We start from the raw sequence: 420,304 nt of genomic DNA on the forward strand, positions 1-420,304 counted from the left end.
AATACATGTCTATCCACACACACGTCCCCGGATTAATCCCAGCCAGTCTCCTGTGTTCCTATTGCAGAAGTACGCTTATATTATGTTCCAGTATGAATATGTTTGTATATTTATTATTAAAATACTTACCGTTCCGCCTTTTGAAGTAGATGGACAAATGATTTAGGAGCAGAAATAGACTAGAAACAAAATTAATGCAAATAATGTGTTGATTTTTTTTTTTAGCTTGATTAGCCAAGCCAATGGAAAATTCTAGAAAACGTATACAATTATTTTAACTGTCATAGGCTGGCAATTGTAATTGACATGATTTGTACGAGATGCAGTGTAATAACTGAATATATTAAAAAAAAATCTCATGGCTTGATTACCAGGAGAACATTACTAGTGCCACAATATTATTAACAACACAATTATCATGGCATCCCTAGGACACGCTCTTAGCACTTCAATGCATTAGCGAACCTTTGCTAACGAAGAAAAAATTAAAGTACGGCAAATTTCAAAGCACCAGTTGTACCCAATATCATTAAAAATTTATAAAACTTCCCCTGAACATGACAAGTGTTTGGTTTAAATGAAGATCAGCCATAAGAAGGAGCAGAAATCTTGTTATTCTTTGTCTCCTTCTCTCCCTCTTTCTCCCAGACCTCCCCCAACCACCACCACCTCAATCCAGCTGAAATATGTAACCATTACAGAGTGACAGTTTGACACACAATGACCTGTCAGAACATTCATCTCTCAATGTTTTATTTTAGTGAGGAGCCAAACTGCAGAAAAAATAAGCAAGTTGTTTCAAGGCTTGGAATGAGATCAAACATTTCTGGCATCCCCACTTACCAGACCTTTGATTTACAATGGATCTGTCAGAGGCTGATTAGAGAGTGTGTGTTTAAAAACCTATAGATGTTCCACAATTGCACGAGCTCTCCCCGTCCCCTCGCAGAGAGCGTTTCTGCTCTTTGTTTGAAGGCAGAGAATAAGCCAGGTTAGAGCGCAGAACCCTCCACCTCGCCAGTGGAAAACACCCCATGCAAAACCCCAGGCAGCCGCAATTAAATCTTTTAGGTAGGTTCTCTACTAAAAGAAAGCTGTAGCTCGCCGCACTCTAATATTCGTTATGCCAATTCCTATTACCTCTTCCTTCCAGGCCTAAAGTTATAATAGTCTGCAGAGAAAATATACCGAGGAACTGCTGCAATCTCCACGTATTTTCAATAACCTGCACAGGCGAAATGCAGCTAAAAATTACTCAGACAAAAAAGTGCAGGTGGCTAAAATATTCCCACTCTGTAACATTTTTTGCTCATAATTGCAACTGGGGGGAAAAAACGCTAGAAATATATTGTTTCTATTTGTACCTAGAAGAGTTGCAGAAAGAGCAGCAGGGTTTGTGCCTGGCATTAGAATGTGTAATTCCTTAATACTATATTGTGGCATATGGTTCATTGTAGCAAATTATGAATACATGTGTTTGGAGAGCTTTGGTAGTAAATTTGGGCTTTGTACATCTACTACAATGCCCAAATCTGACAAATGTAATTTATGTAATATTAAGTTAATACAGTATTATGAAATTAGCTCACTGTAGTAAAGCTGTAATTTTTAAATGAAAGACAACACGATGAAATGAAAACAAAATAAACATTAGCATTTTGTGAAAGGTAGAACAAATCTTCCAAAAGTCTTCTTTGTAATTTATTACAAAGCGGTGTTTATGACTTCCAGTATATTTAAAACATGGCATCCTCTAACGGCGCAGTACAGCTCCACCGCTGATCAGAACGATGCCAATCTTTCAGCCTCTCTCGGGCAATGCTCTCAATTAATTTAAGAGAGACTTTTGAATGAACGCTGCCTCTGACTAAGGCGGCAGCAGGTCACAACTCTGCGATTTGGTCCCCATGATGCTCCTTACAAATTCAGCACCATGTTTGCTCCACGTGGAAAATTCTCACCAAGTCGATAAGGCTCCAGGAATAGAGGCTATTACTCTGCACATGAGACTATTTAAGACATTAAATTGTATTTTTCACATCCATAGATGTTAACAGGAAGAGGGAAAGTGATAAAAGCATTACAGTGTGAACTCCTTAGCTTTAGACAATTGCATATGTTCAAATGTGCAATTTTGTGCTTCTAGTTAAAAGACCAGAAGTCAAAAATAAAATTAAAAAATTAAACAAATTAAAAAATAATAGAGAAAAAAGTATTAAGGTCATCCCACAAGAACATGAAGCGATGCACCGTTTCTGATTTCAACTTTTTGAGGAAAAACAGGAGCATAAAAAAAGTCTATTACTATTTTAAGGCTACAGAGAATTTGTGTAACACCCGCTCTTTAAAAAGACAGAACGTGGTACACTTCTGGAAGGTCAGAATAACAGAAATCATCATCCCAAAACAAAAAGTCCTTTGTCGCACTCAATGCCTCAATATTCATATTTAATTTTTTCATTAGTTTTGGTTGTTGTTGTTATCTCCAAACACAGAATCCAATTGTCAGGATTTCTGAGATTTTACATGTCCTAAAAGGTAAAACACCCTCTCTCAAAGTGGGGATTGCCACTAGGACATGCACGATACCATACGCCCCGGCACTGGGATCGGCACTCTTTCTTGTTACAGTTACTAAAACCTAACAGTTATGGCCCAGAAAAAAAGCAACAGCAGAATATAGTGGCTTCACATATTTGTGAAGTTCACCTTTCAGCCAACAATGATACGTCACAGATGAAAATGTATGACCTTTCCTCCATGTAAGTGAAAGCCATGTTATACACTACTGAATACTGCTGCCATCCTAGAAATTTGCTATTGGTATTTATCATTCTGCCACCTTATTTCATATTCTCTGAGATACGGAGAAAACTCTTATCTGAGCAATCAGTGAAATGTTAGAATTACATTAACAGGTTAAATGTATGAATGAATCGTGAAATATCAATTAGCAGAAAATGCCAAAAAAATTCCTACACAAGACGCCAGGTAGGAAATGCAGACAACGTGCATGCCTGTACACCAGGTACAACTGCCTTGAGCTCCTTAGCATCTCATAGGATTCCTAATTTTGCATTTCTAATAAGGCACTTAAAATCTGTAATTTGCATATCATAAATTACATAACTCAAGTATAGGAGTTGGCACACTTTAACGCTGGAAAACCTACACGGCTGACCTCTGTGAATAGCCTTAATTTTAGATGCTAACAAACACGGCTTTGCCACTTTCATTAGGAAAGTGAAGCGCACCAAATAATTAAACTTAGAAAGGGCAAACTTCAGACATGAGCTCTCAGCTGTGGAAGCCCAGAAGACAACGACAGCTCCTGTGTTAGAGGTGCAGTGTCCACACACCTTTGAGCCTGCAGCTGACACCACAGAGGTTTTGGCTAAAAGTAGTAAACAGAGAAGCATTTCACTTTTGGGGTCAATTTCTCTACTCACGAAGCTGAAAGTCAGGGAGCAAAGGAAGACCAGAACTTGACTTTCACACAGCGGTGCCTAACCACAAATTCAGACTATGGATTAACTTGATTATCTCCTCTTAGACACACCAAAAAAAGAGACCTCTACCAACCTGGATTTTGATAGATTACCCGGAATATGTTGATTTCCTGGAGCGAGACTGAGATCCAGTACCAGAGCACAAGGCCTTTGGCAAGTGAGCTTAGGTCCTTCTAATGAATCGGGGAAATCTGAAGACAGTGACAGGTGCTTTAGGACTACAAAGAAGTTCCACAAACACTAACTACAGCAATTTTATGTGCTCACACCCCGTGTGTGCCTCTCCACCCAGTAACTTTTGAATCCACCGGCCTGTTTCAACAAAGTGGACAGACGTTGAAAAGCTCAAAGCTAATCAAGTTCCTACTCATTTTTGAGTAGCATGGCATACCCACAGATAGAAGAGAAATCCTTTTACTGACCTTAGTAACACCTTCAGAATGACCTTATACCTTATCAGGTATCAAAGAACCTGCAGGAAAGAGTAACTAAAAATGGAAAAAGCTAGAGGACATCCACCTTCAGGACATCCACACTGAGTGATCATAAGATATAAAATCCATGGCAAACCAGATGTCAATGATTTCTACGTATTTCAACATGTGCAAAAGCTACTTAAAAATAACACACCTCAAAGCATAGCGGAAAGGAGACGAGCAGAGTCAATATCCCTGATTCGGTTACTGGAGGGCATTTGACCATCCACAGTTTGTATACTTAATAAAGGTTGTGAAACTTAATAAACTTCCCGGCATTACTCAGCTCCACCGGCATGCATCTATATTACATTGCCTCAACCATCTACGTGAGGCATTCCAGATGGATTTTCCTTGTATTCAGGCTGCCTGCATTTACAATAAAAAAGCATGTCTTGTATATTATTGAACCATCGTCTCACACACATAAACGAATGTATATTTATACCCACATAACATCTAACTCTGCTGCTTCAGTCAGTGACAGACTGTACAAAAATTAGCATTGTCAATTACTAATTATAGCATGCCTACAGACACAGTTGTGAAAGTGCAGCAAGCTAACAGGCTTGATAATTTCACAGAATTACACCTTTTATCTATTCTATCACATTTGAGTGTTTATACTTTTATCTATTACTGTAAATACAGTAAATCAAGATCAACAGACAACCTTTTGTAAGCCAGATTTAAGGACATACTGTTTGGACCCATTATTGCTCTAAGAACACGTCCTCCTAATTCTGTCTTTATAAAATCAGTTGAATATAAACAAATTAACTTCCTATGCATGTTGCTTCTGAGTGAATTACTTTTCATTTTTAGAGTGGTTTTCCATCACTACGAACCTTTTCCTTTCCCTTATGCACCAGCAAACATACTGATACAATTTAAAGGTCATGTTCTTTTCAAACTGACAGGGCCCTCCAAAATTTTGACGAGTCCCTCCAAGAATCACACCATACAAACGGAAAGGAATTAAGTAAAGCATCACTTGATGTAGGCTCAATCATGTGAACTGATTAGAAAATGTAACCATGGAGAGAGGTGATTCAAAGTGTGACGGACAACCTTTCAAAGAAAGGAGATGTCATGTTGATAATAATAAGCAAGTACCTGACATTGAAGGAGGGGGTGAACACAGAGGGTCAATAAAGATATAATTGCCTTCAGCTACTAAAAAAAACCGGTCAAAACCCCCTATCTCTCCTCTAACTTTTGTTTCTTCAAACCAAGATAAATATTTAAAATGATCAGAGCATTTCCTCTTTGTAGTTCAAGTTAAGTCGTAGCCAAAAAATACTGGAAAACGTATTAATAACATTTCAGTTGCTCAGCTCATTCTTTCCCCCAGTAAAAAGGATACCTTAAAGTTCAAAGCCAAAGATATAGAGTTTGCCTTAAAGGTTATATTGATACATATTGATCTGCATTACAAGTTAGATCATATTTAAGAAAACAGCACTGGCTTTGGATTGTAATGCCCACATCACTCAAAGAAATGATACAAGCAGAAAGTAAACACGTCCATTTGAAAGATGTCACTTATCAGGAAGGTTATCAGTTCTCCTTTATACATTTTAAACAGAGCAAGTTTAAGTATTTCCAGGAAACGCAGTCCAAGCTGGAGTATGATAAAAAGATTTGTCCATAAAATAAAAGCAACAGCCACCTTGCATTATCATCAATAGATGAATCTGTAGCCCAAAACAGTACCCAAACCCTCCGCCCCGTTTAAGCAATGCAGAGTTTAGCTAAACTAAAGAAATGGGTAAAAAGTAAATGAAAAGTATTACATTCCTGTGTTGGCTTTGGCAGGAAACAATATTTAACCCACTTTTAAAATACTTATTTCTTTCATAGTTCTCTAACTGCTCCTCTTTCTTTTTCCATCAGTTGCAGCGATTTATCGCACACAAAACAGTTCCTACATGCAAGGAACTATTATGGTAACAATCTGAAAACATTACATCCAAGATCATTTTAAATGATAAGACCTGTCTTCTCTCGTCTATATTAAAACGTATATAATGCATATGAATAAATGGAATCTTAAACTGATTTAGATACTATATTCTTATTGGTGTCAAAGAGGTCAGTGAACACATTTAGTGTTTTAGCCAACCATGGATTGAAGATTATAATTACTCAAAAAGTAGATATGGAGTCTTTCTCCTGTAGCACAAACCTGGCCCAGATTTGTGCCAGGTAGGGCATCTTAAATGGTTTTGGCAAAATAAATCAGCGGTACAACTGAAGTTCTTACTGGACAAATGCCCATTTCATCAAGAATGTAATAAACCATGGCAGCCATGACAAACTTTGACGCTATTTGCTTGACACAGTGCCTGTTCAAGGCTTGTCCATGTGTTGCAGATTGAAAGCTCCAGGACACAGCCAAGGTGACACCCCAGTCATACAATCTACTGCCTGTCTTGGAGAGAAACAAGGTTTTACTGCAATCTAGGTCTTTTGCAATTGCTCCCTGGTCTGCTGGCTAATGAGGTCAGACAGGACTGTCCATTCTAGACATATTCTTTTTAGGGTATCATCTCTCCAAGAGACATTCCATGAGGACGTACTCTTAAATGTGCCATCAAAGCAAATTATAATGATAGAATTTATTAACATTTTTTATGAGGCAGAAATCATACTTCTAAGGCAACGTGAAATAAAAATGAGATTAAATAGCAAACGAATTTCTGAAATTATGTAGTAGATGCTTATGCTATTGGAAAGCTTTCATTATTCACAAAGAGAAAGCTAAACTTAAGACTTGACGATACCATGGACTAGGGATCTTAACCAGATCTCCCTTATTCAGCAATTGACAGCCGCCCCACGTAAAGTGAGGGAGTGAGCGTGCCTCAGCATTCACCTATAGATGAGGGGACTGTCTTTCCTTCTTTGTTTTCTTTTACTCTCATAGACCTCTTAACAGTCTTTCCAAAAGGGAAACCTGAAGCCGAGATCATTTAAATGCATAAGTGCATAGCACGGTGTAAATCAACATTTCTGTTGAGGAGTCAACAACCTTCCTCCCTTCAAGTCCTCAAATTGCACGATGGGTGGAACACCAAAGATACTCACCCATCAGCATTATCGGCCTACACCAGCCAACTCCATGCTTAAATGAAGATACAGGCACAACCTGCAGCAGACACCGCTTCAGTAGGGGAGCTTAGAAGCGATGTTGAAAAGAGAAGAGATAAAAAGGAGCAAGTTAGTGAAGAATGGACTTGGGTTTTACAATGTGAATAAATGAAAAAAACCAGAAAGAAATCACACGCATTAATATTTGCCAGTTGTGTCAGAGAGGCATAATGGGCAAAAGCTGTAATAACTAATTGCTCAACCTCTGTTCAGACACATCAGCAGTCATAGGCTATCCCTATACTAACATTTCAGTCCAGAACAGTGGTACACATTCTCCCTTATTTATTCCCCTCTTACTGTAGTTGGCTTGGTTCGCAAAACAGTTTTGATGACCTGATTCCAGATTCCTTTTGGAGAGAGGACAAAAAAAATAGCAGCGGCAGCTCCATCACAGATGTGTGCCAGATGTGCTCCATCTTTCAGTGGAAATAAAAGATCAAACCAACAGTTGTTTTTTTCTGTCATCTCTAAATACGTGCATGGTGGGGACATTTAGGTTCCAGTGACCATCCAAAATGTAGTCTAAACTAAAAAAAAAAAACTCAACATTTACTTACTGTAGGTTTAAAGCCTCAGAACAAATCAGTCTGACAAGGAATTAAAACCTAAAAAAAATTTGATTAGCTGATCCATGTAGACAGTGCCTCAGAAAACCTCAGGTGAAATGGAGATTTCCACCTCTGTTGGAGAAAAGTGACGGACTTTCAGACATTCTTGCTTGAGCACATGCTCTACGACAAAGCCACTTGGAACATAAGACCCTGTTTTCAAATTACACGTGAGAAGAATTAGTTCCTCACAGAAGATTAAATTCCAATGCAAATGGAAGGAGATCAAGCCATCCCATCACTGGCTGATGTTCCCTGCAAAGAGAGAATGAGAAGGACATAATGCAAAATAGAGGCCAAGTATTTTAGGGAGAAGACATAAAAGCAAAACCCAGGGGTTGCAAAATCCACATGAACTAAACCCATGACTCAAATTAGTATAATTGAAAACCATTAAGCTCAGCTCTGTTCAAGTAAAAATTAACTTTATAGAGACTATCATCATAAACTATTGCTTCATCAGGAAAATACATCATAGTTATATTTTATAACTTTTATCCTCTCTTCCATGTAGCTGCTATAAGGGAGTTACACTGAGAACTGGATCTTTCCAAAGTTGTTAACAAGACACATTCCTTTTGGTTCATGGCTACTATTATGAGAGTTTCTGTCTTATGTCAGTATTTTTGACATGTGCTGGAGAAAGAACATCTTGGCTCAAAAAATATCGGACCATCGTTTTATGAGAACGAGACTTTCTAGACCACAGAAGCAGTTAGATTTACTACTGACAACAGAGAGGTAACGATAACCTACCCTTATATAGCCGGAGCCTTAAATACTGTAAACTCAATTAGCAATACTTTTATCTTCACTCAAAACAGATACATCGAAAAGTGCAGATTGAGGGCTTTTCTCATATAGCTCTGACCACAAGGATAAATACTGCCTTGAGTTAGCAGCATAATTTTTAGCCCTCTAATTTTTCATCCAGTTCAAGTTCTTTGATTCCGAGAGTTCATATTCCGAGCAGCAAGAGCACTCATTTATGAACACAACGCAGGCAAACGTGCATTTGTTGGAGATGAAAGGCATGAGAGTTGCCCATAATTCTGCAACAAATAAACTTTTCCTTTGGTTTATGCTCCAACATACCCTTCCATTTGAATAGTTTTGATAAAGACCTGTTACTCCCTTTTCTTTCACTATACACACTGTGGATACGTTAAATAAACACTTTTATACGTACCCGTCATGGAGAAATATCACACACAACAAAGCAGACCTTGTGAAATAGCATTTCACTGATCTGTTATGTCTTTCTGAACCCTTCCTAAGAACTATAAGTCTCTAATCCCAGCATATAGCCATATATATTCCTGTTCCAAGAAACGTCCCTCAAAAAACAGCAAACAAATATAAACACACAGGTAAGGAAGGTTTCAGTAGTAATGTGTACCTTACTTTATTTCTTTTACTTTATTTTGTTACACCTAAAAGTGTTATTTTAATAATAGGCAATTTACAAATACACACAGAATGTGAAGAGGTCTTCAAAACACATTAGAGAAATAGATCATGTAGTCTAAGCCAAAAATATACATCATCTTTTTGTATTAGAGCTTTTTACATCTTCACCAGGTCTCCGTGATTTACTGGTATAAAAGAACACACCCAGCTATCCTCTAGTTACAACAACATCGACAACATAAGAATAGAGGGAGCAGTAAAGTTTGAAACTATAACAAGTGCAGTAGAAAAAAATTTGAGTTAACATGGTATGTACAATGAACTGTTGTACTTTCAAACTTACCTGTATGTTTGGAACAAAGACAGAAATCAAGTAAATTAAAAACCTGTTGGGTTTACGCACTTCTGTCCACGTTTGTCAATTGTTTTTCAACGGCAAGTATTTTAAAACAGTGGGTATGAACTCTGCTAGCAGAAAAGAACAGCCTGTTTTGGTGAAATAAAATTGACATTTAATTTACTCCTGTAAATTTAAGTCATTCGTTCATTGCTCTCATGTGTTGACAGATAAGATTCCTTTAATGTTCTTTTGCAAAACAATAAATACAGCATAGTTAAATTTCAGATAGGAAAACATTATGCTTTGTCTTGACAGCACCACAGTTAGGCATAAAGTTATAATGTTCAAATAATCTTTTCTGAGATTCTGCACCATAAAACACGCACATGTGTATCTGTCATCTGATTTTTCCTGAAATCACAAATAGATGGATGCATATTCCGATTCTTCACCTACAGATCCGAATTTCTCTCTCTCCCTTTCCATGTCATAAATGCATACAGATCTATCGGATTAAATAGAAAGATATTACTTCAGCCCAGGTGAAAACTGGCGCTAACCACAGAGGTTTGTCGTTGAGTAGCTTTGTGTATTTGTTTTTAAATAAAAGCATCAGTCCAATGAAATGGTTTCAAGAAACCTAAATTCACTGTTCACAGTGTAATTACTACTTTTCATCTTACTAACAGTGATGATCTAGGAGTTATTCCTTCAGTACTAAGGAAACAGATGCATCCATCACACTTCATGTACATGAAGTAAATCACGTTCAGTTCCAAAACCTCATATGCATACACATCTATTTATTTTGTGCATAAAAGAGGCAAAGTATCCATTGTTCCTTGTTTAGCCCAAGAGATTAAAACTTTCACATTCCATAACCAATGCAGTTAATCTCTACATTCTCGAACACTAATTGTCTAATATCTGAGCCTTAGGAAGATCTGTCTTGAAATAAAATTGCGTATTAAACAAAGAACTTGTGTGATGAGAATAAATTCACCAGTGTGGAAGCCACAAAGAAAACTCCAGCTAGTTTAGCAAATAATAAGATCCAATATAAAGTTCAGACTTCTCAGCAAATGTTCTCATGATTCATACGAAGGTCTCTTTCCAGCCGCGTACGCTCTTTTTTTAATTGTTAATAGATTATTAAAATTCTGTCATACAAACCAGAATATCTGCTTTTTTAACCACAGAAAACGAACAGGGCAAGCTCCCATGCAGACAGAACACTGTATCAAACTGACGTGCAAAGAGGCAGCCACCCTCACAACAGCCGCACAAGTACAGATTAATTTTATGGTGTGTTATTAGGACGGATACCTCAGCGTGGTCGTGATGCCCTCGTCACTATGGACTCCTCTATTCCGAAAGCTATTGTGCTCACAGCAGATGTGATTGAAACCTCTGCAGACTTTCAAGCAAAAGGAGCAAGGGGTGCTTCTCAGTCATCATTGTACACCGCCAAGGGGCTCAAAAACCATGGCCAGCATTAAAGAGGGAAAAACCCATGCAGGGGGTCAAAAAACACCCCTGGTCACTGCAGAGCAGACAGAATGTTTTAGCTTAACTACAGTACAGTGCCTTTTTTCTCTACAATCAGTAGTCCTAAAAGGTGCCATCGCAAAAAGAGAGTGTTCTTAAACGGCAAGGGCAGAATTGCATTTGGAGAAAGCCACAAGAAGCAAGCACAGGGAGAGGAACACGCACCACATCAAAGGAATTTGTTCCATCTGAACACAAGGGGAAAGCAGTGTAACTATCCTAACCTTTTGGGAGGAGAAGCCTTAAGGGGATATTTCTCTTCTGGATGAGATGTTTTGAGTTATAATGAGGCCCTTGGGTTGCCCGATCTGTAGCAGCCATCAGGCGGGCACAGCGTTTTCTATGCAATTCCACAGACAAGTGCATGCATTGTGTATCTAAACCGGGAACTTGGCTATGCTGTCTGATAACGTGGGCTGTTGACTCAGTCTCTCAGAGTTACAGAAAGCCACAAACAAGTTGAGCAGGACTAGGTATTCCGTCAGCATTCCTTGACCTCTACCTCTTCTAACCAAAACCTATATCCCACACTCAGAGCCAGCAAGTGAAAGCAATCAGATTGCCTGAAAGAAAACACTATCTTCAGAAACCATGTTTGTGTCCAAAGTCTAAACCAAACTCTTCATGATCCAAATAGTCTGCAAGCATAAACCAAAGAGCTGAAAAACACAAACTTTTATGTGTAGAAGTCAATGGGTTGGTTAGCTAAAAGAGAAAGGAGCCAGCTAACTTATCCCCAGGGCTCCTATAACTCACTTCCAACAGCCAGAGTACACTACAAGGCAATTTCCTCCCTCTGTTTAACCAAGATTCCCCTAAAAGATAATATTATTGCTAGTTTGAGATTCCTTAAACATATTGTGTTGCCACTAAAATATCACATAGTAAGAGTTACTGCAGAAAATTTTATATTTTAAGCTAGTGCCAAAGGAACTTGGAGTCTGAACGCTAATCACCTACAGTTTAAGAAATAATAAACAAAGTATTTTTGAAAAATAGAAAAAATCATCTCTATTTGATCCCTGCTCAGCATTTAAAGACCAGACCAAGAGGGAAGAATGAAGAAGAAACTTGAAGTGTAGAGAAATTGGCAGTTCTGTATCTCTAACTCACTTTGCATATGTTTTCTACTAATCAACACCATCTCAAAATGCTAATATTAAACAGAAAATACAGTCCGATCCTTCAGATCCAAACTCTCTTCAATGACATTACAATTTTAATGATCAACATTTCCACCACAGATCACAAAGGCTCAAATCATCAACTTCTTCATTTGGCAAAACCCAATGTAAATCACACGTTAACCCTTAAACCGCAAGCTAGGACTGCTACAATTGCATAGCAGCAGTTCTACGATTCAGCCGTATTGTTTGGACAATATCTTCTCCTTTTAGCTGCTAAATCATCATCTGAAAATGCAACAACCTCAATTAAATTAGACTACAAAGCATACAAAACATAGGCTAATGACTGAATTTGAAATACGTGTGCCTTGAAGCACTGTATCATAACTCGGACTTGCTTTCATTGTGTCCAAATGTGTGAGCACCAATAAATGCAGACTCTACTTTGCTAGACAGGTGGAATCCTCAGCTCTCCTCTTTCTTTGATTGGATCTTTTCTACTTCAAAGCTGGCGTACTGCAAAACTTTGTTGCAAAGTCGATGCAGACTAACTTCATCTCAGAGTGACCTGATAACTACAGCAGCTCTGAGCTCCTTAAGACATCGATCATGTCTACATCCATGTTGGTACAATACCCATGGTAACAGGGCACTGTCAAAGTCTGGGGACTCTGGGCAATATTGTAACATAAATATTAAATAATAATAAAGCTCTGTCAAATCAGTGATCTGTGAACTAAGCAGATTCATGTGATAATATCTTATAGCTCAAAGGCAGCCCTCAGCAGCCATCATAAAACCTCTATGGTCTAAAAAGTACTTAAACGGTGATTTATACAAAAGTCATAAAATTATTAGGAATTACATGTATTCAAAATTGGTATATACACCAAAAATTACATTTGTGCTACAGCCAAGAGACTTCAAGGGCCTCTTTCAACAATCTCTATATCAAATTCTAAAAATGTGCAGAGATGCATACATGCACGCAGAGAACATCAAGTAACCCATTGTTAGCAAAACTTTGAAATAGGTTGACAGAATTAGAAAAACACTTTACATTAACAGAGAAATACAACTATCAATTAGTTTCAAACAGTAAGAGTCTCACCTGAAGCTTCTCAAAGTAGGGCTTTAATTGATTTTCCAGTTCATCCATTCCTAGCCAATAATGTCACCGCTTTCACCCATGCCGTAAGAGCCACACCGTGCATTGGCATCAATGTTTATTTCTGGGGAAAATGCAAGATAAACTGACTGACTGCTCAGGAGGGTAACAGAAGATAAGGAGAAGTCAAAAAGAAAAGTGCAAAGTTAAATGCAGAAAAACACGTTTGGGCATCTCATTAATGAAAGGGGGGAGAGGGAGAGAGGGAGTGGAAAAAAATACCAAAATTTAAAACAAAAACCCGCTATACATCAGTCACTCCTTTGGCTACAATGACAAGTGTTGCATATTTACATGGAAGACCTACCACAAAACAAGTTAAAACACATATTCACTAAAATATTCAAAAGCGCTGTTATCCCTTTATAAGATAAAGCCAATTACGATTAAACCTGCTGTGTATTTATTTTCATCCTACTGTAGTTAAACGTAGACAATCTAAAGCCTTAGAGCAGGAGGATGGGTGCTTCACAGTAAACGAAGAAAGGTGTATCTCTCATTCTCCCTGATATAAACTCTAGAAGTGGGTATGACATGGAGAATAATATTCCCTTTATACAAAAGGATTCCTACACACAATAAAACCCCCACTTTTTAAAAACTACATGCTTACCAAAGGCATATGTGTAACCTTCTTATGCTCAGCTATAGGTAAAAGACTCAACCCGTTTCCAATCTAAAACTCACGAATTAAGCACGTGAAAACTCTCATAATTAATGAAAAGAATAAACTAAGTTCTAATTAGCCTAAAATACGAGTAACTCACCTGAGTGATTAAAAGAAGGCTAAAGGCAAACTTAAAAATGAAACACTGAAATCCCAGATTTTACAAAAGCAATAGACTAAATATCATCTATCTGAAAGAGATAAAAAACGAAGCCTTAAGTGCTTTAGAGGTTTTATCTGGAGATGGAGAGTAACAGCAGCCTCTCTAAAACATGTTCTGAAGTATGCTCTGAAAAAGCAGGGGATGCTAAAAGTCTTATTTCAGAAGAGGCAGCTCCTCTATTTCATGGGTTTTCTCTATCATCATTAGGTATCTTTTATTTTTTCCTTATTGCTGAAAATAAAAAGTTACTTCTGTTGACATTAAAAGCGTGATTTTACAAACTATTTAGTGCACTCTAAGGATACTGTTAAAAGATGTTGGCATGTTGATGTGAGCAGTACAAAGGTCAGTGATTTGGAGGCTCTTTCAGACAATTTGCCAGGATTTTGGCATTTTGTAAGCACACATAGGACAGCTCTCCAGCAAGCTGACCTTGACAGTGAATTGGATAAATAAACCTTCAATTTACCCCCTCCAGCTCGATGCTCGCCCAGCTGATCCCTCTGGAGCCTTCACCTGTCCATATCGTTCAACTGCCTGCAACTTCCAGCTGACGAACATCCGCGGCTTTACAGGTTCTGTGACAAACACCATCTAACAGATAAGGCTTCTGAAAAGTCAAAGTCAATAGTGTTTCCATTGAAAATTTAATGCTGCTTCCATCTTTACCCATCATTCTTCCTACTGTTGCACGTATCCCAGGAGGCCCTTCAAGCAAAAGCACTACTCCATAACAGGTAATGACGTGGCATTTAATGATACTGTCCAAAGTGATCCAAGCCCACGGAAAGTAATGTGCACTCATGTACCAGATAAGCACGGCTGAATGTACTAGAACAGCAGTATCTTTCACGGCACTGTCACGAGATACAATGTGACATATGCTCTGCCATTGTACCTGGCTTTCCCTTTTACTTCACCATCAGAGGAAAAGAGCATTTCCAGATACAGAGCACCAAAGTGTTAAGGGAATTCAGTAAAAGGTAGGACAGCAACATATCCGTAATTAAGTATTCACAGCCTCTTTAATACTTCAGTGCTCTTGGATTCCCTACTAAAATCTGTGAATTATACCTCATTGAAGAATGTCCTTAATCGACTCTGACATGTTTTATTGGAGGCAGAAAAAATGTTTCAGTATGATAGATAAGGTTAAAAACGTTACTACTCTGATCATTTACTCTAGTGCCTTGCAAAAAACTCCAAAGCCAAAAACCATTTACATCATTCATCTGATGCAACGGAGAAAAGAAGGCATTATCTGACAGCCCATTTTAGCTGATGGGACAAAGCGCACGGTTTCAATTTTCTGACAAAGTTACGTTGTTTATGTAGATAAGAAAAAAAAAAAAACAACTGCAACATTTCTACCGCTTGCCATAAGGATCTGAAATTTCAGTTAAACAGCGAAGTACCTGGAGACCACGCAGAGCAGAGCACGACAAACAAAAATCATTTTTATGGTTTCAAACCAAATAATACATTACATGTTTTCTTCTCTAATAGCAGCACGGAGTCTCGAGGCAGCCCCAGAACGTCGCAGCAAGGCACAGCGTGACATCTCTATGCCTGCGCGAGAGCACTTCTCTCGCTGCAGCGTTACCTAGGAGGAAATTTAATGAAAACTACTGAAATACTTTTAAGTAAACATTTTAACCACGTTTTTCATGTGTTAATTTTGATACTCTCCAGATATCAGTGGCTCCTGCTTACAGTACTAACTGCAAAAGAGACGAACAGCAATCTCACGCATATTCAACTTCTATTACGAGCTTTATTAGGGCGATCCACAGCTATGCAGGGATGTTAGTGAAGACAAGAAATTGCTTAAACTCATTGGCAGTAACTTCTCCATGGACAGACACGACGCTGACAGGAAAGGATGCTTATTAAACTATATTCCTCAGGACATAGCAAATAACTTGTGCATTCAAAACCTATATGGACAGGCTATATAAAAGACACGTGTTTTAGGAGTCTCTTTTTACTTTTCCACCATCAAAAATGCATCTTCTGTTTGGTCATACCAGTAAAGCAAAATTACTACAAGTAATTTTATTTACTACATAATTTACTAAATTACCATTTCAACACAAATTAGGAAGAAACAGAGTTCATTATAAAAGTGAAGTAACCCCATTTCAGTTCATTTTACTGCTCATACACCTAAAAGTAAGCACGCGCTGAAGGAACTGGCTCAATTACCTCAGGTTTTGTGGTACACAGTTAAATTACTGAGACATCTCTGAGCTGCTCCATTACCCATTAGAAACCCAACTGAAAACTTAGGAGTAATTGGCTAAAACCCTAATTCTACAGCATGGACAAGGCTTCAAATTAGAACCAGATGTTGGATTTTATTCTTTAAACAACAGATCTAAGGGCAGAGAAAGATCCATCTTCCAAGCCTACTTCTGCCTGCAGACAATATGACCCATCTTAATGAGGCTGCTGAATGCTTTATGAGCAATTCCATCCACTAGTTACTATATTCTGGCACCAATATTGAAATATTCATTCTAAATCTTGTCATTAGGACGGCATTGCATTCTGCCAAATTTCCAGTGCCAATTCTTATTGTGATCGAGTGCCTCTCCAGAACCAAACAGATAGAGCAAAGGTCCACCTACGCATCCTGTAACATCACCTGCTCATTAAGCTCCCTGTTCCCATGGACACTGTTTGGGAAAGAAACACTGAGAAAACAGGTTTCCATATCTCAGTCATATCCATGCTACCCACTGCTGCCATCAGCTACCTATATCTCTGTTTATATGGTTAATCACTAACATAATTCCTACTGAACGGAAAAGTCCTTCCTCCAAGAAACAGGGAGGGGGAAGAAGAGACAAGGAGAATGGAAGATATTTCAAAATTTTAAGCAAAAAGTATGGCCACCTACTCAGCAGAATGTAAAAAAATAAAAATACAGATAAAAACTCCAACACAGAAAAATATGTGATATAAAAATATGTTTGTATGTCACACCAGGGACTGTCAGTCAAAAAACTGTGCCTCTGTTCTTCTGTAACGCATTACCACACACAACTGGGAACAGGGGAAAAACATGGAAAAAGGCTATCTTCTGAAAAATTCTTTTAAGAATATATGTCAACCTGAGGAATAAAAAAAAAAGCCTTCCAACTTTACTTTTTTCTTTTATAATGTGTAGGCTTTAGAGGGCCAATTGTCCCCCACGAGAACAAGGGCCCTCTGTCTGTTGGGCCATGGGAAGACATCAGGGACTATAACTTACCACACACACTCCAAAGCAGCTGCGGAGAAGAGACAGGGAAGCAGGGTCATAACTTTAGCTTTTCTCCTCTGGAAAGACCTGTGGAGTTAAAAGTAAGATGGTATTTACTACAAAAATACAAAACCTTTACCCTACAGCTAAAAGAATCAAGTGTAAGGACAGGGAGTCCGAGAGTCACAATTGACGATCTGGCGCTACCTACCAAATCTTAGTCAAGCACAGCATAACGTTACAATTAACCCAAAAATATTTCACTTAGAATGGGTATATTCTTGATGAATGAAGCTTTACATATGCAATTTCTCACCACAGAAATTAACACACCATCACTGCCCATATATCACAGCCGTGCAAACAGAGGTTCACTCTTCTGTGCCTCAGTTTTTTGAATCCTGCTTTCATTGCCTTTGAAATTATTTATTATATTGTTTTTGCAGCATAATAATTCCTTTTCTTTTACAGGGCTTAGGAGGAGGAAAGGAGAAGGAAAGAAAGAAAATCTAGTTTCCTTGTTATTAATTTTCAGCTTGCTTTTTTTCCTTATTTATTTTAAACGAAGATGTTTTATTTCCCAGGCAGTACACACGCCCTGCTCTATGGAGTGTGAGGTGCAATTGCTGCCCTAGCTCTGTGTGTGGCTGTGGCCTTAGAAGTCAGGGATAAAAGAAACAAAACATTTTTTTAAAAATTCTTAAGTGAAAAATCCATTTGATTTCTTTTTGTTTATTGCTGCATTACTTAGGTAATTGCTTGAGTTGAGTCAGACTGACGGCAGGGCTCTGGACCCTCTGACTCCAATCCTTTTGCTTTATTTATTAGTCTCGCTTATTAAAAGAATGTCTTGGCTTATATGACGGGTACTATTCAAGCAAAAGTTAAATCACTTATACTTGAAATCTAAGTCACTGGCTGACAAAAAAACCCATGCTAAGCGTTCATAAAGATGCTCTAAACCACATGAAAATCACAAACTCAGCCTAAAAAAAAAAAAATCAGACAGTCCAAAAAGGCCTGTGGAGATCTGCAAAGCATTTACCTGAAACAAAGCCATGGTAGCTTGCAGGTCAGAGTCAGCCTGCACAGAAAACGTAGCATCGGCATGTATAAAACTTGGCTGCGCTTGAGCAGATGACATGCACATGACTTAATTCATTCAGCAAAACCTAAGTATAATTCAGCATAGCCTCTGGCTCTCAGAATGACCCCAGATCTGCTGTTTCAAACAGCACTGGCTTTCCGGTACTTTCTAAAATTATTGATAGAAATCAACCTCCCAAGGTCTCCTGTTTTGTGAAAGCAGAGAGATGTTTAGCTGTTTGGAACCTCAAACTCCACTGACATCCTCTTCTAAAACTCCCAGACTGGGTAGCAACAGAATTTTCATAAAACTATTCAGTTACAAAGAAGGTAAGCTACAAAAGCAGTCATGAGCTTTCCAATTTCAACTGGTTTTTAAAATTTCATTGATGTTTAAAACGTGATGGCCCAGGACAGAACCAAATACACAGACTAATAAAGAAATTTACGCATCTAAAACTTAACCCTGTCATGCACGTCTGTTCTTTTCACCCCTAATATACAACATAGTTGTTCCAATAAGCTATTTGCTATCCCCAGTATCTTCAAAGACACGAAGGACTTGTGGTTAGACCCATGTGCTGAAAGACAAGACTTCTGGTCAACATTCCTGGATCGATAAGTCATTTTTGTACTGTCTGGTTTCTAACATAACTTCTTCACTCTGACTCATCCCACAACCCTGTCCCGTAGCAGAGTTACCCTCACCCTTGGTGCAAAGTGAGCTGCATTCCTTTAATCCATTAGGGATATCTTTAGTGGGTTTGGGAGGGGTTTTTTTCCAGCCTATTAGTTTTTGTGCTAGTACTGCTCTGGTTGCCTTTAGCAACACACTGTTTTTGGTGTACAACTTCTCTATTTGCTTGAGGCCACAACAGTACCAGTGTTCTATGTCATATTCCATTTTGTCTCAGACAGCCTTTGAACTCACTTGAAATAAATGTGGTCTATTGCCACTGACAATTGTGAATGTTAATCCATATGTTGTGTAAAACATGATCCAACCTTGATGGCTCAAGCTAGTCAACTAAATGTTTATTGCGAAAGCTTGAATGGGAGCCCAAGTTAAAGGCTTCATGAGCTCCAGTATCAAACAGTGGTGTGGTTTATCAATGTAACACCCCCTCTGTTACTTCAGGGCTTACCAGCCAGAGCTGCCAGGAGGCCATCCAAAAGTTCTTCCACAGCTCTTCTGCTTCATTATTGAAGCGTTCAGTATTAATCACACCCTTGGTTTCACTTCCATTCTTTGTTAACAACCAACAAATATCTCTCTTAAAGCAAGTCTCTCAAACTACGTTTTCAAGCCTCGCAGTATTAATATTCTTATCTCTCAGAATTACATTTTCCCCACCACGCTCATTTCCACTTGGACTGAGTGGCGTAACATTTTCTAGTCTGCTCTTAGCCTCCAGCCCAGCTGTAGTTCCTCAGTACCACCAACTCTCCGTCAGTTGCCTGCTCTCGTTTGGCTTCTCTTGCTGTCATTTCACACCCGATTGCCTTTTCTGTAAGTCATCACATACTCTGTATTCTTCTGCTGTAGTTTTTTTTGCTTCCTCTACATTTTAGAATAATCACAATGGAGCATCAGCCCTCATTGTCCTCTAAACCCATTTTGTACCCTGAAATTATATATATATATTGTCCATGATACTTGCAAGGTTCCTCCAACCATGATGAGTGGCTTCGAGTACATCGTTACCTGACAACCTGAAGCCAACATCATAAGAGGGACGCACAAAACTGTTTCAATTACCGGACAAAGGACTCCACCTTCCTAAAAACTACTTCATCATGCAGCTCATTGTTATTAGAAGCACACTGCAAATTTCTGAGCACTGTCTTGGAACTCCAACTGCCATCATTTCATCTCACAGTAAAATAGAAGTAGAAATAGTGTTGTTACTGGTTTACATCATTAGTACAAACAAGCACACATTGTTCAGTCAAAATGCTGCATCCATCTTTTCAAGTTTGGCAATATAAATTCAAGGTCATTAATCCATAATTAAATGCACAAGTTAAGATAGCTTGACTTTAAAGACATGGAATATTACCGCTCCAGGTGCAAAATGTGTCTGAACAAGCAAAGTATCAACTGCTCAGATATCACCAGAGTAGAAACAAACTGTTTCCTTTCCCAGGTGTGGCCATTTCCATCCAAAATGCACATACAGAGCATTACATCCTCCTGTAGGAGCTCCACTCTGGAAAAGGCAGCTTTGAAAAGGAGCTTCGAGGGCTTTACTTCCAAAAGAAAATGGGAAAATAAAAAGTAAATAAATTAATAAAATTCGTGCACACTCCTGCAGAACCGTAAAATGAATTCCGACCAGTAAAAAGTATCCCAGAACAGCCAGCTCTGTACAAATGCTTAATTTATAGGAGAAATAAGCCCTCATCTCCAGATAAGCCCTTAAAAGAACACAGCTGAAGATTTGCAGTCATAGCGATACAGGTGAAAATTGATCCAAAACCCCTCCTTTCTCTATGTAAGTCTATAAATAGTTATGTTACACTTCTTAGAGGTGAATGTGCGTTAATGTCAGAGAGGTCGGGACTATTACTTGCATATTGCAGAATTTCACGAGGGGGTTATAGCACCGTTACAAACATGCATCAAGGGGAAAAAAAAGTGCATTTCAATAAAAACGCATTAGCTAAAACCACTAGTAATTATTACATCCAAAATATTTTATGTTTATACCAAAAAGCGATTTTAAATTTGACTCATTCACTGCTAATTTTCTCCTCTGTGACAGCACTCAAATTTCTCTTCAAAATTACACGCACTGCCTGAGTTATCACAGCCTGGTTTTTATTTCAATGCTACAATAACACAGATAATAGTTATCTTAGCAGAAAGATAAAGAGATTACTGAATTCTAAACCTTAGATGGAAACAAATTTCTTACTTTAAACTGTGTCACCCTCGCTCCACAGAAAGAGTGATTATTATCTGCAAGGGGAGAAAAAGTATAGCCCTCAAGAAGGAAGCCTTTCATAACTCCCCCATTTTTCACGGGCAAGTATAATTACAGTTTTGCATAACCATCTAATGAGAGGAAGTCCTTTCTTGCAGTGTTAATAAAGGACCTCGCAGAACATGTTAACAAAGCAATGGCACTCTATGTAGGTAATGTCATTGTGTAATTAGCATGCTCATAAGATGACTTAAGATTACAGTTTATCTGAATCTAATAACTGCCTATCAGCCGCTTTACCGTTCTGTCTTTTTCAATACATCTTTCCTCATGAATGGTTCGAGTATCCACCCGCTCAGCACAGAATCACACAGGGAATAAAACAAGCCCCTAACGGAACGGAAACAAAGATTGAGTTTGAGAGCAATGAAATGAATGAACATTTGAACATAGTTCAAAACCAGATTTTCACACAACTCAACGTATACGTGGGGACACAGTATCACAAATACCCGTCTCTGCTACTAATTTCCACGTTCTACACAATTTGAAAAGGCGTGAGGAATGCTGCTGGAAATTATCCTGCCCTCTAAACATGTGATACGAAAGTGGAGCCTGGGTAAGAACTGAACAGTCCTCTGAGCCACTTAGCAGACTTTTCACAAGGAACTACCTTCAGGTGGAACACACAGATTCAGTGCTCACCAGCAGCCAGTATCGAGTACTGCCACTTCGAGAAGTGGCTGCTTCTCCTCCTCACTTGTTCCTTCCATACCTGTAAGTTCATTCGCAGACACAGAATAGAATTTAGCAGAACCTGACAGCACAGCTGAGCTAGAATCCCTTTCCCAGTTTCCCGTTCTACAATGTAGAACTCCAAAAGCTGCAATAAATAAATAATCAGAAGTTGTACAAGGACTTGGCTTGGAACATTGTAACGTTGATTCATCCACCCCCATCTATAAATTCTCCTTCTGTCTCTTTCTTTAAGATTCAAGAAAGCCAGCCAAGCAGAAGAAAAAGTAGAAGATGAGAGACAGTGGTTAAGTTTTGGTTTGCTATATTAGAATCACACAACAGAATCATAGAGCAGTTTGGGTTGGAAGGAACCTTAAAGATCAACCAGTTCCAACACATCCTACTAGATCAGGCTTCTTCAGAACGCGTGCACACAGCACTATATACTTCCCAACTGAAAAACCATTACAAAAAAATAAGAAATGGTACATAAAGCTTTTCCTATTCTTTTTTTTTTTTTAAAAAAAAAAAAAAAGTATCTCCCTGAAGTAGTAACTGTAAAACAAATTAAGACATTTCCAAGTATTTGCTAACCTACTTACAGGCATCATTGCTCCCTTGGGCCTTTGTAGCCTCACACCTTCCTTAACGGACTAGCTGAATAGGTAAATGGGTTATATCAGGCCAGGAAATCAATGTGTATACTGTGTTCTCAGCCACAGATGAGCTTGTCGAAGCCATTTTATTATAGCTCGAGGAGCGGTATTGATCTGACTGTTAACTACTCTGAGGTGGCCAGCAATCCAATGAAGATGCGTCCTGCCGTCCATCCAAATGCTTTCTCCCCTCAATAGTTCTAACAGAGTTAAGTGTTTGCAGATTGAATTAATTTAATGTTTGCTTAATCAAAACTGACTATGCTGGGGCCTAAATTCTATTAATTACTAAAGGGATCACGCTAATGCTGTAACGTCACGTTAGGCTGGGAAGGGCCTTATTTTACTATGATAACGGGGAATAAGAGTCATAGGGAGAACGTGGGGATAGGTTAAGAGTTATTTAATTAAAATATCTACCTTTTTATTTCACATTCTCCAAAAATAGTTCAGATTTCTCTTTTTTTTTTTCTGAAAACACATTATTGATAGGCAGCAGAATTTGCCTTTAGTGAACTGATAAGCCCAGCGAGTTAACTACTGTACCTGAAAAAGAGGAAGAAAAAAAGTCGTCAACAACACCTAAATTTATTTCTGCAACCATAAAAAGGTGTTCTGTTGAACAGAGTCAGACACATCTCCTCTCCTTTATTTCTTATTTTATGTAGCCTTAAGGTTTGGATAGTTGATTTTCTTAAAGACAGACGGAAATACTTCCTTGTTAATAGGAAAAAAGTTTCCCAGTTTTTCCACACACAACAGCAATGGCCTACAAGTAAAATAAGCATTGTTTGACACGAGTCCAACTAAAATTTTTTCATTATTATTATCTAAGCATCAGCCAGCGTGCATGCTGCGTTCAGAAGGCTGATGGAACATTTACCAGGGATGCACAAGTCAGGTATTTAGGTAATATTTCCCTGGGAAAAGCTTAACAAACAAGGACAACAGCACAGTGTTTCTCGATCAGATGTGCATTCCAAAATGCTGTATTTCATGGAGGGTCGATCTCCAGTATGAGTTATAGGGGTTTTTTTCATATTTTTTTTCCCCCCAAAAGAAGACAGTTCATGCAGCACCTTTGCACGCTGCATATTCTTAAGATAATTTTGATGCTAAATTCTGTCTTCATTTCCAAAACCAGGTGAATTTGCCTTTTTGTCCTTTCATCTACAGATGACAAGAGTAAGTTTTGTATGAAGCAAAATAATGTTGGTTTGATTCATACAGCTGTATGCTTACAACACATACACGGAGTGTCAGACAACAACCAGTAGCCAACCACACAGATCCTCTACATAGGAAACATATGGCCTGGAACAATAATGTTATTTCAAATAGAATAACAGCCTGTGCTCTCTTACACCCCAATGTACTATTTCAGTTACAATATCAAATACATTTCTGATAACTACTTTAGGTGAATAGTTTAGATCTCTGTCACGGGCACACAGATCACAGCAAAACAATTATAAGAAAGAAAAAACCTCTTCTGTCTGCCGCTTGTGGTCTTCATTATTATTATTTTAAGGGAATGGCAGTCTACACTTCAAGAGTTTCCAAGCTAAGTTTTAAAATGAGCAGAGAAGCTTCCTGCAATCATATTAATCCAATTAATTTATTCCATCAAAAAATAGAAACATTACTCTAAGAAATGTTGTTCAGTAAGTAAGAAAGAAGATGGAGTCAAACTTTTTTTACATATCAGGAGCCTATAGCAACTCTTCAGGTGCAGGAAAAAATGGTATTATTAAAATGAAGCAGCAGATACATTCAATCCAAAGCAACAGCTCAGGGCAGGGGGGGAAATTAAAATAAATAAACACAACACTAACCTTTCACATCCCATCTACCTCTGCTAGCTTACAACAATGACCTGGAATGGAAAGAGTCAAAAGACCCCTCTACCTGTGCCACTACAACTGCATTTATCCAAAGAAAACATTCCAAATAAAAAGCAACAGCAGATCCCAGGCAACAGTTTTCCATGACAGATCGAAAGCAAAGAGGCAAACGGCTCAAAACACGTGCAGGCAGCAGTCAACATCTGTTTCTCTAGTCAAGGAGGGACATAAACTGCACACTGTGAATTTAGAAATTGCTTTTTTCCCCCCCATCTTTGAGGCAACACCAGCAAGAGTTCTGCTGAAAAGATTTTGGTATAGTTATTATCACTGTATTTCACAGGAATTGAACCATGAATTCAAAACTACATGGATGCTAAACGCTGGGTAAAGCGTTTCAAGAGTGAACTGTATTCACACATAAACCAATGGAAAAGGATTCACCTTTAAGTCATATTTTTAAAGGATGCTTTTGGAGTTGTTGAACATTCTTCTGCATCAAAGCTTTATTACAGGTTGTGAAGCAGAAAAATTTAACACATAGGCACAGACAATTTAAAATAAAGTATAAGGAAAAAAAAAAAACAAGAGTGCCAAGCAAACAACCAACCTGCAAAATAAGGCTGCACCAGGCAAAAACAACCGGGAGAATTAATTTTCTGACATCCTGCAGAAAATCTTAGTCTATATATAGAACCCAATCGCTGCCCTCCCCACTTTGCCTATTACGAGAATTACTGATGTGGACAGCGAGATGGTCCTTCAAGGACAGGATCCTTTTGAATTTACAACCCATTATCTTATCAAATGCCATGAGTGAGGTAGAGGAGACGCAAGCAAACCCTGGGGATGTTACAGGAATTATAACTGATGACTGAAGGTGCTAAAAATGCTAAGATACATTTCGTGGCTACTGTAAGCATTTGTACTGTAGTTAACTTCCAGCTCATATATTTATTTAATGCAAGTCAAAATTCTCATTTGACTTCTCCGTTAAGAATATTCCTTTTGCTACATTTTCCATTGAAGTGTAATGTCTGAAATCTGCATTTCATGTCAGAGGTGGCTGATCTACACAGGGAGCAGTGATACCCAGGATAATGAAATATTGTTTTTACAAGCCATACCTCTGCACAGCACCAAGATCATTCTGGGTTAAAACACCAATAAAATGAAAAATTCTCATTACAATTGATTCAAACATGTCAAAATGCATTTTACTTTAATCAAACTACCCTGCCCTCCACTTTTCAAACATCTCTAAAACATAAATTATATCTTAGATTACAGAAAGAAACAAAACTGGCTGCTTAAACCATAATCACGACAAATTGCAGCATTGACATCTCTGAATTAAAATTGCAGGAGGATTCGCATTTAGGTTGTTTTAACCATTATCTACAGTCATTTGACATATTATAGGATCAGAATAATTTTAAGATGAATATAATATTCTTCCCCATGTATTTCATTAGCGAGGATCATTGGGATAAAAACAGAGCTCTGGTTTTGAAGTCCACAGACTTGCCAGAGAGAGCTGTTAAGAGTTCAGTGTTTGTGGCATAACAAGACATGAATGACAGCGTTCTCTCCCATTTCTCAAGAGTGCAGCTTTGTCATCTACCACTGTGATCCCCACAAAGAAAAATCCAGATGTCTGCAAATTAAAGGAGAGCTGGGTGACATTCTGCTGTTAATGCTCAGCATACATAAATCACTGTAATAAGAGAAGATTGTTATATTAACCTTTGTCACGCAATTTTCTTTTTCTCTGTAAGAAATAGGAAAAACAACAAATTAGGTGGCACAATAATTCTATTTTAAAGCAGAACAGTGTAGACAACTTTTATCCCCCTGCCAGTCACATGATTCCCACTTACGTGGAATTTTATATGTGCCCCAGAAGAAGTTAATAGTATGTACACATACCTCACTTCAGTTGCTATATTGCCAGAAAGACAGAAAACATCTCTCCAAATAAATCATAATTTTAGAGGAATAGATACTGGAAAACAGGGAACCGTGAAATTTAACCTTTGCCCTACCAAAAATCCATCTTACAGTCACTGAAAAGGTTTACTTCCCTCCCTCAGTTATCACATGTGGAAAATGGGGCATTAAAAATTCCATATCTTATGCATGAATATACAATCTCTGTGGTTAGGCATAACCTCAGTTGCTTCAATGTACAAATGTAATATTGTCTCATGAGGGAGCCGGGAGGGTGGGGACCTTGACCTCAGTGGTACCACAGTAAAGAGTTAATCTATTCTGAACAGACCTGGTAATTCTGTAGGACTCTGGTGTATAAAGCCTATATACAAAGGCCATTTACTTAAAAAACATTCAATTCTAATAAACATATATATATAGATATATAGATATATAGATATAAAATAAATAGGTGGTCAAATTAGCAGCCTTAACTCAAGGGGATGCTGTCATCTGAGATGTCCTGTCATCCCAGGCCATCTCCTGGTTTGGTTCTAAAGGAAAATGGGTCTCATGTAGGTCCTATGCAACATCAGCCCAATTTCTCAGCACATATATACACAAATATAGGGGAGAAAGGGAACAGACAGCAGATGGACTGTTTTGTTGCAATTTTCATCACTATCTCACAACCTTTTTTTTTTTTAAGAACATGATATATAAGTGCTGTGTGAATAAAGGGGTTGAAGACTGAGCTTTCGGGGCCTGAAAAATTCCTTTCACAATTAAATGGCTTGAAAGGAGGACTCAGGCAGGTTTTGACCATTCCTGCAGTAGGCAGGAGAATAATTAGAATACTTAAGTCCAGTTAAACAGAAAACTGTAATCATTTGGAATTATTTTTCCATTACTTCGGTAAAATCATACATCACATCACAAAGTACTTTTAAGACAAAATAAATATCTTAAAAGCCACCTAACCTATTCCTCACAGCATAGTGCCAGATAGGCAAAGCCAATGTCTTCTCAACAACAATCTAACAATACGGGCAGTTGCTCTAACCTAGCGCATATTCCCCACCTTGCTTCCTCTTAATCCCCATTTCTTTGATTTTACTACTTCAACTGCGTACCAACCCTGCCTCCTGGTCCCACAAAGTCATTGCAAAAGTGTCCCAGTATGTACCACAATGCAGCTATAAGCAAACCTGTTAAAATTACACTTTCTGATATCTTTTCATTGAATTTCAAAATACTCGCCTCCATTTCTAGAGGTGGTGAAGAGTAAGTGGAAAAACATCTCAATTCTTTTGAACTGACCAGTAATAAGTCATCTTCAGAGGACTGGTCATATTCTTTTCAGGAAGGAATAGAAGCATATGTTTCTCTCTTTAATTTAAACTAAATGTTACTGATACTATGGGATAATATTGGGTCGAAACTTGGGTTATAATTCCAAAAACTTCAAAAATCAATAAAAACTAAGATTTTCTGTTAGATTTTTCAAGAATGTTTAACTCTATTGAGAACGTGACAAGCTTCAAAACGCTTACTGATGCGGGTTAACAAGTCGTAATAAACAGCCTCCATGCAATCCTACATGACCTGTACCAGAATACCTAAAATCGTAAACAGATTCAAGCCTGGCACCTGATCAGTTAATAGTTAAAGGAATGGAAAAGGAACCCTGAAAACTTCTTCACTTTACTTCTCGTGACAGAAACATCCAGAAATCCCAGTATAATTTCAGACAACTAGACAAAGAGTTGCCGCCTTCAGTATGTTTGGAAGCAATTTCACATTCCAAAGGAAATACAGGCTATAATTGAGGACAACATCAAATATTACTGGGATGCCATACAAATTCCACAGCAGAAAGGATGAGAAAAGTATCGTGAACGTATTCCCATACTGCAAATGTTGAAGGACTGCTGTGCACTACTGAAGCAGTGTTTCTGTTGTGTCTCCCATACCGAATTCCCCAACTCCTGCAGCATGTGCCCAGTTCCAAGTGCAAAAATCTTCCCTAAAGCCAGAGTTCACACTCCTACAGATAAACCACTGCCCGAGCCATTATTGCATCCAGAAACGATAAAAATTGCACTGTTTATGTAATAATGACAATGGACCACTTTGATCCACTCCATTCACAGATTTTTGCGAATTCTCTGCCAAATAAATTCAAAGGCAATCACTTCAAGAAACTCAAAGGGTATGTTTGAGAGCCCACTACACACCATGAAGTACAGATTTTACAAAAATAGTACGAATAAGGAGCCAAGACTAAACTTCCAGGTTTACCTTGAAGGGTACTTTCCATATGGATGGTAAAAATTGATAGGCAGCTGCAATACAACAGGCAGCAGTGACAGTGCGCAAGCTTCCAATCCTGGCTTTCACTTACATGAAGATAAACGTAAACACATGGGATACATCTGCTCAAACACACTGGACTTATTCTTTACGTTATTTTTACTGCCTCCTTGTTGAAAAAAGCCGTACAGTTTTTTGCATATCTTCAAACTACCTGATACATATTCTCCTGAAGTCAAGTTATCTTTTTTAAGTATGACTTGCAGGAATTTTTTCCCAAATCGTCTCTGAAGGAAGCATAATGTACTTTTTGTTTTCTTGAAAAGGGAACTTTACAGGGGAAAACAAGAACGAAAATAGCAAAACAGTATTCTTGTGTGATCCTCTTATTTTATAACTGCAGCCAGAAACGCCTGCTCCTACCCTGTCCCTCTGGAGCCAGAAGAGCAAGGGGTAGTTGTGCAGCAACTCCACCTGAGCAGGCGTTCTCAACACCAACCAGTCATTAATGGCATTCTCAGCGAGTTTTGCTTTCCACCTTACAGTGGTGGTAAGTATCAAGGCTGGGTTTTTAGAAGTACTAGAGGTTTTACCCATCTATCTTTCTTACTTCTGCGCTCTGTCACACAAAAATCTAAGCACTTCTCTTCATCCAGCTGTGGAATCCTTCAGCAGAACAAGGGATGCATTCATCAACACATAAAGACTGGGTTTGCACACCATTAAATTTCAGCGTGTAAGAAGTTTTTCGCCACTAAATCATGTTCTCTAACCAGAACAAAAAGCAGACCTTTAAATTCTGAGCCCATCGTCACCAACAGTCTCATTGACTTTGAGGCTCCCAATATTTCCATTCATGCTTTCATCTGCATTTCTGCAACTTGAGGAGTAAAACGGTCTTCAATCAAGGAATAACAAGGAATCCCAGCAAAAAAAAAAAAAAGGTATTTGACCAAGAAAAAGTTTACCTGTTATCCCTTCTTTATTGATCTGTTAAGAAATAATTGACAAAAATCAGTTTGCAATTTGCAGTTGCATTATTTCACTGTTATTGTTAACCCAGAGAGCTCCTCAGCTGCGCTCTCAGCTCACAAGCTCACTACATGTCTGGAGCTTAGCTTGCAAAAGATTGGTCTTATAAAACTGCAGACAGAGACAATAGTACTCAGGAGATGAAAGCAGCCCTTGCAATCCCCACCATCACATTTTTTATAACATTTTTATCATTTTCATCACCACAACCTCTTTAAAAAGAAAACATTTCAGTTCTAAGGGCACTTGGCACTAACTGGAAATATTCTTCCTGAAATACACAATATAGTCCCAGAGGATGTTGTTTTTCTTGTCTGTCACTGCCGTACACATCACTGCTTTGGAGTAAAGTTGTAAATAACGAAGATGAGTAAGAAAGGAAGTTTAAGAAGGGGTTGAAATAAAAGAAAGACTACGGGAACACAACCAAACCACCAAACTCCATTATACTTGACTGCAGCCATGCTTCTTCGTGACTTCACCACAAAGCAGAGGTTGGAGGAAGTCAAGAGAACTGCAGCAGTTTGCATTATTCAAAATAACATTAATTTACATATCAGATCCTTATCTGATATTTACATATCAGATTTTAGTCCAGCCATTAAAACGGCACATTCTATCAGATGGCAGCATAGACATTTCCGCACAATTCCCTATACATTCGGTAAAGGAGAACTGCCCTGCATAATATACCATGAAATTCCCAATAAAAATTAAAAAGCCTTTTTTTTTTCCCTGTGCTGCATATTAATTTATAGCATTGAGACAATAGTATCAGCCGTCCATTTAAGATATTTTAGCTCAGTTTACAGTTTTATCCTCAAAACTCTTTCTTTTAAATATCTCAAACATGTATATACTGTGTTCTGAAGAGCTTTCACGGAGAATGTTTATTAGTCACTTTGATCTAATTCATCACAAAAGAAACCGTCCTAAAGTACATAATGTTCTTTTAAGTGACACATGTTGAAGCTGTTAACGTACTTTTAACCCGTGCTTTCAAGGACCTGAACCCATCCTTACATCGTTCAAAACTTAATGAAAAGAATACTGTCAATATCAATGTCAAAGAAACTTGTCACCCTCGGAACGAGCGCCTCAGTTGATTTTTCAAACCGTGCCAAACTTTGGAAGGGCTCTTTCACTTTATAAATCAACTAGCAGCTTAGAATATCCTGGCAGCACCTTCAAGGAACGAATCAAAATGACAGGGAAAGAGGGGATAACAATCAAAGCTTGACTGAATACAGGTGTTTGAGTTTACAGAGGAACCACAAATGCCTGGATCTTTGACAGCTGTTGATGTTATCAGTTATGTGGAGCTATTATTGGCTCCGGTCTTTGGGGCTGTAAGGCCTTTCCCTTAGCAACATCTCTGTGGCTGATAACATTTGGCTGAACTTTCAGATCTTAACCTCCCTTCTGACTTTTTGCAGTCAAACCCGCCTAAACTGATCAGAGGAAGAGACACGCAGTGGGAAGACAAGTAAAATATTATTGACTGGACTGTTTCATGTCTATTAGGAAGAAAGAGCAAGGGAGGGGAGAGCTTTCCAACTTGACAGGCTTCAAGATAATCAGGGAGGGAATCAAGGCAACAGAGTAACCCTTAGAAAAGTAAGAAAGCAATGGCTTATGAGAGGTCATTGTTCTCTACGAGGAACAAACACAGGGTGGTATTTTATGAGGCTCCAATTTGAGTTTGCCCATTTTTTAGTACTTGCATTCCTTAGTGTTGCCACTTAAAAGACCTAAAAGCAATTTTATGGTACACAAAACAACATTATCACTACTTAAGTTTTCAGTTTTACTCAAAGCATACACAGATGAGTAAATTGTTGAGATTCTCAGCAGATCAAACTGTGCTTTTGAGCGTTTTTGACACATTTTTTTTAATTCTGATTCAGTGCTGGTTACCAGTGTTTTCCTGGGCAGACTTTCTCCTGTTCCACCAGCATAAACCAGGCAAAACCACAGTCCATTAATATGTCCACACTATTTACTGAAGTCATTCCTCTGGAAATGGCAATTTTTTGAAAGGCAGTGCCATGCACACTGTATCCCTATCACAGCCCCACAAACTATCCAGAACTCTTTGATTCTCTTATGCAAAGGCCAGGAAGCTCTCTGTACATCTGTGCATGTGTTACAACCCATCAAACACCACTCCACGTCTGACTGACGCTCACCATCTCCAGATCGATAAAATCCTAGGCCAATCAATTAGAAACTTAACAGATTGGGTTCTCAGATCTCCTCAAACAACAAAAAAAGCAACCCCAGAAACTTTCAGAGTCATGAGAAATCGTGTTTTGAACCTAATACTCCAAATGATCTTGTTCATCAGTTGAGCGGCACTTGCGTAATGACCATGACTTGTGAGTAGGAGTTCAGCACGTGTATTCTTTACAATACCCTTCTACTTCCCATTATAAATTGTACATCCAGACAACTCACAACAGACTCTTTTCTTTTTAGGACTTTCACAGTGAGTGTCTCTCGATAAGTAACTCACCCACTTTATGGTAAAAATGTTGATCTTTAATTGTGTATTATACTTGCTTTCTGCCAAACACCACTGTAAATCCCACAGGAATACCGGGCTGAACACAACACAGGTTGTTGTTGTGCCATAAAACACAGCAGAGGTGAAATACAGATGACAGTATCAATAATATTTAAACAGTTACGAGGAAAAGATGTAACAGAAGAAGATATTGCCAAAAATTAAAAAGGGACTTGGTAATTATGCTGTGTAATTCTTGGTATTTTCAAAAATAATATCCTTTTGATTAGTGGCTTAGAAACCAAACAGAGCTGTTAAGAAGGAGTATCAATCCAAAATACGAACCCAGAGGTGTGGGCTCTGCATTTATAGATCTGCCCAGCTACACAGGAATTATCAGATGCACTGTGATCTATATCAGAATACCAACATTACACTTAATTTTATGAATAAAAATCAAGATGTAATAAATCCAGTTTACCTTTTTAAAGTAATTTAAGAACTTATATAGTAGTGGAGTTTAAGTTTATAATTCTATTTTTAAAAAACGTGTTCAGCCATGAAGATGTTGCCATTTTAACCATCAAGAAAAGGTCACATCGGCATTCAGGATACAACTTAACTATTCCTTTTCATGCTTTGACTCTGAATCTTTGCATCTGCACTTACTTGGAGGTAACTGCTAGAATCATAATCATATATTTAAATTAGTCACTAGGAAAAAAATAGAATGTTTTGAAAGAAAATTATAAGGGAATTTTTCAAGAATTCCTAATATTCCTTAGACTTCTTTTTTATATCTGCCTTATATTGCCAACACTGAGAAAGAACAGACTCTCAAGAAGCCATTCAGGGCGATGCACGTTTATAGATGTTGTAAGCACCAAGCCAAAAACTAATATGGGATGAGTGGCCAATCACCCAAATGAATGATCAAATTAATTATCAAATTTTGAATACCAGACAAAAAAATACCAAATAATCCGCATATTAAAATATTCAGTCTGGACCCCAGCTCAATAATAATCAATGGAAATAGCTCATACGGTCACAAGTTATTTACTGAAAATTAGAAAGAAGAAAAAAACCAAAAAGAACAATTGCTCTCAAATGCCTCTTAGAATAATAAAATGACAGTAAAGCCAAGAAATTTATGGTAAACAATATCATATATTGGCCCAAATTCCATACCTCTGTAGCATAAGGATTGAGAGAATTCTCAGCTCACTTTCCTGTCTTTCCCCGCTCCTGAAATTAGCCTGCACCGGGATTTTCCAATTTACACGCTACCTGCAGTAGCTTTTTATAGGTCACTCACCAGCAGCACAACCCAACGTTGACAAACTGCCTGTGTCCCCCAACTCCAACCTGTGTTAAGACAACAGCACTTTTTCCAAGCCTTTAAAGCTGTGGAACAGAGTGCAAGGACTGCAGCAGAAGATGCAGCAGGGGGATGCTTTCGTCAAAGAATGAAAGGCACGCGGTACACGGTTAAATCAGATCTTTTTCATTAGTTTGGCTACCTTCATTTTAGTCTTTGAAACTTTAAACTTTGCAGTTAAGCAGCTAATTCAGTAAATGGTAGAATTTGGGGAAAAAAAGTGGGTTTATCTCTAGAAACAGGAATTACAACACTTATCTGTGGTTCTCAAGAAACTACAGAACTAGCACTGTTAGCATTGTGTTATCATTGTGATAAAGTTCAATCAAAATAAGAGCTCATACGTAATAAATGTCAACGTATCTTGCAGTATTTGTTATCAAGAACTCTTTAACAGACAAATATCAATGAAAAAAATCAAAGTTTTTTTTAGGTTGGAAATGCAATGTTATGATGCATATACTTTTCTTGCTGCTTGGAAAAAATAATCCATATTTATGTGAGTAGTGTGAAATTTATGACGTCCATTTTCCCAATATTCTTCGGCATTACTGATTCTTTGAATGCTGAATATTTTCTTTCACATCTTAAGAAAGGATTTATAACCCATCTGAATGACTAAAATGCCTGAAGAAAACAAAGTTTTCAAGGTAAAGATGCACACACTTCGTCCCTGGCTGCTCCTCTGATGTTTTCTCCCCCCGTGCTCTTCAAAAATAACTGTGGTCTTTCTGCATGCTCTCAGTCCGACAACTACAGCATCACCACCTGCTTTACCAATGAGCACCTAACATACTGGCACCTCAAAATTCTTAGAATGAGAAGAATAAAGACAGTATTTTTTTTAACACTAATGAAAAAGCCAAAGAAATTATTCCATTCTTCTGTTGCATTTTCACCTCAGATGATGCTGGAAAAAGTTAAGCAATAGAGGAGAAGAATGGCATAGAAACATTACTTTTCTGTTACTGCTTTATTCAACTTATTATTTGTAATGAAAAATGGCTGAAAGTTACAATTGAATTTGCAAAACTCTCACGCTTTCAAAATTAAATATTCCACCATTTTACATAGATAACAGAAACACCTTTTTTTCCTTACAGAAGGTAAGGTGACAAGCTATTGGTGCTGCCCTTGATGGTGTCTGTGATAGTAGACTAATCTGTACCATCAGTTAAAGTGATTGCCATTAAAATCTTTATAAGCAATTAGCATTACTGCTTGAGTTCCAGTATTTCCTCCACTTTGCAGAAAGCAGGGAAAGCCAGCAGTCTAGTGAATGCCAGTGGCTTTAAATGGAATATCAATTACAGAAAAACGTAAACAGTGCAATGGCAAAACACTGTACACACGCACATCACCGAGTTAATGGATAGGAAATCTGTACCAGAGGAAAAGATTGGGCTATTGTATTTTAGGAGGAAATTTTCTTCTCCAACGTTATTACTCATTCCACTTCTACAATGGACATTTTCTCTATTCATTTTTCACACCTCATGAAAGCTTGCACTGAGTTCCCAAAGCTATGGTCATCAAATGTATGCAAAATAAAGCCAAATAAATTCACCCTGCTATACACATACTAACCAGGTCTTATGATTTTAAACCTTTGTGTACTGCAGGTGTAGCCCTCACACGTGTGCAAAAGCACTAGCTAGGTCTTACTCCTAAAAGAGAAAATGTCACACTGGGTTTAAGGTGATGATTCTCCACTATCATGTGCCAAAAAACTCCTCTAGTTATTATTGCAAGCTATTGGCATCTTATTTAAAACTATGTTTTAAATTGTACTCCTTTGTCAAAACTATGGATTTCCCATGAGTTTGCCTTCCTCAGAGGGAAAATTTCATCTTTTTTCCATATTCTACACGCTGTGGAAGATACGTACACACACACCTTGTGGTTATTCCATATTTCAGAATTCCAGACAGTATTAAAACATTGCCTTTTATAACGAGAGAAAGGAAGCATACAATTCTCAGTTGATTTTATACAGAAATCCAAGCTACAGAATGCAGTGCTTGAGTAGTAGAAAATAGGGCTCTTTGGATCTATTGCTTTATTTATAGGCGCACGATGACATTCAAGTGCAGACTCTGAGCTCCTAATGCATTGAAGGCCTTCACTCTGTGGTCCTTCATGTATGCCAAAGTTCAGGTCACTTGACTGTAACTTTGCTTCAGAAGGAAGATCCACGTAAAACATTCTTTATGTAATTGATAACAAATTGTATTTACAAAGGATTCCATTTTATTCAGAAAAGTATGTTACTCATTATTTAAAGCTACAGTCGGCACTTATTCTGAAATGATATCCAATTCTACACTCTTCTGTCCCCCAGACTTTACACCCACTTACGAAGATCTTAACACAGCCATGCAATCATCTGGCTAACATCACCCTCCGGAGAGAAACGAGGTCCTCTCTAACCCTTTAGCTGCTATAAAAGACAGAGAAGTTAAATGCACAGACAAAAAAAAAATTTGTCTCAATTTCATACTTCTGCAAAATGGTAATTTTGTACTTAAAATGTACAAGACAGATGTTCAGAAATACAGGCTGAAAGCCTAAATTATATTTGGTCATAATTTATGTAGTACAGTCCCAAAGAGATACAAAAAAGGCAGAGCATAATTTATCTGTTGGAATCAGAGATAGCTTTACTAAAGCTCCCATTTATTCTATCCCCTATAGCCTTAACCAGCCTTTGTCCTTAGGGCGCGTTCTGTTTAAGCTTTCGTATTGCTGTTTGATCACATACAGCTGCCTATAATTTCTCTATCATGTGAGGCAAATGCAGCTTCACAAAATTACCATCTCCATGATATGAAACACTAGATTTCTACCATCCAAAGTATTTATGGGAAGACAAAATTATTTGCACGTAAAAATGTCTGTCAGAGGAACATACACTTTAATTTTGAGCATATTAGAAGATAAGGTACCCAAGGCTTTGACAGTGGTTTCACTATAACGAACCTAAACAGAGAAACAGGATGCGATGAAAAGAGAGGGCACAGTTCCCTTCATGGAAATTTAAGCGTGTCACAGAAGTCGATGGGATTAAGCAGTGTTTATGCCAAAGCTGAATTTATGTTCATTTTTAAAATATAGTATTTCATTCAAGGAAGTACAAAAGTTTAAAAACGAAAAACATAATCTAAGTTTGATTTGGCATACGTAGGAAAAACCTGCGCTTATTCTGTCAGGCAATAGTTTTCTAAATATACTTTCACATAGCAAATTAGGTCAAAAATTACATCAGAAACATCCACGTCAATTAGAAAAAAAACCTTATAGCTGTAGTACTTCAGTCTTGACCTCCTCCTTACTCTGTTGGAACTGGTCAGGACTCCTACATATCCTCCAGGCAAATAAGACATCTTCACGTTGCAGAAGCAGTATTTTTTCAATATCTGAGATTGGTTTTACCTGGTTCGATTTGAACCAATCTTTTAGTACGCTAACAAACACAATGCTGTTGGTAGAGCTGACAGTGCCCACCTTGGAGTGAGACAAACTCTGGATGCGATGACCTGGGCTCATTAAATATTTCCATGGTTCTTTTAACCATTAGTACTGCTATCATAAATATTCAAATGTTGACAATATATTTTTCACAATAAACACTGTTCAATTGTAGATTGGCTAAATTCCAATTAGAATGCTTCCGTTTTGCCTTACAAATATCCCCCGAAGAACACAATACTCCTCTCTCTTTCCTTTAATTGAGAGCTTTCTTCTCTACTCTTTTATACTGCGTTTACAATTTACTACTGAAAGGGTTGCACTTAAACGGTCTTATTTATCAGAGATTAATCTAAAACAAAAAGCAGAGATCTGCACCTGACTCTGGAAAACTTCTGTGGAGTCAGAACGCACATCTAACATGAACCAGTAGCTCAGAAGCACCCCAGGATTTGGTTCAGTCACTAATCAAGACACCTCCACTTAATACTTAAAATGATAAGCCATATTCTTCACAACATTTGAGGGAGAGTGTGGGCTGACAGGCAGGTACTTCGCAAATTGTTTTGTTTAGGGGAGGATGTATTTTCACTAAAAAACAAACACAGTTAATTTCATCTTAAATTGTGAAATCACCACCATTTGGCACGTTTAAGCAAAAGGATGAAAGCAAACTAGGAAATGTCAAATTTGTGGTTCAAAATAGTTAAAAAGACCCAAAGTATTTTTCTGAGGTTCATTCACACAAGGACCCCTTCAAACACAGCCCCGCACCGAAGCGGACTGGACAGGAGATGGCTGCACCTGCCTGGCAGACAAACGCCGCTCCATCTTCCCTGAAAGAAGACCTCTGCTTTTCCCAGGCTCTCTGCGGGACACCACGTCACAGTGAATTTTTCACCTACTCCTGGCTGGATTCTGAAGACTACAAATATCTCTCCCAGACTCCCGTTAATTCCTAAACCGGAAATGCTTTACTTTCCTGCCACTGACACAGTCAGAACCGAGCAGCGTTGAAAGGATCCTCGTAACCTACACATGCTGAAGTGGAAAAAAAACCCAAGGCAGGTCCGGATAAAAACCCATCTCACCATGCCACCTGTCTTCACTTTTGATTGTTGCAGATACAGTAAAAGAACAAACTTTTTCTTATATGTTTAGTAATTACAGGATTGTTTACAGATGGATTCTGAGCGTAACATCCTATGGAACATTCCAATAAAGCAATAAACACACAATAAACCTGCAGCTCGTAGGAACAAGACATAGATTTCAAGGATTGCCACATATACAGGCGTATCAAAACCAGTTAGTACTATCATCAAAAATCTTTTCTCACGGCAAAGTAACTACTTTCGATGGAAAAATTCACTGCAAAGTAATTTAGCTGTAATCAGAATTACAAATCTGAGGACTGTAACAGAATTAGATTAGGAATCACCTCTGTTTCATTACAAACTATGTTACACACAATATGTCATATATGTTCATGTCTCTATAGAATCGGAAAATGCCACATTGGGCTGATAGTTTCCATCGATGTCTGCCACTGAAATCCTGAAGTCTGTGTGTGTCTGGCATTCCTGACATAACCAACAACGAACAAATGCAGAATATGAATTCTACTAGAGGTAACATTTTCCCTTTGAAGAAACATGCTTTAGGTTTTAGTAATTTTCTTTTTGTGGCAACAATTTAGGGGCACAAAGAGAAGCACAGGTTGTGGGGGTTGTCCTTAAAGTGATGACCTCTAATAGAGTTCAGCTGTTTTTCAGAGAATGAAAATGTATCTGGAAAGTGTTTATGGATTTTCAAAGAACCAGCTGAAATGCCACTAATCTTTAAGAAAAAATACCTTTGGTTTCAAAAATGTCATTCTTTGGTCATATATAACTGCTACACATTAATACTAGGTCGGTTTCAGCAACCAGTGGAAAAAGAAATCCAGATTTAGTAACTATCGAGATTTAGTTAATAAGCTTCTGAAAACAGAATTCCAGGTTTCATGAGAAAATCAGAAGAAGAAATGAAAAGAGCTAGACAACCTTTAGTCTTTAATATCAGAATTTAGGAGGGGCGGATACATCCCACTAGACCTGCAGAACATAAAACACTACAGAAGAACCACCCAGAGAACCACACAGATTTCAGATCATGAACTTGTCCCAGTTTGAACCTGTGCAAAGCTGTAAAAAAAGCTTGGACCAGATGAAAGTTGGCAGCTTCTGTATGGTAGGACAACGATACGATTTCCTCAATCTGAAAGCAGGAAGTTATTCAAGTCACTGCAGCTTTTCAACTCAGCCTCTTCTCTTCGTAAGTGGGCATCATGTGTTTCCTTAGAATAACACCTTCCGTGCCTGTCACAACTCAGTGGGGCTGCTCAGCGCACGGTGCAACGTTCACCAGGCTGGGAGAGGAGCCTGAAGTTAAAGCAGCTCCTTATGCCTACAGAAACACAAGAAACCTAAGACACCTCAAAATAAAGAGGGCATTTCCCCAACTCCAAGTCTGCGCTTGTTTAAGAAGTATAACAGAGCACGCTTGACACCAGTCTTCACAGAGGAGTTTCAATCAGCATTTGTATTATTTTCAGCATTAATGATAGTTTCAGGTTTTGAGGGGATATTCTTTTTAATAATTTTATTTGTTCAGCATCAACTTTTCTTCATTTTAAGCTGTTTCCACTCAGCATTAAATATTAAATGGAAACAGGACAGAGTCATCTGAGCACTGATATAACTCCGGCTCCTCCAAAGCCACAGCAGAATTCTCAAATTTCCCCAATTAACATGAGTGAAAAACCACAACGATCAGGGTTTGGTTTTTTAAATTATTTTTCTTTCGTGGGGTTGGGGGGAGCTAAATTTAAAAAAAAAGAAAAAAATTCAGGATCCATTAAGCACCTGCGTTCTCCATGTCCTTATCTTACAAACATTGTGAATACAACAAAATACACTAAGAAGAAATAATATCAACACCAGAAACAAATATCTGTAGATCAACATCAAATTTTTCCAACTCTTTCCTTATCCTGTTACTAAAGGAAAAAATAAATATTAGTAGTTATTAAGTAAAAATCCTACAAACCAAGAGTTGACACCGATCCTTGGTTGGATGGGGCCTTGGGCAGCCTGACCGAGTGAGAGGGTCTCAGAACCAGGCGATCTTTAAGGTCCCTTCCAACCCACACTATTCTATGATCTTTGCATTCAAAGATGTTTGTGGTAGGGAAATTAAACAGAAAGCTCCCTTCATTTGACTAAGCTACGGAGTGGATTTTCCCTAGTACTGGGACTACAGGTCCTCCATCCCAGAGGTTTGCTTCAACTGACTTTTCATTTAAAAGCTCTCCTGCAAAACCTGCCATTTAGCATTGAACACTTCCAGCAGTGGTGCACTGAGAAAAGAAAAAGTTTACAAGGAAGTTTATGAAACACGGAAAAGTTGTTGTACCTATGCCAATCACAGACTCAAAAGTACAAAAGCTGCTATTGAGAACATTCGGAATACTGCGACAATGAGAGAGCAAGAGCTCAAAACGAGAGCTAAAGCACTGAAGAGATGAGTGCAGAGGTCTTGCAGACTACAAAACTTTTCCAGAGCAACGTTAAAATATGTAGAAATAGATAACATGTGAACAGTTGGTGACTCACAACCACACAGCAAATACAGATCCCATTGCTGAAGACAGCGTAAAAAAATACCAGCAATGCTGAACACTAACCTGGCTGGGAACACGCACACGACTGCCAGGTTGGTAGTAATTCAAGCTCTACCTCACAACTCATGCATTAGTGACTAAACAAAGCAAAATGTTAATATCCAGCAGATACCAAATCATAGCAAATATAGTGAAAATTCAAGGGAAAGAGGTTCTCTCAAAGGCCATTTATCTGTTTGGTATTGTGCCCCCTTTACAAAGTGGAACTAAGAAACATAAGTAGGGAAATCTCCAGATTACATCATCTAAAACTTAATTTTATTGACATAAACATCCTTTTATTTTCAGATTTAAAACCTATTTTCTAAACATCCCATGGAATTACCTTCTTTTGCCTCAAGAAACAATACAAATAAATCAATAAGTAAGCTATGTCCACCCTTAAGACCTTCTACTGTTTATTCATTTTAATCAAATTTCCCGTATCTTTTGACTTTCTATCCTTCATTGCCTTCAGCTATGCACTGCAGCTACTGATGACACCCAAATGTTAATTTTGTTCAAATCCAAACACAAAATAGAAGAGCCCATTTTAAAAGACTACTTTGCAAACATCACACTTAAAATGAAAGAACTGAATTAGACTATAGAATAGGAAAAAAATAAATTCGTTTAAGTGGATCCCTGTGCTGGCTCTGTCAAATTATCTTCACCCTCTTCAGGACTGAAATGGTGATTTCTCTCTTTGAAATTTTAAGAGCTGCATATTCTACTAAAACACATGTAGGAAGAACTTTTAAAATAAACCAATTGTGAGGCATCCAAAGAATCACGACAGCAAACTTCACTCAGTCATTAAGGGTAATCCCCGCGACAGCAGAGACACAGCAGCTGTGCAGCAGTTAATGATGCTTTTTGTTCTGGTTTTGTCATTTTTAATATTTATTTTACTACATTTCCCTTCTATATTTCAAATATATATACATATATATATGCTAAAACTGTAAATAGCCATTCTGTTCTAGAAACGAAGTAACACACTTATGTTACGTTATGTCTCAAACGAACTATTCAGTTTGCAATAAAATCATGGGTTTTACTTTTAGATCTATGACCACTAACACTTCCTGGCCACTAATCAAAATACAGTATTTTGTTCATCACTTGACCAGAGATCTCCTGCAGGTTCTTGCTGCTTTTGTCAGATTTGCAGCAATGTAAAAAGTCTTGGAAAACGTGCTACAAAAGCATAAAAGCACATAAACAACTCAGGAAGTACAGCAAGGCTGAGCTTCTAAACAGTCTCCTCTAGCTCATGCCTTGGAAGCATTGCATTAATGCAAGGTAAAAAATGAGTTCTAGTGTGCCCACTTCCACCTGGGACAAAACAAAGTTTCCCCAGAGGTCATCTTACAAACTGCTATGGTTTAATCTGATCAAATGCAGTTCAGTATCAAGCAAGGGCTGGACACCTCTGCGGAACGCCTCTCACACTCACCATAAGCAAATGTGTTATTCTGAGGAGCGTCTCACCACCTCATGTCTTCTACACTGCTGACCAATTGTACTTGCTGGATAACTGATATACTGACCTTTCCTTGTTGAAGAAGAGCATATATATTAAAAAAAAGAAGCCTTTTCCAAAAACTTTTGGTTTTTTCAACAAAGGGATTCACAGAGAACATACTCGTTCTTTCAAAATACATGTGCAGCCCCCCCCCAACTGTGTCTCGAACAACATTAAAAGGTATTGACAGAGCAATAATTTCTCTCAAAGTGTCAACTACTCTCATATTTGTGTATTCCTGATGGCTCAAGGCCCTAAATCTTTATCCTTTTCTTTCGAAATAGCAAAGCAATGGCAACTTCTACCAGCAACCGCAACAGTGAAGCTACTGTGGTTTACCATCCATTCACCTTTTCAAGTTGGTAAAAAGATCAAGAAAGTCCACATATGATTTCATTTCAAACTCACTCTCTAATATCGTCACAAAGCATCAAGGCATTATCAAGAAGAAAAAGCTTTCTTGCACGTCACTAATGTAATGTACATTTACCATAACTGAGAATGTGATCATCATAAATTAAGTACCAGCAATCATGACCATCTTTTTAATAAGTTTTGACTAATGCCAGTTTCCAAAACAGTCTTCACGCAAAGCCAATGGTTGACTGCATCGTTGGATATGTGAGAAGAGAAATCACAACTTTTCGCAAGGGGCGAAAAAAATTACATGGATATTTAGAACTGATCTTGAAACACCAGACCCATTTCATATGGCTTCTCACAGCCTACCTTTTAACCCTGAACGCGTTAACTATCAGTTCCTCCTCTGGAGACTTGAAGATCTAGGGTTAACAGCCTTCTATTTTAAAAATTCATTGAGGTACAAACAAATGGTATTGCTTCCAATGCATATGCATCGCAACAAGCCAAGGGAAAAAAAAAAACATTACCCCCTACAGGATCCTTGGCAATTAACTCCAGCTATGTCAGCAATTTTTTGAAAAATCTCCTAAACATGAGGAAATCTCATCTTCACCGTGTGAAAGACAAAGCTACTGCAGTGACTCTTCCATGCATTACAATGTGTGTGTCTTACTTCTTAACCAAGCCGCTAATCACGCAAATTATTGCAACTAATTACATCTGAAGGTCTAATTAATTCTTTCAGTACCACATCATTTAGTACGCATTCACAACACAGCACCTGTTTTGAAAATCCTTGCAGTTAATTTGTTTATAAACAAACACTATTTGCATAAAATGTTTAATGAATGGTTTAACAGTTAGTACAATACTCCAGCTTTGTCTTAGTAGATTTGAGGTCATCGAAGGCCACAATAAATTAATTTTAAACTATACAAATTAATTTAAATAGTATGTGTGAATTTCTCATTAATAAAGAAAACATTTCTAACATGTTAATTAATATTTCTGTAACAGGCCAATTACTGTCTCTACAAGTGCATCTTACAGTCAAACCCAAAAGATTTTAGAGGGTTCTACTTTAGTGGAGTAAAATATTCCAACTCACATGTCTATGGGACACACGTACAAGTCACAGTGGCATTCAGAACTTACTTTCAGGTGTCAGATAACTTCCATTATTATTCAAGATATTAGCATACTTCAATGTTTTTATCAAGCATTTTAAAAACGATGAAAGACTGACAGCCTGTATATCACCTCTGTATGGAACAAAAGTAAAACCAAGTGATTTAACTGTACTTTCTCTTTATTATCTCTTTATGCTGGATGATGCCTCTTCCTTGCTTTAAAAAGAAGTAATAACATTTTCTGTCATTGAATGTTCCCTAATAATAAGCATTCTGATTAGAGGATTAAAGGTTGCATACTGTGTTCTGACTATGAAGTGTTATAATTCCCCATATACAATAAGATGTCAACCTGTTTCATGTAGAAGCTAAAAGAGAACATAATTTCCTACTATCAAACATATTCTTCACATGAACTATCATTGAAATATGTTTATTGTCCCAAAGTTTGTTTCTGATTTGCAAGCATTTTCACATTTGATAAGCACCTGCTGTAAATTTACATTCACTCATGAACCACTCCTATGATAGGAACCTAAGAATTGTAAAATATATTTATATCCTTCCCCTTGCGTAGTGTTGCCCCTTAACGCATGTTTTGATGAATTCACATCATTGTACTACACTGCGCTCTGTGCTACAGTTTCTGTTTCGATAAGGCAAATAATGAGCAAAGGACCTAAAACCAGCGCTCCTTTCCTATTGAACGGGAAATTTACTGTGCCTGTAACCACATACCCACCTTACCCAGCCACTCACTCAGGGAGACCAGTATCCTGTATTTGCTTCCAAAACCACTCTAGTATGGATAATCTAATCTTTTCACAACACAGTTTGCTATTTCCAAAATAGGGATTTGGCAACAAGTTTCAAAAGAAAAAACTGGAAGCGTGAGCAAGGATATCACAGAGTATGGAGCAGCTATGGATACATCAGTCTGAAAATATAAAACATACTGGGTTATTGACCTAACATTGGCTACTCAAGAATAGCCCTAATTCATTTCAGCATTATGGATTTCAGGATGGGGGGACGACATCGGGCACACAGATGCTTTCACTTTTCTTATTCTTTAACAAGTTTCCTAATGTGCAGCTATCGTACAATGAGAGTTCCAAAGACGTGACTAAAAGACAGCATTTCTCTCAGTTTCTAAGAAACACAACATACTCAGCACATTGACACGAACATCCACTATTATTCACAGACCAAAACATCTTCGCCAGATCTGAATTTAAAGTGATGCAAACCAGTGAAGTCAAAAGAGCAAGAAGTTATACCAAAGAGAATCCAACCTATGTGATTGATGTTCTGCTAAGTGCTTCTTAGTCCTATCCATTCTCTCCTCATGTCTCAAATTATACAACGTAGACTTTGATTCAATTTAGCGTGAGTTGGTTTTTGAGAAAGACCCATCAAACACACCAAGTGAAACATCAGTTTGACATGTACGAATTCACTAAGAAACAATCTGAAGCTTTTGTTTTCCTATTGTGCATTTCTGTCCCTTTACAGTGCAACAGTTATGATTCACAGAAGCGTTTCTTCTTTCCATGAAAACAAATTATATGAATTTCCTTTAAAAAAATCATTAACAAAACTTGTTAACACTCTTCACCATATGCAAAATCCCTTCCATTTCAGATCTCATTCCCAGAAGACAAGAGCCTCTTGATAATAACACCAGTATTGTAATTAATTGAATCTACAATCTTTACATCCCATTCACATAACTCTAAGACAGAGAAAGCACGCAATCTGCGCACAACTATTGACAAACTAGTGAAGAGAAATAAACTTGCCATCTTAAAGAGTTGAAGGGGGGGTGTTTGCTAATTAAAAACACTAATTTTGCCTACAAGGCTTGATTATATTCTGTTCTATTGTTGTAAGAGTTAAAGAACCTTGAAGATTTGATATAAACAAGACAGAACTTTAAAGTCAAAGATAAGTTGCTCAGGCAGCTGCTGAAGAAAACAAGGCCACAGCTAAACTACAAACAGTGACGGTGCTGTGTCTAACTTAGTAAGTTATTTGAAACGTCCCATGCACCGGTGTCCAAACTATTCCAAACAAACTACCCTTCTTTTTCTCCTTTCCCTCAGCAAAGGTGATGCTGAACTCCTGAGTTGGCTCTCCTAACATTAAGGATCACCAGCATTTCACAAATAAAGGAGATCACCATGTGAAAAATTATCTTTTAAAATGGAGTTTAATTTGCATATAAGGAACAGGAGATTTATGACGAGCAACACAGCGCAGCACTGCATCTGCCTAGTATCAGTCGTAATTTAGATTGTTTGTGACCGATCTTAAATTCTAAAGCATGGAGAAGATGAAGTGCTCTGTTGCTGTGTTATTGTCAGGAGTCTAAGACTTACCAGAGATTTATTAGTAATCTTATCACAAACATGTCTCAAGTTTTTGCTTTTAATATGTGCCAAGCTCCTCTGAGGAATTTTCCTCACTGCAATTATATTTCTCAATGCATGCTTTCTGAAGCTTAGTTGATTTCCTTCCCAAAATAAAGCGACCTATCATTACACTACAGTAGCTCTGCTACATTTTTCCTCTGCTACTTAATAATCAATGTATTCATCATTAAAATCTAAGCCCTGAAGCAATGGTTTTTAGCATATTCTAATGACTAGCGACTTGCAAATTACATTGACCTTTCATGTACATTCTGTAAGCACCTTGTTCTAATGTGTACTGTATTTATAGTTTGCCAATACAAACTAGCCAAAGATTGGATAATTACTGTAATCTATTAGCTCGATTGCTTTCCCTGCTCATTTGTAGCATGTGCCATATAGACCATTTTCAAAAGCTGGCCTATCTTTCATCTCTCGCGAGCCCAGAAAGTAAGAAATACTTCATCTTCACAATATATACACTTACTAATATATGAAGAACACCCCATCTCAGCTGAAGGATATTTCAGGAATAAAGAATCTTCTTTACTATTAGTGTCACAACGCTATTTGTGACTGACAAAAAACACAGCTCACCGAGTGTAAACTTTACTTGAAGAATGTCAGGCCAAGTTCCATTTTCTACCCATTACCCTGACTTCCAAACAGCATTTAATAGGAACTGCTTGCTTCTTTTCTTAGAAAGAAAGATAAAAAGGCGCTTTTCCTAAAGCAGAGAACTTTTTTAATAAGCTATAAGTAAATATTTCACAGAAAGCTTGAAATACTTTTTAATAAAAGCACACAGTTGCGACTTAAGAAAGATAAGAAATACTACATTCGAGTATTAGCTCAAGTCTCTTTCTGTTCTTTCTGTTGACAGTCTATTTCAAGACAGTTATGGATAGATAACATTACAGACACTGGTAATTAAAACAACACTAATTTTGTCTCAGTGGCTGCGCTTTGTTGTTTGAAATCATCTATCATGGCCTTCATGCTTCACACAATGAGAAGACATTTGTCTAGTCACATTCTGCTTGGTCAACACTTTTGCTGCTATCCCAGCATACCTGGATGCTACTGCACTGTTAAAGAGGCACTGCTTTTTTATTATTCCAAAAAGACCTTATTACATAAACTGTTTTAAATGTTTAAAAGAAATCCATTATTTTGGGTTACTTTTTTTTGCAAAGATTACTTTAACATCTTTCCTTTAAAAGGGTTTAAGAGAAAAAACACCACTCACACTCACATTTGAACTGAGACAGCATTGGTTCAGCGCACAGATCTCTACCCAGCACACGAAAAAAGAAAGATATATTGATGTATCAACATACATTCTGAAACAAAGTAGATGCTTGAAATGCCTGGCCCCATATACTACTAATTATTTTGCATGCATTAGTTTAATTGATTTACGAGCACTAAATTTTTCTTCAAAGTACTTCTTAATACTAAAATAAATAATATTTAAGAATATTAAAAACTACAGCATGCAGATGCTTTACATTCTGACCATAAAAAAATAAAAAGGCAAAGACTCATATTTCATTAGGGAGGATGAAGGAATCAGATATTATTTTCAGATTAAACTTGAAGAGCAGCAACAAAGTAAACCAAAGCACTTAAGACTGATTTGAAAGGGTTGTTACTGACTGACAGAAACAAGGCAAACAGGCAAGATCGTTTAACTGGAAACTGAATTCAGCAGGGCCACAAAACAAAGAATTGCTGTTCTGCTGAACGGGGCGGATGTCACCGAACTACAGAAGGTAAGAACCAGCCCTGCCCTGCAAACTCAAATGTGGATGAACCGGCGCGCAGTTACGCTGCTGTCGTTGCCCAATTGCAGAAAGAAACATCAGAAACGGAATCCTCTAGAAGTTATTCATACATAAACTCAATGTTTTCTACCTCTTAAAGGGTTTTCTTAAATTAAAGGGGAATATCATAGTGGCCCACGTATACTTTAGAACATGAGGGGAAATCACAGCCACCACCTGATTCTGGCTGCTCTCTCCAGGATGGTGTCATAAATAGAGACGCGATCAGACAGGGCTTCAGCTTTACACGGAAAGGAACCCTACTCCGATGCTGGAACGGTGGTGTAATCAAAAAGAGAACTTTATCATAGCTCTATACATAACTCTATACATAACTCTATACATAAGAAGCAGTTTTAAAACAGAAAAAGAATCGTTAATTTGCAATTCACAGCCTTTTCAATGAAGCCTAAAACAGTCAAAACTTGGCATCTCTTCTGCCTTTAACGCAACTAAAGTGGTCACAGCCTGAGACATCTGAAATTCTTGTCAGAAGTTACGCGAGCACTGACTGCAGTAACGTTAAGAGAGAAAACACACGAGCACTTGACAGGGAAAAACAGGATAGCAACTAAGTCAGAAAACATTAGCAAAATACATGTTTATTTGCATGTGCTAATGAGTTTCCCTCAAATCTCATAGAGCTCAAACAACCTGCCACCCACAGGGAAGGAGCAGCAGCCCCTCAGGATTTCGGTTTCTATGGCTTCGTTACAGGAAGGTTTTGCCGGCAACAAGTGGCTCCTTGAGCTACAGAGGCAGTAGGTGTGGGGGGAGCCCAGAGAGACTTTGCCCCGAGACTGAAGAGAGGAGAAATCCCGGCCCCTCAGCTTCACAGGGAGCACTGATTTAGCTCATTCTGACTTCACTTCTTTAGTACACTGGGAATTCTTCAAAGGGACTGGTATTACATTTTTATTGCATGTTACTGGATTTTAATTGAAGTGGAATTTATAGGAAGGCCCTACAAAGCCAGTGGCACACGAAGCACTGTAAAAGTAGGAAATGCGCCGCTAACTTAATACTACAAACTTTCTCATTTAGTCTCATTTTCGGATACCAGCAAAGCAACCGGAGCGAACTCTATCAACAATACTTTAAAGACACAAGTGAAACAAAGTAAATAATTCAAAGCCAGCCATAACAACCCTATTTTTTTCTGCATAGCCATTTAAGATCAGTATTCAAGAGCCAAATATTATCAGTGGGCAAACTGCACGAGATATGCTAAGCTGAGACCGCGCAGCGCCTGAGTCCCAGTAACTATTTCTGCAAAAAGTGAAGAAGCACAAATCTTTTTGTTTTCCATAACTCATTAGCATAAATTTACTTTTTGCCTTAAGAGGTGGCTGTAACGCGTGTTAAAACACACAGTGCAATTTTAACTCCATAATAATACGAGAGAAATACTGTGTTAGTATAAAGTGCAAAAATATGCAGTTAAATTCTTTGAACAGAGACAACAGCACAGCACTGCTCAAAAGCACCACCCAAAGGTAGAAGTGATGTAAAGACATTTACTGAATTGTCCTCTTTTTTTTCTTTTTTTTTTTTTAACCATTAATTTCAGCAAAACCTGAATGTAAAAAATGAGAGCGTGGTGAAAGCTGACAGAGGCTCTTGATGGAAGTGACTGATTTCCAGAGCTGCACCTGTAGGAAATTGATGATAATGCTGTCTAAACCATTCATTATGATTTGGAACTTTGCACAAATGAACCCTAGATTTATAAATTTGCTAGACGTGTGTTGTAGATAATATGACAAACTACTGTTTTCAACTGGAAATTCCTTTGACCTAATTTTATAAAAAATCATGCAAAACTGGGGAAGGTAATTTATTTCTAAAGCCTTCTGAATAAGCTGAAGTTGTATTTTTGGAACAGTATGCACATAAATGAAATATTTTCACTGGGAAAATTCAGCTATCAACTGTATTCACAAATTTCCTTTATTAAAATTATAGAGGTAAAGGATAAGACTTTTTCATGGTACTAATAATTAGCTGCTGCTTAAACAAAGAACATCTCTCATTCTGCTAATCATACCTGGAATATTTCTTCGGCTGAAATAAACAACTTAGCATTTAAAAAAATATATAAGCATAAACTTGAGTATAAACTATGTGATGCTAATCATGAACCACTAATATATTTTGATGGAGTTATCATTTTAACAGCCTATTAGCCAGATACTTTAAATGCGAGGAATTTGATGCATTCTCGTTCAAAATAGTGCATTACACTAAAAAAAAAAATGAATATATTAATCTTTTAACTTTTGCAAAAAGAGTCTAGATACGAAGAAGGATAACATTGCTATATATCTTCCCAATTTAAGTAGATTAATTTGCTGGGGTGATAGTTTTGCCCTTGTTACCGATGTTCACTGCTCACAAAGAAAAGTTGCAAAATTACGAAGAAAGAGACGCGCTGAAACCCCATGGCACTGGAACACAGAGCGGGCAGTAGCAATCTTCAGAAAGGACAGCCCTTGGCACAGCACACGGATCCTTCACCTGCAGTCATACTTACAGAAGTACCTTCAATATAAACATTTCCCTTACTAGAGTTACCTTTGTCTACGAAAGTAATTAGAACCAAAAACACGCAGAACGGTTATTTATTAACGCAGAAAGGCTGCAGCACCGAATTTGCTCTTCAGGCTTCTGTTGCAAGACTACAAAAATAACCCAATCTACAAACCTCCATCACCAAAGAAACAAGACTTGTAGTAATTCTGTTCTTGTACATGTGCCCACACTGTGATTTTACCACCAACTGGATAATTTCTTCTTGTTTCTTATTCCTCTTTGTGGAGGATGCTAGGGAAATAACGAGTTATTAGCATAGACAAAGCACTGAATACCAAAATTGGGGTTTCACAAATGTATTGTGACATTAAATCACACTTCAGCCTGGAACATGCACCGAGTTCTGTTAAATCCACAAAGGATTCTCCAAGCATGTTCCTTTCTTCTTTAAGCTTCAACATACTTCTGCAAAGCAGACTTACGTAAGGGTTTTAAAGAATATTTGCAATAGTGCAATAGACAGTCCAGGTATTTCATTTTTTACCAGCGCTGCAAAATGGGAATAGACTTTTTTTGTTAACATTAAAAAATTAGCTTCAATTTTCCCATTTTGGATTCTTTTGGAGTTTTTGAGACCAGTTGCTCTTACTTGCCCTCTCCCTTTCTGACCGACTCTCTCGAATCCACAAGCTTTTCATTAGAAGTCGGCCCAAATAGGAACCATGCATCCAACTTGACGATGCTGATTCAAACCTACTTTGATTCCAGACTTCCATGAGGAATGCTTTCAGTACTCCTGTAGGATTTGACTAACAACTTCTGACAAACTCAAAGATTCAGCATCTGGGAGTTCATTACCTACACCAACAGAGGAGCAGAAGCAGGAGCTGAATGTAACACCCTTGTTTTTATCTCTGAAAGAAACGCTCAGGCATGTCTAGCAGAAATAATTGAGACAGGAGATCATAATGCCAGAATGTATGAGCAGATGAGTTAAAAAGATTATCTGGGCTCCCACATGACTCCCACTGTGATGGACCTTAGACAGTGGGGAGAACATACAGGTATCCTGTTCCTTAGTACAGGAGAAGTGTCTGCTGTGGCATCTCAGTCTTTGCCTTTTCAAATACATCAGTGTTGGCACTTGACACTGGTACAGGTCCTACAGTGTTCAACTTGGGGATCAGTGATTATTGCTCAGATCTTCTTCACTCACTCATTTGCTCTTAACAAGTTTGAGGAATAAGGAGACCCAAGGGAGAAACATCCACGCCAATTACAGACACGTGAAAACTTACGAGATACTTGATGAGAATTATTAAAGATAATATGGGTAGCAGACATATTCTATGTAAAAAAAAAAAGTCAGGAAAAAAAATTTAACTCCATAAGCAAAAGAAACTTTAAATCGTTATTCTCTAACTGGGACATCATATTATTATTATATCATTGTAAAATGAAATGGGTGGGTAGCAGATTTCACCCTCAGAACATTTCCATCACCAATATACAACATGGTGCTGGGAGAAGGTTATATCATCAGCTCTATAACTGGTAAGGAAAGTGGGTTTCAGACTTGTGGTTGTGTTATCATCCACACATCTACACCTGCAAGAACGCTGGTAGAAAGGAAGAACTCCAAATGGGCTTTTAATGATGAGAATCCACCAAGGGCCTCAATACTCCAATGACTTTACCAGCCCTGTCAGCCTTAGAACAGAGCTCATTTACACACCTACATTCCATCAATAAAAGAAACACAAAGTATAAATGGTGAAGAGACAGAAAGGAGGAGAAAAGAAACAGAAGGGAAGTCACACCCCAGAATATTCAGAAAAAGAATAATTTTGGAAGAGCTGACGCTCACGCATTCATGGCCCACGTACTTGGGGCAGGCAAGAACCAAGAAAATTCCATGAAACCAAGCACAAAAGACTTCATGAGGCTGAGCCGGGATGCTAAAAAGTAACACCTTCAAACTGACCTAGATCTCTCTCACTTTTCATTCAAGTTTTTATTCATCACTATTTCAAAACTATTTTTTCCATTAATTGCTCTTGCAAACCGGGGCTGTTCCAGCTTACAAAACAAATTTCAGAAAATAAGATTATTATGTAGTTTAAACTATGTAAATTGTTTTTCATTTATACTGATGTTTTTTAAAATACAATTAAACCACATATTTGGCCAAGCAGACATAGTATTTTTTGCTCTCGAGATCTGTAAACATGACCAAAACTAAATATGAGGCTAAAAATGTCTTCTCTGTTGGTAATTATTAAATCCCTTTTGCATAATTTAAAAATTGCAAAACTTAAAATATCATTAAATAGATCAAAATTGCAGAGGCTATATAAGCAAACAAATAAGATCAGAATAGAGTGGTATTGCAACTGTACGCACCTCACGTTATCAGAAAGTTTTCACACGTTCACAATATTTTCCCTTATTTGTTGACATTAAATCACTTTAAGAGGAGAGAAGTGGAAGGGGTGTAGAAAGGATTACTACCATCATCTATATGTTCAAATGTAGCAACGTGCCAACAGTCTCCATTCATCTGTTCAAGACCCGGATGGAAAACCATGACCCTTCCAAACCTGCCACGACTTCCACAGAGGTTAAAGGACTCAAGATTCCTGGTTTATTTCCAACTGCAAGTTGCAAAACCCACTGGCTCTCCTTGAACTAAAAGCTGCAGGTCTGCCCTTTTCTCCTCTGTACTTTCAACATAATAGGTATTATTACCCATAACTTTTTATTTAAAAGAATTGTGCAGCCAGGAAAATGAATGAATTTAATTATCAATGCAGTGTGAAAAAAATCATTAGAGCAAGAGCCTGGAACACTACGTATTAACAATAAACAAAGGCTATTAAAAACAGTTTTTAAAAGTGTCATTCTTCCTTCAGTTCTTAAAATGTAAATAATACAAACACAGTAACAAGAGAACCGTATGTAAACATCTGTAGTTATTGGCAAAAGATCACCCCAAGAAAATGCTAAATGACTGACTGGATCATTTAACTTTAAATCTATACTTTATGTGGCAATGTGGAGAGGTCATTTGATTGCTATGCATAAAAAATTTAGAATTCTAATATGATCTAAAAGTTTCACCTTCATAAGACAAAATTTTCATTATAAAATTGTATTTAATGGTATTCATACATAACTGCCACCTCAGTTCTGCAATATTATATTTCTATAGGCTGCCAACTACGCAGTATAGAAACGACTAAAAAAAGTAGAACTTTTTTTACTTTTTACTTAACAAATCCTCCAGTTTCCTTCACGGCTGTGTAATGGAAATGTGTGGCCTCTTACACACAAACTGCACTTTGTAGCACAAAAGAATTTCATCAGCAAGGAATCAGCATTTTGCAGCTCTGTTTCCTGGGCAAAAAGGCATTCTCAGCCTTCCACCTCGGGTTCCATTCTCCGCGTGTGGACGTTTGCAGAGGCACGATTACACCTTTGAGGATTTGGGAGGAGATTTTTGGATTTTCATGGTATGATTTCACATCAATTAATGAACAATTTGGGCCAGTTTTTTTACCTCCCCAGCAGCAAGCAAAGCTTCCTAAGTACTCAAGGGAACAATTTAGACCAAAAGTTGTGGCTACTGAAAAATCAGGTTATCAAAAGGAAAATGAACATTAAATACATTCTGTTGTTGTGAGAAAGCAGGCTAAACTCCTAACTTTGGATATACAAGAGCAGTTTGGACTAGTTTACAAATGTGCTTCCAGACATGATCTGGCCTTGCTGATAAAACTTTAATTTACTTAAGTCCTGGCTTAGAACTGCTTTTCTAAGTATAATTATTTACTTCATTACTTGGTTAAAAAAAAATGTACTGGCAAAATAGTTCTCTGCCCGTTCTTTAATTCCGAAAAAAAAAAATGCTGTTAGATAGCAGAAGCACAGAGCCACTGGAACAACTGGTTGTTAATTGGGTTGGGAAGGAACTGTTGTAAGTTGAGCTGAATAAAGTGATACTGATGGATAGGAAACAGCTACGGAAGAGAATAAGTAAGGGTAGAGAAAGTTGCGTAGAACATAATGGTCAGTTTTGATTTTCTTATGTGTAAGCAGCCTTGAAACAAGCATGATTTCAAAATTGCAATATTTATGCTGAAGTCCTAACAACAAAACATTGATATAGCACATAAAAAAACCCAAATGGAAAATCACAGAGTTTATAAAATGACTTACTATATTAACTTCATTAGTAGCTATTTAAGATGGGGTTTCTTTTTTGTGGAGATGCCCTTCGTAATGAACTCATACAACGCTCTGTAATGCTTCCCAGCCTTAGGCTTTATTCTGCGAGACATTTCAGACTATTTAACTTTACTACTGGGAATACTCCCTATTGATTTCAAAGGGATTACTTGTGGAAGTAACTATAAGCAGAAGTATTTGCGGTAGTGGAGTCTCGGACATCTTTTCCCACCCTTTTCCCCTGGAGAAATCAGAAGGGAATCTGGATTTGGAGAGACATTACTCTAGAGGGCTAAGAAGTTACAAAGAAAAAAATTTTAAGTGAACCCTGCTGCTTGCGGAGAAGTCATCCTAAGCATAGGGCTGGAAACCATCCCCAGATCCTTAACGAGGGAAGGAGGAAACAGTAAACAGATTAGAAAGACACAGGTTAGTAGAAAATAAATGCACCAGATTTACCCATGTTGGTCAGCAGTGAAACTATTGAAGGGTTTAAGTTAACACCATTAATGACATTCATGCCAATCAAAACTTGGGCATCTCATTTAACAGACTGCACAGGTCTCCTCTATGGTCAAAGGAGAAAAATGTCCTCCCGAGAGGACAATTAGGAGCAACAAAGTCAGTGTCTAGAGCTTGGTAGTGGAGCTACTCCAGAAAGATGTCAACAGAGCCTTCCCATTCCCAGGTCCTAAAAGGAACGGAGGAAATTCCTACGTTCCAGCCTGGCGGAGAAGGATGTCTGGGGCATCCTGCAGAGCAAACTCTGCCCTGTCTATTCCCCAGCTGTTTCATAAATACCAAACTCACCTGTGGCACCTCTCCAGAGAAACTGCTGGAGCCCACATTATGACAGCTGGTGCCCAGTTCCTGCACAAATGAACCTCTTGAGGTTACCAGCAGCAAACTTGCTTTGTCATTTACAGGTGACTGTGCTGTCCACAGCGATTCATGAAAACACCACCTGGGAATATAATGGAGATCAGCCCGAGCCACAGCCACCACCTCACCTACTTCCATCATTATTTTCCACTTAATCATTCGGAGTCGGAACAAAATATTTTATTCCCAGTTGGTTTCAGACTTTGAAGCTTTGAGCATGGATGTGTAAATTATGCTAAAAAAAGAACCAGATAGTGACAGTAGGAGCAGACCAAGAGTCAGATTACACAGGTTCTATTTGCATTCTTGTATGGACTCACTGTGCAGTCCTCAGCATGGGGCAACTTTCCAGGAGAAATAGTCTGCTCGCTCTCCTAATCAACAATACATAGCAACAACATAGCAACAACGCTACGAAACCATCTTGCGAAGCATTTGAGATCGTTGGATGGAGGGCATTTATCAAAGCATTTTTTTCTGATATTAACTCGGAGAAAATTAGTAGAATAAAGATGATCCTTTTCCTTGCCCACTTGCAGCACTGATTACAGAAAAGATGCACTTCATACGCCACAGTTTGAATCAATAGTGGAGCAGCAAAGAACCACTGAAGAAAACGTTTTGGAGGAACATCATTTGCTTTTCATGATTTTATACGTAATGCTACGAAATTGTAGTTCAATCTTCATATTTGCAAGTGAATAACCTCTGTCTGAAAGTACAATTCATACGTGTGCTGAAAAGAAAACGTCTCTCTTCAGTATTCCAACTACTAAGCAAGCAGATGGCTCAATCTAAATGACCATGTAAAAGAGAGGAATAAAGACCAACACAGATCAATATCCTCCCCATGATTCCTGCATTCCAATAAATACTAAACCATCGGGAGCAACAGTAGAGGGAAAAAGAGCATTAAAATATCATTTTGGGAAAAACAATAAATAGGTTGGATCAATCCAAAAACAAACAAGCAGTAGATTTAATAAAAGGAATGTAAAGAAACAACAAACCAGCTTTACTCTGAACATCATTGCCTGTGGGGTTTTTGTATGTAAATAAACTACCATAAACCTCTATGCATCACACACAGGTGCAATAGTGAGAAACACATCAAAAAAAAAGAAAAAATAATACTTCCACATAAACAAAACCTATATTTCTCTGCTTGGGTGGCTTGGGGGTTTTAGTGGGCTTTTCCTCTTGTTGGTTTTGGGGTGGTGATATCAGTGCAATTAAAGAAAGTAAAAAAATAATTTCTCCTTTTTTTACATAGGCACTACATACTCTTTTAGGAAGACTCCAGTGTGTCAAAAAGACAAAGAAATGCCAGCTAGTAATCAGATCAGCGCTCGCTCAACAATGGGGAGAAGAGCCCAGGCCAGCAGCTTTCCAATACTCAACAGCAGTCTTCCTCGCTGTAAGCACACCTTCTGCAGGAAGCCAGTCAGCCTCCGGCACGAGTTCTTTGGGGTGCAGCTGCACAGTTCAGTTTCTCAAGGTGCAGGTGGAGTGTAGCGCCAATCATGGTTTACTAACTTGGCTTATAAAATTCAGATATGACAAAGCTTTGGAGTTCACCAAATCTTCCTTACAGGCAGCCTCTTTGACTGCTTTTAATCCGAAATTCAGAGACTTCAAAAGCTGACCACAGTAAACTGACCTGAAGCCTGAGAAGAACTTATAGCTGAACTGTATTTGCTAGAAAGAAATCTCATGCTTCTAATTTTGTGCCAGCAGTTCATACACTATGTATAATATTTAAACATGCTCTAATTCTTATGTGTCAAAACAATCATGTTCATTAATATTTCCATTGCGCCTGCACTACTTTCGATGTATAATTTTATAAGAACCATTCCCCAGCTACTTAGTACTCGTCAAGGAACTCAAAAGAAATGGGAATCAAAATTTGCAACCTCTATATCCAAATTATATATTGATATAAAGTGTTTAACTAAACCTGTTCAGAGACCTGAAGTAGGCAGAAAAAACCCCACCATTTTATTAATGTAAGGAAATAATCTAAGAAGCATGTAAAACAGCACTAATCTTTGTCCATCATGGAGAGAAGCCACCTGTCTCAAGATTCCTTCCCCCTCCCCTCAGAAACATAATTCCCACCCCACTACAGGAAAAAAAAGTGGCTTCTAACTATTTCAAGCAAGGAAAGGAGAAAGTGTGTAAGCTTTCCACTCACTTCACTGAAATCTCTCTCAGTCTCTGTTCTCGACAGGTATGTTAAATTGGAGATATTCAGGTAGAAAACCCAACAGAGTAACTCTGAGAACAGAAAAATATATGCAGGACAACTTGGTAAGAGTTTGACAGCCGATTCCTAAGGGATTCATCAGCTCTACTTACAACTTCTTTAAATTAGCCAACAATACATCTCTCCAGACTCATTACATTTATCTGAGAGAGGTTAAGTACCATTCCTCTTTACATCTTCAACAGTAAACATTACGGTTAAGGAATGATGATAAGTTGGAGTAAAATCTGTACCATTTCAGCTAGATTTGTGAACAGGTGTTAGAACAAGCCCATCAACAGAGGAAGCAAGTGAAAAGGTTTACCCCAACACCAGGGGGGGTTTAAACACGAGCTGTAGATCTTGCGGGTCCTGTAGAAAAGAAGTTAAACAGTACACAAAGAACCTTGGCATTCCTAAGGCAAAGCCTGGGAGCTCTGCAGTCGGAATTTTCACTAAGGAAAAAGTATGAGTTTATATACTCGGTACCAGTGAACAGCAATGGAACAACAGTATTGTTGGACTGAAGGTTGGAGAAGCTACAACAGAACAGCAGATTGGGGGATTTCCAGGGGAGCTTCATACCCAACTGGGGACCTCTGCTGCAAACACCTCCACAGCCTAGAAGGAAAATTACACTCTGGAAAACAAGTGATTTATTTAGTCTCCTGTGAAACACTGGATGATTTTAGGTTTTTGCTGTTTTTTTTCCCTGGGCTTCTAGCTGTTGGTTGTCAAGATCTGTGGAATCAAACGCTAACTAGTCTCCCTCTCCCACCCTTGACATTTAAACAGACAAGCCAAAACCCATAAAAGATAGACATAACAGCTGATAAATGGTTTACCACTGCAAAGTGTAACACACTGAAACTTCTCAGTGCTGGCCTGGCTGTCACATTCCTAAATAAACAGAAAACAAACAGAGGAAAAAGAAAAAAGGGGGGAAAAAAAAAAAAAGAGTTGAGGGTGCCACACGCTACTTTCTCTCTATTTCTGCCACTTTCTCCAGTGGGAAGCACTACCAACCGGTGCATTACGATATAGGCTCCTGAGGCAGCTTAAGGAGGAGGATTACCAGGACGATTTCTGTTTCTAGGAAGTTTTATGCTTGTTCTTTCTCTCCGGTGGGTTTCAATTGTTCTTTCTTTAGTCTAAAACTGAAACCCATCCAGATTGAGAGCATATTTTTTTTCTATGGATAGGAAAAAAGCAATTGAGGCATGACCTTCACTTGGTGGGTTTGTTACACATATTCCAGGTGGCTCTGATCATATTTCACTACCCTGGAAGTGATTGTGATGTCCAGAACACTGAATTATGTCATTAATTAAGGAATCGGCCAGGAGGTAGCTGATTATAAGGGAGAGAGAATCTGTACTTACACAAAACTATTTTCATAATCAGTGATGATAGAAAGAAAAACAAAGAAAAATTATCTTGTGCTTAATGCAAGTGCCCTGGTACACTGCTTTAAAAGATTATTCTGTATGTAGAGGATGCTATTAAGCTTCAATGATCAGCCAAAAGTAAAGCATAGGTTTTAATAGCCTTGCCTTAGCCTGAAAAAAGAGACGCAAGGTTTTGTTTTGGACTGCAAACTTTATAATTTCTTTCAAAGTACATAAGAGAACAAGGTAAGATAAGTGCCACAATCCATTTAAATTCTCTTTTATTAATGTTGATTTTACCTGAAACAGAATGCGCAGCACGCCAGAGCAAGAACACCATTTACCAGAGTATCAGAGATTAGTTCATTAATGGGTTCAAGCAACTGGCCATGCAACAGCATAACATTAGAGGCTAAGGGATTTCCCTCTGTAAGCACTGCAACTGAGCATTTGCAAATCATCTCAAGATGCATGTCAAAGCCAGAGATGACAGTGCTAAAGAAATACATTTTTCATTTATTCTCCTAGTAATACACACTACTGAATATGTTACAGTGCAGACAACAAGAGAGACTTAGTTTTTAACTAGTTTGGCAAGCCAGAACATACATAATTTACAGTGTGGCTTTTCTTCACACAATTCAAACAAGACTTCACTGAACAAGATTTGGTGAAATGATGGTTTTGCCAAATTCTCTACAGTCTCATACTTAGATTTTCAAAGAGGGGCCCCAATTTCTTCCTTATCTATATATAAAAAAAAACAATCAAACTCACTTATGTTAAGCAACGAGAAAAAACTGCATTGACTCATTAAACATTTTCATAGCTTTGTTTTCATTCTAACTCATTTTCTCTCAGGAAGTGCTTATTCTTCCTTCTACATTCTCAAGCAACCAAACCAAAGTAATATTCATTCATTTTTAAATACTGACTTATTGACTATGCTTTTAGACTGTTTTCATTCCTTCAGTCCCACCACTACAACTATAACCTGACTACAACTCTATGAAGAGGAGAGTAGAATAGTAAAGGGAACTCTGGATTTCTCCCTTCAGCATCACTCATTGTCAATATATAGCTGCTCCCTCACATAAAGAAAAAGTTAAATTTAAATCATAATTGATGGCAATTATAAGCGCACCCTGAAGAGATCTCATACAGGACATACGTATAAGGCATTTTTCCATACTTATCCACAATAAAGCATTTTATCATGTTCACCAAGTTAAGAATAAACTTGCACATTAACAAAAAAGAACCATGATTACTATATCACTAAATTCTACAGAACACACAGGCATTCTTTCAGCTGACAAGTACACCTTTTTTCCTCATAGCAAGGGACTCAAGGACTTCACTGGGAATCATGACACACTTCTTGTAGTATTTATTCTTAACAAGATTACACTAATCAAGCTTAAATTAACATTTATTCTGCGTATAGCCGCAGAATTAGCGTGCACGTACACACGCAGGCTGGTGAAAGCATTACTGATCCAAGGAATAACGCGCATGTAGTAGAATGCTCTTACCATTAAGAAATCTGGTATCGAGAACTCAGCAAATGTGCCAGGAGATAAAAGTCACCATATTACCGCGGTCTGCTTCAGGGACAAATAAAGTATGCTATTATCTCATATTCTATGGAATACACAGAACTACAAACAGAAGTGTTTCAATTCAATACAATATGAAAAAATTCAAAATAAAATGAAAAGTGTCTGAAAACAAACGAACAAAATTATACAGCAGAGTTGTTAATTATGATTATTTATGATCGTTCAGAACTGGCATCCTTATTATAGTTTTCCTTCCAAATTTCTCTAAGCCGCATCGCTCCATAGCAACTCAAGGATCTACACAAATGGCTTCACAGCAGTTTAGGGCTCTCAAAGGTGTCTTGCTCAAGCCTGATGTATTCAAAAATTTAAAGTAGGCAATTTAAGACAAACATCTCTCATCGAGCATCATCAGGTTCGTAAACAAAATATTCGTAGGCGCTGAACAGGTCTCCCCCGTGAGCGACTGGCTCGCCACTACTCCTAAAAACAATCGCCAAACTCATAAGAACAAACCATTCAGTCCATTGCTACCTGCTACACTGAATATTTCATCAGAAATGACAAGACTTGTTCCTTCTCCCTCCCTCCCAACCCCACTTTTCTATTTGCTCACTTGACAACTTGTCACTGCCACATCACTGCCACGCTGGCTGTCCTTGAAACCTGACCTCTGCAGCTTTTTGCGCCCAGTGGTCATGCCGTCCCTGTCTCTCTCCAACCATTTCTGACAGGAGACATGCTGATCTCAACAGCGAGTCCTGGCACCTGAGACACACTGGGATTACACAGGTAAATCAGGGTATTCCGTGTTGTCTCCTAGCTAACAACAGAGGGAAAAACATGACATCTTGAACAACAGATCTTACATTCGCATATTCAAAAGATTCATCATGCTTTTACAAGCAGATGGGCAAGATTGCTTCCCTTTGCTCTGAGAGGGCAAATCATACATCGAAAATCAAACAAAGTAAAAATCAGGAGACGTTATTTTGGTTTTAATTTAAACAGAATTAAAGGGTTGGTTATTGATGAAAAGACTAGATAAAACAATGGCTTAACAATAAAGTAGGTGAACAGAAAGGCTTGTTCACCAATCTAAAACAGTTTCAATTACATCTTTTATTAGACGCATCTCCATTTATTTAGCTTTGATGTGAATCATGTGTGCCTAATAAAGTGTATGATTTGATTCCACAATGGAACAATCTACTTAAAAGTAGGTATATTTGCACAGAAAGGTAAGGCTTCCCTTTAAAATGGCATGTTTTTAACTTCTCTTGAAATGTCTGTGTAGAGAAGAACCTGAAGTATTTTGACTGAAATAAATGCTTTCATGGAAAACAGTGAACCCTGGAGATTATGCCGATTCTTGAAGAACTTCATACTGTTTTAAGCAGGTGACAGTAATGTCATCGCTTGAGCTTTTTGCCTTCCACACTTGCACAACAAAAAAAAAAAAGAAGTAGTTTTACATTGGACAGAAAAGCTCAGAGCTACCCATGCAGATAGCACCTCAGCACAGCCTACAATTAACGTACCTCGAGATCAGGGCCACTACTGCTACCTTACAGCCAAGGCTGCCTTTTACTAAGAAAAAAGCATAGTCAATACCGTATCCAAAAAGAGAAACGGTTTGCATTTAATATATTTCCCTTGCAAGAACTACAAACACTTTCCACTGCTACCTACAGCACAACCAAACTGGACCAGGCAATTTGGGTACTGCCTGCACATCAGCACTGACAATTATCCCACAGGATATGACCCAGTATAAATCATAGGAGTAAATTTTAGGAGAAAGATGATGCCCATGAGGAGAGCATTTAAATACATCTTTCTGTGCATTTACAGTTTTCTATCTCTGTCATCTTCTACCATTAGCAAACAGCAAAATGCTATGAGTGTATTTTACAATGTTCTCAGGGAATGCACTGTTAAAGGAGAAGTGATCAACTTCCTGAGCTAGAAGGAGTTCACAGCAAGTGAGGACAGTCTAAAAAGGGCCTCTGCGTACTCATGCTCAGGGAAGTTTTTTGAAAACAGATAACACCTACTGCAACCTGCTCCAACAGAAAAATAATTTCAAAAAGCCATGAAAAGCTGTATTCTTTCCAAGTGTAGTTACCTGTCCAATAATCAGGATCCCTTTGACTACATCCACAGAATGTGAACAGTGAGAGAATGTGGAGATTAACAGAATTTGGAGAGTAACAGGATTTAACTCCTCCTTGAAATCCCCAGATGCAACTGAATTATCGGTGCAATGTCACTTAGCGACACTTAAGACAGTCGTGCTTGAAAACATATGTAAGCAAGTAACAGAAACGATAGCACTTTGCTTTAAGAGAAATTTATGACATTTGCCACTTCTGTTCTCCAAGCCCATCTGTCTGTCAGGGTGTTCTCTGAGCAAACACAACCCAACGCGGTCTTCGCAGCATATCATCTTCTGCAGGTCTGAGAAAACATACGTGCACTTCTAAAGTTCATATGCTTGTAAATACTCAAGTAGGATTTGTAACTGCTCAGCTCATGCGCCACTCTGTTGTACGGACCAGGATGCAAACTCCAGGCTTCTGGTACAGCACAAAGCCCGTTTCTTACCACTTGAATCTGCAAATTACAGGAGCAGAGACATACGTAATATGTAAATAAAACCAAAGGAAGCTAAAGGCTCTGAAGAAAAGTAGGGAACAATCAGTCCTTTAGACCCAAGAACACTTGACTTGTTTAAAATTGGATTTCCAGAAGTCACTGTCCAAAAAACAAGTACAATTTATGCCTCAAAATATGGAAACAAAAAGGATATGGCTAAAATCAGAGTCTTAGAAATAGCACTGCCTCTGCCAAAGCAGCTGTGGTGGATTCTGTTTGGCAGGAACATGACCACAGGTTAATAAACCCACACTAAAACCAAAACAACAACAACAGAAAAGCCACCACTCACACCTTTAAACAAAGGCAGAGAAAGATAAATACCACAAAAAAATCCCAGCAAACTGTGAAGTTAATGTGCCTGTTTATAACAGATTTAACTGGAACACTGACCCAGACCATTAGCCATGAAAGAAGAATTATTCATTAGAGCTAAAATTCCAAAGCAGTATCATTAGGCTTCACAGCTTTAGATCCTTCTTGTGCTTCAGGAATACATATCAACATTAAATAAAAGGGAAAATAACGTGGATTTTCCAAACAGAATTCAAAAAACAGAAAGAAAAGTGACTAGAGAACATTCAGCAAACGTGTTTGGGGAGTTGATGATAAGGTTCTCAAAGTAGGATTCCTGAATATCTCGGTCTCGGCTCGCAGCACACACTGCTCCGTTTCTCTTTGTTTCCATAATAAACTTAAGTTTGTTCAGCTTTAATTAGTGTTTAGCATATTGAACGCTGATCCCAGATCATACCCTTCCCTTGCCTTTACAAATGTTCATGTCTTTTGCAGCAGATCATAAAGTTCAAGGGCATAAGTAGATGTACTGTAATTCAGCCATATGATTCATATGAATTCTGCTTTGCTTAACACACTCAGGAAGCCCTCCCTTCCCCAAGAGAAAAAGAGTTCAATTCATAAAATACTAATAGCCCCATTATGCACGCTCAGAGGCTGAGCTGCACCAAGGAGTCGGGAATGGCAGAGCTGGATCTGGATAAAAACAGTGACATGATTAAAAGTCCAGCTTCAGGAATACCATGACATCAGAGTAACTACTCGCATGCGGAAAATACACAGCCTGTATAGTTCTCATATTTCCAAACGGAGTACACAACATTGGTGCTCAACCACACCAGCCTGCGCCTGCGTGCATCAAGTCAGCTTTGACCTGATCCATTCATCTCCGTTTTGAAGCTTACTGCTCCGGAGGTCCCCATAACAGCAGAACACATGGCGTAGTCTTAAGGGCCATGATAAAGCAGCAGCAACTACAGAAAATAGCGTCTGAGCCGTTAACCATTGTTTGGTGCTGCTATAGGGGTACGGCAGCAAAGCCCAGGTACAAAACCTAAACCCTTTTGCAGTGAAGAGGCAAGATAAACAGCGTAGGCTGTGCTGGTTATCCAGTCAATTACTACTCTACTGCTAGCTTTCTACACGCCTTTGTGCAGAAATTGCATGCTGGTTTATATATCACAGCTCCACATTCCAAAATCTATGCATACATGGGTTTGGGTAACGATCGTATCCTCTCAGAACGCAGGCTGTGAGTTTTACATGAGTTATTTTCGGTGCAGCACACAGCCACAGAGCGATGCTGCAGTAAAGACATGCTACCCAGATACCAACCGTCTTGCTCTGCCTCGGCAGTGGTGTATCTCGTGCTAACCATCACCCTGCACCGCAACCACGCTGCCCCGTCACTCGCAAAGTTTCGCCCCCATTCCCTGGGGAATGAGGAAAAGGGTTTGGTGCTAAAGCGCTTCTCGGATTCTTATAGTTGATTATTCACATTGTGGGTATTTGCAACGCGTGCAGCACTGTGTGCGCCTTTCCTACTTGTGGTAGCAAGAGACCTCACGACAACACCTCGTGCAAACATCCATGGGATACGACCCCAGGTGCCCCGTCAGCCAGCATACAGGGAATTAAAGCTGTGGGAGGTCAGGGAGAACTGTTGGGGACAGTTATTGCATGTGTGTTTGGAGCTGGGTATGGCGTTTGGAGAAGAGAAAAAGATTCTCAAAACACTGCTACTTTAAATGAGAACCAGGTTCCTCTCCGGAAAAGGATTCTCAGAGTCCATACACCTCGAAAAACATACTTTTGGACACGACCCAAAGCACACCTAAGACAATGGGAAAATCTACATAAACTGAAACCAATCACCATTCAGTGAAACCTGTTTGCAAAGAGACAGAAAAATGCTTCTGGTCATGGAGAATTTGTAGTTATAGACCAACTTCCTTGACCAGCTTCAAGAATAGTGGTGAAAGTGGAATGATATTGTTTACCACCAGGAATTACTCAAGTATTGTTCCCTAGCATTATAAATGTACATTTTAGCTAGTTTTTGTTCTTGTAGCAAAACTTTATTCTTTATGTTTAGCAATCCAGAAAGAAGGAATTTCATTTTAGATTGTTATCTCTATGTAGATTTTTCATAATGCATAAAATGCAAAGAATCTAAGAAAAAATATATGCAGCAATTTATTTCTTGCACTTTTTACCCATGACTGAATTATTATTTCTAATAGATAAACAATCACGAGATGTTTTTAATAATACTAAATTTAATTTGTCTATTGTAACTCAATCCATTGTCGCAACCTATTAAAAAAAAATCTGTACTGAAGTCTGCATGTAAATGACCGCATTAAAAGGATAAGTACGTGACAACTTGGAATGTTCAAATTCTAAACTAAAATGTGTGCATATGTCTGTACGCTCATTTTCACCATTTCCCACCAAATGTAAAATTAACCAGAAGATACATCTGCACCGACTTTAATTATTTCATTTTATGTTGATCAGTAGCTAAGAATACTTCACTATAGAGATTTATCACATTAATTAGCTTGGAAATTACTCATAGTAATTAAGTATATTGTTCTTAAACTCTTTAGAGATTATTGAAATACTTTTGCTGCTACTTAAAGGAAACAAATATCCAGTGAAAGCCTTTTCGAGGAGGAAAAGCTTGTCTATTAATGATCTTCTAATTCTACGCTGTCCTTCCCTTCCATTCATCCTGCCCTGGATGGACTTTGTACAGTCTTCTAGAAGCCTAACATGACTAAAAAAATTGCTAAAGCCTTCATAGATGTTCAGCTATGACTTACAGCTTGTCATGCTCTCCCAGTGATCTTGGAACAACTGTTGTTTATGCTTGTAGCAATCCCAAAGTAGCACACGGTACTCCTGTAACTCCATCTCTTTGTCACCAACGCTGCAAGTCTATAGGATTTCTACAAAGGTCTGCTGAGTGTCGTGGAGGAACTCAAGGCTGGGTGGTCCCACAGGATAAAACACTCAAAAACAGAAACTTATATTTGCCTGGTTTATTATCAAATATGAGAGGGAGGCATGACTGAACCAAGAAAATCTTTTGGAAGCTGTAAAATCCAACAGTACTGGCTATCAGCATGGAGTGTGCGACCTCCCGCTTTCTGTTACTTTTATTTTTAAGCAAACAGCACAGCTTAGATTTCTCCAGCTTGACATCCCATTGGGCTGGTGCGTCATGTCCCTTTTTGTCAGCCTGTCACGTCACACAGTGTAACGTGGCATTTCTGTGTAACGGACTGAGACACGTCATGCCAATGACATGTCAAGCTTGTGAATTTCAAAAAGACACAGTTCAATGAAAAACATGGGTTTCTAACTGCCCTGGAGGTTTTAAACCTTAAGAAAAATAAAAAAAGGCTTTTCTTCTCCAGTGATTTTGCCACTGAAAAGCACATGTTTTTTGGTGTTACCCATGTGTAGAAGCAGGTAGCAGGTATCTGAATATTTGGACATCTTTATTAACTGAAACTTAAATTGCTGCTACACTCAGATAATTAGGAAGGCCCAAAGCATACAGGCATTCACTGAGCTGATATTGTTGTTTATCTCCAGTAGAATACATACACAGTGATAGAACTTTTGCCATTTAATGATAAACTAAGTCTAAATATTAGCTTTCCATAATTTGAAATATCATGATTCATCCCTAATATTTTTAACGCATATGTACGCTCCTGATGGTTACAATAGCATATTATGGGCTGTTAAGATACCAGACAAGCAGGACACAGTGTTAGGCTTGCCTGGTCTCTGCGCTGGTTTTAGATCCAAGACCAGGACCTGTCTGCAACACTAAGTACCTTCTGACTGGTTTCAAGGCGTGCATTGTGATTCTGTGATTCTGTGATTGTTGACACAGCTTTAACATAGGATAACACCTTTCTCCCATCACTAGTGCTACTCCTTATTCTCTACGCTTCCCAGATGCTTAAAGAAAGCAGTAACTTTATGCTACACCCAAAAATGCTTTTACTTCGTTAGCAATTATTTTGTGCCCAATTTGTAGGAAGGAGGAAATTGAGAGCTTAAAATAAGAAACTATCATGCCAATAACTCACTAACAAATGGCTGGTGGCTTTTAAACAGCGTTTTTGCTGATTTAAAATGCACCAATGCTTTCTCCGATGGGCTGCTTCCAAGTCACACGGACATAACACAAGACCATCATCGACAACTGAACGAAGAACTGGGAAGCCAGTAATAACACTTGCAGAAAACCAGTTAAATATGCTCCTTGTCAGATACCCATCTTAATAGGTAAAACTAGATTTGGTGTGAATTGAGGTGTAAGTTAACACCATTCCTAGGTTGGAGAGCACAGAAGGGAATTGATCCAATCCAAATAAATAAAACCAGATGCATGATGTACACTCACCACCTGCGCTGCTCTTCACCTGCACAGGCAGCAGAACTTCTCCTACTTCTACACATTCAAACAGGTTGAAATATAAACAGGCAAACACGCCACGCAAGGGTAAGAACATCTTACACTCCTTTGAAAATTGCCTTTCTAGTATGAGTATCAGTTTTGTTGCAGGTTCTTCATAGCATAAGGCGAAACAACACATCTGCTTTGACACTCTTGCCTCGCACAGAGAAAGAAGAGGCCTTGCTTCATCCCCACCCCAGTTTCCTAAGTGACTGCACTCAAAGAGATTTCAACCTTTCATCAAATGTCATGGGATTTTTCCAAGCCACGGACTTGCTTTTACAAGCCTCAGCTCAATTCAATTCTCAACCATGGTTCATAAGACCTGCGGCCTTTCTTTGGTCATAAAGTACTTGAAAGTGGCTTTTTTTTCTTTGGTGTTCAGATGGATGAAGTGATTTTAGTATGACAGAAGCACAAATACAACTCTAAACCAGAAAAACCTCAGTCTGCTTCTTACAATTGAGAAACTATTAAACTTCCCTCCTTTCCTCCCCAAAATGCCAATTTGTATATAAAAACAACCTCCAGGACTTAGACCTTGGGTGGCAGTTTTAAGTCTAAAATCAATTTTTGAGTTATAAACCCTCTGAAAATAGAGGTTTATAATGGAACCACTGACAGACCCTTAACTACAGCGGCGCTAGCGGGCACCACTATAATATACGAATAAAACTAAATTACATCACTTGTCATCATTAAGAAAAATTTTCATCTCAGTTCTTCATTTGAGAAGCACTATAGTTAATGAATGATTACTGAGCCATGACACCTAAATGACTAAAATATAGGAATTATACTGAGGTCAACTCAAGTATTTTTTAAACCATGAAATTAAGGGATCTATTCGCTTTGGTATAGGATACCAGTCCTGGCTATTATGCTCCCTTGCAACACTGACTTTGAGCATAAGGGAATGGTATGTATTTCTATACTTGAGATTAAGGTCCCATGCAAATTTAAGAATTGAACACATGATCACCCAAGAGTGACAAAGTATGGGATTCTTTCCTACGTTCATACATGTTTCCTTCAAGTACCTGTTTTCTTTATGCTCTTCTGCATGTAACTAACTTGAAAATGAAGAATATTTTATGGCAATAGAAGGCAGAATCTTGTTCTTTGAAAAAAGATATTTAATTATTCAACAGAAAGTCCAGGAACTTAAATTTAGTGACCTGCATTTAAGTGTACCAGATGCTTTTAGCCAAGCCACTTAAAAAGAAAGACATTTTAAGGAGAGCTGACAGTACCGTACCATTGTGCAATGCTGACAGTGCCTAACCACATCTCTCACTGTGTGATCCCGAATTAACAGTGAAAATCCTTACTTTCCATGTGGTTAGATACTTTAAAAGTAAATAGAAAGAACAAACTGTAAAAAAAATTACCAAGAAATGTAAAAATTACGTGGTGTTCTTAATTTGAAGCTATTTAATAGTTCCTTTTAACTAGGAAAATAGAGATGGCCATGAGAGGCAGGATGATTTTGATTGCTTATACAATAAAAAGAAATCAAAAGGAGCAGGGAAAAATGTAAACAATGAAAAAGGAGACAATTTCATCACTGCCATCCAAAGATTGCAACTCTGTGCAGCTACTCTGCTCATGTCCTCACAGCACTGGGTCCGAGCACTGCTGCTCCTGAAGATTTGTCTAACACTTGAAAGCACGCCAGAACTATGACAAAAGTATGCAGTGCCTATGATTGTAACAAGCATCTGACATACAGGGGATGTGTTTTCTTTAGGGATATATCGTAACTCCTGCTACTTAGTCCCTGTACCCACGTTTACCTCATGGTTCCAGGTAAATAAAGATGACCGTAACTTCAGGTTCTCAAAAGCAACCAGCACAAGCAATATTAGCAGCAATTTTATTATTTTAACTTCAATTATTATTGTTTCCCAGCACTGAAAACTCTTCCTAGGTTTTGAAGATGAAAGTTTAAGTAGAAGTGAAGGCTACCAAATTGAAAACGATGAATGTAGACTGCACATTAATTGTCACTGAGCTCGTTTGCTCATGCTGGTCACATGGCTAATGACAGTCATAGATGTTGATGGAGTCCGACCTGTTCTAAAAAGCTGGCATTTTAAAAAAAAACAGGCATAGGCTGTGTCTGCAGTCTGTGGAAAAATAAAAGGAGAGAGAGGGGCTTCTGACAGCTCAAGCAGAGGAGGAAAATTAGAAAGGAAAGCCAGCACCACTACCATATGGGCTCCTAGCTCGTCAGGACAGCTGGCAAGAAACATTGCTCTGCTCTTATTTACTTCCAGGGCTGTGATACATTTCTTTATATGGCTATCAATAGCACTGAATGATTAATGCTAATGATTTATGTTAATTTCATTATAAGCTTTATTTGTTGCCCACTGTTGAATTAAGCCTCTCAAATCATCCTTTTCTACAATGCTAAAGATTCCTAAAATGCAGAGCTAAACGCAGCATCTGATCATTAAAACATTAATACACCTGGTTCACCTGGACACCAGGAAAACAAAAAAGAAGCTGTTTAAGATGATTCTGCCCGACTTTGCACTTGAGCACACGTTATAAGACATTTGAGAGAAAAGAAAGAGTAAGCATATGTCCTCCAATAATAATTGAGGTTTTTGTCCTAAGTGCTAGAAATTGGAAGTGTCCAGGGAAAGACCCAAATCCTTGCCCAAAGTTCCATTAGCTTTGGATATTCTTGTCACCACACATCTCCCATTAAACTTCCCAGTTTTTTCAAAAGAAGGCAAGTTTTGTGGGACAATGGAAGTGATTTCTCTTGGAGGATCTTGTCTGAAGCACTGTATAGAGACACCGATATCAAAAATGGCTAAAATGACAGTTATGACCTCTGAATCGTATCAGCTACAAACCCATAGGAGACAATTAACGTACATTGTTCTCACAGGCTACGATTACAAAACTTTAGAAAAACATATGAACTTTCATAAACTTTAATTTTTTTGTTTTCCCTCTTGAAATCTACTTGCTGCTTTAAAAATACAAGATATAGGTTTTGTTCCGAAAAGGAAATATTCTATTTGTTGCTCCTGCTTTTTATGATGGAACTACAGTTCTACCAGTTGGCCTGGGCTATACAGCTAACAAATGTCAAAACGTATGGACCAAGCCATTTATCACATAATCTACTCTCTGAATAGATAGGCACTATCAGCAATCTGGTATTGATCTGTACAGGCTACTGCTATTGTTCATCTGAGCATCCAGAATGCCAGCAAGAATTAATGAAAGAAACAAAACAATGCATACCAAGCACACAGCACACAACTTTTTTCTTTTCTTTTTTTTTTCTCTGTAAGTTTGGTAGAATTTATGTAGTTATCAGAAAAACATTACTCTGAACAAAATACACAGGATGAAAAAAATCACCTCTCAGGCATTAACTTCTACAGACTTTCAGTATATTTACTTCTAGATTACTGTAACCTACTTGCAATTGAGACCTAGCACAATAAATTCCTTGTGGTCTTCCACTAGCGGAACTGTAACCTACCTGCAATTGAGACCAAGCTGGCACCTTCATCAAAACTCCATTTCAGGGCATGTTTAATGTCTCGGATATTTCAAATTGCATCTGGCTGAATCTTGGCATACATCTTGTCAGTCCAGATGCATGGGGTTTGTTTGGTTGTTTTTTTACAGAAAATCATATAAATTGGTTGCGACATTCAGGAGTTCCATTGTGACTAAAAATATCAAATGTTGGGATTTGGGGAACACTTTCTTTCCAAGGCAAACACATTTTTTCGCATTCCTTTTTGAATTTTACCTATGTGCTTTCTCCCACGCTGCTTTCCAGAAGCTCTGCAAAGATCCACAGGTCCACCACACCATTCACCTTCAAGTTCCTCTTTAAAACCCTCTTCTAAGGAGATGCTATTTGATGTACTAAGTTTTGATTTAAATTACTGAGACTTCAGGAATCAATCCACAAAACAAAGATTTAGAGATAGCTTTTACTGCCATTTTTTCTTCATTGGCCTCTGTGCAAGCAGCACAGTAGGGAGATGTGATGGGAAAGCAAAGAAACCATGATCAGACCTAGAGTTAACAATCTTACCTAGCGGATCTCCTCCTTCCCAGCTACCACAACAAAGCGTAGCACACGAAAAAAAAAATCTATTTTTTTAGCAGTACTCAGAAATTAAGGCTGAGGTGTCCCAAACCTCAGCCTCTTTTAATCAAAATTCATCTTTCATCTCCAAGACCAGTGATTCCTACACTCCTCACTGCTCCACCACTCAGATTTCTAAGTGTATTTATTAAGTTAGCATCGCAGGAACCTTACCACAGAGGAAGAGGGGGGAGAAGTACAAAAGGGCCACAGAGAAGCAAGAGGAAGCAGCACAGCAAACATGCCTGGACTCAAAATCATCGTTCTGGACACTCTCAATACATCTAGACTGGATGATGTTCTTTTCTGAGGTCCTACTCAAGCAAACAAGATCATAACAGCATTGATCTTCTTGACACTTTTATATTAAAGAATCCGTCATGCTGTTATTGTATACAAACGTTCCTCACCAAGAGCTATGTTTGACAAGCTCAATTCCCCCATGCACATCCATGTTTGGGAAACAGCCGGGTGTTCACAAGCCCTCTCCTGCGAATTGAAGGGTAAGAAATAAACCACAATACGATATTACTATTGACGTGGTTGCTGCCAGCACAGTGTTCCGAGGTTTATGCATTAGAGAAATGTTTCCTGTTAATTAACTACTGGAGACTCATGAGTTGCAGGTTTTACCCAAGTTCTTTTTTAAAGATCTTACCAATTTTCTGTGATTAGCATTAAACTTAAGTATGTCAGCATTTCCATTATGAGCCACATTCTCAGGGGTTTATTAAATTATTGGAAAAAAATTATTCTGAGGTAAAACTCGATACTTAGGGGTAAATTTTCAAAGTGCAGCACGCAGCTTTAGCTCCTGATCTCTGAGCAAAGTCAATAAGAAGCTGTAGAGCTGCACCCCTAGTCAATGCTTTGAAATTTTACTTCAAAGTCTCACCCCAGGAACAAATTCTGTCACATACATACACAAAAATCAATTTGACCTCTTTAAATCTGAAGAATGCCTACTATTCATGCACTGTAACCGCTTCCCATAAAGATTTTCACTGTTGCCCAAATCTGCCCAGCCAATCATAAGCAACAGCTTTTGGGAAAGAGAAGAAGGATTAAAGAGAAGATAAATACTGTATCTATAAGGCTAGAAGATTTATTGTTAACCAGAAGCAAAACCAGAGTAAATACATACAGCCATGTTCCAGCCAGCTCTACATAAAAAAAAAAAAGTAGTGCATTTGTTCATGCATCAACATCACTATAGTAAACTGAACTTATTAAACACAACATCAATAATCAAGAAAGATGACTTTTCTCTGTTGCCAAGAACCAGGTAAGTGACTCAAAACCAGTAAAATGGTAGACATTTTATACTGAAAGGTTTGAAGGGGAATATGTTGAATATAAAGATGACTGGTGTTGTGGCATTGAAGAAAAAACATAATTTTTCATTGATGTAAGGCAGCAGAGCTGGAAAGAACACAAATACAACAGTAGATCCATTAACCACATGACAAGAAACAGTGTTCACATCGACTTACTAAACTGTTTTTGATTCTTTAGTACCAACACGCAGAAAGATCCTTACATTATGTTGCCAAGGAGAACCTAGAATGCATTTATTTCATAATGTAGCTCTCTTCCATTATCATAATAGAGCCATCATAGTTGTTGCAAACACTGTATGGCCTCAAACACCTAAATACAGCCGTTAAATTGGACATTTTTTAAGAGGAGGACATTTTAAGCCTCCCTAGAGATTTGCGTTGCCTGGCAAACTCTCAGCAGGAACCATCTATTACTGCAAAACCTTGCTTACATGTGAGCGAGGAGGAAATGATCTCATCTAACAAAGGGAACTTATTTGGAATCATGACCAGAGAATGGAGGCTGCTTCAAGGCCATTAAATCTAACACCATACGCCAACACAGAACCTCGGGCGGAGTTAGGCTCAGCTGATGAGCCTGAAGGAGCTTGTAGTATTCATTCTTGGCAAGAAATTGCTCTCTTCTGTGGTGGTAAATTATATCTTAAACTATTTTTATCTTTAAGCCCTATCTCACCTGCTCCCAGTGCTTGATCTTTGTGCACAGAGAGGCCAAGATCGCACTGCAGAAGAGAGAAAAAAGATGGTAGAGGAAAAAAGATGGTACAGAAAACAAGAGACTTGAGTCAAAGCTCTATAAAACATTCCTCTCTCTAAATACAAAGGGTGCAAAGGACATTTTTTAATCACTGTCTTGCTTATTGAAAACAGTGACAAGTTAGAGACAGGCAGACCCTTTCTTCTTTAGGATGAAAATCTAGACTAACCCCTCTATGTCCTATGCTTTAACATCCATGCTTATACCAAGTCTTTATTTTAATGTTTTGTTAACAGTATCAATAGTATCAATACACTGATTACACAGCTAAATATCATACAGTGCTATCCTGCCAATTGCCTCCTAACCTGAAGGAGCTCAGAACGACTAAGCAAGAGTTAAATCTATTTCATATCCATGTAACATCAAGTATGATTTATTTCATGAAGCTTTGTTTATGTATGTAATGTAACCAAGGAGCACAGACATCTTTGTTTGGCCCATCTCTTTATATCAAGAGAGCTTTTAGACAATTAAAAATATTTGTGGTGGATTAAAATATGGCACTGCATTAATCTGCATTCCAGCTTCTCAGCAAGTATTGTCATTTTACTCTTGGCTACATTTTAGGATTCATAAAACCTGATAATCAATTCTCCTCTGAATGAGCAATAAAAAAATATCCTAATTTCACATAAACAGTATTTGCACCAGTGTGGTTTGCACTGAACTGTATAACCAACATCAAAATATCTCTTGGTGTAATTTGCATGAGTAATTAAATATGAAAGGTGTGCCTTGGCAAATTATATTTATTGTATGCAGTTCACAAATAACTATATTCACGCTAACCGGTCAACAGTCCAACATTGCAATATGTGCTCGGAGAAGTGGTAGATTAGTTAACCAGCAACGCTAATGAGGGTAACTTGATAAAGCAGGATATCTGACCAGGAACAGGTTTTATTTCCTTAAGAACGGAGTATTATTTTAGAATTTCTTAAGTTTTTTCCCTTGCCATCAACATTATCTCCATCCCAAGGGATGGTACTTTGATACACACACGCACACTACAGGTTCTTCTGCAGCTTTATAGCCTAATTAAATAAAAAGACCTTTTCATTTGCGACCGCACAGGTTTTATGCCACCTCTCACCAGCTGCTTCCTAGTAACTCAGCTGCACGCTCTGGATCAGCACCTTCACCACCAGCTTCCTACGAACAGGAGCAGAGACATCCTCGCAGGCCTCTGAGCTGCAAAGCACCACGCTGTATTAAGACAGCGTTATCTTATTTGCCATTAACATAAATATGCCCAAAAGCAGCACATAAAAATTATACACACATTCCCCAGTGTCCATACGCAGTGCCTACCCGAAAAAACACTAATATCATCGCTTCAAAAATAGTACTGGTGTCATAGAACATATATTTAAAACTCACCGTGTGTATATTTTTAGATTAAAATGACTTGTTATGACAACATCTGGAGCACAACTCCCTACCTAGCTGCGTTACAAACACCACGCTGATATTATACAGTCGGTCTCGGGAACGGAATTCAAACACTGATCCTAAACCACAGCTGAAGGAGGGAGCAGCTGCTCTCGGCAGCCCTTCACGAGGGAAAAGCAGACGCTGCCAGCTCTGCCTCGCACTGATTCCTTACCCCTGTGCCGGACCAGCAGCAGCAACAGGGGACGGGCTGCAGTGGTGGCAGGTAATTCCCATTAAAAAAACAAACAGTACAGAGCTGTGGCACAACATAAACCACATAAGAGAGTTTTGTGGTCATGATTTACTACCAGATGAAAGAGGTGAAGCAAGAAACTTAAAGACCCTCCGAATTTAATGGGTGCATTGGATGAAGCGTGCGTTCAAGTTTATCCAGCCCTGCAAGTGCTCCACCAGCAATCCAATCTTCAGTGTGGGGATACACAGACCAGCTTCGTTTTCTGGAGCCAGAGATGCTCTATCCATCTTTTCTGGGATTGCTAGAAACCAGTTCCTGACCCAGGATAAAGGAAGACTTGTGGAGGCAGGGTATCCTCTACTTCCGATGTTCTAAGAAACAAAGTTATACACGTAATATAGGAAGAAGAAATATTTCTTTACTGGTGCTTTTAGGTAGCGTACCGGTAGTTTAATACAAAGGACACAGAAAGAATGCAGTCACCTGCAAACAGAAACGTCTGCTGCTTGACAACTTCTTGGTCTGCAGAAAGAGCAGCAGAAATGGAAGAGAAAACTGCACACACGGGGGAAATAAAAAAAAAGAAAGGAAGAAAGAAAAGTGCACATAAATAATCAAGCTGTTAACTCTCAAGAGGACACCAGACAGATCTTGTTGAAGGCAGGAAAGCTTCACTGAGGTTTTCCAAATAACCAACAAGGTTTCAATTCCTTCACGATCTACGTCCTCAAAATAAATGGAAAAAATAGCAGGGTTTATACTCAGTCTCTTTTAGCTATGGCCTAAGAACGGATCAGGGGTAATCTCCATATCTGACAAAAAACAGTCTAATTTCATAACTAGAATTTTACAAAATGCAACCTAGCTTCAAACGTGTTTTAGAAGCTACTGTTCGGAAATCCAGGAGGTCTGTATGGCTGCCACCAGACAACGCTCTTCCAACTAAACCCCTGCTTTGCTGCATGGACAATCTGCAATCCTACACAATACACAGAAACTCCTTATGCACTTCTTTCTACTTTCAGTTATCATTTATCAGTGCCTCTCCCCCAAATAATACCCTTTTTATGGAGCAATGACATGTTAATTCCATTATCACCTTGCCAGCACTCTCAGGCACGATTCTAATCATCTTCCACAACCTGCCAGTGAGCCAAGTAAATTGATAACATGCAATATTGGAAACATTTTCAGAGTATTATGAGGATTTATTTTGGAAAAGAAGATGATCAACTTCTGAGTGTCTGCAAAAAACACCTTTGTTACTTATTCCATAATGAAAGACAAAACACAACACAACATGACAGTGGAAGAGCATTTAGAAGTTGCATAACCATAAAGCTGAAGGATCAAGTATGAAAATGTCTTCTAATAAAAATTAACGAGCATGCTCCTAAATTGACTCCTCCTAAGTTGACCCAACTGTCAGGACAGGGCAGTATATTCGGAGGTCTGACTCAGCATTTGTTCATCTCCACTTCATATGGGCCTCACACAAACCCAACTGAATGTGATGCAAGCGCAAAAAAAATTTCACACCTGTAGAAATTACATGGGGACGTGTTGAAAGGTCAGTCCATGAGGGGTTGAGAAGATTCTATACTTCTCAGGACACAGTATACCAAATTATATCCCTTTTCTTGCATTCTGCAGGCCGCCTTTCACCTTTTATTTTCTTAGAACATTTATTAACATCATTTACAGTTTAATAAAACATGGTCTTTGTTCTAATATAAATATGCTATTAACAGCTTTTTATTTTTTGATTGATCAAATCTTGTTTCAGCGATTAGAAGTTGCCTGTACTACACAGGTTTGTCTTAGATTTGTTATAGCCCAGGTTATAACAGCTTCTTGTACTGTGTTTCAATTCACAGTTCTTGATGCTGTCTCATGAGCCTCCCTAAGGTTCTCCTCTTTCTAATCACCCCCCCAGAGGCACTTCAGAAGCCAACCTGGGCGATTATAGGCATTGCTGTTGTAATTTGCTAAATTGTAAGTGCTTTTCCTTCGTCATCAGTTTCAATTGAGTGAAGTTGCCCAACTGTAATGGAAGTTGCACGCAGAAGTATAGTTGGAAATTTAATTTGCATGCAAATCTGCCCACGTGCCATCTCTTATTGTGAAGTGTTAATGTAGTCACACAGTGCTGCACTCGTGGATTATCAGGATTTTTCAGCTAGGCACTGTGACTATGACCACTTGAACATACCACCCTACGCTGCCCCCACAAACATTCTTATTTAGGTTCATCAATTACAAATGTGCACTCAACACAGATGTGTATTCAAAAGTGCACATGGTTTTGTATGTGCTCTTACATTCAGTACAACCAACAGCAACTAAAAAATTAAATCATTACAGTTGTGTGCGCAAAAAGTACATGCTTTAAATATTAACATTTTACTACAAATACCCTTCTACTTCTTGGGCCTCCGTTCCCTTGGTTCATCCCAGTCAAATAACATAGAAAATAAATCACTGGCTAAACTTTTTGGTGAGGTCTGTCCTGAGGCTTTATACCCTCCTCTTGGAAGGAGTCTTCCCCACACCATCCCCTTAATCTCCCTTCATTCCCACAGACGCGCACACAGGCAGCTGGCACACAGACCAACACTGACTACTCCACGCTAAATCAACAAATGCCCATCATTATCACCTACCAAGTTTCCCGTCTGATTTATTGTATGTAAGAAGCTGTAGGTAATTAAAGCGTACCACTGTGTGTGACAAATGGTCACCACATGATGTGTGTGAAACTAGAACGTGTACATATCTCTCCTCCTCGGTTCTTAGGCTTAACACAACACCAAGAGCTGACTTGCTGCTTCTTTTTATTCCAGATTCTACACTTGCAACATCCTGGGTCTGATGAGTTTTATTTGTATTTTTAATGCAGCACCAGTAAACACTGCCAGTCCTTCTAAGAAAATAACGAACTATGTATAAATTCTTATTCGTGAGTAAAGGAAATTCTCACTTTGAGACAAGTTTGTGTTTGTACCTAGAAAGTAATTGTCTTCCATTTTCACTAATACAAAACAAGCGTATTCCGCACTCAGGCACGCTGGCACTGTACAACGTGCACACTGATCTCCTGCACATGGACATTCACTTCTTTCAACACCTGACTGCAAAAAAGCCCAAGCTGGAAAGAATCGCATGCTTCAGAGGTTTAGCAACTCTGTAGGTGACGGTTGAATCTAATTAGTTCGTGCTCCCAGTTCGCTATGAGTTCCCACCGGACCCTCTGCAGAATTTGGGTACACGGCCTTCACAAACAGCAAACAATCCTATTTTCTTTATGCCAACCACCAAAAAACCAAGAAATGCACAACAAAACAAAGGATAATCAACATGTTTCAGAAAGAACAAAGCTTTAGACCCAAGATCCCTTACCTTAACAGAAAGGAAAAGGCTTGCTTTAATGAACGAACAACTATATTGCAAACATTTCATACCTTTTCAAAAGCTGAGTATTAAGAAGGGAAATAGGGTCACTGCTGACAAAATACGTACACCAGTTCTTGAACTATAGGGTAGAAAAGCGTTTATGTGGTTCATTATTCGTTACAGAAGGAAGGCATTTTTAGTATTTGGGTTACATACAAGAGAAATACATTTTCAGAAATTATTTGCACATTTTGTGTTTTCTTGGAATTACAAAGATGTAACAAAGCACTCAAATGTGTTTGGGGTTGTTGGGATTTTTTTTTTCTTTTCAGTTTACCAAGAAAATTTACAGACTCATTCATTAAATCACAGGATACAAGAGACTGGAAATGGAATAGGTCACAAAAGGTCAAGTATTATTTTTATTTATAACCCCAGCACTGTCCCGGGAGTAGCTCTGAATTATATGTGAAACAGTCCAGTAATGAGTGTTATCACTTAATTTGGCACTCTTATTTGAAATTCCCTTCAAAGCCTCTCTGTGTGTTCAAATAGCCCAAAACGTCCTCAAAATATATTATTACCAATGTAATAAGCAATTTCAGAACAAAAGAAAACTGTACTTTGGTGTCTCGATTAGTACAAACTTCTCAAAATAAATTTTTGGAGTGCCGGAAAAGAGAAAAATCAGTAAATACTCCAGCTTCCACAAGGAGATGCAAGGCAAGATGTTTACATTTTACAACTCGGACTTACAGCTAAGGGGATTTGCAAGACTAAAGAAACATCGTGCATCTTTGGTTTTCTAACGTACTTATTTCATTGAATGCACACAGTCGGAAAAAATATTAAAAGAAATTAAAGACCGCAAATTCTACTCCACACCTGCTCCTTGTTTCATAGCAACTTGCACTGCTGGAAAGAAAGTTACGTGCACGGTTTTTACCTGCCTGACCTCCAACTACATCAACAGCAGAACTTCAGTTGCAGAGATGCAGCTGATCAAAGACGCCAACACAACAATCTCTGAGGCTCTTGTATTAGTATTCATTTTAAAAGTGCTTATTCAAAACAAGCCCGTACATCCCCAGCGCATCGTTACGTCAGGCACTGAGTTCACTAACTCTGAGGAATTATTCCACACCTGCTTTCAGCAGAGGTCACTTCTCTCAAAGGCGGTTAAGAGCAACACATGTAGATTGTGAACGTGTAGATTGACTTCAACTCCTTTGGACACAGGAAGAAATACAGCCATAGGCAGCACGCCTGAAACAATTGATAAATTATTAGGAGAGAGAGTAAAAATTGTCTTTCGCTATAATCTACCAGTGAACATAGTGTTTAAATTCTTCACCTTCTGGATGTGTGTGACTGTCTCCAAACCCGGAGCTACCCAAACCGTGAGGCAGTTTCAGCCTTGCCAGTGCAGCCACTCCTGCTTTCCACCAGGTGAGCGGCTTTTAACAGAGTTTAATTATGAAGAAGTGAAAGCCTCCTCCAGCCCGAGGCCGGGCGCAGGCACTGCACACAGGCTACGTCAGGCTGTGTCCGTGCTTTGGACTAGATTTACATTGTTCCTTTTTATAACATACACACACACATCTTTTAAAGCAAAAGCTCCGCAGTGCGCTGCTCGCTCTGCCTAACAAGGCTTTACTTCTGCTGCTGCCACGATTAACTGGTTTCAAAGGCCTGAAATTACCTGCAAACAGTTCGTTCACAGATGGCACCAAGCAACAAAAACAAAACTTTCAAAATGCTTTGTTTTGTTAACACCTCCTTGAAAAAAAAAAAAAAATCAGAATTTCTTTAGTAAACCACAATTTAGGATTTGTCCTATTAAAACACTAATTCAGACACGAGCTCTCTGCATAAAACAAAATATCCACACATTAGCTACGGTTCCAGAACATCTCAGGATTTGGTGTCAGCAGGAACTCAACATAAAAACGAGCTTTCCCTCTCCTAGAGGAAAACGGCCATGCCTGCCTTCCAGAGCAGAGCTCTGAGATGTATCTGCTGCTCTACCGCAGCAGTAACTGCCAAGCACCTTCCATCTACGGTTCAAGCAAAACGCTTCCGAGCAGCTCCCCATCCCTTCCGCGGGTGTCAACACCTGCCACAGCCTCTTCCATTTCCTTCCCGTACATTTTATCTGCGCTTTTATCTTTGCCTCCCTTTATTTGGCTTTATCCATTTTCGACAATAGCGACTAGCACGGTAGAACAGCATTATATAAGCTTTTTACAGTGCCATGTTTTGCTTTACAGAGTGAGCATAAATGAGGAAACACTAAGTTAAACTCTGACAGACGATGCTGGATGTATCAGCCTGGCCTATAAATAAGCACTGATCACCTCCATTTTATTGAACTCATTTTCCAGGCAAGCAAAGACCACAAGATTCCCCTGCAAATTTTCCCTTTACACTCTCCAGCAGTGCTGCTAGTGTCAGCCGCGACAGATTTATAGCCTATTCATTCATGGGAACAAAAACCCTGCCAGGGCTGGTCATGCAACACGCAGTAGCAGTTAGTTCAGAAGATAACAGCTGCAATACCTCACCTCCTTATTCAGCACTCTATAGCACACACTACTTGGGAGATAATAAATGCTTCTTGTTTGTATTTCTTGAGTAATATCAGAGGAAAGGGTCCGCATTACAACAGTATGAAGTGGCACTGCGACACAGGGGGATTAATCAGTGGTTTTGTTGTATTTATTCCTTCTCTGGCTTTATGGTTTTATAACTGACATTAAAAAGTTACTCTGGACTCGTTTTATGCACTGCGACTTCCAGAGATGGTCAAATATTTTAATTTTGAATTGAGTGCCCGTTCAATTTAAAGGTTATTTTGAATTATTTTGCATTCTGAGGTCTTCATATAGGTAGTGCTTTAACACCACGGGACGACCCCCGTCAGGATTAACCAGTTCTTTTCCCTTACGCTCAAAGTCAAAATTGTGCTTATTCTGAAGTGATCGAACTATGATGTTACCAGATTCCTTTTCACTACTTTGAAAAAGCAAACTGAAACGCACAGCGCTTTTGTAACCATTCCTTAGTGGCAGTAAGACACAGTCTCAGTGAAAAGACGCCAGACTAAGGTAAGAACTGCTCTTATGGAGCTGCTGCTCACAGCCACCCATTTTGGAAGAGATGCTCTTACGTTTGGGTTAAATGCTGAATTTTTAAGGTATGCGCTGCTGCCTCACCGCAGACAATCTGAACCTCCAATCTAAACCTGCAGCAGCCTGCTCCCATCGATAGTACCTGATGATATCGCACCAAACTCTAATCACAGGCATCATGGGCTAAGATCAATACCCACTTATGTGCAACAAACGCGTATTTTCATGGTCCTTTTGAAGGAGATACTGCATTGTCATGAAAATCACAAATTGACAGAAGTTAATTTTGGTTTTTATCTTTTTTCCCAACTCTCTCCACTACAAAATAATGTCCAAATAAAATCCTAAAATGAACCACTAATTATGTTAAAATGAAATTTTTCTAAGTATTTCTTAAGTTTAATCAGCCTTCAGCACAATGTTCACAATATTAGTGAAGCATTTCAACAGGTTGTCCAGGGAAGTGGTGGAGTCACTGGAGGTGTTCAAAAAGCGCATAGATGTGGTACTTCAGGACATGGTTTAGTCAACACAGTTGGGTTGGGCTGAGAGATAGACTTGATGATGTTAGAGGTCTTTTCCAACCTTAACAATTCTATGATTCAGCTTTTGCAGAGGTTGAGGAGATCAGATCTTCTAATCCCAGAGAGAATTTTGCAACCTCAGTCTTCTTTCAGAAACATCATGCCCGAAATTAAACACACCGGAGTTATTTTTGTGCTTTCACTAGAAGAAAATTTAGAGCAATTTCTAAAATGCTGGTGTAGAGAATAAACGTTCAGCATCTTGAATTTCTTATGAACTTACATTGAAGTCATCATCCATCCACTGTCCTAAGTTATGGTTAAAGTGTCCATTTTCAGTTTGATCAAATGTACCCATATACCATGGTATATAGAAGAGCAGATTTACTGTAAAGGTGGAAAATATGGGAATGCTCAAAACCATGCTCCAAAAAAAACCATTAATTAGTCAAATTTGAAAATTCACCTCTCTACCAATCTCACCCCCCTTTAGCAGAGCAGAATATTCAACAGTCTTACTAACGGGACCAGAGGTCCGGGTTGGAATCCTGGCTGCAGCACCTGAGATTCCAACTGCAAATACAAATGTTTGGGAACAAAAAGATGCTCAGACCACAACAGCAATGCAACCCCCTGAAAACACTTCTGCATAACCTCTTCCAAGCCAAACACAGGCTCCAAGGTGCTCAGATAGACTTCCAAAATTAACTCTGTCTGAATCTTCTACTTTGGTCCCTTTCATAGAAAGTATGGAATGTATAGAAAATACAACATCTGTTACTATAACTACAGTCTTTGCTAATCAATCAGGTTTTATTGTGTGGCCTCTGGCTCAGCTCATAATGCTGGAAAAGGAGCTAGAGCAGCAGGTGAAAATTTTGCCAAGTTGATAATCCTTGATAACTGGAAGTAACACAGAGGGGGGAAACCCAGCGCCACCAAACCCAACCTCCCGACCCCCCAGTACGGGGGTTCCCAGTACCTGTGTTGTTCCTGGTGAGTGCAGAGGAAAGGGAATGGGAAACATTTCCTGTATTGAATGTGGGGGGGAAGAGCATAGGAAAGTAACCACTCGAATGATTCATCCTTGCTTTGTCCTATCCTGGCAATATAAATCTAAATATATAGAGAGATATTTAATTGTACAATATTTATAAAGAAGCTTTTATGAAGCAGCCCTATTTGATCTGCTGGAAATTAGCCACCCCCTGCTGTAAAAAAATGGATTTTTCCCACTCAACATAGAAATACATTCATTCTTATAATTGTTCTTTTCTTTCAAATCACCTAATATAACAAATGCTAGCAGACATTATAGTTCATCTGCTAAGCAGTCTCTTTACGAGTTGAGGCTTCAATGCTTTAATGGGGAAATTGCCCGATTTAAGTAAATCATGTCACCTCCACCCAAGTAATCATATTTGTTGCAGACTTCTGCTGACCTCATCTCTACAGTAAAAACAAAAACACATTTATATTTTCTGCCTGAGATATTTGGTTCAAATTATTCACAAATAGGTTGTAATGAAAACTAATTTTAGCCTACTCCAAAGATACTATTTAAGGTCTCTGTTGATATTGTTTACGGATACATAATTATTGCTTACTGTCATTTAAATGGAGACAGCATCTTTTGGCAGAAAGAGAATAACTTGTGAGATCATTTCTGTACAGGTAACAACATTTTGAAAACGTTACTTTCAGGGAAAAGAATTGAAAAGCTAAATAGCTAAACAACAGCTAAATTGATGAATTTCCTATGATAAGAGGTTTCAATGGGTTTTTTGTGTATATTGATGACATGGATCTGCTGCAGCAAGTCCAGGGGAGGCCACAAAGATGATTCAAGGGCTGGAGCATCTCCCACAGGAGGAGAGGTTGAAGGTTGGCCTCGTTCAGTCTGAAGAAGAGAAAGTCTCTGCAGAGACCTTAGAGCAGCTTCCAGTGCCAAAAGGGGCTACAGGAAAGATGTGGAGGGGCTCTTGATCAGGGAGTGCAGAGATAGGATGAGAAGAATGGTTTTAAGCTGCAAAAGGGGAGATACAGATGAAATATTAGGAAAAAAAAATTTTTGTGGGGAGGCCCTGGCCCAGGTTGCCCCATCCCCGGAGTGGTTCCAGGCCAGGTTGGATGAGGCTTGGAGCAGCCTGGTCCAGCGGGAGGTGTACCTGCCCATGGCAGAGGGTGGGACTGGATGGGTTTGAGGTTCCTTTCAACCCAAACCATTCTGATTCATACAAAAAAAATCCTTCAGAAGTGACACTCGTAGACCTGAGGGCTTTCTTTCCACTACACGGAGAAAATTATGGATTGTAATTCATGCTTTCCTTCCAAATCAGGTAATCTTTATTTCCTATGTTTCAAAACCTGAGAATCCTTCAAACAATTCCATCTGGTTTTACCATTTCACAGGCACACTGGCATACGTTTTTTTTTTAACTTGACAGAAAAAATATATATCTGCTTTAAGAAACTTATAAGGCAACATTTACATATCACAACTTGCAAATTTAAGGTGAAAGGGTGATATATAACCTCCCAGGTCGTTCAGGAAGGCTTCCCTTATTTAATCTCTTCCTTGGCTAAAAGGATGAAGTTTTATCACACATACTTCTACTGGATACTATTTCTTCTCACTAAGAATATTCAATGAAAGAAAAAGGAAAAATAAAAAAGAGCAATTAAGCAAAACTCAACATTTTGCTTTAGCTTCACATCCTTTGTGCAGGGCTCTCTCCATTACAATTCCCTTTCATCCACTCACAAGAAGACTGGCTTGTGCCGAGTTGTTCCAGAAAAAGCAAAAGAGAAGAGAGTGTGGGAAAGCTTCCATAGGCAGTAAGCATAAAGGCGATAACAGAAGCAATATAAAGGTGATAATTGACCTCGGCGCTCAGTCTAGCCTAATATTCTGTCTCTTCTATTTGCCTTTACAGATTATTTAACGTTTAGAAAAGTTCCTAGTAGGTCACAACATATCATATTAGAAAAACCTATTCGTAAGTATTTCGTTATCTTACACTGAAGAAAGTTTCAAAACATTCCTTTGAAGCTTAGAGTAACAACTCTAGATCCTCATTACCCGCTCACACCTCCAATACACTAAAACTGCAGTCTCACACGACTTCTGGCAAAGCATTCTCATGCTTCTAAACATACGACTAATAAACTTCTTTCACTCCTAATTTAATACTATTTTCCAATGTCACTGAATGCCCTGTGTTCCAGAACTCTGAACACCAGTGGCTCATTCACTCAGTACCTAAAACAAACCGAAGCCAAACACTTTTTCATTGTTTTTTCCCCAGATTCATACAACTTCACATTAACACAGTCATGTACCTTTTTTTCCTCCTACTGTTAATTAAAAAAAAAAATGTTAGAACTACACTTACTATTGAAAAAATTACCCATTTCTCACAAAGATATTGATTATTTAATTATTTCACAGAATAACATCTAAAGGAATGTTCATAAAACTAATAATGATCCATTAAATCTGATCTGATTAACATGCAATAGCTTCACTACCCAATACGTGAAGCGGATAGTTAAAAATTGAATAGGAAGTGCACAAAGAGTAGAAGGTGGTGTATTGGGCAATATATTCAAGGCCTTCAAATGCCTCAGAGCAGAAAGTGGACAAAATACTGCTCAGATAGCTCAAGCTGTACCAGCATTTACAGATTTACATGAAATCACAAAAAAACCCCACGTTTGAGTTTTAAATTTTCTCTAGTTTTCAGACTAATCAAGTAGTTTCTTTCCAACTCAGTTATATTTTCCCAAAAATAAGATTTTCTTTTCCATGTTATAAAATTTGTCTTCTTTTGTGTATCTAGAGACTATTATTTTCAGTTTGAAGAACTGATCTTTTTATACGTTGATGTCAGAAAGATGACAGGTTAAATTTATCTAAACACTTGACCTTTAATAATTAGCTTTCCCACAAATACTTATTTACCTCTGCTGAAATCACCGTTATTAAAAAAAAAAAATCCTTTTATTTAAGACTTCTTTTTACATAAGCAGTAACCAGCAACCTATGGCCTTGCTGGTTAGAACTTACAATATCACATCCTTTTCCTTCTGACCTTATATTTCAGAATACAGTCTTCAAAAATCTAAGAGATGACAACATACAAAACTACGACAGAAATCTTACTGATATCTGTCAGGTGCAAGTAATAAGGTGTCCTCTGCAACAAGTCTTCAAACAATCATTCTGTCCTATACAAACCATGATGGCTACAGTGGGACGAGCTGAGGTTAACTATACTGTAAATGTGTGGCTTTACAGGATGCTAATTAGAAAGCAGGTGAGCAGAGAGGATGCACGACAACGCAGAGCTGGAGGGACAAAGGGTATGAGTTCTAACTGCCGGATAACAGCCCTGAGCCTCCTTTCATAGAGCTGAGTCTTTTATACCTATGTAATAGCCTTGGCTGAACGAAGGCCTCATATTGCAGCGTGAGAGGTACTCAAAACTCTGTTTTAAAATTCGTATACCCTCAAAAGGAAGCAGAGACCTTGTTTTCAAAATTATTTCTATGCCTTCCAACTAGAAGGCTCTTAATGTTATTAAGTTTACCTCATTTATCTGAAATCATCTTCTCTGAAGTTCTTTTGCTATCTATTTTCAGCACTTTTTCCCGTCTTCCCCGTTTCTTGAGTTGTCTACATCTTCCCTTTCACAATACATTCATGTAAAGATGACAGTGAAACTCTTCTGCTCACCACAGGAGGTTGTTACTGACAATTATAATTAGCGTGCTATCACAATCACTGAAGGAAAGAACATGCTACAGCCCCACCATGGGTTGTTGCCTCTTCAATTTCTTATACTATTGTTCTTGAGATCTTGTTAAAATTATACTTAATGACTGCTGTTTAGATTCGTTTATCATGAAACCTTATACACACAGGTTATTCACCCATTTAGTTTGCCATCTAACTTCTATCATACCTTCTTCATTAACTGCCTATTAAGAGGAGTTTTGCTGGCTAAAAACTCCGAGTCCTTACACCAGTGTATCTTTATTACATAAATATATATATCACATCTAGGGGGTTTGCTAATTTACACCAGAAGAGCACAGTCTGTGTTTTCCTCGCTGTTTTTCTTCTCAATGTTTTCAGGATATTGGTTGATCAATTGTCTTCCGATCAATACCGAGATTAAACAGAATCACACACTTCACCAATAGGTGTTTATTCCAGTGCTGAACAGGCCAACTATTCACTTTTAAATATTTTCAGTTTTACTGGTTAGAATTAAATTAAAGGGAACACTCACAACTTATTATATATGCACTTTTCGAGCTGTTTTGCACATGTTTTGGAGAGAACTGTGCACTATTGCTTCTGAGTTGTCCTATCAACAGTCATTCTGCTACCCACAACATAACTCGGACACAAGCTCCGCTCCAGTCAGTGTTACTGAGTAACCAACGGAAGCAGAGGGCAGCGCAGAATTCCAGGGCGATTCTCACTCACGTACACACACTTTCACTGATGCTGGCAGTATCCACGGCCAGGGCAAAGGTCTCTGGAAAAGTGGGGTTTCAGTGCCCCACATCTCCAAGAAATAATCCACTAAGTGAATGAAGAATACCTTCACTAAGTACTAATCTTGCTTTGCTACCCTCTCCCTTCACATTTTGTACACACAGAAGGCAAACAAAACGAAACTCTCCCCAACCAAACATACTGGACTGCTGCCTTGTAATATTTTTGCGACTAGAAGCATAACAGTGTCTATTTTATTGATAAAATATGTTTTGTTTTCTTCACATTGTATATCAAAAGTTCACAGGTACTGAACGCTACATAACCACAGCCAGAAATACATTTCTAGGCATAGCAGCTTTCCAGGCACGTACCTTCTTCCATCCATACACGCACCAGACCTCCATGTGCTGAACCCTTTTTTGAGCAGATGACAACATGTTCACACAAGGAGCTCTGCTACGCACTGATATCAACGTAGGGTTTCTCAGAGTAAGCACTTACTCCAGGGATTCAAATATACTGAATAGATTATTATCATAAAGGGACTGTACCCACCCATCAAAGATAACGTGTTTAGCACAGTGTTGTTTATAAATACATATATAAACACACAGAGGGGAGATTTCTCTAGCTTTGCACAGGCAACAGTACCTTTTTCTCACCAGAATGTGGGCAGAGAGGTCCTGCGTGGTGCATTCTCTCACGTGGCTGCCTCTGACCTTCACAGGTGAAAATGAACGCCCCATTACCCACACCTTCAAACACCTCAAAAACAACGTGTCAGAATGTGACCCACACTAAATGGTGTTTCTGAATTAAATTTTATCTCAGCATAGAGGCAAACTGCCTAAAAACCATCCCTTCTTCCTGAGGGCGCCACAGCCAACACCCTAAAAGCTACAGCATCTGCATGATTTGTTTCCGATGCCACCGTAGGCTCCTGGGAGAGGCAGGGCAAGGGGCATACTTTGACTCTTCATACACCACGATGAAGAAAATCAATTTCGATGCCCAAGGGAAGAAATTACTGCTAGAGAAGGTCACTCGCCACTACAAGTTGTTCCATTATCATGTAGTCTTGGAAGGGATGCTACAAAAATTAGCTAACTGTGGAGTATGAGCTGGGAAGCTATAAATAACCTGAGGTAATATAAAAGGAATATAAAGGAGCTAAACTTTAAAGCAGGCAAGATTTGCTCGTGCATATGTGTTCTGATACATAGTTCGGGTAATATGTTCTTTGTCTGATGCTGAAGGACAATAATCTGTACCTCTTGCACATACAAGAAATTGTTGATGTAGCACAAAGATTCACATCAAGTTGGGATTGCTGCCAAGGGAGGGTGGGACAATTCACTGATGAAAATGATGATATCATCAATCACAATATTCCAAGAATATGCCTTTCTTCAGAAATCAGGATGTTCAAAGGAATGACTTAATACATGCAGAAAATTTTTAGGGGCCAAGGCTGAACTTCAGCTGAAGGAACACTCAGTCTATCCCAGCCTCAGTCGTGGGTAAGTGACTGCAAGCGAGAAGAAATTGGTAGAGAAGCAACACCAAAAGAACAGTAAGACATGGGTAGTTTCATTCATGCCCTATTTCACAGACGCGCTCAAGCGACCTAAGGAAAGCACACTCCGGGATGGACATAGCCACCACCCTCATTGGGAAGAAGGTAAATATTCAAAGTAACTACCAGCATAAAAGTGTGAACCTTAACAAGGATTTATAGACACTAATTCCCTATAAAAGACAGGATTAAGCATGGAAAGCAAAACAGCAAAATGAGACTGTAATTAGCTGGCAAACTGTTAACCCACCCATATACAACACAACACTCAGTATTGACACAGATGTCACAAATATATTATTGACTGGTACTTCATGCTTTTTTTTCCTTAAAGCCTCAGTTGCTGCATAAGGTGATCCTAGGGGGAAAAAACCCCAAACATAACATACTTATTTTCATAGTCACATTTTAAAGTCGTTGTCTCTGAACTCTGGTGCAGAGAAATCAATACTCCAAATTCACCTTAATTCCGAATAGAAGAGAAACTAGTTTTGAGGCCTTGCTTGTGAGAGATGAATACCTGGTAAAATTGAAAATCCTAAATAAAGATTTGAATTTTAAGTAAAACCAAAGACAAATAACTAGCGCAGCAGAAAGACAAAATAAGAACAATGAAAAGGAAAATAAAAACTCTCTGATGCCAATGTTAAAAAAGGCAAAACAAGCAAAAAAAATCCTGAAGACACAGTGTGCACTTAAGCAACTTTTTCCTGCTGAAATATTCTCCTGATGTCTGTAGCACTTACACAGACACCAGCTCTTTTAAGGGGGCTTCTTATAGTACATTTGAACTTTCCGTGGCTTCACAGCCTCAAGTACACAGAAACTGAATCCCAACATCACACCCACAGTGATGAGAGAACAGACGTAAAAGGACCTCAGGTGCTCTCTCGACCCTTAGGAGCAGGGAACAAGGCCCTGGGAAATCCTGGATCAGAGCTTGGAAGCAGCTGGAGAAATGCAGGGGAGTCAGCTGGAGAGAAGGGTACATTAGGAAACTGAGCAGTCTTAGCAGGCAAAATGCACCTTTGATTAAAATTTTTACTTTGATTTTCACTGTTTTGCATCATTTAATTATGGCAACACCCTCAGCGACAACGTACAGATTTCTTTTCGAGCAACAGATTTTGAGCATAAGAACAGAGATAAACTAGGACTTGTTTTGAATGTCTTTCAGACACTAACAGGTTAAAAACAATCATCTATACTACCCTCTCACAGGTTAATTCATGCATAGAGGACAGAATAATCTATTCATTTGCTTTCATACAGCAAATTAATAGACCAAGCAGCAAGAGGTGCTTGCATCTTTCTGGAGCCAGCAGGTTGTTTGGTGCAAAGCATACATTCCTCTGGAGAAACTGCTCAGATCGAAGGCACACAACACAAAATCCCGTGTGGTCTTCCGCCATTTCCTAATATTTCCTAGTACTGCCAAGCTTCCATGGCAGCATGTACATAATAAAAATACATCTTTTCTAGTTTTGCTACCAGTTGAGTTCACCATAGCCTCTCCTCCGGACCCTCCACAAAAGCAAGGAAAGATCAAGTCGCGTATGTCACTGGCTTGAAACTTCCCGACGAATTCAGCTTCCTCCTCTACAACACAAGACAAACTGGTAGGTTAGATTTCAACCTATTCTCCCAACGTGAGAAGCCATCCCCAGATGCACTTTTAGCACAGGCAACCCATTCTCAAAGGATTCACACCCTGGCTTTCAATTGTTAAAAAGCTGTTAGACAGGTACAAAAACATACCTGCCAATCCCACGTGCTTTCTCCCAAAATTACAGGAGACAAACCATCTAAAACATGTATTGAGCCCACCTTAATTTTCAGTCCCATGAGATTTCCATATGACAAACACCGCCAAAGCACGTAACCGTAGCTATTTGAGGAGACTCCTGAACAGTGTATTTAGTTTAAATGAAGCGAGGTAACCCCATCTTGGTGCCCCTCATCATTATTTAGAACACTAAATACAATATTTGCAGGTGGAAAAAATAATTTAATTAAATGCATACCTAAATTAAACACATACCTTGTCTGGCAGTTATCTCCATGTTAGAGATGGGTTTGGTGAATTTACTTTCAACGCAATCCAAACTGCCTCTCTCATTTTTGACAGTTTTTGTTCATGCTGGTTGCTGCACTCATGCAATTCCTCACTTTCTGCTCACTTTAAACACATAAGAGCAAAAACTCCTTGTTCTATGCCAGAGGCTCCTGAAGCACCGCTTTTTCTCCGGGGCTTAGCACCACTATGTTTTGCATTTACTTCGGGTGCTCAGGTGTGACCCTAACAGACTGCACCTACAGCAACAGAGTGAAAGCAAGCAGAGCCACAAATCTAACAGCCTTGGGTGCTCTCCCACCACACCCTGGCATTCTGGCAATGGTTGCCAAAGCTCTAGTAATGATATTTTGGCTTTTTTCCGCTAATCTTATGCTTATTTTGGTATCATTCACACTCTGATACATCAGACAACATGCTGCGACCCCTTATAGTCTTCAAGCAGCAAAGGAAACTCGACTGCTCTAACACCGCAAATAGATAAGCCACTCATCTAAAGCTTGTGTCACGCAACGCCCCTTCAATGCAGTCAAGCCCAATTCAAGCGACTTCAGATCCATAAAAGCCTCTAGAGGCTACTGCACTCCTCCGCAAGAACTCCAGGCTGACAACTACAAAGCCAGGCTCTACACCTACCTCTGTTCGAGGTAAACAGCGCGTATTTGCTTCTGTGGGCACTGAAGCTTTTCACCATGACTCTGACAAACAAAAAACAAAAGCTATTATCCGAAAAACATCACTGCTACTCTTATATGTGAAAAGCAGGGGCAAAATATTTTTTTTTATACAGAATATAATGCGTTAATTCTAAATACTGGGATACCACTGTGCCATACTTCCTTTTAAAGAAAGTCTTGTATTGCATTCATTTGGGAATTTTAGGATTTTTTTTTATTTAGCATCATATCAGTTAAAAATATGCAGTATTTTTGTGAGATTAGTAATAGCTACAAGTTACTTCAAAAAAGAGACCATCACACATAGTAGAGTAATTTTATAGAGCTATCTTATTCAATTCCAGTAGTATCTCAACAGACTATTTAGCTACAAACCACCATTTGAATTTTCTGATGTGAATCTAAGAAGATATCCTGGTTTCACCTGGCATGGAGTTAATTTTCTTCCCCACAGCTGCTATGTTCTTGATTTAACATGAGAATAAACGTTGATAACATATACTCTCACTATGAAATAAGATATTATCTTCAGGCAGCTTATCTTTTCGTATATATGCAGATGCTTGACCAAACTGAAATTACAACTTACAATTCCTTCTCATTATACTCCCCAATGGGTTTTGTGTTTTGAGACCTACAGGCAGCAAAAACAGACCTACAGACACAGGCACACCTACTAAAATTTCTGGTAGTTCAGCACTCTCAGACTGAAACAGAACATCCTAAAGGACAGGGTTTGGTCCATGTGCGGTCTCCCCTCTAAAAGGATAAAGCCCATCTTGTCATCCGGTATATAGTTTTGTAAGATATAACTCAGTTTTGTTGTTCTTGACAAGTGTTGTGAACAAGGGGGGGGGGGGAGATGTCAAACAGCCTGACTTTTAATTCACTTATATGGTGAAACAAAGTAGAGAGAAAAGATGCAGAAGTCGTAGGTAAGGAGATGGAGGGATAATATATTTGATAAAGCACAAACTGAGCATATTCCAGACTGAATGCAGAGAAATTTCAGCTTAGATCATGGCCAGGTACACCCCGGGGAACGCAGCCCAAACTGTGTAAGAAGTTACTCTCTGGAACAATGACGTTAGACTACATCTACTTTTTATCTACTTAAGCCTTGCTACGCTGTCAGACTGTTCATTTTCTAAGCAAAGATTAATCACAGTTTAGATGTACTTGGTTCCACCACAGCAGTACAGCTCTATACTCAGAACTGTATTTAAAGCACGAATACTAGTGATATTAAAAGGTAAGTTTTGTCTTTAATCATAATTAGCAGAGGTTGCGCCTTATGTCACCAGGTACTACTTCTCATCTGCTGCACAGCCCCGGAAAGAAACAGCAGTCCTGTGTTACAACAGCCACTGAACAGCCTTTCCAAGCAGAGTTTCCAGGACAGCTCACACTACAGTGAATATATATATTTGGACATCAGAAAATTAAACCTGTAGGCAAACACTGTGTAAGGCATCATTAGAGCCATTTCCCTCCACGCCTGCAAAAGCGGGTTGCATGTTCCTCTTTTCCTTTCAAAGTTCGAGCAGCGCTGATGTTTTTCTCCAATGTATTCATGTGAACAAGATATTTCATCTCACAGATTTTACCCCAGTTCGGTCTATGCACATTTTAAATAAATTAAGATGAAATAAATCCATTTTATTGTATTACTTTGTGCCACCTCTATGAAATAACGCTCATCTTTGTATTTTGCAAGGGATGTTGACATGCCTGAAAATGGTGCATGAAGTATAATCTTTGAGAACTGCACTGCTAGAAAAATAAATCTAAGCCTATGTTTCAAACTCAGAATGGCACCACTTTTGATTGAAATGCCTCAGAAACATCCATTCCAATACAGCTATGCTGTAAAACTCATACAATTGATCACCAGTGCCGCAGTAACAAAACCAGTGACTAGTAGCTTTGCTTTCTAAACATCTGTTCATCTCTTGCAAGCATAAAACATTCCCACAAAATACATCATGTACAACCCTCCCACCTCAGAAGGGAGAACTGCAAACTGCAAACAGGAGGAAAATTCAAGTTACAAAGAAGGGCTCACACAAATCACAAACCGAAATGAAGTTCAATGTCTGTTAATAGCAAAAAACTTTTTGCAGAAGAATTTCATTCATCATAGGTCTTGATTAAGTCTGAGGTGTGGCATCCCTAACAAAATAGTGGTATTTCTTCTCTGGTTTCTTGCCTGCGTTCCTAGATCCAGGCAAAGATGCAAGCTAATGGGAGTCCTATGAGGACAAGGAAAAAAAAGCGAGGTATTGTAAAACAGTAAAACTGCTTCCTGCGGTGTCAAAAACGAACATTTAATGAAGAAAAGTAGATGTGATCAGCTGAGAAAGGAGTCAACTTTAAAGTCTCATTCTAAAATCAATTCTGAGCCATCTCTAGAATTTGATTAAGTGGCAGGACACTCCATGCCATGCAGACAAAAAAAACCCTTACATTACGAATATGAAAATAGGAAAAAGAAAGATAAGAAGTGATACATAGGCAAACTGGTCTCTCCAGAGTTACCACAATCAAAGCCCTTAAAGCTGGCTTTCTTCTAATAATTTCCTTCAAGCTAAAAGCCAACAGCTGGCTGTTTTCGAATCCTAAAGCCTCTCTTAAGGGTGTCATACTCATCATGTACTTCCCCAGAGTCAAGACAGACAACTGCCTATACGCCCTACACATATCAGGTGACTGACAAGGTCAGAGACTGTAAGACATTCCAAGCATTGATGTCCACTCACTTTCTTACTGTAGCTGCTGTGGTCAGTTCCTGACAACATACCTCTTAGTTTGGGGTTTGTTTGCTTTCTAAAATACATTTATTATTGACTTGAACACCAACTGTTCGAATTTAAATTACAGTTCAAGTTGGCATTATATTACATCCTGACCTACGCCAGGACAGAGGTTTACTATTAAGTTCAACAAGGCTGTAATCGCAACCTTTTGTCCTCTAGATTAACCCTACAGAGAACTATCAGATACCTACAATAAGGTCAGAGGATTTTTCCAGTAGCACCTAGTTAGCTAAGTATCGTGATAATTACACGTTGATAGCCAATGACATGCATACTTGTAAGAATCTAAATTTGAAGTCCTATCCCATCTTGTGAGTTTAAAAAGCCAGTAAAACTTCATAAACCAGTTGGACACTTTTCAGAACTTCCATGGCGAACACTTTGCTTATTATCTGTGATGTGCACTGGAACCCAAATGTACCACCTGCAGCACTTCTATTTACTGCTTTATATTTATATGGCAAATTTCAACTCTTTTATTACATAGCAGCCTTGCAAAGTATATTATCATATTTCATTATCTAACACGTACGCAAATGTGTCTTACAAACAATACTCTATTATTATAATGAATTCTGAATGTCTAGTATAAAATAGTCAACATTATAAAATAATGTAAAAGTAACCACACAATCAAATGTCTACTACAAAGGAATGGAGTTTAACACTCACACTTCCATTCTAAAGTTTGTCACTGAGAGCTTAATATGTTTCTATGAAAAAGTGCTGCCATTCTCTCGTTAGACTTTATTACCCAGGGAGGAGTAGCAATCCACAGACGCAGAGGTGGTCCAATTAAGTTTTATATTTGAACAATGGATCCAAATACTTGTGATTCCAAAAAACCATAGAAAGACTATGTTTTCGGAGAAGCATTAAATATTTGGTTTTCACAGAATCACTAGGTTGGGAAAGATCTCCAGGATCATCGAGTCCAACCACTTTCCTTCAGTTTCTTTTCAGATTTTTAGAAGTTACACACAAAAGGACAGCAAAAATGCTAAAGTTATATTGACTTAATGTTATATGCTTGGGGCTTTGTGATGTGTTTTAAAATCTTTGGACACAGGGCAGAAATGCTGATTATCACAATCTGCTATTCTAAAAATTATCCAAAAGCTTGTGGAACACAGACATAAAATACTAAGTTACTGATGAAAACGACTTTCCTACACAGAATTAAAATGTAAGCTTACAATTTAGTTTAGAAGAAGTTTCCATCTGTCCCTTTAGGCTATCAAATCAGTCCTTCAGATCCGACTCTCACTAAACTGTTAAACATTCTAATCTAAATAGCCGCACTGTTGCCTTTCCCCAGTATTTCCTCCCATTTACTCCAGGATGAGCCAGGCTAGATCTTTTCATTTTGTCTCCTCCCACTTGGACTTGGAGTCATCACCATTTACAAGACTAACAGCAATTTGCATTCAAAAGCAGTCACCAGTTATTATGGTCCTGGTATTTATTTGTGGAAAATAAATAAATGAAGGAAAAAATATATACAAAACAGACTGACATCACATACTCCTATAATACAGAGCGCTCAGCCCGTACCGTTTGAGTGACATCCAGTATATAGGCCACAGTTCTACAGCTGAGAGTCACGCACAAAATAAGAAAAGGACAAGTATGATATGAATGGAACCAATGGAAGAAAGATACAATTATTTGAGTGAGATGGAGAAAGATACTCACAAGAAATCTGTCCCGAATGAATTGTGAAATAATATTTCAAATCTACATTTTATCAGGAAAAAAAAACCCTGAAGTATTTATTCCAGGATAATGAATTTCTTGAGAGAGACTATTTTATTAATAATGGATGTTCAGATGGAATCAGATACAGTAGGTGGAAATAACACAGAATCATGTCTTGTCAAATGTGTGATTAATTTTGCACTACAGGTATTGATTTGACAGAACACCTTTTTTTTACCTGTTCATAGCCATTTAAGCATAATGGACTTCTTTATTATCCAACTGTTATTCCTTTGTTTAAGATTTTCATCTGAAAGCACTTTGATGCATTTAAAACTAGTTACCAGTTCTCTGGATCTTTATATGTGCATTATGTCCTAAGTTTACTCCTCCTCTTTTCAAGTCTATTAGTGTCAATTAGGCTTGCAGAGACACACAAGGCTGACAGGCAAACTTCGATAAAACACTAGGGCTGATCAGCCAAACAAAGACAACATTACAGCATTTATTTCCAATAAATGATTGCATTTAATAAACATTTCCTTGAATTTTTACTCTTTTTTGTACCATACTAGTGCATATAATTACTTTAATGTCATAAAACTACCATCCATTGTGATGTACACATCACTTAAATATCATTAATAGTTTGCATATGCTGATGAGTTAAAGAAATGGTTGGACTTCGGGATAAACCAAACCTTTTAGACCACAGACAATTAAGCAGCATTTCAACACACAGAAGAAGAGCACGAAGCTGTTACAGACTGGGCAGTAGAAAATTATTTGGTAGCATTTTGCACTCTACACACTTCAATCATTGAAAAGAAATTCCATTTTCATCTCTCTGCTCTCACTGTTTTTCTGAAATTAAAAGTAAAAAATTCTAAGACCGTTTCTCCTATTTTTACTACAGTTACACGTCCTCTTACTTGACAAATAAACTCATCCATTTCTGTAAGAGCATGATGGAACATATCTGTTATTCAATTTGGTTCTACCAACTCACAGTTATCTCTCAGATGAACAATTTCTTTCCACCTTTCAAAACAAAACAATCATAAAACCAAGAAAAGTATTTGTAAAAATGCTGAAATCTGATCGTGAATGTATGAAGCGCTGTAGGTAATCAGTAACCAGGTAACTAATAACAAGTAACTGCAGCTACTACGTGTATGGAAATACAGCAGAGTGGATGGGAATTCCAGATGTAAAATACTGCCTTTGAAAGACAAACTTCAAAATAACATTTATTTATGAATAGGAATCTAAAAAATCCTTTATGTGAAAGATAACTTAAAATAATTTGTTTTGAAAACAAGTAATCAGCTCTAAAACCTTTGCAGCCAGTTTTAAAATACATGATTTTTACAATTCACCTTTTTTCCTTGCACTCTATGATGATGAAAAAAAAAGAAAATTTCGATACACCACTGTAAGCATCTGGCACTGCTACAGCTCTGAATTTAAAGCACCAAAACAGCATTACTTTGAGTAACTTGTTGCCTTGCTGTACTCCCTGGTCTTTCAGCATCTTCTGTCACACAGTCATTTGCTGACATAACTGAAAAAACACCCCCTCGTACAGTTACAAATATTTGAAATAAGAGATAAGAACTTTTAAACGCTCAGCGGGCAGTTTTGAGCTGTGTTCCAGTCACGGGGTGGCATTTCTTTGGTGTTACATTTACTTTGCAGTATTTTATTTTTCCAAGCTGGAATATATCTTCTGGTCAATTGCCCATAAATAAAATTAAGGGATCTAAACAGAGGAAGAAAAGTGCCAAGTCTTAAATAAATGCAACAACAAAGCATGTTTGCCGTTGCACAAAGATGATCTTTTTTGCAACAATCAGGTCAGCGGATGCACTGCAGTAAATGAGAGGTTTAGGTGCATAAGGATACGGGATTGTAAGTGCCAACTATAGCACATCCAGCTATCCTTGATTGATATTAACAAAAAAGGATTCCTCAGAATTCTTTGAGATAACAAACCTTTAACCAAATTAGATTTGATCTCTACCACAATTCAGACTATAGCTTTTCTTTTCCAACCCTCATTCAAATTTTAGCCTTATTTAAGCTTTAAATACGACCGTTACCAGCAGCGTGTTTACATTAACAGCTTACCATATTATCGTTCAGTAACTGAAATTTGTCTTGAAATTCTAAAATTAAACATAAAACAGTTAAACAGAGGGAGATTACAAAGAGAACGGAGTTTACCACTTTATTAAAATCGTGATTGTTCACATAAAGACTCAACCAGGTCACATATTAATAATTATCACTGACAATCTTTAACATCAGACTAAACCCACAAGTGAAGCAATATTACATCTCTCTCTCTCATTTATCTTTACTGCTTATGGCCCCTCTGTGGTCAGCATGCTGTGAGCTTCGTGGACATTTAATTATGAACACATCATAAATGTGGCTGACAAGGCAGAAGCTGGGTTCAGATGCTCCTGGGATGAAGGAAACATCGTTGAAACCACTTAGACTTGCAGTACTTTCATTCTGTTACAATAAACAGCGTTCTGAGTTACCATATACACACGGAATATAAAGCTCCCTCCCTTTCTCATTACAGATTTTCATTTCATCAAATGTTACAGTATCTCTGGGTGAAAATACAATAATGCATTGTCCGTGACCCTTTAAAAATAAACTATTTCCCTTTCACCAGTCGAATTGTAACAGTGCATCATCAGCGCAATAAGGGCCAAACGCTGGATTTTTCTAGCAGTGTCATATAGAAAAGGGATAGAAACACAACACTCGGGCAATAACATGAGGAAGTGTTTAGGCTGTGCCACGGAACAGGACAGATGCCTCAGAGAGCTCAGGAAAAAGAAGGGAAGCGCCCAACAGCGCATACAATTTTCACTATGAGTACCCATATATTACTCCTCTCTTTAAATTCCCAGTATCAGTGAGATAGCGATCAGTCCGGCCTCATGTTTTTTGGTTTTTTTTTTTTTACAGCAAAGGCCATAACTGTGGTACATTATCACAGATCTTAATGCAAAAAACAACCACACACTCCCAGGAACTTGCCCAGACCAACAGCTCCCACAGACAACACGTTTGAAATAAAATTCTAGACAAATGAAATAAAACTATGACATCAGAATAATATGAACATTTGCTCTTGAGAACACAGAGCACAGCATGCAGATCTGGTATAAACCACACAGAGAGGAAATTCAGAGTAACCAGCTAAACTACCGTGCTGCCAACACTGGCAGACAACAAGTTCAAGATCAGAATCAGGACAATGCTCTTGCAGAAAAAAAAATTGGTTACGACAGATTCTGACTCAAATTTCACCTCCTCATAAAAGCTGCTCTCTACCACCCTCTCCACACCAGCTTTGCTTATGGTTTTGTCTTTCAAGGCAATGAAAATCCCTGTAGCAAATAAGGGAGAGCATCTCGATTGTACGGAGATTCTGAAAACATCATTGTTACAAAACGCTCTGAATACACATCATTTATAAGCTTTACAAACAAGCACCCTATTTTAATAAAGCAGCCTCTATTGTCCACAAAGCTGTCAAAAGCGACACAAAGATGTTACCTCTAAGCTGATTTTTGTGGTGGAATAATATTCATAATGCTAAGAATTAACATTTGAACAAAGAGTAAATCTTGCAAGCTACCCTGATGCTTAAGCACCCAGGTAAAAATAAACGTGCATGCAAAGAACTAACCCGTGTCATGTTTCAAAGCAACTGTCCTCCGCAGTGCTGAGGTACATATTTCTATACCTCCCCAACAGACTAGAAATAGAAAAGACAAAGCATATAATAAAGCCAAGCACAATGAAAGAGCTCTGAAGAGAGAGCTGAAAAGTAGCTATCATGTTGGCAGATAAATTCTACACACAATTATTCATTCCTAGCCTCTTGACATGTAGATTAATGAGTTTGATAACCCAGGCTTCTAAGAAGTAGATTCAACTCTGTTTCACTAGCTTTCTTCTCCTCTTCTAACTACAAACACCACTTTGGTCTATTGAGGCAAAAAAAACAAATCGATACATTTGCACTGGTCATCAACATTTTTGCAATTGAAGTCCTATGTCAAAAATATGATCTCTGCTGTGGGACACGGCTCTTTACTGGCCCTGGCAAGGATTCACAGGGGCTCATGTGATCACTGGAGGGAGGAGTTGTGGCTTCAGCTGCCACTGCTTCCACCCCAAGTTTAAAGTCATATAGTAGCCAAGGCAAAAAAAAAAAAAGGAAACGGCCACAACAGCTATTCTCGGAGTTACAATGACCCCGTACTCACTGCAATGTGTTCTGTACATAAAATTTTCTATTCCTTCCCCGAGGCCAAATGACCTTTTGTCGACACTTTGGTTAATGTTCACTGATCAAAGCGGATTTTAAAGCGGGTGCTGTATCAGATTCCAGCCACGCCGACCTTACGAGGGGCTGCGTCTGCCTTAGACCAGCACACAGGGATGCTCGCTCTACGTGGGGGGACAGGGGGAAGGAGGAAAAAAACAGTTAATGATTTACAGATTTATTCTTTGTTATGGCAAGCCTTCCGCAGTGGAAGTGGTTTATTCTTGATTGGTGAGCAGCTTTAAGTCCCTTTTTTCATCTCAAATATTATGAGTTCAAATTCTCTCGAGTAATAATGGTCATATGCAGCTGCTTAGGATTTATCAGGAGGCTTAAGGGATAGGGGGCATTTGCTTGAGGTTCCCCTGTTTTCCTGCTTAACGACAAGGTGAAAAGTAGGTTTTGGCTCTTAAGAAAAACCTGTGTTGCAAAATTACTAAGATATTGCTTAGATAACCACAATTTCAGAACCCTGTCTAGTGTGATTATAACATTTTTCTTGTTATCTGCAACTGGAAAAGAAATCAAGATTACAGCGCGCATTGAATGTGTGCTTACGAGCTCACCCTGGGGGAGGAGAGGGTTGCAGCAACCCCTAAACTAGAGAGGCTATCCCAGACTGGTGACAACCAACAGCAACAACATTCCACAGCATCCAAGCATAGTTCACTCGCTCAGGAAAGGAACAGTATCTTTCATAGCCTGCAACAGATTTTTGTGCTGCAAACACCCCAACAGGTACTAGTTTCTTCATTTTTTTCCCCTCTTCTCGTGGGATCTGAGCAAGCAATCAACATGTTCGAGCACTTTTGTGCCAATCAACATGCAAGATGACTTTTTTTTACCTACACCTGAAAGCAGGTTGGATAACTGGATTTTATCCATTATTCTCTCTACCTTGTTTTTTCATTCAGGAAGAACTAAGTTGCAGTTGCGAATTTTTTTTTTTTTTTTTTTTTTAATATGACTAAACCCAATTGCTTAAATTTAAAAGGTATTTGTCCTGGATTTTGTGTTTGTTTGGTTGCTTTGGTTGTGATTGTGATGTAGATTTCCTAAGAGAAGAGTTGCCTTACTGTAGGATGAGCTATGTGGCACTCCCAGGGTGAAAGACATGCTTCAGTAATAGCTTGCATTTTATCTACAAGTTTTATGATCCTGTAGCGTGAGGCACACCCCTTCACATATCCCAACTGTAAATCTACTGCATGAGAGGTTATTTAGAGATACAAATTACCGTTATGCACAATCCCCTTTGTAATCAAATATATCTTCAGTTTAGTGTTCACTTTAGAGAGGTCTCATTCCTTTGATGCTCTTAAAGCCAACCTACTGAAACAAGCCCTGGAAAGAAAGGGCTATTCTTCAAAGTAAATCATAAGGAGGGAAGGTTTTTCTGAAAGATCTTAGAAATAGCTCGTGCTGCTGCTCCCAAACATGAATTTTCAGAAATAGTCACACTAAGTCAACCCTGTATGTATCTAATAAATGAGCAACTGTCACGCACACCTGTCCTTCCCACTACAACAACTAAGGATCTGTATGCATCCAGAGTATCTCATCTCCAGGCACCTAATCTTCAAGGACAGACGTTGCTATAGACTGAGAGGAGAGGAAGCAAAAAGGACCAAATACGAGGCTACAATTCTTCAAAAAAAAAAAAAAATCATTTTTTTCTGCACCTCCACAAACCCCGACTCAACTCGGTTTAGGTTCATCACAATAATTTAAGCGTAAACCAGTTATTCAACAGCATTAGGTCACAATCTACAGTTACGGGTACGCCAAATAAAGGAAGATAAGCAAAACAAGAACTTTACTACCACTGAAATGTCAACAACACTGAAATTCCCAAACCCAAGCAAAGAGCCAGTGCAGAACAGCAGCTCACCACATTTGCACTCATGGCTTTCAGACAGCTATCAACAAGTAAACACAGTCTACAAGACAAATATTGCTTTGGAAACCTACAAGTCATTAGAAACTATTAACCCATTCAGTGGAGATATACAAATCGTGGGGGTTTTCTCAGGAAAAATTTATACACAAGATTTTTAACCAGGAATTAAATTGTATCATGGATCAGCTCCATAGTTTCATTGGGATTAACAACTAATTAAGGAGTTAGGTAGGAGCGATTTCTGCTCAAATACGTCAGGCATCCTTTTTCCTGATGTTGTGAAAATAAATGGAGGTGCTCAGTGCCAATGAAAAGCACAGAGAATTCTCATTTGATTGGAATGGTGTTTGGAAGGCTGGTACCGTATTGACAGACGCAAAAGACACTCAGTGACTGCAGAAGCAGAGCAGTCTTCTGAATTATCCAGATGTAAATGCAAGCTGGCTCAAGAACCCGAGTAATTTGTAAATCAGTGGTCAGACTGTTACGTGCATATCTCTTAATCCAGTCAAAGAAAAAAAGAGCATATTAGTCTCACCTTGAGAGCTTAGCTCTTCATGTATACAGACCTGTGCTTTTATTTCAACAACATCCTGGGGCTCAAGACCTGATAAATCCTCTTTGTGCAGTAGCTCTTACATTGATAGACACTGGAACTGAACAACAGAAATTATTTTTGCAGCCAAATTGATATGCAGGTGCACATCTGAGCACATTTATCTCTAATTATCTGTTCTTGGGCACAATACAAGCAGTCAGTGCAGAAAATATGCAGGTATTTATTTTATTCTTGCTCTGAAATTTGTTTAATGTGTGCAAAAATGAAGTTGAAAGAGAAGGACCTGAGCCTCAAGCCCACTTAAAACACACCCTAAAGTGACTTGCCCATGTCAATTTTAGAAGTGGCATTCAGGAAAGACAGGAAAGGAGCAAAAGCATCTGCTTACAGGACTACCAGAAACACCAAGACTGGCTGCCAGAGAGCAGCAACATAACTTCAACCTATTTCACTAGAGCCACTCAACTTTTTTGGCAGATACACATTGCCATGCCCCTTCTGGAGATACAACGCAAGGTCTTGGATATGCGCATGTGGTAACATATGGAGTAAGCCTATTATTTTAGAAGCAAATGTGGCATAAACTTTGAAATCCCTCACTATTCTGAAGCTGTAAGTCTAGACGAAGAAATCTACATCATCAGCACTTTGAGGGAGGTACCGTAAGCCGTATGCAGTTTAGGACGTACATCTCTCTGATTAAATAATTCTGTATTGTTATTAAAAAGGATTTATATTTTTTCCCCCCCCCAAGATGGATTTGTTTTGCAGTTTTCCTGAAAATTTCACTTTTTGCCACCTTCCAGTAGGCAGACTGCCAAGGACTTGCCAGCGTAGGGATCTTTCCACTATAGCAATTTCAGCGGTGGGCACGTACGTCATGGCTAAATTAGCTATTGCCATACAGCAGAGATCCTCAAGGTCGCTTGAACCAAGGGCACAGAACATCCTGGCTCCTGCAGAGCTCTGGGGGATCGCAGATTTCGGAACCTGAAAAGAAGTCTGTGTGTTGCTCTGCCACCCAGGCCAGGAGCAGAACCCAAACCCTCATTCCGTAACATCCCACCGTATTCATCGCTGTAACATACAGCCTCTCACGAAGCCCTTTGGATGAAAGGCACAGACAAGCGCTGCTTCCCCCCAGCAGCCTAACAGAAAGCAAACGAGAGACAGCCCAGTTCCCGAGCAACAGATCGAATGCCGGAATACTTCTAGAATAAGGTGGATTAGTGCCACGTGCAGCACAGATCCGAGGGATCTGCTCATCTAAGAGCCGCACCACAGACAAGGTTACTGTGAGCTGGTGCTGAGGTAACGCACTCCAAGTAGAATGTACCTCTGCTCCTGCACTCCACCCAGTTTCAAACTGCTCCAAGTTCAGGCTTGAAAAAACTGTACCAATACCGAAGAAATAACGTATTTTACTTAAAGTACCAATCCTGACGACGCAGGAGCGACTGCTCCTCTCCACCCACCCCCAGACTCCCAGCATTAATATGAGACTGGCTTGAGGGTTTGAGCAGTAACTGCTGCAAAACAAGTTCTGATTGGTTGATTCAGAAATTGGGATTCTGGGCAGTGTTTTATAAAAGGATAATGTATCTTTAAGCCTAGGTGCCCTTCAGGGAAATGTATTGGATAAATGTCTTCTGAAAAGCCTGTAAATATTCCATCGCCTCACTGTCATTACTACCATGAAATGATAATGAAGCATGAAAGAAATATAATTCCATATTCAGATGACAGCATTAGCCTTCATAAGCAAACTGAAATATTTATTAGTAAAATGTTCGGTATCTACGCCTGTAATCTAAAAAAAAGGACAAAAATGTTTTATAATAAAAAAGAGATTGAATGCAGAGGTAAAATCTGGTTGGCTGATTTTATTGCTTATTATTAAATCCAGGCAAAACAATTATTTTTTTCTTTTCATTAGTAAGGCACCCAAATTAAAACTATGCCCTCAGGCTGTGAGGTTTACAGTAGTGATTAAAAACAAGAAATTGTGATGCATGGGGTTTTTGACAATGGCATAATCAAATTCATTCATATTGTTCAATCTTTCACTGACAAATATTTTTACAGTGAACTATACCAAACAAAGAAGCGCATACAAGTACTATCAATACAGTGAAATTAGGAAGACTCCTTATTATTGCAGTAGAGAACAGATACAATGTTTCTATAATCTTGAATACAAACATTATAGTGTAGTTAATTAGGGTAATTATTGCCTAAATTGTGTTTAATTGTTTTTTCCTGAATAGGATTTCTGAAAGGAGCCTTTTGGATTTCTACAAGGCACAGGAGCGAGCGCTGCGCAGGCTAAGTATTTAGATGCGATTTCATAAGTTTGATTGTATTTCCTATAAGTCAGAAAATACCTGGTGCAGGAGGCAGGGACAGAGATAAACAGGAGCCACGCGCCTTGACCTCGGTTTCACCTTATTGAAAAAGAGGCGTAAAACAGTCATTTAGTGCAGGCGCATCACGGAGCACTCGCACACGCCAAGAACATTCCTTTTCAAAAAAAGGGTCTTTGAAGTGAATGAAAAATTAGAAATTCAAGTGACCGCGATCAATTCCGAAACACTGCACAAAATTAATTACAGTTTTGCATCAGAAGCAAGAATGCAGATTTCAGACAGTCGGTGTCATTTATCTCAGGCGGTACAATATACAAGGCGATTAAAAAGCCAAATCTGTTCCCACCCCCGAAGTCTAAGGCCTATCAGAGGCTGAGGAGTACAAATGATTAACTCCAAATTATTCAAGGGATTGTACAGACGCCTCAACTTGAATGAAATTTGCAGCAAGTCACAGGAGCTACAGAGGGACAGATTTGCTGCTCTTTATCAAAATCTAGGCTGACTATCGCTGACAGAATCCAGATAAATTGTGTAGTAGTCTTGCAGTGGCTGTGGAAAGCTTGCGCTGCAAAATCCAAATCTCTAATTTCTATCTGTTTTTAATTGCTTGACTTAAATTTGCATTTTTATACAATTGGCTTAAAGGATTTATTCAGTTCTTTAGGCTACTCTAATAAAACCAGGTCCCATTTTGCACCGTGTCTCGGAACCCTACTTCCATTAAATAACCATGCTGGATTACAAAAATATTTACTGTAGCAGAAAAAGATTCCTTTTTATGTCATGTTCAGAATTAGCTAAAGAATACATGTGTCAGGAAGCTCATTTTAAACTCGCCTGTGAAAACACACCTTGAAAGAACAGGATGGCACAACAAAGAAAAGTGGGTGGAAAAAAGCATTTATTCAACATATCAAGTTTCCTTAATTTTTTTTTTTCCCTGATTTATCCTGCGTGGACCAAAGAGTAGGTGCACATAGAAAAACAAAGTCAGAAGCCACCAAATATACAACATGCTGTTAACTAAGAGGAGCTCCAGCAGCGAGAAACCAAACCCCCTCCACTGTAGAACCATTCAGTACAGAGCACCAGGAAAAGGGTCAGAAAGCAAGAGTGACATCACTTCCACGGCTCCGTGTTCACAGCAAACCCCAAGGGAGAAACCCTTCTATAGTTATTCTACTGTAACACCTACAAGCAGGATGAGGACAATCAATACTTCTGCTGCAAGATCCAGAGAAACTTTATTTCATTGCTCTCACTAATGTCCTCTGCAAACCTCCCGAGGGAAAGCAATGTTGCTTCTTCCTAAAAAAAATAAAACTAATAAAATGCTGGAAGCTACTGCTTAAAAGGCAAATTTAGGGAAGGCTGGCAAAACTGTGTCAGACTGACAGAGTCAAAAGTCAGAGTAACAGAGAACAAGCAGTCATTTCTTGTAGCTAGCAGACTAGAAAACAGCTGGACTACAACAGGTTACGGACAACTGTCAAGGCGTTACTTGATCAGAAATGGCCACACGCATCCTCATGATTTACTGTTACTAAGCTAACCTTTCCTAACACTGCATTTTATCTCTGAGATATGAGAACAACTACTTCTTAACACTGGAAAAGGAAAACAAAGGCTGACAGACTTTCTGTAACTCCCAACTGCTTATACTACATGTTCACATCAAGTACTGAGGGAGGAAGGAACCCACTGATCCACCGGCCTGTGCCTCCTCCAGCTTTGCAGATCACACAATACCAGCAGCCACGCACACTTGAATTTTTCAAGATGCATACAAAAAATCAAAACTCAGAATGCATCTTACATACAATTCAAGCTTCCTTGTGTCTTCTAACAATCCCACTATTACTTTTTTGGCACCCTTTCCTTCTATGACCATGATTTTATAAGGTAATTTATATAAATCTTCTGTAAGATTACAGATAAAAATTCCATTTAACTGTTGAGTGCATCTTATACGAGTTCCACAATGATACATAATTTCCTAGCAACAAATTTCATATTCACCTTTGGATGTTAGAGTGAAGGAAGACCTCCAAGGTTTTTGCAAAAGTCTTCATAAAAAATACATTTTTATTTTTCCTTCTTTCAGAGGTTTTGAATTTTATTTTTTTTTCTAAGAATTAATATCCGGATTTCATTTCCAGCTAAAGGCAGTTTTTCTAAAGCACCCCTCCCTTTTCATGTTTCTCATCTTCAACTCCTTCGAGTGGCTACACTGTCAAATATTAGAAGTAGAGAGATCTGTTTGGTGAAGCAGAATTCCCTAAAGCTGATTCCTGCCAACGTGAGTCAGCGTCCACTGCAGTCCATACATTTTTGTCAGCTAGACAATGCTGCTATAATCTGTGTCCATTTTACAGGATTTAATTTAACTGAAATGTCAAACCAGCATTCCTATCTCACAGAGGGTTCATTTTCAAATAAACAAATGAATACTTCCCTTCAGCCGTTATTTGGCTGCTCCTCTCCACCGAGCACATCCCACATGGTGTGCACCAACGGGCTTCCAAGCCGGCTGCTCTAAAGGATCAACTGATGTTATATTACAACTTTATGTTCAGCAAAAACCGGTCTAGAAACAAGGTACAAACTTGCAAAAATACTTCAGCACTGGGGGCTCCACCTCTCCGGCAGCTCCATGCTCTGCCCGCTCCTGGCGCATCAAAGCACACAGAGCTACAAAGCAGGTCTAAGCAGTCAATATTTGCATCACCTCTCACAACAGTCTCATTGACTCCACTGGCATCATTCCTACGGCAAAGAGATTGCCTCTATCATTAAATATATATACTTTCTAATTTAAAAAGAATAGAAATTATTTTAATGTACTAATTAGAAAGCCTTAATTAAAAGTCCGTAAGACCTTACATATTTCAAAAATAAAGTAACTGTCTACTTACAGCTATATACATTTATTCACTAACAAAAGTAGCAAAATTAAAGTTGGATTAAGGTAGAACCTTTCACTGTTAGAAAATATAAATATCCTAGGGTACCAATATAAAAACTTATTTAATGGCAAAAGAAGAGAAGCGTTGAAGTAGAGGATGCTCACAAAGTGCTTTAAACAACACACTATCAAAAATATTAAGGCTGATCTGCACTAATACCTTCTATCATTGCAGTGACTGTTAATCCAGGTGGTAATTCAAGTCAAAGCAAAGTCGCAAGGTTAACAGCAGACTTTTACTTGTTCCTTTCAGGAACATGTTCAGTTACGTTTTCCTAACTGCTGAAAACCAAGAGACTAATCATAAAGGGTTTGGTGCTTTTACCAGCATTTTAGCAGCTTTGTCCCAGATATGCCAAACCAAATATTCCAAATTTCTAACCAAAGTTGACAGATAGTCAATTTGACCAAATTAGTTTGTTCCACTCAACAGCTTATTCAAAGTTATCGGTACAGTAGTACTTAGGAGCATGAGCTACTTCAGACTGCAAAAAAACCCCCTCGGATCTACCCATATTTGTTTCCACAAGCATACCAAGAATATCTACACCCACTGATATAAAAAACAAACTATTACCATAATAAACCCCAAAAGACTAAATACCACATGTAATATCCACCAAAGGAGGAGGAAGAATAGAGCAAGTGTCTGCCAAAAGTGGTGATGTCACACACAACTTAGCAATTATGCCATCCTGAGGAAGAAATGCTTGGTGTAACCCCCTATGCCATGGCATCCCCCAATACAGAGAAAACACTTCAAGAAGAGTTTTTAAACAGTTTTCTTTCCAGGACACCCTCTCCGACTGCAGTCTTTTTAAGCTCATGTTTCCCTGACTGAGAATTGAGAGCAGGTCACTGTTTAGCACAAAAGGTTCAATTAAGCTGAACCAAAGAGATCTGAAATCACATCTCGGTCCTAAACATTTAAGCAACGGTAAGGGAGAAAAATGAGTGGTGCCTTCCCCCCAGATCAGAAGCTAGAGGTGCTGCACCCCCGTATTGGATGTCTCGATTATATTCTGGGCACATTTCTTATTAGAACGTGATTCTTCCCTGTCCCAGACACAAATCCAGAGACTGCTTTTTAGCAAATCTTAACTTTACAATACAAAGACCAAGGCATAATGCAAAGCAGAAATCAAACCCATTTTTTTTTCTTAACTACACGAACTACTGTACTCATCGAACCTGGCTTAGCTATCCACGCAAGATATTCTGTATTCTGAACTGCCTTTCCTGTGACCTCCGAGAGGGGAGATTTCACAGCAGCAATCCAATTCAAAAGTGATGAAAGCCTGAATAAGCCAGTGAAGGCAACAAGCAGAAGTTATAGCTCTATCTCTAAGAAGACAAACACTGCTTGTCAATGCCGTCTAAGTACTCAATATCACACATGGAACCCACAGAAGCCCAGGATTGCAAACTGATTTGTGTCCCCAAGTTGCACGTCTACACAGCACAGGGCAGCAGAGGAAGAGCTACGAAACCAGAAGACCTAATATGGGTACAGAAATACTGTGGCTCTCTTAGCCTAAAACTCCACTTGTATCAATTAGACCAAGCAAGACGTAAAATAAACATCAGGAATGTGAGATAGTGATGAATCTAGCAGTTTCCAGGTGTCTCATTCAATAGTAGCATGGCTGTCTCCGTAGGGCACCACACTGTGCCGCATCAGTGTAAAATAATCACCAGTTAATAAAGAAAGGTACAACCTTTGCCACAGTTTCTACCTGCTTCAATTTTAGGTAGGCTGAGTTTCAGCTCCCTGCTAACTCTCTCCTGACAGCTTTGTTCCCAGTTATTTGAATATGGCTATGCATAACAAAAGAGAGTCACAGGAGATTTTAATTCATTTAAAAAGCAAATAGCTGCTGCTCTTTCCCTCCTCTCCTGCCCTTCAGTCTCTTCCTCTTCCTCCTTTCTCCCTCTTCCTCACTCTGCTTTAGAGAGAAAGGCTTTCATCAAATCAACTTATTACAAGAAATGGGAAATATACCGAGAGGTCCTGGGACTGTTCACTCGAAACAGCCCTTTTTAGATTGTAATGGGCTATTTATAAGTGTCATGCTTTACTGATGCAAACTCACCACTGTAAGTTTCAGTTGCTTATTATACCCTGTTGAAAAATAATGACTCCCTGAGCTGCTTAGCAATCAAATTTAGAGCCTGGCCTACCGCGTTCTTTTTTTCATTAGAAGAAACTAACCTAAAGTTCTCGGGAACCTGTCCTCATTGCACTGACTTAAAAAAGAATTTGAAACCCCTTGTTCTATAATTGCAAACGTCCTAAAAGTCTACAAGTTTAAGATAGGTTATTCTAGAGCATACAAGGCAAAAATAACAAACCACGACTGTTGTTCTAATTAGCAAGAAGGACCAATCTTCCCAGTAATTTGAGATGAAGAGCGTATGTCGTACACAGCACCTGACACTTTCAGAAATTACCTATGCAGCGCACACCTCTGCGGTCTACTTTTGTGTATCTCTGTGGTATAATACCGAGTATAGGGAAATGCTTTATAAAAATGAAAATGCAATTGTCTGACCAATAAAAGGTATTCCTGTATGTAATCCCAGTAATAGATTTTTAAACCCTCACCACTGCTGCAATATTATGTATTCATAGTTATTATCTTGTCCACTTCCAAATCCTGGAAGGCTAGATTGTTTAAAGATTTGTTAGCTGTGAACTACTTTAAAAAGCAAAGTATTATACTCGGAGCTAATTGAAAAATAGCATTTTATCAGATTCTCCTTTGATATTATCTTGTAATGATTGCACTTCAGGTACTCACAATACTTCAATAAATAGTGAAATTAAAAATATAACATCTTTAGGGCTTTTCAGAGAATGTGGCTGCTAACAATTTATACTGCTTTTTTTTTGACCATTATTTTCTTATATTTCCCACAATGCTTCACATCAGAAGCAAACAGAAACTGAATGATTACCCCAAAGTGTGCTAGATGAACTGGAAAAAGTCTATTCAAACAAAGCTCATTAGTTTTGATACCTCCAGGGCTATGACAAATTAAGCGGCTGGTGAATATGCTTGCAGACAAAAGGATGATGCAAAATCTAGGGTTGGTGCTAGGCATTGTGTCAATAAATTCTACTGAAAAAGGTAAAAATTACAATTGAAGCTAAAATGGAATCCCTTTAAGGAACGTGTAGAGAATAGATCATCCCTTTTCTTAAATACATTTATGAATGATTGAGCTATAAATAATCAAGGGATTGCTTACTTTGAGGGAACATTCTGATGGGTCAGTCCTGGCCTCTGAGAATTTTTACTAACTCTTGAGTAAAAAGCATACAGTTAATTTAGGCAGAGTCTCTAAATCACTTTGCCATACTGAACATGTAACTGTGCCACAACCACCATGAGCTGGTACCATTTATTAATACCCACTCCTGAACTGAAAGTGGCCACCATCAAGATTCCAACTGCACCTTTGGAACTAACCCAGCAACAAAAATGCACAAATACCTATGAATGAAATCACCACATGGATTTAGCCCCTCTCCTAGTGAGCAGGCGCCTATGCTACACCCCATCACAACCAGAAGCCCAGTTGAGCAGCTCGAAGACAGGAAGAACAAATCCACTCCTCTATCATGATGCAACTCTACAGTGTCATCACCAAGCCCTTCTGATGAGCTGATGTTTTTCTGCTCTTTGTGGCGCCACTGCCGTATGTGTCCCGAGGCCAAGTGAAGAATTTGAATGACAGCACTAAAACACGATCCTTCAAAGGCACCACAAGCTTCCTCCCGCTGCCTCTCAGCTTCCATTGGTTTTAATCAGGACAGGACTGGAACTTTTCTAAGAAGTTATAATTAATTCCTAGTATTTGCTCTTTAATCACCAAAACATTTTCTGATGCAAACCTTGTTCCTCTCATGTACTTGTTTGTTACTCCCAGTCATGATTACTGAACTATTATATGGGTGATGTCCCATGAAATTGTGCAGCCACTTACGTACTTAATTGTGCTGATCACATGACCCACCTGCTCTTACACAGCTACATCATATTTGCCCTAAATACCAAAAGTTGAACATGTTTAACGTAGTTGGGATCTGACCTACAACAGAAACCACATTTCTACGTGTTGCAGTCAGCAAGTCATTTCCTCAGAACAGCCCATACCTTCAAATTCCTACAGAATACAAGATGGAAGCAGGACTCGCCTCCCGATACGCCACCAGGAATTCAACGTCAGTTCACAGCCCAACTAATCCAGGTTGCCACTGAAAGAAGATTATTGCTTTTGAAGTTCACCTTCCCTTCTGATAAAGCCTAATTTTGCAAGCTTTCAGAGGACATTACAGAACTCCCTTTCATATCTGATGCCTAATCGAGAAGTATATTTGACCAAACAGGCCAATTTTCCTCTCCATAAACTCAATGAGACCTGTTAGCACTAGGCAAAGAAAATAATCTCTGTACACTGCTGTTGGGTATTTTAAATCCACCACAAATTTTGAATATGTCTTTGAAATTCTTTTAAAATGCATTATCAATTCTTTTAAGTTAAAATTGACTGAAAATACTACTGATCTAAATTCTAATCAGAAATATTTAAGATAGAGCAAAATACACAATCCTATTTTCTCTGAGGTCTTAGTTCTTGCAAGAACATGTCTGTATCTCCATATTTAAGTTCAATTTTGTTACTTCAAGTCAGTTTAAAAAGATATTTCCTTAGATAGTGTAGTTTTTAATAGGCAGCTCACTAGATTAAGAGGCTGACCACTCAGCATAACATATGAAGCAACATAAGTTACTTGGGAAGAAAAACCCTTATATTTCACACTTCCTTTAGTCAGAAATATTTGTTAATTAACTACTTCAGGAGCAAAATATTACATACATGGACTTCTAGAAGGGGAGGAGAGGAACAGAAACCATGCCTTTACCTTGATTTTTAGTTCTACCTAGAATGAGAAGCCAAGAACTTTGGATGCAGACGTTCAATAAAATTCTCCAAAAACGTATGTTGTAAGAAACAATCTAGAGAGGTCTGGATTTATGGTTTGCTGTTCTGCAACACATACTCTCAGTACAAGTATATAATAACATGTTCTCTTCCACACTCAAAGTGATTGTCTTCCCTCACTCATAAGCAATCTGGACTCTCAGAGGCGGGCTGGGTTCTATTTCCTGTGCATCTTTTCACCACTACTAGAGGGTTTCCAGTCCACCATCAGCCTCTTATCTATACAATGTCAAAATCTTCAAAATACACCCAATCTTGTACATATCACCTGCCTGTGGTTCGAGGGAGGGTGGGGGGTGTTGCAGGGCAGTTAAATTGTGCAAAAACAATAAAACATTTTTTATTTGAAACATTTACCACTATCCTGAATAGCGGAAACGTAGTTCTTCATTCACTCTTAATGTAAAAACATGGTTTACCATTTGCACATACTTGTGATGTCAAGGGATGGTCCATTCAAATTTTTGTTCAATTAAGTATGTTAAAGCAATTCTCACGGTCCACAAGAGCTACAATCAACTGCGAGATGCATCTGTTGTGTACCTAGTCTTAGCTGACTAAATAAACTGCCGAAATACATATATAAACTCAGTTGTTAATCTTGACAACTTCCAGACCACAGAAGTTGGGAAGTTCAACGATTGCAGCTCTTAATTCTGCATCACCTTACCCAGGAAACCGCATTGCAATAGCTTCATTCTAATCTTAAAGGACAAAAAGAGCTGAGCTACTGAGATTTAAACCTATAGTTTTGCTTTTAGTTCAAATATACAAAAGAGAGTCCTGTCACAGAACTATTAAGAAAGATATCTCAGGAGTTTGGAATTTTGAGCAATCATCTGTCTCTCTTGATTACTCTTTTGGTTATCCACATACTGCTGAGTTGAGCTACCATTTCTGTATCTACTGTGCAATTCCTTTCTTATCGTATTTCATTCTTCAAAACTCTATTGTCAGCCACTTCATTATCTTCATTATAATCACTGTCAAGAGTGGAGAGCATGAAAGGCTTCAACTAACATCTTCCTAAACCAAACCCTTTTGTGTTTATAAGTCACTAGTGATCTCGCATACCGCATCCAGGTTCAAGCAGTGAAATATCAAGAGCATAATTCTTGCAAATTTTTGAGTAACAAAGTCTTACTGTGCGTATCATCCAGGCTGTTATGATGTTACTTCTGTCTTTTGATATGGCAATCAACAAACGTTTATATCCACATGTATAAGAGACATGAATAAAAGATGAAAGACAAAGATAACTACACAGATATAAAAGAAGATCTGATACATATAAGCACTTAGGCTATAAAGTATATTCTTTTCTATATCATTCTGCCCGGTCCATCCAATCAAACACAAAATCCAGTTGAACGAATGACTTCATCAATTTTCCCAAGACATATTTATCATCAGAACTAAATTAAAGTCGGTCCCTTTTTTAATCTCGCGGTGATTTATGGCAATATTTCATGTTCCTAATGAAAAAGCACTTGCAAATTTTTGGGGAGACAAGACCTTTTTGCTGGAAAGGTAACAATGCTGTCACAAGCAAAGTTAGACAAGGACATTAGAACAAGGCTCTCCTGTGCCTGCAGCCCCATCCTTCCCTTTCAGTTCATCTTTGTAAAGTACCAACCAAAGAATCAATAAAGATGCTGCAGGGCAAGACATCCATGAACACAGACGGAATTATGCAAACCTCCAGAAAATTAAGGATGAGAAGTAGAACGGGTGTTGAAGAGCAAGAGGCTACAATGGAACAAGAACTCTTTTGGGAAGTATGTAAATTCAGTGAATGCCAAGCTGACTGTCTTGCAGCACTACACACCCCTTCGTTTTCAGTCTGTCCTGCTGACATTTAACTGGGAGTTGCTCAATAGTCTGTTAGTCACTTCAAAAACATACAGAGAACGGAACGCAGATCACAGCCTGCTGTAAAAGCATCTGCACAGCTCCTGAACTAGGAAAAGAAACTAATGGGACCGAATCATCCAAAGATTCTTACCAAAGGAAGTCAAATATATAAATTAATTCATTTAACTGTGAAATAAGGAAAATCTTTGCAGGAGGATGCTGTATGCATGAACTCCACAAAAGCTATTTTAAGGTATGTTATTTGTAATGAAGAATAAGGTCTACATTGCATACACTAACAGCTGTCTGTTCCTCCGGTAGGCCTAGAATGCCACAGGGCCAACAAAAAGAAAAAACAAAATGGGCTGTGATTTACAATTATCATAAAGGTCAAGTTTATTCCTACAGCTACCAAGGCTCTTCCTAAATAAAACAGTAAAATTTATTCATCTCAGCAGGAAGAAAAAAAAACATTTCAGTACAGCAGAAGCCCACAAACTTTGTTCGGAAAAAAAAAGAACCCAACCAAACAAGAAATAGAATTATGAAATATCCATTTGTTAGACTCTCATGCCAGACAACCCTGCCTTCAGACAGTTCTCGCACAATCTAAGTTGCTGAACAAAGATAAAATGGCATCAAAACTCCTCCTACAGGCATCGCAACTGAAGTTCACCTTCACATTGATGACATTTTTTGTTTTCTTTTTTCAAAGCCATATAAAGATAACGTCATCTACTCTGATACTGCCAATTCAAAACAGGACTTGCCTGAGAATTGCAGAGTAGAGACCTGCCAGATAACACTGATACTGCTGATTTTTCTCACAGAAATTCTTCACATGAATAAAGACTGTGAGTTGTTGTTTTTTAAATGGAGACTAAGTATGAATACTGGAAGTTTGAGAGGAAGGGGAAAAAAAGGCAGAATAATGTATATCTTTCATAAAAGGAGGCATTTTGTCAAGATCTTACTTTTTCACTCTTTGAAAAATGAATATAAACCTTAACAAGTCCAGCAGATGCAGAGACCAACACAGGAGCATTAGTTCAGTTTTGGTTGGGTTGTTTAGTGGGTTTTTTTTTTTTAATAACTATGCTACCAAGAATCGTAGCCAGAAAAAAATACATCAGGCTTTCTTGTTCCCATTCTGTTAAGATTGTTCTTATTGTGTTAATATAAATTGATTCTCTAACAGATCTTTGCCCTCCGTAGAGTCCAAGCTCCAATTTAACGCTTTGTGATGGAACTTCTGCTACAAGTTACACGAGTTGCACGTTTTTCTCTTCAAGCGCGCTCTCAACCCCTCGGCGATGCCATGTACACTAGTTAGCAGCCTCAAGCAGCTTTCACCGAGAAACAAAACCTAGGCAGCAAATTGTGTCACAGTCAGTGACAATGACAGCACAACAAGCTTTGTGCATGATATATGCTGCAGAAAAAGTTTTCAACGTCTGTCTACTACTGCTGCTACAATTCACTCGTTTTCCTCAGAAATACTGCTGCAAATGCTGCACCTGAAACTAGAGAAGCCTTTACTCCTTCAAAATCTGCAGAAGTATTAACACACCATGCTGCGCACCACTTACACGTTCAGAAGTCCTTGCCTTGCTGCTGTACTTGAAATCTGTTGGTATGCCCAGGACCCAACCGTGTTGGTCCTATTTGCTTTTGCAGAGAGAGAATAAATAAGTAAATAAGATTCAAACAATCAAACAATAAAATGAGTGATGCTACATCATATAAAATTTCACTGCACCCAAATTAAAATAAACTTCCTTTTCTATTTCAGATCAGCATACACTTATTTACACAATCTATTAATGTACACTTTTAAACCCAAATCCATTTTTGGGTGCAAATATTCTAGAAAATACAATTTTCCGGTTCAATGATTCCTATGTTTATTCTCTCGCTTAAATAACTGTGATTTACATTCCATTCCTTTCTCTCTATATATATATATTGTACATACAGAAGAATAGAAGTGGTACAGCAATGCAAAATTGCACCTTACGGTAAATGTAGCAAAGTTTAGGTCTATTTGGTTTAGGTCTCCTACAGAAATTCTCACAAAAAATAGCTCCGAAATGAATTTTGCATACATCTTGAAACAATTTCATTGAATTTCTATTAATGAGTTACAGAACTTATTTAATAAAATATTTTTTAATTTGTCTTTTTGCGTTATCCTCAACCAGCCAAAAGCCAGACAGTGGAAGAGTTTAATGGTGTAAAAATGACGACTAATATGAGTGATCTCTTTTTGTCAGCCAGAAGTTACACTAGGTGTAATTGTATACTTCTGTATAAATATCCACACTAGAAAATTTATGCTATGATTGCTTCTGCTACACTTTCCAATATCGACTCCCCATACTCACTCCCCTTCCTTACAGAAAATAGGGGAAAAAAAAAAATCACATTATGACCCAAAAGCATCAGAAAATTCAAAAGTTGCCAATAAAGTTTCACATCTAGGTCTCTAGCAACTAACCATAATCTTTTAACAAATATATAATGGAAATGTACTTCATCCACAATAACTCAAATTACTTGTAATGATGCATCATTTTTGACTACACAAAGGTTATAATTGTTTTAAACTGCTGTGAAGAGGATCATAGGCGGTTCTCTTCATTTGTTACACAGAGAGTTACAGGCACAGCCTTGGTTTTTGTGTCCGACCTCATATCCTATTGTCTGTTAATAATAAAACTCAGTTCTTACAGGCAAATGCAAAACAGACTCTCTATTTAGCATCAGCCGCAGCGATTTTAGCTGCAAGATTCATACCTGCTTCGTGTCACAGAAGAACGTAAAAATTTAAGAGCTAGTTCAAAGCGTTCATGCAGATGATTAAGTACACAAATAATCCCACACCTTGCATTAACTTTAAATATGCACGTTACCCCCAAAAGTATATTCAACTAATTTACTGAGTTGTGGTCTGTAAGTTTATTTGCAAGAAGCAGTTCAAGAAAGTTTGGCAAATTCTACTGGAATTAGTACCGCATGCATTGTTAGACCCACGTGCCTGAAATTAATCTCTAAATCCATAATTAGGCATCAAAAAAGCACTGTACAATCTTCAACTATTTAGGACATGTTCAGACTGTACTTTACAGCCTCAGAGGAACTTAAGCTGTAGTAAAGCTCACATTTAAATTATTGAAGTGTCAAGCCGGGGCCCCTGCTCTCTGCCCTCTAGGTTTTAAACCCATTATGGTGAAAAAGCTCAAGACAGCACACGGCAGCAATTCCCTACAAACAGGGAAGCGCAAGGTTACTCAATCACCCAGTCCTAGGTTACCAGGTTCCAGATTTCACGTTACCACACCACTGCCACACATATTTGTGCCTGGACAACAGAATTTCTTTTCTAACCTCGCCAGTACTCATCTCTCCACAAATTGGTAAATTAGAAAAGCACAAAGCACTCAAGCAATAAAAAAAAAAAGCACAAATTCGCTGAAGCATTTTTTAAAACTAAAACTGTCTGTAACTTTTCTTACGCAACAAATTAAGAGAATCATCTATGATGATTCAAAGCCATTCCACAAATCAGTTTCTGGAAGGCTGTTGAGGATCTCCATCGGCTTGGCGTACACATCTTCTACCAACAAATCTTTGAACGCTGACTGGATCTTTTGGGATCTCTTTACTGTCAACCTCAGTCAATAACTGAGAAGTTTCCATCATGGATTTTTTCAGTTTCACAAGAAACTGGATGTTCAACTCTTGCACACTGACATTTTTCAAGAAAGGATAAGAAAGCTTCTCTCCTTGACCACGTGTTCCCTTGTACTGAGTGAAGCGATGGAGCTGAGCCCTGTCTCACTACGACAGGTCAGAACACATTCTATACCCATCCCTCTCTCTCCTCCCACTAAAAGGTCAGTCCTGGGGGTTTGTGTCAGACCTCATATTATCAGCAGCTAAAACTTCGCAGTAACGCACCCACCTCTAAGACAGAAAGAACGTTAACTTCACCGACTGTAGTGACAGGTTGGTAGCAGCAAAAAGGGAGTTTTCAGTAACCATTAAAAAGACATGTAATATAATGCTAAAATTCCCCTCCCTCCTTTGGGAAATGCAATGACACTTGCTCCGTCCTCCCCCACTACTGGACATTATATCGCCCTATGGACACAGTCAGAACTCTATTGACAGAGCAACTCGCCGAGGCTGCCAGGGCAGCAGGTGCAGCAAACACCCAGTTACTTTGTAATCCTATATGGATGGCATTAATCAGTAGCAGTAGCCACAGTGGTTTGCCATAGACCTCTAACTTCTCTGATCTGGAAACCAGACCTGATGATAATTCAGATATGAAGGTCAGAATTCATCTAGTTTAAAAGCTAGTTATTTTAGCATGAGATATCCAAGTCTCAGTTAATCAGACTCGATGGGGAGGAATAGGGGATGGGGGAAAAAAAAAATATCACCCTATTTAAGCATCTGCTTTACGCATTCTTCAGGCATAGCCATCTTCTTATGTCTGCGGTAACTATTACCTCTGGGTAAAATATCCAGGCTTAAAAGCAACAATCTAAATATCTATTCTACTCGGGGTTTGAGTTATAAACCAAGTTACATTTTACTGTTAAAATATTAGACCTTCAATTTACACTACTTTATTGAAGTTCATCCAAATAGGTTCTGAACTCAATTCCAACATGGTAAATTCTCATTACTCCATTTATACCATTATCTGGCCCACTATCCCTACTGAGCTGGATAGCTCACTGCCCTTCCAAATGCCATTCAGGTGTCCAATGCCTTATTTGTGTGTGGTTCACATGGAATATCTGCTTGGTTTGCATTATACGCTGTGTATTTTACTCAAAGATACACTGTACGCAGTCATTAAGTGAAATGCCACAAATACTACCATCTAGACTACGACATATAGGGAGAAGAAAACATGCTAAACTAAAGGAAAAAATATTCCAGGCTGTGAAGTGTAACAAAAAAGGCCCATGATGACAGTTTCATCTGAAAATAGCAGACTGAGACACATTAAAATGGGTTGATTGTTTCCCTAATGAGGCAATGTATGCAAAGCCCAAAATACTCTATAATCAAAGTTACCAGGTAGTGTAAGCTTTGAAAAACTAGAAGCAAATCTATTGCTGATCATTAACAACTTGCTGCGTTGTTGACTACACAGCAAAGAGCAGGGTGGTTTTACTACTGTCCTACTCCAGTTTACTGTACAACACTACCACTACCACATGGCATGAACCCAGTCTCGGAACACAATAACTGCTCTAGTTTTCACACTTGTGAGTTGCAGTCAGGAAGGAGTGCTTTTCATACACTAAAATGCTGAAGCCATTTAGTTAGATAGAATTAGAATAATCTGTATAATTATAACAAATCATAAGCATTCAAGCTTAGCCGTAGCGCCATGAAACTTTTTTCATATTCAAGTCTGTTTTCCCAGGACAAGTATAACTCACCCCTATGCAAACACAAAACCTTAAATGCTGTTTAATTACACCTTAGATAGCAAAAAAAAAAAACCAAGTAAATGAAACTTACCAAACTAACCTGTTCAATAAGGAGACAGTAATTTTAAGTAAACATCTTAACCATCTTATTCCACTCGTCCCAAAATCAAACAAAGGTCAATGCTCATCTTTCTGACCACGTAAGAAAAACACAAGAAAAAGAGTAAAGATGGATTGTTGAACAAAAAAATCATGCCTGCAAAAGCTACAGTGATCAGGAAGCAGTATTATCAATAAGATGACCTAGTTGACAAAAACAATTTGCAGAGATGCTTTATCTGGAACCCTGTGCTTCCCCTGAATGACAATGCAACACAATCACTCGGACTCCAACCAGAAAGCTTTGTCCAAAGCATCCCGTCACTCAACCACTGAGGTTCGATTATTTTGGGTTTTTTCCCAGTGTTCTCGTTGAGTGTTTTCACAGCCTCGAAATAACACAAACTGAACCCAAACATGAGGAACAGGACACAAGCCTCTGATTAAATTAACTTTGGGGAAATTTTTTTCTCCTAATTCTAAGTATTGTTTTCACAAATGCAGTGCTTCATGCTGTGAGGGGTTTTACGCTTTGCCTTAAAATGCCTCGCGTTTAAACTAGGTTTTCAAAAGTAGCTACGTGCAAATCAAAATACTACTTATTTGCCCAGGGCAATAATTACTTTCCATAAACTTGTCAAACATCCTTTGCTTCTTAATCTATCTTCAGAGCACGTGGTAGACAAGCAGGTTTTGTGATTCCTGAAAGTCAAATTTCAGGACAAACTTGCAAGGTTGATATTAAAGAACGTACACGATTACATGCAATGAGCATTTGAAGGCTCCAATGAAAACTCTAAGCCATTAATAGATAATAATAAAACCTGTAGCCTATTCCACCAAATCCAAATTTGAAATTATTGCATAGATCACAAAATATCTGAATAATACTGACAGATGATATCCCATCTATTACTAGTGAGAAAAAATAAACTGAACTCCAATACAAAAGCTCATCCCTGAGCCCCAGGTGTCCAATGAGGAAACAATGGCATGCCTACAATTCTGACACTAAAAACCTATGCAGTTTTGAGCTTAGGAAAGCACAAACTACAAAGGAAATAAGCCACACATTCATGAACCTACACATGGCTCACAGTTCAAAAGGAATGTGTACGTTTACCCACATGTTCGCAGGGGACTTTTTCATAAGATTTAACAGGAATCCAACAAATTTAGCCTCTCGTTCTCAGCTGCACCAGAGAGTGCTGTTAGCCTGGTGTTTAGGACCAAGCAACATCACACTTGAAAACTCCATCATTATGGCTCCTCAGGTAGATTCATATTCTGGACACCATCTAAATGAAACTGTTACCCTTGTGGATCACATCCCTTCTCATCTGCACTTTCATAGACCAAGCTCTCTCACACCCATAATCCTGACTCACACCCATTTAGGAGTAAGTGTCTTCCCAGGGCTTCATAATTCCATCTGTCCTGCCTGAAATCTCCGGAGGTATGGACCAATTCCACTGAATAACACTTCTCTTCAGGAAAAAATATATATATATCCCTGGATGCAATCTGTGGAATGTGTACATTTAAAGCAGCATATGGAAAAGCAATATTAAAAAGTATGTCTTATGCTTTAAAAATATGCATGTGATTTAGAATCCAAATGAAAACCAAGCAGGAGGAAAACATCAGCGTTACACCACAACCTGCAGTGTTTGCAGATCTGCCCTTGCCACCCTCAGGTCAAGTCACCCTTCATTAATTTTTGTCCTCTGTAAATAAACTCAGCTTTGCAGTCTCATCCTACTGGGGAGGGGAAGATAAATTTATTTACGTTCTTACACTGTTCAGACTACTTTTAAGTTTCTTTTTTTAAAACTTTTTTCCATCAACACACAGTTTTCCAGTTCCCACATGAATGAAGAGCCAGACCGACTGTACAGTTCGGAGAAAGAATGAAGAAGATTCTCACCCAAGCAGTTTTGGTAAAGGATAAGTTCGTTTAGGTTTTATAAATCCATTTCTGATTTTTTTTTTTGGCCTGGATTTTCTAATGAGTAGGGTGAGAAAGCCTGATCGATAAACATCCCCTAGTGAAATCTTCTCAAAGTTTTTCCAAATACACACCCTGCTGTGAGGGACCTGCAACTCTCAAAGCAAAAAGTACTTTAGAGGCAGAAGGGAAAAGAAACGCTGAAAAACAATTAAGAAAAACACCCTCAACCCACCATTTTTATATGAGAAATCAATCTTTAGGACTACTGCCAAAAAATTTTCAGGAACTGAAATACAGAAATACCCGTTTGCAGGTAAAAATGCTATTTTCCATTTTGTCTTCTCTCTTTTGACGTCACAAAAAAAGACTCAAACTTCATACAAACAGCATGTGCCATTTATTCAGCCTCAGACTATTTTTAAGTAGCCAATTTCTTTCTGCTGTTGTGTTTTTTGTAGCAATCCAGTCAGAGTTAACATTCCAGGTAGTGCTGCCTCCAAAGCTATATAAGCCTTTACTAGCACACCAAGAAACTGCAAAGCAGGAAGAAGTTTAAATTATTGCAGAAATAAACCTAGAATATAAATGGTGCTATAAAACCCAACTTGTTTCAGCACTTTTTTTTTTCTGCAATGCACTGTCACTATCATGTGGCAATCACAAGAAATCTATTCCTCAAAAACCGAGCTCTTAGACACTGTTCAAGAACTAAAAATGCTTTTTATCCAGATGGCCTAATGATAATGGCTTTTCGCAGATCAGCTGCAGAAGTTGGTTGTTTTGTTCTCACTTCAGCAATGTAAAATTCCAGAAACGCCACAGTCAAGTTAATCTCAGAGGAAACGGATACCATGAATACAGAATCAGGGGACTTGACTAAATTGCGACTTTTGCGAAGGGCTATATTCAGTTCTGCAGCTGTGGAACCTCATCCTGGGAGACGATGTGTAGCTACAGAACTTCCACCAAAGTCCAGAGCTCTTTGGACCAGGCCCAAACTGAGATACATACTCGGTGGTGGAAGCACCATCTTTGATAACCAACCACAAACTCAATGTCCTTCCCGAGTCCAAGATCCATCCTGTGAAAGATGACACTGGGAAGAGTAGCATCATGGGCCCAATTACAGCTCAGTAATTCCAATACCAGTCTCTCAGTCCCAGCCTGAGCCCTGAGGTATCTGCCTACAAAACACCAGTTGCAGATGGTAGCTATGGGAGTTGACACCAACGAAGCACAAAGCTCTGCTGTGCTCTAAATCCATTTTTCCCTTCCTCGGCAGAGATTTTGAATACCTACATCTTTAAACCCGAGTGCATCCTGGTATCCCCGTCTTGAAAAAGGATAATAGAGCTAAAAAGGGCCCTGGAGACAAGAAACAAGGAGAACCAGAAGAATAAAAACACAGGTCAAACTGCCAGCTTCCAGAAACCGGGAGCACAAATTTGGGAAAATACAACCCTACTTGTGCTCTGCTACTTCCACTCCTCCCCTCTAAATCCTTCATTGGCCAATGTCACAAAAAGGACAGCGTCCTAGAAGGCTTCTGCTCTGCTGCGGAATCGCTGCTCTCGTGATCATAAATTCACCGGCAGGAGGGAGCACCGGAGCCCCAATTCCCGCTTCAGGAAATTTCTGCCAGCCACACGCATCCCAGAGCAGAGCAGTTAAATTCCCTGAGCGCAGAAATCACCTCTCAGAATTTAGATCGAGAGTTCCACAGATGTAGAGATAACTGAATATACGGGATCTTTACTACTTCAAAACCAGCAGACGAAGGGCAGTGTTTTGGAACCACAGCACCATCCAAAGAACACACGGCTTTGAGATAACCTCGGAGTACGCTACATATATTGATAGGCTTTTTCAGACTCACGTCTGTGTCTGTAACAAATGAGGAATAAAAATAAGACTCTGAGCCTTTTGAATTCAACAGAAACAGGATCAGTTCATCATATTAGCACTTGGATTAAAATCCCCTCAAATAACTGCGTAATAATAAATTGCATCCAGAGAAAAACTGATGCTGTTTTAAAACGGGAGCAACACCCACAACAATCAGCAGCACATATAACACACTAAAAAAAAAATCCATTTTGTAAGCAAAAAGAGACATTTTTCATACGTTCCAGAAAGCTCAACAAAAAGCTCTTATTTCAGTTCAAAGGTTTCACTGCTTTTAACAAAATTATTTTTACTTGTTTCTTGTTCCATTCAGTTTCTTTATGGCTATAGTGATTTAACTATGTTTTTACCTGTCTTAAAACACACTTGTAGCTCAATATTTCAGGTCTGACAAAGTTATTTAAGCCCAGCACAGAATGCTTGGAAGTAATAGAATAACTGCTTAGAATATAGAAAACAGAAAAACTAAAAATACACAGCTTGCCATTCTTATCACTTCCTTCTCTTCCAACTGTGATACTACTCAAATTCCCTTTTAAAAAAAAAATCTAGTAGAAATATCCAACTGGTGAAATAAAAATTTCATTTAATCTTTTTAGAAATGCTGCTGTGTTTAAAATGAGAATCAATCCCTTTCACACTGAATTTAAAAAAAAAAAACAGAAGAAACAACTTGTAGCTGTAAGTGGTTTGTTTCCCTCTCCAGCCTGCTTACATGCTTGTTTGCTTAAGTATGAAATCCCAATGAAGTCGCATCCCTTGTTTCGTATAATTCCATCATTAAGCACACACTAAATGCCTGGCCCTGAGCATGGTCACGCAGGAAGAAGCGGAAGTAGAAATGCATTTCAGATGAGAGATTCTCAAAAAAAAACTTCTTTACCAAAAACCCTGCACATAAACAGGTTCTGTGTGTGCTCACAATACCTCAATATTTCCTCAAACAAAATGCTGAAGTAGCACATCACACCAGAGTCTCAACACTGGCAGTGAGAATGTCCTAAAATAATGAAGAAAGCGTAGGAAATGCTGAGAAAAAACAGACTTCTACAACAGCAAAAAATCAGGTTAGGAGTCCTGTGACCAAAGTAGTACTTTCACCAGAATAAGGGAGCCTCGAAGGCGCTTCTCAGCCAACCTGGGCCACCTATGCCCCTGCAGCAGAGGCTCCTCTCCAAAAACAAAGCAGAAACTTCATTTTTAAATCTCATTTCTTCCTCGCAGTGCACCACAAGTTGTCTGGCTCTGCGCTCTCTTCTCTCAGAAACATTATTTTAACTTCTCATCATTAAAAGCTACAATTCCAATGTTTATACTATAGGCTACGTTTATCTTTAAAAGCAAGACGTTGAGTTTAGTTCTAATGATGAAAAAAGCCTTTAAAAAGGAAAACTCATCACAACTCATTATGTACTATGAAGGCCACAATTTAAGGATTCTGTAATTCCAATGATGATCGTTTTAAAGTAGATTTATAGCAGAAAATAGTTAGATCCTTTGACTTCAGTTATAATTTTCCATTTTGTAATTTAACACTCCTTTAGTTTATATTTGCACATTAAAAATATAGCAACTAAAAGTCCATCATTAAATACTTTTAATAAGTGCAATAAATAAATTTTACAGCGCACATAAATCTAAGAACAAAACACTGCTTAAATTGTTAATCTTACACTTTTTCTCATTAGTTGCAATACATAAACATATGTTTTATACAAAGATATTTGCTACAAAATAAGTATAATAAATACAGTTTACCACATGTATTAATCTTAATAGTTACAAGCTGTTAATCTTATATATTAGGTAATAATTTGCAATAAATAATTGTTTATTATCTTGATGTTCGCTTGTCTTCGGTTTTAGCAATATGCAATAAAGAAATGCAATTTTGAATAATTTGATTGTAAGACTGCTGGGAAAATCCTGTAAGTTATAATTAGCTGAGGGAGGATTTTGTTCACGAGATGAACTATAGAGCTATAGTTCAATAACAAAAACATGCATTATTGCTACCATAAATAATTTAAAAAGTTAACTTCGGTTTCAAGCAATAAGAGATTTTTAAAACTTAAATGCAAATAAAATTAGTAAAATATTTTACATTCTTTAGTTCTTTTATCAATCTGTGTTCACTGCAAACAGCGACAAAAAAAAACAAAGCAGCATTTCAGCATCTTGGAATTCTTTGCACATGAATACAACCCATATATCGATGTAAAACTGCTTCCCACCACCAATATTTTCCAGCTCAGAGAGGCATCATGTATTTACCTCGGTATCAAACCATCTTCTGTCCAATTCTAGTGCAACACATTTCACCATATTTACTGATCTTAGTAGAGATTGTTTCTTATATATTAAGGGTAATAATTTGTCAATAAATATTTTTTCTTCATCTTAGTGTTTCCTCACTTTGGTATTTGGCAATACACAATAAAGAAATGCAGAAGAATTACTCAAAATTGCAAGACTGCTGGGAAAATGGGGTAAATTCTAATTAGCCAAGAGAGGATTCCATCCACCTCAGGAGCAGGGCTGCCTGCCCTCTAACTTGTAAAGTTTGCTTGGAAGCAAGTGAATTCTCTCTTAAATAAAGCAAATACATACAGTGAAAGCATTTCAAATGCATGACTGCAACAGGAGCAAAAGGACAGCTACAAATAACAAATTAAAAGCAGGTTCTGAACCTCAAGGTGCTTGGGTTGGGCATTAAAAGCAGGATTGGCTTCTGATAATGTCTATGGATTCCACACTCTACCGGTCAGCAGCTCACCTGCACTTGTGCACTTCAGCATCACTTGGTATGTGTTTCAGTATTCCTTTTTTTTTTTCCACTTATACATTCTAATACTGATAAATAAAGCAGTGGGATCTGCATATAAAAAAAATGTATATACCTAAATCCCAGGGAAAGCCTTCTGTAAACTTTGCTGTACACCAGCAAAGTCTGGACCGCAGCAGCCCCCAAGCCCCTCGCAGGCAGCAGACGGCGGCCGTGCTCTGTGCTCTGGGTGCAGCACCCAAACAGCAGCGCCCTGGCACACGCACGAGCACGTCCTTTCTAAAGGGAAAGCGGAATTTGCAGTACTCAAACTGAAAATAATTTTGGGATTCCATCCAGCTCCACCTTCTGTGCACTTTGTTACCCTGTTTGGCTTCCCTGCGATCCAGCTCTGCTTCCCATCTCTGAACCGTGACAGTTAAATAAAAAGAAACTGCATTACAAATGCAGGCGAGTACAGTAGGAGAAAAAACTCCATCACAAGATCACTCTATTTCATAATTTGCTTATTACCAAAGTTCTAATACCCATGCCTACAGTATCTCTGAAAATTACCGCCTGATAAGCCTTGCTATGCACAGCAGCTTGTAAAGCAATGCCACTTACTGTTAAAAACAGAACACAGGCCTGCGTTTATGAATTCTAGTGATATGTAAATTCTCAACACTGCACTGCAATGCTTCTCGCCCCACCTACTCACCCTGTACCCAACCAAATCGCTTACATTTTGTTCAAACCTCATCTAAAAATTATCACCAACGACCAGAACTTGTTGATGCATAGAGATAACGGAAGAAACTTTTCATTTAGTGATCAGAATATGGGGGGTATATATATATTTAATATGTGAAGTTGAAAGAAACAATATCTTCCTAGAAACTTTAACTTCAATTATAAAGAATTCAGCATTGCAATGCAGTTTAATAAAACTGCTCTTCGCACGCTGTAGAACAGCGGTGAAAGGAGAATTTGTCAGTAGATTTACACAAGTGTACTGATAGGTACAAATGTTTAACACAAAGCTGGAAAAGGCTCAAAAATCAGGAAATATCACAAGTTTAATCATTATAGAAACACAGGATGAGAACAAGTCACAGTGGGGAAAAAAATTTACTTGAATTAAAACCCAGCTCCCACTCACTTTAATGCCAGGAACAATCCCATTGATTTCTAGAGACCTGTGTGAGGGGGTAAAGCGTGGAAGGAACAGGATGACCAGGGTCAGACCCAACGGGAATGAATCCAGAAACCCTCGCCAGCCGGGAGCGAGTCCCACCTGCAACTGCGAACCGGACTGAGGCCGGTTTGGGGGCGCAAATGAATTTGTAACGGGAGAAATCAGAATGTGCCGTTCATGGAGGAAAGAGGAAAACAGTCTTGAAAGAGAAGTGGGTTTTCTACATCAGCTGAAAGGCGCTCCTTAAACAAAGAGCCGAAGAAGCGTTTACTGGAAGGAAACCCCGCTCCGCAAACACACAGGCTCGTTGGAGGCTTCGCAGACGGAAAAAGCTCCTTCCTCGTAGCCTAAAGATGTAAAACGCCATCCCAGTCCCTCCGTGGCACCGGGGCGACCGCGGAACCAGATGAAGCCCATAAATTTCCCCTATGAACAATTGTTTTCATTTTCCTCCCACGCCACTGGATATTAGAAGCGGAAAGTAAAACACGAGTCAATGCGCTCCCCCCGCGGCGGCGCTGAGCGCGGGGCGGCGCTGCCCCCCACCGGCCGCGGGGGGAACTGCAGCGCCCGAGCGCCGGCACGGGGCTGCGAGGGACCCCGGGCACGGACACCTCCCGCTGGATCCGGGGCTGCGAGCCCCATCCAGCCCGGCCTTGGACACCCCCAGGGATGGGGCAGCCCCCACTGCTCTGGGCAACCTGGGCCACTGTCTCACTTTCATAGTGAAGAAATTCTTTCTATCAAGCCTAAATCTGCCCCTCTCCAGTTTATACCCGTTGCCCCTCATCCCATCACCACAAGCCTTTATGAATAGTCCCTCCCCAGCTTTCTTGTAGCCCCTTTCGGGTACTGGAAGGTCTCCTCAAAGCCTTCTCTTCTCCCAGCTGAACAAGCCCAATTCTCTCAGCCTGTTCTCATAGCAGAGGCACTGCAGCCCTCCCATCATCTTTGTAGCCTCCTCTGGACCCGTTCCAAAAGTTCCATCTCGTTCTTTCGTTGAGGATTCCAGAACTGGACACAGTACTCCAGATGAGGTCTCACAAGAGAGGGGCAGAATCCCCTCCCTCCCTGCTGCCCACGCTGCTTTGGATGCAGCCCAGGACGCTCGTGTGGAGCTTCCCATCAACCAGCACCCCCAAATCCTGCTGATGCTCTCAATCACATCATCCCCCATCATGTACTGAAAATTGGGATTGCCCCAATCCGGGTGTGTGATCTTGGTCATCCAGCCCAACTGTGCCTGTCTGCCACTGAACCACACGGCTTTAAATCCGAAGGGGGAAGATTTAGGTCAGAAGTTCAGAAGGAATTCTTCACAAGGAGAGTGGGGAGGCCCTGGCCCAGAGCAGTGGCTGCTCCATCCCCGGAGGGGTTCCAGGCCAGGTCGGATGGGGCTTGGAGCAACCTGATCCAGTGGAGGGTGTCCCTGCCCATGGCAGGAGGTGGAACTGGATGGGCTTTGGGGTCCCTTCCAACCCAAACCACTCTAAGATATCCCCAAGTACTTCATCCATCTTTTAAATCCCTCAAGGGACGGGGACTCCACCATCTCCCTGGGCAGCCTCTGTCAGTGCCTGAGAACCCTTTCCATGAAGAAATTTTTCCTGATGTCCAATCTGAACCTGCCCTGGTGACACTTGAGGCCATTCACTCCAGTCCCATCACCTGCCACTTAGAATCATAGAATAGTTTAGGTTGGAAGGGACCTTAAAAATCATCTAGTTCCAATCCCTCTGCCATAGGCAGGGACATGTCCCACCAGACCAGGCTGCCCAAAGCCCCATCGAACCTGGCATTGAAGAGACTTGGGAGGAGACCAGCACCTCCACCTCACTAGAACCTTCTTTCAAGCAGTTGTAGACAGTGATGAGGTCTCGCCACCTCCTCTCCTCCAGACTAGACAAGCCCAACTCAGCTGCTCATAGGACCCCTGGGCTCCAGCCTCTTCCCCAGCTCCGTCCCCTTCTCCAGACACACTCCAGCCCCTCAATGTCCTTCTTGGAGTGAGGGGCTCAAAATTACGCAGAATTTGAGGTGCAGCCTCACCAGTGCCGAGTCCGGGGACGCAATTGCTCCTTTTGACCCATTCCCACCCCGTTTTTATTAAAAAACAAACCAACCAACTACAGACCCACCACCACGGAGAGGAGGAAAGGGTTGGAGATACTCCAGAAGCAGCTGAGACCTCAAAAACCACACAAATCAAATAAAACTTTTAGAAGTGGCCGAGATTAGGAGACATCTAAATCAGAAGAACGAACGATGTTATACATTTAAAGTCAAAACAGGAACCAAGGGAGGAGGGAAGAACACACAGATCCTCGAGGAGTGCAAACTCTTCAATTAAGGGTAATGTCCCGGTTTATCCCTGTCCGGGCAGGTCAGCAGCTACACCTGGGCAACCTTCAGTCCCAACTCCCTATTCCACAGGGAAGGGGAAAGGGAAACGCGAGGGACAAAGCCTCGCGGGAACTGACACCAAAACAGCTTTAACGCAACAACAATAACCGAAGTAAGATAAAAACAAGAACAAGAAAATAGTAAAATAGGTACAAGTACATAGCAAGGCTCGCTCCACAGTGTCGTTTAAAGTATAGATCACCTCGAAAGGCTTTGCCAGATGGTCCTCGAGGCCCCTTCCAACCTGGTGTTCTGTGGTACAACCCCAATTCCAGGTGCAGGCGCGGGGAGGGTCCCGGGAGCACAGGGATGGGCTGAGGGACAGGCGGAGCAGCCAAGAGAGGGAGAGAGGAGAACGACCCTCACGGTCCCTCCCCCTAAGCTTCTATCCCGAGCGGGGCAGGAGGGGCTTCCTGGGCCGGGTGGGTCCCTGCCCCGCTCGCAGCTCCGCACCACCATCTCCGGGATGGCTCCAATTTCCATAATAATAGTTGTGAGCAGGGGGCCTCTCAGCCCATCAATGGCCCATCGCCTCGGCGATATCCAGCAGGCTGAGGAGCCGGAGAAACTTCCTGCTCCAGCCCCAACCAGCTCACGGGTGCTCTATGAATGGCACCGCTTTAAAGAAGACGCACCACAAAAAAAACTCGCTTTTGTGTCCAAATTCCTACTTCTCTTGGGTTTCATACAACCACCAGGCTGGAAAACACCTCTGAGATAGAGTCCAACCATTCCCGTCTGCCACTAAAACACATCCGTAAGAGGCTCATCTCCCTGTCTTTTAAAGGCCTCTGGGGATGGGGACTCCCCCCCTCCCAGGACAGCCTCTGCCAGGGCCCCAGGACCCTTTCCCTGACAAATTTTTTCCTAACGTCCAGTCTGACCCTCCCCTGGTGCAGCTTGCGGCCATTCCCCCTTGTCCTGTCCCCTGTCCCTGGGAGAAGCGCCCAGCTCCCTCCTCTCCACAACCTCCTTTCGGGCAGTTGTAGAGAGCAATGAGGTCTCCCCTCAGCCTCCTCCAGGCTGAACAACCCCAGCTCCTTCAGCCGCTCCTCGTTAGACTTGCTCTCCAGCCTCTTTGACGGATTTAAACAAAGAAAATATCTGCATAAATGCCGTCAGAATTCCCCCTCAATCGCTTCACCGAGGAAGGACAAAGCAGAGATAGGATCACGCTGCTGTAGCTTCAAGACTGGCCAATAGTCACCTTCCTACGGCCCTGCTGCCTTCAGGTTAAGCTCCACGACAGACCGAAGATGGGCTAGAGAAGACAAACTCCCGCAACCCTTGAAGGGCTGCGTGGAAATGAGACTTTGACCATCCTTGCAGCTCCAAGCTGACAACAATGTCCATTTCCACCAGCCTGGACCTCACTGTAAGGCCTCCTCTCTCCTCGACTACCTCCACCATTCCGGGTGAACGGTTTCCCGTTCAGCTGCCACTCCACACTGCACAGACCAGATTTCCTATGATTGGTTGATTATTGTTGTTTACTTACTAGATAACAGCAAAAATAACAAGGCTTACATAATAACAGTTAGAGCAGAGGTCAGTTCTGTACTTAAAAATCCAAAGGTTCAAATCTAGACACTTTAGCCGAGATTAGCAGTGTTATTTCTCACGTTGCACATTACATTGACTCAAATAGGTCCTTAGTCTCCGGTTTTCTTTTTTGGAATGAGCATCATTACCTCCACTTTCTTTTCCTCATGACCTGTGTCCTTTCCAGCCACCTCCTTCCCTTTCCTCCCTCCTATTCTCCACCGGCTTCTTGCCACTGCCTGATGCTGTCTCCTTGTCTTCCATCCTTTGTTCTCCTGACCCCCACTGCTGCCCCAGCTGCCCACCTTGGCAGTGCCAGCACAGGGCGCAGCCCAACCAGCCCGAGCGAGCCTATTCACTTAGGCTTTATGCCATGCCTCGGTGCTACCAGCCTACCCTTGGCAGCCAGGAGCCAAAAACAGACAGGGACACTCCAAACTCCAACGTGAAACTCAAACCTTTCGGAATGAGCAACCAAACTGACAATTTATACTGTACTTTTTCCATAGGCAAGCAAAACTCGAGCACCAAACGCTGTATTTGAGACATCTGAAGTTACAACAGTTCCTGTTTTCCCCCACGTCATAGGAACTGCAACGCTTTGTTATCGCACCCATGCTCAAGATGCTTCATCCGCACAGTGTGTGGGTTTTATGTGGCTCAGTTCACCTCACCAAGCCATTTAAGGCATATCTACAAAATCTTTATACACAGGAAAAGCATCACAATTGCACTGCACAGCAAAGCTTTCAGGAAGGCCTTGTGATGCACAAACAGGATTTCTTGAAAGGGAAAATACTTGCGAGGGGTTGGGGTTTTTCAATGCTTTATGGACATACAAGAAAATATATTTTCTAGACGATGATAACAGTGGAAACCATGAATAACTTGACACCAGATATTAAGCAGCATATAAAACCTCAGTCTGTACTGGCAAACATGAAACTGTTTATATATTGTATAAACCTTATTTACCAATGTCATTTGTTCTTCATTAACAATTCTTTATTTAATATCATTTTCTGTAACAAAAATCACTGCTACTATGTCTGCCAAAAAAAGAAATACTAAATACAGCACTAATATGATACAATGGAAAATTGCTAAACAATAAGATGGATCTCTAAGAAAATTTGATATAGATTTCCTGTAGTTTCCCTGCACTGTTTTCAACCCTTCTCACAAGGGATACAGCAAAATGGCAATGAAAAGTGTATTTCCTGCTGTTACAGCTACTTTGGATGCTCATGCTTCTGTTCCTGTGGAGCCAACTTGGATCAATTTCAAGAAAATAGCCTTTATCTACACTTTTTGCACAGAAAACACATTTCTGTTTTGGAGGAGATGTAGTATTTCTCCATGGTCAGTACTTTAATGCACAGCATAACTGTGTTGTAACTTGCATATAATTAAAGCACAGCACACAATCAGAGAAAGACTTACAAAGCAATTGAAGCAAATTAATTTTGCATTTTCTAAATAAGATAAAGAAGTATCTACTTCAGAATTCTCAATATCACTTATGCACTGTACATAGACTATTATATACATTTTGAACAGTTTTATCTGCTGAAGAAGAAACAAAAAACTAACTGAAAATTATTATTGTCACAATATTGGGTCTGAAGATGCTTGCACTGTCATTTGTAGATCACCCATATCCTCTGAGCAATCAGGACCAAGACTCTGTAGCAGTGAGTCCTCATGCTGTTACCAGGTGTGACAATACTCAATCATTAGCACTATAGTAAAGTTTACGACCCAGTTTTGTCACCAAGACAACAATGAAAAGACTAGCTTATTTATTTTAGGATACAAACACTCAGGTAAATTAATGCAGGAAGAAGCAGCACACAAGTTTACCTACTATTCTTTCACTGAGGAGTAAATAACTGATGGGCTGTAATCTCACAGCAAAAGGGCGAGAAGACACACGTATACATTCATTTATTTCATAATAATTTGTATCTAAATATAAAAATTATATATAATAAATATTTAAATAATAGAAAGAAAAGAAAATCATCACCACAGGCTGCCCAGAGCAGTGGTGCTGCCTCATCCCTGGAGGGGTTTCAGGCCAGGCTGGATGGGGCTTGGAGCCCCTGAGCCAGTGGGAGGTGTCCCTGCCCATGGCAGGGGTGGGACTGGATGGGCTTTGAGGTCCCTTCCAACCCAAACCATTCTATGATTTCAAGAATGCAAAAGCAGACATCCAGTCATTTTGACAGAACACCAGGCAGAGTACCAGTGAAATCGGAACCAGCCAGCCAGCTTTCCTTCTGTCCAGAGGTAGCCAACACGTGCAGTACCTGGCTTTCACTGCTTTAACTTAGTTGGATAAACATGGAAAGGCATTTTATAAACTGTACACTCTTAATAGACACATCTATAATTAAACAAATCACAGCATCTCTGCAAAAACACACACTGTGAGAGAATCAAAGTATAATTCAAGCCCAGATTTGCTTACATGACTCCAGGAAACTTAAGAGTTGATCAACATCAGCCTAGTTAGGTCCCGCTTTCAGCATAAATATAAATGCAAGGTGAGAAGAACATGATGATGCACCAGAAAGAACAGACTAACTCCTAAACTGTAAGCCAGCATGTCTTTATCTGTTGTACACGTATGCACTCTCTACCAAAGCATTGCTCTCATTTGGAACGCCAGCTCTGCAGAGCAGCAAGAACGACTACATTGATGCAAGCATCGTTCTCTGATCTGGAGCAATAGTTGTAACACAGAAACACAGCAAAACAGGCAAACTTCAGCTAACTTCATACAATTTCACACAAATTTGCAGATATTTAAAAGGAAAAATGGCAGAAATTAATTACTTTTATTATTGTTAAAACTTAGACGTGCCTCTTACTAAAGGGTTCAAAGACCACAGGTAGAGTTTCCTCTCAATACACTCCATAAATCTGCTTCTTCAATATACAATTCAAAAAAGCCCCAAATTGCTATTGCTATCATGATAAACATTGGAAAGTTCTGCTTGACCTTTTATTAACATTTTTCTATACCAATATGGTTCTTTTGCTACAAGCACCCTAAGGAATTATGAAAAATACTTTTTTCTGTAGTTTAGTCCATGTGCACTTAATAGGCTCACAAATATAATACCATTATAAAAAAGAAAAACTGCCAACACTGCTAAAAAAATTGTCATAACACTAAATTATTATATAAATATAAAAGGAGTATGTCTGTAAAATATTCACTCAATGAACATCCCAAGGTGATGATTTCGCTATGTTGTTTTTATTCCTGGGAGATCCATAACACATTTGGATATGCCACATGTCACCACATGAATCAGGCAGTTAATGCATGTGCTTTTTAGAAGCAGAGATGTCTTCCCAATAGAATGTGCTATAAAAAAGTGTTGAGATTCTGCTGCTTTGTCTGATAGGCATAATTTAATGTCTTGCTTATAATGCTGCATCTTAAGGAAAAATGTGCAGTGTCCTATGTAGTTATTTACAATATATTACTAAATCTATGCAAATATATTTCCCTGAGCTTGGTATTCTATAACAAAGGTCAACAATGTTTGAAATATTTTGAAACACATTCCCAATATATTTTGTATATAGCATTAATGTCCAATGTACATACATATATCTTAATGTATTTTCAGCTATTTCTATTCATTTTCACTTGCTGCAGATTATTACAAGAAATATGCAGGAATTTTGGCTTTAAGACTATAGAAATCGGCCTATCAAGCTATGGCATTCAATTAAGGATGCTAATTATACATTAGTTAGCAATGCATCATTTAAATTACCACAGAATATGCCAGCACTATTTAACAAAATAAGTTTTAATAGTTGATATTCAATAACATATAATCATTTGAGAAAAATTAACATAAAAAAAGTGTTAAAGTTCTGCTTCCTGTGCAATTTATTTCATGATTTCTACCCCTCATGTTTGTTTCCACTCAGATTTAAACAGAGGACCCCAAAATACTTTTTCTCTCTCCCATTTGGGAATACATATTTCTGTATTTAGTGAAAACTTCAGACTTACACAATTCCATTTATTTATCTTTTGGTCATTTTTACCTTTATGCCCACATTATTGCTAACAATGTTCTTCCTACAAATGGAGCAGTATTCACGACTAGCAGGTTGTAAAAACTTAGGCATCTCAGAAAGCAGGAGCAGCAGTTCTAAAGGAAATGTAATTTTTTTTCCCCATTTTCTCTCTTCAGATTCTTTCCTTTTCTTTTTGTAATGCCCGTTAGGGACAGCATGCATTCTCTGCAGAAACATGGGTGCTATTTTCAAATTCAGGATTTACAAGTTAAAATATAACAAAACTTTCCTATGTACATCAGATACTACTGAAAGGCTGAACAACTTGTACGTGGCCCTGTCAAGTACCTGACATCTTCCCAAATTTTGTGCACCTATGATTTCAAAAGGTAAGTTCTGAAAAACATATACAATTTGACTGTGTTAAATTAATGAATATTTTGACATCTTTCCTAAGCGAAAGCCATACCATGGCATGTTAGCAGAGCACTGATCTATCACATCAATATTACCCATTCTTGGTTTTCAGCTAGTGATAAATTCACTTGAAAAAGCCAATTATGTAGTTGAACTGTAATTCTAATTCCAACAAACTAAGAATGGTCATTCTATTCAGGGCCATATTTTCTATATAACAGTAATCTATTTTTGTGCACACGATAGAGTTTGCATTTGCAAATCAAATAGTATAGTATGCATATAACTAATCAAAACTATATGCATACCCACTGTGCCTGGCAATATAATGGGACTTAACCCTGTTTTCAGCATACATATTTCTCACTTTGTCTACAAGTTTTCCTACTTCCCCATTAACATGCTTACGATACGCCCTATTTCTCTTTCCTTGCTTAGCATGGTTTACATTGCCTGTGGATCTGCCACATTTTCCTTAGCCTAACTTAGAAACACCACAATTAGTTGGAATTGGTCATATATTCCCAAAGCTATGCTTAGGATTTAGGAGAGGCCTGGTCAAACATCACAAAGGCACAGGCACCACATTTTTAAATATACCAAAATTGTACAGACCAATAAAGAAAGTTGATGCTTAATATCATGGTCCTCCTGGAAGAGTTTTGACAACAACCACACTTTCCACTACGAGCACAGGAATTCAGAGAGCATTAGTGGACCCTGTTGACCGCTCCAAACGTATGAGCTGGCACAGGAACAACCACAAAACCACTGATGAAATGTAAAGACTAAATTTCTTTTTGTTATGTTGCCAACCAGAGGATCCTTCAAGCAGCACACAGGCAGAGGCACAGGCACCACCGAGCTCGGTCCATGCTAGAGGATCAGCCAAGCTGCTGGTTTTGCTTGTTTCAAGGATTCACACAGATGTAGTTCATCTCTGTGCTTTGATCTGTCCCACAGCAGAGCAGGAATCTCAGGCATGTTGGATAAGGTGTCCCTAAGTCTACTGCAGGCCTATGTTATCCAAGCACAGATGTTCCACTTATCCAACACACAAGGCTAAACAACAATTAGCATGACATATGTGTTTTTCTACACCCCAGCTGCAAGTCACGTGAGCATGTTTAGAATCCTCCTCGCCAATCTTCCATTATTTTCCCACATCCACAAACCTAAATATTAGATGTTTTTGTAGAGGGCTTTAACCACTATCATCACAAGCAATGGATTGCCTTAAGATAGGACAGGATCATTTTCAGACTCCTTAAGAATACATCTACCAAATATGAAGTTTATGTGGCAACAAATTATCAAACAGTTAATCACATCTGTTTGTTGGGTCAGGTACAGTGACCAAAATCTATTGTGTATTTAAATATAGTGAGTCACTTTGATATCATGCTTCAATAGTAAACTAATTTAGTCAACTAATCTTGTTTATTTCCTAAATATTGTTGGTTTCTATCAGTCAGATGATTTTTCCAGACACTTACATAACAAGCATTAAAAAGATACATTTAGCAGCTACAATTGTTAACATAACAAAGGCTACAGAATCCAGGGGTTATTGCATTCTCCCAAAAGTACTTAAATAATAGCCTAAAATCTGAAGAATTACTTTAATACTTCAATAAAAATAACCCAATTCAAAACATTTTCAAGGAAATAGAGCTCCTTGCTCTAGGCTACCAAATAATGGCTGAAAGAAAGTATATAGCTTGTCACTTCTGATTAGAGAACTGTGCCTCTGTGCTTTGAATGAGAGGCATGTCTGGTAATAGGAAGTGCAGATATTAAATTTAATAAAATAACGTGGAATACAATATATATGAAACTTGACCAAGTATAGCACAAAACGTTACATACATTACCCTGCTCAGTCAACTACTGTGGCCTAGCATCTAATGACAGACTTAATTTCTATTTTCCAAGGAGAGTACTACAAAAATATAATTTTCAGATTATACAAACACTTTCTCAGCCCATACAAAAAAAGGTAACCAAAATTGCCTTATGTATCTACATGAATACATAACAATAGCAGAAAATTGCTAGATGACAAAATGCTCAGTCTCAAAAGCCCACAGAAAGACGTTGGGTCTTGTAAATAATTAGTTACAAAGACCCTGATGCTAATACATCACAGCATCGTATGACCTACAGTATAGTTCTCTCTTTCGGGTTTAAGGATTCATTTATTTTGGGGGTTTATTTGTTGGATTGGGTTTGGGAGTTTTTCAGCACAGTCAGGATGCAGCATTTACATATCGTTTATGAAGAAGGAAATGCCTTATCTCCATTCATGTCTTAACTCCAGCATTCCAACGCGTATCATTACAGATTTGTCTTTCAATACATTAACCCTCAGCATCTATTTTCACAATTAAATAACAAGCTCCACATAGTACTTTCCATTCCCTTCCTAATACAGAACTATGCTACCTGCGATATGACACATAAGGGATTTTAAAACAATTCCAAGAGCTAATCCCAGTAAACCCAGAATTAAAGTTCTTGTTTTCATATTTCACTTTCAAAATATTTAGAACTTTGACAGATATGACATTATGTTTTCATTAAAACAGCTGATTTCAAAATGCTGCACTGTGCAAAAACACCATAAACAGTTTATGATGAACTGCCACACTCTTAATTAAAACAATAAATCCAGTGCACAATATTTGTGCAGCCTCTGGTTTGACCTTTGCCTCTTGCTATCCACTACCAAAGCTGCTGCCTCATTCTGTGCACCAGATGTAGAAGGTTTTAAACCATGATCTGAAAGGCAGTAAAGATAAAATAAGAGAAAATGTGCCATTACTCTTTGCAGTTATGATTAATTCAGTTCATATTTTACAATCTGGTTATGGAGTAAAACTGCAGACTTTACATCAAGTATTTGCCATTCAATATACCAAATGTGTAAAAACGCCTGATACTTTAGAAAATGGCACAAAGCTAATTCACAACCACCACATGAAGGACAGAAATAGGAATAATAAAAAAAGGATGGTAATTAGCTATCCATCTAAAATAATGAAGCTATCTCAGCCCCTTGATGGTCAGTCTTGGCAACAAATGCATCTGTTACAACAAAACAAACCCTTTCCCTTTGCTCTCTACCACTTGATTTCAGATGAAAATATCCTTTAAAACTATCACGTCTGCCCTATGAATAGAAACCAGAGGTCATTAATTACTACAGCATGCTGTAATGAGTGCAGATTTGTTGTGTTTTCCTGGAAACAAAGCCAAAAGCAGAAACAACTCAAAGACAAACATACAGGAAATGAGCTGAGATCCTGGACTACGAGCTGGTGGAGGCAGAAACCTTACAGAAAAGGTGATGAATTGAAAAGTCCTCATTCTGCAAATGCTTATACATTCATCATTCATTCCTTTAATCCAATAGCTTTGTACACAGTAAAGCCTGCAGGACTAAACATTATTGGTAGATTCATACGTGGCTCTTTGTGGTATAATTAATACTTTTCCTGTCTGCCAAAAGGAATCAGTTAACCAAAGGAAGCTAACACAGTTCATGATCCCTTTTATGAGAAATAAGCATTACAATTATTTTTCCTTAGGATGAAAAATGTACCATCCCAAACGAACACATCCGGATTCAAATGCAGGTCCACTCGTGCCTCAACAAGTTAGGGCTTCCTTTCCTATGACAATTCCCCACACAGAACTCTAGAGAACAAAAGTCTTACTTCATCAGTTCTTTGATTTGCCCAGAGTCAGGAACAAAAACTTCTTCTCAAGGTTCTCAAGACACATGGCTCTGCAGCTGACAAGACACTCTGTGTTCAAGGAAGAAAGGAGTGACTGGGGGTGGGGTTGCTTTGACTTTTTTTTTTTTTACTCCCCAGATTCGGTTACAAATTAAAAAAAAAAAGAAATATATAGGAATACACATATACGAAACTTTCTTCCATGGTGTTCACTATGCATTCCTAATCCAGGTACACCTATCACTTTTCTACATCATTCACAGACAACACAAGTTCAAATCAATGAGTTGTGTGGGGACACAAAAGGGAAAACCAGACTTGTACTTAGTTTCCTGCCCAGTAAGAAAGTAGAAAGCATATTAAAAAAGGCAAGATATAAAAAAAAAACACTGCATAAAGAACTCTATTATCTTTCTTAATATTGGTAGCTATTCCTTGGTTTTCTTTGTAAAAAAAAAAAAAAAACAACAGAGCAAACAAAGGAATTAGACTATAATCAAGTGAGCAGGGTGAAAAAAAACAGCCAACCAAACCCAACGCAGAAAATTTCAATTCCTCAAAAATAGCTTCCAAACATTTCTTCAGAAGAAAACTAAGCAGCCTGCAATTATTGGAGACTTCAACATTTAGATGTTTTTGTGACTACCCCCACGCACGCCTGGGGAGAAGAATACAGAAGAAGTTCACAGTGAATGAGATCTTTTAACCTAAAGCCAAATGAGACTCTGAAGAGGTATCTCACTCTTAACGCTTCTCTTGGTTTGTTTGCATCATCACAGGACCAAGAGACTTACGGAAAATGAATGATATATCTTATGAAAAAGAGACAAGAATCTGACCAAATTTAGGCAAACGGTTCCTCCAGCGGCTTTTCCAGACCCTGGGATTTTCCCGTTTTCCACATTTCTAGAAGATGGTGAGGGAAACCACTATACTTGCATAACCTTGGAAATTGTTAGCTAATTTCTGCAAAACATAAAATAGTCTTACGGACTAAGCACGAGATAGGAAAAATGGTACAGCCACCCCTTCGTGTTATACACATCGCCTGAATTCTACTGCATAAAAGTGAAGTTTATTTTAAGTGCTGAAAGTTCCACCTCATTCTCTTGTGTTGCTTTATTTGAACGTACACCATGCTGTAATCTGGCACTGCTAGCTAAAATTTCTGAGCTCATTGCTTTACAAATACATATACTCTGAACACTGCAGATATCAAAGCTGGTGCAAAGAATCTTGACTGCTAAAATGTGTCTATCATGGCATGCCACAATTCAGGCAGAACAGAAGATAACCAAGTCTGTTCAGAAAATCATTTTTTACACTGCCAGTCATAAAAGTTTTAGTAGTCCCTCCCCAGCTTTTACATAAATGATAACCGACTGCCAAAAGAAAACAAACAAAAATCCTTTCCTCAGCTTCTTGATTAAAATAGAAATCTAAGATCTAAAAGCACAGCATACCCTACAAGCCCTGAAGTCACAAAGAAAACAAATATTTTCTGCCTCATAAAACCCTCATTTTGATGCCAATTCACGACAGGGAAGTGTTTGGAGTTTGTCTACTTATCGCTTCTCCATAGCTTTCATGGAAAGTTTCAAGGACAAGGAGAAGTCAAACTCACCACCAACCAACCACTGCTGTATCAAACAACCCTTTCTATGTCTCTCACATAAAATGTGGGATTCTTACAACAGATATACATACTTATAAACTCTACGCACATACCTTTTCTGTTGAAAGGACTAGATTTCTTCACCACAGAAGTAGGAAAGCAGGAACACAGAGAACTCACTGGAGCTACTACAACTGCTGAACTGAGTAAGGAACACCCTTATAAGTGATTATTCCCAGGTGGTTTGACTGCAGGACCAGTTGTACTCACTTTGCCTAACGAGGTTCTGCAGCAACTGTTGGGATTGGGTGGGGCAGGGACAAACTCTGGGGAAAGGGGAGTTCATGTACATGAAGAGTAAAACTTTTGACTTAATATTAAAAAACAAAAAGAAAACAAAACAAAAAACCTGCCCCAAACATCACAGAGTCTTTTTACTTCTCCAAGTAAAACCGATTCCGAGTCTGATTTGAACCGGAGTTACTGCTACTCCACCTGCAACCTTTCAGCTGTTCCTAATGACACAGCAGGATCCCATCAACCCACACGGTTACACAAGTGAAACCTGTGTCAGTACCCAAACTCCTGCAAGGATTTAGCCAAGAAGGAACCTTGAGCCAGAATGCTACACAGCTGGTAATATTCTAACTAATAACTAACAACTAATTGATCCTTAATGCTTTCATAGCACTGAAATTACTCTTATCTGTGTATCAACCAAGCCATTTCATGAACAAACATCAAAATTGCAGGAGAGCATGTTCAAGATGTAATAACATTCTAACACAGCTTTTTCCAATGCAGAAATCTTGACCCTGACTGCAGCAAACCTACCTGCCACTTTAAAATTTTGTAATGAGCACATATAAACACATCCAAGTGATGACATTTTTTTCTTAATATGGACACCAAAATGCAAATCTGAAACAAATATGCCCTCCTGCAAAGAAAGTGAACACTAAAACAGCCCCCAAAAATCTATAAGACTACTCCAATGTTAGCCAGTAACATATTTCCTGTAAGCTGGTTCTTAGAAACACCTAAAACACTTTAGTTTAAACACAAAAGTTTCAGGAACTTTCCAGTTTTAGCCTATAAAAAGGGGTGACTTTTAGCAAAGTTTCAAGACACTGAAAACCATATTTTTTAAATTGGAAAGGTTGGGCAAACTAAGATTAAGGGTGCATAGGCTGATGCATAGGCTGCTATAACTATATTTGCATGCCTACAGCAGAAGAGTTCATCCTCTTAGAAGAGAATGTTCTGCAGAGTACATCACATAGGGCATAATATTTAAATAAGCTTTAAATAGGAATTTTGCCTGAAGATCCATTCCACTGCAGCCTCTGGCAGATGCTTTTCTGAAGAGTACATTTTTATTCCATGCAACGATTAATTTGCCTCTTTTTCTTTGCTGGAGGAAGGAGTGGGTCAATTTTGATAAGGTTCCTGGTGCAGGCACTCTCCCATGGAATGGCTTTGCATAGCCAATTAAAGTGGTGGAGCTCTGACTCAGAAGGAATACTGAGTACATAACAGAAATTAATACTGACACATCTGTACACAGCACACAGATTAACATGGGAAAGTAAAAAAGCAGACAGCAAAACCCTCCCCACCGCCCTTTTCAACCATGAAACATCTGCATGGCTGTCTCCTGCTGGATCACATTAACTGTGTAGATGTGAGCAGAGAAGAGTTGTGCCCAGAAGGATAAAAGAACCCAAACCAGCCATCAGCACCCTGGCTGTATGACAAATCCAGAAGCTACCATGATTACTCTAAACTTAAAGCCACAACCACCTGAGGAGCTGAATGAAGTCAGACAAAGGGTATAACGTAACATCAGTCCCACAGGGAATTTCCATTAGGTCAACTGACAGTCAACCAGCTGGAAATGATAATTATAGATTCAGCATGATGCAGAACCACAAGACCACATTCCTGTCACACTTTTAATCATGCTTTAAAAGGAAGAATGAAATGCACGGAGAGAAAAATATAAATTCACCTTAGTCAAAGTACTGATCTTACTTTTCTCGTTAGTTTCATCTTTCCCACAGCACATAGCTCCAACACTTCAATTAAGAGAAATTTAATTTCATTTTGCAAAGAAAACAACAAGAAATAGGAACAATAATAGAGAATTCACATCCAGTAAGGGACCTTCCCAAAAATTTTAAACTAAACTTTGGATGTTCGGAGCTGCCCATCCGTCTCTTCAGGATTTCAACTCACCAGCAGATGCTTAGAACCCTAAAACAAACAAGCTCTTTTCTCCATGTTATATTGGGATTAGAGATGCAGTTTGTACTCATAGTACCTGAATTTGCCTTTAAACCAAGAGAACCTACAAGCACCTACTCACAGATTACTAAATTTTAAACAGTCGCAATACCAACTGACTGAATACCACAGTTCACAAATGTTATTTCAGCCATACATTCAAAAAGCTGACATCTGTTTGTCTTCAGCAGAGCCATTCTGTGTTTGAAAAGTGCATTCAGTACATGATTGACGTTGCCAGAAACAAATCCATAACAACAAGAGGTCTATGCTTTCAAAGTTCTCCTGGAACTAAAAAGATTAGGCATTCTTCATTAATATAAAAATTAATTTCTGCCAAAAAAAAGTACTAGCAATTATATGAAATCTATGGGCAGATACCAAATGTGCCCAATAGTGTAAAATTTCTCAATTATGTATTTCCAAAGTCCTTCTGTCAGATGAACTTTGGTATTTTCTTCTTCATCCTAACTTCAATAGCAAAGATTTAAATAACTGGAGAAGAGCGGATTAAGAAAAATAAAATTTATGCCTGAGTCCCAGTAATCTTTAACCTTCTATCAGAGACCCTGCAAGAAAACAGGGCATGGGAACATCAACATGTGAAGGATAGCATCCATTACAGTTTATGCTGCAGTGGCTTTAAGCTTCATGAATAACAAAAAATGAGCTCAGTCAAGAGAAGTGGTTGAATAAAATCAAGAAGAAATACAGTATCGTCACAGGGCTGAAGAAGTCCACCTTCCTACAGACTCAGTTAATAATGTCTTCCTATTATAAAAGTGAGAAATGTCTGTTTGTTTCATTTAAAGCAGATAAGTGAGGAAAAAATCGTTAAAAAGCAGCTTGAGGAAAATCTACATTTTCTAGAGTATTATAGTCAGGCAATGAGTCTTTTCTTCCTGGGAAATGTTTTTGAGGGATGGAATGGAGGAAATAGGAATTACCTAGTACCTTCAATGACTTCTAGCTCAATAAACACACAAATATCTGCAGAGGTAAGAAATTTGCATAGCGACAAAGGAACAGGAAGGAAAAAAAGTGATTTTTTTACAGCCTATATAACCAAGTATTTCTTTTGCATTCAACATCTAAACAGCAAAGATGTCCTGCTAAGAGCTGGCGAGAGTTTCCAGTGATAACTTTACCTCCTTTAACAACAGTAAGTCTGCTACGCAGACAATGAATTACAACGCTTTCCGTCTCTCTGCACAGCTGTCAGCTTTAGGAAAGCTCTTGGATCCACAAACAGATACTCTGGGTGCACCCACACACCCACCAAATGCCTTCAGTGGTCCCAAACATCAAACGTGCACTTGAATTCATAGCAGTTGGTAGGTGATCAGTTGGCAGTTCTAGGTGATCGCCTTAAAAATCCAGCTCTGAAGAGACTACGTGAATAAGAATTACTCTGGAATTACACAGGGTAACAACCACAAGTTTTTGTACAAGAAGATGATGTGGCTTTCTGATAAGGTTATCCACTGATCATTCATCACATTTATGTAACTATAGATAACCTTCCTTTTCCAGAGTAAGGAAAAAGACTCCTGTTAACTCAGATCACTAACCAAATACTGAATTTATTATTTTTCCAGTGTTTTCATGACTGTTTGACTATATACACTGAAGCTACGGCAGTTATAAATAACCTCATAAAGGATCTTGCAGTAAGATTGTGACTAAAATTCTCCCTGAATGAATAGTCAATACCTTTATGATGCCAACCCAGGAAACCCCAAATATGATGCTTGGAACTACAGAAGACCATTAATAAATATATTATCTTTGTAGGTAAAAGGAAACACTTTCTGTACCTCATAGGAAAGGGACTGATCCCCCTCAATATTTATACATGAAACCAAGTAAGTCAAAATGAAGCACATAAATTTCACCCTGAATCTTGTTATTTTCTTCTTCAACAGCTCAGATTTTTCAATCTGATTTGAAAGTTTTGTACATCAGCGTGGAAAGCAGAAATGCCCAGCGGTCACCCGAAGGGACTACACAGAGACTGGCTAAAACAAAGACAATTGGCTGAAGCAAGGAAACCCAAAAGACTCGGTGATTTCGAGTGTGAGCCTTAATTTGTACTGCAGCACACACGAGCAGCACCAAATCTGAACAATTCCCTACCAGTCACACTCAACTTCTGAAAATCCAGAATTCTTTGTTTGAGTTATGTTTCAATACACACGAACATAAGCCAAATTTCATAAGGAATTCTTCTTGAGTTGTACCTAAACAATCTGTCTAGTTTTAGAATTAGAAGAGGCTTTAGGCATCTTTCCAAGATTAAATATACTGAAAAATCAGTGCCACTACATATGGAAAATCACTGTTTAAAAAAAAATCCCACAAAATGAGCTGTATTTCACCTTTATAAGGGTGTCTTACTAAGCTCCGCCGCTGGGACAGTGGCAAAAAGAAGAGGGATACAGCTCCATCTCATTTTAATGCCTTTCTCAGTGCCATTATAGGACTAACATATTCTCCCTCTCAACTTCTTCTTCTTTTTTAATTGTGGCAGCACCGCTGGGAGCAGGTGCCGTGAAGTGGGGGCACGTACCGAGCCTGACCTCCCCACGAACAGCTCTGAATCCCCTGATCTTGTTATGAATATTTTTTCTTCAAATGCAAAGCTGCAAAATGCATGAAAACTGAAGTAATTCAATTAAGTATCTATTCTGAGCTGGAAAAGACCATTTTGTTAGAACCAGCGGAGCACTAGTTTAACCCTGGTGCTCAGAATTCCCAAGCAAGTCAGCACATTAAGCCAGCTCTTCAACTTAAGAACAATTACTGTCATTTATCAGCCTGAATAGCAATAATGCACAAATCGACAGCTTTCAAGAGGCAAAGAGCGAGCTAGGTGTAATGATATGCAAAGCCACAGCACTCTACATTTTGAACTGTCTTCAGCCCATCAATACATCTCCAAGTACCTACAATTTATCAATATAAATGTGGTACCCAATGAAGGCAGGACCAAAAAGATAAATATGAACAGGGTGAAATAAAAGGTTCAAGAATGTTTGAATTTTATAATGATGAAGTACAGATCACATTCTTACAGCATTTTACATGCAGTGACCTGATCACATCCCATTTTATTCAGCGAGAGGAAACCAGGATAAGAGATAATCTTTCTTTCAGGTAGTTGCAAGCAGCTGCTTTGCTTTTTTCGATTGTCCTTTCTTTTCTATTCTTTCCGCCCCTACCATTTCTATTTCAATCATCCATCTATGCAGTAGTTACACATGGTTACTTTTATAAAAATATGTAATTAACATATCACCATTTTTATCTTAAGAAAGCATAATGTATGTAGAAGGCATAATTTGAGTCTTACCTTACAAACTACCTTACAAACCCATTTTAGTAGCAATTGAAGGAATAAAGGAACACTTAGAATTATCTAATAGCATATACACCATTCTGCTGACAAAAGGCTCAAGAATACAGAGTTCATTTCCTTTGCACCCAATCTAATTGTGTGGGGTTTATTCTTTTGGATTTTTTGTGCTTTTTTTAACATAAACTGCTTCTTTGTGAGTGGAACCCTCCATCAACTAGAGCTATTGCGATGGTCAGGCATTCAGGTTCCTTTTCTCATATAGGACCTCTGCAGGTGGGTTATGGGCATTTGGATCAGTGAACACATCCGGAGAATAAAGATGTTTCCATGCTTTACCATGAGGAAAAAAAAAAAAATCAGGATTTCACCTGTAAGTTTGGCAGTTCTACCTGAAACTGCGAGTTTTAGAATACCTTTGAATTTTCCATTGCTTACTTTCCAATTGTTACAGCATGGAAACTATTACACGTTGCAAGGTTTTCACTTGAGTTAAACATCTCCTTTGAAACATAATTTGCACAGGGGATCTCACCATGTAAGCTGTCTTTCCTAACCAAGTTCCATCTTCAATGACTTAGCTACGTTCCAGAACGTGCTAAACGTCCAGATGGATAAAATGAGGCATACGCAGAACTGAAAGAGGACTGTTCTGAAAGAAAGCAGTCTTGCAGTTAAACAGCGGCGATCAAGAGCTCGGGGGTTTGTTCCTAGCTTTGCTACAAACTTCTCAGGTAATCTGGAACACATCACTAAAACCTGTGCTTCAGTTGCCCCACAGACGGGGCTTTTTCTAAACACAGAGCGCGGCTTCTTGAGGGGACAGATGACCATTATTGATCAATGGAAAATAGAACATCATGATCCATGAACACCTGCGTGGTATTCCTCAGCAAAGCTCCAGAACAACATTGTCTTCAGGAGACAGAATCTGCACAGAGATACAATTCATCCTATGATACAGCTCAAAGTTGAGAGGATTCAACAGGAGCTTTCACATTATTTAAAATACAATTTAAAAAATTTAAACAAATACGATTTCCTCCTGGTTTACTGTCTTTTTAGCATTCATTCATCTTCCTTTAACCATTGGGAGAGTGGTGGGTGGATGTATAGTCCAGTGCTCTGAGTTTACTTTTCACATCCCTTTTTATTCCCACTGACAGCTTCTTTTCCCAGCTTTCACTCTCTTAGTGAGTGGGCTCATGGCACGTCCCCAAGCAGGGCTGTCACTTTGGGACACTCCAGCTGCTGAAAAGGGTGCAGAGACCATGAGGAGATCAAGCCATCAAGAACACTTTAGAGACCACCAAGGTATCTCAGCTGGCAGAATATGTCAAAGTGGGAGATGAATTGAACCTAAGGTGCTCGTCTCCTGTAGGCTGGTTACACGGGGTTACCAGTTTAGTAGACTTAATGGTTAGTAATATGAATATTCAGTCAGAAGAAGTAACTCATTATGAAGAAGCCCGATGGACAAGTTACTAAAGAACAGTATTAGGGTCACCTCATCTCAAGGGAAAATCAGAAGATAAAACCACCACTAATGAGACAGCACAGTTTTGAGAACATAAGAATTGCTGTTTTGTAACAAATTACTTCTGTGTGTGGTCTAGCATTCTGATTTCAGTTCAGTTAGCAATGCATATGGGAGAATCCACCATAACGGAAACATAATAGTATAATTTTCCACTGAGGTGAGTGGAAAATGTCTATACAGAACACCATGGGTGCTTATTTTAGTTTGTATCTCGCTCTTACTTGTTACTGTATTGGCAACACTCATGCTTTTCACAAGTTTCCTGTAATTTGGTAACTTGGTGTTCCTTCACCTAACCATTCCTGAGGTTGTATTAGTATGTGTAAAAAAATATCTCATTTTCTTCTTTTAAACTACATTTATACCATTCAGTAGTGATAAAAACACCGCATGCTCAACACCAGAAGTTTCAGAATACTAAAGGAAACAAAAGGAACTGAAAGTAAATAGTTTTACAAACCTTTTTTAAACCAATGTCACTTTTTTGTATGAAATGCAGTGGTCATGAATGTTCATGGCCCTAAAGCTACAGTGATAGCAAGGAACTTTCATCTCTGTACCTCCTCCTACTAACACGTTTGTGTCAAACTCACTACAGTTATCAAGCTCTATTGCTCCTGTCTAATAGCAGCATCAGAAATGCAAATGTACTATAAAAATCCAAGGCATAAATCATTACATAGATAAAAAATAAATAAATTATTCAGAAGAAGAGGAGAAAACTCTCAAATAAATGTGTAACCTGAACAATCTAAATGACATGTTGTTGTGTCAAATCCCTTTGTTCATTCCCTATGTCTAACCTGACTGAGAGTTTGATCTTGCGTCTTCCAAATTCAAAACAAAACTTCCATCTTCTTCTTTGAAAAAGCACGGAAAGCTCTGCTGGAGCATGATAGTATCTCCCGTTCAAAAAAACTTTAGTTTTATTTATTCCTTGGCTGAAATAATAAGCAGGAATACAATAGTGAGGAAAATTTCTAATAGTTACAGTTGGATTGAGAATGGAGAATGGATTGAGAGCAGCCCTGAGGAGAAAGACCTGGGAGTGCTGGTGAGTGAGAAGCTCGACATGAGCCGGCAATGTGCACTCGGAGCCCAGAAACCAACCGTGTCCTGGGCTGCATCCAAAGCAGCGGGACCAGAGGGGTGAGGGAGGGGATTCTGCTCCTCTGCTCCATTATGGTGAGACCCCACCTGGAGCCCAGCATCCAGTTCTGGAGTTCTCAGCACAGGAAGGACATGGAGCTGTAAGAGCGAGTCCAGAGGAGGCCACAAAGATGATCCAAGACCTGGAGCCCCTCTGCTCTGAGGACAGGCTGGGAGAGTTGGGGTTGTTCAGCCTCGAGAAGGCTCTGAGGAGACCTTAGAGCAGCTTCCAGCACTGAAAGGAGCTCCAGGATGCCAACCTATTGCAGAATTCATCAAAAGAGGATTGCAGCATCAACTGATTCAAAGTGCCACAAAGAGTGGTTTTATGTAATATAAAAGAGCTCAGCTTCCCATTGTCATTTCTAATGGGCCTTCTAGCACAAAGCTCGGCATGGGAAATGTGGGTAGTCTTTTAAAAGGAAGTATTCCCAAATATGGATATTTATATGTCATTTCATACTGGTGTGGATTTAAACTGGCAGGAAAGATGTCACAGCCATTTTATCGTTGTTTGCCTTAACTGCATAACAAGAATGAAATACATACAGAAGATGACATGGACAAAAAAGCAAACAATGAAATGGGATTCAAACACTCAAACTGAAGAAAACTTCTTGACTCTTGTTATTCTTCTCTTTGAAGTATCCACGCAGTAATTTAGAAGAGAGTGCAGACACAAACTGACAAGAATAGAGGGCAAATCAGGGCTACTTCAGGGATTCAGATCGAATGTTGATATATTTAAACATGCTGCAACGCGAAGAGGAGGGTTTTCTTCAATGTCATCTTATTACACCACAAGGGAGGAAACAGACAGTTCAATCACAAAATCATAATGCTTAAGCAGCATGAAATCATAAAGCTAGCAACAAAACAGGTGAAGCATGCTACATTTATGATTCATATGGTTCCTTTCACCCTAGCACAGCACTGGTTTACTGATAGCCCTAAATGGCCAGTCCCTGCTGGTCCCCCAGTGCAAGAGGAGTGAGCAGTATTATCCTTTGGGGTGTACTTACTGCACTGCGCTCCATCAGATAAAAATAATGCCCATGAATAGTTAAACTGTTTATCCAACTGTACACATAGGTTACAAGCTGCCATAAATAGGGTTGTTGTTTAGACACGTACATAAAGCTCAATGCATACAAATAATCTTTACTGTCACGTTCAAGATCCACTGAAATTGGAATATGGCTACAATATAATTTGGTAATTTTACTTTGCCACAGACATCCCAATTCTCTTAAAAATTGATGTGAGCTAAAATAAACATTATTTGTAAAATCACATCTATGAAAGAAAGTGGACTTTCTTTGACCATTTGGGACCTTGAGCAACCTGATGCAGTGGGAGGTGTCCCTGCCCACAGCAGGGGGTGGAACTGGATGGGATTTGAGGTCCCTTCCGACCCAAACCATTCTATGATTCTATGATTCTACGATTCTGTGATTCCATGATTTAGTTTTCTCATTATTTTTTCAAATCTGATGTGATTTTGAGATCATCAGTGCTGACGTTCTCAAGCACTCGGCGGGCAAGCACATCTTGAAGGAGGTGTCTCTCAGATTTAATTGAGTCTAAATCCAGAGTAAAAACAATGCAGAGAAAACTCTCAACTTCATCTTGTGCCTCCCCATGGTGAAACGGGCACTTCCAGCTAAGATCATGTAGTCAATCAATAATCTATAGAATTGTCCAAAGGGAGGATCTAATGGCATATTTAGACACATCTGCAGAACATTCACGCACAACAAGACACAAATTCCTACACCTGAATACATTCAGCTCTCTCCATTTCTTCCTAGAAGTGCAATACGCTAAACTCTGACCTATAGAACAAAATGTGTTTTCTCAGTTAGCAGATATTTGCTTATAAAGTTTTCACAGTTACCTATCAGGATCAAGTTGAATTCACAAAAGATTAATAATTTAGCTTCTGAAACCTGGTGTTACCTCCCATAAAAAACACTCACCCACAAATACAGTGCAAAACGTTTAATCTTTTATTGCAGCACTACCAAGGGTCACGACGGTAACTCCAGCCACGTTAGGAAAACAGCGCTGCTATTAATTATTATTATTTACAGTGTATAGTAGTAAATTAATTGGGCAATAAAAGGTATTGCAATGATTTATCAGATTATTAAAAACTCATTCACTGGATTTTTTTTTCCTATTGTATTCAGTATCATAAAGCAAGACTTTTATTTGTTTGTTTTAATTAAGTGATCCGATTTTAGAGAAAGTAAAATCTCGTGAATGTTTGTGAGAAAAGAGTAGTTATAGTTAGAAAGAAAAACAAAAATTGAAGGTAAATACTTTAAGAAGATTTTGTTCATCTTAGATTTATGCAGCTGCAGAAAATGCACCAAAAATATTGTTCAGGAAGTCCAACATCTGGGAAGCTTAAAGAAATCCTCAACAAGAGACAAGAAATACAAAGTGCAGGTTTGACAAGAGGAAAAAAACCTGACAGGTGACCAGACAGGTTTTTCTCATTGTTAATTTTTATACTTTATGAAAAAGTATTAATTGACAACCGTTTGCATTCAAATGTCAGAAATCAAGGCTGTTCCTGCCTCGTCACCACTCTTCCAGAGAATTTTTCAGACATAAGCCACCTCTGCTAAAATGGAAAAATATAACTAATATCTGGTACACCTTTAGATAGTAACACACTCTATTATTGTACAAAGAATTAATGAACTATTTTCCATTTCTTATCATTAATACTGGGTTTGGAACTACCACCTCAGTGCTAAAATTGCTAAAGCAGCCAATATGGTACAGAGATGTAAAGACCTGAAGTACTGAGCTCAGCGCTTTTGCCAGCATATAGGGTGCTGACAAATACATTATGTGTAAGAAAAAGAATGTATTATTGCATAACATTCTTAATTGCATCTCTCCCTGCAGGACTCCATCGAAACACGGCACGTTGTGTCCTTATAAAAAATATTTTGTTGAAAGAATTTAGCGAAGCAGAGCTAGTAAACAGTTAGCCGCTGCACATATAGTTACCATGCATTATGTAGTTAATAACCTAAATTTTTCAGTCGACAGTGCAGATTTTTAGTCAACCTAAATGGACATTAACTCCACGTGCTTATACATAGCAGGATCTTAACCTGCTTTTACAAAGAGAGGAGCCGTTAGCCCGAATGACAGAGGCAACAGCCCCTGTCTAAATATTCCTTCCATGAAAGACATATTTAGAGTTCATTGCTTTCTAGATTTGAAGTTATTTAAAAGCTGAAGGAGAGAGAGGTTTTCCAAACTAGGTTTCCAGGGAAAGCAGGTGAGTTTGCACTCTGAAAGCACACGGTTGGTGTTCTTCCCTGGGGAGAGGAACTGAAGAGCGTGGCACGTGGAGGGCACCTTCCCAACAGGCTCCCTAAGACCGCTGTGGGGCCACTGCGCTCATTCCACCTACGGTCTAGGCCGTTCGCACTGTGTATGGGTAAAAAGAGAAAAAAATACTCAAAAACCAAAAATTGACTTCTGCAGATAAATTAGATCCTGGAATTTGAGTGCAAAACCACAGAGACAAACTTTTCTGTCTCCCAACATCTACCGGAACTGTGAAGGTTTCCTTTAATTTCCGTGGCGGCAATCGAGAACAAACTCTCGGTCAATGCTCACAGGAGAATTACCTCAGAGTTTTCCTGTCATCGCTTGCTTCGTTACCCTCGTAACAGGCAGGGACAATCCAAACAGCACATTTGCAGTGGTCAAATGGTGCAGTGGACGTCCATGACTGTTGTGAAGTGGTTCCCTCCGATATTGTCCCATCGAACACCTTTTCAGTTCCTTCTGAGAGCTCTGGCTTGGGCAGAAGGAAAACCAAAGGAGGTGATGAAGGAGAGACTGGAATGGAGATGCTGATGGTTACATTTGTACTGATCCTCTCAAGGCTTCTCCTGACATTCCGTGGAAGCCTTTCCACCACAGTGTCTCCTTGCTCATCTCATGTCCGCAATACCAGAGATTATTACAGAATATCAGATGGAATATCGGATGGAGAGAGTGTGCATTACAGAAGCACCTGAAGTTGTGGCAGTCAGTCCAGAAAAAGCCCTTGTTCTCACAGCGCTTATCCAGAAGACAGCGTGTCAGTCTTGTGAGGAATTTTATGGAAGCTTAAAAGAAGCCACTGTATCTTCCCAGACAAACAAAAAAGAGATCATTAATGTCTGTGGCAGTCTCACATTAATATGACATCAAGAGATGATTAGAACACAGCTTATGAGAATGCTGTGCTGGGTGTCCGTGTCCAGGTATCCCTGCCGGGGCAGCGGGGGGGTCTCCATGCAGACAGGGACAGTCTCAGTCACCCCAGTGTCGGGCACAGCTGAGCCCCTCGGCGATGTCTCTGACATAGTTGACTATTTCAATCCATAATGCCAATAGTTATTCCAGTGACGCATTTGAGCCTCTGCAGCCATTTAGTTCTATTCTCAGCACACAACTGGAGCCCTACTCACCCTCCTGCTCTGTCTGTGGGCGTCACGCTGTGCTTTACAGCTGTAATCCTTTCTTCTGCACTTGAACGGGATAAGCACGTGGAAGGACCTATACCTACAAATGCTCCGTATCTTCTGTAGTGTCAAATCCTGTACATATCTGTATCTATTTGCAGGGAAAGATGTGAATGAAACTGTAGGGATATTTGGGATATTTGGGAGGCTACATAAAGAAACATGCTTTCTAATAAACATTATGGTCACCTGACAAGGATTATACATAGAACCAAAAAAAAAGTAAGAGAATTAATAAAATACTTTTTAACAATACAGTATACCAGGAGGTATCTGCTGAGCACACATTCTGACCTGTCCAGCATGCTATACCTTCACAGATATCTTTTCCTGAGATGTTTTTAGCATCCCTGAAATTTATTATCAATTAGCCTCGATTTGGACTCATTTATTTTTGAGTATTACACAGTGAATTTCTGTTTACAAACTCCGCTGGTGGCACCATTAATGCCGGCCATCATCCTCCCCAACGTATTGAAAAGTGACACTTTCTCTTCCAGATGACTTCCCTGCTTCCCCACCAACTCCACCCCTCCACGTCTCCTTTCCTTAAGTAACCATAAAATCCCATCAAGAATGTTCAGTACCCTGACGGGCTGCTGAAAAGTACTGTTCTCATCCTCACGCACTCGATTTGTGTCGCAGTTGTGATACTGATCTAGTGGTCCACAAGAACACAGCTTTCAATGGTTACAATAATTGAGCAAAACACGTCCACTCTGAAATTATTAATGCTATCGCAGGGAGATTAATTTCCTTTTGATGTTCTTCTATCAGGAACTCTACTTTGATTCATTGATGTCACAGAACAAATTAGTGCAGTACATAGCCAAGCAGTATGATATTAAAATCGGACATTATTCTGCCGCTGATATCAAACAATAAAGTAGCAGATGGCTTTTTTTTAGACATGGCTTTCATGTCAGAGTAAAAGGCTGCACAAACCAAAATTATTTCTTTTTCTGGAAGTTGTTCTTGGTTGCATATCTGGATCAAGATCTTCGAGGTATGAAAAGACAGCGTTATCTGATAAAAGGTCAAACAGTCAGAGGTGTACAGAAGACCAGAGAGTCCATGACCTTTTATGTTTTGGCTCTTTAGTTTCAAAGTGACAACAAAACATAACACTCGGTGAAAAAACAAGTGCTGAACAACCTGTTTGTGCTTTGGGACAAAATATTTGCCAAATATTCAATCTTTTTGTTAACAAAATTTACTTAGAACACAGCTACACTTGCTCTGAAAGAAACTGCCCCTTTGCAATTCATTAAAAGCAATGATATTTACACTGCCACCAAAACTGGTTTGTAAGATCAAGCACGAGTGTCCCAATGCTCTTCATTTCTACACTAAGCCTGAACTTGCTTCTCCAGTGAATTAAAGCCAAATGCTAACATTTGGTCATTTGTTTCAATGGGAGGTGAACGCGATTCTTCAAATGTGTCTTCCTCCAAATGTGTCTTCCTCTGATGCTACCGATATCTTAAGGACACATTCTACCTCTCTCTATTCAGCACAGCAACTCTCTTCAGAAGTTAAGTCACAGCATTGGAACACTCAGGCTTGGGGACAAGTTTCTCTGTTGAGGAACAGACCAGCCCAGAGCTGACCCAGTTCCTGCTACCAACTGCTGGTAAGTGTATATACCATAAGTATAGGGGGAATAAAAGACCATTTAACAAAGCAATGTTGCCTATAACTACGTATAAATTAATTAATTAAACAAAGCACAAAGGTTTTTTTCATGTCGTGATTAACACCTACAGTGACAGGTACCTCAGTGCAGGTTTTGTGCACCTATTCTCACCAACCAGCAGACGGGTGGAAGGTCAGATACAGCAGATATTTGCATTTTAATTGCACAGAGGAGGACACTATACATAATGTGTTTCCTGTGCATTCAGTGGTCAATTCCGTAGATACAGTTTCATACAATACAGTTTCTGGGGGCTGAGGAAAATGAACAAAACAGGGCCACTTGTTTTCATCTCAGCACATGGGAATGAGATAGAAAGCAGGGAAACAGGCTTATATTTAGTAAAAACAGAAGAGTCAAAATGTAGAAACTAAAGAATTACGTAGACACTCTAGAAAAGAATAATACTTCGTTCCTTCCCCGAAAACCCACCTCAACAGAGAAAGATGAGATGCTGCTAAGTGGATTAGCTGTAATATAAATCCCATTGAACAGAACAGGCCTTCTAACAACTTGCAATTTGCATTTCTCCATGGAGGATTGGTGATTAGTTTTGCATTAATTGCAGCAACCTGTTAATATTATCCCAGCCAGGTTCCACTGGCAGATAGAATCACTTTTTTCATTATCAATTCTTATTAGTTGTGGTATGCATTTAACGCTAACATATCAGTCAGATTGAGTTTTCCTATGATTCTCATTAATACGGGATCTTTTGAAAGCTTGGACTACTTATGAAGGAGATTTGGAGATGCTGGAGAGGATTAGCCACAGTTTGTATCATCTGTCTTTCAGAAAGTATCTGTACTTGGGGGTTTTTCAGTCTTGGAAGTTCTGTGCCATAAAGCGACCTTTTAATATTCCTGCTTGTCAAAAGGCACACACTTAAATTCACTTGGAAGAGTGAAAACATTACAAGTAAGTTAATAAGACAAAACTCAGATTTTTTGAAAGTGCTGAATATCTAAGGATTTTCTCTTTTGTCCAAAATGCTTCACAAATTCCTATCACTTATTGTATATTCATCTCCAATTTTAGAAAAACCCTTTGAAGAAATAAGTATCCAGAGAGGCACAGACACAGGAACAATTTTCAAGTTATTTGTCTGATTTGCTGTGTCCCTTTCTCTTCCATCCCACAAAACACCCCAAAAATTGCATTCACCATCATTTTAAACACAAATTATTTTTAGAATATACCATGATTAACATAGGGAAAGCTTTTAATAAGGCAAAACTTACAATGAGAGCTCCGGTTTTCAGAGTTAAAGAATCGGTTTCATTTTTATCAAATTAAATTAATTATCAGTAAAAATGTAGGCGCAGAAAATGCATTCTGTATTCACTGTAATAGTGAAATATTTGGCTTTGCCAAGCCAAGTACTCTATTTCATGTAGAAAGGGATGTAGTTTGCTTAGTTAGCTTGGAAATAAGGTCAGTGAAAAGAATGGAAGCTTTCAAAACACAGAGAAGTAAAAACTTGGTGCTGTTTTCCCATAAAGCTGCAGAAGGCAGGTCCCTTTCAGCTGCTAAAAGATTGAAGAATGACTCGGAGTAGAACAATAATGTCAGAAGAACGGGGAAGTGCACACTAGACAGCCATAAGAACTTCATTTGACTTGTATTGGCAATTGATTTAAATGGAATTGCAACTACCCATCAAGGTCAAGAGTGCTTTCCTGACATGAGGGACCTCTGTGTCAACTGTAAATGTACAATGGTCATCTATTTTTCACAAACACGTTCAAATCATTATAAATCACGTTTTAGAATGATTGTTTTAATGTTCTAGGTAATGTGATTTTACCCAACAGTGATATTGCTAACGGAACAGCGTGCAATATCTCCTTTGCTATACAAATTATTCCATGACATAATAAAGTACCCTTTATCAGGCACTACACAGCTTTACCAGAGGAGATCACATCAGGTACCCTCCATTTCAGGATAGCAATGGTACTTTTAAGACAGCAATGTTATGAGTTCAGGACAACAAGGTCTTACAACAAGGTCTCGCTTAACATTAGTGCACCAACATTAGGCAAACGGTACACCAGCACTTGAATAAATCCTAAAACACTGGCTCCAACACAAAATCTCTGGACTATTCTGCAATATCTGTAACAGATTCTTCTCCCGGTGAAGTCCAGGACAACCTGTTTATTTGAATTTTGTATACTTGCAGAGAGCTCCCACTGTGACTACTCTAAGGGTATTTTTCTCCAGCAAAATGTGTGTTTGTGGTGCTCTAAGGACAAACAGAAAGCACAGCTCCGCGTTTGAGATGCTGATAATCCAGATTTCTGGCCCTCGGGGATGAGAGTAATTTCAAAGAAATTTCAAAGAAATTACTCACTTTAGTTTCCATGTTAACTATGTTCAGTTCACATATGTTGTTACTTTACTTTTATTTCTGAGGTAAAAGAGCCATGAGGTTAAAATCAGAAAGAAGGAAGAGGTTCACATTGAATTATATTTCTCACTTCAGTTATTCTGCTGCTTTGTCACTCACTGCATTCATACCTTTAGAAACTTGGTAAAATCATCAACATTATCTTAAGAAGCAGCAAAGTGTGACAATGAGAAAACTACAGTACAGTTCAGGAGAAGGGAAAAAGCAGGTGTCCATCTCAGCAAGCTAATAGTGTTTGTATTGGCTGCCCTAACCACTGGCACGGCCCAAACAGCGTTCATACGGTGTAGTCTCCGATTTGTGGTTTAGGATTCTCTATCGGCTTTTTAAATCTAATAACATGTCAATCTGAAGCTATAATTCAGCTTATATCTTTGTTTATATTCTTGTTTATATACTTCTATACTTGTTTATATTTAGTATTTGTGTTTCATGAGGAGATGGAAAAGCTGCCCCGGCACAACTGGCCAACAAACAAAATAAGTGAAACATGGGTATAGAATATAAGGGTAAACAGGGCTAAATAACATCTCTTAATATAAACATAAAGCCCTAAAGGTTAAATAAACCCAAAATATAAATAATCGGTATAACCTTATTTTCCATTAAATGATCACTGAATTATTTTAACTACCCCACAAGCTGTCTTTAAGCAGTTACTTGGGAATACTTTAGCAGCAGTTACGTAAAGGGTTTCCTTCAAATCCAATTTTAATTGATGTAGAAGCACATCATTAACACTGTTTTTCTGCATTTGTTAGGGTAATGACTTTTGAATGTTGTTTCTTCAACATCATAAAGTTGTATAACAGAAACCCCTTTGACTTTCAACTCGTGTTGGTCTTGCGGAACAGCAATGCCTGAGCGGCAACACAACCCACCCAGCAAGATCCGTGTGGAGTCTCACCGCACAGCAAACAGCTTCCCAGCCAGGAGTTGGTTTAGAAGTTTGGAAAAACAAACGCTCTTAACCTTTTCTGCTAGTGCCTCCTATTTTGACTAATTAGCTAATAATAATTTAGTAACCTAATAGTAATTGACAACATGGAAATGCGAAATAACCATGTCCTGAAAAGTGACACGAGCAATATTATATCGCCCAATACACTGGCTTTCGTACAACTCTTTCATTACCTGCAAGCTTCTTGGTAATGAATATGCTATTAAAAGGTTTTTTTTTTAATTTTCATGTTTCTCATGTTGTAATTCTCCAATAAATTTCTCTGACTTCCAACATAAATAAGTTTCATTATTCCTCATTATTAAAAGAAACAAACACATTCTCCTGCGCTGAAAGGGTGTCATATAATTAGATGACCTTCCTACATAAAATCGTGAATGAAAAAGGACCTGACAACTTGCAGGAAAATATTTAATCAGACATTAGGACATTAAATATTGTTAGTGAAGACACAAGACATTATTGTACCAACAAATGCTTTCAGAAACACTCTTTTACAATACAAGAGATCAAAACAGACTTTAGTTTTACTACACCATTAGACAAGTCCCAGCTTTCTGGCAATTTATCACCGATTTCTTCATTTGGTTGCTTTAAACATGCTTTTAAAACATACTTGATAACTAGTAAAAATTGTATACAATGCAAATGACATTTCAGATAAGTTTTATTGACTTAATGCTCTGGTAATAAAATTATAACAATCAGTATTATTTTGATTTATTGCGAATTTTACTTTCACCTTCAATGGACTCAGTAGATGGCAGAATTGAATGTAATGCTGCTGCCCCCTCAAGGGCGCCTGAGCAAAGCGAGATGGCTCATTTCGGTCTCATATCTAATAAATAGCAGCGAGATTCAATAACTAAGAACGATCAGACTCCTTTGTTTTCATGCAGTTGTTTGATGTCGCCGTGTACATGGAAGCGCACAGCCGTGCGCCGGCTGGCCTGCAGGCACACACGGTGCTAAGGGCTGGAGAAAAACATCTTTAGATATCAAGGAATATTCATAAAATGAGCCAAACCAGGTCCTAATTTTACACCAACTCATGATCAAGAACGTGACTTAGTAAAATAGAAAAGGGAATTAACAATCTGGCCTAGTATCTTCCCAGAGTTTTTGTTTGGTTGTTGTTTGTTGCTTTGTTAAACTTTCAGATGGAAACCACGGTTGGATGTAAAAGTCCAGTTTGTCAAGGATATGTTAGTATCGTATATATTGAGGGAATGAGTGCACACTAAGTTCTGAAACACAGACAGGAAAGTTGTGAAAATTTTCTTATTGGAGGTTTTGGAGGAGAAATAAATATTTTAATGAACAAAACTGGAACAATGTCCTTACTGGATACTACGAAGCAGCTACACCGCTGTGTGCTTGTATGCATGCTGGGAAATTAGGTAAGTTTCTCAGAGTTCTGCAGGACCATAACAGAGGCGTCACACCATCACACACAGGACAGATACGCGGGCAGCTATGTACATTCTGCAAAACTGATCAAGGTTAGGTTAAGGTGACTGCTACACCCAACTTATCTGAAAAACAGCACACTCTAAAATCACAATCATGGCTTAAAACTCACCTCAAGCCCCTATAAGTCTAGATTTAAAAAAAAAACTCTACCTAATCCCATTTGGCAAAAGTCACATTGCACTTCAAGTAAAAAAAACTTGAAGCAGGAAGAGCTTCATCTATGGAACATAAGGAAAGTTGCCAGGCCCAGGCTGACCATGCACCGAAGGACAGGTCACTGTCCACAGCTCCCTTGAATGATGAGACGTACTCAAAAGCACTTGTTATTTTTCAACTGAAGCTACTCACTTTCCATGCTGAGCAGAAAACCTTAAGGCCTCTACTCTGGCCGATGGTGGGAGCTGATTCTGAAATTAAGTCACGGATACACCACAGTGTCACACCTGACTGAATTTACACATTTTTGCCAGTATTTTATCCCTTGGGAGCCAGCACATAGTATATACTCTAGAAGCTCTTTCTTGCACCAGAAATTGGTGTATTTTAGTCTACAATGACTGATTTAACAAGAAGGGAGAAAGTAATGCCTTTTAACTACAACTGTAAAAAAAAATTAGCAATTAAATAAATTACAGGAATATTAGCTATATTAGTACTCCAGGGAGTCCAATTCCTTTTAGGGGATCTCCTTTTACAAGTGAAATATTAATTTATGTAATGTAGGATCTGATTCCAGCCTTGTTGCAGCTTATCATTCACAAATGAATTCTCCTGAATGTGTAGAACACACACCAAAGGCAGTCACGGGGGCACACATGAATGGCAAACTAACAACTGGGATCCAGATGTCCCTGCTATAATGCAACACTTCATGTAGAGCTAATTTCTCTTAAGAATGAAAAGAATACTTTTGTGTTTTTATTGACTGTAACAAGAAAAACAGAGTGGTAGTTTGCTGTCATTGTTGTAGGAGTCTTGTGCATATGACTCCCCTTGCTACGACTGCCAGTAATAAATCACATTCTACACTCCCTTAATTGGATTACATACCTAAGGAAGTACTGTTTGGAGTAAGAGCTGGCAAAAACATCAGTATCTATGCAAAGGAATACAAAGGGAAAATAATAATGGACATTAAAACAAGTCTCTATGAACTGCCTTGATATTTTCTGTATAGCTAAATAATTTTTTGTCCCTGTTCTAAGTGAAGTTTCCTCACGGTCAATTCTGCAGTAAAACCCAATCCAAGCTGTTCTTATGATTTTCACCTCTTTAAAACAGATCCATCCTCAGTATATGTACAGGACCACGCTGCCTTTATGTTAATACAGACATAAGAAAACTGTATGTTCTCAGGGGTTAGGGAGAATGCCTGGGTCCTTTGAAGACAACAGTGAAACATCTCTTTGGAGTCACCCCTACTCATTCAACACTTACCCTCAAAAAGCAGAGGGTCATAGTAAGGTCCAGTTGTCACCTGCCAGTGGGCCATATCCCCCCCACAACTGTAGAGAATTTTAACTGGGTAAAGGGAGAGGCTGAACCCGCAAAGCACTTCTTCAAGCCATGATGCCTTCAGTCACCATTGCGAGCCCACGCCCTTTCAATATAGAACCATGAGTGCTACCCTCCTATAGGCAAAAATACAGATTAAAAGAATTGTTACTTATTTTTCAAGAACATTACATATCTTTCTCCCCTCTTTCTTCTCCCAGTCCTGCTGACACTCAGCTGCCGCTCAGATTTATCCTCCTCTGCTTTACGCTCATTGCAGACCGTCCAAGGAGAGACAAATATGCCCACTGTGATACTTCCACCAAGTCTGTAAAAATCATCTACTAACACACTAATAGTAGTTAGGGATGTGATTTTTGGTGACGTTTTTATGTAAGATTTAATATAGTATGCAGTTATGATTATGTTTTGCCAATACCACTGACAGAAATAAGCCTCCACTTACTTCACAGATACAGCAGTTGTGAAAAGAATTGCTGTGCCAGTAAAACTTCTATATATAAGTTCCTGTTGGTGCAGTTGTATCAGAAAAACACCTTTATTTATTGTAGAGAACATTCCAGTAACTTGATCTGAGCCCAGGTGAAGCTTTCCATAAGATGTCTCTATTTTCAGCTCACCTGGTTGTAGTTTCTTTCTCTTAGATCCAGGAAGGCAATGAGGGAAGGCGCTGCTCCTCTCGGTACATCACTAGCGACCTCCTGTCATTTCACGTTCTCTCAGACTGGTTGCCTCACAACTGACTGCCAGGTTCTATGGAAATACAGCTATAAGTTCTACATTTTAGAGCACCTAATATTCAGGGTTTAATCTTGTGCAAGGCAGTAACTCTCTCCCAAAAGCACAAACATTACTTCAAAATTTTACAGGAATATCTAAGAAAAAAGATGAGCCTTTCCTTATTTCTTACATTCCAGGGTTCCTACTCAGGTCTCCTCAATACCAATAAAGGGTCAGTAAGTTAAAGACAATATAATGCATTCGACAGAATGACATGAAGGGAAATTCACACAAAAAAAATTCTCTTATTCCTGAGAAAAATCTGTAAATATAAGAGAAGAAGCTGATGAAAGAGAACCATAGAAACTCTTTCCTCTGTAAAAAGCAATTCCAAATAAGTGACTTACGGTCAAATAACTGAGATTCAAAGGAAAGGAAGTAAATTGGCAAAGAAGAGGACAGATGCTGTTAAATCATTTCTAATTTGCAATTACATATTTTACATATAAACTTACCTGCACACATAAAACTGGATTTACATATAGCTCAGGTGGCCCTGAATCATAGGGTTTAAATCTGGAGCCAAGCCTTTATCTACACACCCATAAAGCTGGGGGAAGCAGGGGCCCGAAAATGGGGATATTTTGTCTCATTTCCTGTACAAAGTAAATTAGATGTGAGTGTAGGGGACAGAATCAGGGTTATAAGAAAGCAGGGTCAAAAAGATTTCGTTCACAGAAAAGCATACGTATAGAGTGAAAAAAATCCCATCATTTGCTAACATGTCACAGAAAAATACAAGGTCTAAAGGAAGAAGACAGAGATTCACTGATTTGCAGCATTAGCAGTACTAAATGATTAAAAGACAGATCAAGGAAAAACAAAAATCCAAAAATAAGACATTAAAAATGTCAGGGCTATTCTCTGAATATACGACATACATCAGATTTACAGCTTCTTAGGAAATACTAATAATTTAGATTTAGTAAACGTATTAGTAACCATCTTCTCAAAAAATAGGAGATACGTATCTAAATTAAATTAATATAAATCAGCCCCTAGATGTCATCATTGCAGCTGAAATATCACTTAATACAGAACTTTCCTAATTCTGTAGTTGAAAAGGCTGTGTAAAGCAAAATAAACCATCTAAGTAATATAAATTCTGCTCAGTTTTAATGTCTCAATGCCAAAGCACAAAGACCTCTGAGGCTGTGACAAAAACCATACTGAACTCTATGAGTGAGGGAGGCCCTGGCCCAGATTGCCCAGAGAAATTGTGGCTGCCCCATCCCTGGAGGTGTTCAAGGCCAGGTTGGATAGGGCTTGGAGCAACCAGATCCAGTGGGGGTTGGAACTGGATGGGCTTTCAGGTCACTTCCAACCCAAATCATTCCATGACTCTATGATTCTACTCTTGTTCACCCAGGAAGGGGCGTACCAGCCAATACCTCTGTTCCAGCCCATGCTACACACAGGATTCACGTCTGCTGTACACTGAGTTATGAAGCAGTTTATTTAATCTCCACTCAGGAGATTCAGGGACTCCATTTATATAATACATTATAATAACGTGAAAATCATAAAACTTTTGGAATGGTGTCGGAACAGCCAGGCACAAAAGTGTAGAAAACTCGTGAACTAAATTAAATTTTTTATTGACAACTGTATAACTCATTGCTCTACAAGTCATTAATGAAAATAAACCTAATCATTAATCTTCATGACTGAGAAGACTTTGAGACTGAGGCCACAAAGAATAAACAAACATCGTATAGGCAAGTTACTATACATAGATTACTCTTATTTTAAGTTTATACAAAAAAGCGTGTATGGGGTCCAACACAAAAAAAATGAAATTGTGCCTGCAACTTGTTTTATGTAACAAATTAAGAAAACCAACCATGATCCTCTTCCCAGCAGCTACTTCTGACCTGACGCACAGCTGCATACGACGCTGCCCACATTCTAAGCCATTCTGCACATCAGTTTCTGAAAGGCTGTTGAGGATCTCCATTGATTTGGCTGTCACATCTCCTACCAACAAACCACAGGTTCTTTTGAGCATTGACCGGATCTTTGGGAAGAGGGAGCCAGGTCTGGAGAACGGGGCTGGTGCTCAAGCACAGGGATGTTGTTATGACTTAAAAACTGCTCCACAAAGTGCTGTGGGCTGGCGCGGTACCTCGATGTGAACTCGCTGCTCACTCTTGCGCAGCAACATTTCCTGACCAAGGGGAAGGAAACGTCTCTATTTGACCACGTGTCCCCTCGCACTGAGTGAAGCGATGGAGCTGAGCCCTGTCCCACTGTGACAGGTCAGAACATGTTCTATACCCATTTCTGTCTCTCCCCTCCCACTCATGGTTCCCGAGCTATAGGGTCAGTCTCAGGTTTTTGTGTCGGACATCACATACTGCACATGTATTTACCTCAAAGGAGCATCTTTGCTGATGTAGCTCTAAATTTACTTGGTGTTTCTAGACTTTGCATTATTCTTTTAAATTAAGCTTATAATGTTTACCATAAAACTCGTGCCACTGACATTCTGTACATATTTACAGTAATTACAAAGCAATTCTGTATAAACTTTACAAAAACATCAACATTCTGAAGACATTACGCTCAATATAAGTGTCTCATCTCTACCACTCCAGGACAGTTGCCTTATCCAAATCTCATTTGGTTTCATGTCTCCTTCAAAGTGAAAGCAATGAACATGACAAATATGAAAAGAACTTTGTGAATTAAGAAGCCCTTCCAGTGAATGTAAAAGTGTGAAATCTAAATCTGTTTTTGTTGTACAATCATACTTACACAGAGAATGAAATCTTTAACTTAGCCCAGCTTTAATTACAACAGAGAAGAATAACAGAGTATGTGGGGAGCGTTACTCATTATCAACTCAGCATTTTAAACCCAGACATAGCAGATCCTAGCATATTTTGACTGGATAAAAGAGGGTGAGAATTCTGTATCTATAAGAATGACTCAATTCAGTAACCGGCTAATTGAACTATGACAAATACAGAGGTGGAAACGAAGCTTTCAGAGGAACAGGGTCCACAAAAAATAATCACACTTCTATGAAAAGGCTCCATTTTATACGGCAGAAAGGCTGAAACCAGCTGTTATTATTATTACTACATTTGACACCGTGAATGTCAAATTTTGGGAAGGCTATGCCACATCTGGAAGTGCACAGTGCTCCCTGCCTGGACTCTGGAATATTGACCAACTTCTGGCTGACTGCAGCAGGAAAGCAAGAGAGCACCCAGAGAGGCACCACTGCCCCGGGCAGCCTCTGCCAGTGCTTGACAACCCTTGTGGTGAAGGAACTTTCCCAATATCCAATCTAAACCTTCCCTGGTGCAACTTGAGGCCATTTCCTTACATCCTATCACTTGTCACCTGGGAGAAGAGCCCAGCACCCACCTCACCCCAACCTCCTTTCTGGGAGCTGCAGAGAGCGATGAGGTCTCCCCTCAGCCTCCTCTTCTCCAGACTGAACAGCTCCAGGTCTCTCAGCCGCTCCCACAACCCCTGGGCTCCAGACCCTTCCCCAGCTCCATTCGCCTTCTCCAGCCCCTCCAGGTCTTTCTTAGAGTAAGGGGCTCAAAACTGAACCCGAGATTCGAGTTGTGGCCTCACCAGTGCCAAGTCCAGCGGGACCATCCCTGCCCTGTCCTGCTGGCCACAGCATGGCTGAACCAAGCCAGGATGCTCTTGCCCTTCTTGGCCGCTGCTGGCTCGTGCTCAGCCGCTGTCACTGATGCAGAAAGTGCCGGCAAATAAGCCCTCCAAGAGTTGCTCTTGAGCTTTAGAAAGCAAACACCCTTTATCAGTCCTGGGCAACATGAGCAGCCATCTCCACCGATCGTGCACAGCAGGACAAGAGCTGGAACAGAATGGATTTCCCACCTGCATGCATGTGTACAAATTTGCCCATAAATCTTATGCATCTTCTGTTACTTTCCAAGGATTAATTTTAATGTTCTTATGAACTTCACAACAGTCAAATCTCATGCTAATTTGGAGCTTTGGAGCCAGCTCTGCCTGACCTTGCGTTTGAGATGGGGAAAGGCTGCAAACAGATTGCAGATGAGACACCTGTGCAGCACACTGAGCCGAGCACAGGGCGTTACCATCCCCGAAGAGCCAACAGCATCCGGGAAAGCACCGCTGGAAGGAAAACACACTGTCAGAGGGACATTCTGTGCAACTTTCAAAGGACTCAATTGCTTGGATGAAACTTTACTTTAGCTTAAATAAAAAATATTTCACTTTTCATAAGAGTAACCACTTCTTGTGTCAATCCAGCACTGCCAGTCCCTATGCCAGGGGCACCTTCGCAGCCATTCATGGAATCACAGACTGGTTTGGTCCCACCCCTGCCGTGGCAGCGGCAGCTCCCACTGCACCAGGCGCTCAGGCTGCATGTGGATAATGCAGCCGGGAGTGGGCACTGGGCGGGGGGCACTGGTCAAGGCGCGCAGGCCGCGGCCGCCATGCGCGGGGCGGCACCCGTCGTCATGACAACAGCGGGAGGCGGAGCGAGAACGCCCGTCGGTCACCTGACCCGAGCGCGCCGGTCACGTGATCCGCTCCCATCGTCGCCATCTTGACGCGGCGACCGCGGGCACGGGGAATCGTTAATTCTTTGGCGTTCAAGAAGCAGGTGAAAAGGGCGGCGGGAGCTCGGCGGCGCCGCGGCGGGCGGGACGGCGCGTCGTGGCCGTGGCTGCAGGCAGGGCGCGCCGGGCGGGCCCCGGGGCGGCGCGGCGTGGCGTGGCGCGGCTCCATGTGCGGAGCCACGGGCGGCTGCGGCTCCCGGCAGAGCCTTCCCCGCGCCGCCGCCGGCCTCCCCGCCTCTGCCTGCCTCTCTCCTCCCCTCCGCACCGCCAGGGCTCCCCGCAGCGCTGCCCCTCGCCCCGGGGTGCAAAGCGGGGGTGTCCCCAGCCGGGACCGCGGGGGGCGGGACGGGGACGGTGTCGGCCCCGCGCGGAGCCGCAGGCGGGGGTTGTGCCTTCCCGGGCCTCGGGCACGCTGCCTCCTTCCCTCCTCTCCTTCCCTCCTTCCCTCCTCTCCTTCCCTCCTTCCCTCCTCTCCTTCCCTCCTTCCCTCCTCTCCTTCCCTCCTTCCCTCCTCTCCTTCCCTCCTTCCCTCCTCTCCTTCCCTCCTTCCCTCCTCTCCTCCTCTCCTCCTCTCCTTCCCTCCTCTCCCAACCCCACATTCTCATTGCCCACGGAGCCGTCTGCAGCGCTATCTCATTGGAGTCGGTGTCAGTTCTGTTCTTCAAACTCGGATCTATCCCCACAGCTCTAATCATCCTACTAAAATTCGGAGCCTGCGGCAGCGAGTACAAAGCTGCCCTGACCAGGAGCCACCGGACACCTCCACGCCATCGGGACTGAGAGCATCCCAGTTCAGCGTGGCTGCAGGCGCTCCCTGTGTCCCATTCCTGACCCATAGCACATGTGGCACTGAAACTCTTGGATGGTCCATCTAGGATCTCGCTGTGCTGCTTGCAGATGATAAAGGTAGGGAAATACCAGGTACAACAGGAAAACCCAAGCCTGTGTCTGTAGCTCTCTGAACTTGGATTTAGTAAGCAGACTGTTTGCTCTTCTATTACATAAAATGATACTGGTTTTGTTTTAAACATAACAGGCTGCCCAGGGAAGTGATGGAGTCACCATCCCTGGAGGTATTTAAAAGATGGGTAGATGAGGTGCTCAGGGACATGGTTTAGTGGTGGATAGGAATAGTTGGGCTCCATGATCCTAGAGGTCTTCTCCAACCTAGTGATTCCATGATGTTTTAATTTCTGGATCCTACAACTGATCTGTTGCAGTACAGGGTGCATCATTTTTAATCTGTTTGCACAGATCCAGCTAATGGCCTTTGGGTACCTTCATTTTCTAGTGATTATGGATCCAACTGCCTTGTGGCTTTGTTTATATATTATTAACTTTCCAATTCTATTGTAGATTTTAGCCATTGGCAAGTAAATATTCCTCAGGCTAATACTGAAAAATAGTAATAGTGACCAGAGTGGTCTTATCTTTCTTAAAAATTGACAAAACTTGCTGTATTTTTAACTTGAGGTATGTTACGCGAGCATATGAAGTGGGAATGATGGCAACATTGCTTATCTTGATGGTTCTGGTGCTAACCTGAATTGTAGGTTGAACTTGAACAGGCTATTTTAGTCACTTTTTCAGAAGTAAACTTCACTGTTTTGTCCGGCTCCTCCTTCCTCCTGCCTTCGCCCCACAGCTCTGCTGACAGAGTGTGTTTTTGTGTAAATTTATACCTATTGGCTTCTAATTTAACAGCCACAGTACTGCATGATTGCCTGTGGTTTATGGGTAGGTATGTTTAAAGGAAGTCTAAGTGGAAATAGCTATTGCCTTTAGCTTTCTCTCGAAGCAGAAAAAATTGCTCTTTTATAATATCAGTACCAATTAATTTTCCTTACAGTTAAAGAACTGGCAAAAAGTTACAATTAGTACCTTTTCTAGAAAATTAATTTATAATAAGTATGATTTGACATTTGAATGGTCTTTAATATAGTCATAGTGAAATAACTCATGCAAGTAAATACCAGAATTGCTTCCAACATTTCAAGTAAAAATGCCCCTTATTTTTGTAATTTGTTTTGTTGCAAATTGTCATTTGCTTTAGGAGACATCAGCATATCAGAATCTTAGGAATACATTTTCCAATCGTATCATGGCTTTTGAACATAAAGTCACTCTTGATGGTATATTTAAGCACCTGGCATTCAAGTGTAGTCTCAGTAAGTAAAAAGGCAGTAGCTATCTTGGTGCTAATCAGCCTGTGCTTGCACGAGATCTACCTTGCAGTCACAGACCCTCTTGGAATAGCTGTACTGAATAGTATTGATACTGTCTGCTACGTGTCCTCCAAATCTGGCTGTTTATGTAGCTGTTTGGGAAGTTTTTATAAAGTTAGTGGTAGTAGGATTCCACAGAAGAGACAGAGATCTAAGTAGTTCTGTGTTGCATTTGTATTATTGTCCATGTGTAAACGTCATTGTTTATAAACCCCTTTCTCTTAGGTATTATGGAAGAAGGAAGCAGTGTTGCAGTGCTGATGCCAAATATTGGGGAACAGGAAGCTGTGCTGATCTCTGACGTGGTCATCAGCCCAGCACTGCAGAACGGTGAAGACCAGAGAAAATGTAAAACCGATCCGCTGATCCATGTCATCCAGAAACTAAGCAAAATTGTTGAAAGCGAGAAGTCACAAAGATGCCTTTTAATAGGGAAAAAACGTTCCCATTCTAATGCTTCCTCACAGTCCTTTGATGCAGATGATCTTTGTGAAATCCCAGCTAAAGCAATTGAGCTCTCAGTTATTGCTACTAAAAAGACTGAAGAGTTACAAGCAGATTATTTTGTGACTGAATGTCTTCCCCAAAGCCACAAAAAGGTGACATGCTACCAGTGCAGCCTGTGTAAGTTCTTGTCTCCTTCTCTCCTAATGCTACAAGAACATATAAAACAGCATTGGCAGAAAAATGAAGTGATATTAATGTGCTCAGAGTGTCATTTTGTTTCTAAAAACCAAGAAGAACTTGAATCCCACTTCCAAAATCACCATGAGAATGATGGTAAAAATAGCATCCAGACCAAAGCGCAGCAATGTGCGAATGTTGCGAGTTCGTTTCTGCAGGGGCTAGCGGAAGGAAGTGTCAAATCAGGGACTGATCAGACAGGAAATGTGGAATGTAAAGATACAACTCGGTCCACTCATAAGCCTGAAATGGGCAGGAGGAAATGGTACACGTACGAGCAGTACGGCATGTACCGCTGTTTAATTTGTCGCTACACCTGTGGGCAGCAAAGAATGCTGAAGACGCACGCTTGGAAGCACGCAGGTGAGGTGGATTGCTCCTACCCTATCTTTGAGGATGAAAATGAAATCACCAGCGTGTCAGAGGCCGTTGTAGCTCGCACACCTCACAGCGTGGATGCAGTTGTTCTTCCTTTGGAAAACAATGAACTTGATATCCATAGTGAACCTTCTCTTCACCTTCAGATTTGCAATTCTGAGCGACTGTCATGTAAATCACCCGAAGGAACAAATATAAAAGAGGAAGAGATGTTAAATAAGTCCGTAGCGCATTCTCCTACTCAAGAGGTTTTGGAGGAGACAGTATCAGTTACAGAACAGGATATTACAACAACCGATAGCTTGCTTTCATCGGTGCAGAAAATCATCAGTTGTAGCCCAAATAAGAAAGGTCATGTTAATGTAATAGTAGAGCGCTTGCCAGGCGCTGAAGAAAGTGTCTTACAAAAGCCTTTCTTGATGAGCACTGACATCAAAACAGGAAAAAAATTAATCTCTGAGGAGTCCTGTGGTAACGGTGAAGAACCTGATGAAGCCTCTCATCCAGAGGACATTCAAGAAGTAGTCATAGGAAGGAATAATACAGAGAAGAAAGATAATGAATTAAGCTGCAATAAAAACCTAACAGCTGATGAAAATGTGCCTCCTGCACGAAGAAGGACAAATTCAGAGTCTTTACGACTACACTCCTTAGCTGCAGAAGCTCTCGTTACGATGCCAATCCGAGCTGCAGAACTAACAAAGTCTGGCTCCAGGACCCTGACCAGAGAAGATGCCGTGGATGCAAGGGCAGGACAGGGAGGTGCTGATGGCCTGTGCATAGCTCATTCTAAAGTGGTATCCTCACTTAAGAATCCTTCGGAGGAGTTTAGTGGCTTAAACCAAAGTGAACGTGCAATAGTTGAGATACAGAAAGAAAGGCCAGAGTTAACAGAAGCACCAATTAAAATGGGCATCAGTATGTCACTGCTCACTGTCATTGAGAAACTGAAGGAGAGAACAGATCAGAATGCATCTGACGATGACATTTTGAAAGAACTGCAAGACAACGCACAATGCCAAAATGCAAATGATGCGAATATTCCTGGAAGTAACCTGGTAGAATATATACCCAACGTGGATCGGCCCTACCGCTGCCGCCTCTGCCATTACAGCAGCGGTAACAAGGGGTACATAAAGCAACACCTGCGAGTCCATCGGCAGAGGCAGCCATACCAGTGTCCCATCTGTGAGCACATCGCCGGCAACAGCAAGGACTTGGAGAGCCACATGATCAACCACTGCAAAACAAGAATGTATCAGTGCAAGCAATGTGAAGAATCCTTTCATTATAAGGTAAAGTCCTTTCCTGAGCCTGCCTGCAATAGGGAAATCTCCCGTTTTGCTAGGTTTTTAATAGTTGGTGACCTGACTGAATTCGGTCGGACATCCTGGCTTCGTTATCATTACAACTGGGGATTATTGCCAGCAGCACTTCCCGAATACACAATTCAGCTATAATTAATCTGCTTTACCCACTTGCCTCCTCACATAAATTATTTCCTTGAGAACTCTTATGGATGTATTAATATCTTGCTCGGTTTCTGCCCACGTGTAGCAACTACAGAAAGAAATGGAAGCATCAGAGAACTTAATAGGTAAAACTTTAAAGGAATGCTCAAACAACCTGGCTAGTTGGGAGTGTGTGCAAAAGGACTGGTGGCATTGGGGGTAACATGAGGCACTTGGAAGCAGAAATTCCTTTCTTCCTGTTGCTGTGTTGGGCTGGATGTTCTGCTGGACTTGGATCTGAAAGATTGCAGAGCAGAACAATGCACTTCTACCACTTTTGTAATTGCAGTTTTAATCCTTAGTGTGGGTGACCGTGTTCCTGGGCATTCCGTTCAGTCCTTGGGCACACAGAACAGACGGCATCAGTGCCGAGCTGTACAGCTGAAACTCTTGTAGGCAGCCGTAGTGCAAATTGTCCCTTATTTACTGTCGTTTAGTCCTAGCTTGGAAAAAAAGTAGAGGTAGAGTAGCAAAAGGCTCTCTCTTCCCTCTGCTCCCCAAGCAAGTAGAAACAGGAATAACATATCCTTAAGGCACTAGGCAATACGGAAATTGAGGCAATTTTCATGCAAGCCATCCTCTAACCTCTAATCTAATATTGCTTTTAGAGTATAATTCTGGAGGAAGATCTGAGGCTTGGAGGCTTTGAGCAGCCTGACCCCGTGGGAGGTGTCCCTGCCCATGGCAGGGGGGGTGGAACTGGATGGGCTTTGAGGTCCCTTCCAACCCAAACCATTGCTTGATTCTATGGTCTGTTTGCCACTTGTCTGTGGGAGCAGAAGAAGAAGAAAATTCATTTTCTGAATAAACACAAGTCATAGAATCTTCTGTCACTCCCATCAATCCTTCCTGTCATTAATTAACGTTATTTACTTTGATTTTTTTCTAGGAAAATCACCTGAGGGCTAATCTGTGTCTATGTTGGCGTACCTTTTATAACAGTTATTGTTAAAACCCGAGTAACAGGGCCACAAGTAGCTGCAGTATTTGAAGTGGCCCCTGTATGTTTGTTCTGTATATTTAAATGTGGGAGGTTGGTTTTTTTTTTCAGAGCCAGCTGCGAAATCATGAAAGAGAACAACACAGTCTTCCAGAGATCTTTTCAGCTACATCAAACAAACTAATGGTTTCCAATGACACAGATGAAAGAGAAGGTACCGTTTGTGTTTACACATGAAATTACAAACCATAACATTACTTCTGTTTGTGTGAAACTGAGTATAAGATCTCCACTGTGCTGAAATGTTTTCATGTCTGTTCATAACCTTAAGCATACGTTCTTTTCAGTGTGTAAAATGTGAATTTTGGGATATCTTACTGACGTTATTGTTTAGGTAAGATATTTGTAGCCCTTGTAATTGGACCTTATTTCTTCTTATGAAAAATAACTGGTATGGAGTACGACTGAAGTTTTAAGAAAAAACTCTGGTTTTCCTTCCTTTGGCAGCTCCAGTATTTTCCAAATTGCCACAGTAAACAAAAAAACGCATTTTTTGAACTCACTGTCATGAAGTTGTTTTGCTGTCAGCATATACAAACCGCACTGTCCATTCTGTGGTTAGAAATTTCTGTTTAATTATGGTAATGTCCACAATGAGTCATTTGTTTCGCCCTAGAGAGGCAAATGTAACACATTCTAAAAATGCACCCTGTATCTGAGATAGTTGCTAGGGTAACAGCAGGTATGTATTTGCTAAATGTTTGTTTAACTGGGCATCTCTTACAATTTAATAGTGTTTGTTTTAAAAACAACAACAAAATCCAAATCCTTGATGTATTAAGGTGGTGAAAAAGAGGGGAAAAATAGCCAAATTTTGAAGTTTAGGAGAAAATGTGGTCTTAGAATCCTTCGAGTGTCCCGGAGGCCCGATATTTATGATTGCAACTTGAATGTATCCTCTTCTCTGGTGAGTGAAGGTTCCTCAGAATATATACAGCAATTTTATTTTGTAATTATTAGTATTTTGCAATTCTAGAGCACTGCGGGAAAACACTGGTAATTACATCACGTCTGTTTGCTGAATTATTTCCATTTTGTGTGCATAGCTCTTCTCCATCTAACTGTGCTGTCTTGTTTGTTCAGATAGCAAAATGTGTGCTGTCATAGTACTTAGATTGCAGTTGAAGTTTCTGAGTTCCACTCTGGCTTCTACAGCTGATCAGTGAAAGTAATCACTGAAATCGGTGTCACTTCCTGGGAAAAAAGGGTTCTCACCAGCATGGGCCAGAGTGTGTGGCTCAGAGCACTCATGATTGGTCCAAAGCAGTGTGGTACATGGCAGAATAAACTGAGAGCCTTAACTCTTGGCTTCCGTTAGCTCATGCTAGCTTTTTTTCTGGCTTTTGGTATGCAGGTTAGAAATGTGAAAAGTAATTACTTCATCACCATCGGGTAATGTGAGCCTTCCAGCTCCTTTGTGCTCTCAGCAGTGCAGAAGGCGGTGTAGTTCAGGCAGCTGATCTCTCGGGCTCATTGCATGCCTGCAGCAGCCGTCTGAAGGCACAGTAAGGCATGAGAAAGGCTAAGGAGCATCTCCTGGCAGCGGGAATTGTCCCTGGGAAGTAGCTTTGAGGTTTTGTCTTTCTGAAGAAATAGCATAAATGTTTTAATGGAAATGCTAGGAAATGAAATAGTTTAGCTGGTTACAATTATCTGAGCACAGCTTGGACTGTTACTTCTGACAAGGTTTTATCTGCTTTAAACCAAGAATTTTAAAGATGTCATGATACAGGAATAGCTCCTTTGCAGCGCCTGAAACATGTCAGATTTTGGGGAATACTGTGCCTTTAGGCGAATGAAAATCAAGATGCCTTTCAGCTTTTGAAAACAGTACATTTTAATAAGCTGGGTTTAGAGTTTATATCCTCTTGTAACTTAACATCCGTGAAAAAGGAGCCCCTGTTTGAGGGAACAGCCTGCTTTCAATTTAATTATTTTAGAGATTTTTTTAATATATTTTGCTCGTTATTATCTTATAAAAGTGTTACAGCCATGCACGTTAATTGATTGTTTTCCCCACATGAAATTTAGCAATGTGACTTGAATGAAAACAGTTCTCCTTTTAAACTTTTATTAACTCGTACTCTGGAATGCTTAAATTATTTCAGAACCAATTTATAATCAAATTGCGACACCACTGCAGTACAGCAATCTCTTGTCAAACAGATGTCATCCCTATAAAGCGACACAAAGCAAAGAAGTTTATGGCAGAGCATCTGTTTATGTGAAAGATGCCTGAGCTGGAACAGTTTCATTTCTTGTTTATGAAATAGTTGGTCCTAAAAGTCTCTTTATTCATCGTGGTTGCACAATAAATTAAAAGTGAGCATTATGACACTGGGTATGATCGGATTGTAAATGCCTAATAATGAAGGAATGGGGTAATGAGCAGCATTAGAGGAGCACCTGTTACTGCTGCTGGAACAAAGATCTGGCAGTTCCATGCTCGCTTGCAAGAGACACAATGCCTCCATCCAGAGAGCAAAAAAAGGCCTAAACCCATAAGCTGTCAGAGTTGGGGGAACATGACTGCTACTTCACTACAGCCAGAGATTATATGATGTATTATAATCTCTGCGCATTTTGTTGAAGGAATAAATGCAACATAGCGATTGGTGTAAAAGATTGCTCCTAAGCGTGTGCTGCTGGTGGATCGCCACTTAGAGCCATGCAATAGATAATGTTTGCATAATGCTTTAGAAATCTCATCAGATACTGTTTGTTTTAAGCTGCCTGCCCAATGAAATATCAAATTCATAATAGAAAATACATTGGGGAGCAGTTTATTTTAAAGCTGCAGAGTTCTAGGTTGGAAAACCCATTGCAGTAGTGCATGCAATAACCTGACCTTCACACAACCTCGGCGCTCCTGAAGATCTGCAGCCCAGCAAGTGCCTGGGTGTCCATTTGAGGTTTGCTGCCAGAATGTGGGGATGTAACAATTTTTACCCACTAGAGAAATTCCTTAAGGATCTCTCGTTGGAGATGGAGCCCTCATACATAACTGAGAGGAATGGCTTGACCATTCAGTCAACTCATAAGAATTTGGTGTGAAGATAGAATGAACTTGAGCACATTACTTGCACTTGGAAAAAAGAAAAAGTAAAATAACTTAGGCTAGAGAAGAGGTTGGATGCATAAAGAAAGCCCTTTAGTTTTGGTTGCATGGCTCTTTTGGAAGAGGTGCAGGTTTAAACAGCTACAACCTTGCTGTTCTGCATGTTTCTGCTGTTCGCTCAATTGGGAAGTGCAGGAATAGGCTGGAATGGCAAAGTGACCTGCATGAAAAATACCATCCCTCTTCCCAAGTGTTAATTTTTTAACCCAGATTGGCTCCTTTGTTCAGTGAGGGAGCAGGAACAGGGCTGTATACACTTACATCTCAAAATTAGTCAAACTGCGCATTTGTGGGCACGCATTTTCCTGTGTTCAGTTAGTCATTAGCCTCTGTCTCTGCAGACATTAATTTTTTAGGAGTCTCATTCTGGAAAGAAAAAGAATTATTTTTGTTACCATTGCTTTTTAGTAATCTGGAGCAGTTCCAAATGATTTCTTAATACATCTGCACAGTATCTTCTTATCATCTCAAATCTTTCTGAAAGTGTGAGTGGACGTGGATGATAAAGAGGGTTCAGATGCTTTGGGAGGCCTTTTCCTTTTCTATGTTTGCCAGCTGGAAACGTGTCCTTTCTCAGTTCCCACCTTTTCCTTTGATTTGATTCATTCCACAAAGCAGCGAAAGTGCTGGGTTCAGCAGTTCCCACATTCTATCGCCTTTTGCTGTAACACAGGGTTTTAACCCAGCTCCAGGGAGAAAGGTGTCCGTATAGAGAGAAAAAATGTGTTTTCCTACGGTTTTAATAATTCTGTAAATGGTAGGGCAAATGCACCACAACATGGTTAAATAAACTATACCTTTGTGTCTATGTCCATTGCTGATTTGCTCCAGATAATTTGATAGTATTGAATATTTACAGGTATTTAAAAGTGTTGCTTTAAAATGTTATTTCATCTTTCATAGTTCAGTCGTACTGAACTGATCACCTGAGAACTTCTTATAGTGCTGAATGCAATTCTAAAATAATGGGTTTTGTTTCATATAGGGAACAAGCCTCCAGTTCAGAAGCTGTATAGATGCGATGTCTGTGACTACACGAGCACAACCTACGTTGGCGTACGAAATCACAGACGAATTCATAACTCCGATAAGCCATACAGGTAAGCGTCTCAGTAACTGTTGGCTTATGCCTCCTGGTCTGTTTACTTGTTTGAACTAAAAAGGTTACTTAACAGCTTGTGCAAGTTTGAAGATGTAGTTAAAGAATTTTAATTCCATACTTTTACTGCAGGTTTGAAGGAGCCACACGTGACAACTTTGGCCAACAGTAATAATGCTTTTATCTAGCTCCTTGCACACTTCAGTTCATTTTAGGTTTGCTTTTATCCAAAGTTTTCTTGGTTGCTACTTTGCACATTGGCTTCTATGGACTGTGGCAAAATTCTGCCTCTTCTGTCATCGCCAGCCCTCCCCATCTTTGTCAGAGGTTTTAAACAACATTAACACACTCACTTAGGATCAGATTCTATAACTTCTCTACAAGGATGCTATATGGATTTATATAGAAACTTGGATATCAAAAATCACATGAAATACTATAGCTCAGGCCCCAGCAGAAAAATAAACTGTGCAGTTTTTTTCTGTTGGTTGTTCCATAAATTCCTGCAAATTCGATCTATGCTCATTCTGTGTGGATCTCTGCCCCTCTCTAGTGGTTAGAAAATAGAGTTGAGTTAATAGAATTTTTGAGCTAATATACTTCTATCTTTTTAATACAAATTCTGGAAACTCAACTCCTTGAAGTACTGAGCTCAGCCAAGGACCTTCTCTTTTGGATAAACAAACCCAAAAGACGTGTTGCGTTTTGATTTGTGCATTATAATGATAGCCCATAACACAAATTTGCAAGATGTTTGCTCAGAGAGCAAATAAGAACACAGATTTATTTTTTTTTTTCCTCTCCGGTATCTTCTCTGTTGCTGTTATTTGTTACTTAGCAGGGCTGGAACAGCAGATACTCTTGCAGTGATGCACAGGGTAGATGTCAGGACGGAACATCGGAGACGTGCCTTATGATTCTTGCTCAAAGGCTGAGGCTTTTTGGGGCCTGCAGAAGGCTCTTGTGGTCCAAAAATTGAATGTTAATGTCATCACTTTGTCTTCCATAAATACTGTTAGTCTTTAACCATAGTATTTCCAGGTACTTTTGCTTGCTCATAGATTTTTATCTCTGGAATAGCGTTAGCTGTTAATTGTCAGATTAGTTTACTTGTTGTTGTCTCTTCAGATGTCGAGTTTGTGACTTCGCCACCACAAATATGAATAGCTTGAAATGCCACATGCGGCGTCACCCCCAGGAGCATCAGGCAGTGCAGCTAATGGAACAGTACAAGTATGTAACGGCTCTCGTTGGGCAAACAGCTCTTCGAGGAGCGGTCTCATCATGTCAAGATACAAAGCAGAACGCAAATTCTATTCTTTTCCTTCCTAGATTCGTTCTGTTCTAGTGACTTTTTTCAGAGAGAGAGATTGGACGGGGCAATCCCAGGCCATGTTTGTGCTGGCTAATTAAACATGTCCACAGTTTCCCTCTGGTACAGCATTCAGCTTTTTCTTTCCAAAATGAGGTGGTTGCATATAAACTCACTAATGCAAGTAGTGTCTGGACTGTATTAATTACCAGAGCATGCCTGGAATTGTCTGGGAGAATGCATGAGCCCAAACCATGCCAAGGGCGCTTCTAACCTTCAGCATTACAGCTTGTTACATTCTAGCACCTAGGAATGTCCTCTGGCATTGTTTAATGTCCTAGTCTAGGCACAAACCTTTGCATATATACGTTAGTTAGAATACAGATTGGCATCACTCTGCCCTAGTTAGGGATTAGTATGAATAGCCGTTACGTTTAAGTGACGAGTGTACTTTATAGTCTGTCCATGGATATGTCTTCTTTATACATATATATATGAGAAAGTTGGCACAAATACATGCAATTTTTCACTACTAATTTACAACAAAAAGAAAGCTGGAAAAGGAAAGAAAAGTAGGAATATTCTGAACATTTCTTAGTGGAAGATTTTTAACGGCAATAGGAAGAATCCAAATAAAACCTTTATGTGAACTTGCTTTATCTCAAGAAAACCTGCTTCTACAACTTTGAAGTCCTTCCACCACATTTTTTCCCCAAAATGTTCCTAGTAGCATTAAGTTCGATGTGCTCTGCTGTCGTACTTCCCACGGTATTGGCCAGTGCTCTTAGTATTACTGGCGATTACTGAAAACCTCCACACCTTGGTCCCTGCATCCCCGAGGAAATAGTCTATCAAAAGCTGGAAGATAATTGTTTCCTCAGTAGATCAATTCAGGATACACTTGAACAGTAAACTTTTAATAATTCAACACAGGTCAACTAGTAAAGGAAATGATGCTATAGAATTGAAAGGGTTCTGCTGATACATTCGGCAGTAAATGATTCTGTTTCTCCAGGAATGTCTTGCCAATTCTGTAACTATACATTACGCGTGTGATCATAAAGCGTAGTGCATCAGGCTAAGAGCTGCTGCATTTCTGTTCTTGGATTTGAACTGTAGGCTAAGGCAGCCAACAGCATTTGGCTCATGGCTTTGTTCTCAGCAAAGTAAATCTCATTTATAAATCACCTGAGTAAATTAATGTGCTTCAGAAAATGAGACTGTAATTAAAAGGGGATAAAACCAAACACTGAAGTGCTGCATCATTCACTGGTACCAACCCCCTGACCAAGCTCTGTTAGCAGCACAGAAGACTCATACCTGTTATAAGACAGTGCAATACATGTGCCTACAGCCTGGATTAAGATAATTTGTAATCTTTGTTTTGCAAAAAAATCATTTTCGCGTAATTTTATCTATAAATTAACTATAAGGTCTGCCTTTCATCTTACAAAATAATGGCATCAGTAAAAAGAACAGCCTTATTGGAAATATTCAGATTCTCAACTTGAGAGTGAACTTGCCTATATGCAAAAGCCTCCTTTTTCCTATAAGACTTCAAATTAGAAAGAAACAAGAAAAACAGGGTGGTACATTCCAAATCAAGTAATAGAGAGAAGTGCACTAGAAGGACATGTCTGTTGTTCCTCAGCAGCACAGAATTCTCTTGCTACGTGTGCAAGGTGATGTACCGCGCCTTTGTTGTTCTCCACAAGCTTCTGCTGAGCAGAAGTAGTTTGCTTTATACCATTATTTGCAAGGCATTCAAGAACTGTATTCTATTGTCATTAAGAGAAGGGGTAAAACCTTGCTGAATGGGTAGTGTGTAACAGTTTTATATAGGCCTTCTTGTGCTTCCAGGTTATCTTTCTGAAAAGGTCTTAAAAGTTCAGAAAATCTTACTAGTGTTTAGTACTGATTTCAATATTGTGCTGTAACATTGTGATAGCCTTGCTTGAGCAGAAAGCATCTTGCTGTCAAAGAGGAATGAGAGAGACAAAGATGCATTCCTAGCTATAACTTATTATAACAAGATCACTTTGATGGATCCTGTTTTTTTCTTTGCGATTTGAGAAACGAAAGAGTTGCACCTTCTTTCCTGAAGAGCAGTGCAAATGACTGGATGAGACCTAGGTACGCTTCCTGGTCCTTAGCAGAACACAAAGGTTATTTCATGTCCCATGTATATCTTCTCTAACTGGGCCTGCCTTTTTACAAACAATTTATCTGGTAAATCGAATTTACTGCTGGTAATCCACTGTGCCAGAGGTGCAGGTAGCAAAGCAGTTTCCTTGTCCAAAAGACAAGGAACTAGGTCATCTTTGCCATGAGTTCTGCTCTTCTCTGGAGTGACGTCATGCAGTGTCACTGATCTCCTTCATGCTGAGATGACTAATTTATCATCTTAGAAAACAATTGTAAAAACATCCTCTGTTATGTTCATGTATGAGAATAGTCCCGTGGGATCTGCCTGGTGAGGCGTGGGGACAGGCTGCCCTGAGAAGTCATGGCTGCCCCATCCCTGGAGGTATTTGATGCCATGTTGGATGAGGCTCTGAGCAACCTGATGGAGTGGAAGTTGTCCCTGACCATGCTAGAAGTGTTGGAACAGGACGGGCTTTAAGGTCCCTTCCAACCCAAACCATTCAATGATTCCATGATCCTGAGTTATTTGTGACCATAAATATACACTACATGTCTGTGTAAATAGGATTTTTTTCTTCAAAGTTTGATTCTTTACTGTATAGGACGGTGGTTAAAGGGAAACATAAAAATGTAGTCTTGTGGTACCCGAGCTGATGGAAAACTCTATGGACAAAATTGTCACCTGCCTGAATCTCCATCTGTGGATATATTTGGAATCTACCTTGACACTGTCCTTGGCAACCTGCTAGAGGTGACCCTGCTGGAGCAGTGGGTTGGACTACGTGAGCTCCAGCGGTCCCTTCCAACTTCAACAATTCTATCATCCTTAAACAAACTAATATATGCTACATCAGGGAAGACTTTTATTAGTTCAATTAAAATTATCAGTGCTAATTACACAGCTCCTTGGTTCAGAGCAATGGCAAAGAGAGCTCAACACCTTCCTGCCAGGTACCACACCGATGTATTCCATGTTTCCACAGCCATCAGAACTATTGCATTTTTGCAGTACTTAAACAGTTTTAGACAGGACAAATGGATGAGATTTAAATTCAATTGTTTAAGAAGTCAGAAAAGGAAACCTAAAAATTCTCAGAACCTGAGAATAGTCTTAGATTTCAGGATGACACTTTGCAAACTACCTTGACCTAGTTAAGAAACTGAAAAGAGGACTGAGAAGAGGATTGACATGTATTTTGCTGTTTGCTCATCCTTTTGGAAGAACCAATCCATTACTAAAGTCACAAAATTTAACTTCTAAATGTTTCTTCTGCTTTCTCACCTTTTTTCCCTAGGTGTTCTCTCTGTGGATATGTATGTAGCCATCCTCCATCCCTGAAATCCCACATGTGGAAACATGCAAGTGACCAAAATTATAACTACGAACAAGTGAACAAGGCTATTAATGATGCGATTTCGCAAAGCAGCAGGTATGTTTGATGTCCTTTCACACCCTGTCATCTACAATTTTCAAAGGACCCAACTCTGATCCAAAATAAAGCTACTGTCAAAAAGCAACAACTGTACGTTTTGATATTTGTTTTGGTTTTTATTATTATTTCAGGTTTCAAGGACAGCTTCCTGACAAAACCCTATTAGAAGGCACAGATGACAGTGCAGTACCTATGCTAGCAAATTCAGACAACTTGGTGTCTTTTACAGAGTCTATTAACCAGACTACAAATGAGATTTCAGGTTCTGATGAAAACGAAAAACCTAACGTGATGAATACCTCGTGCAGTTTAGAAAAGAACTCCACTCTGCCCCACTTTGGCACAGAATACTGTGTTCTGCTCTTCTGCTGCTGCATTTGTGGGTTCGAGTCTACCAACAAAGAAAATCTGCTGGATCATATGAAAGAACATGAGGGTGAAATCATAAACATCATTCTAAATAAGGACCACAGCACAACTCAGAACACAAACTAGGTGAAGCAGGAAGTTAAAGAGGGGGTTTCCTAGAGTGAATGATTTCTTTTTTTGCTAATTTTTTCCTGGGAAACTTGCTAAAGAGAAGAACTGTAAACAAAATGTGATTTCCTACCCTGAGTCCTTGTTTCAGTAGGAGTACAATATTTTAACTGGGGACCGATGAATCATTTAAGAGATGAATATAATGACCAGGGAATAGAATGATCCATTTTAACCTGTTCTTTCTCCATATGGTGCCAAGAAGGTAGGATTGTTGGGGTTTTTTTTTTTCCTAATATCAGGTACTAGTCAGTAATATTAGTACAGTATGTTAAAACCCAAAGGTGTGAAAGCGTTACATCCATTGAAAAGCTTTTTTTTGTTCCTCCCTCATTGTTTTCCAAGTATTTCAGCAAAGAAATTTTTTGCTCTGCTTTTTTCAAACTGGCAACAGACCAGATTTCAATTTTACAATGTGATCTCAAACCCCAATGCCTGGATTCTGGGAGGGGAGATGGGTTGAGGGTATGTCCGTGCTTGCATGCACACAAAGGCATTTCATATTTCCCAGTCTGTTTTTAAGGCCTTAGGAACTCCAAGCCATCCTTCAGCAAAGACTGTCCTCCTTTCTACTGATTTAAAGCAGCAGGAGTTGGGGAGCCTGGAAGCATTTGCTAATAACTGTCTTATTGGGTCCTAACTAAAAAACTGCTATCTTTTGAACTGATAGTGTGTAAAAGATCCTATATAATAATGACCTGCTGTTTGTTAATGGTTTTCTTGACACATTCAGCTGAACTATTTAGAGAAACAAAAACGCTTATGTCACTTAATTTGTGGTGATTACTTTGCAGTGTGTAAGAGCAATGGTTTTTAATGAGAACAAGGTATTAACAATAGCTGCTGCAAAGAGATGTAGATTAAACCCACCCACGTAGATTCCTAAAGATGCGGGTGAGCACCAAGTGGGATTCTGAGAAAAGCCTACAAGCTTTGGAGTTATTTGCAATCTCACTGGCTGCCTAAATTTCCCACTTGTCTGGCAGAGCTGTAACCCTAGAAATAATTCAGTGAAAGACAGAGTAATCTTCCCGTAGAAAATCATATTAAAAAAAAAATGCAGACAATATTTTAAGCAAAAGCTGTATCCAGTCACTTGTAGAATAAATTTGTCTAGTGCATATAATATGGGTTCATAAAGTGAATTAGGGATTACTTTGTTTTCAGAGAAACACATAGAAATCTCTCCCTTTTAAAACTTTTACCTTCTAAAATTTCAGTGCACTTGTTTGTTTGTTTACACTTTGCAGCAGAAGCCATTCATCTGTGTATCAGTTTGGAATATTATTATACTGGCTAATAAGCTGGCGACTTTATTGAGATTATTTATAAAGTTGGCTACTTAAATTGTTAGGAGATGCTGCTGCCTCACTTGATCAAGGCGTATTTTTCAAACAAGCCCATCAGCACCTAGTTTTACCCTCTCTGGTTTGGGCATGTCTGTTTGCTTTTGATGGGTGGCCAAGGCACAGAAGCATGCCTGGTTCCTGACACAGGGATGGAGGTACCTGATGTTCAGTAGCTTATCACTTAAAAAATTACTTAGTCTTAGAAAAATCATATGTTATAGTTGCTTCCTGTTTATACCTCTCTGCCAGCAAAAATAAGTTCCAGCTGTACACATAAGGTGTCATACATAGTGTGCAGACCATTGCTGACAAGTGGCAAACAGGAAAAGAAAACAAGTCTTGATACAAATTGATGAAGCAGCCCAAAAGCGAAGGCCAGGGTAAGGCCACTGAGATTCTAATTGATCATTTTTGTATTCCAGTTATTTCCTCCATTTGACTTGTTCCTTTTGGGTTAAGTATCTATTATTTTGTTTATAAATGAGGTAGCAAAAAGTACACATTTTACTTTAAAATTGGTCAGGATATAACACCAAAGCATTTTTGTGCCAGATATTTCAGGTGTTTCAAATACACATGTGAAGTAAATATAGAATATTTTCAGGTAAAAATTATTTTTCATATTTTTACAGATAGGTTTTACATTTGAAAAACATTATTTATTTACACAATCTCCAGTTCAATTACAGATAGTAAACCTTTAATGGGATATTCATAATCTTATTGACGCCAGTATACCTTCAGTATAGAATTCACGTGAAAGCAGTACATTATCTGGACTATATCTCAACTTTCTGCTTCAGAGGTCCCATTTGTTGAAAAAATTAAAGGTACAGAGAGATCCATAGGAACGCTGAACTACCAGTCAGTATTCACAGGAACAATATTTTGCTGCATTGTTATTTTTGTGTAAAGGGATAATTATTTTAAAGTTGCTCAACTAGTGGAAGATAAAAATGTGGAAAACTTGGTTTCTCAAGCTAAGAGGGAGATGGCGGTGGACTGAGACTTAGCAAGTAACCTTGAGTCAAAGTGAATAGTTCTGGTGTGTACCAGCTGTGTATGCAGTAGGACTCACCATAATGGGATGAGTAAGGCGGATGCTTCCATTCACAAGCTGGTTTTTGCCTCCTTGTTGCTTTTTTCTTTTTGACCATGTTTTCCTGTAAAGTAGCAGAAAGTCAGTGGCCTCTCCAAACTGTTACCAATTCGAACAAAAGGAACAAATCACACTCAGAGGTTTGGGTTTACCTGTCCCCGTGCTGCTTGCCATTAGGTACCCACTCACATTTCCATGGGCTCTACGAAGAGTTTTGCATGTGAAGTAATTCTAGGCTTCGTTTTTCTGAAAGCAAATTATTCCTCAGGTTATCTGCTTTAGGAAGTGTATAGTTGGCTTGGTTGCGTGTTGTGTAAGGGGTTTGAGGCATATTTCACAGTCACCAATGCTGCAGTCTTCCCCTTTATTTAAGCTTTTCTGTCACAGCACTATCAGATGATTCACTTGCTGTTTGTTTAAATTAGGTTTTATTCTGTGACATGAACTGTACCACGTAGTTTTGTTTTAAATGCCTGTACTTCCACTGAAGAGAGAACTTCCTTCATGCTAGACCATACTGATAAATAGGCGCACATTTCATCTTTCTGATTTATGCTTGGTCTGGAAAAACAGAGTGAGATTCAGTCAGAATTATTGTATTTTCCTCTTTCAGAAGCACTTATTTAATCATTTTTTAAAATGTACAGTTGGTGCTCAAAGTAACATTTGTTAAGATATATTTAATAGAAATTTACATTTGCATTTGATATTCATGGACATGGGTACATGTATTTTTTTAAGAAGAGGTATTGTAACACTATGGCACTGCTATAGCCAAAGTATAAAAGATGTAGAAAACTGACATGTAAAGACTGCGGTTAATTCTGTATCTTATTAAATAGAATGAGTTTCATTTTATAAAATTACCCAGCACATTAAGCTGCATGCCTTAAGCTCTCTCTAGGATCATGTTCCTGATAGACGACTGTTCAGAACGATGAAGCAAAGTCTGTAGTCCTACTTTAACTACCTTCTGAGATACTGTACAATGGTAGAATAATTTATTTTGCTTTACAGGAGTTTGTCACGTATTGACTTTAATATTGTATTTTGGTAATAAACTTTTTTTGTTAAATGCTTTTGTCACTTTTATTTGACCTGTATGAGATATAAATACGGAACATTCAAACATGGAACCAGTGTTTAGAGATGGGAATCTCTTTAACTCAAAAGGTATTTGAAACATTTTACTGCCATTTCTTACTCTCGTGTTAAATTACTACAGTTTTAGTACTGTTAATACAAGTTTTATGAAGGTAACTGTAGTACTGAAATGTGGGACTATTAACTCAGAATATGTGTAAGTCTGCATGCAGTTACTGTGGGACAATGGTGAAGGGCACAACTGCACTTCCAAAATTCATAATGAAGGTAGGGGGAATTCTTCCCCTAATTTAAATGGAGCTAAAAGCCTCACACAGCCTTTTTTCAGGTAAGTGATTAACTCTTGCTTATCCACCACATAAGCTAAAAAGTATCTTGCTGCTCAAATACCCAGCATATTTTTTAGCCTTGCTGAAGCTTTTCTTCCCATCTTTTTCAGGATAAAAACCCAAACCAACCAATCGAGTCCAACTGCCAACTCCACTGCTAAACTATAGAATTGTTTGGTTGGAAAAGCCCTTTCAGATCATGAACCCCCACTGTACCTGCCTGCTACTAAACCAGAGTCTTAAGCACTTCATCTACCTGTCTTTTCAGGTGGACTCCACCCCTCCCTGGGCAGCCTGTTCCAGCGCTTCATAACCCAACCATGGAGTGGTTTGGGTCAGAAGGGCCCTCGAATCCCATCTAGTCCCCCCTCTGCCATGAGCAGGGACACCTCCTGCTGGATCAGGCGCTCCAAGCCCCACCCAACCTGGCCTGGAACCCCTCCAGGGATGGGGCAGCCCGGGCCAGGGCCTCACCACTCTGGTAGTGAAGAAATTCCTCCTTTCACTCAAGAAATGTTTCCTCACGCCCAACGGGCCCCGACCCGGCTCCCGCCTCAGCCTCCGCCCTCACAGCAGCAGCGCGCGCTCAGACCGCTCCCGCCCCGCCGGCCCCGCCCCCGTCCGCCGGCCCCGCCCCCGCCGCGCGCGCAGCCGGAGCCGCGCCGAGCGCAGAGGTAGGGGAGCGGGCCGGGCTGCACGGCCTGGCGCTGCCCTCCCTGCCTGCCCGCTGCCTCCCCTTCCCTTCCCCTGCCCTCTGCCTCCTTCTCCCTTCTGCCTCCCTCTCCTTCCCTTTCCTTTCCCTCTTCCCTTCTTTTCCCTTCCTTTTCCCTTATTCCTGTAGCGTCCCCTCTCCCTCTGCCATCCCCTTCCCCTTCCTTTTGGCCTTTCTTTTCCCCCTTCCTTTTCCCTTCACCCTTTCCCTTCCTTTCCTATGGCTTTCCCTTTCCCATGCCTTTCCCTTTCTTTCGCGTTGGCTTTCCCTTTCTTTCCATAGCTTTGCCTTTCCCATGGCTCTCCCTTTCTTTCCTGTGGCTTTATCTTTCCCATGGCTTTCCCCTTTCCTTCGCTTCTCCCCTTCCCCCTGGACTCGCTTTCCCTTTGCTCTCCCCTTGCCCTGGCTTTCCCTTCCCAGCAAAGCCATTCCCTGCAGTTTAAGGAGCCGAGGGAACGTGTCTGGGGCTGTAGTGCAGGGAAAGAGCACAGCTACGATGACCATCTTGTCTGCATTAATTAATTGTTAGGTTTCCTGCAAACCAGCTCCCTTGAAACAACCTTGATAGGTGCCCACATGGCTCTCCATGTGTTTTCTCAGGCATGAGGGAAAGAGTTGAAATGGATCCACTGCCAAAGCTTTGGAACAGCAAGGTTGTGCAGTTGAGGCGTGTTCCAGCCTTATCAGTCGGTAACACAAATACCCAGGAATGGCGGTGGATTTCCTGATGTTGGCTGTCAGGGTGAAGCAGGTTTATGTGTGGGGACACTCACAGGGCAGAGAGCACCTGGGAACTGGCAGCGGAACGATGAGCTGCTGCTCTTCCTTTTATCTTCTTTGTAACCTTCTCAAATTTTTTAGTTCTTTAATAGTATAAAGGTTTTTTTAATACTTTTAATAGGGTTTTTTTATATATATAGCGTAGCTTCCCTGGCACCATTTTTGCATCTTATGGTCTCATTTTTCAGGATTTCCTGAAAACCAACTTTTAAACCAGTTTCTCTTTCAGGTGCCCAGCTAAGGACTAATTGTTCTTTGAAAGGCTGGCACTAAAGACATGGAGCCTGGTGTGCGTTTTGAGTCAAGGGTCGAAGGGGAGGGCAGTCAATTAGTGATTCTGAAAACCTGGTCAAGAGTTTGTAAAATGATGGGCTTAAATCTTTACAAACTCAAGATTATGTTTTCTGTATTTTAATTTGTGCTCTATATTGTAAAAATTTAAAATATCTTGCATTTTTGCAAGATACAGAACTATCCTGTACCTGAAGCATCAGTCAAAGTTTCTACTGGCAGTAAAATATGGTTTTCTTTTCAGATACCTAATACAGTATTAAGTGAATGTTTGGGTAGGAAGACGCATTGCTTCTCTGTGTCCGTTTAGGTGTCAGACTGAAGAATAATGAATTAACGGCACTGGCATCATGACAACTGTGAGACAGAGAAGGGTTGGAAAAGGCACAGAAGCGGATGAAGATCAGCCTTCGGAGGAGAAGAATGTGAAGCCTGATGGGAAAGTTCCGTCTGGTGGGTACTGAAAAGGATTGTATGATTGTGTTTTTTTGGTAGTGTTCAGCTTTTGGCATCTGTCCTGAGCACAGGTTAGAATGAGTATGTACCAAATACATTTCCATACTTGCATATAGAATCATCGTGGAATGTTTTGGGTTCGAAAGGACCTCAAAGCTCATCCAGTCCCACCCCTGCCATGGGCAGGGACACCTCCCACTGGATCAGGGGCTCCAAGCCCCATCCAGCCTGGGATGGGGCAGCCAGGACTTCTCTGCACAACCTGGGCCAGGGCCTCTGCACCCTCACAGGGAAACATTTCTTCCTGATATCTCATCTAAATCTTCCCTTCTTTCAGCTGAAAACTATTCCCTCTCATCCTGTCCCTGCACTCCCTGATGAAGAGCCCCTCGCCAGCTTTCCTGGGGCTCCTTTGCATACTGGAAGCCTTCTGTTCTCCAGGCTGAACAACCCCAAGTCTCTCAGCCTGTCCTGGTATGGAGGTGCTCTAGCCCTCAGATCCTCTTTGTGGCCTCCTCTGGACTAGATCTGACAGATCCATGTCTTTCGTGTGCTGAGGACTCCACAATCTATCACCAAAATTAATAGGATGAGACAGCGGGCATGGAGATTATTCCATGTCGGTCTCATCTGTATTTTAAAATCTCAATTTCAATTGGGAAGAACATTTTTTCAAACAAACCTCCAAAATCCAGCAGCTGTTCTAAGATGTTTGAAGAAGATTTTAATGTCTTACTTTGTGATCTAACAGTCATCCTCTATTGCCTTAGTTACAAAAGGTGCCCTGGAGGATATTCCAATTTAGATTTCCAAATTAGGTATGGTGTTCCTCTAGATTTGTACAGGATTTCTTAAGCTGTAATTATGTTTACCAGTTAAGGAGCATCTGATTTCACTTTGCATGTAAATAAAATACACAGTTTACCATAGCAGCAAATGCAGAACACACCTCCATAAAGACCTCTTAAAACCAAGTGTCCTGTTCCCTACGGAATATATACTAGCACAGGCAATGTATAAATGAGTTTCTTTTACATTGAACTATTTGTTTGACAATAGCACAGTGAAATATTTTTCTTCCAAGGTCATACAGGTAGAAAGCTGTGGGACATACTCTCGGTAACTGTTGGTGGAATTGTTGCAGTCTCTCTTGGACTTCTTACTTCTGTTTACGTTGCTACGCTGCATGAAAATGATCTGTGGTTTTCCAATATTAAGGTAACAGTAATTTTCATTGTTTCCTGAGTGCTTTCATAGAGCATTAATAAAAGTGTTAGTTGAATTTTCATTTATTTATGTATTTGTCTTATAACTTGCTCAAAACCATAAAATATTTTAGTTTTTAAAATTTATCTTAAGAAAAGCTGTCCTTCCCACCACTTTTTAAACACTTGATTGTTCCTATAAATACTTTTCCCCAATTCTTCTCTAAAAGCATTGCTACACAGCTCCTCCCGAATTCTCGTTATGGTTCTTCCCAGCATTGATCATTATGTAGGATAGAATTTCAACAATATACTTTTTTGTATTTTTTTGCTCTATAATCTTCTTTCTTTTACTCAAAACAATCCAAAGCCAAACAAAAAACAGTTAAAATAAATAATATGTGAAATCCTGGTGTTCCGTTCTTTACTTGTACTTACACCATGATCTTGTAACAGCGTTTAGGCACAGTCTCTTACTATCCGGTACTCATTTTATATAACATTATCCTAAATGCACAAACCTCCAAACATATTTCAGACATTCACCAATGTAAAACCAACATCTACGCTGTAGGAGGGTTCTCATTCCCAAGATCCAAGACTGACTAGTTTTTTCCTAGAATCATTGCATGGGAAAATAACACAGCGGTACTCGTATCTAAATTTAACCAGAGAAAAGGAACAGGTGAGTCATTTCCCTGCTAGATGCCTAAAATTCCCTCTGTCAGGTCCATGTATTACATTATTTGAAGAGGACAGATATTTAATTTGAATACTTGCATTGCAGTATGTCTTTCTACGCACTTTTTTGTTTTTGTATATAAGTGAGAAACACTTATATACCTGTGATAAGAGTGGTTGGCATTCACTGAAACAATTGTCATTTATCCATGTAATACTGTTTTGTTCTCACTGTCACCTCTCTTTGACTGTGTAGATAGATGGTGTATGTATTCAAAGTGCACCTTCAGTTTGCATTTTCCTTCCAAAAGCAAGCGTTGGTTAATTCCACAAGTTTTGTGTACTTTGAAGTACACACAGGCAGAGGCTTGTGGCATATAACACAACAAGAACATAACGGGTACAGCATTTTTATTCTGTTGAACAGATAACAGAGGGACACAAAGTTCACAAAGAGAAGCAGGTCTGTAGCTGTGATGAAGTTGCCCCCAGTAGATGAGATGCTTATTTGATTATTGTTTTCATGTTCAGTACACTGGAATGCCATGTGCTATCAGTGCTGAAATGAAACCCTGCAGATATTTTCAGTCTGGATTCTGTTCTTTCCGTGGCTCTTGTTTCATCCTAAGGAGCCGGAGCATCATAACTAGTGACGCTGGAACATCAGCAATGTCAGCCGATTTGATGGAGATTCTAGAAAGCATTAAGTTCATCTACCAGCAGGTTAAAGCAGAAAGAGATGCAGATATTATCAGGTCTAACACCGCGAGATAATGAATGTGGCTACAGTGCTAATTTTAAATGGATAGCAACAGGAAAAGCTTTAATGAGATTTCACTTCATTATTAGAGATAAAATAACCAGTTGTAACACAGCCAAAAGGGATAGCAGCTGTCTGTATTGAGTTTCCATTTGTATGGTTGAGATGATTTTCAAATCTTTCTGATCTTAAATTGAACAACTCAAAAATATTTTCCGTTACACAAATTGTGCTTTACCTTTGTCAAGAAAGAAAAGTAATTGGGGCTTTGCTTATGCTCTTCATCTGTAGAAGAACTCAACTCGGACTTTGCTTGCTCAGTGTTTGGAATTACTTGGTTAAGGACTCCAAGGAAACCTAAGCTCTAGGATTTTGCACTGCTGTTGAGAGGCCAAGTCCTTTGTATTTTGTTTGTAATGCTTAATATTGTTAGGATATAATTGCATAAATTGAAATCATAAGCAATTCTATGTGCATCCTGGAGGAGAGCATGCTTCTTTTTTTTTTTCCCTTGAGCAGTGGTAACTTCTTTGTTAACCACTCACAAATTGAATGTACAGAAAGATAAACATGCACTCTTATAGTGTTTACCCATAAGTCTGTATGGCTTTATCGACATGGAATACTGAGAGAAGGAAAAACTGCTCTAGGACTGGAAAAGTATTGCAAGTGAATAAAGCAGATGTTATCTTAGCATGAGACAGATGTAAAACTCACTAGTGTTTGTCTCATAAAGTATAGCATTTGGTTGAATACAGCTGGTGCCAGGATTACAAATTAATCATGTTTGAATGCATTTTTGCTAATTAGATCCCCTCAGTGACTACCCTCCTCCTCTTAATAAATTCCAAATGTTAATATTCCTTCTTTATGTTGGGTTTCTTTTTATGAGCATTTAAAATCAGCCGCTTTTTGGTATTAGAAGACTTTCAAGTAGTGATGAATTTTAGACTGGAGCTCGTTCAAAATCCAGCATTCTCATTTCGCTAAGTGTATGGCTTTTAGTACTTAGTACCAGTGCCACTTTGTTCTGCTGATACTGCAGTGATTTGTGTGGTGGAGCAGCTGGAGAGTTTAATTGTGAACTTACATTGAATCAGGTGCATGTTTATCTCTAGGTTTTTCTCAGACCAGAACTAATATTGGTTTACTTTGTGAACAGTTGACTGCAATGAAACTTGCCGTGTGAGACAGGATTCTGTACTGGGCAGCAGAGGAGGGAGGAACGTGGTTTTTTTAATCTAGCTTTATGTCAGCTCTGAAATAGTATTGATTGTGCTCCAGCAAGAGATGGGAGTGTGTAAGGAAGGTGGAAGTCTTGAGATTCTATCCATTTCCCCAGTTAACAGTCATTGACCGCTCAGCCATGTGCCTCTCACCCTAATTTTTCCATGTATTTTACTTTTATTTGAACCATGTTGCTTGGAATGCATGAACCTAAAGAGTCAGGCCACTGTAACGGTGGATTTCACCAGTGCAGCAAGAACTTGAGTTGAAGGCAGCTTCATATGATTGTGAGGAGCAAATGGAAAGGAATTTACTGTTGTACTTTCACTTGCAGGAAGTTGAAAGAGAAATTTCGTTCAGAACAGAATGTGGACTTTATTATTCCTACTACAAACAGATGATTCAGGCTGCTTCCATCCAGCAAGGTATTGTAAACTGTAAAGTAAGTTTTACTCAGTGTTGCCACTGCCTATTTTTGATAGGTTTTTCAAATATAGTTCAGAACAGGGAACGCCATAACTGTGAAAGAGAGCGTAATACTTGTGCTGGAGAGTTCGTACGCCAGGGAGCCACCAAGTTATGAACGTAATGAATTTCACAGTGATACACTGGTTTCTGTGCCACACCTTCACATTCTGATAAATTACAGAAAACTTTCATATCTGTTAAGGTTTCAGCCTTGCTGGTTTATTGAGTGCATGATTTCCATTTTTATTCTTTCCTTGTTTAGTTTGAATATTGATCTGTTTGTGGAAAGGGGCACTTTTTTTTGCTGTATGCCCGGGCAGTAAGTGGCAAAACCGGCAACTTCCAAGAAAATCACATACGATGGTGGGGTTTGCTGTGACAGTCTCATGTTTTCTAGATACTTAACTGTTGCTCCCTAGCAATTTTGCTTATACTACAACTATTCTACTACATTGTCAGTATTGACATCACCTGTGTTCAGAGCAGTTACAAGAGTGGTTCCCAAGGTCCACGATGTGCCACAGATTCTGTGCTAGGAATGTAAGTGTGAAAGTAAATGTTTTATACATTACTAGACATATAGTGCTTGAATTAGTACTCTGAGCTACATTTGAAGCAGGGAAGATGAAGGCCTCAGGTCATGTTGATTCAGAGGTAATGGAATCTGAATCCTTGACTCCAAGTTTGCAGGTTTTGATGAGAGATCCTAAAATACCTTTGAAAAAGTTATTCACTGTTCAAATGAAGATGGAGGGGGAAAATGACAATCTCCTATTTCAATTTCTCTTTATCGTTAAGGTTTACATGGTTTAGTATATGACAATAAAACTGAATCTGTGAGGACAATTAACATACTTGAAAGAATGAATGTTTACCAGGAGGTGTTTCTCAGCATTCTGTATAGGATTCTTCCAATTCAGGTAGGCATTTATTTATGGCTTTAGATTGTAAGTGCATTATGAAGATTGCGCAGTGAATCATAGCTCCCCTTTTTATTTATTTTCTAACTAGAAATATCCCTGATACCTTTGTAATTTGTAAAAGAAAAACCTTATTCATGTTAAGTATAATCCCCCCCGTGAGTGTTTTTTGTCAACATCGGTATTCTTGTGTTTTACAGCAATACCTAGAGCCCGTTTATTTTTATATCTACACTTTGTTTGGACTCCAGGCAGTTTATGTCATTGCTCTGTATGTCACAAGCTGGCTTCTTAGTGGAACGTGGCTTTCAGGCTTGTTGGCAGCTTGCTGGTATGTTACAAACAGGTAAGCGAGAGTAAACATTCCATCTTTCTAAAATTATAGCTCATGTTAAAGGTAAGGCATTAAACCTTCAAACACGTGATTGATGGGATAAAACTTAGAAAACTATAAGCCCTCTATCCTGATTAGCTGGAAAATGGAAAAAAAAAAAGTTTAGATAATACAAAATAATTTAGAGTTAAGCACAAATGAGCTGACACAGACTAGGGTGTTAAAGCTACAACAAGTTTGAGTAGAAAATTTTGGCTTAACTTGGTCTCTGAAAATGGACTATGTCTTTAAGATGTGTCTGGATCTCAGATGATGTACCCTGTTTGCTCCGGCCTAGAATCCCTTAGATGTTAAAGACTCCTTGAGGTCTCTCTTCACTGCCCCCAACCCAGCCTCCAGGGATTCCTTCAACAGCTTAAGATCATCCAAAGTTGAGCTTCTCTGCTACCTTATTCCTGTAGATATCTGTAAGACTCAGAGAAGCAAAATGGTGATTGAGCTGGTTAGTGCTTTATCGCTTGAAGAATTTTCAGTCTGGAGACAAAAATGAAAGAATTGGCTTTAGGCCAGCACTAAGCTGCTGGCATCGAGCTAGGACTGGTGACATAGGCTGTTATCTACCACTTAATCAAGAAAATAAAGGTACAGTGTCAGTTCAGTCAAAGCTCTGTTTGATATGTTAATAAGCAGCTGTAAATAAATTTATCTGCACTCAAGTCCCTTGCAGAATAATGGTAGGTATGTAGCGGTAAAATATTTCTTCTAAGGTGAAAGTAATTAAAAATACGTGCAATGTACAGTAGTTCTCATGTTTATTTCACAAGGTCACCTTTTCCATTTACAGAATATTTGGAGCAGATTTGTTTTGTCCCTCTTTCTATTAATTGAAGAACAATGGAAGCTTGTTATCCCATATGCAAATAAAATAAGTATGTGGAATTGATGTAGAGAAGGGCTTTCTGTCCAGATGAAGTACAGCTGAAGCTACTGAGTAACTCCATTTTAGAAGTTTTTCTATCCAGCTGAGCATGTCTCGGATGTGTTGCTTCCTTTCCTTTTTGGCAAACATATTCTTTACACAAGGAAAAAGGGAATTAATTTTTTGTTTTTAACTTTTAATTCAGGTTTTGTAAATGACTGCCTTTTGAGGAACTTTTGCTAGCTTTTGTCACATAGCTTTTATGTTAGAACACTCAAAAAATGCCCAGAAGTTGCTAACCACCTTAGCAATATTCAAATCCAATGCACTGGGATCGCAGTGAAAAACTGAGACCTATTTATTCTTAGATGTGCTTTTTGCAAGCCAGAAAATGAAGTAAAATTTCCTGCAGAGTGAAAACTCCCCATGCTGGCTTTTGGGAGGGGTTTTGTTTGAGGTTTGGGTTCGTTTTTAAATTACCCAGGCTGTGCTTTGTAAGCTTTAATATGTAGTAAAAGTTTTTAACAGTAACTGGGGATAAAGTGCAACATTCGAGGTTCAGAAACAATGGGTGACTTGCAGAACTTTCATAATGATGTGTTGTCAGAGCCCGGCATGTTCAAGGAACCAGGGTGTAAAGCCTCAGATTTTATCGATGAGGAGTTAAAATACCGCACAGATGCCTGTCATTGCAACCTCTCTGTCACCAAGTGGTGTTTTATTTGTCTTCAATTTATGAAACTCTGTTTGTTTTGTACAGAATAGATACCACAAGAGTAGAATTCACCATTCCTTTAAGAGAGAACTGGGCACTACCATTCTTTGCTGTTCAGATAGCAGCCATCACATACCTGCTCAGAACTCATCTACAGCCTGTCCAAGAAGTGAGTATTTCGAATAAATATGACACAGGAAAATTAGTATCAGAAACTGTCTGTAAAACTTAGGACAAAATACTTAGTAAGCGTTTATATTGGTGGATATATACACAAGTCACTAATAAGGCTGAAAACCTGAATCATGTGAGCTTTCTGTTAATTTAAATGTAGTTGAAATAAAAAGGAATGAAGATGCTCAGTAGTGAAAAAGAAAAGTAAGTTCTAAAGAGCAGAAGACAACAGTACTGTGTATTTGAAAAAATACAAGAGACTAACACAAAGTAGGGAGGAGAAAAGCTGGCAAAGCACAAGGATTAAAGATTTTCTTTCGATTTAATTTCTTTTACAAAGAGAGGAAAATGTCCTGGTCTGCAAGAATAAAAGCAAATTTGTGATACAGTTTCTTTGACAAATAATTCTGAAGTCATTACTCCTCAATCTGTTAAAATAACGGTTATTTACAGTGTAGTAAAACACACATTGCCTGATAGTCTCTGGGCTGAAACTATTGGCGATCTCGCTGTTTTCTTGCGATGTCACGGTGGTAAAGTACAGGCAAAAATACAAGAACGTTCAACGCTAAAAAAATGTTCATTATCCTTCAAGCAGTTACCGCAGTTAGAAAACTCATCTTAATGTTGTAAAATGGATTTAAAACAGAATTGAAGTGGTCTTGGTTGGTTTTGTTCAAAGGCTTTTGTGAGTTTTGTTCGGGATTTTTTTTTTTTAATGAAGGAAATTATAAAGTTAGATGAAACTTCTTTCATTCCTTCCTTCCAGAGGTTGACACTCATGGCTGTTTTCATAGCAACGTTTCTCTTTAGCGTGACTTGGCAATTTAATCAGTTCATGATGCTGATACAAGCGTTGGCATTGTTCATACTGGACTGCTTTGACATGCTTCCCACAGCAAAGGTAAGAGCGTGTTTGCAAATAACCAAGCTTTTTTTCTCCTCTATCACAAAGCTAAGAGTTTTAGAGGTCTTTTGTCACCAGGGGCCTGGATGCCCAAAGTGACACAGATTGTACACTGCGCTGTGTGGTGCTTTTAAGTAACCACAGGGTCTGTACTGCAATTGGAAAAATCGATGATCACAACACCGCCATTTCTGATTCTTTTCAGATGATTTTATTTCGCTTGATGTAATTCACTCCTGTTGTTTATTTTTTGTAGCTCTGTTTGGACGCGGTGAGGTTTTGACACTGTTAAGGGGTTGCTTTCAAACACCATCTGAACAGTTGATCTAATACCCTGCTGTTATGGTGCTGAAGTGAAAGAGCCAAAAAGGACTATACTTAACTATTGTAGAAGTCAGAGAAATCAGCTAATGTTTGATTGCTGAACTGTACTGAGTTCTGTTTAGTCATAAAGGCATTACAGAGGCTACAGAAACACTCCTTTAAGTAAAGAAAATATGAAACATCTTCCAAATGTTGAGTAGTTAATATTTTCCTTGCTCTGCAATTGTTAAATTAATTTGCTTTATTATAGCATTAGATATAAAATAGGTGTAAAATCTTAACCTAACTACTTTAGGACATAAATATAGAAAGGATATACAGTAAAGGCTTCAAGTGTGGCGATTTAGTGCAAGGTGACACAGTTTTTGTAAAAGTAATTGATTTTGTAAAAGTAAAGTGATGTTAAAATAAATTATAAAACATATTCAAAGAAAAGCAGCTGTGAGTGTAAAGTTTTGTAGGCATAAAAATCTCATTGTTTTTACAGGTTACGTGGCTCTATATCATTCAGGTTTCTGGATTACTGCTTGTCTGTGTCCTGCAGTTCTTTAATTCTATGATTCTCGGATCGTTACTTATAAGTTTTAATGCTTCTGTCTTGATAGCAAGAACAATCCAGGTAGGTACTGAAATATTTTTATATTGCTAAATAAAGAGTGTGATATATAGATAAATGAGTAACTTGTATGCATTGTATATAGAAATTGCTAATACTAATTAGAGGATTTACTGTAGCGAAAAGCAACAAAAACATTGCCTGATCAAGTAATGAATTCGATTACATTGACTGCAGCATAACTGAGCGCATCAGGCAGGGCGATGCTGTGACTGTTACAACAGTTACGGTTGTAGAAACTGCGGTTCGGATCCTGCAAAAAAAATTGCATACTCAAACTTTACACCTGTCTCAGCAGAGCTTCACTTGGAGTTCTGGGTCTTCGTCCAACAGAATACTCCATAAGAACTGGGCATGTGTCAAATTCACTTTACTGGAATCCATTGCTCCTTTCAAAGATTTTTTTTTTTCCTGTATTTACAATTATCTTATTTTTTTCCTGCTACCGGCATTGACAACAGCTTCTCACCAGTGTATTATGAACTCACAGGGCGTTCCTGCTGCCTCTCACTCATGACATTTTCAAATCAGGACTGGTTTTGGCAGTTAGCCGAGGGCCACACCCCTTCCAAGACCCATTCTCCCATCTGAGGCTTTGAACTGGAGGATCGCTCGAGTCCTTTCAGCTGCCAGTTAGAACCTTTGCCACAGGGAGGTGGAAGGCTCAGGAACAGATATTTCAAAAGGTGCTCAACGCTACTGAAATTCAGGGAAAGTCAGAACACGGCCGCTGCTGCCCTGGTGGCAGTTGTGTGGCTGCGGTGGGGTCACCTCTGGCTCTGCCTGGTTCAAAACGCCACCGGGCCAATACGCGGGGGAGTTTTTATGGTATCATCCCTCAGTTTTGTAGAAGAAATCTGTCTTTATTCCGCATACCTGGTTATGCACATGATTTTGCATACGTGAACCTAATACAAATTTAATCCTGATCTGGCCAGACAAGCGATTTTAAATAGTCTGTGTTGCTTTTGACCCAAATGCATACAAAGGTACTGAAATACTAATATTTTGTTCCAAATACATACAAAAACGTACTGAAATACTAATATTTTCTTCTTTCTAGAAAAACCTAAAAAAGGGTGGCTTGCTTAATAGGCTTGGGAAGCTTATCCTCCATGTACTATTAGTCCTGGGCTTGACTCTTCTGATAAATAAATTTATGAAGGTAAGGAAATAATCTTTAATGTAGAAAGTTACAAAATTCATTACATTTAAAGCTATTTGTTAATCATCCGCAGTAATATTAAATAAAAATTGCAATGAGATTTCACTGCATTTCCGAGACCGCTTTTTAGAAATGAAGGCTCGTTTTGCTCATCTTTTTGGTATGTAGATTTTAAAACATATTCTTAAAACATCATAAATAAGCGCAAATAATCAAATAGGTATTTGCAACTTGAAGCTCACCTGTAATTTTATAAACAGCGTAGATTTATACTGCTTTCTCTTACTGCTGAGCATTTGCGGTTTTTCATTTAATTTACTTTTCAATGAATGCAGTTAATGAAGTCATTGAAATAAAAAGGCTAAAACCAACTTGTCCTGATAATCTTTATCTGTAAGTAACAAACCAACCCTAACAGATATTCTGAAAAGTAGGCAACTTGCCCATAATTCCAAACTGAATGCTTACTTGGTTGCAAAGAACTCTGTCTCAGAAAGCCTGTGTTGCTTCACAGTTTCATTTAAATGAGAGGAGAACTGTTTACTGTGTGAAACTTATTTTTTGAAACTTAAAATACAATTTCCTTTCTTTTCCTCCCCTTGTAGAAAATCCTTAATCTTGAGTCAGATGAACATATATTCAAATTCCTGAAAGCAAAATTTGGATTTGGGGCAACAAGGTAAGATTTAGCAATAATTTTCCTTTTTGGTATGACTTGATTGAGTGAAGCCTGCAAGTTGTTCTTATGTAAAATCTTGGTGACCGATGATGTGTTTTTACACATCATACATTTTCCTTCATAATCTGCACAACTGTGGTTTTATAATTGCTTGGGAAAAAAGAAAACTTTGGTCCTTTTTGACATCAAGTTATGATTGTGCTTTTTTCTTTAGAGATTTTGATGCTAACCTGTACCTTTGCGAAGAAGCTTTTGGTTTACTGCCATTAAATACTTTCTCAAGACTCTCAGATACATTACTTTTCTACATCTACATGTTTGTTCTCATCCTTCTGACAGTAGCAGCTGTAATTGTTGCCTTTCGGAACCTCAGGTAAAATATATTTGAAGAATAGTTCCCATTTTTATCAATTTTCTCGTCTTTGACAGGCTCAGGAACTGCCAGTTGGGACAGCAGCGTACGGTGTTACTTTCCAGAGGTACTAAGGAACAGTAGGACATGGATGGGGCAAAATAAGTAATTTCCTATTAAAGCTAAAAATGTAAAGGGTGTGACAAGGCTAAACAAAGAAATTTCTTCCCTGGATTTAGGCTCTTGTGCTGTTGAAGTTTTGTAGTATGGGCAGGGTTGTTTGGGTGGGTTTTTTTGTGGGAAGAGGAAGCAGTGGAAGGGTGATATTATAGAAAACAGTATTAGTTCAATACATTTCCAGAAAACCAGGCATGAAAATAAATACCTGTTGCTGCATCAAGTTGGTGCTATCAGGCTTAATCATATCATAGGTAAAATAGAAGATTGTGGACTAACAGCAGTAGTATTGCTCTTTGGCCTCAGAAGGATTAAATACTCTTCGAAGTACAGACAACTGTATGAAATGTGTCACAGAATTTAATATAACACTTTTTATTTCTTCTGTTTAATTTTAGTGGTTCAAATCAAGTCCAGTGCATGGAAGAAAGAGAAGAATGCACAGTAACGCTGAAGCCTGATGCTGCTTACAACTTAACTCACACAGTGCTTTTTGGATGTCTGGCATTAAGCACAATGAGGTCTAATTATTTTTTTTAATGCTACTAAAGGCTTTTTTAAGCAATTGAGTTCATTTTGATAGGGGTGTAAAATACACTGGCCACAAACTGATAGAGTCATGAACCGTCTCTCTCTCCCTGATGTGTTTCTGCTTGCATAGTGAGACATTTCCCAAAATCCTGCCTAAAAGAATGTTTGGAAGTTTAGGTGCAGAAATGTTCTCGAGGGCACCAAACAGAGTGTAAAGTCAGGCTTTTACTCAGTTATTTCAGAGTCCTGGAAGTCCAAGAAAACTGTGCTTAGGATGTCTGTAACCTAACTGTGCTCATCAGCCTGGCTTGGCCAAGCCCCAGATGATCAGCAAGAACTTGTCTGTGTTCTTCCAGAATGAAGTACCTCTGGACATCCCACATGTGTGTATTTGCCTCGTTTGGCCTGTGCAGCACGGAAGTATGGAAACTCATCCTGAAGGGTGTTCGTCTTCACACATCGCAGAGGGTTAGCACTGTATTTGTAGCATTTCATGGCATTTGTTTTTGCTCCATACCTAAACCAAATCAAGACTCAGAATTATGAGGCATCTGAAATGAATATTGTTTATAGTCCTCTTAAACCGGATATCTCTGAAGTACATTTGTATCAATTTAATGATTAAAATGTATTTTCTAGTGCTTTATATATTAAAAAATTCCATTTGAATACACTAGATGGCAATATAGACGTGGCTATGAAAAAGAACTACAATATTACTAAAAGAATATTAGTCACGATATTAAGGAATCATTAAAACGGTCTGAGAAGACTTTTGTAGTCTATTTTGCAGAACGATGCAGTTTTCCACTTTGCAGATGATACAAGTGTATATTAAGTATAAAGATATAAATCCATCTTTTGTGGTGAGTCTGTATTAAGGGCTTTACTTGCAAACAAAACCAGAATATGGTCTTAAAATTCAAACTCAAAATCCCACTACATGATAAATATGCCAGATACCAATACCTCAAAAATTGTTTCTCCAAATAACGTGCCATCAGAATGACTTTTTTTTGTGATTTCTCCTAGGCACATCTGATTAAGTATTCTGTACCAATAATTACACTACTCTACATTTCGTATAAGGTAAGAATTTTTTGTTTCTCAGTGTTCTGGTGTTTTTTCAGTTGCATGGAATTTTCCTTTTCTCATTCCTCAAAATAGGGGGTTTATGGGATTATTAACATAATCCTGAATAAGCTAATGAAAGCCTCTTTGGAGGCATGCAGTTAATACGGTCCCAAATACATCACTTGAGTAATTTATTGAGATGCAGATGCAGCTACAATGCTAGCTGCCTCAGATTTCACGTACAGTATGTTTCGAGACCTAGAAGACATCTATATTTCTGTTTACACTTCATTACTATAGCACAAACATCTTTTTGATGTGGAAGCATTGAAGTATTTCAATACATACTTTAGTTGTGGTGCACACAACACAGGTACAAAATGAATACTGAATAGTTTTTTTTTTCACTTCGCACTCTTTATAGATAGATTTCAGCTGTATATGTGTCCATTGCATTACTTCTCAGCAGAATAATACCCATCGATTTGTGTTTGTAAGTCAGTCATTCCTTAATGAATTGGTACTTAAAATTAGTTCCTGAGCTTTAGCAAGTCTGTAGTTCCTGGTTTTGCTGAATATCCTGATTTTTCTTTGCTAGTATACTATCCATGCACAGAATTTTTCAAGCTGCATTTTTATCTTCATCGTGGCCAAGTCCTTTTGCTCCAAACATAACCGTTTCTTGCAGCACATAGGCAAGAGACACCAGGGATCTGAGCAGTCTCCAGCTGTACTGAAGAGCTCCCTGTATGTACTGTGTTTATCCCTTAAAGCTGGTAAGCTTGACAGGCTGTAGAAGAAACGACAAAAGGAAATGTCATGTTTCTTTCTATTTGTAATATCTAATCCTTTTTCTCTAAGGAGATTCTTAATTTTCATTCTTCGGCCAACAGTAACTATAAATAATGCAGTAATACTTGCTTTTCACTTAGACTCAGAGGCCAAAGAATTAGTGCTTATACCTTCTGAATTCAAACTAAATGTCCTTGTATTTGAGAAGCACTGAAATCCCATAATCATCAGTGGCTGTTCAGCTCTTCCAGGTTCGTGTATTTTTGTACACTTTACTTTTTATTTACTTTGTTATTGTTACCTTTTCGTATTTGGAGCTCCCGAAGTTCCTCAGTTGTCCCTTGGCTCGACTCATTAAAGGCAGCGTTACCTGAAAATTCTGCTACCTCAGCATTCTCTTTTTAAATTCAGTAACAGTAAACCCCTCTGCCAAAAGTTTCCTCAGAGACAACTGCTTGTGCTCACTCCGAGGTTGCAGTAGGATGACCCTGGGACTTGAAAATCCAGTCTGGATTAGTTAATGCCGTGTAATAGTCACAGCATTCAGTAAGCAGCACGGTAGAGAGGCAATTCTTATTCATGATGAGACTCTACAACCTCGTTTCACAACTGTGTGATTTATTTACTAATTTCTCCAGAGATCTCCTGGAGGGCAGGAATGTCTGTCGCAGTGGTGCTGTACCGCCCAGAACGGCACAGCTCTGGTACTGCCATAACTGTCTTCTAGGTGTTTCTCCATCTACCAGCCAGGATTACTTCAACAAACGTATCAAGTAAACAGAGAAACTAATAAGTATCTGAACTGGCCCAGTTAATTATGTCTCCTGCTCCCCGGCCCTCCTACGTAATTATTATTTTAGTGAAAGAATGCGTGTTTTTGCTAAGTAGCTCAGCAGCATCACATTCAAATTCCTTCTGCACTCTTGGATGAATATTATCTAAATTGGATGATTTATGGCTTTTTAGGTTATCAGGCGTGTTTCCTTATGCTTCCACTTTCTGAGCCAGCAATCCTTACTGTCTAAACAATGGGTCTGGAATAGGTTTCACCATAACATCCTCTGTAGTAAAGGCTGACGCAAAGCAATCAGTTTGTCATTAACATTGTCGTTATCGCCTTTAACGGCTCCCTTCCGCCCTTAAATATTCACTAGCTTAAATAAGAAACCAATAAATAAATCTTTGTCCTGTTATGTTTTTGGAGGAAGGTTAAGAATCTCAGAATCTGTTTCAGTCCTTATTTCTCTCCTCCAAAATTGATTTATGTATTCTTTGTCTTCTGTAGATTTGAAATGCTTTTCCTCAGAAGTCTGTTGGATGTCGCCATTCAGTCACACTTTTCTTTTTTTCCTTCAATGGTTCTCTTTGAATTCAAACTTCTAAAATGCCATTAATGGCATCCACAGCACAGCTGATGATTTTAACTTCTGATACAGATTTCCTACCTTTTTGTTATCTCGTTGTAAGTTGCCATTCCAAATTTAATGTTAATTCCTGAGGCCTTTCCTTCTCCTGTGATTGTAGGCACTATTCACTGGCTTGGCTCTTGCCTGTTGAACTGTTCTGTGATGCCTCTTTCTCTTGTTCCTTTTCTTAAAGCTTCATCTGTCAAGAAGCAACTTAAACCGATAACATTCATCCTGCAGTGGAGGGATCTGAAATATTTCAGTTGTGAAGTAGATACAATGCACAACCTCTGAATTTGGTGGCAACTTTCCCATCAATTTTAACGTACAAGGTGATCTTAACTAATGAGTTCTGGGAACCTCCAGTAACTGCGCATCTGAGAAAAGCTGTTCTTCTCAGGGTCACCACTACAAGTAATTCTGTCCCTTCTGGTCACCTGGCAGGGGTTGCAGGCCTCAAACTCTGAAACTGGGTATTCATTCTGCCATGACAGTGACCTGTCCTTCAAAGGAAGGGTAGACGTGCTTATGTCTTGCAGCTCATCCACAAGCTGGACAACATCAGTTATTGTATCAGAGGATATAATATGTTTCAACATCCAGAACTTGTTTAGTTCATTCTGTCTTCAGTTTGTTTTATTGTTTTCGTTACAGTTCTGGCCAGGAATAATGGATGAACTGTCAGAGCTGAGAGAGTTCTATGACCCAGACACCGTGGAGCTGATGAACTGGATTAAGTAAGAGGATTTTTTTCTCTATTTAAGTTAAATGCTATTTGTGTAGATCTAATGTTCTTAGTTATAGCGTTCTCCTTATTTGTCACAGCTCATCAGTGAACTCTGGTGACCCATGGAGATAGTTAAAGATGTATGGGCTAGTAAGGGGGGTAGAATATTAACGGCTCGAAAGAGAAGGTGTGTGCAAAGTCTGCTTTGCTCTGGTTCAGTATCCTGCTGCCGTGTGGGCTGTCCTGCAGGGAACCAGTTGACCCCATTTGCTCCCATAAACACACACAGTTTTCCCAGCTGAAAGCGATCAGTATGGAGGTGTCAGGCTTATTCCATCACACTGTAGCTAACTCGTTACATTAATACATCTTTACAGTGAAGTAATTTTATTTTTATTCCTCCCTGACCTGGTGTCTTTCTTGTTTAAACCTTATAATTTAAAAAAGCTTGGCTGTACAGCTGTAGGGCTGGAAAATCTGTTGAACTGTAAAATAATCTAAATTGTTTATGCTTATTAGAATTGATCGCAACATGTGCTCTAAACTGTAAATAAAATATTCGTAATTGAACTTAAACTTACCACAGCAAAGCATAGGTGCAAAGTCATGGTTTAACCCCGGGCGTCAGCGAAGCCCCACGCAGCAACTCTCTCGCTCCGCTGGGTGGAATGGGGGAAGAGAGTCAGAAGGGTAAATGTGAGAGAATTATTGTGTTGAGATAAAGACAGTTTAGTAAGTAACGCAAAAGCCACACACATGCAAACCAAAACAAGGAATTCATTCCCTGCTTCACATTGGGAGGCAGTTATCCGCCATCCCCAGGAAAGCAGGACTTCATCACATGTAACAGTTAATTGGGAAGACAAAATGCTACTGTAATTCCAAGTGACCTCCCTCTTCTGTGTAGAAAATTAACTCTGTCCCAGCCAAAACCAGCACAGGGAATACGAGTTAATCATTTCAACCCCACCTCATCACTCCTGCATTCTCACAGAGCATAGGGAGGTATTTTTTAGGTGGAGTACTGCAAACAGAAGATCCTGAGAAAAAGGGCCAAGTAGGATGCTCTCGGGAGGACTTAAGTTAAGGCTATGTTCCCTGTTAACATAGAGGAACCACAAACAACCTGCAGGTTAAGTCCTGAACAGAGGATCCCTGCGACTTGTATTTATTTAGAATGCTGACAAAGATTTTTTTAAAAAAATCAGTTCTGTGTTCTGGAGGAAAACATTCTGAAAGTAAACCTGATCGTACTACATTATCACTGAACTATTTGAAGTGTCTCCTTGGAGCTCTGCCTTCTGTTTTCATATGCAATGAAGTTCAGGGAAACCAGTCGCCCTGCCTATTCTACACATAGCAACGTATTTACACTCTGTGATGTTGTATTTCTTTAATCCATAAACTAGGAGGAGTAGTTTAGATGTAAAATACACTACAAGCCTTCACTGAGTTATTTCGAAAGCAGACCATGGTTTTTTCCATCATTTAGAATCTTTGCAGCGGTATTGACATGTTTTTGTGACTGATGTTTAGCAGCCAGTTCCATTTAGCCCTCCTGTTTGGTAAATATCTGATAGTTCAGGTCTCCTGTGTACAATATACAGAGTTATGTATAGATTTATACATAAAATATGCATGTGGAGTTATTCCCAGCCACGAACTGGATTCGACTGGCTCCGATGAGGATAATTTTTCATAGGTTCTCAGTGCTGAGAATGCTGAGCTGGTGCATGTCCTCGTCTCATTTCAAGTCATGACAGACAATTAGAGAGGGAAATTTCCTGCTTAGAATTTATTGTGTTTAGAAATATTATTCATGTAAAGAAGAGTTAATTATCTCTGCGTTAAACACAAGTCAACAAAATTTATGGTAAGTTTCTCGAAGCGGGACAGATTTTCTTAAGTTTTGTTGTGTAAGAGGAATATTTTACTTTACTAACGTTTGATAGTTCTGCTGTAGTTAATGATCTGTCAGGGCTGGTGTCAGGAACTAATCATTCATTATTAAAACTCAGTATAAGAAGCTCTAATTTGTCACGTGTAGCAGTGAATTAGGAGTAATTCATCTGTCTTGCAATCTCTCCACAACAAGAAAACCCTTCCATCTGCTTGGATCTCAGTGCACATTAACTTGTGCAAACATACGATCTGAGTAACAGCCAGCTATTAGCCTGTCCACTGCCAAGGGTCTGCAGATGTATTTTTCACCCTAACCCTTACTGAAATTACCATATCATATTCAGGAAGATAGACTGGGTTATACCTTTATAACAAAGTTACTGCATAGTATTGGGCTGAATCTATAGTTTTTACATAATGATCTTTTATATTGCAGTCTCTCGCTTTTTCCTGCCCGTCATCCCATTTTCTTAGCTTCAAAAAAATAAGAAGTCAAGAAGGTGCTGCCAGGGCCGCAGGGATCGCTCGCAGTTGTGCTCCCAGATGAGAGAGAGATTAAAATTCTTAGTTTTGGTCTTTCTCCCTAAGACAACAGCGACTCTTATTTGTGAGATGGGGAAGAGTATCAGTAGAATGGGCAGATCAATAGTGTGGGCTTCCCCACTCTGTTTAGTGCCGGTAAGTGTTTAAGAAGCCTTTAGAGGGGAAGCATGTCTAGAATTGTGCAATATTTGTGGAACAAGCGGTTACCAAAAGTCAGAGAAAAGCTGCTTAGAAATCTCAGACATCGGCCAAAACGGTGGGAAAAGGGACTGAGGTTGAGATTTGGCAGAGCGTAGTTTTGTGTCAGCTGCATTTGAATCGGGTGGGGGGGACAAGCAGACAGGTTTATATATTCATGGAAACGCTGCAGATCTCCGGAAAGCTACACAGCTCAGCTCTGGAGGACTTGTCATAGAAATAGCCTTTTTATTTCTAATTAAGTGACCTGTCATTGCAACGTTGGCCATTTCTGTAGGGCTTCCTTAAAACCAACTCACCATAATTCTTAAACAGCTTAAGAGGAAGAATTCCTACCACTTTTGGAGTCTGGGGGAGTAGTTCCTCTAAAACCCTTTTATTTTGAGTGAGTTATTCTTTAGTATTTCTATAATGCTAAGTTCTCTAAGTTCTTAAATGTAGGAAAAAAAAAAGCCTCATACTCTCTATCATAGTGCTTAGTTTACCCATTAGTTCAGCTGTAATTAACTTGTTGAAAGCTTAGAGCTTCAGAAATAAATGAGATTATTTGTTGAAAATGCCATCAGGGCTGCTTGGCGTGACATTCAAATTATGTAATGTAAATCAGTTTGACCCTGAAGTCCTTGTCATTATTTAGTGACGTTTCGTACAGAATAAATTGTTTGCAGGTTGGGCAGCATGGTTCAGCAGAAAACTATAAAAAACAAATTATCCTTTCATTTTATACATCACTTGTAGATCATTTGCTGCGTTTTTCTGTGCTAGGGCAGTGTCAGTGTAGAGCAGTGCCACACGACGCTTGTGGCTTTGAATATTTTAAGTAAAAAGGAAATTTTTAAGAGAGATTAAATATTTTCAGACTTCAAAATGAAACTGCTTTTATAAACTGCTGAGAAAGCAAATGAACTAATAATTACAAACCCTTCCTAAAACTCCTGCGATGGAACATTAATCTCATATAGGAAGGACAGAGATTCTGTTTTTAATAGGCCCGTCTAACTTTACCGATAGACTGCTAAGTGTAATCTCTTGAAAGGTGGTAGTAAAATTTAATTCCTGTCTCTCAACATTTTCAAGCCGATCCTGGAGCTTAAAGAAGACTGAAAATACAGCTGTGGCTTCCAAAGGCTCCCTGGAGCGCACCCAGAGCCTCACAGTGTGACTGCTGTCGGTGCTGTGCGTGCACGTGTGTGATATCGGGCAACTGTTGACGTTCCTGCCCGATTCCCTTTTACATGGTCTAACATGTGCTTCTCTGTTGTTTCAGTCTCGATAGGAACTGTCATGGTTCCGTGCTAACTAAGCGCCAGAAGACACTTACGTGTGCTATGCCCATTTTTAATTAGCCTAATGACAGCAGTCTCTGCTCCCCGGCAGTTGTACTTTATCTTTTTGCTCTGTGGTGTCTGTGTGTGTTTTGGATTGGAAACTTGCTGGGGGGAAGGTGAACAGAAAAGTCACTCTTTAATTATGGGTATTTAAACAGTCCTGAGACGCCAGGGCTGTGACTTAGCTAACAGTTCTAGACCTGGCTTTGAATTTCAGGTGAGATCACAGGACCAATAATTGACAGTGGTTTTGTCTGGCATCTTCTGCATCTCCCCCACCTCCACTCACTTTTTGCAACTGGGGTGACTTTTCTCATCATTTGCTCCCTGAATAGAGGAAAAAATATTTTTTCAGTCACTTTTTTTCCTTCTGATGGGTAACAAGCAGTGCAAAAATGCCCCTGCAGAGCCTTCCTCAGACTTTGTCACCATTTGTGTAGGTCAAACACTCCAAACACAGCGGTGTTTGCTGGGAGCATGCAGCTGTTAGCAGGAGTCAAACTGTGCACGGGACGGACCCTAACGAATCACCCCCATTATGAGGATAAGAACCTGAGAGAGAGAACAAAACAGGTAAGAGCGTTCTGACGGTTCAAGCTGATTCTTACCTGTAGCAGTGGCTCTGTTCCAGGTGACTCACGCAGTCTCTGGTTGCCTGTCGCAGACATCATGCACTTTACTCATTGACCTGACTTATTTTCAGATACAGTTCCAGAATTTAACAACTTCTGTGAAATCTGTAGTACTTTGGGTATCTGCTGACTCGCCTCTGGCAGGCGATTTGTGTCTGATACCGTACCGAGGTGCTCGAGGCAGTTCTGAGTGAAGCAGTGTGGGTGCTGCTGGCATTTCCAGATCCTGCTGCCCAGCTCCCTTCAGTTCCCAGACCAGCTCATACCATTTTATGTAGAAACCACCTCAAGAAACTCCACACAAAGCTCGGGAGGTTGTTTTAAACTGTCCTTTCCTATAATTTAGACATTCTGAAGTTTTAGAGGCCTCTACCAAGGCCTTTCTGCAGGCAGCAGCACCATCCGGTGTGCTCGTAGCCAGCAGCAGCGCGATCGTGCCTCACAGCAGCCACAGCACAGAACTGCGAAGTGACTCTTGAATAAATTAGTTTTATATTTTTATTTTAAAATATTTAAATCGAATCCCATGAGTTATTGATCTCATGTCTCTGGTTCAAGGTCAAGGAATTATGAAGGAGCAAACCAAGAAATAGTGATAATGTGGTGTATCTTACAGCGTAGTTTTCTTCCTCCACAGATCTATCAGATCTACGCCAAGCGATCTCCTGAAGATGTTTACCGAATACTGCGATCCTTTGGCACAGACTACGTGATCCTGGAAGACAGCATTTGTTACGAAAGGAGACACAGTCGAGGCTGTCGGTTACGTGACTTACTTGACAGAGCTAACGGCCACGTAAGTAGTCTTTACAACATTTATAACAGTACATTTTCCTTAATTGCTTTTTGGAGTATTATTACAATTTGAAGAAGTTTGGCTTATTCCCACTTAATCGGGAGTGGGGGGAGTAAAAATCTCATGGAGCCTTTAGACATTCTCAAAATCACCAAACTGGACGCTGTTTGCTTTTAGCGGTATTTGATAATAAAAAAAGGAGGAATTCACCTGGGCAAAATAAGTAAATCGCTTCCTGATGAGGTCCAGGTTAGTGGCACACAGATTGTATTCTCTTTTTGGGGTGCAAACCCTTTCATAGCTCCACTTCCCTCAGCACCGGCGGGCGGTTATCTCACTCCATTGTGTCAAGGGAGTTCTCAGCATCTCTGTGGCTAACGTGGAACCACGGCAGAGCACGTAACCAGGGCAGATACGTCCCTCTGATAGATCAGCTCTGGCCATTACAGAGAGAGCGATACTCTAAACCTTACTGCTGTCCTGGTGTTTTCTCCCTCACGCTGGTTTCCCACAGCGGCTGTTGACACTGCCCAGCCTGACCCTCACAGCTGCTCTCAAGGTTGTTTTTAGCTTCTCGTTGGCTGTAACTGTGAATTGGCTAAAGGCGTTTCGCAAATCTGTTCCATTTCGTTACAGATCATGGATGGTTTGGGAGAGAATGAACCTGAATTGAAACCTTCGCTGTATCCTCGCTTCTGTGAGGAGATTAAAAAAAACCTGCCTTCTTACACCGTGCACTTCACTAGGGTGTTTCAGAACAAAACATTCCACGTTTACAAACTTGCCAAGCATAAATAACATTTCCTACCACAGCTTCAAGTTCAGTGTTTTAATGCTAGGACCCACAGTAGGAAACGCAGAAGTTTACAAACACGTTACATTTGTGAGACATTTTACATTGCTGGTTTCTTGTTTAATTCCCGTGATTCTTACTTTTTTTAGACAGTTTAGTTTTAATAACATTCCTGATCTTGCCAAAATTTTCATAGATTCGTAAGTCAAAGCTAGCAGAGACCATTTTGGTTATAAATTCTGACCCAAATACCTAGGAGAGAACTGTTCAGCAGTTTTAACCCATTGAAGGATGCACAGAGCGTGGAGCTGGCGTAAGCGCTGGAACAGCCTGGCAAGTCCTGGGATCTTTACTATGAAATGGCAGGAGCTCGATGCAAGCAGCCACGCTGCTCCTGTACGGAGTGTGCATCATCTTTGTGTATCCTTAAAATACTCAGAAAAATTTGGTTTTCTCCCAATCTGATCCTCTTTGGCAGATCCTTGTGCTCTTTCAGTGCCTCTTTTTTTAATCCTTTGGGAATGCGTGCAGGTAGGAGTTTCTGACCTTGTGAGAGTGAGTGCGGAATCAGCAATCGCGTTTCAAGAGTTCCTTTAATCATTGTCCGGTATTTGCAGTGATACAGAAGCGCACTGGTTCATAACATTAACCACTTAGTGACAGAGTGTTACGTATTTCTAATGAGAATAAGGGTTGGGGCATGCTTGGTACATGTTGCATGTTTGTATCCTCATAAAATGCTCAGAACAAACAAAAATACAAATTTCTCAGCTTGGATTCTCACAGCACTATTTTCTGTATTTGCTTTGTGAACTACAGGGGATCCTTTTTCTCCCCAGACGAATTCCAGGAGGAACCAAAATTGAACACTGATGACCTTACAAACGATAAATTCCTCTCCGCCATCTGCAGGAAACTTGGGTCTTTAAAGTCTGTTCAGGTATCAGAGCTTTGCTTTGTGGTGTTTCAGGCACAGAGCTCTGTATTTTAGCACAAAATCATTGTTTCCTTGATTTTTATCTGAAAAAATAGACTACAGTTGTTTTAAATTGACTTGGAATTAAGTGAAGCCAGGCCTCGATCCTGAGAATTTTGTGCTTTGTTTGTACCCTGTGTCTTTTTATCAGTTGGAACTTTGTGAATTGTATTGACTTTGTAGATGTTGTGTAGGAAACACATGAATTTTTCTGTGTTTTAGCACTGCTTTGGTTTTATATTGAAATTAGAGATTAAATCTGATTGAAAGTCTAACAGCACTCTCCAACTGTAATTATTTATCCACTGGAATCATTTGTTTCTTGTGGAAAACAGAACTGGAATGATCAAGTGCCTGTAGGCCAGTGCTGAATTAATGTTTGAACACTTGTAAGAGCGTCTGTGGTCTGTGCAAAGAACTCAGTTACAATAATTACCACTGCTATTAATTTCTAATGATGAGAAACTCACAGTTAATTTAATCGAGATGCGTAGTGAGATTCGCTTTCACAATGGAGCTGTCTCAGCTCCAGATGATTTAAGTGTTCTCCCTTCTCTGTTGTACGAAGGTGAGTTACTGCAGGGATGGAGATGGTTCTGTCACATGCTCAAACAACTTTCTATTCGGTCAATACTCATTAAACAATGTTCCCCACCTCCCTGCGAGCGCAGAGGAAGGTGCGCTTTGATCAGGCGGTGCTTAAATCAAACGGTGGCAGGCGCTGGGTTGTTAAAGCCAGCAGCTGGAACTCGAGATCATTTCTCACCTGGATCCCCTAATGAGGTTGGAGACCACTGCAGTTTAAGAGAACGCAATAATAAAACGCTCTAATCAGTATTAGGAGTTTAATTAGGCTCATGATGGTGCACGCCTGTTCCTGCTGAAGGCGTGGGTCAGTGAGCTCTGTGCTGAGTGCCTTACGGTAATTAGAAACAAGCACACCGAGGGCAAAGCTGGGTCCGGGCTCTGCTGTGTTTTACAGTGTGGTCGTGTCTTTCCTCAGAGGTGTGGTACCTTTGCCGTGAGCCTCTCCAAGATCCAGGGCCACCCGGGCTGTTGGGGTTCGCTCCGAGGCAGCTGAGACGGAGGAGGCCAGGCTGGCACAGAAACGTTTGTAAATGGTCTTTTTTCAAACCCGCAGGCTCTGATGTTGTCAAAGGAGATATTGAACCTTTTTGTAGAAACGACCAAGTGCAAATTTTTAGGTTTGATTTTTCAGTGTTTTTAAACCACCACAGCCCCTGAGGTGCCATTGGTCTTGGGAAGGCGTAAACCCCAGTCAGGCAGCAAACCTCCCTGAAGCTGCAGGGGCAAGCGTCGCACACGCAGGGGCAAGCGGGGCACTTTGGAGACTGCTGGCTCTTGCAGGTCCCAGGCTGTGGAGTCTGGGTTGCTGCGATGCTTCTAAACCAGCCCAAAGGCTCCTGTCACGGGCAGTATTAATGCTAAAGGGACGGGCGTTGTTCAGCGACTGCAGGTGCAGCGTTTGGACCAATCTCCTTGAAACAGAAAAACAAAATTCCAAGCAATACGACCACTCCCCAGCTCAGAGAGGAGCCACACGCGCATCACCACAGCCCTTGGGGGGAGGGAGGCACTGCTGCCGGCTGGAATCGCAGGGAGCAGAGGTGCTGGGGAGCTGGGGACCGTGTCCCCCGTGCCCAGAGGTGGGGGCGAGAGCCTGAGCCTTGGAGCAGGTGGGTGCCGGTTTAGCTGCCTGATCTTTACTTTCGGTGCTTCCCATGTCTTGTTGGGGCCTGTACTCACTGCATTAAAGAGGTGCCATTTTTACACATCACTGTGCCTGTTCCTGGCCTCCTCAGCCTGACACTCCTCATTCCCAAGTGGCTGCTGTGGCACCGCTGTTCCATTGTGTGAAGTGTGATCGGCCCCAGGAACGACCCTTGTGGCAGGGCCTTTGCCCGAGTCTCACCTATCACCGGCGATGGGAATGGCACCGCTGTGACTTCGTGTGTACGTGACCCGCCGGCCTCCAGGACCTTTCACCTGCCTGTTGTCGGTGGAACTGGGGTATGAATTCCTTTTTGTAGATCGCAGAGACAAAATGTTATCAAGTAGCCAGAATGTTTTTAGGGGAGAAAAGCCTTTGAGATCCGTAAATACATGTTCAGTCCTTGTTTCAGTTCTGCCACTGAGATCTAACGCAGTTGGTTTATATCTTCTTGTAACGAGATGTGATTACTATTGTATATTAAATAAACTGTGTAATTTGAAGGACATTTTGTTTGTTGTTTTTATGTTGGGAGGGATCAGAAAGGGGCAGTTAGGGAGTCAGCTTTGTTTCAATCCATATGGAGTGTGTTTCAGAAGGAGATTCTGCCTTCTCTCCAGCTGGTTGCAGTCCATGTATCACTGACATTTTACATCATCTTTGTGTTTTAACAGCTTGCTGGGCTTCCTTCCTCCGTGACAAGTTGGAGGTGTATCATCAGCCACAAGCTCTTCCGGTCATCACCCGGCAGACTTCAGCATTCACAAGGTCAGTCGCTTGCGGCGTTGACTCCATTTCGGCCAATGGCATCTGCTTTGACCAGCAGAGCTCTGCTTGTGTCCACATTGTGGCTCAAGCATCAGCTTTTGTACATGCTGAAATGAACCGTGCGTGATTCAGGAGAGAAGAAGGATGTGTATCCGGTGCTGGAGTTGAATTCAGATGTCCTGATGCAGAGCAGCTTTTGGAAGTCATGGATGTTCTTGCAGCAGGGAGAGGTGGGATGTGCTGAGCAGTACGGGCAGCGCTCCAGCCTGTCATCTTCTCTGCTGCGGTTCTGCCCTTAAGGGGAGGCTCGGGGGAGCCGTGTCACCCATGGTAATCGCGTACAGCCAGGACAGATGTAGATTAATTTCATGGAATGTTCTCCTAACACGGCATTCTCGTGTGGAGGGGATTCTGGGTTCCAGAGAACCAGGTTTCTCCAACCCCCTTCCTCCAGCAGCCGTTCCCACCAGCGCAGTGCAAGCTGTTGACCGAAATCCCCTGGGAAACAGCCATGGCTTTATCATTCCTATAATTAAGAAAATGCTCAACTTTCTTCTGTTCTCCTAATCCTGCTCCTCCTGCCACCATTTCCTTCTAAACCTGCTGGTCCCAGCCAGCAGGGCAGGCCGAAGGACAATCGGCTTTCGTGGGGCTTGGCTGCGTGTTATGGGCTTGGAATGGTATTTTAAAAGGAGAAAAGCACAAAGATTAATGCAGTTGACGAGCAGGCAGATTAAACACTAATATCCATACGAGTATTTAAATTTCAGACCTTTACAAATATTTTATGCTAAATAAATGTTCTTACTATGTGTTTAAAGTCTGTAAAGAACATGGAAGAAGATTAACAAAAGAACCAGATTACTGGAAATCCCCCTACCTAAGGACCCACTGAGGGCCTTTATTCATGATTCCCCCCCTCGCCCATTGCCACGCTTTCTCCTGCCCTGTCCTCGAGCAGTGCCAGCGCTGCGACAGCTTCTTGTCGAGGGGCTGAAAGAGTCGGGGGGTGTCCCTGGAAATGTGGAACACGTGAAAGGGCGATTTCAGAAATTGCACAGTAGTTAAAAGAGTAGCATGCAAATTAAACCAGAAATTAATTGCGCTAATTAATAATCACTAGCAAGAGGAAAAGTAGGTTTTAATAGGACATGACAGCTGCAAATGAGTGTGCCCCATTACTGAGGCTCATGGAGTCATGGAATGGTTTGGGTCGGAAGGGTCCTTAACTGTAAAGTCAAGGAATTCCTTCCTCCAGGTTGCAGAACCCCCAGCCCTGCTGCAGGCACAAAGGGAAGGGAGGGCAGTATTGAGGTAGAAGCAGCTGACTTCATGAGCTGTGCCTAAATTCAGTTTCTGCATTTGTATGACAGCATAAATGGATTTAATTAATTTATAACCTAAGTTAATGATCACTCTCCATGCTGCTTCGTTCCCTTCCCTGGATGTGTGGGCTCCATGTGCACTGCGTTCAGGGATCAGGGGCTGTACCTGAGGCTCAGTCAGGGAACCAGGATGGGTATAATACAACACGGGCTTCATCCCCCTAAGAAAAGACAACATGCTTTGTTTCTTCAAATAACTGCTAAAGCTTCTACTGGAAACAGCACCCACAGCTGCTTCATGCTTTGAGCACCAGGGTCATGGTTCAATGGTGAATTTGGGTTTACAATTGGACTTGATGCTCTTAAAAGTCTTTTCCAACCTAAATGATTCATGATTCTATACGTAGGATGGCTCAGAGAGACCTTTATTGCCTCAGGGACAAAAATATCTATTTTCTTACACACTCTACGTGAATGACCGAGTACCTCACTTTGACAAGAGTAGTCTTGGTAGCCTACAGATCTTCTGCATCCATGTGTGAGTACAGGTCCCTGAGTTTCTGAAACTTTGGCCCCCACTCTGTCATGTCATCACACTCTGTGCCCTCATCCCGGCCAGAGGAGCAGAGGGTGCTCAGGCTGCCAGCGTCCGAGCCTTCTCCTTCGGTGCAGAACACCCTCAACGAGTCCAGGGACACAGCCTGAGGATGGTGATCAGCATCTCCAACAGCCTTGGACAAGAGCTGAGCAAAGTCTCCGCTAGCGAGAGCGCGTTCTGCAGGTGCTGGTGTTTGGGGCTCCTCCTGCATCCTCGGGGACGCAGCGCTACAGAAACTGCTCAGGTTTGTTGGGTTTTCTCTCTTCTTGTAGAGGGAACAGGGGGGGCTGGTTTGGATGGACACCTGCAGCTCTGCCATGTCGTACGCGTCCTGGAGAGAGAAACCACTGATGTAAAATTAGAGTTCTCTATAGGCCCCAACATGCAGCATCCACAACTTCTCTGGGTAACCTGGGCTGGTGCCTCCCCACCCTCACAGGAGAAGATTTCTTCCCACCACCTCATCTCAATCTCAAATCCCCTCTTTCAGCTGAAAACCATACCCCACCCCCGTCCTATTCCTCCACCCCCTGATCAAGAGCCCCTCCCCAGCTCTCCTGCAGTTACAAAGGAAAAGCATGAACCCCTTTTTCCTGAGCACAGTGAGCCACCAGTCCCCTTCTTAACTGCCACATAACACCCTGATCCTTACTTGGTCTTGTTCCCCACCACCTTCTTCATTGTAGTTGAGGATATTTTCTCTGATGTCCTCCAGATCCTCAGGATGTGCAGATACAGGGTAAACTCCTCTGTCCAGACCTTTGTGACTCCTCCAGCGAGCCCACAAGAATGCAGCAGTGAGCAGAGCTGTGTAAACAGAGAGGAGCAAAACAGAACATCTTCAGAACCACACACCCCACCTCCACACAGCGGGGCAGGCGGCGTGTAGGGCCCCAGTTACAAATACTCTACATTCTGCAGTTGGTTGTGCTTATGACAACTTCAAAGTTGTACTTTAAAGAGTATTTTAAAATGCTCTTTAAAATTCTTGTCGTCAAAGATGTGATCCTTCCTCTCCAGGGAGATGCTGCTTTGTCTTCCCTCTTCTCTTTGCGACCCAGTGCCTTGGCCGGGAGCCGGCTGAGGAACCCAAAGTGGCTGCTGGGAGTTGTGACACAGCTGGTGAGACACACGAGACTGCTCCTGTCTGACCCAGTGTGTCTGCACTGGACAGAGTATTCCTCCTAGACTGAAACAGCTGTTTTGTGCTCAGCAGTCTCATACAAAGCTCATTTGGTAGCAATTTCCGCTCGCTGTTCAAGTGAATTTGCTTCCACTTGTGCATCTGAACGGTTCCGTAACAATGAAGTGAAAATGTGCAGAAAATAAAACTGCAGAGACTCACAAATGTTGACTCACTCTGCAATATGTGCACAGGGGGATGAAAAAGACGTTACTGATGGAGCTGAGACCATGGCAAAGAAATGAAGGCAGAGACAGGATTCCATTAGGAAACAGTTTTTCAGCGGGAGGATGAGATGATGGCTATTCAGGACAAGATGGATAAATGGAGTTCACCAAAGGTAATACAAGATGTAGTTGCCGTAGCTACCTAACAGTGCCAAAAAGCAAATGCAGATGGCAAACATGGAACTGAAACTCAGGCCTGTATCCTTGTGGAAGATCGCCAGCGTGATTTCACAGTTACGCCCAGCGTAGCCATCAGGACAGCGGCACTGGAACTTGGTCGCTGACAGCGAGATGCAGGTACCGTAGTTACAGGGCCGCTCAGCACAGGCAGTGTAGATGCACTGGGTGCCCGTGGCGTTCTCCACGGTCATATGTCCCGGAGGGCAACTGAAAAGACAAAGGCAAAATGAGACCATGAGACCAAACTTTGAGAAAAGTAGGTATGAAAGAGGGCATTTTAGACTTTGCACAGTCTTTGATGGCACTCTACACATGGTTTCTGAAGTAGCTGCTAGAGATAAGTAACACAGAATAATGACAGGATTGTAGTCTTTCCTAAAGCAGTCCTAGCCCAGTGAGCTCCATGGCTGGAGACCCTCACATCTGGGACTTTCAGATCTGAGGTAGTTCCACTGGTTTCTGCCAGATTACCCACGTAAGAAATGGCTGAGTTGGGGCCTGTCATTCTGCCCAGGCACTGCAAGCTACGCTGTGTCCTTTGTGTTCCCATCACAGTGGATTTCCAGGACAAAATACATCTCTAGGAAACTCAGTTTGTGCAGACGGTGGCAGGCAGTAATGATGCAAACGCATGTCTTCACAGCACAAGCACCATGAGCAAGTGCTGTCCTAACCTCAGCCCCAACCACACGCGGGAACTCTCAGCTTAATCATGCGGTGCTTTTCGTTGAAACTGGGTGAGGACGGGCAGCTGGAATGGTTACAGAACCAATGGAGAATGGTAATTACATCAGCTAAGGGTAGTACCTAAAAGGACAGTGTTCTCTGATGCCCATGCAGGCCCCTTGCTTAGTGTTTCACTGGGGTCCAATGCATGTGATGAGATCGGCACCGGCAGCCTTCAGGCTGCACCCGTCAGCATCCACCCCTTCCCCCCCTGCACCTGAAGGGGTTTGGGCATTTATTTCCAGCACTTACCTGCATTTGTAAGTCATCCACAAATCAATACAAATAAATTCCTGGTTACAGGGGTTATTCCTACAAGCCTCTGAAGAACAGCCTTCTGTGACGCCTTGGGCACTTAACACTGACACCAGCTCCTTCGCGTGAGTATCCAGAGGGACCCTGTAGTTATTGAATCTGACGTCCTTCATGCACCCTGCGGCAGGGCACAGAGAGCGCGGTTTAAAAGCCGCTCAGCAAGAAGGATTGAAGCAGCTGTAAGATTTGGCACTGTCTGTTTAACAAAGGACCCCAGCTACCAGAGTTTAAATCCAAGACTGAACTAAACTTTCTTTACTTAAACCCTAAACTTTCAGGGCATTGTGTTCTCTGTTTTCAGACTGAATTTGTTAAAGTTCTCATCACGATCCCCAGTGTTTTCTACAAGAACCAAGTGCTGCTGCAGGCCCATCGGCTTGTGTTCAAGACAGCACGATGTGCACCCCTGCACTGTGCTTTTAACAGAAAAGTCCAAATATTGTGGGAAATCTGTTATATTTGAAAAATCTGTTCTATTCTTCAGTGTGGACCAGTATAAACTGGGTTGGGTCCAGTAGCCAAGCGTACTGGCACACAATTCCCTGCTGTACCTTTTCCTAGTCAGAACAGTTTGTCCCTTTTGCCAAGTGTCCTGCAAGAAATCCCCGGTTACTTTGGACCCTACATAAAGAAGGAAGCTCCTCGCAATGTGCCCGGGTAGTACCAACAAACCTTGGTTTTACATGTCCATATTCCAAGCAACAAGATTCAGAATTCCTCACCTTGAAAACTCTTGTTTAGATTGAATGGGTAGGTGTTTCCAAGGACCAAGCTGCTGGGGTCAATCACAATCTCTTTGTATGCTCCTGCTCCTTTCAGAACTTCTCTCTTCCCACCTCCTTCATAAAGGCGAAGGGTAAATTCATTTTCATTTCGCTCCAGTGTGATAGGATGCCATTCACCGTTATCAACGCGGTAGGAGGGAAGGCTTACAGAATAGTCTCCATCACCCAGATTGTATGAGACCACTAATAATCCCTGCACAACCTTGTGGTAATTAACAAAGTAGTAAGAAAGAAAAGAAAAGTGATGTTTTGATTGACCTGTAACTGACATTCCTTGAATTAAGCCTTGTAAGTAAACATCTATCTGAAAGCATTTGTTGAAATTTACTCTGTGCAGAGTGTAATATAGAGCTACTTCAGGTGCTACAGAATGGGACAACCTGAATCCTGGCAGCGGTGTGCTCACAGCAGGAGGTCATTCCCTCAGAGTAACTCTACACTGCTTCTCTCTGGGACAAATTTATGGGGTTCTTCAAATGGCTGAGAAGCTGGTCTATCACCACCACCCTGACAGCTCAGACCAGCTGAGCCAAAGAGGTGACACGTCAGCGCTGGGTACAAGCTGACCGGTTGTCACTGAGAGTGGCATCATTAGAAACACTACAGGCATCTCTCTTGGCAGGGTTGGACCATGTGGAGTCAGCCATTTGTGACCACAGCCAAACAGGACACCAGGGAAGACACATTTCTCATCCTAGTACGTACAGAAAACTGTGCTTCACTCTCACTGACAATAAACGCCTTTGAAATCCAGTGGGATATCACAGTTGTGTGTCAATATCTTAAGTGAAGGACCAGATCTATGAGTGTCCATAAAATGAATTCCAAAGTTTTTGTGCTTAACATAAGATTTTGGGTTCTATTTCCAACTCCTAAGCTAATGTTTCTCTGGGCTAACTGTTCACTGGCACCGATTTAACTTTACGCTACTCCTGTCGGGATGCCATGCCCACCTGTAGGGTGACGTGTTCATCCTTACTTCGAGACAGCATGCTCGTGATGACACTGTCAGGCTGCCGCGTCCTGATCATGGCTTCAAACAGCATCCTCCGGGCAGGCACACTGATGGGAAGCTGATAGCGAATGTAACTTCCTGGCCCAAACGTGTATTCTTTGGCAACTAAAAAGACAGGAGAAAGACCTTCAAACTATTTTGTAGGAAGAGGGAAGTATTATTGTTTCCAATAGTTTTGTAATAAGAGCTGAAAGTAAAAAAACGATTGTAACATACAGCATGGATCCATGAGACATCACTTGTCTGTGATGTGCCTTTCTCTGTTTCCACAACTGGTCCAGCCACTCTCCCACTTGAGGAGGTGATCTCCCTCCTGATTTGATCCTGCTGACAACACTCACACAGGACTACAGCAGAAAAGCACAACCAGCGTTCACAACCTGCTACTTTACAGTTGTCTTTTTGCCACACTTTGGCTCCACAAGGACTACAGAAAAGATCCTCTTGTACTGCAGGCACGGATCCTTAAGCCATGAGACTCTGCCGGACACCCACAGAGCAGTAAATCCTAATTCCAGCTGTGCAGCTCTCATTCTGCACAGCGAGTGGTACTGGCACACTCGCATCTCAGCTTTAGGTTATTGGTTATTTCTGAGTGTCAACAGATGCAAATTCAAACGACTGTGATGAGAACAAATAATTCTGCTCACAAGTCTTGTCATGCAGTCTCTGTTACACAGCACAAACACCCTCAGGGCTCAAGAAACGATCCGATACTGAGAAAGTAATTTCTCATAGGGAAAAGAAAAGAAATTGTTAGAAATCACAGGCAACTACAGTGAAACGTGGCTGTACACAACACAGGTGTCAGAAACCACCTCAGCAATCACTGCCTGAAAACACTTTTAAGTTTCCTGTATTATAAAACTTACCAGCCTATCAATAATAGAGCAGAAAACCAGGTCTCACCTTTATCGCATCGATAGCCATAGTAACCTGGCAAACACTGACAGGCGAAGGAGCCCCAGTCTCCATGGCACCTCCCATGAATCCCGCAGGAAGAAGAGCCCAGGGTCTCACAGCTCCCATCCGTAAGCGTGCAGCCGGGGAAGCTATTCAGGGCCTCTGCGGGGGACTGGAGGTCATACACCTTCAAAAGAAAATTGTATGACGCTAAAATATCATTTAAGAAATATTTATAGTTACATTTTTAAACAGCAATAGCCGTACCCCAGAGCAGTGTGTTCTTATCTGCACTGCTTAAGATGCTGTTTGATTTGCCCACTTGGATTGCAGCTTATTTTATCCATACCATAATTTTCCTTTGAATAAACTCAACTGACTATGAAAGCAAAAAAACCCTAATATTTCCTAACAAAGCAGACAGCAAAAATATACAATTATACAAGTGCTGTTCAGAAGTCTCCTGAATGCACAAAGCTCGGCAGACGGCTGCATGAAGCAGGAGATAGACAAAGGCACAGTTTCTGGGTCACAAATACATCTGTCTGTAATGGAAAAATAGCTTTCTAAAGTAGCTCGTCTAATTATGACAGAGAAATCCAAAATTTTCTTGTATTTTACACTGACAAATATGGGCATTAAATAGATTAATGGAAGGAAAAGCTTCAGGTGTAATACAAATCTCCCAAGAAGTTTACTCCTTTGCTAGAGCAAAGCGTTACACTTCTCTTACCTGGGTATCCAAGATAAAATTGCGCAAGCAACCGGAAAAGTGTTTGTGTAGCAATTGTGGGTAGGAATACGGTAACGATTCTTTTACACCACCCAGCTGCAGAACATGGTTCCCGTTCAAATACCTTTAGAAATTATATGGATAACAAAAATGGATGTGAATTTACCTTCAAACATAAGTACTCTATAATGAGGTAGATAAACTTCTACCCTGCATTTCTGAATCATAGAGGCTCTCTAAAATAACAAAAGGATGCAACTATTTTATCTGGTGCTTTCTCTGAATTACAGTCAGTCAGTGAGCAGAAGCCGGCCCTTTAAGAGAGGGTAATTTCTCTTAAACGTGACAGTGAGGTTTATTTGGAATGTAACTGTGGGACACTTACAACTCAGAAGTGTTTGTGTTCGGGTCAGGAACAGCTCTGATATTCCAGACACCAAATTTTCCTTCAAGTGCTTGCATGTGCACATTCATCCTGCACATAGGAATCCTGCAGCAGACTGTTCTGTGAGTGATAAAGGCCAGAAACCTAAAAGCTGGGTTGCTGTGGTCTAAAAGGTACAATGCACACATGCAGGCTCTGCAGTGTCTCCCAGTCATTTCCCTGAGCCAAAAAATTCCACAGGTTTACGTCCTCACAGTTTCTTCTTCCCCAAGTCATCAGCTCAGGTTGGTTTTCATCTGTTCTTCATTTTCCCTTTTCTGCAGGCACTCTTCATGACCAGGAGAGCTCCATGCATCTGCTGAGAAGGCTCGATCCCGAAGCCAATCAGCATGCTTGCTGGGACTATCTATTCCACAGCTTGAGGGTCTTTGTTATTACGAAGGCATCCCTAAAATATAACCTGAATATCTCTTGCTGTACCTTACGGCTGTGCACAGAAGAGATTGTCTAAATCCTCTCTCTAGTATCCTTTTTTATACACACTGAGACTTAGCAGCTCACTCCTCAATTTTCCCTTCTTTCAGCTAAGTGACCTCAATTCCTTCACACTGTTGACAGGTGTCATTCTCACGGCAGGCTGATTACAGGCACTGCTCTTCTCTGGGCTACACGCAGCTGCTGCACATCTGTCCGGCGTGGTGGTGCACGAGCTGGACTCGGGACTCAGCTGAGGCCCAGCAGTGTGAACCAGAGGGGCACAACTGCGTCCCAGAGACCTACAACCGTTGAGGTACGATGGTGTAGCACTGCCCTTTTTCACGTTAACACGGCATCACTGACTCACTTTCCGACTGCCATCCACAGCCTTCCCTGACACTTACCAGTGGTTCCCTTCTCTGTATTTGTGAGGCTGCTTAGTTCTATGCACAGACAGTACTTGGCACTTTGTTCTAGTGGGAAAATACAGTTATTTCCAGCTCCCATTTTCAGTTTGCTGAGACAATGGTCAATTCCAAGCAAACATATGGGTCATTTGTCCCTTGTCACCAGCAAGGGCAGTGAGCATTAGTCCAGAGGGTTGAATTACACTGAATGCAGACCCTTGCAGAATGCAGCTGAACACCTCCTACTTTGAATGGAATAATTGCTTTTTAAATGACATTTCCCAGCTTTTTGCTTTAACCGAGACTAAGGGCTGACCCAGCAGTACCCGCAATTTAAACAAACGGAGTCATTATCACAACTTGGCCGTATTACTTGGCTGGCAAACAAGCACAGGTGGATTACACATCTCAATGTTAGAGGCTGCAGCCCACAATCAGGCACTCCAGCATCAGCCTCCCTCAGCCAGCAGCTCATACGAGCACAGCTGTGAAGTGAACAGCTTACGCATGCGTGCACACCTCCTCTGACTCTGCTACAAAGGTAGGAACCTTGGATCAATCAGAGGCCCCGATATGTCAGTCTGCCTTAATATGTTCACTGAAGGTTGTGAGCAGGAACCCTCAGACTTACACCAAGCAGATGGTTGAGCATCCAGAGTTATTGCCATTAAAATGTCACCTGGCCTGATTTCATGAGGTTTTCAAAAACAGGGACTTGATCAATAAAGTGAGAGAAATTTTGTGGGTAAGGGAAGGCACACAGTGCCACAAAAGGCCAATATTAGCCATGTAGCGCTCTGGGATTGCCGTTTAGTGTTGCACACTGCTCAGAGCAAGACTGGTTCCTTAGAACTTTAGTGGTCCTAAAGGAAAAACTTCTTTGCTCCGAGCCACTAATAGCTTTGCTTCAGTTGGATAGGTAAAATGTTCAAAGTCTGTGGAATAAACTGTCATTCAGTGACTGCAGGAACGTACCTTGCTCTTTGTGGGATGAACCCCAAGACCTCGCAGTCTGTGCGATCCTCAGTGGACAGCCACTTGCCTACTCCTTCGATCTCAGAAACAACAGCTGCACTGCACCGATCCAACGTGAAGCGCACATCCTGCACCAAAACAGAGCATTACTGAATTCAGACTCTGTAAATTTCAAGAAATGATATATTTTTCCTTTTGCACACTGTCAAGCAAAAAGGGCTTGAATGAACAGTAAAGCCACAATGGAACCATTTAACAAAGAAGGCACTTGATTCTGCGTTTAATATATGCTTCTGAGTAGTTCAGCTGTTTTCACCAAAACTGTAACTGCATTAGCCAATAAAGAAATATGTCCTTTTTGAGAACAGGTAATTGATTTCAGTGTCTAAATGTGTCCACTGAATGTGCAAATCACAGCTAAGACTTTATGCACATTCCACATGCATCACAGAGCTTAAAAAGCAGGAAAAAGATTCCTCTCATCCCAGTATATGGACTACAACATCAGTAGATTTAGAATTAACGTTGTTCATCAAACCTATGAGCACGGGTAGATAACACATATAATTCGCTGGCCTGGTTTTTCTACCCTCCTGTCTCTGCACAGGCAAGTGCTATTGGAAATACAAATATCCTGATGTGGATGAAAAACCAAACAACTGACCTGACCGCTGGTTCTGACTTCCAGTTGGTGCCATTTTTTGTCTGCTACATTCAGGTGACTTGGAAACTGCAGCATCACAAGGCCTGAGCCACGGCTCATCTTCAGCACAGGAATACCACCGGAGAGTTCTAATACAACATGAAAGAGCGATCCAATTCAGCCACGGGAATCTCTCCACATTGGATATTTTAGCAGTTAGTGAAATAATTGGTCTGATGGTTATCACTGCTCACATGCAGTGGGGTTCAATATAGAAATATCTAGAATTATATTCCGGGACTTCTATTATGCAGAAGTACTCACTGAATATAGTATTTATTTTTATACTTTAGATTGTGTCACTTCTTTGTCAAAACACCAGAACTGATTCCTGATAAGCGCTCTGCAATTTAGAATGCTCTAAAACAATTAACATGTGCAGGTTCCGCTCCTCTCCCTCCCCGAGTTCTACTCAGATTTACAAGTAGCTACAAAACAAAACAAAAAAGAGGTTAACTTAATACTGGTAAGTTAACAATACCCAAAACCTTTACCTTTCAATTAATTAGGAAAATATAAAATACCAACCATACTGTGCATCTGGTATATTCATTCACAAAAATAAGCAGTAGTACCTTTTAAATACATGAAACTATAAAGCAATGAGTTCTATTGCACATCAACTTTCCTACAGTGGCCGCTGGGGCTGGATTCCTCCATCAAATCACTGATTGCTTAAAAAAAGTGAAAAAATGCCCCAAGATGGAACTAAATGGGCTTTAAGGACCCTTCCAACCCCAATCATTCTAGGATTCTGTGATTTCTTTTCTCACCAAACGACGTAGGAGTGATGTGCAACTAAGACCATTAATCACGTAATAACAGTGGTGGAGTCTCCAGCCCTAGAGGGGCTCAAAAAAAGTACAAATATAGCACTTCAGGATATGGTTTAAGTAGGTATGTTGGTCCTGTGTTGATGGTTGGACTTGATGATCTTGGAGGTCTTCTGCAACCTTAACGAATCTACGATTCTAGGAAATGTTTCAAAATATTTTCCAGCCAGAAAATAAATGATCTCCTAAGATGGAAGGACAGCATTCATGCTCTAACTACAACACTGCTCACAGCAGCCCATTCCCAAAGACAATGAATTTTGTCACACACTTTGCAGAAGTACCTATTGCGATGAAGTTTTCTGTGCTCTGGGGTTCTGGATTTGATAAAGGACCACTATAGAGTAGAAGTCCATCTGGAACTACAGTAATAAACTCTAGAGAGAGTAAGCTTTCAAAACAAGGCCTGATGGGGTGAAACCATGCATAACCATTTCCATGGAAACTGCGCTTCGTCTGCTGGCAGTCTGGGCCATGGAACGAAGCAGGACAAAGACATCTGAAAGCACAAACACAAAAACCAGTCAAAATTCCCCAATGTAAACTCTTTTTGGTTTTACACACAACAAATGTCACACTTAAAACACAGCAAAAACTAGCAGCGAAACAATGAAGATTTTAGCAGTCTCAGAGGTGCTGGTAATCATTAAAATACTTTAAAGAGTATAAAGCATATTTATCCACTGTACTACCTACACCCAAAAGACTTAGGTCTGAGGTCATGTTTTCAAGAACAATGAATTATTTCACTAAACAAGTAACAAATAACACTAAACAATGGGAAATAAGAAGTTCAGAAAACATTAAACAGGAAACTTGCTGTGCTATAGCATCACCTGGCATGCACCAGTATTCCTTTACTGAAATTATACTGGTTTATTCTAGCTAGGAACTAACCTCCCAGAGTTTGCTCTGTAATAAATTAACCAATTGAAGTTTAAGTTCAATCCTCCCACATCCATGCTACATTGATACTCAGTTGTATTATTACCCTTCTGGAAATGAAAAAGGAAAAAGAAAAAACAAAAAACAAGAGCATACTTCCCATTCCTTCCTACTGAATGAGGTGCTTTTAAAAAACAAGACGCATTAAATTATACCGCTGGTTATTCCACAGGGTTTTCTTTCTCACTCATGCTATTCCCACTGCTTTCAGGACCTCAGCACTATTATTGGGCCAGCAATAATGACCTGGTTGTCATTAGGTTTACACTCCAGTGCACCCAGGGCTTTTTTGGTGTCTCCTTCAGTCAGAAGTACAATATATTTATGATTTTTTCACACCTGTATCTAAGTTCCACTCAACTCTTTAAAAATAGAAGAAAAAATTGGCAGACTGCAATAGAAGCTCCCTCACCTGTAACCGTTCAAAGTGTCAATACACCTCCCACCATTGAGACACGGGCTCTGAGGGTAGGAGGAGCAGGACCGGTGAATGCGGTCCCGAGCAGAACAGCCACAGACCGCATCCACGGTGGTTGTTACCGACACAAACGACACGCTTCCAGTATCCATCACCGTTGGGATGTCGCTCATGGCGAGGTGGTTTGTACAGCCATTGCCCGCAGTACAGTTTGCACTCCTACATTCATCTACATCGATCTGGGAAATGTTCAGTTGTAAAGCTGACTGCACCTAAGAGAAAATACAGTTTGACATTTCACCAGACTCCTCCTAATAAATGCTTTTACCTAGCCTTTAAATAGCTGAAAAACCTAAGCCATGATAGACTTATTGGAACGCTTTCATTTCTTGAGTCTTAGTAACATGCCTGACTGCACAGGAAAGCAAAATGATGTGACAAATACAGGAAAAATGTCCAGTAGCAGCATTTCCTAAAAATGTACTCATTGAGACAACTGACTGCAGACATATTAAATCTCTCCTGGCCTCCCAACACTATTTCCAAGGCTCCAAGAGCAGTGATACTCCACCTCCTGAGCGGTGACCACTGCATCACACTGCTCTGCACCCTGATAGGCTAAAAATGTATATAAGCGTGGAACTAAAAACATGAGAGCAGACTTAGACTTGCTTTACTTACACATTTAATACGTATTTTTTCAACTGATAAAATGAATGACAAACATCTTAAAAATAAGCCTTGAAAACGCCAAAACAAACACAAATACTGAAAAGCTTCTATTCTTTTTTCACTTGTGCAGTCATCTCTGTTCACCCCAGTAAGAACTCTGACCTTTCTAATCAACTATTTGTATAGCCTCAAATACCATAACATGTATTGAAAACCATGTCCCCACAGGTGTAAAATAGACTTTATAATGACATGATGCACCCTGTCAATGCAGCTTCACGTCTGCTGCCTGTACCTATCACCACTAGGGGAGAGACTATAACACAGGAGTTAATACTGCTGTACAATAATTGTATGTACGGGCCTAAGGAGAAGGGAGGGAGCTCAAACCAGGCGCTTGCTTGGCAAGCGGTTTTGTCCCGAGTGAAGCAAAACCCCTTCTCTGCAGATCTAACACATTCTTCCCCAGAGGTTTGGGATGTGCACCTTGCAAACGACACGAGTGCATGAGAACCCTAGAGAATGTACCTCAGTTTTAAATGCTGCTATCTCAGCGTGCAGTTTCTCAGGTCTGTAATACGCTGAGCCATGACAGATTGCAAATCTTACATCTGTCTGGTTTCCACCAACGTTCATCACACTGAAGACAGAGATATCACTGAGCTCAGCAGGTAACATTTTTGCCAGTAATTCCTTGAACTTGTCATGTCTCGTTTTGCCATGTTCATCTCTTCTGATGAACTCCTCTGCTGTGACATCTGAGTTTGGGATTCAAAAAGAAACAAACAGGAAATAGTGAGAAACCACAGGTTAAATTCTCAATTTATTTCTTATTTAACAATATGGAAACATATCGAGAAGTGCCCTACAGTAATGAGTAACTCAAGTATTGATGTAGTAACAGCTACATCACATAATCATTCAGTTACAGAAGCAGCTGATCTAAACTCTCATCAGCAAATAAAACTAACCTGACAGACGCACAGTGGCTGAGTTTCGTATGGCTTCATTTTCCAGCTCTTTGACATGGATTTGTACTGTAGATATAACATCAGGACAAACTCCATCAGAAACTCTCACTTTTAGGTTGTATGTTCCTTGAGGAGCATTATCCACCATCATCAAAGAGCCAGTCCTCTGATTTAACCTGAAAGACCTAGACATAAACCACAACTGAAAGCTTTATTCACTGATACAATTCCAAAAGTCTTACACGTTACTATGAAGGCTATAGGATCAAAAACGTATGACAATCAGCAAACAACCTCAGAAGACCACCCCAAAACACCTTAATTCAGAAAGGACAATCTGCAGAGCTAATAAAAAACCTGTTTTCACCACTCCCAAATTCCCACACTTTCTCACTCCTGAATAAAGGCAATGTGCAGTGAACCACAGGGTTCGACAGAGCCATCCCGGGCAGGGCTGGGAGACACAACCTAGAAGATGGCAGAACCACACAAGGTCGGTCCAGCTTCTCATTTATCCCTGTGGAACAGGATAAGGTCTGTATGAAATCTGATATCATCTTCATTTGCTACTGCAAAGGGACAGTAATCAATAATTATGGAAATATTCCATGACCACTATTAGGGAACAATAACCTCTTAACCTGGAAACAGGCCCAGGACAGAAAGTCTTTCACTTTGGGCTACATAAAGCTTTTAAGCATTAAGCAGTTAAGCTCTTATTCACAGTGGAGACAAATTCACATTCATTTTTGCATCCTTTTTCTGTTTCAAGCAGGATGCAGTGATGGCAAATATCATCTCACTTTAAAATATGAACAAATAACATATAAGTAGGAATTAAGGATTCAATTCAACATTTCAACTGACAGAGAAAACTTCTTGTATCTACAAGTCATGGCTTTCACGTGCAATTGTAAATTTAGCTATCAAAGGAAATCACCAAATTCCCTTCCACTTTTGATGAAATGATTCCATTCTGTCCTTTAAGTCTGGGATTTTTATTCCATCAACTCTAACATTTGAGGGCAAGTATTAAAAACTCTGCCTATTTTTGAATTGGATGTTACAGAATGCACATTCTTAAAATAATTAATGATGACATCTGACTAAAAATCAACATCATTGTGTGATCCTGCATTCTCTTGGAAAGACTATTTCATGCTTTAATTTCTTAGTACCCAGTTACCCAAGGGAAAACGAAAAAGAGCATCCAGAAGGTACCTTCCTTAAAACACTCGGTAGCCCTGGCACATCCTGAACACAGAAGAATACACAGTAAAATAATTACAGAAGCATAAATATTACTCATTCTGACACAAATACTATCCTCACTTGAGCAGTTTTCCTTCAGAGAGAAATGTTTTATTATCCCAGTCATCTTGATCCTGCACAAACACTTCTCCGAGCACTGTTGTTGACCATTTTCCTGTTGGGATAAATTATAATAAATCTGCATTTAATTTTTGCTCTTCAGTGCACTTTATATTCTGCTGCATTCATTACCACATTTATTATTTTCAGATTCCTGCTCAGTTTGATGACAGTTTTGATCCAAGCTTCTTAAAGAAAGACATAACCTGCCATCTGATTTCTGCCAGTTCAGGGGAGGGGAGTGTACTATGGATGGCACGGGAGAGAAGAATAGCTGAAAAGAACCGCAGAATGATTCATAGATCAACTCTATAAAATTCTCAGACAACAAAAAGAAATCGCCACATCAGGAGTTAACACTCCAATGTTTTGTTGCTGCTCTCCTATCCAAAGGGCACACCAGGGGAATCCAGCAAAACAAGGGGAGCTTCCTAGGGGTGCAGCTGGGAGAGAAGGACGTGACTGAGGAAAGGACATGGGCAAGAACCCACCAAGCTGTGCCAGTTCTTGGCCCTTTTTGTAGGCCCCTGGGGGCTATCACAGAAGTGGAACATCCAAGCAGCTGCTCTAAAATACCAAAAGGAGCAACTCCATGGAATCATTGATTCAAGCAACGGTTTAGGTTGGAAGGGATCTTCAAGCCTATCCAGTTCCACCCTCCTCTGCCATGAGCAGGGACACCTCCCACTGGTTCAAGCTGCTCCAAGCCTCATCCAACCTTGAACACCTCCAGGAATGTAAACCATTTACAGAAATAAGTTAACATCTACAAGAGAGAAGTTATGTGTAAAGCTGTGCTATATTCCTGAACCTGATGTGACACCCAGACAACGCTTACCTTTGAGACTGTACACGTAGATGTCCTTATGGCCAGATTCATGGCAGTTGTCATTTTCATCTCCAATGGTTATAGTCAGGGTGTTCGTAGTGCTCATGACTGGAATGCCACTATCTGTTATAACCACTGGCAGGTAAAACATCTTCTGCTTTTCTCTGTCAAAGGACCTCAAAGCAGTTACAGTCGCTGTGTTATTTCTGTTGTCAGTAAGAGAAAAATCCAAAGAATTCTGATAATCTGGTGGCAATGAAAATGTAAAGGGTGGACCATTTTTCTCACTGTCTGGATCAAACACATGAAGCAGTGTTGATGTATGGTTCATATGCACTATTTCAGGCCTCGCTATATTTTCCCAGACTACAGGCATGTACGGTGCCTCAAACCTTGGGCCATTGTCATTAACATCGAGCAAATTAATCAAAACCGTAATGGTCCCAGTGCGGGCAGGTGTCCCTTGATCTGAAGCTTCTACAATTAAGCTGTATTTTTGAATGACTTCACGATCCAGGGTGTTTGCCACAACCACATGACCATACTGGTCAACTGCAAACTGTCTCATAGGATCTGAATCTGATTTTATGGAATATATAATGTTCCCATTCAAACCATAATCCTTGTCTGTAGCTGTCACGGTGGCTACTGTAGTACCTACAGGCAGATTTTCAAAGAGAGGGCTTGTCTCAATAAACTGAGAAAGGAAAACGGGGCTGTGGTCATTGGAGTCTTCAACTTCAATCAGGCACAGTGCAACACTAGAAAAGTCACGATCTTCCACTGTAATAGTGAGATTGAACTGTCTTTCACGTGCATTTTCAAAATCCAATCTTTTCTTCAGTCGAATGGAGGCACATTGCCACTCTTTGTCATTCCCAATATAAAACTTCTGGTCTGGGTCTCCCCCAATGATACTGAATGTTAAGTCTGCATTTTCCCCAACATCAGCATCTAAAGCACACACTCTCAGCACTTCTGAGTCAATGGCGCTGTTTTCAGGAATTGTTGCCTGCCACATCTTTTTGGTGAATTTAGGTGTGTGGTCGTTGACGTCTGCGATCCAGATAGTAGCTGTGCCAGTTCCTGTCAGCCCTCCCCCATCTCTCACTTCAACAGTAAGGAAATAACATGCTGTCCTCTCTCTGTCCAGCATTCCCCCTGCCACGTGGATGGTACCAGTACTGGGATTGATACGAAATGTGTCAGTGCCAAACTCATTTTTCACATTCTCTGTTATCCTGTAAGTCAGGACAGCATTAAGACCTACGTTTGGATCATCGTGATCAACTGCACTCATTTCCATGACAAACGTGTCCGCAGGAGAATTTTCAAAGACACTTCCGTTGCAACCATCAGGCATGCATGTGAACACGGGGGCGTTGTCATTTACATCCCACACATTAATGATTACATCGGCGAATCCTGTAAGTCCTTCTCCACCTTCATCAGTAGCCAATACAACAAATCTCCACATAGCTCTCTCTTCCCGATCCAGCCTCTTGTGTGAGTAAATGCTGCCCGTTTTCTCATCCATCGTGAAAATATCAGTGGCACCGTGCCCGTGCAGTGAGTATCTCAGATCTCCTTCACCCATGCTACTATCAGGATCCTTTGCCATGACCTACAAAAGTTTTGAGATTATAAAGATTATAAACTATGATTAAAAGATCATAAACTATGCAAAGGTGGCATTACATCCTATGTGCTGCTACAGGCTAACGGAGTGCAAGCAAAAGCATGTCACGCTGTTTATTAATGCCAGAGGAATGGTAAACAAGAGGTGGCTGAGGGACAATTCAGAGTCAGTAAACAGTCTATAACAATGTAGATATTTTAATGCCAAAATAATGTTTTGGGTTTTCATACGCTATGCTGATAGCTCCTTTAAAATGTTCATGATTCACTTTTCAGTACCTCGTATTGAAATATTCTAATCTCCAAAACCACACACCCTACCTGAAGTACAAAGACTGGCAACCCGTCCAGTTCCTCAATTATACTTCCATAGTATTCATTGATTGAAAAAACTGGAGTCTCATCATTTTTATTCAAGACATTGATGATGATAACCGCATAATCTTCCCATTTCCCATCAGAGGCCAACAAGTGAATCTCGTACATTTTTGTTTCTTCATAATCCAGTGGCTGGGCAATAAAAATGGCTCCTGTTTCTGGTTCCACACTCAGGACTCCTCCTGTATTTCCTGCTGTGATCTGATAGCGTAATTTAGCATTTGTTCCTGCCAATGACCAACAGTGTCAGAAAAAACACATTTCTTGAAGGAGACTGAAACGTGGGATGTTAAGATGAAGCACAAATCATACAATGACCGATTTTCGGTATTATAGTTTTGTGGTCTTTTAAAACATGCAGCTGTCACATACAACTACACTGCCTACAGAGAATGCAAATGTATCTCACAGATCAAGTCTCACTCATTCCAGTTACCAGGACATTTTTATCAGCACCTATTTGTAAGAAAACAATACGATTTATAATAGATTTGTATTTGCTGGCACGGAAAATTTTCCCCATCATCCCACATCAACGCACTGCCTCCCAAAATGAGAGTTATTTGACTTATGCCTCGCAGCTCCATTATGAGCTAATGTTCATGCCCGGTCAGCTCACACTTAACGAAGTTTTAAAATCTAGAGACAAAAAGACATTTTCCTCTCTAACACCATTAAATGTGTCTTGGTCTGCTGAAATCACCTCATTAATATTTTAGACCCAGCTATGGGGAATCCCAATACTTTACCTTCATCTTCATCATTAGCACTGACTGTAATGATAGTCGAGCCTACATCCAGGTCTTCATCCACGTTTACTTCATAGACACTTTGAGTGAAGATCGGCTTGTTATCATTCACATCACTGATAAAAATGCGCACGTAGGCCGTGTCTAGAGAGACAAGAAACAAGAGATTAAAATACTCGGCTGTGCCACTTCTGTCAGCTACAATTACTGAAACTGTCTAGCTGCACACTAAATGAAGACGAATAAGCAGACAATACAGAAACAAACCCTTAGGGTTATGGACAATATATACACTAACATTATTCAAAAGCACTTGGATATCAAATGAATGTCACATCCAATTTGTTTAAACAGATAATATGTGAATAATTGATGCCTAATAAGGCAATTGCACAGTTTTCAGGGGTAACTTTTTGTCCTGAAACCACAAAAGCCAAATTTTAAGTCTTTACTTCAGCACAGACCTCAATGGAGAATGGGATTTTCTCTCTTGAACTTTCCCACTTTATAATTCATCACTACTTTTGACTGAATAAAATACCATATGCAGTGCTCGGAGAAACGCTCTACTACCTAAATGTCTATATCCTACAGATAATGGGTACATCTTTGCTGTCTAGGAAAGTCTCTGAACTCTAACTATGAAGCCCTGGTTTTCTTCTCATTTCACAACAAAAAATTTGCCTAATCATCATAAAAAATACCTCTTCCACCTCTGACATGACTGTTGCACATACAAATAGTAAAAAATCACCCACAAACTCAAAACAATGGACACTATTTCAGAAGTACTGAAAAAAAGGGGAAATAAACACTTCATCTTGCATTTCAAAGCTTCTGTTTCCAGAGACCAGTCCAGGTAAAATCATGCTTGACACAGACTTCTGTCTCTTACCAGAGTTTGGCTTCCCACGCTTTCCAGGTCGAGCTGATTCAGAGCCATCTACTGACTGGACTTCTAGAAGATAGGACCCCTTCTTCTCTCTGTCAAACACTGAGGCAGTGTATATTGAGCCCGTCTGTGAGTCCAAGTGAAAATACGTGTAGTCCCTACCACTGTCATGTAACAGGGAGTAAGTTATCTAAAGGATTGAAAAGAATTTGTTAATCTACACGTCCCTTTCGTTGGAGGGAAGACACAAACTAAATAAGTATTTAAGACAGGAAGAACGGGCTTGTGTTTGAGAACTTGATCAGTGCTAAGAAGGCTGAGTAAAATCACCAGTTTGATCACTCTGGTTTGAATTCAATTCATTTCTTTGCATGTAAAGGAAATAAATCTTTCTTGCCTAATCAGTTCCCAAGTTCACATTTGCACAGTGCTGATACAACAGCACTCACACTCAGCTAAGGATCCCAAGCACTAAGATAACAGCCCCAGGCAAGCTGAACTGGAACTTGCTCAGTATCACAGACCATGTCTCTGTTTTCACGCACGTGAATTCAGCTTCCATCCTTGTTCTAAGAATATGTCCACCTTTAATTCTGACAATCAGTAATGAATACATCCACTTTTGGTGCTAACTTGACATATCTTGTAGGGATTCAGTTTTCAATACCTCCAATGATTTACAGCTTACAGAAGCTTTTAATGTATGTTTTTTCCCACTGATTTATCTGATCACATTTTAGGTCTGTGTAGGCCTTTCCAAAGGAGAGCAAGTTTTTCACATGAATTACAGGTTGTACAAATATTTCTCCTCTGTTTCCCGTCTCACAACTATGAGTTTTAGTTGCAGTTTTCACATGGCAAGACAGAGAAACATGTAATTAACTACTTTAATTCATCTCATGTTTCCCTATTAGTCCTCCCTTTTCTAGGTTGAAGCCTTCTAGTCTACTTAGCTGTTGTTCATATAGAGTTATTCCATACCTTTTATCACGAAGATGTGGGTCCCCACTTGCTTACCTCACCATTCAGACCAAGGTCAAGGTCGGTGGCAGACACCTGAACGACAAATGTCCCAATGTCAGCTCCCTCTGTTACTGAGGCTTCGTAAATAGATGAAGTGAAGAACGGGACATTGTCATTGACATCTAAAACATCAAAAGGAGCGTGTAAAGAGAAAACTATAAATCGTCAAAGACAGAAAATGTACTATGACAATACTATAACGTCACTGAACAGCTTACACACCTGTCACATTAATATAGACCGTGGTGAATGCTGCCAGAGGAACTGCAGCAACGTTCTGTGCTCGAACCCTCAGCAGAAAGCGCTTTGTTGTTTCAAAATCGAGTGGCTCAGCTATCAGAATTGAAGCAGAACCCTCATGTCTATTCGGAGTCAGGTAGAATCGAATTGGCATGTTGGTCTCTGGAACAAGGCCCTCTTCTAGATTATAAGTCACACGGGGATCACCAAGGGGAGAAGTTGCTTTGATTGTCTGCACAGTTCAAAAAGTTTGCATAATCAACACTTTTGTAAATAAAGCAACATTTCTAAAAGCTTTTGTGCACCAACTCCCAGATCTTCAGCTCTCAACTGAATACATAAGGACAGGTATTTGCTGACAGCAAATCTTCATAGAATCATGGAATTGTTTGGGTTGGAAGGGACCCAGGAGTCCATCCAGTTCCAAACCCCTGCCATGGGCAGGGACACCTCCCACCGGATCAGGTTGCTCAAAGCCCCATCCAACCTGGCCTTGAACATCTCCAGGGATGGGGCAGCCACCAGTGCTCTGGGCAACCTGTTCCAAGTCTGTCCCAACCTTACCAAAACTGATGTATCTCGTGTGGTATTCTCTGGAATAACAACTTCATAGCTGTCTCTTTCCCACTGTGGAGGCTGATTTTCTGCACTGGTAACAGTTACCACAAGTTCAACTTTACTGCTCCTATTGCCTCCATCTGTGGCAACAATCTCTCGAATTATAGATGAGCTCTGGGCAGGAAAAAAAGGTTTCATTACAGAAGGCTTTGATAAGGACTCTGATGAGCTTATTTCCAAAATAAATTACTATATAAAATTAAAGGCACATTTAAAAACACCTGTACAGAAGAAAAACATCCACACCTGCAGAGTACTGAGCTCAGAACATGAAGCAGGTGCATGGTTGCTGAAAATTCTGCTATTTGCTTTACTTAAGATAGTTGGGAAACGTTGCTATTTGTCTCAATGAACCTTAGCAAATTTCACAGAAAGTTTAAAACAAAATCGAAAAAACCCCACTTTGTGAAGCCCTTGAGATCTTAAGCTGAGCTGTCACTGGGGTTTGTGTGTCAGCTACTCAGAAGTTAAATTTCAATATTAAAAACATCTATTAAGTATTTAAAGATTGACATCTACAACAATATTTTCATTTTAATATAAATTACTTCAGAACTCTGAAAATACCAAACTGCTTATGTAAGTATCAAGAAATGGCTGAAATCCGTAAGTTTTAGGTAACTACATGCAACAGCTTAGTAAGAACCATAGAATGGTTTGGGCTAGAAAGGATCTTAAAGATCACCCAGTTCCGCTCCCCGCACACCCCCTGCCATGGGCAGGGACACCTCCCACTGGATCAGGGGCTCCAACCTGGCCTGGAATCCCTTCAGGGATGGGGCAGCCACCACTGCTCTGGGCAACCCCATCCAGAGCCTCCCCACCCACACAGGAAAATATTTCTCCCTGAGATCACCTCTCAATCTCCCCTCTTTCAGCTTAAACCCATTCCCCCTCGTCCTATCCCTGCCCTCTCTGATCAAGAGACCCTCCCCAGAAGGAGGGGATTTGTTCATTATGCCCTCACCTTCCTCAAGGACAGCCGCACTTATCCCATCATGACTAACGTATCAACTTGGGAATCTGTATCAGATGCAAAACTTCACACTCTTTCACATTCAGGTTTGTGTCATAACTCATCATCTATTACACAGTGAAGTCCTGCACGTGGGTTCTTGCTTTCCTGCTAACAGTGTCAGCCCTCCAGTCCTTGGTATTAGAATGCCAAAGCTGACGAAATGGGAGGAACAAATTCTCAGCGGTAGTGCTCTCAGCTGTTACTTTCCAGCTGAAAGCAGGGCTTGCTTAAATGCAATTCACAGCCAATGAACTCCAGCTAAAAGACTCAAACTCATGTTTGATTTAAACAGGATGTATTGATCCTCTAATGTGAAGGAGTAACATGGTGGTGAGGACAACCTCATGACCTCAGTTTCTCCTATGACATATTGAGACACCCAACTTAAAAAGGAAAGCAAGAGCCATACCTGAGAGATGGGTTGGCTCACAAACACCCAGCCTGTAGTAGGATTAATCTGTAAATAATTGGGTTCTTCATTTGCTATGGAATAAGTAATGGCAGCATTTAAGCTGTAGTCATCATCGCGGGCTGCAACACGAAGAAAGCTGGTTCCAACCCTTGTGTCCTCTCTTAGAAAATCTAATGTAAGGAAAGAATAATTCAAACCGATCATTAATTCCCTAAAGCACCACAAACATCTTACCAAGAAATGAAGAAACACTAAAACAACAACATATGGAAGCTATAATTTTGTCTTCCTTGGAACAATGGCCATCAAAATCACACTATTTTAAAGAGCTGCTACCACTCTGGAGCTGTGGATCACATCTGAACTTCAGATTACTACATTCATAGCCTGGAATTCTTTCACATAAGATACTACTATTACTTTTGTCTTGTATTTTTACCAAGGGACTAATTGTTCTGTATGAAATATACATAAATGGATCATGAATTTACTACATAAACTCAGAAGAGGAGGATGATATTGTCACAAGCTGCTTTCTAGGAGTTGCACAGTGTAACTCACTGAGAATTATCAGGTTTCATTGTTTTATTAATATTGTGTGCCTCTGGGTGTTTATCCTTAAACAAGAAGGGATTTTAGGAGAACCAAGAAGGTAAAACAGCAAACAATGAAGAATGATGACATCCAAATAGGAAAGGGAAAAGAATGTAGCGAAAAGCTATCACAAAGGTCTATAAATGAGAAAGCAAAGGATACAGTTAGTGCCCAGCGCTGCATACTCACACCTTTAACGTCTATGTGTAGAAGCACAGGCATTTGGTGTGCTCAGGGAAGACAAGGTACTCACATGGCCATTGCTTCAAAGAATTTTCCCCTCACAACCCTCAGGGAGGCCCCCGAGTCAGGACTGCACTAGTCACACTGCACACAGTAACCATTCTGCAGTTAGTTAAGGCAAGTGCCGCTGCGGCTGCAGTCACCTCGCTGGGCACTACATCTACTGCCAGGCAAGGCAAAGCCCCCGTCCTCAGACATCAGGTAAGCTCACACCCAGCGCACTGACACTCTATCCAATGACTCTCAATTACATTCATAGCGGGTGTTTTCAAATCTGGGATCATTGTCATTTTGGTCCAGGATGATAACATTTATCTGACATATTCCAATGAGCGGCTCCGCTGCCTGATCCGTTGCTGTCACGGTGATAGGATATTCCCTCTGTTTCTCTCGATCAAATACCTGAGCAGTTGTCAGAACTCCTGAAAACAGATGAAATACCAGAGAGTTTAACTACTATGCATTTGACAATATTCTATGTTTAGAGGTTTATTTGTCTGCAAGTACATTGAGATACAAGGCAATAGGTTAAACACATCTAAAATGTGAGCTTCAGGTTCAACCATCCAGTCACAAGACTTAACAATTGCAACTGCTTAACCTGTACTGCTTGGGCAGACACGAACTTCAAAGACATTTCTATTTACACACAATTGGACTTAAATTCAGAAGATGAAGATAAGTCCCAAACTAACTTTAGGAGAATGAGTTTATTAAAAAAAAAGTTATTTTGAAGACCAGTAAGTACAGCTAAAAGCCTCGTTTCATGTCTTTTATGCTCCAAAAGTTCAGCCTGAATTTAGCTTTGGCCTTCCAAAATTTAGCCTCTTTGCTGTCTGTAAGGATACTGTCATTTGGATAAATCATTTATGTGCCATTAGCAATGTTGTAAGATAAAGTGCACTTAAAATACGGTGGGTTTTAAAATCTAGTTACAAAACCACAGAAGTTATTTCACACAGAACTTTCCCCCTTCAGGGAAAACATTAGTTCAGCGTTGGACAACAGCTAGAAGGAGTATATTTGTCCAGGCAGTTAACGCAGTTTATATTTTGCCTGCAATCAAAAAACTCAATGAAAAAGCACAAAGTCTGATTTTGTTTAAGCTTTTTCCACATCAGCGTAACGAAGTGGTTCCTGTATACACCAGTATCGGTTTTGATATTCGTTTTACCTGTGTCAGGATGGATGCTAAATGCTGGCAGGACTCCACCTCTATGCATCAAGCCATACTTCACCATACCATTGATTCCTTCATCAGCATCAGTGGCTTCAACCTGCAGCACAACTGTCCCCGGAGGCTGGTTTTCCAACACAGAAGCCTGTTCCTGGTAAGACTGACACTAAGAGAGGGGAGAAAATAAAAGAAAAATTAAGGGCTTACCATGCCAATTGATTTAAAGATATACTGGAGGGAAAAAAAAGAAAAAAGATTGAGATACCCTTCCATTCACATGCACTGACGTTAATGTTTTACCTGTACTATGATGAATTTACAGACTCCCCTTGCTGTTTTGCAGTTATACAAATAACACAGGACATTGGGCCACTGAGCATCTTCAAATAATAAAAAGATATATTTCCAAATACAAATATTTTTCTCTATTAGCAAAGGCTTACAAAACAGAGGGGATACACTTGCCCAACCCACAGCACAGCTTTGGTCAAAAAAGGGGTTCTACACAAGGTAAACTGAGGAGAGCTTACTGAGAATTCCCAGACTGACAGGAACAGAGGAACAGCTCATCTGCTGCATCACTTGCAGTGACGATGTGGTCTTAAAACATTTACCACAGTCTGATAGAAATTACTGGGTCCCCTGTATTTACCTCCTGAAAGACAGGCTTGTTGTTGTTGACATCATCTATGTTCACGATGACCTGGGCAGTACTGGTGAGAGAATGGGGCCCTCCAGAGGTATTATCATCAGTAGCTGTGACATTGAGTACGTATTGAGTCCCCTGCAGCTTAGGAAACGGACTTGAGCGAAGTCTAACTAGCCCTGTAGAAACAACAGTGGGCTATGGTTTGGTTATTACATTAACCAGTTGCTGTTATTCTTCTCGTGAGTAAGCGCAACAACAAACCATTCTGGTTTACCCATTCTCCAATAAACCACAAAGTTGCTAGAGTTTAATTTAGCAATGGTCTTTTTACCATGGTCTGCGAAACTGGTTTTCTGGATTAAATGTTATTCAAGTCCTTGTTTGAGATTTTGGAATGTGACACGTTATCCATAATAATGTTCTCTATTAAGTTACTGTCTGTTAAGTTTCCTGTTATCTATAATAACACTCACTAAGTCACTGACTGAAAGCAAGCAATGAACAAGTAAGACAGGTCAATTATACAAACCTTTTAGGAAAATGATACAACTTTTTTAACATTATGAGGTAGTGTAGAACCACTGTTCACTGGTGGAGTCATTGACCCCAGAGGCATTCAAATAACATGTAGATGTGGCACTTTGGGACATGGTTTAGCAGGCACGGTGGGGTTGGGCTGGTGGTTGGACTGGATGAGCTTAGAGATCTTTTCCAACCTTAATGATTCTCTGATTCTATGATTCCAATTTCATCTGTGGCCTGAGCTTTTTTACACTAGGTTAATATTAGCTTCAAAAATAGTATTTGCCATTCAGTTTTTATAACTGCTGCCTAATGAAGACCAAATTCAAGCTACATCACATCAGAATCGATGTTACAACTGCAGCAGCAAAGACCTACTGGATTATTACCTTTCTTAGGGTCAATAACAAAGTTTCCGTTTTGATTTCCAGACAGAATATTGTATGTCACATCATCTCCATCAGGGTCAACAGCATTGACTGTAGCAATGAGTGTGTTTGGGCCCGCATCTTCAGAAACAAAGCTCCTGTAGCTGTTAAAACAAATGGTGATAACACATTTATGAATTTAGACAAGAAACAATTCCTACAGAGCTACGCTTTGCAACACCTGCTGACCACCTGCACAAAGGGTACACAGGGATTTGTAATTTATTAATATAAATACTCCTTTGCTAACCAGCGCAATGATAGCAGTGATGATCTATCTGCTCAACCACCCATGTCTTGTTACCTGCCATAGATTTCCACTGCAAACTTTCAGCAGCTTTGAAGCTTCTCTTCACAACGAGATTTGGGCTAAATGCAGAATTCACTATTTCTTTTTTAATTTCAAAAAATGAGCTGCACAATTCACAGCCTCAAAGCAAACGAATTAAATTAAAGCACTGCTTGTTACAGCACATATTCTGACTCAAGCTGCCAAAGTGCTTTCAGTGTGGTCTGTGTACCAGCATGACCAACAGCAGAACCAGATCTGGAAGAAACACTTATAATGTCAGTTTTACAAACAGCCTTTTCTCAAGCCCAGTCCCAGCACTGACACTGTAAGCTTTTAAGAGGCATTATCAGCCTAAGCGTTACACTCTCGGGAGGAGAAAAGCCCTCTGCTTCAGCCAAGTCACAAACATTTACCACTTTATCTGATTGAGCGCGGGCCAGGCTAAGCACACGGCAGACCTGTCCATCGGGAAAATCCCAAAGCTCAGCTCTCAGAATGAACTCCATCTGGCTGTATCCAATAACACAGACGAAATACACACCTATCTCTGGGCTCAAAGTGCTATGGACCTGCTCTCCATATGCTGAGAACAGGGAATAAAGTCAAGAAAAGAAGAAGAAGGGAGCACAGAAAACCTCCCCATCAGTTTTTCCTGTCTAGATACATGTGTTCTCATCAAAACCTTTGGAGAGACAGCTTTTTTCCTTCCCTCATTTTAATATGCAATGAAGTAAGAAAAGCAAATTATCTTAGTTTAGCTCAGTCGCCACCCTCAGGACACTGCTTTAACACTGCATCTGGAAAGCAAATGAGCAGTAATTCTGATAATCTTGAACATGAGATACAGGGACAGAAGGGTTCAAGTCATCAGAAGAGGTCTGTTAAAGAGCAGAAAGTAAAAGCTGACAAAATAAAACAGAGTACTAGCCCTGAGCATTTCATAACTGAGAGAATAATCGTGATGAAAGCAAGCTCATGGCAAAGAATCGTAAGTTTGCACTGGACTGTAAATCTGTTTAAACGAAGGGCTGAAAGGACAATATCGTCACCTGGATTAGTATTAGCCAGCCACAGAGCATAACCTTAACTGCAAACCAGCCTCTGAACAGGATCTAGTTTATGGGGGTTCCTGATGAACCTGTTTTGCAGAAAACTTCAACTAAATTGTGTCTGAAATTGACCTTTGCATTCAAAATATTTTTCATAACTTGAAAGAGAAAATAAAGCCTGGTTAAACAAAAACTTGAGTTAATTTGAATTGCAGGAGCTGATTTCAATTCCAATGAAATCTACACATAAATACAACAGCAGCTTCCTTGCTATTCCACAGGGAACAGAAAAGCTGCTTGTGAATGTTCGGCAGTTTAAAATAACATTAATTTTAACCATATTCTTAAGTAAACTTTAAATATAAGATCTGGCAGGGTTGGTTTTTTTCAACTATGTTTTCTGCTTGCAAGTTGTTAGAGATGTCTACATTATCTTTAATATTAAAAAATTAGGAACAGATACAAGTAAATATTCAATGACCCTGAACATGAAAACAAATAAATAAAAGAAAAGTAGGCAACATCTGAAAAGTGAGAAACTTAATGTGCTTTAGTATTTGACAATGCACAGAGATCCAATAAGAATTTGAAAGATAACTTCTCCAAGCCCTCTCTCCTAAGCAATGTTTAGGAAATTAATGCAGGCACAAGATTTTAAAGCCAGGGGTTACCTTTACCTAAAAAGGACTGTCAGGAAGCTTTGAAGTTTTGTTCAGCTAAACCACAAGCTTAGCATCACCAAAATCTCTGCCTGGCTTTTGTTGTGAGCAACTTCTGCTCCTAAGAGTAGAAGGCTGATGCAGGAGCTGACTGGGAATTCCATTACTAAGCCTCTAAGGCAGAATGTGGATTTACACAACACTTGACATTTCTTCAGACACTTTTGAGCCCCAGCTGGAAGAAAAATGCTTATTTATGCTTTAGAAGAAAAAACAAGTAGTTTGTAGGGCATAGGCCTATGTGAAATCAAGTGAACTCCACTTACTGATATTTATCTTGTGGGTTTTCTAATTCAGTGGTCATTTAGGATTCTGCCATCTAAGCATTTTTCTCTAACCATTATAGACTGGGGATATGGACTCTTGACTGTCTCAGCTTAAACTGCCTAATTAAAAGGCAAAATTCCCCCTGGATGAGTTGCCTGCCTTTTCTGCTTGATTTCCTTGGGTGGTGGAGGGCTCCTCTTGAAATGTACGATCTGAAATCACTGCACCTGCTCTTTCAGTGCACACTGGAATTACCTTTATCTAGCTGGATTCCTAAGTCCTACTCTACATTGAAAGAATGCCTAAATGTTAAAACTAAGAACCAAACTTAAAGCTTTTTTTTTTCCCCCCGGTAAAGCCTCAGAATCAGAAGATCATTCTACATTTGTCACTCTAACTCTCAGATTTGACAGAGCTGAAGCTGGTTTCTGTCCCATAATGATCAGCCTTCCAAACAAAACTGAAAAAGCAGCAGTAAAAGAAAAAGGTAACAGAGTTCTAAGAACATGTATTTACATTTTCTGGGAAAATTCAGGTGCTTCATCATTGACATTCAAAACATGGATCCTAACAGTTGCCGTCCCAGTCTTGGGCTCTTCCCCTTTATCTACAGCCATAATGATGAACTCATGAAGATGGTCGGGCCGCTCATAGTCCAGCTGTGTGGCTGGAAAAATAGTACCATCAGGAGTAATACTGAAGTCTTGACTCAAAGTGTAATACTGTATTTCAGCATTCTCCTTTGAATCGCAGTCAGTGGCTGTCACTGTTAAAAGAGAGAAGAGAAAGAAGAGAAGAGAAGAGAAGAGAAGAGAAGAGAAGAGAAGAGAAGAGAAGAGAAGAGAAGAGAAGAGAAGAGAAGAGAAGAGAAGAGAAGAGAAGAGAAGAGAAGAGAAGAGAAGAGAAGAGAAGAGAAGAGAAGAGAAGACATCGTGTAGATCAAAGTTTGTGATTGGAATGTTAAGCACTTTACCAGAAGAATCAGCATGCAGTATAAAATTGTGACAGCATTTGTCTTGGCATACGGGGCTTTAAATAATTTATAAAACCGTGCTATTCCCTGTGCTTTTTATTGAATGAACACTTAAATGAGTATAAGCTGTTTAAAAAAACAAAGGTAAGTCTCTGGCTGAATTCAGCCACTAGCTGTTGCCTCTGTCTGCTGGATATGAAGAGCCCCGCACTACCAAGAACACATCTCCACAGAGACACATATTCTCACATCCACCTGATCCGTACAGCTGACTGAAGATCACTTGGACATACCACAGCTTGTGTGACAAAAATGAAATATTTACATATATTACTCAACTGACGTAAATTAAAATAATGTTTGTTGGACACTATCCATAACTTAGAAAACCCTACACTAACAGTGCAATTACCAAAACAGTCACTGACAGACTGTCCTAAGCACAGGATACATCACCAAGTACAACAATAGGAGATTAAATCCTGTTTACTAGGGAACAGCAATTTTCCTGTAGTTTAATTCCCTTTTTACCCCTCAAGATCTATAACCTGCTGCTACAATACCACCCACAACTGAAGTCTTGTTACTTCAAAATCCTACAAAGTTTTGTTTCCTTTGTCTTCCATCACCTAAAACTCTTTGGGCAGTGGCAGTGGTAAATAATTACAACTCAATGCTACAAAGTGCTATGTGCCTTCAGAGACTTGTAAGTACCCAGGCAGGGGCAGGTAATCTTGCTTCAGAACTGAAATCTCGTTAGTGGGAGGGAAAAAATACTCATCCTGAATGTAACAAATAGTTTTAGAAGTACCAACCCTGTAGAAGCGCAGTTGTCATAGAAACCGTTTCAGGAACACCAACTTTGCTGTAAATTGACTGATGAAATTCGGGGGCGCAGTCATTCACATCTGTGATCACAACCAAAACCTGAGTGGAAAAGAGGGGAATGTTAAACAGCAAAGTGAATCAAGGCAATTACTTCATTGATCTAGAAATATCATTCCCCAAACCATCCTTGAGCTCTTCAGAAGCTATAGCACAGAAGATAAGCCATTATTTTTCTTAGATTGCTCTTTTCCTGCTAAGAATCATCGAAATATTAGATTGCAGAATACTAGTAACTGCCAAGTCCCAGTCCCCTACAGCAACATTTTCCACTCACTTCACCTCCATTGATTATTTCCTATTACAAACTTAAAAGAAAATGGACCGTCTGCTTTCCAAGCATCCTTTTTCCATTATCTTATCTTCCAGCCTATCTGTGATTTGTAACACTAAAAATTCTGCAGCCAAGCACACAACATTTCAGCAATATAAATCTCCAAGACCGAGTTCTGAATTCAATTACATAAGCATAAATCAGACGTAAATGGGACTGATTATGGAATAAAACCTAAGAAATACAATTCTGTTTCTAACATCTTTCAAAATGTTTTTTATCCCTATGTCAAATACGAGTCCAATATGAGTCCACAGCTGCATTGTTTACAATCCAAGCAGTAAGAAGTAGGTTAAATTGGCCTTTATGGTGGTTCCTACAGCTACACTCCAGGCTGTCTGGAGTTGGTTGAGGTGCTCTGCATCACATTTAGGCTAAATGTAACTGTAAAATCATTCCACAACCCTCTTTCAAGTCATATTACAGAATCACAGAATCATTTAGTTTGGAAAAGACCTTTAAGATCAAGCTCAATCATAAACCTGACACTGCCAACTCTACCACTAAACCATGTCCCTAAGTACCACATCTACATGGCTTTTCTACCACTCCTCATCTTGTAGTACATAAGAGAGTCAATAGAAATAATCGGTCTCTGCTCTGCTACAGCCACTGTTTGTTATTCTGACAAACTGTCCTTCTGTGTCCTCGTTCCTACTAATTCCGCCTCCTGGTCCCTCTGTAGTGCACGTCTTATTTCCTGCAGCAGGAACAAACTGTTACATTGCATGCATTTCCTCACTCAGTGAATCTTTGAATTCAAACAACTATAATAACCCTACTTAGAAATATTTTTGCTGTCAAAGACCTTTCTGAAACACCATGAACTGTCCTCTTTTAATATCTGTGAGATTTTGTTACTTTCTTTCTCTACCAGTTCACTTTGTGTCTTTGATATGAAACAAATAATTTTCTGCTACACTTTTGCTTTAAACTGGAATAATCTCAAACATACATAATGTTTAGGAAGGTTTAGAATAAGACAAAGCCTCATGTTTGGCTTGGTGGCACCCCTTTCTGTATATTGGCAGACTGCGGCTAGGGGCTGTGACAGGAGGGCGTACTGACCCATCAGAGACAGCCTTTTCAACATCAGCAGGTGTGAACTCTGAGAGCACCTAAACCAGCTCTTAACATCTGCGCAAAGCCAGGAACACTTTTAAAACCGACAGTAGAAAAGACAGCATGGGCTGGGGAAATGGGAGTCCAGAAGGGAACACCTACCTCAGCGGCACTACTGAACTGTTCCTCATTCTCCTCGGCTCTGACCAAAAGCAGATATTGGTGTGGGTCACTCTCATAATCCACGCTCCGTGTTAAACTGATGTCTCCTGTCGCCCAACCAATGCTGAACAGACCACTAGGATTAGTCAGCAAACTGTAGCTCAAAGATTTGTTCTGATATGACACAGCAGTGACTGTAAGAAAGCTGCATTTAAAACATAAACAAAAGAATATTCTTAAGGAAGTAACACAGCATACTGAAAGACACGACCAAAATTATACGTATCAGAAACAATAGTCCTGTAGGTCTGATCAGAGCGATACTCACTGAAGGCAGTGGCAGCTGTACCTACACACCAAATTCAAACATTTTCTTAAACAGTAGTTCCATCATCTTGAGGTTAAATAGATAAAGATGGGATAGTTGGAAGCAGGAAACAGTAAGGAAACAGTGCAACAGGCAGATGTGGCAATCTTCCCTCACACAGGTTCAGCCTGGGAGTTGCTCTCTCATAACTATTGAGGTTGTATCGGTGTAAAGCAGGTACAAGTTAAACTACATCTAGGCTAAATTTATTTGTGGCAGCTTGATTTTTGTGCAGTTTGTCACCGTCACTGAGGAAGACAGCAGACGGCCTTTTACTTTTTTTGATTTCCACTTGATGGAGAAGGCACTTCTCCAGATTTGACACATAGAACATATTCTTTCATACCAGGACTTCTGTCTTCAAGATATAATCGTCCCAATTTGTATTCTGTGTTTTGTTTGAAAGTTAGGACACAATCAAAATCCGCTAATATTTTCCATCTCGTTTAAAAAAGCAAGAAACCATAATTATTCAATACCACTTTTCTGAATAAAAGGGGGAATAAAAAATACATCAAACTGTACCATGATCACTTCTGTGACAATGTCTAAATCGCTACTCACAGTCTCTATGATTCACAAACAAAACTGAGGCTCTAGGGAGAGCAAACAGAAGTTAAACTAGGAACACCAACTCAGAGCATTATTTTAAACTGTTACGTACGCTTTTCCTTGTGGTGTGCTTTCAGGAACATGAACAAAGTATGAGACGTTGGTGAACTGTGGTGGCCGGGATCCAGCAATTACAGAAATGGAGGCTGGAGCCCCCCTGCTCCCCAGTTTATCTGCTGCTAGCACAGTCAGCAAATACTCCTTGTCCCTCACCAACGGCAAACCCGTCGTCTTAATCCAGCCAGTGTCCTTCTCAACTTCAAATCTGTCTTCACCACCTAAGAAGAACAGAGCATTAACATTTTCACTTGATTATAACTAAGAAGAGAATACAGTATCAATGCCTGAGTTGGTTCTGGCTTAGAATCGGTGTGCGCACAAAAATACAAAGTTTGTTTAGAACTTAGAAATCAGTAACTACATTCATGACTATATTTCTAAGTTGCATTTTACTTCTCTGGACAATTATTACTCTCCCTTATCCCTCAGTACTTTGATGTTCCTTGATCCTAAATGTCGTGTACCAGGAAATACCCTGCAGGAGTCCTGGCCAAGCATAAGTCCACCTTTAGAGAGGTGCTGCTACTCCCCTCCTGCTTAGACAATTCTGAACTATGTCTGAATCTGCTTTTAAAAGCCCCACAAAAAAATATTATTAATGATTCTGTACTAGCTCTGCATAGCAAAGACACAACCCAGATCCTTAAAAATTTGTCTGCAGAGCACACAAAGCTCCAGTCCCCATCATCTCCTGGGGACCACCTGGACAGGAACCCAGCTCTGCAAAGACAACATGCTTCAAATCTGGCAAATCTGTCTACACCCTCAATAAAAGTTTATTTTTCTCACACATGGAGCTGAAGGCTTACGAATCTTTTTAAGGAGAAAGGGAAGATCCTTCCCTGACAAAACTGAGGATAAAAGACAAAATGTCAAAATAGTGAAGCCTAATGCACAAAGAATGAGAGGGTTAATTTTACCTTCCAAAAGGAAATACTCTACAGCTCCATGGATCCCCTCATCCGCATCCACAGCAAGCAACTTGTACACTTTGGTACCTCCCGCAGCGTCAGGGGAAACCGTGGCCGAGAAAGGGAAGGGTTCCATGACCCATTCTGGAACGTTGTCGTTCACGTCTGTCACAGTAAGCAGCAAGGGCACCAAGTACCAATCCTTTCCTGGTGGTCACAGCAAAACAAAGAAATACTTAATGGCGCTGAGAGTAACAGTACCACGTATTGCTCCTGAGCGCGCATTGTCTGCAGTATTGCTGGCATGTAAGCCAGAAAAACCTAGGGTTTGAGGCTCTTCTGCAATCAAGAGGCTCCAGACACAATGGGGTTTAAAAATAACCATAGCAAGTACAGTTGAACTGCAAAATCGGGGCCACCCATGTTACATTCTGCTGATGTTTCCCTTTAGTAAAGATCACACATTCTTAAATTTTCAAAATCTAGATCCCTGTTTCCTGAAAAGTTTTTTGGCTGAAGAAAAAAATTGCATCAAGAAATGCTTTGTTTATGCAATGATTACGGTAACTCTGAATTTTGACAATTAAATATCTGTTGCCAGAACATTCTACCTGATCTACCCTAAGCTGTGATTTTCCCAGTTAGAAAGTTCACTGAAATCCTGATATGGTTTTCACTTCGATTAAGAATTACATGCTGTTAAAAACCAACCAATGCCCCAAAACCAAACCACGGAATGGAACTACTCAATTCTCAAAGAAATCAACAACAGAAGAGCCCCAAAAGCTTAGGAAAAATCGTTTGGTACATCTCTGCTGTTATTAAATCAACCAGTGAAGACAGTAGAGCTCCTACACAAGTAACGAATACCAGGCAGGTGTTGCTGAAAACGTGGCAGAAAGGAAAGCACCAGACTGAAGAAACTCCTCTGAAACCTCCAGGAATGGAGTTAAGCATTCCTGCTACAGGACGAAAGAGTGGGAAAATATCCTAGGTGAATAGTTCCTGAACACAAGCTCGCCTGGGCACACTGCAGGCTTAAAATAGCAAGCACTAAATTAGAAGCTGAGTTAAGAACCTTGGAAAATCTGCCTCTAAAATAGCAAGATCTACTGAGGATTTGAACATCACCCTGGTAACCCTGCCAGGAGTAGAAAGGCTACTGATCTTTGGACTGGGTTACACACACTGTCCCACTGCCTGGGAACATTTCTAATAAATTCAAAAGGGTGTCACAAGCTTGTAAAATAATCAGTAATTTTTCCCATCAAATTCAAGACACAGAGTGACTTAGTATTCAGACAGAACAGAAAGTCCACTCAAAAGCATTAATCTCTAGGGGAGTCCAAGCCAAGGATTTGTCAAAATTGAAGAATATACTGAATATTACAAGAAGCAACCAAATATCTTGATGGCATAATCGTTCCTTTATTCCTTAGGTTCTTCCCTAGTTCTTTATGGCTCTACCCAATCCAGATTTATCTGAAAAAAAACCCTCTTTTGTCGTGTTTAGCATATATTTTCTGGGAAAGGGTTTCAACATAAAGCAACACAAACTGGGCTCCTCCAAGCTGTTACCCTGGTGGGATATAAAGGTTCATTGGATTGCACTGAGACACTGTGAACTGATAAATCCTGTAATTTCACACAGCACCTGGAAAAAAAATGTTCCACCACCCACGTCTATCATTACACCAAGGGTGGCATGAAGGAGGAGAGGGCTTTGGAACTGAATCATTCGAGTCACAACACTGTCACGCAGGTTAAACCAAGCCTTGAGAATAACGCACGCTGAAGCAGTCTGATTGCAACCCCAAATGCTGCAGGGCTGGAGTCGCCTCTAAACCCATCTCTTTTCACCATGACAAATTATAAAAGATGCTGTCAATCTGTGAAATCCAATGTATTCCCAAAATTCAGATTTCATTAGGATTATGACTGTCTTTGCTCTCAACAATCCAACAGATACTTCTGTAAGTCGAGACTTGAAAATAAAATCCTTGTCTTTGTTATAAACGCAGGCATCTGTGCACCCACGTAATTGATAAAACTGACAGCTCCAGACATTCTGATTGGAAAAACCTGACAATGTAGAATCTGTATTTGACTGAACATGTCTCTGCAATGTGGGCAGATATGATACATCCTGCAAATGTACTGAGGGAAGGGGCATTATATTACCATGATTAAGTAATAATGGGTGAGAAGCTAAGTTGCTCCTGGCAGTTTTAGGTCATTTCAATTTATTTTCAAAAGGAGATTATGGGAGTGCTAGAAGTCTTGCAAGCCTTTAGGTCAATATCATTATTACATTCTGGTCTATGTCTATCAGTGAATTAAGTATTCAAGTTAGTATTTGTCTTTTCGAAGTTACTCCAACTTCTAAGACTTTTATCTAAAATAGACAATTGCTTTTTGAAAACTCCAGGGCTTGTTATTTGTTTGGGTTTCTGAAAGTAAAATATTTTTTATTTGGTTTAGAGGACATTTCTGTTTTGTAGAGGCTTTGCAAATACCATAGTGAACTCATTCCACCTCGCTCTACATTATGTCTTCACGTGAAATATAAAATCATAGAGTCATTAAGGTAGGAAAAAAAAACCCTAAGCTCATCCAGTCCAACTATCAGCCTAACCCCACCATGCCGACTAAACCATGTCCCAAAGTGCCACAGCCACACAGTTTTTGAACACCTCCAGGTACGGGGACTCCACCACTGCCCTGGGCAGCCCTTGCCAGTGCTTGATAAGCCTTTCAGGGAAGAAATTTTTTCTAACATCCAACCTAAACCTCCGCTAGCGCAACTTGAGGCCTTTTCCTCTCATCCTATCACTTGTTACTTGAAAGAAGAGACCAGCACCCACTTCACCACAACCTTTTTTCTGGGAGCTGCAGAGAGCGGTGAGGTCTCCCCTCAGCCTCCTTTTCTCCAGGCTAAACAGCCCCAGGTCCCTTAGCCGCTCCCAGAATCCCTGGGCTCCAGATCCTTCCTCAGCTCCGTTCCCCTTCTCTGGACACACTCCAGCCCCTCAATGTCCTTCTTATAGTGGGGGGCAACCCAGGATTCGAGCTGCAGCTTCCCCAGCGCTGAGTACAGGAGGACGATCCCTGCCCTGCTCCTGCTGGCCACACCAGGGCTGAGCCAAGCCAGGATGCTGGCTTAAAGTTTAGGAAGTTATATTTTCATTAAAACACTCTAAATATACAAGCCTTTAGCTGCAGTTAGGAAAAATCCCTGTTCCCATTTCCATCCCATAACGTGAAATAAAAGCTACTGGTTATTGTACCTAGCCCTACTGTGCATCCTTCAAAAAACAGGACAATTATGCACAAACATTTCTCTACTGTCATTTCTGAAAATTCATGAAGTATGATGGGCTACTTTTAAGTACAGTACTTGGTTCATTCATAAAACATGAACCTTCTAAAGAGATAACTTTGATGGGCTCAAGCTGTGGACAATCCACATTCCCACTTAATACACCTCATCTTTTTTGCAGACAGAATAATGACAGCCCATCTTGGCTCTGTTCCTTACCCTCAACTGGCTTTTAAAATAGAAGTTAAAGCAAACCAGAAAACAAAAGTACAAAAGTAAAGAAGACATCAGAGGAGCTAAATGATGGTGGCAGAGTGGATCTTAATATAAATTACCAATTATAAGGGAGTAAAGTGATGACCATGTTATCAGGGGCTTCCCAGGGTCTTATCCATCTGCTGTCAGAAAATCCAAGCACGTCCAGATGTGAAGTAATGACTACAAATCAATAATCACAACAGATATCCATAAATAACAAAACGTGTGTCTCAATAAATGATCTCTGGTTGCCAAAAAGCATTAGCATCAGGAGAGAACGTGGCTAAAGAGGCAGCAGCTACCATACCACTGTGAGACGGGAAGGTTTCTTGACATTTTCCTTAGGATCTCTTGGGGAAAGTCTGGTTTGTTTCTCTGTAGCCCATCACATGGAAGAAAAAAAAGCTATCTCAATCAGTAGCCTACCAAACAGTTGTCCTGAATGCACACGGAATGTATATTTTCCTTTGACTTCACACCATGAAACCCTTTGCAGTTTAACAAAACGCATGCTGGATAACAGATGATGATCTCAACCTTAGCCCAGCTGGATGTGTAACCATTAACGTGGCCGTAATTTACAAAAGAGCAGCAAGAATTGTAAGAGACAAAATATCACCCAGAAGATACTGCATTCTCAGGGATGATCCTCACGGAATCAATACAGTTAGTAAGGGGCTAAGGCCTCAGATGAAATTAAAACAGATGATCCTTGGCTCCCAAGCATGAAAACCTTCAAGGTTTAAAATATACCTGTCACTAAAATTGCCATCTCCGCTCTATCTGTCTATTTAAACAGGACAGATAGACTTCAACTCTAAGTGACTGCTGGTAACTATGTGGAAGGCATGTCAGACATCAGCCTCAGCAAATCCTCTGATAAGAAAAAATGAGCGGCAGGGGATTACAAAGCTAATGCCCATGGATGAAGGAAGGTCAAAGGAGCTTGAGGCAAGAGAGGATTAGAGAGACGAGATCTTTCAGGCACTTCCTCTAAGCATTAATGGAATAATAATGGCTCCCTCCCAAATGAAATGCCAGCTCTACGTTAAAATATTAACATGTGTGACAGCTTTGGAAATTGTACCTTCTGTTCACTGAGTGACAACTTGGAATAGCGTTACGCTTCTGTGAAGGATAAACGAATTGCATCCCAATAAATTAAATGGGATGAAATCTGAAATGGGACAGAGACAAACCATAAGCATAAGCATCCCTTCTTTCCAGAGCAGCTCAGCTGAAGAACAGAGCCCAGCAGAAGCAGGGAAGGGATCGTCCTCTCCTGCCCAGGGCCTGGAACCGTACCCCCCAACAAGCACAGCAGAACCCACACCACAGAAAAGTCACTTGGCACTACAGGTCCAGGTTTTCTGTCGCTGCTTTCCAGTAACTACTGTTCCCAGAGAACACATAAACTTTGTTAAAACCAAGTCTACAAACTATCAAATGGCCACAAAAAGAAACGGAGTAAACAAACAGAAGTAGTAACCTGCCATTCACTCCACAGTCTGCAGTTAGTTTTACTGTAGCACTAAAATACACATAATAATTATTTATTATCTCAAAGGATACTAAACTATGGAAATTTTTTTTGGCATCTACATTTAAAAAACACCACCCATGTTTTATTTATATCCTGCACAAAGAACAGCATGTAGCTGCACTAGTAGTGACTATAGTGATAACAGGGATTTGTCCACATCACTACAATAAACCTTAGAGCTCAACTGCAGCTTTGCCTAAAGCCCCAACCCTGCGTGCCGAGGAGTTGTTCACACTGCAAACATCCCTCAAATCTGCCCCTGATGCAAGAAAGTGCATCCAACCAGCCCAAGGCTACGGTCACACCATGGGGTTCCACTGAGGAACACTCCATGAGTAGTGAATACTCTGGTGAGGAGTGGATCTGGCACCCTGGCAGTCACTTCCCATCCCATGTGGAGTGAGCCAGGTTAGCTCATCCCTTCAAAAAGCTGCAACTCAGAGTGAGAAAACCCTCTTCCTTCCATGAAGGTGTGGAAGATTAGCTGGGTATTGAGACGTTAAAGGTCCGGTTGCATCTGGAATTGTATTTACTCCAATGGAACTCCAGCCCTGGTCACACTGCTGTGTTGATTATCCAAGACACAACTGAGTGGAAGCAAACAGAATTAAAGTTTTATTTTAGCTGAAGAGGAAAAATAAACATGCAGCCTGTTGCACGGTCACGGATTTGTCACACGTACCCGTTGTGCTTCTCTGAATAAAAATGAATCCAGGAATGGGACACTTCCTGCACAATCCCATTTATGAACTGAAAGGTAAGGGCTGTGACATAATTAGGAAGAACCGCTGTTGAATGTTGCCTTATTTCCATACGTTGGTCCTCTGTTTTGAGCATGCTCCTGAAAGTAAGTTGGCCAGAGTTTATTTAACTAGGTTCGCAAGCATTGCTTTGGACAAGAAATCTGTGGCGTGACAGAGAGACAAGATTTGTTCCATGCAACTCAGACTTCTATATTCAGCCTAGATAGGAGCGAAAACCACCACAAAGGTGAGAGAGGAGTAATGGGGGTAAGATAAGCTACCACCTCTTCTAACAACATCTTCTTGATCCTGACAGAGGGAGCTGTGACACCAACAAAGAGCCAAAACTTGAGCTACATGACAGGCTGGGTGAACATCAGCCCAAAAGCATATCCTGATGGAGTGGAGAGATTTAGTCCCTGTCTCAGAGTAATGGCAGCCCCTTGGGCATATAGCTTTGCTCAAGACTGAGGAGCGAAGACAGGACAGAAAACATGTGCAGTTTGGAAACTGGTCTATCAACCTCCTGTTTAGCAGGCAAAGCTCAAGCTGGAACACAGCTCAAAGCCACGACAAGTGATTAATATCAACATGCTATAGCGACGGGCATGACAAAAGCCAAGGGAGAAGGAGAGAAAGGTCTGAGAGCTGCCCCTCAGGATGCAAGTGAAACGTTGGTGATCTTGCCTGCTCACAGGGGTGGCATTCATGTCACTGAAACTGTCAGCACTAATTGGAATCCCTGCAGGCATTCTCAGGGATTTAACAGACATCGAGGAATAAACTGCCTCTCAGTCCTACGGGCTGCCTCTCCGTCAGAAAACAGAAGAGATGAGGGAAATGAGCAGCGTAGTAAGCTTTCCCTCTCTCCCGCCTGCGCTGCTCTGAGGCTCACAGAAGTTTCTCCGAGCGCTCACCCTGCTGAGCAGTTAACAGTTCTCACAAGCACTAAAAGCCACGTAATACAAACCCCTATACCTTTCCAAGATGAAATCAAGCCAAACAATTAATTTCTGCTGACAAAATTTTCTCTGGAATACCCACGTTCTAGACATCTCCAGAACATTCTTACAACCACAAGTAACATCAAAGTAACAGAGACATGGTGAAGGGACACAGGTATCAACCATTCAGTCAATTAAAAATATGTTCAACTAAGCTGTGTTTTCATAGGTAAAAAATATTAATCAAGATGATAACTCAAAACTAAGAAAGAATTGTAGCAGTGATATATGTAATCGGCCAGAGAGAAATGAAACACGCTGCTCTATTCAACTTGAGTAAGACTCTGTAAATGAGGACAATTTAAATCATGAATTTGCCATTTTAAAGGTGCGTGTTGGACTCAGGTTTTCGGGGAAACAGCAGCCACAAAAACACAACAGCATCAGTCCTGCAAAAACTCACATTGCACTTGTGAGTCAAAGGTGCTTAATTTCAATAACAACTCAAAACTCAGTGACTTCAGCTGATGCTCCAAGTTTGGCAATTACAGGATCGGAGCCATGGGATGCATTTTAACAAAAAACACTTGTGTGTAAGAAGCATGGTGTACCTGACATGCTTTTGTCTCAACACACGTACAAGGCCTGACACTAAACCCCAAGACTGACCCTACAGCTGGGGAACCATGGGTGGGAGGCGAGAGACAGAGACGCGTATCAAACCTGTTCTGACCTGTCACAGTGGGACAGGGCTCAGCTCCATTGCTTCACTCAGTGTGAGGGGACACGTGGTCAAATAGAGACGTTTCCTTCCCCTTGGTCAGGAAATGTTGCTGCATAAGAGTGAGCAGCGAGTTCACATCAAGGTACCACGCCAGCCCACAGCACTTTGTGGAGCAATTTTTAAGTCATAACAACATCCCTGTGCTTGAGCACCAGCCCTGTTCTCCAGACCTGGCTCCCTCTTCCCAAAGATCCGGTTGATGCTCAAAAGAACCCATGGTTTGCTGGTAGGAGATGTGACAGCCAAATCAATGGAGATCCTCAACAGCCTTTCAGAAACTGATGTGCAGAATGGCTTTGGACATTGGCAGCATTGTGTGCAGCCGTGTGTCAGCTCAGAAGCTGCTGTGAGGGGGGTTTAGATGGTTCTCTTAATTTGTTACATAAAGGGAGTTACAGGCACAGCCTTGGGTTTTGTGTGGGACCTCAAGTAACTCCAGTAACACTCTGGTTACACTACCCATTTTCCACGCTGCTCATTAAGGACTGGGAATTTTACAGGTGCCGTAGTTAAACTCTGATAACCCTTCACCGCATTAAGCATTTGTTACAGCTGTAGAGCCCGTATTCGCTAAACCAGGTGATGTCCCCTGTCACCTACAGTGATTTACAGCTTTAAAACACACAAACTACGCTCGACAGCCCGCTAAGCACCCTTGGGAGCACTCGGGGACTGTTTACTCCCTAAAAGACAACCGACCCCCAACTCTCTGACGGGACGAGCCCACGATTTGGTGCAAGAGGCATCTCCCCCGGCGCGGGGCGGGCGCAGCAGCCGCCCCCTCGCCCGTACCCACCTGCGCGCTGCCGGACGCGGACCAGGAGCTCCCAGGCGGCCGCCGCCTCCCTGTCCAGCGCGGCCACCAGCCTCAGCTCGCCGCTCTCCGGCTCCACCCGCACCGGCGACTGCGCCTCGGGCGGCGACACCAGCTCGAACCGGGCGGAGGGGAAGCGCGCCGGGGACAGCGCGGCCACCAGGCTGCCGGGGCGGGCGTCCTCGGGCACCGAGAGCGCCCGGGGCGCGCTGCGGAGCTGCGGGGCTGCGCGGCGGGGGCGGGCGCGGCGGAGAAGCCGAGAGATGCCGGGAAGGAGAGGCGTGCGGGGCTCCGGGGCGCTGCGGGGCGCAGCGTGGGGCAGCAGCGGGGTGGGGTGGAGCAGCAGAGCTGTGCGGGGCAGCGGCGGGACGGTGCGGAGAAGCGGAGAGGTGCGGGACACCGGGGCGGTGCGGGGCAGCAGCGGGGCATCGCGGGATATCGGGGCGGGGCAGGGTAACGAGGCAGGGCGAGGCGCGATGCGGGGCAGCGGCGGAGCGGGCCGGAGTTCCGGCGCGGTGCGGGGCTCCGGGGCGGCTCGACGGCGTCGCCGTTCGGCGCGGGGCGGCGGGAGGCGGGCGGGCTGCGGCAGCACCTCGATGCGCAAGGGCTCGCTGAGCCGCGGCGGGCGGCCGCGGTCCCGCGCGTAGAGGAGCAGCGCGATGGGGGCGCGGCGGTGCAGCAGGGAGCGCACCAGCACCACGCGCCCGCTGCGCGGCACCACGAAGAAGTGCGCGCTGCGCGGGAGGGCGAAGTAGCGCAGCTCCGCGTTGGAGCCCGCATCCGCGTCCTCCGCCCGCGCCCGCCACACCTCGGAGCGCAGCGCCAGCGTCTCGTCCACGCGGAGCGGCGGCGGCGCGGCCGGCGGCACGAAGCGCGGCGCGTTGTCGTTGTCGTCCAGGACGCGCACGGTGAGGGCTGCAAGTTCGGCGGGGGCGGCGCCGCGGGGCGCGCAGCGCTTGCAGCACAGCGCCAGGCGCAGCGAGTAGAGCGGGCGCGCCTCGCGGTCCAGGGGCCGGCGGGTGCGCAGCCAGACCCGCGCCGTGCGGGCGTGCAGCGCCGCTCGGAAGTGCGAGTGGCCCTCGCCCAGCAGCTGCAGGTGCCAGCGCCGGCCCCGCACCTCCGCGCACCACGGCTCCGGCCCCAGGCGGGTCAGCGGCACGCTCAGCCCGCGCACGCGGGTGCCCGCCGGGCGGTTCTCCAACACGTCCCCGCAGAAGGAAGGCGTCCTGCGGGCGGGCAGAGCCCCGCCGAGCAGCAGGCAGAGCAGCGGGCAGAGCAGCGGGCACCGCACGGCCCCGCGGGCGCCCATCGCCGCCGCGGAGTGGCGCGGGGCGGGAGGGAGCTCCGACCCAGCCCGACCCACCCCCTGCCAGGGGCAGGGACGCCTCCCACTGCATTAAAGGCACTGGCGGCGTGACAGCTGTGAGAGGGGAGGGTTGGAAGAATCAGGGAAGAGGCTGAAGATCAGCCTTGGGTGCAGGGTGTGAAGCCTGGTGGAAAGATTCCGTCGGGTGGATGCTAAAAAGAGTTGTAACGTTCTGGCTTTTTAGTAGCGTTCAGCTTTTGGTATCTATCCTGAACACAAGTTAGAACGAGGTATGGACCCAATACATTCTCGTAGTTGAATACAGAGTCATCAGAGAAGCACAGAGTGGTTTGGGCTGGAGGGCCCTCAAAGCCCACCCAGCTCCACCCCTGTGCCACGGGCAGGGACACCTCCCACTGGATCGGGGGCTCCCAGCCCCATCCAGCCTGTCTTTGAACCCCTCCAGGGATGGGGCAGCCACGACTTCCCTGGGCAGCCTGGGCCAGGGCCTCCCCACCCTCACAGGAGAACATTTCTGCCTAAAATCTCATGTAAACCTCCCCTGTTTCAGCTTCAAACGGTTCCCCCTCATCCTATCCCTGCACTCCCTGATCAAGAGCCCCTCCCCAGCTTTTCTGCAGCCCCTTTCAGTACTGAAGGCTGCTCCAAGGTTTCCCCAGAGCCTTCTTCACATCATAGGGATGTTAATGCCGTCAGGATCTGGAGCAAACAACAGCTACAGAACCAGGGAACCCCCATCTGCCAAGGTCAGCAGGTCTGGGAGCCACAGCAGGATCTAGATCCAATGTAATGCTCTTCTGTAGAGGTTTCCGAGATTGGGGAGTGGTTTGATCTCAAGTGGTACAAACCGAAGTATTAAATACCACGCTTCAGCACATCTAACAAAAGGTCCTTCCGACAGATTTACACAGAGTATTCTTTGGAGGTAATGTTTGTTTGAATAACTAGGAAGAGGTGACAGTACCAAACACGGTGTCTGTGTGCATTTGAGGTTTGTGTGGTGAAGTTTTACTAAAGTTTTGATTTAGGCTAGAGATGGCTGAGCAAGGAATCCATCAAGCAAGGAATTCCAGTGTATCTTCCAATGAGAAATGCCAAACAGAGCTGGCAGACTGCTGGCATAGATGTAGGTATTCTAGCATTTCTTTTCTGTTAAGCATTTTTCATCAGTATAAATGATACACAAGACTCTGTATAAAATCTTTCAGGAGTCCACTATTTCTGCATCACAATTAAAAGTCCTAAGGACTACAAAGCAACTCAACCAGTATTGAAAAACCTGTATCTATTGTTTCAGGTTTCCACATGCAGAGCTGTGCAGTTTGCAGGGAAATGATGTATTCCTCTCAGCAGATGAAAAAGAAATGAGGCATCTGTGCAGCCAAAACTGAAACACAACCTGAAGCACTGTGCTGCAGGCCTCCAAATTTTTTTTTTAATGAACCAAACTCTCCTTTTTTGCTTCCTAATTTCACTTTGTAATTGACAATAACTACAATGATGCCTCTCAAAACATAAAAACTTATCGACTGCCAGCTCACTGCTAATAAACTCATTTAAAACAGCTTATTGAGACATAACCTTTAAGTATGTGAGCAAACACAATGCCACCAAACACGTGCCACACGTATCTGTAAAGCTAGATGAAGAATTAGGATCCCTGCAGCCCTCTCCGACCGAAGCAAAGCATATGGTGGTATAATGGAGCATGAATTTACAACAGCAGAGATGTACGATATAGATTAAAGCCTCCTCTGTGAGAACATACTGCACGGCAAAAGAAACATTTTTGTTTGTTTTCTGGTTTACAAATATTCTTTTGTGGAACCGGGGCTCCCTCTGCTGCCAGCATGGGAGGGAAATCCCAAACCTTCCTTGAAATCTACTTAAAACCTGCTCCTGAAAGAGATCCTGATTTTAAATTTACTGAGGTATAAACCATGTGGGTGGACACAAGGCGTTCAGGTAGGACTGACAGGCTCGCGTTCCCCAGGTGTTCCCCAGGGCTCGGTGCTGGCTCCAGTCCTGTTCAATATCTTCATTAACGACTCGGATGAGGGGACCGAATGCACCCTCAGCAAGTTTGCAGGTGACACTAAACTGGGAGGAAGCATTGATCTGCTGGAGGGTAGAGATGCTCTGGAAAGGGATCTGGACAGGCTGGATTGATGGGCTGAGGCCAGTGGGATGAGGTTTAACAAGACCGAGTGTAGAGTCCTGCATATGGGACATAAAAACGCCGTGCAGCGCTACAGGCTTGGGGAGGAGTGGCTGGAAAGCTGCTTGGCAGAGAAACTGTGGGAGCAACGCCAACTATATGGAAGATTAATTGGCACTAAGGTAAAGCATGAAGCTGGTACCAAGCATATTAGAATAAACATTATTAAAAAGAGCAGGTGTTCCAAACCAGACACACAGGATGATGAATCTTGAATGTGTGATAAGGCCAGGCTGGAACAAAACACCTCGGAATAAGTGAATTGGAGATATGGCTGAGAACAGTCATGAGAGTGTAGAATGGACAAACCCCAAAACATCATGTTTGTCTGAAGTTCAGAAAACCAAGGAACTGTATAAAGATCTGCCTGGATGAGAGAAGCCAGGAGTAGCAGCAGTACTGTTGTAATTTGACTCCTGTATGCTGTGCTGATTAACAGAATATGTTTAGAGAAAACTGTGAGGTCTGCATTTCCTCCTTCACCGCAGAAAGATCTGGGGCTGTTGGTAGACAGCTGGCTGAACGTGAGCCAGCAGTGTGCTCAGGTGGCCAAGAAGGCCAACAGCATCTTGGCTTGTATCAGAAACGGCGTGGCCAGCAGGACCGGGGAAGGGATTCTCCCCCTGTACTCGGCACTGGTGATGCCGCACCTCGAATCCTGGGTTCAGTTTTGGGCCCTTCGCTATAAGAAAGACATTGAGGGTCTGGAGCATGTCAAGAGATGGGGAATGGAGCTGGGGAAGGAGGTGGAGAACAAGGGTTATGAGGGGCGGCTGAGGGACCTGGGGTTGTTTAGCCTGGAGAAGAAGAGGCTGAGGGGAGACCTTATCACTCCCTACAACTGCCTGAAAGGAGGCTGCAGGGAGGTGGGTGTTGGTCTCTTTTTCCAGGGAAGAAGTGACAGGATGAGAGGGAATGGCCTCAAGCTGTGTCAGGAGAAGTTTAGATTGGACACTAGGAAAAATTTCTTCACAGAAATGGTTCTCGAGCAGTGGCAGTGGCTGCCCAGGGAGGTGGTGGAGTCCCCATCCCTGGAGGGGTTTAAAGGCAGGTAGATGAGGTGCCTGGAGACACAATTGAGTAGTAGACTGGTACAGTCAATGATTTCTAAAGTCTTTTCCAACCTAATGATCTATGATTCTATGTTATCCATTTGGAGCACACAGCATGGAAAGCTCCAAATAAAACGAATTCAACTCTGCTAATTCGCCTGCATTCCCCACAGGAGTTATTAATGAAACAAGCGTGTGATGCGCTCTGTTGCTTTCTGTAACCACCTCAGATTTGGTAACGTGTGCTCCTACAAACCTCTCTCTTGAGGAGGTTATGGCTCGTTTAGCCTGGTAGAAAAGCCCTTGCTGTTGGGTTGGCTCAATTAAATCTTCAGCGAGTGAAAAACATGCAGCCTTTCATAAGAATGCGTGAGGGACCGACAATAAAAGCCGGGATTTGGGATGCAGAGTCGCCCGTTTAACTTGGCTGAAGGAGGCGGGAAGGGGCGGGCGGGGCTGGGCGGGAAACTGCGTGCGGGGCGGGGGCACGAGGCGGGAAGCCACGCCCCCCAGTGGGGCGGGATGGAAGGGGCGTGGTCACAAGATCAAAGCTCCGCCCACTGGGTGGGCGGGGCCGGGAGCTCTGGCGCGTGGGGTGGGTGCGGCCAGTGGTGAATCTCCGCCCCCTTGGCGGGCGGGGCAGGAAGCGCAGGCTCGTGAGGCGGGGCCGCGGGGCAGGCCGGGACCGGAAGCGCGGGCAGGGGCGGTCCCGGAAGTGAGGGTGGTGAGCCATGGCGGACGAGGAGCTGGAGGCGCTGCGGCAGCAGCGCTTGGCCGAGCTGCAGGCCAAGCACGGGGTAAGGGCGGGGGCCTCTCCGTGAGTGAGGGCTGGGCCGGGGGTCGGCGGGGCCCGGCCCCTGCCCTGCCCGCTGCCCCGGCGGGCTCAGCGCGCAGCCTTTCCCTCCCCCGGCCCCTCACAGTTCCGTGGGTTCCCATCTTCAGGCATTTCACTCTCCCCTGCGCCGTCGCTTCTGCGGCGGGAGCCACCGCGCCCGTGACCGCCTCGGTTCCTCCCTGCGCCGTGCCAAGTTCTCGCGCGTCTCGACCTGTTAAATTTGAGGTGCAGTTTCAGCACGAAGTTCAGCCAAAATGCCGTGCTAGGATTGCGGTTTGTTCTCTGTCAATAAATACAAAGTGTTATATTGAATTTCATTTATCTGTAGTTTATTTTAATGTGTTTAAAATGGAAAGTTTATTATCATATTATCAGTGTGTCTAGAAGTCTGCTGTAGCTTTGGACAGCAAAAGTTTATAATAATAAACGTTATGATATATAACAATAATCATAATATTATGATAATAAGCGCCTGTTGTCAAAAGCTCCACCAGTCTCTGGAGAGATCCATCAGCGCTATTCATCGTGCTGGTTTGCAGGACGGCTTTGTCCGGAAAGCACAGTGGGGCATATTTATTTGCTAGGGCAGCAGATCCTTGTTTTCAGGATCTCGTTGGTGGTCAGGTGGGTTTAGCAGGGAGGTTGAGCTTGCATTGACTCTGCTGCAATATTTAAACTTATTGTCCTCCGTGGAATCTTTTGGATGATCAGATTTATTCTTATTTCATTCTTTAGGATCCTTCCAGTGATCCATCACAACAAGAAGCAAAACAGAGGTATAAATGAGAACCATTGGCTTTGGGTCTTAACATCTAATTGGTTTGAACCTTTACTTTTTAAAGTATTTAATTTATTTTGAATGCTCACTTGAATTTTTTGTGGTTGTTGGGAAAAACATCAATGAGGAAGCTGAAAAGATTGAATGTCAGGAAAGCCAAAATCTGATTGATCCAAGTGCGTCTCCCAGGCCATGACTCTGTGGGATGATGTGCAGCAGAGCTGTCTGAACCCTGACTGGGGTGGGAGTGTATGGAGCAAAACAGCCACAGCCGTGCATTTTTACTCTGGGACTGAGGTGCATGGAGTCGCCTCATGGCCCTTGGCTTAAAATTCGCTGGGTTTAGGAAGCACCATCATTCCTGCTGTCCTCTGCTTTTGGAATTCAGAAACTTGGCTTTTTAGGGTTGGTGAGAGTTGGTCATAAGGAAATCCTGCAGGCTGGCAGAACTCTTCACAAACTGGAGTTTTGTCTGAGTGATGAGTTTGGGTTTGGCTCTGTTAGTGCAGTGGGAACACGCTGTCCTAGGGGGGATTTGATTTTTCCAGCACATCTGTTTCAGCTAAAAATAATAAAACTATTCACTTCAGAGCTTAGTGCAGAAACCACGTGCAGTGTTTGCACTGAGTAGAAAATTGAAAAGGAGAGTTTAAAGAGCTCAGCATTGCACACAAAGTTTGTATTGACTGAAATGTATAAACTAAAATGCCAGTTCTGCAAATACAAATAGAAGTCACTTCCATGAATCGAAAGCCTCCTGTAGTTTTGTGCGTGTTATTTTAGGTATTTGATATCCCAGTTCTAATGTGTGGTTGATTTCTTATTGCAGGGAAGCAGAGATAAGAAACACTATTTTAGCCCAAGTTCTCGATCAAGCAGCTCGTGCGAGATGTGAGTATCTAACACAGAACTCTCCCCAGCGTATGCCATCCTGCTCCCGTCAGCGTGTGTGCTTGTAGAGCCCAGACTAGAAAAACCTTGGTGTTGATGGGAAGATAAAACGGTTACTGCTTTTCAGTTGGTGATTGGAGGTGGAAGGGTTCAACTGATGTCTGAAGTGTGTTAAATTATTGTTTAATTAATAGAAGGAATTGTAGTGAGTCAAAATTAGTTAATCTAATTAGAAACAAATATTTAAAAGTAAGAAGTTCAACTACCTTGTATCTTTATTTTATACAAGTGAAAATGCCTTTGTCAATTTATTTCCTGACTCTGGCATGAAGATGGTTCCACGGGGACATTCGACACTTCTTAGTCAATAGCGAAGCTATTTGTTTCAAACCAAAATGAACAGAGCCTGTTTTCGTTGCAGTAAGCAATTTAGCACTTGTGAAACCAGACAAAGCAAAAGCGGTAGAGAATTACCTTATACAGATGGCGAGATTTGGACAGCTAGCTGGAAAGGTGAGTCACCTTCTTCTAGTTCTTTCTTGCATATATTCATTTTCAAACTTAAATTCCTCCTAAAAAATACCGCGTGTCATTAATATCTGTGAATTGAATAACTGAAAAAGGCAATAGAGAGCTGCTAAATACAATTGTGTAATTCCACCTTTTATAAGGAGGGAAGTTTGATTCAGGTGTTTGATGCAGAGCATCTTTTAAGGTGTATTTATTTTGCTTTCCTTTTGCTTTCCTAGGTATCAGAACAAGGTTTGATAGAAATACTTGAAAAAGTGAGTCAGCAAACAGAGAAGAAAACAACAGTAAAGGTGAACTTCATTTCCTAAATGTCATTTTAATTTGTTGTAAACCAGAGCAGAAAAATTGCATGTGTTGAACTGTTTCAGGTCAGGGTAGAGTTTTACCACCTCTTTTTCCCTACACTGGTAGGTGCTGGGATTAAATCCTAGCCAACCTTTCCAGTAGTTGCATTTGTGGATGTTGGGATGGGGCTCTCAGGGCTGTGAGACAGACGGACTGCCCTCCACCTGTCCTGCGCCGGCAGGGACTGAGGGTGTGGGATGGGCCAAGTGCTCCCCTGGAACGTATTCGATGTTGAATGTGTGGCCTTTGAAAGGCTCGCTCCATGGGGGAGTCACTGGGGCCTTCCTGCTGCACATCACATATTTCATTTTAGTTCAACAGAAGGAAAGTGCTGGACTCTGACGAAGAGGACGATTACTGATGCTGCTGTAAGACTTATCTGCCAAACAGAAGGCCTGGAAATAGGTGACACTGTTACCAGGCTCAACGCAAGATCTGAACATGTTTACGCTTCTTCACTTTTTCGTTTTTTTAATAAAAAGGCCAACAACTGAACTTGTAAAATAAATCTGAGAAGGGGTTTTTATAACTTAGATTTTTGTAGTCTGAGTCCAGAGCAGCGTGGGATTCCCCACTGCTTCCTTAGCATGAAGATTGTGTTGCCCCTTCCTCCACGTAAGCTCTGCTTTCAGCAACTGCACGCACTTAACTTGCTGCTGTCAGAGATACTGTAACAGGAGGAGTCAAGTGTAAAGCTGGGAACAGCCTTTCCCTCTGGGACATAAAGACCTCCTGTCTCTAAATCGCAGAAGGGTTAGAAATGGGATCTCCCGATCCCCTGAAGGAAGCCGCTCCACTGGCTCTCGAGTCCATACAAGACACTTAGAAAATAAAGGGAAGGTATCCAAGTTCAAGCCAGGCAGCCTGTGTAAAGAAATTGTAACCAGCGTACACTTGAGCTGCTCCCTGTGAAATAATGAGGCGATCTCAAAGAAAGCAAGTTAACTGTGTCAAACAGCACTGTTCAGACACCTGGTATCGCGTGTCCTTACAACTACCTCCGCTTCTATTGAATGGCTGGAGTGGTTCCTACCCAGGAAAAAAGACTGTTTTCCTAAACTTTCTGCAACGCCTGCATGTGTAAAGTCAAACTGAACTCGTGCTGCACTTGTATTTCCAAATGTGGTTATGGAAACGAGTAGGACAAATACTGTAATGTGCTGATAAACACAATACCACACAGAACCCTTTTCTGTCCTTATTTAACAGGAACGTGTGTGATCCCAACTGCAGTGGTTTTTTTGAACAGAATAAAACTGTTTAAAGCTAGCACTAGTGGGTGTTTTTCATTGTGTGAATGTGGTTAAAAGGAATTTAAAGAGTTGTTATTTTTTGTTCCGTTTGGACCAGGCTGGGTTTTCGCTTGTCTGGGTTCGTTAGCAGGATTCCTCAGCCTTGGTGATGTGGTGCATGAAACTTCTTGATCCAATGATCCCTCACCACCACAAGAGTTTTCACACCAAGGGGTGGTGACAGATGGTTTAAAAGTTTTTCCCCACAGGGCTACAGATAATCCTTAACATGGAACTTGACAGTAAATTCCAGCCGATCCCTCAGTTTACACACAGACACGAGGTGAAGTCTTCAGACACCTACCAAAAGAGCAGCAGGGAACCTGCTTAAAAGACTTGATGCTTGGAAAAAAGCACTCAGAAAAACCAGTGTTTTCAGGAGTTACTTTACTAGCTTTTCCTTTCCATCATTTGGCACAAATTCAAGGCATATTAGAAAATCGGATGAACTCATAAATTATTAGAAAAATAAACACGCCCCTCATCTCTGCACGTCCACTCGTGCGCCGACTGCACATTCAACCTCGCAGATTAAAACGTTAGCTGGGAAACTCAGCGCGTCTCTTCCAGCTTCGCCAGGCAGTCCGCTAAGACCGCAGTTAAAATAGGATTATTCATACAAATAGTTCATGAAATAAAACTCAAGCTGGATGCAACAAGCCAAGAATAAAAAATCCCACACTTGGAGACCTGACTTGTGCTGTTTGCACCTTCTGCCGTAACCGAAACGGCAAACAAACCCCAGCTGTAAGCAGCCACCTCAGAGCTGCGAGCTTCCAGCCCCTCAGGGATCCCTGCAGCAATGGGGTCATATCTGGCCTATTCTCAAACACTTCCTGCTCTAAGAAGTACCGTCCGCTGCTGGAATTTCCCCTTTTTAGGAGCTGTTGGAGCAGGCAGTTGGCTCTGCAGACCTTGCCTGGGCTCAGAAACGCAAATATTTGCATTTTTCCATGACTTGCTTTAGAGGAAGGGGAAAAGAAACCCAAAACAATTCTATGTGCCCTCATACCCGCTTGCTTCTGCAAAGTTCAGCTTTGCCAAGGGCTCTCTGCTTTTTCCCAGTCTCTTGGCTCCGGTACAGGAACTGGATCTTGCAGCTCCAACACGGGAGCGTTGCAAAGGAATTAGCAAGGCTTACATCCCATCACATCCATAGCATGTATGGATTTCCAATGGAGCGTCGCAGAGGGTGTGGACTATTGTTTTCCCAGCTACTGGAATATACAGAAATATATACTATAACGGTTCGTAACATTACGATAAAAATAGAGACATTTCCATTATCTCTGGCAATAAATACCTTGTTATCCAATATATCTTTATATATATAAATATACATATATTTATATGTACTTATCCAATGTAGTGATAAAACCTGAAAAATGCAAAAATTATTCAAAGACTTGTAAAAACAAAGCGGGTGGCTGAAAAATACAATAAAGGGCTTGGTTTGGTTTACGGTGACATATACCTTTTTTAATTAAGTGCTAAGTAGAACAGGAGAGAATTTGCCGCCTGCATCTCAGCACATCCCTGTCTGTTGGGAACCACCTGGCTGTGCGGTTACCTCCATCATGAAGAGGAGTCGGTCTGCGGGAGGGTTGGGAATGTTCCGTTCCTGCAGGAAATCCATCCAGTGTCCCGTACTGAAGGCGAGCTCGCTAGGGCACAGCCACACAGCGAAGGCGGGTGGAAATGACCACCACCCACTCCTCAGCTTTCCACTCTGCGCTTCCTCATCCATGTTCTGAATGCAGGTCATCACAGCAGCCCCGAGGGGGAAACACTCAGATCCCTGGCGCTGGATAAGCCGTTATCGCTGGCATTCTCGGCTGGAAGCGGCACGTTCACAGTGTGTCTTCGGAGCAGTAATTTGCTTCTGGGGGGAACTTCTGTCATGTCATCATCTTTCACAAAGGCACCGCTGCATTCTGTCTCAGGAGTCTTAACTTTGCTCTGGTCCAGCGTTTCGACGGATTTTAACTTGGTTTTATCGAAGCTTTTAATAGCTAACTGTGAGGGTAGGAAAACAGCATGGTAAAAGCTCTCTCTACTGCCTTCACTGCAAAGAATTACTACAGAGGCAGTGTTCACTGACTATAATTAGCACATTAATTTCATGGTACTCTTTATGTTGAGGACACAGCCCGGGATTAACAGCGGCAGGCTTTGTAGACAGCGATTATGCGCGTTCTGTGTGTGAGGACAGGAAAGGCCAGCCTGCCCCAGGCTACACAAATCCCAGCCAGAACTGAAAGGATAACGAAGGCTTCCCCAACCTAATCGTCACTGCACTATCCCAGTATCACTCTCCCTCTTCCGCACACCTTTTGTAAAGCAAGTCTCAAGGTGCGCAATGGCAGCAGCCTTTTCTCTTTCGGTTCAGGAAGGTGTAAGTATCGATAGAGGCAGTCAGCCAGGCGCTGCCGAAGGCAAAGCCCCCTGTTCCCAGAGCTGCTCAGTCAGGGAAGGGGGACGCACCTTCCCCTCCTCCCCTTAAGCGCTCTTTTTGCCCATTCCAGCCATTCTTAGCTTTCATTTCCATTTCTGCTCCGGATTTCCCCTTTCCAGAGCGGGTGCCTGCCCCTGATCACTGGCCACGCTGTGAATGTTCAAATAGCTAAGAGAAAAAAGAGGATCCTAACACGCTAATGCCAGATTTTCTTAGACAAGATCTAAAGGCAGAAATGAGTTACAACACCCTTTTACTGAAGTAATGGCAACAATCTGATAATGTTTGCCAGACATGACACAGAAAACACGAGAGAGATGAGGGTTGCAATAAGCCTTAAGAGGCTGACAGGTAAGGACGAGGTGTTTGTGAGGTGTTACGGAAGCACTGCTGTGGTTCGAACAACGACGGAACATCAGCAGGTTAGCAAGAGGTCAGAAATGTTGGGATTCACTGACCACCTCCAGTTACACAGCAGACAAACAAAATGGATTTACTGTATCGTACCACTAATTCAAGTATTTCCACTTACCTGATGCAATAACTGATAGTCAAAGTTAGGGACACTTTTATCTCTTGTAATCGTTCGCCGTAAATGTTTTGCTCTAAAAAATATTATAAAGACATAAAATGTAATGACAGTAAGTCCTTCCACACAAGTCTGGATCCCAGAAAACCCAGAAGGTGGCACAATCCCAGCACCGAGCAGCTACTGGCAGCCTGTGTTTGATCATAGAATATACAGCAAGGAATATGGAATATACGACATCAATTCCGAATACATCTGCAAGCGCCCCGTGGCTCCTCCCTGCTGCCACACAGCCCAGCCCTGCTGCTCCCACGGAGGACGCCGTGCCCGGAACGCGCCTGGCGAGGCGAGTGCGCCCACCTCACACGACTAAAATCTACTGTCAAAGCAGTCAGATGTGATGGGTCACAACGCTCGACCCACGTTCGGGTTTTATTAACGGCTGTATTTCTTGTTTGCTGATGGGAAAGGATAAAGGAGCCTCTGAGGAAGCTTCCATGCTTACTTGTTAAATGTGTTAATGGACTGGACCAGCTGGAGTTGTCTGCTTACGGGATCATCAGCTTTCTCACATGGCTTCGAATTCACTGGGGGTTTGAAAGACCAGGCAACCAAAATTACAACTGAGTCACACTTAAGTGTTAAAAACACAGTTCTGAATGAAAAAAAAGGCATTTACTGACATTAGATTTAAAGTTCTACAGTAAAGCTGTGACAGTAATAACTAGAATCAGAGTCACAATTTATCTTTGGAAAGTTTAAAGTATTTTATGTCACAGGAGTAAGGATTCTTCATCAGATTAGCATGACTGGCCCAGCTTCTAAAGAGACTGTGTAATTCCGGACTTCAAAGCCCTTCATTCCGATTTTTACAAACCTGCATCAATCGACACGCAGGTGCTGTACCACCTCTTCGTTCATACCACTGACTCACGTTCTTTTAGAACCATTTTCATCATATTTGAAAGAACCGTATCAACCTGGGGCATCAGCATTCTATAATTAATGAAACATTCCCAATCTTTCCTAGGGAAGAAGCTGGAGTTAGTTCGAAAAGCCTAACTAAAACTCATGGATACTGAAATGGGTGCTCCTCATCTTCCCCAACTCCTGCTTGTGCAGCCTCACTGCCTTCTTTCCCAGTTCTGGCACAGGTCAGCACAAAAACTGTTACCCTCCCTGCCCCAGGCACTGAAAGGGACAATTATTCCATGCTTAATTATATCTCAACTGGGGCATGTTTTTCAACTTTAAATGTGAAATCTCCATCACGCACCAATAAAGTGAAAACTGAGTTTGCAGTGACATTACAAATACAACACAAAATCTGCTGCATTTCGTTACAGCGCTTCAGGTGTTACCGATAATAAATATGTGAAATAGTTTATTGTTCTTTAATTATATGTAAATCAATTCCATTAAATATTTAATGTAGTCACACACGAATTCCTATATCCCTTTTCATTGCCACCAGTGGAAATCTGACACGTACCTTTTCTTCTCCTCCTGACAGCAGCCTCCTGCTCGCTCTCCCTCTCTCCCTCTGCCGCTGGGGGCACACAGCTCGGTGCTGTTTCCAGCAGCTTCATGATATTTGAATTCTTCATTTTAAAGGTTTCCATTTTCACCATTATTAAAGAAAAAGAAAACCATCAGTACCATTGAGGATTCTAGTCTGTGCAGAGCGTGTTAATTCCTTGCTGCCAAAATGAATGTAAGGCACACAAAAATACCTGGTTATAAACACAAACTTGAAATTGTAACATTTTGAGTAGGGACAAAACCAGCGTTCCATGAGTTGCACTGCACTGGAGCGATAGTTTTGTAGCCTTGACCTATTACTTTAAACTGTATTATTTACGGTTAAGCTGATTTCAGTTTAAATGCTAAAACACACACTAAAATTGAATCAGTACAGAACTGTGTGATCACTGGGCCACATCTCAGAGGCTGCTCAAGCACACAAAGAGAGGGACCATGCATCAAAGCATTTAAAGAGTGAAAGAATTCTTTATAATTTAATATTACACATTATGTTACTGCTGTTAATGAAGGGGAAGGTCAGAAGTACTGATGACAAGATGAAGGTATCGAAAGGCATGAAGGGCAAGAGATGCTGGGTGGAACAAGGCAGTGTAACGGATCAGTGAAAGGTGTTAATTTTCCTACATTCAGCATTTCTTCTGCTCTCTCTCTGCCATTACTGGCACAGGGCTTAAAGTCATGTTCATTTGTGAACGTGCTTTCAACTCTTTCTACACTCATCTTTTGACCTAGGATAGTTTATTTGAGAGACGCCATGGGTTTCACATACCGCAGGTATCGCATTGTACAATAAACGGGCATCTGATTCTTCATACCACGCGTAACTGCTAAATACAGAAGTCCTGGCAAATACTGTGTTGTCAAATTGTATTATTTGGTTTTTTCCTACATGATGCAGATGGAACTCCAGGGAAACCTAACCATCGAGGTGGGCTGCCTGCACTCACCGGCTCAGCACAGTCTGCGGGGCTGCAGTTCCTCTCGTTCCGTACATGCGTCGCTGCACCGTTCCGCAGCAGCAACTCCACCAGGGCTTCGTTCTTCCCGATCACAGCCTCGTGCAGTGCCGTGTTCCCTTTGGCGTTAGAAAGGTTAACGGAAGCTCCATGCTGGATAAAAAAGACAGAGTAGAGCGAGATGGAGACAGCAGTTGGCTATCCTGCTTTCCTCTCATCTTGTCACCGGCTGAACGAGAACGGTGCAACAGAGGCCCCATGGCTCCAGCCGAACGCAGTCAGCGTACGGCAGCCATCACCACTTCAACAAGAAGCCACCCAATCATATTATTTCCTCCTCTCTCATTGCTACAATTTCCTGGATCAGCTCATTTCATTTTGCACACTTCTACTACAGATTCTAAGCTTAAGAGATATTTAAAAAAAAAAAAAAAAGAGATCACAAAATCCACCAAACCCCCACATGAAGAACCACAAGCAAGAAAACCCAGCATCTGCCACAAAACAGTTCCATAAAACCATCTCGCTGTACAACAGAAAAGTTACATTCATGTAATGAAGAAACATGAAGGGAAGGGATTAAAAAGAGTGAGACAGCAAATATTCTTATTTTTAACCCGAGTAGTTTTGACAGAGAAACGTCTAACTAAAAGCCCTGATCCCAAGTACTGGGCAAGCACAGGTACCACGTAAGAAATGCTATTCCAAGCACTCTGTTTGCAGTGCCCTTACCTGTAACAACAAGGCAGTGGTCTCATAATGGCCATTCAAGCATGCATAAATTAAAGGTGTGTTGCCATATATATCCTTTTTATTTTGTTTAGCACTGTATTCCATCAGACACTTCACCACCTATTGAAAGAGGTAACAACTCTTGAATTTAAGATAGCAGCTCACCATAGTCACGCAGAGAAAGCCCCCCCCCCTTTCTATTTTAAACATCTAGGATGAAAAAGAGATGGGGAAAACAAGCCTCCTCTTTCCCACACAGATGGCACCCACCATATCTCTTCTACCACACTACTTTTCATATTTTACCACACGCTTTAAAAAAAACACTTTAAACAACTTAAAGAAAGGCCAGAAAATAAAACTCGAGGTATGTGAAAAACAGACACAATCAAAACCAAAACATCAAAACCAAACCACCGCAGCAAGTGTCCTCTCGTCCTTTCCGACCTCATCAGAACACTTGGAAGGACTTCTTTGCATTGTAAATAACCCATGAACCAACCTGCATTGACCTAAAAGTCTGAGTTGTATTCTCGCTTCCTTCTTGCCCCTCTAGTGCTTTGTCTCTCCACCATCTTCATAATCTTTTCTTCCTCTTGCAGCCCTCAGCTCCTTATTCTTGAACCCCTAGTCTTCCACTTTTCCACGTGCTCCCATTGCCTGCCTGCACCTGCGTTTTCATGATCACTATTTTTCCCCTCTCGTCTACTCTCCCTCCTGCATTAATACCCACCCCTCATGATCTCGTGCTTCTCCTTCCCTGCTTCCCCCCGCCCTGAAATCAGAGTTGAGGTTATCTCCCACCCTCAGAGCTCCACCTGGCTCATAAAATGAGTTGAAGACACAGTAAATATTTAACACTGTGGCCGCTGAAGATATCAAGTACCTTGCATTGACAGACAGACACACAACGTCTTTCAAGAGAAGTTCAGAGAGAAAATACACAGGAACAGGTAGCTGCACAGGGCATTTTTGAAGTGTTTGATGCACAACAGCAGCTTCGTTAAAGCATTATTTTAGGTTGCTTAGAAAGAAACTGTGTGCCCCAAAGCATTGTGGCTGCCCCATCCCTGGAGGGGTTCCAGGCCAGGTTGGATGGGGCTTGGAGCCCCTGATCCAGTGGGAGGTGGGACTGGATGGGCTTTGAGGGCCTTTCCAACCCAAACCTTTCCTTGATTCTATGATCTCCTTTCCATCTGAAGATTTTAGACACTGAAGGAGAAAACAGAATCAACAGAATAGTTCTCACTGTTACTGGTTTGGTCTTGTCGATAGTTTCACAAAACAGCTTTGTACTGGTGTTTAAGCATTAAACAGCTTTCCATCACATTATGAAGAGGCTCTGTTACCTGGAAGTGACCTTTCTGGCAGGCGAGATGAAGAGGAACTGCCTGCTTCGCGTTCCTGGCGCTGACACTGGCTCCGTGGCTCAGCAGGAGCGAGACCAGCTCAGCGTGCCCATGCAGTGCGGCCATGTGCAGTGGCGTCAGACCGTCCTGGTTCGAAACGTTTACTCCAAGCCCGTTAGCAGAGATCCTTGCAAATTTCTGTTGAGGAGAATACACAACAAAACTATAGAATCGACCACGCCGCTTTCTGTTGGCCAAAAAGCAGCTGAATATCTGCTACTTAGACATAAAACAGAGAGAAGGAGAGCACAAGAACTGTTGCTGCAGAGCCTGTTTGAGACCTTCAGGAGAAGAGTGAGTAAACCCGAGCAGCCTGGCAGTATTTTTAACAGAACAATGAGTTTTAGTTTTCTCTCTTTTTATCCACCATGATAGCTTCATGTACAGATATTAAAAAGATATTAAAAAGAGGCTAAAGCAGAACAGGTTGAGACAGAAGTAAACCTGACAATTTCATATAGATATGGAGAGTGTTTTACTATGAGTTACTTTTGTTTATACAGACTTATACAGTCATCTACACCTTCAGACATAGTCATACACTCTCTCTTGAAAGGCAGCCAATTGGGTTTCTATTTCAAAGATGCTGGGATCATTCCTTATTTATTTTTGTCTATAAAGTGTATTATAAAGCCTTGCTCTCCTCTACAGTCCATGAGAAATAAGGGGAAAGCAAGCCTTTGCAATTATATTTAATCTCTGCAGAGGTTTTAGATGTAGCGTGTATGAAAGATGTTACACCATGCAGAAAAGACCTTATCAGCATGACACTGATTAGGATTAGCGGGTATTCCTTGCTAAACTGATTACTAACTCTGTGACAGTTAGCAATGTAAACTATAAAAGATAACCCAGGGAAACTGAGGCTTAAAAAAAGATTTTTCCCATTTATTCAATGCTGTCCAAACCTCACTGACAGCAGTCTGCGTATTCTAAAAGCAAACTGCAAAGTGTTTTCAATCCATGAGATACTGAGCAAGTCTTTGCACTGTTCCCATATCCAAATTTTCCTACAGTTCAAGTAAAAAGGGAAGAATTCCATGACATCAGATGAACTCTGTATATTTTTAATTGCTTCTTAATTGGAGATATAGAGCAATAGGAATGTGACTCCCCTACAGCTAAACGTTACATTACAAAATCAGAAATTATTCTTTGTACAGACTGAATATTCCAACCTTTTGTACTGGCCCACACTTTGAGCACTGGCATAACGGATGGCAGAACTCTGGTTTTGATGTACTGACTGCGTTGTCCTCATCTTCCAAGTCTTCTTCCATCCATTCCAAGAGATAACGTACCTGGCATAAAAAGCAAGTCCTCCTTTTTATAGAGTCCAGAGTCTCCATGTCCTAATAAATGAGCCTATGTAACATTTCACACACACGCACTTGTGACCCTCCGGGAGGCTCTCCAGCCACCTCCTGGCAGCAGCTGCCACCGGCCAAATTGAAAAATCAAATGTTCTGGTTGACAAAGCAGATACAACGTTCACCAAGAACAGCAGTGAAGTAAATCATACATGACTTCTTGCTGCCTAATCAAAACTGTAGCGTTCACCCAGTCTCAAACCCTCCAAATCACTTTAGCTCACTCAGATGACTACTGGGTTTGCTGTCAAAAACCAGGTTGACCCAAAAACTCATGTGATTTGCTTTTGTTGTTTTGTTTTGTGCTGACTGCAGCCCTGTGACCTCACTGTACACATCTTTCTACAGCTCTGTAATGCACCACATTCCCCACCCAATAATGCATTTGAGCACCTGCAAGCAACTAAATTGCTCTTTCTCACAATATTTCTTTTCAACACATCTGCCCTGAATGTTCTTCCCAAGTTCTTTGCATCCCCCAAGGTGACTATGCCCACATTTTTAAATTCTAGCCCTTCATAAAGAAATTATTCAATGTAAAGAGATTTCTTTAGTGCAAGAGGTCATGGAAATGTCAAAATAACGGGCCTTAAAGCACTGTAGGTAAAATAATCTGGGGACATTGGAGTGAATATTCTTTGTAGCAATGAGCTGAATGTGATTAGGTATTGCTGAAAGAAGGCATTACGCAAAGCATTCTTCACTTAATATTACTTAGAAATTACTTACAAATAAACTAGAATTCAGTAATGTTCAACAGCCACGCCAAGACTCACCATTTCCAGATCCCCATCAGCAACTGCTCGCAGGAGTTTTTCCACCTATAGATGAAGAAAACCATTTATTTGCTTTGTTAGTATTGGGATTAAGCTGAAAATCCTGTGTCCTCCACTAACCCCCAAAGCTCACGTGGTGGGATTACTGCTGGCTCGTTTCAGAGGTGTGGATAAAGTTTCAAAGGAAAAACCTTCTTCCTTCATGAAATCCAAAAGCTGTGCAGGGCCTGTGCCCACCTGCTGATCACAGAAACATCGAATGGTTTGGGTTGGAAGAGACCTCAAAGCCCATCCAGTTCCACCCCTGCCATGGGCAGGGACACTCCCACTGGATCAGGGGCTCCGAGCCCCATCCAACCTGGCCTGGAACCCCTCCAGGGATGGGGCAGCCACCGCTGCTCTGGGCACCCTGGGCCAGGGCCTCCCCACCCTCACAGCAAAACATTTCTTCCCAGGATCTCATGTAAATCTCCTCTCTTTCAGCTTAAAATCGTTCCCCCTCGTCCTTGCCCTCCCCGATCCAGAGCCCATCCCCAGCTCCCCTGGAGGCCCCTTCAGGTGATCTCTGACTTGCTTAGTTAAACAGGACAGAGGACATCTACTCCACAGGCAAAGCAAAGCCCTGCGAGCTGCAATATGTTCTGGCGCCTTCAGCAGCAGCTGACCAGGCATTTCCGCTGTGAACCTAACGTTAAAAATCCCTACTCAAGACAGATTTCTACCCTGATAAACTGTTTGGACTCTTGCTGAGCCACTATCTGTTAACAGAAGCACACGCCTGCACACAATCGCTTGGTGCAGGTGTTCTCCCGCTCACGAGCTCTGCAGGGGAAGGAAAGAAGGAAGGCACTCTGCCATGCACTGATGCCATTCCCTGATCCTTCCCATCTCCTGGGAAACAGAACAACACGTACATGTCTCCCCGCTTCTCCTCTGCATCTCTGCTCTCACACAAAGGAGCTGAGATCTGAAAGAAACGGGACAGGTGCCAGTGAAAGGGCAGGGAGACTGCCTTGGTACCATCAGCACGAAACTCATCCGGCCTCTGCAGACTGGAGAATCATTTAATAAGCTTTGGGAAAGTCTGTTCCAGCATTACAGCAAATCACTCTAGCACCGAGCCACCATCACCAAGGATGCTGCTGAGTAAACAAAGCTGTTTCAGTGTCAAGAAACACCCTGCGAGATGAAGGTGTCAGGGAGTAACAGCGACCATTTCAATCTTTATTTGTGACAGCAGCGCTTGGTACAGCAAATGAGGAAGAATGAGACTAAAAGGAAGTCGTGTTTTACTGGTGTGACCTCTTTCTTTGGGGTTTTAGCAGAACAGCAGACACCTTCAGGTGACAGAGCAGAGGCTGGATTCAATCCGCCCATCCAGTTTCATTGCTTGCTAGCAAAGCTGCTAAGCTTTATTTTATTCCTACTTTTCTAACAGAAGCTGAAGCTCCCTGAAGCCATGCGTCAGGCACTCACGTAGGATTCCTCTTGCCTAACTTTGAAAGTCTAAAAGTTAGCTGTCAAAATCTACGCCAGGGATTTGAATTCCCTCTCCAGTAACTACAGAACAGAACCCAGTCAGCAAACGACACTCGAGTACAACTCAGGTCACACTGAGCGCGTTAACTGCCCGCTGGAGGGACTGATTTCTCTCCACTGCCCAAGGAAGGAAAACAGACGCCTAAAGTTAAGACACCCGTCTTTCAGCCATCTGAAGGTGGGTGAGCCAAACCCCAGTCCATACACACGTACACCTAAACCGGACTATATATACATGAGAGGTCTGTGCCTCCCTAATCATATAGGATAACGTCACTGGAAAACGTAAAGGTCTTGATGACTTTCAGGAGCAAGTCCTATCACATAGAGATGCCCAAGAGTAACGACAAGTGATCCACAAGCTCTGACAATTTCTTTCCAAAAATAACAACTTCGTTATAGCCCTAAAACCTGCCGCGGGCCCTCACAGTGGAGACGCACAAAGCACTCTGTTATGCAGCCAATAGATAATTTATTAAGACTACTCAGGGCAAAATGTCTGCTACATCTTTCCAGCTTGCTTTCTCACCCCTCCACGGAACAGAAGCACCTTCCTTTGGGTGTAAAAATAGATGAAACAAATCTACTGCAGTTCACTCGCACGCTCAGTTTTTCTGTTGCTGAACAGAAACCACGCAAGGAGTTGTTAGTTCCAGCAGGGGAAGCTCCACATTTACACACCCAGCTCTTTCCGGAGTTGCAAAGAAGCCCCATACAAGACGTACACTGTGACCGGCTCATTTAAGCGAAGAGTTTAATTCCCCAGCAGTATTGATTAATAAAGACCTAACTGCATCCCCTTAATCCACAGTCTAAGCCTTGAAGTCTGCAAAACGACCCGTTATTCCCAGCAGCATTCCCTTCATGGAGCTCTCGGGATTAGGCCCCAGACTCTTTGTTGAGGAAGAATAAGAGCAGTGAGCCCATGTGAAACTTGGCAAACAGGAATGCACTAAAGCTGGATTACGGGAGAAGGTCATTAACCCCGGGAATCTGAGGTGTAAGCTCCTCATAATCTTTTTCCCTGGTTTGAACTACAGACTTAGCGGTAAATTTGTTCCTTTAAGGAAAAATAAATCCCCAATCTACGAGGTGAACTTTTACGTATGTTAGACCTTACCTAAAGTGTACAAACAGGGAGCGACACTCCTTCCCTGAGGCTGTCACAGAGTCATGGATAATGGAGTATGAGGTAATATTGTCCAGGCAAACTTTACATCTTTGAGCTTCTTAAACATTTGTAGAAAACGACAACTTTTGGCAAGAGAAGGTTTAATAGCAGAGAAAGGAAGAATTTGAATGATACGGAGAGAAACAAAAACATTAAGGAGGTTCATTTGGAAAAATATCAAACAGGAGGATTAGGGGAAAAAATATAGAGAGAAGCATTGGAAGGAGTGGTGATATCCCAGTCATAGGAGCGGATAAATGGAATGCATGGATCTGACATGAAAAAATTCGGAGGACAGCATCTTGGTGTGGACAGAGCACGATCAGCACATATGAGATCTTGCACACATATGTGCAAGATATTTAGTCTAGAGCATGTACTTCTTCACGTGTCACAAAACTGATTTCCTATGACTATTTTGAAAGTTTTTCTTAACAGCCTAGTTCGTTAAGCTGTTTGCCAGCTCGCACGTACCAGTCTCTCTTCCCTGACAGACTTTGTAAGCTGAAAACTTCATTCCTTGACAGGACAGCCAAGTCCTGGGGGCACTGAATGCGACTATAATTTCGTAAATCTGAATAAATTCTCAAATCATGTACTTATCTGCAGTAAATCTGAAGAACTACTCCCAATATGCTTTCAATTTTCCCCAGAAATAACCAGCAGAGCAGTTGATATCACACAAAAAAAAGTGTTTAGATCCTGAAGGACAAGCACCTGAGGGTGTAATTTTCCAAACCAGACAGAAGGCTATTCCTGAAGAAGTAGTTCAAAACAGTGCTGGAAAACATCATTCTTCTAGGTCCCCTCACTTTGCTAAACATCAAAAAACTCATACCTCAGTCTTACCTCTTTACAGCTATTTTTTACTTCTTCTTGCCTTACGTCAGTTGAGGCTGATGAGAGGCTCGAGACAGACGATCCTCTGCTGAAAGTTTCTGCTGAGCGCTGAGGAGACCTAAGTGGGGACTTAAAAGTGGGAAAAAAAGCCCAACAAATCCAGAAAAAAGTTACAGATCAGGATAAGCAGGTTAAAAAAAATGCATAAAAAGCTTAGCAACTTGGATGGGTTGTTACCTCAGAAGCGCTCTGTCCTCTTTCGAATGTTAGGTAGTTTAATTCCATCAGTGACAAAATCTGCATTAAAATATTAATAAAGACAACCAGTGTAACTCCACTTAAAGAGGAATCTACGGACTGAAACACAAATTGGCTGACAACCTAATATTAGTAACAGATTATGACGGAGCAGATTAAAAGTACCCATTTACAAGTTTATGTTCTACACCACAGACTGTATTCACGCTGTTTGATCTAAAACATGATCCTTCTTCCTTAAAGGCAAACACGCATTTCCACTTTAACGGTACCAGACCTCAAAGTCCTATTTTCAGGTGAGCTCCTACAGCTCTGTGGAAGTGCAGCAGAAAGAAATCAAGCTGGAAGATAACGAGGAATACCTTGGAATTCAGTGCACACTGTAGGGAAGTCTCTTTCATCCGGTTTTGGATTTCTGGATTTGCTCCATTTTGCAAGAGCACTTCTATGATCCCTTGATAGCCCCAGCGAGCAGCAATATGGAGAGGAGTGTCTCCCTTTTCATTACCAATATCCAGTCTGCAGGAATGTACGTCGTAGTAGACTAAAGCTTTGACGCACTGGAAAGAGAAGGAAAGCTATCAATAAATCATAATCTCTCAATTCATAAAATACGTGCAATCCTAAAAGGGCTTTTTTCATTGCAACTCATCTAATCCCTTACCTAAAGGGCACGCTTTTATGGTTCAGTGTCATTAAACAAGGAGTTAAATAACTCAAGTAAATTTGCACAATGCTACTATCTTTAATGTGAATTATATGAACTACTGAATAAAGCCCTAATTTACAGCGTTAGAGAGTTGGCCTCCAAAGTTTCTTTCTTTACTTTAAAAAATATCAGTTTAGTACAAATTCACATCCCAGTTTAACTCCATTCCATTAGAACATCCATTTAGTTTGTTACAAAATAATCACTTACATCCTCATGGCCATAAGTGCAGGCCAAATGAAGCGGAGTATTTCCATTATTGTCCTGAACATCAGAACTCGCCTTATAGTGCAATAAGAGAAGCTTGAAAGAAAAATAAAAGTAGACATTTAAGTAACTAAAAAATTAATGGACAAACAACTGTTACTCTGTGGATTCCAGCATGACGAAGCACTTCATGAATATCAAGCTACATCTCTCCTGTCAGACACCACAGCACTGGCCTCGCCCTACCTTAAGAACCAAATAAAAGCTGCTTCTTCCATATTCAGAGTTGTTGTTGAAAAAATGAATCATCTACTGCAGCAAACACTGCGATACGCATTAACTCACCCTATATTTTAAGAGCCTACGTAAGCGAACACACAGCTCAATTTCAACAGCACTAACATCAGCATCTCATCTATATAAAATTCAAGTACACAATATAGTTACAAACACTATCAAAAACACAACGTGAAGCCATTTAACTCATTCCAGAGACTGCAAGGGCTCTTCTGGCTTAAGAGCAGAGATGTTAACAGCTCTCTATCTGCACTATGCATTAGACTTTTATTAATACAACGGGGGAATTATCAGGCAAGCTGACAATCGCTTGGTTATCACAAATGGCTGAAAATCTCACACTACAGGAAAAAATATCATGTGAACTACAAAGATAAAAGATCCTCAATTCTGAGAGCACACACAGCTCAGGGAAAAGCTTCTCCACAGATCTAACTGACAGTAACAACAGGACAGTTTAGCAAGGGTCATGTATCTATTATTTAGGTTAAGTATTTCTTTTTATCTCTGATTAAACCTTTTGGTGCTTACTGTAACATTCTGATATCCCTTCTGGCAGGCAAGGTGCAGGGGAGTTGAACCGTGGTAATCTGTGGCATTGACAACGGCTCCTTTGGCGACCAGCAAATCCACTAGCGACGTTTGCCCTTGAAGACATTCAAAGAAGGAATTAAACTCTGCACAAGAAAATAGCTACTTTTCAAATTCAAACATCAACGATAAACCAAGATACCCTGCATTTCTGCACACTATGTTTCTATAAACTGTATTCACTTTGCTGGTATTGGGGGTTTTTGTTGCAGATTATTCGAGGTTAAAATTCTATAAAACAATACCCAGCTAAAAAGCAAGATGTGCTTGTATCTTATGAGTAAGAAAAGAATAGAAAACAGACATCACACAAAGCATCCTCCTACTGGGACTCAAGATAAGGATAAAAAAAAGGAAATTATTAATAAAAAAAAACCTCACTAAGAAATAAATGTAAGACCAGTGACATAATGAACATTACAGGATAGAAGCCGGTACAGCTCTACCACACAGCTGCAGGAGAGAGAAAAGATTAACTTCTCAATCTGCCGGTCCTTTAAAACAAGACTGGTTTCTGACGGCACATTCACTTTTTTCACAGCTGGAGAAAGAACTACTGGGGTAACCACTAAGGCAAAAGGAAACAGCCAGCAAACAAAGAAACTGAGCTTAAAAGAATACACGACAATGTCAGTCTGGACCAAGACACCAGCTTCCACGGCAAATCGGCAGAAAAGATTTAATGGAAAATTCACTCTTCAGTGCGAAGTCGGAAAACATGCTAAAGTAAAGACAGGGACCATAAGGCATAGAAAACACTAGTGAAGAAAGCCTGTACTCACCACAAATAGCAGCTATATGAAGCGGGGTGTAGCCCCGGTCATCTCGGGACAGTGGAGTGATAATGGAAGGGTCATTCAGTTTCCTTTAAAACACAAGGGTTAAGAAGCAGCTCAGTTACCTGCCCAGCAGCAGCGAGGAGGAAGGACAAAAATTGCCTTGGATGACAAAAAACTGATTTTGGAACTTGTTATCCTTTATCCTTTCACACTGACAAATTATTCTATAGTGTTTGACACGTTGTGAAGAGATGTGGTTTTGTCCCAGATACGTAAGGCAGGTTCAGGAGAGGAAACATTTCACATCGCATTTACTAAAGGACACGCAGCCTCCATCATGGAACTGGCTGCTTCCGAGGCACTCGGCATTCTCCTAACATTTTTTTTTTCAAACCACATGAACACAGGCTCTCTACTACATCCCAATGTGCTACCAACTCTTCTATAAGCGAAAGGAGCATCCTTCCTAAAGCACATCTTAGATGAAGACTTTTACGTAGCTTTTTGAGTCTTGGCAAAGACGGAAAGTGCTTACCCAGAAACCAGCTTCTCACATCTGTCACAGTAACAGAGCGGGTGACACATTTTCTGTACAGTGTCCTTATCACTGTCACCTTGGCTTAGCAATCGCTCCACTTCCTCCTGATTACCTGAAGCAATATGCTACAGAAAGCCCAGGGAAGAGAGAGAATGAGGAACCAACAGAAAAAGCTTCATTTTAAGAAAAAAACAAACACAAACCACAAAAAAAATAAGAGCAATTAACTGAAGCCCAAAATGAAAGGAACCCATTATACAAGACATGTTCAAGCATTAGAAAGGAGAAATGAACAATGTCACAGCACAAACCCCCCTAATGGGCATTCAACGTTAAAAAGAATCTGTTCTTGGCTTACTTCACTCACTATAAAAAATTAAAACCACTCCTATTGTTCCCTTTAGACTCAGTCACGAAATTAGGCTCCTTCTGTGCAAAAGCATCTCTCTAAATTACTGAGTTTCCAGCCATAAGCTGTGAATGTGTATAATTAGAAGCTCTGCTTTGTCTCCTTGTAGAGGCAAAATTCTTTTAGAATGACACTATGGGTTTAACATACAATACAATGTAGCTGTCAGGTGACCACAGCTAAGTTATTTCAGAAAACTCTTTCAACTTTAAACACTAAAAGCTGTGAGAGACAACCAGAGAGCAAGATCCCATCTGGGCACTGCGCAGGCCCATCGAAACCAGCAGCTGCAGCACTTCATCCACATTTGGTTCCATATTTCTTATAATAGGTGCTGAAATCCATGAGATCACATTAACTCAGTAATGTTTTGACACAGAAACGCACTAGATTCCAAACACGCTTTTAGCATCTCCTACAGCACATTTTGCAGAGCTGATGTAATTAACACTGCCTTGCGTTTCAGAAAGTGGCAGGAAGGGAGAGACAGAAATGTGCAATACCCAAGTACGTACATATTCTGCCATAAAAGTTATTAACCTTAAATAAGCAGTCTATCGGAGTGGCAGACATCTGGGACAGCAAGTTCATCCTCTGTCTTAAAAGCAGCTTGTCACACAAGCTCTCAGATTCCTGAAAACAAACCACAGATCGATTATCTATGCACTCATTTCCAAGCAAAAGTAAAATCTCTTAACAGTGGAATTAACTTTTAGAAAACATTAAACACTGTATTTATATGGCCTCAAGTTGCACCAGGGGAGGTTTAAAATGGATATTAGGAAAAATTTCTTTAGTGAAAGAGTGGTGATGCACCGTAACAGGCTGCCCAGGGCAGTGGGGAGCTCCCATCCCTGGATGTGTTCAACAAACGTGTAGATGTAGACATGGTTTAGTAGGCACGGTGGTGTTGCGTTGGACTTGATGATCTTAGAGGTCTTTCCAATCATAACGATTCTATGATTTACTACTTAAGAACTCTCAGACGCCTGAAAAACCTAAAACAGTTTCAATTCAGGATTCCAAAAGTTAAAAGCCCACAGACTTGCTCTTCAAAGAAATAAGTAGATACACACCGCTGTGTAGTATAATGTCACTAAAAACACATTTGTGAGGTCTAGAGACAGACCACCCACCTCAGACCTGCACTCCACAGGAAGTTGCTTGTATTGAGATACAGGAGGAGGACAAAGCCTCACCAATCTTTTCAAGGCCAAGTACTTCACCTAAAGATCCTCCAGCACGTCTTGTCAGAATTACAGGGCACACATCACACCAGTCTCCTTGGACAGATTATTCAGTGTAACCAGAAATAATTTCCCTAAGTAGTTTTCTCTACTGTAGCTTCAGTCCCGTTCCTTGCACAGTGCATTTCACAAGAGAAGTGTTCCCTCAGTGCAATAATGATTTTGGAGTCACTTGAGACAGCAACCCTTATGCAGAGGTATCACCTTATTTTTACATAAATCAGGAATAAAAGGAGCTCATCCCAGGGGAAACCACATGTCTTCAAAAGGCAAATGAAGTATCGAGCAAGTCTGGGCCTTCAAAGACAGAACTCGTTTGTACGAGCTGTACTTGCACTGAAGCAAGTTAAAAATCAAAAGAGATTGCATTGAGTGGGACTCGGGGGTGTTTTAAATCTGTATTGTCTGTAAAATACACATCCAAACATTAATGATCTTTTCATCTAATAATCCTCTTTACACCAGGGAAATGAAGTGTTTGTGCCGGCGGGGGTGGACGTGTGTAAGGACCTGCCCAAGGCGACTTTCACAGATCACAGCTGATGACTTGGGGAAATTCTCTCCACTCACTCCCAAACACTTTATTCACCTCAGTTTGTGTTCATCTCCCTTTTCTGGCTTCTCCCACCCGCGCTTCCTCCAGCTCTTTCCCCGCTGCTGCCTGGTCCCTCACTGCTGGCTCCTACTCCCTCCTCTACATCTTTCTCCAGTTCTCTAGCCGGGCTCACCACACAGTAGCTGTGCACAGGAACATAGCTGAAGCCCAATACTTATTAACTGGAATTCTAATTGAACAAGGTTCATAACTCCCAGGAAACACAATGGACTCTTTCATGCTATCAGTTACAGGCTCCTCTCCTTCGCAGAAGTTAAATGCCTCTCCAAGACTGCCCTGACCTTGGGCAAGGATGTGGCAGGTGCCTCCCAAGTGCAGTTTTCTTACTAACAGGAGGGCTATCACCTATTATCCTACAGGGCACATTAGTTCCCTACTGAGTTTTCTTTATGTAGTTGCTTCATTAGTGATCAGACAACAGCATTACTGAGCTGCCAGAAGTGCCATCTGAAGCCAGCTATAAAATTAAGTGTAGCCACACAAGGGGCTGTAATGAAGCCCCAGGGCACAGCGATGTTCCCGCTCACTCAAATCCCACAAGCCCTTCCAGCACCATCTGGAAATGGAAATCATGGGGCATCACTGTGACAGCCACCGCTGCTGCTTTGCTAAAGGACAAGAGCTTTCTGTTCAACGAATAAAGGGAATATGTCAAGTGGAAGGTTCATGAAGGGAGGACAATGCTACCAGGAGCCCCTCCTACGTTCCTCCACCTCCTCGCTACTCTTTTCCATTTCCTATGAAGTGGCTATTTGCTATAGAGTTTCTTCCTTTTCATGGTTTGCCACCTTCTCCCTCCTGCTACATGATAGGAAAGGGTGGGTATAGCTCTTTCCTTTTCAACTGTATCCCTTTCTTTGTCTTCAGGGTTCTGCTGTTTTCCATCTTGGCTGAGGCTGCTGCCTTCAAGCCCTGTTGGTTCCTACAAAAGGAATGTAGGTGGAGTGCCTGCTGCACACACACTGAAGGGAGAAAGTTCGAGGCCGGCATTCTAGGTCTGGAACTTATCCAGCTGTAGTACGGACAGAAACACTTATTGCTCACTCCTACAGCGGTGCAGACACCAGCATCAGCAGTAAGAGACAGCCCTCATTTAGACTTCTCAAAGATGTAGTTCATTTTTCAAGACGGACACCACCCAAAGAAATAAAGTATCTTAACGGCACAGCACTTAAATTAACCACTTAAGGTCAATACCAGTGTTAAAAACTGCCATCCTTAGCTACGTAAGGAGAGACAGGACCACCTTGGTGAGGGATAGGACCAGGCATTAAAAAGAAATAGTTTTTTTCTAGAACTTTAAGAGCACTATGCTCTTTTTCTCAGCTTGCTGGCATTGTGGAAGACTATTTACTTTGGTTCCAGTTCTCCATCCAGAGCACCAGCATCGCTATTTGTATATTGAGTGTTAAGGACAGCCAAGTAACTGCAGGAAGCAAAAGTGTTTGGCGGGTTGTTTTCCTTTTAAACTAACTTTTTTTATTTTTTTTCTTAAACAATTCCATACAGCATTACAGACAAATACCAATCTTCTCACACAGAGGGAAAGAGTGCTTTTTTTTATGTACAAAACAAGCCTATGCATGACAGGTTCACAGGAAGAGTCGAGGGAAAAACAAAACCAAAACTAACGAAAGGCTAAAATGTTACTCCAAGTGCTTCTTCTTTAAGCCCGTGCCCCACCTTGTCCCATCCCAAGCCCTGCACACTGCCATTATTCTGGCCCCTGCAATCAGATTCCAGTGCTTTGTAGCTGGGCAGACTGAGACACATTGAATTCACTCTGGTTCCAAGTTCACTCCTTTTGATTTCCAGATCAGATCAGGAAAACCTAATTTCACAACAGTAGAAAGTTTTGCAGGAGCAACAAGACTCGATTCCTTTAAGAAATAAACTACAAAGTTCTTAAATCACAGAAGTTTCTAAAGTCACACCAATATCATCCCCAGCTGGCCTGCGGGGATTTTGATCTGACTGACAGAAGGTCTGGTTGCCCAGTTGGAAATAACTCATGCATTCATAAACATCCTGTCCCTGGTAGGTTAGAGAACCCAAGAGCTGGATTCAACCTTCAAACGCCACCTTAGCAAAGTCCTGCACTCTCATTATATCATCACCTTGATGCCACACAGTGAACTGCACCATGAACGTGTTGTTTTTAGCATATGAAGATTTACAGAATAATTCTGAATTACACTGCAATCTCCTGTTTATAAATTATCAACAAAAAAACTGTTTAAAGCTATGCCTATCCTCAAGTACTGCATCGCTTTCACAGCCATGACAGAAAGAGTACAAACAGGGAATATTAAACTTACTGAAGACTCAGCCGCTGAAAATAGTGCTGTCGTTTTTCCTCTAATTAGATGAAGCAGACTTGACATTTAAGTATTTCCTGTAGTAATACTCATTCGCTCTGTAATTCTTGAGTGCAGAGTGAACGAGTATTGCTACTGGATTAGGGCCTCACAATAATCATTTAGATCCTTTTAGCATTTGTTCCAGGTATAGCGACCTCAACTCATTTCTATAAATGCAAAAGAGGAACTCTTACGTTAAGGTTTGGACTGGATTTGCTGGATATACTCCCCTAGCGGTACAGCCCTACAAACTCAAACACACAGACTTTAAGAGTAGCTTACTGTCGATCTGTCTGAGAGGTTGCCTTGCCGTATGTACTCTATCGCAGCTTCAATTGAGGTCAGACAGAATCCCAGTTCATCCTTCACTGAACTGCAAAGTCTGAAGTTCTTGATATAACTCAAGTTGGCCATCCTGAAATGAAAAGTTAAGGCCATGAACCACTACAAGTAAGGTGACACTAACACAACATCTTAATACACAGCTCAGTTTAGGCAATCCAGGCAGACAATAGGGGTGGCTTAAAAAAAAGCTTCTAGAAACATTGCTAGGCTAGCAATACTGTGGCTGTTCTGAGCTTTGTAGATAGATCAGAACTCAACTTCTCTTAACTACTTGATGAAAAGCAATTAATTAGTTACAAGAAATACGAAGAACAGGATAAGAACCACAGCAGGAGATCGTTCCACCTGTTTAAAACGCATTAGCATTACAAGCACCAGTGTGAAGTGATAGCTGCAAATTAAAGGAAAAACACTAATCTCGTATGGGATACACCAACAGTAAAATTCAGTCCAGGTGCAGGTGGAAGGTGTAGATATACTTTAACCAAATAGCAAAGAGAAACACAACGGTACAGGCCAGTAGCAAGCAATTAAGCATTCAAATTCATTTCTCTTTCTGAAATGTACCAAACAAGTAGAAGCTGTTTAATGGTTTCACAGCTGCAAACACAGAGGAGGAAGGACCAGTCTCTACTGATTTGGTACAGAGATGGCCCCATATTACACCTTTTTTCTAGGCTGGGAATCAAAACATCCAAAGACAGCACTCAAGTTCCTCATTAGTCCTTAATTAGGTCCCACCTGTAACACATCTTTGCTGTTTGTCCAACTAATAGTTTTCCACATCACACCAGCCCCTCCTACGCTTTCAGTCAGTTATCAGTACACGCTCAGAACACTTGCCCCTGCAGCAGCATGACTTATAAGATCACACAGTGGAGCTCTGTATAGCCAAAATAGTTACATACCAGTTCGGGATTTCGGTTTTCACAAGTAAATATAGCAAAACAGAGAGAAGATCATCCGCACACATGGTTTCCACGTTAACTAAAAAAGGAATTTACATCTGATGTTGAGTCACGTCATGGTTCAAATCAAGAGCAAGACCCATAAATGGACTTCTGCCCCCTAAGACTAAGGGCCAGCTCTACTAGTAGAGAATGCATTGAGTAACCCAGGCAGCCCTTCAAATGTTCTCCATCTCCCTCTAAAACAGGTTGTCAGGAGCCAAAAAACAAATACAGCTTGTGCTGTCCAAAGCAGTATTTGACTGGCATCCCCTCCTTCCTATAGAGGAAGAGCCAGAGCACTAGCTCAAGCTTTTTGAAATTGAGGGCAGAAACTACCTTCTAAGTTGACACACTTTTCCATAAACCAGGATTCTCCCTCAAGAAAGGAAGAGATGAAGCAGAGAAAGCTTAAGCTCACTGTACTACTCCATTTGCTTAGTGGAAGTGTCTTCTCTCTCCAGGCTAGATAAAATGAGTATCAGGTTAAGAGACCCATGCTTTCCCATCACAGGATCATTTCTGCAGTCCATGGTAGCACTCCAAGTGCAGCATGTAGAAGGTTTTTGTTCTCCACCAACACCGCATTTTGCAAAACACGCATCTCAATACTGCTCTCAAGATTATCAAGAAGCATGGACAGCCAAGAATGATCTAGCAGCAATCCTCAGTGTTTGAAATGGATCACCGTCAATTCTTCTGCAGGAGAAAGTGCCCTACCACATGCAATCTTCTCACATGCTCTAGCTAAAACACACACAAGCTACCCAAACACCCTACGTCACCCCACAAGAAATCGCTGCAGTCTCTCTTGCCTCCATTTCAGAGACCTGCAAGTCAGATCCCAGTCTCACTGGGCTTAATCCACAAGAGCTATTCAAGCAGCTGTTTACATACAGAAGTGCTTTGTGTGTACTAGTTAAGAAAAAAGTTTAAAATCAAGTTATTAATTCACTAATTACTGACCTCTTTGGCTAGGAGATTGCATAATAATTTGTACCACTTTTCGTAGACAAAGCAGCTTCTGTTGAGGGGAAGTACACTTGTTCAGCTGAGCCAGTTCTCTCTTTGCTCGTGGTATATTAAAACTACAAAATAATTTGAAAGAGATGGTTGGCACACAGAGTTGCTGTGCAGGATGCCCAAACCCTGAGCTTTAACTCATTCAGAGCTGAATTGAAGAATGGTGTTAAATACTTCCATCTCTAGAGCAAGTACGCTTTCACCTCTGTACCCTGTAGGCGGAGAGGGAAGCTTAAGAATGTAAAGCAAAGAGATAGCGATCGATGCGAAGACTGCCCTAAAACAGCACTTGCAAAGCTTTAATTCTCCATCTCAAAGGAATGAAGTATAAAGAAAAACTTGCTGTTGTCTGAACACCACCACTTTCTGGCTGGCCTAACACCTATTTAAAACGAGACCTCAGCAACTCCTCAAAGAGACCACAACCATCTCTCTCACCTGAACTCAGGCTTCACTCCAACGTCTTTTTGCTGCAGGTCTTGAAGGCTCCTCGTGATTTTATTAAAAGCAGCATCCTAATCAATAGAAAGGCAACAGTTTTTTTTTAAAATGCATTACATTAACGTAACTAATCTTTAGTAATCAGAAAAACTTACCTCACTTGCCTCAATAGTGCCCACATATTTAAAGACTAGATCATAAATAGCATGGTGCATGTACATCTGCAGGAAGTAAAAAAAGAGTACTTTAGGCATGAAAGGGAGAGTTAAAAATAGCTTGTTAATATTTTCCTTCATTTCAGATGCTTACTTCAACTGCTTGTTTAATCACATTCATCTGCTCTTCTTGCTTTGCAAGCATCCTCTAGAAAAGGAAAGCCAAACAGCAAGTTAGATGGTTTATTGCTTCAGTAACACCACGTACTGTGCATTTAGTGCAGTGAGCATTTACCAAGTGCGAATCTCTCAAAAGGTGCTGAAGACATTTGGTATAAAGTGCATTGACACAATCCTGGGGGCAGAAGAGGAAAAAAAAGCAATCAGATTTAGGTATATCTGACTTGAGGCAACAAAGCATAAATGAGCAAAGTAAGGAAGCCTTCCCTGCCTTAAAAGAGTGCTCTGTGGCAAGACCTTCAGCTAGAAAAAATGCCTTTACATAATAGTTAAGATGTGGTAAGTCACAATGAAGAATTCTTTCTCCCTTCCCACCTTCCTCAACTATAGACTGCTCTGACACAGACCAGCAATATCAAAAGCAGTGAAGTTAACTGTATTTAGTAAATGAAACACCAAGAATGGTACTGACTATGTAGTGGCGGAGGCTTTTCCTTTCATGTTCCTTAAAGGTTCTGTAGAAAGAGCTTATGTATTTATCAAATCTCTCACAGTGCCTTCCCAAGAATTCTCTAACATCTTCAATGTTTTTAAGAGAGTAGGAGTTGGATGAAGCTGCAGATTCACCTGAAATGAACGCAGAGAGTTAACACAGGTTTTGTGTGTGTGTGCGCGCGCATGGTAAAGTGCTTTCTGTCCCTACACACACATCCAACTTGCGTGCAGCGAAACATCAATCAGCCTTTAACTGAAGGAACAGCTTTTAATTAAAAGAATTTAATGCATCTCATTTAAAGGAGGCTCTCTTGCCTTTTATGTCAAGTATCTATTTAGAATAGCTAAAACTGATTTCACATGCTTTTTAATCTTGGGGTAATTCATTGCCACAGACAACTCAATCTGAGTGCAAGTTAAGCTTGAAAGTAGATGAAAAGCACATTACAGCACTGAGCGAATGCCCGTGCAGGAAGCCAGTGTGCATCAGGTGAGCTGTAAATATCCCATCTTAGGATTGTATATAACCTATTCTTTATCTAGATGCACCCTCTCTGAATGGAAGGGCAAAGTTACATAATGTAAACATTAAGCCAAATCCACGTTCTTTCTGAATAAGACAGTTGGATCCTTCACTTAGAATTCCTATTGCTTTTCCAAATTTTTTTTTCCTAGGCAAGTCTTTCAGTGGCAGTCAAAGGCAGGCAGCTAATAACGGGCTTCCATCTCATTCATTTCAAATTACTTCCAAAATTACAAGTTACCTCGCTTCTGAAAGGCTGCTATGCAACTACATTAAATAATGGCAAAAAACTGGAATGGCACAAGGAGTTTTAGATTTAGATTAATATTTATAGAGTTTAAACCTATATGTATGCCAGTTTCTTTCAGAACAGCTTTCATGCTTCCCTTACAGCACTATTTTCACGCTACCCTACTATTACTTCACTCGGCTATCATTTGTTTCAAATAGATTTTCTTCTGTATTTAGGAAGACTAGATCTTTTTATTCCAGAAAAAGCATGTTTTAAGAAGCTTCTGTTCCTTTTAATTGGTAAACAGATTGTTATACAAATTCACAAGGAAATCCTGTTACATTCCTAGCTTTAACAGCAGCCTTGGAAATACTGTTCCAGCCTTATCAAGAACACTTCCAGTACCAAGGCAAAAATTAACACATTCAACTTAGTGAGACACCACCAGGAGAGCTGCCACATAACTGTGCTGCACAACCTCGAGCCACTGACAAAACAAGCGTGAAAAAGCTCACCTCGCCAGTTTGTACATCCACCTTCCATCTCTAGATACATGTCATGCTTAAGCCCAAATCCCTTTTTTAAGCAGTTGGTGCTATGTTGAGCATTGCTAAAAAAAAAATTCATGCTGGATCATGTGCTTTCCAGTATGATTTTTAGCACCAGACTGGGGCACAGACCCTACAGAATTAAGCTTGCCAGGCAGCAACTCAGTATTTCTCTCCAGCAGCACAGCAATTCCCACCCCAGCATTTGGTTAATAAATGCCAAGGGCCTTCAACCAAGCCAATGCTTTTCAGAACGTAGGACATTTATTAAGCGTATCAAACACACTAATCTGCTCACTGTGCAAACAGAACAACCAAGTTCACGCTTCGATACATACTTGAGCTTTCTGTTTTTTCCAACGGATGAGCTATGCACAATATACTAAAGCTTTCTTCTTTTTCATTGTAAAATGTTTCCTCAAAAAGAACAGGCACTGAAAGGTGGTAATTAAAACCAGTTCCTAAAATGATGAGGTTTCCTTGTACGAAGATCTCCTGAAACAAAAAAGAAAACCAGATCAAGTGTAAAACTCTGCCAGAAGAAAGTTACTCTTTGGTGTCTGCATTGCAGAGTTACATTTCCAGGGGAAGAGAAGAAGTTAACCCCGCAAGAAAACCCCATATTCAAAAGATTTCATATTCTCGTGCTGTGTAGACACTGAAAGAAAGACTCTGCCAGCCTACAATGGCAAGTGAAACCTTGCTTACATCTACTTTCTTTAGAAGTCTACTACCAGAGGTTCCAGGCGATTTCTAAGGTCTAAGTGACCATTTGCAGATTGAGAAGCCCTTTTAGCAAATAGGAAACTGAAAAATTAGAATTTGGGCCTAAATGCAGCTTCAGAAAAGCACCACACATCTTGCCTACATTTCCCACTGTCAGCTTTACCTCCTCCAGCTCCTGGCTAGCTCTCCTGTAACCATTAGTACACACTATCAGTCATCAGCTGCAGGGAATCATTTATTAGAGTGTCCCCAGCCCACCGTCAGACACCAAAACAGCAATACCTTTCCATTTAAGGTCTGAAAATTTTCTTCTAGTGGCTTCAGAACATAAGATTCAAACTGGCAGGTTGAAAGACTGGTGCTTGAAAGACTCCCTTTGCACGGAACCAACACCTAAAAAAGTCAGAACATGCTTTAGAGAAATGCCACATATCACCAGTGAAACATCAATAGCTTTTCTCCTTCAGAGGCAAGCAGCTGAGTCCGGCTTAAACATTTGCTAGCAAACACAGAGCACCTATAGATGCTTGTGATAAAATAAATAAGAAAAGGCCATTGATAGACACACAGTCCAGTGACTGACCTCAAAATATTTAGTGACTTGCCTGAAAAAGGATAACAGACATGGCTAAGCAAGCAATACTAAGAGAAGGAGATTAAATCTTAAGTTACTTAGCACCAGCGACCTGGATGACCTAAAATTAGGCAGCTAGTAAAAGTGAAGTATGTTTTCAATCTAAAATGAACATCCATCAGAAAGAAAAACATCTAAGAAAAGATGCTGCCAGAAACGAGTGACAGTGTCCACGCGGGATTCCAGAAGTTCAACCCCATTTTAAGCTACAAGCAGGAGAAAACATCACTTTGGTTCACAGCAAGAAAATAAGCTTCCTGTACAGTTTAGAAACAGCACCAGCTTTGACCTTTTACCACCCCACAACATATCAAGAGGTTCAATATTAGTAAATAACAAGCAATTTAAACTGAAAGTTGTTCTGGTTCACTTCCAAGTTTTGTAAGTTGTACTGATCTTTACATGTGTCATAGCAGGCGCGTGATTTAAATATGTAGCTGCTATTACTTAAAAAGCAGCTTCTACGTGTACTTATTTATACTTACAATACCATGGAGTTCTGCAACTTTGCTGCATAGATCAGGACGCCGCTTCTGAATGGCCAAATAAAACGGGTTTTTCAAGATATCTTCATCATACACAGCCATATGGACTTCAGATATTCTAAGGAGATTTCCTAGGACACATACAGAGAATAGTATATGTCTCACACATGATAATCTGTTAAAGCATACTTGGGAATTCCCATAGGGCAATTTGATTCCTCCTGTCTAAAAGGAAAAACCAGTTTCAGGTCTTAATGGAAGCAACCAACGTCATGCTTAACTAAAGGTAACTACAGTTACTCAGGTATTCAGAAATATTATTTTCCATTAATATACTTGTCCAATTACGTTATCCTCATAGTGTCTCCTTAGGCCTTCCAGGAGATTACCAACACGCAATATGTTTGGACAAAACTTAGGTGAAGAGGCGAAAAGGATAAAATCTATATCACTCCCACTTTGCTATATAAGCTAACTTGTGCTGCTAAGGTCTAAAACAAGCCAGAAGGTGAGCTAACAGCTTCTTTACAGCAGATTCTACTGCATCACAGGACATTGATGCTTTTGCAGTATGCTCATGCAAGTCTTCAGACTCGCCTCTGTAAGGATTACCAAGCGACACGCATCCCTGAGACACCCATAGTAACAGGAACCCTTGTGTAAGGCAATCCGCAACTTTCCAAGGACAGTTATAGGAAAGCGGCACACCAAGGAGATATGAATACCCATGTCGTAATTAAAAAGTCACTGAAACACATCATTTGTGATCATCTCTACTCCCACCAAAAAAAATCTCAATGATCTGAGGTCAGGTGGATGCAGAATGTTTCTTAAAGCAGAAAGAAAAAAACAACAGACAAAAAAACCCAATCAAAACAAGCTACCAGGGGTGGCGTGGGGCAAAGAATCTCTAAAGGCGCCAGACCCTCAGCTGCCTGCTTCTTCACTTCTAATTTGCCAAAAATATCCATGACATCCTAGAGACAGGAGCAGGAAAAAAACTCAATAGATCCCTTCTGGAGTAACTTCAGAATTGTTTTATTCAGAAGACTTGAGATTAACAGGCTTACACGCACTTAATTAATTCATCTGCTCTATGTCTTTTCCCCTCATCCAGCTTCCCTCAGGAACCAAGAGTTGTTGCATGATTTCCTCATGCAATTCCCACTGTGTGTCCTAGGAAAGGGCGAGAACATCAGCAGAATTGAGCTGAGCAATCACCCTGTTCTCTTCAACGTAGAATTACCCCAGCACGTTATTTGCACAGTGTAAGCTTCTTACTCTCTGTAGCACCTGCACTATCTTCCTACCTAATGCTGTACTGGTACTAAAGACGCCTTTCTCTGTAGGTCATGGAAGAGAGGAAACCTTTGCACGGCAGTTCAATAGAGTAGAAAACATTCACCCAACTCCCAGCGATCTCTATAGACAGCCTTTCAGTTTCAGCTCTGCTGTTAACTGATCTACAGGCTGTTAACTGATCTACAGCCCCGTCCCTCCTCATAATCAGGCACAGGGAGAGCTTCCTGAGAGAGCTAAACAAGCACGATTAGCTATTGCTGCAAGCCACTTCCAGTGGAAGTTATCAGCAGTTACTCACAGCTTGGACAACCTCAGCCTAAACCGCTGAAGTCTGTCAGCAGCAGATAACAGGCTCAAGCAGTTCTCCTGTGGAGTTCTTAATAAAATGGTCCATCGCTTTCAAAACTAAGAGTTTCTGTGAGAGAATACTAATTCAGAAGTTCCAAACCACTGTTCTTCAAAGGACAGATCTGAAATTTGCCAACACAGAGAAGAAAACGTGTGCTCACTGACACCTTCAAAAGACCAGCCAAGTTCAACAGTGACAAGACTTCAAACCAAGCAACAGCACAGCTTTCCACAAGGTCTGTCTGGCCGCAGTGCCTGGGTAAACAGGATGATCACCAGCAATTCCAGAGCTGATGACTGCTATCACCATCCCCTGGCAGGCAGCGGCAATCCAAGTTCAAGCCATCAGCTTCCTCAGCCCATGGAGGGGAAGGAGAAGAGGCAACGCCAGCCCAACAGCAGATCTCCTGCAACACAGGTACCCCACCACCAGACCATAGAACATTAAGACAGACCATAATAAGCAGCACTAGTTAGCTACAAAAAAACCACAACCCTGCCTGCTGAACACCTGGCTAGGACACAGCTCCGAGTAGGATCTTAAACGACTGCAGCTTACAGCCCAAATGTGAGCCATTCACCTTTCATTACATATACGATAAGCTGAGCACCAAGGCAGGCTCCACATACACACAAACAGGCAGCCTGCAATATCATCTGGACTTATTTTGGAGCCTTATACCCTTTCCCAGGTGCTGCACTTCTGGGGAGATGAGCTGGCGAGAGGAGAATCTGAAGTGAGAAAGGCAAAGCTCCGCAACAGGATCCTAACATGAAATGCAGTCATGTTTATGCTGACGAAACCACATCCAATTGCATGGATTTTTTTTTCACAGATGGATCAAGCTCCCAGTGAAGGGCATTTTTTCCACGTCTGCAGACAAAACAGGCCTTAGCTGAAGAAAACACATTACAGATCAGGAACACCTTTCGAAAGGGAAAATAAACACATGCTTTAGATTGCTTGAGGTGGTAACAGACACAGCGAGGCTAGGAGGGCAGGTTATATGGTCTCTCAAGGCACGTCCCAAAGGAAGCTTGTATGACCGTGGTTGGCCCATGAAGGCCTCTGCCTCGATTCGGTGATTCCATGTGCAGAAGATGACTGCTATGACCTCCCAAGACGTGATGGGGAAGGTGTGAACGTATCATGCACCGTGTCGAGGAAAAGAGCCCATGGACACCAGAAGGCAGCCAAACTGCAGCGCACAAGTGTTTCCAAGTGCTGCAGCTTTATTGCCATTTTTTCAGCTTAATCGATCTTTAGATCCCAAGTGTTCTTCCCATAATAGGAAGGAGGAGAGAACACATCCCACAAATCCTCCTCTTCTAGAAACCTGTATCTCACCATAAAAAACCCAAATGATAAGCTTCGCTAGAAAGGAATTTAAAACATTTCATTCCCTAAAAAACAGGTAGAAGAGATTTATGGGAGGAGATGAGCTGCCACAGAAAACCTGAGTTATGAAGCCTGCTATGTGATTGATGTAGCTCCAAAATCCTTGCCCGAACCTGAAAAAGCCTACAAGAAAGAATCATTTCAGCTGACAGATCATCGCAGGAAGAGCTAGAAAGTATAATCTTCAGCTTCTGGTTCATGAGTTACACAGCACAAATAACTGGTTTTAGAACTCTTAGTGGCAGCCGCATCAATTCTTTTACAACAGAACTACCGAGCTCCAGCAAGAAGGAAAAAGAAACTGCATTTAAATACTGAATTCTAGTATTTTAGCTACAGCAATGCAACTAAGATGCCATCAACACGCTGTGCCCCAACAAGGAAGCCAAAAATTTCTAGTTCAGTTGTCTGTCACACACCTTGAAGAGAAGCAGACTGCAAACACTGAACTGCTCACCCCGTGCCTTCTCCGACACGGCAGGAAATCACATCGCTGGCCAAATTAGTACTGTCTGAGAATCACAATTCTGAATTTCCTTCCCTTTTCTCCGCCCCCCTTGCCACTGCATCTGCTCAGCACCACGTTAGTCTGATAAAAATGGGGGTACAGAAAAGAAAGGTGGAATACTTGACTAAAACAGGTGGGTTACTACATTCATATGGATCTCCACCTGCCCACAGCACCCTTCAGACAGATAGAAGTGTGGATGTACAAACCATCTCTAACTGAGGCAAATACAGAAACCTAAAGGATTTTATACTAAACTTAAATATTATTTATTACATCTACAGAAACAAGAAAGTACATTAAAGCTCCTCCAAATTTTGGCTCAGGCATTTTTGAGATTCAATTCCTTTCCACCCTAAAAGATAAAAGCATCTGAAAATGCTGCCTAATGCATCGCTGTAATTCTAGGAACGCATTAGAAGACTCCGTTGAGAGTTTGTTGGCAGAACACAACATCCAACCCCAAGCTAATGTAACTTGGAGGGGTGGCATCAGCAGAGATGCAGACATTCTGCTAGTCACACCTTGGGCAGCTTTAGATTTATTGACACCAAGAAAGGCTTTGTACACTACTTCCTGCTTAAATACATTACCAGAATCCCTTAATGCTTAACAGAAAGCCCACCAAAAATTGTCATAAGCCATACTCACTATGCAGTTTATTGCAGCCTATCATGCTGAGCTGTAAAGCAACACACAAGTACTAATGTTATATAAAAGGTTTAAATGGAACCACTTAAGTGTGTGGCTTCATGCCTGTAAACATGGAAATAGCTCAAGCTGCTGGCAGAGCAGAAGCTGGCTGAGCAGAGAATCTAAGAAGCATTACGTTACTGGTTAAAAAAAAGCAATCATAACCCTCACACAGCCAAATCCTTTCTATATTGAGAGCAGAGTGATAATATTAACGATACAACTAATGGTACAAAGGATAGCTCAAGTGAAAAACATACCACGGAATCAAAGCCTGTTGCTGTTTTCTCCAAAACGCTGGAAATGAAGTCTTACAACCTTTGGAACTGAGAACAATGAGTAGGATTTGTGTTTTGACATTCAAGTGAGGTACCTTTCACAGATACCTCCCGTTTCAGTTCCTTTTCAAGAAGGATTTTGAAATTCAGACAAACCGCTGTTAAAACAGAAGATGCCATTGCATTTGCATCGTTACTTGGCAGTTACATCGCGTTCACATTCAAATTACACAACTATTTACTCGATTCTTAGTGACATCATCCTCCGAGTGCCCTGCTATAACACTGTTAAAGACCTAGGGGGCTATTAACTGGGATGCAGCCACCGGGTACCTCAGCGTCCTCTCCACAGAAGCCCAGCTACAAAGCAGCAGAATGCTGTGTTCTCCAAACTCTTCCACCCCAGCTCCATCAGCACATCACGTTCAAGAAGCACAATTCCACTGAATTTCACTTGCGTAGCCACACTGTGAAGCTCCACTCCTTAGCATGACAGCATCAATTCCATCTTAGCTCAGACCCCACAACAACAAAGGCCGAGTAACTAGAACACCATTTGCTGAAATGCACAAAATAATGAGAAAATCAGAACAAACAGTAACTTACTCAAAGATGTTTAACTCAGAGTAGCAGACACAGACACTTCTGAAGCGTGCACGTATTTATCACGCCAGCAAACTGCAGAGCTCTGCAGAATAAGAGGAACTAATTGTTCCCCAACTCTAAATTACTTAAAATTTCTTTTTTTTCTTACAGAAGTGCTTTTATCCTCTTTGGGAGCACCACTTGTTAGCAGGAACAGCTAAAGCTAAGCTTATTTTAAAGCACTTCGCAAGAAAATAGGAATCTAACAGTGAAATGCAACTTGATTCAGTCCAAGTAAGTCTGGTTACCACTTCAGTTGCTGTTTTACTTGCACTATTACTCCTCATATTCACCCTGCTTCTGGGCAAAGGTTACAACCCAGACTTGAGCCCTCAAAGAAGCATTCTGCTCTCTAAATAAAAACAAAATATCCCTTCTCTGTTTCCCAGCACACAAGAAGCCCCACTCGCTCCTCTAAGAGAGGAACAGGGAGTGCTGTATGAAAACCAGCTCCAAGCTGTGTTCCAGTGCATCTTGCTCACCATGAGGGAGCGAGGGAGGAAAGAATCTATTTCCACCCCTTTCTGACTCAGATGCAGCTCGTATTGATTTCATGGAAGTGAAGAATGTCAGGCTAACACCCCTGAATTATCAGATTATAGAGTGGTGAACTTGCGTCAGGCAGTTCACAGCTTCCTACCAGCCAGGGAAAAACTAAGTTTCCTGATCGCAGGACATCAGCCTGAGATCCACGGAACAGGGTCTGGAAAGGAGGGGCCAGCAGCACTTCAGGAGATGCTCATTTCTCTCAGCACCTCCCCTTCAGACACACTTCTTCCAGGGAGGGGTGACAAGCTGGCACAGGCTCTTGTGATTTGGGTTTGGTCTTTGTCCAGCACCTCCAGCTCTCCTCCCATCCTTCTCGGACAGGAGCTCCACAGCACTGGCGAGCACTGGGCAGGCCAGTTCCTATCAGCTTTTCACCTCATAAACCCTAAAACTGAGCCAGTTATTGAAAAACAGTAATAAGATTCACTCTTCATACTTTAACAGCGTATGTGGAATCACGGAGTTGTTGAGGCAGGAAAAGACCTTTAAGGTTATCAAGTCCAACCCTTCACGCAGCGCTGCCAAGTCCACCACTAAACCATATCCCTGAGCACCACATCCACACAGCCTTTACAGATCACCCAGTCCAACCCCCTTACTAAAGCAGAGTCGCTTTGAGCTACTCTAACTAGATGTGGACACATTACGTGCCTCAGACTTTAGGCCAAAGAACATATTGGCTTGACTCTCTACAGCCACTGTTCCTCCAGTGAGAGCACATTTTGACACCAGTGGCTCATATTCCAACAGGCAAGCTTCCTACTTTAATCCCAAAAAACAGAAGTCATCACTTACATGTCATTAGCAAAGTATTGAGAACAAGCTGCATTTGCTGCTTCACAGCAGTACAGATTAGAGTCCCAATTCTCAGTTCTTGCAGGTTTAGAAATCCACCAAAGGAGCAGCAGAGAACCTTCCTCCTTTGCCTTCCCACCCTTAAAGCTGTGCTACGTTCTCGGCTGCAGAGCCCTGAGCAAGCCCTGGAGCAGCGTGTGGAGCGCCCTGAGCGGTGAACCACACAGACAATCACCAGGAACATGTTTAGAGGGAAAACATTAACAGAAAGTACAAAGTGCCCAAAAGAGCTTGTTAAACAAGAACGCTTCCTCCAGGAGTTTACGGCCACCTCCTCAGGCCTGCAGGAGTGTCAGTGTTCAGGTCTGCAGGGGTGTCAGGACATGCACTGTTTTGGATGGGGGAATAAAAAAACTGAAGAGTTGAAATACAAGGATAAACAATGTTTTACTTAAACCATTTATTTTGATCCTTTAGTTACGGGTGTAGGTCCCGTACTGAGGGCACTGCTGAGATGTGGGTCACAGAGGTAATGCTGTTCCCCAACAGTGGAGTTAGAGCAGCACTGCTCAGAGCAGACCATGACGGTCAACACCAGCTCCAAGACCGGCGTGCAGGGTCAGAGCCAGCACAGGCCACCCGTGGAAATAAGAAGGATCTGAAGCCAGCAACCCTGGGCCCCGCTGTCCATTCAGACTATCCTCAGACCAGGCAACCGGACAAGAATTAACCCACTCCCCGTGCACCCCAACAGGAAAAACCAAGTCCTTGCAGGCCAGCACCAAGTCTGACCTCACCACTGCAAGAGACTTCAACATCAGACCGTTACTGGAGTCTCTAGTTATGAAAGGCCTGTAGGATTACATGAGTTCCCTCCTTCAGGAAGAGGAGAAAGGCTGAGGAAGGCTGGAACACAATTCAGCAGGTAAATTCTTACAACTAGTGAAATAAACTACTTTAACCACCCCTGGCATTCTAGTGCTACATAACGCACCACATTCCAGCCTGAGGTAACCCAGATTTTCCTGACAGCAAACACCTGGATGCAGACACCTGATGTTCTTCCATGATACAAGCAAGGATTCTTGCTGTGGATCAAATCCTCAAACCACTTTAACAGCAAAACACTCAGCAGAAAGCTAATTGCAGCACAGTTATTGAAGGAAGTTCCACTGTATTATCAGTTATAAGGAGAGGGAGGAAGCTGATGCTACAGGTAATTTTTGCTGTATCCCACCCTTATTTTCCTTCCCTATCTCAGTGGCTTCAAGCTTTCCCAGGACACCGCATTCTACAGCCCAAACACTGTGCACGAGCTCACTCCAAAAACAAGGCCACGCTTACCAAGCATTTAAACAACACCTTTACCCAACGTTCTACAGCAAATTCTAAGAGCATTTAATATGTAGATGTTCAAGAAGCATCACAGAATACTTCATAACCATTTAAGGGTACTGGGATAGGAAGAACACAGTCCATTAACATCTGTTGCAAGAAAGCCTTTCTGCAGAACCAGGAAACGGATTTATCTTCCTACTTATTGTGCTGCTTCCTAATTCACTTCTAAGGACTTTTACTTTCCAACCTAATGGTGTTCCCAGGACACTATGTTGGCCAGTCAGTGTCTTGTTAGAAAGCAGTATCAAGATTTGGATTTTGATAACATCACACCTGTCTGAACCTACAAGTGAATCCCAAGAGTTTCCACAACCTACTTAAATTGCATCCTCGCATGCAGCCAGACGCAGTTCAGCTCCAACAACAGCCTCTTTCTGCCCAGGTGACAGACTTAAAGATGTGTTTAGGAATTATTCCACAGGGATTATAGCTGCAGTCACTTTTGGGTTCCGGGAGCCACATGCTCCTCAGACAACTCCCCCCTCCCTCCCTGTTCAGCTGCTTCCAGTGCAGCAGCTCCAAGATTCCGACGAGCTGCAGTGAGCAGCGATTTCAGTGATGTGGCAGATTTCAAACACAGCCACTCCACACACAATACGCACAATTTAGCCAGCAATAAGCTTAACACTTATGTCACACAGGACCCCAGATTCAAACCCAGAGCTAATCCTTCTTCCACTTGACAATGATTAAGCAATTATAAAGCTTCACTTATAATCAGGTCAAAATCATCCTGGATTGCTGCATTCCTACAAGGAAACGGGCATTACCCATCCCCTGTTTCTGGGCTACCAGCACACAAATCTGCAGGGAGCGGATTGCTTTACTTCACGATCCCCACGAGCGAAAGGGTAATTCATTCCACAGGTGTCAACCCGCAGCCGGAGCTGTGCACGGCTCAGCACGAGGGCCAAAGCTAAGAAAGAGCAACAAAAGCAGTCAGTGGAGTCCAATCCACCATGGATCCCAGAGTAGGAACACAGTCCAGACAAGCGTCACCTGGACTCTGCTCCTCACTGCGACTGCCGGGCAGCGGGCACCGCGCTCCAGGGGTGGCACGATAAGGGTCAGGGTCACGCAGCCCTTCACAGCAGCACATCCTCTCAGCTTTTTGGGTTGCTGCAGCTACAGAAAACCACCAGTTTACCCACAAGCACTGAGGCACACAGCAGCGCGTCCCTCCCAGCGAGCCCTCCTGGACAGGTGCACCGTGTGCCGGAGACAGCACAGCTCAGCTGGGAACGCAGCGCCGGTGCCATCCATCGCCCGGTGCCATCCATCGCCCGGTGCCATCCATCCTGCCCTTCTGGAAGGTTCAGACGGACACAAGCAGCGCCCAGCCCCGATCCCCAGGCTGAGCTGCAGCCCGCGAGGCACCGGCCCTGCCAGGGAAGAGCCAGAGCTTCGTGCCCGGCGCGAGGGGACCCAGCGCTCCCCAACACCGGGGCAGAGGGGAGGATCCCCGAAGCTCTCTCAGCGCTGGGGGCTGCGGCACCGGCACAGGGGGTGCCCGGGAGCGCGGCTGCACACGGGGACCCCGCAGAGCCGGGCTTAGATGAAGTTTAGTTAACCGTTCCTGCCCGTCCCGGACCAGGGGGTGCGCGGAGCCCCGGCAGCGCCGCGGGAAGTTTAACGCCGCGCTCCTGCCGCTCCGCGGGGCTCCGCGCGGGGGCTGCCGCTGGAGCACAGCAACGAGAGCCGGGCGGGGCCGCCACGGGGCGCCCAGCACAGCCCCGGCCCGGGACAGGCCTCGGCGGGGCCCCGCCGGCGGCAGCGGCGGCACCGGAGCCCCCGGAGTCCCAGAGCTCCCGGGAGCAGCAGCCCCAGAGCCCCCGGCAGTACGGGAGCCCCAGCTCGGCAGCAGCAGCCCCGGAGCCCCCGGGAGCAGCGGAGCCCCAGCTCGGCGGCAGCAGCCCCGGAGCCTCGCGAGCCGCAGCCCGGCAGCGGCCGCCCCGGAGCCCCCGGCGGTACGAGCAGCCCCGCTCCCCCGCCGCCCCCCTCCCCGTACCGGGCTGCAGGGCGGTCCCGGCGGCGCCGCACGAAGCCAATGGCCGCGGAGCGAGCGGAGCGGGGCAGGCGCGGCGGGGCCGGGGCGGAGGCGGAGCCCGCGGGGCTTTATAGGGGCGGCGGCCTGTGACCGCGCGGGGCGCACGGGCAGCGGCGGCTCCGCGTCCCTGCGTCCCTGCGGCGGGGGGTGCCGGCTCGCCTGCGCGTCTGAGCACCTATCGAGCCCCGGCGGGCTCGGAAGCGGCCGCCCGGGGCTGCCGCAGGGCGGGAGCGATGCTGCTGGTCCCTCCGGTGCCCGCCCGCGCTCCCGGTCTGAGCGGGGAAACCGGTGGGCGCTGAAGATCGGCGGGCACTGAATCGATGAAAACCGGCAGCGCTGAATGAATGAACCCGGTGGTCCCTGAAGACCGGTGGTCACTGATTGATGAATCCGGTGGTCCCTGAACAGCGTTGGGCGCTGAATGAATGAATCCGTTCGTCCCTGAACACCGTCGGGCGTTGAATTTATGAACCCAGTGATCCCTGAAGACCGTCGAGCGCAGAGTCAATGAAAACTGGTGCGCCCTGGAAACCGGGGGGTCGCTGAATGAATGGAAACCGGGGGTCGCTTAATACCAGCGGAAGCTGAACGAGCACCGGTGATCGCTGGATGCCGGTGAGCCCCCAAAAGCAGTGCTTGGGATGCGCTGGTGGCCACTGGCCGCTCCTCGGTGCCGGTAACCAGTAAGCGTGGGGCCGCGGTGATGGTGAAGGAGGAGTGCAAAGCGCTGCTGGATGCGCTCAACAAGGTGACCGCCTGCTACCGGCACATGGTGCTAACCATTGGCGGCACCTCGGACTCGCAGAACCTGCGGGAGGAGTTGAAGAAGACCCGACAGAAAGCCCAGGAGCTGGCGGTGGCCAACAGGAACAAGCTCACCACGGTCCTGAAGGACAAAAGCGTCAGTAAGGAAGATAAAGCGGAGTTCGAGAGGCTATGGGTGATTTTCTCCACGTGCCTAGAGATCCTGGAGATCGACATGAGGAGAGCCCTGGAGCTGGGCCACGAGTTCCCGCTGAACGTCCCCAAAAAGCACCTGATCCAGACAGGAATGAGTGGGGGAACCTCTGGAGTGGCTGCCAGGGCCATGAGCGTCCAGAACATGAAATACGAGGCTGAGCGCAACATAGACGTGGTGGATTTGAAGGACCTGGAGAATGAAATCAACCAGGTAGGAGAGATGATGTACGAGATGGAAATGAAGGTCAATGTTCCCCAGTGGACAGTGGAGGCTAAGCAAGACCCCGGGGCTGAACTAAAATCCACCATCAGTGTGGGCGCCTCTTCTATTGGTATGATCTCGGTGGAGGAAAATAAATCCTTCTGCGATATCAGCAAGGTTCTAGCTGGGATTATTTTCTCTGCTGTGCTCATCATCGCTATTGTCCTGGCAGTGTGTGTGGTAAAACTCTCCTAGGGTGGTGTGGGCTCTTGGTGGGAGACATCCCTCTCCAGTCTGTCTTTGGAGCAGTTTATTTACAAACGGGGCACTTGGATGTGCTGAGAATTCAAACCCAGCACTTGAAACAACAAAGCTAAACTTTTGCCTCTCAATATCCTAAAAAGCACGATTTGTTTCTTCTTGCTTTTGAAAAAAAAAAAGAGAGATGCAAATCAGCCTGCAAAACAGGATGTCTTCATCTGCTGGACTCGTAACGGTTAACGATGAAGTATCAGGGTATTATCGCTACTGGCTATAGCAGGGATTTGTCTGCTATTAATAGATCGCTGTTCTCAGAAGCCTGTATTTTTTTGTTCTTCAATAGCCTCGGGTGTTTGCTGCTGGTCACTGTTTACGGTGTTTGGGAGTAAGACAAATTTGTTGGCTAACACGGGTGTTTGAATAGAATACGGGTTTTTTTCCACAAAATACACAAAATATCTCTGTGGAGGGAAAAGGGAAGGGTAAAACCCCCAAGAAATGAATGTAAACAAGCTCTGTTTTAGCTAAGTTAATGGGTGGGGAGGGGGAGCTGCGGAGGAGGCTGGAGCAAACAGAACAAGCAGTGTTTGATACCAAATACCATTTGTGGATTTAGAGTGGTTTGTGCAGAACCTGGTTGCATGGCTTGGCAGAGCGGATGCGGATGACTAATGGCTTTCCGGATCCAGAGAGGGAGAAGGGAGAGCTGCATCTTCAAAAAAATACTAGCGAGTTGTGGTTCTCATCCACATTTACCACGATTTTGTCTTCCCCTGCAGAAAGGCTGATTCTTGCTACAGGTTTAAGTTTTTCTTTCTGTAGAAGCAGTTTATACTGCACAATTACCTGTGAACATGGGAGCAGTGAATCTACTCACAGCAGTCATTGTTTGAAATAGATTTTGGCAAACAAAAATGATGTTGAGTTAAAACAGACCTTTCTAATGATCCAAAGAGATCCTCTCTCATGTTGACAGGCAGGGATTGATGCCTGTGTATGCATGCAAGCTCTGGAATTCTTTGCAGAAATCCAGACAAGCTAAAGAAGTGACTTTGTTTCATCTCTCATTCATGTCTAATGAATTATTTGGGAAGCAGAGAGCCTGTAGCATGGGTCCAGCTGATACATTGCTCTTTTAGGAGGTGAATGCAAGAGCAGCATAAAAGTTTCCGGTGCTTCCCTGTAAGATTGTCAACATTTAAATGTAAAACTGGGAGGGCAGACACTACTTCTGCAGAGAAGCTCTGTACCATTTCTTAAAAGGATCTCTGTGTTATAGTATTTATTGTGTAACTTACGGAAATGTCTTCTGTTAACTGCGAACACACACTATCCCTTCAAAAATGCTTGGTACATACTCCACTGTGCCATAGGTGTATGAGGCACTCCACGGGCAGCCATAAAGATGCTGTAGTATTTGGGGTTTAATAAGTTATTATTCTCCTGCATTGATTATTACAGGCACGTTACCAAACAGTAACAATCAGACATGGTTTGTGAAGTTACAAGGCCACAGTCTTCACCCTTGTTCAATGAAGCTATGTTGACACACTCAGAAACAGCTGATACTTTTGAGTTATGAACTAAACATACTTTGAAAAACAGTTTATTCTTTAGAACTTAACTGGATTTAGGGAGAAAAAGCATGTGATAAATTTGAATCTGACCACTTGTAGGTGATAAAAAATATAATGTCACTGGGAAAAAAGAATAAGTGGAAGCCTGAATTATAGGCTGTAGACTTGAAGGATAGTGTGAGTTCTGCACGTTGGTCCAGTTCAGCTCCCTTCGCATGGGAATTCACAGTTTTATACAACGACTCCACATTCCTTTCTGTTGTATTTCATTCGTTCCATAGAATGTGTTTTATACGTAGTTAATGAGGGTTCATAGAGATCCCCAGCAGCACTCTAACAAAGTCAAGCCTGCATTTATCGGTGCTACCCTTCCAGTCTGTCTAGGCGAGGCGTAATTGCTGTCTGTTGATTTAAATGAGAAGATGTCCTTCACAATCACATTTATATTTATGGAAAATAGAGGAAAAGCCGCAGGAGAATGTACATACTTGGATTGCCACCACTGATCACTGAGAATTGTGGGTATTTTCACTCTTTGCAATCTCCTCTCGCACAAAACCAAAACAAGATGAAACCACCATTGCCCAAAAGTACTGCTGCTTCTTTAAAATTAGGAAATAAATAAATTATGTAGATCTGCAGTCTTCATTTTTTTTTCCCCACAGGAATGTAGCCAGAAGGAGATTGGAAATGCTATTTTTTTAAGTGAAAAATGGGAAGTCAAACCTCAAAATACTCTATATTTAAATAGCATGATGAAAATGCAGATACTGTCATGCTGGTCAGGGAATGAGAATGTTATTGTGCTTTAAGTACAAAAGAAGATGGTCATTTCTTCATTTCAATGTTGTTCCACTTCAGTTCTTTTGTCTTTATTCACAGGACACACACCCTAAGTTTGCTGTATGCTAAAGTCTTGAATAGACCGAACCCTGACTTGAATCACATTGGGTTTGCCTGTGCATGGGTGGTATTTTCTACACTTTGAATAATTCAAATTTGTTACTGTCACTATTTATTTAACTTAAAATAAAGTACATTCTTATAACTTAAAGGTTGGCTTGCAGCAGTAATTAAAACCAAACAAAAACTGGGAATTGCTTGTCAGTAAGCTCTTCAGAAGTTCCTATTTCAACCACAGGACTAAAACTAACACACTAAGCCCTCTCGTTGCAGTTTTTTTTAACATAAATGCACCCTTCTCGAGCTCCCAAAGTTGGATATAGTGATAGATCTTCATTTATACTGCAAGGAAATCAGCATTCTGAAAGGTGAAGAAATCTCTGCTTTAGCAAGAGGCTACAATAAAGTTTAGGATAACAGGGATGGCGTTGCCTTTGGCACTGCCTGTTCAGTTGTTGTCGAGTAAAGTACAGCCCCGTTGGCTTGGGCAGTTGAAAACAAAAGCAAGGAGGTGTTAGATCCTCCTGGGGAGGATCCAAACTCTGCCCTCTTCCAGCCAGCAAGGCTTGCATTTGCTTTAGCAAAAAGATAGACACAATCTAAGGAGCGTGAGATTTGGGCCTGTGGTATTGATAGCAAAAATGGTCAACAGTTGTATGCAGCTATTGGAACTCGGGCTCAATGCAGCAATTGGTAATTTTATTGCAAGACTTCCAGTCTATCACCATAAAACCCTCAACGCTGTTCAGTTTACTAGCAAAATAAATGCAGAACCATAATTAAAATTATTCTCCTTATGTGGCAAACAACGTAATGTCCAGCTTGAGCATTATGGATATGAAATAAAATCAGTTTCAAAGTTCTTCATGTGAATAGGAAAATATTTATTATGTGAATGCGATTATTTGAAAGCAGGCTAAACACCTGATGTCACGACCTTTTGGATTAAAAATTAAACACGTGCTTACTGTTTGAAAGGACTGGTGATGGCCTTGCTTTCTCTTCTAATACAAGGTTTGTGTGTTGACGTACATTTTCCGGGAATACCTTCTATTGAAGTGCTAACGGAACTCCTAGTCAACATATTTACCCTTCACAGATTTTCATTATGTAAAAAGTCATTGAGTAAGACCAGTGGATTACCGATCTCTAAGTGCGTTCTCTCAATACGATTATGTAAGTCTTTTAATGCAGGAAGAGATCGGGACAAAACAGTAGCCTACACGTGAGCAGCATTTGCTGCGGTAAGCATGCAATAAAAGTGGGGTTAGAAAAAAACATCTTTCATATAAAATTATCTGCATGTGTTGAGGGAAGGACAAGAAAAGGAAGGAGGTGGGTATAGGGAGTAAATATGTCTTCATCTTATGTTAGCAAAGTATGGTTTTCTTAATTGTGATACAATAGCCTCACAGCCATAAACTATAGCTTCTCTGAAGAAGGCAGTACCTTCTGTCCGGTGTTCTATCCCAGAGTGGAACTGACTCCCCATTTTCTGATTAAGTCAATACAGAATAAGAGTGGAAATATTTGGATTTGCTACATATTGTTTATATCAATTTTAGAAAAGACAGCCCTCTCCTCTCTCTGTTTCACACTCGGAGGGACTTTCTATCGGAAGCAGGCGGTCCCGAAAGGCTGGATTCTCTCACCCATCCTGGCAGCTTGCTGCTGCAGCACTGTGAGGCAGCTGGAAACACCGATAATCAGCTACTGCCGATTAAACCTGCGGAAAGGTGAAAAGTCACATGGCATTTAACCAGCGTGAAGGCTCTTCTGTCTCTTCTCTCTTCTCTTGCAGCCAAGCACAAGCGTTTCGTGCTGGAAGCAATGTGACTTGAAGCCACGTGCGCAAATACAAACAAAATTACAGCATCTCGGAAGATCTGTCACCCGCAGAGGCTCATTAGCAAAAACAGTTATGTTTATTGACCGGTACCAGTAACTTTGTCAGAATATCTACTGTGGTTCTCCTAAGTGCCCACAACTGACTTCTTGAGCCTCCCCAGTGCAGGGTCGGGGTTTAGGGCTGGATTTCTTTGATTGAACTGTATGCTTTCTTTTATTTACACTGTATTGCATGACAGTATTTATCTTATATTTACTAATAACAACAGAACACTCTCACCAAGCCTCTAGAATTCAGTTCTAATTCCGAAATGGAAGTCACATTGTACATCACAGTGTGGCCTGTGATTTCGGTTGGTTTTCTGCCATGCACTACAATAATCCCTGAAGTCTGTGATCAGCCAAGCCTGTTGGCTCTTGGAAACAAACGTTCAAAGCACATACACAGTCTAACTCACTGCGGGGTCATGGCATTTGGAATTACAGTGCCTAAAACACGACTTCAAATATCACGGGGATTTTGTAAGAATAGTAAACATCAAAGAATAGGAAAGGTCATACTGCCATGTATAACAGTTTTGAGGAAAAAACATAATTATTTCAAAATTCAAATGCAATTCCTTTGTATGATTCTGAAAAAAACTATATATAAATAGCATAAACCTTGGGGGAGAATCACTGAGAAACGCAGAAATGAGAAAAGAAGACCAAAGAAAATATTTAACTATTTATACCATATAAAATGTCTGAGGAGTACCCGGCACGCCAAACATGATACTCTCTAAGCAACTTAATCCAATATGCTAATCACATCTGCAACTTTATATGCAAACACCCCTCAGTTCTGGGTCCTAGAGGGAGTGGTTGGAATCATCACTCATACGGTCCATCCATACTTACTTCAGTGAGAAATTACATGTGTGAAGACTCTTCATGTAATTAAAAGCTGCAGAATTAGAACCATCACTTCAGTTTTGCATAAGCCGTGTAATCCATTACGCGCCTGCTGGAAGTAGAACATTTCCAGTTGTTAATACTATCTGTAACCTCTTTTTCTGATCTGCTTTGATTTGTTGCAATACAGTTTGGTTGCAATACTGTTTTGTATGGAGATAGCTATGTTTTTTCTTATTATTTTTAGCCAATCTATTTAATGGTGCTATAATTATAAAATCATAGAATGGTTTGGGCTGGAAGGAACCTCAAAGCCCATCCAGTCCCACCCCTGCCATGGGCAGGGACACCTCCCACTGGATCAGGGGCTCCAAGCCCCATCCAACCTGGCCTGGAAGCCCTCCAGGGATGGGGCAGCACCACTGCTCTGGGCACCCTGGCCTCTTCCCTCATTGGGAAGAATTTCTTCCTAATGTCTAACCTCAATCTCACCTCTTTCAGTTTAAAACTGTTTCCCTCATCCTCTCCCTGCCCTCCCTGATCAAGAGCCCCTCCCCAGCTTTCCTGCAGGCTTTTAATGAACTTGCATTTCCTAGATCGGATATTTATTCACATTGTGGACACAATATGCAGAAAACTTTACAGTGAATAATCTATTTATTTGTTATATTATTTGTTGCTTGCCTATTCGTTGCTATTAAGTGAGCTGAACGATCTAAAAGCTTTAGAATGTCATTTCGAAATAAGCCAGATTAAGAAGCAATGGCCATGCACAGCGAAATATCTTTTTTTTGTTGATACTTGAAACTTTTTTTGATACTTTTGAAACCCAGCTATGATGGAATTGAGGAATCCAAATCAAATGTCAGTATTAATAAAATGCTTCCTAAAGTGAGATGTTGGTTCAACAGACTTTTTCAAGGTTTTGCTATCTTGCCCAAATGTGTGTGTATATATATATATATATTTAGGTAACAATGTACTTTAAAACTTCAAAACAGACGAGTTCTGTAATGACATATAATTAAAACCCTACAGGCTTCTCCCCTTTGGTGTCTGCTAGAACAAACTCAAACATCTCAGAGTATGAGACGTTTAATTAGAGACCTCCACTGCTCTGCTCTCCGGCCTCGACGCGCCGCGGCGATAGGGCGATTCCCGCGAGGCCAACCGGCGGCTCGGCAGCCGCGTCCCCATCACACACCCGAGCCCGGGGTCCCGATCCGTGGGGACCCCCGCTGGAACGGGAGGTACCTTCCGGCATCTCGTGAGCGCACTCCGCTCGACGCAGCCCCGGCAGGTGCAAAGCGCTCCGTAGCTCCCCGAGTAACCCGCGGGCCATCGGCTCGTTTATGGGCCGAGGCGGCCGCCCGCCCGCTGCCTGGCTGAGCCGCGGGGCGCCCGGCAGGACACGGACCGTCCCCCGGGACTCGGCGCAGATGAAGCTGCACCTCAAACCCTGGGTTCAGTGTTGGACTCACTGTAAGGACACAGGAGAAGGGCCCGGAGCGGGGGAAGGGCCTGGGGCGCAGTGGTCCCGGGGCCTTCCCAGCACTCCTTCTCACGCCGCTGGGAGCTCCGCCCGCCCCGGGTGCAGCGGCTCCTCCGGCCGCTCCCCACTGCCAGCTCCTGCTCCTCCTTTTCTACCCCCTTCTCTTACTCCTCTTCTCCTTTTTTTTCCTCCTCTTTCTCCTCCTCCTCTTTCTCCTCTTTCTCCTTTTTCTCCTATTCTTCCTCCTGCTCCTCTTCCTTTCCCCTCCTTCATTTCGTCCTATTCCTCCTCTTCTTTTTCTCCTCTCCTTCCTCTTCTTCCTTCTCCTCCTCCTTTTCCTCCAACTCCTCCTCCTCCCCCTCCTTTTGTCGTCCTCTTTCTCCTCTTCTTTCCTTCTTCTCCTCCCTTCTCTTCCTATTCCATTCTTCTCCTTCTTCTCCTCTTATTCCTTTTTCTTCTCCTCTCCTCTTCTCCTTGTTCTCCTCTTCCTATTCCTCTGTCTCCTCCTTCTTCTCCTCCTCTTTCCCCTCCTCTTTCTCCTCCTCCTATTCCTCCTATCACTTTTTCTTCTCCTCTCTCCCCTCCTCTTTCCCCTCCTCCGCTTTTCTCCTCCTCTTTCCTCCCCCTCCTTCCCCGCCTCTTTTCCCTATCCCCTTTTCTCCTCCCCTTCCTCCTCCTCCTCCGGTCTCGGCGATGCCGGCGGCCCCGCGCCCGTGGCGGGAGGCGGCCACCCTGCTGCTGGCGGCGCGCCGCCCCCCGGGGCCGCCGGGCTGCGGGCGGGGCCGCTGCGATTACCAACTGCTGCTGCTGCAGCGCAGCGGCCGCAGCGGCTTCATGCCCGGCGCGCACGTCTTCCCCGGGGGGCTGGCGGAGCCCGACGACTTCTCCGCGGAGTGGCTGGAGCTGCTGCCGCCGCCGCCGCGGTGCGGGCTCCGCGCGGTGAAGCCGCCGCCCCCCGGCTGCGACCGAGCGCCGCTTTTCTCCGCCGAGCGCGGCTCGGCGCTGCCCGGGGACGTGGCGCTGCGGCTCTGCGCGCTGCGGGAGGCGTTCGAGGAGGCGGGGGTGCTGCTGTCGGTGCCGGAGCGCGGCGCGGAGGCGCTGCCCGAGGCGGAGCTGCGGGAGTGGCGGCGCCGCGTGCGGGAGGAGCCGCGCGGGTTCCTGCAGCTGTGCCGCCGCCTGCGCTGCCGCCCCGACATCTGGGCGCTGCGCGAGTGGAGCAACTGGCTCACCCCGGCCCGCGGCGCCGGGCAGCGCCGCTACGACACCGCCTTCTACCTGTGCTGCCGGGACCGCCGCCCGCCCCGCGCCCGGCACGACGGCGGCGAGGTGACCGCCTGCCTGGTGAGAGCCGCCCGCGCCCGCCATACGTGCCCTGCCGTGGGGATTCCCTCGCCTTCCTCCTCCCTGGGGGATTCCCACGCCTTCCTCCCCTGGAGGGCTTCGCTTTCCTCCTCCCCTAGGGATTCCCTCGCTTTCCTCCTCTGGGGTTTCCCTCACCTTCCCAAAGGGGAATTCTTATGTCTTCCCCGCACTGCCCCCTGTTCTTTACGATATGATAGAATCATAGAATGGCTTGGGTCAGAAGGGCCCTCAAAGCCCATCCAGTCCCCCCCCTGCCATGGGCAGGGACACCTCCCGCTGGATCAGGGGCTCCAAGCCCCATCCAACCTGGCCTGGAACCCCCCCAGGGATGGGGCAGCCCCCACTGCTCTGGGCACCCTGGGCCAGGGCCTCCCCACCCTCAGCGTGAAGAATTTTTCCCTAATGTCTAATCTACATCTTCCCCCTTCCAATTAAAATAAATGTGTCAATCATCTGGATGAAAGGATGGAGTGCACTGCACTCTGTCAGTTTGTGGATGACCCCAAACTGGGTGAGAGTGTTGATCTGCTTGAGGGTAGGGAGGCTCTAGAAAGGGATCTGAACAGGCTGGATAATAGGCGTAGTTTCCACACAGTTTTTTATTGTGTTCAGAAAATTTGGACTGTTGCAAGCTCCTACTGTAAAGACTTCCTTGCTAATGGCTCTAAGGATACTGATACCTTCCATCTGCTGATGAAACTCTTATTCCAAGCCTTGTTTTCATCTTATAGTGGTCTTCACCTCCAGAAGCCATTGAACGCTTTAAATCTCAAGAGGTACGGTTTCCTCCACCTCAGTTCTATGAGTTGTGTAGACTGTGCAACTTCTCTTCGCTCCAGGAGTTGGACAAGTTCAGCTATGATCGAGCTATAGAGGGGTGCGAACGCTGGATGCCTGTGGAGTTAACGGCTTCTGATGGCAGCATGCAGCTATTGCCAGGTAAGAAAACAGGTTATTTTAGGTATAAAAAAGCTTGGGAATTAAAACATACTCAAGTTATTGAAAAAAAAACCAACCCACATTTACTGTATTATTTTCTGCTGCTTCAGTTTGCTTTTCATTATGATTTCTCTTGTCTTTTTTCTTGTCAAAACTGACCTCTGTATTGTATTTGTGGTATATCAGCTCTCCTGCATAAGAGGAACATGCATTTATATGGCAAGACACTTTTCTTCAACAGAACAGAACAAAATGAGAGTTTATATTCTTAGTCCTACTGTAGTTTATATGCTTGGAAGAGTATGTGTTTTGTTTTCCACCTGCTAAACTCATATCCGACCAGGCTGTGATTATAGGATGTCAGTATTATCAGGAACACTGGAACATCCAAATAAACACCTCAAACGTGCGCTGCAGTGTCATTGGCAGATACTTGAGGAATTTATGGCTTTGTCTTTAAATCTGAAACAGGTTAGAGGCAATTTACTTTTGTATTGTGAAATACATACCCACTGAGTTCAGTGTCCTGACAGGTCTTAGAAAAATTGCTGCTGTCACTCAGTCAAAAGGCTGAAAAATAAGGTAGGCAATGTATAACTAAAACTTTTGTTTCTGCCCCCAGGAGATGAGTTATATCCAGAAGATCCAGATTATACAGGAGAAAAGAACATGGTCATATCAACAGACAAGAAGGTTGATGATCTCATGAAAGAGGGTAGTGTATTTCATAGGATAATAATAAGGAACACCAACAATCTTGCTATCTATGTTAATATTCAAGCAAAATATAAGCATGTAAATCCAGTGATGATAAACTCTAGTTGTTCAGAATACAGTAGCAAATTATAGTATTTGTTCTATTTAAAGCTAGACTGTTTTTAATTACATGCACATTCACTGTGATTTTGGTCCTTTGTAACCATTTATGTTCCTTTGTCCTGCCAAAGCATTTTGTGTGTGTGGGTGCTTTGAGATTTACCTGCGTCTTGTCCTTTGAGTCTTTGAAACAGCACAGTTGTGCCTGTTCCAGGGCTGAGAGGCTACAGGAAATTTAACAGAACCATCGACTTAATTATTGATTAACTAAAATGTGATTTGATGGTAATTCTACTGAGCCATTACCGCCTTATCCTACTTACGTATTCATTGCAGAATACGCTGCAGCACTAACATGTTGGGTCACACAAGTCCTTTTCTCACTGAAAATTTCAGTATATGTTCTGTTCAGAACAAGTATATTTTGACTTGAAGAATTCTTTTACTATGCTTCCCAAGGTTATCCACTGGACAACTGCAATTTGTGTCTAGGAATGAATGGAATCTCCCATTCTATGTCTGTTGATGTCTCCCAGTCTATTCTCCCTTTAATTTGGGGGAAAACCAGTGTAAATATGTACATAGAGATTTATTAGCTAAAATTCACTTTAAAAATTATTATAAAATTAATACTTATATCTGATATGCCGATTTTTTTTCCACTAATGGTAATCTTTTCAATATTTTACAATTTTCAAAGGTGGTGATATATTAGACAAATTCTCCATATTCTTTTTATTCATTGTACTTTTTATCTTCACATTGTTAGCAATTAAAAAATAGAAAAATAAATTTGTTACCTCAATAAAGATACCAGCAACTGCAGTGAATGATGTACTACTTTGGCAACACCCACTTCCATATGTCAACATCTCACATTTTGCTTCTCAACTACTTTACTAAATATATCGGAGATTTAAGCATTTCAGAGGGAGGATTCCTGCTTTTGTTTGGGGTTTTTGGTTGGTTGGTTTTGTCTTTTTTTTTTCTTTTTTGTGCAATAAGTGGAGTAAATGGAGCAGTGATGGAAGCTTTTTATCTGGAAGAATAATGAACCATGACTTGAGATTAGCCACTACAGTTGTTCAGAAAGCTTTGTTTCAGCTTTTGTTCTGAATTTCAATTAAAATATTCTGCAATATTTTCATATAATTGAATTGGTTTCTAGCATTCATTTGGGTTGGGGGAAAAAGCGTGCCTGTCTCTTCTCTCTGAACATGCCTGGACTGTTTTGCAGACCTTGTTGAAAGGTGTATACCTCTGCTAAACATGGACGCTGTGAAGCAGTCTGTTATGGATACTGTATATACACGCCATCTCCTTCAGAATATCCTGGCTAACTCTCCTGAACTTGAAGACAACAGGAGAATTAAAATGGAGAGTAGAGGAAGCAATGAAAGTGTCCTGTTTTGCTGTCTTACCTGATTTTCACCTTTCTGAGAACACTGGCCCCTGTAGCACTGGGAAGACAAGAAAGGAAGGCTTATGATCATATTTGTGGTGTCTTTAATTAATGCCTTTAAATTCTAACGGAAGTTTTGCTCTGTGTCAAGAACACTTAATTCAATACTATCTCCATAACCTAAGAGGACAGTCTGCCTTTCGCACCTTTGATTGTCTCCTGTAACATTTTTCCCCCACCTACAGAAGCAAAATGGTCCGGTAGAGGGAGCCTGAAGGCCAAAGGATGAAGAAGTAACAAAATTAGACTATTTTACATAGAAAGTAATGTCAATCATTAAATGCAAGCATTAACGTCTTAGAATATACACACAGTAAATCACATAATTACGGAATGGTTAAAGATCATGAGTTCCGATCCCCTGTCTCATGGGTGGGGGCATCTCCCACTGGATCAGGTTGCTCAAAGTCTCATCCAACCTCTCTTCCGCTGTGGATCTGGTTATATTTAAGCAGCACTGCTGCACTCCAACAGGGAGGTTCTGGGTGCTCTTTCTCCCGGCTACCTGAAATGAAAAAAAGAAACTCATGAAACAAAGTATTTCGTTTAGAGAGGGGACGTTTGCTTTTATTCTGTGCAGGGTGCTAGATGGAAGATCTTCCACAAAACTAGCCCATCTGCTGAAGACCCCAAACACCTATTGGTACAAAATCGATGCTCAAAATCCCGCCTAGCTAATACAATTGTTACACCTGTGTAATACAGATATTCATTAGGTTACACAATTCTACTTTAACACAAAACTCCTCATTTCCTTTCTGCATCCTTAGTCAGGATAAGGATGTCCTTCAGGTAATCCCTAAACAATCACAAATTCTTCCTGTCTTATAATACTCTCCTTCTTTCATCACATGTTTTCAACCTTGAGTCAATTAATTACTGAGTTCATAATTTTCTTAAGACCAAGTGTCTGCATCCCTGAGTACAGGCCAGGATGTTTGTATAAGATATTTAGTGTCTGCATCTCTGGGCAGGTATCAGAGTGTTTATGGAAGATACTGAGTGCATCCCTGAGCCGATATTGGGGTGTTTGTGGGAGATATTGGGTGTCTGCATCTCTGGGCAGGTATTGGGGTGTTCATGGGAGATATTGGATGTCTGCATTGCTGAGGGGCATGGCTTAGGGATTGTTAGGGATGGTTGGACTCCGTGATCCAGTGGGTCCTTTCCAACCTAGTGATTCTATGGTTCTATGATCTCTGGGCAGATATTGGAGTGTTTGTGGGAGATAGTTGGTGTCTGCATCTCTGGGCAGGTATTGGGTGTCTGTAGGAGATGTTGAGTGTATCTCTGGGCAGATATTAGGGTGTTTGTAGGAGATATTGAGTGGATCTCTGGGCAGATATTGGGGTGTTTGTAGGAGATATTGAGTGCTTCTCTGGGCAGATATTAAGGTGTTTGTAGGAGATATTGAATGTCTGCATCTCTGGGCAGGTATTGGGGTGTTTGTAGGAGATATTGAGTGCCTCTCTAGACAGGTATCGGAGTGTTTGTGGAAGATAGTGCACCTCTGGACAGATTTTGGGGTGTTCGTAGGAGATATTAAGTGTCTGTGTCTCTGGGCAGGTATTGGGGTGTTCGTGGGAGATATTGGATGTCTGCATTGCTGAGGGGCATGGTTTCGGGATTGTTAGGAACGGTTGGACTCCGTGATCCAGTGGGTCCTTTCCAACCTAGCGATTCTATGATCTCTGGGCAGATATTGGGGTGTTTGTGGGAGATAGTTGGTGTCTGCATCTCTGGGCAGATATTGGGGTGTTTGTAGGAGATATTGAGTGCATCTCTGGGCAGATATTGGGGTGTCTGTGGGAGATACTGGAGTGTCCATAGGAGACATTCCCGGTGTGGGCCGAGACACCCCCCAGCCCCTGGATCCTCCTCCCCTGCTCATCCCGAGAGACCGTGACCCGCCCAGCGGGGCCCTCTCCCCCTCAGCATTCCCCTCAGCAGCCCCTCATTCCCGCCCTCGCGGAGGCGCATGCGCAGCGGCACAGCGCTCCTTCTGGAAGCTCGCGGGGGCGGAGCGGCCCTGGGGGTCGGTGGCCACTGAGGGTCGGGGGTTGTTGTTATGACGAGGAGCCTGAAGTTGAGGCAGAAGATGAAGGCGTTTTGAGGAGGATAAAGGAAAAGCATTCAGGGTTTCTGAGGTGTGCCTGCAGGGCCGAGGTGGGGTGACGCTGGGGGGGTTAGGGTGGCGGAGCCCGGGGGCGGTGGCCGGGGGGGCCGGCACGGCGCCGAACCTCACAGGAGAGTTTGGACATTGCACTCGGGCGCGTGGTGTGAACGTTGGGGTTGTCCGAGGAGCAGCTGGGCTGGATGAGCCCTGTTGGGTCCCTTACAGCTCAGAACGTTTTGTGCTTCTGTAGGAGAGCTTGTGGCGGGGGGAAAGGCACCCGTTCGGCCCTTCCGTGAGGGTTTTGGGGTGCGGGTTTTAATGAGCTCTTGCAGCTTTGCCCGGTGGATGTCCTCGGCGGGGCTGTGAGACCTGTGTGTTCTCATTTGGTTCCCGTGTCATTAATTACACAGCAGGAGTGCTGTTAGGGGTATGTTAAGGGAGCGAGTCTTTCACGTGGCTGTATTTTGTCCTTCGTGCTTTGATAGGTTATTTATTGTTTTTTTCTCAGAGTGGGATTTTGGGAGAGGTTATTTATGCCTCTCACAGGTTATTCCTGAAAGAAAAGTGTATATTTTTATAGTACCTTAAGGCAGTGCTTTGTCTGTCGTGTTACAGTGGATTATAGGGCAGTGTTAAATCTGCGTTTACCCTGGATGGCATGCTGGCGTTATACAACAGCGGGTAAAACTCCTGAATTGGAGAATCATGGAATGATTTGGCTTGGAAGGGACCTCAGCCATTTCTCATTACACCCATTTCCAACACCCCTGCCATGGCCTGAGACACCTCCCGCTGGATCAGGTTGCTCAAAGCCTCATCCAGCTTGTTTTTTGAACACCTCGTTTCAGCCATTTCACTGTGGTGTCAAACCAGGAATAATTGGTGCGGTCTCTTAGCGAGGCATGTTTCTGGTTGTGACCACAGTGCGTGGCTTCTTATTTAGTGCTGTTGTGTTCAGTGCCAGCTTTAGAAGTGCAAGGACAATGTCTTGAATTTCCCCTCCCAAAATATCTCGTTAGGCATCTGCTTCCAGTGTGGATTCTTTGGAGTGCTTAGCTAGGCTCATTATTTAGTGCTGATGTGTTCAGTGCCAGCTTTAAGTGTGCAAGGACAATGTCTTGGCTTTCTGCTCCCAAAATATTTTGTTAGGCATCTATTTCTGGTGTGATTTTTTTGGAGTGGTAAGCTAGGCACTCTGGTGATGATATTGTGATGTGGTGGTCTGTGCCAAAATGAAATGCAAATTACTTGAGTCTGTAGGTAGATTGTTGTTGTGTTGCAGTTTCTAGGTCTGATGTGTACCAGTGCAGATTAATGTAATGCGAAATACCGGCAAAAATCTCTGGTATGTTGTTTGCAATGGTTGGGACTCATTCTGTTACTGGTTTTGTTTTTTGGTTTTTTTTTAATGATGTAAGCATTTCCCACTGGTCTTTCTGTTCATTTGGCCACATGGATAGGCTGTAGCAGCCCTTGTCTTTAGTCAGCCCATTTCTGTTGGCCTTTGAATGTAAGGTAAGCGGCTCATTAAGTAGGTTGAGGATAACAGATTTGTTTTGGTGTACTAAAAATTGAAGTGGTTGCATGCAAATGAGCGTGGATGGCAAATCATAATTAGGCTTTAACAGTGCCTCATTAAGGCAGTGGGTTTGAACTCTTTGATACATGTAAATAGTCTGCTTAGACTGGTAATGCTGAGATGAGTACCAAAAATCTATAGGCTTGCCTTAGATGCGCTTCAAAACAAATTATAGCTTTAAAAATGGTTAATGAGATTTTTGTTGTTCTTTTACAGTTGTGCTGAGGAAGGCTGTCTGAGAAACATGGAAGTCTTTGTATTAGAGGTATGTTGGTGTTTTTCTAGATAATGCTGCTACTTTTAGACTACACATGCCATTAATTGCAGTGCTGAAGGAGACTGAGAAGTCATTTAATGAACTAATGGTCTGAAGCTGAAAGACATTTTACTTGACAGTGTTCTGTATGATAAGTATCAGCTGTTGTAACTTTTCAGGTGCCTCATTATAGACTTTTAAGTTTTGTTTTTACATTTGCTGCTCCTAAAAACATCCTGTCATTCTAGCAGGAGCTAACAGTATATGTTATTGTTGTCTTCTCTTGGCCGCAGATTGAGAATCCAGGTTGCTTTTGGGTTACTATGAAAGGATCTGCACCTTACATAGTTGATGATATAGAATATGAAAACCTGAAAGCTGAAATGAGTCAGTTCTATGACAAATCTGACAAAGAAGTGGATGAACTAAAACTACTCATGGAAAGAGGAGGCCAGGTAAAACCCTTGCTGCATTGTGCAGATAGAGAGAAGTAATCTGTTATTTGCGTTGGTTTGGGGGTGAAGTATCCAAGACACGCATTAGGCTGGTTTATAACGTTGCTATGTAGAGAGGTAGATAATAGCATCTATATGGGTTATGTTTTCTTATCTGTAAACTTTGTAACTGCATAAGCTGCAATACTTGCATTTTGAAAGGAAAACTGAGGGCTGTATAAATAATAATGTGTTCCTGCCTCTCAAAAAAAAAAATGTGTGTAATTCACTCTGCTGTCTTGTTCTTTCTTTTGCAGGTTTATGTGGTTTTCAGTGAGGAACTCAAATGCTGGTGTCGAGCGGTTATTAAGTCAGTGATGTATTGTACAGATCACTACCAAATACAGTGTTTTCTGGTGGATTATGCCAAATACATTTTTGTGAATTCAAAGGAGTAAGTGTTTAAGGGTTTTGATGCTGTCATTGTAGTGTATTTGCTAGTTAGTGCACACAGATTTTACTTTTTTAGATTGATAACGACAAGGTTTTTACATGATTGAGGTGTGGGTTGAGTCCAAAGGAAACTGCTAGCTGTATGATAGGCCCATTCAAGTGTTGATGCAAACCCATCTTTTTGAATTTTTAAAGGTGCTTTATGTTGTTGTTTTAAAAGTTTGAAATAGAAATAATGCTAGATTGTTATGACTGAATTGTATGATTGTTGGTTAATGTTATTTAGGTACATTTTCCTCACTTCATAAGTGATGATATAATAAAAAATGTAAGTGTTAAAACCAGTGAAGATCAATCACAAAGTGTATATGGAAACAGAGTTTCACTTTTGGCTGAACCATCTTGTGACATCTAGACACTATTATGGGTTATTTCCCTCTCTAGTTGACTGGCTCATTTACTTTGCTAAGAGCTAACAGTCTGTTTGGGCATGGTGCTAATCAAAGAATATTCACAGGCTCTGAGTTTTTAATAAAGCTGCGACGAAACCTGCCATTTCTAAAATCTTGAAGAATGTGTTGTAAAAAAAATTACTGTTCCAGCTCTTAGCTAGATTTCAAGTTCATCTCTCCCATAAAATATGCAAGTTTGAGTACAATAAGCTTTACCAAATGTGTTTTTAAGCGTTCGAGTTGCACTGGAAGCATTTACGCAGATCCCGTATAGAGCGAAGAAGTGTAGACTGTATCGCACGAGGCCAGTGACATTGCGTATCGACTTCTGTGAAGATACTGTAAAAATAGTGTAAGTGGAGTTGAACGTGCGTGTTCTAGCCATGAGGTTTTCTTAAGTGCGAAGTTCTATTGCAGCATTTTCTTTAGAAAAGGTGATATTTCAAGAAGAACGTACGAAATCAGGTTGGGAAACGTTTCAGAGGAGCAGTTCTTAAGTGGAACTGCTTCTGCTTAAGAACTTTTTCCTTAATGATTTTTTTTCATTAATGGTTTGGTGTTTATTATTCACCAGTTTGAATTTTTTTATATTTATTTAAAAACCTTTGGAAGCTTAGAGACATTTCTGGCAGTTCTTGCCCTTTGTTATCTCAGAGCTGTGTTTCTTGATTCCTAGCACATGAACTTCTTTACTGATCTCTCACAGACACTCATGTTACTCCTGATAACTTCTTGGTTTGTGGTAGTTACATGGTTAGCTGAAGTTCTGTAGCTGCTTGCTGTTTTTCAGAGTCCTGTTGTGCTTTCCTTACACTCAGCTCACTGCAGCTTTGAAGGACTTGAAGTTTTTCACTGGGGTCTAGGGTAAAGAAAAAGGCTTGTGCGTCCATGAGTTCCAGGATGCTCTTGTCTGAGATCCTACCAGCTTGAGAGGGACATCACTAGATTGCCAAGGAATACACCTCTGTGGCAAGAAAGCTGCCTTGGTTTCTGTCGTTAAAGAATATTCAGAACTGTATATGATCAAGCAGTTTGGTTTTTTTAATACTCTTGTTGGGAAGGATAAATCTGTATTTGACTCCCAATATTCTGACAGAACAAATATTGGCATGATTGGATAGGAATAGTGTGCATCTGGAGTGGGTCTTTGTTGTGAATTATCAAAGCAGGAGTAGATTGATTTGTTACTTTATACCTGGAGTTGCAGAAGATGATAAGGGGTGAACTTCATTTTTGCTACAGACTTTTTACTTCAATGTTTAAGTGCTTGTTAAAAACTCCTCACTACCTGTTCAATTGATATACTCCTCAAGTGGATTCTTGCTTTATTTTTTTTCTGCTTCATTTCTAACCATGATATTTTATTTTGTATGTAAGCACTCATACCTTCACAAAGCAGCATCCAGTTATTTGTGATCAGTTGTGTTTTATTGATGAGCTGGAACAATATTATCAAGGCTGAAGTTCTTTTCTAAGCAGTAAGATTCTGCTGATGTGTCTGGTTGGTGCATTTCTTCATCTGGGATGACTTGAAATAATTTCTTCATGTGCATCCAAAGTTTTTTCCAAAATTACCATTTTAATTTTTGATGATGTGGGATAACTGGGTTGTACTTATTTTCGTAGACCAGCCAAGAAATGGGATAGTGCTGCTACTCATTATTTTCAAAACCTTCTCAAAGGTAAGTGAAACATCCTGCCAAAGTCTGAATTGTCATTTCTATTTTGGGAAAAATAAACTGTTAAAGAAGTGTGGTAATTGTGTTTATGTATTTGCTATTATTTAAGAAAGTTGTATGTTAAAGATAAGGGAGTTACATAAGGGGTTTTTGTATAGACTGTCGAAGGCAAAAATTGTGGAGCTGCATCTTGAGTACTGAGGGTTTCCATGCTGCATAAACTTCATGGCTGACTAGACAGTGCTTGGCACTTGGGTGAGCTAAGTACAGTAGCACTTACGTAACATTTGGTTTGAACAGGGGAGCCTTCCTGTATGTTTAGCTTAAATCTTTGAATCGGCTTCACAGCTGTATTATTGTAGTTTTACACAAAGGTGGCAAGATCTGGCTTAAGAGTCTACCCTTCCCGTTGTTTTTTGGCAAGGATGTAAGCACTGGCTCCACAGAGGGATCTCTTTGTTCTAGTTGTGAACTCCTTGGAGCTCTATCTATTTATTATTTTGTAAGCCAGAACTTTTTTTTTTCCAGTCTGGTCTTGTCCTTTCCCACATCTGGTGTGTCAGTAGGTCATCTAGTCTTTTTCGTGTCAAGCCTTCTGTTTTGGTATGAGACAGCTTTTGTTCTTAGAAGAGAAGCAACTCTTTACTGACATTATCTGATCTTGCTTATGTGCTTCTATCTGAAAATCTGCCTAACTGCTTACTCACAAGTATAACAAAAAGGTATAAAAGGTATCTGAGGAGGAGAGTATGAGTTTATGAAAGCATTGAAGGCTCTTTAGGCTTATAATTTTGCACTCTTAGTACTTGTCACAATTGACTCCCCTCCCCAAGTGTCACTGTGCACAGTAAAGGTTGGTAGGAAGTAATAATATCAAATGCAATTGCATAGCTATTTTCAGACTGCACCTTACCTTCTTTTAATTGCTTGCACTTCATTAGTGTATGCAGTAGTGCTTCAGAACTTGAAAATGGACTTTTATCAGCTATGTTTGCTTGAATGAAAAGCCTAACTACACTATACACATGACTTCTTCCAAGAAAATTAAATGTCGAGTTGGGAAAGTAGGCATTTGTACTGGAGATTGTCAGAAACTAAAAGATAAAGCAAGACTTTACTGTAGAACTAAGACTAGTTTGTTCCAACTTTGGTTTTGTAAGTTGAAGTTTTAATTGCCTTGTTACTCTCTTCTTTCATTTTTAAGTTATTACATTTGTACTAGCTTCTCTAAAGAAACCTTACCCATATAATTGTGATTTCTATTTTTGTCTGTCTCTGAAAGTGCAAGTGAAAAATACTGACAATTTAGTAAAGGTTTCATCTTGTCCTTGTGTTTATTACTGTGTTTAGCAGCGACCCACATGAGAGCTAGGTTGTGTGCCCTAGAAGATAATACGTTTGATGTGTTTCTTTATGTGACGATAAAAGATGAAAAGGTATGAGACTTTTATACCTACGAACCTGTTCATACACTTTGCTCTGCGAGTTATAACTTTGAAATTAGTTTAAGAGTGAAAAGCATTACTTACAAGTGAGTTTTGCAGTTCCTGTCACACAGTAGAGAAGAGATCATTGAATTATTAAGAGGTTTTGGTTTGTATTTCCATTGCTTGTAAACCTCTGGAGGAATTCCAAGAGGCAGAAATCTTATTTTTCTTTATGCAAATCTCTTTTTTGGAAGGTATTGATAAGCAAATTAAGTCAAGCAAATACTTCAGATAAGCAACTGTGAATTTTTTAGTGTGGTTTTGCACCTTTTTATGGTATCGTACTTAAAGAGGCTTCGATAAGGCAATTGCATAGTATTATAAAAATAAATGAACATTCACACTTGCTTTTGCATCAGACCGAGTCTTTGATCCGTTGGGGAGAAAAAAACACCAAACTAGTTCCACTTGCCAAAATGTGTAACTTGTGCCAAATTCTGCTGTAGCTGCCGTCAGACTTAGGCAGCTATGTGGCAGATACAAGTTGATTTGCGTAGTGCTGCTGCCTGGAGTGTTCTGACATGGCTTTTAATGCTGGAGCTGTGCTCTTTGCCATAGACAGTAACTGAAGGGACATACTAATTGGCAGTGGTGTCACTGACCTCTGAGCCAAGGGAGTTTAAGTTTATTACTTTCTCCTGCCAGTTTTTATTCTCCTGACAAATGAATTAAGTTTGCACGTTTAATCAGAAAGAAAGAAACCAACTTAATAGTAATTACTAACAGGTTTTTTTAAGTTTTAGGGTTCATAGAATTTACTTTGAATATAGAGTTTTTGGCAAAAGCGTGAACCAGGCAGCTAATTAAGAGCTATTTGGAGAACATACAGGAAAAAAGGACTGACTTTCCTATTCTGCAGTTATTCTTCTTCAGAAAGCTTTCCCTGAACTGTCTCTGTGCTACTGCTGTTGTTTAAAGCATCGCATAAATTCTAAACAAGCTTGTGGTGGGGTAGCTTATTGCTTGTTGATACTGGTCAATAAAGATCTCTGGTTTTTAGGTATGCGTTAACGATGATCTTGTCTCAAAGAAATTTGCTCGTTTTGAGGAAGCTGAAGAGAATACAGCAAGTTCTCCAGATCATCAGCAGAACCGAATGTCACTAAATATTAAGTCTCATCCAGTGACAATTGCTAATCCTGCGCTTGCTTCCAGGCCAGTGCTGTCACAGGAGAAGGGATCAACAAGTCTTGAAACAGGTGGGAACCTTGCTGCTTGGAAACATTCACACATGCAGTGGCGCGTGTCTTTAATTGGATATATTGAACATGAACCTCCTGTCTTAGTTTGAATCTATCAGTTGGATCAAATGGTGTCCTAACAAACAATGCTTATGTGTCAGACTTTTGCAAAGACCACTGAAAGCATCAGATACAGGAATATTGTAGGGCTTTTTGTACTGTGTAAGACAAAAGAAAGCTGAGGGTGAGTTGCGCAGGCATTTGTTGATGTGCTTGATAGCATTAAATTACTTGTGGTGTTGATTGGTGATGGATTACTGTTTTTTGAGTTTAGAGGGATTTGTTTGAACAGAGGCACTTCTAAAACAAGTGTTGCCTCATTTATAGCGATTCAACACAGCTTTCTATCCTCTATGTTTGTTCACTCAGTTGTGAACTGCGTAGCTGTCTGTATGCATAAATAACTGCTTCTTTTGGTGGTAGGTTTTGCTGTTAGGAAACCACACAAGCAACTAAAGTCAGTTGCAACCCACTGTAAATGAAAGAATGGGAAAATAAGACAATCGGAAATGTATTTCTCCTTTTCTTTTGCTTATCTTTCTAGGTCTTACTGTTTGCAGTTCCTGCCCCAAAGAGACTGACCGGAGGTCGGGCACAGATCTAAAGGAAAATACTGAGCCTGTAAGTATTATATGTTATATTAAATTTTCAAAGGTGAACTGGATTAAAACTCTGTAGGGTAGGTTAGTAATACTGTAGTCACCTGGCTTGTTTCGCTGTATTACATAGATCTAGGAACTGTGCTAACTTTTGATGTAGTTAAAAACTTTCTGCTTCAGTTTCTTTTTTTATCTTTTCTTGGTAGATTGTCAACGTGATTCCAGGTTCACCTGTCAGGGAAGATGCAGTAGTTCGTATGGACAGGTATGGTGCAGTGTATTAAATATTTTAAGTGGTTATGAAATCAGAAAACCAGGTGGTGTCACGTGTTTCCAGTTGCTATTCTTAGGCAGTTAGAAGGGCAGAAGGTAAGACAATACGCACACCATGCCTTTGGGAGAGAAGGGAATTTGAAGCTGCTGATACTTACTCAGACCGCAGTAAAATAGTGGTTCTTTCTAAGCAATAGCTCGACAGCAAGAATGTGATGGGGAAGTATTTTTTTCCACACACTAAGCGTGTTGAATTGCTTTATACATCACAAAGCATAAACTTTCCAAATTTAATGAGATATGTCTGCGAATTGATTTTTGTGCAGTGGTTTTGCTTTGCTGCATGCCAGCAGATGCATATGTAATAAGCCCAAGGAGTGTTTCAGTTTCTAACTGATGCAAAGATACAAAGAGATACTGTTTCATTTTCTGAAACCTTAAGAAAACTTTTGACTTCAGCCCAGTCTGATATTTTTTCTGCTGAAGTTGAGGAACCTGCCAATTCTCTTTGCTAAAATTTTTCCGTAGTGTTATTTTCAGGTGCTTAAAAGCTAATACTAAATTTTATTTTCACAATAATGCTTTTTGACTACTTCTTTCATGTTTGAAGTGTTTCCTTCTTGGCATAGCTAATGCATTAGCAGTATTTTACGAGTGAATTGCTTCATGAGGTTGTAGAAACATGGATGGTATTTATAAGTCCCATTTCAGTTTTGTGTTTGATGTGGGATGTAATATTTGTGTTTCTCAGGCCTCAGGAATTCTTGAATTCTGATCCCCTGAAGACACATATCATTGAAGACGACCAACAGGTATTTCAAGCATTAACTTCCACTTAACTTCTTGTGCAGGTGTATCGTGGAAGGTTTTGGTAGTGCTGGGGCTGCAGGGAGTCGTCTTTGCAGAATGCGGTCGGGCTGACTCCAGCTGCATCAGCAGCAAGACCAGCTGCAGGCCAAAGCCAAGCCAACCAGCAAAGTTTTTGGTGGCTCGGAAAACGATTTTACAAAAAGGCAAAAAATGCAAGGAAGAAAAAGTGAGAAACAGGCAATACCAGTGTCAGAGGAGTAGGAGGTGCTCTGTGACAGAGCTGTATGACTACCACACATAGTAATTGGACACAAATTCAATTAACATAAAGTTGAGTCTGGTTTGCCTGCATCAGTAACTATTAAGTGACAGCCTTGTCTCTTTTGAGCTCTGGAACTTCTTGCTTACTCTCCTGTTTTCCTCCCCTGTCCCGCTGGAAGAAGAGTGGTGAGTGAGAAAGTGGTTATGTGGGTGCTTTGCTATGAGCCAAGACCAGTTCAAAACAGCAAATTTATTAGCTATCTTTAATATAGTTGTAGGTAAGCTAAAACCCTTTTATTAAATGTTGTGTTTTTCCTGTTTGTCATGGTTTCAGAGTTTTCAGAATCTTAGTGAAGAAAGAAATTTTATTTTTCTTAGCAACAAAATTGAACCGTCCTCAAGTCTGGAAACAGCACCACTGTATGATGATCTGAAAAAGGTAATGCTAATATGATACTACACTAAGTATCTTCTTAAGGCTGGTATCGTGCCCCCCATTTCGGATACTAAATATTACAGTAATGCCTAATTTTGATTGAGGAACAACTAGGAGGTTGCTTATGTGGCTGAGTAAATGAAGCTTCCGAGAGAGGCTGTAAGAATTGTATGTGTTTCTTCTGGTCTATCATCCAGCACCACAAGTTGTGGGATTTACATTTTAATAATAATTTAACCCTCAGCCCAGAAGAATTTTTTTTTGTATTGCATGTTAAGGACATACAAAGGACATATAGGACATATATAGTGGGTCAAAAGCTTTTCAGTCACTGAGCCTTGTGTTTTGTGTTCTTTTGGTAGTGCTTAAGTACACAATTTTCATGTGAATTCTTCATTTCTTTTTGTAGGAACTTACTCGGAAACTGTTTCTGGGCCCAAGCTTCACACAATCATACTGTTGGCCACCAATAGCTCAAGGATGTGATGTAGTCACTGTCTCCTATCAGGGAAATGATCCTCTCTTATATATTCCACCAATTCTTACAGTTTTGCAGTTGGGAAGTTGCTACAAAGCCTTGCCGAAAAGGAATGGGGTATGTATATATTAGAACAGGATACCTGCTAGTCTAAAGTGCAGATGTAAAATAATGATACAAAAGATAGTGGATGTTTAGAACGAGTCCATCTAATGTGATCTTGGTGTACCCTCGTGATGCTTGCCAGTTTATGTAAACCCTCCGCTTAGAGGTGAACAGAGGTAGACTGCATGAACGCAGTTTTAAATTTTGTAATTCACTTTCTAGCTTGGATCACAGAAATGCAGAATTATTGAGCTTGTAAGGGGCCTCTCGAAACTGCTGAGTACAACCCCCAGTAAGACAAGTTGCTTCTGCTTCTTGTTTGGACCATATTTACTTGTCTGGATCTTTTGCTGTATGTTGCTGTGTGCATTCTTTTTGTGTCCAGGTAGCCTGCTGTTTGGTTCCTTGGGTCAGCAACACTTGCATTTAGGAGGTGATAGAGTTCTAAAAGCTTCAGTTTTGAAGTACTTACAGCCTGTGTTGCAGGTTTTGGTTTTGCCCTAAATGCTGAAGTTGTACAGTTCTCAAGATTCTGAATGCTTGTGTAATACTGTGGTGTAAAATTTTGTACCTATGTTTGTAGCCACTTGTGCTCATCTTGTGTCCTGGGTGGAAGAAGGCACAACTTGTTTTTGAGCTACTGAAAGGATTTGGGAGATGCAGCAGACAGCTTCATCCAATGTTGATCATGCTTGGCCGGAACAAAGAAGAAGCTGGAAGAGTGAAAATCCAAGGATGTAAGAATACTTTCTGTCTTCCTGCTTTGTAAACTTGTTAACATTCAGACCTTTCACTCTTTCAAAAGCTTGGTTTTACCCACTGAAGTATTGAAGACATAGATGGTTAGAAAAACCCAAGTAAACTAAAAGTGGCTTTTAACTGGAAGGCAGAAGATGGAGTTCACTGTTCTGTGTTTGAAAAGAATAAAACAAGTAACTGCCCACCCAAAACCTGCACCTAAACCCAACCAAAACCAGTCTTTTCTTCCTGCCTCTAGGTGAAATAATCGTGACTACGCCATACAGCTTCTTGAGACTGTTTGAACATCGCAGTACGTTATTTTGTAGACTTTGCCATCTTGTTCTTGATGAGGTTGAGGTGCTGCTCTCCGAGGCTACTGAGCAGGTAAACAGCCTTGTCCTGTTCCACGCTACCGCTCTGTTATGCTGTCTTCCTTTGCCGTTAGTGGTTTTCCAAGCAATTGTACTTTTTTCAGCTTGGTAGCAGTAGTTTCAGTGCAGGGGTCTTTGATGTACTCCAAAGACTTGCATCATCTGTCCATGACGAGCTGTGTCGGTGGGAATAGATTCGTTCTGTCTCAAGTGATTTTTATTTTTTTATGAATATATATGACACACCACTTTCTTCAAAAAAATAAAATGCTGTGTTGGCAGATTGAACTCAGCTCCTGCTCTGGCTCCTGGTTCCTGCTGACTGCTCTGACTACTTGAATCAGCTTTTGCTTCAGCTTAGTATTTTCCAGATTAGAATAGATCCGTTTCCTGAGGTTTCCATCCTGCATTACAATCCTGTGTGCCTGCAGTTCTGTTCCTTCGTGCTGTCCTGTCGTTTCTTTCTTGCTTCAGAAGTCGTTTAAGTAATAGGATAAAAGTGCGCAAACCAAACGCTTTGCTTTGGGATGTGAAACTTTGTTTTGCTGTGGTGGTGGTTTTGTGCCCCGGGAATAACAGTGCTGAAACTGTGCTTTTTCACTGCTGTTACATGCTCATTGGAGTAGGGCAAGAGGGTAGAAAAAAAATGGTTATTTTGTTCTTTATAGGTTTTTACTATCTTAAATTGTTACAAGAAAGCTGTTACTTCTGAAGAATGGAAGTGTTCACCACAGCAGATTATTGCTGTTGGAACTCATTGGAATAAACATATAGTGAACTTGATAAAGCAGTTCATGAATGATCCTTACATTGTGATAACATCTGTGGAAGAAGCTTCTATCTATGGAAATGTGCAGCAGGTAAAATTTGGGCAGGCGGTCTCTGTTTACGAAGGTATTTTGCTGTTTGTTCTGATCAGGTCAGCGTACCTGGCTGCTACTGGTTTATCTTAAGTGGGTGGTCGTACAGTCCTGACTCGGACTGTTCAGGTGTGCCTCCCATGTACAAACTGACATCACTCCTGGAGAACTTGTGTAGTTTAATCACTGAACGAGCTGAAGGTCTTCTACCATGGTTTTTAACACTGGGGTGAAGGTGTTCGCTCAACTATTTCAATATTCGAGAAAATAAATCTGAATTTTGTTTGAAGTATTTAGAAATAGTATAGGTTGTGACCAGATGCTGGACATGCTGAATATGACACAAAGCTGAAAAAACACCACTTTACTTGAGAAGTCTCATTAATGATTTGGCAGGACTGAAATTGTCCGTGTTCTGATGCTTTAGTTACTGTTTTAGGTGGTGCAGTAGCTTTTGGAGCATGAAGGGTTTTTAGTGGTACCTGAAAATGCCAAATTTAAAGATTGATGAATCCCCTAAAATTAAATGAAAGAAAAATCATGATGTGTGGATTTTGATTGTGTTGTTTGCGGAAGCTGTCCTAAACACATACCTTCTGTGAGTTGTACCTTCTGTAAGTTTAACAGAAGATCTGCCACTTACTGGAGCTACCGCTTACTGGATTTTCTATGGTATTGGGTAACAATGCTTAGTTCTTTTTAAAAGGGAGAATTATGCAGTAAAATACATAGTTCACAAGAACTTTCAGCCCTCTGCTTTGTATCTGCCTGTAGGTTGTGCAGCCTTGCATGAGCAGTGAGAGAACTGCCGTGTTAGTCAGAACACTGGATGTGACCCACAGTAGCCTTCAGAAGGTGCTGGTGTTCACTGACTCAGTAAATGAAGCGGAAATGGTTCATGAGGTAACACAGTATTTAAACTTGCATAGATAACTTGCAGAGTTTTTTTAACTGTTAAGGTGTGACAAACTAAAGTATCTTAGTGTCTGAGAATAAAGCAGAAGTATGGGTTTGAAAGTTAATTATTTCTGCTAAAAAAAAAAAAGCCTGAATTTCGCCTTCTGCCAAGGAGAAGAAATCCTAACAGGAACATCTGGCATAGAATGCATTCATTAATGAATTCTTAACCTCAGAATTTATTAGAGCAGTTATTGCTGTATTGGAAGAAGATACAACATTTTACTTTGTCGTCCAGGCACTGGAGAGCAACTCGATATTTTCCTTGAAAATACATACAGAGAGCAAGCTGAATTTGAAGTGTATCTTAGGGCAGTGGAAAGAAAAGTGCAGTGCTGGCACTCGGGTCGTGTTAGGTGAGTGTTTTCTTTTTGTCTAGTTGTGGTTATGTCTTCACAGTGACTCATGTTCTACATGAAATACTTACACTAAGCTGTCTTACTGCTTCCGCGGGGTCAGTTCCCTGTGAATATTTTCTAGTTATCCCTTTACTTATTAGTGCTACAGCTGGTCTTTTGTTTTTGTTGTTGTTGTTCCTGGGCCGCAGAGTTAACTGTGAGGAAAAACCTTACTTATTAAAGGGAACAGATAGAAGGGTTTTTTTTGATGCATTAGTGAAAAGAACTGCTAGTATTTGCTGAGAGTTTCTGCAATCTCACAGTTGCCTCCTACTGCAGAGGATATTTTATTTGAAATAATTCAGAAACTGTGAAGACTTTACTCATAATTTCATGTGTGTTCTGGGAGAATTCTGTTTTTCAAGTTGCTTTCAGTAGCAGAGTCTTGCCCAGTTTTAAACGTCTTTTTTTTTTTCCTATTTTGTATGTCAAAAGCAAAATATTGACTTAACAACATTTGCTTTGTATGTTCGTACAAAGGTGTTAGTGTTTCTACACTATTTCAAGTGTTTCTTATCTTACTCTTGTGAAGCACTTGGCTGTGGTCAGTTCTGTTTATTCTGCGATGCTGCTATGAGATAATGATGCTCAATTACTAGACTAACACAAAATGCTGTTTCTGTTGTGTGCTTATCAAGCGTATTGAGGGAAGAAATCTCATGCCTTGGGGAAGAGGCCTTTTTCTCCATTCTTAAGTCAATAGATGAGGAGAAGAAAGCAGCCATTGCTGATGTGGTGTAATATTTGGCATACCTGAAGTATTACAGTTATCTGATATGCGTGTGTATAAAATATGTGCTTAGTTTTAACAGATGACTGCATGCAGCCTTTGGGAATCACAGATGCTACTTGTGTGATACATTTCAGCTTTTCTTCTCCAAGAATCTTTGGTCATCGTCTGCGCAGCATGTCTGACAACTTCTGTAATGTCATAAAGGTTTGAATCAATCTTTAATGGGTTAGTATCGTATTTGATTATTAAGTGGTGGATACCTAAAAGCTTTGCAAATGTGTATCTGTTTTCAGGATTCTTCTGTAGATCAGGAATACACAAAGGCAAGGTCAGTCCTCCTGCTAGCAGAAAGCAGTGCCTGTCATGCACTTGAGATCCTACGCTATCTGCAGCATGCGAAAGCTGAAATTCCACCAGAACTGTGTGATATCACTGCCAAGGCGCTGGAAGCTGAAGAAGATCAGAAACTTTCAAGGCCCCTCTGTGCCTATCTTAAAACATTTGGGATTTGCAAGTAAGTAAATCCCAAGTTTTCTTGACACCCAAGTTGATGTGGGAAGGCCTGATGTATGGCCTGAGTGGTGACTGCTTCTATCTTCTCCATGAATTTTCCTGTTTAATACTTTTATTCAAACCATGGTTTGCTCGTGACTTTTTTTTTTCCCCATTCTCTCTTGCGTATGTTTCGCTACTCATGGGTACTTCTGTGAAAACAAAAAACCTAACAGTTTTATGGAGAGCCATCATACCTAGTGTGACACAGTAGCAGAATTTGTTATAACTACTGCCTAGAGCTACTTGAGGGAACCTTAAGCCACTATTTTGATTGGTAATCTGATCGTAATTGTGCCAAGTTTGTGCTTTACCCTCTGCTTTGTTGTTTCCTGTGCCTCCGAAGTGGCTAAGTAGGGGATGACTTCTCCGAGTTGCATGTAACTGCTTTGTAATTGGTGCCTGACAGAGGGAGCTGAATAAAGTATTACTTTATTGTAGATAACTGTTATTGCAAGTAAAAATTCAGTGCTAGCGTTGACTTGGAAACAAGTCTTCTGCTCGTTGTTTTTTGGTTTTTTTTTTTCTGTTGTACAAACTTTTCCACCAAGAGTGTTTTGGCCGTTTTTATCTGACCTCCCCTACTCCTCAGTCACCGGTGCTGTTTGAGACACAAGATCAATATTGAGAGCTGATGAAATTCTGGTGTGTGAAGTGTTGTACTTCACACTGCAGTAGTTTACAGCCAAAAAGTAAGGGCTTTTTTCTAAAACCATTTTTAATACATAGGAATAGAACGGTGTGTCCAGATCGTCATCATATCAATGTACAAATGGATGTGCCCCAGAATGTGCCAGATAAAATGCTGCAAATGCCTGGATATGTGACAGTAAGTGGTTATTTACCTTGGGTTTGAGTACCAAGATGACAGCTCTTAAATATGCTGCTTAGCATATTACTTTCTTTTTCACATTGCATAAATATTATTGTAGCCTTTATGCTGTGTCTCTTGGATATTGGTTATTTTTTGTTTTTTTGTCACCCTTGCATAAATAAGGGTGCCAGACTCTCTCTTTGTCCTCAGCTTTAGTTGAAATTGTTTTGCAGGTCATTCTTTGTTCACCTCAGATTTTCTTTTGCATTGAAGATTCCCGTTCTGTGGGGAGAGGGTTTCAATACAAAAGCTTACATGTTATTAGTAAAAGAAATAATCCAGTCCTCCTTTTTTCTAACATATTTTGTGCTTTCAGATAGTGCCTCTCCACATTGTAAATGCAACAAACTACTTCGGACGAATTGTAGATAAAGAAAAGGACCAATATGAAATTCTTTCTGAAGAAATGAATGAGTATTTCAAGGAACCTGATAATAAAATCTCTGTTAGAAATGTGGAGAAGCTGGCGGTTTATGGATTATGTGAGAAAACACTTTTTCACAGGTAAGGTTGTTGGTTTTGTAAATTATTCATGTGCAGTTTTTTATACAAAGTAATTGGAAACTTTGACAGTTCAGTTAAAAGTCAGCCTGCCCCCGAACCAGAAAATTGTTGCCATTCAAATCATTCTTCAGAAAGCTATTGCATCCACTTCAAATCCCTGAATGGCAAATACAAGGACTGCCCACACACACAGTTAGGTGTTTTGCTATGAAAATTAAACAAGAGTAGATTAAAAACTTTTCTCAGCTGATTATACGAAGAATAATTCTGTCTGCTCTTCTGCATAAAGGGTTCAGGTGGTAGAGATTCCCCCAAAAGAGGAGGAAAATGTGTTCTTCAGTATCAAAATTAAATACATTGATGAAGGCAGAATGAGCCAAGCGCAGAGCTATCAGCTGCTTCACTTGCCTGCAAGATTCCAGCATCTGCCACCTCAGGCTGTGGAATTCATCGTTTGTAGGGTGAAACCTCTGGATAATGAAATGGAATGGAACCCAGAGGTAATGTCTGCCAGGGTTTTCATGGTATTTCCTCCAAGTTCTTCAATTTCTCTCTTTTTTCTATAAGAAAGCAGTTATGAATTGCAGATTTGGCTATCAGAATTCATTGCCTGTTACCAGTAAATACCTGCTGTTGGGCCAGATGCCAAGAAGTCAGTTTCCTTGTTTGTTTTCATACAAAATAATAAAGTTAAATTCATGGGGTTTTCTCCTCCGATTTAAATGGTTCTTCCAGAACAAGTTATTGCTGCTTTTGAATCTGTGGGGAGTGACAAGGGTGTCCTCTGTAAATTGACCTGTTTGAGTATTCTTCCATTAAGGAAGCTTCTTCCTTAAAGGTTGATAACTGCCCTACAGTAAAACTCGAGTATCTCACTAGTTTACTCCGGACTGGTTTTATTTATTGAATACCCTTTTCAATGTTAAGCTCAGAAGATTGTTTCATTATTATTAAATATAAAATGTTGTTGGCATACATCTCATGTGCCATAACAATTTGTTTCTTCTAGGTAACTGATTATATTCATCACAAAATTAAAGGAAAACTACATGAAGCAAAAGTAGTGCATACCTTGGGAAATACAGCTTGGGTTGACCCGATGGTAGGTACAGAACTGTAGCATTACAAATCGTTTGTATCTCAACTACTTTATAACAGGAGCACCTGTTCTTTCTGTCTGTCCATTCATATTTTCAGTTTTATTCTACATGATATTCCCATAGTGCTGTTGGTGATTTGCTGTGATGGTGTCTGAGCACCACAGCAGGTTGCTTGGAGGCTGGGGAATTTCCTTCCTTGGAGATGCTCAGAAGACATCAGGACATGGTCCTGGGCAGCTGGCTTGAGGTGCCTGCTTGAGCAGGCAGTTGGATGAGGGGAGCTCCAGAGGTCCCTTCCAGCACCAGCCATTCTGTGATAAGTACACCTCAAGAAGTTGTTCTGGAAGGCAGGAATCTACTCCAACACTGACATCAAAGGACAAAAAAAAATGAGATTCCTTTTAAGCCTTTATTAATGGCATGAACAATCTAGTTGTGTTTTTATGACGTCTCGTAAGGAATTACTTCATTTTATGAGAGCAAGGAGTTCTGTGGAAAATAGTTACCAAATGTAGCTCCAAATTGAGGCATTTGGGGCTTCTGCATGGTCTGGACAAGCTTACCACAAGGGCCTCCCTAGATCTCAGGATTGTAATACTGCCTCTCATACCTGTGTGGTCCTCCCAAAGAGTACAGCAAGTGTGTTTTCCATCTGACCATTCAGTCAGCTGAGACATGAAGTGGAAAGAGAAAATGGTTGAGAGGTAATTCTCTTCAGTAGCCTCCTTCCCACTGGCATATCTCAGCCTTTCTCTCATTCCTATGCTTTTGGTTTTGTGCAGGGCTTTTCTTACCATGCTCAGTTTTATTGTTATTCTAACTGTGTGGTATGGATTTGGGCTGTAATTTGTGTGATCAGGGCTGGGATCGATGACTTCATTGCCATCTTGGTTCTGTTAGATGGGATGAGCTGCTAGTTACCTGAACTGTTACCACAGTGAAAATAGCCAGAGAACAATTAAACACAGGTAGGCTCCTGTTTGAAAATTGGAGAAAACAAATTGCTTACGGGTGTAAGTAAATGGGGTATGTTTAGAGCTTTATTTAAAGAACAACTTGGAGTTGGAGGGGATACCGTTTGTGAGCTGTGGTTTCCATGCACTGTGTTCTGTAATTCCAGGTCCGGGTCAGCAGGCTGTCAGGTTTGAAGGTGTCTATCAATGAGTACAATGTTCGATCAGAGATTCTGTCTACGGGTCTGGGAACTGACAATCCAGAGCACATCCCACAGCTGCAAGAGTTGTGCAGGCATGTGAAGGTGGTGGATGATGCAGAGAACACAGAACCTTTGTAAGTGTTCACAGATTTTTTTCAGCATATATTTTACTATGAGAAAAATGCTGTTGTTTAATTTTAACTGGATATTTTCATTATTAATATTACTGAATGTGATTTTCGTTTAAACACAGAGACAGTAGTGTTTGAAATGTCTGGTTTCCTTTACATATTCTTCAACCTCATGACCATCATGGAAAGAAAAATACCAGTTCTAGGAAATGTTACACGAGTGTTGGATGCAGATAGTTGAGTTTATCACAGAATTTTAATTCAGACTCCGTATTTTTGTTATCTTTTATAATCTGTGGGAGTTTTATGTGCTTATGTAGTACTGGCTGTGCTCTGGAGTGTTGGTGTTTGCACAATTGCAGAGTTGGAGCTGGAAAATCTTAACCATTTACTTCAGAAGGACTAGGGCTGAACACTAGAGTACGGCTGCAGGATGGGCAGAAAGCCCCCCAGCCCTACTGGAATTCTTTGTGAAAGGGAATAATTGTTCTGTCTAGGTCAATCGATTTTTATGAATCCAAGGAAATGCTGGTACCATCAGTATTTTGTTTTTATGTGACGTGGATTTCTGCCTAAGTGCTTCTTACTGAGGTGCTGAAGCTCAGCCCTGTGGCAAGATTTACAGAAGTGCATTTTATTGTATTTTTATCTATAGCAGAATGGAAACCTTAACTTCAGGAGAATTTCCATCTATAATGAGGTTTAAATATTAAACATTTAACCCCATTCTTGTAAAAATGTCTTTTTCCGTGTTCAGAAGCATAGAGGAGAATACAGCTGGGCCAGAGAACGCATCCAGTCCAGAGAATCCATCAGTACAAGAAAATCCTGCTGAAAACTGCGGTTCTTCTGAAATTCCTACTGGGACTCAGCCATGCGGTAACCTTTTTGTAATTTCCAAAAATTTTAAAACTTTAATTAAAGGTAGAGGCTTAAATGTCACCCTAGAGGTCACTTTACCAAATTCAGGCATCTCTGAGCACAAGGAGCACTGTGTAGCTGACGTTTTCAGTCAGGCACAAATACCTTACAGGTGGCAGCCTGGAGGCGCTGTGAGAGCAAGTCCCATCAATACAGCTCTGTTGAGAGACTCGGAGCTCTTTGGCTCCAAATGGAATGTGTGGGCAGAAAATCTCTCCTGTAGAGAGGATAAGCATTTTGCTGTCAAAGGCCGTAGGGTTTAAGGAGAAGCGGAAATCTGTTGAAATTTGAGGCGAGCAGCATCGTCGTTCTCTAGGAGGTTTTGTGGTTTTTTTCCCAAGGTTCAGAGTGTCTGGATTTCTTGTTTTCAGGTGGTGTAGCTCAGACTGAGGAAACAAAGGACTCTACCTTGGATCAGCAGAAATGGTACAAGAATTCAGAGTGATTTTTTCCCCTTGCTTGCTTTTTAGCATGAACTGCCAAACAGGGCAATCATCCTTACTGAGGTTATCAGTTCTGTGAGTAAATGTGTGGAATCATGGAAGAGGTGCCCTGTTGCATCACTGCTGAGCTCAAGAGATTACCATTGCTGTTAGGTATCTGTGTTTATGCATACATCACTTTCTGAGTCCCTTAAGGAATTTAAAGTGCCCTTTTGCTTACTCCTGGAACTGACTTTATCTGTTGAAAGTGTGTGATCTTTAATTAGACCTTGTAGCACTAGGAAGTGAATGAAAACAAACGCTTTTTTAGCTCTATCCGTGGTTATGAGATACCAGCTCTGACTTGCACTTGTCTGGGTTATGTTTTAACTAAAGATTGTACTATTTGAGGTCTAAATTGTAACTCCTGCCTCTCTGTCTCTGCATATTGGTATTTAATGAGATGAATTGGTTTTGCGTCTCCCCTTAATGTAATTCTGTTCTTTAAAAAAAAAAAAAAAGAAAAAAGAATCTGATTTTGAGAATGTCTACAACACAAAATTATGGCTCGTTTCCTTTTTTGTCAGTTTGTTTGACAGCGGATCCATTACCTTTACTTGTTTGTGGTTGGGACAATTTCTGTTGATAAAGGATTTGAGAAGTGTGTAGTAGAGATGAAGACTGGGTTTGTGAGTGTGCTGAGGGACACCTTAGGTGTGAGTCATATGGAAAGTCAGCAGAGAGGGTATCCTGAGAAGTCTTTTGGATACTTTACACACTGGAACTAGGCAGCTAGGGTCCGATTCTGCTTCTATGGATTTCTGCTGGTTCTGGGTGACTGACATTTTCCTATGGAAATAGCAGTAGTATTTTGTATTTTAGCCTGTTGGAGAAGTTCTTGGTAGTGTGCTTGAGTCCACGTGCCAAGCTTGGCAGTAAAGATCATCTTCGTATGAAGTTCATAATGTGGCTTAGCAGTTAAATCAGTGAGAGCTGGGATACAGCTGAGGGTTTGATAGGGGAAGTCCCTTGAAAGAATGGGTATTGCAGTCTGCCGAGGGGATTTCCCTTTCAGTGTTTAAAAACTTCCAGCATTTGGGGGAAGTTTAAGGCATAATCACTGCAGAATAAGTGGTTGAAAGCCTTTGAGTGTGTATTTCTGGTCAGTTGAGAGGTGTTTGTCTTTCTGAGGTTTATCTTGCTACAGTGGCCTTTGCTGTTTCACCATTAGACTATGATAGCAGCCTCATGTGTGGCAGGAAGTTTGGTTTCTTTGGATATGGAAGTTTTGGTAGCTGTTGAGGTAGATGTGCTCCTCCAAAGCCTGAGATCACAGAGCTTTTGGAGCAGGATAATGTCTGTCCTGTGCTTTCCTGACAGCGCTATTCAGTGTCAGATTATAATGGCTGAGTACCTACAGGTGTCAAAACCCAGGAGGTTGGTTGTAACCTAAGGGGAATAGTCTGTCTATATGTGAGACGAATTGTATGAAACAGCAGTTTTCTCTTTTGGAAAGAATCCAATTAAACTTTGACTTTGTTTTAGCTTTTATCCAGAAATGAAGTGGTTTGAAAATGAAGAGACTGTTACAGTGAGGGTGAAAATAGCAAATGCGTCTGACTGTAAATGTGAGTTTGCTAAAGAGAAGATGGTTTTCAGGTAAGTTTAAGAAATATAAAGTATAATAAAGAAAATGTTTGTCAGCTTCCATTTAATCTCTTAAAACCTTTCTGTAACATAGTGCTTGTTCAGGAGGCAAACTGTATCTGGCTGACCTGGAGCTGCATCGGTGTATACTTGCAGAAAAGTCTATGTATGTCGTGAAGGATGAAGAGGTGGTTATTGTTCTTGTGAAGGAGGAGAAAGGAGCGTGGTGCAAACTACTGAAGAACAAGGTGAAGTGGAAATAAATTTGAGGATGACAATGTTCTGAACACGTTCACAGTGTGTCAGTGCAGAGATTTCAAACAGTGTTTTTTGTCAACAGAATACACACTTGTCTTTTGATTTTGAACACTGGGAAGATTTGGAAGATGAAGGTCCTTTTCCAGTTGGTAAGGAAAGAACGAGTCAGCGTCTGTATGCATAAAGTGATTGGCATCCTTATTTTTGCATAGGCTTTATCTGAATTACTGGTTTATTTCCAATGTGCAACACTTGGCTGGCTTGCTCAGATTCTCTGCAAACGGATGCAAAGTCCTCTAATAGCAAACTGTACACCGGCAGGGTATTTTTCTATTGGGATAGAATCACAGAATCACGGAATGTTTTGAGTCAGATGGGACATTAAAGCCCATCCAGTTCCACCCCTGCCATGGGCAGGGACACCTCCCACTGCATCACAGTGCAGCTTCCTAATTCTAAATTTCTTCCTAATGTTTAATCTAAATCTTTCCCCTTCCAATTTAAAGCCATTCCCCCTCTTTCTATCACTCCAGGCCCTTGTAAAAAGCCCCTCCCCAGCTTTCCTGCAGCCCCTTTCAGCACTGGAAGCTGCTCTAAGGTCTCACCGAAGCCTGCTCTTCTCCAGGCTGAACAACCCCAACTGAACAACTCAGAACCGTATAGACAAAAAGCAGTTTGAAGGAGTTTTTATTGTGTTGTTCTGGTTTGTGGCCTAAAGTGTGGAGTTTTGTTGTTTTGGGTTTGTGGTTTTTTTGGTTTTTTTAATACTACTACATATTTGTTCTGAAGCTCTTGTTTTTTCCTGCTTTATAAATATTACACTGTTAATTACTTCTAGGTATTAAAAAACTGCATTGCACTTCTGCAGTAACTGAAGAGTGTGTTGACTCCTCAGAAGAAAGTGGTACAGAAAGTGATGAGTAGTTTGGAGATGGATCTTCTTCCTCTGACAAGAATTACGCCTCAATACTGTCTCTTGCATGAGTATTTCCACTCAGTTGATAAAACTAAACATAGGTTGCAGAACTCCCCTTAGTTTTTGGGGGCAGATAGTGAACAAACTCCTTACTTGGGTCTAAGAAGGTGAAGATATACTCCAGAGAAGGACATTGTGTGTGTTCAATGCGTCACCTGAATTGTTGGCTTTAAGGATGATGTGCACGTGTGTACTGTCCAAACAGGAACATATAAAGATCAAGCTTGGGTTGTGAAGCTGTTGGATTTTTTAGTAACTACAGAGCTTTGGGGTTACTTTATCTGAGGGAATTGGCTGTGTTAGCAATAGTTACTTTGGAAGTTTCACGAATCCTGATGATCTTTCAATTGTTTCTACAGTATCCCTGGGTTTTGTTTGGTTTTTTTTTTTCCCATTGTTGGGTTTGTGTGCATCCAGAATGTCTTGCAGTGAAGTAGTAATGTAAAAGATATTCCTAATAAATGAATCTGGTATTGATCTCTCTGCATCTGTAGATCTTGAAGCACATTGGCCTCCCCAGTGTAACTCTGTGGGGATTTAGAATAAAGACTGCATTTCACAAAATGTTATGCCTAAAATTTTGTTGTCTTCTTGACTAGGAAGAATATGCTTGTTTGGGGGTTGTTCTTCAAGAAACATTGGGATGCCCTTACTTCTGGAATGGGAGGAGACCTTATTAATGTTTCCACTGACACTTTCTAGTGTTGGCATATAACGAAGCTGCTTCTTCCTGGCTGAGAATACTGGTGATGCTGCTGGAACACCACGTGAGCCAAAACAGTTGTAACTGTTCACGTGTGGTTAAAAAATGAGTGCTGTTGGTAACCTGGCTACAACTGAGCTTGATTACAGCCTTCTCCAGAGTACAGGTACTCCCAAAACTATTTGTAAAAGTAAGTAAAGAAATAGTGGCTGTGGGTGTTTTGGTCTTTCCTTGCATTGTGATGCAAATGACAACTGTCAAATCACCGAAAGAGTGGTCTGCAGGATGTTTTCTTTCCTCTTTTCTTCTTCTTTGACTTGTCTGGCATCTGAACAAAGTAAGGTGATTTTTCTGCAGGTAGATCAATCAAACGGGCTGTTTTTAACTTACCCGCAGATCTTGTTTGAAAAGTGGAAAGCCTTCTAGGAGGCAGAAGCACAGCTGGCTTGAGCCGTACATCAGCTGGGCAGTTTTGCCTTCTCTGCAACTGAGAAATTCCCCTTGTTTATTCTGAGTAACTGTAATGCAGAAAACGAGGCACTGTTATGTATTCACAAGCAATGAAAGCAGGTCTGCCAGACACTAATCTGTCTCAGAAATCTTTTATTCTTATATGTTTAACATTTATCAAGTACTAAAGTGTTGCAAAAATAATACACCGGTACAAACATAACAATGTAGATAAAGTATAAACATGTGCCAGACTCCACGGAATCTCCTTCAACCAGTCAGGCACACAAAACCAGCCTGGTACAGATTAAATATCCTGTTCATTGACTTCCTCTGCTGGAACAACTTCCAAAAGCATCTGAAGGTGCATGGTGATGGGCTCTGAGGAAAAAAGTTTTTGTTTGAGAACAGGATTTCTGTTTGGACTTGCACTGCTGTCTTAAGTGAGAAAAGCATCCTTGTAAGAACCTACGTGTTCTGTATCCATAGTGCAAGGTTAAAGAAGGGGCAGGGAATAAAAATGTTAAGATCCAAGTGACAGCATTCCTGGGTTTCTAAACTTGCTCTTTATAAGAGATTGCATAATTGCGTAATAATTAATAACCCTGAGATAATCGGAGTTTGTCTTGAGGCTGTGCAAAATCACTTCATAAACGGTCACTCTGGGTTCCTGCAGCCCTTGCTTCACTCGGCAGCATTTAAATTATTTTTGGTCTTAATGCTGTTAATGTTTTCTTTAAGTGCAGTAAAACAGATAACCTGGGCTAAAAGGATGGTGGCTTATGGCGTAAGAACATCTGTCTGCTAACCCTTAGTTAATGGCGAAAGCAACGGTTTGAAATACAGACAGTTGGAAAACTGACTTTACAGATAAAGCAGTTCTGTTTCTTCGTGGGGCTGTGGCTGCGTTGCTTTTCTGGGCATTAGGTTTTGTTTTGCCTGAACTCAGACATCCCCTTTTTCATAGGAAGGAGTAAAATGTCATGTGTTAATGGCCTCCTCGCTGTGTTTGGAGAATGGCCTCCCTGCAGACCCGCTCATGCGACTGAGCTGGGATGAACCACACACCGAGCTCTGTTATGGTCATTAATGTGGAGCTCAGCAGTGCTCTGTGGAGTTTGGAGCTGGCGCTCTGGAGTTTACTTACCTGAGATTTTTTTGGCCCAGTTGAATTTGAAATGAACAAAAAGTACGTAAACGATAAGTCCACTGAGAATAAATAGAACACAGTACAGATAGGCCAGCTCGGGTGCGCTGATGATGGGCGCCAGCACCAGCACCACGGAGACCAGCACCACTATGACTGGGATGACGATGGGTACCTGCAGGATACAAACAAGGAGGGGGTTGCCTGCACGTGTTGTGCAAATCCCCACGTACTCGTGTTTCAGTTTTCAGGGTGGGAGTGGAGGAAAAGCCGTACGGAATGCTGAGCTTACCCTGATGGGTCTCTGGAGTTCCTTTCTTGTAAACCTCATAACAATGAGCCCGAGTATGGTTAAACCATAAAATATCCACACCGCAAAGCTGAAATAGTTGATGAGTGTGTTGATGTCACCAGGGATAATGTAAATAATAGCAATGGCCCCCTGAAACAAAGCCGAAAATTAGCAGAGTCTATAAATAAAGCTGAATTGTACTTGTGTGTCAATGTTGGGGGTGTTCCAAGTGCGATCCGTGGGTGCTTTTGCTCAGATGTTGGTAGTTGGTGCATTGAGCACCTTTGAAGATCGTTCCATATCCTGCCAAACAGTGTTCATTCTTGTGTGCAACCTGAATTCTGTTTTAAGTCCAAAGACTTAAAATGCATATCATGCAGGAAGTGAAGATACTACATAGATTTTTAGGTTATTAAAGTTACTGGGAGTCAACAGAGCAATATTGAGTTTATCTTGTTTTACCCTGAAGATAAGAGAAATGGATAAAAGAAAAATAACAAGATAGTATATCATTTTAAAGTGCATTTACTGAGTAGAATTTTTGAATTGGGATGCAGGTTTCAATTTACTGAGCTGAATATTTGAATTGAGATGCAAATATGTTCTTACAGGGAGGAAATGAGGCTGTGGTAACTGCTTTCAGGCATCCCTTGAAATCAAGGATTTGCCTGATACACTAATAATTCATTTAATTTTTAATTTCTTTTCATATTCTTATCTGGAATTACACTGTTGAAATTGAGAAGTTTGGATGTTTTTTATATACTCTTATTTCCCAATTTAGCAGTTTTCATGTCTAGATGGTCGGAGACCCGTGTTGGGACGGCTGTGAGGGATTGTGACAGCACGTGCTACTGGGGGATTTTTCTTTCCTTAGAATACAAACTTACGTAGAATATGATGGCGGGTGCTGGCGTCAGACGCTTAATGCTGATGTACGAGAGCACCTTCAGCATGTGCCCTTCCCGGCCCGCCACGTAGACCAGTCTGCGAAACAAAACCAAGGCAGTTGGTTAGCCTGGCATTCCTGAAATCCATGGAGCACTGCTCCTCCTCCAGTGGTTTCATGGTGTGGCTACAGCTGGCTGCAATTCTGTCAGCATTTCCTCTGTGCAGTGGGGTTTAACAAATATCACAGCAGCCCAAAAGAAGGGACGTAACTGCTATTAAAACAGTGAGCGTGAAACTCATTTCAGACTCAAGTCTGTGTGTTTAATTTGAAATCTTGGGAAAAAAATGCAGCTGCTGTGTTCCTTTTAATTTTTTCCTTTTTTATTTGCCTCATATCAAAAAGCTGCTTTAACAGCCTTCTGTCAAAAACTGGATCTTTACAGCCATGCCGTACCCTGGTGGGTTTGAACTTTAAATCATTTTTAAAGCATAAAGGGAAGAAAAACTGATAGACAGGAGTAGCTTTTCTTTCCAATACCTGTCTTTCATCACTGTTGTAGTCACGTTCTTATTGGTAGTGTTTTTAACTGGCTAATTCTTAGTTTAAATTTGATGAGAGGTGAAAAACCCACCCTTTTGTGCTGTACCTGCTTTGAATGAAAAATAAAGAGACCTTATTTTCTCATTTTTCAACCCTGTACAGCCACTGCTGCTTGATGAGGATTACACGACCGAGCTCGGTGCGTTTCAATCACATCACATACAGCGGGATCAGAAGGATGCCTGTATCTCTGTGTGTAGATACATCCAGATGTAGGTAAGTTTTTCTATCCTTCAAGGACTTCCATTCGCACTATTTGGGAAGGGAGCTTACCTGCCTGCAGTAAAACAGGTCCCATTAGCAGATCCGATTGTAGAAAAAACCACAAAGAGAGGAACTATCCAGGAGGCCGGATAAAGGACTCTGTCTCCAAATGTCTGGGATAGGGGATGAAACGGAATCATTTTTGTCATTCTAACTATTGTTTGGTCTATTCAGCAACGTCGGAGCCTCTTTAAAAGTACAGTAAATGGGTGTCTAAGGTGTGTTACCAATAAAACGTGCTTTTGTGAACACTTGGCCAAGTGAGGAGCTGGAGTGATAATGAGCCACTCCCCACAGCGCGAGTGCTGCTGTGGTGGGGTTTGGGAGACGGCCTCTGTAGGAACTGCAGAGAGAGGTGTAAAATGCATAGAAATGAAGTTCCGTCACAGCCCCCTGGTTTGGGAGGTGCCTGCAGCACAGAGCGAGTGTCAGGGCCGTGCTCCATGCCCGGGCCTGATGGCTGGGCAGGGAAAGGACAAACTCACCCAGGTCTTCTCTGCACTTCAGCTTTTTCCTGCCCCATGGAGTGTTACTACTGCAGGGAGGATTAGAGCTCATGTAGGGACGCTGATCTACTGTAAATGAACCTGAATTAACGCTTGTTTGGGGTTTTCAGTAGGGAGCGGTCGACTTTTTTAGCAAGTCAAGCATAATTCTGGTTTGGCACAAGTGTAACCTCAGTGGTGTTTCTTTGTCAACACAGGACACTCATTGGTGCTAAGCAAGAAGTCTGCTTACAGTGTACAGGCCTCTACACTGCGCCCTCCTCATCTTTGCTGCCCTTGTACTGCTCAGCAGTAGATGGAGATGGTGGCGTTCATTCAGGCCGAGCTCAGCGCTCGCTGATGTGTGTGGTTTGGGCTGTAAAGGCCAATGGCACATTAGAGAGGACTGGCTCTTAAATGAGGTACAACTCGATTTACACGTTGCTGTACCTCTCAGTGCACACGAGGTGCTGAAGTGCACCCAAGTTTGACATTGTCAGGTTTGATTTATTAACATTTTGAAGTATTTCTGCCTTAGCGTACTCCTTCACTCTGCTATGCTGCATTCCGCATGCACGTCACTACTGTTGGCTTTCCCCTAAACCTAACGCTAGGAAAAACAGCTGCGTGAGCTCTCAGCAGTTGTTCCAGAGATGCATGTCCCACAGAAAAATTACCGACTGGAACTGAAGGGACAGATGCATCTGTTAAGATTTTAGAAATGCCTGTAATTATAATCTTTCATTTTCAGTGCAATAGCACAGCTTGCAAGACTCTGAAAAGGAGATTTCTTAGCCTTGTTAAGGAAAAAGCGAGACTCGGGAGGAAGTGAATTGTGAACTCATTGCCATATCCAGAATGACACCCTTTGGATCATATCCTTGTTTCTCCAAAGCATGGGAAACACTATAAAGGGCAAAGCAGGTGTTTTATTTCCTTCTATCTTTTTGGTGTTTATGGGAAAGTTCTCCTCTGAGATGCAGCATTTACAAAACATTAGGTCTGCGTGGCTTTTGCTCTTTGTTTTTCCCCTTGGGATACAACAGGAGGACCATTCGGGCATTACTGACTTAACTTTTGGATTAAGAATTGACAGTAGATACGGGGGAGAGGTGATGCTGCCAGCTTAGAAAGAAATTAATAGTATCTTAAGGAAAACTACAGGCTCCTTTTGCTCCTGACTCGCGCACACAGCCTTCCTCAGATGCGCTATGACAAAAGAAAGCGGCTTACCACAGCAACTGCCTGGGACTGCAGGAGTTCTGTTGAAGTCATTACGGTGAAATAGGAAATGTTTATCAGAACGTAACAAACTGTAACCAAGGGGATTCCAATAATTATAGATAGCGGGAGGTTTCTAAAGAATGCAAAAGTAAGACTCCATCAGCATTGCTTTGTCACTGGTAGTGCTGTCACAGTCAACTGTGGACTCTTACTTTTCCCACATGCTCTGTAGGTGTATTTACATTTCTATTGCAGAGCCGTGGAAATCAGGATTTTAAAAAAAGGAAAAGAACAAAATTATGCTAATTTATGAAGCCTTGAATAACCATTGCATTGAATAACCAACATATTCGCCTGCTTGTGCAGAAATATTACGTGTTTGATTTTTGTTAGAAACACAACTTTCTGACATAGTTTTACCTGTAAGGATTTTTAAGTTCTTCTGTGATGTAATTGAGTTGATTCCTGGAAGGAAAAGCATTCGTTCAATGTTATTAACAGCCAGGTGTTCAAACACTAAGATGTTACAAAGTTAGGTGTTGGGTTTTTTTACCTTTTAAGTTTAAAAAAAAAACCCAGTACAAACAATCTTTTAAGTGGTAAAACTGCAGGGCAAAAAGCTGTTGAGGCTTCTTGATTCACCACCTTTTCCTCACCATAGTTTTAAGAGTCTCTGAGTTCTTGAAATGAGATTGTCTTAGTTCCTGGATAAAATATCCCAGAATAACAAAATGACTCTTTGGCAGGCATTTATCTCAGATTTGCATTGAACTTCGAGCTTTACAATATCTGAGTCTTGTCAAGTAAAAGCCCTGCGTAGCTGTCACAAGGACTGGAGTGAGGCTGCTGATGTCTCAGTGGCCTTTTCAGGATCTATTGTAGTTTCTTTCCCTCTTAAAGAGCAACTTGAGGATTTAGGGGCTTGGGGAGCTATTTTGTGTTGTTTTTTTTTTTTTTTTAACCAATCTGGTGTTTTTTCCAGAATTCATTACAAGATTCTTAATAGCAAATCAGATGTTAATTTTTTCAGACTGCATCTTTGAGCTGTACAGGGAAGGAGCAAACCAGTTAAAGGCTGTAAAACTGTAACCGTTCAGGCTAGTAAAGATCCCTTACCATCCATCATACGCCCAGAGTCCGTTATAGAAAGCCAGGCCTATGGAGCTCACGGAGATCGTACTGTCCTTGAAAGAGTCTTTAAAGTTCTCCGTTTTTCCTGCAAACAAGATGTAGATACTGATCAGCATGAAAATTCCTTTAATCGCCACCTGAGGAAGAGTTCCACCCTCTGTTCCACCTTTTGAAACATCTCGCTGTCTAAATCAATGCATACCAGTCTTTAGGGATTGATCCGTAGTGTCGCATTTCCCACCCTGCCCTTCCCTAAAAGAAAATACCATCGTTCCCAAGAGATCTGGGATTAAAATGCTGAATAAAAGGGAGCTGCTTTGTCCCACTGCTCCTGTCAGCGGGAAGCTAAAATAATTTTGACAAGTAAATGATGTTCAATTACCTTGTGCGAGGAGGACAATCCCACTGACAATGATGATTGTGACAATGATCATTTTGGCAGCGGTAAGGAAATTCTGGAGGTAGCTTCCCAGCTTCACACTCAGGGAATTCACCAGGGTGATTACCACTGGAAAATAAATCCATATTTCTGCATTCCACTTGTCAGAATTTAAAGAAAAGTTCCCTCTTAAACCTCCCCCCCTTATTTGCTGTAATATTTTTTCCTTTTGCTTTTTGTATTATTCATACGGATTTTTAACGTACTATGTTTGGATAACATTTAAAATGGTGAGGATAAACGTTTTTTTATATATATTTTGTACCTTTAACAAAAATATGTAGTGAAGTTGCACAGCATTCTGATACAGAAATAACACCTCCACACTTAATTTTCCTTCCGTTTCTGCTATAAACGAGCTGTTCCACAGCTGTATCTTAGTAAAGAGTAAAAGAAACTTAGACTAGGAAAAAATGCATTTTTAGGCCTATCCTTTTGATATGTGTTTGGCTTAGCTGTTATGGGAAGGACTCCCTGCACTGCATTCCAGAGTCTTCCATTGCTTCGAGGGCCAACAGGAATTGCTGTGCAATTATGGATCCCGTCTCCTAACGAGCGTGAATCTTACCAATGGCAGCTGCCGCCAGACACTTGGTGACAACTGGAGGTGGATCGCAGCCGGGATAAAAAGGAGCTGATGCATATTCTGCAAAGCTGAGACAAATGATGGCGAAGGAGCTGGGTTTTGTGACAATCAGGCTTGTCCAAGAAAACAGAAACGCTGGGATCGGGCCAAATGCCTCCATCAGGTAAGGGTATTCCCCCCCGGATTTTGTGATCATTGTACCAAGTTCAGCAAAACAAAGTGCACCTGAAAAACAAGAAAAGCCTTTCTTACTGATTGCATTCATCTGCTTCTGGAGCCAGGCTGGGTAGAGCAGCGTCACTTTGTTAGGTAGAGAGGGTAAGGAAATGAGTATCTGCAGTGCGTCATTGCTCTCTTCATGTTCTGTACATTTTACTGTGTATGCAAAATTAAGTTCTAATCACTTGTGAGCAATTGGCCAAAGCAGACTGAAACGAGTAAGTTACAATCCAGAATTTACTGCTGGTGGTGTTTAAGTACAAACATAGAAAAACCAGACTTGCACAGTTCTGAAGCAAAATGCCTACTTAAAGCTGAGCTTTAAAGCCGGGCGCTACCTCTAGAGCTGTCGCTGTAGCTGGCAGCTCCGTGGAGGCTTTTCTCCCCTGGGTACCTCACACAATGCCCAAAGAATCCCTTTTTGTTTCACAGGTGCTTAGTGCTCAGTTTTCAGACAATGGAATTAGATTTACACAAGTAAAGGAAGAGCAGAATTGCCCCTCTCATTGCCAGTAAATGTCACTGTTTTCCCCACGACTGAAATAAAGAAGTACTCTATTACAGTCAGTGGATGAAGTAGTAGAACTAAAACTTCCTTTCAAAATGAGCTGAAAATGTGCTTTATCATTTAAAAAACTTTATATTTTAACAGCATGTACTTTAAATTTCTGTCTGAGTGTGACTACACTCGGTAATGAATTGATTTTGAATCAGGAAATGATTGATTTGGGTCGAGGTGCTGTTAGCTGGTTTGTGAAACGGGAGCAGTAAGCTGAAGCAGTACAAAGATTTATGGGAGGATTCGCATTCTTTGTCAACTCACTTACCTAATGTTGCAAGAACTCCGCAGGCTGCCCAGGTGGTCAAACAAGGACCCACAGCTCCAACGTTGGCAAGGACGGATTTAGGAGAAACAAAGATCCCCGAGCCAATAATTGTACCAACGATCATACAGATTCCACTGATGAGGCCCACCTTGAAATAAAACGAGGTAAAGTTATCTCTAGTAATTCAATCCTTAATTCTCAGTATAATACAATGATCGGAATTGTCCTTACTGACTGACTTTTTTCAGCTTTTTCCCGTTAGTTCTGGCTAGTTTAATTAAACATCGGTATTTTTCCAGTCACCAACCTAAAAACCGTGTAAAGAATCTTCTCCCAGGTCACTTAAAGAGGAATTCTACTCACTCCAGAATGCAAATTGCACAGCTGTTTTCTAAAGCATCCTCAACTTCCCAGAGGAGGCAATTTTTCCCTTGTCTGTCTTTACCTATTTTATAGCTCTAAACACTAGGGAACTTCCAGAAAGCAACGAGCTGCACAGCCCACTTCAGCCTCTCAGAAGTATGGGTGAAAAGAACCAGTAAAGGTTATGGAGGGTCTCACCAGATATAAATACAATTATAATTAAAGTCTTTGAATTATTTTTCTATCATATCTATTTAACCAGTAATTAGCAGTATCTTAAAATATAAGCCAGCTCCACCGGTATTAGTTAATACCCCCAGTATTAGTTCATCACTGCTGAACAGGGATGCGGTTGCAGGTTTTCCCTCCCTCTGCCCTCGCACACACACGGATAGAAGGGGGAAAAGAAAGTTTTGCCTCCTTTTGCAGGTTCGTTGTTTGGGGTTCGTTGCTTTGAATGGACTCTCCATCCTCTTCTCCGGTGTCCTCTCCTTTTCTTTTCCTCAAGGTTTTTTCACCCATTTGGTTTCCTTGCTGAAATCTCTAAGGAAATAATACCAAAATACCAGCCCAGCTTTGAGTGTTTGGCTGATGGAGATGGGTCCGAAGTAGTGGGGTAAATGGTGTTAGAAACCATACACACACACACACTCGCTCACAGGCACAGGACTTCATCTATGCACCCACTTAGAGCTTAAACCCCAGAGCCAGCGCATCCCTCTGCCTGCTCTGGGTTTCCCCGTACCCACCTGGAGGTGAACGTCTCCCTCTGCTCTCTCGGCTTACCTTTCGTTGAGAGGAGGATGTCCTGACTGGAACAACCTATCTTTCACAGCTGGACCCTCTTCTACAGCTGGATCTAATCCTTCTCCCCAAAGCTGGCCTGTGTGCTTGTCTGGGAGACCTCTTCCTGATCTCCTTAAGTGGGGGCTTTGTCTCAGTTCCTTGGAGATGCGAGTACCTGCTAACCAGGTGGGGGCTGTGGTGCTGCTCCAACCAGCAGCTCTCTGCCTCGGGGGGAACGTCTCGCACCAAATTAGAATGTTAACAGTTTGTTTTCAAATTCAAACTTAGACCTGCCAAGTGTTGGTGAGCACTTTGCTTGTTCCCCATAGCATTGGAATAAAATAGAACGGGAGAGTGAAGGAAATTGCTCAGGTCAGGTCCTCGTTCTCAGAAGTTGATTCAGCCAAAAGTCTCTTCTCTCCTCAGACCCTCCAGCAATAACTGCTGGAATCTGAAGCTGAAGATCATTTTGCAGTTGCACAGACAGTAACCCAGGAATGGGGCACCTTAGGCGCTTTAGCTAGGATTCAGGAATTCTTGGCTACAACAACTGAAACATTTAAATGGACAGAATGCCTATCTTGGTTATCAGAAACACTTGGGCTCTGAAGACACCTGCTTTATGGTTTGAATTCAAGATTTTTACAAGAAATCATCATAAATCCAACTTTTAAGATTAAACATAAAACAGAAAATGGCCCACATAAAGAATGCAGGGCTTGGGTCACTGGATGTTATTACAGCTTCGTGCCCAATTTCTCTATCAAGTCATGTATTTAGAATGCTTTCATAGAATTGTTTGGTTGGAAAATACCTTTGAGATCACTGAGTCCAACTGTACCTGTCCACTACTGACTCATCCCTGAGCACCTCTTCTGCCCATCTTTTAAACCTCTCCAGGGCTGGGGACTCCACCACCTCCCTGGGCAGCCTCTGCCAGGGCTTGAGAACCCTTTCCATGAAGCAATTTTTCCTGATGTCTGATCTGAACTTCCCTTGGCACAATTTGAGGCCATTTCACTTGTTACTTGGGAAAAGACCAGAACCCACTTCACCACAACCTCCTTTCTGGGAGCTGCAGACAGCGATGAGGTCTCCCTTCAGCCTCCTCTCCTCCAGGTTAAACAGCCCCGGGTCCCTCAGCTGCATCCCAGAATCCCTGGGCCCAGACCCTTCCCCAGCTCCATTCCCCTTCTCTGGATGCGCTCCAGACCCTCAATGTCCTTCTTGTAGCGAGGGGCCCAAAATCGAACCCAGGATTTGAGGTGCGGCCTCCCCAGTGCTTTGGGGCACAATCACTTTCCTGGGAAGGGAATCATTGTCTTTTAGCAATTTCTACTTTCACTTACCTAATTGTATTCGTTTGGTGTTAATGGGGTCCAGGAATCGTCGTATCGTGTGTTTCTATGTTTCTCCCGTTAGATTCACCAGCTGGTCAGACCGCAATGCGCGTCCATGGCTGAAAGCAGAACGCGCAGAAGCAGCAGCAGCTTAAGTACAGAGGTTATAAACGGTAATCATTAAACCCATTCTCAGCCAAGAAGCTTTGAGATAAGAACCACAGGTAAACCAATAGTCCAATTAGTTTATCTTTAAGAAAAAAAGCCTTTGTTCCATTTGACGGAATGTTTGTCCAGTACCTAAGGAGTATATTCCATAGTGAGAGTGAGCTGTGATTTGGAGAGTCTGTTTTGATGCATTTATATCGAGCAATTTCTGATTTAGAAATGCTTTGGAAAGATAATCTCGAGTAATTGTCTTTTTATGGGTGCATTAAAAACATCTGTCCAGATGTTAGTTGCATCCTGAAAAAACAGTTGATGTTTTTATCTCAGGAAGGTAGAGAAGTGTGAACAGAAGTGTTTCCTGTGCTTCTCATTGCCTGGAGGCAGCAGAGTGATCGCCTCGTTTGCAGCTCCAATGAAGTTCAGGGGTTTGTAAATGTTTAAAAATCTGGCTTTAGTGGAAAAAAAAGCCATTCTCTATTTCTCTCCAGTTGCGTATCCAGGAAAAGAGGGATTGTTATCCGAAACGCTTCCTTCCTTCCTTCTGGTTGGCCATCCCTAACATTCTTGAGAAAACCCTGAATCAGGTTCATTGTTTTGGTGATCACAGAATCACAGAATCACAGAATCACAAGGTTGGAAAGGACCCATTGGATCATCGAGTCCAACCGTTCCTAACACTCCCTAAACCATGTCCCTAAGTACTAAGTACTAAGTGATGCGGTTGTGCATCTCCTTTCCTCTACACCCAAACCAGCAGGTCCTGATCAACCTGCTCTGACTTGAGCCGAGGTTCACCTTTTAACAATAGATTTAGCTGAGAAAAAGCTGCAGTGGTGTTAAGTCACTGCTGTGAGATATGTTATCGGGCGAAGATAACACCTCCTGAATAAGGTCACAGGATTGGAAATAAGACCAAGCTGTTAGACCCAGGTATCAACAAAGCTGTAGCCTCGGATGGTCTGACAGTTGTTTCCCTCAACCTTCTTGTTGGAGCAGGTAGGCCTGAGCACCAGGAATTCCCGTGCTGTGTGATGCTGGTGTAAATCTATGACTACAAATGGACTCTGAGAAAAGGTGGCAGAGACTGACACGGGTTGATCTTTGCTGTGCTCTGTGGTGGTGAGGCACCGTGCTGCGAGGGGCTCTCCCCAAGGCTGGGACTGCACTGTAACGGCAGTGCTGGAAACACGGCCAAAGCGCTGGCGTTTCGACTCTGTGTCTTACTTTTTCCTTTGTTTTGTTTTTCGTTTTTTTTTGGTTTGTTTTGTTTAATTCTCACTGAGATAAGGTTAAGCCTCAAGAGAAGCTCTTACATTCTTAACTTCTTGTTCAAAAACTGCCTTTTGAACAAGAATTGGACAAAAGTGCTTTTTTCTCTACAGATAAAGAGAATAAAGTGAGTTAAAATTACAGTTTTCCTGAAAGCCTATGAAAAGCCAGATATCATCAACTTATTCATTTTTCCGCATCTTCTACAAGGACTTTAAAGTATTTTTCATGGTAATTGTGATGTTGGTTAAATAAAGTTTTAATGTCCATCAATTGCAGCTGCCTCCTTTGGGATCTGATATTATGTAAAGCACTTCTGTGTTCTCTGTAGCTGTTAATTTGGAAATTAAGATTTAGAACCTTCTTCTCATTGCTGTGTTTTTCCTGATGTACCACAGAGACAACTGAAATAACAAACATGGAAAGAGAAAAGAAGGGGGGGAATCATATTGCAGAGCTAACATTGTCCTTGAAAATGAAGCAGACACACCTTTCACATCATCACTACCCTGGAATCTCCCAACCAATAAAGCAAAGATTAAAAGAAAACAAAGTATGCTCTCTTTAGCTCCATATTAAGTAAAATTTTGCTTAGGAATTTTTTATCTTTGTAGATAATATCTGAATTCCTGGACGGATGGATGTTCTGCACAGCTTGTGATGGTCTCAGATGTCTCTTCGTGCATCAAATCTACACACTCATCTGTTTTTTAAGGTAATGTCAAAGCAGCTCTGAAAATACCTTGCTGGAGTTCTTGCCTGAGCAACCAGTCTCTTTAGTCAGCCTGGAATGTGTATTTGGAGCATTCCCACCTTTCAATAGGTGTCTGAAATCCCTGCCCATGATGTGACCTTAATGAGCCTCTGTTTGCTTACAGAAATGGAAAAGTATCTGTATTTATTGTCTGGTTTTGGCTTAGGGGTTAATCTTGAGATGCTATAAGCTTGTTAAAGGATGCACAAGTTTACCAGCAATCCCTCTTTTCCTCAGCCATTTAAGGGAAAAATAAACATTGAGTTCAAGGATTCCATTGGGATTTTCCTCACAGACAAGAGAAATGGCATTTTACAGCCATGGGAAGACTCCTTCCCTCTCCAATGTATACATAGATGAGATCAAAAAGTTCAAATTCCAAGGGGCTGCAGCAGCAAACACTCTGTGGGCTGGTCCTGGCTAACAGCGTAGTTTGAACCTTTTCAAATGCTATTTACTAATTAAATCATAAAAAGTAATTTTCAACTTTAATTCAGGAAATAGCAAGGGCACAGTCTATAAATACTCCGTTTATTGTCATTAGTCACTAATAATAAAGGTTAATGTTTGTTAGGCTTGGTATTTACTGCTTGCAGTAATGCACCAGTTCTGCTTTGACCAATACTTAAGCAAATGGTAAGGATGGTTCAAACCTGCAGGTTTTAGTTGGAGCTTAGCACTATCTCTGATGGGAACTTTCCTTTTGCACCTTGCTACCTAACAGGGAACTTAATTTTCATGGGAGGACCTTGTCCGTTTGCTTGCACTTGCTTCGAATCCTACCTCTAACAGGTAGGAAGGAGTCTCACTATTGTTGGCCCTAAATGCATTTTAATTCTAATTGCCAGCGTCCTGGAGAGGAGAAAGCAGGCCTTTTTGCACACTGTATCGATGCCTGGTTGTGTGACTGCATTGTGAGGGCTTTGAGTCTTGTCAGTAGGAAAGACCAGATGGCTCTCGAGCTCCTGATGAGGTGGTTTTGAAATACCTGCATTTTTCCCTTACTGAGTTCCTGGTTACAGTGTGGTTTGTGCTGCCACTGTGATAAATAAGACTGTTGAAAAGATCTTTGCTGAAGGTTTTGCACTGGACCTGCCTGTATAGTGCACATTTTTCAGTAAGACACAGATGTTTTGTGTTGTGTTTTTTTAAGCACAGATGTTCAGAGACTCCTTGTGAACTTGAAAATGCCACTGTTCTGTCCCCAAGACCACAAAAATCAAGGAGTCTCTTCTTCAGGATATTCTAGAGGAGTTTTAATGGCCTCTGAAGAAAATTAGAGGTGTCCCTATGCATGGCAGGGGGGTGGAACTGGATGATCTCTAACGCCTCTTCCAGCCCAACCCATTCAATGATTCTATGAATTGTTCCTTTTTCAGAGCCTACGTTTTTAACAGTGTTTCAGAGCCAGATCAGAATTAGTGATTTATCCAATACACATCCAGCTCCACTTCTTCTCCGTTAAGGAACAGCATCTCACTTTGATCTCTCTTTTGAGTTCAAAATTCATCAGTTCCTCTGGTGTTTCCTCAAGGAGGCATTACCAGGTGGTAGTAGTGGAAAAAAAAATCAGAGCTAAAAAAATCTGGAGATCTTGCTAAAAAACTACATTTTTAGAGGTCTGAAGCCTGCAATGTGCATCTCTTCTTCTAGATTCGAGCTGGCTGACGCTGTAGAATATTTACCATATTTATTTACATTAGATTTGTAGAGTAGGATGAGTGCTCAGAGCTCTCTGCAATGGAAGAGCTGTGCCTGGCCAGTGCCACAAACTCTGAATTGTTTTCTCAGTTTCTTGATACGAAACGAAGAATGCTCTGTGCTCCTACGTTGTTCTGAGGAAGGAAGCTGCAAATACCTCACTGGTTCCATTTGCAAACTGGAAGCTGCTGTGCCCGGCAGGATGGTGCAGGACATAGGAATTGGAGGGCTCGGTCAGCAGCAGTCAAGCTAAGATAGTCTTGGAGCAGGTGGGGAACAGAAACGAGTTAAACTGGCATGGAGAGAGGTTTTGTAGAATAGAACAGTCAAATAATTTCTTGAGAATAGTGTCCATAGTCAATACAGTATCTACAAAACCAGGCAAAGTAACATTTTTAAAAGTCTCATTAAGGTCTGGGTTTTAAGGCGCGGTTTCTTTCAATACCTCTGTATGAACCAAGCTCTTTTATTTTATTATGCAAAATTCCAACACATTCACACTTGAGCGTGTTTGGAACTTGTTTCAAAATACAAGGTGATTATTTACTTGGAAGAGGGCAGTTAATTCTTCATTTCAGCACTTTAAAGATGCATAAACATTGTTACCTTTGCACATGGGAAGGGTGTTCTGCTGTGTGTGTGTCTGTGTAGTGCTGCAGTGCCTGGCAGTCACAGATGGCACCTCCCACGGCAGGATTCGGAGGATTCCTTCATTACATATCTTTAATGAGAGACCCAGCCAGCACCTGCCAGCAGTGGCCCAGTAAATCCACCTATAGGGGTGTTTTTCCACAATCCTAGATTTTCTGTAGGGTGCCGAGAGCTGCACCAAGCATGGGAGAGAACTCAGAACAAACGCACCAGCTCCACAGACATAACAGGATCATGAAATGCTTTTGTGGTTCCTTAGTTATTGTGTGTAGAAGACACCCTGCGAGCTTTGCATTCCTGCTTATCTGGCCAGCAGAGAGAGAGCAGCAGACCTTTGTTTGTCTCTCCCATTGCTGCAGGAGGGCCAAGCTTTGAAGGTTTGCAATATCCTTGTAATGCCACAGAGCACATGGTAGCACTTTAGGTAAGGAGTTCTGCATGGAGCTGTGTGACCTAAGCTCAGTAGCCTCTTGCTCCTGGATTCTGGATTGTGGAAGGCAGTTGTTTCACAGCTCAAGTCACACCTTTGGTACTTGTTCCTGATGCTATTTTCTTCCATGAACTTCATCCCATTACTTAGTGTGGCTTAGTTCAAAGGTTACTTAAGTAATTTATTTTCATCCTTGGTGTTAACAGAGGAGTGAAGAACGATTACAAGCTTTATATCTCCCTTGGTTCTCACACATTTGTGAGAGATCTGTAACACTGTGTTTCTCAGGAGTTTCCGCCAGAGATAATCTGGCAACGTGCTGTAGGATCATTGGCTGTCTCGTGGTCTTGTTTGTCCCAGGACTCAGTTCTGGGGCTGTTCGTATCTGCAAAGCGTGCCCTATTCTAAAGAGGAGCTCGGTGTGCTGGAGCCGATGGCTTTGATCTTAAAGACCATTTAATGATTTATGACATTGTCATAATGTCCATTCAGAAGGATCACAAACTGTGAGGACAACTTCTCTGACAACCGAAGCTTTAAATACTAAGTTTGAACAAGAGCTGAACTCCTGCTACTTCTGAAAATGATTGTGGTTACAGTTCATGGATCTTAAAGCAGGGTAACAGTAACCCCTAAGTCAGAGTAGAGTCCTGTTGTTTAGGCACTGTACAACATCAAAGCCATCAAATATTGATTGCTCCTGATTTGGTATCTTATCAGCCATGCAGTTCAACATCATGAAAATGCCTGTTTCCCATTGGTAGGGACGTGCAGGTTTATTCTCAGCAGGCAGGAGCTCTTTTCACTGCTTCTAGTCAGCTTTTTTATCAGAAAAAAATATCTGCAGTGATGGTAAAAGGCTGCATCTGGTCCTTGGCGAGTGCAGCGCTGTGAAACATATCTCCCTTGGCCGAAGTGTTCTCTGATAGATGTGGGGTTTAAGTTAGGCTAATGCAGAATTGTTTATACTGGCTAAATACAAGGCAGCTCTAGTTCTTGTGTCTGTGCTGAACAGTTTGAGTTAGAACTAGTTCTGTATGCTTATGGAGCTATCCTTAGTACATTACTAAAACGCAGGGTATAAGAAGTAGTTTTCAACTACTTTTTTTAGTGCTGTCTTGATCCCCTGTCCTTTTGACTGCATTATTTTAGATTATATAGGCTAAAATATAATTTTCATACCAAAAGCTGAGAAATAAGCCTGTGTGCTTCTGCTCGGGATTGCAAGATGATTGAAGTCGTGTGACCAGTGGGGAGAACTGGCAAGTATTTAGTAGTGTTCAGAATGCTTGCACACACAAACTGATACATGGTGAAGGTGGAAAAATTCACATTCATCTTTATAGTGAAAGTAATGCCCTTTCACCTTTGGTCTTCGGAGCAGAATTAATCCTTAATTAAACTTTAGAGTGATTTAGATTGGTCTGTGTGACACTGTTCTCTTACAGCAATGTGATATTGTTTTAAAGGGAAGAACGTGTGCCAGCAACTGGTTTTATTGGTTCAAGTCCTGTCCTAACGTGCCCTGCTCACTTCTGGGCTCAGTGGGCTGCGGCAGAGCTGCCTGAGCTGGGGTAGCACAGCTCCGGAGGGCGGCTGGAGCTGATGGCTGAGATAAAAGCATGCAATGTTGCCTTGCCCGGTCACTTCTTGCGCAGCCCTCAGTGGCTGAGCCAGAACTGCCCATCACAGGCTGTCCCTGGTATTTCACACGCAGTGGGATGCAGCTGTTGCCCAGCCTTATTTGCCTGATACCCCTTGCTTTAACCTGCCCGTTGCTCCTGCTCTTCTGGTGAAGCCAAGCGTGTTTCAGGAGCACTGTGTGTGTCACGCTTACGTGACGGGAACATGAAGTTCGGCCAGGCTGCCCAGCGTGGGCATCTCCCTCCCTGCCTGTGCTGTGCCGGTGTTCAAATGTTGCCTCATGGGCTGCATCTCTAGGAATTAAGCTGCAGTGAGAAACTGATACCGGAAGAGAGAGCTGGCTGTTCATTCAAAAGGATGGCTCTCATGCTTGCATGATGGTAGTCGGTAGTAATAAACAATAAAAAGCTTTGTTTTCCACATTCTAACCTAACCCACTTAAACAAGAATATTTATATATGCAATGCCTGTACTTTGCTTTTTTTAATCCTAAAGTCAGTGGTCTGCAGTAAACATTATTTCATGTACATTTTGCACATAGAAACATACTAAAACCAGGAGGTTTAGCGCAAGAGGAAAACCATCCAGAGCCTAAGCTTTATCTTTCATCAGAAAGAGACTTAAGGGAAAACCAGTCCTTTTTAGCTGTTCAGGAAATAGAAAAATCAGTTTCTCTTCTGACTGTCAGAAGGAATCAGAGAGAAGCACCTGGCTAATCATTAATTCTGTCTGTACAATACTTGACACCCCTGCAAGTGTGTTTGCATTTGTTGATTTGAAACATTTCCAGGATTTTACTGTCCAGGAATGTCTAATGGGCGATGTGTACCCTGAGATTTAAAATACCCTTTAATGGCATTTTTTGCTGTGCAACAAAAAGTGGTCCTGAGCCCTAAGAAAGGATGCTTTCATCCATGGGACATCATGTTTTCTTGATTGTCTTGCAAACTGAGTATGGCTAATCTCCCAGGGATGTGATTAAATGTTAGCTCATTTAAAGTTTAACATAATGTTTTAATGATATGCAAATGAAAAAGCAAGTGTGGCATTTCTGAAGGTAGAGCTTGGCTGCCAGGGTGCTGTCCTTTGGACCAAGCGTTCAAACCCGCTCTAAAGTGAGAACTGTGAGAATGGGAAGCAAGAGTGGCAGCAGGGGAATTCTAGGACATTCAGTTTTGTGAAATGGCAGAACAGTTAAGCCAATACCGAGCGTTTTGAGAATCTCACTTCTCTTCCTGAGCCATTACCAAAATGACAGTTTTTTTCCTGTGAGGTTGTTTATCTTAATCTATTTAAAAGGGCAATTAGAAAGAGAGAAGACTACGTAAATCATTTAACATCTGCCGTTCCAAGGTTGTATTTGCATACAAGATGTTATCTTGAAAAATATGACATAAAATAGTTCATTTTCAAAACCTGCCTTCCAAACCACGGAAAGCAATGCGGGTAGGGCTGTGTGTTTTTGCTGTTCCTTTGGGATCGCTGTCAACATACATTTGAGCTTGCATGGGAATGAGGGGAGTGTGCATGTCTGTACAGTCTGTATGGGACTCACCCTTCCATTTCACAAGCATTTTCTCACATGGAATGCAGGCAGGACACAGGTTCAGAACAGCCCAGCCCCTCCCTACCCTCCCCAAAAATCCCCACCAGACACTTCATATCATGTTATTTAAGACTGCTTAAAAAGGGCTTCTGATGTATTGATTGTTACTGCGAGTCACCAAGTCCTGAAATAAACAAATTGGAAAAGCCAGGAGAACGAAGGACTTGGAAGACGTACCTGTCGTTAACCATAGATCACAGTGCTGGGTTTGTCAGAGTCCTGCTGCAGAACACTGAAGGCTTATCCAGGTCAGCTGGTGAGGTTGTTGCACTCGCTTGATTCCCCGCAAAGGGAAGTCATTGAAGTACATGTTAAAATCCCACTGCTGGTGGAACTCCTGTCTATTTGACTTGGCTACCTTGGTGTTTTCCCTCATCAGGGTGGAACTGGAGGGCACAAAGATTTGGCAAGTGCTTTGAGAGTTTGTAGAGTCCTTGGCTTTTCCCTGTAGTGCAGAAACTGGCTTAAAAAACAGCGCTGAAAATCAGGGGGTGATGGAGGTGGCTCCCCATCCCTCCTACATAACCCTGTTCTGCTGCTCCCTGGCTTTGCCCTGAAGGAAAGCACCTCAGGAAAGCAGGAAGCTTTTTAGACACAAACTGTATATATTCTTTTTGGGTTTCTGCTCTTTTCGTTAGCTTTGGCTAAAGCAAATGAGATTTTTCGTTACTTCTAATGTACAGCTAACATAGTTACAAGTTTTGAATTACAGTTTTCTGGTACCGTTCAAGTTTTGTTAAGGAAATGAAGCAAAAGCAAAAAGCTGACCCCACAAATTGTCCGTAAGTCCAAAATCAAGTCCCTTCATACCCGTATGTGCTGTTGCACCGCAGATGTGCACTACTGTGAAAAAGCAGCGTTATGAAAGCAAAGGCTGGCACTGCTGCAGAGAATGCTCCTGGGGAAAAAACAAGTGGCTTCTGAAGCTACTGACTTTGAAGTGGAATGAGAAGACAACCTGTAGGAGGGGGGCATCCTCTGCTGGCATCCTGTCCCCTTGGCAAAAAGGTGGGAGAAGCTTGCTGACCCCGGGGCTCCGGTAGCAACTGGGTAGGTAGTTGGGCCCTCCGGGCACCACCCATGACAGGAGGAGGAGGCTGGCTTGGCTGCTTCACAGTCAAATCCCACTCTGTCCTGGAGAGAACGTTCTTTGCAGACAATCTGATATTTTCTTGGCAGACAATAAGGACATCCTTGCATCTTGGGAGTCAACATGCCTCAGCAACAACCACAAGACACTTTTCTCAGCTTTGATCATTCTCTGTCTATATGTGGTGATTTGGGGAGAATTTATTGAAATTTGTCCTTTTAATTAGAACACCTATAATACAGGCATATGATTTACCATACTGGAGGCTTTCTGTCTTGCTGCTCTCTTGCTTTTTGGCATGTGTCTGTGCTAGAAGGCCAAGCTCACTAATTGTTTATCTTATTAACTGGCTACTTGTCTTCTTATGTTAATGTAGATCTGTACCACATTTTGCCTTATCAAGGAATAGCCTTTCCTTCAAAAAACAAAAGTCATGTTTCAGGCTAGATTTATGCTATGGTACAGCTGGAGAATGGGCTGTTGTCATTTTGAAGAGGGTAAATGTTCTACTGCATCTTGTGATATTGAAAAAAATCAAATGAAGGCACTGACTTCTCTTTCTCAGATGAGATGCGTAACACATCTTTATTCTTCTCACTGAGATTCTTGTTGAATTTCATTTTTAGTAGAGGATAAAGGTTTCACATCACAATAGCTAAAATCATGCCCGTAAAACAGGTCCTTCTGGGAGCTTTCATCGAAATGTGGCTCGTAATCTGTGATGGTATTCCAGAAGTTGTTCTTCCCCAGGGATTTATGTAAGAGCTCTCTCATTCTCCTGTTTTCTTTGGATGTGGATTCCCAAATGGTTTCAAGTTCCCCTTCCACTTTCCTAGAAAAAAATGAAGAGAAATCTTAACGTTAGCAACACTTTTCAGGAGTCCATAATCCAGTGTGTGGCTAAGCAGGTATTAAACTGCCTGTAGGTAGATACCTGAAGCTGATTAGATAATCTAATATACAATATATTTATTGTATGTATTTACCTTAGGTGTTTATACAGATATTTTGAATGGAAACATTACCAGCTAGATAGTTTTCTGGGCTACAAATCGGCTCTGGGATTACCAAAATATCTGTTCACTTTCTCGCAGATAGGTGTAACAGGCTACGTAGATGTTTGGATCTACCTTGGTAAACTACTTTATATTACCACAGTACTTGAGATGGATAAAGGAACACGAGGAAATCACTTTATAGGCTTTATATGAGCACTATCAGCCTGTGTTAGCTGGTTGTATTGATTTTGTTTTATAAGAATAAAAATGTCTTCTTTATTAGATCAGTGTAGAATTCAGCTGACTTCTCGGTGACATCTCATTTTTTTAATCTAGATTTTTTAATATAGTTATTAAAGTGGCTGCTGAGATGAACCAAAACACAGCTTGAAAGATGAACATAAAAATTAGTTGTTACTTTTAGAGTTGTGTTCACTATATTATACTCTAATAAACAAGACATCTCCTGGTGAGGTTTATCTTGTGCCTGTTCCCATAAACCACTTTTCCTCACCATCACACTGTTAAATGGACTACAGTGTTGTAGTTCCAGGTAAAGGTCTTGCTTCTTGGGCCTTAGTTGCAAGTATTAATTTTCTGTGCTTACAGAAGGTAATTGAGACTGAAAAGGAAAAAATTATTTAGTATAACTTCTGTATGGAAAGCGTAATCAACAGTTTGAGATGGCTATGTTACATCATCTCACCTACTTTGGGGCTAGAAAGGGAAATTTTCAATGATCCATATTATGGGACTTTGAACTATATTCTATCCTACACTGAAGAAAACCTCTTTAACTCACTGTTCTCTGCTAATAAGAAATTTTAACATGAGCCCAAAGGTGCAAAAGGTACTTTTGTAATCCTAAATAACCACTTCCAGAGAAATGTAGAATAGTAGAAATACTGAACTGGGATGTTCACCCTACAGTTCCCAGCTACTCACACCTGCTTAATAGCACTGGGAGAGGGTCTGTGCTGATATAATGTAGATAATACCACACCCTGTTCTTCCATGGTCTTGAAATCTATTGCTACACAACAGCAGAGATGATTTGCAAAGTGACTGCTTAATTACCTCTCCTCAGCTGTAAAACCTTTCTCCTGTATGCTGACAATGTGAATATGCTATGAACCTTATCACAATCAGAGGGGAAAATACCTTTCAAGAAGTCTATATTAGAAGGATAGTTCAACGCTGACAGTCATATAATCTTGTATCGATCTGTCAAATTCTCTTTTTTTTTTATTCCGTCTGTAGCCAGTTTGTGTCACTTATTAACAGAACTTTAAGGCAGATTCAAAAGGAAGCCCATCACATGCATACTCATAGATTCCCTTAATTTCTTCCTATTCTGAAAGCTGCTGAGGAGTGCGGAGAAGGAAGTGTTCAGCCTTTGGTAGAAGGTGCTATTAAATAATTAACATCTATCTTGATTATTTACAGGCCTCCCAAATCACTGAAGACTAGGCTGAGACTGATAGTCTTCTTAAGAAGTCTTGAGAACAGAAGTAGTCATCCAGAATAAATTCCTCCTGCAAAGTGTTTTTTGGAGCTGGGAAGAATGGAATCAAGAGGGATGTTCCAGCTTTTTCAGTATAGCTAAAACACAAGTGAGAACAGACACCCAGAATTTTCCATGTGAGGCTCTGATGCAAGGCCAGAGCTGGCAGCTGGGGGCAGTTGCCTGCCTGACCTTTTTTTCCCCCTCAAACCAAATGGATTGCTTCCGCCCACCACTGTCTTACCTCTTCTGCTGCAGCACTTCATCCAGGGTTTCCTGCTTGTCTTGCAGCAGGCGCTGCAGCTGCTTCACTTCTTGCTGGTACTGAGCAGTCTTCCCAGCAAATTCCTTCTCCTGCTCAGTCATTTTGAGACTGATATCTCCAAGCTTCCCAGCTGCTTTCTTTTTATATACCTGTAAGAGTTACAGAGAACAGGAAAAATATGATTATAGGAGAACTACAGACACCTCACTACCAACAAAAGAGCGAGCTAAAGATATACTAACTTGCAGTTTAATCTTTTGCATCAGCGCTGCCTTGCTGAAATGTGTCAGGCAGGTTGGATTATGAGTTTTTTTGACCTACTTGTTAATTTGAAGGTATTGTACTTTGTTTTGCTTATAAAACCAGTGTGAACAGTGGATACTTCCATGCATTTTTTTTTTCCTAGCTCTTCCCTTAGTTCTAACAAAAGGATTAGAAGCCTGCAGATTAACTAGTCACAACCCTGAAGTCTTTAGATTCCCAGAGAGGTCTTCAAAATGCAGAGGTAGGTGCTTGTGCTTGTGATGCTGAGGGAGGGTGGAGGTATACATGTTCCTCCTGAGCACAGGCTGCTCCGACCTAGCACAGAGGAAAAGCAGAGCTCAGGAGAACACCTTTCACCTCTGCAAGGAAATGGCTCCTCCAGCTCTGGACATGGAACCTGAAACTCTCTCTTTAGGGCAGGTGCCTGTAATTATTTCAGAGCACTAGAACTTCCCCTCTTTTAACACAGAAAAGGCTGATAAAGAAAGCAGCCAACGGTACTGGCACAATCCATTTTTTCTCTAGTGGTCACTGATGATCCAAGCCCATGGGAGGTCTGTGCCTGCAGTTGCACTCTGCCCGAGATGGCTCGGGCCTGTGGCTCCTACGTACCCCATCGCTGCCTCGGCATGCCTGCTCCTCGTTTGCCAACTGGAGCTGTATCACGTGCAGAATGGTTGCAAAATCAAAGGGGCACAAAGGGCTAAAGTGCACCATTTTCTGATCTAATGATTAGGGCATGGAACTAGATTTGAGGGATACACCATTCCGACCACACTCCTATGACTGATTATAACTATTAAACTATTTGAAGTGCATAAGCTCTCTGAGCAGAACTTCAGCAGGATGGGTGAAGAGAGCCTGGACTGCTCCGTACTTGCCTGTGGAAGCCAGGCCAGGTCAGGCCATGTTGCAGGCACTTTTAAGTAACTCAGACCTGTAGGCTAGAAGCTTTTCTCTCATCATAACACTATGCTCCAATTCATAGGACATCACTTTCTTATCTTGTATCCTGCTGAAATACCTGAGGATGGCTTAAGGCCAATGCAAAACACCCCCTTCTAAGATAAGAAATAGTGTAATGCTCACATTACTGATAGTCATATCACCTTTTCAGAAAATAAAAGCATTTTAAGTACTATTATCATGGGAGACAGATTACACCTAAATACCTCGAGAGGATTTATCCTGTAACTCAACATACAGGGCAGTCATCCAGTTTGTGCTTTTGAAACCCACTGAGTGGTGCTCCTCCAGCTGATATAATCAGGCTAATGAGACCTCTAACCTAACTCATCACCTAAGTAGGAAGCGCGTAATCTCATTTTTCAGCTTGCTGCTCTCTCTTTACATCTGCACGACTAGGTTTATTTTCTTTGTTGCCAATTCCTGGGCTGTTTTGATCCTTACAAGGGAAGTACAGAAGGAATTGGTCTCCGTTAACATAGCGGTGTGTGTTTGTGTTATGTGATGCAGGAGCAGCCACGTAGAAGTGCAATGTATGGAGACTGCTGATTTTGGGTAAACTTAACTTAGTAGAAAATAGCAATTCTTCTCCTTCCTTTTTCAAGTTTACAGTAAAAGCAATTACTGTAACACCGAAGATGTTAAGACATTAAAGTTTCAAATGTTATTTCACCCTGAATGCTGTTCTACTGCAATTGCACGCTATGCTTTGTGTTTTTGCAGACAGTTGTAAAGGTAACCTACAATGTATTCTCTAATTAGGGAGATGGTCAGACACTGAAAAAGACAAGTTGTGAAAATTATAACAATGATCTGTTTTGTTTTCTAAAAACTCTTTATAAAATAATAAGTCATTCATAAAAGCAGACACAGACAGACTACTGACTTTTCTCATTAACCCCCAAAACATTTACATAATATTTAGCTTAGAAATAGTGCTTACCTTAACTTTTTCTTCCAGCCTTCCTAAGCGCAGACTGCCTTCTACTATTTTGTTGAGAACACCATGGTTCTCGTTTTCCAAGCATTTGGCCTGCAAACATATAGTGCACGTAACTCAGTGTAACCATTACTTCAGACAGGGCAGACAAAATACATACACTGAGGAGACTAAGCTCTTCTGGTCTGAGCTCCAATAGTCTGAGGAACCAAGATGGAAAAAGAATCCTGAAAATTATTCTAATAATGGCTAATTAATAATTGACTGTAAATACTATCACACTAGCAAAACAATACCTTGAAACGCTTTTATTCTAAAAGGATCATAGCTACCGATACCGTGCTATTTCTCAAGATGTGTAGCTTCAACAATTAAAGCCAATCTCTAAAATCAGATTAAAAGACTTTTTAAGCTTTATATAAACCACCGCAGACCCTAATTGTGATGCAAGTTAAGGCTAATTATGTTACCTCCAGAAATCAGGGTAGTTGCTTCTAACCATTCTTCTAGAAAATCTTTCACTGCTCCTGTCCTATTTGCAAAAGTCTACTTAAATAGCTAAATCCTGAAACTGAAATGATAGTTTGCTTTTTTGATAATGTAAATTAACAATAAATTGTTCTAGTAGGATAATTTTGTAAAATATCAATTAACTCTTATTAATTGTTTAAAGATAATTACCAGAAACATAAGTTGATCCCGTTCCTGAGCGATCTTCTCTACCACACCAATAAGGTTTGTTAGATAGTGATGGGCTGCAAGTTCTTTATCCACTGCTTCCTCCAACTGCTGTTTCAATAGACCTATTTTCTTCTTTAATCTCCTATAAAATGGACAAAAAAAAGGAAAATCTTGAGATAAGGAATTAGTAATGGCATTAAAATAACTTGCATTGCGCATGCAGACCAATTTGTACAAGTCTCAAGCAATCAAAAACACTGTTAAGGATGTATTAGTTCAAAATATTTGCAACGCTGAAAGTATCATTTCTCACTGGGGCTGTTTTTCTTTCCAATATGTTGTGTGAGTAACAGCAGTAACAGCGATTCTAAAGAAAAATTTGTGCAATGGCTACAGGCGCATATCTCCTAAGAAATAAAACAATCGTATTGTTTTTACTTTTTAAAGTATTGTGAGCCCAACTTTGAACCACGCAGGTGCATGAGAAGGTCTGCAAAGAGGGCAATACTCTTTCAGGTGAGTACCCAAATGACTAATTGCTAGAGCTAACCACTAGCACTAAAGACATATTCTTAATTTGGATGCAAACACAGAGAAGTGTGCATGAAAAAAATATAAAGCTTCACAAGTTACTTTGCAACCAGACCTTTAAATGTGACAAAATGTGTTTAGGAAACATGTTCTTTCTGTAATAGGTAGAAATTACACCTTGTGGGGTTACAAAGAATACTTTTTTTTACAGATACTTCTGCTGTTATTTTTAAATGATACATATCTCTACATAAGAAAATGAGAACGTGATGTGACCTGTTTGTCTTTTGTGTTGTTTCCATCTCTGTTTCCAGGATCTTGTTGTCAGCCATGAAGTTATTTTTCTCCAAAAGCAGTTTCTTGTTTTGAGCCTGCAGTGATGCCATCTTTCCCATCAGCTCTTCCACCTCACAGCGCTTTTTCTCCTGCTCCTGTTGTAAATGGCTGCAACAGCATAGAGAATAGGCGTCAGGTATAGACCTGCTTCACTAAAATCCTCAGTTATGGCAAAGCACCCATGTTGGAAGTATGAAAAAGATACCTTGACAATGCTTAGTGTGCAGTGGTGACATCAGAGAGGTATTGCAATCTCATGACAAATCATGAATGAAGTATAATACAAACAAAATTATTCAAATAATTCATCCTGACTGCACTTGAAATAGAATTTAAATTATAAAAATATCCTTTATAGTCCAAATGTATTCTTTTCCTACTTTTTTTCAAAAGCATTACTAGCAATGCCAAAAGAGAAGGTCTGAGAACTTCTCAGGAAGGCACCTACTGAGAAACAGAAACTTTCATGATCCTCTGTGCAGAATTGTTTCTCTGTACACCACACAAACTCATACCTTTTTAAATCGTTCACCAAAGCAAAGTGCTCCTCCGCTGCTATTCTGCTATCCAGTTTGGCTTTCAGGTCCTCACAAGTAGAACGCAAAGCTTCCAACTGCTTCTGGTACTCTGCTATCTCTTTGTCTTGACTCTGTTTCTTATCTTCTAAGATTATGATCTGTTTAGTCAATTTTGAAGCTTTTGGGAGAAAAAAAGACAACAAAACAAACCTGGGTACAGCAGAATTAATTCTATCACCTAGTAATGTTACTTGTGTTCAGTGATGCTTTGTAGGTATATAGAAAATTGCAAAAATATCCCAAAACAAAAAAAAACCACAAAAACCCAACCCTGCAGTACCATCTTTGGCGTAGTTCAAATGACTAGTAGCTCAAGCACTCTACCTTTTTGAACGTGTTGCCTGTGGCTGTCTTTCGTTTTAGCTTGTTGAATTTCAAGTTGCTCCATCAACAATCCGTTTTCTTCCAAGACCAGCTTGGCCTGAGTTTGCAGCTGCTGCCTGCAAGAACAACCAGCTTATAAATCAAATGTAACGCTAATATTAACTTATGTCCAAAAAAAAAACCCCACAACTGACTTCCAGCAGCCTGAACTCATAAAATCACATTTGAGCAATATATTAAAATAATATTGAAAGAAAATTAAAACCCCTTATTGAAAGCAATGCCAGAACCCCAGGTAAGCTTATTAGAGATGCGAACTCACAACACTCAATAAGGAAGTGATTTTAAACAATGTTTGAAATCTTTGACAAACTGAAGCAAAAATTCCCTACAGAAAGAAGGGAAAATATGGATGTATATATTAGAATTGTAGCATCACAGAATGGTTGGGGTTGGAAGTGGCCTCTGGAGGTCATCTGGTCCTAACCCCTGCTCAAGCAGGGGCACCTAAAACCAGCTGCCCAGGACCATGTCCTGATGGCTTTGGAATATCTCTAGGGATGGAGAGACTCCACAACCTCTCTTGACAGCTTGCTGCAGTGCTCACAAAGAAACACTTTGCTTATCTTCAAAGGGAACCTCCTGTGTTGTTACAGTTTGTGATCCCCACCCTCTTGTCCTGGGACAGGGCAACAGGGAGAAGAGCTTGGAGAGAAGAGCCTGGCTCTGTCCTGACACCTTCCGTTCAGGCATTTATAGACAGTGAGAAGATCCCTCGGAGCCTTCTCCCCTCCAGGAGAAACAGGCCCAGCTCTCTCAAGCTCTTCACATATGACAGAATTAAAGCTACTCGATGGTGCCAGATGGCTGGGAGACAGCTGTGCTGTTCCACTGATCTGTAATCTTAAAGTTTGCATGCAATGAGCAAAATAACAAGTAGCTTTGAAATTAATTATTAATAATATGACTTGCCATTCCGTATGGGTAATGAAGTTGTTTTTACTTAATTGCTCATGCAGGTGTTCATTCTCCTTCACCAGCTCTTCAACTCGTACTTTAAAATTCTTCATTTCCTCCTGGAAGACAAAGGACTTCACGTAAAATTCTTTACAGGCAAATGTTGTTTTAATTTTTACATTGACAAAAACTTTTATAAATACATATGCCTGTGTGCCTTCTAATTCTTCTGTTACAGCGTATTATCTCACTGCCCATTCAGCTTTAATTCAGATGTGCAAACATAACTTCTAAATTGCTTCATCAATCTAGTAATATTTGGTTAAAAATAATATAGATATTTAAATTGTGTCACACTTCCTCGAAGTGTAATTTGAATTAAGCTGTAGATCCTGAAAATATGGATTTAAAAAACCTGAATTCTGGAAATTACTAGAGGATACAACACGTTTTCAGTAAGAATGACAGAAATTTGAATAAGGCAGGACAGTACAGTGAATTTACAGTAATATGAGTTTTCTGCTCATTTTATGGCTCAATTTTTTGAAGGAAATAAATTATTTTGGAAATCTGTGGCAGTTCTGCTAGAGGCAAATCACTCTTTTCCAAGGATTCAGTCAGTGAAAAAGTGCTTCTAAAGAGCAAAAAGAGCAGCCACTCCTTAGGTAACTAGAAATAAGTATTCTTCAACCACCAAATCCACAGGCCTGTAATGGGAAGAGTAGTTATACAGGGCACTGAATCCCCATAAGGAATGGCAATAGTAAGTTCTTTCCACCACTGACTGTGTTTAGGGTTTACTCCATTCAGAGAGCACAATTCTTGTACATCTCAGTGTAGCACCTGCTTCTACATCCAAACAGGCTGACAAAACCAAGCAAGCCAAGGAGGATGAGACAGCGCAATAATTCTGCATGGAAAAATAAGTAAAGCTTTTTAAACAGATTTATCAAAAATGTCAGTAATTTACTTCTTTAGAGCAGAAGTATATTTTCTTTAAATGGCAACTTGCCTCTTGTTCAAGGTTTAAATCTTCTTTTTCTCTTATTCTGTCCTCATACGCCAACAGAAGAGGTGACAAATACTTCATATCCAACTTAAAAAGAAAAAAATCAATCCGTGTAAGTCGACTATAAACCATAACCTCATATTTTATACTACTTCTCCTGCTATACAGTGCTGATTTTAAAAGCTGTAAAGGGTTTTGATCTACGTTTTGCAGACAAAAGCAGAGGACGTACACAAGCACAGACCACTGTACACCAAGTGATGCTGCACAAGCACCTAAGAGCACTGCTTGAGCTGCAAACTTTGGGAAGGACAAGGCTGAGTGCTGTACTTGCACACTTCACTGAAAAGCAGCTATTACTTATCACCATGTCTAACACAGCACAGCATGGATGCAAATGAATACAAAACCAGACTGAAACACTTCAGTGAATACAGTTAATAATAATACAATTTAGCCCAGATTCATTAGTAGTGGAAAGGTATTTTTACATTCTCAAATCTGCATCTTTAAAGCTAAAGACATACATATGTGATTCTTGGAAATTATAGAAAGACAGAGCTGAAGGAGGACTTTCCTATTTCTGTATAGTTCTGAATGACGAGGAATGAAAATTTAAGGTCTAGACAATCTAAGTGAAGATGGTATTTATGATACTCAGGGGAATGGTACTTCTACTTAATTTGCATTCAGTAGTTCAAGGTTGGTGATTGTCTGCAGATTGTAGCTTACTATAAATCCAACTGGAGCTGCACACGTTCATTGCAAAGCTCTGCCCTACATCTTTTTATGCAAGAACCATATAGTGTGTGATTGTTCAGAGTGACTAAATAACATCCTGAATATTTTGGTTCCAGTAAACAAATTCTACTACTTTACTTAGAAAGGAATGAACAGATAAGTGAAATTACTATTTTACTTACCAGCCAGGGGGGTGGTGGTCCTTCCATGGGTAAACTTTTCAGTTTTAAATGCTAAGGTAGATTTTTAAAAAGATAATGACATTATTTCCTGCTTTTTTAAGCACCAAACGCTGTCCACTACAGTCACAACTATTACCCCAAACAAGCTCATGTTTCTATTTACATGTGTTGCATACATAACACACACTGAACCAAGTCAGAACCAAGCAAAGTTCAATATTTTACTAATATAGGAAAAGTTGAACTTAAAGTTATACCTAACGATAAATGCTTACTTTAAAATTCAGAAAAAGCCTCTGCTATTTGTAGACCTTGTGGCAAATTTGGAATAAACAGTCTTAAAACTTCAAAGATTGAACTGAAACGTCCCTCTGTCCTTTCATTAAACTGCCTTTATAACTAAGATTCTCACCTCTTCTTGGGACAATGGCCTGAATTTAGTTTGATAGCGACTTAATTCTACATTTAAACGATGAACCGTCATTTTCAAAGAATCATTTTCATCTACCAGTTCTTGTGCTTGTTGTCTGAGCGAAAGTAATTCTGCAGCCACCTCTATTAAAGCAGAAATCCAAGAAGAAAGTCAAATCAAAATTCAAGAAATGTTCACAACAATTTGTTGAGTATAAGGAAAAAAATCTCAGTAAGAATTGTAGGAGAACTCTCAGAATATTGTAATGGAATAATCCTATGAAAAACTACTAACAAAAAAGCATAAAATTTCAAGCAACTGAGTAATTTTTTTCATGATCATGTAAGTATTCCTTGACAAAATTTCTATAAATGCAGAAAATACTGTTTGGAAACTACTTCTGCATAGACACTTGCTCACATCAGTGAGTGGAAACCTACTACTGCAGGAATAGGTGGTAAGAAATAAGAAAAATCAAGCAAGATAACTACAGTATAGCTTATATGTTTCTCCTACCTTCGCTACAGGACTTCTCCGCAGCTTCTTTAAGTTTTCTGTTTTCTTGTTCTAGTCTTTTCAGCTTTGATTGCTGCTCTTCCATTTGCTGCTTTAGTCCCTCAAATTGCTGGACCATAGCCTGGTAAGCCTTGCTCAGAGACCAGTTTTCTTGTTTTAGTTCCCTGAACTTTTCTTTAGTCAGTTTTTCCCGTGCTTGCCTGGCCCGAACAGACACATCTGTAATACCATAATACAATGTATTTAAATGACAGTCAGCCCTGAGTTTCAGCAAATTATAATCCATTTTTTCTATTATCGGCATTACGTATGACTGATACTTTATAAGACATAAATCAGCTCCAAGAAGACAAGGTCAGTGAGAATGAAAAAAGTGGATTTGGAAAGAGAGCTATACAGTGGAGTGGCTGCGAGTTCCCATCTCTTCTCTCAGACACCAAAAACAAAGTGTCGGCAAAGAAAGTGTCGGCAGATCTCCCTGTCTTTAGCTCGTGTGATGAGAGAGGTGAGGCAGAAATAACCCCTGCAGGAAGCAAAGTGTACGTGCCCTGCATAGGCTTGTCACCGTTTATATACATATCACAGACTACTCAGAACTTTCTTATCTCCTGTACAGCAGAAATACTTTTCCCACACCAATTAGGCTTAGAGAATACAAGCAAGAAAATGTATTTTTATATACATATGCACATTGTGAAGGTGAAGATTTGTAGTAAAGACATAGAAAAATCCACAGTACCTGGGGATGGTGGAGGCTTTTCACGTATCAGACTTTCAGCTAATGATTTTTCTTCCTAGCAGAAAAATGAAAAGAGACAATGTGCTCTACCAGTTATCCTTCCTGCAGTACTCCGAGCAGCAGCACTGTCAGAGAAGTTAAGAAACAGAACTCGTGAAGCAGGTTTTTTTCATATCAATAGAATTCAAGGTTGGATTCACTACTGACAATATACAGAATCATAGAATTCCAAAATGCATCACAAATTAACCTCCAACTAAGTCTTACCTTTAAATTCAAGCCAGGATGTTGGTCTTCTGTTAAAGAAAAACAGATCTTTTAGTCAATTAAAAATGAACATATTTTCTAAGTCCAGAAATTTATAACTGCATTTTGCAGCTCTTGATCAAATCCTCATGTCCTGTTTTCCTGATTTTAAAATAAAGGACAAGATAATTATGTATTAAAACTCCTGTGCAGGTTGGTCTTGCTCTCTTGTCACATTTTTTTTCTCTACAATATTCTGTTGTTACAAGTAGGCAGCTTAATGACAGGTCCAGTTATGAACCGAACATCCCATATCTGATTAAATTACTTAACAATTCAGAGCTCAGGTGATAACCTGAGACTGATGATCATGTTCAACTCTCTGCTCTGTCAGAAACTTCCTCTGTGACCTGATGTACAATTTTAAGACTCACTCTTAAAAGATGGCAACAATGATACAACTTCTCTAGAAAGGATAAATAATCCTGTCACCACACCACTTGATTAATTGCTGGTTTTGAGACATAGCATTTTTTTATCCAAGAAAAAGAACAAATTTATTTTTCCCTTGTAATGGTATTAAAAGGAATGCCATTTTGACTGAAAAATAAATTTATTTACCTTCCGTTTGCACGTTTGGCTCATCCACCAGCCCCTGAAACTCATCTTCAGGAGAAGGCGCCACCTTCTTGTCAGCATTAGTATTAGGAGATGGTGGAAACTCTTCCTATATAAAAATAAGACAGGCTTATCTAAATCGTAACACTGATAAAATAGCCCACATCTTGGTGTCTGTGTGAAACCTTTAGTGCAGACACCCCAGTAGCGTTTGGAATTGTAAGATAATAAATGATATGACATAATTTTTTTCTTTGTCTAGGGCTCTGTATAAGTAAAATCTGAACCTTACAATGATCACCAGGAGGTAGGAAACTCTGACAGCCATCTAGTAGACAGGGCAAGTATTCCCCATCACCTCCATCGGTCACAAGAGTCTAGGAAACTATCCTACATTTGCTTGTTTGCTGTGTTGTACCCAAACTTGCTCTTAATAAATGATCAACCATTTATCAACTATATCACACCACATTGTTTTCTCTGGTTTTCCTTTGTTCATCACATACCAGAATCCCATGTGATTGACTTACTCACTTTTTTTCCCCTCTCCTCCTCTCACTGACTGCTCTTTCTTCACCTAGGGCTGTTTTCTGATTTCTTACCTTAGAAATGTTTAATATTTGCATTACAATATTAAAACATGGCAAAGGAATAAATGCATCTGAAAATCTTACCTTTTTATTTTTGCAGGGAACAGCATAAATAGCATTGGTGCTAAAGCCTTCTCCCCTTTTCTCATTACTCTGACAGCTGGATTCTGCCTCTTTATCTGAAAGATAGGTATCCACTTCTTCATCTTCACCATAATCGCCTGATAGCTCCAGGGACTGTACAGATCTGTCACTACCATCAAGTTTCCAGTTGGGCCTGCAAACAGAAAGGGGTTTAAACCTGTTTCAGTGTTGCTTACTTTTCGAAAAAAACAAAAACTGTTAAAGTAGAACCATCAGTCTCACAAGATACACAACAAGTCCAGATAGCTGACAGACACCTAAGCCTGCGACAAGGAATCTACCCTATGCGTGTACTTTAAAATAGGTGATTAACACTGGAGCTACATTTTCTTCTCTCTCTTAAAGAAAATGCCAGATTAGCAATAGGCGGTTGCTAATTCTACCGAAAGAAAGAGTCTGAAAGAGTTATTTAGCACAAAGGCAATATCTGACATGTAATTCCATAGACTCCTCAGTGGTTAACTGTATAATTGATGGTCATTTGGCAGAAATGACATATGGTTTTCCTTGCGACGGCTGCACAATCTTCCTCTCCGAACCCAGCATGTGTGACATTACTTTATGAGAAATGGCAGAAGAACTGCAGACACTTCAGACCCCATTTATGATCTGGTCAGAAAAAGTAAGTAGCTGCACCAGCAGGAATTTGCTGTAACTCTTTGGTAAAACTGTACCACTGACAGACTCTATTTCTAATATAAGATACCAAACCAGAAAGCATACACTACCCTATCCTGAGCTCTGTGACTGTTGCATATGGTTCCAAACATTCTTGTTCCACATCAGTGGAATCACTTTCAGAAAGAGAACGCTGCCGAGGCTGAGGAATAGCAACAGTGCGCCCTGTTAGTGTTGTTGCAAGGATGGCTGCTGCTAGAGCCGACCTGGAAGAAAACAGAATAAAGCAAAGAAACAATGTTGATGTCTTCTATCTTTTTTCCCATTGCAAAACGTGTTCACTATTTAAGCAAAGCAAAATCTTAACAGTTAATAAGCACAAACACCACCAAAAGTGCTAAGAGACTAACTCCTGAAATAAAGCACAAAACTGGGCAAGCTATTGTAACGCAAATATCTAAGAGTAAAGTACGATACCTATCAGTTTTCCCAAATCACATGCATGAAAATCATGGAATATACTGAGTTAATTCTCTACATTAATATTGATAATTTACAGTATTTAGCATTCACTTTAGCTGCAACAATACTACCTGGCATTGTGTTGAAAAAGTGTTCCGTGTTTTAGTATTTTGTCTCCTAGTTTCCATTATTCCCTACCCTTAACCTTTTACTGATGACTCTGAAGCTGTTTATGAACGCTGACACATCACAAACTAGGGCAAGCCTAAGTAAATGGAAATGCCTGTTTGTGGGATGCTGTGGAGTACAGAGAAGGGCAAGATGAAAAGTGAAATACAAGTAGGAACAAAGATAAAAGGAGAGAAACCATCAGGATTGTAACAGGAATGACAACAACTGGAGGTCAAAAAGGAAGAAATGAACGAGGGATGAAGTTGGAATGTTACAGACACCAGAAAGACCACAGAAAATAACCAGAATAGAACTAAGCATAGAGAAAACAAAAACTGTGAGAAACTACAAATGAAAAGAAAAATAAATTTGTATTTTCTCTTTATATAACTTGCCTATGTAGTTAATTCTGATCCAATCCAACATGGTCTTATGTGCCAGTTTTTAAAGTCCCTGTTTTTTTTAACGTGCAATAAAATGGCATGTTAGTAACATTTAATTTATTCTTTCCAGATGAGTAAAAATTTCCTACTCACAGTACCTGAACTGCTACTCTAGTGCAGCAGCCATATTAAAAATGGCCTATTTATCTTTAACTGACTCAGATTTACAAGAAGGAAATGATTTATAATCAGATACGTATTCATAATGGTCGTTGTCCTAATTATTTATCGTGTTTAGGAGTAGGAGAAAAATAGGTATCACTAAAGTTCAAAGAACAGAACCGCCCTAAATAAAAATACATTCTACTTATGAAAAGGTTTATGTCAATACTGCAGCAAGGACATGCAATTCTTCTAATCATGCTATTGCAGTTGATGAAGTGAAAAAAAAAACCAAACTCAAGACCTACCTGGGCCTTTCTGGAGAAGGGTTTGGACTACGAGGGGGAGGGGTGCGGGGAACTGCAGGTTTAGGAGCTATGGTAGCGGCAGGGACCAGGCCATGAGCTATGTGTTTCTAAACAATTTAAAATAAAATTAGTTGACAATGATTTTAAGGATCACAATGAAGAAAACACAGAATTGAACATGCAAAAAAATAACAACGCAAAATAATACAAAAAGGAAGAAGAATTACATGCAATTAATGAAAAAAGAAGACTTGAAATGGTTCCACATTTAACTTTTTAAAATGTCTGAACAGCTGCTAATGAAGGTTAGAAATGGAGTTTACATAAGGCCCATGAATGGAGGCTCTCCACCTACGATATCACAATCCACAAAACCACAATTTTAACTTACTCAAGTTTGGGTTTTTTCCTGTATGTATACAAGAAACAAGGAGATCACCTCAATCACCCATCACCTGCAGACAGATGTTACTTTCTAATGGAGTGAAACAGGCCAAGTTTCTGCTATTTTTGCTAGAGAGATATATATATATATATTTGCATTTATTCTTTATTGTTTTCACCAGGATAATGAACAAGTGAACTGGGAAATATTTCTGGATTTGCAGGAAGCCACATCAAATAACTGAATGGCACATTACAAAGCCTGTCTTTTCACTCTGCTTTATCTTGCCAAGGTGCCTTCCAGGCTGCAGCTCTGGAATTCTGTCTGGCTTGCACCATTTTCTCAGTTTTGGGCCTCTCACTCCAGGAAGGACAGTGATGGGCTGGAGCATGAGAAGGGGAACAGAGCGGAGAAGGGTCTGGAGAAAAGGTGTTATGAGAGGCGGCTGTGGGAACTGGGGTTGTTTAGCCTAGAGAACAGGAGGCCAAGTGGAGACCTCATTGCTGTCTACAACTGCCTGAAAGGAGGTTGTAGTGAGGTGGGTGCTGGGCTCTTCTGCCAAGGGACAGGATGAGAGGGAACGGCCTCAAGTTGTGCCAGGGGAGGTTTACATTAGACATCAGGAAAAAATTCTTCACGGAAAAGGTTCTCAGCCACCGGCAGAGGCTGCCCAGGGAAACGGTAGAAATGAAAATAAAATATTGATTTTCCATTGTTGTTTTACTGTGGGATCACAGCATCCTTTCACCCCACCTCCGCTCCTTGGCAGTCATAGTAAGACATCTATAGTCAACAGCTTTAAGTGAATAAAATCGTAGAATCATAGAATCGTTTGTTCGACAAAGCCCTTTGAGACCACTGAATGCAACTGTACCCGTCCACCACTGATTCCCCCCCGAGCAGCTCATCCACCCGTCTGTTTTAACCCCCTGCAAGGATGGGGCGGCACAGCTCCTCAGGGCACCCCGAGCCGGGGCCTCCGCACCCTCACAGGAGAAGGCCGCTCCCCAACATCTCATCTCACTCTTCCCCTCCTTCAGCTGAAAACCGTTCCCCCTCACCCTGTCCCTGCGCCCCCTGACCCAGAGCCCCTCCCCGCCCTTCCTGCAGCCCCTTCCAGCGCTGGAAGCTGCTCTAAGGTCTCCCAGACCCTTCTCTTCTCCGGGCTGAACCCCCCCAGCTCTCCCAGCCCCCCCACGGCGGAGCTGCTCCAGTCTCTCACTACCCCCGCACCTCCAGACCCGCTCCCCGGGTCCCCGATACTCACGAAGGCGCCGCCGCGGCCCCTCCTGAAGCGGAGCGCCATGGCTGCACGGAGGGACCCGACCCGGCCTCGCCCTCCGCCTCCCCGCGGTGCGCTGCGGACGCGGCCCCGTCGCGAAGCGCCGGCAGCAACAGCACCGCCCATTGGCTGCGGCTCGGGGCGGGCCGCGCGCCGCCAACCCGCGCTCGGCTCGGCCCCGCCCCTAGCAACGGCCCCGCCTCCTCCCCAATGGGCTCCCGCGCTCCGAGGCGGGGCCTTTCCCCAGGGGGCGGGGCCTTTCCTCAGGGGGCGGGGCCTTTCCAGGGGGCTCTGCCTTCCGCAGGGGCGGGGCCTACAGCGAGTGGGCGCGGACGCGCAAAAGGGGCGGTGTCGCTGCTCGGGGGCGTGGCCTCATGTGGGGGCGTGGTCTCCCATGAGGGGGCGGGGTTTATCTGTGGCAGAGCCCATAAGGCCTGAGTGAAGGGGGTGCGGCCTCGCTTGGCGGGACCGGGCCTGGAGGGACGTCTTGTGTCGGTCCTTCCCGGCCTCTGGCGCAGGCTGCCGCCGCCACAGGCCGGGGCACTCGGTACGGAGCTCGGTCTCTCCGGGGTATGTCAGCCATGGCCCGTTTCCCCCTCCTTGGGGTATCTCGGTATCTTAAATCACACCTTGGCCTCAGAGACTCCCATTTCCCCCTCAAATCAGTGCACTGCCTAAAGCTGGAGAACCTCAAAATGATCTCTCTTGGCAGCCACCTTCTAATAACCCACTGGCAGCTGCTGCTGGCGACGCCTCTGGAGCCAGCTTAGTAATTGGAGCAGACTTTCTTCCAGCAAGGGTGGATGAAGGTGTTAAAAAAAAAAAACAAACCACACCGCCTTTTCTATCATCTGTGTGTCTTAATTCACGGGTTTTTCAGATCGACTGGCAAAGTTGGGAGTGGAATGTTCACACCAACAGCCTGTACTCGGGGAGACAAGAGTTGCTTACCAGTTTTGATGTGTTAACTGCAAGGTGGCTTTGGGGAGGAAAAAGCGTCTCTTCCACAGTCTTACGTCTTATAAACCTTAATCATAACATAAAGTTTGGAACAGTTTCATAAAATGTGTTTATATCTCTTCCATTTTTCTTTCTAGGGTGTAGCTGCTACTGAAGCAAAGATTTAAAGGAGTCCTGATGACAACGAAAGAAAACTTTTCTGCGGCAGCAGGATCTATAGTCGTCCCTTTGGGGCATGTGATTGGAAATGAGAAGTGGAGAGGGTCAGAGATAGCCCAAAAGCTACAAGGTGAGCACAAACAAACTGGAAGATGAACAATTCAGGCAAAACATTCCCCTCTATCACTTAAAGTAACGTAAAGATTGGTTGAATGCACTTTACTCTGTGCCTGCTTGGTCCCATATTTGTAGTACAGCCTATGGGAGCAGGCTGAAAATTCTAATTTTTCCTTCTCGTATCTATGTCATCAGTTCTGCCGTATTTGCAGAGCTGCTGAGCACTATGGAGAAGCAGCAGAAGTATCTGCGCCTTAGGAGCTGCAGCAGTGAATAAGCATCTCCACTGATATCCTTTGAGTTTGTGTGGATACTGGGAGTGCACTATCGTTTGTTGGCACAGCAAATTAAACAGAGATGATCCTTTCAGAATAGTGTGTCCTGTTTTTGTTCAAGCCTAGAATTCACTGAGAAGCATTGGCATTGCTAAAGGCATCACACAGTTTTTTGGATCGCTTGTACTGGTCTTGCTTAATGAGAAGAAAAGCTTTGTTCATTATCAAGTCACTAGGATCACTGGCGCATTGGGGAGGTTGTGCTGTGAAGTAATTATTAGGGTTTCTTTTTAAAAAAAAACTACTATGATTTTTCTTGTAACCCTCTTGCCTTAAGGGAAAGTCAGACTCATCTTTGAAGACGGCTTAGGACTTGTGGATTTTCATCTTTCAAACAGAACTTGTATTTTATATATTTCTGAAGCAGATTTGGTTGCAGGAGATGAATTCAAACGACGATTGGTTCGCTTTAGAAATGTAAGTACTACATAAAGAGAAAAGTTTTCAGTTGGTGTCTGCTTATGTTCTTCTTGTGTTACATTTAAGTACTGTTGGAGCTAAGTTTTTATGATAACTGCTACCTGAAAATGGAAAAACTACACAGATACGCAACAATGCTGTACTAAACCTCAGCACTGTTTCTCTCTGCTGCATTGCATCAGCTTGCCCCTAAAAAGGTGTTGTCTTCTTTTTTTCCTTCTCAATACAGACCAGCAGTCTTGGGGGAATTGTAATTGTGGAGAGGACCCAAATAAGTGACCAGTACTTCTCAGCAGTACAAAAGCTTGTGGTGCTGGAGCTGGGAATGGTGCTGCTTCCTGTGGCAAATCAAGGAGAAGCTTCTCAACTTATTACTCAGCTGGTAAGTTTCTATGTTAGTGGAGGAACATTTATTAAAATATGGAAACTAGGAGAATTGCCTGTTTTCCCACAATCATAACCCCTTTCAAAGAAAATACCTGGGATCTTAAAGGCATGCAACGCGTTTTGCTATTTGAATACAAGGAATAAATATCCTGCAACAGTAATATGGGAGTATAGTTCAGCAGAAAGAGTTTAGGAGCAAAGGAAGGGCTTGGGAAGAAAGGTTCCCAAAGGGGGGAAGGTTTGGTAACAGTGAAAAACATTGCAGGATATGATACTGGATTTTTTAAATGTGATCTTGCTCTGAGGTGCCACTGCATATTGTTACACTTCTCACTTAAGTTCTCGATCAAAATCAACTTGAGACTTTAATTTGCCCTAACGCTGGGGAAACTGTTCTCATGTTGTTTCTCTCTTCCTTTGCCCTCTCTCTGACTGCATCAAAGACAAAAATAATAGTTTTAATTCATGGTTGATATCAAGAAACTATTGGTTTCTTGGTGAGATTTTGTGGATCTACAGCAAAACCCTTAATAAGGGTGCCCATTTATGGAGGGAGCTTCTGTTTAAAGTTTCTTAGTGTTTGCGTGTAACTCGGGATGAATCTGTTTGAAAAACCGAAAGCAGAGCTCCGGCAGAGGGCACTCGGTGTCACTCACGGTTTTGTTTTGCTTCAGGTCCGTGAACAGAGCAAGGAACACAGCAGTAACCCCTTTCTCCGTAAACAGAGTTCTCAGCTCGCCGAGCCAGCAGTGTTTCGGACTGTGCAACAAATCCCAGGAGTTGGGAAAACAAAAGCTCTGCTTTTACTGCAACAGTTTGGAAGCATCCACCGGATTTGTAACGCATCCATCGAAGAGCTTGAGCCAGTAGTTGGACAAGCGGTAGCACAACAAATTCACAGTTTTTTATGTTCCTGATATGCATGTGTAGTGCTGGCTTGGAAGACAAACACTCCTTGTTTGTTTCTTCTGAATTGCACATATATATTTTTTAAATAATCGCATGTGATAGTAATCTCTCTAATCCTGGTAGCAGCTGGCGGGTGGGCTAATTGGTTAGGCATTGCTCTGCTGCTGTTTCTTCACAGCTGTTCTGCTCAGGTAGACTCAGCTGTGAAAATTTCCTTGGAAAAAGAGCTCTGAAATCTTTTACATCTGTACTGTACAAAAAAAAAGAAAACTGAGAGAGTTTCTCCTCTTCAGCATCCAAGAAAAAACAGAAAAGCAATTTGCCTGCTTACTTTTGTCTTCCAGAAATCAACTTTGTAAGTGGTTGGTGTTGTCCTCTCAGTAACTGGAAATGAGAGTTACAGTGCTTTAAAAAAAAAAATAATTATATGCCGCAAAGAAAGTAATATGGGAAGCTCTGATCAAAATTCATAATTCAACATTTTCTTCCAGTATTAATCTTTCAGATTTATTTTTAAAGAAGAGGATTGGTTTTAAATTATACTCTTATCTGATTTAGTAAAGGCAAAGTTGCTTTTTGCCTTCTGCACCCGTTGTGGAGGTGTTTAAAAAGCTGCTTCTATACTACTTGGGGTTTGGATCCCTGCAGGAAGGCAGTGAAGCTGCATTTTCAACTCCCTTTCATAAACTAAAGAGAAGTGAATAGTGGAACCTTGGCAGCTCTGCAGCCAGTCTCACCCACTAGTTAGTGTGGACATCATACAGACCTGTTGCTTGTATTGATTTCTGACTTGTGATTAAAGTACATTTGTTTGTGGCCATAAATATTTAATTTACTTTGTGAAAACGAGCAGAACTTCCAGAACAACATACTGTAGTCTTACTGCCAGGGAATGCTTAAGCTTCTTTATAAATGTTTAGATTTTACTCTCTCTTGCTGACTTTGACACTTTGCTATGGTGTCTGGATTTCACATCTAAAGGTATGTGGCTATTAATACTGCCAGGCAAATGCGTTTTGGCTACTTCAAATGGCCATCTGTTCGTTAAATACAGTAGTACCAATTAGTACTAATGGAGTTACAGGCTGAACTACTAATCTATTGCAAACCTTTATTTTCGGGGGTTTATAGTTGCCCTATACATCCTTGAGGATAGAAGCTTGTTAGAAATATTCCTGTGGGCTGAGCAGGAGGGTAACAGGCTGTGAAATTGGTATCTGCCCCAAATTAGCTGTTGGTACCACTCACTGCAGAATGAGTCTTTGTCTGCTGACAGAAAATAGTATGTGCATATCTGTACGACAGTTGAAGCCCAAATTTTGACTTGGAGGGGCTGGTAAATAAAGAAAACGCCAACCCTTCCTAAAGATTGAGTGAGTGAAATAAATGATAGGAAGTGAAAGGCAATCGTGCAGCTTGTGGGGGAAGACTACCATAGGGGGCTAAGAGAAATGAGGATTGGAAGGGCAATCCATGGGACTTCACTAAAGCTTTCATTAGCTGGATAGTAACTTTAGTCATACATGCAAAGTAAATCTTATGGAATATTGTGTGGCAGGGTCTTGTGCCTTCACTGCTGCTGCTTGGCTGTGGAAAAGAAGCGCTACTGCAAATGCACATGAAAAATAACTACTTAGGATAGGTGAGTCACAAGTAATTTACAACAGTTTTCAATGTAACCTTTGTAGAGAAACTCTTAAGGAAATGTTAACACCCTTGATAAGGAAGTAAGTTTTTGACTGTAATTTCTAAGTCCCTGTATGATACAATATAAACTTCTAAGCCAGTTTCTTAGATCTTTGTAAAGGGCACTACAGACACATGCAACAGGCCTGCCAGCAGTAGAGAGTGAAGACCTCTAAATGGTGCTGGATTACCCAAACTGGCGCAGACACAAAAAGCTACTACTAAATGGCAGCATCTGATTTTTATTCTTAAATAAGTGTCATCAACATATTTACACCTATTACACAAGAAACTAAAAATAAACGAGAACTTTAACATTTATACCCAGACACAAACTTCCCCCTTAAGTTTTGAGTATCAAACAGCATTTATCTACTCTGTAGACAGCAATGTTAACTAACACCACAGTGTTAGCAATCCTCAATTTCAGTGTTGGAAAAGAGTATCTAAGAAATGTTCACACAGTTCTCTGTCCTTACCACATACAGCCAATACTTGCTCATTAATTGTTCCAAGGGGGGAGGAGATGGACTTTATATCCATTTGGTTTTTATTTATTTATTTTTTTTAAATTGGTATGATAGTAAATAACTGTTCTGCCACTTAAACTCCCAAATGCTTCTTTTCTTATATTTTAAAGCATCACCACAGTTTGATCTCTTATCAATATACTGGAACATGTCAGGTTTGACATCAGTTCCACAGCTACCAATTTTATCAAGACCAATGAGATACAATTCTTATGGTAAGTAGGTTAAGTAACTTAAAGTTTGGAATAAAGGCTGTTTTTAACAACTGAATCAGCAAGCATTTAAAATGTAACCTAGATCAGAAAAGGAGCAGAGTGGAAGTCTTTTGTAGTTCAAAAGATCTTTTGACTTCTAAGCCTTCTAATTCTCTTCCAGAATTAAATTAACTATTCAGTAGAATGCACCTCATACTCTCAGAAAGAGGTCTGTGTGTAAAAAACACCACTACGTGACACCGCTCCTTGGCACAAGGTCTGTTTCTCTGAATAATGTTATTCTCTCACTTGTGGTTTAAGATAATTCCTTAGAGTAGTGTTAAGTCATTTATTATTGACTCTCAACCTTTACAGCAAAATCATCCTTTAATGTGTCCCCTATTGTTTTGCACGCAGTATCAAGTTTGTAATAAATAAATCCCATCTATCACAGATATAAAAATGTTAGTTGTGATACAGTATTTTGAAATTCCAAAGGAATCCAGTCCTCATGTAAGCAATCTTATCTACAACTTTTTATTGCTTGCCTCCCAAATGCAACTTCATTCTATCCTTCCCAGGTCTGCAGGTTTTGCCAGCCCCTGACCTTCCACCGTGGGGTGACAATGCATCGTAAGTGAAATCAATGGTATTTATCTGAATTTATACACACGTGTACATGAAGATAAAATCGATCAATATGTTTTTAAATACATTTTAAAGAAACATGTCATGTTAACAGATCCTTCTGAAAGATTCAGTACAATGAACTTTCCGTATTCAGAAGCGTGAAGGGAGAAAGCTTCTTTTTAATCGGAGAGCTTCCTGCTACAGCTGAAGGCAGGCAGAGGGTGCTTGCAGCTTTCTGTCTATTTTTGGCTCCCCAGCTTAGGAAGGGCAGTTTCAATGGGGCTTTCTTGGTCTGATCAATCTTGTCCTCTTCCATAGCTAAACATATTAGGGAGTACGTCTTCTGCATTCCCACAGAGTAAGTTGCACTCTTACTGTGCTGCAGGGAGGAGAGAGGCGTTATAAGAATCAGTCACCCAAAATGGGTCAGAGTTTTGAAGATAACAAAAGGGTACTGTGCAAATAGTTTTTCAAGGCAAACTTTGTGCTAATGACATCCTCAGGGAACACAGGGCCCTTCAGAGCGCTGTCACTCTGGTATTTTGCCCATGTAGACTATGCCAAGCATAAAAGGGACCTGTGAATCTTTCCATGGATTGTGTTATAGCCAGCATTTACTGACTTCTAGCATAGCTGGACAATACATACACTAACCCCTCCCCAATGCTTAAGCATGTTGTTATTGCACCAGTCTCTGAAGGGGAGTCTTTGCTGTCTTTGGACAGGTTCCATGTTGATGGCAACTAAGACGACAACAGCTGCAGCAGGACATTCCTTTGGGATACCCAACAGGCACAGCTCCCTCTGTCTTATCTTAGCTGTGCCCCGAATCAATCTGATTATATTCTAGCCTTGTGTTTCCAGCAGCAGCTTGGAATGGTAGGTGTGAAAGTCCTTATTTTCAAGAAGGCAAATGTACTTCTTAAACAAAATAAGAAAAACTAACAGCAGTTAGAGCACCTTGACCACTTCTACGGCAACAATGCCTCAGTGCCAGAGCTTGACAGAGCTAGTCAGAAGCTGAACTACTGCTTCTCTCACACTACAAATAAGTTTAAGTTATTTAGAGCTTAACATTTTTTAATCTTGTGATCGTTTTTCTAAAGTCTAAAGCTTCTACTGTGGCTTAGTAACTGGCTACAGTTAAAGTCCACCAAAATAAAAATACGTACATTAATTCATGATCTAATACAGAAGTCACAGATCACTTATGTTAACAGCACATAGTAAATAAGCATGTAGTCCTGGATGTGCTGTTTCACTGTGGCTTTTCTAATGCTTAACAGGATAATGTTTTCATCCTCTGGGACAAGTCAGAGGAAAATAAAATGTGCACTGGAATTTATAATGCAATTAATCCAAACAGCTCTACTACAAGAAAACAACCACCCAACCATTTTTCTGCACACAGACTGTACTTTAGCTTAGTAAGTCACGATGATTGAAACAGACCATTTAAAACTGAACACATGCCTGAATGCTATATATTCACTGGTGGCAGGGGTATCTGATTACATGAAAGTAAACATTAATCAGGGAACGGAGCCAGGGAAGTGAAAAAACTCTTGCATATCCAATCTGCAAAACATATTTGCCTCCTTACATACCATTGATGCGGTGGTATCCTGGCAACTGATAACTGCCATCTCCACAGGCTGCTCTCCCACGCTTTTGAGTTTTTCCAGCACCTCATTCACTCCAAGCCACTTGCAATCCTCGCCACCAACCGAGACAATATAGTCACCTTCTTTTAGGCCCAGTGACTGAAAAAAAAATGCACACAGGTTATGTGGAATTAGAAGGATGTTTTGGGCTCTTTTTAAGTCCTTTTCACTTTTCTCCTTAAGTGAAACTTGTTTTTTGCTACCCTATTGTCTCCCCAGACATATTTTCTTCAGTTTTTATTTCTATTTCTTCAGTATTTTTATTTGTACTTCTGTGGCTGCTTCTGCCTTTCCTGAACTGTGCTCATCACTGCATGCTGCTTTATCCCTTTGTTTCCTTCCCCAAAAAGAACAACACATTAGAAGTTGATAATAGGTTCTTTCCCCTTTTTCCTTGGGCACAGGCTACCTTGTCTTCCCTTCCTGATCCTCATCCATATTGTTGTTGCTACTTTCTAAAGCCTTCCTATCTCCCCAACTTAAATGGGGGATAACATTTGCCTTTTATTTGGGACTTTTTATCTATTAAGTGTGAACAGAGGAAGAAATCCAACTGTCATTTAATGCAGTGTAAGGGATATAGCTAGTCTGGCATCTGAAGTGTACACAGCACTGAAAATATGTTCTGATTAGATGAAGTGACCATCCTGATGTATAGTAGAACTCAATAAATCCTCCATACACCAGTATGAACAAGCTAAAGTTACATTTGAAAGACTGCAAGGCTAGAGTCTGGAGATAAATTGTTAATATTGCACTGATGTACTTACTGCAGCAGAACAAAGTGGATCAAGACAATAAATCTGGACTGGAGAACCTCCTTTAAGGCTGAATCCTAGCTCGCCCACTTCATGGTGGATGCGAATGGTACGTGGAGCCGTCCATCTCTGCTTGGCTGAGAACACTGTCAGTGGGCCCTGGACACAACATAGCAGCAGCCACGTTACGGTTTACTGTCACTTGTAAGTTAGCATTTCTATTTTTTTAAGTTATAATGCTTTAAGTTCATCTTATGTGGGTTTTAGTCGGGTTAACTTCCAGCTGCTTCCATTGAAATGGAACAGCAAGATTTATCCCAGAAGTTTAATATGTCCCCTGAGGTGCTCAGCACTACTTCGTGACTGTTCAGGTGATACTTCAAAGAGTGTGGGATAAGAACAGCTGCCAAGTTGTTGTGAGATCTCTGTTAGGGTGTGCGAAATCTTTCGGCTGCAGCAGGCTCTAAGGTACTGTATTGTTCCATTTTAGAGGAGACAAACTGATTCATGAAACATTGTGTATTCTGATCCTAACCGCAATCCCCAGTCTCCTTTGCCCACCAAGACATGGAGAGCCACCTCAAGGCCTGGCTTTGTAGCACGCAGCATTACACACTCTGCATGCCTGTCTCCAAGTACTCTGTGTTTCCTTTAAGTTGTATGCAATTATCCACTGAAACTTCTAGGAAGGTTAACAAGAATGAGCATTGTACAAAGCCAGATACAAATGGCACTTTTATTCTTTGCTAGTCTCAAGCTGACTTACAGCTCTGAAGCCAGGAGTGATCTCTCCACTAACTTCTGAAACAACCCCAGTCACTACGGGATAGTTTTTCCAGGCTAAAGTACTTGTGAATGTGTTAGTGTATTTGTACTTGCTAGCAAAATGACAGAGCATCAGCATGTTACGTACCAGCCTGTGAAAGAAGTCTTTAACTTTCACCTTGGAAAACTGAGGAGCGATTGTTTCTATTTTATGCTCTGTTTTAGCTAAAACAAAAAGAAAAACAAATTTGTTTTCCCTCAAGTATTAGTTAAAAGACATACAAATTTATTTTTCTTGCATTCTGAGCTAGACAGAAATTTCTCCTAACTTCTTACCAGGCTGTAAAAACCCTGATTTTTGTGGAAATTTGTAAGACAAATATCTGAATCACCTTGAAAATATCTTGAGGGCTTATAGTATCAATACAGAAAACTTAAAACAATCCATCCAAAGAAAATAATGCTATTCTTTTTTTTTTTTTTTTTTGAGAAATGTTTAAAACCACTGCTTATTTTAAAACCACTGCTTATTCTTCCCCCCTGCTTCCAAAGAAGAAAGAGTTGGATGGACTGGACTAAGCTAAAGAGAACCAATAGCAGCTAAATTGAGTTGTGCTACAAGAAATAGTTACTAGTTTTCCCCTGTATGATTTTAACTTTTAAAGTTTCCCCAATTTTTCTGTCTCACAAGCTATTTAACAAAAAAAGCTGAATTCCAATTAATAACAATTGTTATCTAACCCAGAAAATTATGTGGCCAGAGACAGCAACACTGCAAAGCAGCCGTAACAGCATTCATTTATCTGTGACTAAGCAATCACTTAAGGAATCTGAACTCAAACGTACAGGATATAACTTATGCATTCATACAGAATATAAATATGGACATTATATATGTATAAAATAAAGGCATATTCCCATGAAAGCATGCTCCTGTATAGTTAGATACCCTTTATTCCTAGGTGTGTATACTTACGAAGGATATCTGGAGCCTGGATGAGACTGAGAAAGTCATCTTCCGTCTCTTGCTGCGTGTACTTGAGAAGTGAGCGCTTATGAGCGGCTGTCAGAACCTCCTGAAGAACATCGATGTTCCGAAGCTTTTTGCACAGACCACAGACTCTCAGAGCTTCTTCATGGTAAACAATGGCTTTACGTAAATGTGCTTTCCCTGGAAAACATGAGATGCTTTTGATTGTCCTCCAAACCCTCAAGACAAGGTCTTGTACCCAGTAGCTGGGAGACACGGCCAGTTACCTAATTGTTTTCTCTGAACTTTGTCCTTGAGAACGGTGAGAACAATCACTCCTTCGGGCATGTAGTCATACAGCTTTGAGAAGGCTTTCTCCTGCTGATCTTCATCATCACCAGACTGCACTACAATAATTGACATAGAACATTAACCGTTAGAAACCCCTCTGTCTGTCTTTTCTGTCTTCTAACTTCTATATCCAAATGCAGTCAATATTTTTACACTTATAAATCAACAGGAATTTCAGGTTTTTAGAACTTCTATCAGGTTTATCATCTGTGGTATACAAGTAATACTTGTATGCCAGAATGCATTCACAGGAATAGAACAATTTATTAGCATATAACAGATATAATACGTCTTGTTTCTGCAAAAATTCGTATATTGAACTTTCACATTCTCCTGTAAAGGACAAAGATGCACAGCCTCGTATCTGAATGGGAAAATGGCCATAAATCAACATACACTGAAACCCCAAAGTTCCTGACTCCTGGTTGTATTCATAGAATTATAACTGCTTCAGTGTTTATTATTGTTATTTATACTAATACATAGAAAATATATAGATTCTTACGTTCATGGTCACACAAAATGGTGGCAATGAAGTAATGCGCTAGAGCTTTGTAATGGTCTGACTTTATTTGTGCCAGTTTTGACCAGGAATAGGGGATGTTCTCTTTCACCGGTTCCTGATTCATTGCAGTGTTAACGAGCATGTAAACCTCTCCCACCTAAAATAAAGCACAGAATTGAAGTATGAGATTTAACATTAGTTATTAGGAGCTCAAGTAAGCGATATTATATTCAGGCTTAAGGTAATTTCATGTACATCACATCAAAGAGGGGGAAAAGAGGTGGTTAGAAAGGGTAAGTTTTGAGAAAGTTTGAAAAGTCATCTGTGGGGGTTTTTTTCCCTTAAAAGTACATCAATTTCTAGAAGAACAGGTGGAGTCAGTCAGTTAGTCTATAAGGCTTCAAAGTTCAATAAAAACACCATGTAATAAATGGCTTTAATTTACAGATCCATCTCATTGGGTTAATTCAGCTGAGAAAAAGCTTATACAGCAGGTCTGTGCTTTGCTGCTGAAACTGTGGAGTCCTATCTAGCCATAAGTTCATGTGCTGTAGTTAAAAACAGGCGACTATCCTTATGCAGAGGAAATAAAATGCTACTTTAATGGATCAAACCACTCCACCTGACAGAATCCTAAAGTCTTTCCCTGCAGATAAGTCAGAGTGGCTTTACAGCGTTGCCAGGAGAGGCTGTGCCCATTTACCCAGTATAGAATCAATTATATACCTGCTAGTCTGAAACAGCTCAGAAAGCATACTCTTATCTTGTTGGCATATGCTATTTTTGATGCTGATAACCTCAGTCAAGTACAAACTCTACCTTTGGGGGCACAGCCTGCCTCCCCACAGCTCAGGCAGGTCCCGAGACAGCTCTGCAGCCACCAACCTGACCGCTCACCAGGGTCCTTCCCTGGTTACAATTTAGTTGTTCTTTTGGACTTAAGCTTTTTAGGTTTGCATAACCTCCAGCTGCTGGAAAATACCAGCCAGGTTATGTTCCAATACTTATCAGAAGAACAAACAACACTGTCCTTTTGTATGTTGTTCTGTGGACAAGATCTGCACTGTTTGAAAGAGCGATACGACAAATAGTTTGTAAAACACCCTCCATGAGTTCATTGCCTGGGTGTTCCAGCAGGTTTCTATTAAATTCCTGAATTATTAATTTTAAAAAATTACAACAGTTCTATAATAATGATATTTAATTGCAGTTATTCACATTTTCATCTTCTGAAGTGTTGTGATTCTCACTGGAGCTTGTGAGCTGTTCCTTATAACTTCTGGTTTTCAGAAAGGGCTGTTATCTTTTAGGTTTCATAGATTCTGCCAGAGGCTGTAGCCAGTGACACAGCACCGTAAACAGTTAAAGATTAAATTTGAAGTCTCATATTTTACCTTGGCAACTTCTTGTGTCATCTTCACTAGTGTGAAAAACTCATTGCGTATTCCAGGAAGACCCATCTGCTCAAAAACACACTCTCGAGCTTGTGCAAGCATCATTTTTACGAGGACGTTGAGCATAGCTGGGCTCATATCATAACTTGGTGTGTGAGTAAAGGTCTCCTTCAAGTAGCTTAGGACTCCTGAAATTACAAAATGATTTTGTCAGCATGGCAAAGAGAGAAACAAGTGAACTTAATGCTAGCACGTACCATAATTAAGATTGAAAGCATACTCTCTAGTGTTGCAGTAGAGCAATCTGAAGGGATTTTTAGCACGCATGAAATTAAACTGACCTATAGGATTTGCTTCGCGCTCCCATCAAACATCTCCAGGCACAGCTCTCAACACTACTATTCAGAGGAGCAACAGAAGCTGCAAGTTTGAAGGGTGATACCTTCAGATTTGCTTTTGATAAGCATAAAGTTCTCGTGATCAATCAAAGCTGTGCTTTACTGTGTGACTGGTGCATGTGAGTGGCAGGCCAGGGCTTATCCATAGGACAAGAAAGAAAAAGCAATCTAAAAGGAGGTGACAGCAGAACCATTGGATGGAAGGAAAACACACAAACAAATCAATTATGAATCTTTTCTTCAGACGCTGCTAAGTGCGTCGTGTGTCCCCATTGGAAGCTCAGTTCCATCCCTGTAAGTAAATCAGAACCATATATTTAATAGGATAATACCAGGTTCTGCTCTAGACATTTGGTGCCACCAACGTATTAATCATTTCTACCATTTATCAAATTAGAAGTAAACACTACCTGTACTGCAAATATAAAGAAACAGTTTCATGCATGGAAGCACAGCCTTCAGCATGCACATCATCCAACTGGTTTAGGGAGTTCTACTAGCCCACTAATTGCTGATAATACTACACAAGTGTGACGATAAGACCTCTGCTTTTTAAGTGTCCCAGCTTCTGTAATCTTATTTCTTGCCACTACATTTGGTCCTGCCCATGTGGTTCTGCATTCTCCTACTACCAGGTTCTGTGATTTTTCATTTTCTGTGTTACACTTGTATCTTATTAATATGCCCTCAAATTTGAATTATAGCTTCTTTGTCTTTTTGCACAAAAAAACCCAGCCCCGAACTTGCCAGACACATCTCAAGTATCCATGCAGGAATTGAAAGTATGTCAGGGGTGGAAATTATTTTTTTAGTTCTCAGAGTATTCCTGCTTATTCGGTAAGGATATGCACACCGAGAGCTTTGTGGAGGACAAACTCTGCCCAACACCTTCCATTCAGCACAGAGACTCGGTTAATGTGTGCCCTAGATCACGTCTCTCCCAACATAATGAACAGCGTTATGGAGCTGTGCACAGGTACAATGAAATGCCTCCCGAGCACATTGCGTTGGGGCCCTGCAAAGGTACTGTGCGAGCAAACGATGCATTTCAACTTGTGAATTCCTTCTGTTCTGCAAATACGGTGAAGTGAAAAGCAGTGATTTTTTTATTTGCTAAATGGAAGGAGCAACTTCTCAAGTACTGAAGCTTCTTTTAGAAGAAATGCCAGATTAAAATGTCACTTTGCTTAATAAATGTGTGAAGAAATACTATCACATTAATTGACAACTGCATGTTCAAAAAAGGGGTTTTACGGTGATCCAGTTTGTAAATGCCAAAGCTACCCATACAATGGAAACCAACAGCCCCAGACCGGTGGTGCAGAAAGGAAGCTTACAGCACGCATTGATGACATAGTTCCTGTCTTTAAGCATTATGTGTAGCACAGATGACATTTACAAAAAATTAGAAAATCTACTTTGGAAAAAAAACAACTGAAATTTTCTATGTGAGCTTAGTCTGAGGGATACCATTCCTTTTGTTAGAATTTGTGTCTTTCTTCACTTGGGACAGAGATTGAGCATTTTGACCCTATTTGCCTTTAGAATCTATGGAAAATTTGTAGTAAGTTTCCAACAAATTGTGAGTTTTACCAGAGAACATGGTAAGATTAATTTTGAAGAGACCATATGGAAAACTAGGTTTTAACCCTATAATCAACCCTTAATTTGTTTCTGTACAGATTTTACACCAATGTAATATCACTGAGGTAAAAGCAGCTAATTTTGCACCACGAAGAATGAACAATGAAGCAGTTACTGTTAGAGCTATTCCTCAGACCTTTGAACTGCAGTTCGTTAATAATTAACCACAATATTCCCTGTCTCTATTTGCATACTCAGACTGCAGTTCCAGGTTTTGAATTAAAGCTTCATCTCAGCTCTCCACTAGGCTTCTTGAATTTCCCTGTTCCTCCTTTTTTGTGTAATGAAGTCAGTGGGAAATGCAGAAATCTGCAGGACGTCAGGATGAGATTAGGAACATTTGCATAACGACCTTGCCAATCTTTTCCAATTGGTACCTGCAGCTCTCTGAAAAGCATCAACAGCATTTTCGAGTCCAGTCTGGGTCTGACGATTGCACCTTGTTCCAATCTGGGTGTAGAGGGCTCCGATATTGAATAAAACACTGGCTTTTTCAAGCAACAGGTTTTGCTGACACACTGGAACACCTGTGAAGGAATCATACCTCGGGAAACAAATATTAGAAGTGTTAAGATTATTGGAGTGTATTGAAACAGCAGATATTTTCTGTCTGTTTTTCAAAAGAAGCAGTGGAATTTTTAATAATTGTTCTGCCACAGGGAAAATGAAAGTGAATATAAATACCATTATATACCGCAAGGACAATCTAAGTGCTGCAAGCCTGAGAACAGCTTTATTTGAGGCTTAGTTTTCAGCAGGCTTTAGAGCAGTGCTTCATAACCATCTTATATCTAACTCAAAAGTGCCTACAAAACATCAGAGGCTGAAAGTGTACCAGGGAAGTATCCACATATGTTGCTATGTTCTCAGACTTGGATGCTGCCAAAGATCAACTATTGGCATGGTCAGATCCTCTTTAAAGTTTCTTCTTGCAGTTATGACTAGGAATCTAACAGTTCCACTTGGCTGCACAGTAGCCACTTTTTTTTTCCTCATAAAAATAAAAATTCTAAATTCAGAATCAAACTTTGCTTATAGATGTAGTAAACACCCCACTAGAATAAATTAAGTCACTCCTCCTCTTCTCTTTTCTTCTGGCTCAAATCCTCCTCTCGACAAACTGAAGGAGGGGAATTAAGGTCTGACCCATTCCCCATCTGCTTCACGCACCAAGGTTCAGAGTCCAGGGAATGTCTGTAGCTGTCCAAACTGAAGCTGATTTTCTCGCTTTTTTTTCTCGCTTTCCCCTGTGCTAACCTGCAGCCCAAACCGCAGCCTGACCAATGGCTTCACTCCAGGCACAAAAAGGGATTGCCAAGAGCAAACCTGAATAGACTGAAAAAACAAGTGACAACACACTGCAGGGAGCTGGACATGCTCAATTTAAAGAGAACACAGTTTAATGATTTACAGTGTTCCCAACAAAAAAAAGACAAACATGAACTACACACTTACCATGTAAATAAAACTCCCATGTGCCTGGTGGGTGGGAAAAATCTGTTCTCTACATATCCAAGTTGAAGGAAATAGCTCATCAACATCTCAATGCCAGCTTCATCTCGACTAGGAGTGCGGCAGGCCTTAAAATACAATAGATTAAAATAAAGCGTATTCTGTCGAGTTACAGGATGAATACTAAACACCACGGATAAAGCTCTGCTTCCTCTGGACTTGTGCATATCATAGAAATGTGTGGAATCTGAGAACAGTTAAGCTTAAGGCCATATGGATGCATTCCAAATAATAGTTTTAGCTGCACAGAAGCAGCAGGTAACCTTTAAGGAAGCAAATAGAGTCTGTTTGGCAAGTCTCAGAGTTAATTAAAGATTGTAGGTATTTTATGAAAGCTACAGAGAAAGTTTGTTTCTAGTATAATACAGGAAACAAACAATAGTTAGAAGTAACCATTCCACTACAATCTTTTGCCACCCACGATCCCTTTGACTTCCTGCTGAATTTCAAACACCTTAATAAAAAGTTGCTGATAGAAATCTTAGATTTACAAAGTTGTGTCAGCAGCTCAATCACTTTGCATAACTTGATCCTGTGCTTCACTTCTTCTTTACTCAGATTGCAAAGCTCTTGGACTATGGAGATTCATGTTCCACATCTCAGAAATGAAGTCAATAAGAATACGGTAAGTCAGTGGCGTATTCCAATTCCATACAAATGTTATTATTTACACTTTAGAAGACCTCATAGAATGCCATACTTGAACTTACTTGTCTCAGATCCATAAGATCTGCTATTTCATCTTCATACTCAGAACCGTCTTCACTATAATGTTCCAGAATAAAATCCTAAAAAAAAAAAGTAAAAAATTGGAATGTCTAAAATTAACCTAAACCATTAATAATTTTCTGCAGTGGCAAATAGTACAAAATTGACTCAGTTGTGATTTGCATGTTGTCTACTCCCTTCTAGTCAACAGTATGGAAACATACTGCAATGAGACCACAACATGACAATGGAACTAATAATTTGATTTGATAACCAAGGCAAGAAATTTCCGTCTGCTGTCAAGGAACCACACACCGATTACATCAGCTCCATTGGGTTCTAAAACCACACCACTCAGTGGTTTTGAAAGGGACAAATGAACCCTGTTTGCTAAAATAACAAGGGAATCAAGTGACCATAAAAACTTGTTAACAGAAAGAGACTGCCAGATTCTTGTCAGCTATATTAGTGCAATTCACTTAAATTAACCAAGCTGCAGTGGCGTAAAGCAGTACCAGAATCTGGCTGTGGAGATTAACCTGAAGTAACAGCAGAGACAAGTGCTGCTGTGATACAAGACGGTTTACCAGGAGATAAAATCTACACGGCACCATACACACAGTGGTCCAAAATGTACAGCAAGTGGCTCAAATAACCAGCAGAGTATTCGCCAAGCCAGCAACACCGTGACCCGGCTGAGCTGGCCTGGTTAGGGAAAGCTGGAGCACCACTGGCTAAGGCAGAGCAAAGCCTTCATGACTAACTTCCTTTCACAGGCACAGCAGTAATCAAGAGTCTTATTGGAACCAAACATGCTAGAAGGAATTTTTATTCTCTTTGGTTTTAATCTATTGTCTTTAATGTGGGATTTCTTATGTCATCTTCTTACTCCTTGCCCTAGTTAGATATGAGCAACACCGCAAATAATCAGTGGTTAATTTTTAAACACGTTGCAATCTCGGTTTTAAGGCAAATTAAACAAATTTGTTTTATATAACTTTTGCTTCTTTAAACAACTCTGAAATAGAAACTATTTCTGTTAACATTCTGAAATGTGTCTCAAAGTATTTACCTTGAGGGGGAGTGTGAAGTCTACTTCTTTGGTTTCCTTCAGGCCAAGAGGTACCAAGGGAATGCTGAAAGTCTCTCTATGGAAAAAAAACCAAAGAGATTCAGAAAAACTTGTTTTATGTTTGTCTGTTGCTAAGATAGTTACTTTTGTTTCATTTGATGACAGGAAGTTAGTATGCTAGTATTTTCCTCTCTCCTGATTGACCGTCTAATGACTGTTTAGAGTGTTGCATTCCCAAGTACAAAATCCGTGGGCGTGTTTCATTCATGGTCAGCAAAGTTGGCAAAATCACTTTCTTACTGGTGAAAATTCCACCTCAGGAAGGTGGGGGCAGGAGTGTAGCTTCCTCAGCAAAGGAAGGGTTCTTAAGCTGGTGGGCACGATCCAGAAAGTGAATTGAGAAGGAATTCCAGGACACAAAGCCAAAACACCACAGCAGGTAGTGCCAAGGATCTGATTTCTGATGAAGCTTTTAGAAGCCACAATGTTTTACAACAGATTATATCAAGACTTTTCGCCCAAAAGGAAGTGAGAGACACGCAAAAGAAATGCTAACTTGCTGATATAATAAATTCTAGAACCACCCACAGTCCCTGGAGACACCAGCATTTATCATTCAAGGGAACTAAATTTCTATTTTTTAGATTTCTAAGGTCCCACACCCACAGAGTCAACATCACAGGGGCTCTGAACAGTTCGGGAGGTGATGCCGGATTTCCAGAACTGAGCAGAAATAGCACCACGCTACTCAATCCTGCTGAGATATGTGCAAGTACTGGGAGTGGCAACCCTTCAGACTGGAGTAACACAATACAGCGTAACCTGGCAATGCGGGTGTGACCTCATGGTGATGACGATATGCACAATAGATTCAGAGAGCAACTATTAATAGCTGTTTGCTAATAGAGGCTGGAGAGCAGTGACAGAAGGAGCTACGGTTGGACTTGGTGATCTCAAAGGTCTTTTCTAACCAAATGATTCTATGAATTATTTTAGGTGATGGAACACAAAAAGTATGTAGCACTTAGAATGACAAGCATTAGAGGAATAAAACACCACTCAACAGGTTGGGGAAGCAGGATCAGCAGAGAATAAAAAGCATACTGCTGTCCAGCCACAAGGTTTCTACACACCTTGGGGCCTGACCCACTCTTCATTAAGAATCCACATATTTCAAATATTCTTTAGCTAGAAGAAGCAGTCTTGCTCTCAACGTTTCATTTTAGGAGCAACAAGACATCAAACTGATACAGAAATAGAAATGACTGCAGTATTCAGGCAATGAATAATCTTTAACTTTACAGTTCTGTCTTTGAGGAATCCATTGCAATTTGAACTTTAGTGTGCTTTTCAAAGTTGGAAAAATATCCTGGAGCAATTCCAACTTCATCTACTCAAAATTTCTCTGATTTAACCAGATGAATTATGGATTTCTATCACTGGAGTACATACGTTAAAGATTACCTCAAGCCTGCTGTAAGCCCCAAATCAAGGGTTGGACTTGTGTTCTCCAGCTAAAGAGACGGCTGTTGTATGCACTGCCCTTGAGAACAGGTTTGCTCGCTCCTGGCACTGAACCGAACAGCCACTCGAGCACAAGAAGTTCTGCTCGATGCCATGTGTCTCCCATGAAGCCCTAAGAGCTATCGAGTCTTGCAACGCTCTCCTCCACAAAGGAACACCGTATCTAAGGATGGTGGTACATACCTTTCCCAAGTGAAAAGCAAACATGCAGACTAGCCCTTAGTCAACAAATCTACCATCAAATATGTTCTCTTCCTATCAAGCTCTCTGTTCTTTTACGTAATTATTGTCTGGCATTCACATTCACCTAGAAACAATTTTGTTTTCAGTGGTAAGCAGCAGATCTGTTAACAGTAACTTAGCTTTATACTTACTCTGTATTCTGATAAACTTCTACCGAGATATTAAGTCCTTCCAACTCCTCCTTTAAGATCTGCAAGTCTGAGTTTACAAAACTCAGCTCCAGCAGTACCTGCTCTCGGACTTTGTTGTTGGTGGTTGCTCTGCAGAAAGAAAGCGACATAGAATGTTTTTATTGCTGAGGAAAAGGGTTTGTCCGTGGGCTTGGCTGACCCCCTCGCCAGCATTCTCAGCATTGTTAAGGTTTTTTTTTTTATCTCCTTAAGAGACGATACGAGGCCTCGTGTTTCAGAATTTATGAGGTTTTTCTGTCAGGAGTACCTGGGGCACTTTCCAGAAAGCAGTACGCAGACACGTAGAAGGTTTGCTATGGGCTAATTTTTTTCTGTGTTTAAGAGTCAGGCTTATTTTGTGATACATTAATCAACAAAACTAACGCATCATAAACAGAATCACTCTACTGGTTTTGGATCATGGGATCTTTTCCTAGAAGATATGAGGGGGGAGAAGTCAGGAGGTACTTTTTCAAAACAGATTTTTCACTTTATAAATTTAATAATGATCTCTTGAGAATTGAATAAAAGAAAACAACTTTCCCATAAAACTACAAATACAGGATGTTTTACAACCAAATATGCAGGTATAAAGATATTTTTTGATACAATACAGCTTTCTCTAGAACTTTATTTTGTCAGATGCAAATCAGATTTGCTTTTTTCCTTTGCCATTTACATACTTACATGACAACATTTTGAACCGCTAGTACGCCGGATGTTAGTATTTAGGCCCTACAGCATTTCTGTGTGATTCCTTATTCGTGTATTTCAGGATAGTATATCACTATTTCTATCCTGATTCTCCATACGGAATTGCTGTTTTCAAGAGACTTAAACTGTTCTCTATAACCAGAAGCATGAGTTTAAGATAAAAGGCCTTGATCTGTATCCAGGCTAATAATATATTAGATATCAAATCATTAGACAATAACAAACTTATTTAACTTATTTTGTTTGCAGCATTTTGCATTTACCTTTTCATTTTTAAGACAAAATTCCCCTTCATAAATTTTATGAACAATTCCCCCATAGATCTGGTCTCCCCCTGGAAAAATGCTTCAGTTTTATGGAGCGGCTTGGGGAAGAACTAGTTATTCCAAGGCTAAAATTCTAAGGTTGCACTTCATGTTATAAATCTGCATTATCTGCTAATTTTCTGTGCTGTATTACACTGAATACCTGAGATTGCTTGGACTGAGCAATGTTAACAGCTGCATAACGCAGACTGGACACAAATATAGAGTGGAGTGGAACTTCCTTGGGAAAGGCAGCACCAGACAGATAAACGGGCAAGCTTTGATGCCAGCAGCAATTTAATTACGGTGTTGTTAAGGCTCTGTGTTTGGTCTACCTTCCCATCCTCCACAGCAGAGATTCCAATATCTTTCTTGGACACCCTAATGGCCCATCCAGGTGAACTTCTCGAACAGGGTTACATTGCTCTAAACGTTCATGCCAATTCAGAGTTAATTTGATTACCTTTTCACGTTGCTGCACTGCAGACATACTTTGTAATGACAAAAAGCAAAAGACAGCAACAGATATCCTTCAGGTCCACATAACTTTTCTTTGAATTCAGTTTTAACTCAGAGCTTCCAGAACAAAAGGCAATGAAAAGGGGAGGGTGACTTTCAGAAGTTCCAAACCAGAAATCTTTGCGCTACATGGATCATTTGATTCAAGATTAGTGTTTACTTTAAGCCAAAAGTGAAGGAACCCGCATTTCCAGTTTTTTCGTGAGGGCTCCTTGTGGACAGCAATCAGTTTGCTTCTTTAGAACATGATGAAATGCAAATAGAATCCAAAATCATAAAGCTCATTTATTTGTGTTTTTCCTTAGGCAACTGTAAATGTGTCTCCTCATGTGAACTACCTAGTGGCCAGGTTACTTTTAAAATGGCTTCTTTCAAAGAACTTGCAAGTTTTAATAGTCTAACAGGTGTAAATTCATTGTAGATTTTTAATACTTAGAAATAAGTTTCACCCTCTACTCTGCAAACAGGCTTAGTTCCCGCTCTGTTCAACAGCGGCTCAAGTATTTTAGCAGTTAATATTGGAATCAGGAGCTGAACTTTAGGACGTGGTTAGGTTGAATGTTAGAATAAGAAGTGTTCACATTACTTATTCCTCGTCTCTTTAGCCTTTACAGAACACTCCCGAGTTGGCACACAGATTGGAATTAACAGTGTTCAGTTTCAAAAGCAGATCCAAGAATTCTGGCAGGAAAAGACCCTCAGTTTTACTCCTTAAGCCAGAAAACAAAGCAAAATGCAGTCACAGAAATTAAAACTATATATTAGCTTTGGAACTATCAACTGTCTTGCAAGAGCGGAGATAAAGGCAGGTGGCAGGCAAAGGGCAACCTGTTTAAGTGAATTGATCCAAGCATTTTCACTTCCCTAGGGGAAGTATATTGACTGTTTTGTTCTCAGAGACCCATTGTTCCTCCAGCTGCAGAGAAGCAGACACTACGGGAAAGAATTGCAGATGAGCATGGGGGCAATGTCCAGCTCTGTGTAACACCAAAGCTATAGGGCTGTTGGCTGAGCACTTAATCTCAGGATGCAACAGCTTCAGGACAGGGTCAACATTAGGCTGTTCCTATGGAGACAGCCCTGTCAGAAACTGTCTGAAGAAAAGATTTGTGCACAAAATATAATAGAGAAAAGGCAAAGACTCTTCCAGCTACCTCAAACTGTAGGAGAATTCAGTGGTGACTGTAACACAGCTCAAACGAGATGTGCGCTACCCTGCTACTCCTACATCACTACTACATGGAATAAATAAGGCACCTGATGGTCCTTCCTCTGTGCAGCACAGATCTAAAGGATCCTGGAAAAAGCAACAACATAGTGACAATACCTTTATCTGATTTAAGGTGTAAAAAGGACTCATTGCAAGATTCAGCAAGGTTCACTTGCCACCACCACTAGTAATAAAGCTGATGAGGCAGAGCAACACCAGCCTGTCCAACATTCAGCACATTTGCTATAGCGCAGCAGCTTTGAAAGAACACTTTCGAGCAGAAGATAACTCTACAGAGCTGCAGCACTGAATAACTCTAGGGAGTTTCACAGAGCATCCAGCAGTAATTGATGCAGCACATTAGGGGAGCCGTTAGACAGATGGGACAGAGCAACAGCTCAGAGAGTTGTACAAAATGAAAACAAGGAAAACAAATTGTTGCTCAGCCAGGAGAAGCAGGAAGTCACGATACGTACCTTAGAAGATTTTCTGCACCCGCTCTCATCCTTACTGCTCTTAAGATCTGTTGGTTTAGGACAGCTCTTTGATTCTGCAGTTTGCTTCGCCCAGTCTCAGCAAGAGGATTACATCCCTGGAATTAAGGAAGCAAGGGTTTTGTTGCAGTTGGAAGAGACTGAAAAAGGAGCAATGCTGAATTTGAAAAAGGAGCAACATTGAATTTGAATGACCTTGAAAAGCATGGGTTCTGTATGAATATTAACTACAATGACATCAGTGATGAATGACTGATAGTGTTTCTTTTGTCAAATTTGGCCACTAAAAGCAAGAGAGACACCATGCCCAAAGCATTTGAAATTAAAATCCAGGCAGAAAATATTTGTTTTAAAACTTACGCAGGTGTGAGCCAGTCTGTTCTTCCCTAAAAAATCTTTTGAAGCTATTTTCCAACTACAACTAAATTTAACAGAGTGTTATTGAGTTTCTGTGGTTTTCACAGATACAGTTTCTGGTGAGGCAATAACTCTTATCAAAACTTCCGTGTAACCTCTGTAAACTATCAGAGTTCCATACTGGGATAATATGCAGCCCTGAAGTACAACTGTATCACAGAACTGATCAGCTTTGGTGGCACCACTGCTCAGTTTTAAGAACCTTACTAAGCATCTCTGCTCTTGCTCTGCCCCTCCTTCCCTACGTTCCTCTCTCCACATCTCAAACTTATTTTTGGCACAGTATTGCTTATCTCTACAGCTCTGCTGCACACCCAGGAGATGCCCTCAGATCTTTCAATCTACCCTGCCCGAACCCAGCCTTAACTGCTGATCTCAAAGCAAATAAGACCTCTCTCTTCTAAGGCTTACCCTTAAATAAAGCACGTCCTTTTGAGCAGCTTTGTTACAAAGCTTATCAGAGTCCTGTTGGATCACACATTACACAAGGAGGAGACTCAGATCTGCCAGATACAAGTCTTCCCTCAAGTACTTCAGCCACTAAATTATGCACTATTTTGGACCTCTTCCTCTTAGTTTTGACTAGAAAAATGCGGTTTTGATGTAACAGCATTTGAAAGTCTCTCAACAAGCTCTAATTAGGAGTAGTCAGGAAATGATGTATCAGCACAACAAAAGCAAGTATTTAAACACAAAGTTCTAATCATCTATTCCAAGTTCAGTTCTTATTTGTGTTGGCAGGGGAAAGGCAAATTGACTGGACAAAAGAGAAATGAGCTGATCGACCCAGATTACACCAGTTGAACTGAGAAAGCCCACAGCCTAATGTAGTTGATTTTAAATCCCTAGTCTGAAAAGTTTGTAATAGGAAAAATGACAGGAAGCTTGTGCAAACATCTTCAAAAGCACCATTTGCCAGATAGCTTCAAAAAAAACCACACCACAGTAAGTTACTCTTATTGCAGCACTGTTTCTGCACTGAAATACCAATTACAGCAGAAGCCCAAAACTGGGGTGGCAGCAGGCATGATACACTGAAGATTAACTGACTGGAGAGGACATGCACATGTGGCAAACTCATTCATTCCTCTCTGATTAAAAGTAGTCCTTTAACTGCCAAATACTTCATGTTCCTCTACCCACGTTTATAGCTGGAGCCATAAGCAAGGCATGCTTAAAGGCACAACACAGTCTTGTATCCACAAGGTGCTTTCTGGTCTTAGCCCATTCTTCTTCTGGGCTGCCACTGGTTTTCCTACTTTGCCTTTTCTTGGTGTTGTATAATCTTTCGCTGTTACTGGCATTCCGAGTCTTCTCTCCCTCTGTACTATCCATGCCATTTTTCATTTGATCCTTGCCAATTATCTCTCTGGGTTTTCACATTCAGTTAGAATTCGGTTCTCATCTTGGGCCTTTTATCCCTACATCCCTGTACAGGTCTGTGATGGTTTCTTCCATCTTCTATTTCAACCACTTAATCCAAGCATCCTTCCTTGCCTTGCCCTTGTCTTAATTTTCTCTGCAAAGCTGCAGCTTCTTGCCAGAACTCCCTGCCCTTCCTGCGTGCCAAACAAGTTTCATGACATCACTCAAATCCTTCTTTACAGCTCTCCTTCTGGGAGACTTTTCAGGAAGATCAACTGCCTGATGCCCATGGACCTCAGTATAAGCGGTGTGTTTGTTTCAGTGGACCTTTGATCAAGCTCCAGCCCAGAAATCAAACAAGCTCCCATTGAGCGATGAGCGCAAAACTGCAACAATCTTAAACTCTGTGCAAAGGGAAAGAATGGCAGAAGTGTTCCCCTGCATTTCAGGACCAGTCACTCATCTCTGTGTGAAGCTTTAATGCAAAGCCAGTCCTGGGGCCTAAGAAGACAAGGCGCTGACAGACGGAGGTACCCGAATCACCTCCAGTGTTCCTGGAAGTCCTGCATTTCTGTCTCCTTGATGAAAGGCTTCTTCTGGACAGAGGAGTCAGTTTTCAGGACAGGCTCACCTGCTGCAAGCATGTACCTCCCATCGACTTCTCAAGGCCTACAAGGAGCTTGCATTTTGGAAAACATTGCTTTTTACATCTCCTGCACAGGGGGTGTGGGCACTCAGCTAGTTTGCGTTCGTTTGCAGGCTTAAACTCTTTATTGTAATCAGCCTACGGTGAAAATAACCAACATCTGCAAAACCACATGGGAAATACACAACCTGGGGAAGACTCCCCTTTGTGTAAAGCACAGATTCTGTCTACTAAAATGTTATTGAACAGACAGGTCCGAGAAAGTGCTTCATTTTGTTTTTCTCCATGTACAAGATCCCTTTCCTAGACAGCATTTGTACTTATTCACATCTGGGCAATCCCAAGAATGTTGATGTTCAGTTCATTACAATATCTGGCAGCCAAACTTCCCAGCGGTTCCCACACCTACTGCTTCATTTCTTGTTACAGGATACTAGATGCTTCATTTAATTACTGTTTATCTCTTTTTCTTACCAAGTTATCTCCAAGACAACTTGGATAGTGAACTGGATCTTACTCTGGCTTATACACCATCAATACAATTATTAATTAAATAGCAACAGAAGAATGGAAGTTGCAAAAATGACCAAGAACGGAGACTGAGTTAAATTTTCATTGCATGCATTTGGGAAGGAAAAGTAAAGACAAATTAAGTAACTCCGCTGTGAATACAATTGAAACCATAAACTCAGCCATTGGTTCTAGAGCCTTTCTTCCCTTTAGAGCATAGCTGCACTTCATAAGGAAAGGTTTAAAGTGCTAAAATATTATTATCTTTAGCTCCTGAACAAAAAAAAGGCTTTTTAAAATCCAGAATTCAGTTAGTCAGATCCTTTATTTCATCCTATTTGGTTGAAGCACAGAATCAGGAAGCTTATGTGTTTTAATATATCCCCATCCAAGGCAAGACCTGCACACAAGATACAGATTCTTTTTATTTATTATTTATGGACCTGGTCAGGCAACATCTTGAAAGCAACAGACCCTTATTTTGCACAAATAAACACGTGCCTCCTGCTGAAGGCTGGCCTGTCCGTTTGATGGCAATCCTCTAATTAATGGGGTGTGCTGACAGATTCCAGCGGCATTGCTGCTCATCTGCTGTTGGAGCTAATGCCTGAGCTTAGCTGGCAGGACATCCCACTGGGCTGTATATTTAACTCTATGAACATCACCCCCACACACACACACTCAGCGAGCAGCTGCGGTGTGAACGCCTGCAGGATCTCAGTGCGCCGCTGCCTCTGTCGCAGCGGGCACAGCCCACCCCACAGGAGATCCCACAGAGCTCAGAAGCGGCCGAGTCCAGGACTCAGGCGAGATTTGGAGAGATTTTATTCTACAGCTGATGTGGGGGCAAAGAGGGCAGCAAGCCAGTAGGCAGGTGCTCAGGTTAAAGATGGATGGACAAGGTACCAGTGCTTAATTCACACCTGACGGATCCTTCAAATGCTCCAGTCTAAGGAGTAGAGGCAGAATCTTTGTGGTTTTCCAAGTCTAGGCTCTAGGCCTCGAGAAATTACCTACCGCAGAGGGAAGGCAGCTGTCGAAAGTATGAGACCCAAATAAAGAAGCAATTGTATTTAATTTGGATACCAGGAAGTTGTTTCTTCAAGACAGAAGTAATTTTTAATATCAGAGACCCAGTTGCGGTGGACACAAAAATCACGACTGCCTGCCAAACAATGAGTAATCGCGGTGAGAATTTGAATTAACATAAATATGAAGTTGTGGTTTGAACTGTTCAAGATGAGCCACACACTGTCTGAAGGTGACACAGAGTTGAAACTGGGTGCGCCTTCTTACTTAAAATAAAACATTCCTTTCCAGCCAGCGCAACCTGTGCTGCTTGTCAGGCCCAGCAGTGTACGCAAATGGCCATATCCTCCAGATATTTAAACGTGTGTGTAATTAACTTACGCACAGAACTTCTTTGGCTGCAAGAGCAATTGCAGTAAACAGCATGGTTCACACCAGTACTTCCAGCACTAGTCCCAAGTCCTGCTAAATTGTTATGTTGATTTCCTTACTATAATTGAAGTTTCTCTTTGCATGTTTCTCCTAGCTCAGTTTTGAAGGTTTTGCTTGATACTGAAAGCCTTTGAATAGCAGAAGTTTTATTTGAGTTAAATAAAAAGGTGGAAGAGGTCTTCCAGAGCCTGGTCTGTTTATGCCAGGAATGAGTATTTTACAGTTCTGAGTGCCTGGCCCCACAGATTTTATATAAAGCCTTAGAACTAATTATTGTATTACATTCTAAATACATATATTCTATACAACAGTGCATCTCATCACACTGCTTACTAAGCAAAATGAAAATTAATGTTGCATCAGAGACATTCACCTCTTGACAAACCAAGTTTCAGATGATTCCTAGTTTCAGATGAAGCCTACTTCCAGTTTTAGGTTTTATGGCTTCATATATAATGAGTGGCTGTGGCATGACGGGGCGGGGATGAATCATCACAACGTTGTTTCTGTCCCGGCAGACAAGTGGAAAGAGGACAAATGGGGAAATAAATATTCCTGGGTCAATGCTAATGTTGATGGTTGCCTGGTTGCCTTCTAATAACTATAAAGAACCACATGAGCTTAACCTCGTGGAAGCGCAGGTGTAGCAGGTTAGTAGAAAGCTAAACCACAGTCAGGGGAAGCCCTGCAGAAGAAACCCCAAAAGCTAAGGAGGGGAAGGAGAGAGAAAGAGTTAATTAGGGAAGTGCTGATTCATGAGGTGGTTACCATACCTATCATCATTTTTAGCCTGGTGCTTCATTTACGGAATGGCTTTATTTCTGTTTATAGCCTTTTCCCCTGACAGGGAGGAATAATATGTACTGTCTGTCTTTCTGAATCATCAGCTCGGTGTATGTGATTAGTATCTAGCCTTGCAGATGGAACCAAAGCTTTGAGAAAGGGAAGAGAAAAGAAAATAAGCATCTTCATTAAACTGATCGGAATCTACAGAATTATTAAGCTAGCTGTCCTGCTGCTCTGCCTCCGTGTCACACAACGGACTGCTGTACAGACAACCAAATGGAGGACGGGATGCTTTGTGCTGTACCAACAGATGCCTGGAGAGCTATGGAAAGGGTAATCTTAGAAAATCAAATATGGCTTTTTCTTATAACTTACTGCAACTTCCTGACGGACTGGGGAAGTTGAAAAGTTACAGTCAGTAAGGTGTTACAACGCAGTAAACCAAGATCGGAAAGATATGGCAGAAAGAACTCGTTAGATATCTCCTCCTTAAATCACATAATCATTTGGGTTGGAAGGGACTTTAAAGCCCATCCAGTTCCACCCCCTGCAATGGGCAGGGACACCTCGCACTGGATCAGGTGCTCAAAGCCCCATCCAACCTGGCCTTGCTCTTCTCCTGCCCACCCAAAAAAACCCTCCCAAAACCAGGACAGGCATAGCCCTACTGATCACCATGCAAGCATTGGATCCTGTGACAGGACAAATGCTACTTCATAAGTATCCTGAGTTCTGTACATTGATGTGTTTGGGGGATATTTACTTTGTGAATAGAGAGGTGGCGTGCTGTAATGAAAAAAGGAGAAACAGCTTGAAAGAGAGAGCTGTTTCTCCCACAAGAATTCAAGAGTAATTAAAAAAAAAAAAACAGGAATAGGCCTGAGAGGCCAAGCAATCCACAGAGCCATGGCAGGCTTAAAGAATAACTTCTCCAGAGGCGGGAGAAAGAACTCACAAAGGCAAAGCAGCATACATGGACAGACCTGCTTTAATTGCTCTCAGTTTCTTGAAAAAGCCTTCCTGTCTAAACGCCTTGCTCTACTTGTAAAACTAATTGGTTTTTGCTCTTATCATAAATTTTGTTGTTATTTTCTGCTGACCACAGACTCTTTCATAGGGAAGAAACACCAAGGGCAGAACTTGGATGGACGTGCAGGCTATCCATGGTTGAGTCACAGGCTGCTGCCAGTAATAGTGAAGGAATGTGGAACTCTGCACAGAGGACATCGAGGCAGGAGGCTGACGGTCCAAGAACACTCGCACTGCCCAGGAGCTGAGGTACAGTTTGCTCTGGCAACGGACCATGGAATATACTGAACTAACTGTCTGCATGTGATGGCTGAGATAAACAGAACAGTAGCAGAACCAGTTTCCTGGTGCCTTATCTACCCAGAAAGAAAAAGTTCTAGACAAGAAGCTCCATCTTCTTTTTGACAGAAAGTAAGGTATTTCTTTCACCTTGCTATATCCTCTTCAGGACACCAGCAAGGATTTTGTTGCTTGTTTTTAAAACTAAAGTCATAGAATCACAGAACCATAGACTGCTTTGGGTTGGTAGGGACTAACTTGACCTTGAATGTTTCCAGGCATGGGGCCTCCACTACTTCCCTGGGCAACCTGTGCCAGTTCTAAAAAATTTCTTCCTTATAGCCAGTCTAAATCTCCCCTCCCTTAGTTTAAAACCATTCCCCCTTCTCCTATCACAACACACATTGCTAAAACCTCTGTCCCTGTCTTTCCTAGAGGTCCTCTTTAAGTACTGGAAGGCCACTGTCCTTCTCACAAGTTTGTTTGCAGCTGATCAAATGGTTAAAGAGGGCTTTGGAGGGGAGGTATAAAGGGAATGGAATAGGGGCAACACTGACAGAGTTGCATAAACGCTGTGTAGCTGCACAGGTAATTCCCTTAAAACTAGACATTGGTAAAAAGAAGCATCCGAGCCGGCTCAAAGCATCTCATACATTTAAGGGAAATTTAATATTGCCTATATAGATATGACAGGCTTTTGCCATGGAGAAAAGGGACAGAGATGGGGTAAGGAGAAGAGGAAAAGGCATAATACACAGAAGGGCGCTATACCACATACTTCCCACAGCAATCCATTTATCAAAAGAAAATACCAAGAGTTTAAAACAAATGAATATTGTGTGAACTGCTTGATTTTTCTCAATTATAAAAATCCATTGTGCACAATATTCTTGCAAAGTATGGAAGGCAACCTCACTGTATAAACACTGCTTGGAAGCCCTTTTGTGAGCAGGACTGATACGAAGCAAGTGTTTTCCCCTTGCTCCACAGCTTATAAAAGGTCAAGTAAATGCCTTTTGACCTAAAAACCACAGGATTAGCCTTAGAAACTGGTGTGATTCTGCACCAACACAGTTGGTAAACCACCCCTCAAATCTTTTCAGGAAAACAAAGCACTGTGAGTTAAAAAGGGAGAGAAAGGCAGGGAAGAGCTATGGACACGCATGAACAGCTCAACAGCGGGTTTCAGTTACAGGAACTCACCTAGCACACCATTCCCATGGACATGCAAGGCCTGAAGATAAGATGCCCAAAGCATCTCCTTGGGTTCACAGCTTCTTTCTGTTCAAGATGCCATGACTGGGATTGGTTCGGATTTCAGTTGAGTTGTTTTTTTTTTTCCCCCTCTCTCCTTCTCCTAGACCTACTGAGTCAGAATCAAAGCTCTGATGTTTGAGACCATTCCACTAATGTATAACAGGGAATACTGGTTTCCTGCTTACATCAGGGACAGAAGGCTTTGAGCATCTAGCCCGATCTGAAGTTTACAACTTGATTAAAGACACTTCTGCGCTGGATGAACCTTTCAGAGATCTGAGCAAACAGAGGGAAGAACGTTCCACTGCAACACTGGCTCACCTTGGTTTATTTAATATGAGATAAATACTTTTTTTCTACTGCTTTAAGACATAAGTAAATCAAAGGTGGGAAAGATGCTCATCATCAGCTATAAAACGGATCTTACAGTATTTTCATATGAGAAAAACTTCGTTCCTTTCCAGCACGGGAGGGGTTTACACTGATCTAATGCTGTTTCAGTGAGCTTATCCCTAACACAGAGCAATTTAACAGAAAATAAACTCAGTCCTTTAGCAAGTCTGAATGCAGAAGATAAACTCCTCCTTATGGCTCAAGAAGCACAACTTGGCTATCAAACTTCAGTTAGTGCCCATCAGTAAGAACAAACAGGGAGAAAAGCTGATTTACCTAACTTATCAAGTTCATGAAAAGTCAACTTTTTCATGAAGGTGCCCCGAGGCAACGTAGGAGCCTCCCACACCAGAAACAGAGCTGTGAAAATACTAAATAATTACAGCTTTGCCACACTTCATGATTTCCTGCTACGGACTACGAAGGAAGAGGCAATTACTCACCAAATGCTACAGCAGGGTTACTCAAATGAAGAAACCCGACAAGATTTGGTAAGAGTTCTGTTTCGGTCTGCCTAGTTATTTACACGGCAGCCCCAATTCCTGCTGGCACAGGTAGAACTGTCCTCTTTTCAGCCGCAAACAGTTCTCTGCTGAAGGGCAGAGCTGTTGCATAAGCTCCTGTGGGCAAATACTGGGGGGCAAAACCTGACCAGCCCTAAAGAGGAGAGCAGAGCAGAGGGGTGTCCCTGCCCCGGATCCAGGCAGGGGCTGAGGGGCACCACAGGGATACACTGCGTTCAGTTCTGGAACGTCCTCAGCACAGGAAAGACCTCGATCTGTTGGATCGAGTCCAGAGGAGGCCACGGAGATGATATGAGGGCTGGAGCACATCCCTTAGGAGGACAGGCTGAGAGAGCTGGGGTTCAGCCCAGAGAAGAGAAGGCTCTGGGGAGACCTTAGAGCAGCTTCCAGGGGGGCTCCAGGAAAGCTGGGGAGGGGCTCTTAAGCAGGGAGGGCAGGGAGAGGAAAAGGGAACGGTTTTATCCTGAAAGGGGGGAGATTGACATGAGATCTTAGGAAGAAATGTTTCCTGTGAGGGTGGGGAGGCCCTGGCCCAGGCTGCCCAGAGCAGTGGGGGCTGCCCCATCCCTGGAGGGGTTCCAGGCCAGGTTGGATGGGGCTCAGAGCCCCTGAGCCAGTGGGAGGTGTCCCTGCCCATGGCGGGGGGGGGGCTGGATGGGCTTTGAGGGCCCTTAAAGCATTCTGTGATTCTATGACGACTCTGCTATTTGTGCAGAGATGAGCAGCAACAACAACCTCATCCATGAGGTGCTTTTCTATAGAACACAGAGCTCCTGCCCGGGGCCGCCGAGCCCCGCCGAGCCCTGCCCGGCCCTGCCCGGGGCCGTCCCCTCGCTCGGAACACGAATCGGAGCAGGTGTTCGCCAGAAACTTCCGAACGAGTCTGTGGAGTTGCTCCCTTACAGGTACAGAAGGCAACTCACTGGAAAGGGACGGGATGCAGCGAGGAGGGACAAGGAAAGAGCTCCGGGGGATAAAAAGATGGATTCGTACTCATTTCGTCGAGGTAGGAGCGCTCCTGCCCTGCCGGGAGAGCAGCGACCGCACCGCCGAACCGCCACGGCACCTGTGCAGCGCCCCCGCCCCGGTACTCGAGCCTCCCCCTCGGGCTCCCGCAGCCCCTCCTGCTCCCCCCGCCCCGGGAACCCGCATCCCCCCCGGGAACCCGCATCCCCCCCCCGGGCATCCGCATCCCTCCCCGCCCCGGGAACCCGCATCCCCCGGGCGTCCCGCACCTTCCGAAAGTACCCGTCCTCCGCCGTCTCCGCCGCCTGGCAGCCGCGGGGCGGCAGCGCCTCTGTCATCTCCGGGCGGGGAGGCAGCCGTGCCGTCACTGCTGCTGCTGCCGCCGGTGCTGCGGGAACCCCGCGGTCCCTGCGCGCTGCCCGGGGCCGGGGGAGGAGCTGCCCCGCCCCGCCCCGCCCGGCGGAGAGCGCTGGGGCACGGCCGGGGGCCCGCCCGCCGCTCCGGGGGGAACCCAGAGACAGGGGGGCATCCCAGAGCCCGGGAGAGATCCCGGAGAGCAGAGAGAGATCCCTGAACCAGGGAGAGAGCCCAGAGAGACATCCCTGAGTCCAGGAGAGATCCCAGAGTGCCTGGAGAGATCCCTGAGCCCGGGAGAGATCCCCGAACCTGGGACAGATCCTGGAATCCAGGAGAGATCCCGGAGTGCAGAGAGAGATCCCAGAGCCCATGGAGAAATCCCTGAGCCCAGGAGAGATCCCAGAGCGCCTGGAGAGATCCCTGAGCCCGGGAGAGATCCCAGAGCGCCTGGAGAGATCCCTGAGCCCGGGAGAGATCCCCGAACCTGGGAGAGATCCTTCAGTCCAGGAGAGATCCCGGAGTGCAGAGAGAGATGCCAGAGCCCATGGGGAGATCCCAGAACCCCGGAGAGATCCTGGAATCCACGAGAGATCCTGGAGTGCAGAGAGAGATCCCAGAGCCCTGGAGACATCTCTGAGTCCAGGAGAGATCCCCGAACCTGGGAGAGATCCTGGAATCCAGGAGAGATCCCGGAGTGCAGAGAGAGATCCCCGAGCCCATGGAGAGATCCCCACACCTGGGAAAGATCCTCCAGTCCAGGAGAGATCCCTGAGCCCAGGGGAGATATCCCAGAACATCTAGTGAGATCCCCGCGCCTGGGAGAGATCCTCCAGTCCAGGAGAGATCCTGGAGTGCAGAGAGAGATGCCAGAGCCCTGGAGACATCTCTGAACCTGGGAAAGATCCCTGAGCTTGGGCGAGATCCTGGAGTATGGGGAGAGATCCCCAAGTCCAGGAGAGATCCCAGAGCACAGGGAGAAATCGCCAAGCCCAAGAAAGATCTCCAGGCCTAGGGAGACATCCCCGAGCCAGGGAAAGATCCCGGGGCCCAGGGAGATCCCTAGAGCTCAGGAGAGGTGGCAGAACCTGGGGAGCTGGAGGAGGCTCAGCCCTGGACAAGGCCAGCAGTATCCTGGTGAAAAGCAGGGCTGGCCCCGGTCCCGGGAAACCGCTGTGGGATCAACCTCAGTGTTGCAAAAATCTGCAGCGTTCACACTGAAAACCTTCTGTCTTCAAAATATTCCGCTGCATAACCAGTTTCGCAGGTGTTGTTGGACGCTTGGATCAGGAAAAGGCCAACACTGGTTCCCAGTCCTAGCCAGGTCTAACCTAGGGAATTACACGGGCATTGGAACATGCGATGCAGCAAAAACACTAAACCAGTGTAACCAAACTTGTCTTTCCCTCCCCTTCCTTTCTCCTTCTCTATCTTTCTTAGAGGTATAGTGTAGTTGTGTCAGGAGAAAAACCCACAGAGACAACAGTTCTTTATCAAAGGAAAAATATCTCTGGAATTGCATCCTTAACAGAAACTTCCTTTGAAAACACCGGTGTCTCCAGAGAGTTATGCGAAGCAGTCTGGGCAAACTGCGCATCTGCCGCCTGCCCTGCGTTTGAGGAAGAAGACTAGAGTCAGCAGGTCAGACACTGGGATCCAAGGATCTGCTTCTCCTGAAGTCATCTGAGTTTTGCTTTTCCTGATTTTGTTCCTTCTTTTCACAGTGCTTTTTCCTTTCTTTTTGTTTCCAATAACTCGAAAGAGATTGGATGAGTGTATCAAATTATATGTTAAATAGAAATAGGTAAGGTGGGAAAGTAGTTTAACTTGCTCCAACAGAAATTTAGGGTGAAAAATGTTTCACATTATTGTTGTGCTATCAGGAAATGCACATACCTGTCAAATTTAAGCAGATTTTAAATTTTAAAACTTGCAACAGTGTCAAACTCCAATGCGAAACACATTAATTAGTTTAAGTTAACATAAATGAGAGAGAAATTAATAATTTGCCAGTGCAGGCCATGCTGATATGATCTAACAATTCAGGCAGTATCAATATAACCATCCTGGGAATTTGTACTCTTTCACTGGAGTCATCAAAACAGATCTCATTGATAAATGAGATTGAGATTGATAAAT

General features: G+C 41.1%; 12 protein-coding genes and 2 long non-coding RNA genes across 27 annotated transcripts; 9 read left to right on the top strand and 5 right to left on the bottom strand.

The window, feature by feature from the left end:
* The first annotated feature begins 170,186 nt into the window (after positions 1 to 170,186).
* Positions 170,187 to 189,194, top strand: ZNF507 (zinc finger protein 507). Of its 2 annotated transcripts, XM_054079024.1 has the most exons (8): positions 170,187 to 170,290; positions 170,932 to 171,152; positions 172,697 to 174,828; positions 176,096 to 176,198; positions 180,148 to 180,262; positions 181,390 to 181,494; positions 185,014 to 185,148; positions 185,283 to 189,194. In XM_054079024.1, exons 3-8 carry the CDS (start codon positions 172,702 to 172,704, stop codon positions 185,644 to 185,646), a joined length of 2,949 nt encoding a protein of 982 aa, XP_053934999.1. In that variant the 5' UTR covers positions 170,187 to 170,290; positions 170,932 to 171,152; positions 172,697 to 172,701; the 3' UTR covers positions 185,647 to 189,194. The 2 variants fall into 2 exon arrangements, with proteins under 2 accessions (XP_053934999.1, XP_053935000.1); XM_054079025.1 differs by lacking the exon at positions 181,390 to 181,494.
* A 945-nt stretch (positions 189,195 to 190,139) lies between these two features.
* On the top strand, positions 190,140 to 217,662 carry DPY19L3 (dpy-19 like C-mannosyltransferase 3). 7 transcript variants are annotated; one of them, XR_008452090.1, is made up of 20 exons: positions 190,142 to 190,243; positions 191,663 to 191,805; positions 192,893 to 193,026; positions 196,016 to 196,106; positions 196,948 to 197,069; positions 197,270 to 197,415; positions 199,083 to 199,206; positions 199,981 to 200,115; positions 200,930 to 201,061; positions 202,122 to 202,223; positions 202,829 to 202,902; positions 203,117 to 203,275; positions 203,830 to 203,952; positions 204,319 to 204,430; positions 204,995 to 205,051; positions 207,889 to 207,971; positions 212,373 to 212,505; positions 213,202 to 213,360; positions 213,997 to 217,160; positions 217,536 to 217,662. XR_008452090.1 is itself a non-coding variant. In XM_054079026.1 (19 exons), the coding sequence occupies exons 2-19, from the start codon at positions 191,703 to 191,705 to the stop codon at positions 214,156 to 214,158; spliced, it is 2,151 nt and encodes a 716-aa protein (XP_053935001.1). In that variant the 5' UTR covers positions 190,142 to 190,243; positions 191,663 to 191,702; the 3' UTR covers positions 214,159 to 217,552. The 7 variants fall into 7 exon arrangements, 4 of the variants coding, with proteins under 4 accessions (XP_053935004.1, XP_053935001.1, XP_053935002.1 ...); XR_008452091.1 differs by lacking the exons at positions 213,202 to 213,360; positions 213,997 to 217,160; positions 217,536 to 217,662 and adding exons at positions 205,725 to 205,812; positions 205,969 to 206,079 and having other exon boundaries at positions 190,140 to 190,243; positions 212,373 to 212,406; XM_054079026.1 differs by having other exon boundaries at positions 213,997 to 217,552.
* A 193-nt stretch (positions 217,663 to 217,855) lies between these two features.
* LOC104065476 (neural-cadherin) lies at positions 217,856 to 262,578 on the bottom strand. Its single transcript, XM_054079023.1, has 33 exons — positions 261,267 to 262,578; positions 252,889 to 253,086; positions 251,961 to 252,186; positions 250,930 to 251,134; positions 249,302 to 249,413; positions 248,030 to 248,279; positions 245,148 to 245,290; positions 244,240 to 244,412; positions 243,585 to 243,753; positions 242,662 to 242,832; positions 241,571 to 241,743; positions 240,090 to 240,257; positions 239,508 to 239,757; positions 239,280 to 239,407; positions 238,266 to 238,452; positions 237,371 to 237,514; positions 236,565 to 236,848; positions 234,615 to 236,229; positions 233,738 to 233,831; positions 232,406 to 232,590; positions 231,963 to 232,192; positions 230,757 to 231,034; positions 229,684 to 229,898; positions 228,528 to 228,655; positions 227,864 to 227,991; positions 225,620 to 225,743; positions 224,893 to 225,073; positions 223,922 to 224,088; positions 222,906 to 223,170; positions 222,121 to 222,301; positions 221,105 to 221,349; positions 220,205 to 220,359; positions 217,856 to 219,883 (listed from the first exon to the last, which is right to left on the bottom strand). Exons 2-33 carry the CDS (start codon positions 253,013 to 253,015, stop codon positions 219,470 to 219,472), a joined length of 7,515 nt encoding a protein of 2,504 aa, XP_053934998.1. The 5' UTR covers positions 253,016 to 253,086; positions 261,267 to 262,578; the 3' UTR covers positions 217,856 to 219,469.
* A 3,984-nt stretch (positions 262,579 to 266,562) lies between these two features.
* PDCD5 (programmed cell death 5) lies at positions 266,563 to 269,732 on the top strand. Its single transcript, XM_054078399.1, has 6 exons — positions 266,563 to 266,678; positions 267,452 to 267,492; positions 268,324 to 268,385; positions 268,807 to 268,898; positions 269,135 to 269,206; positions 269,575 to 269,732. The coding sequence occupies exons 1-6, from the start codon at positions 266,613 to 266,615 to the stop codon at positions 269,620 to 269,622; spliced, it is 381 nt and encodes a 126-aa protein (XP_053934374.1). The 5' UTR covers positions 266,563 to 266,612; the 3' UTR covers positions 269,623 to 269,732.
* Positions 269,733 to 270,676: 944 nt separating this feature from the next.
* Positions 270,677 to 308,676, bottom strand: ANKRD27 (ankyrin repeat domain 27). Its single transcript, XM_054078397.1, is given in 30 exon segments — positions 270,677 to 272,332; positions 272,334 to 272,569; positions 273,541 to 273,613; positions 274,043 to 274,124; positions 275,030 to 275,138; positions 276,030 to 276,191; positions 276,771 to 276,890; positions 278,120 to 278,317; positions 279,358 to 279,480; positions 280,326 to 280,370; positions 283,885 to 284,004; positions 284,113 to 284,172; positions 284,496 to 284,693; positions 285,053 to 285,145; positions 285,878 to 285,993; positions 286,720 to 286,802; positions 287,252 to 287,379; positions 288,204 to 288,296; positions 292,169 to 292,301; positions 293,140 to 293,218; positions 294,145 to 294,266; positions 294,640 to 294,716; positions 294,798 to 294,863; positions 294,952 to 295,005; positions 295,093 to 295,152; positions 295,450 to 295,604; positions 297,114 to 297,270; positions 297,784 to 297,894; positions 298,621 to 298,751; positions 308,544 to 308,676. Coding segments are annotated over 29 exon segments (3,195 nt in total). The 5' UTR covers positions 298,723 to 298,751; positions 308,544 to 308,676; the 3' UTR covers positions 270,677 to 272,292.
* A 33-nt stretch (positions 308,677 to 308,709) lies between these two features.
* RGS9BP (regulator of G protein signaling 9 binding protein) lies at positions 308,710 to 316,339 on the top strand. Its single transcript, XM_054078398.1, has one exon. It carries the CDS (start codon positions 309,286 to 309,288, stop codon positions 309,997 to 309,999), a length of 714 nt encoding a protein of 237 aa, XP_053934373.1. The 5' UTR covers positions 308,710 to 309,285; the 3' UTR covers positions 310,000 to 316,339.
* A 1,037-nt stretch (positions 316,340 to 317,376) lies between these two features.
* Positions 317,377 to 319,925, top strand: NUDT19 (nudix hydrolase 19). 2 transcript variants are annotated; one of them, XM_054078773.1, is made up of 3 exons: positions 317,377 to 318,060; positions 318,813 to 319,020; positions 319,643 to 319,925. In XM_054078773.1, the coding sequence occupies exons 1-3, from the start codon at positions 317,413 to 317,415 to the stop codon at positions 319,867 to 319,869; spliced, it is 1,083 nt and encodes a 360-aa protein (XP_053934748.1). In that variant the 5' UTR covers positions 317,377 to 317,412; the 3' UTR covers positions 319,870 to 319,925. The 2 variants fall into 2 exon arrangements, with proteins under 2 accessions (XP_053934748.1, XP_053934749.1); XM_054078774.1 differs by having other exon boundaries at positions 318,921 to 319,020.
* A 3,344-nt stretch (positions 319,926 to 323,269) lies between these two features.
* On the top strand, positions 323,270 to 351,055 carry TDRD12 (tudor domain containing 12). Of its 3 annotated transcripts, XM_054078552.1 has the most exons (32): positions 323,273 to 323,445; positions 325,210 to 325,258; positions 325,543 to 325,704; positions 326,001 to 326,137; positions 326,821 to 326,940; positions 328,215 to 328,270; positions 329,618 to 329,703; positions 330,755 to 330,953; positions 331,540 to 331,616; positions 331,801 to 331,859; positions 332,619 to 332,679; positions 333,273 to 333,377; positions 333,784 to 333,969; positions 334,541 to 334,694; positions 334,955 to 335,082; positions 335,738 to 335,929; positions 336,704 to 336,832; positions 337,125 to 337,242; positions 338,088 to 338,221; positions 338,311 to 338,531; positions 339,299 to 339,398; positions 339,760 to 339,947; positions 340,237 to 340,447; positions 340,957 to 341,049; positions 342,168 to 342,337; positions 343,092 to 343,213; positions 343,627 to 343,681; positions 345,223 to 345,336; positions 345,419 to 345,572; positions 345,665 to 345,731; positions 346,421 to 347,427; positions 350,745 to 351,055. In XM_054078552.1, the coding sequence occupies exons 2-31, from the start codon at positions 325,238 to 325,240 to the stop codon at positions 346,504 to 346,506; spliced, it is 3,705 nt and encodes a 1,234-aa protein (XP_053934527.1). In that variant the 5' UTR covers positions 323,273 to 323,445; positions 325,210 to 325,237; the 3' UTR covers positions 346,507 to 347,427; positions 350,745 to 351,055. The 3 variants fall into 3 exon arrangements, with proteins under 3 accessions (XP_053934528.1, XP_053934527.1, XP_053934529.1); XM_054078553.1 differs by lacking the exons at positions 343,627 to 343,681; positions 345,665 to 345,731; positions 346,421 to 347,427; positions 350,745 to 351,055 and having other exon boundaries at positions 323,270 to 323,445; positions 345,419 to 345,554; XM_054078554.1 differs by lacking the exons at positions 323,273 to 323,445; positions 325,210 to 325,258; positions 325,543 to 325,704; positions 326,001 to 326,137; positions 326,821 to 326,940 and having other exon boundaries at positions 326,981 to 329,703; positions 330,803 to 330,953.
* SLC7A9 (solute carrier family 7 member 9) lies at positions 347,870 to 356,717 on the bottom strand. The gene is made up of 12 exons (XM_009567928.2): positions 356,598 to 356,717; positions 355,818 to 355,965; positions 354,754 to 354,996; positions 354,129 to 354,254; positions 353,732 to 353,831; positions 353,036 to 353,080; positions 352,625 to 352,748; positions 350,916 to 351,019; positions 350,041 to 350,137; positions 349,151 to 349,300; positions 348,859 to 349,033; positions 347,870 to 348,092 (listed from the first exon to the last, which is right to left on the bottom strand). Exons 1-12 carry the CDS (start codon positions 356,700 to 356,702, stop codon positions 348,019 to 348,021), a joined length of 1,491 nt encoding a protein of 496 aa, XP_009566223.1. The 5' UTR covers positions 356,703 to 356,717; the 3' UTR covers positions 347,870 to 348,018.
* A 1,732-nt stretch (positions 356,718 to 358,449) lies between these two features.
* Positions 358,450 to 370,359, top strand: LOC128853470 (uncharacterized). The gene is made up of 3 exons (XR_008452008.1): positions 358,450 to 358,530; positions 360,358 to 360,458; positions 370,064 to 370,359. It is a non-coding gene; the product is annotated as an uncharacterized LOC128853470 (long non-coding RNA).
* Positions 368,212 to 385,053, bottom strand: CEP89 (centrosomal protein 89). Its single transcript, XM_054078555.1, has 19 exons — positions 384,917 to 385,053; positions 383,265 to 383,371; positions 381,889 to 382,044; positions 381,101 to 381,293; positions 380,430 to 380,535; positions 379,830 to 379,858; positions 379,563 to 379,617; positions 378,824 to 379,042; positions 378,308 to 378,450; positions 377,896 to 377,946; positions 376,976 to 377,059; positions 375,975 to 376,082; positions 375,007 to 375,118; positions 374,620 to 374,800; positions 374,045 to 374,212; positions 373,238 to 373,379; positions 372,560 to 372,649; positions 370,366 to 370,535; positions 368,212 to 368,451 (listed from the first exon to the last, which is right to left on the bottom strand). The coding sequence occupies exons 1-19, from the start codon at positions 384,953 to 384,955 to the stop codon at positions 368,214 to 368,216; spliced, it is 2,391 nt and encodes a 796-aa protein (XP_053934530.1). The 5' UTR covers positions 384,956 to 385,053; the 3' UTR covers positions 368,212 to 368,213.
* A 310-nt stretch (positions 385,054 to 385,363) lies between these two features.
* On the top strand, positions 385,364 to 391,422 carry FAAP24 (FA core complex associated protein 24). 4 transcript variants are annotated; one of them, XM_054078581.1, is made up of 6 exons: positions 385,364 to 385,501; positions 386,029 to 386,180; positions 386,780 to 386,919; positions 387,152 to 387,304; positions 387,984 to 388,190; positions 389,777 to 391,422. In XM_054078581.1, the coding sequence occupies exons 2-6, from the start codon at positions 386,069 to 386,071 to the stop codon at positions 389,858 to 389,860; spliced, it is 696 nt and encodes a 231-aa protein (XP_053934556.1). In that variant the 5' UTR covers positions 385,364 to 385,501; positions 386,029 to 386,068; the 3' UTR covers positions 389,861 to 391,422. The 4 variants fall into 4 exon arrangements, 3 of the variants coding, with proteins under 3 accessions (XP_053934556.1, XP_053934555.1, XP_053934557.1); XR_008452011.1 differs by having other exon boundaries at positions 385,386 to 385,478; positions 387,984 to 388,573; positions 389,777 to 389,833; XM_054078580.1 differs by having other exon boundaries at positions 385,386 to 385,478.
* RHPN2 (rhophilin Rho GTPase binding protein 2) lies at positions 391,386 to 418,234 on the bottom strand. Its single transcript, XM_054078579.1, has 15 exons — positions 418,081 to 418,234; positions 408,161 to 408,276; positions 404,898 to 405,026; positions 403,000 to 403,075; positions 401,930 to 402,007; positions 401,163 to 401,287; positions 400,085 to 400,251; positions 397,666 to 397,853; positions 396,272 to 396,428; positions 395,703 to 395,822; positions 395,422 to 395,616; positions 394,594 to 394,670; positions 393,693 to 393,839; positions 392,866 to 393,021; positions 391,386 to 391,637 (listed from the first exon to the last, which is right to left on the bottom strand). The coding sequence occupies exons 1-15, from the start codon at positions 418,147 to 418,149 to the stop codon at positions 391,386 to 391,388; spliced, it is 2,052 nt and encodes a 683-aa protein (XP_053934554.1). The 5' UTR covers positions 418,150 to 418,234.
* LOC128853473 (uncharacterized) lies at positions 411,791 to 417,912 on the top strand. The gene is made up of 3 exons (XR_008452012.1): positions 411,791 to 413,696; positions 414,481 to 414,641; positions 417,751 to 417,912. It is a non-coding gene; the product is annotated as an uncharacterized LOC128853473 (long non-coding RNA).
* Positions 418,235 to 420,304: the final 2,070 nt, after the last annotated feature.

This window comes from Cuculus canorus, chromosome 13 (genome assembly GCF_017976375.1).
Source record: "Cuculus canorus isolate bCucCan1 chromosome 13, bCucCan1.pri, whole genome shotgun sequence".
In the NCBI taxonomy this organism is placed as follows: Eukaryota; Metazoa; Chordata; class Aves; order Cuculiformes; family Cuculidae; genus Cuculus; species Cuculus canorus.

Coding starts and splice junctions, on each gene's coding strand:
- ZNF507 (XM_054079024.1), top strand. CDS start 172,702: ATGGAAGAAGGAAGCAGTGTTGCAGTGCTGATGCCAAATATTGGGGAA. Junction 174,829..176,095: donor AAGAATCCTTTCATTATAAG/GTAAAGTCCTTT, acceptor TTTTTTTTTCAG/AGCCAGCTGCGAAATCATGA. Junction 181,495..185,013: donor CAGCTAATGGAACAGTACAA/GTATGTAACGGC, acceptor TTTTTTCCCTAG/GTGTTCTCTCTGTGGATATG.
- DPY19L3 (XM_054079026.1), top strand. CDS start 191,703: ATGACAACTGTGAGACAGAGAAGGGTTGGAAAAGGCACAGAAGCGGAT. Junction 199,207..199,980: donor ATCTACAGCCTGTCCAAGAA/GTGAGTATTTCG, acceptor CCTTCCTTCCAG/AGGTTGACACTCATGGCTGT. Junction 207,972..212,372: donor GAGCTGATGAACTGGATTAA/GTAAGAGGATTT, acceptor CCATTTGTGTAG/GTCAAACACTCCAAACACAG.
- LOC104065476 (XM_054079023.1), bottom strand. CDS start 253,015: ATGGAACCCTTCCCTTTCTCGGCCACGGTTTCCCCTGACGCTGCGGGA. Junction 232,591..233,737: donor TCTGAAGGAAAACTGCTCAA/GTGAGGATAGTA, acceptor GTTTATGTCTAG/GTCTTTCAGGTTAAATCAGA. Junction 232,193..232,405: donor AGCCACTGTGCGTCTGTCAG/GTTAGTTTTATT, acceptor TCCCAAACTCAG/ATGTCACAGCAGAGGAGTTC.
- PDCD5 (XM_054078399.1), top strand. CDS start 266,613: ATGGCGGACGAGGAGCTGGAGGCGCTGCGGCAGCAGCGCTTGGCCGAG. Junction 266,679..267,451: donor AGCTGCAGGCCAAGCACGGG/GTAAGGGCGGGG, acceptor TTCATTCTTTAG/GATCCTTCCAGTGATCCATC. Junction 268,899..269,134: donor TTGGACAGCTAGCTGGAAAG/GTGAGTCACCTT, acceptor TTGCTTTCCTAG/GTATCAGAACAAGGTTTGAT.
- RGS9BP (XM_054078398.1), top strand. CDS start 309,286: ATGGTGAAGGAGGAGTGCAAAGCGCTGCTGGATGCGCTCAACAAGGTG.
- NUDT19 (XM_054078773.1), top strand. CDS start 317,413: ATGCCGGCGGCCCCGCGCCCGTGGCGGGAGGCGGCCACCCTGCTGCTG. Junction 318,061..318,812: donor GCGAGGTGACCGCCTGCCTG/GTGAGAGCCGCC, acceptor TTCATCTTATAG/TGGTCTTCACCTCCAGAAGC. Junction 319,021..319,642: donor CAGCATGCAGCTATTGCCAG/GTAAGAAAACAG, acceptor TTCTGCCCCCAG/GAGATGAGTTATATCCAGAA.
- TDRD12 (XM_054078552.1), top strand. CDS start 325,238: ATGGAAGTCTTTGTATTAGAG. Junction 335,083..335,737: donor TCTCCGAGGCTACTGAGCAG/GTAAACAGCCTT, acceptor TGTTCTTTATAG/GTTTTTACTATCTTAAATTG. Junction 345,732..346,420: donor TGAAGGTCCTTTTCCAGTTG/GTAAGGAAAGAA, acceptor AATTACTTCTAG/GTATTAAAAAACTGCATTGC.
- SLC7A9 (XM_009567928.2), bottom strand. CDS start 356,702: ATGGGTGAAAAAACCTTGAGGAAAAGAAAAGGAGAGGACACCGGAGAA. Junction 353,081..353,731: donor CTCTGGGCGTATGATGGATG/GTAAGGGATCTT, acceptor TTTTCCTTCCAG/GAATCAACTCAATTACATCA. Junction 349,301..350,040: donor CACCCGCCATCATATTCTAC/GTAAGTTTGTAT, acceptor GCTTTGTTTCAG/GGGGCCATTGCTATTATTTA.
- CEP89 (XM_054078555.1), bottom strand. CDS start 384,955: ATGGCGCTCCGCTTCAGGAGGGGCCGCGGCGGCGCCTTC. Junction 377,947..378,307: donor GGCCATTGTCCCAAGAAGAG/GTGAGAATCTTA, acceptor AATCTACCTTAG/CATTTAAAACTGAAAAGTTT. Junction 376,083..376,975: donor ATTTAAACCTTGAACAAGAG/GCAAGTTGCCAT, acceptor TTTGTCTTCCAG/GAGGAAATGAAGAATTTTAA.
- FAAP24 (XM_054078581.1), top strand. CDS start 386,069: ATGACAACGAAAGAAAACTTTTCTGCGGCAGCAGGATCTATAGTCGTC. Junction 386,920..387,151: donor GATTGGTTCGCTTTAGAAAT/GTAAGTACTACA, acceptor TTCTCAATACAG/ACCAGCAGTCTTGGGGGAAT. Junction 387,305..387,983: donor CTCAACTTATTACTCAGCTG/GTAAGTTTCTAT, acceptor GTTTTGCTTCAG/GTCCGTGAACAGAGCAAGGA.
- RHPN2 (XM_054078579.1), bottom strand. CDS start 418,149: ATGACAGAGGCGCTGCCGCCCCGCGGCTGCCAGGCGGCGGAGACGGCG. Junction 394,671..395,421: donor CCAGGCTCCAGATATCCTTC/GTAAGTATACAC, acceptor TTTTTGTTTTAG/CTAAAACAGAGCATAAAATA. Junction 393,840..394,593: donor AAGACTTCTTTCACAGGCTG/GTACGTAACATG, acceptor TGTTGTGTCCAG/GGCCCACTGACAGTGTTCTC.